Source organism: Bos javanicus, chromosome 4, assembly GCF_032452875.1.
Source record: "Bos javanicus breed banteng chromosome 4, ARS-OSU_banteng_1.0, whole genome shotgun sequence".
Classification (NCBI taxonomy): domain Eukaryota; kingdom Metazoa; phylum Chordata; class Mammalia; order Artiodactyla; family Bovidae; genus Bos; species Bos javanicus.
In genome coordinates this window covers 9,874,065-10,450,780 of record NC_083871.1, presented here as the reverse complement: position 1 = coordinate 10,450,780, position 576,716 = coordinate 9,874,065, and the positions used below count along the sequence as shown (strand labels likewise).

Here is a 576,716-nt window from a genome sequence, read left to right as displayed (position 1 = left end):
CATACTGTTCATGGGGTTCTCACAGCAAGAATACTCCAGTGGTTTGCCATTCGCTTCTTCATTGGACCACTTTTTGTCAGAACTCTCCACTGTGACCCATCTGTCTTGGGTGGCCCTGCATGGTAGGACTCTTAACTTCATTGAGTTATTCAAGTCCCTTCACTATGACAAGGCTGTGATCTGTGAAGGAGTGTTAAACTTTGTCAGATTCTTTTTCTGGGTCTGTTGAGATGACCATGTGTTCTTTTGACTTTTCTTTTGTTTCTGTGGTGTGTTACATTGACTGATTTCCATGTGTTAAACCATCCTTGTGAATTTGGGATGCATCTCAGTTAGTAGTGGTGTATGATCTCTTATGTGTTGTTGGATTCAGTTTGCTAATATTCTGTTGAGAATTTTTGCATCTGTAGTCAGCAGAGATACTGGCCTGTGCCTTTCTTTTCTGATGTATCTTTGTCTGGTTTTGGTATCAGGATGATGGTGGCTGTGTAGAATATCTTTTGGAGTGTACCCTCCTTCTCCATCTTTTAGAAGAGTTTGAAAAGGCCCAGTATAAATTATTCTTGTATGTTTGGTAGAATTCACCTGTGAAGCCAGCTGGTCCTGGACTTTGGTTTGTTCTTTCTTGTTCAGTCGCTAAGTCATGTCCGACTCTTTGTGACCCCATGGACTGCAGCTCACCAGGCTTCCCTGTCCCTCACCATCTCCCAGAGTTTGCCTAAGTTCATGTCCACTGAATCAGTGATGGCATCCAACCATCTCACCCTCTGTCACTTCCTTCTCCTCCTGTCTTCAGTCTTTCTCAGTATCAGAGTCTTTTCCAATGAGTCGGCTCTTCACATCAGGGGGCCAGATGTGAAGAGAGCATCAGTGCTTTCAGTGAATATTCAGGGGTGATTTCCTTTAGGATGGACTGATTTGATCTTGCTGTCCAAGAGACTCTCAAGAGTCTGCTCCAGCACCATAGTTCAAAAGCCTCAATTCTTTGGTGCTCAGCCTTCTTTATGGTCCAACTCTCATATCCATAGGTCTTCCCTGATAGCTCAGTTGGTAAAGAATCTGCTTGCAATGCAGGAGACCCTGGTTCAATTCCTGGGTCAGGAAGATCCACTGGAGAAGGGATAGGGTACCCACTCCAGTATTCTTAGGCTTTCCTTGTGGCTCAGCTGGTAAAGAGTCATTGGGAAGACCCCCTGCAGAAGGGAAGGGCTACCCGTGCCAGTATTCTGGCCTGGAGAATTCCATGGACTGTACATAGTCCATGGAGTCTCAAAGAGTTGGACACAACTGAGCAACTTTCACTTTCACTTTTCTCATATCCATACATGACAATTGGACCGTAGCTTTAGCTACATGGACCTTTGTTGGCAAAGTGCTATCTCTGCTTTTTAATATGCCGTCTAGGTCTGTCATAGCTTTTGTTTGTAGGGAGGTTTATCACTACAGATTCTATTTCACTTTCAGTGATTGGTCTGTTCAACTGATCTATTTCTTGATTCAATTTCAGTGGGCTGTATGTTTCTAGAAAGTTGTCCATTTCTTCCAGGTTGTGAAATTTGTTGGCATATAATTTGTTTTTGTATTTTGGACATGTTGTGCAGCTTTCAGGATCTCAGTTCCCCAGCCAGGGATTGAACCTGGGCCATGGCAGTGAGGAGCTGCAAGTCCTAACCACTAGATCATCAGGGAGTTCCCCGAATTTAATTGTTCACAGTATTCTCTTATGGGTTTCTGTATTTCTGCAGGATTTGTTGATTTGTCCTTCTTCCTTTCTTACTGTCTTTATATAGGTTCTTTCTCTTTTCTTAGTGAGCCTGGTCAGAGGTTTGTCAATGTTGTTTACCCTTTCAAAGACCAAGCTCTTGGTTTTCATAATTTTTTTTCTATTTTTTTTTTAATCTTGATGTATGTCCTCCCTGCTCTTTATTACTTCCTTCCTTCTACTAACTTTAGGTTTTGTTTGTTCTTTTTCTAATTCTTTTATGTGGTAGATTAGGTTGTTTGAGATTCTTGTTTTTTGAGGAAGACCTTTATTGTTATGAACTTCCCTCTAAGAACTGCCTTTGCTGCAGGCCATAGATTTTGTATTGTGTTCTGACTGTACTTGTCTCAAGGTATTTTTTAACTTCCTTTTGATTTCCTCATTGGTTTTTTAGTAGCATGTTGTTTAGTCTCTACGTAATCTTTTCCTCATTCCTTATCCTGTGGTTGATTGGTAATTTTGTGCCACTGTGGTTGGAAAAGATGCCTAAAATACTTTCTATACTCTTGAATTTGTTGAGGTTAGTTTATGCCCTACTGTGTGGTCAGTCCTAGAAAATGTTCCATGTGCACTTGAAAAGAATGTATATTCTACTTTGCTGCTGCTGCTGCTAAGTCGCTTCAGTCGTGTCCGACTCTGTGCAACCCCAGAGACGGCAGCCCACTAGGCTCCCCCGTCCCTGGGATTCTCCAGGCAAGAACACTGGAGTGGGTTGCCATTTCCTTCTCCGATGCAGGAAAGTGAAAAGTTAAAGTGAAGTCGCTCAGTCGTGTCCGACTCGTAGCGACCCCATGGACTGCAGCCTACCAGGCTCCTTCGTCCATGGGATTTTCCAGGCAAGAGTACTGGAGTGGGGTGCCATTGCCTTCTCCGTATATTCTACTTTGGGGGCATGTGTAACTGTTCTGTTGGGTCATTTAGGATTCCTGTTGCCTTATTGATTTTTTGTCTAAATCTGTTCTTTGATGTGAGTGGGCTGTCAAAGTCTCCTGCTATTATTGTCTTGCTGTCAGTTTCTCCCTTTATGTCTGTTGTTGTTTAGTCACTAAGTCGTGTCCAACTCTTTCTGACCCGGTGGACTGTAGTCATCCTTCTACATGGGCTCCTTCTGTCCATGGGATTTCCCAGGCAGAATACTGGAGTGGGTTGCCATTTTCTTCTCCAGGGGATCTTCCCAACCTAAGGATTGAACCCACGTCTCCTGAATTAGAGGCAGATTCTTTATCACTGAACCACCAAGGAAGCCCTCATGTCTGTCAGTATGTGTTTTATATATTTGGGTGCTCCTGGATTAGGTGCACGTATGTGGACAAGTATAACATCTTCTCGTATTGCTCCGTCTACCATTATATGTTGTCCTTTATCTTTCTTTATGGCATTTGTTTTTAAGTCTGTTTTGTCTGATGTTAAGTATTGTAATTTCTGCTTTCCTTTTATTTCCAATACATGAGATATCTTTTTCTGTCCCCTCACTTCTAATCTGTGTCCTTTGCCATAAGGTGGGTCTCATATAGGCTGCATACTGTAGGGTCTTTTTTTTTTTTTAATCCAGTCTGCCACTCTGTCTTTTGATTGGAGCATTCAGTCCATTGACATTTAAGGTAATTATTGATACATATGTATGTATTGCCATATTAAACCTTGTTTTCCAGTTGATTCTTTGTTTTTCTTCCTCTTTCTTTTTGTGGTTTGATGGCTTACTTTATGCTTCTTTTTGGGTTTTGTGCCTTTATTTTATGTTTTTGATTTGTGACTGCCCTGTTTTTTAAGTATGTTAACCCTTTTGTATATCTGCTTGCTTTAAACTGATAGTCATATCTGCTCAAACATATTCTAAAAAAAAAAAAAGAATGTGCATTTTCTTACTGTCCTTCCCCACATTTTATGATTTTGATGTCCTTTTTTACATCTTCATGTTTATCTTTTTGCTGTTGCTTGTATTTATCATCACTTTCACAAATAGATTTTTTCCTTTTTTTTGGATATTTATACTAGCCAGCTTAAATGATTTACTTTCCAGTCATGATTTCTCCCTTTCTATATCTCCTTGCTTCTTTTCTATTTAGAGATCTTTTAATATTTCCATAGTTTTACTATTGGTGTATTCATTTAGTTTTTGCTTGCCTGAGAAATTCTGTATTTTTCTTCTTATTCTAAACAATAATCTTGCTGGATAGAATATTCTAGATTGCAGAATTTTCCCTTTCAAGACTTTGAATATATTTTGCTGCTCCTTTTTGGCCTGCAGTGTTTCTGCAGAGAAATCAGCTGATAGGCTTATGGGGGTTCCCTTGTAATTAACTCTTTGTTTTTGTCTTGCTGCCTTTAGAATCCTCTTTAACTCTTGCCATTTGTATTATAGTATGTCTCGGGGTAGGTCTGTTAGGATTCATATTGTTTAGGATCCTCTGCGCTTCCTATATCTGGATATCTGTTTGGTTCTTTAGGTTTGGGAAGTTTTTAGTCGTAATTTCTTCAAATACACTTTCAATCCCCTTTTCTCTTCTCATGGAAAACATATTACACATAGATCAATGTACTTTATATTATTATCCAGTGGGTCTCATATTGCTTTAATTTTTTTCATTTGGCTTTCTGTCTGCTGTTTCGTGTAATTTCCTTTGTTCTGTCTTCCAGATCACTTATTCCTTCTTTTGCATTATTTATTCTGGTATTCATTATCTTAAGCTCAACTTTCGTCTTGGCAAATGAATTTTCTAACTTTTCTTGGCTCCTTATAGGCCCTAGTTCCTTTTTATAGCAGTTTGCATTTCTGATGATAGCCTTTCTTAATCCCCTTAGCATTTCCATTACCTCTCTTTGAAGTTGGTGTCTATTAGACTGACGAGGTCTGTTTCACTGTTCCTTTAGGGGAATTCTCTTGGGCTTTTAGTTGGGAGTAGTTCCTCTGCTGCTTCATTTTACTTATATTTCTCTTAGTCTGTGAGTTTAGGAGAAACAGTCATCTACTGTAGCCTTGGAGGACTGTTTATATGTGAGGGCGTCCCTGCATAGCTTGTGTGGATATAACACTTCTTTGAGGGTTGTTTTCGGTTTGAATGCTTGCTGTCTCTTTTCTCTGCATGTGCTGTCCATTATCCACTTGATAAGGGGTGTGCAGGTGCTTGGCCCACGCACAGTCCCAAAAAGGCAAGAGCAGCAGTCGGTGCTCAATCATGGGACCCTTGGTGGTGGCAGTGCCTGCCGCCTGCTGCGGTATGCAGCTACCTCGAGTCTGAGGTGGTAGCGGCCGCTTGTGCCTACCCCAGAGCTCGTGTAGGTGGTGCCCTGTCATCTGAGAGCACACAGAGGGAGAGGAGTTCTGTGGAGATCCTGCGCCTCTCCTTGCATGCCCCCTAACAATATCACCCTACCTCTCTGGTGGGCCCAGGCTTATCCCCATATTCCCTTGGTTGGGGCACGTGACATGCTAGTCCCCTTGGGCTGTCCATACTGCCAACCCCAGTCCTCTCCCCAGTTCTGCCTCTGAAGCCTGAGCCTCGGCCCCCACCTGCCTCCGTGGATGAGCATCTGAGACTGGGCAGGGCCTGGTGGCAGTACTGACCATCTGTGCGGGTCTGTCTCTACATTGCCCTCTGTAAACCAGTTGCTATGCTTTCTGAGACTCCAGAGCCCCTCTCCTCTGTCCCCACTGATCGCTCCACCTGTGACAGGGCTTCCAAGCGAGGAGAAACCTTTCCCCTCTCTTAGCTCCTGTCCAGATTCCTTTCTCTCTGTCTCTTTTTTTCTTTGTTTTGTCCTTCACAGTTAAATGGAGATTTTTTGCCCCTTGGAAATCTAGAAAATGTTCTACCAATGTTCACTAGATGTTCTGTGAGAACAATTGCACATGCAGATGTATTTTTGATACATTTGTGGGAGAAGGGGAACTCCCCATCCTACTCTTCCTCCATCTCGATCTGATCCCCCAAAATATCGGTGTCTTTAGATTTCTCTTCTCTGAGTGGTGTTCTAAACCAAGTAGGTTTGCTTTATAAGAAAGAGTTGAGGTTTCCTTTCTAAACATGAAATAGACAAAATGTAAAGGGAACTGACCTTTTTGTTTATTTCTAGGAGCTGCATGCTGCTTCCCTTGAACAGCACCTTCTAGATCAGATTCGAATAGTTTTTCCAAAAGCCATTTTTCCGGTCTGGGTTGATCAGCAGACTTACATATTTATCCAGATTGGTAGGTGCTGTTGTAACACTTTCTGTCATACTCTTCACTGTCGCATTGACTCCAAAGCAGAGGTCAGTGCACACTAATGACCCTTGTTTTCTGTACAGCTGCACTGATACCAGATGCTCCTTATGGAAGGCTGGAAACCGACAGCAGACTCCTGATTCAGCCAAAGACCCGCCAAGCCAAAGAGAGTACATTTTCAGAAGCAGAGGATATACCTGGGAAATTTCATCATTATGGAAGAGACCAAAAAGGATTGACAAAAGAACTTCAAACCAAGCAACTTCAATCAACTACTGTAGGAGTCGCTGGGTCTAAAGAAAGAGAATCAGAGGGTAGAATTGATTCATCATTTATCCCAAGCTTATGGACTATGATAGGAAGCATTTTCTCTTCTGGGTCTGAGAAGAAACGAGACACATCCTGGGGGTTAACTGAAGTCAATGCTTTCAAAAACATGCAGTCAGCAGTTGTTCCTCTGGACAATATTTTCAGAGTATGCAAATCCCAGCCTCCCAGCATGTGTAAGGCATCAGCAACTTCTGTGTTTCACAAACATTATGCCATTCATGTATTTCCATGGGACCAGGAATATTTTGATGTGGAGCCCAGCTTCACTGTGACCTATGGAAAGCTAGTGAAACTGCTTTCTCCAAAGCAACAGCAAAGTAGAACAAAGCAAAATGTACTGTCACCTGAAAAAGAGAAGCAGATGTCAGAGCCTCTAGATCAAAAACAGGTTAGCCCAGACCATAGTCACAAAGCTGGCAAGGCCTGTGTGCTAAAGGTAGTCTGGAATGGACTTGAGGAACTGAAGAATGCCATTAAATACACCAAAAACTTAGACGTGCTTCATCTTGGGAAAGTCTGGGTTAGTATAAGTCTTTCTTTAAAAAATACTGTGTTAGTTGCTCAGTTGTGTCCGACTCTTTGCAACCCCATGGACTATATATAGCCCGCCAGGCTCCGCTATCCATGGAATTCTCCAGGCAAGAATACTGGAGTGGGTAGTCATTCCTTCTCCAAGGGATCTTGCCAACCCAGGTATTGAACCTGGGTCTCCCACATTGCAGGCAGATTCTTTACTGTCTGAGCCACCAGGGAAGCCCCAAATTGTACTATAGTTCATTTACAATGTTGTTTGTTTCTGGTGTGTAGCAAATGGGTTAGTATAAATCTTAGAAAATAATTTTATGTTGCTTGAACTTGCCCAAATTTTGAACTAAAATATTATAATATTTTATGCACAAGTTGAAAACCAGTGTAATAAATACTATTTAAAGTCCCCCCTCCTCTAGTCTTCTCTGGTGGCTCAGATGGTAAAGAATCTGCCTGCAATGCAGGAGACCAGGGTTTAATCCCTAGTTTGGAAAGATCTGGAGAAGGAAATGGCAACCCACTCCAGTATTCTTGCCTGGAGAATCCCATGGACAGAGGAGCCTGACAGGCTACAGTCCATGGGGTCACAAAGACTCGAACACGACTGAGTGCCTAACGACGACAACAGTTCCCATGGGGACACATTTCTGATTGCAGGGTGAAGTCCTTGTTTGGGTAAGGTTTGTGTGTGTTTCTGGCTAATAATAACTTGGACAGGTAAAGCTAAGATAGGTACAAGCCCAGAGAGGTCAAAATTACCTGCCTGGGGTAACAAGTCAGTAAGTAGAATAAGATTCAAACCCTGGCAGGCTGACTCTTGAGTTCATGCTTCAAATGGAGTGCCCTACGAAGCCTCACGTCTTTAACGCCTGAAGATTTGCTTCCACCTTCTTGAAAGCAAAGGAATGTCTTGGTATGTACTGGGGGAAATGGCCAGTGTAGGGAGAGACCCACGGCGTGAGATGACCGGGGTTCAGAGGCACCCAGAAAGCTCCTTGCCCTGCTGGTATTGTTCCTTTACTGTGATGGAGAGCGAGAGTAGCGCACCCAGCATTTCCCCTCCTCATCCCAACTTCAGATGCTAATTTTACAGGAAATGAGTCACCAGCCTCCTTTATTTTAACCTAATTTTGAAGGAAGATTATTGGAACAGGGAAGAACGATGGAAAGGAAAGGGAGTCTCCTTAGTAGATTTCTTTTACTCTCACAGTTTGGACTGTGACCTTGAGGTCGGTGACTTACAGGTTGTAATCTCTTCAGCCTACATCATTCTTAAAGCTCCAACCGTGCCTCATATTTTCTGTTATCTCTAATCTCTTACTCAAGAAGGTCCCACTGCATCTTGAAAATCATATTGTCTGAACTTGTTAATGGACCTGTCTGTTTCTGATAATCGTTCTGCCATTAGGCAGGAAGCACTGTTATTTCCTTGATGTTGTATGGTGAGGATGGGGTGAAAAAGTGGTGACCAAGTCCTGGAGACCAGGAGAGATGGCGGTGAGGAGCCTGCAGTTGCCACTCTGCGGTCAGGCTGGGAGGGTGGCCAGTGAGAGGTGGCAGTTAACTGCCACAAGGAACTCAGGCTGCCTTAACCTGAGAGACCAAAAGTGATCACCTTCTGAAGAGGACGTTAAAGAAACAACTGTAGGGAAAAATTGAAATGTTAGTATTAGTACCTGAATGCCCACCTATACTGTCAGTCATGGCAGTATCTTATCATTCACCTGAGTTGATAGAAATTAATATCAGTATTTATGCTGTGGAATATTTCTTAATCAAGATTTTAACATTTATATTTTAAATTCACTTTTATATATTTCAGATTCCACATGACCTGAGAAAGAGACTAAATATAGAAATGCATGCAGTTGTCAGAATAACTCCAGTGGAAATTACCCCTAACATTCCGAGATCTCTAAAACTACAACCTACAGAAAACTTGGTGAGTTCACATTTATATGTTATATCACACTTATTTTACATGCATTGTAAAATTTCTAGCTGCTTTAGCTAAGTAATAAGAATGTACTCCTTTATTCTAGAAGGGCAAAGAAGTCTTATTGCCTTTTGGTTTTATTGTGATAAAATACATATAAGATAAAATGCTGTTTTAACTCTTTAAGTGTGCAATTTAGTGCCATTAAGTACATTTATAACATGAAACCATCACTATTTCTGAAACTTTCCCATGCCCTGAATAGAAACTTTGTGCCCATTAAGCAATCACTCCCCACCCTTTCCTCCCCCAATTCTCAACTGCGATCAGTCTCTGAATTTGCTTATTCTAGATCTTATATTAAGTGAAATCATACAATATTTGCCTTTTGTGTCTCTGTTATTTCATTTAACGTGTTGTCAGGGTTTATCCACACTATAGCATATATCAAACTTCATTCCTGCTTATGGCTGCATAGTATTCCATTTGTATGTATATATACATGTTGTTTATTCATCTGTTGATGGACGCTGGGGTTATTTCTGCTGTTTTTTGTTTTTTTTTTAAACTTCTGATTAATGCTGCTGTGAATATTGATATACAAATATTTGAGTTTCAGCATCAGTCCTTTCAATGAATATTCAGGACTGATTTCCTTTAGGATTGACTAGTTTAATCTCCTGCGGTTCAAGGGACTCTCAAGCATCTTCTCCAGCACCACAGTTTGAAAGCATCAATTCTTTAGCACTCAGCCTTCTTTATGGTCTGATTTTCTCATCAGTACATGAGTAGTGCAAAGACCCTAGCTTTGACTATACGGACATTTGTCAGTGAAGTGATGTCTTTGCTTTTTAATACAACTGTAGGTTTGTCACAGCTTGCTGCCCAAGAAGCAAGCTTCTGATTTCATGGCTGCAGTCACTGTCCACAGTGATTTTGGAACAGAAGAAGAGAAACTGTCACTACTTCTACTTTTTCCCCATCTGTTTGCCGTGAAGTGATGGGACCAAATGTCATGATGTTAGCTTTTTGAGTGCTGAGTTGTAAGCCATCTTTTTCACTCTGCTCTTTCACCTTCATCAAGAGGCTTTTTAGTTCCTCTTCACTTTGTGCCGTTAGGGTGGTGTCATCTGCATATCTGAGGTTGTTGATATTTCTCCCAGCAGTCTTGATTCCAGCTTGTAACTCATCCAGCCCAGTATTTTGTATAATGTACTCTCTGTATAAGTTAAATAGTATACAGCTTTGACGTACTCTCTTCTCAAGTTTGAACCCGTCTGTTGTTCCTTGTAAGGTTCTAACTATGGCTTCCTAACCCGCATACAGGTTTCTCAGGAGACAGGTAAGATGGTCTGGTATTCCCATCTCTAAGAATTTTCCAGTTTGTTGTGATCGGCTTTCCCATAGTCAGTGAAGCAGAAGTAGTTTTTTTTCTGGAATTCCCTTGCTTTGTCTATGATCTAGTGAATGTTGTTCCTCTGCCTTTTCTTTCTTTTTTTTTTTTTAATTTTATTTTATTTTTAAACTTTACAATATTGTATTGGTTTTGCCAAATATTGAAATGAATCCGCCACGGGTATACACGTGTTCCCCATCCTGAACCCTCCTCCCTCCTCCCTCCCCATACCATCCCTCTGGGTCGTCCCAGTGTACCAGCCCCAAGCATCCAGAATCGTGCATCGAACCTGGACTGGCGACTCGTTTCATATATGATATTATATGTATTTCAATGCCATTCTCCCAAATCATCCCACCCTCTCCTCCTCCCACAGAGTCCAAAAGACTGTTCTATACATCAGTGTCTCTTTTGCTGTCTCGTATACAGGGTTATTGTTACCATCTTTCTAAATTCCATATATATGCGTTAGTATACTGTATTGGTGTTTTTCTTTCTGGCTTACTTCACTCTGTATAGTAGGCTCCAGTTTCATCCACCTCATTAGAGCTGATTCAAATATATTCTTTTTAATGGCTGAGTAATACTCCATTGTGTATATGTACCACTGCTTTCTTATCCATTCATCTGCTGATGGACATCTAGGTTGCTTCCATGTCCTGGCTATTATAAACAGTGCTGTGATGAACATTGGGGTACACGTGTCTCTTTCAATTCTGGTTTCCTCAGTGTGTATGCCCAGCAGTGGGATTGCTGGGTTGTATGGCAGTTCTATTTCCAGTTTTTTAAGGAATCTCCACACTGTTCTCCATAGTGGCTGTACTAGTTTGCATTCCCACCAACAGTGTAAGAGGGTTCCCTTTCCTCTGCCTTTTCTAAGTCCAGCTTGTACACCTGGAAGGTCTTGGTTTTTAAGTATTGCTGAAGCCTAGCTTGAAGGATTTTTGAGTATAACCTTACTAGCATGAGAAATGAGTGCAAATGTGTGGTAGTTTTTACATTCTTTGGCACTGCCCTTCTTTGGGATTGGAATGAAAATGGACTTTTTCCAGTCCTGTGGCCACTGCTGGGTTTTCCAAATTTGCTGATATATTGAGTGGAGCACTTTTAACAGCATCATCTTTCAGGATTTGAAATAGCTCAGCTGGAATCCCATCACCTCCACTAGCTTCGTTGATAGTAATGCTTCCTAAGGCCCACTTAAGTTCACACTCCGGGAAGTCTGGCTCTTGCTGAGTGACAACACTGTCTTGGTTATCCAGGTCATTAAGAGCTTTTTGGTACAGTTCTGTGTGTTCTTGCCACCTCTCCTAAATCTCTGCTTGTTTTTTCAAGCTTCTGGTTCTTTCTTAAACATTTCTTGTGTCCTCTGTCTATGCCACCATTGTTTTGTTGAGATCTTGAGTCATCTTTACTCTAATTACGCTGAATTCTTTTCCAGGCAGATTGCCTGTCTCTACTTCACTTAGTTGTTCTTCTGGGGTTTTATCTGGTTTCTCAGCTGGGTCATACTTTCTAACTTTCTGTGTTCGTGGTCTCTGTTCCTCAGGCTACAGGCTTGTGGTTCTTCTTGCTTCTGCTGTCTCCCCCCTAGTTGGTGAGGTTGATCTAGGGGCGTGTGCAGGCCTCCTGTTGGGAGAGACTGCTGCCTGCCCCCCGGTGAGTGGGTCTAGGTCTTGTCTGTCTGTCGGCAGGGCTGTGTCAAAGGGTGTGTTCGGAGGCAGATATTGGCTCAGGGAGACCTTTGGGCAGCCTGTCTGTTCCTGAGCTGGGCTGTGCTCCCACCCTGGTGGTGGTTCTGGGGCGTCCCAGTGCTGGAGCCTGCAGGCTGTTGGGGAGGCCAGGCCTCCGGGAGAGCTCATGCCCGTGAACAGTGCCCGGAGCCCCTGCCACCGCTGTCCTTGTCCTCACAGCAAGCCCCAGCCAGTCCCCGCCTCCCCAGGGAGCCGCCCACAGCCTGCGGGCAGTTCCGCCCGGGTTCCCGTGGCCTCACTGTCTAGCCCTGCATCGTAGTGCGGGTGAAGCCTTGCTGAGCACTGGCTTAGAAGCTGCACTGGCCTTCACTGGCCAGAGACACTGATGGCTCCTCCTCCCGGTGCCAGACCCCCGCCTGGGCTGCTGACACGGGGCCCAGAGCGCTCTCACTCCTGTGGCAGAACTTCTGCCATACTATGATTTTCCAGTGTGTGGGTCTCCCACCCCGCGGGTGTAGGATTGGATTATATCACAGAAGCACCCCTCCTGCTGTCTTATTGTGGCTTTTCTTTTCTTTGGATGTAGAATATCTTTTATGGTAGGTTCAGGGTTTTTTGTAGATGTTTATACAGCAGTTAGCTGTGATTTAGCTCTTTTCTTGAGAAGAGGTGAGCTGAGGTCCTTTTGCTCATCCTCTTATCTCTGTCTTGTCTCTCAGTATCTTTTTAAAAACCATATGAAGGTAGTTTAACATTGTCTTGATAACTCCAGGATTTTCAGAGTCAGATATTTTGCTGTCTATATTGCATTGATATTCTTAAGTAATCTTTAAACATATAGGCCACAGTATAAAAGATTTGTAATGTGGAACTTTTATGGCTCTGACTTATAAAGTTCTGAGTTCTCTTTTTTTTTTAAGTTTATAGGAGCTCTGCTTTTAACGTGGTTATTGATCTTGATATTTTTTTTCAAAAACTAGGTCTTATGTACAAAAGTAATCAGCCACTGCTCATGAGTTTTGTGTTTTCCCTCTGGTATCAGCAATGGGGTATTCCCTTGCCTATCCCTAGTTGTGTGCTGTGGTGGGAGCTGTGTGACCTCGGCAGGTCTCTCTAGGCTGATTATATCATTTAGGACAGAAAGGTGTTTGATTCTAGAGGAACTATGAGTTGCTTTCTGATTCTAAAATTCTTGATTTTAAAAAGTTTTCATTTTCATGTTATGACTTTCTCTAGGTCTTTAATCCCATTTTCCAATAATATACAAAGAAGTAACTGACTTATTTCTGTGATTTTTAAGAGTGGGAAAGTGATGCCTTTTCTTAGTTTAGCTTGCTTTTTTAGTAGTGAGTGTATTCTAAACCAAGCTTAATCAGTGGATCTAATGAATGAAGAGAGATAACAGATATGAGTTGTTATATATAAGCTGTTAGATAATAGATATGGGAGTTGCAAAATGGTAGAAGTTTATTTTCCTAGGCAGATAGAGTCCTTCACATATGAATTTTGGTTAGTTCTGTTTTGTATTTCAAGAAGCTTGTTTAAACTTAATAGTATTAATCTAAAAGCTTCAGAAATTAGCAGTTTTTCTCAGAATTTCTTCATATCTTTTGAACAGTTTATTAACACTCTACTTATTGAACGTATCAACCATCATAGAAAAAAAAGAAAGTGAGACTAACACACAAAGAGTTTGTTTTTCTCTTGTGCAAAGAAGTTTGGAGGAGCTCACAGTGGTTAGACCACGTAAGCACGACGCAGGCCCCTTCGATCGTTCTCTCTGTCACCTTTAGCCTTTGTCTCCTCCTCTCAGATGCAGGGTGCTTACGGTGGTGATAGACGTCACATCTGCATCCTTTCAGCAGAAGGAAAGGCATCTTCTTCTTGCAGGGTTTCTCCACCGTTCAGTTCAGGAGAGAAGGCCTCCTCTTGGGTTGCTGATGGTAATTCGTTGGCCAGAGTGCAGCCACACACGTGCACACACAGCTCCAAGCTGGGAACAGAGGATCCCGCTCCCTGACTACAGAGTTTGCTTCACAGGAAGCAGGAGAGAATAGGGTTGGAATGGTTATCAAGTGAGCTGAATTATGCTCTGTGTATCACTGGGCATAGAAAACAGGAGCATTTAAAACTTTGCCATTTGTATGAGTTTTTCTTCAGGCCACACCATACTCATTGTATACTGTAATGTCAAGTCCCAAACCTGTGCCTGTGACCATCGTTTTACTGGCAAGATAAGGTATTAAAATAAGAATGTTAAGTTCAGGTAGTAGAATATCGCCACTGTTTGTTTCCTTTCCTCTGGCAGTCTGAAGACGTAAGTGAAGAAGACATAAAAACTGTGTTCTACTCATGGCTGCAGCAGTCTGCCACTACCGCAGTTCCTCTCATAGTATCAGAGGAGGAGTACATTAAACTGGAAATGAAAGATGGTAAGTATATTTTATTTGTTATTTTCATATTTTTCCTATTAAAGAAGTCGGACAATTTTTCATTGTTTTTCCATCTTGTGATAGGTATGAACAGGAAACCTAATAATGATAATTAAACAGTAGATTTTATGTATCAAAGAATCCTTTTATTTAAATGTAAATAAATTTAAATTTTAAATTATTTCATCTCAGCTTCAGTACTAACTACATTTATTACTTTCTTTTTAATAGGGGTGAAGGAGTTTTCTCTGAATATAGTTCATTCTTGGGAAAAGGAAAAAGAAGAAAATATTTTTCTATTGAGTACCAATCTGCTGCAGAAGATGACAATACAAGTAATTACGTACTACTGAATATTTAATGATAATATTTTCACATGTGATTGATTCTAAAGTATGAATTTACTTGTTAAGACCTTGCATCCTAAACTGTATTAGAAACTCAAATGATAAGAGTAAGGAATAACTTGATTTAAAATATTTTATTCTGTAATCTCTTTAACTTACTTAAACAAATGATTGATGTATCCTAAATTTAAAATGGATGCTTCAGCAAAACTGTTCCAGGAATAGAATTGATCGTGTTAACTGGCCAATGGATCATGATTTTAAACTCTTCTAGTATGGGAACAAATGAAAACTTAGCTGAGGGCGGGTAACTTTTTTTTTTAACTTCATATTTTTATTTGCAATTTTGCTGCACAGCCCATATTATTTTGTCAATTCTTAAATTCTCAACTCTTCACAACTATTATCAGATTACTTTTCTTCCAGATATATGTTTAAAGTACTCTTTTTAGAACATTATGTTTTGGTTAGGATATTTACTGTCATTATAGAACTGAAGGTGAATTAAAGTCATTTAGAATTTCAGTGGTTTGAAACTAGATATTATTTCTTTACTTTGGTGAAATACAATTTAAGGAATACCATTCAGAGACTATACAGATGGAAAATTGTGAAAAGAATGCGACATAAATCAAAATTGCAAATAAAGATATATCTCTAAACTGTATGAAGAAGACATTCTTTACTGCTTGTTAAATATTTATATTCCTTAGACGAGTAAATTATTATTGTCAGGGCTGTTTTAAGTAATAATCTTGCATGCACAGTATATCTTTTCTCTCTGGTGTAACAGAATCAGCAATTCAGTTTCCTGGAACCCAAGAAAAGCAGGCAAAAGGTATTATTTTGACATGTAAAATTGATTTTTCCTTGCTACTATAGGTCCTTCTAGATCCTATGGTAAAAGAAGAAAACAGTGAGGAAATTGACTTTATTCTTCCTTTTTTAAAGCTGAACCGCTTGGGGTAAGAAGTTACGGCCAAACTGGCACGTTTAGACACATTTAACATTACCTGTCTTAGGGCTTTTATGTGTAAATATTAAATTAGATGTCAGTGTCGTTGACTAGTCTTACTAATGTAATGGTAGGTAGTTTTTTCAAGGATTGTTTCTGTTTTCACACCTGGCTTAGTAATTTGCCTTCTCTTCTGAGATAAACTGAAAGTCTGAAACTTATTAGAAATTTTACTTTGAGATTTGATCTGTGAGAAGAGAGCCAACTAGATATGACCTGGATCATACATGCTTGAATAAAACAATAATTTTTTGAAATTAATAAATTCGCTTTGAAAGTTAAATCCAAAGACATTAGTTGAATGTTTAAAAATATTTCAAATTAAGTTATTCCTTCACTGTCTTATAGATGTACTGATTGATGGGAATTATTTGTGTTTTCTTTAACTTTTAAGACAAATTTGAAAAGAACCTCCTCAATTTCTTTAGCTCTTAATACAGTATAAGAATCTCACATAAACCGTTACTTCTTAGAATTTGTCACAGAGGCCTTTAATGGATGTAGTAGTAGTGATTTGATTTTCTGTAATAGTATAACCTAGAAAGGTTTTAGTTAAAGGATTAAACTACAGAGCAACAATAATCTGCTTTTTAAAGTAAATAATCTACTTTATAAAGTAAAAACTCTTCAGGTCAGACTAATTTTAATAATTTATGATATTTATTATCAGAAATAAACTGGCAGAATCAGGAAGTAGGTTGAAGTTCATGTTTGTGTAATCTTCAGATTGAAACTGGATTTCAAAGATGATGTTTAAGAGGAAATAAGTCTTCAGTTATCCTAATACTTTAAAAGCACTCATGTATGATAATGTTGATTAACAAGCCAGAAATCATTTTGAGGGGGATATATGTGTATATTAAGACAAATCCCCTTAAGGATTCCTATTTGGACAGAATTTCTAGTTACTGCACATATATGAAAATAGTAAAATTAGTTTTAAAATCTGTGACTCAGATTTGGCATTAAATCATTTTACTTTCAAGTAAGGGAAAATTTCCAAGATTTTACTCTTTTTATAAATCATTAGGCTACGAAGGAAAATTTCCAAATTGTTTATAGGTAGATTTTATCCTGTTTTAGCGTTTGATCATGCAATTTACATGTTTTGCAGAGGAGTGAATTCCTTAGGCGTCTCCTCCATGGAGCACATCACTCATAGCCTCCTGGGGCGCCCTTTGTCTCGGCAACTGGTGTCCCTTGTGGCAGGACTTAGAAATGGAGCCCTTCTACTCACGGGAGGAAAGGTATGTGGTTAAAATATGCTCATTTTCATTAATTAGCATGTTTTTTAACTTTAAAAAAAATTTAGAAATATGTATATGGCTGCGCCTGGTCTTGGCTGCAGCATGTAGGGTCTTTTCGTTGTGCCATACAGCCTCCTAGTCGCAGCCTGTGGGATCTAGTTCCCTGACCAGGGATCAGACCTGGGCCCCCTGCATTGGGAATGCAGAGTCTTAGCCACTGGACCATCAGGGAAGTACCTGATTAGCCATTTTTAATTCCGCTCTCTTTGAGTTTTAATCATCTGTTATATAGGGTTGTTGATACGATAGATGGAAAGATTTACTCATTCACTAATATTTTTGAGCGCCTGCTATTAGATATTGAGAAAATAGTGTGGAATTGGGCGATGCTCTCCCTGCTGTTTTTCTATTTCAGTTGATATGATTGTTTGAATTTTCTTTTTTATGATGTTGGTAGGGTGTTAAATCGGGATTCCCTGGTGACTCAGTAGTAAAAAATCCACCTGTCAATGCAGGAGGCACAGGTTTGATCCCTGAGTTGGGAAGATCCCCTGGAGAAGGAAATGGCAACCGACTCCAGTATTCTTGCCTGGAAAATCTTGTGGACAGAGGAGCCTGGCAGGCTACAGCCCATGAGGTCGCAAAGGGTCAGACATGGCTTAGTGACTAAACAACAACAGAGCGTGTTAACGGGGCTGATTAATGTTGAAATGTTGAATCGGCCATGCAAATCTGTAATAAATCCCACCTAGTAGTGGTTTCTTATTCTTTTTGTACTTTGCTGAGTTCTGTTTGCTGATATTCTGTTAAGGATTTTTGCATGTAAATTCACGATCAATATTAGCCTGTAGTTCTGCCTTTGGTTTTGCTCTCAGAGTAATACTGGCCTCACAGAATGAGTTGAAAAGTGTTCCCTTCTGTTCTGTTTTTTGGAAGAGATTATATAAAATTGATGTAAATTCTTTAAAATGTTTGGTAAAATCTCCACTGAAACCATCTGTGCCTAGAGATTTCTTTATATATTTTTTATAAATTCAAAGTCTTTAATCATCTGTTTCATTTTGGCTGGTGTTGGGTAGTTTGTAGTTTTTGAAGAATGTGTTTGTTTCTTCTAACTTGTCAAATTTGTGAGCATGAAGTTGCTTGTAGTATTCTCTAACTGTGCTCTTTTAAAAAATTTTTTATAGGAGTATAGTTGCTTTACTGGAGAAGGGAATGGCAACCCACTCCAGTGTTCTTGCCTGGAGAATCCCACAGACAGAGGAGCCTGGTGGGCTACAGTCCATGGGCTCGCAGAGTCGGCCACGACTGAGTGCCTGACACTATAATTGCTTGACAATGTTAGTTTCTGCTGTACAGCAGAGTGAATCAGCTATAGGTATACATACGTGCCCTGTTTTTTAGATTGCCTTCCATTTGTGTGTGTCCCATTTAGGTCACCACAGAGCATTGAGTAGAGCTCCCTGAGCTCTACAGCAGTGTCCTTATTAGTTATCTACTGTATACACAGTATCAATAGTATATGTATGTCAATCCCAATCTCCTAATTCATCCACCACCCCTTCTTTCCTCACTCGATGCCCATAGGTTTGTTCTCTATGTCTGTGTCTCTGTTTCTGCTTTGCAGATAAGATCATCTATACCATTTGTCTAGATTCCACATATATGCATTAATATGATATTTGTTCTCCTGACTTCACTCTGTAACAGTCTCTAAGTCCATTCACATCTCTACAAATGACCCAGTTTCATTCCTTTTTATGGCTGAGTAGTATTCCTCTGTGTGTGTATGTGTGTGTGTGTGCGCGCACACGTGCACACGTGCCACATCTTTTTTTTAACCCCAAGAAGCTTTTTGTATTGGGGTATAGCCGATTAACAGTATTGTGACAGTTTCAGGTGAACAGTGGAGGCCTCAGCCGTACATGTATCTGTTCTCTGCCAAGCTCCCCTCCCATTCGGGCTGCCGCTTGACACTGAGCAGAGTTCCTTGTGCTGGACTGTAGCGTTTTGTTGATTATCCATTTTAAATATAGCAGTGTGTACATGACCTTCCCAGAGTCCTTAACTGTCCCCTCCCCCTGGCAACCATAAGTTCATTTTCTAACGCGGTTCATTTTGTCAGTAAGTATATTTGTATCATTTCTTTTTAGATGCCATATACCAGGGATGTCATATGATATTTTTCCTTCTCTGTCTGACTGACTTCACTCTGTATGACAGTCTCTAGGTCCATTCACATCTCTACAGGTGACCCGATTTTATTTTTATGGCTGAGTGATATTCTGGTGTGTGTGTGTGTGTGTGTGTGTGTGTGTGTGTGTGTATGTATGCCACATCTTCTTTATGCATTCCTCTGATGGTCATTTAGCTTGCTTCCATGTGCTGGCTATTGTAAATGGTGCTGCAGTGAATACTGGGCTGCAAGTGTCTTTTTGAGTTATGTTTTTCTCTGGGTATATGCCTAGTAATGAGATTGCTGGGTCAGATGGTAGTTCTGTTTTTAGTTTTTTAAAGAACCTCCATACTGTTCTCCACAGTGGCTGTACCGGTGTATATTCCCAACAGCAGCACGTCTTACTGTGCTTTTCACGGATTGGAAATCTGTTATGTCCTGTTTCCTGATATTGGTAATTTGTGTCTTCTCTTGTTTTAATCTTTGTCAGTCTTACTAGAGGTTCCCTGCTCTTTGAAGGGCCTCACAGTTTTCTTCTTTACCAATGCAGTATTTTTTCCAGAGCTGCAGTGTGATTTTTGTGAGTCTTTGTGGGTTTTTGTGTTTTTTTTTTCCCAATTCAAAATCATAAGGCTTTTTTATTTCTATTCACTTTTAACTGCAGCATGATAACTTTTTTCCTCTTACTACCCCAGTTGCTTTCTTTTGATTTCTTACTTGAAATAGAGCAACTGCTCCAGTAATCCAGGTTTCTACTTTAGTAAACTAGAAACAGAAGAACAAATTAAATCCAATGTAAGCAGAAGAAATACTATGAATTAGAGTAGAAGCTATTGAAGTGAAAACAGGAAACCAGTAGGGAAAATCAGTGTGAAACCAAAGGCTTTTTTTTTTTTTTTAAAGATCAGTAAAAACTGATAAACCCTTAGGCAGGCTAAGAAAAAAAAAAAAAGAGGATACAAATTACTAGTATAAGAAATGAAAAAGGGGGCATCAGTGTAGATCCCACAGACATTAAAGGGATGATAAGGCTCTATGCTGACCTAGTGGGGTATAATGGGCAGGCGGTGGGGGCAAGGCTCAAGAGGGAGGGAATAAGCATGTACTTAGTCTTGTAGGCAGAAACTAACACAACGTGGTAAAGCAGTTATTCTCCAATTAAAAATAAATTTTAAAAACGCATAATAAAGTAGGAATCGTAATAAACAGCTTGTGCCCCTAAAAATTTTGAGCTCTATGCCTAAAAATTTGATAACCTAGATAAATAGACCAACACTCCTTGAAAGACACAGGCTGCCAAAACTCACACAAGAATAATGACGATATGAAATGGCTTACATCTATTAAAGAAATTGAGTCTTTGATTAATATCATTCTCAAACAGAAAGCACACACCCAGGTGGGTGCGCTGGGCACACACTACTAAACTCTCAAGGAAGAAGTTGTCCCGGTTGTCTGCAGTCTCTTCCAGTGGGTGGGAGCAGAGGAGAGTCTAGTCTATTCTGTGAGGCCAGCATCACCTAATACCAAAACAAGACAGGCATCACAAGAAAACTACCAACTAAGACCCATCATGAACACAGATGCAGAAATCCTTAACAAAATATTACGAAATGTGATCAACTAATGTATAAAAAGAATTATATACCACAATCAAGTAGGGTTTATTCCAGATATGCAAGGCTGCTACAGTATAGCAGTTACTCTAAATGTTCCTAAATTACCTATGTCAAATTTCAAAATATATCATCATGGTAGAATATTATTTTAAAAAACAATGTCCTGTTGACTGAGAAATCAGACCTCCACCATGTGACTTAGGGGTAGCATGCTTAATGGAACTAGTGGAAGAACTGAATTTGAGTCCCACTACTCTTATGTAGTGGGACTCAAATTGGGCTTCCCTGGTGGCTCAGGCGGTAAAGCGTCTGCCTGCAATGCGGGAGACCTGGGTTTGATTCCTGGGTCGGGAAGATCCCCTGGAGAAGGAAATGGCAATCCACTTCAGCACTCTTGCCTGGAAAATCCCGTGGACGGAGGAGCCTGATAGGCTACAGTCCACGGGGTCGCAAAGCGTCGGACATGACTGAGCGACTTCGCTTTCACTTTCACCCTTATGTACTTACTGGCAGTGACTTAAGGCAGTTTTTCAGTTTCTAGCCTCGCCTTTTAGGATTAATCTCACTTAAGAGAAATAATATATATGAAAGGGCTTTGTAAACGGAAAGGTACTAAAATGTGAATTACTTTCAGTGAGAGAAAAGGCCTTCTGACTAAACCAAAAGTATAGCAGGTGGGACACACAGTCCCGTACCCCTAATCTCTTTATTCTTTAGGGTCCGCTGACTTTAAAAATAAATGCAATTCTGTAAACTATAATGATGGTACTATTGTTGAATGCTTGCTAAATTTAAGACTTTACACAATAAGCTTGGCTAGTTTTCCTGCTCACAGTAATGAAAAGCAAAATATTAGAACTGGTGCAGGACTATTAAAAGCTAGGCAGGGACTTCCCTGGTTGTCCAGTGGATAAGACTCTGCACTCTTAATGCAGGGGGGCCCAGATTCGATCCCTGGGCAGGGGACTTGATCCCACATGCCACAGCTAAGACCTGGCTGAGCCTAAATAAATAAATAAAATATATACGTTTAAAAAAAAGGCAAGTCAAAGCAACAATGGTAGTAGCCTAAGGGAGTAAGCCTATATTAAAAGAATTATAGAAACCTAAGTGTTTGATCTTCTAGGGGCCACTTACAGCAATGTTTAGCAAAATTTAAATGTGTATACCCTTTGATATAGTATTGCTGCTAAGTCACTTCAGTCGTGTCCGACTCTGTGCAACCCCATAGTTGGCAGCCCACCAGGCTCCCCGTCCCTGGGATTCTCCAGGCAAGAACACTGGAGCGGGTTGCCATTTCCTTCTCCAATGCATTAAAGTGAAAAGTGAAAGCGAAGTCGCTCAGTCATGTCCAACTCTTAGCGACCCCATGGACTTCAGCCCACCAGGCTCCTCCATCCATGGGATTTTCCAGGCAAGAGTACTGGAGTGGGGTGCCATTGCCTTTAGCTCGTAGAAATTTATTCTGAAGGTGCAATCTGACAAATAAACATAACTCCATGGATATTTATTTTAGCTTTACTTATCATGGTTAAAAATCGGGAGTAACATAAATATAAATCAGTTCACTTCAGTCGCTCAGTCGTATCTGACTCTTTGCGACCCCATGAACCGCAGCACACCAGGCCTCCCTGTCTATCACCAACTCCCAGAGTCCACCCAAACCCATGTCCATTGAGTCGGTGATGCCATCCAACCATCTCATCCTCTGTCGTCCCCTTCTCCTCCTGCCCTCAATCGTTCCCAGCCTCAGGGTCTTTTCAAATGAGTCAGCTCTTCACATCAGGTGGCCAAAGTATTGGAGTTTCAGCTTCAACATCAGTCCCTCCAATGAACACCCAGGACTGATCTGCTTTAGGATGGACTGTTTGGATCTCCTTGCAGTCCAAGGGACTCTCAAGAGTCTTCTCCAACACCACAGTTCAAAAGCATCAATTCTTCGGCACTCAGCTTTATTTACAGTCCAACTCTCACATCCATACATGACCACTGGAAAAACCATAGCCTTGACTAGATGGACCTTTGTTGGCAAAGTAACGTCTCTGTTTTTGAATAGGCTATCTAGGTTGTCATAACTTTCCTTCCAAGGAGCAAGCGTCTTTTAATTTCATGGCTGCAGTCACCATCCGCAGTGATTTTGGAGCCCATAAAAATAAACTCAGTCACTGTTTCCCCATCTGTCTGCCATGCAGTGATGGGACTAGATGCCATGATCTTAGTTTTCTGAATGTTTAGTTTTAAGCCAACTTTTTCACTCTCTTCTTTCACTTTCATCAAGAGGCTTTTTAGTTTTTCTTCACTTTCTGCCATAAGGGTGGTGTCATCTGCATATCTGAGGTTATTGGTATTTCTCCCGACAATCTGATTCCATCTTGATTCCAGCTTGTGCTTCCTCCAGCCCGGCATTTCTTGTGATGTACTCTGCATATAAGTCAAATAAGCAGGGTGACAATATACAGCCTTGACGTACTCTTTTTCCCAATTTGGAGCCAGTCTGTTGTTCCATGTCCAGTTCTAATTGTTGCTTCCTGACCTGCATATAGGTTTCTCAAGAGGCAGGTCAGGTGGTCTGGTATTTCCATCTCTTTCAGAATTTTCCACAGTTTATTGTGATCCACACAGTCAAAGGCTTTGGCATAGTCAGTAAAGCAGAAATAGATGGTTTTCTGGAACTCTCTTGCTATTTCGATGATCCAGCAGATGTTGGCAATTTGATCTCTGGTTCCTCTGCCTTTTCTAAAACCAGCTTGAACACCTGAAAGTTCACAGTTCACGTGTTGCTGAAGCCTGGCTTGAAGAATTTTGAGCATTACTTTACTAGCGTGTGAGATGAGTGCAATTGTGCGGTAGTTTGAGCATTCTTTGGCATTGCCTTTCTTTGTGACTGGAATGAAAACTGACCTTTTCCAGTCCTGTGGCCACCGCTGAGTTTTCCAAATTTGCTGGCATATTGAGTGCAGCACTTTCACAGCATCATCTTTCAGGATTTGAAATAGCTCAACTGGCATTCCATCACCTCCACTAGCTTTGTTCGTAGTGATGCTTTCTAAGGCCCACTTGACTTCACATTCCAGGATGTCTGGCTCTAGGTGAGTGATCACACCATCATGATTATCTTGGTCTTGAAGATCTTTTTTGTACAGTTCTTCTGTGTATTCTTGCCACCTCTTCTTAATATCTTCTGCTTCTGTTAGGTCCATACCATTTCTGTTCTTTTTCGAGCCCATCTTTGCATGAAATGTTCCCTTGGTATCTCTGATTTTCTTGAAGAGATCTCTAGTCTTTCCCATTCTGTTGTTTTCCTCTATTTCTTTGCATTGATCACTGAAGAAGGCTTTCTTATCTCTCCTTGCTGTTCTTTGGAACTCTGCATTCAAATGGGTATGTCTTTCCTTTTCTCCTTTGCTTTTCACTTCTCTTCTCTTCACAGCTATTTGTAAGGCCTCCTCAGACAGCCGTTTTGCTTTTTTGCATTTCTTTTTCTTGGGAATGGTCTTGATCCCTGTCTCCTGTACAATGTCACGAACCTCCATCCATAGTTCATCAGGCACTCTATCAGATCTAGTCCCTTAAATCTGTTTCTCACTTCCACTGTATAGTCATAACTGTGGTGTTGGAGAAGACTCTTGAGAGTCCTTTGGACTGCAAGGAGATCCAACCAGTCCATTCTGAAGGAGATCAGCCTTGGGATTTCTTTGGAAGGGATGATGCTAAAGCTGAAACTCCAGTACTTTGGCCACCTCATGTGAAGAGTTGACTCATTGGAAAAGACTCTGATGCTGGGAGGGGTTGGGGGCAAGAGGAGATGGGGACGACAGAGGATGAGATGGCTGGATGGCATCACTGACTCGATGGACGTGAGTCTCAGTGAACTCCGGGAGTTGGTGTTGGACAGGGAGGCCTGGCGTGCTGCAATTCATGGGGTCGCAAAGAGTCGGACACGACTGAGTGACTGATCTGATCTGATCTGTATAGTCATAAAGGATTTGATTTAGGTCATACCTGAATGGTCTAGTGGTTTTCCCCACTTTCTTCAATTTAAGTCTGAATTTGGCAATAAGGAGTTCATGATCTGAGCAACAGTCCGCTCCTGGTCTTGTTTTTGCTGACTGTATAGAGCTTCTCCATCTTTGGCTGCAAAGGATATAATCAGTCTGATTTCGGGATCGACCATCTGGTGATATCCATGTGTAGAGTCTTCTCCTGTGTTGTTAGAAGAGGGTGTTTGCTATGACCAGTGCACTCTCTGCAGAACTCTGTTAAATACACGTCAGGAAGGGTTTTGATAAGCACGTTATGGTTCAGTACATCCTCAGAGAGGCATTGTACTAGGGGCTGATGTACCTCTATGTCTGTTGATAAAGAGGACAGTGATTTATTGTAAACCCTCAGGAATACTGTAATCCCAGCTTAATAAATTTGCATAAAATGTGTGTGGAGTATCTGGAAGGAAGATATGGCAAAACAGTGGTTAGTAATTTTGTGAGGTGGGGTGGTTTCAGATTTTTTTTTAACCTTTATCTCTAAGTATCTATAGTTATGTTGTATTTTTTGAATGTTATTTTTAAATTAGGTATGTGGATTTTCTTCTTTTTCCCCAGTTTTATTGAGATGTAATTTTTAGATAGCATTGTGTAGTATATACTTGATTGATCAGACTGAATGTTCGTGATTACCACAGTGACAGGCTGTTTCTGGGACTGAATACATTGAGAGTTCTTACAACACAATTACTTTCTAGGGAAGTGGAAAATCAACTTTAGCGAAGGCAATCTGTAAAGAAGCATTTGACATATTGGATGCCCATGTGGAAATAATTGACTGTAAAGCTTTACGAGGTATGAATATGGTAATATTCTACATATATGTCTTTTTTGGTAGAAAGAAATGTTACTATTTAATGCTGCTAATTAATAAATAGAAATAGCTAATCTTTATTTAATTTTTCTGTTTGTCATTTGGTAATTGAAATTACTTAGAAATTTTAGATCTTTGGCAGTCTGATGTTTTTAATAAAAATCTTAAAACTCCCCATATTTGCTGGAGGCTTTTTTTTCCCTAGTCAAAACTCTTTGTAGACAGTACTCCTAAAAAATGCCAATTTGCACAACTCTGAGAAAATTAGTATTTAGTATATATTCTAATTGAGTAGATTAGATTAGATTCAGTATATTAGATTCTGATTAGAACTCTAATCAGAAGTATAGATTACTTCTGAATTGCTTTGGGGAACTAGTCGGGTGACTGTTTCAGGGGAGGGAAAGTGGGCGGCTGTAGACAGCAGAGAGGAAATTTACAATTTACCATACACAGCTGACTCTTGAATAGCGCGTGTGTTAGGGGTACCAACCCTCCATGAAGCCAAAAATCTTCGTATGACTTATAGTCAGTCCTCTGAACACGTGGTTCCGCTGCGTCCACGAATTCAGCCAACCTTGAATGGTATAGTGTTGTAGTATTCCCTATTGGAAAAAATCCACACATGTATAAGTACACTTGCACAGTTCAAACCTATGTTGTTCAAGGGTCAGCTGTACACTTATACTTCTGAAAGTCTGTAATATATTATTATCCAATTGTTTAAGAATCAGAAAAATTTTACTGAGTAGTTAGTTCTTTCTCCCCTTGCGACCACTCCTACTAGTGGTAGTCTAGTCATTATATTCTGTTTACTAATCTAGTATATAGTAAGAAACTAAAATAGCCTTTGAAAACGCATTACTTCATATTCTATAAAGGTGGTTTTTAGAGACCTTGTCCTTCTCTTAGAGTCTTGCTTGCAGCCTCATGTGAAAATTTTAAGCTTGAAGTAACAGGAACTCTTGACCTTTCTTATGAATTGGTATGTTCTCTATTCTTTGAAAATGAAAAGTTTGTAATTCACCATGAAGATGGAAGTCACATTAGTAATTTAAATACAGCAATTCTAGGATCTTGAGGCAGCTACATTTGTGTTTGTTTTTGTCTGATTCTTGACCCCTTATTTTCATTTATATTTTCCCACATCCCTGTTTTTATTTTACTGTTTTGTTATAAATAGGGATCTGAAATTCTCCATGGAATGAACAAACACATATGTATAGAAAGTATAGTAGCATAGTCTTTCAGTTTTATAAAATTCAGTATTTTACTGAGTCCTTTGAAGCTGTATTAATTAAACTGTGTTAATGACTAACAATTTTAGTGATTGGTATGTTAACAAAATACTGTATGGATTAGATTTGCATAGTCAGATCAATATTGAGCTTTTCTAATGCTTTCAAGGGCAGCCTGAACTTTCCCAGCCTTCAAATAACATTAAAACCATTTTATATCTTCTGTGTTAAGGAAAAAGGCTTGAAAACATACAGAAGACCCTAGCGGCAGCTTTCTCGGAGGCGCTGTGGCGGCAGCCTTCCATTGTTCTGCTGGACGACCTGGACCTTGTCGTTGGGCGCTCTGCTCTCCCGGAACACGAGCACAGTCCGGAGGCCGTTCAGAGCCAGCGGCTCGCCCACGGTAATGCGCACGGCCACTCTCTGGCTGCAGGTCTTCTCCTTCATCAGTCAGCGTCTTTAGTGTTAGTGGTAAAGCTGTGCTGTTCGGAGAACAGGATATGTGCTGTGTAATGTGTTGCTTTTGAGGCCTCTGGGAGCACTGTATGATTGTGTAGTTATCCTGTATTAGCAAGATCCATAGAAGAGCGGTGTGAACATTCTCTAACCTCATCATTAGTCTTTGGGGCTGTATTCTCCTCTGGAGTGGGTTGCCATTCCCTTCTCCAGGGGATCTTCCCGACCCAGGGATTGAACCCAGGTCTCCCACATTGCAGGCAGATCCTTTGCCATCTAAGCCACCGAGGAAGTTCTCTCTTCTCCACTTATTAGAAATTGCTGAACTGTACAGCTTTACTCTTGCTCATTTGACAAATACTTCTCTATTGCTCGTGCACAGTCTGTAGTCTCAGAGTCTTGGAGAGGAAATAAAAGGAAACAGACAGTGTTAGTACAGAAGACTCATAGTTATGGTAGCTACCATGTGCTGACTGCAAGGGTTGCTTTGTATCCCCACGCAGATGCTCTCCTGGTTTTACAGGTGAGTAAGTGGAAATTCAAGGTGATGTAATTTGCCCAGGAAGACACAACTAGGAGATGGGTGGGTATGTTCTGCTGGAAGTGTGTGCAGGGTGCGATAGGAGCACATATACTAAACTGGAGGTGGTTGGGTAAGAAGTTATCAGGGAAGGTTTCTGAGAGTTGTTCATAACTAGGATGAGTTTTGATGGAGGAGTAGCAATTGGCACGGAGCAGCTTCAGGCTAATGAAGGCACGAAGGAAGTGTGATCCTCCGGCAAAGGTGCAGAAGTCCAAGAAATTCCAGTGGAGCTTGGGGTTCTAGGAGAGGATGGGATCAGGGCTTGGAGGGTTTGACAGCATTCATCTGCATCAGGGTTCTTAAGAGATGAATACAGAATGCAACCATAATGGCTGGATTACCATAAATTAGTGTTCAATTCACATTTGGAATCTTGTAGTGTCTGAAAGACTTGCTAGTCTCGTGTTGAATTTCTAGGTCAGGATCAGATATATGTTATTAATGCCTGTTTCGTTTCTTACCTCATACCAAACCTTTCTTGAGCTAGGGTAGAAAGAGATTGTCCAGAAAGCCATAGGTATATAAGCTGTATTTTGCTTGCTCAGTAGAATAACAATTTGAAAGTTTATCATCCTTCTATAATACTTATTTCAGAGACTCCTTTTCATGTACCTATTAAGATTCAGAAGTTTACCTCGTAAGAACCAACCTCACTAGGCATGGTTCTGAGTACACAGCATTTGCCTTGCTTCCTTTGCCTTTAATAGAGTAACTGGAACCTACCAATCCTCGGTCCTCAGTCTAGGTAAAGAGGAGCCATATCATTTATACTCTACTTTAAAGGCCAAGTTTAGGTTATTGTTTTTAATTAGTGTATGATTTTAAAATTTCACTTTTATATAATAAGCTTTTACACTGTGTTGCTTAATTCCAGCTTTGAACGATCTGGTGAAAGAATTTATTTCCATGGGAAGTTTGGTTGCGCTGATTGCTACAAGCCAGTCACAACATTCTCTACATCCTTTACTTGTTTCTGCTCAAGGAATTCACATATTTCAGTGTGTCCAGCATATTCAACCTCCTGACCAGGTAACTACTACTTGTGAAGAGTATTGAAATGTGTCCCCTTTTATATAAATTATTTATCAATTTTATTAATGATTATAACTTTATTAAAATGTAATGCTTATGTTAGTGATCTTAAGACTTAAAAATCAACCTTCAGTGCATGTTTTACTTAGATATGAAATTTTCACCTGTAACCATCTGAAATATTACCAAGTACTTTCCAAGGAAATATCTTTTTTGAAAATAACATTTCTTCTTTTTTTCTTATTAAATTTTTGTTTCCATTTAAAAAGAAACAAAAAAAACCCTAAAAATTCTGAACTGCTTCATTCTGCATCAGTAAAATCTGTAAAACACTATGGAAATTAGAATTCTTTTTACATTTAGTGAGATACAGTTGACAAGAACAATTATATATATATATGTAAAGTGTACAACAGTGATTTGATATACATTGTGGAATATTTACCACAGTCAAGTTACTTAACACATCCATTACCTCATGTATTTACCTTTAAGAAATTCTTCTTTTAAAAATGTGACTAGCTAAACTTTTTTTTTTTTTTTAACAGCACTAATATTCTGTACCCACTATGATTCTGACACCTGTTTCCAGTGTGTGGGGTTTCTTCCCCACACCACCAGGCAATGCTTGGATACCAGGCGGATGTCCTCCAGTTCAGCCTGACTCTGACACTACCCAGAGAGAGAGTCAGAGTTTACGGGTTAAGGGCTCAGTCCCACAAGACTGCCCTCCACCTCAGATACCAGTGTCGCCCGTGCTTCTGACTGGTTTTCCGTCAGAGGTTCCCATGACTCCCTCTTTGGCTTCTGTTAATTTTCATAGCAAGTCAGAGAACTTGGGAAACTAGTTTACTCAGTGGATTACCAGTTTGTTACAAAGAATATGAACAGATACAAATCAGCAGTCAGGTGAAAAGACACACAGGATGAGGTCGGGAGCAAAGGAGCTTCTGTCCTTCTGGAGTTTGGGACTTGCTCTGGTGGCGAGTGCAAGTGTTTGGGTCTCCAGCCTGAAAGTGAGAGTGCTCCTCGCTCAGTCATGTCTGACTAGTTGCGAGCCCATGGACTGTCGCCCGCCAGGCTCCTCTGTCTGTGGAATTCTCCAGGCAAGAATTCTGGAGTAGGTTGCCATTTCCTTCTCCTGGGGATCTTTCCAACTCTGGGACCGAACCCAGGTCTCCTGCACTGCAGGTGGATTCTTTACTGTCTGAGCCACCAGGGAAGCCCGTCTGCAGCCTGGGAGCTCTGCAGACCCTGTCCTTTTGGGGTTTTATGGAAGCTCTATTACATAGGTATCGTTAATCAAATCATTGGCATTGACTCAGCTTCCAGTCCCTCTCCCTCCTGGGAAATCAGGGGTTGGGACTGAAAGTTCCAGTTCTCTAGCCTAGGTAGGTTACTGTGGCAACCAACCCCCTGTACTTAGGCGCGCTCCAAAAGTCACCTCGTTAACATAAACTCAGATGTGGCTGAAAGGGGTTTCTTAGGAATGTCAAGACACGTTTATCACTCTTATCATTTGGGACATTTTAAGGGTTTTAGGAGCTCTGTGCCAGAAGCGTGACAAAGACCAAATGTGTATAAGCACATACAATGCATCGTCTCCTTTGGGGGCTTACAGTCCTGATGGCTTTAGTGGCAGTGCACTCCAGGAATGTTTCCAGACAGGCAACCGTATTTTAACTTTCTGTTTAAAATTCTTACCTAGCATCTACGCTAAAAGTACTCAGCCCCTATGCTAATTAACTGTTATTGTAGTTAGGGTGTTTGGGGTGGACGTGTGCACGCTGCTATATTTAAAATGGACAACCAACAAGGACCTACTGTATAGAACAGGGAACCCTGCTCAGTGCTGTGTGGCAGCCTGGATGGGAGGGGAGTTTCGGGGAGAATGGATCCACGTGTGTGTATGGCTGTGTCCCTTCACTGCTTACTTGAAACTATTACAACATTGTCCTGTTAATCAGCTATACCCCAATACAAGATAAAAAGTTTACTTAAAAAAAAAAATCACATTGTACACTTTAAATATAATTTTGTCAATTATATCTCAAAGCTGAAGGAAAAGAAAAGGATAAAAATATACCTATTATTAAACATAACAGAACATAGCGGTATCGACCACTAAATGCTTTTAGAATTATGTTTTATGGGAATAACGACAACAAAATACTCTTAAAGGAGCCAAAATACAAACCTTTTTACTGGAGAAAGAAAGAGCCATCATTTATCAATGTAATTCTTTTTACAGCTTTATTAAGGTATAAAAAAATCGAAGACGGCAAACTCACTATTTAAAGTGAACAGTTTGGGAGTTTCCTGGTGGAATAGCGATTAGGATTCAGCTCTTTCACTGCTGTGGCCCAGGTCCAGTCACTGGTTGGGGAATTGAGATCCTGCAAGCCACGTGTTGCGACCAAAACATAAAAAAGTAAATGTACAATTTGATCGGTTTTAACATAGGCATATACCATGAAGCATCCCCACAATTAAGGCAGCAAACGCGTCCGTCCCTCCAGGTGTCTCCTTGGCCTTTGCGGTCACCCCTCCCCCAGTCTGCCTGCAGCAAACAGTCTGCTTTCTGTCCCTGCAGATTGTGGCAACCGGATTTTCCTCAAAATACGTGTACAAAAGTTTGCACTCAAGTAAAATTATAAATCTGAATTTTGTGTTTTTTTTCCTTAGGATCAAAGATGTGAAATTCTGCATGCTATAATAAAAAATAAACTGGACTGTGACATGAAGAGGTTTACCAGTCTTGATCTGCAGCGTATAGCTAAAGAAACCGAAGGATTTGTGGCTAGAGATTTTACCATGCTTGTGGATCGAGCCATACATTCTCACCTCTCTCATCAGAATGTGTACACCAGGGAAGGTACGTTTTATTGCTAAAACCAAAATTTGGTTCCTTCCTTCCTTGTGGAGAAATGTAGTAAGGTAAGAAGTAAATCTAGTCCATGTTAGCATTCAAATAAGCAGGTATTTGAGTAGAAAATGGGCATTTCCAGCTAAGTTGACAGCATTCTTTTAACTGAGTTAAGATTAGCTAAGTGAAATCAGATGGGGAAAGACAAATACCACATGATTCTATTCATGTGGAACATAAAAAACAAAATGAATGAACAGACCAAACCAGACATAAATCTGCAGATGTGAAGAACAGAGTGGTGGTTACTAGAGGGGAGGGCAAGCTGGGTAAGGGAGGCAGCTGTATGAGAATTCATGTATAGATATGACCACCAAAAGAAGTTGTGTTTATTTTTAAACAGAATTAGTTTTAACAACATTGGACTTCCAAAAGGCGCTCCGAGGATTTACTCCTGTGTCTCTGCGAAATGTCAACCTGCATAAACCCAGGGACCTGGGCTGGGATAGGATCGGTGGGCTGCATGACGTGCGGCAGATACTAGTGGATACTATCCAGCTACCAGCCAAGGTACTTAGAAGAGAATTGAGGACCTCCTGCTTCCTGTAAAACCCCTGAATCACTGGCTCTGGCTCTGTGTGTGGGCTTGCCCAGTCTCAGTTTGACCCAACAAGAATTTATTGTTACCAAATAAACGTCCAGTCCTATTTTGGGCACTTGAACAGATTTTTTAAGTATTTGATACGGTCCTTGCCCATAAAGCTGGGGTGATATTTATAGTAAATAATTTTTTTAAAATTTTTTATTTTTGACTGCACTGGTCATTGCTTTGTGGGGGTGTTCTCTAGTTGAGGTGAGCAGGGCCTGCGCCTCATTGCGGCGCACAAGCTTCTCGTTGTGGTGGCGTCTCTCGTTCTGGCGCCCAGCCTCTGTAGGGCACGCGGGCTTCAGTAGTTGTGGCACATGGGCTTAGCTGCTCCAAGGCATTAGAATCTTCCTGGACCAGGGATCGAACCCACGTCCTCTGCATTGGCTAGCGGATTCTCATCCACTGTGCCACCAGGGAAGTCCTGTAGGAAAAATACAGTTTGATGTGAATTTCAGGGTTCTTGGATTTTTCTTGAATAATTCAATTTCACTGAAGCATATGAGCCATCAGCTATAATTGAGCAGAAACAGAAATAAACTAGAAGGTGGGAGAGTCATTGAGGCCCCCAGAAGTGATGGATTAAGCCAGATTTTGGGTGACAGTCTAGAAAGGCAGAGTTAGCAGGCAGCACCGACCAGGCTGACTGTTCTTTAGATCAGAAGTAGAATCTAGAAGGTGGTGTGTTTGGATGAGAAACCTGAGCGTGAAGGATCTTTGCATGAGATCAGGGACCCGACCAAAGAGAAAAAGAAATGGGTAAGGCCCTCAGTTACATGTAAGTCCTGGGAACTGTCTGGTGGGGACTGGGACGTACTGAGTGGCACCCACGACTGGGGGTTAAAGCCTTTGTGGAAGGACATGGACGGGGGACGTGGCCTGCAGGGTCATGACCCGAAGGCTGGGTCTGGGCATCAGCGTCAGTGTCCAGGCATGTGAGGCCATCTACACAAATGCTCACTTTGGGACCTCGTTCAGATTAGAATGGAGGTCAAGATGAGGTTGGAATTTTGTCAATATATGGGGCTTCCCCAGTGGCTCAGGAGTTAGAAAATCCACCTTAAGTGTGGGAGACATGGATTCGATCCCTGGATTGGGAAGACCCCCTGGAGAAGAATGGCAGCCCACTCAGGATTCCTGCCTGGAGAATCCTGTGGACAGAGGAGCCTGGCGGCTGCAGTCCACAAGGCCACACAGAGTCAGACACGACTCAGCGCAAGCTCACATGCTGCCCAGAGGAGACCGGGGGTTGCTGATAGACCCAGACAGCTTTCTTGCTGTTCAAAAAGTTTTCTTGTTCAAAAAGTTTTGAAACATGTTCAGAAAGTTTTCTTGCTGAGAAGCTGGTGGTTTAGAGGGTAAAATAGAGCAGTCAAATTACTTGTTCAGCATGGACTCTCCTGGGAGATTTTACTATTATCATTACACATGCTTCTTTATTATTTTCTTTCCTTGATTGAGTATATTTGAATAGGTATAGCAGTCATAGCTTGCCCTATGAACCATACAAGCGGAGGGCAGTATACTTATTTTTATTTTCTTAATGTAGCACTATTAAAATGTTTGGGGGGAAAAAACAGAAAAAGTGGAAAGAAGTTCAGATCCATTTATATGCATTTTATGTGGAATGTATTCCATGGTCCAGTGGGAAAAATCTGTGTTAGTTTCTTTGAGTTCATTTATTAAGTAGGAATGTTTTTTTCTGTCATTGCACTGTTACAGAGATGGCAGTTGTTACCATCCCAGAACTTTTTTCTGTACACTGATCTTTAGCTTCTCAGTTATTTGTTTTAGAGTTGAGCTCTTTGTCATATTTTTGTATTTTTCAGTACCCGGAATTATTTGCCAACTTGCCCATACGACAGAGGACAGGAGTACTGTTGTATGGTCCTCCTGGAACAGGAAAAACCTTACTAGCTGGAGTAATTGCACGGGAAAGTGGAATGAATTTTATTAGTGTCAAGGTATGTTTGGCGTTTATCTTTTTTCTTTTTTTTTTAATTGAGGCAGAATTTGCATCATTATTTTAAAGTGTGCATTTCCGTGGTATTTAGTGCCTTCACAGTGCTGTGTAGCCACCACCTCTCTAGTTGCAAAACTTTTTCATTACATTCTCCATCCCCTCCCAGTCCCCTGGCAGTCAGCAGTCTGCTTTCTGTCTCTCTGGATTTGCCTGATGTAGATATTTCATAGAAAAGGAATCATGCAGTATGTCTTTTGTGTCTGACTTCTTTCACGTAGCATAATGTTTTCAGGGTTCATCCAAGTTGTAACATGCCTCAGTACTTCAGGACTGTGGATGGCTGGATGATAATCAGTCTTTTTAAGTTGGTGTGGATATGCCATAGTTTGGTGAACCTCTGGGTTGTGCCCACTTCTTCGCTGTTATGAATAATGCCGCTGTAAACATTTGTACATAAATTTTTGTGTGGACATATGCTTTCAGTTCTCTGGAATACTTATATGCCCCAGAGTATAAATATATATAGTCACTCATATGGTAATTCTGTGTGTAACTTTTTGAGGAACCACCAAACTTTTTTGGTGACTATACCGTTTTACATGTATAGCAGCACGAGAGTGAGTATACCTATTTTTCCATATCCTCGCCAACCCCATTTGTTTCTTGATAGTGGGTTAGTCTCATATTTGGAAAACTATTAATAGTAGAAGCAGTGATCAGTCTTTTAAGCTGTGTGGGAAATTGAATAATGAGGCATCTCTCTTTTGTAGGGCTTATTATTAATATGTTTTTGCTCAAGACGGCAATAGAATTATGTATAAATATTCAGATAAAAGAGCCAACTTGAAGGGGGAAGAAAAGCTAGAGGACTAGGGCCTGGAGACCACTCTAAGGCAGAAGGTGAAATTTTTATGTTTCTGTTGTTTGTTGTCTGTATCTCACCCTTGCTGCCTCACACCAAGTTTAAGTTTTCTCACACGTAGGGTGAGTATGGTCCTTAAAAGGACATGCTAGGACGGGGGAGCCTGTTGGGCTGCCCTCTATGGGGTCTCACAGAGTTGGATACGACTGAAGTGACTTAGCAGCAGCAGCAGATCCCCAGAAGTCACCAGGTGGCGCTAGAGGTAAAGACGCTGCCTGCTAATGCGTGAGACTCGGGTTTGATCCCTGGGTCTGCAAGATCCCTTGGAGTAGGAAATGGCACCCCACTCCAGTATTCTCGCCTGGAAAATTCCATGGGCAGTGGAACCTGGCAGGCTAGTCCATGGGGCTGCAAAGAGTCAGACTTCACTGTGCATGTAGCGGATCATTTTGAGTAATGCTTCTCACTCCACCACTGGTGTGTCATTGTGGTCTGGGATGTGATGTCTTATTTGTAAAGTTTCAGCGCCCCAGCCATATGTATTTGCCAAAGAGCAATTACTTTTTTTTTTTTTTTTTGAGCAATTACATTTCAAGGCAAAGGAATCATAAGCAAATTCCCCGCCCCGCCCCCATCTGGAAGTAGGGTGTTTCTGTGAAACGTTTCCATAAACCAAAATGGTATAAAGCAAACGAACAATCAGACACATCCTGCTAATGGATGAACAAAGTAAACTGAGGTAAAAGCACAGCTGCTCACAAACACGGTTCCAGCTGTGATAGAAAGCGTGGGAAGAAGCTTGGTGATGCCACGCCTGCTGCTGGGGCGTGTGCTGCCGCGGTAACGGTTCACAGCCAAACACTGAATGCTGCTCTCACTCTCTGCTCTGTTTCATAAATGTGAAGTGTTTCTTTGGATTTCTTGTTAGTGAAAACAGTTACTAAATAGGTCTTTCATGAATGCGAAGTAATGTAAACTGAACTTCAAAAAGAGAGGGGAGAAAAAAAGAAAAAAGAGGGAAACCCTACATTGTAATCTTATTCAAAATTGATTTACAATCTGAAAGCCAGTCTAGTAATTTGCAGTTGTGTTAAATCTACCCTCCTTCACGTGAGTTTTTGTGACTGGTTACGTGAGCGTCCTGGCATCGATGGAGAGCAGTGATCGTGTTCTTTTTCACTTGTCACTAGAATGCAGTTTTATTGTGTGTTTTTTTAAACAGTTTTCAAGATTAACACTTGCAAATATTTTTGTATTTTGAATTGTTCCATGAAGGAGGACGTCTTATCTCTCCCCTTTAGCAAATCTTCAAATCACAGTTGGGATGAGCTCTCATAGGTTTCAGTAGAGAGCTGAGGCTGTGGGTTAGGGTGGGTCCTGGGAGGTGAGCCTCAGAAGCAGGCTTTGCACGGACACCAGCATGCTGCCTTAGTTACTTCTTATTTCATCCTTCATAGTTCCCTATGCTGAGAAAATATAATTCCATACTAGTATATTAATAGATATCAAATGATGGCTGAATATTAGAAATTCTTCATTTTGGTCACATATCCTGATCATATTTGGTCTTTTCATGGTAATGATTTGTCATTGGAGACCATGTTAGGGCTTATCCAGTTTTTTTAAATATCCCAATTTAAGGAAAAACTGTCCTCGTTATTGATTTTGTTATATGTAGTAAAGCTTGTTTTGAAAGTTTTTTCAGTTGACTTTTAGGAAAAACAATATATTCTTCAAATAACATACCTATTTATTGAACAAATAAATTGGTTTCAGTAATTGAAGATGCTGATTAAAGAAATTCATGTCTCACTACATGTTTTTTGGAGTCTCCAAAGATTTGAGAAAGATGGAACATTTTCCCTTTTTAAACCATTCATTACTTTACTAAATGAATTATTCAGCACTTACCATGTAGCAGGCACTGATATTGGATTCGATAATAAAGCTGCCTTTTCTGAGCTTATACTGGAGAGAGACAATAAACAGACACATTTAATGCATAATACACTGTCAGGGGGTCGTGGATGCTGTGTAGGAAGACAGTCAAGGAGGATGTAAAGTAACCGGAGTGGACTGTAGATGCGGTTGTCAGGCAGGGCCTTTCTGGGGATGTGACATTGTGTCCAAGATCTGAATGAAATGAAGCAAGAAGCCGTGAGACTCTGGGGACAAATGTTCTAGGCAAAGGAAACATCAGGTATAGAACTTGTGATATCATATTTATTCCACTCACGTTAATTTCTTCAATGTATTTTGGAGAAACCCATTTAATTAAACGTTTTCTATTGTTACATTTAGACTTAGCCATGGAAAAAAATGATACTTTGTTTTTAGATAGTTTTGAATTCACTATAATTTAATTTTATTTTACCTAACAGGGACCAGAGTTACTCAGCAAATATATTGGAGCAAGTGAACAAGCTGTCCGGGATGTTTTTGTTAGGTTAGTACCCTATGAATGTTTTTTTAACTAACTCTGTGGTTATCAGTCAATACTTGATGATCTTGTTTTTTAAAAATCTGATTTTTGAAACCTATGATTTAATGTAGGTCATTAACAAGCTGGAGAACAAAATTTCAGTGTTTTACCAAATACTACTTAAATATACAACATTTTTCATACTAAGCTTTAGAAATTATTTGGGTTTATATTTATAATAGAAATATTTCTGAAATGTTGAAAGTGAAAAATCATTATCGGTTATTCATAGATGCTTAAAATATATGAAACACCTAATTACTACTTTTATCTCTCTTATAAGATTCCATGTGGCCAACTTAATTAAAATAGAGTATAATTATCACTACATTCATTTTAAAATACATGTGAATACAGAAGCTAATATTTTTAAGAGTGAAAATAATACTTAAATGTGATGGGATTACAGAAAGCTTATAAATGAAAAAGCCATTTTGTTCCTTTACTAAAATTTTATTATAAAATATGCAGTTAGAATATATATAACATATCTATATATTTTAAAGAATAATAAAGTGAACTCTTATTTCTACCACCCAATTTAAGAAAAGAATATTACCAGGAAGGCCTTATCACAGATAAAGACAGTCAACCACATACTGACCAACAGTTCAGTTTACCAGGATGATATTACAGTTATAAAATTGTGTCTAATACTGTAACTTCAAAATATTTAAGGCAAAAATTTATAGAGCTCCAAAGAGAAACTGACAGATCTGTCTTCATAGTGGAAAATTTTAACATAGTTCTCAGTTATTAATTTAAAAATAGTAAAGAAAAAAAGTAAAAATTTAGAAGATTTAAACAACATATTCAGCAAGATTGATGTAAGGATATTTAGAACATGTGCCCAACAATTGGGGAATACACTTTCTTTTTAAGCACACCTGGAACATTTTTGAAACTTGGCCATATGTCAGGCCATACATAGCAGTTGTAGTAAGTTTCAAAGAAATAATGTAATGTGGACTCTCTTCTCGTTTTAAAACAAGTTAAAATAAAGGATAAGGGCCCCCCCAGTACATTTAGTTGGGCTTCCCTGGCGGCTCAGACAGTAAAGAGTCTGCCTGTGATGCGGGACATGCGGGTTTGATGCCTGGTGTGGGAAGATCCCCTGGAGAAGCACATGACGACCGACTCTAGTCTTCTTCCTGAAGAATTCCATAGCCAGAGGAGCCTGGCGGGCTACAGTCCACAGGGTCGCAAAGAGTTGGACACGCCTGAGCGACTAACACTTTCAGACTGGAGAACCGGAACACTTCCACTTGCCACCAGACCAAGTCCCAGCAATGAAAAGATAATAAGAGGATATTATGAAATAATAATATAAATTTTATGCCAGTATATTTGAAATTTGGGCAACATAGATAAAATATATTTGACCAAAGTCAAGCAAAGAAGAAACAAAATCTGAATATCCTTGTACCTGTAGGGAAAAAATGAGTCACTATTTAAAAATTCTTGCACAAGTTGAACATCAGATGTCTTTGGTTTTTTAAGAGTTTTGCCAGACGTTTAAGGCACAGGTAATCCAGTCTGTTGTCGGTGCCAGATTTATCTTACTTGCCATGTATTTAATAAAGATTTTTTTTTTAAAGCAACCTGACAGTTATTTTGTATTAAGGGCAATTCTTCAGATCTCTAGTCTATCCTTTTACCAGAGATGAGATTTATTTTCATTTTATAAGGTTCTCTATAAAATAGTTTTAGTCATATATTTTTTTTTCTAACTTGAACTTTGTTTAGTTTTGTTAATTGACTTTGTATTAATTAAAAAGAAGGTAACATAATAAGCGTGCCGAATTTTAAATTCACAGAAGACATGAAGAGACATTACACAAAAGAAGTGCAGGTGGCCAAAGCATATCAAAGAGTTTACTTGTGATAAGGATCAAAGAAGCTTTTAACTTACTGAATAAGACTGGTCCAGAAGGCACAGATCTTCCCTGACTTCTCTAAGACCTAGTGTACTAACAGCAAGATAATTACCGTTTCTTAAGGGTTTGTTGTGAAGAATTAAATACATATATATGTATGTATATACAGATATATATATATATATGAAATTGCAAACTCGGAGGCCCTCTTCAACTATGAGATACTGTTTGTTTCCCCAGAGCACAGGCTGCAAAGCCCTGCATCCTTTTCTTTGATGAGTTTGAATCCATTGCCCCTCGACGTGGCCACGATAACACAGGGGTTACAGATCGTGTGGTTAACCAGTTGCTGACTCAGCTGGATGGAGTCGAAGGCTTGCAGGGTAATAATCGTAAATACAGAAATACCGTCTAATACCAGCTTCCCCCAGGGTTTAGTAAAGTGTTTTCTTTCCCCCCCAGGTGTTTATGTGCTGGCTGCTACTAGTCGCCCTGACTTGATCGACCCTGCCCTGCTCAGGCCCGGCCGACTAGATAAATGTGTATACTGTCCTCCTCCTGACCAGGTGACAGTTTCATATACCTACAAACGCTCCACTCTTTCCTTGTGAGCTTTACTTCTGCCAGGTAACAGCAGTTGTCCTTAGAAGACCAGTTTTCGGCACAGGCCCTAGTCACTGTTTTCTTACGGCGAGAAAAGATTCTGAATTAGATGCAAAGCCTTTCTTTGGCCCAGCCATCCCATGCAAACTCCCATCTGAAAACTTTGTGTTAGCCAGATGGAAAAAAGGGAGGGAAACCAAGTATTGCTGTCCATGTTCCCTGTGTTCAGAGATCACACAGCTCATTATCTTAACAGAAGACTGATACAGAATCAAGCATAGTAGTGTAGGAAGCATCCATGCTGGTTATGTAGAGATACGCCTTTTAACCACTCTAGTCCTGTGTTCCCAAATTTAGAAACGAATGGATAAGTGAAAGAAGAAATAGACAGATCAATAGTCACAGGTATAAATGTATATCACATGTAGCGATTATTTTAATTTTCTTTTTGAAACATTTCTTGGCTCCTTTGCCCAAATCTAGAAGATAAGCACTAAGCAATGATCTACACTGAATAGTTGAGAATGTTGATTTTCATTCATTTTCCTCCCTGTGTTCCTTCTGTTAGACAAAAGTACCAAGGAGGATAGATGTAGCCTGGTGGTACATTGCTCAACTGATCTGTAAAACTGATTAGATACATGAAGTGAATGTATAAGGAAAATCTTGTAAGATACACAGTTGAAAATATTGTATTCAATGGTATTTGTTAAGTCGGTGAGTTTTTCTCCCTTCAGGCGTCACGTCTTGAAATCTTAAACGTGCTCAGTGAGTCTCTACCCCTGGCAGACGATGTGGACCTTCAGCACGTGGCCTCGCTGACCGACTCCTTCACGGGCGCTGATCTGAAAGCGCTCCTTTACGGCGCCCAGTTGGAGGCCCTGCACGGGAGACTGCTGACCGGCGGGCTCCAAGTGAGTATCGGAGGAGGCTGTTACTGTGGCGTCTTACAGCGATGCGAGCAGTCCAGTGTCAGCTTCAACCTTAAAAATAAATTTTATTTTTGAAAATCTTGAGTTTAACTTTATAGAAGTTTGCCTTTAGTCAAGTGTACCATAATTGGGGTCCTGGCTTTGTAGAGAATTTGTACTTACATGAAGAATTTGGTGTGTTTCTTTCACTTTACCTTACTGTTGGCAAAATATAGTTGGTGTGTGGAAGGGTATCCTTTGAATTGAGGTGTCAAGAATCATATTGCGATTTCAGATTTTTTACTTTTTTAAAAAAATCATCAAATAGTTGTTTTGAAGCTCAGGTTGCCCCAGGTCCGGCCAGGAGGAGCCCCTTCGGATGGCTTCTGTGCCTTTGCGCTGTGTTGTCCTCATTCTCTGATCATTACTTCCCTACAGGACAAGATGTTCTAGGTTTATCCTGTACTTTTGGTATTCCAGCCCCAGAAAGTTTTTTCTGTAAGGATAATATTTTAATTTTTGCAACAAAGAATTTGAACTCTGCCGTATTATGGACTTTACCATATATTTTCTAGGAAGACTTTTCCTATATCCTCCTCTCCTTCACATTTTGTTGGAAGTTATTGCAGGGACTAAATTTAGATACTTCCAAGTTTGTGCTACTTATTTTGGTAAGCCACAGAAGGTGTTTCCTCCCCCCGCCCCACTTAACTAGCAGAAAGGGTGTTTATTTGTAAAGCACTCTATAATGATGCATCAACCATGTTTTAGAATGCTTTCTCATTTCAGAATAGAAAAATATGAATTTAAAGAGACATGAAAATAAAATCCAGATGTCTGAGTCCTAGCTTTGTTAGTTTTGGGGGAGATGGTTGGCCAGTTACCCATATACTCCATTTTGTCTTTCCTTATTTTAATAGTTAAAATTATGTGATATGCCTCAGAACCATTAGAGAATCAATAAGAACTTTTGTAAAAAGGGCCTGGAGTTTCCTCAACCTGTTAGAATGCTGTGTGGTTTATTTTGAATTGTGGATTATTTGAGCTTTACAGCTGATTGTCCTTTTGTGTGTTTTAGGATGGAGGTTCCAGCTCTGATAGTGACCTGAGTCTATCTTCGATGGTTTTTCTTAACCACAGCAGTGGCTCTGATGATTCAGCTGGAGACGGGGAATGTGGCTTAGAGCAGTCCCTGGTTTCTCTGGAGATGTCTGAGGTGCTTCAAGATGAATCGAAGTTCAATATGTACCGGCTCTACTTTGGAAGCTCTTACGAATCAGAACTTGGAAATGGAACCTCTTCTGATTTGGTAACTTGTGTAGTTGTACAGTTTTGAACTAGGAAGCCATATGCGGTTCAGTTTATGTCCTAACCAGCCCCATGTCTTTCTGGTTGGTGTGACTCCGTCATAAAGCGGTCTCTCCATACACTAGTCAGTCATTTCCATTCCTTGTGAAGACGGGGCTGGCAGTAAAGGAGCCGAGGTAGCCAGGGGTGGGATTACCCTTTGGTTTCTTTAAGGTTTTTCTCTCTTAATTAGCAGCTTTAAAACATCTTTAGTAGCAGATCAATTTTATATTAAACTTAAATTCTATTATTGTAGAACAGTTAAGGATAATCAGAAATTTGGTATGATAATCTCAAAAATTCTGACAACAAAATGTTGTCTTTTGGTAATACTTCTGGTAGAAAGTATAAGCATAGTGAAAAAGTTATTAGTAATGTTTCCACAGGGAAAATATTTAGATTAAGTTTGTGTGTTTCAGTTGCTAAGTCGTGTTTGACTCTTGCAACCCCATGGACTGTAGCCCACCAGGCTCCTCCGTCCATGGAATTCTCCAGGCAAGAGTACTGGAGTGCGCTGCCATTTCCTTCTCCAGGGGATCTTCCTGTCCCAAGGAATTTGAACCTGGGTGTCCTGCATTGCAGGCAGAGTCTTTACCGACTGAGCTACGAGGGAAGCCCAGATTAAATTTGGGCAATACCATTTTTCTAAATTAAAATAGCATTCAACACATATCTCAGAAGACAGTGATTCACTGTTACTTTATTGGTAAACTTAACATTTTTACAAATATTCAGTAATTTTTTAGGTAGATTTCCTTAATTAGGTTTTAAAAAATACAAAAGTAACCCATTTTCAGTCTCAAGAATAGTAAGCAGTTTTAATTCTAGTCTTTGTTTTCTGTTTCTTAACATGTAGAAATGCCCCAGAACCTTAGTATAACCTATCATTAGAGCATTAGTGGTGGATTTATAACAAAGCATTTAAAAAAAAAAAAAACACCTGGCATGATGGCAGTTTTCACTCTGTGGTGGTTCAACCACGTAGGTATAGATGATCCTTTATAGAATATGAATGTATTTTAACCTGCTTATATTTTAGCTAGTTACAATGTAAGCTTCAGATCAGATCAGATCAGTTGCTCAGTCGTGTCCGACTCTTTGTGACCACATGAATCGCAACACGCCAGACCTCCCTGTCCATCACCAACTCCCGGAGATCACTCAGACTCAGGTCCATCAAGTCGGTGATGCCATCCAGCCATCTCATCCTCTGTCGTCCCCTTCTCCTCCTGCCCCCAATCCCTCCCAGCATCAGAGTCTTTTCCAATGAGTCAACTCTTCACATGAGGTGGCCAAAGTACTGGAGTTTCAGCTTCAGCATCATCCCTTCCAAAGAAATCCCAGGGCTGATCTCCTTCAGAATGGACTGGGTGGATCTCCTTGCAGTCCAAGGGATTCTCAAGAGTCTTCTCCAACACCACAATTCAAAACCTTCAATTCTTCGGCGCTCAGCCTTCTTCACAGTCCAACTCTCACATCCATACATGAGCACAGGAAAAACCATAGCGATGACTAGACGAACCTTTGTTGGCAAAGTAATGTCTCTGCTTTTGAATATGCTGTCTAGGTTGGTCATAACTTTCCTTCCAAGGAGTAAGCGTCTTTTAATTTCATGGCTGCAGTCACCATCTATAGTGATTTTGGAGCCCAGAAAAATAAAGTCTGACACTGTTTCCCCATCTATTTCCCATGAAGTGGTGGGACCGGATGCCATGATCTTCGTTTTCTGCATGTTGAGCTTTAAGGCAACTTTTTCACTCTCCACTTTCACTTTCATCAAGAGGCTTTTGAGTTCCTCTTCACTTTCTGCCATAAGGGTGGTGTAATCTGCATATCTGAGGTTATTGATATTTCTCCCGGCAATCTTGATTCCAGTTTGTGTTTCTTCCAGTCCAGCGTTTCTCATGATGTACTCTGCATATAAGTTAAATAAGCAGGGTGACAATATATAGCCTTGACGAACTCCTTTTCCTATTTGGAAGCAGTCTGTTCCATGTCCAGTTCTAACTGTTGCTTCCTGACCTGCATACAGATTTCTCAAGAGGCAGATCAGGTGGTCTGATATTCGCATCTCTTTCAGAATTTTCCACAGTTTATTGTGATCCACACAGTCAAAGGCTTTGGCATAGTCAATAAAGCAGAAATACATGTTTTTCTGGAACTCTCTTGCTTTTTCCATGATCCAGCAGATGTTGGCAATTTGATCTCTGGTTCCTCTGCCTTTTCTAAAACCAGCTTGAACATCAGGAAGTTCACGGTTCACATATTGCTGAAGCCTGGCTTGGAGAATTTTGAGCATTACTTTACTAGCATGTGAGATGAGTGCAATTGTGCAGTAGTTTGAGCATTCTTTGGAATTGCCTTTCTTTGGGATTGGAATGAAAACTGACCTTTTCCAGTCCTGTGGCCACTGCTGAGTTGTCCAAATTTGCTGGCATATTGAGTGCAGCACTTTCACAGCATCATCTTTCAGGATTTGGAATAGTTCAACTGGAATTCCATCATCTTCACTAGCTTTGTTCGTAGTGATGCTTTCTAAGGCCCACTTGACTTCACATTCCAGGATGTCTGGCTCTAGGTGAGTGATCACACCATCGTGATTATCTGGATCGTGAAGATCTTTTTGTACAGTTCTTCTGTGTATTCTTGCCATCTCTTCTTAATATCTTCTGCTTCTGTTAGGTCCATACCATTTCTGTCCTTTATCGAGCTCATCTTTGCATGAAATGTTCCTTTGGTATCTCTAATTTTCTTGAAGAGACCCCTAGTCTTTCCCATTCTGTTACTTTCCTCTATTTCTTTGCACTGATCACTGAGGAAGGCTTTCTTATCTCTCCTTGCTATTCTTTGGAACTCTGCATTCAGATGTTTATATCTTTCCTTTTCTCCTTTGCTTTTCGCTTCTCTTCTCTTCACAGCTATTTGTAAAGCCTCCTCAGACAGCCATTTTGCTTTTTTTCATTTCTTTTTATTGGGGATGGTCTTGATCCCTGTCTCCTGTACAATGTCATGAACCTCATTCCATAGTGCATCAGGCACTCTATCTATCAGATCTAGGCCCTTAAATCTATTTCTCACTTCCACTGTATATTCATAAGGGATTGGATTTAGGTCATACCTGAATGGTCTAGTGGTTTTCCCTACTTTCTTCAATTTAAGTCTGAATTTGGCAATAAGGAGTTTATGATCTGAGCCACAGTCAGCTCCCAGTCTTGTTTTTGCTGACTGTATAGAGTTTCTCCATCTTTGGCTGCAAAGAATATAATCAATCTGATTTCAGTGTTGACCATCTGGTGATGTCCATGTGTAGAGTCTTCTCTTGTGTTGTTGGAAGAGGGTGTTTGCTATGCCAGTGCATTCTCTTGGGAAAACTCTATTAGTCTTTGCCCTGCTTCATTCCGTATTCCAAGGCCAAATTTGCCTATTACTCCAGGTGTTTCTTGACTTCCTACTTTTGCATTCCAGTCCCCTGTAATGAAAAGGACATCTTTTTTGGGTGTTAGTTCTAAAAGGTCTTGTAGGTCTTCATAGAACCGTTCAACTTCAGCTTCTTCAGGGTTACCGGTTGGGGCATAGACTTGGATTACTGTGATATTGAATGGTTTGCCTTGGAAACGAACAGAGATCATTCTGTCGTTTTTGAGATTGCATCCAAGTACTGCATTTCGGAGTCTTTTGTTGACCATGATGGCCACTCCATTTCTTCTGAGGGATTCCTGCCCGCAGTAGTAGATATAATGGTCATCTGAGTTAAATTCACCCATTCCAGTCCATTTCAGTTCGCTGATTCCTAGAATGTCGACATTCACTCTTGCCATCTCTTGTTTGACCACTTCCAATTTGCCTTGATTCATGGACCTAACATTCCAGGTTCCTGTGCAGTATTGCTCTTTACAGCATCGGACCTTGCTTCTATCACCAGTCACATCCACAATGTAAGCTTACCCATGTTAAAGTTTTCCTGCTGAAAGTTTGTCATTTTATCTTTGATAAGTACATAACTTTTTTCTCCCTTGCTCTTTTTCCTTCCCTCCCATCTCTCATTATTAAACTTCACCATGCAGAGCTCACAATGCCTGTCAGCACCAAGCTCCATGACTCAGGAGTTTCCCGGAGCTCCTGGGAAAGATCAGTCACTACGACCTCCATTGTTCAGAACAGCCTCCCAGGAGGGTTACCAAGAACTCACACAGGAGCAGAGAGATCAACTGAGGGCAGATATCAGCATCATCAAAGGCAGATACCGGAGCCAAACTGGAGTAAGGCTTTCCCCCTTCATCGTAATTGTAAAACTTTTACAGATTGTTTTTCCTGTTTTTGATATGTATTTTTTTGATTTGTAAATGTGCTCTCTTTATAAAGGGCTGAAACACATGGATCGGTCAAACAGTTATGTGGTAACAGATTTTGGTAATTTTATGAGAAAGGGAAGGCCTAGTCCCAAGAAAATGGCAAAAGCAAATAACATTCTTTTTCAAAAGCAAATAACTCTTTTTCATTATGTCCCTTAGTTAACTTTCTGTCATTTTATTTTTTGTTTAAGGAGGATGATGCCCTTAACCCACCAGGACCGAGCAGAACCAGTTTGGCTATTAGCCAGTCACATTTAATGACTGCGCTTAGTCATACTCGGCCGTCCATCAGTGAAGATGACTGGAAGACCTTTGCTGAGTTGTAAGTAACAAATTCTGATTCAGAAGTATACATACTACTACAAGCGACAGTTCTTCAAACTTCTAGAGTTCTTTTTCGAATCACAAATATGTGGAATATTTAAAAGCCAATTCAAAAACATTTGCTTAGCAGCCATGCATTCAAACACTCAAAAATGTCAGGAATAAAGTCAAAAATAAATTTTTATTTTTATATAAATGTATGTTTATATAAATCGGACTTAATCAAATGGTTAATGGACTTTTTAAATTTTAAAAACAAAAAGTATATTAATGAAACATGATTTCTCTCTACAACGATCCCCATTTCTAACTTAAATAACCACAGTAAGACTAAACTGTTTTCAAATTAAATCTAGTTTCAATAAACTTGGCCTGATTATTTATATAAGTCAGCAAGAATAGTAATTGACTATATAGGTGCTTTTTGCTGGAAATTTTTAGAAGGAATCTCCGTTTGGTGTTTTAGAAGACTTGATGCTTGGAAGCCAAGGCAAGTACTTACCATAAGATTTTGCTTGCAGTAGCTATATACTGTTGACCCTCAAACAACATGGACTTGAACTACAAGAGTCGATTTTCAGTAAACATGTACTGTAGTACTACACAATCCATGGCTTGTTGAATCTGTGGATACAGAGGCTGACTGAAGATTTATGTCTGTTAGTGAGGGGTGGGGTTGGTACGTCTTACTCCTGTGTTGTTAAAGGGTCAGCCGTATTCAGGTGGCTTAAATTCCTCTCTTTTGGAGGTCCCCAAGATACCCTCAAGTCTCTATACCTGCCCGGAAATGACCTTCCTAAACTCATCTGGGAAGGTTACTGGGAACTCTGAAAAACAGGTACCAGGCGGGTTTTCCAAGGGGCGTTATTGGTTCCATAAAATCAATCTTAGTTTCTTAGGACTGGTCTCCTTTGTTCTCCGTGCACTCTCACATGTGACATTACAGTCAAAGCCTTGGTAAGACAGCCGGTGCTTCGAACTGTGTCCTGTCACAAGGAGAAAGGATTCTCATGGAACTTATGGAAATAACTGTAGCCAGAGGAATATTGTTTGAGAGTTTCTGAATTCTGGAAGGATCAGGTAGAAAACGTGTTTCATTTTTGTTCACAAAGGCATATTTAGCCAAATTATTGATGGCTTAAAAGAAAAAGTTTTCCTTAAATCTGGAAAAAATAAAACAATACTTGATAAACCCAAAGTCATAAAAACTATAATGTCCTCAGTAGTTCATTCAGTCCCATGTAATTAACTTTTATGGATCTTTTGTTAGCAGTTTTACGAAGCCATCAGTTTCTCCATTAGAGTTCTACAAATTCTTACCTGATTCAGTGATATAAACTGAAAGTTACCAGAAACCAGCTCTTGTTAGAGTACGTCCATGAGTCTCACTGAAGATCTAGCACTTTTGCAGGAACACTTTTACAATAATTATAAATGACGAAAGACTTAAAAATGGCCGTGGTTAAAGATTTGATGAAACTCTTTACTGTCTTTGCCAACTTTTCTGTAAATCTGAAGCTCTTCTAAAATAAAAAAAAAATCTGATGAAGCATCACTATGATGCAGTTGATGAGGAAATTTGGTCATTTCTGTGACATACAATTTTAAAAGATAACTGGAATTATAGGAGTTGTATACAGTTCCTAAATGTCTGATATGTAATATTCATAAGGCATGTTAATAACATACCCATATAAATATAACTGAGTATCGTTTGTAGTATTTTTTCTTGACAATGCTTCCTGTGTAATGTAATATATCAAGTAAGCCTAATTTATCTTTCTCTTTTTGTAAGGAGAAAGGGAATAGATCTCTTGAGATGTTCCAGGGGATCTCTGGAAAATCACAAGAGTTAATTCAAAGTCAAAAAGCCTTATTTAGAATTTGGGGAAGTTTGTCAAAAATATCAAGAGGTTTTAAAACACCAGTACTATCTTACGTATCTTACTGTTAAACAATACTTACTCGCTTAACCATAGTGTCAGATTTTGCAGGCAAATGCAGAGTTACATAGTTGTAAAAATGAAACACTTAAGACTTTCTTAAGACATGAAGCATAGGGAATTCTTTGGATAAAATAGGATTTTGATTTCTAAAAGTGTTTTCTATGAAGACTACTTAAAAAGGTAAAGAACCTTTCATAGTCTCAGCAGTAGCAGACCAATAGCCAAAAAAATTTTTGTCCTGAAGGAGAACATTTTAATATCAGTAGTATATAAACTAAAACTCTTTTTTTAAACCCCATAGTAAATTCATTCCATTTTTCCACCTTGACTACACAAAGTCTGTCTCTGCAAGTTTCTGTATTTGTTCAGTTTGTCCTTTATTCTTTCCCATTCTGAAACAGTCAGAATAGAGTTGCGTAGCTGTTTTCCTTGTAAATTCTCAGTTCTAGTTAAAGACATTAATTAGAATTCTTAACACAAAACTTAACTTGTAATTTTGAACTGTTACACTAGCATTTTGTAGACTGGTAGATTACTGCATACATTTCATAATTTCCGGAAGAATACACCTTAACAGTACGATTCTTCAGTGTAGAATAGGACACATTTCTTTATACTTTGAAATATTTTTATTTTCTACATTGTAAGAAGCCAAAAGTAAATAATACTATGTTCAGTAGTTAATATTTCAGTATTTTATCATATTTAAAAATGATCTAGATATCCAGTGAATTTTCATCATTTACCAAAACTAAGGGTTGAAGTTACTGAAGAGATTATGGAAACAAAGGAGACATACCATAAAAATTATTACTGAGAAGCTCACTTATGAAAATTTTATGGGATATTAAAGCAGTTAACTGTCATGGCAAGTTTCATAACATATACTTTAACTTTTATTTAGTGGACAGTATCCCAGATCACTTTATTTGGATTAGTTTGTATTATGTTTCTGAGAATTGAGAAATCTTAAATTTGTGCTTTTTTTCTCTAAGCCAATTAAGTAGATCATTTTACAAATTATGGCAATATTCATCCAAAATACCATATATACATTGATATAACAAACACAAACAGATCCTGTTTAATTTCCATCCCCAAATTTTAGCCTTGGGAGGTTTTTTTTTTTAATTGGAATATTTTACTGTGTTGTTAGTTCTTATACAGAACGTGTATCGGGTATTTGTATACATGTATCCTTTCGCTCCCTCTTGAGCCCCCCTTCTGCCCCACCCCTCTAGGTTGCAACAGAGCCCCCAGCTGAGCTCCCCATGTTACTCAGCAGCTTCCCATGAGCTGTCTTAAACTGGTAGTGTATATACGTCAGTTCATCCCACCCTCCCCTTCCCCCCACTCTGTGTCCACAAGTCCCTTTCTCTACATCTGCTTCTCTATCCCTGCCCTGCAAATAGGTTCATCATATATGCACTTACGATTCTTTTTAGATTTAGATTCTAGATTCCACATATATGCAATAACATACAATACTTGTTCTGACTGACTTCACTTTGTATGAGACTCCAGGTTCATCCACATCACTCCATATGACCCAAATTCATTCCTTTTTAAACCATGGGAGTTGTTACGTGTGTGTGAAAGTTGTTCAGTCACATGCAACTCTTGCAACCCCATGGACTGTAGCCTGCCTGGCTTCTCTGCCCGTGGACTTCTCCAGGCAAGAACACTGGAGTGGGTTGCCGTTTCTTCCTCCAGGGGATCTTCCCGACCCAGGTCTCCTGCACTGCAGGCAGATTCTTTACCATCTGAGCCACTGGGGAAGCCCAGGAATTTTTATAAGTCTGTATTTTTTAAAAAGCCTCTCCTGTTGCTGCTCCTTTTTTTCCCCCAGTCTCAGGTGATTGTGGACAGTGTTTTAGTTATCTCCTAGGATATGTACAGGGACAGAGGAAGAAAGTCAGTTTTCTGCTTACTTATGTTTAAATAGAGTTGATTTACAGCATTAGCTTCTGGTGTACTACAAAGTGATTCAGTATTTATAGATTACACTCCATTTAAAGTTACTGCAAAATAATGGCTACATTTCCCTGTGATGAACAATACAGTCCTTGTTCCTTGTTTTATCCAGAGTAGTTTGTACCTCTTAATCCCCAAACCTGGCTTGCTCCTTTCCTTCCTTCTCTCGTCTGGTAACCACTAGTTTGTTCCCTGTATCTAAGTCCATTTCTGTTTTGTTTTATGCATTCATTTGTTTTTTTAGATTCCAAAGTAAGTGATATGGTATTTGTCTTTTCTGATGGTACTCTCTAGGTCCATCCATGTTGTATCAAATGGCAGTGTTTCAGTCTTTTTTAATGGCTGAGTAATACTCCTAAGTAATATTCCATCTTATTAAGCCAGTTGTTTATTGATGGACACTTCTGTTGCTTCCATACCTTGGCAATTCTAAATAATGCTTCTTTGAACATTAAAATACATGTATCTTTTTAAATTACTATTTGTTTTTCTACTATATTACTATATTTATTTATATTTATTTATTTATTATATTTATTTATTTTTCTTTATTATTTATTAATATTTATTAATTTTATATATTTTATTATTTATTTATATCTATTAATTATTAATATATTTATTATTTTTATTAATTTATTTATTTTATTAATTTATTAATATTTATTTATTTTATTTATTTATATTTATTAATATTCTATATATAGCAATATAGAGTATAGTAATACTATATAGCATTACTATACTATATTACTAGTTATAGAGTATAGTAATCTCTATATAGTAATATCTAGTATAGTAATTAATACTAATCACATTCTGGATAAATACACCCAGATTAGAATTGCTGGTTACATGGTAGTTCTATATTTTAGAGGAACATCCGTATTGTAGGGAGCCTCCATTTTGCTTTCAGTAGTGGTTAGTTACATAAACGTCCGTTGACACCAGTAGTGTCAGACGGTCCCCTTTTCTCCTCTTCCTTGCCGTTATGACCTATAGTCTTTTTGATGATAGCCATTCTGACAGCTGTGAGGTGGTATCTCACTGTGCTTTTGGTTTGCATTTCTCTAATTAGAGATGTTAGCCTTCTATCTGTATGTCTTCTTTGGAAAATGTCTGTTCTGATCCTCTGCCCATTTTTCCTCAGGTTTCTTTGATATTGAGTTGTGTGTACTCCTTACAGTCTGGGTGTTTCTGGTCACATCATTTGCAAATATTTCTTCCCATTCAGTAGGTTATCTTTTTGTTGATTATTTCCTCTTTCTAGGAGTCTGGAGGTACATTATTATCAGAAGTCTAGAGTAATTATTTACAATTTCCTATCTTTAAATAGTTCTAACATCCTGATCTTTTACACTATCTGCAATCATTTTGAGGTGAATAGGGGAGGTCTGGGGGTTGGTAAAGAGAGGTGAACTTTTGAATTGTTTCTAGAGCCACATTTCTGATTTTGCAGAGACCAATTTGTAAAATATGGACAGTTTCTTATTTCCTCAAAAAACTGGATTGCAGCCTGAATGCTATCAAGGGCCTGACCCAACCATCCAGCTACATGAAGAAGATCTTTAACTATGAAGGAAATCAAAAGATGTTGCCTCTAAGAGACCCACGTTAGGGCAAAGGGCATGCACAGATTAAAAGTAAGGGGATGCAGGAGGATGCCATCGCAAGATGGCAGAGTAGAGGGCTGTGAGCGCACCCTCTTCCTGCAGAAACACCAAAACCACAACTAACTGGTGAACAACCATTTACAAAAAAAATTACTGGAACCTCCCAAAAAAGATATTCTACATCCAAAAACAAAAGCCACAATAAGATGGTAGGAGGGGCATTACTGCAAATCCCATACCTTCTGGGTGGGTGACCCACAAGCTTGGAAACAATTCTACCGTGGAAGTTATCCCACAGGAGTAAAAGTTTTAAACCCCACATCAGCCTTCCCAGCCTGGGGGTCCAGCCCCCAGAGAATCTGGCTTTGAAGGCCAGTGGGGTTTGATCACAGTATTTCTACAAGATGGGGAGAAACACAAAGTCTGCTCTTAGAGGGCACACACAAAGTCTCATGTATACAAAGACCCAGGGGAAAAGAGCAGTGACCTGATAAGAGACAGGGACAGACCTACCTGCTAGTACTGGATGGTCTCCTGCAGAGGTCAGGGAGAGAGGTAGTGGCGACCATGACTCACTGCAAGAACAAAGACACTGGCAGCAACGATTCTGGGATGTACTTACTAGCATGAATCCTCCCGAGGCTGCCATTAGCCCCTGCAGGCTCCAGTGCTGGGTTGCCTCAAGCCAAACCACCAACGGGGCAGGAACACAGCCCCACCCATCAGCAGACAAGTGGATTAAAGACTCCCTGAACATGGCCCTGTGCACCAGAGGGACAAAATCCAGCTCTACCCACCAGTGGACCAGAATCAGCCTTTCTCATCAGGAAGCCTGCACAAACGTCTCAGTCAGCCACAACCACCAGAGGGCAGTCAGAAGAACTACAGTCCTGCGGCCTGTGGAACAGAAAAAGCAATCACAGAAAGTGAAAGTGAAGTCGCTCAGTCATGTCCAACTCTTTGCGACCCGGTGGACTGTAGCCTACCAGGCTTCTCCTTCCATGGGATTCTCCAGGCAAGAATACTGGAGCGGGTTGCCATTTCCTTCTCCAGGGGATCTTCCCAACCCAGGGATCGAACCCGGGTCTCCTGCATTGGAGGCAGACGCTTTAACCCCTGAGCCACAGGGAAGCCCCAGAAAGTTAGTCAAAATGAGATTGAAAAGGAATATGTCCCAGATAAAGGAACAGGATGACACCCAGAAGAACAACTAAGTGAAATAAAGATAGCCAACCTACTAGAAGAAGAATTCAGAATAATAGTGAAGATGATCAAAGATCTCAAAAAAAGAATGGAGGCAAGGCTTGAGAAAGATACAATAGATGTTTGCTGAAGACTGAGAAGAACTAAGGAGCAAACAGATGAACAATCTGAAATGAAAAATACACCAGAAGGAATCAATAGAATAAGTGAAGCAGAAGAACAGATAAGTGACCTGAAAGATAATAGTGAAAATCACTGCCACGGAACATAACAAAAGACAAAGACAGTCTAAGAGACGTCCAGGACAATATTAAAGGCACCAATATTTGCATTACAGAGTTCCCAGAAGAAAAAGAGAGAAAGGATCTGAGAAAATATTTGAAGAGATAATAGCTGAAAAATTCCCTAACATGGGAAGGGAAATAGTCACCAACATCTAGGAAGAACAGCGAGTCCAGATAGGATAAACCTAAGTAGGAACATGTGTAAGGAACATGCTGAAACACATATTAGTCAAACAAAGATTGAATACAACAAAAGAAAAATTACAAACATTAAATATAAAAGCAACAAATGCCATCCAAGAGAACTCCCATAAGTTTATCAGCTGGTCTTTCAGCAGAAACTCTGCAAGCCAGAAGGGAGTGGCATGATATATTTAATACATGCAGAAAAGGCTGTTGACAAAATTCAGCATCCATTTATGATGAAAAGGCTCCAGAAAGTTTTTTCAGAGGAAACACACTATCAATATAACAAAGGCCATATATGGTAAAGCTACAGCTAACATCTTCAGTTCAGTCACGTCCAACTCTTTGTGACCCCATGGACTACAGCACGCCAGGCCTCCCTGTCCATGACCAACTCCCAGAGTTTACTCAAATTCATGTCCGTTGAGTCAGTGATGCCATCCAACCATCTCATCCTCTGTCGTCCTCTTCTCCTCCCACCTTCAATCTTTCCCAGCATCAGGGTCTTTTCCAATGAGTCAGTTCTTCGCATCAGGTGGCAAAGTATTGGAGCTTCAGCATCGGCCCTTCCAGTGAATAGTTAGGACTGATTTCCTTTAGGATGGACTGGTTGGATCTCCTTGCAGTCTAAGGGACCCTCAAGAGTCTTCTCCAACACCACAATTCAAAAGCATCAATTCTTTGGTGCTCAGCTTTCTTTATAGTCCAACTCTCACATCCACACATGGCTAGAAAAACCTTTGTTTTTGACTAGACAGACCTTTGTTGGCAAAGTAATGTCTCTGCTTTTTAATATGTTGTCTAGGTTGGCCATAACTTTTCTACCAAGGAGTAATCATTTTTTAATTTCATGACTGCAGTCACCATATGCAGTGATTTTGGAGCCCCCCAAAATAGTCTGTCATTGTTTCCTATCTATTTGCCATGAAGTGATGGACCAGATGCCATGATCTTAGTTTTCTGAATGTTGAGTTTTAAGCCAACTTTTTCACTCTCCTCATTCACTTTCATCAAGAGGTTCTTTAGTTCTTCTTCACATTCTGCCATAAGGGTGGTGTCATCTGCATATTTGAGGTTACTGATATTTCTCCCAGCAATCTTGATTCCAGCTTGTGCTTCATCCAGCCCAGCATTTCTCATAATGTATCTTGCATATAAGTTAAATAATCAGGGTGACAATACACAGCCTTGATGTACTCCTTTCCCGATTTGGAACCAGTATGTTGTTCCATGTTCAGTTCTAACTGTTGCTTCTTGACCTGCATACAGATTTCTCAGGAGGTAAGTCGGGTGGTCTGATATTCCCATCTCTTGAAGAATTTTCCACATACTTAACAGTGAAAAGCTGAAAGCAGTCCCTCTAAACGGGAATAAGACTAGGATGCCCAATCTCACCAGTTTTATTTAACATAGTTTTGGAAGGCCTAATCATGGCAATCAGAGAATAAAAAGAAACAAAAGGACTCCAAGTTGGAAAAGACATTAAAATGTCACTGTTTGCTGTTGAAGTGATACTATACATAGAAAATCCTAAAGACACTACCAGAAACACTACTGAGCCCATCAATGAATTCATTAGAGTTGCTGGTTACAAAATTAATCCACATAAATCTGTTGCATTCCTAGATACTTACAATGAAACAAAGAGAGAAATTAAAGAAGCAGTCCCATTTACCATCACAGCAAAAAGAATAAAATACCTAGGAATAAACCTACCTAAGGAGACAAAAAACCTTTACTGTGAAAACTGTGAGACACTGGTGAAAAAAATTGAAGATAACACAAACAGATGGGAAAGTATACTATAGTCTTGGACTGGGAGCATCAATACTGTGAAAATGACTGTACTACACAAGCCACGCTACACATTCATTGTGATCTGTATGAAATTACCAATGGCATCTTTTACAGAACTAGAACAAAGAGTCTTAAAGTTCATATGGAAACCCAAAAGACCCTGAGTAAGAGCAATCTTAAGAAAAACAGCTGAGAGAATCAGACTTCCTGATGTCAAGACTATATTATAAAGCTATAGCCATCAAGACAGTATGGTTCTGGCACAAAAGCAGACATATCATCAATGGAACAGGATAGAAGCCCAGAAACATAAACAATGGAGGACAGACAGTCTGTTCAATAAATGGTGCTGGGAAAACTGGACAGCTCCATGTAAAAAAAAAAAAGAGAACATTTTTTAACACCATACAGAAGAATAAACTTGAAATGGATTAAAGGTCTAAATGAAAGGTCAGACACTATAAAACTCAGAGGAAAACATAGGCAGAACTCTGACATAATTCACAGCAATGCCTTTTTCAATCCATCTGTCAGAGTAATAGAAATAAGAACAAAAATAAGCAAATGGGACCCAATTAAACTCAAAATCTTTTGCACAGCAAAGGAAACCTTAAGCAAAAAGAAAAGCAACCCACAGAATGGGAGAAAATATTTACAAATGAGAGTTGACGAGGGATTAATCTCCAAAATTTACTAACAGTTCATGGAGTTTAATATCAAAATAAACAACCCAATCAAAAACTGGGCAGAAGACCTCAATAGACATTTCTCCAAAGATGACATACAGATGGCAAAGAGGCATAATGGAAAGATGTTCAACATCACTAATTACAGAAATGCAAATCAAAACTACAGTGAGGGCTTCCCTGGTGGTCCAGTGGTTAAGAATCTGCCTTGCAATGCAAGGGACATAGGTTCGATCCCTGTCTGGGAAGATCCCACGTGCCACGGAGCAGTGAAGCGTGTGTGCCACAACTACTGAGGCCCGAGCGTGCGAGAGCCTGTGCTCTGCAACAAGAGAAGCCACTGCAGTGAGAAGCCTGTGCACCACCACTGGAGAGCAGCTCCCACTTTCTGCAACTAGAGAAAGCCTGTTCGCAGCATCAAAGACCCAGTGTAGTCAATAAATAAATAAATTCTATTAAAAAAAAACTACAATGAGATATCACTTTACAGCAGTCAAAATGGCTGTCATCAACAAACCCACAAACAGTAAGTGCTGGAAAGGGTGTGGAGAGAAGGGAGCCCTCCTCCACTGTTGGTCAGAATGTACACTGAGACAGGCACTGTGAACAGTATAGGTGTTCCTTAAAAACTCAAAATAGAGATACTCGATGATCCTGCAATTCCACCCTGGGCATGTATTTGGAGAACAATAGTCTGAAAGAGTACATGCACCCAGTGTCCACTGCAGTTCTATTTACCAGTGCCAAGACATGGAAACAACCTAAATATCCTCTGACAGGTGAGTGGATATAGAAGATTTGGTGCATACACACACAGGCATATTACTCAGCCATTACAGAAATGAAATAATGGACCTAGAGATTGTCATACTGAATGAAATAAGTCAGACAAAAAAAGACAAATACCATATATTGCTTTTATGTGGAATCTAAAAAAAAAAAAATTATTCAAATGAAAGGGAATGGACAAAGATACTCCATCCAAACAGAAATGACAAAACAGGGATTGCAATTCTCATATCATACAAAATGGACTTTAAAACAAGATTATAAAGAAAGATAAGGAAGGACATTAATGATAAAAGCCTCAATACATGGAAAGGATATGACACTTGTCAACATATATGCACCTAATATAGGAGAACCCAAATGTATAAAACAAATACTAACAGATTCAAAGAGAGAGAATGAAAGGACCACAGTAAGAGACCTTAACACCCCTCTCACATCAATGGGCAGACCTTTGAGACAGAAAGTGAATAAGGCAACAGAGATCCTAAATGATAAAATAGTAGTTAGACTTAATTGATGTCTTCAGAACATAACATCCAAAAACAAACAAACAAAAAAACCAAAATACATTCTTTTCAAGTGGACATGAAATATTCTCTAGGGTTGACCGCATCCTAGGACACAAAACAAGCCTCAACAAATTTAAGAGTATAGAATTATTTCAAGCATCTTTTCTGATCATAATGGCATGAAACTAAAAGTCAACCACAAAAAAAATGAGAAAAAAAATTACATGCAGACTAAACAATATGCTACTAAAAACCAAGTGGTCAGCAAAATCGAAGAAGTGAAGTACTTTGAGGCAAATGACAATGAAAACAGAACCATATAAAATCTATGGGATGCAGTGAAAGCGGTTTTTAGAGGGACGTTCACAGCAATACAGGCTTCTTTAAGAAACAGGAAAATATAACAACTTAATCCATCACTTAAAGAACTAGAAAAAGAACAAACAAAATATCACAATGAAGGAGATGATAATAAAACTCAGAAGTAAAACAGATATAAGAAACATAAGAAAAGATCAATAAAACCAAGAGCTGGTTCTTTGAAAGGTAAACAAAATTGGCCAGGCTTACTAATAAGAAAAGAGGGAAGACCCAAATAAACAAAATATGAAAGAGAAGAAATCACAACTGATGCCACAGGCAGAGGAAAGGTAAGAATAGTATAAACAGTTGCTGTCTAGTCACTAAGCTGTGTCTGACTCTTCGCAACCCCATTTTTGGGGTTGCAGCAAGCCAGACTTCCCTCTCCTCCAGTGTCTCCCAGAGTTTGCTCAAGTTTATGTCCATTGAGTCGGTGATGCTATATAAACATCTCATCCTCTGCCGCCCTCTTCTTTACTTTGTTCTACTATAAACATACTCTGTTCTACTGTGAACAATCATGTCAACAAATTTGACAGCTTAGAAGAAATGGATCAATTTTTAGAACAACAGCCCACCAAAACTGAATCAAGAAGAAATAGATAACCTGAGCAAACCAATCACTAGAAATGAAATAGAATCTAATTTTAAAAACTCCCTTCAAACAAGAGCCCAAAACCAAATAGCTCACTGGGGAATTGTACCAAACATACCAAGAAGAAATCACATTGATCCTTCCCAGACTCTTCCAAAAGATTGAAGAGGAAAGAATACTCCCAAAGATATTCTTTGAAAGCACCATCACTTTGACACCAAAACCAAACAAAGACAACCAAAAAAGAAAATTACAGGCGAATACCTTTGATGAATAGAGACACAGAACTTCTCAACAACACGTTAGCAAAGCGAATCCAATAACATGTGCAGAAAGGCACACACCACGACCAGTCTGGATTCATCTCAGGGTCACAGGATGATTCCGCTTCTGAAAATCAGTGGGATGCAGCACATCTGGATGACAGTAAAGGTGACTGGTGAAAGGAATCCAGATTGGAAGAGAAGAAATCAAACTGTTTGCTGATGACGTGGTACTGTATACACAGAAGATCCTAAAGACGCTACCAGGAAGCCATAAACAAAATGAAACACAACCTACAGACTAGGAGAAAATATTTCTCCCAGTGATGAACTAGGAGATGCGACTGACAGGGTTAATATCCAAAATATACAAACAGCTCATACAGGTCAACAACAAAAAAACAATCAACCCGATCGAAAAATGGGCAGGAGACCTCAGTAGACATTTCTCCTAAGACAACATACATATGGCCAATCGGCACACAAAAAGATGCTCAGTGTCACTAATTATTAGAGAAATGCAAATCACAACCAGAGTGAGGTACCCCCTCACACCAGTCAGCATGGCCGTCATTAAAAATTCTACGGATAAAGAATGCTGGAAAGGGTGTAGTGAAAAGGGAGCGCTCTTACACTGTTGCTGGGAATGTAAATTGATACAGCCACTATGGAAAACAGTATGGAGGTTCCTCAAAAAACTAAAAATACAGTTGCCAAAATATCCAGAATCCCTTTCTTGGGCATATAGCCAGACAAAACTATTAATTTGAAAAGACACCCAAGACCCCTGCTTACACAGCAGCATATTTATTATAGCTGAGACATCAGTTCAGTCACTCAGTCGTGTCCGACTCTTTGCGACCCCATGGACTGCAGCACACTGGGCTTCCCTGTCCATCACCAACTCCCAGGGTTTACTCAAACTCATGTCCATTGAGTCGGTGATGCCATCCAACCATCTCATCCTCTGCCGTCCCCTTCTCCTCCCGGCCTTCAGTCTTTCCAAGCATCAGGATCTTTTCAAATAAATCAGTTCTTCACATTACTGCTACTGCTAACTCACTTCAGTCGTGTCCGACTCTCTGCGACCCCATAGATGGCAGCCCACCAGGCTCACCCATCCCTGAGATTCTCCAGGCAAGAACACTGGAGTGGGTTGCCATTTCCTTCTCCAATGCATGAAAGTGAAAAGTGAAAGTGAAGTCGCTCAGTCGTGTCCGACTCTTAGCAACCCCATGGACTGCAGCCCACCACGCTCCTCCGTCCATGGGATTTTCCAGGCAAGAGTACTGGAGTGGGGTGCCATTGCCTTCTCCATCTTCACATTAGGTGGCCCAAGTATTGGAGTTTCAGCTTCAGCATCAGTCCTTCCAAAGAAATCCCAGGGCTGATCTTCAGAATGGACTGGTTGGATCTCCTTGCAGTCCAAGGGCCTCTCAGAGGAGTCTCCTCCAACACCACAGTTCAAAAGCATCAATTCTTTGGTGCTCAGCTTTATTTATAGTCCAACTCTCACATCCATACATGACTACTGGGAATACCATAGCTTTGACTAGATGGAACTTTGTTGGCAAAGCAATGTTTCTGTTTTTAAATATGCTGTCTAGGTTGGTCATAACTTTTCTTCCAAGGAGTAAGCGTCTTTTAATTTCATGGCTGCAATCACCATCTGCAGTGATTTTGGAGCCCAGAAAAATAAAGTCTGACACTGTCTCCACTGTTTCCCCATCTATGTGACATGAAGTGATGGGCCCGAATGCCATGATCTTAGTTTTCTGAATGTTGAGCTTTAAGCCAACTTTTTCACTCTCCTCTTTCACTTCCATCAAAAGGCTCTTTAGTTCTTCACTTTCTGCCATAAGGCTGGTGTTATCTGCATATCTGAAGTTATTGATATTTCTCCTGGCAGTCTTGATTGCAGCTTGTGCTTCCTCCAGCCCAGCGTTTCTCATGATGTACTCTGCATATAAGTTAAATAAGCAGGGTGACAATATACAGCCTTGATGTACTCCTTTCTTGATTTGTAGCCAGTCTGTTGTTTCATGTCCAGTTGTAACTGTTGTTTCCTGACCTGCATACAGAATTCTCAAGAGGCAGGTCAAGTGCTCTGGTATTCCTGTCTCTTTCAGAATTTTCCAGTTTATTGTGATCCACACAGTCAAAGGCTTTGGCATAGTCAATAAAGCAGAAATAGATGTTTTTCTGGAACTCTCTTGCTTTTTTGATGTTCCAGAAGATGTTGGCAATTTGATCTCTGTTTCCTCTGCCTTTTCTGAATCCAGCTTGAACATCTGGAAGTTCACAGTTCACATACTGTTAAAGCTTGGCTTGGAGAATTTTGAGCATTACTTTGCTAGTGTGTGAGATGAGTGCAATTATGCATTAGTTTGAGCATTCTTTGGCATTGCCTTTCTTTGGGATTGGAATGAAAGTTGACCTTTTCCAGTCCTGTGGCCACTGCTGAGTTGTCCAAATTTGCTGGCATATTGAGTGCAATATTTTCACAGCACTATCTTTTAGGATTTGAAGTAGCTCAACTGGAATTCATCACCTCCCCTAGCTTTGTTCATAGTGATGCTTCCTAAGGCCCACTTGACTTCACATTCCAGGATGTCTGGCTGTAGGTGAGTGATCACACCATCGTGATTATCTGGGTCTGAAGATCTTTTTTGTACAGTTCTTCTGTGTATTCTTGCCATCTCTTCTTAATATCTTCTGTTTCTGTTAGGTCTGTACCACTTCTGTCCTTATTGTCCCATCTTTTCATGAAATGTTCCCTTGGTATCTGTAATTTTCTTGAAGAGATCTCTAGTCTTTCCCATTCTATTGTTTTCCTCTATTTCTTTGCACTGATCACTGAGGAAGGCTTTCTTATCTCTCCTTGCTGTTCTTTGGAAGTCTGCATTCAAATGGATATACCTTTCCTTTTCTCCTTTGCTTTTTGCTTCTCTGAGCTGAGACATGGAAACAACCTCAATGTCCATTGACAGACGAGTGGATAAAGAAGTTGCCATGTGTGTGTGTATATATATACACACACACACACACACACATACACATACCCCGGAATATTACTTAGCCAAAAAAAGTGAAATAATTGCACTTGCAGCAACATGGATGAACCTTGAGGTTATCATACGAGGTGAAACAGGTCAGAAAGAGGAGACCTGTAGACGTATGCAACCCCAAGGCTGGCTGTTGTGCCCCTCCGTGTCTTTTTCCTGTTGTCTTTCCATAGGCAGCATAAGACACTTGTTTAGCATTAGCACTCTTCATGTGTTTTTCAAAAACAGAAGTTTTCTCCAGTTTAAAGGATCCACCTGGCCACTGACAGATAGGGTCTTAATGGTGACTGTAACCTGCAACCCTTTTTATGGCTTAACCATGAATGACCATAAGAAGTGTCCAAAAAGAGTGCAAAAGACGTAGCTTTCAGAAGATCCACAAAGTTTACTCACAGAACTAGCCAAAGAAAGCAAAGTGCTTCGTGGTCACAGGCAGTGAGAATGGGGCAGTGAAGATGGAGTCTCCCGTCTCCCACCAGAGCGCGTGATGCCGCCAGTTGCTGGCCTGCCCTCCGCTGCACTCACAGGAGCTCCTGGAGCGGGACTTCCCCGCACCAAGAAGACAGTGAAGCTTGAGCCAACAAAGGCGCCTGTGGGCTGGGACACCTTAAAGCCAGCTCCCTAAGAGCTGGCACAGCTGGACAGAGATTGCTGCTTATCACTTCCTGTCTCAGATCCTGAGTTTTCTCGATGCCCATCAGATTCAAGCTGATACTTAATCTTCTGGCTGGCTTCTCGCTGGTTAAGCCACAGAGAGTCACAAACCCATACCAGTCACAAAGCCAAGCTCTCAAGACATAGAACAAGGGGAAACCTCATCTGTTTAAATAAAGGGAACCCACTGCAGTGTGTCTCAACAAATGCACATCTATTAGAACCATAAAGTCACCAGTCTCTGAGGCCAGTGGGCTTGAACAATGGGCGTAAATTAGAACCTCCCCTGGTGGCTCAGCTGGTAAAGAATCCGTCTGTAATGCAGGAGACCCTGGCTCGATCCCTGGGTTGGGAAGATCCCCTGGAAGAGAGCATGGCAACCATTCCAGTATTCTTGCCTGGAGAATCCCCATGGACAGAGGAGCCTGGCAGGCTAGAGTCCATGGGGTTGCAAAGAGCTGGACACAACTAAGCGACTAGGCACTCAGCACACACTGCATTTCCACTCTTTGGTTTTCCTCCTTATGAGAAGTGACACAAAAGCTACAGACAGAAGCAAACAATAGCCGTGTTTGGGGAGAATTGGATCAACAGAAAACAAGAGTGCTCAGAAGATATCTTTTCCAGAGTCACTGTAGCTAAGGCACTAGTTCACACAAAATTTTTTCTCCTGCTTCTGAATTTAGAAAAGGACTCTCCCCACTCTCACTTCCACTGAACCTGCAGGCAGAGACCCAGGAGACTGACGTGGTAAGGATTCTGACCCTTGACTGGCTCTTGTCAGAGGTCCCAGGATCTCCCACCTGCAGCGACGGGAGGCCTCCACTAAACTGCAGGGGTAGCAAAAACTTTCCCTTCTCGGTTCTTTGGCTTCTCTATAATTTACTGACATAAGATGTTAACAGGTGATAAACTAGTTTTGTAGATACAGGAACCCCATAAAAACAAGACTTATTGGCGGTCAATGAGCTGAGGCCTCTGTAGTGTCCTGAACTGAGGGAAGGGATGGGGTCTGAAGTTTCAGAGGTGAAGAGGGCAGTTCACAAGGAGATGAGACGAGCAGACTTTCACCCTGCCACACAGATAAAAAAAGTTATGTCTGGTAAGAGGCTGTCTGGTGCAGGCCCCAGTCTCAGTTCTTTAAGGCAGTTAAGGGAGAGGTAAAAGGCTTTCCTGGGTCTGCTGGGTCTTGATTTCCTTCAGCTCAAAATAATCCATGTGCCAAAGTGGTTCACTAGGGGGGCCATATTCTGCTCCCCTTCAACAAAATATGTGCTTATTGTAGAAAAATCAGAAAACAAAGGGGGAAAAAAACCCCAGCAGTTTCCCTAAACCTCATTACCTCCCAAATCTTATTTATTTGTGTGCTTATGTTTTCTCTTACTAAAATAAGACACTGCACATAATGCTGTATAGCAGTCACTCGTCCATCCACACATCTTTAACATTGTTTCACATTTTAAATAAGTTTACTATTTTGTCATTTTATATAGTACAGCTATGGCATAACATCCAATTTTTGGACATATAAGTTGCATCCAGGTTTTCAGTATGAGCAATGTGATAAACATTCTCTTACCTCTGTTTGCACATATCCTTAATTATTTCACTGGGATAGAAGTAGAATTGTTGCATCAGTTTACTCACATTTTTTTTTAATGCTATTGAAATCTACTGCCAAATTGTCTTTCAGAAATGTATGTAGCAATAGCAATATAGTTATAGTACCAGCTTCACCTTACCCTAATGTTAAGTATTTTAGTCTCTCTCTAAACTTGGCCACCTCGTGCGAAGACTTGACTCATTGGAAAAGACCCTGATGCTGGGAGGGACTGGGGGCAGGAGGAGAAGGGGACGACAGAGGATGAAATGATTGGATGGCATCACCGACTCGATGCACATGAGTTTGGGTGAACTCCGGGAGTTGATGATGGACAGGGAGGCCTGGCGTGCTGCAGTTCATGGGGTCGCAAAGAGTTGGACACGACTGAGCGACTGAACTGAACTGAAACTTGGCCAATTTCGAGAAAAGTTGTATACGTCTTAAAATCTTACATTTCTCTGATTACAGTATAGTGGTTGATCATTGTCATCTGTATTTTCTCTTTTCCAATTTGCCTGTTCATCCTCTGTGTTCCTTTTCTGTTGTAGTGTTCAACTTTTAAAAACTCTTATAAGAACTTTTATAAGAACTGTCTTTTGTTTCTTAAAAACTTGTTTGCAGCAATCCATTGTTTATGTTTTGTAAGTTCAGCATTTATAAGTATTAAATGTTATCTCTTTTTTTTTTTTTTTTTTTAAGGTATGAAAGCTTTCAACATCCAAAGAAGAGAAAAAATCAAAGTGGAACAGTGTTTCGACCTGGACAGAAAGTAACCCTGGCATAAAATATGCTTCTGATTTTGCGTACGTGTGTGTATGTGGTGTTTGTCCCTGTGTTGTAACACTGAAAATGGTGTCTGTACGTGTCTTTTTAATTTAACTTGTTAATCTATAAAAACAAAGATTGGTAAACCTGTTATCTAATGATCAGGATTATTTGACAGTAATACTTTAAAATAAATTGAGATATTTATAACAGATTCTGTATTTTATTTCCTATATATGTAAATTCTTACTGAAATAAGATTGGCCACATGGAATAACTGATTTTTTTTCTCCTTTGAAGAAGAGAGAATGTAATTAAATACATTTCTTAGAATTCACGGTTGCATATTCAACATCTTTCTTTCATTTGATAAGTTTTGTGCACCTTGATTATTTTGGAAATAAAAAATTCAGTTATCTACTGATCCAATGATCTGTTCTTTTTATCTGAAAATGTAGACTTTGCACACAATTTAAGTAAACTGAGTTGTTCCTTGAATCAGAAGTGAAATGCCGTCCCCTAACACACTACCTGCAGCTGCAAGGCCAGGAGCTTGAATGATGTGCAGTCCTCCCCGCCAGCTCCATGACAGACCTATCCTGCCATGCTGTGATCTATGAATAAATTGTAATGTCACTACCATCAACACAAGCTGTATAGCATAATGTGGTAAGGGGAAAGGAGAAAGGTCAGTAGAATACGCAAATAAATACATAAGAGAGCAAATAGAAATCTATCAGCTGTAACCACTGCCCTTCTTGCAACTAATCATTTGGTCATGACTGATAGGTTTTATTTCTCTTCCATTATTTATTCCATGTTCCTCTGACTTCAGCCCTCACGTTAGTGGATTAGAAGCTTCCCTGGTGGCTCAGCTGATAAAGAATCTGCCTGCAAGGTGGGAGACCTGGGTTCAATCCCTGGCTTGGAGAAAAACCTCTGGAGAAGTGAATGGCACCCCACTCCAGTATTCTTGCCTGGAGAATCCCATGAACAGAGAAGCCTGGTGGGGTACAGTCCACCCAGCATCACAAAGAGGAGGACACGACCAAGCGGCTAACATTTAGTGGATTAGAGGCCTTTATAAGTAGGGTGGTCTAAGCTGTCGTTTCCATCTTTGCCTCTGGTGACCTGAGACTGCAGGTGTCCTCCATTAAATTAGCCATGCACACTCGGTATCAGAAGCTTCCAGCTGTTCTTCTCCCATCACCCATTGTATAGCATCAGCTTCGTATTCACTCAGCCAACATTGTAAATCCTCCCCTTTCAAACCACCGGAATCATCACTACGTTCCCCTCCCAGAAGCATGTCTCCTTTGCTTACCTCTAAATCCACAAAGCCCAGAATCACAAGAAGGGCAAGCAAAGATGTTTGAGTCACTAGGAATTAACTGAGACATGTCATTCTCCCTCGCACTTTGGTTCCCAGCTCCTTAGCGCCTTCTATTAAGGCCACGGGCACTGGTTCACAGTACGTATACTGTGTACTGCATCTTGCAGAAAGCAACTCCAACCTCACAGTCAGTTATCTCCCCAGAAGCCTAGCTGTTTCCGGGTGAGGGGAATTTACGTTCAGTCTAGGGAATTCACTATAAAGTGAGTTTTGTGATCAGGAGCAAATGCCGTAAGGCATAGTGTAATAGTGTGAGAGTGTGTGGTGAGTCCGTGAAAGAAATGCTGGGCTGGAAGAAGCACAAGCTGGAATCCAGATTGCCGGGAGAAACATCAGTAATCTCAGATAATGCAGATGACACCACCGTTATGGCAGAAAGTGAAGAAGAACTAAAGAGCCTCTTGATGAAAGTGAAAGAGGAGAGTGAAAAAGTTGGCTTAAAGCTTAAAGTTGGCTTAGTTCAGAAAACTAAGATCATGGCCTCTGGTCCCATCACTGCATATGGTGACTGCAGTCATGAAATTAAAAGATGCTTGCTCCTTGGAAGAAAAGTTACAATCAACCTAGACAGCATATTAAAAATACAGAGACATTACTTTGTCAACAAAGTTCTGTCTAGTCAAAGCTATAGTTTTCCCAGTAGTCATGTATGGATGTGAGAGTTGGACTATAAAGAAAGGTGAGCATCAAGGAATTGATGCTTTTGGACTGTGGTGTTGGAGAAGACTCTTGAGAGTCCCTTGGACTCCAAGGAGATCCAACCAGTCCATCCTAAAGGTGATCAGCCCTGAATATTCCTTAGAAGGACTAATGCTTAAGCTGAAACTAATACTTTGGGCACCTAATGTGAAGAACTGACTCATTTGAAAAGACCCTGATGCTGGGAAAGATTGAAGGTGGGAGGAGAAGGGGACGACAGAGGATGAGATGGTTGGATGGCATCACTGACTCAATGGACATGAGTTTGGGTAAACTCCGGGAGTTGGTGATGGACAGGGAGGCCTGGCATGCTGCAGTCCATGGGGTCACAAAGAGTCGGACACGACTGAGCGACTGAACTGACTGAACCTGGCTTCCCAGGTTGCTCTAGCAGCAAAGCATCTGCCTGCAAATGCAGGAGACCTAAGAGACTAGGGTTTGATCCCTGGATTAGGAAGATCCCCTGGAGGAGCACATGGCTACCCACTCCAGTATTCTTGCCTGGAGAATCCCATGGACAGAGGGGCCTGGCAGGCTGTAGTCCATAGGGTCACAAAGAGTCAGACAGGAGTCCTTCTTAGCCTAGCACCCAAGGTCTCTACCTCCAAATATATTCTTTAGATTTTGCATAAAAAAGAAAAATACATAGTTCTTGTCTGAGCCTCCTCCTTCTACACTGACTTATTGTTGTCTCCCTGGGGCATGTAGGGACAGGACAATAGAAGGAGCTTCCTTTTACAAGGCTGATCCCATGCAGATAGAGTATTGGGTATTCAAGCAAGGGACACCGGCTGGGCCACTATCAAGCAAGATTTCAAAAGGCTGGGGGTAAAAGGGACTCCAGTTTCTTCCATGTGTCCACATCCCACCAGGAATTCAACTCTTCCAATCAATACCTGTTGAGGTCCTTTAATGGACCGGAACCTGGTGGTCCAGAGTCGACGATAAGAAAGTAAAAATAAAAAAGGCTGATATTCCTTGGTTTATGCAGAAAACCAATAAAGCCCTTGATACAGGGCTTGCATCGCTCATGAAGGCACTGGGCACTCTCTGGGGGGGTGAAGTCATAGCGCGCCTTCTGGAGAGGGTCTTAGAAGCCTGGGCGGGAGAGCACAACGCGTTTCTACACTCCAGAGAATTAGCTGGAAAGAGAGAGAGAGAAGGACACGGGGACCCAAGCTCTGATGGAACAAGGGTGTTTTATTCAACACAGTGTGGGTATATACGCTGTCTTACAAGGTAGCTTCATTCAGCAAAGATAAAGATCAAAAGCCAGACTTACAATTTATCAAGGAAACATAAGGCAATACATATCAAAGAGAGAGGGTTGTAAATAATCACTTTTACTGTATGGTTCATAAAAAGGAAGAGGATCGTAAATAGTTACTTATCACCTTATGGTAAAACTAATGAAGGAAATGCATGCATTCCTCAGCCGGGAGCGGTTTGCCACCCCTCTTAATCCCTGAATATGCAGGAATTAATAAGGAACAGAGGATTCATGACAGATCCAAACAGCACACAAGAAGCCTCCTGTTAAATGCTTACTGACAAATACCTAACTTTTTCATAAGAGATCTAAAATGGCTGTGAACGAATAATGCCATCCAGTAAACTATGGGATCAGACTCCTGTTTTTGTGCCAGAATTTGGCACAAAAACAAAAATATAGATCAATGGAACAGAATAGGAAGCCCAGAGATAAACCCACACACTTATGGTCACCTGCTCTATGACAAAGGAGGCAAGAACATACAACAGATAAAAGACAGTGTTTTCAATAAGTGGTGTTGGAAAATGGGACAGCTATGTGTAATAGAATGAAATGAGAACATTCTCTAACAGCATATGCAAAAATAAAATTAAAAGAGAACCCTTTTACGCTGTTAGTGGGAATGAATTGGTACAGCCACTACAGAGAACAGTATGGAAGTTCCTTAAAAAACTAAAAATAGAACTACCATATGATCTAGCAATCCCATGCCTGGGCTATATCTGGAGAAAACCATACTTCAAAAAGATACATGTCCCTCAATGTTCATTGCAGCACTATTTACAACAGCCAAGAAAGGAAGCAACCTAAATGTCTATCAACAGAGCAATGGATAAAGCAGGTGTGATATATACATACAGAGGAATATCACTCAGCTATAAAAAAGAATAAGACAATGGCATTTCTAGCAACATGATGGAAGAAGAGTTATGACCAACCTAGACAGCATATTCAAAAGCAGAGACATTGCTTTGCCAACAAAGGTCTGTCTAGTCAGTTCAGTTCAGTCGCTCACTCACTCAGTCATGTCCGACTCTTTGCGACCCCATGAATCGCAACATGCCAGGCCTCCCTGTCCATCACCAACTCCTGGAGTTCTCTCAGACTCATGTCCATTGAGTCAGTGATGCCATTCAGCCATCTCATCCTCTGTCGTCCCCTTCTCCTCCTGCCCCCAATCCCTCCCAGCATCAGAGTCTTTTCCAATGAGTCAACTCTTCACATGAGGTGGCCAAAGTACTGGAGTTTCTGCTTTAGCATCATTCCTTCCAAAGAAATCCCAGGGCTGATCTTCAGAATGGACTGGTTGGATCTCCTTGCAGTCCAAGGGACTCTCAAGAGTCTTCTCCAACACCACAGTTCAAAAGCATCAATTCTTTGGCACTCAGCCTTCTTCACAGTCCAACTCTCACATCCATACAAGGCTATGGTTTTTCCAGTGGTCATGTATGGATGTGAGAGTTGAACTATAAAGAAAGCTGAGCACAGAAGAATTAATGCTTTTGAACTGTGGTGTTGAAGGAGACTCCTGAGTGTCCCTTGGACTGCAAGGAGATCCAACAAGTCCATCCTAAGGATCAGTCCTGGGTGTTCATTGGAAGGACTGATGTTGAAGCTGAAACTCCAATACTTTGGCCACTTGATGAGAAGAACTGACTCATTGGAAAAGACCCTGATGCTGGGAAAGGTTGAAGGCGGGAGGAGAAGGGGACGACAGAGGATGAGATGGTTGGATGGCATCACCAACTTGATGGACGTGAGTTTGAGTAAGCTCTAGGTGTTGGCGATGGAGGGAAGCCTGGCGTGCTGCAGTCCATGGGGTCGCAGAGTTGGATACGACTGAGCAACTGAACTGAACTGATGGACCTAGAGATTATCATAGAAAGCAAAATAAGTCAAAGATAAATATCATATGATATCACTTATATGTGGAATCTAAAAATGTGATGCAAATGAACTTATTTATGAAAAGAGTCACAGACTTAGAAAACAAAAAACTTATGGTTATCAAGAGGGAAAGGGGGGAGGAATAAATTAGGAATTTAGGGTTAACATATATACTATTATATATAAAATATATAATAAACAAGGATCTATGGTATAGCAGATACCACAGCACAGAGAACGCAACTCAATACTATGTAATAACCTATATGGGAAAATAATCTGCAAAACAATGGATATATTATTATTAACTGAATCAAAAAGATTCGACACTGAAAGACGAACCCCCCAGGTTGGTAGGTGGCCAACAGGCCAATATGCTACTGGGAAGAGCAGAGAAACAGCTCCAGAAGGAATGAAGAGGCTGAGCCAAGGCAGAAACAACGCCCGCTTGTGGATGTGTGATGGTGAAAGTCAAGTCCGATGCTCTAAAAAACAATATTGCATAGGAACCTGGAATCTTAGTTCCATGAATCAAGGCAAATTAGAAGAGGTCAAACTGAAGATGCCAAGGCCGAACATCAACATTTTAGGAATCAGTGAAATAAAATGGACTGGAATGGGTGAATTTAACTCAAATGACCATTATATCTACTACTGTGGGCAAGAATCCCTTAGAAGAAATGGATTAGCCATCATAATCAACAAGGAGAGTCTGAAATGCAGTACATGTGTGTAATCTCAAAAACGACAGAATGAAAAAAAAAAGAATGATCTCAGTTCGTTTCCAAGGCAAACCATTCAGTGTCACAGTAATCGTCTGTGCCCCAACCACCAATGCCAAAGACGCTGAAGTTGAACTGTTCTATGAAGACCTGCAAGACCTTCTAGAACTAACACCAAAAAAGATGTTCTTTTCATTACAGGGGACTGGAATGCAAAAGTAGGAAGTCAAGAGATACCTGGAATAATAGGCAAGTTTGGCCTTGGCGTACAAAATGGAGAACAGTTTGCCAAGAAAACGCACTGGTCATAGGAAACACCATCTTCCACCAACACAAGAAACAGCTCTGTCCCTGGACATCAGCAGATGGTTAACACTGAAATCAGACTGATTCTGTTCTTTGCAGCTGAAGATGGAGAAGCTCTATGCAGTCAGCTAAAAGAAGACTTGGGAACTGTCTGTGGCTCAGATCATGCGTTCCTTATTGCAAAATTCAGACCTAAATTGATGCAAGTAGGGAAAACCACTAGGTCATTCAGGTATGACCTAAATGAAATCCCTTATGATTATACAGTGGAAGTGACAAATAGATTCAAGGAAGTAGATCTGATAGAGTGCATGAAGACTATAACCAAAGCAATCTACACATTCAATGCAATCCCTATCAAAATTCCAATGGCATTTTTCACAGAAGTAGAACAAGCAATCCTATAACTTATATGAAACCACAAAAGACTTCAAAGAACCAAAGGATCTTAAACTTATCTGGAGGCATCATACTCTCTGATTTAAAACTATAATATAGTAATCAAAACAGTAATGGTACTGCCATAAAGACAGACATATAGATCAATGGAACCTAACAGAGAGCCCAGAAACAAACCCACATATTTATGGTCAATTTACGACAAAGCCAAGAACATGCCATAGTGAAAGGACAGTATCTTCAATAAATGGTACTGGGGAAAACTGGACAGCCACACGCAAACAAATGGAACTGGAACATTATCTTACACCACACACAAAGTTTAACTCAAAGTGGATTAAAGACTGAAATGCAAGACCCGAAATCATAAAACTCCTAGAAGAAATAGTGGGTGATCTCCTTGACACAGGTCCCGGTGACAACTTTTTTGAATTAAAACCATAAGCAAAGGCAACAAAAGCAAAAATAAACACCAGCAAGATGGAAAGGTAAAAAAATAAACACCAGCAAGATGGAAAGGTAAAAAAATAAACACCAGCAAGATGGAAAGGTAAAAAAATAAACACCAGCAAGATGGAAAGGTAAAAAAATAAACACCAGCAAGATGAAAAGGTAAAAAAATAAACACCAGCAAGATGAAAAGGTAAAGTACCAGGGTCAGACGATATTTGCAAATAATATTTCTGATAAGGGGTTAATATCCAAAACATACTAAGAACTCATTCAACTCGACAGCAAAAATAATGAAATAGTCTAGAAAATGAGCCGAGGACCTGGACATTTTTTTCAAAGAAGACATACAGATGGCCAACAGGTACACGGAAGGATGCTCAACATCACAGATCAGGGCAATGCAAATCAAAGACACGACCAGATGACCACTCACATCTGTTAGAATGGCTGTTATCAGAAGCACAAGAAAAGAAAAATGCTGGCAAGGGTGTGGAGAAAATGGAGCCCTTGTGCTCTGCGGATGGAAATGTAAATGCATCCAGCCGCCACAGAAAACAGTGTAAGGGCTTCTGAAAAAGCTAAAAACGGAACTACCGTACGATGCAGCATTCCCATTTCTGGGTCTTTGTCCAGAGAGAACAAGAAACACTCATTCAAAAATATACAAGCACCGCCGTGTTCACTGCAGCATTATTTACAAGAGCCCAGTTGTGGAAACAACCTGTGTCCATTGATGGGTGAATGCATAAAGAAATGGCAGTACGTGTGCACAGAATGAACCAGCCTTATGAAAAGATTTAAATAACTAAAAAGACTTAAATCTTGTAATTTGCAGCAAGACAGATGGACCTTGAGGGCATTATGCTAAGTAAAACCATACAGTTTCACTTATGTGGAGAATCTAAAAAAATAGTAATAAAAACACAGCCTCATATACAAAGAATGAATTGGTGGCGACAGGGCGTGAAGAGGGGGCGAAATGGATAAAGTCAAAAGGCACAAACTTCCAGCTGTCAGTCGTGGGGTATGATGCCCACAGCACAGTGGCTGTAATGATAACACTGCATGGTACATCTGACAAGTTGTTAAATCTTAAAACTTTTCCTCACAAGAAAAGTTTGTAACTATGTATGGTGACATACTAATAGACTTACTGTGGTGATCATTTTGTGATGTGTACAAAAGCCGAATCGCTGATGCTGTACGCCTGAAACTAATGTGTGTCAGTTATGCCTCAGTTTAAAAATATTTTTTAAAGTAAACAAGTTAACTCTCACATTCTGTTTGGGGACCACTGCTTTCCATCGCCCTTCTTAAATGAAGCCTTCTGTGCAGCGGGGAGGCTCCCCATGACAGCCACTGCAGCTCTAGGCTGTCCTGTAAGATACTGTCATTCATGTGCCTACAGCCTCTGGGCCACAGTTCTTTGGGAGATCAGGCAGGTGTGCTGGGAGGTGGTGAGCTCAGTTCTCTGAGACTGAGGACTCCACTTCTTTAGCTACACCTGGAGATCCAACCAGTCCATTCTGAGGGACATCAGCCCTGGGATTTCTTTGGAGGGAATGATGCTGAAGCTGAAACTCCAGTACTTTGGCCACCTCATGTGAAGAGTTGACTCACTGGAAAAGACCCTGATGCTAGGAGGGATTGGGGGCAGGAGGAGAAGGGGACGAGAGAGGATGAGATGCCTGGATGGCATCGCTGACTCAATGGACGTGAGTCTCAGTGAAGTCCGGGAGTTGGTGATGGACAGGGAGGCCTGGCGTGCTGCGATTCATGGGGTCGCAAAGAGTTGGACACGGCTGAGCGACTGAACTGAACTGGGTCTCTCAAATCGTGAGTTGTTCCACAGTGCACCTTGTTAGTTCCATGGAAAATTTCTTGAGCCTGGCAGGTGACAGGCGTCAGTCCAGCCCACTCGTGACCAGCTTACCACAGCACAGGGGTCTTAGGCAGCCAGAGCTCTACCAGCTCCGCCCGCCGACTTTGCCGTGCTGGCTTCGCACTTTCCACTAGTAACAGATCTGTGGTTTTTTTCTGAGATTTCTTTTACAGTGGTGGACACTAATGACTTTAAATATTTTGAGTTGTGCCGATCTACTCAAGATTGTGCCAGCTGGTGAAACCACCTGATACTTCTTATCTCCACTTACTTCCGCAAGTCCCACAACAGTTTACACTTTGGACTTACCTTGAGGCTTCGCGAGTCTCCTCACAGTTGCCATCTTGCTTCCTTTAGGTTGATGGGTTCCCATTACTATTCCTTGTTGAAATGATCCCAATTCAACCAGACTTAGTGTTTCTGGCTGTCTTTTTTTTAATTGCTGTGTGACTTTATTACTCTAAGTATACAGTAAAAAACAAAAACTAGCCCGAATACATCAAATGACAGCACATGTGAACCCAAGACAGGCCAGTCTGCACCCGTCCTTCAGAGTTACAGGCACTGATACTGATGGCAAGGCCAGCGTGCTGGCTGTGGGGGGAGAAGGGGCAGGAGAGGGGTGAGGAGAGGGCAGCCCCCGCCTGTGTGTGTGTGCATCAGCTCGCCTGCACCCGTGGGCACCTGTGGGCAGGAGGGGAGGGGGGCAGGGAGCCAAGGGGCTGGGGGGCACGGCCCCGAGCGTGGCCTCTGCTCACAGGCTCAACCAAAGAGAAAGCAGTCATCCACCACCGAGTGCCCCACTCAGCTGAGCCTCAGGCTGGGCTGCGGCCACCCCAGAGCCGTCCTCTCCAGGGCAGCTCCTCGGGAATCCAGACCTTCTCCTGCCCACCAGAACAGCGTCTGCACCCGGGACCTGCAGAACCCCCCACCTGGCTCAAGGTCTTGCCGGGTGGCCCTTCCCAGTGGGGCACCCAGGTTGAGCGTCCCTTCTGCCTTTGTTACCCAAGGTCATCTCAGATGGGACCCACAGGTGCCCCCTCAGGTGCCCCAGAAAGAACCAATCACAGAGCAAGGCTAGGGGCAAGGACCTGGCAGGGCCTCCCCGAAGTGCTCACCTTGTGGAACAGGCTGGTCGCAGAGTCCAGTGCTGTTGCCCCCGAGACCTGGAGTTTCTCACACTCCAGTTGTCCTCCAGGAAGGATCCAGACAAACTTGAAGAGCTCAGAAGGCAAACTAAGAGCAGCCTGGAGAGTGGCAAAGAGGCAGTGAAATCAGGGGCTTCCGGGCTCCCTTCGCCACAGTTTGGGAGCCCCTGGCATCCCCAGCAGCCGTCTTCAGGACCCACGTTGTTGCTGTTCAGTCGCCCAGTTGTGTCTGACTCTTTGCCACCCCATGGACTGAAGCAAGCCAGGCCTCCCTGTCCCTCAGCATACCCTGGAGTTTGCCCAGGTTCATGTTCTTTGCATCATGGATTCCATAGAGCCATCTCATCCTCTGACACCCCCTTCTCCTTCTGCCCTTGATCTTTCCCAACATCAGGGTCTTTTCCAATGAGTTGTCAGGACCCGTATCCTCACCAAAACTGTCGAGTGACAAAACTCAAGCAACTTAGTAATGATTTGGGGGTCCTTTGGTCAAGGGAAAACAACCCACGGACTCAGGAAGCTCAGGACCTCCCAGTAGCACAGCCTCCTCCCAAATGCCTGGCAGGAGCTTCATCAGCCTTAGAGGCTATGTGGAAACAGCCTGATTGGTCAGGGGGCTTCATTAGGAGGCGAGCAAGCCCCGAGCTCTAGGGTCAGGTAAACGAGCCACAGCTGAGCTGCAGTGTAGTATAGAGTGCTCAGTGTATATAGGGTTCCCTGAAAGGGGACTGGTTACTTTTAACAAAGCTAACTGGTATAAACAGGCCTTTGATGAGCTTCCTCAATTACCCCAAAGCAGATGTAGAAACTGAAGTCTTTATCAGCTGCATTTTATATACAGAGAGAACTAGCCTGAGAAGTGGTTCTCACCGCTGGAACTGTAAACATTTTTTTGGCTTTTCTTAAATTTTACTAGATTCTTTGCAACCTAACGGGGTCCCAGTCTCACGCCCACAGACACTGATTTACTTAGTTGCTTGCAAGAACTTCCCAGCAGGGTTTCCTTTTTCATTTTGTATTTTTTTGTTTTTAGCTGTTAAACCTCCACAGGGGATTGTAACGTGCTCCTGATTCACTGGTATAAATTCGGGGGAGGACAAGGAATCTAAAAACACGCTCAAAATCCATGGAAGTCTTAAAATATAAAACGTGGATAATCCGAGTGTGATATTTGTGAATTTGCTAAGTACAAAAGTACTGGCAAGTGACTATGGAGGGGAACGGATAGAAAATGAATTTTCCTTCAGCGAGAGATGACGGTGTTGGCCTTTGTAGTTCAGAACCTCTTAGTCCTGTTAATAAAGCCACAAGCATGAGGACTACGAAGTATGGTGAGGGTCCCCAGGGTCCCGGGTGAGCGGACGGTGGGCCGCAGCCCTGGGCCTCTCCCCAGCCCTGACGTGGCCGCCATTTTGAAACCCTGACAGACGCCAACATGTCCTAAATGCAGCCCCACTGTGAGACCCGAGTCACGAGGCTGCCCACGTCTCCCTCGTCCAAATTTAGGGCACTGTTAAGGACAAACAGGAATTTAAAATAAGACGCTTAATTCTGTTGAAAGTAAGGCAAGAGATTTTCCTTTAGGTCTGAGAAAACTTGTATTTTCTCACACTCTTTGAAATGTATTTTTAAGAAACTAAATAAGCCTTAGTCAGGTTTGCGCTCTCAGGGCCCTCGGAGCCATGCCTTTGACCTGTAACTGTCAGGCCAGGGCACCCCATCCTCCAGTTTCTGGGGAGAGTAGGAGCCACACTTTCGTGCCCCAAACTGCTCAAGTCTTCCTGTCACACAGACATGCTTGCCCCTTTCAACCCTCAGAAAGTCAATTAGCTAACGGAGGTGGTCGCCCCAGTCACCAGGGAAATTTAGCAAGAGCCGCATGTGACCAACGCTGCTGTGCCATTCTCGGAGGACCACTTACTGTTTATCTGAGAACATGTATACAGTGACTGTACCTGCCTGGCCGCACAAAAGGGTCTTTGTGCGACCTCTGTTTTTGCGACCTTAGCCAAATGCCTGTGATGGAGCAGCGCGTTCTAATTTAACCCTCAGTCAAGAGTGTTTTCTTTCTCTACTACCTTTTTGGAGAAGACGTCTGAATTCAGAGTTTTTTCAAACTGTCTATTTCCCCAACAGCACCTTCGTTCTTTAAAGTGATGGTCTTTTTAACTTGCACCTTTCCTATCCAGGGTGAGAAGTACTGAAGGTACAGGTGTTTTTGTCATACTTGCTCCCTTCCACAACAGGTGGAACACAGAAGTGAGAGGAATTCCAAATTCCATCATCTAGCGATGATGTCACTAGAAGCTGAGGCTGATTGGAGCTGCTGTCTGTAATTGAGTAATTACTTCAAGCCAGTCTGTCATGTTCAGTGAGAAATAATGGTTCATGATTCCCACTTCTTGAAGAAAAAAGAAAAAGAGAGTTTTTTTTAAGTTTTATATCCACATTGTTAGGAATTAAAAATGTTAATAGCCCAATGTGTTCATCTTTCCCTTTGTGACATCTTTCATTACTTTTCAATTAAAAGAAATTTACCAAAATAATACATGTACAGTTATTTTTTTAAAAAGGCCAGGAATTCTAAATAGTTGTAATGAAAAACAGCAGTTCTTTGCTTTATCCTTCACTGTCTCCGTAACTGTATCAGGATTTACAGAGCCACGTACGAAGGTAAGAACCTACTGCAGAAGTATTACCTCACACAACGACTGGAGCCCGCTCGACAGCCTGTGTAAGGCTTCTGCTTCTGTGTCTGGGCTGGGCTCTAACATCACCAGGGCAGGCAGCCTGGAGGAAGATGGGCGTGGAAGGAGAGCAAGGACAAATTGGAGCCTGCATTCGTCTCTCAGCCCCTCGGCGACGGGGCTGGGAACACGGTCTGCGGGCCACATCGGCACAGACCTTCCATTATAGGGTGAGAGACACAGATCTACACTGTGAGTAAGAGGAGCCACTGGTGTTTGCTAAGGAGGCAAATGAAAATTCAATCTTAATTCTAAAAGATACTACACAAGTATCCACCAATTTATAAACAAATGGTCAGTTTATTCACTGGTTTAAAAATATTTCATTTAATAAATACCTTACTTTGTATTCATTTTATTGATCAGTCATTCTTTGAGTATCCTAATATCTATAACATATTGATGACAAATCTGTCAACCAAATCACGAGTACTACAACACTAGTGTCTTCTACTTACACCATTTTGGGGTGGAAAACCCTTATTTACATGAAACAAATGAATGAGACAAATTCAAAGTAAATATATTGGGAAAAATACATTTTAATCCACAACTCTGAATACTAGCATTTAGTTATTTACAATGGTATTTACAATCAATTTTACAACAACTTTTGTGAAAAGAGATTATAACATACAGCTATGTATCCAGAATATACAAATCATAACTTGCGTCCAACTAATAAACCATAACTGTGTATAAAAATGGTAACAGTTAAAACTGCTACAATTCAAAATCACTGTAATTAAATTAGATTCTGGTAAATTTTCCTGGGGTTGGGAAATAATGGTCAGCTCAGAAGAGGAGAGGAGGCAAGTACATGTAAGCCCCACTTTCTCCCACTTTGAAGCTGTTGCTCCCTGACGCAGCTGACCTGCCCTTGAAGTAAAATCTGTCCCTGAATCCTGACTAGAATTCCTGTGCCTGACCTTCTAAATCTCAAACACTGTTTTAGGCCTGTTATGATGAATCCACAGCAGATGGCTTTAACTTTGGGGTGGACTTGTTTTCAGATACCAATGCTCAGTCGCTCAGTCGCGTCTGAATCTTTGCAACGTGTCTGACTCTTTGTAACGTGTCCAACTGTTTGTGACCACATGGACTGCAGCACGCCAGACCTCCCTGCTGCTGCTGCTGCGTCACTTCAGTTGTGTCTGACTCTGTGCGACTGCATAGACGGCAGCCCACCAAGCTCCCCCGTCCTGGGATTTTCTAGGCAAGAGTACTAGAGTGGGGTGCCATTGCCTTCTCCACCAGACTTCCCTGTCCACCACCAAATCCCAGAGTTTACTCAAACTCATGTCCATTGAGTCGGTGATGCCATCCAACCATCTCATCCTCTGGAATCCCATTGTCTTCCCACCTTCAATCTTTCCCAGTATCAGGCTCCTTTCAAATGAGTCAGTTCTTTGCATCAAGTGGCCAAAGTATTGGAGTTTCAGCTTCAGCAATCAGTCCTTCCAATGAACACCCAGGACTGATCTCCTTTAGGACGGACTGGTTGGCTCTCCTTGCAGTCCAAGGGACTCTCAAGAGTCTTCTCCAACACCACAGTTCAAAAGCATCAATTCTTCTGCGCTCAGCTTTCTTTATAGTCCAACTCTCACATCCATACATGACCACTGGAAAAACCATAGCTTTGACTAGATGGACCTTTGTTGGCAAAATAATGTCTATGTTTTTTAATATGCTGTCTAGGTTGCTCATAACTTTTATTCCAAGGAGCAAGCGTCTTTTAATTTCATGGCTGAGTCACCATCTGCAGTGATTTTGGAGCCCCCAAAAATAAAATCTGTCACTGTTTTTATTGGTTCCCCATCTATTTCCCATGAAGTGATAGGACCGGATACCATGATCTTAGTTTTCTGAATGTTGAGCTTTAAGCCAACTTTTTCACTTTCCTCTTTCATCAAGAGGCTCTTTAGCTCTTCTTCACTTTCTGCCATAAGGGTGGTGGCATCTGCATATCTGAGGATATTGATATTTCTCCAGGCAATCTTGATTCCAGCTTGTGCTTCTTCCAGCCCGGTGTTTCTCATGATGTACTCTGCATATAAGTTAAATAAGCAGGGTGACAATAGACAGCCTTGATGTACTCCTTTTCCTATTTGGAACCAGTATGTTGTTTCATGTCCAGTTCTAACTGTTGCTTCCTGACCTGCATATAGGTTTCTCAAGAGGCAGGTCAGGTGGTCTGGTATTTCCATCTCTAGAAGAATTTTCCAGTTTGTTGTGATCCACACAGTCAAAGGCCTTGGCATAGTCAATAAAGCGTAAGTAGATGTTTTTCTGGAACTCTCTTGCTTTTTTGATGATCCAGCGGATGTTGGTAATTTGATCTCTGGTTCCTCCACCTTTTCTAAATCCAGCTTTAACATGTGGAAGTTCACGGTTCACGTACTGTTGAAGCTAGGCTTGGAGAATTTTGAGCATTACTTTGCTAGTATGTGAGATAAGTGCAATTGCACGGTAGTTTGAGTATTCTTTGGGATTTCCTTTTATTGGGTTTGGAATGAAAACTGACCTTTTCCAGTCCTGTGGCCACTGCTGAGTTTTCCAAATTTACTGATCATGGTCGAAGGTTCTGACAAAACGTGGTCCACTGGAGAAGGGAATGGCAAACCACTTCAGTATTCTTGCCTTGAAAACCTCACGAACAGTATGAAAAGGCAAAAAGATAGGACACTGAAAGATGAACTCCCTGGGTTGGTTGGTGCCCAATATGCTACTGGAGAACAGTGGAGAAATAACTCCAGAAAGAATGAAGAGACGGAGCCAAAGCAAAACACCACCCAGCTGTGGATATGACTGGTGACAGAAGCAAGGTCCGATGCTGTAAACAGCAATACTGCATAGGAACCTGGAATGTTAGGTCCATGAATCAAGGCAAATTGGAAGTGGTCAAACAGGGATGGCAAGAGTGAACATCGAAATTTTAGGAATGTCAGCAAACTAAAATGGACTGGAAATGGTGAATTTAACTCAGATGATCATTATGTCTACTACTGTGGGCAAGAATCCCTTAGAAGAAATGGAGTAGCCATCATAGTCAACAAGAGTCTGAAATGCAGTACTTGGATGCAATCTCAAAAACGACAGAATGATCTCTGTTCGTTTCCAAAGCAAACCATTCAATATCACAGTAATCCAAGTCTATGCCCCAACCAATAATGCTGAAGAAGCTGAAGTTGAACAGTTCTATGAAGACCTACAAGACCTTCTAGAACTAACACCCAAAAGACATCCTTTTCATTATAGGAGACTGGAATGCAAAAGCAGGAAGTCAAGAAATACCTGGAGTTAATGGGCAAATTTGGCCTTGAAGTACAGAATGAAGCAGGGCAAAGGCTAACAGAGTTTTGCCAAGAGAACGCACTGGTCATAGCAAACAGCCTCTTCCAACAACACAAAAGAAGACTCTACACATGGACAACACCAGATGGTCAATACTGAAAAATCAGACTGATTACGTTCTTTGCAGCCAAAGATGGAGCAGCTCTATACAGTCAGCAAAAACAAGACCAGGAGCTGCTCAGATCATGAACTCCTTAATACCAAATTCAGATTTAAATTGAAGAAACTAGGGAAAACTGCTAGACTATTCAGGTATGATGTAAATCAAACACCTTACAACTATATAGTGAAAGTGACAAATAGATTCAAGGGATTAGATCTGATAGAGTGCCTGAAGAACTATGGACAGAGGTTCGTGACATTGTACATGAGAAAGGGATCAAGACCATCCTCAAGAAAAAGAAATGCAAAATAAAAAAAATTAAAAAAAAAAAAGAAATGCAAAAAGGCATAATGGCTGTCTGAGGAAGCCTTACAAACAGCTATGAAAAGAAGAGAAGTGAAAGGCAAAGGAGAAAAGGAAAGATAAACCCATTTGAATGCAGAGTTCCAAAGAATAGCAAGGAGAGATAAGAAAGCCTTCCTCAGTGATCAATGCAAAGAAATAGAGGAAAACAATAGAATGGGAAAGACTAGAGATCTCTTCAAGAAAATCAGAGATACCAAGGGAAATTTTCATGCAAAGATGGGCACAATAAAGGACAGAAATGGTATGGACCAAACAGAAGCAGAAGATATCAAGAAGAGGTGGCAAGAATACACAGAAGAGCTATACAAAAAAGATCTTCATGACTCAGATAATTATGATGGTGTTATCACTCACCTAGAGCCAGACATCCTGGAATGTGAAGTCAAATGAGCCTTAGGAAACATCACTATGAACAAAGCTAGTGGAGGTGATGGGATTCCAGTTGAGCTATTTCAAATCCTAAAAGATATCAATGCTAATGACCTGTTAATCATTTTTATGGCTGCCCAATGTTAGTCCTAGGTGCGGTCAAGAAACTACTGCTCTGGGGTGCCTACACAGCATATTCCTGTGTGTTCAGTGAAGCTAACTGTCCACAATATAAGGCTAACATTTTGATGAAGCCTCATTCCGACTGAGAAGGTAGGTCAGAGCAGTGAAGAGCAGCTCTATTAAAATCAACCAAATGATTCTGAATTTCTCCCTACTACAGAAGAATTAGAGGAAAGTTTTTAAAAGCCTGGGCTAATAAAAATCATCCACCAGTCACTTTCCTTAATAAAGCAGTCAACAGTTTGTTAATATATTTTCTAGATAATAAAATAAAGCTTTTTTAAGAGATACTGTGAGAGATATTGTGGATCACAGCTATATTTTACTTGATTTAGCCCTTGGTTAGAAATTTATATCTAAATTAATATTTTATTCTTATAGAAAAATACAATCCATTTTATGAGTTTCTAGAAATAAATTAAGGAGAAAAATAGACACTACCTGTTCCTAATAGTCTCCCTGGAAATGACAGTATTTGCCTGGGAGGATATACACACTTAATGTGTATGTAATACTTCATTTCAAAATATATTTAATTCTTTTCTACCTAATTTTCTAAGTGACTAGTAATAAACAAGCTAGTGATTACTTTAGTCATTTTTCCATCCAAGAATTTCATTAAAGAAACATGTGGCATGTCTTACAGTGGTACAGATACAAGGGAACTGGAAATCCAGGTTTACTTTTTAAACTATAAATGGTTGGCAACTGTTTCCTTTATAGTTATTGCAGGAGTAGGTCCAACATGAGTCCATATATAGCCCTTCTCTGGTCTGGTGGGAACTGTGGGAAATGGTGATGAACGTGACTTGAAATATTCAGAAGGTGCATGACAGACAAATTCCAAGTATTCCATCTTCCTTGGAAGATCCTCCTCTGGTCCTGGAAGGGAGCCACCATTTACATTTTTGAAGATATGTATCATTTTCATAAAAATTAAAATTCCTAAACACTACGAGAAACTGGTCTGGTGCTAACCTGACATTAGTCCTTGAAATATATATTATTTTGAAGTTACTGCCTATCATTTTTTTCTGCTTTTAACTGCTTAAGGAAGATAGCATTCTCTCCAAAATATAACTCAATATAGAAAGGATTCTAAAAGTGATATTTAGCCTTATATAATGTCTACTATATGTCTGCTGCTGCTGCTAAGTCACCTGAGTCGTGTCCGACTCTGTGTGACCCCATAGACGGCAGGCCACCAGGCTCCCCTGTCCCTGGGATTCTCCAGGCAAGAATACTGGAGTGGATTGCCATTTCCTTCTCCAATGCATGAAAGTGAAAAGTGAAAGTGAAGTCTCTCAGTCATGTCAGACTCTCAGCAACCCCATGGGCTGTAGCTCACCAGGTTCCTCCATCCACGGGATTTTCCAGGCAGGAGTACTGGAGTGGGGTGCCATTTCCTTCTCTGCTACTATACGTCAACATTGATCTAAATACTTGACAGATACATCAATGCTTTGAATCCTCACAGCAACCCTCTGAGTTTGGTATTATGATTATTTCCATTTTACATGAGGGAAAGAGAGATGGAGGAAACTACCTGAGATCACACAGCTAGTAAGTGGCGGTCCTATGAACCCAGACAGTCTAGTTCCAGAGTCTGGGCTCTGAAACTTTATGATATATGGTCTCCTTCAGAACATTAGGAAGAGGAGGTGAGAGAGAAGCCCAAGAGGTGGTTCAGGCACATTGCTGCCTCTGCTGACAATCGGATCTGATGGGACAGGTATATAAAAGTTCATTCTTCTATGTACTTACAAGCAGAAGACTTGGCCATGTGTCATTACTTGACACGCAGGTGAGAATAACAGTGATACTTTATTTGTCCTTCCATTCTCTCGGAAAAATACCTTTTGTGTTTTTTCTTAGAATGAAAAAGTAATGTATGCTCATTGCAGAAAGGCTGAAAAGTTTGGGGGTAATTTTAAAACTCTAAACACTTTCAAAATTCTATTTATCAACAACTTCTTCTTGTGAGTCTATATCAAGAATCAATTCTTTGGTCAGCCTTGAAATCAATGAGTACGGTGGCTGCCATTTCAACCACCACCAATAATATAACAGGTTACAAATGGTCCAGGATGACGTGTGTGATACGTAGAGGAACACATGTTGAGAATGTGTAAGATGTTGAAACATAACCATGACAGTTCCTCTACAAATTATTTTTAAGTAACTTTTTGTATGTTACCTAAATAATATAGTTCTTGAGCAATAAATTCTTTTAATAGAGTTTAACCCTGGGTCACCCAGAAAAATCTTATCCACACAGCTTTTTAGTAGGTGCATGCTGCCCCATAACTCAAAATAATTGATAGCCTCAAACCCCAGCTTTATAAAATTTCATATTTTCTGTAAAATTATCTTTTTTGTACTTATGCTTCTTTGTTATGGACTGAATTGTATGCCCCCAAATTCATATGTTGAATCCTAATCCCTAATGTGGTAACATGTGGAGAGAGGGCATTTAGAGAGGTAATTAAGGGTAAATGAAGTTGTAAGGATGCAGCGCTTATCCTATAGAATTGGTGACCTTATAAGAAGAGGAAGAGATGCTAAGTGTGCACGCACACAGAGGAAAGCTCATGTGAGGACACAACCAAAAAAGTGGCTGTCCACAAGCCAGGAAGAGAGCTCACACCAGAAACCGACCCTGACAGCACCTCGATCCTGGACTTGCAGCCTCCAGAACTGTGAGACAGAAAAATTCTGTTGTTTAGCCCATTCAGTTTATTGTATTTTGTCATGGCGGCCCGAGCAGATGAATACAGTTTCCCGTAATAACGGAAAATAAACAGGTTCAAGAACCTGTCTGTCCCTGTCTCACTCACCCACGATGTAGGACGCAGGGTCGAACTGGTCCCTGGGGCTAGCGAGGGTGGGGATGAGCCACGTCAGCGCGGCACTCTTCTCACAGTACTGGTCCTGGACAAAACCTCTGATCTGAGCGTAGTAGGGTTTTCCATCTTGTTCATCGATTACAGAAACAACATCTCCAATCTGGTAATAGACTCCCTGGGAGAAACAGAAGATAAGCCTATATTTAAAAAAACAGAACACCACTACAGGTGCAAACTGAAACTTCCTTAATATGAAAAGTTTCCAAGCGGTCAACAGAAGGTCTCTGAGATGGTCTGATGCGTTGACATTTACACGGTTGTGATTGATGCCAATTCCAAAGCTGTTTCTTTTTTCTGTCTTTGGCTGTGCTGGGGTTTGGCTGCTGTGCACTCCTCACTGGGGCCTGTGGGCTTTCTCCAGCTGTGGTGCACAGGCTCTCTTGTTGCAGCCAAAGGGCTTCTTATGGTGGTGTGTGGCCTCAGCAGTTGCAGCACATGGGCTCTCTAACTGTGGCTCACTGGCTTAGCTGCCCCTAGGCGTATGGGGTCTTATTTCCCTGATCAGGGATCAAACCTGAGTCCCTTGCACTGGAAGGCAGATTCTCAATCAATGAACCCCCAGGGAAGTCCCTAAAGTTGTTTCAATTTTGAATGAAAAAAACTTCACATACACATGATGACTTGCAGCTGGAGAAAACATTTGTTTACAAAAATAATTTTATATCACAATAGTACAATCCCTACTTTTTTTTGCCAGAACCACTGCACTGGACAAAGTTAAGTGACTTGCTAAAAGCTCCCTAAGGCAGCACTGCAGCCGAGGCGCCTACACCAGCTCAGGAGTCTATCTCTGTACAGTCCTGAAAAGCAGTGCTTTTATCAAGACAACTTCACCTCTCCCCCTCACCATGGGTTTCCAGGAGCAGCCAGTCCCCACTACTGCCCTTCTCCTCTCACTTCTTGAAGGCATTTTTGAACCTCTGTGCCCACTCCCATCTCTGTGTCAGGCTCCATCCTCTATTTGTCCAAATCTCTCCTCTCCCTCCTTAGCCGTCAGTGTTGTCAGGTTGACTAGGATGGCTCGTTGCCCTGGCTCCACACCACACATTTGGATTTTAAAAACAATTCCCATAATCTACATTAAAAAATACTTAAAATCTTCATATAGTATTTCCATAGGCAACTTCCTCTCCCCACTCAGCTCTGGATGTTACATAATAGCCATGTATGGGGGAAAAGAGCTTAGAAAGGAACAAAAAACACAGTCGCACCTTATAGAGAGTAGCGAAGACCTTTAGACTAACCCGATATTTTAGTACCACATTATGCCTTCCAGGCAGAGAAGGCAATGGCACCCCACTCCAGTACTCTTGCCTGGAAAATCCCATGGATGGAGGAGCCTGGTAGGCTGCAGTCCATGGGGTTGCTAAGAGTAGGACACAACTGAGCGACTTCACTTTCACTTTTCACTTTCATGCATTGGAGAAGGAAATGGCAACCCACTCCAGTGTTCTTGCCTGGAGAATCCCAAGGACAGAGGAGCCTGGTGGGCTGCCGTCTATGGGGTCGCACAGAGTCGGACACGACTGAAGTGACTTAGCAGTAGCAGTATGCTTTCCAGGTGGCTCAGGGGTAAAGAATCCACCTGCATTGCCAGAGATGGAGGTTCAGTCCCGGGTGGGAAGACCCAGTAGAGGAGCATGTAGCAAACCACTCCAGTACTCTTGCCTCGGAAATCTCATGGGCAGAGCGTGGCAGGTTACAGTCGTCACAACAGAGTTGGATAAGTGACTAAACAACAACAAAAACACAATACATTCAAATCTTCCTTCAATAACTCTGATGCTCACCTTGTAGAAGATTGATTCTGCAGTGATTATGGTGGAAACGGACTCAGGAGCTTTGATGGGCTATGAAAAAACAGAAGTAAAAATATTAGCACATTCATTGTATGTGTGTGGGTGTGTGTGTAGTGTGTATGTGTATGTGTGTGTGGTGTGTATAGGCATTTTTCCAGCCACATATGAGTTCTGTAATCTGAGAAACACTAAAGTTGTTTGGTGACAAGAACTGCAGTGTTAAAAAAAATAAAAATCTTCTGAACATTGCAACAAAGCATGGTCTGAATATTTCTGCTGTTATTTCCGTTACCTTTAGCTTAAAAATTGCTGAGAATCAAAGGACAAGCTCCTGATTATGTGGCTGAGACCTAACAGAACCCTTCTCAGAGCATTATTGCACGTAACAATCTAGTTTTAAAAAGTATCTGTGGCTTTAATGGCCTGAGCATGACAGAGGTGGAAATAACAAACAAGTCTCTTCAAAGACATTTTCCATCTCAACTTAACTATAGCTATGATAATATCATCAGAACTAGTTTTCTAACAAGTCTGAACCAAGGCCAAAGGAGGCTTTCTTGGGAGTTGCTGGTCATTTGCCACCAATCACCATCGAAATTCCTTCTTAAGCTATAATACACACTTTTATGCCACAACACAGTAACTAGGGCTTCCCAAATATGTCTTGATATCATCCTTGAAGAAAGTGGTTGCCAGAGAAATCGATATTAAAATACTTTCAGAAAACATATTCCACCATACATAAGAGGAAAACTATAATCAAGTATTCACATATTTTGTCTAGTCAATAATCACATTTTAGAAAACAAATTTATTAAAATCCTAATAAATTAGAAGCAACAATGGCACCCCACTCCAGTACTCTTGCCTGGAAAATCCCATGAACGGAGGAGCCTGGACGGCTGCAGTCCATGGGGTCGCTGAGGGTCAGACACGACTGAGTGACTTCACTTTCACCTTTCACTTTCATGCATTGGAGAAGGAAATGGCAACCCACTCCAGTGTTCTTGCCTGGAGAATCCCAGGGACGGGGGAGCCTGGTGGGCTGCCATCTATGGGGCTGCACAGAGTCGGACACGACTGAAGCGACTTAGCAGCAGCAGCAAGGTCATATAAAAACACTTTTGGATATTGTCAAAATTACAGATCTTGGTGTCCTGGGTTCCCCCTCACCTTTGCTTAAATACTGGAGGGGTTTACATGACTTTCATTTTCAATCTGCATACTGAAAAAGACATGACTGAAGCGACTTAGCACTCTCAAGAAAAAGAATCCACAATCTGCACAAGGATATAACGCAAGACCTCTCTGAGGTTTTTAAATGAATACACCGAGCTTCAGAAAATGCCTTTACTGGTGAGTGAAGCATTTCTGGTCTGAAAGCAGAGAACCATATTGAGGTTTAAAAAAAAAACAAAAAACAGTATCGAATGCTTTGCCCAGTGTGTTTGACCACTGTCCCTTGTATTTACAAAATCAAAAGCTTTCAGTTACCCCAGCACAAACTTTTCAACGATCTACTTTCTTATAAAAGAAGAGATAAAGAAGATTTAGTAACACTTTTGATTCATATTCATCAAGTTGATCACTATAAATCAGTAAGAAACATTTTTGGGGGGCCATATAACAAGCAAATACGGAACTGAATGAATTCCAGTGTTATTATTTACTTAAAGCTTTATGGAAAAGAAAAAAAATGCCATGCCCACACCAAGAACTGTAACTCCATCTCATCTTTTGCATAGAGAACCCAATAAAATGTGCTCAAGATTTAGGTTTCTTTTAGAATCATGTTTTATGTTCCCCAGGGGGGATAAAAAACTAAAACAAGGAAAAGAGGATATCGTTAACTTTATAAAACAGTAAGGCTCCTAAAAGAGCTCCTTCCCTTTCTGAAAGCCTGGATCAGTCCCCAGAAGGCTACAGAAGAGCTGCCAAGCGCAGAGTCCAAGTTCAGTGGTGAGAGATGAAGGCGGTGGTTGGTCACACTACACACAATGCCACAATTACAGTACAAGACACTGTCCACAATCATCTTACATTTTTTAATTTAAAAATATGTCTTCTCCCTTTCCCTTTAGTGGAAACTTTCTTTTCAGCAGCTGGAGCAGATTTGTATTTAGTGTTTCTGAGCCGAGCGGACCTCCTGTGAATTTCCTGCTTACTCTGTTACATAAACAAAGAACAAAAAAAAGAGAAATAAAAAGTGTAGAAAGGTTGCTGTCCTGATACAACCATCTTACAAGGATCCCAGAGTATGCACTTTAAACGAACATTTACAAATAAATTAAGAGTGCAACTTTTCTTTTCATGCTGGGTAATAATCAAACGAACTGGCTTAATTTAAAAAGGGAGAGCCACAGGCAAACATCTCCAGAGACTCCAAAAAACGTGTTAACTACTTGTAAAAGGGCAAAGGGCAGCAAGAGGAGTCAGTCTACGCCAAGGTAAGACCATTCATCGGTTGCGTTTATAACACAAAATTCCTTAAAAACTCAACTCTCCTAAGCCAGAGAATGGGTGTGGTATGCCACCTCCTGCCGTGTAACACTTATGTTACTACTGAAAATGACCTGATAATCTTAATAACATGACATTATGACAAAGAAAACTTTATTAACAAAGAGGCCCAGTAGCCGTGACCCTGTACGTAACGTACGTAAGTACCCTCAGATGTCCGGGTGCTACCAAAAGTATCACAGGGGAGGGATTTCTGAGGGGTTTTTCCTCTTCTTGCTTCTCTAGACTTTAAACTTCTCATGAGAAAAGGGGCTGAGAAGGGGTCAAACCAACGACGACCTTCCTGTCGCGGACGGGAGGGGGCGGCCCGGCCCAGTTTGCCCGGAGGGCGCCGCCCGGCCCGCGCCGCGTCGGCCTCCGCCCGCGGGAGGGGCCGCAGGGGCTCACCTGCTTGCCGCCCCCGCCCCCGTTGCTCTGCGGAGGGGCGGCCGAGGTGCTGGCGAAGGTCGCGGCGCCGAAGCCACCCCCTGTGCCGCCGCCGCCGCCCCCTGTGCCGCCGGCCGCCCCCGGGCAGGAGCCCCCGCCGCCTGCGCCGCCCCGGCCTGTGCAGTGGTGGCAGAGGATCTCCCCCTGCGGGCCCTTCTTCCACATGGAGGACGACGTGGTCTTGCAGACGCTGCAGGTGGGCTTCAGGCCCAGCGGCATGGTGGCCGGCTCGGGCGGCCCCCGCGGGCGCAGCGACACGGGAATGGCGACCGCCGACCTCGGCGGCCCGCGGGCCGGCCCGCCACTCCCACTGACAGAAGAGCGGCGCGGGCGCGGCGCCGAGCTGCCCAAGCCGAGACCGGGCCGCGGCCGCCGCCCCCTGGAGGCAGGAAGCCGGTTCCGCCCGCTCCACAGCCAGCTCCACGCTCGGCAGCCCGAGGCGCCAAGAGGCGAGGCGGGGCGGGGCGAGGCGGGGCGGGGCCTGGGAGGACAGCCTTGCCTCGTCCTTAGGGGGCTTCCGGTGATGGGCGGGGCGGGGCGGGGCGGGGCCTGGGAGGACACCCTTGCCTCGGCCTTCGGAGGCTTCCGGTGATGGGCGGGGCCGTACACTGGTCGCCCGCCTGACCGGAAGTGCCTTGCCCGGAATTACCGGGACTGCGGGGAGGTTCACGCGCTTTTCGGCCTTTTAGGCCTACGATTGACTTATAAAATACAGGACGCCTAAGTGAATCTAAATTCCAGATAAGCAGCTAGTAACTTACTAAAGCCAATGTATCCTATGCAATGTTCGTTGTTTATCTGAATTCAAATTTAAGTGGGCAGCCTGTATTTTTAATTTTCCAAGTCCGGCACTCCTACTTAGGACCTCTTTACACTCTTTAAAATTATAATTTACACCCCCATATACGTTTGATTATAAGGGACATTTGAGTATTAGGAGTTGAAACATTTTAAAGCCCTGGAGACCATGCATACGTTCATTGGCACTTGAGTGGCGGTGTCATCTTGAGTCCTATAGCCTCTGAGCATTAGGCCGGGGAGATAGTGCTGGTTTGGCATTGTTGGGAGGCAGATTTGGCCCCGAGAACCTCCAGAAAGGGTCTTGGGAGCTCCCTGGTCCGCACTTGGGAACAGCTGACCTAAGACAAGGGCATCATGAGAGTCCAGCCTTCTCAATTAATGCCGCTGGTCAGTACCAGCCTGGCCAGGGAAACGAGTCTCTACCCAGCCTCTCTCAGTGGAGCGGTGGTTGCCTGCCTCTCTTGGTGATCCTGGGTTTCCTAGGCTTGAAGTTCTCTCCCATCTCTTGATGAATATGTTGGTGGAGGGATGTGGGAGGAAGAAGAAAGCTTTATTGACTGCCTTATCAAGTTGTTAAACTGCATTTAGGGCTTCTGCCGATTGTGGTTTAAGATATTATCCCTATTTTACTCTTAACTGATGATCAACAGAGGAACTGTGATTTGGCCTAGATGCCCGGTTGGACACTGGTCTTGGAAGCACATCTGGACAGGGCTCTGCTGCAGCCCTGCGTCCTGAGTTGCGGCTCTGGTCATCCTGGCTCTGAGTCTAGGGTTCCCCAATAGTGGCCACCTCATGCAAAGGGTTGACTCATTGGAAAAGACCCTGATGCTGGGAGGGGTTGGGGGCAGAAGGAGAAGGGGACAGCAGAGGATGAGATGGCTGGATGGCATCACTGACTCGATGGACGTGAGTTTGAGTGAACTCCAGGAGTTGGTGATAGACAGGGAGGCCTAGCATGCTGTGATTCATGGGGTAGCAAAGAGTCAGACACAACTGAGCGACTGAACTGAACAGTACCACAAAAAATTAACTACATTTCAGACTGTTATTGGGTATAAGAGCAATTGTGAAAGTGGCTGAGAATAGGTACACAGTGTGGTCTCACTGTAGAAGACTGCGCTCTGTGAGAGGCATCTAGATATTAAATTCTATGCTTCCTAATATATCTCTGCTGCTAGTACACCTGTGTTCGCACCACCTCCTGTGAGATTACTGCCTCTCATTCACGGAAAACTTTGGCCCCTGACTCACCAGGTTCCTCTCCACCAGAGACACCATCCTGTCTGGGACCCACATCCACATGTATAACCATTCAGTGTCCTCTTTTCTCCATTCCTCCTCATTCCAACATCTCCATCTCCTGTCCTTGTCAGCTCCCATAGCTCCTGGTTACACCCTCTACCCTTCTGAGACCATCAGAAAGAACCACATTTTTTCCTTGGTTTTTAAAAAAAAATTTTTACAACCTTTTAAAATTAAGTATAATACACATACTGTAAAGTATCCAAATGCATCTAAATACAGCTTATCACAAAGTCACTGCACTGGGCCAACCAAATCAAGAAATAGAACATTAGCCCCTCACATGCTCTTTATCCAGAGATCACCACTATACTGATTTTTAATAGATTTTGTGGCTTCCCTTTGTCAGGGTAAGGAAGGTCCCATCTATCCCTGTTTTCATCATGAATGTGTAGAATTTTATCCAACAGTTTTCTGTATGAGATGATCATAATGCTTTTCCTCCTTTTTGAAAAATCGTTTATTTTTCCTCTGTCAGGTCTTTGCCACTGTGTGTGGACTTTCTCTAGCTGTGGAGTGGAGGCTGCCCTCCAGCTGTGCATGGGCTCCTCCTTGCCCAGTGGCTGCTCTTGTCACAGAGTGCAGGCTCTAGAGTGCTCAGGCTTCATAGTTACGGCATGTGGACTCAACAGTCGTGGCTCATGGGCTCTAGAGCTTGGGCTCAGTGGTTGTGGTACATGGGCTTCGTTGTCTGTGGGATCTTCCCAGGCCAGGTATCGAACCCGTGTCATCGGTATTGGTGGCAGATTTTTATCCACTGTACCACCAGGCAAGTCCTGCTTTTTCTTGTCTGTTAATAATGTGAATTCAGGTTTCTGAATGTTAATACTGCCACTTAATGGAATGAATCTAGCTTGGCTATTGTGTACTGTCTTTTCACATATTGCTGGATTACTTTACTAATATTTAAGATTTTTGTATCTATGTTCATGAGTGAGATAGGCTTATAATTTTCCTTTCTTGTAATATTTTTGTCAGACTTTGGCAGCAAGATCATGTCAGCCAAAGAAAGGACTTCGGATTTTATTCTCAGTGAGATGGGAAACCAAAGCTCTTCTATTAATATTTACTGATATGAAAAGATTTCAGATATAAATTTTCAGAGGGGAAAAAGCAATGTATAGGACAGTGCATAGAACATGATCACTGTATGTAAACTAAATATCTGTGTACATGGTGTGTACCTGTTTTAGTTATTCAGGAAAAAAATTGTTGCTAATTGATGCACAGAGGTGGTGAGGCAGGCTTACACTTTTCTTTTTACACCCTTTTTTTTCTTTTATAACAGCTTTAGCTACACAAAACAGTCCACCCTTTTATTTTAAAGTATACAATTCAGTGGGTTTTAATATATTCACAGATTTGTACAACTATCACCACTATCTAATTTTCGAACATTTTCATCAGTCCAGATAGAAACTATCCATTAAGTAACCATTAAGTAGTCAAAGGGTTAAGTCAAATCTCCCCCAACCACTAATCTACTTTCTTTCTCTGTGGATTTGCCTGTTCTGGACATTTTGTGTAAATGGAATCACACAATATGTGGCCTTTTGTTTGCACCTTTTTATCATTTGAAATATTTCTTACCACACTGTGTTACTTTTATTTTTAAAAAGAGGAAAAAGTTTCAAAAGGAAAAGAAGGAAATTGGTGGTTTCTGGGTCCTAAAAATCCTCTGCCAGCTGGAGGTGGCAGGTCACAGCAGACAGTATCTAGTCAAGGACTGGCAAGCAGACCTCCTCTCAGCATCTCAGTCCCTTGTCTGTAAATTGGGGAGGGTATGACCCACCCCAGGGCTGCAGCAAGATTTGATCAATTATCACGCCTGGCACATAGTTCTCAGTCAAAACGTAGGGCTTGTCTTCCAAGCAGCAAAGCTATAGTGTCTCAAAGCTCCTATGCAGATGTACTGGAGTGTTAACAGAATAGACCAGTGTGCTGCAAGGAGAAATAGGACTAGGTAATGGGTAGGGGGAGGGGGTGGGGTCAAGTTGGGAGGTGAGAGAAATGGGCGGGAGAGAAGGATTCAGGATGACACTGTCAGTGAAAGCTCTGACCCAGTCCTGCTCCCTCATGGGCGCCTCAGCAAGAGCCGGAGCCACTACTGGCCAGGCCAGGGCTCCCTGAGGCACCACGGGAGATCTCAGATTGACAGAAGGAGAGCGAGAGACCTAGCTTGGACTCAGGGGAAAGAGACGATTTGGTGCCTATGGGATGTATGAGAAAATTCTGCAGGTGGAATGTGTCTGTCTGTATGTATGTTTGTGAGTGTGCAAGCTGTGAACACAAAAATGAATACCTCCCAAGATCTTAACATTCACACTATGGGAAAGAAATAAAGCTGAGCTCCCCGGGGGATTATCATTGTCAACGTGTGATCTAATTTGCATGATTTAGGTGCTGCATGCTACATTAATTAAAACTCTTTTTAAAAATGCATAAAATATATTCCAGGGCCTGTTTCAAACAGATGCAGTTCACCACATTTTGTATCTTGGTTGCGTTTGGAAGGCAGAGTTCCTTGTCCAACCACACCCTTGTCCTGCATACCTCAAGGGCACACAGCCCCTGAGTCTCCTTTACCTGCCTGTCAAATGAGGGTAATGAGAGAGCACATCTCCTGGGTTAGTGGGAGGATTCAGTGAGTTAGCACAAGTGAGGTGGTAACAACTCTTCCGCCTGGTCACTGCTTGATTTCATGCCAGTCCTAAGGCTAATAAGACAGGAGGAGGCATTCTTTTGACCAGGTTGGTCAAATGTATACCCCTCTCCCCCACCTACAGTCTTGGAAAAAGTGTAATTAACTCAAGTTGCCTATTAACATTGACAAACTAGAGAAAGAATGTGTGTGGACTGGACAGGGTGAGACCTATGGAACTGCCAGAAGAGAGAGGGCCAGGGCAGGTGTTCCTGCTGACCTCGTCTTCAATCCTCAGGAGGGGTGTCATGGCAGCCCTGTCTCCCTCTGCAGTCACACCTTCTGTGCAATAACCCAGAACTTTCTCTCTGTTCTGTGTGTGGGGCCCCATGGTTCCCACGCCAATGCCTCAGTTCAGGGTGTTCTCCTTACCCGGAATATGGGTCCTCTCAAGGTGTCATAAGGACCCTATCCATCTTCCCAGAATCAGCTCAGGCATCACTTCCTCCAGGAAACCTCATGCCAGGAGTCACAGCCCTCCCCCGCCCCTACCGAACTAAGGAGCTGTTCCTTGCGGTGCCTTCTCCCTCCTCTTACCCTAGGGTGCACCTTCGTACCCTTGTCTCCTCCACTGCACCAGGAGCATGTTGAGGAAAGGAAGTCTGCCCTTTTCCTCTTTGTGTTTCTTCTACCTCCCCACATCTTGCATTGTTTGTTGTTGTTGTTTAGTCACTAAATCATGTCCAGCGCTTTGCAACCCCATGGACTGCAGCCTGCCAGGCTCCTCTGTCCATGAGATTTCCCAGGCAAGAGTACTGGAGTGGGTTGCCCATTTCCTCCTCCAGGTGCCCTTCCTAACCCAGGGATTGAACCCAAGTCTCCTGCATTGGCAGGCGGGTTCTTTACCACCGAGCCACCCAGGAAGCCTGCACTCAGTAGGTAGGCATCGATTAGCAGTCTAATGTGTGTGGATTAACATATCAGTCAGCCTTTTCTCAGCTGAATGAACAGCCTCGGTTCCAGGCGGTGCCTGCGCCCATTCCCCTCCTCACTGCCCCCACCTCATCGGTTGACTTCCCTCACCAACCAGCCTGCACCCGGCCTCCCTGGCTCCTCCCTGGCCTGCAGCCTGAGCAGGCATCCCCCTGCACCACAGTGGGCACTCAAGTTGCCCATTAACATCATCATCCACCACTCAGCACCAGCTGGATCACAAACAAGTCTTCCTTATTTGAAATAACCATGCGGGATCCCTGGTGGAGCTTCCTAAGCATCTTCCTCCTGTTTGGGAAAAGGTGATGATGTGGTGAGGAGGACACCTTGTCTTCTGGTTGCCTCTGCTAAGGCCTCGGGACCCTTCTTGACGCGGAATCAGTTTGGAGATGGCGGAACAGGCATCCCTGAGACTCAGCACGGAGTGCCTTGGCCATCACCGGCCACCAAGGGCCCAGCAGAGGGACCTGACTCAGAGCCCATCTGCCAGGCAGCGGGGGTCCTGGCCCACCCCGGCCTCCAACTGCCACTCCCCTAACTGTCACTCAGAACTTTGCTTCTCGGTACCCGCACCTGTGCCTGCCTGCCCTTCGAATGACTGCTGGCTCAGGAGCCAACACGGCTCTTTGAGGACTGGGTGAAAGCCACGTTGTGGGATTCAGGTATCCAACCGCTGTAGTTTATAAGGCAACCTCAGCTGTCTTTGACTCTTGTTCCTTTGGTTTTGGTCTCGAGAGCTCTTCGAATCTTGCTGCCTCTCCACCTTCTGATTTGCGGGATGGCTGGGGAACCAACTTGGTTGTTTGAGCATCTTTTAACCTTTCTCAGCTGTATGTGAAGACTGTGTTCCTCAGAGGAGTTCGGATTTTATCAAAAAGAGAAATATTTTATTTACCCGAGGAAATGAAACTATCTTTTTAATATAAATAATAAGTTTTCATTATAAAAATTCATACAATTCAGCATATCCTTCAATTCTGCTGTGTTAGTGATAACCCATTCCTCTGATGTTGGATATTTAGCCTGTTTTAAATTTTTTGGAGTTACAGTGACTGATATAATGAACTTCCTTACACATGTATTGTTGCCTGTTTGTGTGGGTATTTTTATGAGGGAAATTCCTAAAAATATAACTGTTGTGTCTAAAGTGGCACACATTTTAAATTGTGATTAATGTTGCCAAATTACTCACCCAAAAAAGTCTGCACACCTGCCAACTCCTGTGAAATTATGTTAGGGCTGATTTAGCCACTGGACACAGAAGATGCATTGCCGAGGGCCCACAATAGTTTTGGGGGTTATGAAAACTTTTAAAATTTCTTTTAAAATGAGGAGAAAAATGAATACAATAATAGTGAATATAAAATATACAGTGAATCCAGCCTGGATTATATTTTTTATACTAATGAAACCGTTAAAAAAAACTCCTTCATAGTTTATTATGGAGGTAGGACCCAGGAAGCCAAATATGTATAGGCCCCTTACCAGTCATAATGTGGCCCTGGCTTATCCATTTCTCCACATCCTTGCAATTCTGAGAATTCTCTTTTTAGTTTTTAACAGACTTTTATGCTAAACAAACAAAAAAAACATTTCACGATTGCATTTCTTTGACTATTTGTGAGGTGTGGTCTCCTAAGTTGATTGACCATTTAAATTTCCTGTATGAATTGCTTACTTATGTTCCTTTCCCATCCTTCTACTGACTTGCTCACCTTTTCCATGTTAAAAAGTTCTTTTTACATTATAGTAAATATTGCAAATTTTATTTTCAGAATTTTTCACTTCAGATTTGTTGGTATCTTTTTATGATGATATTTGAAGTGTTCCTGTACCCCAGACCTGTCAAGCATTTGTTTCATGGTATCATTCTTATAAAGGCTTATACAAATTTCATCGATATTTTCTTATTTGGCTATTAACATTTATTATAATCTTTCATTAATCTGCAATGAATTATTGTAAAAGATGTGAAATAGCTATTAAACTTTGTTTTCCAAGAATAGCTAATTGTTCTAATACCACGAGACAATGGAAATACCACCTTTACCAAATATTAAATTCTTACATACATGATTCTATTTCTTGAATCTCTTCCATCCTGTTGATCCATTTATCTGTTGCCCTGTGAACACTGCACTTTTAATTATTTAACTTTATTATATTTTTATTCCATTTTCCCTCTTACCCAAAATCCTCTTTCAAATTTTGTCTTGATTATTCTCACACATTTACTCTTTCTGGGGAGCTTTAGAGTTATGTTTTTAAGTACTGAAAAAAATTTCAATAAGTTTTGTAAAATTTAGAGATTAATTTGAGAAGGGATAACTGTATACAAGAGAGTCTGCCTCCCCAGGGGCATGGTATCTTGTTCACTTTCTTCAGATGCCAGTCCCACCTGGTCCATGGTTTGCCCAAGCCCTCACCATCTCATTCATCTCCTCAGACACTTCCATGGTTCCTTGTGGGGCAGGGGGCCGCTAGCAGGGGCCTGCCTGAGTCTGCATGTCCCCAAGAGGTGAATGGGGGCCTTTTCCTTTGCCATAAATGGTCTGCGTGGTACTAGTTTTCTGAGAACTCTGTTCTGTTGAGGAGTGCTGTGGCAAAGCCCGCCATAGTCTCTTACTGGATTTCTGGTCTCTGCTTCCACTTTTGCTTCCTCGGGTCCACTCTCCACACTGCGCTTCCTGTAACCTTTCTAGTCAGATCCCCACAACCTCCTGCTGGAAAACTTTCAGCGATCTCCCCATTGTATTAATTACTTATTGCTCCGGACACAAATTACAACAAATGTAACACCTTAAAACAACACAAAAATTTGTGATCTTAGAGTTCTGGAAGTCAGAGGTCAGAAATAAGTTTCACTAGGTTAAAATCAAGATACGTTCCTACAAATAGAATACATTCCCTGACCCTTTCCGACTCCTACAGGCCTCCTGCATCTCATGGCTCACAGCCCCTTCCTCCACCTTCATAGCCAGCCGCTGAATCCCTCTGGCCTGTGCTGCTTTCGTCCCGTCTCCGTCCTGACGCTGACCCTCCTTCCTCTTATAAGTATGGTGATCAGGACCCTTGTAAATCAGTTGGGCCCACCCAGATAGTCCCACCTCACACTCCTTAACTTATTCACGCCTGCAGTGTTTCTTTTGCCACACGAAGTAACCGGTTCACAGGTTCGGGGGTTAGGACGTGGATACCTGTGTGCGGGCGTGCCCAGTCTCTAAGTTGTGTCCGACTGTTTGTGAACCCATGGACTATAGCCCGCCAGGCTCCTCTGTCCATGGGATTTTCCAGGCAAGAATACTGGCGTGCGTTGCTTTGGGGGACCGCTATTCAACCAAGGCCTTCAGGATGAATTTGACTTGCCAGCCCCACAGCAATCTGCCGCCTCCACTCTCCTGTTTCTAACCTCGCTCTGCTTTCCCCTTCCAACTCCCTAATTCCATCCACATGAACTTCTTTCAGTTTCTGGAACCTGCCTCTCTGCTTCCTCCAGTCCTGGTCCAGACAGACTCCTCTGCCTCAGAAAACCTTCCCCTACCTCTTTACCTGACTGACTCCTCATCTCCCCACCTCGGCTTAAACCTCACTTTCTCTGGAGGCTCTTGACTGCCTCTTCTACTCCCTGCATCTTCTTCGACACTTTGTTACTCTCATAATATCCTCCATGTTTCTGGCCCTACTTCTATTGCCTTTTATATGATTGCTTATTTGATTATCTTCTCTCCCAAAATGTAAGCTCTTTAAGGGCGAAGGTGACAAGGGCAACTCAACGTAAGAGGGAGTTTATTCACTCACTGCAGAATAAATCTATAAACATATTCCTTTCACAATAGAAATAAAGTTATTTTAGTCTATAGTTCTCATATTAAAACTATTTGTTCATCATTTATTCAACCAGTATGGGTGGAGCAATGACTTGGAAACTACAGAGCAAAGGGAGTTAAAGAAAACACATCGTCTGATGTTATGAAGTTGCTAAGGTGGTAGTGGTACACTCATAAGGACCTGAATAACAGTGTTCCCTCTCCAGGAAAATGGACTTGGAGGTCAGTGAACCAATAGACTTTAGTTCTGGAGATCATCAGCATCTGGTTCGGAAAGCTGCAGATCCTTATACTGGGGGCAAGTCTGCTCGGTCCTATGGAACTGCACCTTCAACTCAGGAGCCACGACAAGCTCATGGAAATCCACACTCAAGAGCTGATAGGCGAGCAGATACCTATGTGGTACAGATTTCACCAGAGACTACTACAGACGACAACAACCCCGGCCCATTTTCAGAAACAGCTGTCCGCAGAGGTAAGAATAAAGAAATGGCCTTTTTGGAAGAGAACAGCAAAAGTTCTCTTAAAATATTTCCACAGGGTGGGTTGTAGGATTTAAATTTGCCTTTAGTTTTTCCCATCATGCTTTACCATGAAACAGGACATATGTAAGAACACATGGCTCCCCAAGTTTTCCAAGGCATTCATAAACTCATAATAGACATATTACGGTGAATAAATTGTGGTTTTCTTAAGAAATGTGAATTAGTCATTGAACACAGACTGTCTTAACTTACATACAAAGTGATACCATGATACTGTCTTTAGTTTTAAAGAATACTAATTCAGAGCCCTACATATTAATTCTATATCAGAAATACATTCAGGTGTAACAGAAGTCCAAAAACCTATGGCTTAAATAAATGAGAATTTTTTTTCTTTCATGAAATATGAAGTTGGAAGTTAAGCAATTCAAGGCAAATGCTGTAGGTCCCAGAAAACAATATGCCACGCTTAGGGCTTCTTCTAACTTCTTCTAACTCAAAGAAACTAAGCCATGCCGTGTAGGGCCACCCAAGATGGACAGGTCATGGTGGAGAGTTCTGACAGAATGTGGTCCACTGGAGGCGGGAATAGCAAACCACTTCAGTATTCTTGCCTTAAGAACCCCATGAACAGTATGAAAAGGCAAAAAGGTAGGACACTGAAAGATGAACTCCCCAGATTGGTAGGTGCCCAATATGCTACTGGAGATCAGTGGAGAAATAACTCCAGAAAGAATGAAGAGATGGAGCCAAAGCAAAAACAACATCCAGTTGTGGATGTGACTGATGATGTGGTCCGATGCTGTAAAGAGCAATATTGCATAGGAACCTGGAATGTTAGGTCCATGAATCAAGGCAAATTGGAAGTGGTCAAACAGGAGATGGCAAGACTGCACGTCGGCATTTTAGGAATCAGTGAACTAAAATGGACTGGAATCGGTGAATTTAACTCAGATGACCATTATATCTACTACTGTGGGCAAGAATCCTTTAGAAGAAATGGAGTAGCTACCATAGTGAACAAAAGAGTCTAAAATGCAGAACTTGGATGCAACCTCAAAAACAACAGAATGATCTCGGTTCATTTCCAAGGCAAACCATTCAATATCACAGTAATCCAAGTCTATGCCCCGACCAGTAACACTGAAGAAGCTGAAGTTGAACGGTTCTATGAAGACCTACAAGACCTTTTAGAACTAACACCCAAAAAAGATGTCCTTTTCATTATAGGGGACTGGAATGCAAAAGTAGGAAGTCAAGAAACACCTGGAGTAACAGGCAAATTTAGCCTTGGAGTATAGAATGAAGCAGGGCAAAGGCTAATAGAGTTTTACCAAGAGAACGCACTGGTCATAGCAAGAACCCTCTTCCAACAACACAAGAGAAGACTCTACACATGGACATCACCAGATGGTCAACACCGAAATCAGATGGATTATATTCTTTGCAGCCAAAGGTGGAGAAGCTCTATACAGTCAGCAAAAACAAGACCGGGAGCTGACTGTGGCTCAGGTCATGAACTCCTTATTGCCAAATTCAGACTGAAATTGAAGAAAGTAGGGAAAACCACTAGACCATTCAGGTGTGACCTAAATCAAATTCCTTATGATTATACAGTGGAAGTGAGAAATAGATTTAAGGGACTAGATCTGATAGACAGAGGGCCTGATGAACTATGGATGGAGGTTCATGCACTTGTACAGGAGACAGGGATCAAGACCATCCCCAATAAAAAGAAATGAAAAAAAGCAAAATGGCTGTCTGGGGAGGCCTTACAGATAACTGTGAAAAGAAGAGAAGCTAAAGGCAAAGGAGAAAAGGAAAGATATACCCATTTGAATGCAGAGTTCCAAAGAACAGCAAGGAGAGATAAGAAAGCCTTCCTCAGTGATCAATGCAAAGAAATAGAGGAAAACAACAGAATGGGAAAGACTAGAGATCTCTTCAAGAAAATCAGATATACCAAGGGAACTTTTCATGCAAAGATGGGCTCAATAAAGAACAGAAATGTTATGGACCTAACAGAAGCAGAAGATATTAAGAAGAGGTGGCAAGAATACACAGAAGAACTGTACAAAAAAGATCTTCACAACCCAGATAATCACAATGGTGTGATCACTGACCTAGAGCCAGACATCCTGGAGTGTGAAGTCAAGTGGGCCTTAGGAAGCATCACTACAAACAAAGCTAGTGGAGGTGATGGAATTCCAGTTGAGCTATTTCAAATCCTAAAAGATGATGCTCTGAAAGTCCTGCACTCAATATGCCAGCAAATTTGGAAAACTCAGCAGTGGCCACAGGACTGGAAAATGTCACCTTTTGTTCCAATCCCAAAGAAAGGCGATGCCAAAGAATGCTCAAACTACTGCACAATTGCACTCATCTCACAAGCTAGTAAAGTAATGCTCAAGATTCTCAAGCCAGGCTTCAGCAATACGTGAACCATGAACTTCCAGATGTTCAAGCTGGTTTTAGAAAAGTTAGAGGAACCAGAGATCAAATTGCCAACATCTTCTGGATCATCGAAAAAGCAAGAGAATTCCAGAAAAACATCTATTTCTGCTTTATTGACTATGCCAAAGCCTTTGTCTGTGTTGATCACAATAAACTGTGGAAGATTCTTCAAGAGGTGGGAATACCAGACCACCTGACCTGCTTCTTGAGAAATCTGTATGCGGGTCAGGAAGCAACAGTTAGAACTGGACATGGAACAACAGACTGGTTCCAGATAGGAAAAGGAGTACATCAAGGCTGTATATTGTCACCCTGCTTATTTAACTTATATGCAGAGTACATCATGAGAAACGCTGGGCTGGAAGAAGCACAAGCTGGAATCAAGATTGCCGGGAGAAATATCAATAACCTCAGATATGTAGATAACACCACCCTTATGGCAGAAAGTGAAGAATTAAAGAGCCTCTTGATGAAAGTGAAAGAGAGTGAAAAAGTTGGCTTAAAGCTCAACATTCAGAAAACTAAGATCATGGCATCTGGTCCCATCACTTCATGGCAAATAGATGGGGAAACAGTGCCTGCCTTTATTTTTCTGGGCTCCAAAATCACTGCAGATGGTGACTGCAGCCATGAAATTAAAAGACTCCTTGGAAGGAAAGTTATGACCAACATAGACAGCATATTAAAAAGCAGAGACATTACTCTGCCAACAAAGGTCCATCTAGTCAAGGCTATGGTTTTTCCAGTAGTCATGTATGGATGTGAAATTTGGACTATAAAGAAAGCTGAGTGTCAAAGAGTGAATGCTTTTGAACTGTGGTATTGGAAAAGACTCTCGAAAGTCCCTTGGACTGCAAGGAGATCCAACCAGTCCATCCTAAAGGAGATTAGTTCTGAGTGTTCATTGGAAGGACTGATGTTGAAGCTGAAACTCCAATACTTTGGCCACCTGATGTGAAGAGCTGACTCGTTTGAAAAGACCCTGATGCTGGGAAAGATTGAAGGCGGGAGGAGAAGGGGACGACAGAGGGTGAGATGGCTGGATGGCATCACCAACTCAATGTTCATGAGTTTGAGTAAACTCCAGGAGTTGGTGATGGACAGGGAGGCCTGGCCTGCTGCAGTCCATGGGGTTGCAAAGTCGGACACGGCTGAGTGAATGAACTGACCTGAGGCCTTCTTAGGACCTGGATGACTTGATGATGGACTCTGAGCTTCAAACTTCATTGCTGTCTTCCCATGGCCCTCACCCTCTACCTTGTTACTGGAAAGATGCCTTTTGAAACTCTAGTTGGCAGCTGAGTCACCAATGGCCTTTATGACTCCCTGACATGGATAGAACTTTGTGTTGGTTGTTAGTTTTCTTCTTTTGCCTTGAATTTCTCATCACATGGAACTGGGTCCCAAGAAGAGGTAGACCAGATGGACAAGCCCCAGTGTATAAGCAGTTGATGAAGCTTCTGCTAGTCAAGCCAGTGCTAATGTTTCACTGGCCAACATGTCATGTGGCCAAGCCCAGCGTCAGTGTGGGAGGGAACTACACAGGCTTTGCCCATTATAAATTCTTATTTGTCTTCTTGTAATTGGAGTGTAAGTGTTCTTCATGTACTAGATCACTTTACAGATACATGATATGCAAATACTTTCTCCCAGTTTGTGGGATTTTTTTTTTTTTTTCACTTTCTTGATGGTGTCATTTGAAGCACAAAGCTTTTGCATTTTTTTTAAAGTGAGAATTCTTTTTTTTAAATTAATTTATTATTATTATTTTTGGCTGTGTGGGATCTTCATTCCTGCCCATGGTCTTTCTCTAGTTATGGCAAGTGAGGGCTACTCTGTTGTTGTGGTGGCTTCTCTTGCTGCAGAGCTTGGGCTCTAGATGCAGGGGCTTCGGTAGCTTAGTTGGTGCACAGGCTTAGTTGCCCCACAGCATGTGGACTCTTCCTGGACGAGGGATCGAACCAGTGTCCCCTGCATGCAGGCAGATACTTAACCAATGGACCACCAGGGGGATTCAAATCCACTTTTGATGAAATCCAACTTTTTTTTCCCCTTTGCTTGTGTTTTAGGTATCATTATCTAAGAAAACATTGCCTAATCCATGCTCACAAAGATTTACACCTATACTTTCTTCCAAGAATTATATTTCTTGTTTATGTTTATGATCGATGTTTAGTCTTTGTGTGTATGTGTGTGTGATATGCCCAAATTCATCATTTTGTATGCATATGTCCAATTGTCCCAGCACCATTTGCTCAAAAGACGCATCTTTCTCCACTGAATTGTCTTAGTATGTTTATTAGAAATCAATTGGCCACATTTGTGGTCAGTTCCACACATGTAAGGGACTGTTTTAGGGCTCTCAATTCTATTTCATTGATCCATATGGTCTAGTCTAATAAGGCTGGGTCACATTTAGTACCTATTCTCTTATAGTTCTTGATACATACTAGATGTGGATTTAACCCACTCCAGTACTCTTGCCTGGAAAATCCCATGGACGGAGGAGCCTGGTGGGCTGCAGTCCATGAGGTCGCTAAGAGTCGGACACGACTGAGTGACTTCACTTTCACTTCTCACTTTCATGCATTGGAGAAGGAAATGGCAACCCACTCCAGTGTTCTTGCCTGGAGAATCCCAGGGACGGGGGAGCCTGGTGGGCTGCCGTCTATGGGGTCGCACAGAGTCGGACAGGACTGAAGCGACTTAGCAGCAGCAGCAAGTAGATACTTTAATGCAGTAGCACACACACTTGGGGATATATGTTCTGGCATATCTCAGTGCTATTTCTTTATTGTCACACTTCCAATGCACAGAAGCTGCCCAGCAGAAGGACACATTGACAATCCTATAAGTCAACTTTAAGCAGCATTCTTTTTTTTTCCTTTTAAAATTGGGATTGTTGTTCAGTCACGAAGTCGACTGTTTGCAACCCCAGGGACTGAAGCATGCCGGGCTTCCCTGTCCCCCACTAACTCTCAGAGTCTGTCCAAGTTTATGTCCATTGAATTTGTGATGCTATCCAACCATCTCAGTTTCTGCCACCCTTTTCTCCTTTTGCCTTCAATCCTTCCCAGCATCAGGGTCCTTTCTAATGAGTCAGCTCTTCGTATCAGGTGACCAAAGTATTGGAGCTTTGGCTTCAGCATCAGTCCTTCTAATGTGTATTCAGGGTTGATTTCCTTTAGGATTGACTGGTTTGATCTTGCTGTCCAAGGAACTCTCAAGGGTCTTCTTCAGCACAGTTAGAAAGAATCAATTCTTTGTCGCTCAGCCTTCTTTATGGTCCAACTCTCACATCCATACATGACTACTGGAAAGACCAGCTTTGACTGTATGGACCTTTGTTGGCAAAGTGATGTCTTTACTTTTTAATACACTGTTTAGGTTTGTTATAGCTTTCCTTCCAATAAGCAAGCGTCTTCTAATTTCATGGCTGCAGTCACCATCCACAGTGATGGGATAAGTTGGGAGAAGCCCACAGAGAAGCAAATGGTCATTACCAATGCCATATTTGGAGGGCTCTGGAAAAACCCATGTAGTTAGCTGGAAGTAAACATAGATGCTAACACACCCTGAACTCCGCTTTGGCATGCTACTTGCTTGAAACTCCTTGGTTATACTTACCATTAGTCAGATTATGCAGTTTCTGCACAAGTAGGAGGGAAGGGAGTTGCTAAAGACAGGGAGTGGGGAGAGAAAAGTGGTGGAGCAGCCCTGCAGACTCCCTGCAGAGGGGTGAACGCCCTCTCCCCCAGCAGTCCCTGTGCGTCACTGGCTCTGTCTATGCAGGGATGCTGCTGGGTCCCTAAGGATGGGCTGGTGACATTCTGAGATTCTCAGGTCACTTTTGTTCCTTAGGAGGATGGAGTGTGCACAATACGGAATCAAACCCCTGAATTTGGTCTTTAGATTGTGGGGGCTCTTATGGATAAACCCTTGGATCTCCACTAAAATGCCTCTTACAGTCTGGACTGAGTCTTTTCTGAGAGTTCTGCAGAGCTGTACTGTCACACCATTGGCCAGCTCTAAACTCACACTCCCTCTCCTGTCCTCAAGAAAATCAGAGGAGAAATTTATTTCACTAAGTGTCAAAAATAGGTAGTTACACTTTATACTTTTACTTTTGAATACTGTCTCATAAAAATAAGTTTCTGTCTCCTCAGCTTTCATCGTAAAAGTGTTATTCCTCCTGTCCATTCAGCTTCTGATCACTGGGGCAATCGTCAGCCTGTTTGTTTTCTGGTAGGTCTTCATTACTGATGTAGATGACCTATTAAGTTGCCCACGTTAATTCTCACTATTTAGCTTGACTGAATTTTGATCATTAAAAAATTATCTATTTTTTCCGTAATCATTCATGTGTATATGTGCTCAGCTGCATCTGACTGTGACCCCATGGACTGTAGCCCTCCAGGCTCCTCCATCCATGGGATTTTCCAGGCAAGAATACTGGAGTGGGTTGCCACTTCCTTCTCCAAGGGATCTTCCCAACCCAGGGACCGAATCTGTATGTCTTGTGTATCCTGCATTGACAGGCGGGTTCTTTTCCACTGGGCCACCTGAGAAGTCCAACCATTCATAGGATATACCATTTCTATGGCTTTGTTTTTCTGAGGCAACTCCTAGACCAAAGTGTTAGTAGATTTCTAGAGTTTCACTTTAACTTCCTAAGCCAAAAAACTTTTCCCTTACTCTTATTTTGGGTACTATTTTCTTTTTTATTTTCCCTGAGCTATTTCCACAGACAAAATGGAGTAAAGGCAAAAAGGTGAGATTGTGAAGGCCTTGAAGGCTAGATCTCTGTTAAATGCAGAAATTATTTCAGGGAGTATGATCCATCACTGCTTAAACTCATCCTTTGGAAATCTATATTTTAGACAAATATATGAGAATTTTATTACTTTTGTTTATATACATATCTCAGTATTTTAAAATAAAATCGTCACTGGGACATTTGCATTTATGCAAATTTCACTTACTACTTATGACTGTCCTTTTTATGACCCTATTTTTAGAAGTAAGATACAGTTTATCTTTATCTTACAGTTTAACAGTTATATGTTTCACTCTTTCCTTTCCCATCTGTCATTGTCAACTACTTAGGGTTTTCCCCCTTTCTTCTCATGAGATTGTTTAATTTATACTTAAATATTATACTAGTTAGCAAAATAAACTACTTATTGTGTAAGACAATATCTTTTTTTTTTTTTTAACCAGGAAGGCTTTACGATCTTGGGTGGTCAAGAATCCTTGGTTCACTTACACACTCTTGTAAGTATTATTGGATTAAATAAAAAGTGTTCTTTCTACTAGCTATTAGTTGACGTTCTTTATTGAAAATTAGGTAAAGGTAACAAGACTCTTGAGAGTCCCTTGGACTGCAAGGAGATCCAACCAGTCCATTCTGAAGGAGATCAGCCCTGGGATTTCTTTGGAAGGAATGATGCTAAAGCTGCAACTCCAGTACTTTGGCCACCTCATGCGAAGTGTTGACTCATTGGAAAAGACTCTGATGCTGGGAGGGATTGGGGGCAAGAGGAGAAGGGGACGACAGAGGATGAGATGGCTGGATGGCATCACTGACTCGATGGACGTGAGTTTGTTGGAACTCTGGGAGATGGTGATGGACAGGGAGGCCTGGCGTGCTGCGGTTCATGGGGTCGCAAAGAGTCGGACCACGACTGAGTGACTGAACTGAATTGAACTGAACATATTCTTGTAATGACAAAATTATAGAGATGAAAAACAAGCAAATTAGTAGTTGCTGGGAGTTAGGGCTTTATGAGTGCATGTGTATATGTGTGTGTTACCATAAAGGGATGGTACAATAGTTTAATGATGAGATAGTTCCACACCTTGATTGTGGTGCTGGTTACATGGATCTGCACACAGATTTGTGTCACAGGTCTATGACATAGCATTACATATATACACGCTATACCAATGTCACATACTGGTTTGGGTATTCTACTTTAAATATGTAAAATGGGGGGCCAACTGGGGGAAGGTTACACAGGACCTCTGATCCTTTGCAATTTCCTGTGAATCTACAATTATTTCAAAGTAAAAATATTTTTTGAAGAACCCACAAACTGTGTGTGGATGGCAATGGAAAGGTTAGTTTTAAAACCAAAAAAAAATAAAAGAGGTAAAGATAATAATCTTTATTTTTCTTTATAATACTTATCATCAGATCAAACATCTCTGTATCTCTCTACCTGTAATATATCACATGATATAAGCCCTGGAAGCAAATATCACATGGTTTGAAATTCTCCCCAGGCCGGCCTTTTTTGTTGTATTTATTGTACTCGCCTGCTGTGGGAATCTCCGCCGCCAGGTGCCTGCGAATTACATTCTCCTGGGATTGTTTGTAAGTAAACCTCTTTAGCATCTGTTGTCATTCACCTCTGAGATATATTTTCATCCCATTATTCCTTTTTTTGTGGAAAAATCTTCCTATGGAATAAGAAGATTGAAATTACTTGTGAGATGTTCTCTTGGATGAATTTTGAAGTCAACTTACATATGAGGTGGACTCCACACCCTTTTAACAAGCTAGAGAATTTGGGGACCTTCGGCTACTCCTTTGGGTGGGCAAACTTGCCTTTGAGAGGCCTGCTCCCGAGTCTCCCAAGACAGTTAACCCGACTGTCCTCTGTCAGGCACAACAAACTCATTTTGCTACGGAGAGTGAGTTCCACATTTAGTTCACAAATTGTGCGCAAGAAATGTAACTTTCTCTGTAAAATTTATTTTACTTCTACTTCAACGTCTTCTGACTATGTTGTAATTGAGGTTTCTGTTCTGTTAATGTTTATACCAGTTGGGCCAACACTCTTGCCTCCTGGAGGCAGTGAACTCACTGACAATAAGCATTTGCTCCTCTTAGGAAAAGTCCTTGCTCCTCTGAGGAAATCTCACTGTGGTTCAGTGAGTTGGAAAGAAAGTCAGACTCTATGCAATTGCTCCCACGAACTGCTGACCATCCTTCCATGAGAAGATTTACTCACCAATTCATTTGTTTCTCACCTGGTTCCATATCAGTGTTGAGGTAGCTTATAAAAATACAAAAATACACGCAACGTAAGAAGATAAGTTGGTGGGGAAATCTGATGGAAGGAAAAATAAGGAAAGGCAAATGAAGCCAGAGGTGAGATTAGTGCACAAAATGCCTAGTCCCGAGCGTTTGAGTTTGATCAGCTTAGATTTGGATCTGCGCCTCCTGGTGGTCAATGTGAGTAAGAATACATGGGCAACGGTGTTTCTCAGCACTCAGAATCTTGCATCTTGCATCCTGAAAATCTGAGGATCTTGCATTGTCTAATGTGAATTACATGTTGGGAAGAATAGCTTCCTCGTGTCACTGGAGAAGACAGAGCATCTGGCCAGCTAGGAATGTCCTCAGGCCCTGGAGCACTGCCAACTGCAGTTCTCAGTGCCCTGCCAGACAGTCCTGGAGCCCGACTGTGGGCTTAGGCATACCATCACTGCCTTCTTGGTCTCATCCTCTGGCTTGACTGCCTCTGGTTCTCAGCTCCTCCCTCTCCCATGCTGCCCCATCCCTGGTTCATGTGGACCAAGGGAACCCTCGGACCCCTATACAGTCCCCACACTGCCCCGGTGCAGCCCACTTCAGAGTTGAGGATTGGCACCTACCAGTGCAGCTGCGTGCTTTGTAGGTAAGTGTCCTCCAGCCCCACCCCCAGGTACTGAGGTCTCAATCTTCATCCCACATCTGAGGTTTGACACATTTTGTTCTCATTCAAGCACTATGGGAAAGGTCAGTACTGAAACAGTTGCTGAGGCGTTAATAGAAATAGCACATCCTGCTCTGATAAAATGTTAAGATTTGTGTGGATGGTCCCATTTGATTAATGACAGTATGGTCTACAGATAAAGCTTATACCTTGGTTTCTACATTCCTAATTAATAACATATTCAGTTTAACTCGGGCTTCCCTGGTGGCTCAGAGGTTAAAGCGTCTGCCTGGAATGCAGGAGACCTGGGTTCGATCCCTGGGTCGGGAAGACCCCTTGGAGAAGGAAATGGTAACCCACTCCAGTACTCTTGCTTGGAGAATCCCATGGACGGAGAAGCCTGGTAGGCTACAGTCCCTGGGTTGCAAAGAGTCGGACACGACTGAGCGACTTCACCTTTACCTTCACCTTCAGTTTAACTCACTGAATATGCTGAAAGTTACTATTGTATTCTAAGAACTTTTTACTCATATGAGAATTTTTTCTTGTCAGTCTTAGGGAGAACATTAAGAAAATGTTTATTTCCATTATTTCCATGTGGCATAGCCTATAGCTTTGTGCGCTAAGATCATGAATATTCCTGCTAGTTCCCTCTAACCTGGCAGCACACACATACCTCAAAGCAGCCCTTCTGGATTCGGCGCCTTGGGAAGCAGGCTTCTGATTTATTGTGAATTTTGTTTTTTAGACAGTTCTTCAAGGTTTGCTGCTAGGAACCGTGTCAGTGTAAGTCTTTGATACACAATTTTTCATTTGTGTGTGCGTGCTTTTCTTGTAATGTTACGTGAATAATAATCACAATCTCTGGTTTTAGCTTCTATCACGTCGAGGAAGTGTTATGGGCAACAGCAGCGACTGCTCTGGTGACGCTATCACTCAGTCTATTTGCTCTTCAAACAAAAGTACGTATTTCTGAAGCAGCTTTCTGTCATAGGCAGTGTGTGACTGTCTTCCCCTGCCCCTCCTGACCCGCTCTGCTTCCCCCTCCCCCGGCTGGCTGCTTCCCGTGGGCCTCACCTCCACCGAGCCCTCGTCTTCTGCCTTCTGGCTTTCCTAGTGACCTTGCTAAAAACGTAAGAGGGGCTTCCCTGGAGGCCCAGTGGTTAAGACTTCGCCTTCCCGTGCAGGGGGTGTGGGTTCCATCTCTGGTCAGGGAGCTGTGAGAGCACGCCTTGCATACAAAAGAGAAAACAAAGCAGAAGCAATACTGTAACAAAATTCAATAAAGACTTACAAAGATGGTCCACATCAGAAAAAATTTTAAGTAAAAGGAAACAGGTAAAATTAATTTTAATGATATATTTCATTTAACCCAATATATATGAAGGGTTATTATTTCAACATTTAATCAATATAACAAAAGTAGTCATTTTACATTCTTTTTTTTTCAAACTAAAATTCAAATCCAGTGTGTACTTTCTACTTGCAGCCATCTCAGTTTGAAGTAGCTCTATTTCCAGTGCTTATTAGCCATGTATATTGAAAGCACAGCTCTAGACGAATTTTCTTGGCAGACATTAGGGTCACCTGGAGAGCTTGTGAAACAGACTGCTGAGCGCCAGGCCTGGAATTGTGAAGACAAGGTCTGGGCTGGGGCTCCGTAATGTTCACTTCCCAGGCGCTGCCGATGCTTCCGGCCCAAGAACCAGCCTCGGTGACCTGGTACTTTATTGTCTTGGTGTGCTGAAGGCAGGGAGTGATATAGGGCGATAGAGGAATTAGGAAAACCCGCTTGCAAGAAAACACATTGGATTCGAGGATCTTCTTTTGCTTCCTAATGCAATTTTTTTCAGGTCAGAAGATGCATATTCCTTTTTCTTTTAAAAATCCTAATCTTCTCTAAGCTGATTTGGTTGTTGATTCATAAAAGCACATTAATAAATTTTAGGTTTACAAAAGGATCATGAAGTTTTGAAAGCTTAGTATATATATTTCTACTGAAATGTATACACTAAAATTGATACATACAAATGTGAGAAAGGTACCCAGTTAATATCTTCATCTACTGAATGCCATTAATGTATTCTATGCACATGCTTTTAAAAATATGAATGATTATGATCATACTATACTTACAAATTTACATCCTACTTATTCAGTGTACTTTTATTAGGGAAAATTTTATAAAGATATACACACAAATAGAATATTTTAACAAACCCCCATGTGCCAATTACCTAGTTTCAAAAACTGCAAATTTGTGGCTTCTGTTATTTCATCCATCCCTTACCTTTTCTCTCTCCTGAAGAAGCACGATACCTTTTTTGTAGTATTTTTCAGTGTGTAGGGCTAATGGATTTCCATGGTTCTCGGGATTAGCCAGGGTACATTGTTAGCAAATGTGCCAGTTTCTGCCTAGGGGGTATGAGATACATCTCTAAATACCCTGAAATTCCTATGGATGATAATTGAACCGTTTTTTGTGTTTTTTTTTTTTATGTTTCCTCAGTGGGATTTCACTTTGCTAAACGGAATGCTGTTTGTTTTACTCTTCGTACTTATCATCTATGGAATTATCTTAATCTTCATTCGAGCATATGTAAGTGGGCCCTCCGTTGAAACCCTCAGAGGACCGGTAGAATATCGGGTGAAGTGCTGGTTGTGTGGTAAAGCAGACACCAGATGGGTGAAACTTGCACAGACACTGGTGGGAGAAAGGTCTACGAAGAGCGTGGGGGTGACAAGGGCTGTAAGAGCCATCAGAACACGACAGCACACGTGAGCCCCCTGGAGGAGAGGGCCGTAAGAGGGGAGCTTGCTGGATGCCGAGCCGTCTAAGGAGGCTTTGGCAAGCCCATCAGGGGGTCCTGGGGCTCCCAGGAAGGCTCTGCTGCCCCCTAGCAGTGATTGACAGGGGAAAGCATGAGCCAGGAAGGAAACTGCAGTGGGTCGCACTGCGCGGCCACCAGGGCCCTGGTCAATTACATGCCCCTCCCCATAGCTGGAGGTCTCCAAGGTCGCCTGCCACACCAGTGTGGTGGGGGGACCACTGACAGCAGGTCTGGGTGTGAAGATCGAGCTCCAACCTGAGACAGCAGCTGTCCTCCCCTAAGAGGATCACGGAGGTGACCAACCCACAGGGCAGATCAGATTCCAACTTCCCTACGTGGTGCTGCTTGTCTGAAGTAACGAGGGTGCAGAGATGGGAAGCATGGATGGGCTTGCTTTTCTGACAGCAGCAGCCTAGAGGAAGCTCCTCGTTTTCCAATTCCAGCTTTCTTCCTTCCATTCTTTTTTCTTTTTTTGCTTTAATATATTCATTGCCTTCTTACTAGATATCATACATAGGCCTATATGTTTTTCACAAAGTCATCAAGGGTAATTCTCACAACATTCCTGAAAAGTACATATCTCATCTAATCTTATAGAAAAGAAAACAGGCTCAGAGAAATGAAAGAATTCACACTCCACACTGCACCCAGGGAGTAGATGACAGGAGTGGGGTTAGAGTGAGGTCTGTGTGATCTGGCGGTCACACCCTTTCCACCACGCACACCATCCGTGGACTGAGTCCAGTGTGCAAGTGGAGAGGCAGAATGAGAAGGTCTGGCCCCACGTCTGGTAGGGGCCTGGAGTGGCCCCTGTATGGAGACCCTACTGGAAGCCAGGCTCACAGAGGACTGGCCTGGGGCTTGTGACCATCTGTCTAAAGCCCCAGGGCCAACTTGGTCCTGCTGCTGAATTAAAGAGTTTCTGTGGCAACAAGTGGCATTGCTAAATGGACTTCAGACATGGAATCAGTATTTCTGCCTGGATTTTGGAGATAAACTCAAAGACGTCATAGATATGTCTTTAAAGGCCATAGTTCTCCATTTATTGTTACTGATGGTGGCACAGATACTGTAGTAATAATACACATATTTATGTGGTGGGTGGGTTCCTTACATCTTTACCATGCCACTCAGGAGCAGTTAAGAAACTGTATTTCCTACTAGATACATGAACCCTAGTTTGCATTCTAAATTTCCTGTCACAAATACCAATAATATATAATCTTAAGCATATGATTAAATGGAAGTCAGACAGCTAAGCATGCACGCCTGATGGGCCCTGGCAATTCTGAATCCTTCAGACTACAGGTGCCAGCTGTCTTCTCACACCCAGCTCAGTCTGAGAACAGGGGTCCTCATGCAGTGTATTGCTGGCCCCTGGTTTCTCTTTTTCCTCAAGAACCTTCTCTGGTTAGCAGAGGTTCCCCATCTCTCATCCTGAGGAGTGAATGCCATTGTGTTTCTCAGATGATGTACACACCACTTCCTTAGTCTCTTCTGCAGCATTTAGATCAATTTGTCACATATGCTGATCAGGCCTGTTTTGGTGGCAAGGAACACATACCACTCAGATTGGCTCAAGGCAAAGGCCCAGAGATTCTCATGGAGCTCCTAGATGGGAAGAAGAGCCAGAATTCACAGAAATGGAAACCCCACTGCCCTTTCTTGGTCATCTCAGCTTTAAAGCACTAGCTAATCCAGCTAGTGCTAATCACCCAATGGCAGCCTGGATCCCTCTATCATGAGAACTGATTTCCACCTGGCCCAGAGGATCTCTATGATCCTGATCATGTAAGAGGTTCCTGGTCAGTCAAGAGAGTCACTGCTGTTGGAGTGGCATCTCCCACCTCTTGTCAATCAGCTCTAGCAAGGCTGTGTGAGGGTCACAATATTCCCTGAGCTGAGGGGAGGGCACTTTTTCTAGAAGAGCTGTGTGGATGGGGCAAAAAAGGAAACATACTCAGTATATCCCATTTGCCTTACTATGCACGAGATGTTTAGTACTTGCTCGATGACCCTTGCTTGATATACATAACGGCTAGTTTTCACCTCCTCGCTGAATGGAATTGAGTTGATACTGTCGACCGACTATGTTCAAGAAAAACTAATTTCCCCACAGCTTTGACTTTCTAAGCATCTTATCTAACAGCAGTGACCTAAGTGACCCCCTGTGTTGTTCCCCATCTTGCTCTTAACATATCGTTGTATCCTTTCTTTTTGCAGTGGTTGCATCTATTGTATGCTGGACTTGGAACCGTGATCTTCTCACTCGTACGTCCATTTCTCCCTTTCTTTGATAAAGAGTATGCATGTGCATTGACTGGGCCTTAAGACCTCTCCTAGGCCTGGAGTCAAGCGGAGTCAGTAATTCACTGGGAAGCCCTCCCGCTGACTTGCTCCTTCTTTCTTCTCATCCTCTTCCTTCTCCTTTTTACTTTTTATAAAGACAGTTCTTAGAGTAGCTTTAGGTTCACAGTAAAACTGAAAGGAAGATATAGAGATGTCCCAGCCTCCATACAGGTATCACCATCCCCAATGTCAACATCTGCCACCAAAGTGTACCATTTACTACAATTGATGAATGAACCTACATTGATATATCACAATCACCCACATTAGGGTTCACTCTCTGGTGTTCTACATTCTACGGGTTTGGACAAATGTATAATGATACGTACCCATCATTGTAATACCATACAGAGTATTTTCACTGCTCTAAAAAGCCTCTTTGCTCCTCCAAACTGATCCCCAACCCCTGGCAACCACTAATCAGGTTATTTTACTGTTTCCAAGTTTTGCCTTTTCCAGAATGTCATACAGTAGGAATCATACGGCATGAAGCCTTTTCAGATTGGCTTCTTTAACTTAGCATGTGCACTTAAAATTCCTCCATGTCTTCTCATGGCTTGGTAGCTCATCTCTCTTTAATGTTGAATAATATTCCACCATCTGGGTGTACCACAATTAACTTACTCTTTCATCTACTGAGGGGCATCTTGTTTGCTCTCAAATTTTGGCAATTATGAATAAAGTTACTACAAATGTCCGTGTGCAGGTCTTTGTGTGGACGGATGATTTCAGCTCCTTTGGGAAGATTCCAAGGAGCACATTTACTGGATCATACAGTAAGCGTATGTTCAGTTCTGTAAGACAGTATTCCGAAGTGGTTGCAATATTTGCATTCCCCTCTAGCAGTATACGAGCGTTCCTGTTGCTCCACGTCCTCACCAACATGTGAGGTTATCTGTATTTCAGATTTTGGCCATTTTAATAGGTGCATAGTGGTACCTTATTGTTATTTTAATTTGCATTTTCCTGTTGACATAAGATGTAGAGCATCTTTTCATATGCTTATTTGCCATCTATATATCTTCTTTGGTGAGGTGTCTATTAAATTCTTTGGCCCATTTTGTAATCAAGTTGTTTGTTTTCTTACTGTTGAGTTTTAAGAGTTCTTTGTATATTTAGGGTACCAGTCCTTTATGTTTCTCTTGCAAATAATTTCTCTCAGTTTGTAGCTTGTATTATCATTCTCTTCACATTGTCTTTCACAGAGCAGAAAATACGAATTTTAATGAAGCCTAATTTATCCATTACTTCTTTAATGGATAATACTTTAAGAAAACATCACCATACCAAAGGTCATCTAGATTCCCTCCTATGCTACCTCCTAGGAGTTATATGTTTTACATATAAGTCTATTATTCATTATTTTTAAAAATTTATTTATTTAATTTTTTTGACCATGGTGCGTGGTATGCAGGATCTTGAGCAGGGATTGATTCTGCGCCCCCTGCAGTGGAAGCACAGAGTCCTAACCATCGGACTGCCAGGGAGTCCCTGTTATGAGCAATTTTGTGAAAGGTGTAAGGTCCGTGTCTAGATCCTTTTTTTTTTTTTTTTGGCATGTGGATGCCCAGTTGTTTCAGCACCATCTGTTGAAGAGACTAGTATTGCCTTTGCTCTTTATTCTGCTGATCCATATATTCGTTAAGTCTTTATCTTGATTACAACTTTCTAGTAAATGTTTTTGTCTGGTAGCATCAGTCCTCCAACTTTGTTCTTCTCCTCCAGTATCATGTTGGTTATTCTGGGTCTTTTGTCTCTCCATATCAATTTTAGCAGTGGTCTGTCAATATCCACCAAATAACTTGCTAGGGTTTTGACTGGGGTTGTGTTGAATCTATAGATGAAGTTGGGAACAACTGATATTTGACAATATTGAGTCTTTCTATCCATGAACATGGAATGTTTCTCCATTTATTTAGTTCTTCCCTAATCTCATTTGTCAGAGCTTTATAGTTTTCCTCATACAGTTCTTGTACATATTTTGTTAGATTTATATCTAAGTATTTAGTTTTTTTTGATGCTAGTGGAAATGTTTTTGTGCTTTAATCTCCAGTTTCACTCATTCACTGCTGGCATATAGGAAATCAATTGACTGCTGTATAGTAACTTTGTATCCTACAACCTTATTATGACTGTTCATTGAACCCCTAAATGTGCCTGGGGCTTCAAATCTTGATCAGGGCTTCCCCGTGAGCTGGCTGTCTCTGGCATGGTGTCCTGAGTCCTCTTTCCCTGGGGCCAGGGGGCAAATAGCTTGATCCCAGCTCACTTTCCTCTCCCACTTCCCTGTCTGCCTTCAAACACATACCCTCACCAGGGAGGTGCACTCTGCACTCCTCACTACCAACACATGAAATGATTAGGAGTCATTATCTCTCTTATAAGAAGAAATAAGATAAAGTCAGCAGTTCTTGGAGGGGAGGGAGAAAGAAAAGCACTTTTCCATAGAAGTCAGGACTCCGGGGTGACAGATGGAGGCTGGGGCAAGGCTGGAAGCTCAGCTGCTGGGGCCTTTTTTCAGGGATGACCAACTGTCCTGGTTTGCCTGGGACTGAGGGGTTACTGAGGACACATGAAGTCCCTGGGCAAACTGGAGTGGTTGGTTCATTCTAGCTTTTTCTGCACAAAGTTGCTGGCATCAGACATTGGGAGGGGGAGGATAAGTGGGATGGGACTCAGTGGTCCAGGTGAGGGAGCTGCCTTGGCAACCCCCAGCCTCGGGTTTGACTCCCTTCTCTACCACTTGCCACAGAGCGATCTTCCCTTCTTGGAGGCTCTGTTAATCTCACCTGCCTCAGCTAGGTCGTTCCCACTTTATATGAGATGATGTCTATCATGAACGGAGAAGAGGCTACCTAGAAGGTACCCAATTCTTCCTTTTCCTCCTGTTCTTTTTTTTTTTTTTCCTCTTCCCCTCTTCATTCTTAGAAGCCTGAGTGGGAACCAGGACCTGGGGAGAGCTGATAACATGAACTACTGGGGATGGGTTTCACTATAGTGGCTGTTGTTCTAAAACAGCTTATTTTCAAAAAAATAAATAAAAAAATAAAACAGCTTATTTTCAAGAATCTTTAAAACCCCAAGAACTCCCTGTAGTGCCAAGGTTGCCCCGCTGCCTCACGGCACTGGACTCCAAGTCCGCAGTCTGGATAGAAAGGCCCGAGGAGCTGCCTGTTTTCCCTTCCTCCCTCTAACGCACTTGCACTGACCACATTTGCTCACTTTGCAACAAACACAAGGGTGAGAGGGCTCTCCGACTTTCTTCTTGATGTTTAAGAAGCCTGTAATTTTACCTACCACAGCTGAGCTAAGACGTTTAATTGGGGGTTATTTAACCACACATAAATCTTCTCCTCACTCTATTTTGGAAATACTGACATGATCACAAAGCCATCTCCAATGTCAGGCTTTGAAAAATGCTATCACCCAAAGGACAGTCCAGAACTACTGCTGTGGGTAATGTAGGTGTCAGGGAACCATCTGTCTCTTCCTTCTTTGTTTTCAGTGAGAACATGCTGGAAAGTCACAAACACAGGGCATTTTGTAGTTTCTCTCTGTGTCCAATCAGCCCACCTGGTCCACGTCACTGACGAGAGGCACAGAGGTTTCTGGACTTGGAAGGAAAGGAGGGGTCACAGACTTGGTCCTACTGGCTTCAGGAGAGTGAAGCGCTGGCTTTGATAGATAGAGCACCAACCTGGGGAGATTGTGAATGATTGAGGCTCTAAGAATAACATCTCTAGCTACAAATTTACTTTTAGTGATGTATTTACTGATGGTAAGATGCTTTCCAGGTAATCTCAGGACACTTCTTTGATCAAAATGTACACTTTAAGTAGCTAATTCTTCTTTCTTTTCTTTAAGTACTTGGTGATGGATGTGCAGCTGATGGTGGGAGGGCGCCATCATCATTCTGACCTGGACCCTGAAGAGTATGTTTTTGCTGCCCTGAACATCTACATGGACATAATCAACCTTTTCCTTTTTATTTTGCAACTGATTGGAATGGGACGGTAGTCACATGGCAAGGCTGGCTCATGCTGAAAAGAGGGAAGGAGGGACGGCTGTGAAGACTGCAGAGGTTATCACTCCATAAGTCTCTCTATTTTAAAAAATAATTTTAAAAATAGTTTTTTTCCTTGTCAAATGAAAGCAAGCATTTGGTAGACAGTAGCTATAGCTGTTATATATTTTTTAGTTCCAGTGTTACATTACAAAACTTTCTGGTGGACATTTTCTGATTTTTATAAATTTAAAAGATGAGTACATAAAACTCATCATGAGTACTTACTAACAAACATTTGTAAGATGCTCATTACTTTGTTGAAGTTTTCCAGGTACTATTTAAAACTGTAAACAATGTCTGTCTACATGAATAAAGCTGATTATAGAAACCTATATTTACTCCATTCTCTTCTCTTGATGTGGACATTTGGTGGGAATATTTTGCCATCTGACTTAAGAGTAAGGTGAACCAAAGAAGTCTGCCTTTCTCTTGGGTTCAAGTCAGAATGGAGAAGTAAATTCTATCTTGAGAGATGTTTCTTTTTTTTTAATTTAATTTTATTTTTAAACTTTACATAATTGTATTAGTTTTGCCAAATATCAAAATGAATCCGCCACAGGTATACATGTGTTCCCCATCCTGAACCCTCCTCCCTCCTCCCTCCCCATACCATCCCTCTGGGTCGTCCCAGTGCACTAGCCCCAAGCATCCAGTATTGTGCATCGAACCTGGACTGGCATCTCATTTCATACATGATATTTTACATGTTTCAATGCCATTCTCCCAAATCTTCCCACCCTCTCCCTCTCCCATAGAGTCCATAAGACTGTTCTATACATCAGTGTCTCTTTTGCTGTCTCGTACACAGGGTTATTGTTACTATCTTTCTAAATTCCATATATATGCGTTATTATACTGTATTGGTGTTTTTCCTTCTGGCTTACTTCACTCTGTATAATAGGCTCTAGTTTCATCCACCTCATTAGAACTGATTCAAATGTTTTCTTTTTAATGGCTGAGTAATACTCCATTGTGTATATGTACCATAGCTTTCTTATCCATTCATCTGCTGATGGACATCTAGAGAGATCTGTTTCTATCTCAAACAAATATCTGCTCCCAGGCCAACCTTTGAGGTCTGAACTACTTCAGTGTCTGGCAGGAAGATAAGCAGGGGCCATTGCTAGCATGGATGGATTGTGCGGGGGATAGGATGGGGAAATCAGATGACATCTTCTAGTCTCTCTAGATTTATCATGGAGCTTTATTTCTAGATTTAACTGAACATACAGATCTCAGATAAGACATATGGACTTAAGTAACAAGCACTATAGTCACATACACCCACCTGAATTTGATGACCTGTTCCAAATTAGCCATATCTCCACTCCTGCGGTAGAATTTCTTTACAGTGTTTGTGCTCTCTTGTTACCAGCAAAGTCCTGAAGATTGCTGTAACCTCTGAAATGTGAGCAAGTAGCAGAGAAAGGGACTTTACAGCCACCCAGCAAAAAAAAAAAAAAAAAAAAATCTAGGGCCCTGTAAAGCTCCTGGGTGGGGTTGTCTCAACAAATATCACCATGCACACATATACCTGCCAAAGTCACGGGGAACTACTTCCACACGAGAAAGCAAATTCCCCTGGGAAGCTTGAGGTGTGCATATTCTTCTGGCATCAAAACAACCTTCCTGCACATTATAGGGACACCTGGTCAATTTATTTCTCCATTGACATTTCTGCTGTCCCCACACATTAGACATTTGTTGCCTCAGCAATGCTCCCAAGAGTCCACTCTGAGTCTACTGTACGTGCCATCACATGGAAGTCTATTATTATATTGTATTTAGATTGACAGTCATTTAGTTGTATCTGACTTGTTGTGACCTCATGGACTGTAGCCTGCCAGGCTCCTGTGTCCATGGGGATTTTCCAGGCAAGAATACTGGAGTGGGTTGCCATGCCCTCCTGCAGGGGATCTTCCCAACCCAGGGATCAAACCCAGGTCTCCTGCATTGCAGGCGGATTCTTTACCATCTGAGCCACCAGGGAAGCCCCTGGTGGTGACTCAGTGGTGACTCAATTAAAAGAGATTCTAACACTCCTATGACAAACTTTTGACTTCTGCATTCAATAAGGACTCTGAGCAAGACATACCTTTTAGGGTCAGCCTATGAAATGAGTAATTACTTTGCTCTCAATGATAGATATTCATCTTTTGAGAAGACAGTCCATGATTTGCCCATGATGGGTAGCACATCTGTAAATCAACCCAAGGTGTCCAGAATGTGGCAATGGAAGCTTAAAGAAAAAGAATCCATAGAAAAATTTAGGTTATACTTTCATAATGCCCACAAATGCTGGGCCTATAATTTACTTTTAACTTTTGTTCTTTGTGTTATCCCAAATGGCTATTCCCTCATTTAGCTTTAGGCATGGTTTGCTGAGCAAATCTATCATACACAAATGGACCCTGGTGAAACTACTCATGTTAAAGGCTAGTATGCTGTTAGCCATGGCATTTCTAACATTGGTATGTCACTTTAAGAATATCAATGGCCCAAATGCCATGCCATGCATTTGACACAAATGTTGGCAGTTTTGGTATCTTTTGCTTAATCAAAGTCCTTGAAACAAATCAACTGCTGAAAATGTAAAATCGTCAATGGTGTGCAAGTTGTAGGACTCTGCTAACTCATAATGCACTAAGGTAACGTTTATCTGATTGTTGCACTAAAGCAGGGGTCAGCAAATGGACGACACATGCCAAGTGTAGCCTGTCACCTTTTAGATTTTTAAAATTTTATTTTGAAATAATTATATATTTTTTTAATAATTATAGATTTACAGGAAGTTGCAAAGGTACTTCAGAGTGTACTCTTGCCCCCTAGTGGTTCTCTCTTACATAATGTACAATATCAAAACCAGTGAACTGACACTGTGTGTGAAATCTATGTATAGCTGTCACTTTATCACATGTACACTCGTGTAGCCCCTATGGTAACCAAGATGCAGACTGCACCATCACCAGAGGTCCTCTTTCTATCCCTTTAGACTCACACATGCACCTCCCTTCCCCTCCACATCCCTGACTCATGGTAACCACCTGTCATTTAAAAATGTTAAATGGATGAAGCCATACAGTGTGTGACATTTTGAGACGATTTTAACTCCCCTGAGATCCATTCCACTTGTTACAAGCTGTCACTAGTTCATCCTTTAAATATTCCATTTACTGCAGTAAAGCATGCCATTACTACAGGACATTCTGGTGGACTTCAGTCTGCTATGAACAATTGTGTACAGGTTTTGTGGACCTAAATTTTCACTTCTCTGTCATCAACATCCAACAGTTGATGCTTGGTCATATGGTTAGTGTAGTTGGTTTTTAGCAAAACTATTCAGCTATTTCCCAGGGAGGCTGTACTGTCTTCCATTCCCACAGGCAGTGTATGAGTGATCCAGCTGCATCCTTGGCAGCATTTGGTGTTGATACTACTAATCATTTGAGCCATCCTGATACGTGTGTAGCGTGCCTTGTGTTAATCCCTCAGTTGTGTCTGACTCTGCGACCCCATAGACTATAGCTCGCCAGGCTCCTCTGTCCATGGAGTTCTCCAGGCAAGAATACTGGAGTGGGTTGCCATTTCCTTCTCCAGTAGCGTGTCTCACTATGGTTTAAACATGCATTTCCTACTCAGTAGCGATGTTAGTATTTTTTTCAGGTGCTTATTTGTTAGCCATACGTCTTCTTTGGTGAAATGTCTTTTTTTCATTTTATATTGGATTGTCTTTTTACTGTTTAGAGAGTTCTTTATATATTCTAGATATGTGGTTCACAAACATTTTCTCCCAGTCTATAGCTTGATTTTTTCATCTTCTTCATAAGGTCTTTTGCAGAACAAAGCTTTACATTTTGATTAGGTCCAATTTATAAATTTTTCCTTTTATGGATCATGCTTTTGGTACCAAGTGTAAGATCCTTCGCTTAACCTAGAATGTAAAGATATTCTGTTATTTTTTTCTAAAGCTTTTTTTCAAAAGTTTTATATTATCTATGATCTAGTTCAAGTTTTGTACAGTGCACGACTCAGGGGCTCACATTTTTGCCTGCCTTATTTACCAGCACTGTCCCTCCTCTGTTGTAGCATTGTTGTAACATTTGTCAAAATCAGTTGATGATATGGGAAGGAGGCTATTTTTGATTCTCCATTCTATCAATGTGTGTGTCTATCCCTCCATCAGTATCAGTTTTGATTACCGTAGTTTTGCAAATGGGTAGAATGACTTTTCCCACTTTTTCTTTTTCAAAATAGTTTTAGCTGTTTCAGTTCCTTTGCCTTGCTATATTTTTAGAATACTTCACAATTTCAGAAGTATTTACAGCTATAGGAAAATATTGCTGGGCTTTCCTAAAGTTGCTAATAAACAACTGAACCAAACCCAGGCATTTTGTGGACTGAGACCCCTGAGGAAGCCAGTGGTTTTTCTTTAGGAAATGAAGATATACACAAAATATCCCCCCAAAGATAGCTACTGATTTTTCACGTAGTCAAAATACTTGTTGCAGCAGTCAGGCTGGCTATGCTCTCTAACTTACCATTTGTTTGACTTGCAAGGCCTGTTGGGTCCATGTTGGTTGCCAGGCAACCCACCCCAAAGTGGAGATGTCACATCAGTGACATCAGTGACTCCCAAGGCCTGCAGGGGTCAGGCATTCAGTTTCAAGAAGAGCCTAGGAGCCAACTGGAGTACTGGGTGGCTGTGTCAGGCAGGCTGCAATGTTACGCTGGGAAATGGCTTGAGTACTTGGGCTGCTACCAAGTCTTTAACAAAAGGAGTGATTTCACTTTCTCTTGTTGGACTTCTTTATTGTTTCATCTGGACCACAGGAGAGGGGACAAAGCAGCAGAATCGGAAGGGACTCAGGCCCCATTCTCACCTTGATGCATGTTCAGTTCAGTCGCTCAGTTGTGTCCGACTCTGTGACCCAAACCCATGTCCATCAAGTCGGTGATGCCATCCAGCTATCTCATCCCCTGTCGCCCCCTTCTCCTCCTGCCCCCAATCCCTCCCAGCATCAGGGTCTTTTCAAATGAGTCAACTCTTCACATGAGGTGGCCAGAATATTGGAGTTTCAGCTTCAACATCAGTCCTTCCAATGAACACCCAGGACTGATCTCCTTTAGGATAGACTGGTTGGATCTCCTTGCAGTCCATGGGCTCTCAAGAGTCTTCTCCAACACCATAGTTCAAAACCACCAATTCTTTGGTGCTCAGCTTTCTTCACAGTCCAACTCTCACATCCATACATGACCACTGGAAAAACCATAGCCTTGACTAGACAGGCTTGAATGAGCTTTAAGCCAACTTTTTCACTCTCCTCTTTCACTTTCAACAAGAGACTTTTTAGTTCTTCTTCACTTTCTGCCGTTAAGGGTGGTGTCATCTGCATATCTGAGGCTATTGATATTTCTCCCGGCAATCTTGATTCCAGCTTGTGTTTCTTCCAGCCCAGCGTTTCTCATTATGTACTGTGCATATAAGTTAAATAAGCGGGGTGATAATATACAGCCTTGATGTATTCCTTTTCCTATTTGGAACCAGCCTGTTGTTCCATGTCCAGTTCTAACTGTTGCTTCCTGACCTGCATACAGATTTCTCAAGAGGCAGGTCAGGTGGTCTGGTATTCCCATCTCTTTCAGAATTTTCCACAGTTTATTGTGATCCACACAGGCAAAGGCTTTGGCATAGTCAATAAAGCAGAAATACATGTTTTTCTGGAACTCTCTTGCTATTTCGATAATCCAGCAGATGTTGGCAATTTGATCTCTGGTTCCTCTGCCTTTTCTAAAACCAGCTTGAACATCAGGAAGTTCACAGTTCATGTATTGCTGAAGCCTGGCTTGAAGAATTTTGAGCATTACTTTACTAGCGTGTGAGATGAGTGCAATTGTGCGGTACTTTGAGCATTCTTTGGCATTGCCTTTCTTTGGGATTGGAATGAAAACTGACCTTTTCCAGTCCTGTGGCCACTGCTGCGTTTTCCAAATTTGCTGGCATATTGAGTGCAGCACTTTCATAGCATCATCTTTTAGGATTTGAAATAGCTCAACTGGAATTCCATCACCTCCCCTAGCTTTGTTCGTAGTGATGCCTTCTAAAGCCCACTTGACTTCGCATTCCAGGATGTCTGGCTGTAGGTGAGTGATCACACCATCATGATTATCTGGGTCGTGAAGATCTTTTTTCCACAGTTCTTCTGTGAACTGAAGCAGGGCAAAGGCTAGTAGAGTTTTGCCAAGAGAATGTGCTGGTCACAGCAAACACCCTCTTCCAACAATACAAGAGAAGACTCTACACATGGACAGCACCAGATGGTCAACACCGAAATCAGACTGACGCATGTAGCAGTTCCTAGGTAAGAACAGCCCCACTGACACTTATGAGACAGGGACCTGTGGGCACATAACATGTCAATTCCATTAGACCTTCAGAGCTGGGAGCAGCGTGACTTTCAATCAGCCAAAGAGCTCCACTACAAGGGAAGCCTCCCTTCTCCACTAAGGAGAAATTCCCTTTTCCGAGCTGAAGAGTCTAAACTGTGTGAGTCAGGAGCTATAAACAAAAGGTGGTAAATGGATGCCACATCACCTTGTCCCTTAGCTGAGAGGGTAAGGAAGCCAGGGGTGGGGGAGGTAGGCTGCTGGGTGGGAAACTTAATTGTTTTGGTCTTTTCCCCTACCCCCACCCCTTGCTCCCTGCCAGTGCCTGAAGACCAGCAAAACTCTCTCCTATGGCAGTGGTGATGCCTGCCCGTATCAGAGGAAACTACAGTCCAGGGGCTTCTTTCTTCCTCACGTGCGCCTCTGTGCTCAGCCTGTAGTCCTTGGCACCTTCTGTCCCTCACAGGCACTGCTGGCCCTTTGTCATGAAAGCATTCCTTCTTGTCTGCATGCCAGAGTTGGCAACAATCAAGGCATATTCGGACAGTTTGTTTCAACCCTATTTTTACCATTCAGCCTGTAAACATTAACTCAACTCCTGTTCAGTAAAAGCTAGGCCAGTGGGGACACTTGTCCTCCCATCTTTAATCCATCTTGATTGACAGCACTGACTACCAGACTGATTCCAGGGAATCTAATATTCCCAAACCTGGCCCAATGGTTCACCTTCCAGAAAAGTGTCTGTCAGCATTCCAAACCTTGCTGCCGAAACCATCTGAGGTTTGACTTTATCCAGTAAGTTAGCCTGTCAGTTTTGTGGATGCTGACGGAAGACATAGGATCCTTGATCAGAGGCGTGTGCAGCATGCAGAGTGAGTGTCTGCATATTTATGTCAGTTTTCCAGGTCCCCAGTTCCCACAGGCAACACTGCAGGCCTGGATGAACGCCAAGCACGCAGCGGTCTGTGTCACAGCTGAGGAACAGAGAGCAAGGAATCCAACACTTTTACAGCAAACCTGCTTGTCCCCAGGCTTACGAGAGATATAAGTGCTGAGAAGTGGCTCAGGCAAACCCCTCATCAGTTCTCGTAGTCTTGGCACACTCAGCAAGATGTGTAGGCACTTCACAGTCCAGGAGAACTGGACTGTCTCATCCCATAACTACCATTTTCTGTATTGTTTACTCCTCATGAATCTTTCTCCCAGCTTGTCTGTAAACTGATGCCTTGTGAAGGCTAGGCTGGCTCAGAGATGATATCTATATCCTGATTAGGAATATTTTCAAGTTACAGTTTTAAAGACTGAATAAGAGTAATTTCTTCTTAAGTTTGGCCACCACTCAGTTGGTTTAGAGAAGGAAATGGCAACCCACTCCAGTATTCTTGCCTGGAGATTTCAGTGGACACAGGAGTCTGGTGGGCTGCTGTCCACGGGGTCGCACAGAGTTGGACACAATTGAAGCGACTTAGCATGCATGCATGCATTGGAGAAGGAAATGGCAACCAACTCCAGTATTCTTGCCTGGAGAATCCCAGGGACAGGGGAGCCTGGTGGGCTGCTGCCTATGGGGTTGCACAGAGTCGGACATGACTGAATCGACTTAGCAGCAGCAGCAGTGTGTCAGCCACTTGTCATTCCTAAGTACAACAGAGAGCTAAATTTAGGAAACTCTTCTGGTCCATCTTTCTTTAAGCATGACTAGACCCAGTTCTTAGAAGAATGATCACATAATAATCTAGAAAGACCTGCTTCTGCTAAGTCGCTTCAGTTGTGTCTGACTCTGTGCGACCCCATAGACGGCAGCCCACCAGGCTCCCCCGTCCCTGGGATTCTCCAGGCAAGAACACTGGAGTGGGTTGCCATTTCCCTCTCCGATGCATGAAAGTGAAAAGTCAAAGTGAAGTCGCTCGGTCGTGTCCGACTCTTAGCGACCCCATGGGCTGCAGCCCACCAGGCTCCTCCTTCCGTGGGATTTTCCAGGCAAGAGTACTGGAGTGGGATGCCATTGCCTACTCACATCTTTCCAGAAAGAAATCTACTGGAGAGAAGGGGATAATGACTGATAAGGCAGTAACATACTGTTGCTAGGTGATGACCTTGTAATTACAACCACAACCCAGGGCTGAGATACAACTACTACTCAGCCCCAGAGCCAAGCACATGAATACTTTTCTCCTATGGAGTTTAATTTCAGCCTGAAAAAGGAAAAAACCCAAATTGGTATTATCATGTGATATTTAGATTCTAAAATTTTATTCTTTAGTAATTTACTAACTGTAACTTTTAAAATTATGACCAAATTTCAGTAAGTCTGAGACTGCAATTTCATAACAGGTAAGCCACAGTACGTGCTATGTCACTTCAGTTGAGTCCGACTCTTTGTGAATCTATGGGTTGATTGTAGCCCACGAGGCTCCTCTGTCCGTAAGATTCTCCAGGCAAGAATACTGGAGTGGGTTGCCATTTCCTCCTCCAGGGCATCTTCCCGACCCAGGGATCTAATCCGTGTCTCATGCACTGGAGTGGGGCTTCTTTACCACTGAGCCACCAGATTTTAATTTCATTAAGGTCAGCAACATGATCCAAGGACTAAAAAGGGAACAGAAATGAGATCAGTGGCTGTAATAAACAACATTTAAAGAGTAATTCTGCATACTGACACTGGAGTTAAGCTTGGGATCCACAAACTGACAGGCGCAAATAAAACGACGACTCTCAGAGGTTACCATGGGCACATGTTGTGAAGCGTCAGCTGGGGGTCTGGGACTTGTGCCTGAGCACTGAAGTTCAGATGCTGGGGGCTGCTGTAATTACTTAAACGGGAAAGAACAATTAAATGATTGAGAAGCAGGCATTTCTATTCATATGGCATAAAAAAATTTTCCTATCCTAAGCAATTTCACAAACTATCTTAAAATTCTTTTTCTATGTTTCTATTAGAGACTTCAAGGAAAAACCGTAAGTTTTCTTCTGAAAGTTACAGTGATTAAAAATAATGAGTGCTGAAGTCACAACGTTTTAACACATTATCATGCAACGTTTTAGGCTTATCTCTGGGGTATAACATGCTCAGTAAGCAGGCTAGTATAGAAAATATTAGGAACTAATCTATTACATGTAAGAACCAAATTAACCCCATCGTATTAGAGGGAATTTAATGTGAAGAAGATTAGCTTCCTGACTTGGTTAAACAAAGTCTATAATGAGACAAAAGTGAAGTAGTTTAAGTAATAAATGTTTAATCAAAGAATTTTACATATTATTAACAGCATTCATTTGGCCAAACATCTACACGTTTGTAGAATCCTATTGTATATAAAGTGGGAATGTATCAAGTATAGACTATGAAAGTGCAAATAACAAGTCAAGGTTAGAGTAATTTTTTCTTACATTATAAAATTAACTTGTTTACAAAATAGGCTTTGCCAAACTTTATTTCTGAATCGTAAAGTCAGTGACTGTGTTTTAAAATATGTACCAAGGAAATACAAATTGGATACTGATCCTTTTCATGCTCAGGAGAGACCACAGAAACACAGGGAGCTGCACAAGAGTGTGAAACCAGAAGCCTCGACAACAATGCCAGCACGGCGCTCCTTCTCCCGGCACTGCGGCTCTGCAGCCGCCTCAGTGTGACACAGACTCCTCCTACTGAAAAATTACAACTTGATCTAACAACTGATTGGTGTTGATATTTTCAATCTAAATTAAATTTGTAAAAAAATCCTTTAATGGACTATTTCAGTTTCATATACAGTAATACACTGTAGATAAAGGTAATATTTTCCCCAACTAATTTTAATAGGGATTGATATCAATCAATGTTTCTGATAGCTGGGGAAATAAAAACCAATGTGGACTTCCGATATCCATGGCACAGTAGCAATTCCCACACAGTTTATCCTAAGGGAAGAGGGGAATATTAAATACTCTAATATAATGTCTGAGCCATACGATTCGAAGTACAAGGAAATTTCAAAAGCAGGGTTTGGGACAAAAAGTAATCAAAAATTGTTAATTTCAGCTCATGTGGATATTAATACTAACATAACCTTTCACCCATCCCAGGACTTGCCTGTAGAAACTTGGTACTGGAATTTTGGTATCTGTAGATTTCTGATAAGAATCTGGCAAAACATTAAATAGAGTGTTGCATATCTATTTTGCTTATGTTATGCTAGTTTTCGTAATATGTAAGTAAAACAGCGATTCCAACAGTTTATTCTAGTTTTAATTACACACTGTACCACTGTATCTTAATTACAACTAAGACCAGCATTTTCTTCACAGTTAAGACACTGGTAACTAGGAAGTTGATTTTTTCCAACACTAAACAGTAATCACACAGCAAATGAGTATTGTGCAATAGAACAAACACGTCAGCATTTGCGATTTAGTCAAACAAACCGATTGAACATTTAGTTGTTATATTTACTGTAAAGGCAAGGCCATGGGTGGTTTTATGGAGGTCTTTGCAATTCATACAGCATAGTTACTTCAGAAGAGACATTGAAGTTGGAATTACTTACTTGACTGGCAACTACCCATTGAGGTGAGGCAAAGGCACAGTAACATGTTGCGCAGGATGCTTTACTGAGTTTTGTTTTTTTTTTAAATAATTGTGGGATTTACTATAACTCATGAAAACTCCACTTTTTTTTTTTCTATTTTATAAAACACTTACCATTAAAAGTAATTGCACCCATTAGTAATTAGAATGCACTGTAAAATTGTGAAAACAAAGAACTATGATTGCACTTCCAATAAAGTGTCTCTTAAAATACAGCACCGCTGTTGCTAATCAACTGTATTTTAATATTAAAATAAACTGTTTTGAACAGCAGCATTAGATTTAGTTAACTTAAGCTACAGGCTACATTTATTTAAATGCAGTCTCCATGGCAACAAAAGCCCACTAAATTCTGCAACATCACTGCTACCAAGTGGCACCTGTTACTTCCAGGAAGGCTGAGACTGCTTGGAAGCCCTCCGGGACACGGCACACCTGCACGCCTTGTCAGCGCACGAGTCAGAGTTTGGCACGAGTGGACTGTAAATAGACATGAAAAGAGATCTCCGATTCATGTGAAATTAAAATCAATTACACTGTGGTAGACGCAGCACTAAAGAGAAGCCTTGGCTACCTCAATTCACACCGCTCAGACAAAAAGGAAGAAGGAAAGTTACAGAAGAGCACAGAGAGATGGAGGAATGAAATATTAGGTCTGTCCAAAATAACTTCTGAGATGAAGAAAACTTTCAGTTTTTTTTTTTTAAAAGGAAAAACCACCCAAGGATTAGAAAGTAAGCCTTTCATTTAATGTTCAATTTAAGTACTGCTGATCTAAACAGAGGACTGCATTTTCTTCGAATGTGGAATCTAAGCTATTTATTCCATTTGTGTTAATCTCTCCAGCTCTTCTGTTTGTCAGCATAAAGGGGAAAAGCTATCCAATTAAATATAGAAGAAATTCCCTGTCAGGTTAAAATCAGAAATGAAGCTATACCATTCAAGGGAACTCCTTCACATTTAATCCTAATGTCAGTGGTTTATAATTAGTTGGAATTAAGTGGATCAAGTCTCTGTAAAGCATACTCCACTAGCATACCATCTGTACCTGCAAGTCACTAGAGCCCCGAGATGTGCAGTTCATACTAAGTGTACTTGTTCAGGCCAGTCACTTGAGGTCTGAGGTGTCTGACTTGAAACATCGGAACCATCCCCCTTGCTGGCGGCCTCATTACCACTGTCGCCAGCTTGAGATGCTGCTTCCCCAGCCAGAATATTTCCCTCCAAAGCATTTTCTTCTCCTCTTTGGGTTCCTCTACCTTCACTGATCGCAGCATCTCCAAACACTGAATCTTCTGGAGGCATCAGTTCCACATCCCTCACACCTTCTGACTCGTCTTTGACACAGGGGAGCTGAGAATCTGCACTGACTTCTGTAGCTGCTGGAGGAATCAGAGCAATACTTTGAGGGTTCATGTCATGAAACCAAGCCATGATATTGCCAAGAAGATTGTCATTGATGTTGGCGTCCTGGCTGGCTGAGTCAGGGTCACTGGATGAGGGGAAGAATTCACTTCTCGCCTCACTGGGAGGGTGGGAACTCAGGGTGTCAGTTGAAAATGGGTCTCTTTCTGCTCCTAGTCTCATGAGGCTGTCACCAAGTTCCAATAGCTCAGAGCTGCTCAATGCAGCTCGAGGGCTATCTGTGTTCCTGGGGACGGAGTCCAGTCTGGAAGGTAAAGAGGTGCCTATTGCCCCTAAGGATGCTTCATTACTGAGAAAGTCTGTACTTTCTTCATCGATGGCCAGCCCAGATTCTTGCAGAGATAATTGTATTGCAAGAAGTATATTGGGATCGTCTTCATCCAAGGAACTCAGAGCCTGAGGCAAAAGAAAGTAAAATTACTTCAAAATTTAAAAGGAAAAATGATTGAACCCAGTGAGGTCTGCCACTGTTCTTTTACCAAACAGATGATTAATAGTACCTCTATTTATACAGAAGAACTTTTTGACCTACTAGAATCTTATTTTAATTTTCTCCTTGCCCATGCTAAAGAGAAAATAAATTACTTAAGTGTAAATCTGAAATAGAAAAATCTTTCCCTGTAGTATAGCTCTGAAGCAAAGATTGTAGAAGGGAAGGGAGAAAAAGGAGAGCAACAGAAGTAAAAATAGGAAGCCAGGCTCAAGGGAGAAAGAGCAAAAGGCAGGGGCAACGAAGTTGCCCAGAAAGGCTACCTGAAGCGAGTCCTGGTTCTCAGAGCGACTGGCGGGTGTGTAGTCACGCAGGGAGGAGGTGTGCAGCGCACTCATAGATGCAGAACTTACCACGGAGGTGCCTGGCCTGCGGCCACCGCCACCTTCTGGGAGATCTGTGTCAAAGCAAGCAGTGCCAGAGAGTTTAGTCACATCAGGCCTCGTACATCTTTTTAACTAAATCAATGACTTCTCTTTGAGCGCTGGTGAAAACCCGGGGCCACAAGTTCACTTCATCTTCAGAGATTTTTCATCCATAATGTCTCACCACAAGCAACAATACATATCTAACACAATTATTTCAAATCCATGATCAGGCTTTACAACTTTATTTAGATTATACATCGTTCTATTCATAAAGGCAAGTGCTACCAAGTGTTTGTTTTTTTCCCCTTAGGCAACAAGAAAGGTGTTTTAGTTTTCAGAGTTCTTAAAACTAAAGAATTTGCAAGTTACAATAGCCCCCAAAGCTAATCTTTAACCCTGTCGATCCTGATATATTAAAGATGAGCTGCTGACACTGCTGTAGTTGGAAGATTTTCAATTAACAATTTAATATTTAAAGGATGATAAATTATCTTCACTACTAGGAATTTTAAAAATGTTGATAGGAAAACTGAGGTTAGGAGAAAAATATTTCAGGAACACACTAAGAGTAACCAACAGCTACAATCTATCAAGTGCTCGCTGGGTGCTATTCGTATTTAAGGGTTTTACAGACACTGCCTCATTTAACGCTCACAACAAGCCCACAAAGCGACACTACTGCTGTTGCTTCTTTAGAAGGAGGAGACCAAAGCTTGGAGAGGTTGGGGGACTAAAGCTTCACAGTGACATGCAGCAGAGCTGGAGGCATGAGCTCAGGTCTGTCTGACTCCCCAGTCCATGTTTTTAATCGCCCTGGTTTTCTGCATCCTGTGACATTAGAAGCACCTGCATGCTGACTGTATACCTAAATTACAAACTCTTTCACAACATTTAGATTCGCCACTTTTCGAAGACATGCAAGAGAACTAAGAGATTACAACAAACGCAATGCAAGGACTCACCTAAAGTGCTTTCACTTGGCTCGTCGGGGTCTGGAGGGTTACTCAGCAGACTGTGCACGTCTCCTCGCCGGCGCTGTTGTCTGTGCCTCCTCCGATACTGAAATTCAGCATATTCCTGCATAAACCACAGGTTATAAAACACGGGAGAGCATGCACATTTTAAAATGCAAATAAAACCAACCATACACTTTTTTTCCAGGAAAAAAATGTGTGATTTTATACACAGATTATAAAATCACTTGGCTTTAGAAAAAGAAACTTCAGGTTTTGCCATGCCAAGGAAAACAGAAAAGGTAAAATGGAAAAGAAAAATTTTACATAGCCACTGTAACTGTCTGAATAAATTCGGAATACTTGCAAGCTCCAATGCTAGATCGTAACTGAGCCTCATTTCACATGCCTGGATCTTGTTATCTGAAGTTATAACTAATATCAGAAAGATTTTACTGATATGAGTTAGGCCCTCTCTGGAGGTCTGGTTTTTAAAAAAGGACTGTGATAGATGCAACAGGAAAAAAAAAAAAAAAAGGAAAAACAAAAGCACACACAGTTAAGTACTTGTTAAGATTGATGGATCTGGTATTCTTTGGGACTACTACAAACCATATTCACTGCAAAAAAGAATATGAGGTTACCTTTAAAATAAGGTACTACTTGGCTTCCTTCCTGTGTTAGTTCATATGTAGGGTGATGCCTGGGCTGTAGCCCAGGCAAGGCAAAGTGTTTTCAATTTAGCATATGGGAAGACACAGAAGTGGGCAAATGTCCCCGAGCCTATTCACATTTGTGATAACAGTTTTAAGTGGGTTTGCTATCACTGGAGGCAGAACCTGGGACTATCTGCTATCATCTGGGTACACATGTCGTTTTCCAGATTTTAGTGACAGACAGACCAGTGTACATGATACCAGCATGTGTGTGTTAGTCGCTCAGTCGTGCCCAACTCTGTGTATTCTCATGGACGGCAGTCCACCAGGCTCCTCTATCCATGGGATTTTCTAGGCAAGGACACTGGAGTGGTTTGCCATTTTCTTCTCCAGGGGATCTTCCTGACCCAGGGATTGAACCCGGGTCTCTTGCACTGCAAGCAGACTCTTTACTGACTGAGCTACCAGAGAAGCCCTGATACCAGCACAAAAAGGCTAATTTTGAGAATCATTGTAGAATCTTTGAGTGATACACACTAAAATATGATTTTAGTTTATGATTTGTGATTATCTAGTTACTATGATTATCTAGTTACTCTAGAATATTCAATATGATTGTATTGTGAAAGTAACAGAAATAGATGAGAATAAGTTTTACAATCCCAGTAAAACTTTCACATCGTATGACTCAGGTGAAATTCTCCTTTATCTATGTAAGTAGCTGGACTCTAATTAAAGAATGGAAGGCAACCTATCAGGTTGGAAATAAATGAACATAAGATACTACAAGTGTCCGAGAGATTAACCAGGTTCTTTAAAATTTACTGCTGAGCTGAGGCACTGTTTCCTTTTTTCCTGGAGGCTGGTGATCTAAAACTGGATGACTGTGTCGTCATGGTTCACAGGACCACCAAGTACTACCACATTTCTCAGACAAAGATGGCAACAAAATATTATGCCAGTTTGAGACTTATCTTTGTGATCCACACAGTTAAAGGCTTTGGCATAGTCAATAAAGCAGAAATAGATGTTTTTCTGGAACTCTCTTGTTTTTTCGATGATCCAGCAGATGCTGGCAATTTGATCCCTGGTTCCTCTTCCTTTGATGCCAAAGCCTTTGACTGTGTGGATCACAATAAACTGTGTAAAATTCTTCAAGAGATGGGAATACCAGACCACCTGACCTGCCTTCTTGAGAAACCTGTACGCAGGTCAGGAAGCAACAGTTAGAACTGGACATGGAACAACAGACTGGTTCCAAATAGGAAAAGGAGTATGTCAAGGCTGCATATTGTCACCCCGCTTATTTAACTTATATGCAGAGTACATCATGAGAAACGCTGGGCTGGAAGAAGCACAGGTGGAATCAAGATTGCCTGGAGAAATATCAATAACCTCAGATATGCAGATGACACCACCTTTATGGCAGAAAGTGAAGAAGAACTAAAGAGCCTGTTGATGAAAGTGAAAGAGGAAAGCAAAAAAGTTAGCTTAAAGCTCAACATTCAGAAAACTAAGATCATGGCATCCGGTTCCATCACTTCATGGCAAATAGATGGGGAAACAGTAGCTGACTTTATTTTTTGGGGCTCCAAAATCACTGCAGATGGTGATTGCAGCCATGAAATTAAAAGATGCTTACTCCTTGGAAGGAAAGTTATGACCAACCTAGACAGCATATTAAGAAGCAGACATTACTTTGCCAACAAAGGTCTATCTAGTCAAGGCTATGGTTTTTCCAGTGGTCATGTATGGATGTGAGAGATGGACTATAAAGAAAGCTGAGCGCCAAAGAATTGATGCTTTAGAACTGTGGTGTTGGAGAAGACTCTTGAAGAGTCCCTTGGACTGCAAGGAGATCCAACCAGTCCATCCTAAAGGAGATCAGTCCTGGGTGTTCTCTGGAAGGACTGATGTTGAAGCTGAAACTCTAGTACTTTGGTCACCTGATGTGAAGAGCTGACTCGTTTGAAAAGACCCTGATGTTGGGAAAGACTGAGGGCAGGAGGAGAAGGGGATGACAGAGGATGAGATGGTTGGATGGCATCACCGACTCAACGGACATGAATTTGGGTAAACTCCGGGAGTTGGTGATGGACAGGGAGGCCTGGCGTGCTGCGGTTCATGGGGTCACAAAGAGTCGGACATGACTGAGCGACTGAACGGAACTTGAGATTTATCTTTAGGAAGAATCTGTTTACTTTGTACACTTGGTGATGGTACAAAGTTACTCAGAATTAAATAAACTATTTCATAGAATATATGTATTTCCATTGAAGAAAACTAAATAGTTGAAAAACAACGGTAAAAGAAACTTGTTATAATTATTCTGATAAAAAAAAATCAAATGGCATTCTCTCACCATGTGATAGACTTTTAAAAAATTGTTTTCATAAAAGTAAACTCGTCTGAAAACTTCCATGGATTCCTAAGATCTCCAAGTAAGCATATGAAAGGCTTTAGTCAGAATACTCCAATAGGTTTGAGAGTGTTATGGCTACAGAGAAGAGTGAGAAGTTCTAGGATTTATAGGGGGAAAAGCTGCCAGGAGTTTTTTATTATTGTAAATAATAACAGCCACCGTTTATTGAACACCAGTTCTGTCAGTGACTAAAACAGATGCTTTAATCTTTCCAGAACTTCCATGGGGGTAGATATCAGGATCCATATTTGAAAGATGAGAAATGAAGGAAGGTACAGCCTAAGCCGACCTTAAGTTATAGGGTTAGACCTTGAATTCTGGTGTCCCTGAGACATCTTGATCACACTGTCTCCCCTGGGCTCCACTGCCTTTGTTGTTGTTTTAGTTGCTCATTTGTGTCCGACTCTGTGCGATCCTATGGACTGCTGCCTGCCAGGCTCCTCTGTCCATGGAATTCTCCAGGCCAGAATACTGGAGTGAGTTGCCATTTCCTTTTCCAGGGATCGAACCCATGTCTCATGGAGCACCTCCACTGGCAGACAGATTCTTTAACACTGAGCCACCAGGGAAGTCCCACAGCCCTTAAAGTGGCACAAAACAAATACTGATGCTTGTCAATGACTCATTCAATTTAGCTTAAAAAGAATAAGATGTAATTAACCTTAACAAAAAATATAAATTCAACCTAAAAGTCTATTGAAGTTTGGTAACATTATTTTTTTCATAATCTATATAAAGGCAAAGAACTAATTTTCAAAGATATAATTTTGGTAGATACTTGATAATCACACACATGACAAATTTTAAAATTTCATGTGGCATGGTAATTCTTTGGATTTTCAATGTTTATACAAAAGCTTGGTGCTCAATGTGCCAAATACCTTAAAGAATAAAAAAGTTTAATTATTCTTAAGAATAAAATATTATTTATAATTTCACGTTTTTTCAATCCCTAGAGAACAAGAGCTCAATAATTTTATTTAGAAATATTCACACATGAGATAAAAAGCTTCTCTATTTTTACTAAAATGAAATTGTGTCAATCATATTAGTAGGCTCTCAATATTCAAGGACAAATATTTTGAAATTCTTTAAGTTACTGCCATAGTCAGACGTCTCAAGATGATGCATACCTGATTGTGAATATATTTTTGCTCTATTGTGTTTCTACCTTGATACTGAAATCTTTGTACTGTTTTTGATAACTGAAGTTTATTTATTCCTCCTTTAAGGTGGAAATTTTCCAAACTATCCCCAAAGCTGAAATTATAACACAGAAATAATAAAGTATAGGTTCAAGTAAAGAAAAGGTTCATAATTTGTTCTACAATAGAAAATTCATTAATATATCAAAAATTCTTTAAAAATTTAAGTGACTTTAAAATTTTCATATCAGAGCTCTAAGCACAAATTTTTCCTCAAGTCAATGCTGTTTTGGATATATCTACCAATATCAAAAGGCCACAAGGTGATTGCAAGTATTCTCAGCAGCTGAAAAGAGAAAGTATCTGATTTAAATAAACCACAGTCATTTATGATATTTCATTGTCTTTCAGTTGCAGATATTATATGGGCTATAAATGATAAAGGTTTCATAGTTTACAAGAATTAAGTTAAAAGGTTATATCAAAGTGTCGAATGGTGTACTGTTGTGTGAAGAACAAAGTAGAGAGAACTGCTAAAACCATTTAAAACCGACTCAACAGTGACAGTGGCAATTTAAATCTCAGAAAATAGCAATGTGTTTAAGATTTTCACTTTATCTTGTTTTTGTTGCTATTTGCAGTATTATGGACCTTCTTATTTTAAAGTGGGATATAAACAACAATGAAAACAAGAAGATTGTGAACATCTTAAAGAGAAGCAAAGAGCATATGATCAAAGCATTCTTTCTGCATAAAACATTAATGTTAAGCTTTCACCTAACTGACTATAAATCAATTCTAACAGGTTGTTTCAGTAACTTAAAAAAACAGATTTTGTATTTATGCTTTTTATAAATTCAGACTGAACTAATACATAAAATTCCTATTTCTGTTAAAGATATTTTCCAAAAATATACCCTAAGTTGGTCTCCCATAATTAAAATTCAGTAATTAAAAATTATAAGAGGGGGTATGCATTTAATAGTGTGATGATAATTAAATATCATAAGAAGGTAAATGTAGGCTCTGCTGAGGCACTGTTACAATAAAGGAAAGAAAAAACACTGTTTACAGCCTCAAAGGGATATTTAGAGAATAGAAAAAGTGAAAGGGAAAGTGAAGCTGCTCAGTTGTGTCTGACTCTTTGCGACCCCATGGACTTTAGCCTACCAGGTTCCTCCGTCCATGGGATTTTCCAGGCAAGAATAAACAAATGAGGGTGCAAATATTAGCAGGATTGCACTAAGGAAAATTATAACTGACCCAACCCAACCCAACCCAACCCAACCCCCACAAAACAATTACCTCAGGTGATGCAAATCCTAAATATTCCCAATCCCATGTTCCACCAGCAAAGCTACAAAGAAATCAGACACACCATTTGATTCTTATCAGTACAACAAAGTTCAAATAATCAGACCCTTGTCCTTTGAACACTACTTCTAACTCCTTTGCTTGGAACTTGCTTAACCAAAGACCAACTACTGAATATAATTAAAATAATTCTTTCAAATTCTATGTTGTTTTATGTTTATGTAAAATGGTGGAAAATTAAAAATCACCATGCTATACCAGAGTATTTTTTATGATTGCTTCTATTTTTAAGTGTTTATATAAAAATAAGGGTCCAAGGAATTTCTAATCCTTATAATTAGTACAAACAAGAAAATATGCTTCAATTTATAATGTCAGTATAAGTATCTGAAATAAAACAACCAAACTCAACTGTTCTTTAATGGATGAGTATGTGGATCAATTACAAAACTTTACTAACATCAGATTTCTAATTTCCTCACAACTTTTTACCAGAAAATACAAGTATGATGATAATAAGTTGGCAAGCCTTCCAAATTCTACACCATGTGTATGACTATCAAAATGACACAGTAGAATACTTGAATTATGAGTTCATTGAAGTGTGAAATTTACCTACCTTAATTTAGTCTGAGAAAGTGCACAATGACCAACAAAAAATAACAAGAAAAACGGAAATAGTACTGGGGAAAAAAAAAAATCACCAAAAAGAAGTTAACATACTTTTAAAAGCTATCGATATTTCAGGTATAAGTAACTTTCAGGAATATGAATCCCAGTTGGACAAAAAATACACTTGCTGCCTCTGTGGCTGGTGCTAGGGTGAGGTTCACAGTGTGTATCTTTTTTACCTGCGTCGTGGAGCTTCTGGTGAGTCTGCAGGAGCAACTCCCCGAGCCACAGACGCCAGGAACTCTTGCCTTTTCTGCTGTACAAGGCATGCCGCCTTGATGATCTTGTGGCGGGGTGTGCGAAGGTAAGGCCTATTGACTTTTTGGGCAAGGTCTTCAGTGACCATTTCTAGGTCTGTCTATGTTAAGAAAAAACAAACAAAAAAATTATAGGATAAATGGGTAAGTCAATAGCAAATTCAGTATCTATCTGGTTAAATCTAACTCTCTTTTGAAATCAGAAAGTAATCCAATTATCATAATAACTTCCAATTTAACAAGTTTCTACTTTGTAAATTTTAGGAAAACACCATTCATTCAACAGGCATTTATAGCAATGTAGTTGGTATGGATTACAAAGCAGTAGTGAGTACCGCAGCTGTATAAAAAAAGTTTATAAACTTGCCTGTGTGAAAAAGAACTAATAAAATTCAAAGCATTGTACATGCAAGTGAAGGCCACATGGCATAGACTTTATGTAAATACTGAAGGAAGGTGAGGCAAGGCAAAACCTTTGGGATCTGGGGTAACGTCTGGAAGACCTCATGGAGAATACGAATATCAAGCATCAAAAGAAATACAAGACATAAATTAGTAGAGGGGAGTTTAAACGGATGATAAAAACATCCATAGCAAGAGGAGAAAGTTTGGTTACTCCAAAAAAAGAGGAATGTATAATATACTTGGTTGGCTATACTCATGTCAGTTGGCTTAATTAAATGTTTTATTTTTTAAAAGTACGCTAAGTTTTTCTTTCAGTTGCACTGTTAAAATGAACTGGCAAATACCAATGTTCTTGTCTGGTAAGTGATGCTGTTAGTTTCACTTTTGAAGATAAAATTCTATCAGGCCAGATTTCAACCTCAACCAGTTTAAAATAAATAAGTGCAGTGGGAAATGCTTGCCTAGCTCAGAGCTCACTCGAATCTACATAGTGACAAATTCAAACATAAAGAAAATTTCAGTTTATTACTGTAACTTTTGTTTTATTTAAAAAACATTCTAAAAATGGAAACAAAATTGTTAATTACACTCTAGTAAGATGAAACTTAGTTGTAAAGCGGTTGAGAAAGGAGAAAACCTGTTTTTCATCATAACTGCATTTAAGTTTAATAAAAAAAGATATCTTACTTGCATGAGTTCAAAAATTTCTTTCTTTGTGCTTTTAAGTTCTAAGAAAAATCCATATGGATAAGAACACTTAAGAATGCGTCGAGTTTTTAAGAGCACATGAACTGCATCTTCAATGAAAGTGGTATCTGGACAGGCTCCTTCAGCTATAAAGTAAACCAGGCATGGTAAAAAAATTTCTTTGTAAATATGCTGTAATAAAATTAAACAACTAAGTTTTCTCCAAGAAGAAACTGAAGAAGCTATATCATAATATTTACTTGAATCAAACTAAAAACCTATGTAAAACTCATACATTTTGCATTTATGTGACCTGCATACATTTATAAATGGAACACACCCCTGCAGTATCCCAGGAATGCAGTCCTAAAGGAAAGCATACAATGATCCTGGATTCTGTTCTCACCCTGTTTGTAAACAAATCTAGCTTTAAGTTCTAGGCTTTACTAAGTTTCTCAGGTTGTCCCTAGCAGAATTCAGAACAAATGCCTTCCTAAGTTCTTAAAAAAAAAGTCTAATTATAAATTATGCTTCTGCAAAAATGATATTGTAAGGTAAAAGATATAACATTGTGGGGGAACAACTGGGTAGTGAACGCTATTAGCAGTAAATGAACACTTCAGGGAGAGAGAGAGCAGAAGAAGGGAAGAGTGGCTTCATTTCTTCCTTTCTGAATCTTCTTTTGATTCTTTCTTATATCTTACTATGCTGGCTAGAACCTCCAAAAAGTTGAACAGAAGCAGCAATTCAAATCTACAAGTATTTATTTTATATTTACATGTTTTGGGCACTGTTCTAAGTATTAGGGACACATCGGTGACAGAACATACTGTAGAATCTGTGAGGATTTTTTCTTTCAATTTTTACTGTGGATAGTTAACACTTCAAGAGTTTACTACTGGCTTGATATAGTTATGTCATTACTATGGTCTAAGAACTAGTAATTAACACGGAGATTAAGCTGCTATTAATGCTTTTTGTCCCATTCTAAGCTATTTAGCTTACAGTTATTGTTTTAGTAAGGAAGTTATTCTCATGAAAAGGCTGTTAGTACTCACTACTTTTATAAAATGGACCAAAAAAACATAAAGATGATTGATTGCATTTTAGGCTTAAAACCTTTTATATATAAGCTATAATTTAAAAAATATGACTTTTTAAAACAAACATGCCAGAACCTGTATGCTGTATAGTCACTGTGAGGTATTTATTATATTCTAATTATGTAACTAGAATTCAATCCATTTTTAGGAATGTTCTTTTTGAACTTCCATTTTAGGGACCATAAGTAAGCGCTCATGCCTTTGCTTTTTGACTCCAATGTCCATTATTTACCAATGAGATGATTTTCTCCCAAACCTGTACTTGACTTCCATTCCATAAGGCACTCTGCTAAATTTCTCAAGAATCTTTGGGAGTTAGTCATACAACTGGACAGCCTGTGAATCCTGCTCTGTTGACTAGGTCAGGGATGCCTTTTCAGTCCATATACTTTTGCCCACATTGTAGAGCATCAACAATGGTGCAGAGTAAGCAAAACCATGATGTGTGCTGAGAAGGTGAGGTAAGGAAAACCTAATCAGAGGCCTCAAATGCTAAATTGCACTCTGGACTTCAAAGAACTCCAAACTACCAAATGAGCTAATGGAGATAATATATTCCTTTAAGGGTCTTAATCTCCTACCAAAGAAGTGACTTAAGCATGACAGATATTTTATATTAACTATCATATATATCACTTATAACTTACTTTCTTTGAGAGCTCTACTCAATTGCTCCATCTTTTCTTTGGCTGTTTTAAGAAGGCGTTGTTCTAACTAAAGGAATAGAAATAAACATATCATTTTCTTTCTTACTCACAACAGTATTATACAGTACATCTGAAATGATATAGGACATACCTGATAGCTATGTTCATGATTTTTAAATCTTGTATAATAGTGCATGAATCTGTCAAGTTCCTGAAATCGCTTGTGTTTTTTTTCAGCCTAAGAAACAGAAGTCCAAATGACTTTTATAATATAAACAAAAGTACTAGCTATTAAAATTTGGCTTTTTTTGACCACACAAAAAATTTTTATTAGTAAAAGATAGTAATGCATACAAATTTGTTGCTTGCTTTGTTGAGAAAATAATAACCAATACATTTTAAACGCTTTCCAGGATAAAGTCTTGCATTTGTATTTTCTGTGACAAACCTGAATCCACTATTCCCAGAGTGTGAGGTAAATATGTCTCTCAAGCCCTATGGTCATCAAATCTTCAATGTTTTATTATATTGTTTATTGCTATGGACAGAAACATGTCTCCCATCAAATTCATATGTTGAATGTCTAACCCCCAACGTGACTATATTTGGAAACAGGCCCTGTGGTATCACCCTGTGAGGTGACAAAGGTGGAACAAGGTCATGAGGGTGGAGATCTAATCCAACAGAGCTGGTGCTCTTACAAGAAGAGGAAGGGACACCAGAGCTTGCTTTCTCTCCTCCCTGTGAAGACACAGTAAAAAGACAGCTGTCCATAAGCCAGGAAGAGAGTCATCACCAGAAACCGAACTGGCACAGATCTTGATCCTGGGCTTCGTAGTCTCAAAAACTGTGGAAAACACATTTTTCTCATTTGAGCCACCTGGTCTATGGTATTTTGTTATGGCAGCCAAGCAGACTAAGATACTTACTGTATGAAATAACATAGCATATTGTTGATATAATGTTACAATTATTTTTAAGTCATTTTAGAGTTATGCTGGGATATATGTCTTTTCTGATATTATCCATATAAACAAAAAAAAAAAGAGCTCAGGCTTATAGAGCCATTTTGTTTAAAGGCTACGTAAAAGTGTATTGAATTTAATGCCTCATTACAATAAAGGTAGGAAAAGAAGAAATGCAAAATACTTCCACTGGTATTAAGTGGCTTAACCAGAGGTCTTGGCTTAAACAGTTTTCTCTACCTCCACAGTCATTTCCTTGGATTGCTCCTCCACATGCTGAATGACTTCATAGCGAGTACATCTATAATATCCTCCAGTGGAAGAACTATGTTTTTTCCATTCTTCCAGACAAATCCAGCAAAAGTCATACTTGCACTGCAAAAGAAAACATATGTGCAAACATCTCCCCATGTTGGTATGCAAATTACTTTTCAATTCCTAGTTAATCAATTAGTTAAGAGATTAAACAATCCTGCCTGTGTGACCAGGGACACAAACCTTCTCAAAGACAAGCCCTCTGTTTCAGGTCTTCTCTGAAGGCCTTATCCGCACTATGGAAAGATGTGGGGGTAGTTTAAAATTATTGTTTATAAGGATAAATTAAAATATAAATAATAATATGAAGTAATCTCAAGAAACCTTTAAAAATATCAATATGATACTCTTTCCAAATAACAAAAACAGATACTGACAAATGCTTCATTTTTCACGTGCACAGTAATCTTACTTTGGTCTCTAAAGCTCTACCAGTGTATTTGAAAACTTCTGTTGACTTTGACAAACTGGTTTTGAAAATGGGAGTAAATTAAAAAGGTCTTTAATCAGAACATCTAACAAAAAACCTATTTCTCATTAAAAAAATTCTTTAATCACTGTAATTTTCAAACAATGCCAAAAATACGAGCATTCCAGTATGAAAATATATCCTTTTTTTCTCTTAAATGCTTATGGATTTCGAGTCAGAAAGATCTTCCTAATTAAAATCGATGTTTTCTCGCAGTACGTTTACAGCTTATTTTTTAAAAATATTTACATCTTTGATCTATTCAGAATTTATCTGGGTATTCAGTATGAATTAAACTTTCTCCCATGCAGCTGTCCAGTTGTCTCAATACCATTTATTACACAGCCCACATTTCTCTTCTGGTTGGCGATGCTTCCTTTTTCCAACACTAAATCCCCACGTATGGATCTATTTCCCTGGGCTTTGTTTCGTTGATCTGTAGATTCATGTACCAGAGCGATGCTGTTTTAATTACTGAGCCTTTAGAGTGTGGCCTACTATTTGGACATGGCAACCCACTCAATACTCTTGGCTGGCAAATCCCATGGACGGAGGAGCCTGGTAGGCTGCAGTCCATTGGGTCGCTAGGAGTCGGACATGACTGAGTGACTTCACTTTCACTTTTCACTTGGAGAAGGAAATGGTAGCCCACTCCAGCGTTCTTGCCTGGAGAATTCCAGGGATGGGGGAGCCTGGTGGGCTGCCGTCTATGGGGTCGCACAGAGTTGGACACGACTGATGTGACTTAGCAGCAGCAGCAGCAGCAGCAGTTCCTCCTCACTGCTCTTTTTCAGAGTTTTTTGGCTCTTATTTCGTTTCTCCATAGGAATTTTTGAATTAACTTGTCTAGATGAAGAAATAAAACCTGCTGGTATTTTTGTTGCAATCTTTCTAAGAACTTTGTTAGCTTTCCATTTGTTTGTCCACTTCTAAGACCTAAAGATAGGGGTCTTAACATTTTCTTCAGGTACTCTAACACATTTCTTAAGCTTCTTTCTAGATAAAGGAAGTCTTTTCTTTCAGCATATACTCTATCTGGATGTTGCTGGAACACGTGAAGGCTATTACTCTCTGCATATAACTTTTGTATTCTGCTAGTTAATTAAATTTTTATTGTTTGCAATAGTTTTTCAGTTGATTCTGTGGGTTTTCTAGGTATACAATCATGCTGTCTGTAAAAAACAAGAGACAGTTTTATTACCTCATTTCTAATCTTTACATCCTCAATTTCTTTTCACTGTTGAATTATGTTGACTGGTATCCTCGGTCCAATGTTAATAATATTTGTGATGAGAGCATTTTTATGTTGTTCTCAATTTTAGGAGAGTACCACTAGTTTCCCCACTAAATACCATGCTAATTTTTGGACTAAGGTAAATTTATTTTTGTCATACTTGAAAGGAAAATTTTGTATATTCCTATTTCTTTGTGTGTCTTATAAAGAATGGTTGCTGAGTTTTTGTTAAATCCTTTTTTTAGCATCTACAGAAAATTTACATAGTTTTTCATCTTGTATCTACTAAGATGAGGTACAGTAATAGCTTTTAAAATATCAAACCATTCTTATATTCCTGAAATAAACCCCATGTGATTAATTACCTTTTAAAAAATTAAAAACATGTTTTTTCATTTGGATATAACTGATGGTCAACTACTCTTCTAATGTACTCTGCTGGATTATATTCACTAATATCTGTATTTTCTCCTCCAATATCTTATTTAGGACTCATGCATTGTTATTCATAAGTAAGACTGATCTATACTTTCAATGGGGATTCCAGGTGGTGTTAGTGGTAAAGAATCTGCTTGCGAATGCAGGAAACTCGAGAGAGGTGCATTCGATCCCTGGGATGGGAAGATCCCCTGGAGAAGCAAATGGCAACCCGCTCCAGTATTCTTGCCAGGGAAACCCCATGGTCAGAGGAGTCTGGCGGACTACAGTCCTTGGGATTGCAAAGAATTGGACAGGATTCAGTGTGCATGTGCACGTGCACACACACACACACAAACATTCAATATTTATCAAGTGCTCATATCAAGGCTCTACTCATTTTATAATAATAATCTGAAAGTTTCCAGGTTTTCCCTTTTTCCTATTTGTCCCAGAAACAGTTCAAATCATATTGAAATTACTTATTCCGTAAGTTTTGATAAAATTTTATGGTGAAACTGTTAGGGGCTATTGCTTTTAAAGAAGACATTGTTGAAAAAAACTCGTCTGGGGAGTGAGGTTGTTGGGATATTTCTTCTAGGGTTAGTTTAATAAATTAAATTTTCTTAGAAAATCAATCCATTTCAAATCCAAGTTCAAATTTATCTGAGTTGAGCAAAATTATCATTATTTTACATTCTATGATAAGAAATTTTACATTCTATGATAAGAAAAAGAAAATAGAACTTTGATAATTTGTAATTTTTTAGTTGCAGCATATACATTTTCCACAGAGCCAGATCAAATTTCAAGTGATTTAAAATGTGTAAGAATAAAATTTAAATAGTTTCCTAAAAATCATCTAAAGGGAAATGAATTGAGTTTAAAAAAAAAAATGAACCTATTTTTATATTGCCAAATCTGTCATTATTTTAAAATGTTTCACAATTTGATTCCAGATAGTAAAAACTATCTATTGAATAATAATAAACACTGAAGAACTAATAAAGGCATATTATCATTTAGTCATTGTGTTATAATATGGATTCAATTACATGTGACTTCTTGTTCTACCTTAAAAGTAAAAAAAAAAAAAAAACCTCTAAAAGCATAAAAACTTTTACTTTCTAGATGTCTCCTTTTATGTCATAAGAATGAAAGAATTACTCATCAGTTTCCTCTGTTGAATGCAAATACTAAAACAACAAAATTCTGTAAAAATTATCCTTCAGTTAAAAAAAAAATTATCAGAATGAGATAGGGCAGGGCTTGAGTTTGCTGGAAATAAATGTTGTTTGATGACGTACAGAAACTGACCATAAGAAATAGGTATGCATTTACATACATATAATTTTAAATCAAATATTAAAAAATGTTGAGCAACAACAACAAAAACAAGACTATTCTTATAGAATGTAAGTAAGTGCTCCTTTTAATATATAACAGAAGCTTAAGCAAACTTTAAGATAAGTTACCCTGTATCATTAGCCTGATTAGTTCATGAAAATATTTATTTACTTGATATGTATTCATCAACTACTTACTGTTGGTGAGTGTTATGACTGAAATAAAGGTAACAATGGTGGATTTGGTCTTTTTATTAGTACCCCATCTGCTGATTTTTTTATGGTCAACCTTTTGTTGTGTAAAAAATTTTCTTTTACACATCTATGTAGTCTGTATCAGACTGTCTAAGAAAAAACTAATATGAATGTTGGAAATACAACTGCATATAAATGAAAGAATTTTGCTCCGATCAGCTGAACTAACAAGCACTCCTGAGCATTCAGAACACTGTACAAAGTTTTTCTTCTGAGGAATCACTGCTGTCTCACTAAGACAATTCACTCATGTTAATTTATTATAATATAAAATCATCTGGCAACTGTCATTATTTTTGAAGTCATAGTAATGATTATTAGCTTCAAGGTAAAAAATCAATAAGTACTTAAGATATTGATGTATTTTATCTAAATCTTAACTGTATGGGTTTCTTTCACATCCTAAATCAGAATAATTATATTGTTCTTCTCTCAATAATTTTAAATAAATATTTTTATATACATGGCATTTCCAAGGATAAGGAAAAAAATTGAGACAGTACAATTAAACAAAAACAGTCATGAAAGTAGGCATGGATTAATAAAATATTCTTAACTTCTAGAATATTCCTTTTAAATATAGTAGTTTCTTTCTGTGCAACTAAGTCAGAAGGGTAACCTTTTAAAAGTAATTATTAATTTTTAGCCAAGAGACATTTTCACTTTCAATATAGTAATAAGTTACTTATTTAATTGATTGTATTAGCAAACTTAAGTCTGCACACTGCTTTGGGCACTTTTCTTATACAGGATTTAAATTTGGGCTTAAAGGGTTCGCTTGGGGCCTGATTTGAACCTCGAGACTAAGCAGTGTGCTCCAAAATAAGCTTTGTAACATCTCCATGTAAGGTGGCACTTGATCATTTACACATTTACATGTACACAGAACTCTCTTAGGATCATGGACTCTGGCGTCTCTGATCTGGACAGGGACCATGGAATCCTTACCTTTGTTTTTAACATTCACCATGACTGTAAAATTTAGTAATATACATCAACATTTACATTAATTAACAAAGAATGTGGAATACAATCTCCTAGAATCACTCTGAAAGACAAGATTTTTATGCTTACAGTATTTTTCCTTTGGATTCACAATCAAATTAAGGTTCTAACCACAAAGCAAGTACAATCCTCTTTAACTTACCTTAGCACATTGCATGTGATTGCATCCCTCATTCTTCTGTATTGGAGACTTACAATTCGCACAAGGCTTGGAGTTAGTTAACAACCAGAGACAATTGGCAGCATCCTCATAAGCTTCACTGACTCCTACAACTTTGGAGTATTAAGCACAAATACAAAAATAAACAATTTAGTGTACAACTTCAGATGGAAAAACACTCAAAGTTTTCTTTGCAGGTTGCCTCTCAGTTTTAAATATATATACTTATTTTTCTATCAGAGTCTATGGTAAAGTTTTTAACCCATGATTATTTAAGATAAACTAAAAATGAATCCAACGACATGTCTAGAACTAAATTCATTATTTTCCCCAAATCTCCTTTCTCTACCTCCAGTGCTGGTAAATGATTGATTATCTACCCAGAATCAATCTAGGAAGAACATGATCTTGGACATCTTCCTCTTTGCCTCATCTGCTGTATCCCACGGGTTTTCTCTCTTACTTTTTCATATCCATCTCCTCTCTATTTCCAGCTAGGATCCTCCAAACCTTTTGCCTAGACAATTAAAACACAGAAACCAACTTAATCTCCCCAGATCCTTATCCCTCGTCCCCTAAACCCCACTAAATTGCCTCTGTAAAGTGATCTTTTAAAAATACAAATCTTTAAATCTTTTAGTTGTTCCTCACTGACTACAAGATTAATCAAATTTCTTTAGCAAAGAACACAACGGCCTTCATGATTTGGCCACTGACTGACTACCTGGCAAGGTCCTCCCATCTGCTATCCCCACACCAACCTTATAAACTATTTATTCTATTTTAATATGAGCTCTGCAATCTTAAAGAATGTCAGGGTTTTTAAAGACTCTAAATTTTACATTTTATATTCTATAAATCCCTACTTCCGCCTACAGAGAGATTTAGGGGCTGGAGAGAGTGGCAGATGGGTAATTTAAAATTTATTTTTTCCTGCAAGATTGTCAGTACTCAAGTTTGCTTTCTAACTTCAAGTACAGAGGAAAGTTCTACGTTTTCTTCACTGAAAGAGATTCTGAAAATCACTGTGAAATTCTTGAGAGTGGTCCATTCTATTAAGGCCCTCATTATATGCAGATTGTCTAGAAAGGGTGGGTTAAGAGGTTAGCCCTACTGAGGAAAGCAGGGGAGAAATCAACTCTAAGTTTTGAAGTCTAAAAGAAAAAGTCACTCAACTCCTAGATTCAAATCCCTGGAGAGGGAAGGGGACAAAGGTTTGCGGTCTGACCCTTGGGAAGTAGTTCTGCATATGAACTGGAAGCCCTGAGCACCAGCAGCAGCCATTTGATGGAGTCTAGCAGTGGAGGGGGGATGGTGTCTTGCCACACGGAACCCTTAGTACCTACTTACTTCAGTTTGTGTCAAGAACAGAACAGCAGCTACTGCTTGACTGTAAAGCACTGCTCTTCCACATAGCAGAGAGAAAAACTGCAGCCGTGAACTGCTCAGACTCCACTCCATTTCTAAACCCACCTGGGAAGACGGCTTCATTAGGGTGCTGGGGCAGAGAACTCTTTGATAATTTGGTGGAAAACAGGAGTTTCAGAAGGAACTTACTACCCTTCAGTTCAGTTCAGTCGCTCAATCGTGTCTGACTCTTTGCGATCCCATGAATCACAGCACGCCAGGCCTCCCTGTCCATCACCAACTCCTAGAGTTCACTCAGACTCACGTCCATCGAGTCAGTGATGCCATCCAGCCATCTCATTCTCTGTCGTCCCCTTCTCCTCCTGCCCCCAATCCCTCCCAGCATCAGGGTCTTTTCCAATGAATCAACTCTTCGCATAGGTGGCCAAAGTACTGGAGTTTCAGCTTCACCATTGGTCCTTCCAGTGAACACCCAGGACTGATCTCCTTCAGAATGGACTGGCTGGATCTCCTTGCAGTCCAAGGGACTCTCAAGAGTCTTCTCCAACACCACAGTTCAAAAGCATCAATTCTTCGGCGCTAAGCTTTCTTTACAGCCCAACTCTCACATCCATACATGACCACTGGAAAAACCATAGCCTTGACTAGACGGACCTTTGTTGGCAAAGTAATGTCTCTGCTTTTGAATATGCTATCTAGGTTGGTCATAACTTTTTTTCCAAGGAGTAAGTGTCTTTTAATTTCATGGCTGCAATCACCATCTGCAGTGATTTGGGAGCCCCCCAAAATAAAGTCTGACACTGTTTCCCCATCTATTTCCCATGAAGTGATGGGACCAGATGCCATGATCTTCGTTTTCTGAATGTTGAGCTTTAAGCCAACTTTTTCAGTCTCCTCTTTCACTTTCATCAACAGGCTTTTTAGTTCCTCTTCACTTTATGCCATAAGGGTGGTGTCATCTGCATATCTGAGGTTACTGATATTTCTACCTGCGATTTTGATTCTAGCTTGTGCTTCTTCCAGCCCAGTGTTGCTCATGATGTGCTCTGCAGATAAGTTAAATAAGCAGGGTGACAATATACAGCCTTGATGTACTCCTTTTCCTATTTGGAACCAGTCTGTTGTTCCATGTCCAGTTCTAACTGTTGTTTCCTGACCTGCATATAGGTTTCTCAAGAAGGCAGGTCAGGTGGTCTGGTATTCCCATCTCTTTCAGAATTTTCCACAGTTTATTGTGATCCACACAGTCAAAGGCTTTGGCATAGTCAATAAAGCAGAAATAGACGTTTTTCTGGAACTCTCTTGCTTTTTCCATGATCCAGCGGATGTTGGCAATTTGATCTCTGGTTTCTTGCCTTTTTTAAAACCAGCTTGAACATCTGGAAGTTCACAGTTCACGTATTGCTGAAGCCTGCCTTGGAGAATTTTGAGCATTACTTTATTAGCATGTGAGATGAGTGCAATGGTGTGGTAGTTTGAGCATTCTTTGGCACTTTCTTTGGGATTGGAATGAAAACTGACCTTTGGCCACTGCTGAGTTTTCCAAATTTGCTGGCATATTGAGTGCAATATTTTCACAGCATCATCTTTCAGGATTTGAAATAGGTCCACTGGAATTCCATCACCTCCACTAGCTTTGTTCGTAGTGATGCTTTCTAAGGCCCACTTGACTTCACATTCCAGGATGTCTGGCTCTAGGTCAGTGATCACACCATCGTGATTATCTGGGTCATGAAGATCTTTTTTGTACAGTTCTTCTGTGTATTCTTGCCACCTCTTCTTAATATCTTCTGCTTCTGTTAGGTCCATACCATTTCTGTCCTTTATCGAGCCCATCTTTGCATGAAATGTTCCCTTGGTATCTCTGATTTTCTTGAAGAGATCTCTAGTCTTTCCCATTCTGTTGTTTTCCTCTATTTCTTTGCATTGATTGCTGAGGAAGGCTTTCTTATCTCTCCTTGCCATTCTTTGGAACTCTGCATTCAGGTGCTTATATCTTTCCTTTTCTCCTTTGCTTTTCACTTCTCCTCACAGCTATTTGTAAGGCCTCCCCAGACAGTCATTTTGCTTTTTTGCATTTCTTTTCCATGGGGATGGTCTTGATCCCTGTCTCCTGTACAATGTCATGAACTACCATCCACAGTTCATCAGGCACTCTGTCTATCAGATCTAGTCCCTTAAATCTATTTCTCACTTCCATTGTATAATCATAAGGGATTTGATTAGGTCACACCTGAATGGTCTAGTGGTTTTCCCTACTTTCTTCAATTTCAGTCTGAATTTGGCAATAAGGAGTTCATGATCTGAGCCACAGTCAGCTCCCGGTCTTGTTTTTGCTGACTGTATAGAGCTTCTCCATCTTTGCGAAGAATATTTCTGATTTCGGTGTTGACCATGGTGATGTCCATGTGTAGAGTTACTACCCATAGCGGCTACTAATGAGCTCTGGAGGTAATGCTGTCTACAAAAGGTGCTGCTATAAAACCTAATTACTAAGTACAATGTCCGATTTTTGTTTAGAAGTAGTGGCCTTTCTCCTCCCTTTAGCAACAACGTTATTTTTAGCTCAGAGGCTCCAATATATTCTTATGACCTTTATTGTCCATTGTTACAATAAATAAAGCACAAAGGCATTTAAACAAAGCAGCTGTGTGGCTTGCAACATAACAGTTTTTTTCTCCCACCCTTGGAGAAAGAATGCTAGTTTCTGACTGCATTCTAGGGGATTACATGAAGTAAGTGGTGTTCAGAAAATAATCAACTATCAGAACAACAAATCCTTGTGCTAGAAAAAATGCCTTCACTACCAGTGCTCTGAGCAAGCTCATTTTGGACATCTGCCCTTTGTATATACTTTTCTCAGTACCTACAACACGCAAGGTCCCTTCAATCTACCTGGTGAGCCCTCTTCACCCCCTCAGACTTCCAAACTCTTTTTTCAGCTGCATGTGGATCTTGATCTTCTTTCCTTAATAATCCAGTCTCTTTGTAAGAAAAATTAATTTCATTTAATCAAGTATTACAGTATAACAATATATTAATAGAATCAACATCCGTTAGTGAAAACAAAGTTGCTTTTAAAGACTGATTTCTTAAAAACTATTTGAATTTCATTTAGTAACCATTATTATGTGTACTATGAAAAAACACTGGTGTTAAATTTTTATAAATTACAATTTCACAGAAAATATAATCATTCCTGTTTCTTGCTCTGATTAGCTACAACAGAGGTAGGTTCGGTACTAAAAGACAGTGTTTCAACTTTATATGGAATTAATTCTTTTCAATTAATCATTGAAAGAATATTTTCTCAGTATATTTTCTAGTATTTTTCTCATCAATTAGATTTTGTCACTCCTTTTAAGTCTCATAATTTAAAGACTCTGGAAAACCAGGGATAAGGGAGAAAACACTCTCATGAATCTACCAGTTCTGTTGAAAATTCTTATGTCAAATATATGTGACCCTGACCCAAACTAATATGTAAACACAACACAGTAGTAAATCAAACTTTTCTCTTTTAGAGTATTATTTTTGTGTTAGTATATTTAACAATGATGTTCTACTTAAGTATTACAATTGGCCTATTATTGTTTGCTTTAAGTCTTACCATAAATTTCATACACTTAAAAGTGGCCATTAAGAGTTTACTGGTCACTACCAGCTTTCACTGTGGTGGGTATGCATCAGGACAGTGAGAAAGTTTTCTTAGCAACAGGGAATCTTCTCTGCAATCTTGGTGTTGGCTCCCTCTACAGTAGACCACTTGTGGGTGTCTTGGGTCTCTTGCTTCCTATCGAATTTTCTAAAGTTCCTCCATCTTTCTGAAATAAGATACCATTTGGGACTCCGAGGGTGATCTTCAGTTTTCACTTGAGGTCTCCCTATCTCCGAGCACCAGAGACAGCCATGTATACCCCGTGTGCACCGTTTTCTAACTCTATTTGTCTTCTCTCTTCATATCAAGATCTTTGTCTTAGGCAAGAATCTTCTGTCACAGTTCCACCAAAAAGCTATACTGTACAAAAAGCTGTACATACAATGAAGTTATCTTATTTCTCTTCTATATACCTCTCCCCTCCCAAGTGTGGTGCTTGTCTTGTTCAAGCCCTTGTATCATCTTACCTGTACATTCTGAGGTTACTGCAGAAACAGTGCTCCTATCTACTCCCTAATTCATCATCCACACTTGCACCTGACTGATTTTCTAAGCAAACATCTTCAGTTACCATGTCCTTCCTTAAAACTCCTTTTTGGCGTCTCAGGATAAAGCAAGACCTCCCAGCGTTACATACAACCCCACCCCTGCAAGCGCTGTCTCATCTCTCACTGCATGTTTGTACTGGCTAAAGGGACTTGCTTGCAGTCCTTGGATATGCTGTGCTATTTCACAGCCCTACTGCACCAGAGCCTAGAATGCCCTTCTTACTTTTGTCTGTGTGAAGAACATCTACCACTTTTCAAGATATGGCTTAGGCATCAATTATTTTTATAAAGCTTTCCCTACCTCTCTCCTAGATGATCTCTTAAGTAATCCCCTCCTTTGTTTCTCCTCTCCCTCACAATGTATCACAGGTATACTGTTCTCTAACAGCATCTCTAATACTTATTGTCCTGAGTTTTGTACACAGCTGTCTCCATCTCTAAAATGTAAATTTCAAGAGCATAGAGGGCATTCTATTTCTGTATTCTACCATAAAATAGCACTAAATAAATGCTAAAGACATAATGAAGACACCATTTAAAGGCAACAAGGTATTCCTAAGTTTTCTCAGCATCTGTTTTGAGCTGCAGACAGGCACTTGTTAAAATCCACCAGACATCTCCACACATATGTCTTTCAAGTAACTTGAGTGCAAAATGGCCACAACAAAATTCATTATTTTCCCCTGAAAGCTATTCCTCTACCTGAATCTCCTAAGTTGACCAGTGACATCATGATCTACTCTCTGACCCAAACTAAAAACCTACCTTCCCACCTCTGGTCTAGCCCTCCTTTAGTCTATCACTCCTAGTCATCAGTTATCCTAATAAACAGTATCTCTAACCATGTTACTTCCCTACTCGAACACTGCATTCTACAGCTTATTCTGTTAATAGGATAAACTCAGACCATTTGGCAAGAACTCTTTCAATCTGGCAACACCTGTCTTTCCAGCCTCATCTTTTGCAAATTTCTCCCATGGACCTTAATTTTAAACTCCACAGAATGTATAAAGATATGCAGGTAGGTGGGCAATAGCAAGCCATCTCTAACGGAAATATAGATGTTTCCAGGTGTCAGAAGCAGGAAAAGAAAGCAAAATCCAATCATCTTGCCATATTTAAATGTGTTGGCGGGTAATGGTATTAATCTCTGTATGGAACTATCATACATAGACATACTACACATGGATGAAGAACAGGGAAAATGGATGGGTAACCAGAGAGCAATGACACAGTCTACCTGGTATTCAGAGGAGAGATACAATGAACCAGGGGACCAAGAACAATCTATACAAACCTTTCTGATTTGGGAAGCTGGTATTCAGAAGATATTTGACTGAACGATCAATGTTCAGGAAAGCAATGATTAACCAGATATCACTATAAAATGTCCTAAGACTATCCAGTTGCCTCTGCTCCTGTTTAGAGAACATGCATTTTCTTAACACGTGAAAGAGATCGCTCTCATGGTCAGTTAATAAACTGGTATTCTAGTCTACTTAAGTTGTCTCTTTTCCATGAATCTGAATAATCCTGAGTCAGTGCACAATATCATCTTGTGAATATAAAATGCTGAGAACCATTTTTCAGGCAATGGTATATTGTCCAATATAATAGTAATACAAGCCTGAGGAACTCAAGGCTACCAGCCAGTCTCTTTCAGTATTGTTTTAGCTGCTGACAGATATGCCTCTGCAGATATGCTAAAACTCAATTCATATCTTGCTGCTATCAGGAGGATTCCTTAACATCATCTGTCCCCAACCTAGTTAGTTGTTTTTGTACTCTCATCTAACCTAACTATGTTAGCTACCATATGATAGCTAACTGTAATATCTGACTGCTTCCCTACTAGCCTCTGTACTCCCTGGAGATTGATGTCATCTTTATTATGTGCTTTGCTCATAATAAGTGAAGATGAACCACGTGAATTCTTAATCCTGATTTGCAATACCTCAAACTCCAATATTTAAAAAGTCAAAAAACTCCAAATGAGTTTTAATTTATAGTAATCTAAAATAAAACAGTTGTCATAAAATACGTCAGGGGGTAAAAAATTATGGCAAAGCAGATATATTTACCTATCAAACATAGGAACTGCTATTAGGAAGGCTAATTCAAACCTATTCTATTTGCCCTGTGTCACTCAGTCCAATCTGTCAGCTTCCTATCTGTGCAATGGCATAACCACCATCAGTCTCCTAGCATTTCTGTGAGGATGAACGGAGAAACTATACTTAGAGACATCTCATTAAAAACTAGTTAAACAGACATCACATTTAATCTAAGTAAATCTACAGAACCACGTAATAGCAAGAAATTGACTTGCCTAACCCTCCACTGGAAGCTTCCTCTCAGTACAGACCATGCATTTCTTCTCATGAAGTCTAGAAAAGCTGGTGAGCTCACTCCAGGATAAAAGAGAAGGACTACAGGAGCAGAACTTAGAGTGACTTTATTTACCTTGGAGTCCTAATAAGTCTGTTAGAAACATGGAACCTGTCTATGCTTCCCCCTGAGATCTCCAAAATGATACTGGCTAGAGGGCTTAAAAGGGGAGCTCTCCATTAACAAACCTGAAATCTTTAGAAATGAAGACTAAGAAACAGGACCACGTTATCTTTGGAATGCTATTAGAAAATATATAGCTATCTAAAATTCCCCTTACGTTCTTCCGGTTTCATTTCAGTTATTTTTTGTAGCCAATTTTTCCACGTTTGGCAGTCACAAGGCTCATGGGCTTCACCAAGGCACTCCCTGAAGAGGAAAACATGGAAAAGGCAATTTTAAAACATGCTTCATCAACATCAAGATAAAAGAGCAGGTGGGAAGTACTGTTTTGAATGAAAAGTTGAGAACACTATGGCACAGCGGCCCCTGAGAGATGAAGCATTTCAGCAGAGAGGATGCAAGCCTGACTCTACAGCTCGGCAGTACTAGGCCAGAGTTTTCCTTCAGCAGTGCATTTATTCCCACATTTTAAAAGGCTCTAAACATATTAACTAATATTTATAACTTAGTTCTTCAGCTTCCCAGGTGGGGCTAGTGGTAAAGAATCTTCCTGCCAATGCAGGAGACACAGGTTTGATCCCTCGGTGGGGAAGACACCCTGGAGAAGGAAATGACAACCTACTCTAGTATTCTTGCCTTCTATGCATTGTCATTTCCTTCTCCAGGGTATTTCCAACATCCAGGGATCAAATCCACATCTCCTGTGTTGCAAAGTGTTGGACACAACTGAAGTGACTTAGCATGCAGGCAGGCCTTAAGAGTGGTAAAGATATTTTTATCGGTTAGGTTCTGTCTCACTAACAGTTTAAATTTTTGCAATTCAAAGTATGTTCCCCTGGGGAACAGCACTGCCATTACTTGGGGGCTTGTTTACCTGCACAGGAGCAGACTGCATAAGACATACTGATTAGAATCTGCCTTTTCTCAAAATAACCGTATGACCCTTCTGCATTTTAAAGTTTGGGAAGTACTATTTTACATTACATTCTTGTCACTACTTTTACCTCTGAATCCCCAAGTAACAGCAAGGGCAATCTAACTGACTTTCAAGTGTTTGACAAATCCTACTTTTCTGTCCTATTGGCATTTGGCAAATTTTGATTTAAATAATAAAAACCCCATCAATGTATCATTGTAATTTAATTATATATTCTTTCTATAGGCATATAAAAGTCAAACATTAAAAATGACATAGACCTTTACAAACTGTTTAATTCAATATATAGGAATTAGGACAGTCTATAGGACAAACTGTTACAATTAATAACAAAATATCAATTTGGGGAAAGAAAAAGGCAATCTATAAGTGCCATCACCATTATCATCACCAGTGTCATTTTAAACAAAAATCTTATTTACAATTTAGCTTTGTTAAGAAGACTTGCCAACTGACAGATAGAGTCTTACAAACAATTATGAGGTAACATTCCACTATGTTAAGAATATATCAATTCTACTTCATACCTATGGCTACTATTTTTGAAAAACAAGACAGAACAAGTGTATGGAAGAATGTGGAAAAACTGGAACCCCTGTGCATTGCTGGTAGGAATGTAAAATGATGCAGCTGTTATGGAAAACACTTTGGTATAGTTCCTCAAAGAGTTTCAACAGGATTGGAAACAAGGACTCAAACTTTGATGCCAATGCTCATAACATTATTCACAATAGCCAAAAGATGGGAACTAGACTGCTCACTGCCATATGACTGGATAAACAATGAATATATATACATATATATATACACACACACAGTGAAGTGTTAGTCATAAAAAGGTATATATATATACACACAATGAAATGTCAGGCATAAAAAGGAATGAGCTTCTGATACATGCTACAACATGGAAAGAATCTTGAAGACATGTTAAGTGAAATAAACCAGATACAAAACGACAAATATTGTATGACTTCACTAGAATAGGGGCATTCATGGAGACAAAAAGTAGAATGATGGTTACCAGGAGATGTGGCAGGGAGGCAGGGTGGGGAGTTACTGCTTGTTGGTTACAGAGATTTTGTTTGGGATGATAAAAATGTTCTAAAATGGATGGGATGACAGTTTCACAACACTGTACTTAATGCCATCAAATTGTATACCTAAAAAAATCACTACGTACACCTTGAAAGAATAATTTTCTTAAATTTCTGACTATTACCATATCTGGTATTTGGGAAATCTTTTCCAAAACTGGTTTTATATAGCTCCTTAGTAACTAAGCTATAATTTAACAGCCTTTAAAAAAATATAGCATTGATTAAAAGTGGAGGTAGATGTATTCGGTATATATTTTAGCACATATTAAAATCAACTCTGCTTTCCAGAAATGTAAGGGATATCTGTGATGACTGTTCATTTTAATTTGACACATATATTAGAATAAGAAATATGCCACAGATCTAAGAACAGTATTTCCATGTGTTGTCTGAAAATGGAATATAGAATCTATTTTTCTCATGAATCATGAAAAAAACCCAAATGAACATAAAAAACCACAGTGCAGAAATTTTACAAATCTGCAATATCTAAAACAAAACAAATGAAGTCAGTAAAATAAATTATTTTCAATAAGTTTAGGATTTCCCTCCTCCCCCGGCGTATTCACTATTTATTTCCTAGTAGAATCAGTATCACAATGACTGACTGTACTGTCAACACATTTTCTGACAGAAAAAAAGAAAAATAATAATGGAGGAAGAAGTCCTTTGCTTTCAAATAGAGTCTGAAAAAAATGAATGCCATGTCTTCCAAAGGCCGTACTTGCTTATTAGTGGGCTTGGCTCACTGAGGCCATGCTGCGTTACAGAGCAGTCAGTTTTTCTTTTCTAGAACCTCACAGGAGGGCACAGGTGCTTCCTCAATCACTAGCCTAATCAGTATGATCATGTCTGAGTGTTACAGCCCGTTGGCACAGTTTCTACCACTTTCCAATGCTGCTGCTGCTGCTGCTAAGTCACTTCAGTCGTGTCCATTAAAAGAAGCTTATAAATAAAGGAGGAGGTTAGAGCAAAAACCGTGAATGAGAGAGTGTTGCCACTGAATACTACTAAGTTTCTCTGAAAACTAAGGCATAAGAGAAAACAAGCCTGAACTTCTGCAAAGCACAGCAATGACAATGCTGTCAGACGTTAATAGGTGACTCATCAGTCCTGTGGTCATGTATGGATGTGAGAGTTGGACTGTGAAGAAGGCTGAGCGCCGAAGAATTGATGCTTTTGAACTGTGGTGTTGGAGAAGACTCTTGAGAGTCCCTTGGACTGCAAGGAGATCCACCCAGTCCATTCTGAAGGAGATCAGCCCTGGGATTTCTTTGGAAGGAATGATGCTAAAGCTGAAACTCCAGTACTTTGGCCACCTCATGCAAAGAGTTGACTCATTGGAAAAGACTCTGATGCTGGGAGGGATTGGGGGCAGGAGGAGAAGGGGACAACAGAGGATGAGATGGCTGGATGGCATCACTGACTCGATGGACGTGAGTCTCAGTGAACTCCGGGAGTTGGTGATGGACAGGGAGGCCTGGTGTGCTGCGATTCATAGGATCGCAAAGAGTCGGACACGACTGAGTGACTGATCTGATCTGATCTGAATCTAGATCTTGCCATGTGCAGGGAGAGAGAGTATTCTGATAGAAATAATGAAGATACTGAAAGTTCTGTAGATACTGGAAAGCTAAATTCCTGAAGAAGTGTTAACTAAGACACCAATGACTGGTGGCAAATACTTTGACAAATTTGTCATCATATAGGCTAGTGGGAGAAAGCATTCTAGGTTCAGTTATTAAGGGCACAGAACTTGTTGGTGAACAAGTTAGAACAGAAAGGGCTATATTGTAGTGGGAAGAAAAACGCCTACTCCCACCTTCCCTCCTAACAATGAATATATTCATTCTATCCAGGCAGACATATCCTAGGGACAGCTCTCAGTTGATTCTGTCACATTTAATTCTTAAAAAGAAGAAATTATTATTGGCATTTCTGATGGTTTTTACAATCATATTTAGAAAATATTTTTGAACTTTTGGGAGAAAGAAAGAAGCAAACCCTGAATCACATGCTTTTGTTTTATAAAGATCTCTCTTGCAAAGCTTCCTTTTGCATGAGGCAGATTTTTTATCTTTGAAACACGAGATAAGGGCAGCAGAATTCTCCTTAGAACTTCTTTTTTTCTTAGAATTTCTGATTACAGGCAAAGGTATGAATATAGTCAGTGGATATGAGTAGGCAGCTATGTAAAAACAAAAATGCCAATCAATGGTGAGAGAAGTGAAGCAATAGAGAAATCCTAGAAAATACATATATCATATACCTAAATATATCAATCTCATAGCTTAAGGAATTTCAAAACTGAAAAGTAACAAGGTTAAATCTTGAATTGCAGTCTTAGAAAATGATGATACTATTGGCTAAGTCCTACCATCCTGCCACCAGGAGGAGTAAATAAGCGTGATCTTAAATCCACGTGGCCATCCACAGACCCCTTAAACTGGGATAAAATTCCAAGTAGGGCCTGTGATTTTGGCATACAGTTTCCAATGCAGATTGAGTATATCCAGCCTAATATTTTGGGTATGAGAAAGAGTAAACTGACATATTTCTCTAAACACTACATTAGAAATGTACAGCTTACAGCATCATGTATGCGTATGCATATGTATATTTTACAATCTAATCTATCTTGGTAGGTTTCTCTATTAGTTTCCATATTTTCAGTTAATCCAAACTTGCTACCTACAGCATACAAAGAGAGGTGGGGAAGAATACAAGAACATAAAAGCTAATCCTGAGTTAAAAAACTAATAAAAACTAGACCACAGAAACCACAGTTTATCATCTTATCTTCTACATATTTTACTAATTTGTGTTTTCTATTTTCTAAACATTTTACTAATCTGTGGTTTCCATTTTTGTAGGCTCTTCAAAAACCCTCTTAATCAGTATTTTCTAAACCAGGGAAGCTTACAGGAACCAGAGGGCTCAGAAAATGATTTTCCGAAGGATAGTACATAATTAGTAACGTTCTAGGCAGAGTGCTTGAAGGTACTAGAACTTATGTTTCTCAAGAAACTCACTTCAAATAAGTTCTTTTATGTCCTTATTTTAAATATTCTTACTTTAAATAAAGTAGACTCATATTCATCTATGGATAATTTATCTACAATTAAGTTTATGTATATTCATTAACTCACTTCCCATTTCTGTTGCTGGATCCTTATCTCTTCTGCTGGGGTAATGAGGTGGAATTAAGGGTCAACCATTGAATAATAAAACATGTAAAATGAAAAATCTGTTGCTGCTGTTCAGTTGCTAAGTAGTATCCCACTCTTTTGTGATCCCATGGACTGGAGCCTAGTAGGCTCTTCTGTTCATGGGATTTCCCAAGCAAGAGTACTGGGGAGGGTCGCCATTTCCTCCTCCAGGGGATCTCCCCAACCCAGGGATCAAAATCACATCTCCTGCATTGGCAGGCAGGTTCTTTACCACAGAGTCACTTCAGTCTAGTTCAGTCGCTCAGTTGTGTCTGACTCTTCGCAACCCCATGGACTGCAGCACGCCAGGCCTCCCTGTCCATTACCAACTCCCGGAGTTTACTCAAACTCATGTCCATCGAGTCGGTGATGCCATCCAACCATCTCATCCTCTGTCGTCCCCTTCTCCTCCTGCCTTCAATCTTTCCCAGCATCAAGGTCTTTTCAAATGAGTCAGTTCTTCACATCAGGTGGCCAAGTATCGGAGTTTCAGCTTCAGCACCAGTCCTTCTAATGAATATTTAGGACTGATTTCCTTTAGGATGGACTGGTTGGATCTCCTTGCCATCCCAGGGACTCTCAAAAGTCTTCTCAACACCACAGTTCAAAAGCATCAATTCTTCAGCGCTCAGCTTTCTTTACAGTCCAACTCGCACATCCATAAATGACTATTGGAAAAACCATAGCCTTAACTAGATGGACCTTTGCTGGTAAAGTAATGTCTTGCTTTTTAATAAGCTGCGCCACTAGGGAAGCCCAAAAGTAAAAATTAGGCATGTGCTTTTTAAATCTTGTGTAAAACTACCACATGTGGATACAGGTATGTGGATATACTCTAACTATTTATTCAGTATTTTGTTGCTATTTTACTTGTTGAATCTGATTTAGTTATGAAAGTAGTAAACACTGTTTTTCTTTTATTAATCATTATATTCAAGCAGTTAGCATAGAAGCCTAGCAAACTTTTTCTGTAAAGGATCAGATAGTAAATATTTTGAGTTTTGCAGGCCACATGGTTTCTGCTACAACTACTCGATACTGTCACAGTCTGAAAGCAGCCACAGACAATAGGTAAACAAACTGACATGAGCAGGTATGGCTGTGTTCTAATAAAACTTTATTTTAAAAAATTGGTGCAGACACTACGTTATTGACACCTGACCTAGAATTCACTGCTATATATAGGTTGGCAGTTCAAATAAGAATTTTAGCTAATGATAATGATGATGAGTGTAAGAAATAGATCTTTCATGGTAGGGACATTTCCATAACTATGCCCTTTTACCATCTAGCAGTGCTACAATTTGACTTTGGATTCTGATAGGTATACTAAACAAAGATTAGTGTTTTATATCCACCTCAAATATATCCTTGCATATGTGATAAATCTGGAAATGAGCAAAAAGCATTACAAATACTATTTCTTCCTCTGATCATTAAACAAAAACAAAAGTTATTATAATTGAAACTACTCTGAATAAAGTATAACGCTGATGTTAGACAAACACACAGTCAAGTGACTACACACACTGACTGTACATCCATTACTGATTTATCACCAGTTCATACTTACTGAGTACTCATCAGGCACTAGAAATTATATAAAACACAAGATACATGAAGTGGTTTCTAACTGGGACTGTGCAACAGAATCACATAAGAGTTTTTTCTTCAAAATCCACTAAATCAGAATTTCACTTGTTAGGGTCTAGAATGAAAATATGGAAAAGCTGTTTTATATTAAACTCTGGGCATCCCTGGTTAAGTATCACTGCTAGACACTTCTACTTTAAGAAAAGATCAGATCAGATCAGATCAGTCGTTCAGTCGTGTCCGACTCTTTGCGACCCCATGAATCGCAGCACGCCAGGCCTCCCTGTCCATCACCAACTCCCGGAGTTCACTCAGACTCACGTCCATCGAGTCAGTGATGCCACCCAGCCATCTCATCCTCTGTCGTCCCCTTCTCCTCCTGCCCACAATTCCTCCCAGCATCAGAGTCTTTTCCAATGAGTCAACTCTTCGCATGAGGTGGCCAAAGTACTGGAGTTTCAGCTTTAGCATCATTTCTTCCAAAGAAATCCTAGGGCTGATCTCCTTCAGAATGGACTGGTTGGATCTCCTTGCAGTCCAAGGGACTCTCAAGAGTCTTCTCCAACACCACAGTTCAAAAGCATCAATTCTTCGGCGCTCAGCCTTCTTCACAGTCCAACTCTCACATCCATACATGACCACAGGAAAAACCACAGCCTTGACTAGATGGACCTTTGTTGGCAAAGTAATGTCTCTGCTTTTGAATATGCTATCTAGGTTGGTCATAACTTTCCTTCCAAGGAGTAAGCGTCTTTTAATTTAAGAAAAGATATCAAACTCTAAATATTTTCTAATCTAAGGTCAATAATTTGGTATTAAAGTTCAAATTCATGGGTTCTAGCATCAAACAGAGACGGAGTCTAATCTCATTTCTGCCAGTTCCTAGCTATATAACCCAGGGCAACCACTCTGCATCTAAATTTCCTTATCTGTAAAATGGGTATAATAACAGCATTCCATTCACAGCACTGCTGGGAGAACTGAATATCTGAAAATTTTGACAAGGTGGTTGGCACACATCAAGCACACAGTAAATGTAAACTATCACCACTGTACACATTTTTAAATAAATAATAACGGTATTAAAAATACTACTTAAAAGCATGACTCAGAGTATAAAGTCTCTTTAAAAACTGTCAGAAAGGTGACTAGGCTATTCCAACTTGTCCCGTACTAACCAGCAGAAGAGGTGTCCTTTCCCACAGTCCACAGCAGGAGCTCTGAGCAAGGGGAAGCTGAGCGTATCAGACCCAGAGGTGTCTGATCCTTGTTTTGTCAGTCTGACTGCTCTTTCACAGCCTGGAGTAGGACACCATTTAATGGCAGGATTATTTTCAACAAAGGCCTGTTTAAACAGCAATAACAAAACATAAAAAAATATTTTAACTCTCAATTCTAACAGAGTGTAAATGTCAATTTACTTCAGAATGAATGAAATGAAACAGAATGAAATGAAAAAACAAAGAGTAGTCAGTTTCAAGAAATACTTAAAACAGTACTGGAATGTATTAAATAAGAAGGAAAAAAATGTGGCAATTACCTTAGTAATAATTTTTAAAATTTATGTATTCTTTTTTTTTATTTTTAAGCTTTACATAATTGTATTAGTTTTGCCAAATATCAAAATGAATAATCTAAGAACCAAGTAGATTGATGACAGAGTAAAAATGCAACTATTCATACTGAAAATGTGTAATTTAAAAATGTTTTCTCACAATATGCTACTTTTCTGATGGAAAATAATTATAATAAACAATTTTATTTGAGGATTAGCTGTATTAGAATAATAAATTTCTACATGGTACTTTAATAATACATAAAAATCAATATTACAAACACAGAGTTATCATATGATCCAGTAATTCCGCTTCTGCATATATACCCCAAATAATTAAACGCAGGGACTGGAATAGATATTTGTACACCCATTATGCATAGCAGCATTACTGCTGCTGCTGCTGCTAAGTCACTTCAGTCGTGTCCGACTCTGTGTGACCCCATAGACGGCAGCCCACCAGGCTCTCCCATCCCTGGGATTTTGGAGTGGGTTGCCATTTCCTTCTCCAATGCATGAAAGTGAAAAGTGAGAGTGAAGTCGCTCAGTCGTGTCCAACTCTTAGCGATCACATGGACTGCAGCCTTCCAGGCTCCTCTGTGGAGTGGGGTGCAGTTGCCTTCTCCGAGGAGCATTACTAACATTAATTAAAAGGCACAAACAACTCAAATGTCCATGGATGAAAGTGTGGATAAACAAAATGTGCTACTACATTACTGGAATATTACTCAACCTTAAAAAGAAATTCTGATACATGCTACAATGTGAATGAACCTTGAAGACATTAAGCTAAGTGTAATAAACCAGGCACATAAGGATAAATACTGTATGATTCCACTTACATGAAATAATATAATATTATATGGATATAATATGGTTTATAAGGACAAATGCTGTATGATTCTACTTATATGATTCCACCAGGCTTCCATGGGTCGGGAAGATCCCCTGGAGCAGGAAATGGCAACACATTCCAGTATGCTTGCCTGAGAAATCCCATGGACAGTGGAGCCTGGCAGGCTCCAGTCCATGGGGTTGCAAGAGTCAGACATGACTTAGAGACTAAACCACTACTGCCACCACTTACATAAGATGCCTAGAAACACACAGAGACAGAAAATAGAACAGTGCTTTCTGGTGGCTATGGGAAGGGGAAATGGGGCATTTGTGTTCATGGAAACACAATGTTTGGGATGACGAAAAAAATTCTAACCGTGAAGGGTAATGATGGTTGCACAATAATGTAAAAGTACTTAATAACAACAAATTGGTCACTTAAATCTGTTTAAACTGGTAAAGTTTATGTGTATTTTATCACAATAATGAAAAATGTAAAAAAAACCACCAATTTTATGATACTTTCTATGTTAAAGAAACAGCAGGACTTCTTTTTTAAAAGTCAATATATTAGGGTTCGGAGAATGCAACGGCACCCCACTCCAGCACTCTTGCCTGGAAAATCCCATGGACGGAGGAGCCTGGTGGGCTGAAGTCCATGGGGTCGCTAAGAGTCGGACACGACTGAGCGACTTCACTTTCACTTTTCACTTTCCTGCATTGGAGAAGAAAATGGCACCCCACTCCAGTGTTCTTGCCTGGAGAATCCCAGGGACGGGGGAGCCTGGTGGGCTGCCGTCTATGGGGTCGCATAGAGTCGGACACGACTGAAGCGACTTAGCAGCAGCATATTAAGGTTCAGACTATAAAAAAATCTGAACATGCCTGTTAAATCCCACAAAAAAGATTTGCATATAGTAATGAGTAACTCCTGAGTGAAAATAAAGAAGGGAAAAACAAGATGAAATAAACATTATACTTTATTATATGAAATGATTACTTGAAATATAAAAAAATCCATAAATTTCCAGGTTGATAATCTTTATTTCTAAATATTTATACTGAGGAGTAAAAATACATCATTTAGAAAATTTAAAATAGCTACTATTTAGTATGAGTGTTTTTTTGACCAATTAGTTACAAAAGTTCAACACCCAAACCAACAAACAGTCCTGCACAAAAGCTTTCTTTTCCGGTAAACTACTATTGCCACTTCTCCCTTTTACTTCTGTCATGATTATAAAACAACACTTTAGCTGAAAACTTTAATTTAGGCCACTACTCCTTTACTCTGAGAGACAAAAGCCAGAGTCCATTACTTTGCGTTCAAAAATAGAACAAAAATTAAAAATTTTAATATAGGTTTAATAAAATTTAAATTGTGGAGATTACACAGATAACTGGCAACATACCTTAATATCAAACTGTAGGTATCGTTTGTCCATCTCCTTAGAAACTACACTTTCTATTATATCCACAGGCACAAGTTGGAAGCAATCATATGCAGGGCAGAAAATGTTGTGAGCTTCACCTTCTTGAATTTTCAGATTCAAAAACCTAATACAATTGTCAATTGATAGAAAGAAAGGCAAGGATATAATTTACTTGCACATTCTAAGAATGTTTCCTGATGCTGAATTTTCTGTTAGAGTATAATTAAAACACATCAATAAACAAAGTGTGCAATATCAACTGTAATATATTAGCTCAAATAATTCACAAACACTGAGCATTTATTATCTGCCCAGCCATTCACTATATGACTATTTATTTATGCACGTCTATGTTTTATACATTTTTTTACATTTGTTTGCTTTGTCCTCTTTAAAAACTTGAAACAATATATTTAAGAGTAAAAATTTAGAAATAAGTGACTTAGAAAGGTCATATTCGATTCTCAATATTCTATGCCTTAAAAAAAAGACAGCAATGGTATAGATTTAAGCCACACAAAACTCAAAGAGATTTTTGAGACGGCACTGGAATATAGTGTAACTTTTAGAAGAAAAGGTTTTCTATTTATATTTAGATAAACATTAAAATGTGTTTCATGTCCTACTCTAGGCACACTGGTTGAGGTAGTAGGGAAAAGGCATCGTAGAAAGTGACAGGAATCTAACCCAAGGTCAATTAAGTGGTCAAGAGCAAGATTTGGAATTAGAGAATTCCAGGCCTGCCACTAACAAGTTGTATGATCTTAAGCAATTATCATTTAAGTGTACTGTGCCTCAATTTTACTATCTATAAAGTGGAGATAACAACACGCACTTCCCAGAGTTGTTTTCAGATTATATGATATAATGTATGTGAAATATCTACATGGTGCCGGGCACAGAATAAAGAATTAAAAAATTTTACTGATGGTTTGATTATTAAGAATATTTCCCATGGAAAAAGAAGAAACAAACTTTTGAACTGTGAATTTCCCTTTCCTGAGGATATATATATTAAAAAATTAAAAAATGACTAAGACTGATGTCAAAGACCTTACAGTCTACGTTTTGTTCTAGAAGTTTGTGGTTTCAGGTCTTACATTTCAGTCCTTTAATCCATTCTGAATATATTTTTATGCATGGTATATGAAAGCAGTCCAGTTTGATTTTTTCATACGTGACTGTCTAGTGTGCCCAGCACCATTTACTGAAAATATTAATATTGTCTCTTCTCCATCATATATTCTTTCCTCATTTGTTGTAGATTAATTGCCCATGTAAGTGTGAGCTCATTTCAGGGCTCTTTTATTCTGTTCCATATAGCTATGTATTTTTGTGCCAGGACCATACTGTTTAGGTAACTGCAGCTCTGTTGCTGTTCTTCAGTTGCTCGGTCATGCCTGACTCTCTGCGACCCAAGGACTGCTGCACGCTAGGTTTCCCAGTCCTTCCCCATCTCCTGGAGCTTGCTCAAACGCATGTCCATCGAGTCGGTGATGCCATCAAACCATCTCATCCTCGGTCGCCCCCTCTCATCTTGCAAACTATATTTCCCAGTATCACGGTCTTTTCCAATGAGTCAGCTCTACGCATGAGGTGGCCAAATTACTGGAGCTTCAGCTTCAGCATCAGTCTTTTCAATGAATATTCAGGGTTCATTTTCTTTAGGGTTGACTGGTTTGATCTCCTTGTAGTCCAAGGGACTGTCAAGAGTTTTCTCCAACACCACAGTTCAAAGGCATCAATTCTTTGGTGCTCAGCTTTCTTTATGGTCCAACTCTCACATCCATAAATGACTGCTGGAAAAACCATACCTTTGACTATACGGATCTTTGGAGTAACGTTTAAAATCAGGGAGTGTGACAAATTTAACCTCATTCTTCTTTCTCAAGATTGCTTTGGCTGTTAAGGGTCTTTTGTATTTCCATACAATTTTTAGAATCATTTGTTTTAGTTATGTGAAAAATGTCCTCAACAATTTTTAATAGTGTAAGGCATGCTGAGACTAAAATTTTGAGAACTGCTAACTACAAACTTGCTTTTTCAACAAAGCAGGAATCACTTCCTTTTAGCTCTGAACAGGTTCCCTGTGACATCAGATATAATTTATCTTAATAGTCCCCTGTCACAGTGCACAATGCACATAGATATAGTTAATATATGATGATGTTTTAAAATTTTATGTATTCTAAATACACCAGTGCGGCGCTGGAGTGGTGAACGGCTGAGAGGAGCTACCCCAGAGCCAAGGTCAGTAGCGGCGGCCGTGAGGAGATACCCCATGTCCAAGGTAAGGAGCAGCGGCTGTGCTTTGCTGGAGCAGCCGTGAAGAGATACCCCAAGTCCAAGGTAACAGAAACCCAAGTAAGATGGTAGGTGCTGAGAGAGGGGATCAGGGGGCAGACAGACTGAAACCACAATCACAGACAACTACCCAATCTGATCAAACAGACCGCAGCCTTGTCTAACTTAATGAAACTAGGCCATGCCTGTGGGGCCATCCAAGACGGGCGGGTCATGGTGGAGGGTCTGACAGAATGTGGTCCACTGGAGAAGGGAATGGCAAACCACTGCAGTATTCTTGCCTTTAGAACCCCATGAACAGTATGAAAAGGTAAAAAGACAGGACACTGAAAGATGAACTCCCCAGGTCGGTAGGTGCCCAATATGCTACTGGACATCAGTGGAGAAACAAGTCCAGAAAGATGAAGGGATGAAGCTAAAGCAAAAACAACACCCAGTTGTGGATGTGACTGGTGATAGAAGCAAGGTCCGATGCTATAAAGAGCAATATTGCACAGGAACCTGGAATGTTAGGTCCATGAATCAAGGAAAATTGGAAGTGGTCAAACAGGAGATGGCAAGAGCGAACGTCGACATTCTATGAATCAGTGAAATAAGATGGACTGGAATGGGTGAATTTAACTCAGATGACCATTATATCTACTACTGTGGGCAGGAATCCCTTAGAAGAAATGGAGTAGCCATCATAGTCAACAAAAGAGTCCAAAATGCAGTACTTGGATGCAGTCTCAAAAACGACAGAATGATCTCTGTTCGTTTCCAAGGCAAACCATTCAATATCACTGTAATCCAAGTCTATGCCCCGACCAGTAACACTGAGAAGCTAAAATTGAACAGTTCTATGAAGACCTATAAGACCTTCTAGAACTCACACCCAAAAAAGAAGTCCTTTTCATTATAGGGGACTGGAATGCAAAAGTAAGAAGTCAAGAAACACCTGGAGTAACACGCAAATTTGGCCTTGGAGTACAGAATGAAGCAGGGCAAAGGCTAATAGAGTTCTGCCAAGAGAACGCACTGGTCATAGCAAACACCCTCTTCCAATAACACAAAAGAAGACTCTACACATGGACATCACCAGATGGCCAACACTGAAATCAGATTCTTTGGAGCCAAAGATGGAGAAGCTCTATATAGTCAGCAAAAACAAGACCGGTTGCTGACTATGGCTCAGATCATGAACTCCTTATTGCCAAATTCAGACTTAAATCAAGAAAGTAGGGAAAACCACTAGACCATTCAGGTATGACCTAAATCAAATCCCTTACGATTATACAGTGGAAGTGAGAAATATATTTAAGGGACTAGATCTGATAGACAGAGGGCCTGATGAACTATGGACGGAGGTTCATGCAATTGTACAGGGGACAGGGATCAAAACCCATCCCCATGGAAAAGAAATGCAAAAAAGCAAAATGGCTGTCTGAGGAGGCTTTATAAATGGCTGTGAAAAGAAGAGAAGCGAAAAGCAAAGGAGAAAAGGAAAGATATAAACATCTGAATGCAGAGTTCCAAAGAATAGCAAGAAGAGATAAGAAAGCCTTCTTCAGCGATCAGTGCAAAGAAATAGAGGAAAACAATAGAATGGGAAAGACTAGAGATCTTTTCAAGAAAATCAGAGATACCAAGGGAACATTTCATGCAAAGATGGGCTCAATAAAGGACAAAAATGGTATGGACCCAACAGAAGCAGAAGATATTAAGAAGAGGTGGCAAGAATACACAGGAGAACTGCACAAAAAAGATCTTCATGACCCAGATAATCATGATGGTGTGATCACTCACCTAGAGCCAGACATCCTGGAATATGAAGTCAAGTGGGCCTTAGAAAGCATCACTATGAACAAAGCTAGTGGAGGTGATGGAATTCCAGTTGAGCTATTTCAAATCCTGAAAGATGATGCTGTGAAAATATTGCACTCAATATGCCAGCAAATTTGGAAAACTCAGCAGTGGCCACAGGACTGGAAAAGGTCACCTTTCGTTCCAATCCCAAAGAAAGGCAATGTCAAAGAATGCTCAAACTACCGCACAATTGCACTCATCTCACACGCTAGTAAAGTAATGCTCAAAATTCTCCAAGCCAGGCTTCAGCAATACGTGAACCGTGAACTTCCAGATGTTCAAGCTGGTTTTAGAAAAGGCAGAGGAACCAGAGATCAAATTGCCAACATCCGCTGGATCATCAAAAAAGCAAGAGAGTTCCAGAAAAACATGTATTTCTGCTTTATTGACTATGCCAAAGCCTTTGACTGTGTGGATCACAATAAACTGTGGAAAATTCTTCAAGAGTTGGGAATACCATTCCATCTGACCTGTCTCTTGATGAATCTGTATGCAGGTCAGGAAGCAACAGTTAGAACTGGACATGGAACAACAGACTGGCTCTAAATTGGGAAAGAAGTACGTCAAGGCTGTATATTGTCACCCTGCTTATTTAACTTATCTGCAGAGCACATCATGAGAAACTGGGCTGGAGGAAGCACAAGCTGGAATCAAGATTGCCTAGAGAAATATCAGTAACCTCAGATACGCAGATGACACCACCCTTATTGCAGAAGGTAAAGAAGAACTAAAGAGCCTCTTGATGAAAGGGAAAGAGAAAAGTGAAAAAGTTGGCTGAAAGCTCAATATTCAGAAAATGAAGATCATGGCATCCGGTCCCATCACTTCATGGCAAATAGATGGGGAAATAGTGGAAACAGTGGCTGACTTTATTTTCTTGGGCTCCAAAATCACTGCAGATGGTGACTGCAACCATGAAATTAAAAGACACTCTTTAGAAGGAAAGTTATGATCAACCTAGACAGCATATTAAAAAGCAGAGACATTACTTTGCCAACAAAGGTCCATCTAGTCAAGGCTATGGTTTTTCCAGTGATCATGTATGGATGTGAAAGTTGGACTATAAAGAAAGCTGAGCACAAAATAATTGATGCTTTTGAACTGTGGTGTTGGAGAAGACTCTTGAGAGTCTCATGGACTACAAGGAGATCCAACCAGTGCATTCTAAGGGAGATCACTCCTGGGTGTTCTTTGGAAGGAATGATGCTAAAGCTGAAACTCCAATACTTTGGCCACCTCATGCAAAGAGTTGACTCATGTGAAAAGATCCTGATTCTGGGAAAGATTTGAGGTAGGAGGAGTAGGGGATGACAGAGGATGAGATGGCTGGATGGCATCACCAACTCAATGAACATGATTCCGAGTAAACTCCGGGAGTTGGTGATGACAGGGAGGCCTGGCATGCCTCAGTCTATGGGATCACAAAGAGTCGGACATGACTGAGCAACTGAACTGAACTGAACTGAAATACATCAGAGCAGGTTTAACTATTTCTGGAGAATTAAATGACAGAACCCAGAAGACCTTACTGAAGAAAAGATAATTTCTCTGTGAGCCAGGCTATCAATTTTCAGCAACATACAATTTCTCACTAAATTTAGAAGTATAACACAGTGTTGTTAAATGTTAGTAAAAGAGGAAAATCTGGATCAAACTTGACTTATATTTTTATCTTGTAGGTCAGCTTCATACATTATATCCTAAGCTCCCACTCCACTGTTAATTACTGAGCTTAGTAAGATTCTAATAACTAACATTACCGAGTGGTTACTATGTGCCAGGCACTGTTCTAAGCATTTTACATGTACTTAGCCATTTAACAATTAACTGGAAACAGTCCTATAAAGTAATATGACAGTTACCATTTTATAGATTAGGAAATTGAAGCAAAGGGAGGTTACTGCTTACTTAAATCAACAACTAATAAATAGCAGGAAGGATATTCTAGGTTGGACAGAAAAATACTAATTTTTCTTTCATTGAAGCCCTTGGCATAGATGCTTCAAAGCATATGTATGGACTGATGAGATAGGGGGTAGAGAAGAATAAGATAAGACGTTTTCAAACTATCTAAAGTGAAAGTGAAAGTGAAGTTGCTCAGTCGTGTCTGACTCTTTGCAACCCCATGGACTGTTACCTATCAGGCTCCTCCAACCATGGGATTTTCCAGGCAAGAGTACTGGAGTGGGTTGCCATTTCCTTCTCCAGGGGATTTCCCTAACCCGGGGATTGAACCCGGGTCTCCTGCATTGCAGGAAGATGCTTTACCATCTGAGCCACATATTGTGTACTAAACTGCACTACTGAGGATACAATGGTGAGCAAGACACTCCGTACTTGAAATGCTAAAATTCCAGTGAAGGGCCCAAGTATTGATTTGTCCAGCAGAAAATGAAAATATTCTTCAAATCAAATCAAGCACCACAGTTGTCATATTTTATTACATAAAAGATCCAGGCTTCAACAAAAATTTCTACAGAAAAAGGAAAATATGTCCCATACACAAGAAAAACAGTAGTTGGTAAAAACTGTTCCTAAGGAAACATAGGTACTGCACTTATCAGACAAAGATTTTAAGTTACATATTTCTTAAAAAGTCACATAAATGGAGGAAACAATACCTATAAAACTAAAGAAAATTATAAGAACAATGCCTCACTAAATAGGGAATATTAAAGAAAAAAGAACATATATAAAAACAAATTCTGAAGTTAAAAGTAAAATAACTGAAATGTAAAATTCACTACAGGGATTTAACAGCAGATCTGAGGAGAAAGAAGAATCAGCAAATTTCAAAAAAGTTCAACTGAAATTACCCAGTTTGAGGGAAAAAAAGAATTTTTTAAAAAAAGAACAGGGACTTCCCTGGTGGTCCAGCAGTTAAGAATCCACCTTGCGATGGAGGGGACACGGGTTCAGCCCCTGGTCAGAGAAACTGAGATCCCACATGCTGTGAGGCAACCATGCCCGTGCACCCTGGAGTCTGTGCGACGCAACTGGAGAGCCTGCGTGCCACAGGGAGAAAGCCCGCGTGATGCAACCATGACCTGACGCAATAGTTTAGATAAATAAAGAGAATAGATCATCAGAGATCTGGGCAGCAATACCAAACGTACTAACATATGCATAATGGAGACGCAGAAGGAGAAGAAGGCGTGAGAAAGAGTATTTGAAGCTATAATGACTGAAAACTTCCCAAATATGATGAAAAACATTCATCTATGTATCCAAAATGCTCAAAAAACTCTAAGCAGGAAAAGCTCAGTAAGATCCACTTCTATGATGAACAGCAATCTCTATGACATCTCTGACTCTTGACTGAAGCCTATACATCTAAACCCTATTTCCAGCTAAGCATGCCAGCGCACAACCCACACTATAATTGTCATATGCCTTGGCCAACACTCTTCCTCCTAAGCATCCCATAGTTCTCTAAGCTCGGTCTTAGTTGGAGTACTGCCATTCCACCCACCACCCAATCCACTCTTAACCTCTCCCTCATCTCCTTATTCTTGGAAATTCCACCATTAATGGGGGGAGGAAATTAGCATTTATTGAGGAAAACCTCCTATGGGCCAGGTGCTTCACCTTTACCCCCACCCTATGGGGTCACTTGGATATCCACTTAAAACTAAACTACGTAAGGCTTCCAAAACACATCACACCGTTTCATGTCTTTGAGAATGCTGATTCTTTAGCACAGAGGTTGTCTGTCCTACTTCTTTGCCTCTAGCTAATTTTAACTCACACTTCAAGACCTGGTTCTATGATCTCTTCCAGGAAACTTTCCCAAGTAACACACACAAGACTATCTAAGGGCCTTTAAACATTCTTCCTTGCTTCTTAGACTGGGGAGTTTCTTTTCTATGTGCTGATGAAAGGATTGCAATTAATTTAAAATGTTTCATTCACAGATGAATCACTCAATCTGGAATGTGTTTTACTGATACTGCAGATACCTGACTGGACAAGAACATCTGGTAGGAGTGAGGAGAACACTAGGTGGGCTGATACGGGACCATGGAAAACAACAATCAGTCTTTCAAATTTAAATCTTATCACTAATTCCTCATGGCTAGTCTGTCATGAGTATGGGAGATGGTTCCTGTGATAGGAGTGTGGTGAGGAAGGTCAAAAAAATTAAAAAAAAAACTCAAGTAAATCTCTTAGGGGGACTCAATTTTATATAGAAATGAAGGTCAACAATATCAAACTTGGTAGAATCCAAATAATACTTCCTAATGCAATTCAGTTGACAATTTTAAGCTAAATAAAGTACTAAACCTATGGAGGATTTTCTGTGCTCAGAACTAGGTCAAAGTTTGCTTTGTGTTATGAGCTCTGACCCTTGCCAATTAATTTATCTGTATCAACTGCACCCATCTGATCCTATCTAATTAGACTCAGAGTAGAATCTATGTTTTAAAAAGAATCAGATAATTTTATTTATTCTGATTTTTTAAAACCCTTTTCAAAAGGTTCTTTTATTCCCCCTCCAAATAAAATCTTGCCTTATACCCCAATTTGGAAAACAGATAAGAGAAAAGGTGCTGTGCTGTGCGCTCAGTCGTGTCCGACTTTTGCGATCCCAGGGACCACAGACCATGAGATTCTCCAGGCAAGAATGCTGGAGTGGGCTGCCGTTTCCTTCTCCCAGAAAGACAGAAAGAAGATCAGTGTTTGCCCACAGACGGGAAGTGGAGCGGGGTGGTGGTGGTGCAAGTGTAAGATAGAGGTAGGAAGAGACGGGTGGGATGGATTTCAGGGGAAATGAGGAAACACTGGGGGGTAATGAGTATATTCATTAACTTGATTGTTTCATGACATTGTATGGTATATGGAGTCAGAGCTTTTTGAATTATTTAATTTGAATATGTGGCTTACTGTATGTTAATTATACTACAACACAGTTACTAATAAAAGAAAACCAGGAAACGTCTTCAGGTCCTTGTCTCACCTCACATGGTGCTTCCCAACTCCCTACACTTGGTACCCAGTTTTAAAAACTTTTATATAGCTTGAAAGAATAGTTTTAAAACTTTTGTCTTAAATACTAATGACATGCCTTGCTTAGGTCATCAATCAATAGATTATGTGTCTCCAGGGATAACCTGATATCATATTGCTCATCACACTGATCTTCATTCTGTTTATAAACCTCTCTTGAAAAGTACATTAGAGTAAAATTAGTGGATGGTGAAAAAACATAAATTGGTAAGGTACTGGGAAGGAGGACAGAGACAAACATGAGAAGGAAAATAAAATTTCAATTTGTAATACAGACCAATCATACCTAGAAGAGACATAGAACTTTGAATTGATTAGAAAGGAATTTTAAATATCTGTATTGTTATATCTGCTTTCTTCCCCACAGTACCTCACATTAAGCTAAATAACCTTAATTACTAAATTAAACAATTTTATAAAATAGATGGGAAGATAGCAAAATAAAAACAAAATTCTTCTTTAGCAGCAAAATATAAAACATTTCAGTGTAATTCTGAAACCAATATAAATAATCCATATCATTAAATATTGAAAGCAAGCAGTTTTACTGCCAAATCAGAGTGCTATCCTGCAGTAAGAAATATGAAGTTGCACATATACTCACGACTCCCAGCATCCTCTACAGAAGTCATGTCCACAGGGCATGTCCACTGGGTCTTCAAATACTGAAATACTGCACATACAAATATCACACTGAAAATGAAGAAGAAAAATGATTTCAACAAAGTCATACTCTTGACGGAGAACATTCCTTTGTTCATTAGTTCATGGCAAAAAATGCCGGTAATTATATAAAGTGTTTCAAAATTATAAGGGAAGTTAAAATTACTGTGCCTATCTTTGACTAAATAACAAATATCACGCTTACCTCATTATAAATTACTGTGGGACGGAAATGTTTTAATGCAAAAGTTAAATTCTTAAACTCTAAACTTATGTGCTAAATTACTCAGCAACTATTTGTTTTGAAAGGGAACATAAGAAACAAATCATTACAATCTATTCAGGTCAAGATCAAATTGCTCCTTGTGAAATAACCACTTCAATATGGTGTCCTTCACCCTATACTCAGCCCAGAAAATCTACAAAAATAAAAAGTAACTTTATTTTTTCAATACAGTAACTCAACATATTCAGAGTAGCAATTTAAGGATTTCTACCCAGGGAACCATGCTACAAAGCTTTGTATCTTCTACACATAACTAGGAGAATCAAACTTTAAAATGTTACAGATGTGAACTACAGAAGTAGGATGCTGTTTTCCAAGAAGGTCCAGATAAAATCTGGAGTACATTCATCACGTACTCCATGATAAATGGAGTACATTTATCATGTATTTTGAGCAGCTGAATTATTCAAGAAACATAAAAACTGCCTATATGAGTGCATCAATGGTTTGACAAAAATACACACAACGGCAGTACTGTGTCTCAATAAAAAGCAAATATTTAGTATGGAAATGTATCTGGATAAATAACTCCAGAAGCTTCACTGAAACACAGTTATCAACATATTATAAATGTATTCTGAAAAATATAAAAAGGGTCTCATATTTTTGGTTTTAGGTGCTTAACACAAACTCAATTTTTAATATTTCAATATGGCTTATTCGAAACTGTAAGTAACTGGAGCTTTTCAGTGAAAATATCATAAACAGTTTTGCCAAAACCTTTAATGTTTCCTGTTTTAAAAGAGAAAAGAAAGCCCACTTGTTTTTCAATCTATAACTCAGAGATCACAAAAATAGTCTCTGATAATAAATATTTAACCAAAGCATGAAATAATCAAGCCCTTTAAGCAGGGTACAGGATTCAATTACAAGAAGAATACAACTAGAGGCTCCATGAAACAACGTTAAAATTAAAACTATGAGAAGTACACTGAGTACTAAACCATACCAAACTGGTATCCAAATCCCCCGGCGATAAACTTAATTCATCTGGAGAGGTGACGGAAGAGCGGGTCGTCCTTGGCGTTCTTGGAGAAGGCAGTGTGTCCCAGGCGTTATACCCGCTTGGCGGTGGTGTTGGCATCTGAACACCTGATCGCTGGCAGCAGTTCTCTGGGTTGGACATCCAAGCTTCAAGTAATTTCTCCCTGTCCCAGTCTTTAAGACAAATGGAATGGATATCTCTCAAATAACAGAGAAAACACGGTGCTGTTTTAAGAGCTTCATAATAACAAAAGAGAGACTAAATTACACGGCTATAGGTCCTCTAGGAAGAAAAGTTATTTGTTAGCAATGTTGTAATTACAAATGACATACTTAGGTATGTTATATCCATTCATATTTTTAAACAGAATTGAAACTTTTATAATTTACCATGGCTTAGCACCATGTCAATATTTAACAAGATGGCCAAAAATCTCAGGCATTTCTACTCATAATTAAAAGTGGTGGCTCACATATCATTGGAATTTACTAAATTTTATTGGTAAAGGTTTGATTAAGCCATTTTATTCCTTCAAGAATAACATATAACCTCACAATTGGCCTTAGTGCTGTCAAGTTGTAAAATTTTACATAGTTCATAATAAACATGTCAAAATGCCAACAACTCCTACAAATTCATTTGATAAACATCTTGAAAGCAGAAAGAACTTCTTAAGGGATTATGATTATAAAGTTTTAGGGAATTTGATGTAAATTATATATTAAGTGAGCCTGAATCTGGCTTAACTAAAAAAGGTTATCTTTCACTATGAATACTTTAAAAACAGCCAAGTCACCTATGTTATTATACAGACTCACAAAAACCTAAACCTTTAAAAACAATAAACTGATATATCCAATGATTTTGCTAGGTGTTTAACACATATTATTTCACCCATTCCTCCCAGCAAACTTTCCAGTCACTATTGAGGTGAGGAAACCAAGACTTGGGGAAATTATGTGACTTGGCCAGGCTCAAAAAGATATGAGGTATATGAAACAAATTTCTGTGAATCCAAAGTCTGTGTTCTTTCCAGTGCAGCCCAATAAAGCACAGGTCAGAAGTAACACAGAGTCAATTATTTACCATAGGCCCATTCTATATCATTTTACAAACCAAATACAAATATCTGTGGAAACTCTATATGGAAGACTTTTTTCAACCATATTAAGTCAATATATTCGGCGGTTTAACAGGATAATTAGGATTCAGGTATGCAATGAAGACAGAGTGTGTTTCCACAGGTGCAAAGGCACAGGAGTACAATGGAGAGATGTGAACAGCTCTGTAAAGTTAGAGTTGACTCACTGGAAAAGACTCTGATGCTGGGAGGGAGTGGGGGCAAGAGGAGAAGGGGACGACAGAGGATGAGATGGCTGGATGCCAGCACCGACTCGATGGACGTGAGTCTGGGTGAACTCTGGGAGTTGGTGATGGACAGGGAGGCCTGGCGTGCTGCGATCCATGGGGTCGCAAAAAGTCGGACATGACTGAGCGAATGATCTGATCTGATCTGATCTGATACTTTGGTTTGGGGAGATGGAAGATAAGATTGGAAATAGGAGTCAGATTACAAAGAAGAAAAATCCAGCAACTGAAAAGCTCTGCATACGAGTGTATTCTGGGAAATGTTGCTAAATGGACCTGAGGTTTTTGATAGGTCACCACAGGCATACCTTGGACTTACCGCAAGTTTTGTTCCAGACCACTGAAATAAAACAAACAGTATAAGAAATCAAGTCACACAAATTTTTTTGTCTCCCAGTACATGTAAAGATTATGTTTACACTACATTGGCTATTTTTTTTTTTTTACTATAATGCTATTGCACACTTAACAAGACTACAGTACCTTAATTAAAATACTTTATTGCTAAAAAACACTAACCATCATCTGACAAGGTAAGGTTGCCACAAATCTTCAAGTTGTAAAAAATGCAACATCTACAAAGCACAACAAAGTGAAGTGAAATAAAACAAGGTATACTTGTAATTAACAAGTTCAAACTTTCTTAGAACAGTATGATTATTTTTCAAGTCTCCATTAAAACACTTTTAAATAAAGGGAGAAAAGAACTGCTATAATTTATATACACACAAACAAATTAAATTCTAGTCTTGGATTCTGTCATATCGCTCATTTAGCAAACATTTGTTGAGTGTCTTTTATGTGCCATACACTATGTCAAGCTGTAGGGATACAATGGGAGGGAAAAACAGGCATAATTCCTTCTTTCATGGAATGTAAAGTCTAGTAAAGAGAAAGTCATTAAATAAAATCAACACATTAAAAAAAATATCATCACTGTCAGAAGCAGCATTAAGAAGAGGTAGAGGCTCCCATTTAGGGAGGTCAGAGAAGGTGACTGGGGAAATGGCCTGGCGTGAACATCTGAGGGATGAGTGAGAGCCAACTAGGTAAAAGGTCTCCAGAGACCAGAAGACCAGAAGGAGACCAGAAGGACCCTTTGAGCAAGGCTGAAGAAACAGGCTGGGACCAGGCCATACAGGGGGCTTCCCTGATGCTCAGTGGTAGAGAATCCGCCTGCAATGCAGGAGCTGCAAGAGACACGGGTTCGATCCCTGGGTTGGGAAGATCCCCTGGAGGAGGGCATGGAAACCCACTCCAATATTCTTGCCTGGAGAATCCCATAGACAGAGGAGCCTGGAGGGCTACAGTCCTTAGGGTCACAAAGAGTTGGACATGACTGAAGCGACTTAGTACGCATGCAGTCCATATAGAACTTCTAAATAACACTCCTATCATCAGTTTACGAGTGACAGGAAGCCAGTGAAAAATCTGGCATATGGGTAGGAAGAAAAGGTTGTCACAGTTAGATTTGAACAGATCTTTCTGACTATAGTATGGAGAGAGAAACCGGATAGGACGAGAGTGAAGGGAAAGGCAGACTAGCAAAGGCTACTGGGAAGTACAAGTAAGAGATTATGCAGCTAAGGCCGTGGCTGGCTACAGTAGAGACGAAGAGAAAGGGAGAAGTTCAGATTTGGGAGGTCAGACTGAAAATTTGGTGACATTGGGATATAGTACCTGAAGGAGAGGAAATATCAAAGTTTTTGTCCCAGGTCTACCACGTTTGTTGGTTGGTGCTGCCTTCCACGTAAATAGGAAATACCAGAGACTCAGGTACAGGTTTAACAGCGTGATTTTAATTTTAGACATGATGAGATGTTCTAGAGGTACTTTCAAATAGGCAGTTAAATATAAGTGTATAGAGTTCAGAGAAGAACTCTAGTTCAGAGGGAGAAATATCTACAGAAGACTTGGGAGAAGATGTCATTTCCTAGGAAGAGAGTAGAGTGAGAGGAGAAGATGTGGACTATTCAAGTTCAATTACCTTAGAAGTGATGAGTCTCCAAAGGAGCTTTAAAAAAATACTACTAACGCATATATATGGAATTTAGAAAGATGGTAACAATAACCCGGTGTACGAGACAGCAAAAGAGACACTGATGTGTAGAACAGTCTTATGGACTCTGTGGGAGAGGGAGAGGGTGGGAAGATTTGGGAGAGTGACATTGAAACATGTAAAATATCATGTAAGAAACGAGTTGCCAGTCCAGGTTCGATACACGATACTGGATGCTTGGGGCTAGTGCACTGGGACGACCCAGAGGGATGGTATGGGGAGGGAGGAGGGAGGAGGGTTCAGGATGGGGAACACATGTATACTTGTGGCGGATTCATTTTGATATTTGGCAAAACTAATGCAATTATGTAAAGTTTAAAAATAAAATTAAAAAAAAAATACTTCAATATACATTTACTCTAAGGACAGTCAAACTAGACTTGGCCTAATATTTTAAAAAACAGAAATGGCAAACAGCTCCAGTATTCTTGGCTGGAAAATTCCATGGACAGAGGAGCCTGGCGGGCTAGAGTCCACAGGGTCACAAAGAGTTGGATACGACTGAGTGACTGAGCAAACACACAAGTAAATTTTACTTATTTACTCGTTAGGTAGCTTTCAACTATTAATACATGTTAATATTACTGAGGAAATGCTCAGAAAATGACCTTTGTATTTTTAACAGAGTCATTCTTAAAATTTAATTACTTCTCGGTAAATATAGCCAAACATTTCTGTCTTCTGTCTTCTACCTCATTACTTTGGGACTAAATTTGACAGTACCTAAAATAATGCTTAAATTTATTTTCTTGTGGAAAGCTGAATGAATGTTACCAAGGATACAATCTATAAATCTACCAAATAGTTCAGTTTAATAGCTCTGAAACAGAGCCCATCTGGGTTTTGACAGCAATTAGTGCAAACTGTAGTTCTGTGCACTGTCTATTTTATTCACTAACATCATTTACCTCTGAAAATCTTATTTGATTATCAGATGTCACTGATATTACCTAGAAGAATGTAGAAGAAATGTTCATTTGAAAGTCTGCATTAGCCTCTATTTTATGCTCTAACAGGGGAATGCAATAAATTAACAGAACTCTTAAGTTATCAAAAAAGTTATCACAGAATACACAAAAGTCAACTGCTGCTGCTGCTGCTGCTAAGTCGCTTCAGTCGTGTCCGACTCTGTGCGACCCCATAGACGGCAGCCCACCAGGCTCCCCTGTCCCTGGGATTCTCCAGGCAAGAACACTGGAGTGGGTTGCCATTTCAAATTCAATTAGATATCACCTTATTAGAGTTGAGCCTATTATGTAAAAGAAGTAAGTTAAGCAAATATCAATAGAAAGAACATGGAGTTTATCACTTAAAAATACTTGATGACATAATGTATCAACACTAGAGAAGAAAATCTTTGTTTTAATTACAATAAAGTTACTGGTTAAGTTAGCCTTAGATTTTTACAGGATACAACATTATAAGTTAAAATTATGATACATTATATAACTTAGCCCAATGCAGACAACTGTGGCAGAAATGGGTATGCTTACAGAGAAGAATTGCTGCTTACAGTTAAGTGTGACCATGTGACTAAAGTCTGCTCAATGGAATAGGTGCAGGGGTGATTTATGTCACTTCTGGGACAGACTCAAAAAAACCTCCCACATCTTTATCTGCATGCTTTTTCCTTTCTGACTGGTTGGCTAGAATGGAGAGAATCCCCAGGGCAACCTCAGAAGCCACTGTTAGGATGGCAGAGTCTCAGTCAGTCGGGATAACTGTGTGGAGCGGAGCCACTGCCCCATTCCCAACCTAAATAAAACACCTTAGACTACTATTATGATCAAGACACATTTACTGTGGTTGACTCTATACTTTCACTTCAGCAGTGGCCTACTCTAGTATAACTGGCACAACACAGCCCCTCGCAGATGAGTGACTTCTACTTCTATGCCGGCTCTATATTATATGTACATGAACTCTATTTGAAAGCTCAAGCAAAGGGCAGGTTGCTGTGAACCTTATACAAAAGAAACAAAATTTAAGATATTTTGTATTTCTTTCCCAGTTTCTATATTATGACTGGTAAGCATTATTACTGATTACAAGGAAAATATTTTATCTTTAAATTCTAAGATTTTAAAAACTATTTTGAATTCCTCAATTTCATCTTTGAACCAGGTCTAGATTTTTTTTTTCCCAAAGGATTACTTAAAAGTTTTAAAGATGACAATGGAGAAATAGGGTTTTACAATAAAAAGATGGATTTAAAATATACAAATAACATTTCAAATATATTATCTATTCATTCTGTAACTATGTTCTCAAGGCTTAAGGGATGGTTATTGTGGAAACAAAAAAACAATAAAAAGCTGCCCTCTAAGAGCTCCCAGGTTAATGTAGAGGAAAAGCAAATACAGAGATTATTGCAATATTGTATTCTAAGTGTATGACACATGTATGCACAGGATATAATGGGAAGAGACAGGAAGGCTCTCAAAGTAACCCTGGGAATACATAAGCTGGAAAGATTTCCTGGAAGTGGTGCTTAATGAAGACAAGCAGGAGTGGGTAAAAATACGTGTGGAGACTGATGGCCCAGGTGTACAAGCCTGAGTCATGAAGATATACTAAAGAGATGGGATGTTCTAAGTCTGGGGAGAGCCAGTGGAGGGTTTTTCAGCAGGGGAGATAAATGCTCAAAATTTTAAAATGCAATACAAAAAATGAACACGGGTGAAGAGGAAGGCCAACAATGGACTACAATTTAGATGAAAAATAATGACAAACTGAATTTAAGTTGGGGCAGTGAGAATGGAAAGAGCTAGGGAGACTGGGAGAGGATGGGAGCTATTTAGGAAGAGAAATCATGAGGCTGTGCTCAAATGTAATAGACAGGAAGAAGGAAAGTGTGACTTAGTCTGGTCAGGGTAATTAAATGAATATGGAGGCCATTTATCAAGATAGTGGGAGAAATGATGAGTTCATGTATGGACAGCCTTTGGTTAGGGAGAAAAGGTTAAAAAGACATTTAGAAATAAAGTCCTGAATACTACATTAAGGTCAGGGTGTAGCTATGTTCTTTATTATCTAGGTGGCTTTTGAAACCCTTGGTTTCAAAATGTGCACAACAATGTTTCTCAGACAAGGGTCTATTTGGTAGGCTGTTTATAACACATGTTTTTATGCCTATTCCCTCAACTAAAGAAAAGACTTAGATTCTCTAGAAGTCATCCTAGGAATTTCTGGTTAGTTTCCCAGGCAATTCTTATTTACACCAAAAGTTAGAGCCACTGGTATATAAAGTGGAAAAGAGTGTCAAGTACAGAACTCTGGGAAATAGCAATATTGAAGTTTGTGATTCTGGAGGGTAATATACCAAATTATTCACAGAAATGACCAAAGGAAGATGAAATATGCAGTTTAAAATTTTCTTCTAATCAAAAGATCATATAAAAATTTTTGGAAGTGGACATTCTATTTTAATACAGATGATAAAGATTTATAGTTAAAACAAAGAGGTATGTCTCAAAATTATTGGATGAGAAAGACCATTCACCTTTCCCTTTTTAAAAGTAATTTCTAAATCAGAAAAAAACTCTTTGAATAAGCCAAAATGTCAAATATCGATTGTGCAATTGGAGGGTCCACCTCAACATGTGAAATTCCCAAAATGGTTGTCTTAAGGATCACAGAGGACTTATAATAAGCTGAGCACTTTTTCTAAGTAAAGTTGGTAATGTCCTCAAAAAAATTTTTAAAATGAGCAAAAAAAAACCCCACTGTAAAAGGAACAGTATGTTCTTATGTTGACTCTGTAGATTTTGCTTTGTGCCTTTCATGGTGAGAAACAGTTTTTACATAAAATAAATACAGCTGACAAAAATAAATAATAATAACAAACTGTTAGTTAACTGACTTTATTTAATCGGCTTTAGTAAAAATTAATGTCAAAACCAGGACTAGGACTACGGACTCCAACTCTCAACCCTGCTCAAATCAGATACATTTCTAAAATTAGACAATCTATAAGTTGGTTTATTTGCTCAATTTTCAAAAAGAGATTTCTTATTTCTTCTCTGATTCATAGCCAGTTTATATTTACTTCAAAACACAAGGATGTCGAGTACTGCACTAACCACTGCACAAATAACAAGTCAGGCTTGTTTAGCAAACTATTTTGTTTTATATTAAAACATTAAAACAGCCATCTTTTTTTTTTTTCATATTGATTGATATTTATTTGAGGACATGCCATGTCAAAATAAAACAAGAGAGTCAACTCTTGCCTTTAACAATAATATTGTATTATAAAAGCACTTTACAATTCCATCCCATTTTTGAGTTCTAGTTACTGGGGTATGTGGCCTGATGATTATCTGAAAGCATTTCTCTATTCAGATCCATAATCCAAGTGCTCTCTGAATATTATAAGGTGACAGTAAGTGGGAACTGGAGGAGGAGGAGGAAAGAGAGGGGAATAAGTTTCTCCCAGTTAAGGGTTTGTCACAATGAGGGGATGAGGATGTACGAAGATATTTTTGCTGTCTTTTCACCCTTATAGTGTGTTAAGTAATGCTTACAACATAAATTCAGTAGGCTTTTCCTGAGCTGTAACTCAGAAATTTACTTCCTACAAACAATGTATTTACAGATGTGTTTATTAACTTACACAGCATCTCACAATAACTAGTAAAGTTACAACGGTGCACTTCTGCTGCTGTTGCTGCTGTTAAGTCGCTTCAGTCGTGTCCGACAATGTGAGACCCCACAGACGGCAGCCCACCAGGCTCCATCGTCCCTGGGATTCTCCAGGCAAGAACACTGGATGGGTTGCCATTTCCTTCTCCCATGCATGAAAGTGAAAAGTGAAAGTGAAGTCGCCCAGTCGTGTCCAACTCTTAGAGTTGGACTTAAGAGTGGACTGCAGCCCACCAGGCTCCTCCATCCATGGGATTTTCCAGGCAAGAGGACTGGAGTGGGGTGCCACTGCCTTCTTTGTTTGCAGTGTTTTAAGGGAAATACATATTGCCATTGTGATGGAGCTCTAGATAGACTGAATAAAACATCTAAAAGTTAAAAGTAGTTTAAAAAGGCAAAGAAATAAATATCACCAAAGAAAAAAGATTAATTGTAGCTTAAATATAAAACCGAATCACTAACTATATAGATCTAATAAAAAGAAAAGCCAGGTTGAGAGAACCAACATTTAAAAAATGCTGAAAAATAAGGCATAAATCTGCATAATGTTAAGTTTTACTTTCATTCTCTCTTTTCCCTCTTCTATGTATGCCTTACAAATAGCTGTAAAAAGAAGAGAAGCTAAAAGCAAAGGAGAAAAGGAAAGATATAAACACCTGAATGCAGAGTTCCAAGGAACAGCAAGAAGAGATAAGAAAGCCTTCTTCAGCAATCAATGCAAAGAAATAGAGGAAAACAACAGAATGGGAAAGACTAGAGATCTCTTCAAGAAAATTAGAGATACCAAGGGAACATTTCATGCAAAGATGGGCTCAATAAAGAACAGAAATGGTATGGACCTAACAGAAGCAGAAGATATTAAGAAGAGATGGCAAGAATACACAGAGGAACTGTACAAAAAAGATCTTCACGACCCAGATAATCACGATGGTGTGATCACTCACCTACAGCCAGACATCCTGGAATGTGAAGTCAAGTGGGCCTTAGAAAGCATCACTATGAACAAAGCTAGTGGAGGTGATGGAATTCCAACTGAGCTATTTCAAATCCTGAAAGATGATGCTGTGAAAGTGCTGCACTCAATATATCAGCAAATTTGGAAAACTCAGCAGTGGCCACAGGACTGGAAAAGGTCAGTTTTCATTCCAATCCCAAAGAAAGGCAATGCCAAAGAATGCTCAAACTACTGCACAATTGCACTCATCTCACACGCTAGTAAAGTAATGCTCAAAATTCTCCAAGCCAGGCTTCAGCAATATGTGAACCGTGAACTTCCTGATGTTCAAGCTGGTTTTAGAAAAGGCAGAGGAACCAGAGATCAAATTGCCAACATCCGCTGGATCATGGAAAAAGCAAGAGAGTTCCAAAAAAACATCTATTTCTGCTTTATTGACTATGCCAAAGCCTTTAACTATGTGGATCACAATAAACTGTGGAAAATTCTGAAAGAGATGGGAATACCAGACCACCTGACCTGCCTCTTGAGAAATCTGTATGCAGGTCAGGAAGCAACAGTTAGAACTGGACATGGACCAACAGACCGGTTCCAAATAGGAAAAGGAGTACGTCAAGGCTGTATATTGTCACCCTGCTTATTTAACTTATCTGCAGAGCACATCATGAGAAACGCTGGACTGGAAGAAGCACAAGCTGGAATCAAGACTGCCGGGAGAAATATCAATAACCTCAGATATGCAGACGACACCACCCTTATGGCAGAAAGTGAAGAGGAACTGAAAAGCCTCTTGATGAAAGTGAAAGTGGAGAGTGAAAAAGTTGGCTTAAAGCTCAACATTCAGAAAACGAAGATCATGGCATCCGGTCCCATCACTTCATGGGAAATAGATGGGGAAACAGTGTCAGACTTTATTTTTCTGGGCTCCAAAACACTGCAGATGGTGACTGCAGCCATGAAATTAAAAGATGCTTACTCCTTGGAAGGAAAGTTATGACCAACCTAGATAGCATATTCAAAAGCAGAGACATTACTTTGCCAACAAAGGTTCGTCTAGTCAAGGCTATGGTTTTTCCTGTGGTCATGTATGGATGTGAGAGTTGGACTGTGAAGAAGGCTGAGCGCTGAAGAATTGATGCTTTTGAACTGTGGTGTTGGAGAAGACTCTTGCGAGTCCCTTGGACTGCAAGGAGATCCAACCGGTCCATTCTGAAGGAGATCAGCCCTGGGATTTCTTTGGAAGGAATGATGCTAAAGCTGAAACTCCAGTACTTTGGCCACCTCATGCAAAGAGTTGACTCATTGGAAAAGACTCTGATGCTGGGAGGTATTGGGACCAAGAGGAGAAGGGGACGACATAGGATGAGATGGCTGGATGGCATCACTGACTTGATGGACGTGAGTCTGGGTGAACTCTGGGAGTTGGTGATGGACAGGGAGGCCTGGCGTGCTGTGATTCATGAGGTCTCAAAGAGTCGGACACGACTGAGCGACTGATCTGATCTGATGTATGCTTGTTCAGATCTGCTCTAAGGGCTTATAAGAAAACTTTTCATATTCAATTTGATCTCGAATGTCCTGGGCAAAGTATTTGCTATTCTGTTGAAGATTCTATAGTTGGTAAGGTTTAGACATCATTGTTTTCATTTGTTACAGAAATTTTGATTAAGGTGCCAAATTTATATTCTAAAAATTGAAAGTAGGTAAAAAAGGCAAAGAAATAAATATAACCAAAGAAAAAAGATTAATTGATTCTTCTTAAAGGAATTTGATTTCTACAGTGCCTTGCTTGCACAGCATTTTTAAAAAAAGAAACAAAGGAAAAAATAAAGAAAAGAAACTCAAGAGAAATCTATTGCTTAAAAAACTTTTCGTTTTCAAACAGAACTCTATTTTGACAATTTTAAAATCTTGGGAGAATTAGCTCTTAGAAGAATTACATATTTAAAACGTGCTGAAAAAACAAGAGAAAAGTAAAAGTGCTTCAAAACAGCCATCTTTTAACTGTGAAAAGTTTCAAAAGTACTCAGGACATTTCTTTCATTACCATGAGCTCGAAGTAAAGCTTCAGCAGTAAATAGTGGAGCCTGGAGCATGTCTGCTGTTTCCACAATGAGCATATCTTTCAATCTACGAAGATCCTGAGGTCTTAATCCTTCATATGGCTGTAAAAAGAAGAAAAACAAAATTAAATTGGCTATTATACCTTTAGGAAGTTCTGCAAATCTATAAATAAATATATATGGTTATCATTTATTTAATCTTTTAGTTCTGGTTTGGCAATGAAGCTAAAAAGGTACTGTATCTTCCACTATCACGAACTTCAAACTACTTTATCACAAGTCTTTTTTTAAGCTGGAAAGTAGATGCCTTGTCTCACGAACCTCATCACTCTAAAATAAAGAATTATACTATGATGACAAGATCATCTTATAGTTTCAAAAATCTAAGAAATACTAAAAAAAAGCATTAGAAATAAAAACCTACAATTTACCACTGACCAATGGTCATGATCAATGTTCTAAAGTATTTCTATCCAGTCTTTTCTTTCTGCAAATCAACTGTATGTGAATATGCATGTATTCACTTACATACAGCTTTAATCACCGAACCAGCCACATTTACACTTATTAAGACTGAATTTGGAGGAAAGTGATTATGACATAGTATTCAACTTACTCATAAATGTATTATCTCTGTTTATTCAAGTGTTTGTTAACACTCCATAAAGGTACTTTATCATTTCAAGTGTTTTTTTATTCTTCTGTTATCCTTTATCTTTTCCCCCCTTTGCTTTTAACAGAAAACATATAAAGAACAAAATCACAAATGTCTCACCATTCATAAATTTATAAATGCCAAAATAACCTGTGACATGTTTTCCTCATTTCCCCAATTTCCCCATCTTCCCCATCCTGTTTATGGCAATCACTACCATGAACTTGATTTGTAGCTATTGTAATAATAAGGCATAACATTATAAATATCATTAAGCAGTTTGCCTTTATTTTTATTCAATATTGCATTTTATTACTAATATTAATATATATATCTACTTCAATCCTTTAAACAGATGTAACCAGCTTACTGCAGTAAGCACAGAACTAAAGATAACAACTTAAAATGCACTAGAAATTCTGAACTACTCATCAGAATTACAACCACAGAGGACGTCCTTTGGTGACATTTATCAAATATTCCAGAGAGTTCTGGAAACCCCAGAACAGATGCAGTTAGTAAACTCCATCTTTTACAGTTGGCTTACAGTTATTTTAAAATTAGATATTAACTGTATTTCTTGTTTTCCTTTTTTTTAATTATCATGGAAACCATTTCATCGGTTGTTACTCAACCCCATATGACAGGAACTCTATTCATCAAGGATATTTCTCTCACTTGATACAAGTTTTCTAATCCTAAAATGTCTTCTGGTAGGGATGCATATATAAACAATGAGTGTATTTATGACAGGAAAGACTGACAGACTTGACTGCAAAAACATTGCCAAGATTTAAACATAAAAACTATGTTGCTTTTAATATATAAGGAATTTGTGACAGTCAGTAAATTTAAAACATCGAACATCACAAAAACACAAACATCCTTAAGTATATAAGCTCTCTACCTAACAAAATGGTCAACGTTTGGAACTAAAAAACAAAAAACCCAACAACCACCCTCAATATTGCTAAGGTCGCAGTGAGATAATCCTCTGATATACTTTTTTATATAGGTAAAAATAGAAATTGGTATATCATTTAAAAACTAAGCATCACATCCCATGAGTCTTTAAAATATTCATCTTTTGACTCAATAATCTTACTTACAGGAATTCATCCTAAGGTCTAATCGCAATGTGAACAGAACTGGTCATCTGCAAAGTTACTTATAAAAGTGACAAAATACAACTAACTCAAATGTACTTTAAGGGAGTTAAAGGATGTCTACACGTTAAGAGTAGTCAGCCGTCACTCAAAATATTTCCTATAAGTTTATAAATATCAAGAAATGTTAAGGAAAATAAAAAACTATTGAACACTGATGAAAAGTGGAAGGTAATGTGTTACAAGCATTATTTATAAGTGGTAGAAAAATGAATACTTAAAATTTTTACTGTGCTTTTTATAAAGAGCATGTTTGGTTGAAAAAAATTTAATCAAAAAAATTAAAGAAAAGTCACTGGGGATGTTAAAGAGCTTTAAACATTGGTGGAGCATGCACTCAATCGGTCTGCAGTGTTACTCTTTTTATAAATGATGGTAAAGCCTTAATACTGAATACACCACACAGCACACTGTATTAACAGTCTACTACACCGATACATGCATTCAGCTATACTGCCATGAATCTCTACATATTATAGGTATCCTATGACCCTAACTAGAAAAAGAAAAAAAAATTAACCTAAACTTCTAATATAATTTATTATTATATCCCTCTCTAGGGATTAACTAAAAAGAAATTAAAAAGGGAAATTTAATCCCAACTATCCTTTGAAAAGTACCCCCAAATCATCATGTACAGCTTGCTTTTAAGCTAATTTATTAAAACACACCTTTTCATGCAAAAACTCACAAATCCCTTCATGATTAAATCTGTAGTATTCAGTCTAGCCTAGAAGTTATTCACTATGTGTAACACTGCTTCTAAGTTCAGATTTGGGACTCCAGGTATTTTTCCTGCCCCAGTAATGAAAAACAATATTTCTTGATATTCCCAGTGGTGGCAGTTGTATATTTCCTGGTATTAATTCCTTAATGTTCTTCTTTAGAGTAGCCTTCATTCTACCTAATTTATGTTGAACAAAATAAAATGTGATTTTAGATATATCAAGAAAGGAATAACGTAAAGCAACTTGTATACATTCCTTTTTTAAAAAATACACAGCTTAAAACTTAAATAGGTAACAATGGAAGAAAAATAGTTCTTGAAGGAAAAAGACATACTGCCTTCATGAACATGTAACATGATCACTCTGAATCTCTGCAACTGAACTAGGTTACGTGAAGCACTTTAATACATAGTTCAGTCCCAGGTCAGTAGGAGTCCAATATGCTATGGGGGAAGAATGGGAAAATGCTCCAGGAAGAATGAAGAGGCTGGGCCAAAGCGGAAACCATGCTCAGCTGTGGGTGTGGTCTGGTGGGGAAAGTAAAGTACCATTCTATAAAGAATAATAACACACTGGAACCTGGAATGTCAGGGTTCATGAATCAAGGTGAATTGGCTGTTGTCAAGTAGATGGCAAGAGCGACCATCCACATCTCAGGAATCACTGAACTAATTAAAATGGATGGGAATGGGTGAATTTAATTCAGATGACCATTATATCTACTACTGTGGGCAAGAAACCCTTAGAAGAAATGGAGTAGCCCTCACAGTCAACAAGAGAGTCTGAAATGCAGTACTTGGGTGCAATCTCAAAACCAACAGAATGATCTTGGTTCATTTCCAAGGCAAACCTTTCGGCATCACAGTAACCCAAGTTTATGCTCCAAACACTAACACTGAAGAAGCTGAAGTTGAATGGTTCTATGAAGACCTACAAGACATTCTAGAACTAACACCAACAAAAGATGCTCTTTTCATCACAGGAGACTGGAATACAAAAGTAGGAAGTCAAGAGATACCTGGAGTAATAGGCAAGTTTGGCTTTGGAGTACAAAATGAAGCAGGGCAAAGACTAACAGAGTTTTGCCAAGAGAATGCACTGGTCATAGCAAACACCCTCTTCCAACAACACAAGAGACATCTCTACATATGGACATCATCAGATGGTCAATACCAAAATCTGATTGATTATATTTTTGTAGCTGAAGATGGAGAAGCTCTACACAGTCAGCAAAAACAAGACCTGGAGCTGACTGTGGTTCAGATCATCAGCTCCTTATTGCAAAATTCAGACCTAAACTGCAGAAAGTAGGGAAACCACTAGACCATTCTGGTATGACCTAAATCAAATCCTTTATGATTATGCACTGGAGATGATGAATCAATTCAAGGGATTAGATCTGGTAGACAGAGTGCCTCAAGCACTATGGATGGATGCTCGTAACACTGTACGGGGGGTGGTGACTAAAACCATCTCCAAGAAAAAAGAAATGCAAGAAGGCAAAGTGGTTGTCTAAGGAGGCCTTACAAATAGCTGAAAAAGAAGAGAAGCAAAAGTCAAAGGAAAGAGGGAAAGATATACCCATCTGAAGGTAGAGTTCTAGAGAACAGCTAGGAGAGAGAAGAAATCCTTCTTAAGTGAACAATGCAAAGAAACAGAGGAAAACAATAGAATGGGAAAGACTAGAGATCTTCTCAAGAAAACTGGAGATACCAAGGGAACATTGCATGCAAAGATGAGCACAATGAAGGACAGAAACAGCAAGGACCTAACAGAGGCAGAGGAGATTAAGAAGAGATGGCAAGAATACACAGAAGAACTGTACAAAAAGGTCTTCACGACCCAGACAACTATGATGGTGTGATCACTCACCTAGAGCCAGACATCCTGGAATGCGAAGTCAAGTGGGCCTTAGGAAGCATCACTACAAACAAAGCTAGTGGTGGTGATGGAATTCCTGCTGAGCTATTTCACATCCTAAAAGATGATGCTTTTAAAGTGCTACACTCAATATGCCAGCAAATTTGGAAAACTCAACAGTGGCCACAGAACTGGAAAAGGTCAGTTTTCGTTCCAATCCCAAAGAAAGGCAATGCCAAAGAATGTGCAAACTAACATACAACTGTATTCATTTCACATGCTAACAAGGTAATGCTCAAAATCCTTCATGCTCGGCTTAAACAGTATGAGAACTGAGAATTTCCAGATGTACAAGCTGGATTTAGAAAAGGCAGAGGAATCAGAGATCAAATTGTCAACATCCACTGGGTCATAGAGAAAGCAAGAGAATTCCAAAAAAAATCCTATCTACCTCTGCTTCATTGACTTTGCTAAAGCCTTTGAGTATGTGGATCACAACAAACTGGAAAATTCTTAAAGAGAAGGGAATACCAGACCACCTTACTTATCTCCTGAGAAACCCGTATAAAGCACAAGAAGCAACTGTTAGAACTGGACATGGAACAGTAGACTGGTTCAAAATTGGGAAAGGAGTATGTCAAGGCTGTATACTGTCACCCTGCTTACTTATAAGCAGAGTACATCATGTGAAATGCCAGGCTGGATGAATCCCTAGCTGGAAACAAGACTGTTGGGAGAAATATCAATAACCTCATATATGCGGATGACACTAATGGCACAAAGTGAAGAGGAACTAAAGAGCTGCTTAATGAAGGTGAAAAAGAAGAGTGAAAAAGCTAGCTTAAAACAACATTCACAAAAATGAAGATCATAGCATCCAGTTCAATCACTTCAGGCAGACAGATGGGGAAAAAGTGGAAACAGTGACAGATTTTATTTTCTTAAGCTCCAAAATCAGTGCAGACAGTGTCTGCTGTCATAAAATTAAAAGTTGCTTGCTCCTTGGAAGAAAAGCTATGACAAACCTAGACAGCATATTAAAAAGCAGAGACATCACTTTGATGACAACGGTCTGTACAGTCAAAGCTATGGTTTTTCCAGTAGTCATGTATGGAAGTGAGAGCCAGACCATAAAGAAGGCTGAGCATCAAAGAACTGATGCTTTCAAACTGTGGTGCTGGAGAAGATTCTTGAGAGTCCCTTGGACAGCAGGGAGCACAAACCTGACAATCGTACAGGAAATCAGCCCTGAATATTCACTGGAAGGACTGCTGCAGAAGCTCTAACACTTTGGCCACCTGACATGAAGAACCAACTCACTGGAAAAAATCTTGATGCTGGGAAAGATTGAGGGCAGGAGGAGAAGCGGGTAACAGAGGATGAAATGGTTGGATGGCATCACCGACTCAATGACATGAGTTTAAGCAAACTCTGGGAGATAGTGAAGGACAGGGAACTGGCATGCTGCAGTCCATGGGGTCGCAAAGAGTTGGACACAACTTACTGACTCAAAACCAATAACATGTAGGCAGTGTCCCTCTCTTCTGCAGGGTTACATTGAAGGTGCCTTTCTCTTTTCTGTTGCAAAGATAAACTGCTTCAATTTTCAGATTAATACAAACCATCAGTAACCTTCAAAGCAGTCCAATACTGATATAAAGAAAGAAAAAGAAAAGTAATTTAAAGACAAACAGGGAATAAAAGCTCCTCTTTTGCATCAGTACATATTACTGCTACCAAAACACCACTGAAGAAAAGTGAAACAGTCCAACATGTAAACTGTACCACTTTGAAGTCATGTATAAAGTGATAGTATTTTCAAAAACTGTTTCAGAAGAGACTGTGACAAAGGAGTTATTAAAGATATATTTATTTTCCCCCACAATTAAAATAGCTTTCCCTGATTACATAGGTGAAATAAGTTCACTGTTGGAAAAAAATGAAAAAACAGGTACTTATTGACCCAAGTATATTGGTAACTGTTAAAATTTTAAAAGATGTGAAAGACACTTAGGAGAAGGAGAGGATATTTCCAATTTCTCTCAATACCAACCTCACATTAGCTGACCCCTGAGCTGAGCCTGGCTCAGCGATAAAGAATCTGCCTGCCAATGTGTGTGACACAGGAGACGCAGGTTCTATTCGGGGTTGCTAAGTTCCCCTGGAGAAGGGAATGGCTAACCACTGCAGTATTCTTGACCGGACAATCCCAATGACAGAGGAGCCTGGCGGGCTGTAGTCCTTGGGGTCGCAAAGAATCGGATACGACTGAGCACACAGCACAGAGCTTAGTCTGAGAAAGAGTGGGGGAAGAACAAGTACAGAAAGACTCAGGGCTCTCAGAGGAAAGCAGCTCTGCCTCCTAAGGGTGGTAGCCAGCCAAGGCAACGGCCAACCGTACTGGGTCCCTGTCAGAAAAGGAGCTTTGAGCCTCCCTGAGTTATAGGCTGGGAGGGGAGAGGAATGGGTGGGTTCTTGCGATGGCTTTCACAGTACTGTATTACACAGTTTTCCCTTCCCTTATCTAGCGATAGTCACACAGTCTTCTCCTACAAAGCCTGACTCTTACTAGAGTCTTTGTTCTTTCTTTGAGGGGTTGGATAAAATAAGTACCTCCATTCCTCCATTCCTAGCTATCACTCTAATATATCATCTTGTTTTTATTTCTTCCAAGCAGTTTACAACTCTCGATATTGTGTTCATTTATTTTTTTAATCTTATTTGTGTGCATCTATCTTTGCTAGAATGTAAGCATCTAGAGGGCAGGAGATCTTTGTTCCTCACTGTATCCCTAATTTCTGTTAAAACACTGTCTGGTAAAGTAGTCACTCAAAATTTTGTCAATGATGGGGTGAAGAAGAAGACTGCCCATTTACAGACTCATCATCTGGAGGAAAGGACTAAATTAAAATGTGTCAGGAATTCCTCGGTGGTCTAGCAGTTAAGACCTTGCCTTCCAATGCAGGGGGTGTGGGTTCCATCCCTGGTCAGGAAGCTAAGATCCCACATGGCTGGTGGCCAAAAAAACAAAACATATAACAGAAACAATATGGTAACAAATTCAGTAAAAACTTTAAAAATGGTCATTAAAAAAAAAAAGTCATTAAAAAAAATCTTTAAAGTAACCTTTAAAGAAAATATGATAGGTAAAACAATATAAATCTTTTAAGAAACTCTTTTTTTGATCATCTGGAGAAGTAGAAGCTTACAAACTGTCAGAAATTCATGGGAAATTAAAAAACAGACAATACAGTTATTTTTCTAAACACAAACAAATAATAGTTATATTAAGTCCTACTGAACCAAATTCAATTCACTTCAGTTCAGTCACTCAGTAGTGTGTGACTCTTTGCGACCCCATGAATCGCAGCACGCCAGGCCTCCCTATCACCAACTTCTGGAGTTCACTCAAACTCATGTCCATCAAGTTGGTGATGCCATCCAACCACCTCATATTCTTGTCATCCCCTTCTCCTCCTGCCCCCAATCCCTCCCAGCATCAGAGGCTTTTCCAATGAGTCAACTCTTCGCATAGGTGGCCAAAGTATTGGAGTTTCAGCTTTAGCATCAGTCCTTCCAATGAACACTCAGGACTGATCTTTAGAATGGACGGTTGGATCTCCTTGCAGTCCAAGGGACTCTCAAGAGTCTTCTCCAACACCACAGTTCAAAAGCATCGATGCTTCGGTGCTCAGCTTTCTTCACAGTCCAACTCTCACATCCATACATGACCACTGGAAAAACCATAGCCTTGACTAGATGGACCTTTGTTGGCAATGTCTCTGCTTTTGAATATGCTATCTAGGTTGGTCATAACTTTCCTTCCAAGGAGTAAACGTCTTTTAATTTCATGGCTGCAGTCACCATCTGTAGTGATTTTGGAGCCCCCAAAAATAAAGTCTGACACTGTTTCCACTGTTTCCCCATCTATTTCCCATGAAGTGATGGGACCAGATGCCATGATCTTAGTTTTCTGAATGTTGAGTTTTAAGCCAACTTTTTCACTCTCCTCTTTCACTTTCATCAAGAGGCTTCTTAGTTCCTCTTCACTTTCTGCCATAAGGGTGGTGTCATCTGCAGATCTGAGGTTATTGATATTTCTCCCGGCAATCTTGATTCTAGCTTGTGCTTCCTCCAGCCCAGCATTTCTCATGATGTACTCTGCATGTAAGTTAAATAAGCAGGGTGACAATATACAGCCTTGATGTACTCCTTTTCCTATTTGGAACCAGTCTGCTGTTTCAGTTCTAACTACTGCTTCCTGACCTGCATACAGGTTTCTCAAGAGGCAGGTTCAGGTGCTCTAGTATTCCCTTCTCTTTCAGAATTTTCCACAGTTTATTGTGATCCACACAGTCAAAGGCTTTGGCATAGTCAATAAGAACCAAATTAGCACTGAATAAACATTGAGAAATCAATCACTTTTAGAGGAAGAAATTTATTGTGTATTACAATAACTTATTTATTTAAGTATTATTTATGGATGTCCACTGTACAAGCAGTGCTTTCAGTCATGGAAAATATTCTGCTGAATAAGAAAGTTATGACTCTGGCACTAACAGAGTTGACAATCTAATAAAAGAGAAAGGCAATAAACAAGTAAACAAATATATAAACAAAATAGTTACAGCATGTGATAAAAATAAATAGGGTATTGTGATAAAGAGTAACAGACGGAGAGGGGCCTACTTCAGAAGAATGGTCTAAGACTGCCTCTTGGAACATCTGATATAGTCAAGAGAAAACTTGGGAGATGATTTCAGACATAAGGAATAGAAGTGCAAAAAGCCTTAGTGTAGTCTAAGTACTATAGCGTGCCAGGAAAAATCATTTGAGATAAGGCTAAAAAGGCAAATAGTGGCAAGACCATGTAAGTTCTTATATCTGAGCAAACAGTTTGGATTTTATTCTAAGTGCAATGAAAATCACTAAACGGTTAAGTGATATGATCTAATTTATGTTTAATAATGTCACTCTGGCTACTGTGCACAAAATGGATTCTAAGGGGACTAAAACAGAATCAGGAGACCAGTTAGGGAACTACTATAAGCAGTTCAGATGAAAAGTGAAGGTGGAAAGGACGACTGAGGGAGGCAGGAGCAGAGAACAAGAGAAGTAAATGGATTTGGGTTATATTTTTGGAGGTAAATTGACAGAACTCCCAGATTGTTTGGATGTGATGAACTGAAAATGTTGTTACATTTATGCTTGCGTGGGTGGAGGTAATGTTTACTGATACAAGGAAGACTTAAAGGAAACCCAGGGAGCAAAGTCCCTGCAACCCAGGGAAGAAGTGTCTCACTAAGAAGGGAGCGGTTAATTGTGTCAAGTGGTGCTGAGGAATTCAGGTAAGAGGAGGAGAGAAAAGCATCAGGTAAGAGGAGGAGAGAAAAGGGTTTGGCAAGATGGTGACTCTTAATGTCCGTGTCAGTGCAGTTCCATCGGAGTAGAAGGGGAGAAAGTTACACTGCAGAGGGCTGGAGAGTGAAGGGAAGGTGAGGAAGTCAGTATGTACAGACAACTCTTAAATTTTGTTTTTCTCATATGAAGATCAGGGATATGGGGCTACAACTGAAGGGGGACAGGGACAGGAAGAGTGGTTAATGGAGAAGTTGTTTTGTATTTTAAGATGGGCGTTATCCAAGCATGTTTGTTGAGAAGAGCAATCCAGACAGGCAGAGACTGAGGAACAGGAGGACTGGAGTCTTGGAGTCAGCATCGCTCTATACAATTAAACATATATATGGGGCTGCCCTCATAGCTAAGTTGGTAAAGAATCCGCCTGCAATACAGGAGACTCCAGTTTGATTCCTAGTCAGGAAGATCCCCTGGAGAAGGGATAGGCTACCCACTCCAGTATAATTCTCCAGTATCTGGCCTGGAGAATTCCATGGACTGTATAGTCCATGGGGTCACAAAGAGTCAGACATGACTGAGTGACTTTCACACACACACACAAACACACATAAGTCAAAGGACAGGTTTTCTAGATCCTTTTCACACTTATGGCTTTTTCAGATGTATTTTCATACTTATGGCTATACAGGTAACAGAATGTATAGCATACTGCAACGACGATCACACAAACTGGGTTTTAAAGAAGAAAAAAAAATTTAGTACAATATTTGCATAATTTCTTTCATTAAAAAAAGCTTACCTCTCGTTTATCTAAAGCAGCATATTCAGCTTCTATTTCTTCAGCTTCAGGATCTCGTGAGAATACCATTTGAGATTCTAGATTTAGGGCCAAATCTTTGTGGTGCTGCTTTTCAGCACAATCACAAGGAGTATCTTTATTCTCATTCTCAGCAAACAGGTCTCCTCCATGTTTTACTAAAAGCTAAAAAAGATTTTTTCAAAAAATTGCAGCTATAGATTTAAATGACAAGTTATTCCATGCTACATATTAAAACTTTTTAATATAATAAAATAAGCATGACAAAAAATCAATAATATGTAATAATATGAAGTGACAGTAAAAGTTAGATACCAGCGGCTTCTGATTTTAAGATAAGCAAATTACTGTTAATCGCTGTTAAGATGACTTCCTTTGGTTAAAAACAACAAACCTGTTTCTTAAATTTTATAAAGAAATTCTTAAACATTCTGTCCAATCCAAAGTTTTACTTAAAAATGAATAATTTTATAGCTATTCAATGCTTTAAATTTTATACATTTCTACAAATCTTTCTCAAACAAGAAGGACATAACCACTAACACCTGATGTCCTGGCAAGGCAGACAAAAATTTTCATTTGTGTCATTCATTATCCAGTTAAACACTGAAATGAAATTAGGTTTAGCAAATCACTGAAGCAAAACTGTTTCCAGTATTACTCAAAATAAGCAATGGGAATAGCTACTCACAGCCAAGGTAAGAAGATACTCCATCAAATCTCTTGATATTTAAAGGAAGGATTTCACCCAAAGAAATCCCACTTGTAAAAATGCATAAAAGAGTAACAGTGTGTTTACTACCGAGGTTTCTGCGGATTTTGTAGAAGCTTAATACACTGTTACTAAGGGCTGTAGGTTCAAGGTTCCCCATTACATCTGCAGACACTGGGAAGGACATGAATACCACGAGGGCCATAATCCAGGACACCCCTGAAGGACAGCCTAACAATTAGTCACGGAGCGAATTCTTTTACAGTATTCACTCACCACCACATAACACAGTAACAGACACCATCTATTGTTTTCTGAGTGCCAAGCACTATGCTGAGACCTCTAATACATATTCTTATTTAATGTTAACAACCCCAAGTGTAGGGACACTGTGATGTTTCAGAAGAGTAAAATAACTTGACCAAAATTACCCAGTAATAAGCAGCAGAACTGGGTTTCAGACACAAGTTTGACTGAGTTGTTAATGACACTGTACTGACACAAAGAACAGGTTGATCGCAAACATTAAAGAAGTCACACGTATCCTGGGCATACTGTAAAGTTCTGGCCAGATCTCATTTATGATCTAAACGTGAATACTTTTTAGAGATTTTCATTGTTTAAGGGAGTTAATCAAAATGGTAGTTTCTTTTCATTGTCTTCCAAATTTTATCTCCTCTCCTTCCAACAAACACAGATCTTCCTGTAAAATTCCTTTATTGCTTCTGCAATTCTCAGGGTTCCTCTACAGTTATCCCAAGAGGCCCTGACAAAATAAGGGACCTACACCAATGCCAGGCCTGGAAGCCACTGACAAGCCCAGTGGACATGACTCTGGCTTCCTGCTCTAGGCCAAAGGTATTCCTCAGAGTTAAGATGGTTTACAACATTTTTTAAGTTGTAAAAACAAGCAAACAAATCAAGAAGAATATGAAACACAGACTTGTGGTCACAAAGGTTAAAATGGTTACACATTACATCTGGCCCTTTAAAGAAAAAAAAAAAATATGTGAAGCATAAGTCTCAGCAGTCACTGTTATCATCTGGAGCCCTTCAGTCTAAGTGTGGTCTGGGGACCAGTGATATCACTGGGGGTTTGTTAGAAATGCTGAATCTCAGTGTTACCACCCAAGCCCCTCCCACTCCAGACCTCTATATCAGAATCAGATTTTAATCTCAAGGAGATTCTTATGCACATGAAAGTCTGACAAGCAATGACCCTACACTCTGGCCTAAGTGGTATGGAGACTGGTATATTTATATTGCCTACTCTATTTAATACTGGGAATTAATAAGCCCACAGACTTACCATACCAACTGCAGGATCTACTACTGTTTTCAGCCTTTCAGCTTCACAGGTTATCCAACACAAAACAATTTGCTTCTGACTGCTACAGAACTTGCCTGGAGAATCCCATGGATGGAGGAGCCTGGTGGGCTGCAGTCCATGGCGTCGCTAAGAGTCGGACATGACTGAGCGACTTCACTTTCACTTTTCACTTTCATGCATTGGAGAAGGAAATGGCAACCCACTCCACTGTTCTTGCCTGGAGAATCCCACAGACGGGGGAGCCTGGTGGGCTGCCGTCTATGGGGTTGCACAGCGTTGGACACAACTGAAGTGACTTAGCAGCAGCAGCAGCTACAGAACTAAGAGCTGACTTTGTTCTCTGCTTCTTTATTCAGAGCAGTAGGAAATGATTTCTAAAAAGCACACTGGGATAGTTTTCAAAGCCATGATTTGATTTACATTGAAAATAGATACTGCCACAGAAGACATTCCAAATATTAGCAAACAAGATAAATCATATTTAACTTAATTATCCCAGTCCTTAGCAAAAGCAAAGACAACAAAATTTAAGAGGCTGTGCCATTCCAAAATATTGGTGAGAGGAACCTTCCAGTCTGCATTCCATGGGGTTTAAAAAAAAAAAGTGTATGGAGAGGGAATGTGCGAGAAGTCATTGTTGAGAGTCACTTTTGACAATTTTCAGAACTTGAGATTTCTTACACTGACTGGTGATCTGTCTTCAAAAGCAGTCCCAAAATGAGTCTGCTGGGAGTGAGGTGAGGGGTCCCCCAAACCTGTATCTCATTGCTGGAGAGATACCCGTCTTGGGTGATGGGAGGGAAGGTTCATATTTGCAGCATGTGTCCATTTGTCTTGGCAAGGAAATCAATGTATATGCTACTTTGGGCAGAGAAGCCAGCTAGCTAACAGCAGTACCGCCTGACACTGGAGGAGGAATTTTTAAAAAAGTGTTTCAGCATACTGACCTTTGGGGCCTAAGGTAGAAACACCAGTAAACACAAGATGTCAAGACATGTTAAACTTCTGCTACATGAGTTAGTCGCTCAGTCGTATCTGACCTTTGCAACCCCATGGTCTGTAGCCCACCAGGCTCCTTCTGTCCATGGAATTTTCCAGGCAAGAATACTGGAGTGAGTGGGTTTCCATTCTCTTCTCCAGGGGATCTTCTCAACACAAGAGATCAAACCTGGGTCTCCCACATCGCAAGTGGACTCCTTAACGTCTGTGCCACCATTTCCTGCATAAAGTCAGATGTTTTGCTTTTGCATAATAGGGAGTTACACCTGGTTGGGAAGAGGCAGTTTTTAAATGCTTCAACCAAAGCATCCAAGTATCATTTTCTTCACTCTCAAGCACGGAGAACTGAATATTTTATTAAAAAAAAAAAAATATATATATATATATTTAGCCTATCTCACATACTTGGTGGTATATACAATTTTCTACCTTAAAAGAAACATCCAATCATCACCGTCTCAGGACGTCTGTTTATCGACGTTGTCTTCCTTTCTATTCATAATCCCACAGGAAGAGGGGAAGGACAGCCACCAGTTGATGACAAATCCCTTTCCACCCCTTTGATCCTTCATCTAAATGCCTGGTGACTCTGCATAAATCGTTTAACTTCTGTAAGCCTCAGTTTACACAGGTCCATTTGTAAAATGAGGCTTACATTATTTTGAGAAAAAGTGTAAAAAGAAAAATAAGAGTCTGTTCTAGTTGTAAAATTCCCATTTCCTAATCTGTTTCCTCTATGACCCTGAGCACTCCATTACTCCCAGTCCCTTTAGTCTCTGACTCTACTGGCTCCTGGCAGAGGAGTCCCCTATCTTAATTCTGTTAGTCCTCTAATGACTTCCTTAATACTTTCTCAGCTACATTTCTGAAATTAGTGACTGACACTCATTGTCTCTACATTTCCTCAGCAAATTACTCAATTTCTCCCAGCAATCTAACTTCTACCCTGCCCACTTCACTCTAATATTATTCCTGAAAGTCATTAATACCTCTCAAAGCCAGCCGCCTTTCTCAGTATTCTAATTCCTTGCCCTTTCTGAAGCATGGCAAATGACTGCCTGCCTCCTCTCCTTGAAATTCTTCTCTTGGTATCCTCGATGCTGGATTATTTTGGTTCTCTTCTCTGCTTTTTTGTTTTTTTGTTGTAGGCCACTTCTTGTTCTCATTCCCTTTAAACACAGATATTCTCCAAGTTGATGCTGTGACTTTAATTCTGTAATTTTATCTATAATCTAAAGTCCTGTCCTTTGTCATCAAGACTAAAGGATTTGTCATCTATACCTTATCTTGCTTTTAGTTATCAACTCTATGGAGATAACATTTGATTCTAAATCTATATTCATTACCCCCAGTTAGTTTTAATTTTTAACAGCCTGAATACCATTTCATGTGGATAATGTAAGACTTCAATCTTCTTCTAAATGACAATTCAAGATATTCGCCTTTCCTTCTAACCAATTCCTTCACCTCATCTCACTTTTAATTTTTTTCTTTATACTGTTGAAGTACACTTCACATACAACACCTGAACTCACTTTTTCGATGTCTGTCAATTGCTAGCAGGCTTCAAAGTGAACCAGGTTCAAAATCATGCTCAGTTTACTTAAAAATAAAGTTAATTTGTTCTACTCTAATTATAGATATGATAGCAGATTGTTACACAAAATGCAGAAAAATCAAAGTAAGAAAATTATATTATCCAAAGATAGCTCACCATTGTTAATATCAACATTTTAAAGTCTTCATCATCTTTAACCTTTCTCTTACTTTCTTGTATAAACTGACCAAGTCACCAAAATGCATTTGTCTCATGCTTTCCATTTCTAATACCACCGCACATATCCAGGCTCTTTATCAGTTCACAGCAGAATCAGTGCAATAATATTCCAACTCCTATCACTATCTTCTAATATTTTGGTTTTCAACCTTGGCTGTACACTGGAATCATCTGGAGAAGTTTTATTACAGGGGCCCCACGCTCAGAAATCCAATTTTATTGGTTTGAGATATGGTCTACAGAATGGGATTTTGTGTGCAGACATGGTTAAAACCACTGTTCCAACACAAAGGTTTCCAAATTGTTTAAGAATCACTTGGGTAGTCTGATAGTTATATTAGGGTGATCTGGAATGGAGACTAAGTATATGCACATTTTACAGATTATTCCATTGTAGGTCCCACAGATTACTGCTCTAAGCTAAGGCTTCTCAAACTTTAATGTGAATATGGATGACTTCAGCATTCCTGTTAAACTACAGATTCAGACTCAGGTGATCTGAGATGAGGCCTGAGATGCTGCATTCCCAACAATACCCAAACTGATGCCAAAGCCAGTCTGAGGAATAGTGTCTGGGTAGCAAGACTTTAAGAACCACTCCTTTATCAGTACCCCCTTTCAAATAAAATCTATTCTACATTACAACCATTAGGTTAATCTTACTATATTTGCTTTTTTTTTTTTTTTATATTTGCTTTCAAATAGCACGAATCAAAAAAATTAAATGGCTAAATTTTCTATAAATAAATTTCAAATTAGCACTTAGGATTTTCTACTTACTATGGCTTCTATCTTCATTTTAAATCATCTGTCTTATCAAGCCTCTCCAAAATACTTCAATTTGCATATGTTTGAGACGTAGAACAGTCCTTCTCAAACTGCAACATGCAAACGAATAACCAGTGAAACCTGCTTAACGCATCCCTGGAGTCTACCCCAGAGATTCCTATTTGGTATCTGGAGGTCTGGCAAGCACAAGAATTTGTATTTACAACAAGAGTTACTGATGCTACAGGTCTGAGGACCACATTTTGAGTAGCCTCCTCCAAATACTTAAACTGAAGTCTTATCCACTCAAATATTACTACTATCCAAAATATTTTCTGGGCTTAGGAAAATTAAAATGATCTTTCCTTCCCTTCAGTGCCTATAACAATATTTTGAATGCAATAATGAAATCATAACTATCTTGATTAAAAATTAGAAAACCGAGGCCCAGACAGGCACAGTTACTTCCGGTTGCTAAGCTGGGGCCACAATTTCCTTATTCTTTTTTATAGTTTTAAAACCCCAGGTGCTAAAAACACAATTGTAATTAAGTAAAACTTTTCAGTATAACTTGTGAATGATTTTTATGGCTTTTCAATGAAGTGTGAAATGCTCTGACGGCTGCTGAGTGTCATACAGGCCCTGTGGCTACAAAGGGGAAGTGGGACTTACCAGTTTTGGTTTCCTAGTGACCTTTATTTGATCTGACAATAAGCAGCAACACTTAAAGCTTTGAATAAGCAAGTAGGACAAAGGTGCATAGGAAATATCTAAAGATAATACTCATTTTAAAAAACGCTTTCCACAAAGAGTTGAAGCACTATTGAACACAACAGCCACCTCTGTCACATCAACCATTTCTTGAATCACTATGACAGGTGAAGCACCAATATAAATGAGGCCTAATGACTGGGCTTGCTCTAGGGAAGTCGGCCAAGGGGAGAAAAATCACAAATTAGGCCTTGCTAACAGACCTATCCCATGGATGGAGGAGCCTGGTAGGCTGCAGTCCATGGGGTTGCTAAGAGTTGGACACGACTGAGCGACTTCACTTTCACTTTTCACTTTCATGCATTGGGGAAGGAAATGGCAACCCACTCCAGTGTTCTTGCCTGGAGACTCCTAGGGACGGTGGAGCCTGGTGGGCTGCCGTCTATGGGGTCGCACAGAGTCGGACACGACTGAAGTGACTTAGCAGCAGCAACAGACCTATGCTGGCCAAGAAGCAATAGTTAGAACCTTGTACGAAACAACTGACTGGTTCAGGATTGAGAAAGGAGTATGACAAGGCTGTTTATTGTCACCTTGTTTATTTAACTTACACACAGAGCACATTATGAGAAATGTCAGGCTGGATGAGTTTTAAGCTGAAATTAAAACTGCCGGGAGAAATATCAACAACCTCAGATATGAGGATGATACCGCTCTAATGGCAGAAAGCGAAGAGGAACTAAGGAACCTCTTGATGAGGGTGAAGGAGGAGAGTGAAAAACCAGTTTAAAACTCAGTATTAAAAAAACTAAGATTATGGCATCCAGCCCCATTACTTCATGGCAAATAGAAAGGGAAAAGGTGGAAGTAGTGATAGATTTCCTCTTCCTGGGCTCTAAAATCACTGGAGCCATGAAATTAGAAGACAACTGCTTCTTGGCAGGAAAGCTATGACAAACCCAGTGTGTTAAAAAGCAAAGACCTCACTTTGCCGACAAAGATCCATAGAGTCAAGACTATGGTCTGTCCAGCAGCCACGTACAGTTGTGAGAGCTGGACCATAAAGGCAGAGTGCCAAAGAATTGAGGCTTTCAAACTGTGGTGTTGGAGAAGACTCTTGAGAGTTCCCTGGACAGCAAGGAGATCAACCCTGAATATTCCTTGCTGTCCAGGGAACTCTCAAGAGTCTTCTCCAGCAGTGTGCGGACTGATGCTGAAGCTCCGATACTTTGGCCACCTGATGCGAAGAGCCAAGTCACTGGAAAAGACCCTGATGCTGGGAAAGACTGAAGGCAGGAGGAGAAGAGGGTTGACAGAGGATGAGATGGACATTACAAGTACTGAGCCTGCGTGCCCCACCTACTGAAGACTGTGTGCCCCAGAGCCCACACCGCAACTGCTGAGCCTGTGTGCCCTAGAGCCCACACACCACAACTTCTGAGCCTGCGTGCTGCAACCATTGAGCCTGTGTGCCCTAGAGCCTGCACACCGCAACCACTGAGCCTGCGTGCCCCAGCTACTGAACGTGCATCTACAGCCTGTGCCCCCGCTGCCAAGAAGCCCATGCACCATAATGAAGAGTAACCCTGGCTTGCCTCAACTATAGAAATAACTCACGTGGAAATGAAGCCCTAGCAAAGCCAAAAACAAATGAAATTATAAAAAAAAAGTTTTAATTAAATATACACTATCTGGGTTTTCACAGAAAAATGTTTGCTTACCCTTGGAATGATTCTTTGAAATATGAAAAAATTAGAATTAAAGGGACTTTAATTTGCATTAATAAATGTTCAACATATAAGCATTTCTAATTTTCAAACAACTGCAGTCTACTCTTCTTTGTGTTACTTTTATCTCATAAATAATCTGAATGATTAATTTGTCAAACTTCAAATTTTCCTACTTAAGGAAAAGTGGGATTTGATACAAGCATCTGTTGTTAGAAGGTGCCCCGTAGAGATAAAAGAAGGGGCTGGCCAAAATAGGCAAGGAAGAGCTGTATTCTGCAAATTAGTGGCATGAGTTTGACACAAGAAAACAAAACAAAACAAAAACACTGCCAAGATAAATCCAAGTATCAAGAGTAGATATGGTGGTAACGGTAGCATCATTAATAGGAACAAGGCAGAACAGAAGAGGAGCTGTGGATAGAGAAGCTTGAGTACAGTTTTGGAAACACTGACTTTGAGAGACTGTTGGAATGTTCATATGAGGAAATCAGCGAGGCAGTAATATAGTGTGAGAAACTTCAGGGTGAGCTCTCCATTTATATGTGTGTGCGTGTGTGTATATGTGTGTGTGTATATATATATATATATATATATCAGTGTATCTATATCTATAGCTTATATTTAGCCACTGATGCCTTCACACATGCAAGTGTCTAAAAGAACTCTGTGATTAAGAGGTTTTTATGTTATGTTCTGTGTATGTACATGTGTGTGCCCCTTTAGCTTACTACAGAACATCATTATCACAGAGAGAAGGAGAAGTTGTAAACATTTCATTTAAATGGTTCAAAATAATGAACCACAAGAATCTGTGTGTTTAAATGCACATACAAAATTGCCCAATGTCGACTTTATCAACTCTGTCCTTAAATAAACACAGAAAAAAACATCTTCAATAGCTAGAAAAGACATATTTCCATAGACATTTATAAATAAATCCTTAAGAGTTAAAAAAAAATAGTTTGGCCTTAACCGTGGAATAAAATAATCAATTTAACCTTAAAGGCCAGACATTAAAAATGGGATCTATTTTGCTACAATCACAGATTAACAGAAAAATTAGTGCTAAAGGGTTCTTTTGAGGTAACTGTGATAGTTACCTCTTGGATGGCTGGATGGTTTCCTCTTCTTTGATAATCTCAAAGAAGCTGAGTGACTGGAGGTCTACAGATAACCACTGTGAGGATCAGGGCTAGACACCAGTGCTCTTTACACCATACTACGATAGCTTAATGAAAAAGTTAATCAACATCTGGTAACACCCTTTCACTCAACCCAAGCCCATTATATCATGCTTGGTATCAATGAGCACTATGAATACTAGAAGACCTTACACAAAGACACTTAAGGACTAATACTCTTAAAGGACAGTTACAGAGTAGATTATATATGTCAGTGTGTTTGTTTTATGTACTAGAACTAGAAAACACAATAAGGCCTCTGGGAATTAGTTAATGTACACTTTCTTGTGAAACTCTTTGTGTTTAGTTAACAGTTAACATTATCAAAAGTCACTCAAGACCTGAGGCTGGGTAAATATACAGTCAAGTATATAAAACAGATTTAAAATAGCTTTATATGGGTAAAATGACATGCTAAAATCTGTTGATGACAACTAGATTAAATGCAATGAAGGTATTTACAGGGTTCTATTTACAGATTTTACATTAAGTCAAAGAGCTCTTCTGAATACAGAAAAATGAAAATAGTTATTAAATGGTGTGGCTTGCGTATCATCATATACTGAAAGATCAAACAGTAAAACATACACATTCACACCAAGCAAATCATCAGACTTGTCAGTCAGAATAAATCTGGCATTAATTTTCTTCACTGAATAAAAAGTGATATACAAACACATAAATGTGTTGGCAAAAATACCACATTCACCTTTTGAAAACAATTTAATAAGCCCATCACTGTAAACTTACTTCAAAATCAACAACTACTAAAGCAATGCTTATAGAGAATTTTTGGAAGCAAGATATAAAACAGCAATTTAAAAGCAATAATATTACTATCAAGAATAAGCTATTTTCTACTCTAGCTCACTTGAAAATTATTAATACAATGCTGATGCAGTCCTGTCAACAACGAGTCACTACAGCAGTGATTCGTTCATAAGAGGTGGGCATAGAACAATATATAAAAACACTTGATTAAAAGCCTCAGGAATTCTGTCAATAGCCTCATTCCATGCTAAATCCTAGGACATCCTTCTACCACACTGAGAATCAATGTTAGAAAGTAAAGTTTAAGATTAGTTTTAAGTTAATGACCGTCACTGGACTTCCCTCATAGCTCAGTTGGTAAAGAATCTGCCTGCAATGCAGGAGACCCTGGTTCGATTCCTGGGTTTGGAAGATCCCCTGGAGAAGGAAATGGCAACCCATTCCAGTGTTCTTGCCTGGAGAATCCCATGGGCAGAAGAGCCTGGCAGGCTACAACCCTTGGGGCCGCAAGAGTTGGACATGACTTAGTGACTAAACCAACCAACTAAATGACTGTCACTAGCTAAGTAGTGGGCAAAGGTGACACAATTCCAAGAGCTGAAATGACTAATATTCTAAAAGATCAGTAAGTATCACAAACAAGAGCAAAAAATACAAGGTAAGATCAGAAGGCTTCCAGAAGTTGAGAACAACTGACATTTCAGATATGCTAAAGAAGTCATATAAATGGCCATAACCTTTTAACATGAGTAAGAAAATGGAGAACCTTCATGTTTTTTGTATATTTATCAATTTAGAAGTATAAGTTTACACACATGAATAATATTAAGGAAATACTAAATTTTAAGATGCATATTTTAATCTTATTAACATATATTTAATCTGGAAAACTACTTTTCTAATCAAGACCTACATATCTGGTAAATGGATACTCTGATTCAATTTATAATGCTGCACTGAAACTTAAATACATTTATGCAAAAGAATGTCTAAGAGTTATGTATGGATTGACATGTATATAGCTGAGAGAATACAGCTGTATAGCAGCAAGGACAGTATAAAGAACAATGATTTCTTAGCTTAGTTAAGATCCTATACTATACGGCTGATTTTATCTAAGCCTATTGTTAGATATACATATATATATGAAAAACATAGATGGAAAAATTCAAATACAAAGTACTCAGGTACTTTAGTGCAAATTACACAGAAAAAAACCAGCACATTTTAATATATAAAATTTTTTAAAGCCCCAATATATATATTCATTAATATTTATCCCTGCTGATTCTTATTTAGTCAATAAGTCGTGTCCAACTCTGCAACCCCAGACTATAGCCTCTTTTGTCCATGGGATTTCCCAGACAAGAATACCAGAGTGGGTTGCCCTTTTCTTCTCCAGGGGGATCTTCCTGCCCAGGGATCAAACCCAGGTCTCCTTCATTGCAGGCGGATTCTTTTACTGCTCAGCCACCTGCGAAGCTCATAGCTTAGGGAACTGATCACTTCTAGATAATATAGGTTAAGGTCCCACTTGTCAAGATTTGCCATATGTATACATTCTATAAATTGGTGTCTAAAATCAGCGACAAGCGCAACTTTTGATACCAAAAGTATTACTCTCAATAAGATAGTGTTTGTATGATGACTGCTATGTTCAGGGACGTCAGTCAATTTTTAAATTGCTTCTGATTTCATTTCATTTCCAAGGATGAATGTTTGTGGGTTTGTTTTCCTAAAACAAAGGCTCCCAATTCTTTTAGAACCACAAGAGACAGAAATGACTAGTCAAATTAACGAAGTAAAACAAATACTGATTATCACACATTACCGAGACACAGATTTTACCATGCAGATTGCTAAAACAAACAAACGGGCACACCAAGGTTTACCTCTACGCAGGTTTTCATCCCTGAGGCAGCAGCATAGTGCAGGGGTGTGTTCTTTTTGTTATCAACAGCGTCAATAGCTGCTCTCTCATATTCGCCTTGGTCAAGTTTTGCTCCTTTCCATCTTAAAATCATCTGTAGACAATCCGCTCTTCTAAAATCATCTTCCGCAGGGCGTGCTAAGCGAGGATGAAGGGCTCCTTCTGAGATCATAATTTGAGGTCCCATACACAACAAATGCATAGATGTTTCATTGTGCACATTCCGTTTATTTGGATTTCCATCTCTACCAAAAAGAAAGGTCCTAAAATGGTAAAGAATGAAAATCAGGTTTTTCCTACCTGGAAATAATACACAGGAGATACATTTAAAGCTCTACTTCTAAGCTGCTAATCCAGTTTCTACTGAGGCACTGTTTCACAATAGGCTGAATGACTAATTTTTTTTTTGGTTGTGCTGGGTCTTCGTTGCTGTGTGGGCTTTTCTCTAGTCGCGGAGAGTAAGGGCTCCTCTCTAATAGCGGTGCACAGGCTTTTCACTGCAGGGGCTTCTCCTGCGCGAGGGCTTCAGGAGTTGCGGCACATGGGCTCAGGAGTTGCAGCTCCCACACTCTAGAGTATGGGCTCAGCAGCTGTGGCACACGGGCTTAGCTGTTCTGTGGCATGTGGGATCTTCCCAGACCAGGGATCAAACCTGTGTCTTCTCCATTAGGAGGTGGATTCTTTACCACTGAGCCACCAGAGAAGCCCCACTAATTCTTACAATTATAAAAAAACTTGATTCTAGAACAATAATACTAAAAAACCAAAGTTGACTATCATTACAGTGTTTGCTAATAAACGAGAAAAAGGCATAAGAAGAAAAAAGAAAGGTAAGGAAAAGGAAAATGACAGAGAAAAGGAAAAGGAGGAAGAAAGAAAGGAACCAAACGGCCACATAACGGACTAGTTTGTCAATTAACATAAATGTCTTAGGTACATTATTAAACATATCCCAGCGATTTATTTTTTTTGTTATTGCTCTGCTATATTTTATTTCTCTTGAGTACATTTTTACTTAAGAAGGATGCTGACCATACAGGAGAAGCAAGCAATGCTAAGTCTGGAAGTAAATGTTAAATCTAGGAAAAATTTAGTTGAGTTTTCCCCAGCCTTTGAAAGAATAAGGCATATATTTATACAATGTAATACCTTCTTAAGGCAATAAGCTAGGTGAGTTCTGGAAGAGCACGATCTAATTTCAAGGTGGTAGACATTACTGATGATAATAGGTGAGCTGCCTTAACTTCTGCCAGATCCAGATCTGAGAGCTGTGTCTAGCATCCACTACATCTTTTGGGCTAGGCTCAGTGGATTAACATTTGAGCCAGTTCAGTGGCCATAACAGGAAATGAGCTGGATAAAACCTAGTATAATTCAGTCAGCCTGTACTAAAAAACACAAGTATACTATGAAATGGGCATACAGTCCCATATCCAAAGATGAGTCAATTTACTATGGAGGGCTGGTATCACTTGCGTTCCTATGTCTAAGGGCAGAATAGCAATGAGAAGGGAGCAGAAGAGTCAAAAGCTAAATCCTAGTTATATCTGGATTGTTTTGAGGTTAGTTTTAGCTTAGAACAAGAAAAAACAAAGACAAAACCCTGACTAGGAAGGAACTAGGATGAGCTCTTCAACTTGAATGAATGAGCCAAGCTAGAAAACTCTTACGAGGAAAAAGGCTGAGTAAGATGTTTTACGGTGGTTTCCAATTTTTAGAACAACTCTGGGTATCTCCTGCTTTTATAAGATTCTAGACAGTTCAGCAATACAGCCTTTCAAAACTAGCCTATTAGGCTTCTAGGGTCCACATTCATTTGAGCCATCTTGAAAGTAAAACATGAAGTCTCTGAAGCAGGAACAAATGAAATAATAACTAGTCCCACATACCCTAACTCCTACCACTGGGGTAATGCAATCTGAGCCAGATCAGACATCACATAGTACATGTACTGGGGTCTGCACTGCAGGGCAATGTGACAGGCAGACTAGTATCTCCACCCCAAAGAGGTCTATGTCCTAATCCCTGGGACCTGTGAATATGTTACCTTATACAGTAAAAGAGACTTCACAGATATGATTAAGTTAAGGTTCTTGACATTGGTAAAGTATCCTAGTATCCAGGTGGGCCCAATGTAATCACGAATCCTTAGAAGAGAATGACAGGAGGGTCAGAATCAGAGATATATTGGAAGATGCTATGCTGCTGTCTTTAAAAATGGTGGAAGGGGCCACAAGCCAAGAAGTGCAGGCAGCTTTTAGAAACTGGAAAAGGTAAGGTAAGGGATTCTACCCAAGAGCATGCAGAAGGGATATAACTCTGCCAACACTTTGAGTTTAATCCAGTGGAACCATTTCAGATTTCTGATCTCCAGAGGTTTAAGATAATACATTTGTGTTGTTTTTAGTCACCAAGTTTGTGGTAATCTGTTATAGCAACAATAGGAATGAGCCCTAAATATAAGACTCTGGGAAGCTTGTGCAGTAGATCTTCCCTCTGGAGACCAGGGAAGGTGTGAAGAGGAGTTGGTGGGGGGGGGGGGGGGTGGCGATGGGTGGGGGGTTGTGTGTGTGGAGGGGGAACCTATCCCTGAGTATGAACACGGTTCTAGGGAAGACCTTGGGTTCTTATGCTCTGCAATGTGAAATATGTTTCTCGGCAAGAGATAAAGACTATCATCTCTGAGTCTTACAATTCAGGGAATGTAGGAATGGTCTCAGGTCTCATCTACTCCTAATCCCCCAGGCAAATGTTAAACAAGTACCTCCTGAGAAGCAAGTATCTCCAGTATCTCCTGGAGTTCTCAATGTCTACTCAGTCCAAGTTTAACTTTCAAAGCTTGTCTCTGAAGCTCAGGTCCCAAGTTCTAATAAAATTTGCTCAGAAAGCCCCATTTTCTCTAAAGTCCTACAGAGCCTTTATGGCCTTCTGACTCCCTCAGTACATGGGTATGCTCTTTATTGCTTACTCTATCTGGTTTCCAAGGATCTGACCTAGCCATCTAAACAAACCCAACCCTACTTAGAAGCCTCTTTACACTAAGTTCCCTCCTCCAGCTGCATTGATCATTCCCTTCTTTGTCTTCCTATAACATCCTAATTATATAATTCATTACATCGCATCCCAGTTACTTTCTTACATATCTGTTCCTTTCTCCCACTTGGTTTATAGCCTTTTAAGGCAAGATCTATATCCTGTTCTTTCTTGAATCCCCAATATAGTGTCAAACACAGAGGAGACTCTTGCTATAATTTTGATAGATGAACTACTTTGTGTATTACTTTTATGATGAAGATTAGTGATGTGGCATTGGGAATACATTAAGACAGAATTCTAGATCTCTCAAGCCAGTAACACAGCAGACTGGTCAAGAACCCAGTATCTACTGACCAGTACAGACTGCCCGGCTATAGTCTCAGTCCTGTCACTTTCTAGGTGTGTGATCTTGCACAAAATAGCTAATATATAAAATATACTACGTATGTAACCAATATAAACATACAGCTAATATACATATTATATACATAAAACCAACTAATATATGGCTTCTATTCTTTGACCAAGTAAACCTACTCCTGAAATTTATCACTTAAATGTCTGGTTATAGGAAAACTGGGAAATACAAATCACAGTATTTTTGTACATTGGAAATTATAAAGTCATTAACAAGTCTATATAAGAATATTTATAGTGAAAATCAGAAGGGACATGGAATGATTCTAACAGTTGTTTAAGGGAGGCAGGAATGTGAGTAGTTTATTTATATAAACATAATGCTGCTTCATAATTTAAAAAAAAAGGAAAAATATATTTTTTCCTAAGTCAACAACTGATGATAAAATTTTCAATAATATTTCTCTGTATTTATAATGGCTGAATTACAGTGAATAACCAAAATTTTAAACACTACTCTAAAAACGTGTTCAAGATTAAAATCTCTTCCAAGAGCCATTATTAACAATAAAAGAGATTTCATTTCCTTAAAAATTTAACTTAAAATTAATTCAGATTCCATATGATTCTGTACAGCAACACAGATTCAGCTTTTCCTATCCCTATTTCCAATATATCACGTATTTTCTCTTTTGTTCAGGAGGCCTCAAGTTCTCATCACCATGGAATTTAATACAAGTTGGAAGGACGTCAGCTAATATGGAGACAGACTCTCTCATTAAACAATGCTACATCCTCCCCAATAGAGGGAAGAGATAATGTGATAATTTTGCAAACATTCTTATACCCAATCTGCCAGACTCTGATTCAGCAAACCAAAGCAAGCTTATTATTCTGAAGTTAAAATATTAAAAGAGCTTAATTATTTATTCAGGAAAGATTCTCAAATTTATTACAGTACTATACCTGCATAAACATTCTGTACTAAAACTGTCAAGTTGGATATTCTAATTTTATTGATTTACATTATTACTTTTATATTATATGCTTAAATTCAAAAGTAGTCTTCTTTAAGTTACATGAATGAGTAAATGGAATTACAAATTTGTAATTGACATGTAAGTTTTAGATAGGCCCCTCTTGTAACTATGCCAGTAATTATGAAGTGTATTTTACTACTTACATACAAGGTTAATTCTTGGACCAGGATAGGAGATAACTGGCAGGAAGGAAGGGTAAGGAAAACATTAACCTGGAAAAAAAAATTCCTTTCATTTGACCTTAATAACCCATCGAAAGTCATTTGTTTGTCTAGATTCTTTCAGTGTTCATTGTGAAACAGTCAAATTATAACTGCAACCTATAAATCTACATTTACTCTCCACTTCAATATGACCCTATTCTGATCACTGTACTAAAACTGCACTCGTTCACATCATCAGGAATTTCCTAAGAGTTAAGTTCTTATCCTCAATTCTTGTTTTAACCTTAAACTGCCAATAATTCATTTATATCCTTATCTCTTTATTACCTCGGTTTCCATAACTACCCATCGTTTTAAGAGGTCTCTTCATTTTTTTCAGAACAAATTCTCTTTTACCTATGATGATGGCTCTACTTTCCTATCTCCTTCAGATCAGATCAGATCAGTCACTCAGTCGTGTCCGACTCTTTGTGACCCCATGAATCACAGCACGCCGGGCCTCCCTGTCCATCACCAACTCCCGGAGTTCACTGAGACTCATCAAGTCAGTGATGCCATCCAGCCATCTCATCCTCTGTCGGCCCCTTCTCCTCTTGCCCCCAATCCCTCCCAGCATCAGAGTCTTTTCCAATGAGTCAACTCTTCGCATGAGGTGGCCAAAGTACTGGAGTTTCAGCTTTAGCATCATCCCTTCCAAAGAAATCCCAGGGCTGATCTCCTTCAGAATGGACTGGGTGGATCTCCTTGCAGTCCAAGGGACTCTCAAGAGTCTTCTCCAACACCACAGCTCAAAAGCATCAATTCCTTGGCGCTCAGCCTTCTTCACAGTCCAACTCTCACATCCATACATGACCACAGGAAAAACCATACCCTTGACTAGATGGACCTTTGTTGGCAAAGTAATGTCTCTGCTTTTCAATATGCTACCTAGGTCGGTCATAACTTTCCTTCCAAGGAGTAAGCATCTTTTAATTTCATGGCTGCAGTCACCATCACCATCTGCAGTGATTTTGGAGCCCAGAAAAATAAAGTCTGACACTGTTTCCACTGTTTCCCCATGTATTTGCCATGAAGTGATGGGACCAGATGCCATGATCTTCGTTTTCTGAATGTTGAGCTTTAAGCCAACTTTTTCACTCTCCACTTTCACTTTCATCAAGAGGCTTTTTAGTTCCTCTTCACTTTCTGCCATAAGGGTGGTGTTATCTGCATATCTGAGCTTATTGATATTTCTCCCAGCAATCTTGATTCCAGCTTGTGTTTCTTCCAGTCCAGCGTTTCTCATGATGTACTCTTCATAGAAGTTAAATAAGCAGGGTGACAATATACAGCCTTGACGTACTCCTTTTCCTATTTGGAACTAGTCTGTTGCTCCATGTCCAGTTCTAACTGTTGCTTCCTGACCTGCATATAAATTTCTCAAGAGGCAGATCAGGTGGTCTGGTATTCCCATCTCTTTCAGAATTTTCCACAGTTTATTGTGATCCACACAGGCAAAGGCTTTGGCATAGTAAATAAAGCAGATATAGATGTTTTTCTGGAACTCTCTTGCTTTTTTGATGATCCAGCGGATGTTGGCAATTTGATCTCTGGTTCCTCTGCCTTTTCTAAAACCAGCTTGAACATCAGGAAGTTCACGGTTCATATACTGCTGAAGCCTGGCTTGGAGAATTTTGAGCATTACTTTACTAGCGTGTGAGATGAGTGCAATTGTGCGGTAGTTTGAGCATTCTTTGGCATTGCCTTTCTTTGGGATTGGAATGAAAACTGACCTTTTCCAGTCCTGTGGCCACTGCTGAGTTTTCCAAATTTGCTGGCATATTGAGTGCAGCACTTGCACAGCATCATCTTCCAGGATTTTGAATAGCTCAACTGGAATTCCATCACCTCCACTAGCTTTGTTCGTAGTGATGTTTTCTAAGGCCCACCTGACTTCACATTCCAGGATGTCTGGCTCTAGGTCAGTGATCACACCATCGTGATTATCTGGGTCATGAGACCTTTTTTGTACAGTTCTTCTGTGTGTGTCCTATCTCCTTAATGGAAGCAAACTCACTTTCTGAGTCTGTTTTCTTCTCTGGACGTCTTCCTTCCTTCCAGAGAGCACATCCATTCTTAAAGTCACTTATCTTTCAGTGGTTTCTATGAATACACATTGTAAACTGTAAACTTTTATTGGAACCCAAATGACAGACAGTGGCAGCAGAATCATAGTTTTTCTCAAAGGGCTTCTACTATTATTTCAGTGATAATTCTTAATGCTCTATCACCCTGACTACTATCCTGACCTTGAGGCCATATTCTAAATTTTTATGGGTTTCCCTGGTGGCTCAGCTGGTAAAAGAATCTGCCTGCAATGCAGGAGACCTGGGTTTGATCCCTGTGTTGCGAAGATCCCCTGGAGAAGGGAAAGGCTACTCACTCCAGTACTCTGGCCTGGAGAATTACATGGACTGTACAGTCCATGGGGGTCACAAAGAGTCTAAGCCCCATTTTTTCTTGCACTTTCTATCATTATCTCACATTCAGTTGAGCTCCCCTCAAAATAACCATCTTCTTTGTTACAGCCTCAATTTCTTGTCATAACACTATTATTCCAGTAGTTACTAAGATATACATATACTTTCAGTTCCCTTTACATCTTACCTTTCATGCAACATTATTTTTGAGTAGCTGTAATTGTATTATAGAGGTTAGGTATATTGTTAAGAAAACAGATTAAATACCTGCCCTTACAGTGTATACACAGCAACGGAGGTTAGGAGAGAACTGAATTTCAATCCATTTATAAGAATTTAATAACTCCTGAAATACAAGAATCAAAAAAAAAACCCCCAAACTGGAAACTCTATTTTAATTCTCAAAGCTTGATATTAACATATGCTCTGACAAACACATGCTCTAATAAAGATTTTATATTTCATTTATACCAAAAGACAGGCCCCTTTCATATTCTAGGAAGCACAAGAAGTTATCCTATAAAATCTAAGGAACAAGCACTCTAATTTCCCATTTTATACATGCTTATCCAAACTAGAACATGTGGACTCCAAAGTCTAAACAGTGCTTTTGCTACATCAAATAGTAACTATTTATGAATATGGATTCAGTTTCCCAGGAAAGAAGCACTGTGGTATGGTATGATGTAAATACATAGCATTTAGGTTCAGAGAGATAGAGATGCAAACTAGCTCCTAAACTGCAAACCGCCCTTCTTTTACCATATGATTATGTCTAAGAAGAGGGAAAAGCTGTGCCTGCTGTTGCAGGTACCATAAAGCTAAACGAAATGGGGACTAAATCAAGGCCTTATTGCAATTTACTTTATGGCTACTAAAGTATATTGTTCTTGGCTAGGTATACTTCTTTGTCCACCCGTATATGTCATGTGTTAGGAATCTAGCCAAGCTTAGTCAGAGTCTATACCGAAGCTAGCAGGCAGGTATGCCAGATTACATAAGGCAGCATGAGAAAATAATGGCCATCAACTTGTTACCAGTTTAGAAAAGTTAAACACAGTGAAACATTTGAAGCTATCTAAAACATAAAGAGTTAAAACAGAGTTGGTATTTCACTTAATGCTGATGTGTGCTATTTATCCTTATTCTATTGAATTCATGACACAGTGTTAGTTCAGTTCAGTTGCGCAGTCGTGTCCGACTCTTTGTGACCCCGTGACTGCAGCACTCCAGGCCTCCCTATCCATCACCAACTCCCGGAGTTTACTTAAACTCACGTCCATTGAGTCAGTGATGCCATCCAACCACATCATCCTCTGTCGTCTCTTTCTCCTTCCGCCTTCAATCTTTAATCTTCCAATGAGTCAGTTCTTCATCAGGAGGCCAAAGTATTGGAGTTTCAGCTTTAGCATCAGTCCTTCCAATGAATATCAGAACTGATTTCCTTTAGGATGAACTGGTTGGATCTCCTTGCAGTCCAAGGGACTATCAAGAGTCTTCTCCAACGCCACAGTTCAAAAGCATCAATTCTTCAGCACTCAGCTTTCTTTATAGTCCAACTCTCACATTCATACACGACCACTACAAAAACCATAGCCTTGACTAGACAGACCTTTGTTGGCAAAGTAATGTTTCTGCTTTTTAATATGCTGTCTAGGTTGGTCATGGAGAAGGCAATGGCAACCCACTCCAGTACTCTTGCCTGGAAAATACCATGGATGGAGGAGCCTGGTAGGCTGCGGTCCATGGGGTCGCTGAGTGTCGAACACACTGAGCGACTTCACTTTCACTTTTCACTTTGATGCACTGGAGAGGGAGATGGCAACCCACTCCAGTGTTCTTGCCTGGAGAAGCCCAGGGATGGCAGAGCCTGGTGGACTGCCGTGTACGGCATCTCACAGAGTTGGACAGACTGAAGCGACTTAGCAGCAGCAGAAGCAGCAGGTTGGTCATAACTTTTCTTCCAAGGAGTAAGTGTCTTTTAATTTCATGGCTGCAGTCACCATCTGCAGTGATTTTGGAGCCCCCCAAAATAAAGTCAGCCACTGTTTCCACTATTTCCCCATTTATTTGCCATGAAGTGATGGGACCGGATGCCATGATCTTAGTTTTCTGAATGCTGAGCTTTAAACCACCTTTTTCACTCTCCTCTTTCACTTTTACCAAGAGGCTCTTTAGTTCTTCTTCACTCTCTGGCATAAGGGTGGTGTCATCTGTATACCTGAGGTTATTGATATTTCTCCCGGCAATCTTGATTCCAGCTTGTGCTTCCTCCAGCCCAGGGTTTCTCATGATGTACTCTGCAGATAAGTTAAATAAGCAGGGTGACAATATACAGCCTTGATGTTCTCCTTTCCCTATTTGGAACCAGTCTGTTGTTCCATGTTCAGTTCTAACTGTTGCTTCCTGACCTGCATACAGATTTCCCAAGAGGCAGGTCAGGTGGTCTGGTATTCCCATCTCTTTCAGAATTTTCCACAGTTTGTGGTGATCCACACAGTCAAAGGCTTTGGCATAGTCAATAAAGCAGAAATAGATGTTTTTCTGGAACTCTCGTGCTTTTTAAGTGTTAAGTGACAGAATGTTAAGAGTTATTTAATTACAAAATTGACCAAACAATTAAAATAATAATATGATTTGTGATTTTCTCTGCCCTCAATAAATTTTGAAAAAAGATACACAGATTAAAGAAATTAGAGTTGTCTAATCTTAGGAAACGAGAGCAATAAAGTAATTTCTGATTCTAAGACAGGATGTTAAAGGCTTTAATAACAAAATTATCAATCACTGACCTCCAAACAATTAAGAAAAAAGAAAAAACAAACACTTAAGACTGAAATTGAAAATATAGAGTAAAACTATAAGTATAAAGTATATGGCCAAATCATAAAAACAGTAATTTTAAAGAGAATATATAGTCACCTTTTCTTCAGGTCTTTAAACACTCATCAACAGAATGATAAGCAGAAGCTGGAGACAAATACATCCCTTCTTAGAGAAACCAATAATATTGATCAAATCAGCAATTTTTAAACTTTCTGGTAGTAGACTGTTATAACTTTTACAAATTTAAAAATTACTGAAGATTCGTGTTGAGAAACTGGGATTGATATATACACACTGCTGCTGCTGCTGTTGCTAAGTCGCTTCAGTTGTGTCCGACTCTGTGCGACCCCATAGATGGCAGCCCACCAGGATCCCCCATCCCTGGGACTCTCTAGGCAAGAACACTGGAGTGGGTTGCCATTTCCTTCTCCAATCCATGAAAGTGAAAAATGAAAGTGAAGTCACTCAGTCGTGTCCCACTCTTCGCTACCCCCCATGGACTGCAGCCAACCAGGCTCCTCCATCCATGGGATTTTCCAGGCAAGAGTACTGGAGTGGGTTGCCATTGCCGTCTCCGTATTATTTTACACACTACTATGTAGCCAGGCTTCAGCAATACGTGAACCGTGAACTTCCAGATGTTCAAGCTGGTTTTAAAAAAGGCAGAGGAACCAGAGATCAAATTGCCAACATCCGCTGGATCATCAAAAAAGCAAGAGAGTTCCAGAAAAACACCTATTTCTACTTTATTGACTGTGCCAAAGCCTTTGACTGTGTGGATCACCACAAACTGTGGAAAATTCTGAAAGAGATGGGAATACCAGACCACCTGACCTACCTCTTGAGAAATCTGTATGCAGGTCAGGAAGCAACAGTTAGAACTGAACATGGAAAAACAGACTGGTTCCAAATAGGAAAAGGAGTACATCAAGGCTGTATATTGTCACCCTGCTTATTTAACTTAAATGCAGAGTACATCAGGAGAAATGCTGGGCTGGAAGAAGCACAAGCTGGAATCAAGACTGCTGGGAGAAATATCAATAAGCTCAGATATGCAGACGACACTACCCTTATGGCAGAAAGTGGAGAAGAACTAAAAAGCCTCTTGATGAAAGTGAAAGTGGAGAGTGAAAAAGTTGGCGTAAATCTCAAGAGTCAGAAAACGAAGATCATGGTATCTGGTCCCATCACTTCAGGGGAAACAGATGGGGAAACAGTGTTAGACTGTATTTTGGGGGGGCTCCAAAATCCCTGCAGATGGTGACTGCAGCCATGAAATTAAAAGACGCTTGCTCCTTGGAAGAAAAGTTATGACCAACCTAGATAGCATATTCAAAAGCAGAGACATTACTTTGCCAACAAAGGTCCATCTAGTCAAGGCTATGGTTTTTCCAGTGGTCAGGTATGGATGTGAGAGTTGGACTGTGAAGAAAGCTGAGTGCTGAAGAATTGATGCTTTTGAACTGTGGTGTTGGAGAATACTCTTGAGAGTCCCTTGGACTGCAAGGAGATCCAACCAGTCCATCCTAAAGATTATTAGCCTTGGGATTTCTTTGGAAGGAATGATGCTAAAGCTGAAACTCCAGTACTTTGGCCACCTCATGCGAAGAGTTGACTCACTGGAAAAGACTCTGATGCTGGGGGGGTTGGGGGCAGGAGGAGAAGGGGACGACAGAGGATGAGATGGCTGGATGGCATCACTGACTCGATGGACGTGAGTCTGGGTGAACTCTGGGAGTTGGTGATGGACAGGGAGGCCTGGCGTGCTGCACTTCGTGGGGTCGCAAACTAAGCTACTGAACTGAACTGAACTGACTGATAAAGTATTTTAGTGTGTAGTATTTTACACACTACTATATGTAAAATAGATAACTATAATAATGACTGATTTTATAACACAGAGAACTCTACTGAAGACTCTATAATGACTTTTATAGGAAAAGAATGTAAAAAAGACTGGATACATGTATATGAATAACTGATTCACTCTGCTGTAAAGCGGAAACTAACACAACATTGTAAATCAACTATACTCCAATAAAAATTTTTAAAAAAGATCTCTAAGAGCCTTTGTTTATGTGAGAGATATTCATCATATTAAAAATTAAAATAAATTTATCCATTAAAAATAAACTCATTATATATTTGACATTCCTAATATCCTAAAATCAAAAATAACTATATTTTTTTAAAAATTAAGTGAACACAAAGGCATTGTTTTACATGTTTACAAATCTTTTTTAACATTTGGCTAACAGAAAACAGATTCTCATAGTATTAAATCAGTTATGATATGTTTCGTTTGGGTTGATGCATATGAAGAAAATCCAGCCTTATATAATTAGAAAAGAGAGAAATGTTTTAAAATAGCCTTTTTAGATAAGTGTGACTATTCATATTTGATACCAAAAACTCAACAAGTGGTCATTTCTTAGATTACCTGCAGTGTAAAATCTGAAATCTTATCAATGAACTTTTGCAATGTTTAAAAATCTACTGGTTTACCTTATATTTTGAACAAATCTTTTACCCATGCATAATTGCAAAAAATCATATACTTACCTTGAAAAATACTAATTCACTAAGTTATACAGATCTTCTAGATTCTGTCACATTTCATTATAGAGTATTTTAAAAACTCATGTTAATTTATATCACTGCCAATCTTATTTAGTAAGTCCCTAAGTACTGGGAAGCTGTCAAGCTTAAGGCAGTAAATATAAGTTTTCAAAATTCCAATACTCACTGGCAAGCTCAATCATCTTTTACTGTTGTTATTAGTTTAAAATGTTTTCATGAAAAAATAAGCATCAACATTTCAACTCACACCTCAAACCATTCCTCAAAGCTATCAGCAGACAAGAGCAGAAGGACTTTGTGCATTCTTCTCATTTATAGACTAATAAAAAGATGTGTACTCAAGGACGGAGATTAATTAACATTAGTAATTCTACTGCTTCATCGAGGAAATTTTAAGTAAAATTGGCTTTTTTTTTTTAAAACAGCAAGTGGCCGGCAGTGAGGAATACAGTAATTACTTAAGGTTCGGTGCCACTGCCTTGATTCACCCAAAAGCGGTGGCAGTTTTATCCTCCATTTTCTGCACTATCATCACAAATGTCAACACAGTGAAAAAGGCAAATAACATCTCAAAATTAGTATTGATTTAAATACTAAAAATAGTTTTGATCTACTTTACCTCTACAAGTCCTCAGAATGCACTTTAAGACTCATTGGATTAGACAGGAAAACAACCTAAATGTCCGCTGACAGACGAACAGCTAGAAAATATGTGGTGCATATATACAGTGAAATATTTACTAGTCAGCCATAAAAAAGAATGAAACAAAGCTCCTGGAGCAACATGGACGGACACAGAGACCACCATAATAAGTGAAGCAAGTCAGAAAGACAAAGTCAAACCTCATATGATATTACTGGATCTAAAATGTGATGCAAATAAACCTAAATATGAAACAGAAACAAAATCAAGGGCACAGAGAACAGACTGGTGGTTACCAAGGGGAAGGGGGTGGGGGAGGGCAGGAGTGAGAGTCTGAGATTAGCAGATGCAAACTGGTATATACAGAAAGGATAAACAACGAGTCCCACTGTATAGAACAGGGAACTACATTCAACATCCTGTGACAAACTATAATGGAAAACATATGAAAAAGAATATATGTATGACTGAATCACTTTATTGTACAGAAATTTATACAGCATTGCAAATCAACTACACTTGAATAAAACTAAAAAAAAAAGACTCAATGGATTAGATACATCTCTTAAAGTTTTCCAATTTTATAAAGTATATTTTAAATTATACTATAAATGATTAAAAAGTATTTTCCTACTTGAGTTCTTTTATGTTAAAATAGACATATTACCTTAGTAATAACATTCAAAAACATTTTACTGTGGTATTCTAAGAAAGTTTTAATTAATCACATAAGAAGATCTGATATTAAATGTTATTGTTAGTGTTCAATATTCAGAACCTAAAGCAACAGTTTCATAATCTTACTGAAAATGTTCAAATCAAAAACAAAGACTGAACAGACTAATCAAGAGTTAATCTCCTTAGAGCATTACTGTTCAGCAGTGTATTTGTAATATTTACAATCCAATCAAAGAGATGAATTTAATAACAACTGGATGATTTAAAATCTAAGTTATAGGAATTTCTGAGAACAATACTGCAGGTCAGAACAGTTGGTAATGAATTCATAAAAAGGCAGAAATCAAGTAAGGACTTAAAGGACAGGGAATTAGAGAAGAAACAAGACATTTCAGAATCAGGGATTAACAATAAAGCTAAGGGGATGGCATTTTTAAAAGTGGGAAAAGCAAGAGGGAAGGCAACCAGTCTGACTGATATGATCATGTTGGAGAATAACGAGAGATTAGGCTGACTCGGCAGAATGAGGGCAGAGAAAAAATAAGGCTTCAGAAGCCAAGTAAAATGAGGCAAACAATAGTGTACCGCCATAGTTTTCTTATGACAGAACGTTGAGAAGGATAAACTTTTAGCAAGATTAACCTGAACACGAGACTTGAAGAGGAAAAGACTTGCAAAAGGAACATTTAGGAGTCAAGTACTTTCAGTACTGGAAGAAGAGGTTGATAAGAGTAAACAAACTTTTAGGCAACAGGAATGGAAAGACATGAACCCATCAGATAAGACGGAGTGAACTCTGCATTAGTAACAGGTTAGGTAAAGGAGATGAGTAAGTCAAGGATAATCTGAAGATATTTAGGGTTACAAATTTGAGAAATAATACTATACACTATGCTATGCTATGCTAAGTCACTTCAGTCGTGTCTGACTCTGTGTGACCCCATAGACGGCAGCCCACCAGGCTCCCCCGTCCCTGGGATTCTCCAGGCAAGAACACTGGAGTGGGTTGCCATTTCCTTCTCCAATGCATGGAAGTGGAAAGTGAAAGTGAAGTCACTCAGTCGTGTCCGACTCCTAGCGACCCCATGGACTGCAGCCTACCAGGCTCCTCCATCCATGGGATTTTCCAGGCAAGAGTACTGGAGTGGGGTGCCACTGCCTTCTCCGAAACTATACACTAGGTATCATGAAACATAACACATTCATTTAATTATACAAGCTTAATATTTTAGAGACAAGGAAACTGAAATCCAGAGTAACTAATTTGTCTTGCTAATAAGTGTTTTAGGATTCCAGGGGGTGCTAGTGGTAAAGAACCCACCCGCCAATGCAGGAGATGAAAGAGATGTGGGTTCAATCCCTGAGTCAGGAAGATCCCCTGGAGAAGGGCACGGCAACCCACTCCAGTATTTTTGCCTGGAGAATCCCATGGACAGAGGAGCCTGGTGGGCTACAGTCCACGGGGTCACACAGAGTTGGACACAACTGAAACGACTTAGCACAGTAAGTGTTTTAGGCATTCCTGACATACAGGCTTATCTGACTATAGAGATAAGATGCTATCATAGTGTTGAAAGCCTAAAGACTACAGTCATCTGCCTAAATGGGCAGTTAGCTTTGCCATTTACAAGCTGCAGAGTTCTGACAAGTTGTTTAATCTTTCTGAGCTTCAGTTTTCTCACTTCTGAAATGCGGATGATAAACGACCTTATAGCCCTAGAATGAGAATTAAATGAGACAAGGCACGTAGAGCAGTTAGTAGTGCCTAGAAAACAGTTAAGCCCTCAACACGTTTGCCATTATTTTATTAGTACAATATGTCAGTGTAATTAACATAGGGAACATCCATTTTTGAAAGAAAAAATGTAAAATTTCAAACAAGATTAGGTGGCAGTGGCTTCTAAGTGGGTATTTTTAGAGAAATGAAAATAAGAGATAACTGAAAAATGGAGAGGTAATAGAAATATCTCTTTTTAAATCAAGAAATACCTATTTTATTTTTAAGAGGTTACAAAAATACCTACTTGATAATCATAGGCCTGAATAAACTAAGTTATTCATGGAATTTTTCTCATTTACGAATCCTGATCCTAAAGACAGTATCTGTGCAATGACTTTTAGAAAGGTTCTATTTACTTTGTGTAAGATACTATGCTAGACGCTAGAAGTACAAAGAAAGTCCTTTTAAAAAGCTGTAATTTAGGTAGGCAAAGAGTAGGTTTACAAATTTACAAAACCAATGGGTAGTGTATACCACACAAGTAATAAACAAAAAAGAACCACAGAAGTTCAAAAGAAGACTGAAGTTCCTTGCGGACTGAAGTTCCTTACAGGCTGTGACAGGAATAAGACAGATAAAGAATGCCTAGGACCCTGCTGTTAAGTCACTTTAGCCTGCCAGACTTCTGTGTCCATGGAATTCTCCAGGCAAGAATACTGGAGTGGGTTGCCATTTCCTTCTCCAAGAGATCTTCCCGACCCAGGGACTTAACCCGCATCTCCTACATTAGCAGGCAGATTCTTTACCACTGAGTCACCCGGGAAGCCCAGGACATTGAAGGAAGGCTAAAATTTAGGTAAGAAAGAGAAGGCTGAGAGGAGAGATACTCCCGGGAAACAGCATTATGAATGTGGCAGACAGAACACCCCTGGCATGATTCAGGGATACCAGAAACAGCAGCTTAATTTGAACAACAAATTTGTATAAAAAGAAATAGAAAAAGGATTGAAAAGCTTTTTGTCAAGTTCTAAAGTACTCAGAATGCCAATTTAAGAATTATATTTCACTGCATAAGCAAAGAATTGTTTCTTTCTACCACCAGACTTCCACAGCTGCACAATCTACTACTAAAAACACTACATTTATTTTGGAACTACTTTTCTATCCTTTGCTTCTTTCATCTTATAAGTTAGCAAATAGCAAATTTAATTCCCATGTAATTAAGAAGAATTCACATACTGCTATCACTAATGCTTTCTTCCTAAAGAGATTTTTTTTTTAAGTTTCTTAGTATTGATATTTTCAGTTCCAAGAAAATGTTTTACTTTTAGAAAAGTCTTTTCTGGTAACTGAACCTTTTAAAAGAAGGAAACTCAAATCTGATCAAGACTAGGTAAGGGAAACACATCAGTTTTTCAACTTAAATTGCCTTGGACACTATTCCCTGCAATTTTTTGATAGATGACAAGTACTTTTCTAGAACTGAAACATTGTAAATTAAAACACTACACTGTTATAAAGAATTCATACTATGAAACATACTGAGGATCAAAATGTATTTACAGTAAAAAGAATATGTGAACTAACCTCAGAAATGAAACACATAATAAAAAAATCATACTTAATAATTTAGGCATATTCAGTTTTACAAAGTTTAGTTCACTATAATACCACATAAGGCATGTATTCTCAAAGACCAGAGCGGTTTTTTTCCCCTTTCTCTAATCTGTTACTAATTGGTTTCCAGTAATACTTACCCTAATATTCTATTCATTCCATGTCTAGCAGCATAGTGTAACGGAGTATTGTGCTGGTAGGGCTCCCCGTAAGATGTATTTGGATCAAGGGATTCTTTTAGCTGAGGGTTGCTTTCGTATATTTGGCAGGCCAGGTTTTCATCACCATTGATGAGTGCTTTACGGAATTTGGTGGTTGAACTTCCCATGTTTTGTTTTGCTTTTTTCTGATAGGCAATGGCACTTTTTCCTTCACCCTTCAGCCACTTCTTAAATGCTTCTGCAACATGTTTCACATTCTAATGGAGGAAAAAAATATTAGATTGTAAAACCAGTAATTATGAAGCAGTATCCTAAGGAAAAAATACCACAATTAGGAATATTAATAAAATCTATGAAGCATATGTAAGGGAAAGAATTATGTTTTACCAAATTTATCTTAATAGCCAAAAAAAAATCTCTAATGTTTAATACTGCCCAAACTAACTTCTTAAACTGCAATATTTTCCCATACAGAAAGTGACGGTTTCACAGGCTGTACTTTATACTATAAAGTTACGTATATACATGGTCTTTTCAATTTTCTCCTTCACAGAGGCAGGAAATGAGTTTGATTAAAATTTATGGTTGAATACACTTAAATTCTTGTATAAATTACATATAAATCTGATTCAGCCAATTTCTAGGATAATGAAAAATACAGGAAATTTTGTTCATATAAGAACTCCAAAAAATGTTAAATTACAATAAAGTAAAATGAAATTGTTCAGTACTTAGAAGGACTTCAAAGAAAAGATTTTTCACATGTAAATACAGAGGGCTATACAACTCACAGCAAATGAATAAAACTAACTACAACTAATTACACTCAGAATAATGAAATAGTGATTATTCTACCATAATACCATTATTTATTTTCTTCTACTGTAAATAATTCAAAACAAGGCTGAAAACATGAACTGTTTATGACTACTGTATTTGGAAAGAGGTTATAATAAAGATCACAGGTATTTACTACTGAAGCAATGTGAGGTGGGTAGGGGAAAGACAAGAAAACAATCATTTAATTTGGAGTATGAAATCTCAAACTAGCTATGTAATTGTAACTACCCTTCTAATGCCTCAGGTTACATCTATACAGTAAAAGGAAATAACCATTTCTTAAGGAAAATAGTCAGGATTATGAGAGTTACTTATTTAAGTACCTATCACAGACCTTGGCTAGTATGCTTAATAAATGCTAATTTTGTTCCATTCCAATAAATGTTTCTGAATCTAGTCTTCAGCCATTATCAAAACCAGTCATAAAGGAAACAGCCTATGCAAAGGAAGGTATGAAACAAAAGGTTTATTCAAATGGTGAGTACTGCTAATAGAATATAAAACTGAAAATAGGTTGTGGCCAGACTAAGAAATGTGTCCTTTAACCGGTAAAGAATTGACGAAAGTGAAAGTGAAAATCACTCAAAGAGTAAGAAATATGTCTTTCCCTAATTTCCTGATTATCTTTTAATTGTGAAGGGCTCTATAATTTTTTTTTCTTCTTCATTTGGTGGCTCAGAGGTTAAAGCGTCTGCCTCCAATGCGGAAGACCCGGGTTCGATCCCTGGGTTGGGAGGATCCCCTGGAGAAGGAAATGGCAACCCACTCCAGTATTCTTGCCTGGAGAATCCCATGGACGGAGGAGCCTGGTGGGCTACAGTCCACGGGGTCGCAAAGAGTCGGACATGACTGAGCGACTTCCCTTTCACGTTCTATAATTTTTGCTTTTAATAAGAAAGAAATATGTCTTTCTTATTCTTTATTTTTTGTGGATATAAGGTAACACTTCAATAGTATATGTGACATTTAAACTATACCTCCACTTGTATTAATTAATGTTTGCACTCAGGGATTTTTGTTTACAATGAATTATACTATGGCTCAAATTTTAAAAATTACAGTAAGAGGGTTAAGCTCAAGGGTCATATGTTAGGGGGGTGGAGGTGCATAGAACCAGCTGCTACAATAAGTAACCTTACAAGGGAGTGTAAGATTCCTCAATAGACTCTTCCAGTTTAACACTGTATTTCTAAAGGTTATCTTTAGTACCAGTTAAATTAAGAGTAGGAGCCAATTACTTTGTTGAAGCCAACCTTCAGCCCATAATAATGACTTTAAAAATAGTTTACTTTTGTAGTAAAAGGTAACATATTAGGAGATAGATATTTATTTTTAAACAACTTCATCTTCTATAAAGGATTTCTGGGAGTAGTTTATTAATTTAAGCGCACTTGAGTTTTTGAGGCAGTTTATTAACCTATCAATGAGGAAACTGGGAGACATGCACTGAATCACAGAAGTAGAAAAGACTGTATTTAAATCATACCAGCCTATCTTTCCAAATAGGAAAGCTTTTGAACATTCATGGGTTGTTGCTTGCCTTCATCATTATCTTATTCCTCTTGTCCAAGTCTAATGCTTCAGTAAGACTGAAATTTATACTACAGAATGTACAGTTTACAGTACCTCTAAACAAAGCGAGGTTTAGTGCAGGTATCAGCAAACTTTTCCCATAAAGACCAGATAGTAAAGTATCTACTTGTGAGTCATATGGCTCCCTGAGTCATATGATCTGTCTTAAGTACTCAACTCGGCTGTTACAGCTTGAAAGCCACAGACAGTATCTAATCGTAGAATAGCTGCGGTTGTGTTCTATAAATTTAATTTACAAAAGTAAGATCCGAGATGTGGTCCATGAGCTGTAGGTTGCCAGACAACCCCTGATGTGGTGGAAGGAAAATAGCAGGTTTGGAATCCCACATCTACTTGTTAGTACTAATAACACAAATCATTTAACCTCTCTGTACCTTAATTTTTTCTTATGTAAAAAAGGTGTAAGGCCACCTACCCTGTGGAATTGTCAAGATTACCTAGGTTAAGTATGTAATACAGTGCATAGTAGGTACTCACTAAATTTTATCTCCTTCTCCTATCTGCAAGCCATTGGTTAAGAGTTGCTGCCTTTAAAGAACTCAATACTCGAATTCTTTTCAAAAGACAGTGAAACCTTAAGAAAAATGTCACCTACTCTAAGTTTTATATCAGAACTGATATGTACCTGGTAGTCTAAACTTCATCATTTATTAGGGGTCTGACCTTTGACAAGATAAAAACTATGTATTTTTTTCAACAGTCTTCTGTATCAAAGTTAACTCCTCTTTCACTTATTTTCTAGGTCACTGCCAGTATTAACAAAGGTCTCTCCAGTGTAACTGCACTTATAAATACTAAGTGAAAGGTATACAAAATTTAGAACAAAGCCAGAGCAGGAGACAGAATCTCACACTGGAGGTACATGGAAACACACACATACACACACATAAGGCAGGGAGCAAGAGGTCTTTTGGAAAAGACCCTGATGCTGGGAAAGACTGAAGGCAGGAGGAGAAGGGGATGACAGAGGATGAGATGGTTGGATGGCATCACCAACCACATGGACATGGGTTTGGGTGGACTCTGGGAGCTGGTGATGGATAGGGAGGCCTGGCGTGCTGTGGTTCATGGGATCGCAGAGTCGGACACGACTGAGCAACTGAACTGAACTGAGGAGGTCTTACTCCAAAATGTTGCTACAAATGCAATATAGTTAAGTGATTTGGGAATTAGCTTACCTAACTGCATATTAAATTGAAGTCAAGTGTGGCTTTAATCTTGGTGGCTTCCTGCAAGACGTTCATGAACATCTATCTGCAGTCTACAGCAAAACTTGTGGGTATTAGAGAATACTATCAAAATGATCTGAGCTGAGAAAAACCTCTTAACTAAGACAGCAACTTCCCTGTAAGATGTATTCCAGAAATAAAATGTCCAGACAAACATGAAAGTATTATGCTGACAACTCTGGAAAACTCGCTGCGGCAGTTTGGCTGCCTGAGGTTTCTGAGCAACCAAGGAAAGAGATAATCCAGCAAATTCTGGCTGCTGCTGGATACCATTTATATCTATACAGCTTTCACTGTATGGAAAAGGATGCTGCAGTTAGTAAAGAAATGAAAACAGCTGCAAAGGGCAGCAACTGAGTGCCTCTTTTTGCCAAACTGGCAGATGAACACTTAAAACAGCTAGCATGAGGTCCATGGTGGAAAGCTGTTCAAACACGGGATACAACCACTGCACAGCATCACTCTTAGAGTTATTCTATTTCCTATTAAAACATAATTATCTGCAATGATCAGAGGATTCTAAGTTCTAAACTCCCCGCTAGTAAAATTTTCAAGTAGCTACAATTTTTCTTAGACGGTATTCAGCTTTCATACATTTGACTTTACAACCACTGAAAATATGTAGTGCTCAAAATGAATATTTTGGGCTCTAATGTTAAGATAATGTCAGTGAAGAGCTCAATTTTAGCAACTTTGGCATATCTGGTTATTTAGCAGTGTTTGCTTTCATAATTTTTGAATACCATATTGTCTTTATTTCCTGAACATAGGTAAAAATGTTAAGTTGGAAGCATTTTAGTGTGCTGTGAAGAAATAAAAGTCTTAAAGTTGATGCAACTGAGAAAAACAATTACTTATGCCTCAAACTGAGGCTGCCTAAACTTAAATCAACTGTATATTCAATTAAAAAAAGAGATAAATATAACACACCATTTACAAAAGGTTAGAAATTTGTAAACAAATATTAAGAAGTAATAATTATGAGATGAAAACAAGATGGTGGAATAGAAAAGACCTGAGCTCACCTCATCTAGAACCTACCAAAAAAGATACTGTAGTTCCAAAGACAAAGAAAAAGCCACAGTGAGATGGTAGGGGGGCAAATTCATAATATAATCAAATCACAACTTGCAAACTGCAAAATAATTATATCATGAAGTTCTCCTACAAAAGAGAAAGTTCTGAACCCCATATCACGCACCCCCCTCCGGGAAGGACTCATGCAAGGACTCATGCGCTCTAGGATCTAAGGTGAAGAAGTGACTCCACAGGACCCTGGGAGGTCTTTGAAAGGTCTCCTGAGGAAGCGGGGGTCGGCTGACGCTCACTTGGGGACAAGGACGCAGTGCCAGAGGCCCCAGGTGGGGGCTCTTCTGGAGGTCACCATTTTGGCACTGGAACCTTGTCTCGCCTGTAGGCGCCAGTGGTGGGATGCCTCAGGCCAAAAAACCAACATGGTGGGAGCACAGCCCTACCCAACAGCTGACAGGTGGCCTGACGTCCTCCTGAGCCCACAACTGCCTCTCCACACATCCCTTGACAGAGCCTTGATAACCAGAGGGCTCAGGCGCCAGTCCCTGGACCAATCTCATCCACTAGGGGGCACATAATCCAGTAATCATGATACCTACTCAAAGGTGTTCAAAACCCACAGCCACACAAAAACCTGCAAATGGCTATTTTCTGTAGTTGTTTAATCACTCATGCATATCCAACTCTTTGCAACCCCATGGACTGTAGCCTGCCACGCTCCTCTGTCCATGTGATTTTCCAGGCAACAATACTAGACTGGGCTGCTATTTCATTCTCCAGGAGATTTTCCTGACCCAGGAATGGAACCCGTGTCTCCTGCACTCACAGGCAGATTCGTTACTGTTGAGCAACCAGAGGAGCCCACTTGGATGTCTACGGCAGCTCTATTCATAACTACCAAAAACTTGGGAGCAAATAAGATGCCCTTAAGTAAGTAAATGAATAAATTAACTGTGGTACATGCAGACAATGGTATAGAATTCAGCACTATAAAGAAATGAGCTATCAAATTATGAAAACACATGAGGAACCTTAATTGTACATTAGTAATAGAGAGAAGCCAAAAGGCTACAGACCACAAGATTCCAACTACATGACATTCTGGAAAAAGATAAAACTATCCAGTTTTAAAAAGATGAGTGATCACCAGGGCTGGGGGCAAGGGAAGGCTGAATTGCTAAGAGTCGGACACGACTGAGTGACTTCCCTTTCACTTTTCACTTTCATGCATTGGAGAAGGAAATGGCAACCCACTCCAGTGTTCTTGCCTGGAGAATCCCAGGGACGGGGGAGCCTGGTGGGCTGCTGTCTATGGGGTCGCACAGAGTCGGACACGACTGAGGTGACTTAGCAGCAGCAGTAGCAGCAGTGAATTTTTAAGGTATTGAAAGTATGCTGTATGATATTCTAATGATGGAATATCATTATATTAACAATACAAATAATACATGCATATTATTATAATAATTAATATATTATTTATACATGTCTATATTATTAGTACATGTATCCAAATCTACAGAATGTTAAACACTTAAGAGTGAATCCAAAGGTACGCTGGATTTTGAGTGATTCTGTCGTGTTAACGTAGGGTTCACCAGCTAAACAAGTCGGCCATTCTGGTGAGTACTGCTGATAATGGAGGGGACCATGCATGCATGGGGTTAGGGGTGTGTGGGAAACCTCAGTGTCTTCCTTTTAATTTTGCTGTGAAACTATAAAGCCCTAAACAAGAGATTCTTAAAAAAAAAAAAAAAAAAGACCAGAATCCTAATCTTTATGTTAATCTCTGGGCATTTGCTTCCTTGACAATACAATGAACACGAGTTACTGTGAAAAATAAAACTGAAAGTAAAGTATTTAGCACAGTGACTAACAAAGAAGGCATTTCATAAGTCTGCGTACTTTCCCCTGGGTGTGTGTGCGTGTGTGTGCGCTTTTCCCAGAAGCCACTTCATAATTACTTATTGGTTCAGAACTTTAGGACAGTTGAAAGAGTTAGAAATTTAACCAACAGATAGGTTGTAAATGACTGTCCAAATCTAAGTTGTGAGAAAACTTCCAAATAATATTCTATCATTATGTACTTATAACTCATTTCTGAATAGTGCTGGAAACTAAAATTACTTAAGTAAACCAATACACATGCATTAAAAAGAAACAAACAGAAAAGACAAGGAAATATATACCAAGGACACAGGATAAATTTATGTTAGCCTTTTATGACAACTAAATTAAGGAATCTAAATAACATTAGATGAGATTTCTAAAATTTATAGGGAACTCACAGAACAATCAATCCACATTCACTGCTGGTGTGCCTGTGTGATATAGTTTCCATAATGAAGGGATATTTTACCTCACTTGAAAAATGTTAGGTTAAAATTAGTTCATTTTAAACCAAAATTTTCATTAGTTCAGTTCAGTTGCTCAGTCGTTGTCTGACTCTTTGCGACCCCCTGGACTGCAGCACGCCGGGCTTCCCTGTCTATCACCAGCTCCCGGACTTTCCTCAAACTCATGTCCGTGGAGTTGGTGATGCCTTCCAACCATCTCATCCTCAGTCGTCCCCTTCTCCTCCCACCTTCAATCTTTCCCAGCATCAGGGTCTTTTCCAGTGAGTCAGTTCTTCATATCAGGTGGCCGAAGTACTTACACATACTTATAAGTATACTTATAAGTATCTCATACTTTTACAAAATTGACAAATATATTATTTAATATTGTTAAAAAGGTTTATTCCCCACTATCAAGATCCTGATTTTAATTTAGGGTGTTCTGCCCACAGGAAATTCAAGACTAAGAGGAAATCAATTCTTTTTATGCAAACTAATGTTCTCTCAAGGTTTTCCTATTAAAAATGAGCTTAAAACTTCATAATGATTCTTATAATTTACAATGTTAGAAAGCTCTAGGGAAAATTTTAAAAATTAGAAGAAAAAGTAACACTGAAAGTATGTGAGTACCTAAAATCTATGACTTTAAACAGTATATTCTAAATATACGTTACTAGTATTAGAATTACGCTACACATAAATGATTCTTTTAATTGTTACTATCATAGTTTTTATTTACTATGTTGAGTATAAGTCGTAAGTATGGTACTGTCTGGTCTTTCTAACTTCTGAAACTGTGTATGCATGTTAAAAACGGAATCAAATTCCAATTTTTGGAGTTTTAAATTTTGTAACATTTACAGATAAACATCTGATCTCTCAGCATTGGAAAGTTATTAGCATCATCTACTATAGAACCATACGAAGAGAAGTGGAGAAAACAAAAGAAGGGAAGTTTTCTTCTCCTGTCTTTTATTCACAATAAGCTATCTGAAGATCACCAACAGGGAAAAGGATGAGTGATTGATAATCTCTGATGTCAACACCCTACTTATATATTCAAGTGAGAGGGAAACCCAGCGGGTAACAAAGCTTGGATCTTGCTTGCTGATCATCCTCCAGATAAAAGTGAGATAAGTAAAAACATCATTGTTTTTGTATTTCCCAAATATAAAATGGATCCCTTTTCCAAAATTTCATTTTCAGTTCCTTGTATGGAACTTAAAACCTAATTTTAGAAACTGCTTCATTTTATTTCTAGAGCATATCTAAAGAAAGTTATTTCAATGCATGAAAATTCATAAACTAAGTGTTCATAACTCAAGAAATAACAGAACTTACAATCTCCTCAAAAAAGAAAAATCACTAGAAATACCTATAATGCAATAAATGAATTACATTTCAAAATAAAATCACAATGAGTTTTAAGTCTTAAAAAAAAATCTTTTCAATATCTCTTATCATAAACTAGTCAAATAGAGTATTATTTTAACTTTCAATTTAAGAGGAGAATATATGTCCACTTGAATCTAAAATATACAAAAGAAAATTATTCTAACACTCAAACACACAAGTAGCTCAACTGCTTTTAAATTTTCAATTTCCAAGAAACTATGAACAAATGTTTCTCAGTTTAGCTTCCAATTAAGTAAATTATGGTAAATTCATTCAACAGAATGCTGGGATACATTAATTAAAATCATTTTTATAATTTTATATTCTGTGGAAAAAAGCCTTTACCATAAATATTATATATACTATCATCACCACTTAAAAAATATATATTTATAGAAAAAGACTAAGGAAATACGTATTACCCTATTAACTCTGAAGGGAAGAATTATGCCAACTGTACTTGGAATTCTTCCTCTATTCTTCTTGGCATTAACAAAAAGTATTTAAAATAGATCTACTAACAATGGACATAATAGGGAGAACTTGACAAGAATACAGTAACAGTAGGATTTTAACACTCCACTTACCATCAATGGACACATGATCCAAACAGAAAACCAACTGGGACACAATGGCATTATATAACAAACTAGACCAGTTGTACTTAACAGTTACAAAATATTCCATCCAAAATCAGCAAGATACATATTCAAGTTCACATGGAATGCTATCCAGAATAGGTCATCAGGCAAGTCCCAACGAATTTAAAAGGACAGAAATCATATCAAGCATCTTTTCTGATCTCAACAGTATAAAACCAGGAATCAAATACAGGAAGAAAAATGGGAAAAACAAAAACAAATAGAGACTATACACCTCAGAAAACAAGAAAAATCTCAAATAAACAAGCTAAACTATCACGTAAAAGAATTAGAAAAAGAACAAACAAAACTGAAAGTCAGCGGAAGGAAGGAAACAGTAAAGATCAGAGACAAAAAAAAAAACACTAGAGAACCCCTCTACAGAGAAAGGAAAAGAACAACGAAACGAGTTCTTTCTTTCAAAGATAAAATTATTAAGCCTTTACACAGGCTCGTTAAGAAAAGACAGAGGACCCCAATAACAAAATAATAGGTGAAAGAGGAGAAATTACAATCAGTATCACATAAACATAAACAATCATAAGAGAATACTATGAAGAGGTAAATGCCAACAAATTCAGCAACCTGGAAGAAATGGATAAATTCCCGGAAACATACAATCTTGCAAAAATGAATCAGGAAGAAACAGATCATTTGAATAGACTGATACTAGTATTAAAACGGAGAAGGCAATGGCACCCCACTCCAGCACTCTTGCCTGGAAAATCCCATGGACAGAGGAGCCTGGTGGACTGCAGTCTACGGGGTCCCTAAGAGTCAGACATGACTAAGTGACTTCACTTTCACTTTTCACTTTCATGCATTGGAGAAGGAAATGGCAACCCACTCCAATGTTCTTGCCTGGAGAATCCCAGGGACGGGGGAGCCTGGTGGGCTGCCGTCTATGGGGTCACACAGAGTTGGACACAACTGAAGCAACTTAGCAGTAGCAGCAGTATTAAAACTGAATCAGTAATCAAAAACCTCCCAACAAAGAAAAGTCCAGAACCAGACAGCTTCCCAGGTGAAGTCTACCAAACATATAAAGAAGAGTTAATACCTACCTAGCCTTCTCAAATTATTCGGAAAAACTGAGGAGGAGGTCACACTCCCAAGTTCATTCTAAAGTCCACCACTACAGATATCAAAACCAGACAAAGACACTATGAAAACGAAAATTATTTCAATATCCTTGATAAATATAGAGGTAAAAATCCTAAACAAAATATTAGCAAACCAAATTCAACAATATACAAAAAGGACCATAAATCATGGTCAAGTGGGATTCATTCCGGGGATGGAAAGATGGTTCAACATCTAAAAATCAACCAATGGAATGAATCATGTTAACGAAACAAAAAATAAAAGTCACATGATCATCTCAACAGGTACAGACAGACCACCTGACAAAATTCAACTTCCCTTCATGAGAAAAACCCTCAACAAAGTTGGCACGGAGGGAACATATCTCAACATAACAAAGTTCATTTATAACAAACCCACAGCTAATTCATATTAAATGGCAAAAGTAAAAAAAACAATCCCAGTGATGGCAAAAGTAAAAAAACAATCCCAGTGACCACTGCATCAAAAAGAATGAAATACCTAGAAATAAACACACCAAGAAAGGAAAAACCTACAGTCTGAAAACTATAAGACATTGATAAACGAAATGGAAGATGATACAAATAAATGGAAAGGCATTCATATTCATAGACTGGAAAGATTAACATTGTTTAAAGGTCCATAAACCTAAAGCAATACTTATCAAAACAACTCTTGACAAATGTCACAAAACTAGAACAAAAAATCCTAAAATTTTCTGGAACAGAATCACAAAAGGCCCCAAATAGTCAAAGTAATCTTGAGAAAAAAGAACAAACCTGGAGGTATCACACTCCCTTAACTTCAGAATATACTAAATGCTACAGAATTTAAAAAAAAAAAAAAGCTAAGGCTCAGTTCAGATCAGTCCTGTCTGACTCCTTGTGACCCAATGGACTGCAGCACGCCAGGCCTCCCTGTCCATCACCAACTCACAGAGTTTACTCAAACTCATGTCCATTGAGTCGTTGATGCCATCAAACCATCTCATCCTCTGTTGTCTCCTCCTGCCTTCAATCTTTCCCAGCATTAGGGTCTCTTCAAATGAGTCAGTTCTTTGCATCAGGTGGCCAAAGTACTGGAGTTTCAGCTTCAGCGTCAGTCCTTCCAATGAATATTCAGGACTGATTTCCTTTAGGATGAACTGGTTGGAATTCCTTGCAGTCCAAGCAACTCTCGAGAGTCTTCTCCAACAGCACAGTTCAAAAACATCAATTCTTCAGCACTCAGCTTTCTTTATAGTCCAACTCTGACATCCATACATGACTACTGAAGTCATAGCTTTGACTAGATGGACCTTTGTTGGCAAAGTAATGTCTCTGGTTTTTAATATGCCGTCTAGGTTGGTCATAACTTTCCTTCCAAGGAGTAAGCATCTTTTAATTTCATGGCTGGAGTCACCATCTGCAGTGATTTTGGAGCCCCCAAATATAAAGTCTGTCATTGTTTCCTCTGTTTCCCCATCTATTTCCCATGAAGTGATGAGACAGTATGCCATGATCTTAGATTTCTGAATATTGAGCTTTAAGCCAACTTTTTCACTCTCCTCTTTCACTTTCATCAAGAGGCTCTTTAGTTATTCTTCACTTTCTGCCATAAGGGTGGTGTCGTCTTCATACCTGGGGTTATTGATACTTCTCCCGGTGATCCTGTTTCCAGCTTGTACTTCATCCAGCCCAGTGTTTCTCATGATGTACTCTGAATATAAGTTAAATAAGCAGGGTGACAATATATAGCCTTGACGTACTCCTTTTCCTATTTGGAACCAGTCTGTTGTTCCATGTCCAGTTCTAACTGTTGCTTCCTGACCTGCATACAGGTTTCTCAAGAGGCAGGTCAGGTGGTCTGGTATTCCCATCTCTTTCAGAATTTTCCACAGTTTATTGTGATCCACACAGTCAAAGGCTTTGGCATAGTCAATAAAGCAGATGTAGATGTTTTTCACGAACTCTCTTGCTTTTTCGATAATCCAGCAGATGTTGGCAATTTGGTCTCTGGTTCCTCTGCCTTTTCTAAAACCAGCTTGAACATCAGGAAGTTCACGGTTCACGTATTGCTGAAGCCTGGCTTGGAGAATTTTGAGCATTACTTTACTAGCATGTGAGATGAGTGCAATTGTGCGGTAGTTTGAGCATTCTTTGGCATTGCCTTTCTTTGGGATTGGAATGAAAACTGACCTTTTCCAGTCCTGTGGCCACTGCTAAGTTTTCCAAATTTGCTGGCATATTGAGTGCAGCACTTTCACAGCATCATCTTTCAGGATTTGGAATAGCTCAACTGGAATTCCATCACCTCCACTAGCTATGTTCGTAGTGATGCTTAATAAGCACCACTTGACTTCACATTCCAGGATGTCTAGCTCTAGGTGAGTGATCACACCATCATGATTATCTGGGTCATGAAGATCTTTTTCGTATACTTCTTCTGTGTATTCTTGCCACCTCTTCTTAATATCTTCTGCTTCTGTTAGGTCCATAACATTTCTGTCCTTTATTGAGCCCATCTTTCCATGAAAAGTTCCCTGGTAACTCTATTTTTCTTGAAGAGATCTCTAGTCTTTCCCATTCTATTGTTTTTCTCTATTTCTTTGCATTGATCGCTGAGGAAGGGTTTCTTATGTCTCCCTGCTATTCTTTGGAACTCTGCATTCAGATGTTTGTATCTTTCCTTTTCTCCTTTGCTTTTTGCTTCTCTTCTTTTCACAGCTATTTGTAAGGCCTCCTCAGACAGCCATTTTGCCTTTTTGCATTTCTTTTTCTTGAAAATGGTCTTGATCCCTATCTCCTGAATAAGGTTATGAACCTCTATCCATAGTTCATCAGGCACTCTATCAGATCTAGTCCCTTAAACCTATTTCTCACTTCCACTGTATAATCGTAAGGGATTTAATTTAGGTCATACCGTTATGGTCTAGTGGTTTTCTGTACTTTCTTCAATTTAACTCTGAATTTGGCAGGAAGGAGTTCATGATCTGAGCCACAGTCAGCTCCCAGGCTTTTTTTGCTGACTGTATAGAGCTTCCCCATCTTTGGCTGCAAAGAATATAATCAATCTGATTTCAGTGTTGACCATCTGGTGATGTCCATATGTAGAGTCTTCTCTTATGTTGTTGGAAGAGGGTGTTTGCTATGACCAAACAAACAGTTCTCTTGGCAAAACTCTAAATTTACCTGTTATTCCAGGTGTTTCTTGATTTCCTACTTTTGCATTCTAGTCCCCTATAATGAAAAGGACATCTTTTGGGGGTATTAGTTCTAGAAGGTCTTGTAGGTCTTCATAGAACTGTTCAACTTTAGCTTCTTTAGCATTACTGGTTGGGGCACAGACTTGGATCACCGTGATGTTGAATGGCTTGCCTTGGAAACAAACAGATTTCACCCTGTCGTTTTTGAGATTGCATCCAAGTACTGCGTTTTGGACTCCTTTGTTGACTATGGTGGCTACTCCATTTCTTCCAAGGGATTCTTGCCCACAATAGTAGATATAATGGTCATCTGAGCTAAATTCACCCATTCCAATCCATTTTAGTTCGCTGATTCCTAAAATGTCAATGTTCACTCTTGCCATCTCCTGTTTGACTACTTCCAATTTGCCATGATTTCTGGACCTGACATTCCACATTCCTATGCAATACTGCTCTTTCAGCATTGGACCTTTTGTCTATCACCAGTCACATCCACAACTGGGTGTATTTGCTTTGGCTCCATCTCTTCATTCTTTCTGGAGTTATTTCTCCACTGATCCTGAGTAGCATATTGGGCACCTACCAACCTGGGGTGTTCATCTTTCAGTGTCCCTTCTGCCTTTTCATACTGGTTTGCCATTCCCTTCTCCCGTGGACCACATTTTGTCAGAACTCCGCACCATGACCTGTCCGTCTTGGGTGGCCCTGCATGCATGGCCGTGAGGAGATACCCCGGTTCAATGTCAGGAGCGCCAGCTGCACTTCACTGGAGCAGCAGTGAGGAGATACCCTATGTCCAGGGGCAAAGGAGAAGTCCCAGCAAGATGGTAGGAGGGGCGAATTTGCATTTAGGGTTGGACCCCATTCCCGCCAGAGATGCTCAGAGGCCTTGGGCAGGCCTTGTGTGCACCGGGACCCGGGGACCCCACAGAGTCTGGGACAGAACTGTGTTTGAGCATCTCCTGTGGAGGCACAGGTTAGCGCTGGACTGCTGCTCTGGGTGGGCAGACTTGGGTATGCAATAAACCCTCTTGGCGGAGGTCACCACTGACCCCACCATAGAGCTGCCAGAGCTTCCATAGGACCAGGAAGTAGGCTCCTGGAGGGCACAGGTGGAACCTTGTGTGAGCCAGGACCCAGGAGAGGGGAGCGGTGACCCCATCAGAGACTGACCCAGACTTGCCTGTTGAGTGTCCGGGAGTCTCCAGTGGAGGCATGGGTCGGTGGTAGCCTGCTGCAGGGATGGGGGCACTGGGTGTGGCAGTGCATGCATGGGATCTTTTGAAGGAGGTCACCACTGTCTTCATTACCTCCACCATAGTTTGGTCCCAGATAAACAGCAGGGAGGGAACACAACTCCACCCATCAACAGGAAATTGGATGGACTTGCCCATCAGAACAAGACCCAGTTTCCCCCTCAGTCAGTCTCTCCCATCAGGAAACTTCCATAAGCCTCTTATCCTTCTCAGAGGGCAGACAGACTAAAAACCACAGAAAACTAATCAGTCTAATCACATTGACCACTGCCTTATTTAACCATCCATGGGATTTTCCAAGCAAGAATACTGGAGTGGGTTGCCATTTCCTTCTCCAGGAGATCTTCCCAACCCAGGGATTCAACCCGGGGCTCCTGCACTGTAGGCAGACGCTTTACCGTCTGAGCCACCAGGGAAGTCCAGCATAAAAATCAGTTTCTCTCTATTGAGCCCAGAGAGAAACTCATGCACTTATTGTTACTTAACCGATGATAAAGAAAGCAAGGCAATGCCAAAGAATGCTCAAACTACCGCACAATTGCACGCATCTCACGTGCTAGTAAAGTAATGCTCAAAATTCTCCAAGCCAGGCTTCAGCAATACGTGAACCGTGAACTTCCTGATGTTCAAGCTGGTTTTAGAAAAGGCAGAGGAACCAGAGACCAAATTGCCAACATCCGCTGGATCATGGAAAAAGCAAGAGAGTTCCAAAAAACATCTACATCTGCTTTATTGACTATGCCAAAGCCTTTGACTGTCTGGATCACAATAAACTGTGGAAAATTCTGAAAGAGATGGGAATACCAGACCACCTGACCTGCCTCTTGAGAAATTTGTATGCAGGTGAGGAAGCAACAGTTAGAACTGGACATGGACCAACAGACTGGTTCCAAATAGGAAAAGGAGTACGTCAAGGCTGCATATTGTCACCCTGCTTATTTAACTTCTATGCAGAGTACATCATGAGAAACGCTGGGCTGGAAGAAGCACAAGCTGGAATCAAGATTGCCGGGAGAAATATCAGTAACCTCAGATATGCAGATGACACCACCCTTATGGCAGAAAGTGAAGAGGAACTAAAAAGCCTCTTGATGAAGGTGAAAGAGTACACTGAAAAAGTTGGCTTAAAACTCAACGTTCAGAAAACGAAGATCATGGCATCTGGTCCCATCACTTCATGGGAAATAGATGGGGAAACAGTGGAAACAGTGTCAGACTTTATTTTTTGGGGCTCCAAAATCACTGCAGGTGATTGCAGCCATGAAATTAAAAGACGCTTACTTCTTGGAAGGAAAGTTATGACCAACCTAGATAGCATATTCAAGAGCAGAGACATTACTTTGCCAACAAAGGTCCATCTAGTCAAGGCTATGGTTTTTCCAGTGGTCATGTATGGATGTGAGAGTTGGACTGTGAAGAAGGCTGAGCGCTGAAGAATTGATGCTTTTGAGCTGTGTTGTTGGAGAAGACTCTTGAGAGTCCCTTGGACTGCAAGGAGATCCAACCAGTCCATTCTGAAGGAGATCAGCCCTGGGATTTTTTTGGAAGGGATGATGCTAAAGCTGAAACTCCAGTACTTTGGCCACCTCATGCAAAGAGTTGACTCATTGGAAAAGACTCTGATGCTGGGAGGGGTTGGGGGCAGGAGGAGAAGGGACGACAGAGGATGAGATGGCTGGATGGCATCAGCGACTCGATGGACGTGAGTCTGAGTGAACTCCGGGAGTTGGTGGTGGACAGGGAGGCCTGGCGTGCTGTGATTCATGGGGTTGCAAAGAGTCGGACACGACTGAGTGACTGAACTGAACTGAACTGAAAGAAAGCAAGAATGTATAATGGGGAAAAAACAATCTAATCAAATAAGTAGTGTCAGGAAAACTGAATAGATAAAAGAATGACATTAGAATATTTTATTGCACCATATACAGGATAACTCAAAATGGATTAAAGGCCTGAAAATATAACCTAGAAGAAAATACACGATATACTCTGACATAAATCTTAACCATTTTTTTTGAATCTGTTTTTTCGGGCAAAAGAAACTAAAGAAAAAATAAACAAATGGGACCTAATTAAATGTACAGGCTTTTGCACAGCAAGGGAAACCATCAATAAACCCAAGAGTTCCCACTGAATAAGAGAATATATTTCCAAATGATACGTGTGATATGAGACTAATGTCCAAGATATATAAATAGCTAATAAAACTCAATACTGGAAAAACAATTAAAACATGGGCAGAAGACCTGAATAGACATCTTTCAAAGAAGACATACAGATGATCAATAGGCACATAAAAAGATGCTTAACATGACTAACCATCAGGGAAATGCAAGTCAAACTTACAGTGCGATATCATCTCACACATGTTGGCATGGTTATCATCCAAAAGATACCAAATAATAAATGCTGGTGAGGATGGAAGAAAGGGAAATGTTGGTGGAAATTTAAATTGGTACATCCACTATGGAAAACAGAATGAAGGTTCCTCAAAAGATTAAGTACAGACTACCATATGATCCAACAATTTGAGATTTGGGTATATATCCAAAGAAAATGGAAACATTAATTTAAAAAGATACATGCACTGCAATTTCACAGCAGCATTATTTATAACAGCCAAGATACAGAAGCAACCAAAAGTGTCCATCAACAAATCAATGGATAAAGACGACATAATAAATATATAATGGAATATTTATCAAAAAGAAAAAAGAAATCTTGTCATTTGCAACAATGTTAATAGAACTGGGGGATATTATGCTTAGTGAAGTTAGAGAAAGATAAATACTGTATGTTTTTAATTATATGTGCAATCTAAAAATTAAACAAATGCAGAGGGTGTGGAAAACAGGGAACCCTCTTACACTGCTGGTGCGAATGTAAACTGACAGAGCCACTATGGAGAATAGTCTGGAAATTCCTTTAAAAACTAAAAACAGAACTACCATATGACCTGGCAATCCCACATCTGGGTATACAACTGGATAAAACCATTAATTCAGAAAGATGTATGCACACCATTGTTCACTGCAGCACTACTTACAACAGGTAGGACATGTGTGTGTTAGTCTCTCAGTCGTGCCTGACTCTTTGTGACCCCATGGACTATAAACCACCATGGACTATAAACCAGGTTCCTCTGTCTATGGGATTCTCTGGGTAAGAATAATGGAGTGGGTTACCAGTTGCTCCTCCAAGGGATCCTCCCGATCCAGGGATCAAACCAGGGTCTCCCACATTGCAGGGAGATTCTTTACCATCTGAACCACCAAGGAAGCCTAGCTAGGATATGGAAGCAACCTAAACATCCATCAGCAGAGGAATGGGTAAAGAAGATGCAATACATACATATAACTAAATATTATTCAGCTGTAAAAAGGAAGGAAATTGTGCCACTTGCAGAGATGTGGATAGACCTAGCCACTCACAGAGAATGAAGTAGAAAGAAAAAAGCAAATGTCATTTAGTATCACTTCTATATGGAACCTAGAAATTGATACAGATGAACTTAATTATAAAGTAGAACTAGAGACACAGATGTAAACAAACTTATGGATACCAAGGGGGGAAAGAGGGGTAGGATGAACTGGGAGGCTGGGATTGACATATATACTACTATGTATAAAATAGATAACTAAAGAGAACCAATTGTACAGCTCAGGGAACTCGTGCTCTGTGGTAACCTAAATGGGAAGGGAATTCAAAAAAGAGGGCATATATGTATAGCTTATACATTTTTCTATACAGCAGAAACTACCACAATATTGTAAAGCAACTCAGTTGAGTTCAGTTCAGTTGCTCAGTCATGTCTGACTCTTTGCGACCCCATGAATCGCAGCATGTCAGGCCTTCCTGTCCATCACCAACTCCCGAAATTCACCCAAACTTATGTCCATCGAGTTGGTGATGCGATCCAGCCATCTCATCCTCTGTCGTCCCCTTCTCCTCCTGCCCCCAATTCCTCCCAGCATCAGGGTCTTTTCCAATGAGTCAACTCTTCGCATGAGGTGGCCAAAGTACTGGAGATTCAGCTTCAACATCAGTCCTTCCAATGAACACCCAGGTCTGATCTCCTTTAGGATGAACTGGTTGGATCTCCTTGCAGTCCAAGGGACTCTCAAGAGTCTTCTCCAACACCACAGTTCAAAAGCATCAATTCTTCGGTGCTCAGCTTTCTTCACAGTCCAACTCTCACATCCATACATGACCACAGGAAAAATCATAGCCTTGACTACACGGACCTTCATTGGCAAAGTAATGTCTCTGCTTTTTAATATGCTGTCTAGGTTGGTCATAACTTTCCTTCCAAGGAGTAAGTGTCTTTTAATTTCATGGCTGCAATCACCATCTGCAGTGATTTTGGAGCCCAAAAATAAAGTCTGACACTGTTTCCACTGTTTCCCCATCTATTTCCCAGGAAGTGATGGGATCAGATGCCATGATCTTAGTTTTCTGAACTTTCAACTTTCATCAAGAGGCTTTTTAGTTCCTCTTCATTTTCTGCCATAAGGGTGGTGCACTAGGGATGTACAAAATGATAAATATAATCAACACTGCTGGATGTTACAGATGAAAGTTGTTGACAGCAAATTATAAGAGTTCTCATCACAAGAAAAAAAAATCCTATTTCTTTAATTCTATGTCTATATGGGATGAAGGATATCACAGCAAGTTTAGTGAGCATCCTTTATCTCATATAGACATACTTTAATGATGTATATAAATTAAATATTGTGCTATACACTGAAAACTTATCCAGTGTTGTATGTCAAGGAAGGAAGCGAGGGAGAGAAAGAAAGAGAGAGAGAAAGAAAAAGAGAGAGAAAAAGAAAGAAAGGGAGGGAGGGTTGGAAGAAGAAAAGGGGTAGATAAACTATGTTCATAGATTGGAAGACTAAACACAGAATTGCAGAAATCCTAGAATATACTCAGCAAACTTGAAAAAAGGATGGTGAGACAACTTAATTATCTGTTTTCAAGATGGTGTCATACTAGCATAAAGGTTTAGCAAATAGATTAATGGAACAGAATAAAGTCCTCAGAGATAGAATCAATAGCATTAGGGTGCCGGGACAATTTCATCAAATGATACCAATTAATAGATATCCATTTGGGAAAAAAACTGAACCTTCACCCTTATCTCAGACGATGTGTTAACAACAGATCCTAGATCTCAGTGTAAAACTTAAACTGACAAATCAGTATACAGAATGAATTAAGAATTTCCATTAAGTGATATGAACAAAAACCAAAAGGATACAGTGACAGACTACAATATTGTTTCCAATTATTCACTTCTCTTTCTATAGGAGGATTTTACTTCCTTGCCATTTACAGCAGTGTTGGCCATTTGATCTGCTGTGGCCAATGAAATGAGTAGAAATGAGCGTGACGTTTCTGAACCAAAACTTTAGAGTCATCTTTTTCTCAATGCCGTAAGACCCAGGCAGTAGCTTCTCCTCCAGCCTGGGTCTCAGAAGTAAGACATGAAGCAAATCTGAGCAGATCTGTAGCTGACATGTAACTGAATAAAAAAATGTTTGTTGTTATAAACCACTTAAGTTCTGCAGTGATTTGTTTTTGTAGCATAATTTGTCACAAGCTAACTATTATAGGACTGAACCAACAATTCACAGTAAACCCCAAAAACCTATAAACATGGCTAAAACAGAAAAAGTTTATTTTTATCACGTAACTATAAATCAGGAAGGAGGTAGCCCAAAGCTCTTATCTAACCTATGAACTACATGATGTCACAAATGTCCTGAGCTCCCCCAATTTTGTACTCTGCCATTCTTAGCTTGTAGTTTCATTCTCATGGTTGTAAAATGGCTGTAACAGCTCCAGACTGTACCCCTGTTATATCTCATTATGCTGATCTAGATCACATAGCTATCAGTACCTTCACGGGGAACTGGAGAACTTTTTTCACCTTTTAAAGTTTCCATAGTTGAACAGGAAGAAAGAAAAGATTTAAAAACAAAGGTTGGGTCAGCACACATAGAGTGTGTGGCACAGATGCCACTTCCACTTACTAGACTAGCAGAAGGGCCTGGAAATGAGCTGAAGTGCTGTATTACTGGTGGGAAGTATAATCTAAAACAATAATTTCATTATTTTAAAGTATTTGTTCATGTTGAAGATATCATAGGCCTAGAAAACCTACTTTTATATATATATACTTATATAAACTTATAATCTATATGTATTCTTATATAATATATATTTACTTTTATATTTAAATGAGGTATAACAAGGCCAATTTATTTCTTTTGATAAACTAAAAATGTGTGTGTTAATTACTAGTCATGTCCAACTCTTTGAGACCCTATGGATGGTAGTCTGCCAGGCTTCTCTCTCCACGGGATTCTCCATGCCACAATACTGGAGTGGGCTGCCATGCCTTTCTCCAGGGGCTCTTTCCAACCCAGGGACTCTTCCCAACCCAGGGAAAACCCACATCTCCTGCATTATAAGCAGATTCTTTACCCACTGAGCCATCAGGGAAGCCTAGACTAAAAGTGTCAAGAGTACATTTATGTATGAAAAGTAGTTCTGTGGAATTTTTATTTCCATAAATAAGCAAATATATATATATATATATACACACACAAATAACATGTATATGTGTGTTTATACCAGGTTAGGATAATGTTACTTCTTACCGTGAGTTATGGTTTTAAAAAATTAACAGATATTGTCTTAGGATAACTCCTGACAGGTACACAAAGAGCTCTGTACACTTACGCTTATTTTGTAATTATTTATAATAGCAGGGCTTGGCAACCAGCAGACTCCACTGTACCATAAAACTGGCTGAGTGATTTCACTGTGGATCCCGACCGTACAGTGCTTAGGTCTACTCTTTTAGGCTAAACAGAAGAAGGAAGCTGGGGTAGATGCGACCAGTTAGTACGATTACTTCCACCTAACCCCGTTTCCAGAATGATCCATCACCCTCAGCTGACTGCCCCTGTGCTTCTAGCACACTCTGTTCAGATAGTATACATCCTGTTAGAGGAGCTAAGATGCAGAGAAGGCACAGGATCTGGACAATTTCACTCCACACAAAAATTTTCAAGCTCTGCTATTTCAGTCACATCCATTACTTCTTCGTTCATAGCTACCTGTACCCCCAATCCTTGTATTTTTTGGGTTTCTTCAGCACTAATCAGCCTTCTTGCTTTCTTTCACAATTGTAGAATTAGGTTTGAACTTTGCTCAATCATTTAGCTTTGCTAAATCAGTTGCCTTTTTTGTATTTTTTTTGACGTTTTTCATCTGTTGTTGTCTCCTCTTCTGTTCTTTTTTACTTTAACATAAAATTCTGACAGAACATAAAAGTCATGACATGCATTCATGTTGTTGTGTAACCATCACCATCTCCATCTCCAGACTTTTTCACTTCTCCCAGACTCAGTCTGTTCCCAGCTCACCCTCTCTTCAGCTCCTGGCAACCACCATTCTATTTTCTGTTTCTCTCAAGTTTGTGCTTTTAAAAATTCAATTTTCCAAAACGGAGATCTATCTCCTTCATTCAGTTCTAGGACAAATTCTCTGATCATCTTTGCCTCTTCATTCCTCTGTTCTCTCTTTCCAGAATTTCTGTTATTTGGATAATAGATGTCTTAGCTAGACCTAATTTTTTTAATCTTCCTCTCAACTTCTCTTTACCTTTTTCTTCTACTTTTAGAAAAATTTCCTTAACTTTATCTTCCAACTATTCTACCGTATTTAAATTTTAGCTACTATGTTTTAATTTTCAAGCTCTTTCTTGTCATCTGGTTGTTCCTTTCCCTATAGTATCCTATTTTGGGATCATGGATATAACATCTCATTTCTATGAAGATATTAAAGTCTTTTTAAAAAACTTTTGTAGATTTAACACAGAGATGCCAATTCCCCTGAAACTGATTTATAGTTAATATAATCACAATCAAAATCCTAGCAGGAATTTTTATAGATATAGACAAGTTGAATCTAAATTTTATATGGAAAGGTAGAGAAACCAGAGTAATTAAAACCAATTGTTGGGGAAAATATTAATTGATTTCAAGACTTAAAGCTTCATCGATAAGTGTGGTACTGGCAAAGAAACAGACATACAGATTCATGGAAGAAAAAACAGACTGCAGAAATATATCTGTACAAAAAATTCACTTTTGACAAAGGTGCAAAAGCAATTCAATAGAAAAAAAGAGTTTTGGTTTTAAAAACAAATGGTGTTGGAACAACCAGACATCCATTTGAAAAGAGAAAAAAAAAGAAACAGAACAGAATCATGACCTGAGGTGCAAGGACAACTTACTCTTTTAACTAAAAATGGTTCATGGATCTAAAGGTAAAACTATAAAACTTTAAGAAGAAAACATAGGAGAATTAATACAAAACATTTTTCTATTGGGTTCTACTTCCTTTTTCTAAGTGAAAGACCATTTTAAAATTAGGCTTTTCTGAGGACCGCAAAATTCTTCTATTGTTAAGTAACTACAGCCCTCGATCTAAGAAGGACATTTGTTTAGAATATGGGGACATTTTATTATTTTCCTGTTCCTCAAGGCTGTTCCAATGACTGAATCTAATACAGGGTAAGATATGCTATTACAAAAGAGATTTCAAAAGAAAGTGAACCTATCCCATAGGTACTGTATAGTATACAATTGCATTAAAGATGAAAGATACAATTTCTAATGTTCTTTGTGTTTAATGTCAAACATTAAGAAAAGTCTGGCAAACACTGTGTGATCCACGGGCAGGTCTACAAAGGTATCCTCTCATGATGAATAATTTATAGTTTAGAGTACTACTCTCCCCAAACACTCTACCACAAACTGTTCTAATAACAAAGGGTATTTCTCCCTTTAATCCTTTGAACAAAATGTACTAAACAAAAAGGTAAGGAAGAGAGGTAAGCTGAAAGGAAATATCCACAAGGCACTGTAGTGTTGCTATTAAGTCAAATGACACTGATTAACAGTAAACACAAATTCTAAAAGAAGAATGAACAAAGTCTTTACAACAGGATTTTTTAACTTGCTGATTTTACAAGATAGTTGTATTTCCTTAAAGATCAAGATTCTACAAATGCTTTCCTCCATTACATTCCAGTTTATTTGTATTATCTGGCAGCTATTCCACCCTTCTCTGGTAAAAAAAACAATCCAATTTTTCTGAGGAAAAATTCCACCACAAGCAGGACATGTTCAGATAGGGCTGGCTCTACTCTCAGTTCAGTTCAGTCGCTCAGTCGTGTCCGACTCTTTGCAACCCCGTGAACCGCAGCACGCCAGGCCTGCCTGTCCATCACCAAGCCCCGGAGTTTACTCAAACTCATGCCCATTGAGTCTGTGATGCCATCCAACCATCTCATCCTCTGTCATCCCCTTCTCCTCCTGCCTTCAATCTTTCCCAATATCAGGGTCTTTTCAAATCAGTCAGTTCTTTGCATCAAATGGCCGAAGTACTGGAGTTTCAGCTTCAGCATCAGTCCTTTCAATGAATATTCAGGACTGATCTCCTTTAGGATTGACTGGTAGGATCTCCTTGTAGTCCAAGGGACTCTCAAGAGTCTTCTCCAACACCACAGTTGCAAAGCATCAATTCTTCAGCGCTCAGCTTTCTTTATAGTTCAACTCTCACATCATGACTACTGGGAAAACCATAGCTTTGACTAGATGGTCCTTTGTTGGCAAAGTAATGTTTCTGCTTTTTAATATGCTGTCTAGGTTGGTCATAACCAACCTAGATAGCTCCTTGCTTCTTCCAAGGAGCAAGAGTCTTTTAATTTCATGGCTGGAGTCACCATCTGCAGGGATTTTGGAGCTCCAAAATATAAAGGCTCAGGGGGATTGCAAGATGGTGGAGGAGTAGGTGGATGTGGAGTCCATCTCTCTCCACGGATACATCAGGAATACACGTTAAGACACAGAAGTGCATGCGGAACACCAGCTGAGAGTGGAGAGTAGGACCTGACCAGTAGAAAAGAACATACAGACCCACACAAAACTCAGTAGGATGAAGGAACTAGTGGGGAAGAAATGGAAATGTTTGTTAGTAGGACTGGACCTGCCCTCGGCAGGTGGGGGAACTGAAGCAGGGGTCTGATCCCCCCATCGGGCAATTGTCTGAGTCAGAGGAGAAACATTTAAGGCTGAGAGGGAAACAGCTGATCTGTGGCAGCCTAAATAGAATGAGAGTCAGAAAGTCCTTGCCACAGCCATACAGACCCTGGACGGCACAGTTGCTGGGGGCTGGAGTTTAGGGATTGTGGAGCAATCCCAGGGCGAGGGCTGCTGTTGACTGTGGAGAGAGATCGAGGGGATGTGAGGGAGGAGACTGTGGTGGGAAATGCTCGGGGAGGAAAGCTGGGCAGCCATGGAAGCAAGGCGATACTGCTGAGTCATGCATAGGGGGTGGAAGCATCCCCATAGCCTCTCCCTGCACAAGCCAGCATCAGCAGCTGAACAACAGAGAGGCTGGCCTGTCAAAAATCTGACCCACTCAACTACAGAGTAGGACCCCACCCACGGTGCTCCTTTAAGTGCCTGATGTGCTGATCTACAGAGTAGGACCCCAGGCGGGGGGGCCCCTCCATGGGCCTGGTGGGCCAAACAACAGAGAAGGACCCCAGGCAAGATGCCCTGTAAGTGCCTGAATGGGCGGAGCTGTAGAGAAAGACTGGCCAAAGAGGCCTAATCGCCAGCTACAAGAGGCTGGAAAAAAGACTGAGAGGGCCATAACTCTGGCGGTGGAGGCAGTCCATGTCTCTGCACACTTGGCGCTGCCAGGGTCCTTGCAAGCCTAGCAGCTGCGCTACCTTCATGCTCAACTCTCACTGGGGCAGAGCTGCCACAGGCAAAAAAAATCTTGCGCCCATGAGCGCAGGGTAGCTTTGGTCCTGTCTGACTCGTTGCGACCCTGTGGATTGTGGCCTGCCAGGCTTCTCTGTCAGGGAGGGGGGTTCTCTAGGCAGGCATACTCAAGTGTATTGGCCAGTACTGGTTTCCATGCCCTTCTAGAGCACTATATCTCCTGCTGCCCCAGCCGCCAACTCCCCTGAGTACCTGGTGCCGCCAGAACCCCTGCAACCCCAGCAGCCGCACCATCTCCACACCTGGCCTTCACAGGGGCAGACCCGTCTTCCAGGGCAGCCTCAGGAGCAAACCCCAGTGGACATATCCAGAAGTGGGCCAGGGGCAGTGTGACTAAGGAAGAAGACCCAAAACCCTCCCACCAGCTGGACAAGCTACAGATTAAATTCACATAATCAACTAGGCAGACTGTGTGTCTATGGACTATATAAAAGGTCACTGAGAGCTCCGACAAAAGAAAATGCACTAGTTCTGATAGCTGTGGACACTGGAGGCAAGAACACAGAGGGGTAGGAGCAGATTAGAATCTGAGCTGCCCCCACAGCAGGCAAGAGACCAGCACAGTGCTGGGCATCCTAGGGAGGTGAGGTGGACTGTGACTCCCTGCAAGGGAAAGGACTCTGACAGCAGTGACTCAAGAAAAACACTTATTATGATGATGTTCTGACTTCACCTGTAGATTCTTTTAGATTTTTTTTTCTCCCCACCGCCCCCCTCCGTTCTAGTTGACAATTTTATTGGCACCATGAAATCTAACTAAGGTTTTGAGCTTTCATTTTTCTTTTTTTTCTCAGTCACATTTTTTATTGTTGTTATAAATCTCTGCCTCTACATTGGGCTTTTGCAGTTCTGGGGAGTTGTTTTACTTTTTTTTTTCTTTTTTCTTAATTTTAATTTTTAATTTTTTAAGCCTATTATTATTTTTTCTAAATTTATTCCTTTCTTTGCTTTTCCTACTGTTCCTCTTGCAGTTAATCTTTAATATACATAAACGTTCTTTATCTACCTCTATTTAACTTTGCATAGCTATTCTTTCTTTTCTTTCTTACTTTTAGTCTCAACATATTTGTTAGTTTTATTTTCATTGTTTTATACCCCAATTGGCACCTTGCTTTAGTTTTGTTTTCCAGTTTGTGCTTTAGATCGTTTTGTTCTGGTAGACGTAACTTTTGGTTCCTTTTGTTCACCAGGTCAATCTACTGCACCATATTTTTGTTGGACTGTTTTGATTTTGCTTATGGGTGTATATATATGTGTGTATATTCAGTCACTTTTTATTGTTATTATAAACCTCTGCATTTACATTGGGCTTTTGCAGTTCTGTGGAGTTTTCCTTTTTTTCCCTTCTTTCTTTCTTCTGTTTTTTTAAATCTTCTCTTTTTATAATTTTAACGTTTAATTTTTTTAAACCTATTATATTTTTTCTACATTATTCCTTTGTTTGCCTTTCCTACTGTTCTTTTCTCCTTGCTGCTGCTGCTGCTGCTGCTGCTGCTGAGGCTACGTGGCTTCAGTCATATCTGACTCTGTGCGACCCCACAGATGGCAGCCCGCCAGGCTCCTCTGTCCCTGGGATTCTCAGGCAGGAACACTGGAGTGGGTTGCCATTTCTTCCTCCTTTCCCCTTGCAGCTAATCTTTAATATATATAAATCTTCTTCATCTACCTCTATTTAACTTTGCATATCTAGTCTTTCTTTTCTTTTCTTTCCTCTCAACATATTTGTTAGTTTTGCTTTCACTGCTTTATTCCCCACTTGGCACCTTGCTTTAGTTTCATCTTCCGGTTTGTGCCTTAGTTTTATTCTTAACTGGTAAATATAATTTTTGATTTCCTTTGTTCGCCTGGTCAATCTATTGTACTTTATTTTTGTTGGACGGTTTTGACTTTGTGTATATGTGTATATTCCATTATTTAATTATTATTTGCCTGATTTTGGAACTGACATTTGTCTGGGGTTCATCTTTGGTTTCTCATTTTTGGATATTTGTTTTAATCTCACTTAATGCCATAACAAATCACTTGTGGAATCTTCATTCCTGACCAGAGATCGAGCCTTGAGCCTTTGGAGTAGGAGCAGTGACTCCAAGACCCTAGACTACCAGAAAACTAACTCTAGGGGGTATCAAATAGTGAGAACTCACACAAAGGAAACCACTGGAATACAAGACCCGGCATCACCCAGCCACCAGTAGCACCCTGTGCAGGGTGCCTCATCTAAACAACAAACAAAACAAAAAAACCACCCAATCGTCAGCAGACAGCATTACCACCTCACTCAGCCTTGCCCCTCAGAGGAAAACCAAACAAACAAAGGCTCAGCACAAATCTCACCCTAAAAGAAGCTTACACAAACCACTCGACCAACCTTAGGAAGGCAGAAACCAAAAGGAAGAAAGAATGCAACCTTGAAGCCTCGGACTAGCAGGCCTCAAACACAAAAAGTTAAAAAAAAAAAAAAAAAAAGGCCAAGAAATACTACACAAATGAAGGAACAAACTAGAAACACAGAAGTTGAAATAAATGAAGAGGAAATAGGCAAACTACCTGAAAAAGAATTCAGAATAATGATAGTAAAGGTGATCGAAAACCTTGAAAACAAAATGGAGAAAATGCAAGAATCAATTAACAAAGACCTAGAAGAATTAAAGAATAAACATGCAGAGACTAAACAACACGATTACTGAAATTAAAAATACTCTAGAAGGAATCAATAGCAGAATATCTGAAGCAGAAGAATGAATCACTGAGCTGGAAGATAAAACGCTACAAATAACTTCTGAAGAGCAGAATAAAGTAAAAAGAATGAAAAGGATTGAGGACAGTCTCAGAGACCTCTGGGACAATATCAAGCACACCAACATTTGAATTATAGGGGTCCCAGGACAAGAAGAGAAAAAGAAAGGGTATGAGAAAATTTTTGAAGAGATTATAGGTGAACATTTCCTCAACATGGAAAAGGAAATAGTCAATCAAGTCCAAGAGGCATAAAGAGTCCCATACAGGATAAACCTAAGGAGAATCATGCCAAGAAACGTACTAATCAAACTAAAAAAAGACTAAACACAAAGAGAGAATATTAAAAGCAGCAAGGGAGAAGCAACATATATAAGGGAAACCGCATATGCTTAACATAAGACAAACACTAACAGACATAAAAGGAGAAATTGACAGCAACACAATAGTAGTAGGAGACTTTAACACCCCCCTCACACCAATGGACAGATCTTCAAAACAGAAAATAAGGAAACACAAGTCTTAAACGATACATCAGATGAGATGGATCTCATTGGTATCTTCAGGACATTCTATCCAAATGCAGAAGAATACACCCTCTTCTCAAGTGCACATGGAACATTCTTCAGGATAGACCACATCCTGGGTCACAAATCAAACCTCAGTAAATTTAAGAAAATTGAAATCGTATCAAGCATCTTTTCTGACCACAACACTTTGAGACTAGATATCAATTACAAGAAAAAAAAAAAAAACTGTAAGAAACACAAACACATGATTAAACAACATGTTTCTAAATAACCAACAGGTTACCGAGGAAATCAAAAGGGAAATAAAAAAATTTCTATAAAGAAATGACAATGAAAACACAACTTAAAACCTATGGGATGCAGCAAAAGCAGTCCTAAGAGGGAAGTTTATAGCAATACAATCCTACCTCAAGAAACAAGAAAAACACCAAACAGACAACCTAACTTTACAGCTAAAACAACTGGAAAAAGAAGATCAAAAAACCCCCAAAATTGGAAGGAAAGAAATCATAAAGATCCAAGCAGAAATAAATGAAAAAAGAAATGAAAGGAACAATAGTAAAGATTAATAAAACTAAAGCTGGTTCTTTGAGAAGATAAAAAATTGACACACCTTTAGCCAGATTCATCAAGAAAAACAGACGAATCAAATCAACAAAATTAGAAATGAAAAAGGAGGGGTTACAACAGACAATGCAGAAATACAAAGGACTGTAAGAGACTATTATGAACAACTGTATGGCAATAAAATGGGTAAACTGGAAGAAATGGACAGATTCTTAGAAAAGTTCAATCTTCCATGACTGAACCCGGAAAAAGTAGAAATTATAAACAACCCAATTAAAAGCACTGAAATTGAAGCTGTGATCAAAAATCTCCCAAAAAACAAAAGTCCAGGACCAGATAGCTTCACAGGACAATTCTATCAAACATTTAGAGAAGAGTTAATGCCTATCCTTCTAAAACTCTTTCAAAAAATTGCAGAGGAAGGAACACTTCCAAACTCATTCTATGAGGCCACCAGCACCCTGATACCAAAACCAGACAAAGACAGCACACAAAAAAGAAAACTACAGGCCAATGTCACTGATGAACATAGATGCAAAAATCATCAACAAAATTTTAGCGAACAGAATTCAGCAACACATCAAAGTGCTAATACACCACGATCAAGCTGGGTTTATTCCAGAAATACAAGGATTCTTCAATATATGCAAATCATCAATGTGATATACCATATGAACAAACTGAAAGATAAAAACCATATGATAATCTCAACAGATGTAGAAAAAGCCTTTGACAAAATTCAGCACCTATTTATGATTAAAACTCTTCCAAAATGAGCATAGAAGGAACCTACCTCAACACAGTAAAGGCCATATATGATAAGCCTACAGCAAACATTATTCTCAATGGTAAGAAACTGAAAGTATTATCCCTAAGATCAGGAACAAGACAAAGGTATCCACTTTTACCACTATTATTCAACATAGTTCTGGAAGTGCTAGCTACAGCTAGGACTGTATCAGAGAAGAAAAGAAATAAAAGGAATCCAGATTGGAAAAGGAGGAATAATGCTCTCACTCTTTGCAGATGACATGATACTGTACATAGAAAACCCTAAAGATAGTATCAGAAAACTACTAGAACTAATCAGTGAATTTAGCAAAGTTGCAAGATACAAAATCAATACACAGAAATCACTTGCATTTCTATATAGTAACAATGAAAGATCAGAAAGAGAAATTAAGGAATCAATCCCATTCACTATTGCAACAAAAAGAATTAAATATCTAGGAATAAAGTTACCTAAGGAGACAAAAGAACTGTACACAGAAAATTATAAGACACTAATGAAAGAGATCAAAAATGACATAAACAGATAGAGAGATATTCCATGTTCCTGGGTAGGAAGAATCAATATTGTGAAAATGACTATACTACCAAACACAATCTACAGATTCAGTGTGATCCCTATCAAATTACCAATGGCATTTTTCACAGAACTAGAATAAAAAACTTCACAATTCATATGGAAACACAAAAGACACCAAACAGCCAAAGCAGTCCTGAGAAAGAAGAATGGAGCCGGAGGAATCAACCTGCCTGACTTCAGATTATACTACAAAGCTGTCATTAAGACAGGATGGTACTGGCACAAAAACAGAAATATAGACCAATGGAACAAGATAGAAAGCCCAGAAATAAACCCATGCACCTATGGGTACCTTATTTTTGACAAAGGAGATAATGGGGCAAAGACAGCCTCTTCAATAAATGGTGCTGGGAAAACCGGACAGCTACATGTAAAAGAATGGAATGAGAACACTTCCTAATACCGTACACAAAGATAAACTCGAAATGGATCAAAGACCTAAATGTAAGACCAGAAACTATGAAACTCTTAGAGGAAAACACAGGCAGAACATTCAATGACATAAATCAAAGCAAAATCCTCTATGACCCACCTCCTTAGAGTAACGGAAATAAAAACAAAAGTAAACAAGTGGGACCTGATTAAACTTAAAAGCTTTTGCACAGCAAAGGAAACTATAAGCAAGGTGAAAAGACAACCCTCGGAATGGAAGAAAATTAGAGAAATGCACAATGAGATATCACTTCATATTGGTCAGAATGGCCGTCATCAAGAAGTCTACAAACAGTAAATGCTGGAGAGGCTGTGGAGAAAAAGGAAGGCTCTTGCACTGTTGGTGGGAATGTAAATTGATACAGCCACTATGGAAGACGGTATGGAGATTCCTTTAAAAACTAGGAATAAAACCACCTTATGACCCAGCAACCCCACTCTGAGGAAACCAGGGTTGAAAAAGACACATGTATCTCATTGTTCATTGCAACACTATTTACAGTAGCTAGAACATGGAAGCAACCTAGATGTCCATCAACAGATAAAAAAGAAGTTATGGTATGTATACACAATGGAATATTACTCAGCCGTATAAAGGAATGCATTTGAGTCAGTTCTGATGAGGTGGATGAACCTAGAACCTATTATACAGAGTGAAGTGAGTCAGAAAGAGAAAGATAAATATTGTATTCTAATGCACATATACGGAATCTAGAAAAATGGTTCTAAACAATTTACTTACAGGGCAGCAATGGAGAAACAGACAGAACTTATGGACATGGGGAGAGGGGAGAAGAGGGTGAGATGTTTGGAAAGAGTAACATGGAAACTTACATTACCACATGTAAAATAGATAGCCAACAGGAATGTGCTGTATGGCTCAGCAAACTCAAACAGGGGCTCTGTATCAGCCTAGAGGGCTGGGATGGGGAGGAAGATGGGGGGGAGGTTCAAAAGGGATGGGATATATGTATACCTGTGGCTGATTCATGTTGAGGTTTCACAGAAAACAACAAAATTCTGTAAAGCAATTATTCTTCAATAAAAAAAATAAATTAAAAAAAAAATAATAAAGGCTCTACCCTAGTAGTAAGCATAAGGCCCCAATCTGGCTAATCAATGTTTTTTATTCTCCTATCCACAGTGAACAGTTCTTGCAAAGTGGACCACTGACTTAATTCCAGGGCTTCTGTTGGAGGGACCAAGAAAGAAGTGTTTCCTTCTGCATCTGAACAAAGAATGTGTGAGTCATCGTGTTTTCTGTCACGTATTTCCCCCACTGGCCCACAGCTATCTGGATTAAGGATGAACATCTGACCCAAAGTGAAACTCCTAGCAAGCCAGCAGCCTATTACAAGGTCTGGTTCAAGAATTCTACTCAAAAGCAGGTCCTATACTAGATAGTAACTAATTTAACCAAATCCTCTCTTTTACAGAATTTGAAGGTATTGAGAGGGAAAACATGAATTAACTGCACTTTCATACTTCATTATTTCTCCTCAACCCTCCACAATTCTTCCCTGCAAAAAGACCTATCTGCTCAGGACCTACCCTTTTCTCATAAACAAAACAAGCACATGGAAGGAATTCTTTCATCTTCTCATAGTCAAGTTTATAAACCAACTTGCATTCATTTTTTTCTTTTCTTCCTGTTAGAATGAAAGCGCATGCATCGCTTACAAAGCAAAGGTAAATGACCTACTTATACTATGAATTCCTTGCTTTTTAAAAACATTTTCTTCTTTTCCAAAAACTATATTCTTTCATTTACCTTATCCCATTCATAGGCCAGCAGTTCCCCAGAATTGAGGGACAATATATGCCCTGATCACCTATCAACATGCAAACATGCTCATTATTTTCCACTTTAAAAAATCTGCTTCTTAAAGGATGGTCTTCTCAATAATGCTTGGTCAATGACATCTACGTGGGGGAAAAAAGAAAAAAAGCAACCTTGAAATCTACCTAAAATCTCACACAAAACTGAAATTCCAAATGAATGGCAAATCAAAATGTGAAAGGCAAAATAATAATTCTTTCAGAAAAAAACTGTGGGGGAACACATTTATAACTAGGAGAAGCAGAGATATTTTAAACAAGATACTGTTAACAGTAGTTTATTTCATGTATGTCACTGTCTTCCCCCATAATTGTTTCAAATCTCTGCATTTATAAGGATGTAATGCATAATCAGGTTTTTTCCTCTGCCACAATCATTTCCTTCCCACTCTCTTGCAGAAAAACCACTACCTTGAAGTTGGTTTTTCTAAATATATGCAATAACCTAGCTATTCATCAGTAGAACAGATAAACGGTGGTTAGTCATACAATGGAATACTGAGTAGTAGCTAAAACATACCAAAAAATCTGCACGATCATTATCTAAAGAAGTGGGTTTTTTTTAATCCAATCAAAATGTAAACTTGTGGCTAAGTATAGTTTTATACTTCTTTATATTTCCCACAGATATGAGTGTCTGTATTTTCCAAATCCAAACTTAAGAGTCAGGTAGAACAATTTAAAGCCCAAATACAATACTTGAAAATACTTATCCTGGATTTTCTGAGAGGTGTATAGTGTACCCAAAAGCAACAGAGCAAGTGAATATAAGAGTAAACAATCTGTATCTAATTTATCCATTGTGTTCATTATAAGAATAGCTGTCAGCTGGGACTCAGTTCATCATACATAGGCATTTCAGCAGCCTTTTACACTAACTTCGAAACTTCTAGACAAAGTATGAAACTTAAAAACTTCCTGCCCCCTCCTGATGTTTTTTTCCATTTGCAAGGAGCCCAACTGGTGTTATATTTCTAATTTTTGTCTACTCCAAGGATATAAACAAATCTGGAGAGAAAAAATTGGATATGCTTACTGTTTTTACCTCTCAACTTGTCAGAACTCAGGGAAGAAACAGAAGTGCTTCCAAGCGTCACTCAACAAAACATTTTCTTAAAGAAGGTGCGAAACATAAACTTTACCCCTTTTAACAAAGGATCATTAGCACTGATCTTCATGAAAATGAAATTTCAGAAAATGACTACAAAATTGCATTATATAAAAACTATAAAGAATAAAATTCCAATTGATGGATTCACTTTGCTGTTCTTTGGCAAAATGTAACTTACAGGCTTAAGACTGTAAATTTCAAATAATGCTATTAATGAAACTAACAACTCAAACAATACATGTACAGAAGTCAACTGAAAAAAAATGCCAGAAGCCTAGGTCTATAAGGAAAAGCTCATGAAAACACCTAGTCTTATGGTTTAACCTATACTACAATCCCACCTGCATTTTATAGTAAAGAAATACGGGAGTTTAATTATTTGGGGAAGGCCTTATGGTACATTTAGAAAAATCTGAAGACAAGCTTCAGTTTGAATCCTGGCTCTGACACTTACTAGCTTATAAGCTACTTAAAATGTTTGAGATTTTTTTCCCCCATATGTAAAACAGATAATTAAGCCTCCATTGCTGGGCTATTATAAAACAGAGTGACAACATATATAAAATACATTCAATATTTTCTAAATAGTAGGAATTCAGCAAATGTACCTGGAGGAGGAAAGGGGAACCCACTTCAGTATTCTTGCCTGGGAAATCCCATGGACAGAGGAGCCTGGTGGGCTATATAGTCCACAGGGTTGCAAAAATGAGTTAGACATGACTGGGTCACTGAGCATGCATGTGCTGTATAATGTAGCCATCATCATCATCATTACTAACTTGCCTAGAATCACACAGCTATATCTAGTTCCAAAAACTTGTTTCCTTCTTTAAAAATGCTTAATAAAATTTTATACAGAGTATAAAAATTGGAAAATACATAGAAAAAGATAAAGAAGAAAATTAAAAGATCACTGTTACCCTTAAACCCTGTAATAATTACTGTTAACATATTGGCATATTTTCCTTCTGTATGTACAGAGCCTTCTTTTAAGTCCAGAACTGGATCATGATGTAAAAATAAAGGTGAAATTCTTTCTTTTGCACTTAATTTTTATCATGAGCACTTCCTCATTTGATGAACACATAATTTTGATATGAAACAGAGATAATTGGGCTTCCCAAGTGGTACCAGTGCTAAAGAACCCACCTGCCAATGCAGAAGACATAAGAGACACAAGTTCGATGCCTGGGTTGGGAAGATTCTCTGAAGAAGGGCATAGCAACCCACTCTAGTATTCTTGCCTGGAGAATCCCATGGACTAAGGAGCCTGACAGGCTACAGTTCATAAGGTCGCAAAGAATTGGACATGACAAGACCGAGCACGCACGCGCATAGATAATAAATTAGTCCTTTCTCTATTGTTTTATATTCAGCTCAGTTCTAAGTCGGGTCTGACTGTTTGTGACCTGAGACTGCAGCACGCCAGCCTCCCTGTACATCACCAACTCCTGGACTTTACTCAAACTCATGTCCATCAAGTCGATGATGCCATCCAACCATCTCATCCTCTGTTGTCTCCTTCTCCTGCCCTCAATCTTTCCCTGCATAGGGTCTTTTCAAATCAGTCAGCTCTTCGCATCAGGTGGCCAAAGTATTGGAGTTTTAGCATCAGTCCTTCCAATGAATATTCAGGACTGATCTCCTTTAGAATGGACTGGTTGCAAGGAGATCTCCTTGCAGTCCAAGGGACTCTCAAGAGTCTTCTCCAGCACCACAGTTTGAAAGCATCAATTCTTCAGCACTCATCCTTCTTTATAGTCCAACTCTCACATTCATACGTGACTACTGGTAAAACCATAGCTTTGACTAGATGGACCTTTGTTGGTAAAGTAATGTCTCTGCTTTTTAATTTGCTAAGTTGGTTCTAACTTCACTAGTATGGATAAGCTTATGTACACCTTTGAAGCTATGTTCTTACCCCCCACAAGAGGTCTTAAGCCATGCGGCAGTATCTGTTTTCTCAGCAAAGTTCCTACTATTATTATACATGTTGACATTCAAGTCTTGGTTTGTATCTGGAAGAAAGATCTGTTTATACTTTACATATCTTTAGCTATTGACACAGAATCTTAGCATTAAGTACATTCCGTTGCCATAGCAACAAAATAAAGGTTAAGGGCTTCCCTGTGTCTACTGTCTGCTGTGCAAGCCAGACACCCAGACTGAGACTGGAAATTCTTCAACAGCAGAGACAAGAACGTGAATCCTATGTATTTGACTTAACGTTTTTGAATTCACTTTATATTCCATATATCTTAGTGAAGTAATGAAAGACAGAGGACTATAACAACCTTTAATACCTAAAAAAGACATGAAAAATTCATATTTGAGCCACCAATGTCTCCCTGTATCCTGAAGAAATGGCAACAGGATAACCCTAAGTGCTTCAGTGACACTTTTTCAAATTGAAAAGTTAGGCAGGATTTAAAACATGATATGACAGTAGGGCACAATATTTGAATTGAAATATCTACAGTGTATGACTTCCACAGCAATACAATCCAAGTCTTGCTGGGCTTGAGACAAAGAGGGCAAGGTACCTCTGTGGGATCTAACTGCTCCAATTAAGGTAGTTAGTAAGCATCGGCTACACAAAAACACTAGAACCTACAAAATACTCAAAAATTGAATCGGGACCAAGTACCCTCCATTCTGGTTTACAAGGAGGAATAGGTATCGACCATTCTTGCTAAGTCACTTCAGTCGTGTCCGACTCTGTGCGACCCCATAGACGGTAGCCCACCAGGCTCCCCGTCCCTGGGATTCTCCAGGCAAGAACACTGGAGTGGGTTGCCATTTCCTTCTCCAATGCAGGAAAGTGAAAAGTGAAGTTGCTCAGTTGTGTCCGGCTCTTAGCGACCCCATGGACTGCAGCCTACCAGGCTCCTCCGCCCATGGGATCTTCCAGGCAAGAGTACTGGAGTGGGGTGCCACTGCCTTCTTCGATCGACCATTCTTGGAGAACATTAAAGAATCTACAGTATAAAGTTATAAATCATGATGCAGAGTCATCTAAAAGCAAGCTCCATATCCAAATATAATAATGACTGTTAGGAAACTCCACTTTCAATGACAGTGATGAAAAATTCATGTTTTCAGTTCAGTCCAGTCGTTCAGTCATGTCCAACTCTTTGCGACCCCATGAACCGCAGCACGCCAGGCCTCCCTGTCCATCACCAACTCCCAGAGTCCACCCAAACCCATGGCCATCGAGTCGGTGATGCCATCCAACCATCTCATCCTCTGTCGTCCCCTTCTCCTCCTGCCTTCAATCTTGCCCAGCATCAGGGTCTTTTCCAATGAGTCAACTCTTCACATCAGGTGGCCAAAGTATCGGAGTTTCAGCTTCAGCATCGGTCATTCCAATGAACACGCAGGACCGACCTCCTTTAGAATGGACTGGTTGCATCTCCTTGCAGTCCAAGGGACTCTCAAGAGTCTTCTCCAACACCACAGTTCAAAAGCATCCATTCTTCGGTGCTCAGCTTTATTTATAGTCCAATTCCCACATCCATACGGAATCTACATGACCACTGGAAAAACCATAGCCTTGACTACACGGACCTTTGTTGGCAAAGTAATGTCTCTGCTTTTTAATATGCTGTCTAGGTTGGTCATAACTTTCCTTCCAGGGAGTAAGCGTCTTTTAATTTCATGGCTGCAGTCACCATCTGCAGTGATTTTGGAGCCCAGAAAAATAAAGTCAGCCACTGTTTCCCCATCTATTTGCAATGAGGTGATGGGACTGGATGCCATGATCTTAGTTTTTTGAATGTTGAGCTTTAAGCCAACTTTTTCACTCTCCTCTTTCACTTTCATCAAGAGGCTCTTCAGTTTGTCTTCACTTTCTGCCATCAGGGTGGTGTCATCTGCATATCTGAAGTTATTAATATTTCTCCCGGCAATCCTGATTCCAGCTTTTGCTTCCTCCAGCCCAGTGTTTCTCATGATGTACTCTGCATATAAGTTAAATAAGCAGGGTGACAGTACACAGCCTTGATGGACTCCTTTTCCTATTTGGAACCAGTCTGTTGTTCCATGTCCAGTTCTAACTGTTGCTTTACAGAGGATTAAAAAATGCTCATTTCTCAAAAGAATATATAGACTTAGGAACGACATATGCTAGGGAAGCATGCTGCAATAAAAATCAGTCAAAAAGTAGTTTCAAGTCAAAATAAGAGGCATAGAACATATTTTTAGAAAAGGGAGGAGCAGAAAAATAAGAGCTGGAAGTCAATGGTCTGTAGCCTATTCTAGAAGCACATGATTGTCAGGCACACTTCTCAGAGCATAAGCAAAATAAGCACATAATATAATAAATTCATGCAACAAACATTTATCGAGCATCAACCACATCCCAAGCATGTAGGGGAAATACAGCAGGAACAAAATATTTTTATTCCCATGGGAATATTTTATTTCCATTCCCAGTATTTTATTCCCCATTCCCATGGAGTTTACACTCTGTATTCAATAGTGTAAGGTGTTATTGAAAAAATAGTAATAAAGTCCCGAAGAGGATAGAACTGGGGGATGTAGTAATTTTTCACAGGATGATTAGGGAGGGTGACTTTTAAGATGAAATAGTGAGCCACGTGTTATCTAGGGACAAGAGTATTCCAGGCAGAGGCAACAAGTGAGTGAAAAGAAACATGCCCTGGGTGTTCAAGGAACAGAGAGGAGACCTGTGTGGTGCACAGTGAGGAAGAAAGTGGTAGGATATGAAGTCAGGAGATATAATGGGGGCAGGCACACTGTCTAGGGTCTTGAAGGTCATCATAAACCCTCAGGCTTTTATTTTGGATGAAAAGGGAAGGCACTAGAGGGTTTGGGGGAAAGGAATGAAATGACCTGATTGCTTTAACAAGATCACCCTAGCTGACTGTCTAAGACTAATGGGGGTGGTGCCAAGGCTAGAAGCAGGGAGACTATCCAGAAAGCGGCTGCAATAATCCAAGTAAAAGATGATGACAGCTTGGACTGGAGAGTTAGCAGCAAAGGTAGTGAATACTCAATCAGACTCTGGATTTATTCTAAAAGTAAGAAGACACAGAATTTGCTGACAGATTGGAAATACAGATGAGAGAGAAGGAAAAGACAAGAATGACTTCAGGGTTCTTGGTTTGAACACCAGGAAGAAAGTGGTTATTACTGAGAGGAAGACTGCAAGCAGTGAGGTGACTGGAAAGGAAGGAGATCTGCCTATATCTGAATGGTACACTCAAGAAACCTATTAATGCCAGGTAGGCAAAAGGATACATAAGTCTGAAGCTGAGGAGAGGACTGGAGCTACCATTTAGAAACTGACAAAATACAAGTTGTACTTCTTTTTGTATAAACAATTTAACATTAAAATATAAGCCCGCTGATGCTTTCCACACATTTTTCCAATTTTAAAATGCTGAGATTTCCTTCCTATCTATTCTATTCAATTATAAGTTACTTAAATGCGTTACAGTACAGTTCAGTTCAGTCGCTCAGTCGTGTCTGACTCTTTGCGACCCCATGAATCGCAGCATGCCAGGCCTCCCTATCCATCACCAACTCCCAGAGTTCACTCAAACCCATGTCCATCAAGTCGGTGATGCCATCCAGCCATCTCATCCTCTGTCGTCCCCTTCTCCTCCTGCCCCCAATCCCTCCCAGCATCAGGGTCTTTTCCAATGAGTCAACTCTTTGCATGAGGTGGCCAAAGTACTGGAGATTCAGCTTTAGCATCAGTTCTTCCAAAGAAATCCCAGGGCTGATCTCCTTCAGAATGGACTGGTTGGATCTCCTTGCAGTCCAAAGGACTCTCAAGAGTCTTCTCCAACACCACAGTTCAAATCAGTTCTTCGGTGCTCAGCTTTCTTCACAGTCCAACTCTCACATCCATACATGACCATTGGAAAAACCATAGCCTTGACTAGACGGACTTTTGCTGGCAAAGTAATGTCTCTGCTTTTCAATATGCTATCTAGGTTGGTCATAACTTTCCTTCCAAGGAGTAAGCATCTTTTAATTTCATGGCTGCAGTCACTATCTGCAGTGATTTTGGAGCCCCCAAAAATGAAGTCTGACACTGTTTCCACTGTTTCCCATGAAGTGATGGGACCAGATGCCATGATCTTCGTTTTCTGAATGTTGAGCCTTAAGCCAACTTTTTCGCTCTCTTCTTTCACTTTAATCAAGAGGCTCTTCAATTCTTCCTCACTTTCTTCCATAAGGGTGGTGTCATCTGCATATCTGAGGTTACTGATATTTCTCCTGGCAATCTTGATCCCAGCTTGTGCTTCTTCCAGCCCAGCGTTTCTCATGATGTACTCTGCATATAAGTTAAATAAGCAGGGTGACAGTATACAGCCTTGACGGACTCCTTTTCCTATTTGGAACCAATCTGTTGTTCCATGTCCAGTTCTAACTGTTGCTTTCTGACCTGCATATAGGTTTCTCAAGAGGCAGGTCAGGTGGTCTGGTGTTCCCATTTCTTTCATTCCAATCCCAAAGAAAGGCAATGCCAAAGAATGCTCAAACTACCGCACAATTGCACTCATCTCACACACTAGTAAAGTAATGCTCAAAATTCTCCAAGCCAGGCTTCAGCAATACGTGAACCGTGAACTTCCTGATGTTCAAGCTGGTTTTAGAAAAGGCAGAGGAACCAGAGATCAAATTGCCAACATCCGCTGGATCATCAAAAAAGCAAGAGAGTTCCAGAAAAACATCTATTTCTGCTTTATTGACTATACCAAAGCCTTTGACTGTCTCGATCACAATAAAGTGTGGAAAATAAATGAGTTAAATAGCATACAAAAATGAGACGCCTAAAGTCCAATTAAGGAAAAGTAGTGTAAACAAACGACACCAAGGAGTAAAGAGTGTGAATAAGGAAAAGGCAGGTGGTGAGAGGCATCATGGAGACAGTTTAGCTACATTAAACAGGTCATTGATTTGTGACTGCCACTGCCTGGATTTAAGGGCAGGAAATTCCATATGAAGAGAGGTCACTTTACAATGATACTCTAGGTAGCAGGGGAATGAGAGACACTCCTATGTAAATGGATCGGAACCATTTTTTTCTCGCTCCTATCCACCCTGTACCTGACTGCTAATCTTACATATGTACAATTCTGTGTTTACCTTCTTTTATGAAATAAGATTGGAATTATGGCTAATTTCATTCATTTTAAGCTATTTCATTGTAGACTTTCTTTAGTTTTGGGAGAACTGCTTTTAGATCACTGTGATACACACACATTTATATCCTGAATTTTTAAAACTTAGCATCATAACAAAGAGTTATGGAATTTTAAATACTGCATTAAAATCTAAATTGTAGCAAAATTTTTCATTCATTTTATTATCTCCCCTGTCAGGGCTCCTCATCTAAAGAACTCTGAACACAGAAAATGATTTTCAATGCGGAACTGTTTTTTAAAATTCTCCCAATGCTTGTATACAAATAGTACCATCCCAGAAGCATGAGAGAAATAAGTTAATTCTCTACAATAGATGTCAGAGACACCAGCAGCACCTGGGAACTTGCTGGAAGTGCAAACTCTCAGGTTCTTCCCCCGACTTACTAAATCAGAAACTTTGGGGGTGGGGCCCAGCAATCTACACTCAAGCTCTCCCAGTGACTGATACATGCTAAACTTTGAACATTAAGGCTCAATTCTCTCAAGGAATGTCTGTTGAAAAAGGCTACTAGACCATAAAATCTTGAACATAGAAACCTTATTATGTTTCACTTTTGACTGCCTTATGTAACTAGCATTTAATCCACATTCAGAATTTTGGAATAGTTAAATGAAAAAATCAGAGGTACCCCTCTCTCCAAGTTTCCTTGCTTTTTTACATTCTATGATACCAAGTTACCAGCCCAACCTTTACCCTTCCTTTCTAGTCCTCACTATTCTATAGAACAGGCTATGTCTTTCCAATCAGAATATTATATTTGAACTTTTAAAGTAATTCTGTGGATGCTGCGTCGTCACATTTCACAGCAAGAAAATTCCTTCAGAAGATTATTTCTCCAAAGGCATCAATTTACGGATGAGAAAAATAAATGTGTGGAGCAATCACATGACAAGCACATCCTTAGACACTAAAAGATAAAATTATTACCTTCAGTTAACTTTATCTGGCCTGATTTAAAATAGCTAGTATATTAGATTTAAATAAAGAAAGGTGTTAGAAAGATTGAAAGAATCATCTTTATACCTGGTTTCTGGAAATAAAAATAAATATAACACCAAAATCCATCACTTTATTTATTGGCAACAGAGTGTGCCCTTTTCTCATTCTTTCATCTATACATTAACTATGGGGGGAAAAGATCCCTAACATTAGTAAGAATGCTATTCAGCTACCTAGTGAAATGGCATGCAATGCTTGGCCTCTGCAGGGCACCCAAAGCTGGTACTCTGGGACAACCCAGAGGGATGAGGTGGGAAGGGAGGCGGGAGGGGGACACAGGACGGGGGACACATGTATACTTGTGGCCAATTCATGTTGATGTATGGCAAAAGCCATCACAATATTGTAAAGTAAATACCCTCCAATTAAAACAAATTAATTAACTTATTTTAAAAAATACTAAGTTTCCCAGAAAGGAATCTCAAGACTTTACAGTAACTGTTTCATTCAGGTAATGTGGTAGTTTTTCTGACCAACATTTATCCTCCTGGTTATACTCCACCTAGCACAGAGGCTGCCTAAAGAAAGGAGCTCCTCTGATACTCTGTATCCCAAATTGAAAGCAATTTTAATTGTACTCTCATCTTATTTCACAAGGATTCAGAAATTTATAAGCAACATACTGATAATTAAATAAGGAAGGGGATATAGTGTACTGAAGACAGCCTGGTATACGGACTTTGGAGTCACAAAGATCTTTAGGATTTAAGAGTGTGTGTGTGTGTGTGTGTGTGTGTGCGTGCGCGCGCGTGTTCGAAGATCTATTCAAGTGTTTTTAAGTTTTTTAAAATTGTAGTTGATTTATGACACTTAATTTCAGGTGTATTCAATATTTTTGCAGATTGTATTCCATTATAGGTTACTATAAGATAATAGATGTAATTCCCAGTGCTATACACAGTAAATCTTCCCTGCTAATCCTATTTTTCACATGTACGCGAGGTAAGTTGCTTCAGTTGTGCCTGACTCTTTATGACCCTATCCACTGCAGCCAACCAGGCTCCTCTGTCCATGGGATTCTCCAGGCAAGAATACTGGAGTGGGTTGCCATTTCCTCCTCCAGAGGATCTTCCTGAACCAGGATCAAACCCACATCTCTTACATTGGCAGGTGTGTTCTTTACCACTAGCGCCACCTAGAAGATCCCCTATTTTTACACGGTGGTTTTTACCTGTCAATGCCATACCTCTGATTTACCCCTCCCCACCTCCACTTCCCCCTCTGGCAACCATAAGTTTGTTTTCTGTCTGTTTGTCTTTTGCATATAATTTATTTATATTATGTTTTAGATTCCACATATGAATGATGTCATATAATATTTGTCTTTCTCTGTTTAACGTATTTCACTAAGCATATCCTCTAGGTCCATGCATGTTGGCAATACTATATTTTTATGTCTGAGCAACATTCCATTGTATGTATATATGTATACATATAGAGATACATCCACACTACACCTTAAGCCATTTGTCTGTTGATGGCACCTGCGCTTGCTTCCGTGTCTTAGCTATCATAAATACTGCTGCTGTGAACACCGGGGTGCACGTATCTTTTCAAATTAGTGTTTTTGTTTTTTTTCTGGATATATCCCCAGGAGTGGAATTGCTGGATCATATGACAGTTCTACTTATAGTTTTTTGAGGAACAGGGATTCCCTTTTCTCCACTTCGTATCCAACATTTGTCATTTGTAGACTTTTTCAAGATAAGCCATTCCAAGCAGTGTGATTTGCATTTCTCTAATAGTCAGCAATGCTGAGCATCTTTTCATACACCTGTTGGCCATCTGTGTGTCTTTATAAAAATATCTACTCAAGTCTTCTGCCCACTTTCTGATCAGATTGTTTGTTGTTTGACTATAAGTACAGGGCTTTACTTCTGGGCTCTTATGTTCCATTAATCTGTGTGTTTTTGTGCTAGGATCATTCTGCTTTGATTACTGTAGCTATACAGTATAGACTGAAATCTGGGAGGGTCTTAGCTCCAACTTTGTTCTTTCTTCTCAGGATTACTTTGGCAATTCTGGGTCGTTTGCAGTTCCATATAAGTGTTAGGATTATTTGTTCTAGTTCTCTATGGATTCAAGTTTTAATTCTTATCTGTACTTGCCCTCGTTTGACAGAATAGAAGCCATAATGTTAGCATACTGCCTCATACTGTTGATTATCAAGTCTTTAGTTATTTTAAAATACAGAATTCTTGAAAATAGAAACTATGTTTAATATTATTTCTGTATTCTCCTACATTATATTCAATTAGGTGTTCAATAAACATTTACTGAACTAATATGGGACAGATTTTAATATATCAGATGAATGTCCCACCTAATAGGTGCCCTTGCTTCCAGATTTCAGCCCCCAAAGCATCCCCTTAAGCCAACTAGCTTAAGACAGATCTGCTTTTGTCCAATTCCACTTAAAAACCTTCCAAGGCTTCTAGCCCTTAAGCTGTTAAAGCAAAGTTCCTGCCAATACCAGAATCGATCTCACCATGGTATCTCTCATAACTCAGACCTACCTCTAGACTACTCAAGCTACAGCAATGCTCTTGCCATGCCCCTATAAACCCCTCCTCAGCAGGCTAACTTCTACTGGGCATCCAGGTCTCAGTTTAGAAGCCGTTTTCTCTATCAAGGTCCCTGATCATGGTTCTCCAAGCCTCCACTACCAATTAGGTGTCCTGCCTCCCTAACCTGGTAATACACTCCACCCACCATCTAATACTATAATAAAGTGCTTAACCTGCTTCCCTAATTACGTGGTAAACTTGAGGACAGGATCACACATTCAGTTTTACACCCACCGTTAAGTTCTGGCACATTATCGAGCATAGTGATAAAGTCCTGTGTTCTCAACAACAGTTTCCAATTTGAAAATACCATCATGCTTATTTCCCTGTTTACTTATAAATAACTGGGGACAAAAACAGCTGGCTGACTGATAGATTAAAGAAAAAGATTCTGGGGCCTTATTCTGCCCACATTTACTATGACACAGAAAGCAAAATCAGCATTAATTTTTTTCAAAGAACAGAAAAACTATTTCATGAGTACTTATTACTAATGGGGGACCTGTTTTGTCTTGGTCCCAACCCCAGAGGTTATAGTCATCAAACTGGATTTGATCCTAAAAGAAGCAGAGCCACGGTTGATAGAAGAAGAAACAGAAGCTGCTGCTCAAACTGGAATGCCATCCTAGGACCGAAAGGTGACAAGCACCTGTTACGGACAACTGAAAAGAATGGCAAGTGAGTCTGCATCCCTGACAGGCCAATGGAACCACCACTGGAACCAGCCCTAGGCTTCCCTCTAACTTCTCTTACAGTGGCCCTCCATATCCATGGATAAGAAACCAGCAGACATGGTGGGCTGATTGTAAGGGACTTAAAACATCCGCAGATTTCCGCCTGGGGCCCTGGAAGTAATCCCTGCAGATACAGAAGGATGGCCGTACTTAAGGAAAAGGCCCATCCCCCAGTTTGTTTCTACCACTCTTTCTGATTTCTAGAGCAACTGAAGATGATTTCTGATTGACAGGAAAGACAATACAAGATCAGAAGAAAATTCAGAAAAAAATTTGTATACTCAGAACAGTATAGAGACTAGACTAGAATACTGGAAGCCACAGGGGAAAAGATAGACATAAATAATAATGTGAAAGACCAAAAGAAAATGTGTGGCCAGTGATTGCATAAACTAAGACAAAAAACAGAAGACAGACTGACAAAACATACTGGCAAACAAAGCTAAAGGATTATATCCAAAATGTATCAAAGGCAACCAACAACTCAATAAGGAAAAAATCCAACAGGAAAAAATAAGTACAGTTACGAACAAGCAATTCAAAGACCTGAAAAATCAAAAGGACCAACAATTGAAAAGATGCTCAGCTTCACAAGTAGTTAGGAAAATGCAGAATTAAGCGCCTTAAGAAACTTTTTAAAGCTGATTTTATATTCAAAGAAAAACATCAGTGATAGTGAGTTTCTGAGGTAAATAGTCACTCTCAGATTGTAATATGGCAGTAAGAACTGTGTCAACATTTCTGGAAAATAATCTGGCATTATTTGTCAAAATTAAGCAGTATACATTATGTACAAGATACTTGTCACAATATTGTTTGTAATAGAAGACTAGAGACAACACAGATGTCCAAAATGAAAACAGATATGGCTTCAGATATCTACTACTACAAAACTAACCACTTCAAGCTTGCTGCCTCTAAGCAACGTCATTTCTCACAACTCTATAGGTTGGCTGGGCCATCTCTTTGCTTTTTTCACCTCTGGTTCCTCTGCAGGTGCATTCAGCTCAACTGTCAGCGAGGTTAGTACGTCCAAGATAGCTGGTTGGTGCTGACTGGGGTGTCTTGGTTCTCTTGCTGTAAGCTAGACTGGCTTCCTTTCATGGCAGCTGTGGGAAAGCATTCTTTGAAGTCTTCTTAAAGACTAAACCCCAGAACACATCATATCCATCATATTCATTAGCCAAAGCAAATCATAAGGCTAACCAAGATTCAAGAGGTGGAGAAATAGATAGGAGCAGCAGCAAGGCCTTGTATCAAAGAGGAATACATATTAGTATGGGAGAACTTTATGGTCATTAATCATTCTATCACCGGCAGGTAGGGGTATGTGTGTGTACTATATACGTACACACCATGTTCATAAATCTGTACTTCTATAACAGTAATATTACATAGTTATATATTTCATCACATATATGTATGTTTGTAAATCTTGGAAATATGCTTATAAATTAACTAATGAAATATTGAGCTATGTAAAGTAGTCAGTACGCTGGCCGAGAACACAGAGCACTGAGGGCATGTCAGGAAGGCCAACACAGGTGTGGCCCGGAGGTGAGGATAACAGGGTGTTGTATGCAGACAGGGAGCTGCACAGCGCTGTGGGCCCAGTGAGGGCCTGTGGATCCACAGGCCAATAGGCTCAGCAGTCAATGATGCAGGGTGTGGCAGGGAGAGATATACGGAGATGATGGTCTGCATGACAGAGAAAATGGAAACAAAACAACTGGACAAATAATGAATATAATTAGGTTAATGTGAAGCCAAGCTTCTTACCACCAGAGAAGGCATTATAAACATGGAAAGGGCAAAGACTAAAAGAACCCTGGGATACCGGATTGGAATTGGAAGTATATAAACAAACTCCTGGTTTTATAACATATGTACACAGCTATAGAAACAATGATGGATGTATATGAGTGTATTATATATATAAATACATGTATATAAACCATACTCACACATTTCCTAGTTCCATAAGCAATGACACCCCAGCGGCAATGAGCAAACTAAGTCTCTAAACTTTTGTTTTTAAAACCCATCTTCTACATAAAAATACCAAATAAGGCTCCTTGGAGAAATGGCTGATTCCAGGGCTAGGCCAGGCAAAGTACAATACGAATCAGGAACAAACAGCATGTGCCAGAAGTGCACAATGAATGAGACAGCGCATGATAAGTTGGCACGGGAGCCAGCTTGAAAGGGCGCCCACTGGCTAAACCAGGGACAACTGAGACAGCAAAATAAAGAATAAGTAACAAATCACAGCACGCTAAAATCAAAACCCATGAGTCCTTACTGATTTAATAAACTCATAAACAGAGGAGAAAGCAAAGTTCTACCTTAAAATACCAACTAATACACGTAAAAGGACTAACAGAAACAGAAAAATATACAAGCAATTAATTCAGGTGGGAGTCATCACTGATACCCACACCAAGGCTAGTGAGTAGAGGTTTGAAGAGACTCAAGATGTGTAATTTTGGAATACCTCTTCACACATACACTGATCAAATGCAAAAGGACACCAAGGTGTTTATCACCAGCAGCAGCGCGATTTGACATCATATGCCTGCGCATGCAAGGCACCGGGAATGGCACAGCGCACTTCAGTGGTATTCCTGCCAGGAATGTCAGACTTGATTGGAGTCACAAGAAAATAGCACACAGGCCTAGGTTAAGGGTCATCCTAAAGAACGGAGGGTCTGTACTTCCTAAAACTGTCAAAGACATGAAAGACAGGGGGAAAAGGAAGCTGAACAAGTCTGTAAAAACATGACAACTAAATTCAACATGTATTCATGGATACAATCCTAGACCAGAAAAGAAACAGATATTGTTGGGAGAGTCAATGAAATATGAACAGGTTGGTAGGGTTGTTGTATCAATGCCTATTTTCTGATTTGTAGGGTTACATAAGACAGTGCTTTGTTTTTGAGAAATAGACACTGTAGTATTTATGGGCGATGGAACACCATGTCTATAGCTTGCTCTAAAAGTTTCAAAAAAAAAAAGCCTGTGATGATGGGTATATATGTATGCATTTATACACACATACACAAACATGTATGTAACATACATATAAAGAAATAGAACAGGCAGTGGAAGAAATACAGTAAAATATAAACAATGGTGAAATCCAAATGAAGGAGATAACAGGAGTTCTTTGTACTGTTCTGGCATCTTTTCTGTTAAACCTGAAATGACTTCAAAAGTTTTTTTTTAATGTTATTATCAATATGTGATATAGAACATCTGGTGTTACAGCAAATGATAAGCAGCTATTGTCTGAAGCTAGGAGACAGAATGAAAACGCTGCCTTAATATGTATATTTACATACTTTCCTTTCCAATACCCAGAGGGGAAACATGAATAGGAGGGCAATGTTTTTATGCATTTGGCATAAAGGCATCTCAATGTCTCTGCTTTTGAATTGTATTTATTTTGGCTGTGCTGGGTCTCCGTTGCTGTGCGGGTTTTCTAGTTGCAGCGAGTGGGGGCTGTTCTCTAGCTGCGGGATGCGGGCTTCTCACTGCAGCAGCTTCTTTTATTGTGGAGCTGGGGCTTGGTTGCCTGTGGCATGTGGGATCTTCCTGGACGAGGGATTGAACCCATGTCCCCTGCATTAACAGACAGACTCTTAACCACTGAACCACCAGGGAAGTCACATTTCAGGGTTTTTAAGTGAACTTTCTTATCTCCTCATGGATTTTAAATAGGTGGAATTCTGACTTTATTCATCTGTGTGGTCCCAGTACCTAACACATTAATGGTTTTGTCAGTTATATCTTAAATACAAATTCTACCCCCAGTATTATTCCGATCAGAAAATACAGTGATCTAAGTACCAAGAATTCTACCACACTGAATTCTATGTCAAGCTAAAATATATACATATATATTAAACTGATGTTTGAAAAATATCAAGGATTATCTTTCTTAGGAACTTGGAAGATTATATGCTCTACATTCCTAAAAACAAGAATATATAATCAGAAGCAAAAGGCCTTAGTCTAAAGAATGGCTAACTGTTGACAGTTTTGGGTTTAAAAAAAAAAAAGGGGAAAAAACCCACAAAACCCCAAAAAACAGAATACAAATGAAACTTGGTCTAAAGACCTGACACTGGTTGATCATCTTTTAAAAAGTCTAAGAGGGTCTGAAAAATAATTAGATTGAACTATATCAAAGTGCTGATACAGCATATATCCTTCCAATAGATGAGTTAAGATCATTTCTAAATCAGAAGGAATACATTTTCATTGCAGAAACCAAAACTCTTCAAGGCATCAAAGAACTGTTAAAATTAAACTCAAAATGTTTAAAAGCTGAATAGATTTTATATTGCTCAATACTCTCTCCTTCATGGAGAATACAAATATTTTTAGTACATTTTCTAGGCTCTTGGTCCCACTGATTAACTAGAAAAAAAAAAAAAAGTTACATATGCCTGAAAATCTATGTTACAGGTAACCATACAGAACTTCAGAACTGTCTTTTCAAAGGTTTAAACAACTGAAAACTACATTTTGATACTATACAATTCATCTGTTTCAGTAAATAAAAGATACTAACACCTTATGAAATTAGAATCTTTCATTCAAAGTATTATTAACCTGACCTGACCAAGGGGTAAAAGACTTATACACTGAGAACTATAAAACATTAATAAAGGAAACTGTAGATGAGTCAAAGAAATAGAAAGATATCCCATGTTCTTGGATCGGAAGAATTAATATTGTTAAAATGGCCATACCACCCAAAGCAATCTACAGGTTTAATGTGATCCTTATTAAATTACCCATGACATTTTCCACAGAACTAAAATGTGTAAATCCTAAAATTCATACAGAACCATGAAATTCGGCCCAGAATTGCCAAAGCAATCCTGAAGAAAAAGAACAAAGCAAGAGGCATCAGCCTCTCAAGCTTGCAACAATACTACAAAGCTACAGTAATCAAAACAGCATGGTATTGGCACAAAAACAGACATACGGATTCATGGAACAGAACAAAGAGCCCAGAAATAAACCCACACATCTACAGTCATTAATCTTCGACAAAAGAGGCAAGAATATACAATGAGAAAAAGACAACTCTTCAACAAGTGATGTCAAGGAAAGCTGGACAGCCACATGTAAAAAGAACACATCCTCTCATCATATGCAAAAATAAATTCAAAATGGCTTAAAGACTTAAACATTAGACACGACACCATAAAACTCCTAGAAGAGAACATAGGCAAAATATTCTGACATAAATCATATCAATGTCTTCTTTGGTCAGCCTCCAAAGGCAACAGAAATTAAAAACAAAAATAAACAAATGGAACCCAATTAAACTTGCAAGTTTTTGCAAAGTAAAGGAAACCATTAAAAAAAGAAAATAATGAAAAGACAACCTACAGAATAGGAGAAAATATTTGCAAAATGATGCAACTGACAAGGGCTTAATTTTCAAAAAATACAAATAGCTCTTACAAGTCAAAAACAAAACAAACAGCCCAATCCAAAACTGGGCAGAAGATCTAAATAGACATTTCTCCGAAGAAGAAATACAGATGGTCAACAGGCACACAAAAAGATGCTCAACACCTCTAATTATTAGGGAAATACAAATCAAAACTACAGTGAGTTACCACCTCACACCAGTAAGAATGGCCACCACCAAAAAGTCTACAAATAACAAATGCTATAGGAGGTGTGGAGAAAAGGGAACCCTCCTACACTACTGGTGGGAATGTAAGTTGTTGCAGCCACTGTGGAAAATGTACGGAGGATCCTTAGAAAACTAAAAACAGAATTACCATATGGATCCAGCAATCCCACTCTTGGGCATGTATCTGGACAAATCTATAATTCAAAAAGATACATGTACCACCCCCATGTTCAAAGCAGCACAATTTACAACAGCCAAGACACGGAAGCAACCTAAATGTCCACTGATTGATGAATAAAGATGTGGTACATATATACAATGGAATGCTACTCAGCTATATAAAAAACAAGAATGAAAAAATGCCATCTGCAGCAATATGATGCAACTGTGGAAAATTCTGAAAGAGATGGGAATACCAGAACACCTGATCTGCCTCTTGAGAAATCTGTATGCAGGTCAGGAAGCAACAGTTAGAACTGGACATGGAACAACAGACTGGTTCCAAATAGGAAAAGCAGTTCGTCAAGGCTGTATATTGTCACCCTGTTTATTTAACTTATATGCAGAGTACATCATGAGAAACGCTGGACTGGAAGAAACACAAGCTGGAATCAAGATTGTCGGGAGAAATATCAATAACTTCAGATGACACCACCCTTATGGCAGAAAGTGAAGAGGAACTCAAAAGCCTCTTGATGAAAGTGAAAGTGGAGAGTGAAAAAGTTGGCTTAAAGCTCAACATTCAGAAAACGAAGATCATGGCATCCGGTCCCACCACTTCATGGGAAATAGATGGGGAAACAGTGGAAACAGTGTCAGACTTTATTTTTCTGGGCTCCAAAATCACTACAGATAGTGACTGAAGCCATGAAATTAAAAGATGCTTACTCCTTGGAAGGAAAGTTATGACCAACCTAGATAGCATATTCAAAAGCAGAGACATTACTTTGCCAACAAAGGTCCATCTAGTCAAGGCTATGGTTTTTCCTGTGGTCATGTATGGATGTGAGAGTTGGACTGTGAAGAAGGCTGAGCGCCGAAGAACTGATGCTTTTGAACTGTGGTGTTGGAGAAGACTCTTGAGAATCCCTTGGACTGCAAGGAGATTCAACCAGTCCATTCTGAAGGAGATCAGCCCTGGGATTTTTTGGAAGGAATGATGCTAAAGCTGAAACTCCAGTACTTTGGCCACCTCATGCGAAGAGTTGACTCATTGGAAAAGACTCTGATGCTGGGAGGGATTGGGGGCAGGAGGAGAAGGGGATGACAGAGGATGAGATGGCTGGATGGCATCACTGACTCAATGGATGTGAGTCTGAGTGAACTCCGGGAGTTGGTGATGGACAGGGAGGCCTGGCGTGCTGCGATTCATGGGGTCGCGAAGAGTCGGACACGACTGAGCGACTGATCTGATCTGATGCAACTAGAGATTATCATACTAAGTGAAGTAAACAAGAAACAGAAAGACAAATACCACACGGTATCAGTCGTATGTGGAATCCAAAATATGACACAAATGAACCTATCTATGAAACAGAAACACAGAGAGAAGAGACTGGTGGTTGCCACAGGGAGGGGACTGACAGAGGGATGCAGCAGGAGGCTGGGGGTAGCAGATACAAGTTTTTACCTAAATAGGTAAGCAGGAAGATCCTACTGTACATCACAGAGAACTACATTCAATATTCTATGATAAACCATAATGGAAAAGAGTATTTTTAAAAGAATGTATGTATATTTATAACTGAATCAAATGGTTATACAGCAGTAATTAACACGTTGTAAATCAACTTTACTTCAACTTTAAAAATTGTTTTACCTACAGGAAAAAAAATTAAACAGTTATAGCTATATAACAAGTTTATACATAACTATATAACAAGGACTTCCCTTGTGGCTCAGCTGGTAAAGAATCTGCCTGCAATGCAGGAGACATGGGTTCGATCCCTGGGTTGGGAAGATCCCCTGGAGAAGGGAAAAGCTACCCACTCCAGTATTCTGGCCTGGAGAATTTCATGGGCTATATAGTTCATGGGGTCGCAAAGAGTCGGACATCACTGAGCAACTTTCACTTTCAACTATATTACAAGTCTTTTTCCTTAATGGGAAATCTTAATGTCAAATCTTTTCTAGCGTATAACAAATAAAACAATATTCAGCATTACTATAAACCAGAATCTGTGTGGTTTTTAAATGGAGATAAAATACTTCTTAGGAAAGTAATAAGAATCAAATGAAATAATGTAATAACAAAATACATGGTGGTAAGTGTGAATTAAACATTCAATAAATGGCCTTTACTGTGTTAATTCTCATAGAAAGGAAGTCAAACAATCCTGAAATATGGTCAAGTGACTTAAAAACGTATTAGAGATGTCTGTAAAGGCATATGGATAAAATCACAGTCAAATATACACAATGGCAAATTCAACAAGGAAAGGAATCTTAATTTACTCATCCTTGAAGTCCCTGAATCTAACACACAGCCTGGTACACAGAGTAGGCATTTAATAAAGGTTACTGAAATGAAGTGAATATGAAAGTTAGTTATCTGAAAAAAAAAAAACAAACAGGTAATCTGAGGTTGTCTGAAAAATAAAGAATCCCCAAATTACCAATACTATTGTCCGAGTAAATCACACTTTGAGAAAGAAAACAAAATACCTACACATTTTAAGACCATGCACAGAAACTCCTCTCAGACTGGTCTTTTTAATAATGATGAAGTCACTCTCAAATCTGTTTTGGCAAATGTGTCATATATAAAGTTCAATATTAGAAATATTTTAAAATTTCATCAATTAACTGTGCATCCCCAAATGGGGAAAAGTACCCAAAACACTGAGGAATCTTTCCTAACTTCCATTGGAGGAGAATCAGATAAACTTAAATCATGGTTCTTCCATCTATTTATATATGAAAATTAGTTTAAGCTTTTACCTACAAGTAAGTTGTAAATACACATATTTCACTTTCACAAGTTCAAATGCACACCCCAGAGAAGGAAACAAAAAAACCCAAACTCTCTCAAAAGTGGGTAGTGCTCCTATAGGAGTATAAAAGAGTAGCAAACAAAATTTCTCTCCCATGTCTCAGCAGCCACCTGTTACAGCCCACACTTATGGCACAGGCAGCATGGTTCGGGAACACTTTCATATTGAAAACTCAAAATTCCCAGTGCAATGGACGAGGGAAAAAGCATAATGTGGAGATACAGCCCTATCTTCTCCACTCTAAGTCCAGAGGTAGTAGAGGTCAATACACTTTTTTTTTTAAAGATTTTCTTCAAGTTATTTCCCATTTTACTAAATGTAAAAACCACACCCTTAGTAATACATTTGACTCTGTGCGGTGCTTGGCTTCTGAAACATGCCAGGAAAGTACATTTCCAGAGAGACAGCTGGAGCTACATCTCTTAAGCCTACTTCAAACTAAAATCTGTGAACAGTGTGCAGTTACAAATCAAATAATAGTCTCAAATCAACTGCTGGGAGGTTTTGAGAACAAAAAAAAATTACTGTTAAATACATTTACCTTTCTGAACAAAATGATGTTTTTTGTTTTTAGGGGAAAAAAAAACACCCACACACCAAAGCTACCAGTCTACATAAGAGAATAATTTAAAGAAGAGTAACAGAGAGCCTGCAATACACAGAGGAAAATCATTCTTAAATTCTCTTTTGCTTTCTACAATGCCTTTAAAAGTATAAACTACATGAAGGCACCTAAGTCACCAGGCACTGACAGCGTTACAGTTATTCTTAAGGGTAATTTCTGGAAAGTTCTGCAGTGGCAATTTAAAAAAAGCAAACCAAATTTTAACGAAGAAAAAAATGCTTAGTTCAAAATCTGGAAATACACGTTGATGGTTTTTACCGTGAATTCTTTTTTTTCTTTAAACTAAGAAACAGGAAGGTGACAGGCACAATGGTGAGTAACATCTGTAGGTGGCTGAGCCAAACCGAATTCAAAAAGATCTCTGTGGAATTAAGGATTTCAAATAATATCCTGACAAATATAATATGACATGATCAAAAATCACTTTAGCTACTTTTTTCCTTTACTAAGAAAGCAAAACCTTCCAGTACAAAGGTTTTCACATCACACACACTGTAAGAATTAAATGTAAATCCAAAACACTAAAATTATCAAAAGGTAACCAAAACACATTTGAAAAAATGAGACTTCCGTTTTTCATACTGATTTCTCAGACCTACTAGTAAATCTCCCCTGGAATGGGTCTTCATTTCAATTTAAGATTGTTCAATATGCCACTTCGTGTGAATACAGCTTGTGAGACTAATTCTCCAAACCTCCTCCGGAGATGCTTAATTACAGCTCTAATTCCAATTTCCTGCGACTCAGTCACACACAGAAAACAGCTTATATACACAGGAGAGGAGAGGAATGGAGGTCCAGGGGAGCGGCCCGTTTTTGTGTGGTGGCAGAAGCTGCAAAAATAAAGGTTCACTGGAGCTATTATCCCCACCCATCACAGCCCTCCAGAACGCTTTCATCCATCCACCCGCTCCAGACTCTCGAGCTCTCCAGAACGGATGAACCCGTGGCTTTCCACGTCTCAGAGGATGGGCGGGGGACGCTCTGAGGTCCGGGGTACACATAGAAAAAGAGGGAGGGCACAGATCCTTTGAGGACGGAGGGACAAGGAGATGCATCCAGATGAGGAGGCTGGGACGCGCCACGGAGACACCGAGGCTTGCAAATTCGCTGACAGAAAAGCTCACAGGAGGCAGACAGAGGATGTTGCCTGTTCAGAGACGGGAACAGACAATCCTCCAGAAGAAAAGGGAGACGGCATCTGTAAGAGTCCCGGGAGGGCGTGAACTAGGTAGCGCTGAACTCGGAGCTCAAAATGGGTAGAAACCGCCTCAAAAAGACCCGCACGGCGAGGCTGAGACTTACGGTTACTTCCCGGGCTGAGGGTAAGGGTCGGGTGGACCCTGCAGCTCTGCAGCTCTGCCACCGCCGTGGCGCCCCTGTCTCTCCAGCCGAGCCGGTGACCTCAGGTACTCTAATGCGCCCCACCCACCCGGGGGGACGCCCCTTCTCGGCGTGCGCCCCCTCCTCGCTGGCCCGGACGCGCCCGCCTGCCAGAGACTGCTGGGGCCGAGTGCGCACTGGAGGCCCGCGGGGACGCAGCGAGAGCTAGAGGCGCCCGCGGCGAGGCTCAGACTGGGCGGGCGCCCCCCATCCCTCTCCGGCCGCCGCGCCGCCTTACTCGGGGGAGGGGAAGAGGGGGCGGTGGCTCTCGCCTCCGCCTCGCGGTCAAGTCCGGCTCAGGCTCCAGCCTGGAGCGCGCACGCGCGCAGCCCGGGCCGTCCTCCTCCCCTCCCCCGCCTCCGGCTCAGCTGCTGGCGCGCCCGCAGCCGCCACCACCCCGTCCCCGAGCCGCTCGCCACCAGCCCCAGACAGCCGGCACCCCAAGCGAAAAGCGGCAGGAACGGCAGCACCTCGGCCACCGCCCCGGAAGCTCTTCCCCACCAACCGGGAGGCTTCAAGGGGTGTGAACCCGGAAGCGATTTCCTCGCCCCGGTAGCAGCGGGATGGAACGCTAAGGCCTTTGAAGACCTGGAATCCCCTAATTTAGAGAGCAGGTGAAGTGTGTATGGCGCAGAGCTCAGAGGCGAGCAGAGGCCAATAAAGAGCCGGTGGACAAGAGGCTCTCCGATCCCAGAGACCGGATCTCTCGAGTTGCCGGGTGTGGGTGGCGGCCGTACACGCCGGGCGGCTTCAACGGGCGACCGAGTGTTCTCCTGTCACAGGAAGTTGGGCCTGGCCGCTGGGAAAGCGAAGGGAAGGCGGAATGAAAAAGCTGTGAAGGGCCCCCGCCCCCGCCCCCAGGTGACTGTCCCACCCACTGAGTTGAATGTAGCGGCCCGGGAGGCACTCGGCCCCCAGCACGGGTGAGACGAGGAAGACGGTCCAGACTCCAACGAGAGAGACGGAGAGGTAGGAGGCCGAACTGTCTCCATCCAGGCAAGGACTTCGTTTCTTATAAGTAGTTACAGAGAAGCCAAAGACACTTTTTGGGTGGCATCTCTTTGTGCAAAGAGGCGTGCCCGCCCTTTTCTGGTAATGGACGCTGATGGGTGGTGGTGGCCGAGGAAAACGCCTAGGAAGTTTTTATTTTTGTCACTTCAGGAAAAGCGATTGACAGCAGCTCGCCCCTCCTCTCTGTCTTCTGCATCATTTAAGGCTTTTGGCTGTCTTTCTTTGCTTGTTTCTTCGTGGTGTTTTTAGCTTCACCAGAAATTTTTCATCTAGCTGACCTGACTCCGGATTTCACCTCCATTCCCATCTCACGCATGGAGAGGTTTTTTAACTTCAGTCTGCTTGCCAGTGCTTCCTCACCATCATGTCTTTTAACTGTTTTGATGTCCTTATTTATTTGGGGGAAAATGTCAAAAGCTCGAAAATGTTTTCATAACAATAGAAAATCAAATATTTTATGGTCTTTTTTACTTAATCCCGTGTTAGGTGTATTGGTTATTTTTCCCTTCGAACTGGGTTGTGGAACCACAGTAGGACTTGATATAAAGTATATTTGGATATACTACGGATGAAATCAGGCTCCCCCAAATAACCTCCTCAAATGTTCACTGTAGGAATTCATTAGTTCCTTCTCTGTTAGTCAGATTTAGTATAATTGCCTTCAAAAGTTATTTGAAGATTATTAAATATCTTACAGAATAGAATGTGACTTAACAGAAAGAAAGAACTTGAAAATTACCAATGATGCTTTTTCATATTACCTAATGTTTGGTAGAACTGGTTCAAAGGACAGGAACAGAGCAAACTAGAAATAGCACCAATGACTGTTTTCTATTCTGCTTTATTATTATTTCCTCTCTTTTTATTACTGTAAGCCAATTTGAGTGGCAAAAGGATGAAATTTTTAATGGTCAGCCTATCCTTGGAGGGAAATTCTTACTGATATTTAGTTGCCATCTCTTGTCTCTAATACTATAATGCTTTAAAATATTAAATCGTTTAATGAGAGTAGAGAAGTGGCTAGTAACTTAGCTACTCCGCCTCGGTTTTTTTCTTCTGTAAAAGGGAGATAACAACAATAATAACTACGTCATTAAGTTTGGGGAAGAATAAAATGAGTTAATGCATGTAAAGCCCTTAGCACAGTATCTAGGATGTAATAATCATTGTAAGTGGTGGTAATTATTCATATTATTTTAAAAAGTTGAGAAACTTTGCTTAAGGATGAAGGAGGGAATCAGGTACATCCTACAGAGCCCTAATGCTCAATTTTTTTGTTTTTAATTCATGAAGTACACTTTCTGATCATTGTTGCTAATTTATATTAGCATGTACTTTGCAAATTGGTAAATCATCTTGTCTGGAGTAGGAAATGGCAACCCACTCCAGTATTCTTGCCTGGAGAAGCCCATGAACAAAGGAGCCTGGCAGGCTACAATCAGTGGGGTCTCAAAGAGTCCGACAGGACTGAGCAGCTGCACACACAAATCATCTTGTCAGTTTTGACTTCTGGTAACTAAATTTACAATACCTATATTCATGTACTGAATCCTCTCTTTTTCTGCACTGCAAAAATACTTTGAAAGTTTGTCCATCTTGGGGATTCCGTGGCGGTCCAGTGGTTAATTCAGATTGTGCATGCATTGCCTAGGTCCCATTTTCAGTCCCCGGTCAGGGGACTAAAATACTGCAAGTCTTGTGGCATGGCCTAAATAAATAAATTAATTTCATTAAATTTGTCCATCTGTACTCTATGTAGTAAACGTTTCTTCTTAGCAACATTATTGGCAGTTTGTTCAACAGGACCTGCCCCATGAGGACTAAATGGTGTCTGTTCACCCCATTTTTCACCCAGTCATAGAGATGAGAGATGCCCATGTTTTCAAATGATGCCTGGTAGGTCTCAGGCCAAATGAGAACCTCTTCACTTATTTGTAAGGCATCATTAGTCAGGCAACATAGTATCACTTATGCCTAAGCATTTTCCAAAATAGAATGATTGGTGAACAAAATGCCACATTTCTTCCTATTCTTAGTCACTTGAAGGCTTATCTAAAATTCTGTCTAAACACATTACAAACTAGTTATACCGTTTTCTGTTATTTTTAGCTCAAATTACTCTCTCTCAATCCTTTTGCATGTGATTCTGCCTTAGCAGTTTTGTCTTCATATATTAGTAGCTTTTGTTCTTTTCCTAACTTAAGCCTTTGTTTTCTTCCTTCATGTCACTGGAAGTATGTATATTTCAAATATTCTTTTTTTTATTGTATCACATTTATCTTTTAAAAATTCAATGTACTGTGCAATACCAAATATTCTAGATGAGTAATAAGTATTAGTAAATAAAGCACTTTGCCAGTAGATTTTTTTTTTTAACAGGTGACCAACAGTTTAATCAGTTCGCTTTAAAGTGTGTTTAGAAAACTAAGAATTACTTGATTTCTCATTTTAGATGCTTAATAGAAAAAGGGTTTCTGTAATTGTGCCATATATGTTATACAGTGTATTCATAATACAGTGTCTTTCTTTTGGGGACTGTCAATATTCAAAGAGGCAGGCATACATTTCAAAACTTATTAGGTTTTATATCCTGAAGTCATTGTTAATCTGAGGTGAAAAGTAAGTGCTAAATTGGAATTCTGAGAAGAAAAAAGTCTCATTTTTTTCACTAATAGGAAGTTCTATTGCATGAGGTGGGTTTTAAGATGGTCTTATGAAAAAATTGAACTGAAAAAAATCCCACAAGGTATAGAGTGAGAATGCGTGTCTTCAAAACTTCTCACAAAATGAAATCTCAAACCTAACGTTTTATCGTAGTTTCTCTGTTATCTATAGTTTGTCTGGATCTAAATTAGTGAAAATTTTTATAACCTAAAAATTTTTATAATTTATAAATAAATCTTATAATTTAAAGTTTTATTACTTAAATAATTTATAGATTAAAATAATTTAAAATTTTTGTACAATAATAATTTTTTAAAAATTTTAGCTAGTGTTTACTTAAAATGTCAAAGGTTACTGAATTTTAAAAGCATTCTTTTTAGGGAAATTTTCTAGTTTTAAGGTGGTGGAAGGGAGTAAATTAAAGATTTTTTGTTATTATGTAAAGAAGTGAATTAAAGATTTCAAAATGACTTTATTTTGCAGTTGAGAAAACAATAAAGTCCTCTATCTCCTCTCAGATGACATTCAAAACCTTTCTTGAAAATGAGCTCTTTTTTTCTGAGAGTTGGAGCAATAAGGAAATTATTAAATATAAACAGATCATTTTAATGCCTAATGGACTTTTAAAAAAACTGAAGAAGGTTCATCTTACCATGGCCAGGAAAGCAATTCCTTGCTTGATGTTCTTAAAACTTACTGGCATATAAATGAGAGGTAAATTTTTAAAAAAAATAAAATATATTCAGTGCAAAGAGATGTTTAGTCGCTCAGTCGTGTCTGACTCTTTGCATCCCCATGAACTATTGCTCACTATGGGTATTCTCCAGGCAAGAATACTAGAGTGGATTGCCATGCCCTCCTCCATGGGGTCTTCCCAACTCAAAGATCAAACCCAGGTTTCCTGCATTGCAAGTGGATTCTTTACCATCTGAGCCACCAGGGAAACCCATGAAAAAGAAAAATTAGTCCAGCCATGAAAAGAAAAATTTATAAGAGCACTTTATGAGGAGATGGGACTATGAAACAACCAAGAAAGTGCTTGAGCTTCAATTACTTGTTGGAAATTGCCCAGTGGAGACTTAAAATTAGTCTTGGGGGAAAAAGTGTACATGTGTATATGTATGTGTGTTTATATATACATATACATATATATATTTGGAAGCAAACTTTTTAATTATCCACAGAATTGATAATGGAAGTGAAGAACATTTTTAAGTCGATATCAGAAAGCTTTTATCAACTGATTTAATGTTTTTGTGTCTGTGATAGGCATCTCCAATGAATATTAAACTATCCTTTCAGTTCAGTTCAGTTCAGTCGCTCAGTCTTGTCCAACTCTTTGCAACCCCATGATCGCAGCACACTAGGCCTCTTTGTCCATCACCAACTCCCGAAGTCCACCCAAACCCATGTCCATCTAGTCGGTTATGCCATCCAGCCATCTCATCCTCTGTCGTCCCCTTCTCTTCCTGCCCCTAAACCCTCCCAGCATCAGGGTCTTTTCCAAAGAGTCAACTCTTCGAGTGAGGTGGCCAAAGTATTGGAGCTTCAGCTTCAGTCCTTCCAATGAACACCCAGGAGTGATCTCCTTTAGGATGGACTGATTGGATCTCCTTGCAGTCCAAGGGACTCTCAAGAGTCTTCTCCAACACCACAGTTCAAAAGCATCAATTCTTCAGTGCTCAGCTTTCTTCACAGTCCCAACTCTCACACCCGTACATGACCACTGGAAAAACCATAGCCTTGACTAGACGGACCTTTGTTGGCAAAGTAATGCCACTGCTTTTCAATATGCTATCTAGGTTGGTCATAAACTATCCTTTAGTTCATCCAAATATCAAAATTCTTTTTAAAGATTCTGGAAAGAATGTCAATGGCAGCTACCTATTTCTAGCTTCCAAACTTAACAATATGACATTCACTTTTGGAATTTATGAATACTATTCGGAATCACTATTTCAAGGCATTTTTACTTAGTTATTTATAAGACATTTCATAATTATATCACCTTTTTTACAGGTCCAAAAGGCAGATTCTTAACTAAGAATCTGTTAAGACCTATGAAAGTATATATCCCCATTAAAAAAAAAAATCTACCTTTAATAGAAAAGGAAACAAAGACTACAAGGTATCTGAAATTATTCATAGAGGTTTACTAGTGGTGAGATGTGATCAGTCATCTCTGACTTGCTTTTTATACAGTACATATATTCTAAGACAGAAAAACCAACATTTTATTAGTTGTTCTCATCATGATTATGTCTCCTTTAATCTTTCAAGGGATTTCTTTGTTTTTATAAAGCAATGGGAAATCCAGAAAACATAGAGGATGCATACGTTGCTGTTATTCGGCCGAAGAATGCTGCCAGTCTCAATTCTCGGGAATACAGAGCTAAGTCATATGAAGTGAGCACAGCTGACTAACATTTGATTTTCTACCACTGAATGTCATTCTCCATTATCATTTTCATTCATATTTAAAGTCTTACCATAGCCTGTAAATTATTGATAACGTAGATATTGACAAGCTAGAATTTACGATTATAGAGCTCTTCGCATCACCATGTCTTTTTTTTTTCTGCTGCATGTATTTTGACCATTTTTTTCTATTCATTGATATGGATAAATTCTTAGATAGTGAAAGTTACTTATTTGAGTTTTGCATATATAATTTATGAGAGTTTGGTTTTTACTAGAGTTTCTGGAATGGCTTGCAAAAAAAATTGCAAAATTCCAGTCTAAATTTTATTATGGTTATTTTTCAAAACTCTATTTTTAACAGTTCATTTAAAAATATCTTTACCTTTAATTGTTTTAGGCAATTAAGTTACTTCTCTGAAATCTTGAATACATTATTAGTATTAGTAAACATGACTGAGGCACAAAAAAAGAAAAGCCCAAAGCAGATTTTTATCTTTACTATGCAGCAGATTCAAGCATCATAAAATACTTCTAGTCTAATCCGCTCAGTCCTGTCCAACTCTTTGTGACCCCATGGGCTGGCGACCCCATGGGCTGTAGACCACCAGGCTTCTCTGTCCATGGAATATCCCAGGAAAAAATATTGGATGGGTTTGCCATTCTCTTCTCCAGGGGATCTTCCTGACCAAGGGACTGAACCTGCATCTCTGGGTATTCTGCTTTAATTGCCTTTTCAAGGTTAGTTATCTGAAACCTATTAAAGGATACTGCAAGGATTCTGAGGAGGCTGCCATTCAGCAGTGCTGTGGCTTACTAGTTCTCAGTCCTGGCTACACTTTAAATCACCTGGGGAAGTTTAAAACTTCAGTACCACAACCTTACTCCCCTGACATTCCAATTTACTAGGTCTGAGATGAAGCTATACATTGATCCTGTTCTAAAAGGGTACATGTTATTCTAATATGCAGCTAGGCTTAAGGTTAAGAAAGATTTCTGGCTATATTTTAGGGCAAGTACATTTTATTTTAAACATTCTCTTAATGTTGTTTTTCTCATCCAAGATTTTGTTGCATGAAGTTCCCATTGAAGGACAGAAAAAAAAGAGAAAGAAGGTTTTGTTGGAAACTAAACTGCAAGGTAACAGTGAAATAACACAAGGCATATTGGATTATGTAGTAGAAACCACCAAACCAATTTCTCCTGCAAACCAGGGTATCAGAGGTAAGAAATTTTTCTCTTTAACACAGTTGGTTTTAATTGCTTGTGAAGGAAGACATTTAAAAAATATATTAAAGTCAGTTTCTTTTTATGTTCCTTTTCATTGAAAAACTTGAAAAAGACTCATTATTTCTGGGGGTTTTTTTTAAGGTGGAACCAAACTCCCTTCAAGAAGTTCCTTGACTATAATGCTTTTTAAGTTAAAAAATATTTTTTAAATATTTTAATAATTTTAAGTAAAAAAAAAAATTGAAAAATATTTTTGCAGTTTCTTTTTTTTTAATTGGAGTATAGTTGCTTTACAATGTTGTGTGAGTTTCTGCTGTACAGCAAAGTAAATTAGCTATATATACACATAAATCCCCTTTTTTGATTTCCTTCGCATTTAGGTTGCTTCAGAGCACTGAGTAGAGTTCCCTGTGCTGTACAGTCGGTTCTCATTAGTTACCTATTTTATACATAGCAGTGTATATGTACGTCAGTCCCAGTGTCTCAATCCGTCCCACCCTCCCCTTCTTCCCTTTGTATCCATACGTTTGTTCTCTATCTCTCTGTCTCTATTTCTGCTTTGCAAAGAAGTTCATCTATGACATTTTTCTAGATTTTACATATACGCCTTAATATATAATATTTTTCTCTCTCTGACTGACTTCACTCTGTGTGACCATCTCTAGGTCCATCCATATCTCTGCATATGGCACAATTACGTTGCTTTTTATGGCTGAGTAATATTCCATTGGATGTACGTACCACATCTTTGCTCATTGCTCTGCTGCTGGATTTTTACGTTGCTTCCATGTCTTGGCTATTGTAAATGGTGCTGCATTGAACATTAGGAAGCATATATCTTTTTGAATTATGGCTTTCTCCAGATATATGCCCAGGAGTGGGATTGCTAGATCATATGGCAGTTCTAGAAAAATATTTCAATTGTGTTAATGATTTGTTCAAGAAAGAGAGGAAGCCAAAGTGGCTTGAAAACTAAAAAGAAAGCACAAGTTTTTTTGTTAGAAGTATAATTTCCCTAGATAAGTATCTTTGAACTACTATTTTTATTTCTTTACTCCAGGACACAGACAACTATAAACCTCTCTCCATAACTAAGTAGCAGTTAAGATTCTGTGTATTAGAGCAAGTCGTATAAATTACCAGGTAGCAGAGGTTTTCTTCCCATTTGGTCACAAGAAGAAAATCATTTTCAACAAGCCAAACTGTGAACTGTAGAAATATTCACTCTAAAAGGTAGAGGCCCCATTTACAAGATAATCTATAGCTTATGAAACTGATTAAATATCAATGATCAATTTTATCAGGCTGTGCCTCCAAAGAAGCAGATAGCAGTTAGGAGTTCTAGAAATTATATATCTGTCCAGAATTCAGGCATTATAATTGAAAAGGTAAAGCTAATTTCAGTCAGACAACTGTTGAGAGCAGTTGTTGGTAGTGAAGTAAAACGCACCTCTCTGTGCCTAAATTTTTGGGGTTTTTTTACAGCTTATTCAGTGTTTTTTTTTTTTTCTGTTCATCTCTTTTCAGTAAAGAGACTATTATTGTTGTAAAAATAAGGCTGAATCATGTCATTTGATTTATTGGTTATTTGGGATACTTGTTCTCTAGAGATAAGCTGAACTAAGCCTGTTTGATAACTTCTGAAGGTACCATTTACCATATTTTACCTCCCCAACAGGTAACCTCCTCAATAGGGCCTGAAGAGTTTTTGCAGTTCTGACCATTGTAACTGGAGACTATAAGAAGTTCCTGCATAAATGTACAGATCTTTGATACACATTCTGAGTCCCACAAAGAGAATCCCCTTTCCCTGATTATCAGATTGACTTTTTAAATAAAGTGATCTAGAAATTGATCTTAGCTGAAAAAGGAGGACTATCCCTGTGGGTGATCAGGCATATGAAAGGCTCCTTTGGATGCCACAAATTTGTCAGCTTTTTCTACCTGTCTTAGACTTCTCTTAGTAATTTGTATTACTATTACTTAATTGTTTTAGTTATCAGTACCTATTCTGAGATCAAATTACTGAGACAAAGTCTGAGCCCAAATCACGTATTTGAGCTGAGATAGAAAAGTCATAATTTGCTATGAATTAGCCAAACTCTAACACTTGGTTCATTCCCCAAGAAAGGGGATATACGTGATATCAGTGTGAACAAAAATGTCCCCTGGCACAGAGGACTGGTAGTTTTTCTTAGAAGTTACGAGTGGATAGGCACCCTGAAATATGTCTAGCACAATTATGTCTTGTATACTTAGTAGAATGTGCTAATAAATTTTCAGGCATCTTTTAACAAGAGAAATGAAAATAAAGTTTTTACTTAACTAAACAGTTAAAATAATGAACCATATCATACCTGACTATCCTATTCAATTGTTTTTCTAAAAGTGTGAAATATTTTTATAGAGAATATGATTTCTTACATAAGCATCACATGAAAATTACAAATGACTTTATAACTGCAGTAGTTTTGCCTTTTTGTGCAATGCTATACATAGTTTACAAAGCACTACCACAATTACTTATCCATGAAATTCTTAAATTGATCCTGTGAGTTGGTATACGGTCATTTTCACATCTGTAAAATGGAAATGCAGACATGCTGCCCAGTCACTTCAGTCGTGTCTGACTCTTCGCAACCCCATGGACTGCAGCCCACCAGGCTCCTCCATCCATGGGATTTTCTAGGCAAGAGTACTGGAGTGGGGTGCCATCGCCTTCTCCGAATGCAGACATAGGCACCTAGAAAAATCATATTCCCATTTGTGGAGGACTTAGGACTAGAACTGTATTTCCCAACTTGTAGTTAGTGCTTTTCTCCTCCCCTAACCCCCCCCCACCACACCCCACCCCCCGCCTGAAATAGATCTCATAGTTGCATATAAAATTGGCAAAGTAGTCAGTTTCGATCAGAACTAGGTTTAGGGAAGCTACAAGGCAGGAAAGATTAAGTGGGACAGGACCTCAAACCAGACAAAAGTAATATTACCTCTGAAATTTATTAGAATGTTTTTCTTTATTTAACACTTACATTTTGTACCAGTGTCAGTTTTGTAGAAAATTGTTTGGGGGCTCTAATAATAATCGGCCATAATAATCACAAATATTCACTCTAGCATTTTGTGAATGAATGAAGCTGTTTGAACACTTGTAGTATCTACTTGTCCACAGATGGCATCCAGCCAGGCATTCCTACCTGGGTCGAGAACAAAGTTCTGTTTCTGGGAGTGGGGAAGTTGGAAGGGTTGATAAAAATCATGACAAAGATAGCCAGAAAATGAAAGGTTTCAGAGTGAAAAACTTTTTGTTTTTATTTATTGCCCCTTTGCTGCAAATCAGGAACAAGAGACTAAGAATGATGGGTAAAATTCAGAACAATAATTTATAGCCCAATCAGATTTTAATAAAGCCTGAAATTGAGGATGGAGGTTGAATATTAAACGAAGGGTTACTAAACTTTAAAACTCTGTAATTCATATATACTACCCTTCTTGGCCAGCTCAGACTCTAGTGAAATTCTCACCATCTACGTCCCAACTGAAGATGTGCATGCCTCTTCACCTTGCAGGATGCTCTGCTATTCGGCTGCTCTGCCAGTCCTTAGTGGGGCGGATTTCCTTGCTGTGCATGGGGAGCTTCTCTCCTAGTGAGTCAGAACCAGGGATCTGTTGGTTAATTGCCTACAGAATGATGTACATTATTATCAGAATTACCAGTTTTTATTAGTGCATATAATAAAATTGACTTTTTATATTTCAGTTCCTCTTATACTGCCTTTAAAATATTTTTTCTAATTCTCAAGGTAATTTATAAGATTTTAAAAGGCCCGTTATGTTTATCTTTACTGACTTAAAATGATTAGGAAAACGAGTGGTCCTGATGAAGACATTTCCTCTGGATGGGGAGAAGGTGGGCAGAGAAGCAGCATTATTTATTGTTCCATCAGTTGTTAAAGGTAAAGCCTTGAGTTTCGTCTTGTGAATCTTGGTGTACCTTAGGTGCTAAGCTAAAATCTATGGAGGAACTTAGGAATTTGGAGTCATAGTTACTATTGCAATACTGTTGTAAAAATCATATTTTTAATATAACGGAAGATGGAGAAATTTGTTACTTAACGATATTTGATTCCCAAGTAATATTCAGGCTTCTGGACTAATCGTAAAGTTTTTGTTTCTGTTTTTAAAAGTAGAATAAAGAAGTGAGGAAGGAACCTATAATAAAAACAAAAAGTTTTCAGGTTATAATGAGGTATTTTTCAGACTGTGCTATATAAATAGAATAGAAATAAAAATGTACGTATTTTGGGAAATTAACAGATTATCATCAGAACCTATCTTGTATTGGGGATAAGAAAGTGTCAGTTTTAAAATACTCCACCCAACAATAATGGTAATATTTAAAGAACTTAGATCTAATGTGAAAATTTAATTTGAGCTTTGACAAGGAATTTATCCTATTATCCTGGAATAATAGAAAAAATATTGAGCTTCAGTCAGACCTGCAGTCTACTAAGTTTTTGTTATGGGCAAACCACTTCTTTAAGCCTCACCTCTTTATCTATAAGATAGGTATCTGCTCCTGCTTGATTCATTGTGCTGGAAGAATCCAGTGAGGTATTCGATGTAAAAGTCACTTTGGAACCTGTAGAGTACTGGCCTCATGTAAGGTAGTAATCATACTGATGATATATTAATGGCCCAATGTGGGCATCTCATCAGACTGCTGCTACACAGTCCTTAACATATGTTTTATTAGCCAGCTCTGCCAGTCCAGATTTCTTTTTCCCAGCCATACTTAGGTTAAATAGTTCAGCATTTTACATGATATTGGAAATCTTATTGTTAATCAGAATTTTACAACATTGTTGAGCAAGAGAAAGGGGAAACAATTTCTGTAGTCCTACAAGATTCTAAATTCTGCATTCACCCAATTGGACAAGGTCACAGAGCTGGCCAGCCCTTGAATCCAAGTCTTCTAATTACAAGTCTAGAACAACTTATACTTATCAGTTTTTTTAAACATACTGTATACGTTTAAATAAAAACATGCAGTTGTAAGCCTTTTATATGATGGCATAAATCTTCATTTTTCTTTTTCAGATAATACTAAATATACTTATACTCCAGGATGCCCAATTTTTTACTGCTTACAAGATATTATGCGAGTCTGTAGTGAATCCAGCACTCACTTTGCTACACTTACAGCAAGAATGTTAATAGCCTTGGATAAGTAAGAACTGCCATTAAAAATATTTTTTAATAAATCAAATACATATTCATAATAGAAATTAGCTTTGTGAGATAGAAATACTTTATGGATGAAAATAATAAAATTTATAATATATTTATTATGAAATGGTAAGTTTTTGAAGTATAATATAAAAATTTTAAACCCCAAAGATAAGATTGTCCTGATTTATTTGCAACATGTTAATTTTATTCTTTGAAAGTGACAAAGATTGCCCTGGCTTAAGAATTAAGATTCCTTTGTTATAAAACAAGGTTTATTATTGATTTACCCCTATTAGTGAACAAGTCATTTAACCTGTCAAGCCTTTGTCCTGTAACAGCAGGTCTCATGTCACCTACATATCAATGATTTAAATTTTAAAGTGCTTCATGTTTTTGAAATGGTTTTAATTATTTAGTGTTATATACATTTTTTTGTTATATGCATTTAAAAAGAATAGTTTGCTGTATCCAGTAATAAAACTTTTATTTACAGTAAGTGAAATACTTAACTAACACTAATTAAAATTATAAAAATCTGAATGTAGTATTAGAAAGAGTTAGACAGTAGTTTACTTTTTTCATCTTCACTTTAGTACAAATACTTCTTCTGCCTCTTCTTTCTATTTTGCCAGGTGGCTAGATGAACGTCACACACAGTCTCACTTTATTCCAGCCTTATTCCGACCTTCTCCTCTTGAGCGGATAAAAACTAATGTTATAAACCCTGCATATGCTACTGAATCAGGTCAGGCAGAAAACTCACTACACATGGGCTACAGTGCACTAGAAATAAAGAGTAAAATGTTAGCCCTAGAGAAAGCAGATACCTGTATTTACAACCCTTTGTTTGGATCAGATCTTCAGTATACAAACCGGGTAAGAATTTTGGCTCTTATTTCAAAAGATATTTCATTTCAAAATATAATTTATTTTTCCTGAGACAAATGCATATATTAGTAATTGTAAACACTGAGATGACATCCTCACTTAGCTCTGCTTTTATACTTGGGTCATAAAGCTCTTAAACAGCTTTTGTTCTGTTTTCCCTTTATAGGTAGATAAAGTGGTAATAAATCCATACTTTGGTCTAGGAGCTCCAGACTACTCGAAAATCCAAATTCCCAAACAGGAGCAATGGCAGAGGAGCAGGAGCAGTGTCACCGAAGACAAGTACGACTCTGGTTTCACTTCACTGTGCCTTTAAAAGCCTATATGCTAATATTGAACAATTATTGTAAATGATATATGCAATAGTATGCAATGTAATCACTGCGTAAATGATTCAGTTTACAGCTGTTCAGTGATGTGTAGCTTTCATAGATGTGTCATATTTGTTTCAGAACAATTTGAATTTCGACACTGTTGTTCTTGTTTGTTTTTCATGATTAGGGAACGACAGTGGGTAGACGATTTTCCTCTCCATCGAAGTGCCTGTGAAGGAGATTCGGAATTACTAAACCGACTTCTCAATGAAAGATTTTCAGTCAACCAGTTAGATAGTGACCACTGGGCACCCATTCATTATGCATGCTGGTAAATAGATTACTTATTCTTTTCTTGTTAGAAAGAATGAATCTTTAGTTATTAATGTTAGTGTTTCTTTTCAAAGCTGTTCTCATTCCAGCCACTTTTTCCTCCACCCTGTGTGTTTGCCTTCTGCGCTTTCTCTGTAGGAATCTTTGATTACTATGCGTGTGCCACAGCATCTGGCCCATTTGAAAAGTATCATTAATGTTCTCAGGCACTTCTTAGGTCATGAAGTAGGATAGCTAATGACTAACAAGTGCCACTGCACAGCAGTTGGTCCCTTAGTCACCCACAATGTCTGTTGTTTTGTACTGGAGTTGTATTATGTTTGCTTATCCTTATTATAAAATTTACGTGTGTTAGCTACATATGACTTGACCTGTATCATGTTAGAAAAGTATTCTTCTAGTTCTTTGGAAAGCTATGGTATCTGGAAACATCCAAAAGTTTTCATTAGAATTAAAGCTTTTTTTTTTTTTTTTTTGATGAGAAGGATTAGCTCTCAGGAGTGAGGTTAGCTCTCTCCACTAGTTGCCTATGGAGTTCTTGCTCTTGCACTCTTCTCACATAATCATAACTCTTCCCCTCAGCCTGGACTGAGTTATTAAATTTATGTTCATAGCAGTAGTTAACCATTTGCTATAGCCTGTCCTCTAGAAAGGATGTAATGAAGTTATTTACCTTTATATATTTTTTAATTTATTTAAATTGGAGGCTAATTACAATATTGTGTTGGTTCTTGCCATACATCGACATGAATCAGCCACGGGTACACATGTGTCCCCCATCCCGAACCCCCTCCCACCTCCCTCTCCACCCCATCCCTCTGGGTTGTCCCAGTGCACTGGCTTTGAGTGCCCTGCTTCATGCATCCAACTTGGATTGGTCATCTGTTTCACACATGGTAATATACATGTTTCAGTGCTATTCTCTCAATCATCCCACCCTCGCCTTCTCCCACAGAGTCCAAAACTCTGTTCTTTATATCTCTGTCTCTTTTGCTGTCTCGCATATAGAGTCGTCATTATCATCTTTCTAAATTCCATATATGCATAAATATACTGTATTGATGTTTTTCTTTCTGACTTACTGCACTCTGTATAATAGGCTCCAGTTTCATCCACCTCATTAGAACTGACTCAAATGCATTCTTTTTAATGGCTGAGTAATATTCCATTATGTACATGTACCACAACTTTCTTATCCATTCATCTGCCAATGGACATCTAGGTTGCTTCTATGTCCTAGCTAATTGTAAACAGTGCTGTGATGAACATTGGGGTACGTATGTCTCTTTCAATTCTTGTTTCCTCTGTGTGTATGGCCAGCAGTGGGACTGCTGGGTCGTATGGTGGTTCTATTTCCAGTTTTTTAAGGAATCTCCACACTGTTCTCCATAGTGGCTGTACTAGCTTGCATTCCCACCAACAGGGTAAGAGGGTTCCCTTTCTTCCACACCCTCTCTAGCATTTGTTTGTAGACTTTTTGATAGCAGCCATTCTGACCAGCGTAAGATGGTACCTCATTGTGGTTTTGATTTGCATTTCTCTGATAATGAGTGATGTTGAGCATCTTTTCATGTGTTTGTTAGCCATCTGTCTGTCTTCTTTGGAGAAATATCTGTTTAGTTCTTTGGCCCGTTTTTTGATTGGGTTGTTTATTTTTCTGGTGTTGAGTTGCATGAGCTGCTTGTATATTGTTGAGATTAATTCTTTGTCACTTGTTTCATTTGCTATTATTTTCTCCCATTCTGAAGGCTGTCTTTTCACCTTGCTTATAGTTTCCTTTGTTGTGCAAAAGCTTTTAAGTTTATTAGGTCCCATTTGTTTATTTTTGCTTTTATTTCCATTACTCTGGGAGGTAGGTCACAGAGGATCTTGCTGTGATTTATGTCAGAGAGTGTTCTGCCTATGTTTTCCTCTAGTTTTACCTTATATTTTATGGGAAAGTTGCTTTTGACTTACTGTTTAAAATGAGCTTCTCTGGCTAGTTTGAGAAGTGCCTACATTGTTTATTGCCTGTTAAAAGTCCACAGCTTTTTAGCTGCAGGGCATTGAGCAAGCAACTTTACTTCACCTCTCTGCATCTTAGTTTATTTCAGTCAGTTCAGTTCAGTCACTCAGTCGTGTCTGACTCTTTGCGACCCCATGAATCGCAGCATGCCAGGCCTCCCTATCCATCACCAACTCCCAGAGTTCACTCAAACCCATGTCCATCAAGTCGGTGATGCCATCCAGCCATCTCATCCTCTGTCGTCCCCTTCTCCTCCTGCTCCCAATCCCTCCCAGCATCAGGGTCTTTTCCAATGAGTCAACTCTTCGCATGAGGTGGCCAAAGTACTGGAGATTCAGCTTTAGCATCAGTCCTTCCAAAGAAATCCCAGGGCTGATCTCCTTCAGAATGGACTAGTTGGATCTCTTTGCAGTCCAAGGGACTCTCAAGAGTCTTCTCCAACACCACAGTTCAAATCAATTCTTCGGTATTCAGCTTTCTTCACAGTCCAACTCTCACATCCATACATGACCACTGGAAAAACCATAGCCTTGACTAGACGGACCTTTGTTGGCAAAGTAATGTCTCTGCTTTTGAATGTGCTATCTAGGTTGGTCATAACTTTCCTTCCAATGAGTAAACATCTTTTAATTTCATGGCTGCAATCACCAACTGCAGTGATTTTGGAGCCCAAAAAGATAAAGTCTGACACTGTTTCCACTGTTTCCCCATCTATTTCCAATGAAGTGTTGGGACCAGATGCCATGATCTTCATTTTCTAAATCTTGAGCTTTAAGCCAACTTTTTCACTCTCCTCTTTCACTTTCATCAAGAGGCTCTTTAGTTCTTCACTTTCTTCCATAAGGGTGGTGTCATCTGCATATCTGAGGTTACTGATATTTCTCCCAGCAATCTTGATTCCAGCTTGTGCTTCTTCCAGCCCAGCGTTTCTCATGATGTACTCTGCATATAAATTAAATAAGCAGGGTGACAATATACAGCCTTGACGTATTCCTTTTTCCTATTTGGAACCAGTCTGTTGTTCCATGTCCAGTTCTAACTGTTGCTTCCTGACCTGCATACAGGTTTCTCAAGAGGCAGGTCAGGTGGTCTGGTATTCCCATCTCTTTCAGAATTTTCCACAGTTTATTGTGATCCACATAGTCAAAGGCTTTGGCATAGTCAGTAAAGCAGAAATAGATGTTTTTCTGGAACTCTCTTCCTTTTTCGATGATCCAGCAGATATTGGCAATTTGATCTCTGGTTCCTCTGCCTTTTCTAAAACCAGCTTGAACATCAGGAAGTTCACGGTTCACATATTGCTGAAGCCTGGCTTGGAGAATTTTGAGCATGACTTTACTAGCGTGTGAGATGAGTGCTAGTTTATTTATCTATATGTAAAATACAATAATTAGATCATTTCCAACTGAAAGTCTTTTGATTTCTCTGATTTCAATATTTGTGATTAAGTAGCTAAATATAGTTGCTTTTAATATATATCTTTTCTCTATTGACATTATGCTATTTCTTTAAAAATATCCTTTATTAAACATGCTCAATTTTTTTCTGCTTCCTTAAAAATATTTTATTCTATTAATGTAACCTTAATTGTTTTCCCATTATAGGGAATTTTTATACTCAGATTTGAAAAGAGTTACCCTAAGTCTTCTTTCACTGAAGTTACAATTGTTTTTTCAGATCACTGGTAAATACTGGTAGCAGCAACAGTACCAGAAGAATCACATGCTTTTCCTTGAGCTAAACAAAAAGAAGTAGAGAATATAGTTCAAACATCACGAATTGAGAAAGACAGGAGCTAGTGAATTTTAGCTTAGGAATCCCAAAATTACATTTGCCTGTATTGTTGCCCTTTCTGTGGCAGGGCCTCATTTCCTTCTCCATTAAGAGAGTGGTAATATTTTCAACTACGTATTACATAAAAACAGAAGTATGGTATTGTATTTAATGTGCTTTGGAATGTACCTACATTTTAGTCCCTACTGAATATTTTAGTTCCTAAAAGTATGGCCTTTAGCAAATTAGTTAATGTCTCTAAGGATCTATTTCTTTATCTAAAAGATGAGCTTAATTTTAGTGCTTTTTTTAAGATTAGAGGAGAAAATGTGAATAAATGCTTGGAAGGGTACCTGGCAGTAATAAGCATTCAAAAAAACGGCTATTATTAAAGTATTATAAAAATTTAAAGGTTTTGATGTCTGAATCTAAAATTCATTCATCTGTTGTATTTTTATTTGGATATTACTCCAATACACTGAGGAAGAGTTTTATCCATCAATAAAATCAAATTTCCATCAGCTGGAAATAATAACCAAGTTTAATATACCAGTAGTAGTAGTAATATAGGTCACCTTGCAATACTTTTAATAAGATAGATCATTTGATTGGTGTGAACTTGAATGAAGACTGATTAAACTATTTAGTAAAGAACATAAATTACTTTATCTTGGAAATGTACTCTTACTTACTAATTAATACTAGGATTAGAAGAGGAATACTGGGCTGTCTCATCAAGAGACTGGGATGGGGTCTATCTTTATAAGCTTATACAAGATGTTTTATCCCTCTTATTCTGTCTTCTCATCTTTAAACTGGAGAAGGAAATGGCAACCCACTCCAGTGTTCTTGCCTGGAGGATCTCAGGGACGGGGAGCCTGGTGGGCTGCCGTCTGTGGGGTCGCACAGAGTCGGACACGACTGACACGACTTAGCAGCAGCAGCATCTTTAAACTGAAGGATTTTATTAGATCAGTGGTTCTCAAACTTTTGTGTTAAAACTCCTTTTATTCTTCAAAATTACAAGATCCCAAAGAGCTTTGGTTTATGTGAAGTAATACCTAGTGTTATATACTTTATTAGAAGTTAAAACTGAAAAATGTCTAAAGAATTTAATTATTTTAAAGTAGCATATTAATATAAATAGCAGAGTTTTCCAAATATATCTTATTTTCCAAAATAAAAAAGTTAATAAGAAAAGTAGCAGTGTTCTTGCCTGGAGAATTCCAGGGACGAGGAGCCTGGTGGGCTGCCGTCTATGGGGTCACACAGAGTCGGACACAACTGACGCGACTTAGCAGCAGCAGCATTGTTTTACATTCTTGCATCGTTTTACTGTCCAACCTTATAGAAAATAGTTGGATTCTCACATCTGATCTTGCCTTTAATTTGTTTCAATTCTCATGTCAGGGAGCTTCTAGAGAACTCTGCTATACACTTAAGAGAAAATCATAGTGAAAAGGGCGAATAACATCTCAGTATTACTATGAAATATGTTTTACCTAGAGGACACGCTGAAAAGCTTTCAGTGATCTTCCTGGTTTCCTGGATCAGTCTTTGAGGATCACTTAATGAAATCACCCCTAGGATTGCTCCAAGCTTTAAAAATTATATTGATTGACAGGTGCCTAAAAACTTTTCTTTACCAGAATCACCATTTCCAAAACTGTTTAATTTGGCTTTCTCCCCATATGGATAACCTCTCAGCCACTCAGTGAATGTCTCACTGACATCTCATATTTTCTCACCTCTCTCAAATCAGTGTCTTCTCTCTCTGATAGTACTTCCAGGCTTCACATCATTGGTAGAGAGTGTTTCAGAACTCTGATGATTTGGCTCCCTACAAATTATCCCATCTGATTTCATTTGGGCCTTCAGTGCAACGAGCTGTGTATTGTCTTTATCTCATTCATCCTGTCAAGTTTTCGGTCCCCTATTCTAAACCTAGAAACTTCCCTGGTGGCTCAGACAGGTAAAGAATCTGCCTGCATTGGGGGACACCTGATTCAGTCCCTGGGTTGGGCAGATCTTCTGGAGAAGGGAATGGCAATATACTCCAGTATTCTTGCCTGCAGAATACCCATGGACAGAGGAGTCTGGTGGGCTACAGTCCATGGGGTCGCAAAGAGTCAGACACTTCTCTGCACTTTCTGCTTTTCTGTACTTTCTTTTCTCTTGTCTTCAAACATACATGAATCCTCTCCCTACTCGAAAAAGAACCTTAATTTGAACCTGCTGGCCCTTCTGGCCACTGTGCTGTTTCTTTCCTTCCTTTCACACCCAGACTTCAGTGATTACAGGACCATACTCACTGCTTTCTCTTTTTCAGTCTTCATGAACCTTCTTAACCTTTCTGAGTTTTTAATCTCTTTCACTGCTCTGCTGCATTTAACGCTGTTGACCACCCCTTTGTTTGCAGAACAAATGGCAGTTGAAAGGGCAGCTATAATAGAGCTATAATGAAGGTCAATACAAATGCAAGATAATACTTATCATTATTATTATTGAAATACTGGTCTTCATCCTGTGACCCAAGCATGTTTTATATTAATAGTATAGAAACTGTTACACTAAGAGTCAGAAAATTGGATTTTAACTGGTTAACCATGAGACCCTGGGCAAATTACTAAACTGGTACAAGCTTCATTTTTTTCATCTGTGCATTAGAAATATCTCTGCCTGCATCATAAGTTGTTGTGAAGATTATATTAAGTAATTATATAAAGAAGTACCTTGAAAACTTATTAATCATACACAGAGTTGAACTGTCCCCCTCAGTATCTTTTCCTATTCTGAGAGTATGTTTTTCAAGATGCATTTCATTGTTCTAAGATGTTCATATTTCTCTCTCAGAAAGGTTTCATCCATTCTTGCAGCTTTAACAGGCTCAGTTGGATGAATTTGTATATCTGGTACCTCAAGCCTTTGCCTTCCTCCTGAGTATCAAGTCTGTGTTTTCAGTTGCCAGCTGAACAGTTTAGTCACCCATTTTCTTAATGCCTGAGGCAGTATGGAGAATGCAAAGATATAACTTTCAAGGAACATCCAGGCTGACAGAAATATATATATAAAAGGATGAAAGTAGTTAATGAGATTAAAAAAGTAAAAGTAAAATGGTAAATTATAGTGGGAATATATATAGGAGGTAGTTGGTAAACTGTTTCAGAGAAATAACAGAACTTAACCTGAAATAAAATCAGGAGGAGGAAAAAAGACATCTCAAGAATAGCTAAGAATGTAAGCAAACAGTCACGTGAATGAGAAGGGTAGGATACAAGTGGCAGGTTCAGGGCATGTGTGAAAGGGAAGAAAGTTGACAGTAAGTTGGTTTAGTTCTAAAGATGTGCTGTTTGCCCCTCAGATGCACCATATCTAAGAGCAAATTTCCTTTCCCTTTTTACCCATTTATTTCCAAAAAAATGAATTGCCTTTCCACCATTAGTTAGATTGAAGCCTTATATGTCTTTGTAACTAGATGGTAAATTCACTATGTCTGGCACATTCTTTGTACTCTTTGCTTACTTTTGTTCCTCACTACCTAGAATATTTTACTTCTCTTCAGCATCTCTTCAGCTTTTAAATTGTTCTTCTATCAGAATACTTTTCAGGACTCTCTTAGACTGAAATCTTATCTTCCTTTTCCAGCATTTTCTAAAGCATCATTGTATACTGTTATTTGACAAATATATATATTTTGATTGTTACTCTCAGCTGTTACTTAAATGTTACAGCATGATGTAACTTATCTCACATGTTTGTTTTCCTCTGATTACATTAGAAGCCTTTACCAGAGCAGAGACCATTTATCTTAACATATCTTTGTGTCTTTCACATTGCCTCATTCAACAGCTACATGTAAATTAGGTCTTGGGCCTATTGTAAATTTTAAAAAAAGCATTATTAAATTTATGAGTTACTTTCTGCTCCTGAAAATATTTTTGACTAAAAATTTTATCTCCCTAATTTATAATTTTTGTATGTTTTGTACGATTGTGATTCTGTATCCTCTGCTGTATCTTGTATTTGAGATTATATTTTCTCCCAGTTGATCAGAAATAGAAACATTTGAATTAAATCAGAGAACTTCATAAGAAATCCATAAGGACTGAAAACATTTACATAAATGTCTTCATTCCTTGTTCTCTGCCATAGAAAAGTCTTAGATTTCTTTGAGATGTCTGAAATTTGGATTTTTCAAACACTTCATATGACTTTTGTAGGTGTTTTATTTTTTTGTAGGTATGGAAAAGTTGAAGCCACTCGCATATTGTTAGAGAAAGGAAAGTGCAATCCAAACCTTCTAAATGGACAGCTTAGCTCTCCTCTTCATTTTGCTGCTGGAGGAGGACATGCGGAAATTGTACAGATCCTCCTAAACCATCCAGAAATTGACAGAGTAAGTTATTTTCCAGGCGTTGTTTTTTTTAACATCCAAACAGTAAATAACTAGAAATGACACTTGTTTAGTCGTACACTTGAGAGGTCAGCTGAGAAATGAAAATAAATTTAACTTGCTATATGGAATAAATAATATGTATACACTTTGCTTTTAAATTGTAATAGAATACACCTCACATAAAATATACCATTTTTGCCATTTTTAGTTGTACAGATCAGTGGCATTAAGTACATTTACATTGTTTTACAACCATCATCACCATGTATCGCCCAAATGTACATAAAATTTAGCTTCCTGTCATTTTATATAAAGTGTCTCCTGTATTGCAGGGAGATTCTTTACCAACTGAGCTATCAGGGAAGCCGTTATATAAAGTGTTTTCTAAAAAATATCTTAAAGAAGGAAAAAGATATTTTGGAATTTGTACTATCAGATGTGTAAGGGAAAAATAATAGCTTTAACAAGACCTTTGTTGCTATAAACAGAAGTTTTGAAAAACAATAGCCACAGTGATTAGTGCTTTGAATCTTTCATCTTCGGCTGTTTGTGTTTACTTGAAGTATAGCATGCAATAAGTATGCTTAATACCTACTTAACACTTGCCAGTAGTCTTTTTAATGAAATTTTGATTGACTGACATTTTCCCTTACTTGTATATTTGTAATGCCTTTTTTCTTTAACCTCTGATTTTTCCCTCACATTCCTAGCACATAACAGACCAACAGGGAAGATCTCCTTTAAATATTTGTGAAGAAAACAAACAAAATAATTGGGAAGAAGCTGCAAAATTGTTGAAGGAAGCCATTAACAAACCAGTAAGAATTACCTTCATAAATATTAGTTAGAGCCAAGCATCGTATTAAAGTTGATAAAATTTGAGGATTTGTGGTAAGAATGGAAGGATGAATGTATGGATGGCTTACTTTTATAAAGCCTCATGTTTAGACATCGTAGATATTAAATTTGCTGTCATCTCTAACATTTAGGCATTTATTCTTGCATATCGAAATAAAAGTTTGCATAAGTAAATCTTTCAATCACTTAAAATTAATCTAATTCCCAATGTAATCTCTATACTTTATATGGTGATTACAAATTGTAACCACTTCATTGAAGCATCTCTCTCTACTTAGGCCTTCTAAGTGAAGTGAAAGTGTTCATCGTTTAGTCATGTCGAGCTCTTTGCGACCCCATGGACTAAAAAGGATAAAAGTTTTATACCAACAGGATATAACCCATATGTCTGAGCCTTTCCAGACATTTCCATTAACTAGATAATATGTACTTGTTGAGTATTTTTGTAAATTTACCACCATGAAATGCTGAAAGTGATGTGATAAATAATAAGTACATGATCTCTGTCTTAAAGGGAAATTTCACACATTCATACACGTTTTTGTCAAAACATTATTCCCTGAGCACAGGACAAAAGCAAGGAAATAGATAAGCAGTACAGGCACCCTTATATTAACTTCATTGCAATTTACTTTCTAATTGTATAGTTAAAAACACATTTTTATTTCTCATATAATCTTTAAATCTGAAGGTATACGATAAAAGGATTTAGGTACTTTTACCTAAAATGAACTGTCCTGGAAGTTGTTTAGAGGCATCAGTTACTTCCTATAACAATAAAAATGAATTGATAATATCATTTCTCTCTGTGATTTTCTGAACTGGAAGAAAGAAACTGGCTCAAGGTCCATTGTTCATAACTTGTATCTGCAAAGTCCTTTATCACAGATTGCTTTTGGGATAAATTATTGCTGGTGCACATTTCTACATTGTAATTTGTAGCCCACTAAACTCATGAGGTAGTTAACTAACACCAGATTTAGTTAACCAGGTCTGTATCCCCCATTTGGTATTTACATTGTACATTAATAGCTTTAAAGTATCCTCTCAGAAGATTTTTGAAGTTGAGTATTTTTTTTTTAAACCATTTCCCTTCATTTCTCAAACTTATTTGACCATGGAATATTCAGAAGAAATTTCATGTTTAAAAATATAAATAATGGAAGTAAATTTTTTAAAAATACTGCCAGAAGTGGTTAGGATTCTAAGCTTCCAGTGCGGGAGGCACAGGTTTGATCCCTTATTGGGCCACAAAGATTGCAAGCTGTGCAGCAAGGCAAAAATAGAAAAAATAAAATATTGCCAGAAGATTCTCACTTAAAGTAGTTTTTCTGATATTTTCCATATTAGAAATCTATAATAAAGCAGATGAAGTTGAAATTAAAGCATTTTGGGGGGTTGGGATGTATAACTTCTACCCAGCTTGCATAATTTATTATCATTCTTTGTCCTAGTATGAAAAAGTTCGTATATACAGAATGGATGGATCATACCGTTCTGTTGAACTGAAGCATGGAAATAATACCACAGTGCAGCAGATAATGGAAGGAATGCGTCTCTCTCAAGAAACACAGCAATATTTCACTATTTGGATCTGTTCAGAAAACCTCAGTAAGAAACTTGTTATTTTGATGTATAAACCTCATTATTCCTTTTTGAGAGTGAGTTGGTAAACTGAAGGGTAGCGTCAATTATTATTGACTTTTAATTTTCAAATGATATAATATTCTTCTCTTTTACATAAATTGTTTATGTTCAAACTGCTGAAACAGATAAGCCTCTGCTTGCTCCTGGCCCCTCTTTATTCATACAATGTTGGGTTTTTCTTTTTTACTAATTCTTTGTACTTATTTATTTTTGGCTGTGCTGTTCTTCATGGCTGCGTGGACTTTTTTCTAGTTGTGGCAAGTGGAGCCTACTCTCTAGCTGTGGTGTGAGGGCTTCTGATTGCAGTACAGCAGTAGAACAATGGCATCTGTTGTTGGGGAGCACAGGCTCTAGGGCGTGTGGACTCAGTAGTGGTGCCGCGTGGGCTCTAGAGCACAGGCTCAGGGGTTGTGGTGCACGGGCCTAGTTTCTCCCCAGCATCTGGGATAATCCCAGATCGGCCATCAAAGCCATGTCTCCTGCATTGGCAAGTGGATTCTTTACTTCTGAGTCACCAGAGAACGCCATACAATGTTTGAAGTGGTAAAAACCAAGACATTTTTTCTTTGGCAATGAAATTTGATTTGAATGCTGTTTAAATGCAGTTTAAATTTCATTTGAATGCTGTTTAAATGCATCCAACTTGCCTTTATTTTCAGTGCTCACCTCCTCTCAGAATACAGATATTCTTTTTCTTTATATTGGTTTTCTATCAGATCTTTCTGTCGCAGTTCAGTTCAGGTCAGTCGTTCACTCATGTTCGACTCTTTTTATTTAAACTCAGCCTAATGTCACTACAGATTTGGTCTCTCAGACAAAGTATTGCAAATGCATAAGGGATTTCATCGAGGTGGTTGTGATTTGTTTTCTAGTGATTTAACTATTTTTTTAAACACCAAATTTTTACCGATTGTATCATAATTAAATAGGCTATCATGGAATTTAGGATCTTAAATTCATTTGATAAATTTTAATTCATTTCCAGAATTATTCTCATAATTCTTACATTCTTAAAAAACAGTTAACTTCAAATTGGGTATAATATTGATTAAAATCAATATTGATTTAAATTTAGACCTTTAATTTGTGTGTGTTCAATACTTAGGTACAGAATTTAATGAAAAGTTTCTATGTGTTGATGTAATTAGTTCATTTTTACGTTATCATTTATTAAGGGAAAGATGTTTTTCAGGCCTTCAACTCAAGCCTTATCATAAACCATTGCAACATGTTCGTGACTGGCCAGAAATACTTGCTGAATTGACTAATTTGGATCCCCAAAGGGAAACACCACAGCTTTTCCTAAGAAGAGATGTGAGACTTCCTTTGGAAGTTGAGAAAAAGGTTTGCTCAGACATCTTTTTTATAGTCATTGATGTTCAGAATCTGCTGAGTTCCTATTTTACGCACCAGAGGCAAACATTGTGCTCTTCCTTTTCAGGAGGGTTCATTTCTGTTTTTCTGTTCAATCCTCACATCCCTATTGTAAGTGGTAGAGTTTGAGTCAGTCTACTTACAAAGCCCCTGGTTGGTGTTTCCATTTCCACCTCCATTGTCTTAGAATACAAAAGAAATTGAGACTCCATCCTAAAGAGAATAGAGAGAACTAAAAAAAAAAATTCTAGATACAGAAGATTATATTTACAAAGGGGACATTAAAAAGTTATTCCTAGTAGTCAGTATGTAGCTATTTTAGATTCAACAGAGAACTATACATATAGTCTGTCCTAAATAAGTATGTCTGGATTTGAATTACTATAAATGTTAGAAGTGAAATAATACCATCTGAAGGATGACCAGACAAGGAAAAAACCTAAGGGATATATTACAGTTTAAACTAGGTGATAGTCTAAATACAGCAGTAGCTTTGAAAACTGGGGAAAAGAAAAGTTCTGAGGTCTCATAAATTTGGTGAAGAAAAAGTATACAATGCATTTCCTTATTCTTTTATTCAAGGAAATACTAAACACATAAGGTTAAGCACATTTCAACACGTGAAAATTTCAGTGACCTTGCCCAAACTTGGTAAATGTTTTATGTCTGACTGTTCATATTGTCTCGGAGAAGGCAACGGCACCCCACTCCAGTACTCTTGCCTGGAAAATCCCATGGACAGAGGAGCCTGGTAGGCTGCAGTCCATGGGGTTGCTAAGAGTCGGACACGACTGAGCGACTTCACTTTCACTTTTCAGTTTCATGCATTGGAGAAGGAAATGGCAACCCACTCCAGTGTTCTTGCCTGGAGAATCCCAGGGACAGCGGAGTCTTGGTGGGCTGCCGTCTGTGGGGTCGCACAGAGTCGGACACGACTGAAGCAACTTAGCAGCAGCATTCATATTGTCTGTCTTATATTATCCAACTTAAGGTAAAAAAGACATTTGACAAAATTGAATAGCCTTTCTTGATAGAACTCTCAGAAAACTAGGAGGGGAGCTTCCTCAATCCTATAAATGGCATTTATAAAAAACCTGCAGTTAACATCCTCAATGGTAGAAGACTGAAAACTTTCCTCCTAAGATCAGGAACAAGACAAGGATGCCTGCTTTCACCACTGCTGTTTAACACAGAACAAGAAGTTCTAACGAAAGCAGTTGGTCACACTCTCCCCAGCAGCACCAAAAAGTAAAGAAAGAAAAAAAAAAGGACATCCAAATTGAAAAGGCAAAAGTTAAACTGTCTCTGTTTATCAAAAATGACATGATCCTATATATGGGGAATTCCAAAGAATCTACACAAAAGCTGCTAGAGCTAATAAATGGATTCAGCAGAGTTGTAGGGCACGTGCTCAACATGTGAAATCAATTGTTTCTATAACCAGCCACAGACACTCAAAAAAAAAGGAAATTAAGAAATCCTCTAGAATAACTTCTATAAGGATAAAATACCTAGGAATAAATTTAATAAAAGAGATGCAAAACTTATACATTGAAAACTACAAGAATAAAGTGAAGGGATTCACATTTCCCAATTTCTTAGTACAAAGCTACAGTAATCCAAGCAATTTGGTACTGGTATAAAGATAGAATTGAGAATGGAATAGAGTTGAGAGTCCTCAAATAACTCCATATACCATACCAACTACTTTTTTGACAAGGATGCCAAGTGAATTCAATGAAGAAAGAGTAGTTTCTTCAACAGATGATACTATGGCAACTGGAAATTCACACGCAAAGGTATCAAATTGGACTCTGATCTCACACCACATCAAAAATTAACTCAGTGTCTTAATAACCTAAATATAAAAGCCAAAACCATAAAATTCTTAGGACAAAATATATGTGTAATCTTTATGACCTTAGATTTGGCCATGGAGCTTTAGATATAACACCAAAAACATGAGTAACAAAAGAAAAAATAGATAAATTGAACTTCATCAAAATTAAAATCATTTGTAAATCAAAGGACATTATCATTAAATAGAAAAGACAAGCTAGATAATAGAAGAAGATACTTGAAAATCATATATACGATAACTGTTTCAGTTTAGTTCAGTTCAGTCGCTCAGTCATGTCCAACTCTGCAACCCAATGGACTGCAGCACTCCAGGCTTCCCTGTCATCACTAACTCCTGGAGTTTACTCAAACTCATGTCCATAGTATCAGTGATGATATCCAACCATCTCATCCTTTGTCATCCCCTTCTCCTCCCGTCCAACCATCTCATCCTCTGTCATCCCCTTCTCCTCCCCCTTTCAGTCTTTCCCAGCATCAGGGTCTTTTCTAATGAGTCAGCTCTTTGCATCAGATGGCCAAAGTATTGGAGTTTCAGCTTCAACATCAGTCTTTCCAATGAATATTCAGGACTGATTTCCTTTAGGATGGACTGGTTGGATCTCCTTGCAGTCCAAAGGACTCTCCAGAGTCTTCTCCAACAACACACTTCAAAAGCATCAATTCTTTGGCACTCAGCTTTCCTTATAGTCCAACTCTCAGATGCATACATGACCACTGGAAAAACCATAGCTTTGGCTAGATGGACCTTTGTTGGTAAAGTAATATCTCTGCTCTTTAATATGCCATCTAGGTTGGTCATAGCTTTTCTTCCAAGGAACAAGTGTCTTTTAATTTCATGGCTGCAATCACCAACTGCATTGATTTTGGAGCCCCCAAAAATAAAGTCTCTCACTGGTTCCATTGTTTCCCCATCTACTTGCCATGAAGTGATGGGACTGGATGCCATGATCTTAGTTTTCTGAATGTTGAGTGCTTACTATTCAGAATATAAAAGGAACTCCTACAACTTAGCAACAAAAAGACAACTCAATTAAATTGGGTAAATGACTTAACATTTCTCCAGTAAAGATACACCAGTGGCTAACAAGCACATGAGATGTTGTTCAAGATCATTAGGCATTAAGGAAATGCAAATCAAAACAAAAAGAATCCACACCTACTGCTGCTGCTGCTGAGTCACTTCAGTCGTGTCCGACTCTGTGCAACCCCATAGATGGCAGCCTACCAGGCTCCACCATCCCTGGGGTTCTCCAGGCAAGAACAGTGGAGTGGGTTGCCATTTCCTTCTCCAATGCAGGAAAGTGAAAAGTGAAAGTGAAGTCGCTCAGTCGTGTCCGACTCTTTGCAACCCCATGGACTACAGCCTACCAGGCTTCTCCGTCCAGGGGATTTTGCAGGCAAGAGTACTGGAGTGGGGTGCCATTGCCTTCTCCGCCACACCTACAAGGGTGGCTGTAATAATAGCAGTTTATAAAGGAAGATATTGAGGGTTGAGGAAGTAGAGAAAATAGAACCTTTGTATGCTGTAGATGGTAATATAAAATGGTGTGGCCTCTGTGGAAAACAGTGGAATAGTTCTTAAAAACACTAAACATAGAATTACTATTTGATTCAGCAATTCCACTCCTAGGTGCATACCTAAAGAAAACAAGAGCTCAAATATCTGTATTCCAACATTCTTATCAGCAATATTTATAATAACCAAAAAGGTGGACACAAGCTGAGTGTTCATCAACAGATCAATGGATAAAGAAAATGTGGTATATACATACAATGGATTCTTATTCATCCATAGAAAGGAATGAAGTTCTGAAACATGTCATAACATGGATGGACCTTGAAAATATGTTAGGTGAAATAAGCCAGACACAAAAGGAAAAAGTGTTTGATTTTACTTACATTAAATAAATATCTAGAACAGGCAAATTCATAAACAGTATGTTAGAGATTAGCACAGGTGTGATGCGCAGAGAGTGAGGACTTACTGGTTACAGAATTTCTGTTTGCATGTTGACATGTGAAAATAGTGGTGATGGTTCACAGCATTATGAATGTAATGAATGCCACTAAATTCTACACTTAAAACATAGGTAAAGTGGCAACTTTTATTAAACAAAATGTGATAGATCTATGAAATCTGCAAGTAATCTAAGTATAGTCAGCCTGTTTTCCTTCTTCACTTAAATATTTTCAAAGTTGGCTGGTAGAGAAAGAGTAATAATAATGATAGTACTTGGACATTAAATTAATTGCATTTTATACTACCACTTAGGTAAAGTAGGTTCAACTGAAAAAGAAGCAAGGTTTAGTGAATACTTACAGTGAGTCAGAATATCATCATCTGGTTAAGTGGGTACATTCTTTCACTCCTGTGTAATTGAGAAATTCCTGTTTTTACCATCTGAAAAATAGAAGAATTGCATTGTTTCGGTTAGAATTATTCTTTTAGGATAAGAAGAGCCTACTTTCATTTAAAAAGAACAGTTGTTGACTAATACTCCCTGAATACACTATTAGGAATTATAACTATTCTCTACTCAAATTCTTCAAATTCACTAAGTTGGTTTTTACTAACTAGAAAAATATTTTCTTTCACTTTTTCCCAACATTTAGTTTCAGAAATTAAAAACCCATAGGAAAGTTGAAAAAGTAATAAAATTCATACCATATACCATTCATTAAATTCACTAATTGTTAACATTTTACTATATTTGCTTCACCTTTCCTCTCTTTTCTTTGTAAACCATTTAAAATTGAGTTGCAGGCATCATGGCACTTCATCCTTAAATATTTTAACATCATCTTATAAGAACAAGGATGTACTGTACATACTACAGTACCACTGTCAACCTAATAAAATTAGTATTTCCACAATAATATCTAATATCAGACCCATATTCAGATTCCTGCCCCCCCAGTTTCTCAGTCTCTAAAAACACTCAACTGAAGAAGCTAGTCAACCTTCATGCTTTGTATTTGTTACCTCTTTGCTTCTTTTAATCAAGAGCAATCCCCTTATCTTTTTTCCTCCATGAAATTCTGATTCAATTTTTTAAATATTGTGTGGAGTGTTATTTTAGTTAGCAAGACAACAAAACTTTTTACTGTAAGGAATCTGGGTCATTTTGAATCATATATGGAAATACTCAAGTATTTATTTAGAATCTCTGTAATTGGTGATCATATTATTCCAGGTATAAATGTATTCTGTGGGGTAGCATTTTTCAGTCTTTTTTAATCTTATCAGATTAAGGGAAACTTTAGTTTTTAAAACTTAAAGTACGCTCTCCTTTCATGTTATTTATCAAATAAAAACTGTTAAGCTCTTTTCAAACTTCATGTATCCTTCTGGGAATGGACAATACTTCTTTCGTCTTCTTTGTGGTTCACTACTATGTTGTGTGAAGCATAAAATTTAGAAGGATGTTTGAGGAATATAAAGAATTTAAGTAAAATTGTACTAGAAATTACTCACACTCATATCCATAAACTGATGATAATTTTACTGGACTTGAATCAGAGGTTAGCAAACTGGCCTATTACCATATCTGAACTGTTGCCTATTTTTGTATATCCTATAAGCTATTAATGGCTGAAAAATTCAGAAGAATTAATATTTCATGTCATGTGAACATTTCATGAAACTCAAATTTCAGAATCAGTATAAAAAGTTTTAGTAGAACTCTGACATTTGTAGATGTATTGTCTACAGCTGCTTTTGTGCTAAACTAGAAGAGTTGAGTCACTCTATTAGAGACTTTATGACTCACAAAGCTTAAAATAATACTGTCTGGTCTTTAATAGAAAAGACTTGTCAACCTCTGCTCTAAAGCAAAACCAGCTTATTTATATGCAGTTACATAGCTTTTGCTTTTTCATGTGAGTGACAAGTTGTACATTTATAACAGGAAATTGTGGCCTAATAACCATACTGTATTTTCTCCTTTAAGATTGAAGACCCACTAGCTATTCTTATTCTCTTTGATGAAGCCAGATATAATTTATTGAAGGGCTTTTATACAGCTCCTGATGCTAAACTGATAACATTGGCAAGTCTACTGTTGCAGATAGTTTATGGAAATTACGAGAGTAAGAAACACAAACAAGGTTTCCTAAAGTAAGTATTTAATATAATTCATGGTCTTGTGCTGTGCCCAAGATTCAGTTTACCAAGGAAGTTTAGAAATATGTTATTAAGAACTATTTAGACACTGGTTTGGAATTAAATAACATAAGGCATGGAATGAGAAGAAAACCTATAGTAATGCATTCTTTTAAGTTATATTCTCTCCAAGGTTATTTTTCTTATATTTGAATATAGTGTGATATGCTTTATACTTGTCTTTCCTTACTGTATGTTTAAATAAGTTCACTAAAACCTTACTTAGATAAGTAGTAAAAAAAAAAAAATGTTATAAGGCAGACACATTTCAGAATCCCACCCAAAAACTAGTTCATGTTTCATGTTGTGAAAAAACATTGAAGTTTAGCACATCTAAACTTTGTTTATTGTAGTTTTCAGTATTCAAAAATATTTTGTGCTTACTGAAAGAAGAAACATTTCTCTAGACTGAACAATGTTGGGATCTTGACTTCTTGCTTAAAATGTCAAGTTCTCTGATATTTTAAGTATAGTATTTTTCAGCTCAAAAATCATTTAAAACCATTTATATCTAGATGATTATATTACTTTAGCTACTAAAGATAATTTATTTTTAAAATGTTGGCATATTTGCTTACAGTGAAGAAAATCTCAAATCTATTGTACCTATTACCAAATTGAAAAGTAAGGCACCTCACTGGACAAACCGAATACTTCATGAATACAAGGTAAGCTGTTAAATAGAAATAAAAAGACATAGCCTAGTTGACATTTTGTTAATATTATTAATGTTTTAAACATAGGTACATTAAATTTATATTCCTGAAATAAAAAAGTTATAGTTCACATATCTGAAAGAAAAAGTAGCAAGATACTTTATTTTTAACAATATAGAATTTTTTACTGACTACCTTCTATATGCTGGTACTGTGGTAAGTGCTAGAGATTTTTTAAAAATATGAAATAATGTACTGTCTTTATCTATGCACTTAAAATGTAATAAATAAGCATTATTTTTAGACCTTGATTTTTATTTTTTAATAGATCTCAGAAGAAAAAGTGCCCTTGGGATAATGTCACACATGTTATTCTTTGGGTTAGCCTTGATTTTAGAGACTGTTTAGTTGACTGTTTGGATTGTTAAAGGTACATTCTCCTTTTACATCTCCTTATTTTACTTTGTTTTTAGAATCTTAGTACAAGTGAAGGTGTCAGTAAAGAAATGCATCACCTACAGCGCATGTTCTTACAGAACTGTTGGGAAATTCCTACATATGGAGCTGCTTTTTTCACAGGACAGATATTTACAAAGGCAAGCCCCAGTAATCATAAAGTCATCCCTGTGTATGTAGGTGTGAATATAAAAGGACTTCATCTCCTCAACATGGAAACTAAGGTAGATTTTTATCTTTTCAGCTGTTTTTGACCAGTCACACTATATATATAATATTTAAAATAACAGTAGTAGGCTACATGAACAATTTCATTTATAATAGCAGAGGATGGGGGTTGAAAACAAAATTATTACCAATAGGGAATTGTAGTACATTTCTACATTGAAATACCTTGCAGCCATACAAAAGAATGAAGAATATTTTTGTGTAGAATGATCCCTAAGATATATTTGGTGCTGAACCATATGTAATATGCTATCATTCATGTAAAAATGGGTGGTAACGGGTAGTTAACTGAAGAAAACAAAAACACTAACACAGAAAGATACACGCACATCCCTTTTCATTGAAACATTACTTACAGTGGCCAAGATAAACAACTTAAGTGTTATCAGTGGACAGATGGCTAGAGAAAATGTGTGTGTGTGTGTGTGTGTGTGTGTGTTATGTTCTTACAGGATTGTTGGGGGGAATTCCTACGTATGGAGCAGCTTTTTGCATAGGATAGATATTTACAAAGGCAAGCCCCAGTACTCAGAGAGTCATCCCTGTGTATGTAAGGCATGAGTATGAAGGTTATACACACACACACACACACACACACACACACACACAATGGAATATTATTATTTGGCCATTAGAAAGAATGAAGTCTTGCCATTTGCAATAATATGGATGGACCTTGAGGCCATTATGCTAAGTGAAGTAAGTCAGACAAAGATAAATGCCATATGATCTCATTTGTGTATGGTGAAATCTTAAAAAAACAAAGAAGCTCATAGAAATAAGAACAGACTGGTGGTTGCCAAAGGCAGAGAGTTGGGAAATGGGCAAAATAGGTAACGGGGGTCAAAAGATAGAAACTCTGAGCTGTAAAATACGTCATGGGATGTAGTATAGAGCTTAGTTAATGATGCTGTATTGCATATTTGAAAGTTGCTGAGAGATGAATCTTAAAATTCCTCATTACAACAAAAAAATGTGTTAACTGTGTATGGTGATGAATGTTAACAATATTTGCAGTATATACAAATACTGAATCATGCTGTATACCTGAAACTAATATAATGTCATATGTCCGTTATACCTCAAAAAATGTGGGCAAGTGAAAACTAGATTTATATAAATATGTGTTGTGGTGCTTCTGTATGGATAAAAAGTTTCTTAAAGCCTTTGGAGAAGGGAAACTGTGTAACTGGGCATAGGAGTAGAAGGGAGACATTTCACTTTATAGCATTTTGCAACTTAAAAAAATTTTAACTGTGATTGTATTATCTATTTAAAAATTAATTAGATATAAATGAAAAAGATACAAATTTTAAAAGGAAGTAAAATATCTGAAACAAGTGGTTCATTTTGAAAATTTGAATTAATTACAAGAACATATTTGGGGGCAGGATGAAGTATGGATTGGACTGTGAATACCTGTTAGAACACTTCAGAGCTTTTCTATTCCACCATCTTGGTCTGGTGGAGGTGATGGAATTCCAGTTGAGCTGTTTCAAATCCAAAGATGATGCTGTGAAAGTGCTGCACTCAATATGCCAGCAAATTTGGAAAACTCAGCAGTGGCCACAGGACTGGAAAAGGTCAGTTTTCTTTCCAATCCCAAAGAAAGGCAATGCCAAAGAATGCTCAGACTACTGCACAATTGCACTCATCTCACACGCTAGTAATGCTCAAAATTCTCCAAGCCAGGCTTCAGTAATACGTGAACCGTGAACTTCCAGATGTTCAAGCTGTTTTAGAAAAGGCAGAGGAACCAGAGATCAAATTGCCAACATCCACTGGATCATGGAAAAAGCAAGAGAGTTCCAGAAAAAGATCTATTTCTGCTTTATTGACTATGACAAAGCCTTTGTGTAGATCACAATAAACTGTGGAAAATTCTTCCAAGTGATGGAAATACTGGACCACCTGACCTGCCTCCTGAGAAATCTGTATACAGGTCAGGAAGCCACAGTTAGAACTGGACGTGGAACAACAGACTGGTTCCAAATAGGAAAAGGAGTTCATCAAGGCTGTATATTGTCACCTTGCTTATTTAACTTATATGCAGAGTACATCATGAGAAATGCTAGGCTGGAAGAAGCACAAGCTGGAATCAAGATTGCCGGGAGAAATGTTAATCCTCAGATATGCAGATGACACCACCCTGATGGCAGAAAGTGAAGAACTAAAGAGCCTCTTGATGAAAGTGAAAGAGGAGAGTGAAAAAGTTGGCGTAAAGCTCAACATTCAGAAAATGAAGATCATGGCATCTGGTCCCATCACTTCATGGAAAATAGATGGGGAAACAGTGGAAACAGTGGCTGACTTTATTTTTGGGGCTCCAAAATCACTGCAGATGGTGACTGCAGCCATGAAATTAAAAGACGCTTACTCCTTGGAAGGAAAGTTATGACCAACCTAGATAGCATATTCAAAAGCAGAGACATTACTTTGCCGACAAAGGTCCGTCTAGTCAAGGCTATGGTTTTTCCAGTAGTCATGTATGGATGTGAGAGTTGGACTGTGAAGAAAGCTGAGCGCTGAAGAATTGATCTTTTGAACTGTGGTGTTGGAGAAGACTCTTGAGAGTCCCTGGGACGGCAAGGAGATCCAACCAGTCCATCCTAAAGGAAATCAGTCGTGAATATTCATTGGAAGGACTGATGCTGAAGCGGAAACTCCAATACTTTGGCCACCTCATGCGAAGAGCTGACTCATTGGAAAAGACCCTGATGGCTGGGAAAGATTGAGGGCAGGAGGAGAAGGGGACGACAGAGGATGAGATGGTTGGATGGCATCACCGACTGTATGGACATGGGTTTGCATGCACTCTGGGAGTTGGTGATGGACAGGGAGGCCTGGCGTGCTGCAGTTCACGGGGTCGCAAAGATTTGGACACGACTGAGCGACTGAACTGAACTGAAGCGAAGCTTATGTAAAAAGGCATTTTAGATTAGGAAATTTCACTGTAAACCTAATTTTTATTTTCATCATTTAAGTCTTATTTATGTAATCACATAACTTCTGAAAATATCCCAGTGGTAGTTTCATGATAACTCAGAATCATTGTTATGGCAGCAGTTATGTTACCATACTATTAGATATGCCTGTGAATGGAGAGAAAGACAGTGCAGGGACATATGCAGAAGAGGGACTGGCTTCAGTAATTCACTTGGAACGTGACTTTTTGAAGTCTTTGATATTGGCTTGTTTTTGAGTCATTTGCTTATCATTTTCTATTTAGACTATTTTATTCATACAAAATATAAACTGTTTCTTATTAGCTTATAACTACTTTTTTATTCCCTATTGTACTGTTTGTTAAAGGAAATGAAAGAAATTCCCCTTGTCATTTCAAGAAATTTTTCCTCTGCAATTTTAGAGCATTTTATATCAATATCTGCAAATTCTTCTTCACTGATCTGGTGGTGATGCCATGGGCGTAACACTGAGCCTTTTCTCTAAACTGTGTATTATGTTTGACTTTTGGTAGCATTCCAAATTTAGGCAACAGTAAAAAGCTTTATATAGTATTCAAATGATGGTTCAGTAATATCTTATAACATTTCATCCTATGAATAATATTCTGTTCCAGGAATTGAGTGAGAGAGCAGTAGCAGGCAGAGGATGATAATAGGATTATTAAGAATCTGCTTTTTCTAGAAATAGAAATGCTGTCATTGGGTATATACAGAGGTGATTGAAACCAAGGATAATAATGTTTTCTCGCCACATAATCATTACCTGCGTGCTCTGTAAGCTACAGGTAAATTTATGGCACTATAAAAGCTCTAAGATTTTCAAACCATCAAAGATGAGAACAGTCAGCTTGTCGTCAGTTGTCTTAGATTGAGCAAGACCTAAGGTGTCTATATGGTAAATATGACAGACTTGCCTAAATGGAGTAAACACCTTCATCTGAAAAAATATCTTTATTTGCATTTAAAACTCTGTTTCAGTGTGTACTTTGTGTAAATAGCTATCTTAGCAGATCCTACCCATATGTTATATTTTATAAGTATAGTTATTTGTAAGCAAAATGTTATTATTTTCCCATTAGACATGGTATACACATGTAAATTAATTACATTATGTTTCACTTACAGAACCTCACTTTCAAAATGCCCTAAATCATAATCTTTCTGGCATATCCTTTGTTTATTATTTACAATCATTATGTTAAGAACTGCTAGTCCTGGAGAGGTAATGTTTCTAAATATACTTATTTTAAAGGATGGCATGAACATTTTCTTTTATATATGTATGCAAAGAATATATTTATTTTTAGGGTAAGAAAATACAAGTTATTACTAGGAGATAATTATTTTTTAAATAATCGAATATATTGGATTCCTATTTAAATATACCATTATTTAGAACATGTAGGTACAAGGTACTGTCATTGTTTTTTAAATAGTTCTGTTGAATATATGAAGGATATATTATTGATTTTTAAAATAATGCTGATATTTACTATAAATATGGGCTTCCCCCATGGCTCAGATGGTAAAGAATCTGCCTACAATGCAGGAGACCTGGGTTTGATCTCTGGGTTGGGAAGATCTCCTGGAAAAGGGAAAGGCTACCCACTCCAGTATTCTGGCCTGGAGAATTTCATGGACTGTATAGTCCATGGGGTCTCAGAGTCAGTCACAGCTGTGACTTCCACTTTCTTTCACTTACTATAAATATAACAGTGTACTTATTTTCAGTGATACGAAATTGCCTAAGTCACCAATTTTACCACATTAAATAAATTTCAGATCTGAAAGTACTGTATGAATATTCAAAAGGTACTGAATATAGTAAAAGGAATTGTTTTTAACCTGCAGAAAGTAAACTTTTAGTACACTTAATTTTCTTGAAAACCACTGATAGAACGGGCATCTTTGTTTTCCCATCATTGGGTAAGTTTAAAATGCACATACAGTGTGTTGATTTGTTATACTTAACCTATTTCAAAATGGTTACCACTATAGCATTAGCCACACCTCTATCACATCACATAATTATAATTTATGTTTTCTGGTGAAAACATTTAAGATCTACTCTCTTAGCAACTTTCAAACATATAGTACAGTATTGCTAACTATAAGCACCATGCCCCACATTAGATTCCCAGAACTTAATTCATTACTGAAAGTTTGTACTACTTTGACCAACATCTCAATTCTCCCCACCCGCCAGTCCCTGATATAACCACTATTCTACTCTCTGTTTCTATGAGTTTGGCTTTTTTAGATGGCACATATTAAGTGGTATCATCCTATGGTATTTGTCTTTCTTTAGCTTAAGGCCCTCCAGTTCCATCCGTGTTGTTGCAAAAGACAGGATATCCTTATTTCTCATGGCTGAATGTGTGTGTGTGCATAAATATACATACATAGCACAGAATGGGCATCTTCAAATAATTTTGTCATTCTGATAAAAAGAGTATCATTGCTCAAGAAGTCTGCTGTGGCTCTGTGCTGCAGGCTATGTCAAGTTACCAAGTGAACCGTTCTGTTTAGACCTGGCTAGATAAGTGTAGATAGTAAGAGAAGATAGGTGTTGTTTTTAATAAATATTTCAATATTAATGATTTCCAATTATGTTGCAGGCTTTACTCATCAGTCTTAAATATGGTTGCTTTATGTGGCAGTTGGGAGATGCTGATTCATGTTTTCAGATCCATAGCATGGAAAATAAAATGAGCTTTATAGTACATACAAAACAGGTAAGTACCTAATCAGTTCTTGATTTACATGATAGTAATAAACTCTACTGTATTAGTAAAATTATTTCTTTCTTAAAAAATGACAGTCCATTTTACTTCAAGTAAAACTTCTAACGTGAAATTAATATTATTTAAGACCAAGGTAAAAAGGCAGGTCTTTCCTAAACAAAGCAAGAAACGTAGCTGAATAATTTATTGCACTCTTATAACAATTAAAAATTCCTTTTCAAATAGAGAACACGGTGTCTACTGCCATGTATGTCATTTACACATTTTTATATGTTTCAAATTTATTGTTGACATGTATTTTACTTTGTAGGCCGGCCTTGTGGTAAAACTGCTGATGAAGCTAAATGGACAGTTAATGCCCATGGAAAGAAATTCGTGAGAGGAAACCAGCTGATACTCAAGCCACCACATTTTGTGATGTAGATTTTTTCCATGAAAGATTTCTTAACCTTACTTTTAACAAGGCATTTAGTCTCTTGTAATATATATATATACTATTACATTGTACAGAATCTGTACTCATGTTTGGTGTGTGATATACCAATTAGTTTTATATAATATCCTTATAAGTTAATTTTTAAGAGAAACACACAAAAATGTGTAGATTGATAGTCTGTATAACATTAGACAAAACAGTAAGCTTTAAAAAAGTTATTTTTGGTAAATGATGAAGAATTTAGAGGGGAATATGATGAAATTAAAAATACAGGTTTGCTATATCTTTATGTGTGTGTCATTTCAAAATATACAGAAAGTCAACATCTGAATAAAGAAAATGTTTTCTACTTAAAGCATATATAACACTATTACTTAAAATGTGTTTTTGTAATCTTTGAACATTTTTCACATGTTAAGATACTTAGTTAAAATAAGCTAGTATATCTCAAACTATTATAGTTATTGAAACTCCTGCATCATAATTATCTGAGTACCTCTTAAAAACAAGGATTTCAGGGACTCATTCTAGACAGGTTCATTCACTGTCTTCAAAATAGCAGGGCCTGTGAATTTTTTCTTAAGTTTTAGTTTGTTTTCTGTTGATGCAATTCCAGACCCAGAAATGAATTTGTATTATTAAAGTTAAGTAAATTATACAAACTTCCTGGCACACAAACACATACACACATGGACACATAGACTAAGGGACAGTCTCTGGTATTAGTTGTTTGATTTATTAAGAACATGCTGTATTTTTATGAGTTGGCACAATGGTGTAATATTGCCTTTACATTGTAGGAAGTAGATCACCAAATATCTGGTGGTTTTCTTTAGGGAAGCACTGATGTCATATGAGTAGCTAACTTGATTAATCTGCTATTTAATATTGAAATTAGGCTTTCCAAGTTTTCCAGAAATTAGTCTTTCCAATTCCAAGAATTGTTGTATTCAATTCAGAGACAGTTCAGAGATTCAACAGTCACATTTAAAATTAGCCCACACATTGCAGATAATTTTTTCATATCATCATCTACTCTTCAGATTGACTTCTGTGTATGTTTAACGGTGGTCTGCTGAGTTTTATTAAGATTATGTGGTTCAGTAAATTAAATGAGAAGCCCTGATTTATCTTTAATTCGATGCTAAGCATTTTTGACTACATAGACAGTGCTCTGCTCAGTTTCATCCATTTCAGTGGCCTCAGTTATTACCAAATACTCTGTTGACTCCCAGACCTAAAACTCTAGCCTCAGCCTTTCTTCTGAGTTCTTGATCTTAATTTCTTGCTATTCCAGCTCCCCGTCAGTGGTTTACACAAGGAACATCTATTTCATCATAGCTGGAAGCAGTTTGTTCCATCTCCTGCCCCATTCTCTTCTTAATGCTTGTATTGTCTGATTAATGGCATCAGACTGCATGTGGCTGCTTAGCCTGGAAATTTGGGAGTGTTCTATAGCTTTTCTGCCTTTAATCATCCTACACGTTCCTCTTACCAAGTTCTGTCAAATGTCCTGTGAGTCCTTCCTGTTCCCTGCCTGTGTTTGCACTGCAACCACCATAGTTCAAGTCATTGCCATCTGTTCCTGGGCTCATTGTAACATCTTCCCCTGGCCTTCCCAACTCAGAGTCTACATTTTTGCCCACCTGTTTCTCCACACCTGTCTTATAGATCCAGTTATTTCATTACCCTCTGAAAACCCTCCTCACTGCGTGTAAAGTTAAATTCCAGTTCCTTAGTACTGAATATGCTAACCCACCTATCCAGATTAATATCTATCCATTTCTCCTACACTCATTCTGTGCTTACAGCCCAGTGTTTCCCAACCCTGGCTCTGCAGTAATGTTGTATGGGGAGTTCTACTACTTTATGACTCAATAATTTTAGGTAGGGCCCAAGCATTTCTGTATTAAAGTATCCCAGGTGATTTTTATATACAGCTTAGGGTTTAGAATTGCTGTTCTAACTAACTCTAGGAGATAGCTGAATGCTTTTTTTTTCATAGAGGGAGGTGAGGATACATCTCTGCTGCATCAAATAACTCCCTCCTCTACTTAATACCACGTACCCTCCTGGAGTTGTACAGTATGGCAGCACTGGGAAAAGGGAAGAGGAAACTATTAGAGTAGCATGGCTATTAAAAGCTTAAAAATATACAGGATTAAGTCAATTTCAAAATTAGTAGGGATAAAATGCATTATTGTCAGACCATAACAAACCAGAAGTAAACAATAAAGGGGAAATGCAGCCAGCTTTTAATGAGTGCCTAGGAGTATGTGAGCACTGAGGGTGAAAGATACTACTTTCCTTTTCATCATTCTTTCAGTAAATTTGATTGCCTTTTATGTGCCAGGGAGCCAGTGGTAAGAAAAAGACTCTGCCTTCAGGGATTGAAGTTTAAGGAGAGAGGCAAAGTACTCACATAAATTATAATATAAAAGTTAAAATTACTATTTAAGCAAAAAGAGGGAAACTTGATAATACATCAGGAGAGGATTCCTCGAGCCAGCGCTGCTTGAGCTGGTGTCCAAGGAATAAGCAGGAGTGAAGACAGCTGAGGGGAGAGGAGATGAGGTAAGATGTTTTGACCTCAAGGATGGTCTTGGAGAATTGATGAGAGGAATTACAATTTTCTCATTTTTAGCTAAGAAGTGAATTCAAACTGTTGTTTATCCAAATCGCAGCAAATGAATTTCCATTATAGAAATAAAACCAGAATAGGTAACACTGTATGATGACTGCAGTACAAAGAAGAAAATGTACTGAAGAACCACATCTTATAAGATTAAAAATTGCCAAAATTGACTCTAGAAAGACTTGATGGAAATATTTAACAAAGTAAAACTACCCATAGTCCTTGACCAAATATAATAAAGGATTGCATAAATAAAATTTAGGTTTTATTTTGATCCTGAGGAACTCAATGGTAAAAACTAATTAGAAGAATTTGATATATGGAAAAAAAACTGATTTATTAATCAGTTCCTTACTTTATAACAGAAAAAAACATTTCCAGTGAAATTATTTCAGTAAGATGAAAATGGGAAGAATTTAAATCATTTTTGCTGTACTGTGTGTATAGAAATTGAAAAATTAAGTTGGTGTGAGTACATGCAAAAAATAGTACCTCAACAAAAATTCATCTGTGATGGTATGACTCCTCTTTACTATTGTATTCATAAAGCTAGAATAACTCTATGATCATACTTGATATTTGAAGAGGCAGGGATAAGCAGACTGGAAAGGACCTAAAGCAAAAGAGGGGTAAGCCCTGGAAGTTCTTAGAAATAAGAGTACTTGAGGCAAAGAAATATATTTTGGACATCTTAAGGTGTAGGTGAGAAAAGCAATTTCAGTACATTCAGACAATTTCTATGACAGAAGGAAGTACTGGTTGTTCAGAATCCATTGGAAGGGCACCAAAGATAAGCAGAAAATTAGGCAGCTACTTCCCCATTAGTTAAATAATAGAAATAACTAATACTTTAAAATGGTGTTTACTATAGGCCCGGCATTATTCAGAGCACTTTTAGATATATTAATTCATTTAATCTTCATAACAATCACTGAAGCAGTTAGTATTATTCCCATCTAACAGATGGAGAAACAGTTAAGTAGCTTGTGGAAGAACATATCTAATTAGCCGTGGAGCTGGGATTCATATCGAGGCAGTCTGGTTCCAAATACAAATGAAGTAGAAACATACATGATTGTAATAAAAACAGTATTTGTTTTCTATCTTTTAAAAAGCTTAAGACTCAAACTTCCTAACAGAAATGTAAATGTTTTCATTTTCTTATACTGTGTAACCTGAGTACCACCACATATTTAGAGGTTATGTGGTTTCATATTTCACTTCAAAGTGAAAGTCGCTCAGTCATGTCTGGCTGTTAGCAACCCCATGGACTATACAGTCCATGGAATTCTCCAGGCCAGAATACTGGAGTGGGTAGCCGTTCCCTTCTCCAGAGGATCTTCCTGACCCAGGAATCTGCCTGCAATGTGGGAGGCCTGGGTCCGATCCTTGGGTTCCCTGGGTCACTCAAAGAGTCAAACACGACTTAGTGACTACACAACAACAATGCTTAAGACAGGGAAGGGAGGAGGAGGGTTTGAAGAAATGTGTTGAAAATCCTGGTGCCTAAGGGACATGTAGGTGGAGATGCCCCTGGCCTGAAGCAGGAGTGGCAATTGAAACTACAGGAACAGATTTAAAGCCACCCAGGAAGAGTAGAATAAGAATCAAGCCAAAGAATGCCATTTGAAAAATGGACAAAGGTAGAGCAACCCACAAAGCATCTTGTTAGGCACATGGTTATCAGTATGGAAAGGAAATACCTTGGCAACATCCTGCCCATAAATTTCATATAGGCAAAAATTAAGAATTAAAATAATTTTAGGGAATTCTTTTTTTCTTACATTCTTTTTAGGAGGGGTTGCTATGCTGGGTCTTCCATGTGGTACCCAGGCTTCTCAGTGAGCTAGCTCCTCTCACTGGGGAGCATGGACTCTAGGTGCAGCTTCAGTAGTTGTGGCCTAGAGGCTTAGCTGCTCTGTGGCACATGGGATCTTCCCAGAGCAGGGATCAAACCCATGTCCCCTGCACTGGCAGGCCAGTTCTTAACCACCGGGCCATCAGGGAAGTCCAAGGATGACCCCTTTAAAGTTTTTTATTTTCCTTCCTTTTCTAAAAGCTCTTTGATCTGGTTCTTCAATTACATCCTCATATTCTACAAATGTTTCCGGTTTTCTGATAATACTGTTATATTGGTTATATTAGGCTAGGACTAAATTAGTCCTGTATTTCTTCCTTGTCTTGTTGTCTAGATGATGAGGTTTGAAAGGAGGTCACACTCACCTCAGGACCTTTCTCAAAGCTCAGCCACCTCTCCTGCCCATGTTCATTCCCCAGTACGCTTCTTGGAAACTTCAAAGGCAGCCCCGCCTTCAAATCAACTCCTCTAGGTCTCAGATCAGATCAGATCAGTCGCTCAGTCGTGTCTGACTCTTTGCGACCCCATGAATCACAGCACGCCAGGCCTCCCTGTCCATCACCAACTCCCAGAGTTCACTCAGACTCACGTCCATGGAGTCAGTGATGCCATCCAGCCATCTCATCCTCTCTCGTCCCCTTCTCCTCTTGCCCCCAATCCCTCCCAGCATCAGAGTCTTTTCCAATGAGTCAACTCTTCGCATGAGGTGGCCAAAGTACTGGAGTTTCCGCTTTAGCATCAGTCCTTCCAAAGAAATCCCAGGGCTGATCTCCTTCAGAATGGACTGGTTGGATCTCCTTGCAGTCCCAGGGACTCTCAAGAATCTTCTCCAACACCACAGTTCAAAAGCATCAATTCGGCGCTCAGCCTTCTTCACAGTCCAACTCTCACATCCATACATGACCACAGGAAAAACCATAGCCTTGACTAGACGAACCTTTGTTGGCAAAGTAATGTCTCTGCTTTTGAATATGCTATCTAGGCTGGTCATAACTTTCCTTCCAAGGAGTAAGCATCTTTTAATTTCATGGCTGCAGTCACCATCTGCAGTGATTTTGAAGCCCCCCAAAATTAGGTCTGACACTGATTCCACTGTTTCCCCATCTATTTCCATGAAGTGATGGGACCGGATGCCATGATCTTCGTTTTCTGAATGTTGAGCTTTAAGCCAACTTTTTCACTCTTCACTTTCACTTTCATCGGACCCCTTTAAACACTGGTGCAGTCGCCACCTCCTGGAGTTGAGCATACTCCGTTATCCAGAGCTCCAGTCGCTCACCTTCAGCCTGGTTCATGGTATGGGAGCCTCCTCTGGCTTGAAGAATGGCCTGGGAGTAACCGAAACAAAAGAGGGTGGACTCCACGAAGCGGTTTGGACAAATCAAGTGAGATGGTTTGGTGACAAGCTGCGTCCTCCATGTTACTAAATGCCATTGTCCGCACCCCCGCCGCTCCCACGTATCACCTGCCATTTACCGCGCAGGCACGAAAACCAGGCTGGGGAGCAGCACCTCAGAGCACGACTCTCCATCAGGTTGAACCAGAGTGGATTAGCGTGTGGTAACCTCTGAGGGTCAAGCCCTACCCAGTGACTTTACACTCCGGCTGCTCCTTAGAATCAGAAGCCAGGGCGGCCGCCAACCCACTCAGTCAGAACCTGTCTCCCTAGGAAAGGCCAGTGCTCAAGCTGAGGACCCAGACGCGCGCTCTCGGCTCCGCACGCGGCGGCCGGCGCGCGGCCCCTCCGGGGGCTCTCGCGTGACCCGGGGCCAGCTCACAAACGCGCGGGCGCGGCGGAGCCCAGGCGCCGGGCCACTGTCGCCGCGGGCCAGGCCTGCGTCCGAGACGAACAGCAGGCGCGCCCGCCGCCGGACTCGCCAGCGGAAGACTCCAGGTGACGCGAAGCTCTCTGACTTCACATCAGCGACCCTCTAAGCCAAATCCAGGTTATCTCCCTCTCCGTTTCCCCTCAACACCCGCAGCTCTGCGTGTCCTCCCTTTGTTCCATGTCCCTGGGATACCCACCTTAAGCACGTGTGCATCCTGTCGCACGTCGCTTTTTTCACAGTCTAGGAAGTAATTTGTCCAAGCTGCACTGTGTCTTTCAGCTCTGTAACAAATTACATTGGGTCACTGTTCAGCTAATTAATATTTAGGATAACAGAAGTTGGGATCTATTTTTGCCTATCAAATTGGCCATATTTAAGATGAAACCCTCAGTGCTTGTGATAATGAGGGGAGACTATATCATATAGCTTTTTAGAGTGTTATTTAGTTGTGTGTGTCCGTCTTAAAAATATTCACATAGGAATGGTCAAATAATTGATGGCACATCATTCAGTGGGATATTTTTCAGGCATGAAAGGTAAACTTTCAAATATTTGATGGCAAATCATGGTATGTTAACTATGATTTATATTCTGTGATAATGTAAATGTTTCACATCTGTACTGTTCAGTAAGGGAGTCAGCACTTAAGGGTAGTCAGTCAGTTAGTGGCTTCTCAGCACTTGAAATGTGGCCAGTATGACTGAAGAGTGAAATGTTAATTTAATTAAACCTACACTGAAATAGCCACATGTGGTTACTAGCTACCACACTAGATGATGATGCATGGTCTCGTTTTTTCAAAAATGTATGATATGCATCATTGTTATCTCTAAGAAAGGGACATCATACTTGCTTCTCCAGCATCTAATCTTCCTTTGGGTTGTTCTAACTCCCTGATATGTGTATATATGTGTGTGTGTGTGTGAGTATATTCATACACACACACACACACACACACACACACCTCATTTCTGAGTCAGTTTCTCCTCCAATACCAGTCCAAACTGGGTGCAGTATTCATGGTCAATCTGTAGGGACCTTCACATGGAGACCAGAGCAAGCAACCCTTGTCCAATTCTGTATCTTTTAAAAACAACCCTTTTGTTACACACAGCAATGTAAATGTATGTAATGCTACCAACTGTACACTTTAAAATGATTAAACTGATAAATTGTATGTATATTTTACCACAATGAAAACAAGAAACCAACCCTTTTTCAGAAAAACAGCCAGAAACCTGAGGATACAACTACCATAAACCATGATGACCCATCAATATCACGACCCCCAGGTCTGCCATGCTTACTAAAGCACAAAAGCTGAAGCCACTTGAGGAAGCTATCCCCACAAAAGCCAACTGCACAATCTGGGCTGCTATAAAATACCAAGGTCAAAACTCTAAAGCTATAAAACATGAACCCTCACCACCCCATAGTCTCAATTTCTCTAGTTGCATTTGTTTTTCAAAATGTTCAGCCAATGCACCAGATGTTGCAAATTGTGGTAAAGAATGACACCCTTCCCCCCGCCACCCCCGCCTCCCAAGTTCTTTATCATTAACTATAACCAAGTAGAAAAGAGTCAAAGTAACACAATTATTACTAGTAAAGCAGTTTAGAGATAGTGGTTTTGGTGTGCAGCTAAGTGAACTTGTAATAACTCACCAGTGAATTCGACATAATTACTTTGTCATGGATGGACAGCCTTGGCTCCCCCAGAAGTTATTCAGCACTCTTATTCTATGGAAGATAACCACGTGTGTGCACGCTAAGTTGCTTCAGTTGTGTCTGACTCTTTGTGACCATATATGGTCTATGGCTCACCCAGCTCCCGAAAGGAGCTGAGTTCATCTGTCATCCAACTCTCCTCTTGTCTGTAGAGGAGGTACAGTGGAGGAGACTCAAGGCTAAGGGCATTGCATGAGTAGACTTTCTTCCACATGGAAACCTGAGGTCAGGAGAAAGCAGTTACTCCCCCACATGTCTCAAGAAGAAAAAAAAAAATGTGGACAAACCAATAACCATTAAATCAAATGCATGAACAATGAAGAAGCAAATTTTACAGAACCTTTAGGGAATAGATTATTCCTATAATATTCAAAATGCTTTAAGAAGCAGATAATTCGTATGCTAGCCAGTTTGTTTTAAGAGCATGGTATAACCTTGACAGTAAAATTGGACATGAACAGTACAAAAAAGGGAAACTGTTAGCAAAATTACTCTTAAAAGCATAAAAGTTCTGAGTAAATGTTATATTTAATTCAGAAAAAGTAATCTATCATGACCAAGTTTGATTTATCCAAGAAATGCCACATGTTCAATAAAGAAAATCTATTAATATACCACATTAGCAGATTAAAGTAATAAGACAGATAGCAGCTGTCATTTCTCCACATGGTGCTGAAGGGCTTAACAAATGTATTAAGACCATAAGAATAAACAAGAGTCAGAGAAGTGGAAAAGAAGAAACAAAAATTGCCAATATTTATGATATTGTCCCTATAGAATATCCAGGAGAATGTGTAAAGTTATTAGAACTAATAAGAGCATCCAATCAAATTGCTGGATACAAAATCAACATACAAAGATTAGTAGTGTTCCTGTATACCAATATTTTAAAAACTGAAAGAAGAAACATAGGAAACATATATCATTCCCAATAGAAATAGAGCTATATCACATTATTAACTAGGAAGACTTAATGACATAAATATATCACTTTTTTCCCAAATTAATTTATAAATTTAATTCAATACTTACTGAAGTACAAGCAAGAGATTTTATGGAACTTGATATACTTATCTTGAAATTGATCTGGCAATGTAAACAGCTTGTGGGATCTTAGTTCCGCAACCAGGGATTGAACCCAGGCCCTCGGCAGTGAGAGTGAGGTCCTAACTACTGGACTGCCAAAGAATTCCTTTCACTTTACTCACAATTCTGGGTTAGCCATTCGGAGTTGGATCAGCTGAACAGTTCCTCTGATAGCCCTGGCAAGGTTCCCCCACCAATTTGTGGTCAGGTGGGTCACTCTGCTTTGGAGTGTCGGGTGGTTAAAAGCTCGAGTGACAAGTCACATGTCTCTCGTCATCCAATAGGCGAGCCCAGACTTCTTCACATAGGCAGGGGTCTTAAGAACTGTTGGGAAGCCAGTTTGTAAGTTCCAATATCTGTCAAAACTCTGCTTGCATCATGTTTGCTAATGCTCCATTATCCAAAAATAAGTCACATGGCCAACCTGAGATTCAAGAGGTGAGGAAACAGATTCTACATACAAAGTTAGGAAACATTTATGGCCCTTTTGAAATTTCTGATTCTGCTTTCTGCCCTGGGGGCTGAACAATATGGACATCTTTAAGTGTTTCTCATGCTCTTTGGCTTCCCCTGGGCTCAGCCAACGGAAACAGCAGCAGAAGATAAGCGGAGAGTGAGATTAAGGATTTATGCCCTTGGTTCTCTTGCTGCAGACTGACTGGTCCCTCCAGCCAAAGGCCCAGCTCCAATCAGGTGGTTTTTCTCCTACAATCTGACAAAACACATCATAGAAATAGAAAATTATAGATCCAATTACTTGGGCTCAGCCATAATTGAAATTATAATTAAAGCCTTAAGCCATACATTTTGAGAAACTTTTGAGTAGAATCATTCGGACAAGGACTATTTTAATAACCTTTAATACTCAGGTGTTTTGTTAAAGTGAGCAGATAGGTGACTCAGATGGTAAAGATCTGCCTGCAGTGTAGGAGACCTGGGTTTGATCCCGGGGTCAGGAAGATCCCCTGGAGAAGGGAACGGTTACCCACTCCAGTATTCTTGCCTGGAGAATTCCATGGATAGAGTAACCTGGTGGGTTATGGTCCATGGGGCCACAAAGAGTCGATTATATTTGGGCTTCGCTGGTAGCAAAGATGGTAAAGAATTTGCCTGCAGTGCAGGAGACCCCAATTTGATTCCTGTGTCGGGAAGATACCTGGAGAAGGGAATGACTACCCACTCCAGTAGTCTTGCCTGGAGAACTCCATGGACAGAGGAGCCTGGCAGGCTATATAGTCCAGGGGGTTGCAAAGAGCTGGACACGACTGAATGACTCACTCACTTCACTAACACTCAGTTAAAGCAGAAGCCAAAAGGGTACTGATTAAACCACAGTCCAGTCTGGCGTGGTTATTGTCCTATTGAAGTTAGATCTATGCATGGAAATAATATAATTTAATATGTCTCCTATTATGGACCTCTATGTTATTGCCAATCTATTACTATCACAAACAATGCTTTTTCTGTCAACTTAAGAATTCATTCTCCTTTAATCAAAATAATACATTATGATAAACAGTAAGGAGGAAGGAAAGTTATGACCAACATAGATAGCATATTGAAAAGCAGAGACATTACTTGGCCAACAAAGGTCTGTCTAATCAAGGCTATGGTTTTTCCAGTGGTCAGGTATGGATGTGAGAGTTGGACTGTGAAGAAAGCTGAGTGCTGAGGAATTGATGCTTTTGAACTGTGGTGTTGGAGAAGACTCTTGAGAGTCCCTGGGACTGCAAGGAGATCCAACCAGTCCATTCTAAAGGAGATCACTCCTGAGTGTCCTTTGGAAGGAATGATGCTAAAGCTGAAACTCCAGTACTTTGGCCACCTCATGTGAAGAGTTGACTCACTGGAAAAGACTCTGATGCTGGGAGGGATCGGGGGCAGGAGGAGAAGGGGACGACAGAGGATGAGATGGCTGGATGGCATCACTGACTCGATGGACATGAGTTTGAGTGGACTCTGGGAGTTGGTGATGGACAGGGAGACCTGGCGTGCTGCGATTCATGGGAGTTGCAAAGAGTCGGACATGACTGAGCGACTGAACTGAACTGAACTGAGGAATTCACTGCATAGCAAAGGAACTGTATTCAATATCTTGTGATAAATTATAATGGAAAAGAATTTTTAAAAATAATATATACATATGTATAACCAAACCACTTTGTTGTAGACTTAAAACTAAAACAATAGTGTAAATCAACTATAGAAAGTGAAAGTGAAGTCGCTCAGTCGTGTCCGACTCTTAGGGACCCCATGGACTATAGCCCACCAGGCCCTCCGTCCATGGGATTTTCCAGGTAAGAGTACTGGAGTGGGGTGCCATTGCCTTCTCTGACTACTATACTTCAATATAAAAAGTATTTTTATATTGAAGTATTTTACTAAAGTATTCTCTATTCTCATGTCATGAAAACATCCTCTTAATATCATGTACTTAAAAGTCTTACTGTTTTACTTTTCACATTTAAATCTGTAGTCCACCTAAGATTGACTTTTGTGGATGGCAAGATAGGGGTCAAAAATCTTTTGCTTTCTGTATGGATTCCCAGTTGACCCAGAATCAAGAGCCATTCTCTCCCCATTATTATTAATGCCATCTTTGTCACAGATGAAGGTCCATGTATGCATGGGTCTCATCCTCTTAATGTCAACCTTTCTGTGATCTTATACTTTAGAATCATCTTACATGTTTTCTTTCTTTCTTTTTTTTTTAAACAAATCGGTTCCTTTTTCCATTCATCTATTTGATTATCAACGTATTTAGACTGGATACTCAATTCTACACTGATGGTGACTTTCACCAAAGTTGCTAGGAATTCTTTTCTCATTTTGTTATTCCTTTTTGTTAAGTGTTCCCTCCCATCTGATTGCTCTCATGATATTTTCATTGTTTGTAATGTTCTATAATTTCAGGATAAAGCTTTTTATTTATTCTGTTTTGGGTATTGTTATACATCATGGATCTGTGGATTCATATTTTTCATCAGTTCTGGAACATTCTTAGCCATTATTGTTAATTTTTTCATAATTTTATTTATTTATTTTTGGCTGTGCTGGGTTTTTGTTGCTGCACAGACTTTTTCTCTAGTTGCTGCGAGTGGGGGCTGCTCTCCAGTTGTGGTGTGAGGGCTTCTCATTGTCGTGGCTTCTCTTGTTGCATGAGCTCTGGGTGCAAGGGCTTCAGTAGTTGTGGGACACGGCTCAACAGTCGAGGCTTCCAAGCTCTAGAGCACAGGCTCAGCAGTTGTGGCGCACGGGCGTAGCTGCTCTGCGGCATGTGGGATTTTTCCCAGACCAGGGATCAAACCTGCATTGGCAGGCGAATGCTTTGCCACTGAGCTACCAGGGAAGCCCTCATTATTTTTAAAATACTGCTTTTGCTTCATTGTCTTCACTTTTTCCTTTTGAAACTCTAATTAGATATATGTTAGTCCATTAAATTTTCCATGTGCTGACTTACAATTTCCATCTCCTTATCTCTCTTTACTACATTCTGGATATATCTTTCATATTTTCTAGTTAAATACTTGTCCAGTTGTTCTAGCATCATTATTGAAAAGAGCAGTTTTTCCCCAACACTACAAAGTCCCATCTTTTTCATAAATCAAGTATCTGTATATCATAATCAAATGTCTGTTTCTGGGACTTGTATATTTTCTACTGATCTATTTGTGTGTTCTTGTACCAACTCCATATCCCCTCAATTGCTGTGGCTTCATAATGAGTCTTGATACCAAGAAGCAAGTCCTCCCACCTGATTTTCCCCCTTTAAGAGTGTCATAACTATTCTTGGCCCTTTGTTGTCCAAGCAGTTTTAAAAATCAACTTGTCAAGTTCCACAAAAATAAGGTTGGGGTTTTTATAACAATTTTGCTGCATGTATAGATCTGGGGCAGACAGGTCGTGGGAGAAGACTGCCACAGAGGCAGTCCAGAGCCCAGGCAGTGGCAGGGCCACCTCAGTTCTTGCAGCTTTAATACCCTGACGTCAGCACCACACTACTGCACACCATAGCCTTGCACTAGATTTGGGACAAACACAACAGAGAAAGGGATGCAACCTCGGGTTTCTTCTGGGTGGAACTGCAGATGCCTACACAGGCGGCACATAGGTTTGCTGTGACCACATGTGCCTCCCTTGCTTTAGCAATCATCTCCTTTGGAGCAAGGCACACAAACAAGGGCAATGGAGTCTGATCAAACTGGGCCCACAGAGCTTCTGCTCCAACAGCTGGGGAGCAGATCCCATCCCTAATAGGGCAATGACAGCCACAGAGGAAGCCCCACTTCACATCCAGCACAATCTCTAAACAAACATCAATCACACTTCCTAGCAAAGGACAACAGTCAGCACACTCTGAAGAAAGACATGGCTATTATCTATACCAAAACCAACCTTTACACCAAAAATATTGAAAACACACAGTGTTCACAGGGATGATCTTACATAAAAACACCCCTTTAAGACCACAATAGATAACTATTCCTCCTAAATTCTGAGAGACTTAGAGTTAAGTAAAATGAAAAAGCAGAGAAACTACTTTTAATCAAAAGAACAAGAGAAATCCCCTGAAAAAAATAATGGAACAGACCTCAATAGCCTATCAGACCCTGAGTTCAAAAAGCAGGCAATAAAAATGCTAAAGAAATTAAGAAAGGTTACTGATAAAAAGGTAGCTCACTGTAACAATGAACTAAAACTATAAAGATGAGTCAATCAAACTATTCAATTGCTGAAATAAAAACCAATCTAGAAGCAATGAATAGCACCATATGACAAAGAAGAACAAATAAGTGATCTGCAAAATAGAATAATGGAAATCATGCTGTTGATAGCAACACGCGGGATCTATGTGATAATATAAAGTGTGCTAACTTAACACTTAATAGGACTTCCCGAAGGAAAAGAGACAGAAAAGCAGGGATCGAAAAGGTATTGGGAGAAATTATGGCTGAAAACTTTCCAATGTAAAGAAGGAAATAGATATTAAAGTACAGGAAACACAGAGAATCCAAAATGATATGAACCCAAACAGATCTGTAGCAAGACACATCATAATTAAAATGGCAAAAGTTAAAGAGAGGATTCTGAAGACAGCAAAAGAAAAATAAAGATTAAGTTATAAGGGAAGTCTCATAAGACTATCAACTGATTTCTCTGCAGAAACTTTGCAAGCCAGAAGGGAGTGGCATGATGTATTCAAAGTCATGAGAGGGAAATACTGTAAACTAAACTATTCTGTCCAGCAAGATTATCATTTAAAATAGAAGGTGAAATTAAAAAAATGTCACAGGTAAGCTAAAACTAAAAGAATTCAGTAATATTAAACCCACCCTAAAAGAAATACTGAAGGGTCTTCTCTAAATAGAAAAGAAGCAAGAATCTATAGGAAATGGAAAATCATGATAAGAAAGGCAAATGAATAAAAGATTTGAGGATAGTTAAATAAACCAGTACATAGTTTAAAAAACAAACAAAATATTTTTGTAAAAGTGATTATAACTATTACAATAAACAGCAAAAGGATAAGCATGAAGATATAAAGCAAGACATCAAAACTGCAGTGTGGGGAAAGAAGTATAAAAATTAGATTTTTAGAATGTGTTTGAACTTGTATAACTGTCAGTTTAAAGCAAGTGGGTATAATCATGGGTAACATACTTGAAAACTAGGTTAACCACAAATCAAACACATACAACAGATTCACAAAAACCAAAAAACAAGGAACTTAAGCACACTACAAAAGAAAATCATCAAACCACAAAAATAAAAACAAAAAGAAGAAATGAGCAAACTACAAAAACAGAGTTTAAAATGGCAGTACTACATACCTACCAAGAGTTACTTTAAATGACAATGGAATAGGTGCTCTAATCAAATGACATACAGTAGCAGATTGGACTAAAGAAATAAGAATCTACAATATGCCACCAACAAGACTCTCACTTCAGGGTGAAAGACACACACAGAATAAAAGTGAGGGAATGGGAAAATATGTTTCATGCAAAGCAAATGGAAATTATAAGAAAGCAGAGGTAGCAATACTCAAATCAAACAAAATAGGGTTTAAAACAAAAGTCATAAAGAAAGATAAATAAGGATATTATATAATGATAAATGGATCAATAAAACAAGAGGATATTACACTCATTGACATATATGCATTCAATATAGGAGCACATAAATATATAAAACAAATGCTAACAGACATAAAGGGAGAAAACAATAGCACACCACCAACATTAATGGACAGATCATCTGGACAAAAAAGTCAAGAAGGCAACAGAAGGCAACAAATGATACAACAGACCAGTTGGACTTAATTAATATCTATACTGCTGCTGCTAAGTCACTTCAGTCGTGTCCGACTCTGTGTGACCAGAGATGGCAGCCCACCAGGCTCCCCGTCCCTGGGATTCTCCAGGCAAGAACACTGGAGTGGGTTGCCATTTCCTTCTCCAACTAATTAATATCTATAGGACACTATTTCCGGGAGCCGGTGAGGCATTCCACTTGTGACAAAGGTCATGAGGAAGGAGGCTTGGCATACACAAAGGCGGGATCGAGCCTCAGGAGTCCCCCTGGATATTCTCGAGCATCTACCCCCAAAAAACCAGAGTCTGCCTACTTTATTGCTTTGTGCTCTCACCTCTGACTTTACTGGGGGCTGTCCCCCACCACCATCTCGCTCTCTCTGTCAAAGAGTTAATTTACAGCTCCAATTAATAAAGTTCCTGGGCAACTAGGAGTGTTTAAATCCAAACCCCTCAGATAGCTCTCTAACTCGCCTGACAAGTTTACCCGGACTCCTACAGCTATGCATACGATTGTTTACAGTCTCCCAGCCTCGAGAGGCACGGGAAGCTTAAGATATTCAAATAGCTTAGAACTTCTCAGAGAGTTAGAAACTGTCAGAATAAAACTAGTAAAAGATTTCATTGATGAGCCAATGCTTGTTGCCAAGTTTTCACATCCCCTGTATTGTATCCTTGAATATGTATTAATTAATTAATAGTTGGTATGTAGAAAAAATAAGTAGTGGCCTTGGTGTTAGTAACTTTAGACCCTTAAGGTAATAAATTCTTTCCTTTGTTGTAAACCTATTACACAGCTGCCCTATAGGAATGCAATTTTATCTTCAGAAGATGGCACCAAACCGTAAAATAATTACCCTTAGAGAAAATAAGTCTTTGTTGATAAGTCTTTGTCAAGAGTCATAAAATGTTAATAGGCCTTCTGGCCAGAAGATGATGTAAATCACCTAAACCATTTGTATATGATAAGTTTGCAGGAAAGAAACCCTGGTTTTTGATAAGGATCAAAGACTGCTGACTTTGCATCCCCTATTATCCTCTGTGTGTAACTTAGGGTATATAAGCCCCTGTTGAAAATAAAGCTACAGGCCTTGCTCACCAAAGCTTGGTCTCCCCATGTCATTCTTCCCCTCAATTTCCAGCTGAGTCTCCATCTGGAGCGCAGATATCCTCTGCGACCATTTATTTGCCTGGGCTTCTAAGACCCACTTGAGAAGGTGTCTAAGGTGGGGCACCTTCCGCTATTCGAGAGGGCGCCTGTGGCCTCCATGGTCAGAGCTAACCTGGTGTCACGGGTTATATTGATTTTCCGCGTAAACCAAGCTACTCAGCTTCTTTTCTCCACTGAATTTTCCTACTGAGCTATCCTCATTCTATTACTCTTTATATCTTTGATAAATAAATAAATAAATAGGTCGCCGAAGCCGTCTCTCCTTCGAATACCCTGGATCAGCCGGGGCTGGACCTCGGCACACTATATACCAAAAAAAGTGAAATACACATTCTTTCCAAATGCACATGAAACAGTCTCTAGAATGGACCACATACTAGGTCACAAAACAAGTCTCAACACATTAAAGAGGATAGAAATTACTTTAAGCATCTTTTCTGACTACAGTGGCATGATACTAGAAATCAACCACAGAAAGAAAAATGGGAAAAGAATGAATGCATGAAAACTAAACAACATTTTACTAAAAAACCAGTGGGTCAACAATGAAATCAAAGAAGAAATCAGAAAATACCTTGAGACAAAAAAAAAAAAAAAGTAACTACAACCTTACAAAACTCTCTGAGATACAGCAAAAGCAGTTCTAAGAGGGGAGTTCATAGTGATACAGGTCTACCTCAAGAAATAAGAAAAATCTCAAATAAACCATTTCACCAGTGACCTAAAAGAATTATACAAAGAAGAACAAACAAAACCCAAATGCAGAAGGAGGAAGGAAATAATAAAGATCATAGGTGAAATAATTAAAATGGAGATTGAAAAAACAATAAGAAAATCAATAATACTAAGACCTGTGCATTTGTGTCTGTGTGTGTTTAAAAATTAAAAAATTTACAAACCTCTAGTCAGGCTTCGGTTCAGTTCAGTCGAGCAGTCATATCCAACTCTTTGTGACCCCATGAACCGCAGCACGCCAGGCCTCACTGTCCATCACCAACTCCTGTAGTTCACCCAAACCCATGTCCGTTGAGTCAGTGATGCCATCCAGCCATCTCATCCTCAGTCGTCCCCTTCTCCTCCTGCCCTCAACCTTTCCCAGCATCAGGGTCTTTTCAAATGTCAGCTGTTCACATCAGGTGGCCAAAGTATTGGAGGTTCAGCTTCATCATCAGTCCTTCCAATGAACACCCAGGACTGATCTCCTTTAGGATGGACTGGTTGGATCTCCTTGCAGTCCAAGGGACTCTCAAGAGTCTTCTCCAACACCACAGTTCAAAAGCATCAATTCTTCAGTGCTCAGCTTTCTTTATACTCCAGCTCTCACATCCATACATGACCACTGGAAAAACCATAGCCTTGACTAGACAGACCTTTGTGGACAAAGTAATGTCTGCTTTTTAATATGCTGTCTAGGTTGGTCATAACTTTCCTTCTAAGTAGTAAGCATCTTTTAATTTCATGGCTGCCGTCACCATCTGCAGTGATTCTGGAGCCCAGAAAAATAAAGTCAGCCACTGTTTCCAGTTTCCCCATCTATTTGCCATGAAGTGATGGTACCATATGCCATGATCTTAGTTTTCTGAATGTTGAGCTTTACACAAACTTTTTCACTCTCTTCTTTCACTTTCATCAAGAGGCTCTTTAGTTCTTCACTTTCTGCCGTAAAGGTGGTGTCATGTGCATATCTGAGGTTATTGACATTTCTCCCGGCAATCTTGATTCCAGCTTGTATTTCATCCAGCCCAGCGTTTCTCATGATGTACTCTGCATAAAAGTTAAATAAGCAGGGTGACAATATACAGCCTTGACGTACTCCTTTTTCCTATTTGGAACCAGTCTGTTGTTACATGTCCAGTTCTTTTTTTTTTTTTTTTTACATGTCCAGTTCTAACCTTGGCTTCCTGACCTGCATACAAGTTTCTCAAGAGGCAGGTCAGGTGGTCTGGTATTCCCATCTCTTTCAGAATTTTCCACAGTTTATTGTGATCCACATAGTCAAAGGCTTTGGCATAGTCAATAAAGCAGAGATAGATGTTTTTCTGGAACTCTCTTCCTTTTTCGATGATCCAGCAGATGTTGGCAATTTGATCTCTGGTTCCTCTGCCTTTTCTAAAACCAGCTTGAACATCTGGAAGTTCACGGTTCACATATTGCTGAAGCCTGGCTTGGAGAATTTTGAGCATTACTTTACTAGCATGTGAGATGAGTACAATTGTGTGATAGTTTGAGCATTCTTTGGCATTGCCTTTCTTTGGGATTGGAATGAAAACTGACCTTTTCCAGTCCTGTGGCCACTGCTGAGTTTTCCAAATTTGCTGACATATTGAGTGCAGCACTTGCACAGCATCATCTTTCAGGATTTGAAATAGCTCAACTGGAATTCCATCACCTCCACTAGCTTTGTTCGTAGTGATGCTTTCTAAGGCCCACTTGACTTCACATTCCAGGATGTCTGGCTCTAGGTGAGTATAAGCAATCACACCATTGTGATTATCTGAGTCGTGAAGATCTTTTTTGTATAGCTTTCTGTGTATTCTTGCCACCTCTTCTTAATATCTTCTGCTTCTGTTAGGCCCATACCATTTCTGTCTTTTATTGAGCCCATCTTTGCATGAAATGTTCCCTTGGTATCTCTAATTTTCTTGAAGAGATCTCCAGTCTTTCCCATTCTATTGTTTTCTTCTATTTGTTTGCACTGATCACTGAGGAAGGATTTCTTATCTATCCTTGCTATTCCTTGGAACTCTGCACTCAAATGAGTATATATTTTGTTTTCTCCTTTGTTTTTTGCTTCTCTTCTTTTCACAGCTATTTGTAAGGCCTCCTCAGAGAGCCATTTTGCTTTTTGCATTTCCTTTTGGGGGATGGTCTTGAGCCCTGTCTCCTGTATAATGTCACAAACCTCTGTCCATAGTTCACCAGGCACTCTTTCTATCAGATCTAGTCCCTTAAATCTTTTTCCCACTTCTACTGTATAACCGTAAGGGGTTTGATTTAGGTCATACCTGAATGGTCTAGTGGTTTCCCCTACTTTCTTCAAGTTAAGTCTGAATTTGGCAATAAGGAGTTCATGATCTGAGCCACAGTCAACTTCTGGTCTTGTTTTTGCTGACTATAGAGAGCTTCTCCATCTTTGGCTGCAAAGCATATAATCAGTCTGATTTCTGTGTTGACCATCTGGTGATGTCCATGTGTAGAGTCTTATCTTTTGTTGTTGGAAGAGGGTGTTCACTATGACCAGAGCATTCTCTTGGCAGAACTCTATTAGCCTTTGCCCTGCTTCATTCTGTACTCCAAGGCTAAATTTGCCTGTTACTCCAGGTGTTTCTTGACTTCCTACTTTTGCATTCCAGTCCCCTATAAAGAAAAGGACATTTTTTGGGGGTGTTAGTTCTAGAAGGTCTTGTAGGTCTTCATAGAACTGTTCAACTTCAGCTTCTTCAGCGTTACTGGTCAGGGCATATACTTGGATTACTGTGATATTAAATGGTTTACCAAGAAGAAAAGAGAGGGAACCCAAATTCAACAAAATAAGAAATTAGGAGAAATAACAACTGATACCACAGAAATACAAAATAATAATAATAATACTAAGAATAATTAAATGGTAGGAAACCTAGACGAAATGGACCCATGTCTAGAAACACATAGCTTGCAAAAACTGGGTCAAAAACAAGCAGATAATTTGAACAGACCAATCACTAGAAGTAAAACCTAATCCATAATAAAATTCTGTGCAAACAAAAGTCAGGACTGAACAGCTTCACTTAGGAATTCTACCAAACATACAAAGATCCTACACTGATCCTTCACAAATTATTCCAAAAAACTGAAAAGGAGGGAAATTCATTCCATGAAGTCACTATTACCCTATGCCAAAACCAGACAAAGATCCAACAAAAAAGAAAATTACAGGTCCATATATTTGATGACTATAGATGCAAAAATTGCCAACAAATATTAGGAAACTGAATCCAACACCACATAAAAAGGATCATACACCATGATCAAGTTAGATTCATTCCAGGGCCACAAGGATAGTTCAGCATATGTAAATCAATCAGTTGATACACCACCACCAACAGAAGAAAAGACAAAAACCACATGATCATCTCAACAGATGCAGAAAAAGCATTTGACAAAATTCAATATCCATTCATGATAAAAACTCTTACCAAAGTGGGTACAGAGGAACATATCTCAAATAATAAAAGCCATTTGTGAAAAACCCACAGTCAACATAATATTCAATGGTGAAAAGCTGAAAGCCTTTCTACTAAATTCAGAAACTAGACAGGATACCCACTCTCACCGCTTCTATTCATCATAGTATTAGAAGTCCCAGCCACAGCAATCAGGCATGAAAAAGAGATAAAAGGCATAGAAATTGTAAATGAAGAGGTAAAACTGTCACTATTTCCAGGTGTCATGATAATCTATATATAGAACCCTAAAATATCCATATAAAAATTATTAGAACTAATCTGTGAATTCAGCAAGGTAGCAGAATATAAGATTAATATATATATATCTCTCTTGCATTTCTTCACACTAACAAGGAAATGCCAGAAAGAGAAAGTTTTTTAAAAATCCTGTTTATTCAGGATGGGGAACACATGTATACCTGTGGCGGATTCATTTCAATATTTGGCAAAACCAATACAATATTGTAAAGTTTAAAAATAAAATAAAATTAAAAAAAATAAAATTAAATTAAATAAAATTTAAAAATAAAATAAATTAAAAAATCCTGTTTAAAAGTAACTTAAGAAAAACCTAAGAATAAACTTACCCAAGAATGGAAAAGATTTACACAATGAAAACTACAAAACATTGATAAAGAAATTGAAGGTGAGTCAAAGAAATCAAGAGATACCCTATGCTCTTGGATTGGAAGAATTAATACTGTTAAAATGGCCATACAATGCAATCTACAGATTTAATGCAATCTCTCTCAATATATGCATGACATTTTCCACAAACTATAATAAATAATCCTAAATTTTATATGGAGCCACAGAAGACCTAGAGTTGCCAAAGCAATCCTGAGGAAAAAGAACAAAGTTGGAGGCATAACCCTTCAAGACTTCAGACTATACTACAAATATACAGTAATCAAAACAGCGCAGTACTGACACAAAAACTGACATATGGATCATTGGAGCAGAATAAAGAGCCCAGGGACAAACACACACCCATAGTCCATCAATCTACTACAAAGGAGATAAGAATATACGAAGGATAAAAGACTCTTTTAACAAGTGATGTTGGGAAAACTGGACAACTACAAGTAAATCAATGAAATTAGGACACTCTCTCACACCACATACAAAAATAAACTCACAGTGGTTTAAGGAACTAAATATAAGACATGATTCCATAAAATTCCTAGAACAAAATATGGACAAGACATCCTGACATAAATCATAGTAATATTTTCTTAGATCAATCTCCCAAGGCAAAAGAAATAAAAGCAAAAATAAACAAACAGGACCTAATCAAACTTAGAGCTTTTGCAAAGCATTTAAGAAACCACCAACAAAATGAAAAGGCAACATAAGGAATGGGAGAAAATATTTTTGAATAATGCAACAAAGGATTAATATCCAAAATATACGAACAGCTAATATAACTCAACATTGAAGAAAACAACCAAACCAAAAAAAAAAAAAAAAAACCCAGAAAGCCTAAATAGACATTTATTCAGAGAAGACATACAGATGCATAAAAAATGCTCAACATCTCTAACTATTAGAGAAATGCAAGTCAAAACCACAATGAGGTAGCACTTCACATTAGTCAAAATGGCCATCGTCTACAAATAATAAATGCTGGAGGGGGTGTGGAGAAAAGGAAACCCTATACACGGTTGGTGCGAAGGTAAATTGGTGCAGCCACTATGGAAAACAGTATGGAGGTGTCTTAAAAAGATAGATACCACATAGTCCAGCAATTCCACTCCTGGGTATATATCTGGAAAAGATGAAAACTCTAATTAAAAAGATACACACACCCCAATGTTCACGGAAGCACTATTTACAATAGCCAAGACATGGAACTCATCAACAGATGACTCCCTTAAGATGTGGTGCGTGTGTGTGTGATGGAATAATACTTAGCCATAAAAAAGAATGAAATATTGCCATTTGCAGAAACACAATGGACCAAGAGAATATTATTCTTAGAGAAGCAAGTCAGATAAAGACAAGTATTATATGGTATCATTTACATGTGGAATCTAAAAAAAAAATACAAACGAACATATATATACAAAACAGAAATAGACTCACAGGCATCAAAAAACAAACTTATGGTTATGCTTACCAAAGGGGAAAGGTGGCAGAGGGAGATAAATTAGAGGAGTATGGGACTAACAGATACAAAGTACTATACATAAAATAGATAAGCGGCACGGATTTACTGCATCACACAGGGAACTATATTCAATATCTTGTAATAACCTATAGTAGAAAATAATCTGCAAAAATATTACTGAATCACTTTGCTGTATACCTGAAACTAACACAATACTATAAATCAACCATATTTCAATTAATAATAATAATAATAATTTGTTAATATAGGGAGTTGTGTAGACAAGTATTGGAGTGCTGAAAAGATAAAGGTGAGACTTCAGCAACAGAGACAATAAAAATAAGTAGCAGCTACCACCCCTGGGGATGCAGATTGGGTTGTTAAAACGAATAAACTTGAAAGAGGGACCTACAGAGATCAAATTCAGACCTCTTGAGGAGGTTGCTCCCTAGCTGTGGAGGTTCCTCAAGAGTTACACAAAAGACTTAAAGTCAGACATTAATCCTTGAAAAGGTTGTTTTACCTCTAGTTTACTTTTACTGAAAGCATCCCCACTTCCTTAAGACATTTTATTTTCACCTATTGGAGAACTGTCATACACGAGAATTTGTTGGGACAAGATACTTCAATACCAGATGTAAATCTACCATATGTAAACAAACCCACAAAAGACTGAAAGTCTCTACATGTGGCACGAGGGAGTCACTGGCTACACCCTGTCTTCCAAAAACTTGAGTTCTTTCATTCCCTTATGTGTCCTTTCTCATTTTCTTTGATATTTTTATTCCTTTCTATAATCTTAATGTGATTTTAAGAGTATCATGTGATAAATGCATCCAATCAATAAACTGTCTTTAGCCAGTAATTATATATAAGTTAATTAATTATAAATGTTTTTTAATGATTATGAAATTATTCATTATAGAATAAAAATTATTGTATTAAAATTCTTTTGTAACTTTAACATCTTTATTATATCTCTTAACATCAACATTTGTTTTGTAGGTTCAAAGGAAAAAAATTAAACGTGAAAATTATAACTGAGTTACAATCTTGTATTGGTATAAAATATACCCACAAATAAGATGTCTGAAAAGAAGCGTACTTCAGAAGAGCTAGAGGATATCATTAGTCGATATAGAAAAGAATCTAGATCACGGTCAGTGGAGGAATCTGGACTTACTAAAGAAACATCAAACTTGTTAAAGGAAGATTCTGATGAGACATCGTCCAACCAAATTTATGAAACGCATCCTAGTAAAAACACATTAGCATCTTCCTCTGGAAGTAAGTCTAAGAAAAATGAAGAACAAAGGAAAAGTCTCCAATTTTCTGAAACAATTACTACATATGACAGCCTGCAGTCAAAAACTGGAATTTCACAAAATTCATCATTATCAGAAACTGAGATGAGGGCTGAATATCAGGCTTTTGTTGACTCCCTATCTCATGAAACATTAGGAAAAATTAGTCCACAACTCTCTGAAGAAAATCAGAAAGGATCTGGCTTACCATCAGATAACTTCACAATTAACCTCAAAGCCAAGGGTTTACAAGAATTCCCTAAGGACATTTTAAAAGTCAAATATGTAAAATATCTGTATTTAGATGAGAATGAAATCAAAAGTTTTAAAGGGGCAGACTCAAGGGATATGCTAGGACTTGAAATTCTATCCATACAAAAAAATGGGCTATCAACACTTCCATCTGAAATTCAGTTACTTCATAATTTAAAACTATTAAATGTCAGTTACAACCAAATATCACATATACCTAAAGAAATATCACAGCTTGGGAATATCAGGGAACTATTTTTAAATAACAATTGCATTGAGGATTTTCCTTCTGGCTTGGAAAGTCTTAAAAACTTGGAAATTTTAAATTTGGCTAAAAATAAGTTAAGACATATACCGGATACCCTGTCTAGTTTGAAAAACTTGAGGGCTCTTAATCTGGAATATAATCGGTTGACAATATTTCCTAAAGCTTTGTGCTTCCTTCCCAAGTTAATTTCACTAAATCTTACTGGAAACCTGATAAACAGTTTGCCAAAAGAAATTAAGGAGCTTAAAAATTTAGAAAAACTTTTACTGGATCACAATAAACTTACTTTTTTGGCTGTGGAAATTTTTTTATTGCTCAAAATGAAAGAACTCCAACTGACAGACAATAAATTGGAAGTTATTTCAAACAAAATTGAGAATTTTAAGGAACTCAGGATTCTAATACTTGATAAAAATTTATTGAAAGACATGCCAGAGAACATTTCCCACTGTGCAGTGTTGGAATGCCTTAGTCTTAGTGATAATAAATTAACAGAACTTCCTAAGAACATCCATAAGCTTAAAAATTTAAGAAAACTCCATATAAACAGAAACTATCTAGTGAAAATACCTGAATATATTTCACATCTTAATAATATGTTCAGCCTAGAATTTTCAGGAAATTTTATCACAGATTTTCCCATTGAAATAAAAAGCTGCAAAAACATAGCTAAAGTTGAATTGAGTTATAATAAAATAATGTATTTTCCACTAGGTTTGTGTGCTTTAGACTCTCTTTATTATTTGAGTTTAAATGGAAATTATATTTCAGAAATACCTGTAGACATATCTTTCAATAAACAACTGCTTCATTTAGAATTTAATGAAAACAAACTCCTTTTATTTTCTGAGCACTTATGTTCTCTTATTAATCTTGAATACCTGGATCTTGGTAAAAACAAAATAAGGAAAATACCACCATCTATTTCCAACATGGTATCACTCCATGTTCTTATTTTATGCTATAATAAGTTGGAAACTTTCCCCACAGAAGTGTGTACTTTAGACAATTTGAGAGTACTTGATCTTTCAGAAAACCAAATACAGACTATACCTTCAGAAATCTGTAACTTAAAAGGAATCCAGAAATTAAACATCTCAAACAATCAATTTATATATTTTCCTGTTGAACTTTGCCACCTTCAATCACTGGAAGAATTGAATATAAGCCAGATAAATGGGAAAAAGGTAAGAGACAGCTTGGGCTTTGTGAGGAAGGGAGGGCTGAGGGGATCAGAATCTAAGCTGCAGTGTGTGTGTGTTTAATTTAGCTGGAATATTTTATTTTTTGACCTCAAACATGGCTTACAAATTACCTTTGCAACACAAGAGTTTAACAGGAAAACATTTCACTAAAATGAAATACCAAGTAATTAAAGGTGACAAATTTATAGATTTATTTTCACTTATAGATGTAACATAAACACATTATTGAAAATTTGGAAAATTGACAAAAAAGAAGTAAAAATAAATTCCGGAAGTACTGGACATATGTTGATACAACTTACTTTTGAAAGTGAAAGTGAAGTCGCTCAGTTGTGTCCGACTCTTTGCGACCCCATGGACTGTAGCCTATCAGGCTCCTCTGTCCATGGGATTTTCCAGGCAATAGTACTGGAGTGGATTGCCATTTCCTTCTCCAGGGGATCTTCCCAACCCAGGATTGAACCCAGGTCTCCTGCATTGTAGACAGACGCTTTACCATCTGAGCCATCAGGGAAGTCCTAACTTACTTTTACTCTTGCTTTTTCTTATTTATGTAATTTTATAATCAATTGTAGAAATACTGCATACTCAATTTTAAAGTCTTCCATTTTCACTTAACATATACAAATTTACCCAGAACATAATCTTCCCAATAATTATTATAACCAATGCATGATATGTGTAACTAATCCTGTTGTTAAGCATTCTATGATGTTTTAATTTTTATCATAAATAATGCTATGATTGAACTTCTTCATAAATGTAGCCTTTTCATATTTTACTATTTCCCTATGGAATTTCCCCTAAAGAACTGCTAGATCAATGGGTATAAATGTTCTTACAGCATTTCAGTTTACTCAACAGTGACTAAATTTTATGGAAATATTTTTTAAAAATCAAAGAATTTGATTTATATATTAAGATCTCAGTAAACAAGTGAAAAGGACACAGCTATTACCTAGCTATCTTTAATTTGACCACCACAGTCAAATTAATTTGATAGAGGCTGGGACTATTATCTGGAGAAGGGATAGGCTACCCACTCCAGTATTCTTGGGCTTCTCTTGTGGCTCAGCTGGTAAAGAATTCGCCTGCAATACAGGAGACCTGGGTTTGATCCCTGGGTTGGAAAGATCCCCTGGAAAAGGTAAAGGCTACCCCACTCCAGTATTCTGGCCTGGAGAATTACATGGACTGTATAGTCCATGAGGTCACAAAGAGTCAGACACAACTGAGCGACTTTAACAAGTCACACAAGTCACAAGGGACTATTATGGACAGCAAGATTTCCTAGTATGTGTTATGTGTCCAGCTCTTTGCAACCTCATGGACTAGAGCCCACCAGGCTCCTCCGTCCATGGAATTCTTGCTCCTCTGTTGAGGGAAGAATACTGGAGTGGGTGGCCAGCTCCTCCTCCAGGGGATCTTCCCGACCCAGGCATCAAACCTGGGTCTCCCGGAAGATTCCAAGCAAATTCTTTACCGTCTGAGCCAGAAGGGAAGCCCAAGATTTCCCAGAGTCTGTTACTAAAAAATACTAGGCCCATGAGCTTTGTGAAGCACTGGGCTCTTAGAGAATCACAATGGATTCAGCATATTAAAAGCTCTCAAATGTCCTGCACAAAGAGATTGGTTTGTTTCTATTTAACCCACATTTCCCAAAGTTATTTGACATTTTAAACCTATCTGCTATATATACTGGAGAAGGAAATGGCAACCCACTCCAGTGTTCTTGCCTGGAGAACTCCAGGGATGGGAGAGCCTGGTGGGCTGCCGTCTATGGGGTTGCACAGAGTCGGACACGACTGAAGTGACTTAGCAGCAGCAGCAGCAGCAGCTATATATACATTTTCCAGAAAGACTACTCCAGAAAATACTTGCTTAAGTAGATGGAATGAATAATAATACATGTTATGTTTTAAAAGTTTCTCTTATACTAAAAGACACGTTTTAGTTCTGTACTATAATCATCAACTAATTCCTTGGCTGATTTATAATCCTCTCACTTTCTCTCCCTATATCTTCCTATGGAAATCTACAAAGTTGTGTCTTTAATTTTCTCTTTTCTATTAACTGCTTCCTAGACCTCAGCATGCACATAACTCTCAGATCCACATATCTGGAGCTAATCTTTCACCAGTGAGCTAGTACCACAGATTCCCTGGATATTCTCTGTTCTCCTATTCTTCTATTGTCTCAAACTCAATATAACTTCAAAATCAAACCCACCTTTCTTTCTAACGCAACTCCCTTCAAAATTTCCCCATTTCTGTTTGTGATGCCACTTTCTTCAGACCTGTCAATCTAGAAATCATGGAACCATCACCAGTCATACTGAATCTTACACCAAAGCAATTTCATTTTTCCTCTGAAAAAGCTCTTGGATCCTCTCTCTTTTCCAACGTCACTGGCTCCGTCCTGGTCCATGCTTATTGCTCAGTTCATGCCTAGACTACTCGGGGAAACTTCTGCTATTCTCTTTGATTCCGTCACCTGCCTTTTCTCAGGACTCATCAAACTACCAGCCTTCATTTCACAGGGCCATTCTTAGGAATCTAGATCCCTTGCATGGGTGGATGGTTGCCAAAGACACCATTCCACGTCATTAAAACATCAATTTGAAGGTCACCAAATGAGAAAAATGATATATCAAAACTCCTCTCAAAAGGAATATCCTCTGTAATTGGAAAGATCACTTTGATAACCCTCTTGGGGTGAAGGTAATATACTCAAAAGATTAATCTATAAACAGCATATATTCACTGAACAGTCATCTGAAGAACAGGAATAAGGTTAATTACAGGGCTTTTATTTTGCTGAGTGAAGGATGCCCAACAGAAATTTTCCTTTCAGAGTAGCTCTCTCATCACACAGTTCTGAGGCACTTCCTCTAAGAAATGCTGAGCAAGTTGTTAAAGAATATTTGTTTGAAGGATTGTCAAATTGTAGACCTAGCTATTTGTGTTGATCAGACTCCTCCCAACAGGACCAGATTTCAAGTCTTGCCAGAGGCTGGTTCCATATTCCTTCTCTGAACATATCTCCTTCTGCTTCCTATCATCTCTTTGCTTGTCACCTTTTCACTGGCCATTTGTATGCATGATATTTGTCTTGCCTGGAGTGTCCTGTAATTCCCATTCATTCTCAAAAAGCCATTTGAGTCCCACCTGCTACATGAAGCTTCTTTTTTGTTTTCATTTATGCTGATATACACTCCCTAAATTCTCTCTCTATATTATCGTAAACATTATTTTGGCACTGAATTACTTATTGATTAGTGCTGATCTCTGATTGTTTCATATGTGTATATTTTGGGCTTCCCAAGTGGCGCTAGTGGTAAAGAACCCGCCCGCCAATGCAGGAGAAGCGATGCGGGTTTGGTTCCTGAGTCAGGAAGGTCCCCTGGAGGAGGGCACGGCAACCCACTCCAGTATTCTAGCCTGGGGAATCCCATGGACAGAGGAGCCGAATATCAGGCCACAGGGTTGCAAAGGGTCCACAGGATTGCAAAGAGTCAGACACAACTGAAGTGACTGAGCATGCACACGCATACATTTTGTTCCCAAACTGAATTTTAATCTCCCTGAACTTAGGGTCATCTATTATGCTTCTTTTATACATGGAAGAACACTGAGCTCAATATGCAGTATTTACTTTGTTGTCTGATTATTTTTGAGGAGCCCACATATTCAAAACACTTTTTTGCACTCACAGGACTTCCTCTATTTCAGAAGTCACTTGTGATGACTTTATTTTTTCTGAAGATGCGTATTTCTTCTTTGCCTTAGCAGAGTATTTTAATTCCTGTTACTTTGCAATACTTTTTGTACTAGGAATTTTCATTTGAAGCTACATTGCTAAACTGTGTGTGTCTATTACAAAGGAATTTACTGAACACTTACTCAAAATGTATTATGATTGGGAACATGTATTAAAAAACTATAAAACATACATTATGTCATTTAAAAATCCAAGGAGAATACATACACAAGGGATTAATAGAAAGCTCTGTTGATGAGAGTAGGAGGAAAGAGATCAAATATGGAAGAGAATAGTTTAGAAAGACTTCAGGGAGAAGAAATCAAAGCAGGGTAAGCTTTAGGGACAGAAGGGATAAGGTGCACTGAACATCAAGTGTTGGGAGAGTGAAAAAAGTAGTTAATAAGCCACAGGGTTGAATAGGTAGCATTGGTCAGACTGGGGAGATATTTGGATGTTACACAATTTGTTGTGGGTTTTATTAAGGAAGGGAATCACAAGGACTTTGTGACATAGTGAAAATATCTTCTTTTTTGAAACAAACAAACAAAAATCTCTCCTTCCCTTTTATTTCAGAAAAAGTTTTCATCATAGAAATATTTATTAAAAATATAATTGTTTAACTTTTGTTACAGCTAACAAGACTTCCAGAAGAGCTGTCTAATATGACTAAACTTAAAGGACTTGATATCTCAAATAATGCAATCAGAGAGATGCCAACAAATATAGGGGAACTGAGGAGTCTGGTTAGTCTAAAGGCAGACAACAATCAAATAAGATATCTGCCATCATCTTTTCTGTCTTTAAATGCTCTCCAGCAGCTAAACTTGAGTGGTGAGTGTCAAGTATAATCAATAAGGATTATCAGTAAGTTGAGTTTTAGTTTCTAGGTTGCAAATTTTGCTGACAAGACAGAATGGCAAGCAATCAACACCATGTATTAAGTGCCCATTGGAAGGAAATGGCTATTGCACATACAGAAAATGAGAGCAAAGCCTAAAGTCCAGTTCCTTCCCTGAAAGAGGCTATGACCTTGCTGGGGAACCTGAACATATTTTCATTTCTTTTCTGTCTTCTCTGCCTATACCTAATCATTCAGTATTTCTTCCCTTTGTGAACCTGACCTCACTCTCCCTCTCCACACACAACCTTAGGTCAGCATTTTCTCTATTTTCCTTCCCTGCTGGGTACCCTGAGCCCACTTCTACACCCTATAGTAATCTAATATCTTACAGTGTTTTACAAAGGAAATCACTTCAATTGCAACAACAAAAGTAAGTCATTCTAAAAATATCAGAATTCTCAAAGCTAGACTAGTATATTTCTTCATTTTTATTATAAAGTATTTCAAGCTTACAGAAAAAACCACCTATATGCTTACTCTCAGCTATAAGGAATCATTTACTTGAGTTTTTTTTTCATTCTTTTTTTAAATTAACTTATTTATTGAAGGATAATTGCTTTACAGAACTTTGTTGTTTTCTGTCAAACCTCAACATGAATCAGCCGTAAGAGGGGATACATATATACTTGAGATATTTTTGACTGTTAAGAAATACGACAGAATCGAAACTTCTTTTGTACTTCTCCGCAGACTAGAAGTAGGGGCAGGTGGCTCACTGGTAAAGAACCCACTGCCAATGCAGGAGATGCAGGTTCAATCCCAGGTAGGAAAGATCCCCTGGAGAAAGAAATGGCAACCCACTCCAGTATTCTTGCTTGGGAAATCTCATGGACAGAGGAGGCTGGCAGGCTACCATACATGTGGTTGCAGAGTCAGAAATGACTTAGCAACTAAACCACCACCACCAAACTAGAAGTAACCACTGTACTTCTAGTGGTGTATCTTTTTTCTACCCATTTTTTCCATCCTTGATAATCATACCACACACTCTAAAAAAGTATATTCTGCAAGTGTTAGGTACAGTGTTTTATAAATATCATATAAGTACTGGTTGATAATCTTGTTGGAATATTCTGTCTTTATTGGTATACTGTCTTGTATTAGTTGCTTTGGAGAGGCATTAAAATCTACAAGTAGGACTGTGGAATTTGTATGATTTTTGCTTTAATTATCAATTTTATTCATGTATTTTGAAGGACTAGTATTAGAAAAACACACAAATATGATTGTTTTTAATAACAAAATGGTATTGAATTTTGTTAAATGACTTTTCTGTATCATTGAGAGAATCATGAGCTTTTTTCTCTTAATATCACATGTTACACTGATTGATTTTCTTATATCGTATCATCCTTGCATTTCAAGATAAATCCCACCTCGCAATGGTGTATCATCCTTTTAATATTTTGTTAGATTTCATTTGCTCTTATTTTGTTGAGGATTTGTGCAAAAAGGATATTGATCTGTAGTTTTCATTTCCTGAAGTGTCTTTTTCTGGCTTTGGTATCAGGGTAATGGCAGCTTCATGAAATGAGTTATGAAGTGTTCTGTCCTCTTCAATTTTTTGGAAGAGTTGAGGATTGACATTAGATGTTCTTTAAATATTTGGTGGAATTCACCAGTGAAGCCACAAGGTGTAGGGTTCTTCTCTGTTGGAGGATGTTTGATTGCTGCTTCTGTCTTCTTTCTAGCCATAGATCTATTCAGATTTTCCGTCTTTCTCCATGATTTAGTCTTGGCAGGTTTTGTGTTTCTAGGTATTTGTTCATTTCCTCTAGATTATCCAGTTTGCTGGTATAATAATGGTCATAGTGCTCTATAATCTTTTACTTCTATAGAATCAGTAGTAATGTTTCTACTTTCATTTCTGATTTTGGTAATTTGAATCTTTCTTTTTCCTTAGTCCATTGAACTAAAGGTTTATCAATTTTGTTGATCTTTTCAAAGAACCAGCTTTTGGTTTTGTTGATTCTATTGATTCTCTATTTCATTTATATCTGCTCTAAAAATTCCCAAGTGGCTCAGTGGTAAAGGATCCGCTTGCCAATACAGGAGATGCAGGAGATGTGGGTTTAATCTCTGGGTCAAGAAGATTCCATGGAGTAGGAAATAGTAACCCACTTTAGTATACTTGCCTGGAAAATCCCATGGACAGACGAGCCTGGGGGGCTACAGTCCATGGGGTTGCAAAGAATTGGACACAACTGATTGACTGAACATGCTTGCAATCTTTATTTCCTCCTCCTCCTGATAGTTTTGGGTTAATTTACTTATATTTTTCTAGTTAATTTATATATAAAGTAATTACATTCTTTTTTAGTGTTGGTATTTTCAGCTATAGATTTCATCTTCAGCACTGTTTCTGCTGCATCTATAATTTTTGGTTATTGTGTTTTCATTTTATCTTTGCATTTTATAATTTCCTTTTTGATTCCATCTTTGACACAGTGGTAGCTTAAATTTGGCATGCTGCTTAAATTAGTAAATTTTCCAGTTTTCCTTCCATTATCTTTGGTAGTGTCATTTCACTGTGGTCAGAATAGATATACTATTTGGCTTTTTTTGAATCGATCTTAATGAGACTTGTCTTGTGCCTTAATACATAGTCTATCATGGAGAATGTTCTATGTGTACTTGAGAAAAATGTGTCTTCTGCTGTTGGAATGTTATATGTATATCTATTGGGTTTAATTGCTTTATAGCGCTGCTCAAGTCCCCTAAATGACTTTTTGACTAAATGTTCTATCCATTACTGAAAGTGATGTATTAAAGCTTCCATTTATTAATTTAAAACCACCAGATTTTCCCGTCAATCCTATCAGAATTTGCCCAGTATGTTTTGGGGCTCTGTTGTTTGGTTTGTACATACTTCTAATTGTTATATCTTCTTGATGTAATGATCCTCTTATCAATATATACTGTCCTTTGTCTTCTATAACAGTTATTGACTTAAAGTCTTTGTTATCTGATATTATATAAAACCACCCCAGCTCTTTGGTTAGTATTTGTATGGATAGCTTCTGTCCTCAATACCCAGAGCCATAAAAGAAAATACGACTTTCCCAGTCTTTGCAGTTTAGCTCTAAGCTGGGGCACGTTAACACTAAGCCAGGCCACCTACAACTCTGTCTTAGTCTTTTGCTGACTGTGGGAAGCCCAGAAATCCACCTCAGGTGCAAGTCTAGGATTCTCTCAGTTTTCTTCTGGGCAGGTGTCCAGTTCTGAATATGCTTATTGCATTCCATTTCCCCCAGAATATACTGTGGCCCTTCTGAGCCCTAATTCCCCCAAGAAACTTCCTCCTCAGCCTTCTCCTGCCTGGGCTTTTGAATTTTGTCTGCTGCTTTCTTTGTCTGCTGTTCTTTGCCCCCCTCCCTTGTGGGGGAGGGGGAGACAGACAGTGTATGTCTTTACACGGGACAACGACTGCCACCAGGGAGGCTGCTCCAGTCTGAGCGGGGGTGGGGGGGGTGGGGAGCAAAACAAAGGTCATCCTCTGTGCCAGTCCGTCAGAAGATCAGCAGACAGGTCAAAATGCAAAAGCACAGTATTCAAAGAACAAAGTCTATGTTGGCTTTCTGATACCAGCATGCTGTACCAGGAATGCAGGCCGCCCCAGCCCTCTCTGACTGCTGCTGCCCTGGAAGTGGAGAGTGGCAGGGAGAAAAGTCTCAGTGCTCTCTTACCAAAACTCTTCTGCCATTTTCTTCCTGGAACAGGGTCCTACTAACTGTAAAATCCTGGAGTAAATGCCAGAACTATGAAAAAGCTGATTCTGTCATTGCTTTCCAACTTTTGATTGATTCAGTGGAGGACCTGATTTTTTGAGAGGATTACTCTGAACTTTCTGTGATATTCATTAAAGGTGTGGTTTTCATGTTTATTTATACTGCTTGGATTTTGCTGTTTCTGGTCTGAATATTTTACTAAATTGGGGATTTTTAACCTATTTCTTCAAAAATTTTTTCTGCTTCATTTTCTCTCTTCTCTTTGTAAGATTCCAATTACCTTTACGTATTGTCTTACAAATCCCTAAAACTGTGTGTGTGTACACACACAGCTTTTAAGCATCTCATACTGATCTGCCTTCAAGTTTACTGACTTGTCTATGATCTCTATTCTGTTACATCTGTCGGATTAACTTTTAATTTCAGATACTAAATTTTTCAGTTCTAGAACTGCCATTTTTCTTTTCATAGTTTATAGTTCTCCTCCAAGATTTCCCATTTTTTCATTCATTTGAGACTATCTTTCTTTATATTCTTAAACTTCATTGTATTAACTGCTTTAACAATAAAATTCTTTTATTGTTAACTACAATAATTGAGTCAGTTTTTTTCTCCTGGGAGTGAGCCACACTTTCTTGTTTCTCTGTTTTGAATCCTGAAGTCTATCATCAATTCTATCTTTCTCCAAAGAAAGTTGACATTTGTTCTGGTTGCTATTGTTGCTTCATCAGGCACTTAAGTTGCTGAATTAAAAATGCAAACTCCTTCCCTGCAGTTGGCAGCTCCTTAGATCTCACAGTACTTTCAGCTGGTAGCTGTTATATCGGTTATCTGTTGATGTGTGACAAATTTCCACAAAATTTAGCTTCTCAAATCAATAACATATTTATTTCACACAGTTTCTGAGGGTCAGGAACCCAGACGGTGTTTAGTTGACTTGCTCTGTCTCAGAATCTTGTATGAGATGGCAGCCAATCTATTGGTTGGTACTACAGACAGGCTTGATTAAGGCTAGTAGATTTGCTTCAAAACTTATTTATGTGGCTACTGGCAGCAGAATTGAGTTCCCTGCTATGTCAGCCCCTTCAAGACATGGTAACTGGTTTTTCCCAGAGCTAGTAATATCAGGGAGAGAGAATATACATGAGTCAGAAGCAGCACATACTCCAAGAAACAACCTAGTACCCAGATCTTGGTTTCTAAAACCTTTCTTCACTAAAAGGAACCAGGTTCCTTTATTCTTGGCTAAAATAACACAACCATAAAATATACAAATAACACAAAGGCAGACTTTAGGCCAGTTCCTCTTGAAGTGATGACAAATTCTTTGTCTGTAATCACAGTTTTACTTTTCATGTCAAGTTTATATTATCAATAGATTAAGATGGTTTTGAAAAAATTACATTTAAGGAAGTGGAGCTTACTCTCCACTCTTTGAGGATGGACTAGACTTTATAATCCCGTTCTAAAGAACAAAGTATGGAAAGGAGAAAATAAAAACATTACCTTGCAGAAACCTGGCAGACACTATTTTAGCCAAGGGATCAAGGTTAACACGCCAGTGATATCTTGTGGATGTCAGGTATCCCTGAGGTGAAGAGAGCACTCAATCTCTGTGGTGTTCTTTCCAAAAACCCATAACCCCAGTCTATTTATGAAAAAATATATCAGATAAACTCATATTAGGAAATATTCTTCGAACTCCTAACCAGTTCTATACAAAACCATTAAGATCTTGAGAAACAAGGACAGGCTGAGGAATTCTCATGGACTGGAAGACATACCTGTATGCAGTGTGCTATCCTGGAATAGATAACTGGAACAGAAAAAGGACATTGATGGAAATATAATGAAATTCAAAAGCATCCAAAGCCTATTTAATAGTACTGTGTCAACGTTAGCTTCTTGGATTTAAAAATGTGACAGAGGGGACTTCCCTGGTAGTGCAGTAGTTAATACTCTGCTTCTACTGTAGAGGGCACAGGTTCAATTCCTCGTTGAAGATCCTGCACACTGGATGATGGGCCCAAAAAAAGTAACATAATAATGTGAGATGATAACATCAGGGAAAACTAAAACTAGATGAAAAGTATTCAAGAACTCCATACAACTTCTGCAACTTTTCTGTAAATCTGAAATTCCTGGAAACAAGAAGTTTATTTTAAAAAATTACTGGAAAAAAAGTACCATCACACTTACTCTGTAAAGTCCATTCTGGTATTGCAAGAGGAAAGCCTCCTATCTTATTCTGTCATTCTCGATGAGAAAAAAGAATCCTTGCTCTGTTTCTATACATCCTCCTTTTCACTCCTAGCAAGTGGACAACAGCAAGAACTTAAGATCTGCCAGCACCGTGAGGCTCCTCCGGCACTGCGTCAGTGAGACTCAACAGACCCCCTTTCGTTGTTGTTGTTAAGTTGCCGTGTTGTGTCCGACTCTTCGTGGCCATGGACTGCAGCATGCCAGACCTCCCTGTCCTTTACATGGTTGTTATTTGTCTCCATAGTTTTCCTTTACAAAACGATATAATTCAATTATTTTTTTTTCTGCTAGGAAATAATCTTTCAGTTCTGCCTAGTGGTATCTACAACCTTTTTTCACTGAAGGAGATAAATTTTGATGATAACCCTTTGCTGAGACCACCAATGGAAATCTGTAAAGGAAAACAATTGTATACTATTGCACGCTATCTACAGAGGGCAGATGAAAGAGATGGTAGGTAATGTCATTTTCTGGTATGTGTATGTTCACAAATAATTTGCTTTAATCAGAAGTTTTCAATCTGGCAGGGACATTAAAGTATTTATCATCTTCCCTTTTCTGAAGGCTGGGAGTTTATTTTGATAATTCAGATTATCTAATCTAGGTCTTTACATTTTGAACCATTGAAAAACAGGTAAATTTAAGTCACAGATGAGTTGCTCCCCATCTACTAGCCTTGATGCACTTCAAGAGGTTGTGGCCATCATGATCGTGGCCAGACTCAGAGAATCTACATATTGAATTTTTTTTATCAGTTCTGGACTATATCACCATATGCAGTCGTTCCAAAAGTCGTGTTTGGCCTTGAAGGCAGTTCACAGATCAGGTTTACTTGGCCCAGTGCTATTACTTGTCTGCAGTCCTTAGGCAATCCTCATTTCTGCTGTTCTTAAGTACTCCTCTGATTACTTTAGAGACTGGGTCCAGTTTCTTTAAATGCCCTTTCACCAGATGGAGACTGGTTTCTCCAAGTCTTTGGATGGAAGTTTCACTGTCTCATTCTTTCCCTGGGTTTGGGTTCCCAAAGTCTAAGCTTTTTCCTGGGACTCTGAGTTTGCCACTCACTGTCAATCCTCAGAATAGATCCAGATTTTTGTCCTCCAATTTAATGCAGTTTTTAAGTATTAAAGCAATTTAATGATCCAGATTTGGGGAAAGAGAATATATACAACTGTCCCCCCAAATCATTCTATTATGTACCCTGTCTGTGTAATCAAGAGGTTTATACCATCATAATCCTTTAATCTGTTGAGATGGTCACTAAAAATGCACAGTCCTCTGTAAGCCACAATATGTATGGTTACCTTAGCCACAATATGTATGGTTACCTATCTGAAGATTATGCAAGAAGATGGCCTCATTGATGGAAGGAGCCTAAGCAAAAAAGTCACAGTAGTTCTTTTCTCTAACTTTCTATGCAAGTTGGTTCTGCTATCATAAAAGGGGATATTTAATGGTAAGTTTACTTTTGTAAACTTTTGTAAAACAAAGCTTGAAGGCCTTTCTAAAGATCTGTGTTATTGCTAGGTTACAGTACTTTAGAGAAGGGCTGTAAAGTTACATGACTGAACTTCCTTGTTAACATTCTGTTACTCAAGTTCCTGAGGATAGAAGGTTCATGTGGTTCTAGCCCATGGAAGGGAAAGTTCAACAGGCAATGACAGTAAATCAAAGTCAGCAAAAACAAGAGAATTCAAGTCATTTATCGCCTTTCTTTATTCCCATGGGGCCTTCACACTGCAGGCTTGGCACCACAGAGACTGAAAAGGAAGTCATCATGGGAGATATATTTATCCTGCAATTAACAAGGAACATGGGGTCTCTTCCTTAAAATTTCACTTAGAAGACTGGATTTTCAATTATATCATTAACATACAATCTAGCCTGAGTGATTAATGGTATGGATAAACATTTTAAAACAGAAAGCACTAAACATATTTGAGATGATTATAGAGGGGTGGCAGATCTCTAGTTTTTGAAAATTCTCAAGTTACCCTGGTTAACAGAAAGATGGATTTAGTTCATATTAGCTAATAGCTTTTTCTAAACTAAAAACACTCTAGTTATGTCTAAGCCAACATTCATTAAATACATGATGTGAATATAAAACAAGCATATATATGTGTGTGTACACCGTATTTATAGTAGTGTTAAACTTGGTTTCTCAGGATAATATCCAAAGAAGCATATTAAAAAGCCAGAACTGAAGGAAGGAGTTAAATTTGTTTCAAATCCTTAAAGAATTAAAGGGTTTAATGATCACTTTGAAGTTGCTTATGATATTCTTCTAAATAGACATTTTATGGGAAATTGATATTTATGTTATTTATGTTTAGGGTTATTCAGAATTTAGAAGAAATGGACTAAGTGGTTCAAATTTCTATTTTGTTATCTTCTCAAATTTCAATTAGTATATCTGTACTTATTTTTCAATTTTGTTTGATATATACATTGTATAAAAGCACAGAAGTAAAAAACCTAGCTATAATAGTAACTCAAAATAGAGTACATTTTTCAAAACACATGGCCTAAATTTTCTTTTATGTTCCACTGTAGAGAAAATCTTAGCGAAGATCTTCAAGATAGTTGCCAAGAATATTACTGAAACACATTTTCAATTTTTGTGTCAAAAATTAAACCTGACAATCTCAGAAAGTGATAAGTCTGCATTGAGGTATGTATAAATGACAACCTGTAGTATAAGCCCATTCTCATGTTCTGGTTTATATCATACTGATATTACATGCTTCTGAAACATTCATATTAACATGAACTCTATTTGTTATAAAAGACTGATTTTAGTTTACTATATGTTTGAGATCCATATGGTTACAGTAGTTTGAGAGCAAGAACTCTGAGGATAGACCGCTTGGCTCTAAATCCCAACTAGTTTTGTGACCCTGGATAAGTTCTCTAACTTTTGTATGCCTCAGTTTTCCACTAGTAAAATAAACAGATTTACCTAAGAGAGTTGTCATGAAATCAAGCATGTAGTGCAGGAGCAGTAATGCACTGGTCTACAGTAAATAGGCCACAACTATATTGAGGTCTTGAGTAAATCTCTCTTAGAATCAAATGTTAATTGAATTGTCAGTGTTGTACAAGGCAACAAGGGCTGGCATAGGACTGATATTCACTTACTATGTGTCAAACTCTATGCTATATTTTTATATAGACTGTCTTCAGTTAATTTAGTCACTCTGGCAAACTGTATATCTAGGTTGCAGTTTAAAACAATGTTCCTAACTGATAATTAAAATAATTATTATTTAAAATTTTTTCAGCACTGTTTCACTAAGCGAGAGAGTCCACCAAGTACTTGATAAGTGGAAAATGGAAAAGAACAACTTGTCAGTAACCACTGCTGCTTTAAGAGATCAACTAACTCGGGCGCTAACTATGATAGGAGCATATGAGATTATGGACAAAATAACAGCTTTAAAACTTTTTTCATGTGCAATTAAATTCTGAACAGTGTATCTGGAATAAGAACTGAGAACTTAGGCTGCACTTAGATAACTGAAACTGGATAGAAGAGAAATACATGTCATGTCTCTTTTTATGAATTCCTAAGAGATGATAAATTTTGGCTACCACTCTAGTGTCATCATAATAAAATATTACAGACACTATTTTGTGTATTAGTTCTGTTGTTTCTCTACCCTCCCTTCAGAGATACAGATACAAAGACAGCTATTCTTCAGTTCAGTTAAGTTCAGTTGCTCAGTTGGGTCCGACTCTTTGCGATCCCATGGACTGCAGCACACCAGGCTTCCCTGTCCATTACCAACTCCTGGTGCTTGCTCAAACTTATGTCCATGGAGTTGGTGATGCCATCCAACTATCTCATCCTCTTTCGTCTCCTTCTCCTCCCGCCTTCAATCTTTCCCAGCATCAGAGTCTTTTCAAATGAGTCAGTTCTTCGTATCAGGTGGCCAAAGTATTGGAGTTTCAAGTTCAGCATCAGTCCTTCCAATGAATATTCAGGACTGATTTCCTTTCGGATGGACTGGTTGGGTCTCATTGCAGTCCAAGGGACTCTCAAGAGTCTTCTCCAACACTATAGTTCAAAAGCATCAATTCTTCTGCGCTCAGCTTTTTTAGTGAATATAAATCTTTAGGCACTCTTATTACTGTGGGAAAAGTTTAAAAATAGAGAAGGACTGGAGACAGGTGCTGTAGTTGGGAACCAGTATTTCATGTTGCACTTCCAAAACAAGAATAAAGACAATAAGATACACGGTGTTTAAATCCATGTACTGTGTTTAAGTACTGTGTTTAATTTGGTCTCACATCACAAAATGTCTGTATCTTTTAAATAGAAAGTTATTTTATAAAGTTAATAAAAACTGTACACTGTCTAGAATATTCCCAATCACTTGGAGACTCAGGTCACACTAGCTTCTTATTGTCGTTCCGTCCCTAAGTTGTGTCCGACTCTTTTGTGACCCCATGGACTGTAGCCCACCAGGCTCATCTCCATGGGACTTCCCAGGCAGGAATACTGGAGTCGGTTGCCATTTCCTTCTCCAGGGGATCTTCCTAACCCTGGGATCAAACCCACATCTCCTGCATTGCAGGAGGATTCTCTACCACCAAGTCACTCAGGTAGCCCCCCACGAGCTTAAGTCAGTGAAAAATGAGGAATCCTGAAGTATTATTTGTTTCACCCGTGGTTGGTGTCGATGGTTAACATTCTCAACTGGCAGCAAAGTATTTCCATAGAACATTAAAATAGGAAGGAACTTGGAAACTGTCTATTAGTTTACAGATAAGAAAAGTAAGACCTAGAATAATTAAGTGACATAGGCAGGTTCTCTATCCTTCCTTCAAAGATAAAAGACCAGAAACTTTTCTTGGGAAAACTTTAGTCTGTAAGTGAGAGAGAGAAGAAAACTGGATAACATCAGAACAACATCACAACTTTCACTGTGCCCAGTTCTTATCTTTTGCCAGACTGCTACAACAGCCTTTCAAACAGATGTTTTATCATATTTGTTGTTGTTTAGTTGCTCAGTTATGTCCAACTATTTTGCAACCCCATGGACCCCCCAGTGAGACCCCATGGAGCCTTCCAGGCTCCTCTGCCCAGGGGAGTGGGTAGCCATTCCCTTCTCCGGTGGGGATCTTCCCAACCCAGTTATTGAATCTGCGTCTCCTGCACTGGCAGGCAGATTCTTCACCTCTCACCCTCTCACCCATCAGGGTTTCCTGTCTTACCCATAGACTCACCCAGAGCTCACTGTATTTTGTTGCCAGATTTATGTTTTAAAAACACAGATATAAGCATATCAACCTCATGATCAAAATTTCAAATTATTCCTTTTATAGTGTAGATCAAGGGCAGCCAGTCTGGCGGAGAGAGAGGTTCAGGTCACTGTCTTCCTGAGTTTGTGGGGCAGCTGAACTCCCCCAATTCCTTGGTCCTTTGGCGCCACCTCAGGAGCAGGGAACAATTCTGACTGAGGAAGGGTCGAGAAGGTTCCTTGGAGAGACTTCCATAGAGAGAGGTAGGCTCTGAAGAGTTTTAGCATCAGTCCTTCCATGAATACTCAGGGTTGATTTCCTTCAGGATTGATTGGTTTGATCTCCTTACAGTTCAAGGGACTCTCAAGAGTCTTCTGAAGCACCACAATCCTTTATATATACTGTACAAGGAACCATTTTCTAATCCAAGATCATAAAGATTTACACCTAAGTCTGTATTAATAGGGCTTCAGTTCAGTTCAGTCACTCAGTCATGTCCGACTCTTTGAGACCCCATGAATCGCAGCGCGCCAGGCCTCCCTGTCCATCACCAACTCCTAGAGTTCACTCAGACTCACGTCCATTGAGTCAGTGATGCCATCCAGCCATCTCATCCTCTCTCGTCCCCTTCTCCTCTTGCCCCCAATCCCTCCCAGCATCAGAGTCTATTCCAATGAGACAACTCTTCGCATGAGGTGGCCAAAGTACTGGAGCTTCAGCTTTAGCATCATTCCTTCCAAAGAAATCCCAGGGCTGATCTCCTTCAGAATGGACTGGTTGGATCTCCTTGCAGTCCAAGGGACTCTCAAGAGTCTTCTCCAACACCACAGTTCAAAAGCATCAATTCTTCGGTGCTCAGCTTTCTTCACAGTCCAACTCCCACATCCATACATGACCACTGGAAAAACCATAGCCTTGACTAGATGAACCCTTGTTGGCAAAGTGATGTCTCTGCTTTTGAATATGCCATCTAGGTTGGTCATAACTTTCCTACCAAGGAGTAAGCGTCTTTTAATTTCATGGCTGCAGTCACCATCTGTAGTGATTTTGGAGCCCCTAAAAATAAAGTCTGACACTGTTTCCACTGTTTCCCCATCTATTTCCCATGAAGTGATGGGACCGGATGCCATGATCTTCGTTTTCTGAATGTTGAGCTTTAAGCCAACGTTTTCACTCTCCACCTTCACTTTCATCAAGAGGCTTTTTAGTTCCTCTTCACTTTCTGCCATCAGGGTGGTGTTATCTGCATATCTGAGGTTATTGATATTTCTCCTGGTAATCTTGATTCCAGCTTGTGCTTCTTCCAGCCCAGTGTTTCTCATGATGTACTCTGCATATAAGTTAAATAAGCAGGGTGACAATATACAGCCTTGACGTACTCCTTTTTCCTATTTGGAACCAGTCTGTTGTCACATGTCCAGTTCTAACTGTTGCTTCCTGAACTGCATATAGGTTTATCAAGAGGCAGATCAGGTGGTCTGATATTCCCATCTTTTTCAGAATTTTCCACAGTTTATTATGATCCACACAGTCAAAGGCTTTGGCATAGTCAATAAAGCAGAAATAGATGTTTTTCTGGAACTCTCTTGCTTTTTTGATGATCCAGCAGATGTTGGCAATTTGATCTCTGGTTCCTCTGCCTTTTCTAAAACCAGCTTGAACGTCAGGAAGTTCACGGTTCACATATTGCTGAAGCCTGGCTTGGAGAATTTTGAGCATGGCTTTACTAGCGTGTGAGATGAGTGCAATTGTGCGGTAGTTTGAGCATTCTTTGGCATTGCCTTTCTTTGGGATTGGAATGAAAACTGACCTTTTCCAGTCCTGTGGCCACTGCTGAGTTTTTCAAATTTGCTGGCATATTGAGTGCAGCACTTTCACAGCATCATCTTTGAGGATTTGAAATAGCTCCACTGGAATTCCATCACCTCCACTAGCTTTGTTCACAGTGATGCTTTCTAAGGCCCACTTGACTTCACATTCCAGGATGTCTGGCTCTAGGTCAGTGATCACACCATAGTGATTATCTGGGTCGTGAAGATCTTTTTTGTACAGTTCTTCTGTGTATTCTTGCCATCTCTTCTTAATATCTTCTGCTTCTGTTAGGTCCATACCATGTAAATCCTTTTGTTTCCATCAGTGGCTGTTAAGATAGCTGATCTTCACAAATGCATGTGGTTAGTTTTCAAAGCTACTGCAGGAGGATGGGAGTAGATTAGGTTAAAAATACTTGAAGCTTGCTGTTCTTATCAAGATACAGCTGCTTTTCTTTAATAAATGCTCCATGGATTGCTGACAGGTTTTGATTAGTTTTCAGAGTTCTCAAAAAATTGATTCTGACACATTTTAGGTCTGTTTTCTTGTTATTTTAGAGGGGAGATTTCTAGGAGTTTTTGACTGCCATCTTCCCTGACATCACTCTATATGTTTAGTTTTATATCAGCCATCTTGCTACATGTTTTCCATTTGTCTCACCTTCTTATGTTTATTCTCATTACCTGTCTTAATTTGACCAATCATTTTATTATTTTTCTACTGATTTTATTTCTATTATTTTAGAGATTACATTAGAAATCACAACATTCATATAGCAAAATACACAAGACGTAAAACTTCTTAATGCATGTTCTCCTCTCTTCATTTGTTGTGTTGCATTTTTAATTCTATATTTAAATTGACTAACTTTATAATCATTGCTTTTAAAGTCAATATGTATGCATTTATACACACATATATATATAAATTATTTCTCCCAGGGTTCTGCATTCCTCGTTGCATTTCTATCTTGTCTAGATCATTTTACTCCTGCCTAAAGAATTCCCTTTAATATTTATTTTAATTCAAATTTTCTCATGATTAATTTTCTGTTATATTTGACCAAAAATAATTTGGCCTTCAGAAATTCATTTTAACAATGTTAGCACATTACTTCTTACATGCTTCTATAGTGGCCTCTTAGTTTTTCTTGAAACTCCCAAAGAAAAACTCCCAATTTTTTTGGCTCTCCCAAAACTGAAATGGTTCAAGAGTCCCATTTTTCCTCAGTGGAGTTTGTCAATACTTAAATTCAGTCTGCTTGGTTGTCTTACGATCACAGCTCTCTAACGGTTTCAAAAGAAAGCTATGATTTTAGAAATTTTTTTTCTCCAGGAATTTGGATTTAAGGGTTTAAGAAAATCCTTATGTGGTTTTCCTCATCTTAAGTAGAAGCAGAAATCCTGGTTTCTTTGTATATTATTCCTGGAATGCTTTTCCATCTCTTTGCTTAAAAAATAATATTGGTTTTGGACCAGGGCTTCCTGCATGAATCAAAAAGCATCTTCCTTCATTTTGAGGCCCTTAGTTTAAGTTTCTTCCCAGTCTCCCATATGGTGGTGATTGTCCTAAGGTCTAAAAATATCCTATTAACAGAAAATGTCTCCTCCTTCCGGGTAACTCACCTCCATCTTACTTTTCCTTGCCTTGGGCAAATTATTTTTTTATACTTTGTAACTGGAGCCTGACATAAACTTTAATGTCCTCATTTTGCAACTTTGTGCCTCTGTCAAATTCTCACTCTATTAACTTCTGTATTCTTGCTGATAGCCTCCAGAAAATAAGGAACTCACACCCCTAGGCATGGCTCTGCTGGAGAATGAATGTTGCTACTATCACTTCTCTACATTATTCTCTTTCCACTTACATTTTGCCTTCTCATCTCAACTATAGCAATGTTCTTTCTTCCTTCATTAAATCTTTAACCTCAACCTAAATGAAGAAGAGGTGATAAAACCTCCTCAAAGTCAGGCTGGCACAGTGCTTTCACTTCCAGTTATTCCAGCTTTTTGACAGTAAGGTACATGGGTTTATTTCTAATTATCCCATATTCTTTATAGAACAAATACCCAAACGCATATTGAATAGCATGCATGTATTATTTTCCCAATTTCAAAGTCTGGCTTCTTACAGAAATTAGAGTTTCCACTTCTTTTGAAATTTATCTGAACATAATCTTACTCAGTGTACCAATACTGTTTTGATTTTGGTAGACAATGGTAGCCAACAACAGTTTCAGGTGAGGGTTAGTTACATTCCCCTAGAACCTTACTCCATCAATGAAGCAAATCTTAATACAATTCTCTCTCTCACACACACATGCACACACACACACAGACATAGAGTTATGTAATCTGTAAGTGCAACAAAATCCCAGCTCTGTCATTTTTAAATATGCTAACCACACCTTTCAGGAAAGATACACTGGGGGTAAATGTGACAACATACTAGAGATAAGATTTGACTAATCTGATAGTCTAGTTTAGGCAACCAGAATCTTCCAAATTTCAACCTAGACAAACAACAGTTGTGGGATTGAGCTGGAGAGTCAACCTTAACAGAAGAGACTACGGGGCTGGATGGAATTTTTTTTAACTGTGGTAAAGCACACATAAAATTTATCAGCTTGACCATTTTTTAAGCGGGATTAAGAACACTGACATGGTTATGCAACAATTGCTGCCATTCACCTCCAGAACTTTTTCATCATCCCATATTGCAACTTCAAACCCATTAACCCTTTGCCCTTCTCCTCAGCCCTGTAAACACCATTCTACTTTCTGTCTCTAGGTATCTCATAGAAATGGAATCATACAATATTTGTCTTTTTATGTCAGGCTTATTTCACTTAGCATAATGTCTTCAGAATTGCATTCACTTTTAAGCTTGAACAATATTCCATTGTGAATTTATGCCATATTTTGTTTATCCATTTATCTATTGATAGACACCTGAGTTACTTCCACGCTTTAGTTTTTGTGAATGAAGTGAAGTGAAGTTGCTCAGTCATGTCTGACTCTTTGCGACCCCATGGACTGTAGCCTACCACGCTCCTCCGTCCATGGGATTTTCCAGGCAAGAGTACTGGAGTGGGTTGCCAATTCCTTTTCCAGAGGATCTTCCCAAACCAGGGATCGAACCTGGGTCTCTTGCATTGTAGGCAGACGCTTTACCATCTGAGCCACCAGGGAAGTTATAATACTGCTATAAACATGGGGGTACAAACTTTTGTTTAAGTCCCAACTTTCAGTTCTTTTGGATATATATCCAGAAGTGAAATTGCTGGCTGATGGTGCGTGTACTCAGCCAACTCTTCGTAGCTCCATGGACAATAGCCTGCCAGGCTCTTCTGTCCATGGGATATTCCAGGTAAGAGTACTGGAGCAGGTTGCCATTTCCTACTCCAGGGGATCTTCCCAAACCAGGATTTGAACCTGCATCTCTTGCACTTTCTGCACTAGCATCACCATGGAGAAATTGCTGGATCATATGGTAATTCTATGATTAATTTTTTTAGGAATCACCATGCTGTTTTCCAAAATGACTGCACAATTTTATATCCTCACCAGAAGTGTACAAGAGTACATTTATCTTGGTAAGACTTGTTATTTTCTGTATTTTTATAACAGCCATTCTAATGGATATAAAGTGGTATTTCATTGTGGTCTTGATTTACATTTACCTAATGATTAGTAATGGTGAACAATTTTTTTCATATGCTTATTGGCTATTTGTATATCTTCTTTGAAGAAATATCTATTCAAGTTCTTTGCCTATTTTTAAAGTTGGGCTTTTTGGAGAGAATTTGTATATTCAGGAGTGTATCAAGTATTTTAGCGAATGCAATATATACATATAAAATGTCACTATTTTTTACAGTTAAAAACCCATATAGTATTTTATTCTATATTTACATAATATATATAATTTTAGCAATGAAAACACATTTCTAACTTTTACTCGGAAAATTAGGAAAGCCTCTGGTATCTAGCTTTTAGTGGCTGTCTCTGATATGGCCTTTCTTATTCAAACTCTAGCTGACCATCCTGAGAATTAAATTCCATATTGTTGCAATTGCCTGCACATACATCAACACATAATACAACATAACTAACACAATGCTCTGTTGAAATATTTGAAATTTAAATTAAATCCCACACACCATAGTTGAAAGGTTTGTATCTGGTTCTCTGGTTATGGTGCTTATTTTTCTGCCCTTCACCCACCATTCCCCAGTCACATTTGCTACCTTTTCTATTTCTTGAACAGCCCGTTTGCACATTCCTAACCCAGGGTCTTTGCACTTGCTGTTCCTTCTGCCTAGAATACTCTTCCTTTTGATTCTCTCATGAACTTACCCTTGTCACTACCCAGGTCTCAGCTCTGCCGGGAGCCAGCATATTGCATATTGAGTGCAGTACTTTCCACAGCATCATCTTTCAGGATCTGGAATAGCTCAACTGGAATTCTATCACTGCCGGGAGCCAGGGTGAGGAACTCCACCCGTGGCAAAGGTCATGAGGAAGGAGGCTCGGCATACACAAAGGCAGGATCGAGCCTCAGGAGTCCCCCTGGAAATTCTCGAGCATCTACCCCCAAAACCAGAGTCTGCCTGATTTCTGCTTTGTGCTTTCACCTACACCTCTGACTTTATGGGGGGCTGTCCCCCTCTACCTCTCTCTGAAAAAAGAGTTAGCTTACAGCTCTAGTTAATAATTCCTGGGTGTGACAGTGTTTCAACCTACAAACTCCTTTGGAAATCCTGTAGCCTGCCTGAATAGGTTTTTCCGGCCACATGTGATTGCTCAGAGCCTCCCAACTGTGAGGGGCATGAGATGTTCTAAACTAAATACAGATTCCTTTGAGCAGTTAAAAGATTGATTAGAAATTGTATTGGTGAAGGGTTTTTCACTTGTTGGGCCAATGTTTGCTGCTAAGTCTCCATATCCCTTATCTGCTGTGTCCCTGGCAGTGTTTGTAACCTTGGACCCTTGAGTTAATTCTTTTTTGTTGTAGCCCACCACACCTTTGCCCTATAGGAATGCAACTTTAATGCTTTTGGAGTGTGGCACCTGCCTAATCACCTTTAGAGAAAAATAAGTTTTCTGAAGAAAGGGTCTTAAAATGTTAACAGGCCTCCGGGCCAGAAGATGATGCAAATCACCTAAACTTTTGCATATGATAAGTTTGCAGGAAGAAAGCCTGGCTTACTGCATGACTCTACCCCTTCCCCCATTATCCTCTATGCATAACTTAAGGTATAAAAACTACTTTGGAAAATAAAGTGCGGGCCTTGTTCACTGAAACTTGGTCTCCCCATGTCGTTCTTTCTCTTACGTTCTGGCTGAATTGTTCAGCCTCTTTTCTTCACTGAATTTTCCTACTGAGCTATCCTTATTTCAGCCTCTTTTCTCCACTGAATTTCCTCACTGAGCTATCCTCATTCTATCACTCTTTATATCTTTGATGAATATTTAAATAAATAGGTCGCCGATGCCGTCTCTCCTTTGAATACCCTGGATCAGCTGGGGCTGGACCCCGGCACAGCTGAAGTGTTACCTCCTTAACAAAGTCTTCCCTGATCCCCAAATTACAAGTAGCTCCTTTCCCCCAAGTCTTTCTCAGTCAAATTGCCCTGCTTATCTTAAACTTAAGCTTATGTCTTTATTAGCCCTATGAGAAGAAAGACTTTTTATTCAGAACTCTGTACCCAGTACCAAGGTGAGTGCTTTGGCCTATGGTAAGAGCCAACCAGTCCATTCTGAAGGAGATCAGCCCTGGGATTTCTTTGGAAGGAATGATGCTGAAGCTGAAACTCCAGTACTTTGGCCACCTCATGCGAAGAGTTGACTCATTGGAAAAGACTGATGCTGGGGGGGATTGGGGGCAGGAGGAGAAGGGGATGACAGAGGATGAGATGGCTGGATGGCATCACTGACTCAATGGACATGAGTCTGAGTGAACTCTAGGAGTTGGTGATGGACAGGGAGGCCTGGCGTGCTGCGGTTCATGGGGTCACAAAGTCGGACATGACTGAGCGACTGAACTGAACTGAACTGTCTGAAGAGCTCAATAATTTTTTTTTTTTATATTCACATGAATGTTTGAATACTTAGAGTGTGACATGAGTCATAATAGAGATAAAAAGAAAGTACTATGAGAACACAGAGCAGGAATACATAAATCATAATTCCAGAACAGGGTAGGTGAGAATTGTCCTGATAAGTATATTAGTCAGCATGGGCTGCCATAACAAAATAAAACAGACTGGGTGTAACAATAGAAATTTATTTCTCACAGTTGTGGAGGCCAGGAAGTCCAGGATCAAGACACAGAGTGCTGTGGCTCCTGATGAAACTCTCTTCCTGGCTTGCAGATGTGTCCTTCACGGTGTCCTCGCATAATGGAGAGAGCAAGCAGATGGCATCTCCTTACCTTCTTATAAGCACAGCAGCCCTATCAGACTTGGGTCCCAACTTTGTAATCTAATTTAACCATTATCTCTGCCTCACAGGTCTTAACTCCAAAATCAGTCACATTAGGGGTTGGGGCTTCAACATAAGAATTCTGGGGGCACATAAACATTCAGTCCCTAACAAAGAGCTATATAGAGAAGGGCAGGCATTGTTGGGAGACGCTCCTCCATGCGTCTCTTACACTCCTCTGCATTTGCTGGGGCATGACAAGAATGAGGGCACTTCTGGGCACAGTGCTAGGTCACTGAAGAGAGGGCCTTCCCTTGTACTTTGGCTGTTTCACTTGTGCATGATCTTGCAACATTACGTACTGGACATTTGAAAATATGGGCTCTTTTAACTATACAAAGATTCAATATGTAGACACATTTTATTACACAAACAGCCCTTGTTACTAAATTTCCTGTATAGAGAAGTCTCAAGAATTGGTAAGTTGTCAAGTTCATATAGGTAGATGTAAGTTTTCTAAAATTCTTAATTTTTATTTGAACACTTTAATTTTTATCATTGACAACAAATACTGCCAGTGGTTTTCCTTGAAAGGAGAGGCTGACTTCATTTTCAAGAAAACATCTGTCAAATACCCAACCCTGAATGACCAAAGTCTGTCACTTGTTCTTTCAAGCACAAATGCCATTCCACAGAAAAAGGAGCCGGGGATCCCCAGGTGGCTCAGTGGGTAAAGAATGTGCCTGCTAATGCAGGAGATACAGGACACAGGTTCAACCCCTAGGCCAGGAAGATCCCCTGGAGGAAGAAATGGCAACCCACTTCAGTATTCTTGCCTGGAGAATTCCATGGACAGAGAGGAGCCTGGCAGGCCACAGTCCATGGGGTCGCAAAGAGCCAGATGTGCCTTAGAGTAGAGTGTCTCAACATGCATGCAGGCATGAAGAAAGCAGCTAGTTAAAATACCTTTTAAAAAAGGAATACTTAAATAAATAAATTTAAATTAAAAAAAAGGAATATAATTTCATCAACAACATTCTTAAGTGAAGCAAGCAATGTTTCTCTACTGCAAGTGCATAGCAGTGAAGAATAACAACTACTAGAGTTTGGTGCCCAGGGAGAAGGCAATGGCACCCCACTCCAACACTCTTGCCTGGAAAATTCCGTGGACGGAGGAGCCTGGTAGGCTGTAGTCCATGGGGTCTCGAAGAGTCGGACACGACTGAGCGACTTCACTTTCACTTTTCACTTTCATGCATTGGAGAAGGAAATGGCAACCCACTCCAGTGTTCTTGCCTGGAGGATCCCAGGGACAGGGGAGCCTGGTGGGCTGCCGTCTATGGGGCTGCACAGAGTTGGACACAACTGAAGTGACTTAGCAGCAGCAGCAGAGTTTGGTGCCACTTATCATCGGTTTGTGCTAAGGCCCCAGAAGTTCTATTTACTACTGATTTGACACCATACATGGAAAAACAGACTGGTTCCAAATAGGAAAAGGAGTACGTCAAGGCTGTATATTGTCACCTTGCTTATTTAACTTGTATGCAGAGTACATCATGAGAAACGCTGGGCTGGAGGAAGCACAAGCTGGAATCAGGATTGCCGGCAGAAATATCAATAACCTCAGATATGCAGATGACACCACCCTGATGGCAGAAAGTGAGGAAGAATTGAAGAGCCTCTTGATTAAAGTGAAAGAAGACAGTGAAAAAGTTGGCTTAAAGCTCGACATTCAGAAAACGAAGATCATGGCATCTGGTCCCATCACCTCATGGCAAATAGATGGGGAAACAGTGGCTGATTTTATTTTTCTGGGCTCCAAAATCACTGCAGATGGTGACTGCAGCCATGAAATTAAAAGATTCTTACTCCTTGGAAGGAAAGTTATGACCAACCTAGATAGCATATTAAAAAGCAGAGACATTACTTTGCTAACAAAGGTCTGTCTAGTCAAGGCTATGGTTTTTCCAGTCATCATGTATGGATGTGAGAGTTGGACTGTGAAGAAAGCTCAGCGCCGAAGAATTGATGCTTTTGAACTGTGGTGTTGGAGAAGACTCTTGAGAGACCCTTGGACTGCAAGGAGATCCAACCAGTCCATCCTAAAGGAGATCAGTCCTGGGTGTTCATTGGAAGGACTGATGCTGAGGCTGAAACTCCAATACTTTGGCCACCTCATGTGAAGAGTTGACTCATTGGAAAAGACCCTGATGCTGGGAAGGACTTGGGGCAGGAGGAGAAGGGGATGACAGAGGATGAGATGGCTGGATGGCATCACCGACTCGATGGACATGGGTTTGGGTAGACTCCGGGAGTTGGTGATGGACAGGGAGGCCTGGCGTGCTTTGATTCATGGGGTCACAAAGAGTTGGACACGACTGAACGACTGAACTGAACTGACACCATCACTACAAATTCCAGCAGTAAAAAAGTAAATCACATATTATTATAAAGAGCTTTGACTTTGCAGACACCCCTGGGGTCCTGAGGATACCCAGAAGACCATGAACCACACTTTTTGAACAGCTATGAATCAGAATAAATGCAAAATATAAAAACCAGTTAAGACATGGTCCCTATTCTTTAGTTCATCTGGTAACAGAGGAAACTGATGAAGTCAACTGCAACACAACTTTAGTGACAGGAGAAATGGTAGCTTTTGTGGCGGGTAGATTAAAAGACAAGGACTCGCGTCCAGTTAGCCTATGATTGTAGTAATGCAGACAAGCAATGCCCAGGGTCGACTCAAGGCAGTGGCAAGAATGGAGCAACTTTTAAGGTGGTGGAATTACAGGACTTGGTGACTGATGAGATGTCATGCGCAGCGCAGGAGGGCAGTTTGGTGGCTACTGGTGCCCCTCCTACAGACGCAGTACGGGAGGAGCAGGTTGGCAGCCAGGTGAGTGAAGATTTATGAGTTTACTTGGCGCTACTCATCTGATAGGAGCATCCGATCTCCAGACAGAGGAGTCAGAACAGGCAACTGGCTGTTTACTGCTCCTTCCACAGGGCCTCGCAGTTTTCTCATTCACTGCTGTATTCCCAGTGCCAAGCACAGCAGCCAGCTCTTAACGTTGACTGTATAAAGGAATCAATCTGGCCAGGGGCTGGTGACAGTTACCTAACAGGAGGGTTCCACTTGGCGGTCATTTTACACGCATGTTTATTTGAAACCACAAGCGTGGATGAGCTGAGGTTGCGTGTAACAGGAGAACCGAATTTCGTTTCAAAATCTGTCTGGTCCTAAACAGCCAGAATAAGTGGCGTTGTTGGGAAATATTGCCTCAAACAGGTCACGACGGCCTGTAACATAGATACTTAGCTTGCAAGATCTGCTTCTGTTAGACGTAGAACACCCAATAACCACGAGTTGTTACCTCTATCATTGCATATGAATACTGGCCTGGTTTTATTCGAGGTGAGATAGGAATGACCCCAGCGTCCCAACCTTCAGGGCGTATAAGGCGTCTTTCACAATCTCCCTTTATCGCGGATATTTGGAACTCTCCGACCGCCCGGGACGCGGCCCCCGAACGGGTTCAGGTGCGGCGCCTTTCAGAGCCCAGGAAGGGGGCGGCGCCCCAGCCACCCGCCCTGCTGACGCCACATAAGCCGAGATCACCTCAGCCGCGCGCGGTGCAATCACCGAACGCGCGCCGCCGCCGCCGCCACGCCGCAACCCTAGCCCTGAAATCCTTCCGCCCGTCCCATTACAGTGTTGTGTGCTGGCGCCCCGCACCCAGGACACACAGGCTCGGGTGGCCCGCGATTCTTAGGGGTGACCTCCTCTTAAGCCTATGTTTCTCTTCTGTCTCTGCACTCCCCGTGCCACAGGTGCAGCCTGCTTCTTCAGGGCCTCTCTCTCTCGGCGCAAGGAGACTTCGGCATTGGGATGCTTTTAAGGGGCGTGGCCAGAGGCAGGTCCCGCCCTATTCTGTGACGTATAGGGTGGTGTGCGAAAGAGGCGGAGTTATAGGGGGTGGGGGGTGGGGCTGGGCTTAGTAGGAGACCTGCTGGCCCGGCCACCTCCTAACGCCCATCTGCCAGCTTCTGTTCCTCGGTGGATTCGGAGGAGCCGCGGCGACCTCGGCCTCCAACGTCTCTGGCAAATTGACGCGGGGGTGGCGGCCGGGATAGTGATGCTGGACTTACTGCAGGCAGGCGGGTCAGTGCTGGGCCAGGCGATGGAGCAAGTAACGGGCGGCAACCTCGCATCCATGCTGCTCATCGCCTGCGCCTTCACGCTTAGTCTGGTCTACCTGTTCCGCCTCGCGGTTGGCCACCTGGCCCCACCACTGCCGACTGGGGCGGTACGTGCACCCCTGGGGGTTCTGGTGGAGGGGACGCTGAGACAAGGGCGACCGAAGAGCTAGCGAGGGGCTGGCACCGCTGTGGTGCCGGGAAGTGGCGGCGGGCACGCTGGAGGCTGGAGCTGGGACGGAGTCGAGAGGCAGCAGCCCCGATTCTGGTTGCACGGGCGGTCGAGACTGCCCTGACCTTGCTGAGCTTGGTGCTGGGTGCCCTGATATCGGTCGCGTGCCTCGTCCTCGTTGGGGTCGTGTTTGCTGCGACTGTGGTCTTAGTGATGCCTCTGTTGACCGAGGCACTATCGGTAGCCCTAATGGCCAGGGTGGGGGTGGCGGCTGTGGCCCTGAGCGTCCAGATGACGGTACTGGCCGCCGTAAGGGGTGTTTCAGCCCTGGTGGGGGCCCTGTTGGTGATGTTTGGGGCAGCTTCGGCCCTGGTGGTCGTCATCCTAGGTGGCTACCCTTGAGTGGTTCAGTGTTCTATGGGCTGTGTCGTTACCCCCAGTGCCGATTTTACATCACTATGGAGAGGAATGTGTTTAGTTTGGTAGAGTGAGCGTCATGAGTGTTGCAGGGACCTTCCTATGATGCTAATAAAATATCAGATTCTCTAACTTAGAGCCTTTACTGACCACTGGCTTCTATTTCCCAAATATATGTGATGAATGCGTTTTAGCCAAACCAAGTAGCATTGACAATAGAATACATTTTTTACTGACAGTGGAAATCACAAGTTTTTCTTTTTTTTTTTTTTTTGACGAAGTAGTTTTTAAATGATTTTTGTTTGACCTCTAACAGGCACGAGGCAGTTTTTTTCCCCCTCCATGTGTGGTGTTTTTGAGGAAGTGTTATCTTTGGAAAGACAACTGTAGTAGTTTAAGATTGTTGCTACTATTGTCCAAAGAGTGAGTTTGTAGAGCTCCTTTCTCTTTGAGACTACGAAGGATATGAGGACTATTGTTCTTTTTCATAACTGCACGTTTGATTTCAGGAGACTTGATGCTGTAATCTGTGAGTCTCATTTTGGGGCATCTGAAGTACATTTTAAGCCAGCGTGGTCAGTGGTTCAGTCCTGTCAGACTCTGTAACCCCATGGACTATAGCCTGCCTGGCTCCTCTGTCCATGGAATTCTCCAGGCAAGAATACTGGAGTGGGTTGTCATTTCCTCCAGGTGATCTTCCCACCCAGAACCTATGTCTCCTGCTTTGGCAGGTTGACTCTTTACCATTGAGCCATCTGGGAAGCCCAGAAGTACCTTTTATAGTGAGTGCTAAAATGTTCCTGCTAGAACTGATTTTCTCTCTCATTAAAATCAGTGGATCTAGATCATTCCTTGAGAGAAGCATGATAATGTGTTCTGTTGACCGTAATGAGGAATGTAACATCTTAAACATTTCCCTTCTTTCCCTCAAGTTACTCTGTTTTTTTCCCATTGTGGGACTAAAGATTTAGGCAAGATTTGGGGACTAAAACTGTGAGTGGTAGTAGAAATAAGTGCTCAAGAAACCATAGTTTGAGTTTAGTGTGTTTTTTTTTTTTTTTTTTACTTATGGTTAGGAAAGTTGCCTAGAGCCTAATTGCAGTACTGTGATGTTTGGTCATTTATCTTATACCAGATTTTGAGTTTCTCTTCTTTTTCCCAAAGCTGCTCGGTCTAAGGTATTTGCGATTTACTTGTTGTGAAGTTACTTTTGGTGCTTCATCTTTTGGTAACTTCTTAATATTAAGGACAAGTTTCTTTCTTTCTTTCTTTTTGAATTGTGAAACTAAACTGAATGTCTTATAATAGGAAATGTAAACTCGAAGTTTTTTTGTTTGTTTTCTTTTGCAGAAAAGTCCACCATACATTGTCTCTCCAATTCCATTCCTTGGACATGCTATAGCATTTGGGAAAAGTCCAATTGAATTCCTAGAAGATGCATATGAGAAGGTAAGTGTTACAAATCATTAAAGGAAAAGAAATTAGTGCTTTTCCAATTTTCTTTTAAATGGTGGAATATTAAAAAAAATGTAATCTTATGCTTATCCCTAGTACAGGTAACAGAGAAAATTGGAGTTTTTCTGGATTAAGAGCTGGAGGGGTCTTAGAGACCCTGTTATGTTCTCCTTTGTTCTAGGATTATCTCTGAGGAAATTTAGTTCTGGCAACTATGGTTTAAAAACCACTGGCCTCAATTTTGTATTCACTGATCACAGTTAACATGGATACTGTTAATAATTGACCCTTTTTTTTAAACCATGCATCTGTGGAATTTTCTAAGCCCCTCGTGTGTCCCTCCCCCTCCAGCAAGTTTCTGTACTTAGCCTCTGTTTCCACACCTCCTCACTTACTCTTTAGTCCACTCTAGTCTGTCTTTCAACTCCTTCACTAATGAGCACCATGTCCTAATGTAGTGAACTTAGCTGTATTTGTCAGTGATGACCACTCCCACCTTAGCTGTGGCTTCTCTCACTTTTTCTTCTGCTTCTGTGAATGCTGCTTTCCTAACTCATTTGTGGGCTCACGCTTGGCCATTTACTGTTGGGATTCACTGAGGTTTGGTCCTTGGCCTTTATTCTTTCCTACCTGATCTTGTCCCTACCTGCAGCTTCAGTTTTTAGCCACATGAAGTGAGAGTGTGAAAGTGTTAGTCTCTCAGTTGTGTCTGACTCTTTGTGACCCCGTGGACTGTAACCCACCAGCTTCCTCTGTCCATGGAATTACCCAGGCAAGAATACTGGAGTGGGTTGCCATTCCCTTCTCCAGGGGATCTTCCCAACCCAGGGGTTGAATCGTATCTCCTGCATTGCAGGTGGATTCTTTACCTCTGCACCACCTGGAAAGCCCAGCCAGATGTAAATGATACCCAAATTAAAGTCTCTGCTTCAGGTCTCTTCTTGGGCTTCAGACCTGGATATTCACCTCCCACATTATTTTTTCTTGGTTGTCCAAAGTCATCTGAAATCAAACATTTAAAAAATCTGACCCTTTGATTTTTCTCTCTCTAATCCTGATGGTCCTTTCTGTTCACCTTCCTCATCATTGTTCTGCCAGTTTTGCAGTGTACCAGGAGCCTAGGATTCACTCTTGATACTTCCTGCTCCATCCATCAATTCATTCCCAAGCCTGCAGATTTTCTCTTCAAAATAATTCCATATCCTTCTGCTTCTGTCTCCACTGCCTCTCCATTACATTGTCCCGAGTGCTCATCATCAGGTTCCTGTAACAGGCTCGCTGGTCGTCTGGCTTTCCTTCAGCTCCTATCCCTCCCTCCTCTCCATCCAGGAGCCAGAGGGATCTTTCTTTTAAAATATGCACAGATTAGTATCTCTCCCATGCAGTTTAAGACCTTCCATCTCATTCCGTTGCTTGCAAGGATACAACTCCCTGAATATGGCTGATAAGGCTCTGTATGGCCCCACTAGATAGACTCTACCCTCATCACATCCTTACCTTCTCTTTTACCTTTAGAACTCTGCGCATGCTCTGCCATCAGGCTAACTACTACCCCTACCATGCTTTAGGTCTCAGCTCTGGTGTCTTTTTCTCTTTTTAGTCCCTTTTATCAGTTCTCTCATCGAAGAGTTGCTTTCCTTTGTCTAGTACTTGTCACATTTGTAATTTTACATTTGTTAATGCACTTATTCAATTGAGTTGCATCTATTTAAATAGACTGGAGTTTCTTGAGTCAGAGATAGTATTTTTGTTCATGACTGTATCCCCAGTAACTGAAATCTTTAATAGTAATCAGAAAACTGCAAAGCAAAGCATTTAGCACCTAACCAGATTAACAAAAAAATTAAAAATGAGATCATTCAGTGTTGGTAAGATAGTGGTAAGACTCATTTGTTGTTGCTAAGTCACTTTAGTCGTGTCCGACTCTGTGTGACCCCATAGACGGCAGCCCAGCAGGCTCCCCCATCCCTGGGATTCTCCAGGCAAGAACAGTGGAGTGGGTTGCCATTTTCTTCTCCAATGCATGAAAGTGAAAAGTGAAAGGGAAGTCGCTCAGTCGTGTCTGACTCTTCGCAACCCCATGGGCTGCAGCCCACCAGGCTCCTCTGTCCGTGGGATTTTCCAGGCAAGAGTACTGGAATGGGGTGCCATCTAACATAACAGCTATGGAAAGTCACTAATTAAAAACTAGGTGGTAAGACTCATAACTAAATAAAATTCTGGTATCTCCACATAGCAATAATTTTAGGAAAGGTCATATTCTTTGGCTACTCCTGTAAAGTTACTTTTAATCAAAGGGAAAAAATATCTATATTCTCAGAGATATTCATTACATAATTGCCTATAATAAATAAAAAATGGACACATCAACCATAGAAAGAACAGTTAATATGATGTCTGTGAAAGATAGAAAATATTTTCAATATAAGGAGTGAAAAAAGCAGAATAGAAAGTTTTATTTACATTTTATTTGGAACTGGATGAACATAATTATACATTTGGACAAAGACAGGGGGAAGAATTGCATTAAGGTTTGTGAATGTTTTGATCTTCAACAATGTATTATTTTATTATTTAAGATGAGTGTCTTAGCGCTTGCAGATTTTTTGGTAACGTCACTGTGGGTACTTTTCTCTCTTCAGTATGGACCTGTATTTAGTTTTACCATGGTGGGAAAGACGTTTACCTACCTGCTGGGGAGTGAGGCTGCTGCACTGCTTTTTAATAGTAAAAATGAAGACTTGAATGCCGAGGAAGTCTACAGTCGTCTGACAACACCTGTGTTTGGGAAGGGAGTTGCCTATGATGTGCCTAATACAGTAGGTGACGTGGTTAGCTTGAAGAAAGACAAATCTGCACTATACAATTTATAGCTAGTAGTGTAAGCTGTATTGCTAAAGTAGAGAAGAGATTATTCCTTGCCTCAAAACTCTGAAGAATCAGGAGGCACTTATAAGAAGGAAAACCCAGGGTAGCTGACAGAGAATGGGTATTTTGCTTTATAGCTGCTGGTGTGGACTAAACAAACAATTTTAAAGGGCTACCTGTGCAAAGCAATATTAATAGAATCAATGAGAACTTAGCGTGTTAGCATTTGATTTGAGGTAGTAAGAAGGAAAAACTCATTTCATTAGAAGGGCCTCCTATTAATACTTTCCCACCTCCTACCTGAAATTCTAGGATGAGAGTTCTTCTGAGCTAGATGTTGTTGGTTTTAGAAGTTTGTGTGATTTCTTTGCTCCCCCGAAGGCAAATATTTAAGTACTGCAACTTGGTATAAAACACATGTATACCTGTGGCGGATACATTTTGATATTTGGCAAAACTAATACAATTATGTAAAGTTTAAAAATAAAATAAAATTAGAAAAAAAAAATGCATCCAATAATTAGCTTAATTACTTGGTGCAGGCTCTGGCTATCAATGTACCATGCATTACCCAGTACTCTAATGTAGCAGCTGAGAATTGACATTCAGTGTTGCTTCTGGGGATTGAGGAGGTATGGAGGAATGAACAGCTCTCCTTAAGACCAAAAGCGAAAGCCTAGGTTAATCCCTCTGGTTGGATATATAAAATAAATAAAAAATATAAAATAAACCAAAGGGTTTATTTTAGAACTTCCCCAAAGGGTATATTGTCTTAGTGTGAATTTATTCCCACTGTATTACATTCTAATTAAACTTTTGGAAGATAGTGTGAGTGAGGAATGATATTTGTTTGGGAATAAATGGTAGAATATGTGAAAGAGGATAAAAATATTAGCAAAGCATAATGGACCTTTGGGAGATTGTGTTGGCATCTGGGTTGGGTTGGAAGACTAGAATATAATGGAATAGGAGGAGGCAGCCTTGGAGTCAAGAGTGGGGAAAGCATGTATGTATTAGGAAGGAAGGCCAGAAGTGGGGTTCCTAATTTATCATTTGAATTGGACCTGCATAGCATGTGTCTACTACATATTACTTCAGATATATGCATGAAGTTTTATCTGGTGTGGTGAAGAAAATTATTTTCTCTTTAATTTCAATTTTTTGGAAGACTGCTTTCTTTGTGTATTAAAGAGTTATAATAACCCAAATGAGTCTCATGGTAAAACAGAACTGTGTTTTAATACTTGTATACCCTTAATATTTTGAAGGTTTTCTTGGAGCAGAAGAAAATGTTGAAAAGTGGTCTTAACATAGCCCACTTTAGACAGCACGTGTCTATAATTGAAAAAGAAACAAAAGAATACTTTAAAAGTTGGGGAGAAAGTGGAGAAAAAAGTAAGCACAATGTTTTGGTTTTTCATTTGTCCTAATATGTCTACTTTTCTGTGACTAGAAATTTTAACAATGTGTGTGTGTATGTGTGTGTAAAGAGCAAACTACAGCACGTGTAAAACCACCTTGGATGCATGCATGCCGAATCGCTTCAGTCGTGTCTGACTCTTTGCCACCCCGTGGACTGTAGCCCATCAGGCTCCTCTGTCCAAGTGATTCTCCAGGCAAGAACACTGGAGTGGGTTGCCGTGCCCTCTTCCGGGGGATCTTCCTGATCCATGGATTGAATCCACACCTATTAATGTCTCCTGCATTGGCAGGCAGGCTCTTTACCACTCATGCTACCTGGGAAGCAAAACCACCTTATATTTAATGAAATGAACACGTTATGGAGTTAAAAGACTTGAGCGGAAGTAATTATTGTTGCTCACTTAGCAAAATCTTAAAATATTTTAATTAATGTGCATATTGTTTAGCTCAATTACATAAAAATGATTCATGATTGAATTTTGAAATAAACCAAATGTAAAACTTACATTCAAAGTCATTTTAAGATAATATATAAAATAAAAAAATTTGCCCTCCATGTCAGCAACTTGAAGTCTAAAAGATTAAATTATATATGTAATACATTATTTTTCTAATGTTGTATGGGAATGATTTATTTCAACAAAAATGTAAGTTTAAATACATAAGCTTGCTGTACTACCAAAAGAGCGATTTTAGCTGTTCCCAATAGAAATTTAAAAAACAACGTTATTATGTGCTTTCTTGCATTATGTAGGGAATATATTGAATGTAACATAACTTTCTTTGGACTCTGTGAATCCAGTTTTTATACTGGATTGCAATTAAGTGTTGCCATCGAAACCATTGCCATAGCCCTAGCAGGAAGCAACATCTGTCTACAGGGCAGTAAGACTACTATGTAGGTCATCACATTCTACATCTAGTCTTCAGCTTCTATAAAAGGTCCAGGAACCTGGTTGTATTTAACAGACCTAAATTTTATGTGACATACTTGCTATTCTATGAGAAGCTGATGTATAAATGAGAATGCTAACTGAGTAAGTACAAGTGAGATGCAATTATGGGACAAAGAACAGCATAATATTTGCTGCACTTCTCTTTATTGGCAGTCTAACTGGAAAGCCAAATGACAACTAGAAGTTCATTTGGTGAGCATGGAATCAAAGAACAGGATATCGACTGGGTAATTGTTGTGGCTTTTACAGTGTCATCCAGGTGTGCTTACCTGATGGATCCGTCTCTAATGTTTGCATATACAAGATGGTGATTAGTTTTCTTTTAAGACTTTTTCAAGACTTCAGTTTTTTTTCCCCCACTTATTAATTTCCCACTTTTATCTTTTTGAGATGAAGGGCTCATGAGTCTGAGTGAGGTTTTAGTTACCTCCGTGGCATCTATCTTGGCTATCCAAAGAGGTGGGCTGCCTTTGGTTTCTCTTTATTGTAGTCTGTCTACAGGCATTTTTCGATGGTGTGAAAAGGATCTTGTTGGTTAACGAGTTAAATTTTTATTCTCATTTCCTTCATAGTACTTTTGCGTCTCTAAGAAAACAACATTTCAAAAGAATTTTGGGCAATAGTAATGGGAATGATCTTTTCCCTTTAGATTTGTTTGAAGCTCTTTCTGAGCTCATCATTTTAACAGCCAGCCATTGTTTACATGGAAAGGAAATCAGAAGTCAACTCAACGAGAAGGTGGCACAACTGTATGCGGATTTGGATGGAGGTTTTAGCCATGCAGCCTGGCTTTTGCCAGGCTGGCTCCCTCTGCCTAGTTTCAGGTATGGACGAAGAGACGATGCTCGGTCATTTCACTGTGTGTTTAATTACCGTACTTTGGTTTGCTTTGCATTAACAAAAATAAAAATTAAATATAGAAGCAAATTGGGGGGTTATGAGCCTCCCTTCTTCTGTAAGAATTCAACATTTTTTTTACATAGTGAGCTCATTTAAGGTTAAGTTTCAGTTTTAGAAAGGTTAATTTGACTGTCCTGATACTTTAAAACCCACATGTCCCACATATTCCGTGTACTCCGGAAAGTTCCTGAACTCTACCTAGAAGTGATGCAGCTTTCTAAGCACTTGAAAGTATTTGACTAATTTGTAGTTTATTGTGAAGTTTCTGTGCTTTGAAGTATCCATACCTTTCTTTGTCTCCTTGTCAGCCTGTTGTGATCTCCTTAAGAGCAAGGATCATCTGTGATACAGAGAAACACTGCTCACGGGACTTGACATGTAGCTTAGTGTTTTGCCTATTAGTAGCCTTTATTGATTCATTTCTGTTCAAGTGAGGAATGGGAGTTACTCAAATTTGAAATCCTATAGAAGAACCAGAGTGAGTCTGTCCACTTCAAGAATTAACTTGCTTAAAATTGGAATTTCCTGTTAATATAAAGGTGTATTTCTGCTTTCTTTTAAAATGGGAAATGGTTGTAAAGGAGTAATCATTTGAGTTTTCAGTTACAACATAGGTAGTGTGTTCAGAATCAGGGATAAGTATGTTATAACACATTTCCTGTCCTTAAGGACCTTAGAAATTCCTAACAATATAAGATTTTCATGGATTCTTTTTTTTTTCCTCTTGGTTCTGAGTTTTGTCAATTGATGCCTGAAAGTATTGCTTACTTTTTAAAAGTCATCTTCATGTTTGAATTACAGACGCAGGGACAGAGCTCATCGGGAGATCAAGAATATTTTCTACAAGGCAATCCAGAAACGCAGAGAGTCAGGAGAAAAAATTGATGACATTCTCCAAACTTTACTAGAGTCTACTTACAAGTAAGAGCTCTTCAGATCACATATTAAACTGAAGCAGGAAATTCCACATTAAAAGCATAGTTAAATATTATGTACATTTAAAAAGTAAAAATACTGGCAAAAATTAGTAGATATGACCTTTGAACTTCTTAAATGGATGAGACATAAATTACTGGGATCCTGTGCCTTACTGGAATTTAGTACTGTGGATGTGAAAAGTTTGCTAGTAAACTGCAAAGAAGTCTTTGTAATCAATGTCATATTTTTTATTGGCCTCTCTTCTCTAAAGGGGAAAAAAAAATTTGGACTTGTGATGGGTAAATGCAAGAGAAGAAATGAACTAATTTTTATGTAAAGGTTGGGGCATGAAGTGCACCTGCAAATGTTAAATTTGTGTGTGTGGTCCATTCTGTAGGGATGGGCGTCCTCTGACGGATGATGAAGTAGCAGGCATGCTTATTGGACTGCTCTTGGCAGGGCAGCATACTTCTTCAACTACCAGTGCCTGGATGGGCTTCTTTTTGGCCAGAGACAAAACACTTCAAGAAAAATGTTTCTTAGAACAGAAAACAGTCTGTGGTGAGAATCTGCCTCCTCTGACTTATGACCAGGTTTGTGGGATTTTCAGTTCCATTGCTGCTTATGATACTGAGTGTGTGTGGCTGATTGTTAAAGGGGACAATTTGGGATCTTCTATATACTATAGATTAAATTGATTATTTTTAGAAAATTCATCATAGCCTCCCCTGAAATGTCCTAATCCTAGATCTGTTTGCTGGTATTTTGTTGAGGACTTTTGGACAATATTCACAGGGGATAGTGGGCTATAGTTTTATTGTTATGTATTTGACAGATTTTGGTGTCAGGGTATATTATTGGTTCTCAGAGAAGGAGTTTGGAAGTGTTCCCTCCTCTTTTTCCTTTTAGGAAGGCTTTGTGAAGGACTGGTATTACTGCTTTCTTAAATGTCTGGTAGTATTAACCAGTGAAGCCATCTAGGCCTGTGCTTTCTTTGTGGGTAGTTTTTGATTACTAATTCAATGTCTTCACTTTTTACAAATCTGTTCAATTTCTTTTTGAGTTAGTTTTTGGCAGTTTGTGTCTTTCTAGGAATTTGTTTCATCTAGGTTATCTAATTTGTTGGCAAACAGTTGAAGTATTCTCTTGTCATTCTTTTCTATTAGGTCAATAGTGATGTCTCCTTTTAATTCCTGATTTTAGTAATTTTTAAAGTGATAGCTAATTACATAATTAATCCACCTATTAAAGTATATAATCTACTGGTTTTTAAAAGTATTTTCAGAATTGTGAAACCATCATCAGAGTTTCATTTGAAAATGTTTACACCACTTCCAAAAGAGGGCCATGAGCAGTCCATTTCCCCTGCCTCTAGCAACCACTAATCTATATTTTGTCTCTTTGTATTTGCCTATTTGGACATTTCATATGAATGGGATCATACAGTATGTGGTCTCTTGTGACTAGCTTCTTTCAGTTAGCATGTTTTCAAGATTAATCCATGTTGTAGCATATATCAGTACTTTAGAGGACAGCCTAGCATCAGGAGAGTTTGCTTACGTGCCATTTGGAGCTGGTAAGATGATTACACTTCATATTTGAATAGTTTGTTCTGGTAACATATTTGTTACCGTATTTGTAGCCATCGTGTGGCTATACCACTTTTATTAACCTCTTCATCAGTTGATTGACATTTGGATTGTTTCCACCTTTAGGATACTATGAATAATGCTGCTATAAACATTTGTGTACAGGTTTTGAAAAAGCTGAAATTGATGATTTTTGCTAATGTTTTCATGTTTTCGATGGGTAAATTTTTGCAGGTCCTTACCATGCCATTCGTCAGAGTGATCTGTTATCATGCCTTTTTCTTTGCTGACCATGGACAGTAATAAAACTTTTTATTCAGCTACTCTGAACTTGTTTGTATCCTCTTGCGGTATGCTTAAATGTTTGTAAAACCTGGAAAATTTTTCTCTTTTTAGCTCAAGGATCTCAATTTACTTGATCGCTGTATAAAAGAAACATTAAGACTTCGACCTCCTATAATGACCATGATGAGACTGGCCAAAACTCCTCTGGTGAGTCTCCTGGCTAGAGCTTTTCCTCTGTGGCCCCAAGTTGTATTTATCAAAAAGAAATAGTGTAATATCAAAGAGAATTTTTAAAAACGTAGAATAATCACTTGTAAATAATTTTCAATTTTACCTATTCTAGATATATAGATATTTTTCCATAATTGCAGACAGTATACATGCTCACCCAATCTCCCTACAATTAGGGCTTTTACAATGGAAGTGTGTTTTGTCCTTGTTTTTTTAAAATAACATATATGTTGTTATAAGTAATTGTAACTGTGGAACTGTGTAAATTGGATTGTGAAAGGCTTCTTGAAATCCCATCCCCAGCCCCATGGCATTATGATTTTTTAAAATTTGTGTATATCCTTCCAGCCCAATGTTGTGTCATATGGAAATCATCTTAAGTTAAAATAATTTTTAATTGGCCTGTCTACTGCTGCTGCTGCTAAGTCGCTTCAGTCGTGTCCAACTCTGTGCGACCCCATGATGGCAGCCCATCAGGCTCCGCTGTCCCTGGGATTCTCCAGGCAAGAACTCTGGAGTGGGTTGCCATTTCCTTCTCCAACGCATGAAAGTGAAAAGTGAAAGTGAAGTTGCTCAGTCGTGTCCAACTCTTAGCGACCCCATGGGCTGGAGCCCACCAGGCTCCTCCGTCCATGGGATTTTCCAGGCAAGGCCTGTCTACTAGCCAGTTTTAAAACCTATGTATATTTCATGTATACTAGTGCTTTATTATACAATGATCTGATTATTGGGTAGAGCATTTTAAGGTTATGAAATGTGTTGCTTTCACCTGCAGACTGTGGCAGGGTACACCATTCCTCCAGGACACCAGGTGTGTGTGTCTCCTACTGTCAATCAGAGACTTAAAGACTCATGGGTAGAGCGTCTGGACTTCAATCCTGACCGCTACTTAGAGGACAGCCCAGCATCAGGAGAGAAGTTTGCTTACGTGCCATTTGGAGCTGGTAAGATGATTACACTTCATATTTTAATAGTTAGTTCTGGTAACATATTTGTTAAATAATCCATGTGAATTTTATTTACAAATATCTTCCCCTTTTCTTATGGGGACATGCCTGCAGACATTTGTTAGGAGTGTAACCTTTGCAGGTTGGAAGAAATATTTCATTTGTACTAAAGAAAATAGTTCTGTGAATCCTTATATAGTGTTCTATTGCCTTTTGTAACCCATCTAGTTTTATAGTTCTGATTTTTGTAGTCTACCCTGTTTTCCTTTATCATGCTACTTAAAGCTCTTTGTGAATTCTGTTTTAAAGAACCGTTGAAGTTAGCACACCATTTGGGCATTCAAGCTAAATATGCTGAGATAATCAGCATTTCAGAAAACAGTAATGGCACAGAAGCTTTTCTGGATTGTTAGTGAGCTTTTTGGTTCTTTGTCTATGTATTCTTATAATGTTCTTTAAATTTGGACAGTAGTCATGTATGGATGTGAGAGTTGGACTATAAAGAAAGCTGAGCGCCAAAGAATTGATGCTTTTGAACGGTGGTGTTGGAGAAGACTCTTGAGAGTCCCTTGGACTGCAACTAGATCCAACCAGTCCATCCTAAAGGAAATCAGTCCTGAATATTCATTGGAAGGACTGACGCTGAAGCTGAAACTCCAATCCTTTGGCCACCTGATGCAAAGAACCGACTCATTGGAAAAGACCCTGATGCTGGGAAAGATTGAAGGCAGGAGGAGAAGGGGATGACAGAGGATGAGATGGTTGGATGGCATCACCAACTCAATGGACATGAATTTGAGTAAGCTCCGGGAGTTGGTAATGGACAGGGAGGCCTGGCATGCTGCAGTCCATGGGGTTGCAAAGAGTCAGACACGACTGAGTGACTGAACTGAAGTTTGGACAGGTAGTGCGTAAGTGTGCACACCTATGCATTTCGATTAAGATCCTAAAATAATGCAGGCTGACTGCTATTCCTCCAGTAATTCCTCTAGTCATTGGCACTTTGTACAGATTAAACTGTATTCTACGACTTACTTGATTTTTCCAAAAAGACCATTTAAGTGCCATGACTTGTTTATCATTGGTCACACCTTTTCCTCACATAAATCAAAGTATAAAGTCCTTTGGAAACTTTTGATCTTGATAACTATTTACTAAAGAAATTCAAAAATGGTATACCATATACATAACATAGAAGAGTCAGATTGTTCAAGCGGTTGGAAGGGGCGTTAGTTATCAAGCCCAAATTCTGCCCCAAAGAGGAACCATTTCTAAACTGACACTTACCTGGCTTCTGTCTGGGGTTAGTGCAGACCCCACTGGTGAAGGGGCTCAGGTCCCCCACTTCAGATGCCATTTACAAGTGCAGGTTGGTACCTGTTCTAACCAACTGGCTGTAAACTCGAGGTTCTCTAGACCCCTTCTTTGAGCTTCCATAATTTGTTAGAATAGCTCGCAGAACTCCAAAAAGTTTGCTTACTGACTGCTGGTTTTAGTCAATTCAGTTCAGTCACTCTGTTGTGTCTGACTCTTCACGACCCCATGGACTGCAGCACACCAGGCTTCCCCATCCATCACCAACTCCTGGAGTTTACTCAAACTCATGTCCATCGAGTCAGTGATGCCATCCAATCATCTCATCCTCTGTCATCCCCTTCTCCTCCTGCCTTCAATATTTCCCAGCACCAGGGTCTTTTTGCATCAGGTGGCCAAAGTATTGGAGTTTCAGCTTCAGCATTAGTCCTTCCAATGAATATTTCGGGACTGATTTCCTTTAGGATGGACTGGTTGGATCTTCTTGCAGTCCAAGGGACTCTCAAGAGTCTTCTCCAACACCACAGTTCAAAAGCATCATTCTTCGGCGCTCAGCTTTCTTTATAGTCCAACTCTCACATCCGTGCATGACTACTGGAAAAACAATAGCTTTGACTAGATGGAACTCTGTTGGCAAAGTAATGTCTCTGTTTTTTAATATGCTGCCTAGGTTGGTCATAACTTTTCTTCCAAGTAGCAAGTATCTTTTAATTTCATGGCTGTAGTCACCATCTGCAGTGATTTTGGAGCCCCCCAAAATAAAGTCTGTCACTGTTTCCATTGTTTCCCCATCTGTTTGCCATGAAGTATGGGACCAGATGCTATGATCTTAGTTTTCTGAATGTTGAGCTTTAAGCCAACTTTTTCACTCTCCCTTTCACTTTCATCAAGAGGCTCTTTAGTTCCTCTTCACTTTGTGCCGTAAGCGTGGTGTCATCTGCATATCTGAGGTTATTGATATTTCTCCTGGCAATCTTGATTCCAGCTTGTGCTTCATCCAGCCCAGGGTTTCTCATGATGAACTCTGCATATAAGTTAAATAAGCAGGATAACAATATATAGCCTTGACATACTCCTTTCCTGATTTGGAACCAGTCTGTTGTTCCATGTCCAATTCTAACTGTTGCTTCTTGACCTGCATACAGATTTCTCAGGCGGCAGGTCAGGTGGACTGCTGGTTTACTGCACAAGTATACAACTCAGGAATAGCCTGACAGAAGAGAAGCACAGAGCAAAGCAGAAGGAAGGGGTACACAGCTGCATGTCCTCTCTGGGTGTGCCACCCCACCCCCAAAAGTCACCTCATTTGCAAATTCAAGTTGTGCTTGAAGGGGGCTTGTTATGAATAACAAAAGGCTCTTTTCTTCTTTGAACTTTATTGCTCTCTTCACTTAAGAAATTCCACTGGTTTGAGGAACTCTGTGCCAAGAATGGAAGACTAAATACATATTTATTACAAATCACATTATCAGAGGTTATGATGCCTTTAGTAATGAAGTCAGATTTGAAGTCTTAGGTCCTGCAACATGGTTCTTCTCTTTCAAGATTGCTTTGGAGATCTAGTCCTTTGCATTTCTCTCTGCATTTTAGAATCAGCTTATCAGTTTTTATATGTATATGACCCTTTACATTTTGATGTGTTGCTATTTTCAGTATATTAAATTCCTTTTCCATTATCATTTGAAATGGCATTTAAAGTTTTGATTGGCAGGTTCATATTATTAACTTTTAACTATGGGTCTCTTGGGAGAGATGTTCTGAATGTTCTAGTTTATCTCCAAACTTGATCACCACCGTGTGTTTCAAACGTTACATATATTTAACCTAGATAGATACTAGGTTTCCGGAAAAAACAATTGGAAAAATCATTGTATAATACCCCTGTTGCTGTTTCTCCTAACAGACATTAAAAATCTCTTGGGCTTTTTATGGTTACTTACACTGTTATGAAAAGAATATGTCTCTTTACTATAGTATCTGTGTATCTGTTTTTCACCTTTAATTAACCGTAGATAAACAACTTTTATTTCTCCAGACTCAAGGAGATAAGAAAGAATTTCAACCGTTATAGAAACTTCTTTTTTCTTTTATAGGGCGTCATCGTTGCATTGGGGAGAATTTTGCCTATGTTCAAATCAAGACAATTTGGTCCACTATGCTTCGTTTATATGAATTTGATCTCATTGATGGGTATTTTCCCACTGTGAATTATACAACTATGATTCACACCCCTGAAAAACCCATCATCAGATACAAACGAAGATCAAAATGAAAAGGCAGCAAGGGACTGAAATGTGAACATCACTGGAAAACGCAGAAGCGTCGAAGAGAATGAAGTTTATGAAACCACTCCCAGTATACTTGGTTTTTTGAGTTTGTAATTTTAAACAAGTTTATTTAAGCTTACGGGTTTTATGTATTCAGTGCCATCAAATCCAGTGGCATTTCAGAAATTTCCTAATAGTTTTATGATGGGTACTTCATATGCTCTCTTTAAGGAAATCAAGCTCATTAGTTTGGGGGTGAGGATCTTTGGTAACTGTCAGATTCTAAATGACACAATTTCCAGGTGTGAAGAGCATGCATAGCTCTTGGCGAGAAAGTTCAGAGTATTCAGATCTTGTACTAGATCTCCAAGTACAAAAACCCAGTGAAATATCTGGAAGCCTTAGGTTATTCATTCATTTATTGGGCAGTGTATGTATATGTAAGGATGGGTGGGGAGGGAATAAACTCACATTTAAAGCCTTAGATAAAAGAGAATCCTATTGTTTTGATATGATGATATTTAGCAATGATGGAGCTATATTGTAGGAAAATATAACCTTTAAATAGCTGGAAGCACTGTCCATAGCAAACAGATTTCTGACAATGACTAATTATATTTCCTAAAAAATAATTAATACAAAAGACTGCTCGTGTGACTGGACCTAATTACTGAATATCACATATTTAACTGCCTGATAAATTTGTATCTGGGTCCACATAGTTCCATCTGTGTGGAAATCCAAAATAAAGTCCTTGAAGGATAAGTTTTGTTCTCTTTGGCCCAAGGTGATTTCCATTTCCTCTCTAGAATCTAATCGGGTTTTTGTGATTAGTTCTGTTAATTTAGGTTAACAAGCTTTTTTTTTTTCCTTGTTAAATACAAAACCTGACATCAGGAACTGTGGCTTTAAGACAAGGGTAATCCAGTGCAGGGTTTCTTGGGAGTGTATCTCACTGGTCAAATTCTGTGAAGCCTGTGTTCAAGAATCAACTCAAATTATAAATGGAGATGCAACTGTATATTACAGCTCTGTTTACAAGGTTAGCGGTCTCATGTTAAGCTATTTGTGAGGCAAAAATCTGTGTTGCTGAGTTTTTCACATTAAATTATCTTTGAGAATATAGTCTGTATTCATAAATTGTGAAATGTGTGGTTCGATGAGAAAAATTCAGGAATCTAGAAACTGGGATGGAAAAAAAAGTGCCATCTTTATTTGTACTAATTTCAAACCATATTTTCTTTATTCATAAATTTAAGTAACCACATTAGTATTAGCAGTATCCATGATTCTGCAAACAGAAATCAGATACTTTTCATATCACATTATAGATGTCTTATAACTTTTATCACTATGAAATTATGGTATTATAAGTCTGTTAAATCTTCTTTCTTTACTCACCACAAAAATTTTTTAAAGTTTGAGTATGTCTATATAATTGGTTCCCTTGCAATCCTATATACTGTATGTTTTTAAAAACAGTGTTCTGGGGACTCCCCTGGCAGTCTAGTGTTCAAGACCTCACCTTCCAGTGCAGGGGGTGCAGGCTGGACCCCTGGTCGGGAGCTAAGTTCCCACATGCCTCGGGGCCAAAAGACCAAAACATAAACCAGAAACAACACTGTAATAAATTCACAAAGATTTTAAAAATGGTCCACATCCAAAAAGCATTATTTTGAGAAGGGATCCATAGTTTAATGAGATTGCTAGAAAGGTTCATGGCACAAAAAAAACTGTGGTAAGGCTGGTTCATGTTTAGTGAATAGTTATAAGATTTAACAAAATTTAGTTTTCAACTACAGTAGGCTAATTATTGAGAAGCATTAACAAGTCTGACTGTGGAGGCCTAATGTTATAAGGATGCTGATGGGGAAACAATGGGAGTGAAACTGATCAGAATACCTACTCACTCTTTTCTCATTCTCCCTTAGAGTGGAATTACCTTGAATAGAAAGCTGTGCTTAGCTAAAAAAAAGTTTTACCCATGAGCTCCCCTCTTCAACTGTTTTAGAATACATTTGTATTCTAGAACACTTTATTGGGACTTAGCTGCTAATATGGAAGATTTAGGTAATTTGAAATTTCCAAGAATGTAGATTGCCTGTTTGTCTTGGTATAAATCGTAAACTATCTAATGTTAAGACAAAACCCTCATATGGATTAATCACAAAAATACCCCCTTGGGTTCTAAACGACACTGTATGTAGACTTAAAGTTGATACAAAGGCACACAGGAAGACTCTTCCTCCATGTGGGGAAAGAATAATCCCGGTAATATTTAATTCTAAAATTAGGACAACTTTTGGAATCTCTAAATCCTACATATTTGAGATAAATAATAAGGTGATATATACTACCATAGGCCAAATGCTTGTGTCTCTCCAGGTTTGTATTTTGAAAGTTAACCCCCAATTTGTTGGTATTTGAGTGGGGAAGGTGATGAGGTCAAGGGGGTGGAGCTCTCACGAGTGGGATTAGTGCCCTCATAAGAGAAACTTTAGAGATTACCCTTGCCCCTCTGCCATGTGAGGACACAGAAAATAAGTCTACGAAATTAGGAAAACAGACTCTCACCAGATAGCAAATCTGCTGGGGCTTTGATCTTGGACTTTCTAGCCTTCAGAACTGTGAGAGATAAATTTCTGTTGTTGAATAAACCACCCAGGCTATGGTATTTTGTTATAGCAGCCTGGAGAGACTAAGATAAGCACTGAAAACTAAGGCTCGTTAAAAATGAAGAAGGTTCTTTTTGGCCCCACCTTGGAGCTTGCAGGGTCTTAGTTCTTTCAGTGAAAGCATTGAGAAAAAATAAAACAACATAAAAATGGGCTTTAAAAAAGAAGTGAGATCCTAGTATTTATGGAAAAATACAGAAGAGCATTTCTATAGCTTTGAGGCTAGAGATGCTTTATTGATTTTCAATTTTTAAAGTCAAGCTATGGACAAAAACATAGCAGATATGGTGCTGATTGTAAGATACATGGAGATATTAACACCTTTGACACTATGATAGGAAAGTTTGGCTTCAGGAGATTTCAGGGGAGGGTGAGGGGGGAACATTAATATCCTCACCTTTTGAACTGGAAAACCAAAAGTTACTATGAAAACTTGATGAAGAAAAGAAACGGAGAGGTTTAAGATAGTCTCTGAAGTTATAAAAGAAAATCACAGCAGACAAAAAAAAAATTAGCTATAATATTGATACTGAAAGGAAAGGAAGCCCAGTGGTAGAAAATTCAAGGTTAACTGTCTTATTGGAAAGTCAATAGACCATACTGAGTAAAATATATCGGGAGTTGGTATGTCTGGAACTAAAGGTATTAGCACATACTGCAGCTGTTTAATTGTCTATCAAAAGAATTAAAAATATCAAAAACTATCCTTGAGTCTATGGTTGGAGCAGGAAGGACGGGGCAACATTAGCTTTGCATCCTAAGCTCTTGTGAACATTATAATTTGTAGAAGTGAGCATGTGCTGTAAATATAATTTTAATAAAGACGTAATAAAATGTTAATTATAAAAAAATGAAGAAGGTTCAAATACAGTGTAGTTAAAACGGTGAAGTCATTTTTATTTCAGTACTTGACAAAATACCCCATAAAATTCAAAACTTCTACCATTATACAAAAATAGGTCTCTACAAGTGATATTATCTGTCTTCATCACCAGTAGCAAATATATTAGGCAGAAACATGTAACTTCAGTAGCCTTATAAGAAAAGTGCAGGACACCTCAAGCTACACATTCAACTGTATCATAATGCCAAAAGTTTAATCTTTTCACCCATTAGATAAATAACACAATGTTTATAATTTAATCATTTAAATTAGCATTCCACAAATATACATGTAATTGAATGATTATTGTGCATGAATACATACACAGTGCTTATATGTACAAATTCCAGTTTTCGTGTGCTGGCAAGGGCTTTGTATACAATCATAAGCTGTGTTCGCATTGGTCCCATTGAATATCCACAATACAAAAGCACAAAAGAACCATTGATTTACAAAAGGAAATCTGTTTAAAATCAATTCATGATGTTTCAAAGGATTATCTTCTCATGCCAGCATGAAACTGAGTTGAACCTATAAGACAGGAACAGGATAGTTCAATGATTTCAGATCAGATTGTGACTTAGACTAACTAGTTCATGATGGGCAGAAGATTATTCCCTATCATTAAGAAAAAATGCTTTGTTTTCTCCTAAAGAAGTTTTATTCAAACTTGATTTTTTTAAAAGGAAATTTTGAATATATATATTCAAAAGCATCTGTATCTGTCTCCGTAACATGCTAAGTGAGATTAACATTAAGATTTTCTGTAAAGTGCCCTGAGGGCTGAATGTTCTATAGAACATTTCACTCTTCAAAATCTTGTGAAATTTAGATGCTCAGACCAACGAAGTCCAGCTATGATAATAAAAGTTTCCTATAGCAACAAGTTGTTTGAGTTAGACAATTTCTTGTATGAAGAGAGAAACTACTAAAAACAACTGGTGATGAGTCCTATCTATTTTGTAGGAATAGCAGAAAAAAGGGTCTCTAATAATAGTTATATATATATATATATATAATATGTGCGTGTCTGTGTGTATGAAAGTTGACTTAAAGGTCATTAAATTGAAGTGATTTAAAACCTTTGAATCAGGAATGAACTGAAAAGAGGGAAAGAGGTTTTTCTCACAATCCACTTCTAAGAATGAAATTTTTTGTGTGTTTTTGAAGAGAAATAAAAGGTCATCCTTACAGTCTTTGGACCGGGATGGGTTCCTCGGATCATACACAAAAGCACAAGGTCGGAACAGAGATTATAGCCGCACTAAGTGACTACAGAACCTGTGTCTTCCTCTCGCCTCCCTATGCCTTATCTGCATGCGCAGAAGCAATTGCTTTGGAACAAGTCCTCCAGCAGTCTCTGGAAGCTTCAGAGTATCTGCACATCGGTGCTCATCGTGCATCTCACCTAATCTTCTCAATGAGACGAGCAGGGATTTTTGGGGGGAAGAGTGGGATCCAGGGTGATAAATCCTGTTTTGTATTAAATTCCTAAAGGGTAGCTGATAACTCATGCACTGAACTAGAAAACTTGATTAATAATGAGGAAAGTCAAAGAATTTCAAAAAGAGAAAGATTTCCAGGTCTATCTAGCACTGTGGTGCTGCCAATACTTGGTTAAGCTGAGGGTACCTGACTGTACAGTTCCAAGTCGTCTTTGCAGTGCCTCCAGCCGAGTGATATAATCTGTCAGGGCTCTGTCAGGATCATAATTCTGAAGCTGAGAACATGCTAAGGAACCAGGGTTTAAATCAGCTGGAAGGCCTGGGTACCTATGAGATTAAAAATATGAAGATGAATCCAAATTATCCAGAAACAATTCAAGTAACTCATGAGCCTGCCTCCACCCCTGCCCTCAAAAGGCAGAACACGTGTATACTCCCCAATCTATATGTATCCACCCACCTCTGAGTCTGCCACGTGTTAAGGAAAAAACTCGTCAATAAATTCAAAGCAGTCACTAAGTCATCAAAAGAATGCCCAGCACAACTGCTACTGCCGAGAACATCACTGAAGGCTGCATACGTATAAACGCATCTTGTCCTGCAAACTTCGGAGATTTTTTTCACAATTCCAAAGCCGCAGTTTTAGTTAATGCCTTCTTAATGTCTAGCCACAGCGCATATACTGAGTAACACGTGATCAACGCTGTTTCCTTTACCCCTGGGAACCAGCTACAAATTCAAAAACTCTTTTTGGTTCTGGGCATTAGATTATGTAAACAATATATAACTAAAGACATGTTTAGCTATTTCATTGCAAAGCCCCAACAGTGTCCTTCATTCTCTGTTGCTAGTATAAGGACTGATGTTGAAGCTGAAGCACCAATACTTTGGCCACCTGATGCAAAGAGCTGACTCACTGGAAAAGACCCTGATGCTGAGAAAGATTGGGCGGGCAGGAGGAGAAGAGGGTGGCAGAGGACGAGATGGTTGGTTGGCATCACCAACTCAATGGACATGAGTTTGAGCAAACTCCAGGAGACAGTGGAGGACAGGGAAGCCTAGTGTGCTATAGTCTATGAAGTCACAAAGAGTTGGACATGACTTAGTGACTGCACAATAACAACACTGGTATAGATTTTATCAAACTCTTACCTATTTTGAAACGGTAAAGGAGACCTTGGATAGTCCAGATCTGATCTTGAGCGGTATGCAGTATGTCTTGGTTCTCCATAAAGCTCCAGCCCGCCAGAAGAATGATAAAATGTGTCAGTCTTTTCTGCACCTAAAGTAATCCAAAATGTACCTTTTAAAGAAAAGAAAAATACCAAGCCCTTGAAAAATTTCTACAAAACAGATAAGGTTCAAAAGACTGACTATACTGCACTATACTACACTATCTCCTATTTATAATCATTTTCAATTATTCTTGCTACAGAAATAGCAAGAGAAATTGCTAGAGAAACAATAGTATAGCTTATTTTTTTAACCTTTGAATATTAGAATTTCTGATAATCTGGAACTATACCTCTAAGAAAATATTTTCTTACTCTGAGAAGTGTCTGAGTGTGTATGTTATGAGAGAAAAGGCAATGTGGATTAACAATATTAAACTGTTAATGCTGTTAATATTAAGTCCTTTTATCACTCTGTTCTGCTGACTTTCATTGGAAAAAACTGGAACCAAGACATACTAACTTACAACACAGAATTCATTATGGTTCAAATTTCAGCTGTTTCAGTATAAGGATCTATGTGTGTGTGCTCAGTCATGTCTGACTCTTTGTGACCCTATGGACTGTAGCCCTCCAGGCTCCTCTGTCCATGGAATTCTCCAGGCAAGAATAATGGAGGGGGTTGCCATTCCCGTCCCCGGGGATCTTCCTGACCCAGGGATTGAACTCGCGTCTCCTGCGTTAGTAGGGAAATTCTTTACCACTGAGCCACCGGGATGCATGTTTCAAAAACACTTCATTTAGAACAGTACCAAATATATTTCTTCTATCTCTGCACAGAAGAGGAAAAGGTGGTTTACTACCAGTACATGTCAGTTATGCTGTGTGTCTACAGCTCTGTGTGCTTCCCAGCTTCTCATCTCCTCCTTTTGCCTGAAATGCTGAAGCCCTAGTGTTTGAGTATAGAGAGAAGGAATTTTAACTTTTATATCACCTATTGGTAAACCCAGAAACCTGTTTAATATTGCTAAATTGTGAAAACTTCAAATTGAAACTTCCACATTATAGAGTAAGAGCAATCCTATCTCGAACCAGAACCTTAAATGCAGTTGAACAGAGTGGGCTCTGGAGCCAACAGCTAGGGCCACCATCCCCTACTGGGTAATTTGTTGCAAATGACAAAAGCTTTCTGTGCTTCAGTTTTTCATCTGTAATTGTGCTTACATCACAGAATTGTGAGAACACATGGAAAAAAGTCGGGCTAGTGTGAACCAAGTGTGCCATAAAAATCAGCTCTTTTACTACTCTTCAGAACAGCAAGGTCCTCAGCTTTGTTAGTTATCAGGGCTCTGTCTTTGGACAACACAGGTCCCAGAACACATTATTTGGAAGGTTATTATATATGCAGTAATTTTAGAGAAATCACCAACGTAAGAAAAAATTCTATTTTGACTTCACCTGGATTCAATCCAAAGCCATCCCTGTTAATATTGATGGAACCAGAACTTGTGACTCGATGCCACCGTCGAACCAAAAATTTCATTCTAAAAGAGATTCCAATGGAAAATTTCACAGAACATCTATAGTGTAAAGAGTATAGACACACACTTTCTACAGAATTCAAGTCATACATTTAAATATTAATGCAGATCAAATTTCAACATAATCACGTGGCTAATATTATGCCAATGTCCCGTGGTTTATGATAAAACTAACTGAAACAGAGCAGGGCTTTTCCCATGAGGCAGAGGTTTCCTGCTGCCAGTACCATGTTCTGGCTTTAGAGGAGCATGGGACACAGAGACGAAGAGCGAATGTAACAGAAAAGGGAAGCTGGATGGGCAAAGGAAGGGCAAGGAAAAATGAAAAGAGGAGGAAAGAATGGAGACTAAGGGCAGAGGAGATGGAAAGTGAACAGAAAGACCCTTAATTTGGCAGTGAGAGTGAGTGGGGAAGCAAGAAGAGTGAGGCCGTGCAGTCAGGGATGAAATACAGTGCTGGCTTCAAAAGGGACGGGGGTGGCTATGTCACAACCCAGCTGTAGCAAATCGCTGCCTGCCCCATTCTGGCCCCAAGAGCTCATGGAGCACCAGTTTTGATTTCTTATTTCAACTAGTTTCAAGGCTTGGTTTTTAGGACGGTTAAAATACAACGGACATACAAGAGAAGAAGAAGACTGTGACAGTGTGAAGTCCTTCAATGGTAACTGGCTCTCAAGGAGCCTTCCCGAGTCCTTGAAACCGAGATGAACAGCTAACTCCTGTGACCTCTCACTTACTGTCTGGAGGGCCGTGCATACTGCTCTGCCCCGGGAGAGAGTGAGTGAGGATTAAGTCTTTTTTCTTTGTCAACGCAACCTCCCAGCACTTAACCCTGGATAGGCTGTACCAGGTGATGAAGGGAATGAAAGGAAGGAAAGCTCTTTGCTTTCTCCAACCCTCTAATTCTTGTACCAGTGCTGAGAAATGACAGAACCAGATAGAAAGCCATCTGGGAGACAGTCTGCAGGCTGTAAGGCCCTGGCAGTGCAGAGGCCAGCTGAGAAGGGCAGTGAGGAGCTGAAAGATAGCACATGGTCTCCAGCACACAAAAACACTAATACCACCTCTTATTCTGCCTCTGTGGCCTTCTGAGGTACTTTTGAGTAACCTGAATACAACGGGATTGGACAGTACTTAAAAAAAAAAAATGTCCTTTGAGACTGTCTGCCGCCTATGGAAGCAAAGGGAGGGGCAGCAAGGACAAAGCACCGAGGTGTCTGGGTGCATCTAGCCAGGTGAGAGGGCGGCAGGAGGCTGTGTCGTCAAGGGAGTCAGATTCCTGGCTCCATTTCAGCCACATACAGAGTGAGCATGGCAGTACCTAGCTTGGAAGGCCAAAAAGGAGCAGCAAACGCCCCAGCAGAGCCCAACACACACTCAGGCCAGGGATTTCTACAGCTGGGCTGCTGGAGGGGCTGTGGCAGTAGTGAAGAAAACGAAGCTATGTCAGCCGAGGTAACTTTTCAAAAAGCATTCTCCCTTATGATCTCTTTTCTTTATATGTCTGAACTAGTTCATGGGCTTATTTAGATTAAAAAAAAAAAGAGAGAGGGACCACCCAGACCGGATATTCCAGCTGAGTCACTGGCTGGCTGCCTCTGGGAGGGCCCTTTCCGTAGGGTCTGTCCGGTATGATGTGAAGTTCCCCTCCCTGACTAGAGGATGAAAACCTGCACAGAGGGAGGCGTGTTTCAGTGACGTCAAGTGACTCCTACTGGATGACTACGGGGTGCAGGAGGCAGAGCAGAGAGAGAGGACTAAAAATAACTCAGTTTCTCAGAATGCATTCTACTCAATGCCTTTTCTTTCGAGTACCTCACCTGGAAATTGCCATGGACACTCTGACGGCTGACCGAAACCTGGTGAAGCCCTTTGGTCGGTTGGTGATCACCTCCAGGTCTGTGAAGGCCGGCTGTCCCCCCATGCGGGCCAGCAGGGCCAGGGTGGCCTCCTCACACTCCTGGAACCCACCCAGTAACAGGAGCAGGTATTTCTTCTGATAAATGAGAGCTTTCCGAAAGCTTTCTGCCCTCAGGTATTTGCCATAAATTCTCTGTTTAAAGGGAAGAAAAACAGAAAGACATTATTCAAACCCTTCTGCAGGGGAAGATAATCTAGACTTTATTTTTAGTAGCAGGAGTAGAACGGCTGGTACCTCATCGCTGTTTCCTATTTTACCAGCGAAGTGGAAAGTAAAGCTAGACCTTGATACTTCCACTTCCATTTAGTCAATGAATTTTAGCTCCTATTAATCATAGTTAACGCAAATATTTTTGTCTTAGCCAAAAATAGTATAAAGCTTTTACAGTATAGAGTATAATAGTACAGAGCTACTTTTATTATCATCACATTTAACTTTTTCAATGTTAATATTTTCTATCTCTTTACGAGTCATAAACTTACATTCATGCCATAGTTGGAATAAATATTACGAACGTTTTCTTTTTTTGGATTTTAAGTTAACTGCTTAAGGTAGTTGTACTATTAATACAGTATTCATTATAAGTCATAAGAGACGCTATTTAGAGGGCTTACCATTACAGAGCATGATCCTCTAATATTGACAGTAGCAGAGCTTCTATACGGAATTGAAAAGCTAACTTTCTGTTGGTTTATTAGGGATGAGACTGTAGGAATGGGGACCATGAGCTCAGGGGGCTGCTTCTGTGACCTCTGTGAGCTTAACCTGGTTCCAATCCTGGCATGCTTTACCACAGTTTTTTTGTGACTAGCTAGAGACCTCATTCATGACAGACTGAGACACCCGGAGAAACCACCTCAGTGTGACCTCAAATTCTTTAGTCTGACCATTAGGGTTAGTGAGAGATGAAATAAGGCAAGAGCAGAGGACCGACTCTGTTGTATGTTAGCTGGAGGATGTCTCCTACCTTTATAGCAGCATGCTCGGAATCAGGGCTCAGATTCTGAAGTAGAGCTTCGTTCCTCAGCTCGGCTTTGAGTTTGTACACTTCAGCTTCTGCCCTCTTCAAGGATTTCTGGAGAGCCAGTTTTTCTCTGTTCCAGACTTCTTTTTCTGAGGTGATGATGGCTTCAATGTTGGGGCCACCACTGAGTGAAAACCTAGAAGACTGCAGAGGCCAGAGCCTACTTATGTGATTTTAAAGAACAAGTCTCTGAAGTCTGAATTTAACTTATTAAAGGTATCCCTATGGGAGATATAGAGTAGTATTCAGCTTTCCAACCTCAGATGGAGAAGTTCAAAGCCAATCTCAACTGACATTAGGAGGCTCGGATGGTAAAGAATATGCCTGCAATGCTGGAGATCTGGGTTCAATCCCTGAGTCAGGAAGATCCCCTGAGACAGGAATGGCAACTGCAGTATTTTTGCCTGGAGAATCCCATGGACAGAGGAGCTTGGAGGGCTACAGTCCAAGGGGTGGCAAAGAGTTGAACTCGACAGAGCGACTAATAGGACAACATTAACTTTTAAGTTTATGGCCTTGTTGAGGAGATTAACTTTACAACTAAAAGTCCCTATGAAAGCCCGGACCCATGTTTAGATTAGTTAGTTTAGATTAGTAGAGCATTCAACTAAAAAAGTCGATAGTCTTTTGTTTTGGCTGCGCCATAGGGCTTGAGAGATCTTAAGTTTCCTGACCAGGCACTGAACCTGGGCCATGGCAGTGAAAGCACTGAGGCCTAACCACTGGACTGCCAGGGAATTCTTTCCATTGTTTTTTGGGGGTAGACTTTCAAAATGGACCATCTGGGTCCAACTGCTGAGCCTGTTCCAAAAGCAGTGCACTGGAAAAGGGGGGGAAGCCAGCATGTACACAGGGAAGCGGGTCTCTGCAGAAGCTGTGTGGATGTGTTACCGTGTGTCTGACCACAAAGCCAGTCTTACAGGTCTTTCCTGTCTTCATACTGATGGTAACAGAGCTGACAGTTTAGTTATTTTATAGTTTTTAAAAGGGAAAAATGTAAATAAACTCCCGAAGTAGTTTATTAAGACTGAAATCCACAATTTAATAGCATTTTCACTTGAGTTGTGAACACAACGAGTGATAAATTATCGAGAAGAACAGGCAGAACACACATTTGAACACTTCTTCACATGTGTCTGCAACTGGCCCACAGGTAGGGAGTTACTCGGCTTTGAAGATCAATGTGTCTTGGTTTGACTACTGACCTCAGTTTTCTCATGTGCAAGGCTGGGTATGGATTAGACATTCTGAACATACAAAACCCAGAATCTGGCAGAAAAGATTCCCAATCAATCAATAAATAAACAGCTACTACGGTTCCCATCCAATTTTCTAATGATGCTACTACACATCAGATGCTAAGTATGCAGCCATGATAAAAACAGACGTACGTAATCTCTGCCAGTTCCTGCCTGTCGATGCCACCTGATTTGCTCCTCCAGCTTCATAATCATGTTTCTTAAATCATTCTTTTCTTCAGTCAGTTGGCTGATATGTCCCGTCAGCTCAGTGTTTTGTCTTAGTAGTCTTTCAGTTAATGAGCCACAAGAAGTACCTGGGGACATTAAGGTAGGCTAAAAGACAAAACAGCGTAAGGTCATACGAGCACAACTGTTTATGAATAATGCATATAAAATGTGAACTCACTGAGAACAACAGACTTCATGAAGAACCATGGCTTGTGCTGAGTCTTAAGTAATAACCAGGACTTCACCAGGGAGGAAAGAAGGGCATGTTAAGTGATTACAACAGCAAGTACAAAGACACAAGGCTTGAGTGAGTATGCTACCTTGAGTGAGTATGCTACCTTTAAGAAGTTACAGACATGCTTATTAAGGCTAACCGTAAAGCCTGCTTTCATTACACAGATGACAGACCTAAATGTAGTAGTGAAGAGCAATGAAAGGCTTGAGGCTGGAGCATGCCATAAACAAATTTATGTGTGACAAAGAGTCCTTTGACAGTACTCTGCAAAGTAAAGTATATTAGAGAAGAAAGATTGTGGCGCCAAGCTGCGACATCAGGAAGTTATTGCCCACAGTCTAGGTGAGGAATGCTGAAGGCCTGAATGCAGGCAATGACCGAAGGCACAGGGACAGACATTTAGGAGCCAGAAGGCACAGACCCTAGTGACTGCCCGGGGGTGCACGTAAGAGCAAAGCAAAGTGATCTGTGCTGACTTTCAACTGTACACTGGGCGATACCATGACCAGAAATGTGGGATCAGGGCCAGAAGGAAGAAAGGAAGACGATGCTCAGTCTGGTCTATGCCTGTGAGGTTCCTAAAGATGTCACCGTGGGGTATGTTTCCCTAAGGAAAGGTGTTGCATAAATAACTGAAAATATCAACCTGGAACACAGGACAAAGGTCTAGACTAGAACCACAGTCCACAAGAAGATAAGCCACATAAGGGCAGGATCTGTATCAGATTTCTTCATCGTAGCCTCAGAACCCAGTACAGTACCTGGCACGTAGTAGGTGCCCAATATAAGTATTTATTCAATAATTAAGTCTACTGAGAATTCAGGTTTAGGGAATGAATGAGCTTTCACAGTAAGAGGAAAACAATGGACGAGCATAGGAAGAAGAGGAACTCTTGAAGGTAAATGACAAAAGAAATGGAAGAAATGAGAGAATATTCACACAAAAGGTAAGGAAAGAGGGTATTTTAAATGGAAGAGGTCAAAAGTATCAAATGTTACAAAAAAGCCAAGAACTACAGGGACTGAACAGATTTGCCACATGAGTGAACTGAGCACAGTGGCAGCATCACGAGCGTGGTCCCACCGAGCGGTGTGGGTAAAGGCAGACTCCTGCTGCGAGAAGCTCTTCATAATGTAAGTAAGAGGCCAGCAAAATTTTTCAATAATGATAATATTGCTTCCCCTCAAACTTTCACTATTTTCTGTTGGGGTAAGGCAAACATTACTAATATTTTAAATAAATGAAACGATAAAACTTTTTTAGAAAATGCAGTGCCAGTATCAAATGATTCATGTAATTTCTATAGCTTTGCTCTCGATACTTTAAAAAGTGTTTTTAAAAAGTCTTACCTCTTCTCCTGGCTGGCCAGTTAATTTTTGTAGTTGTAAAATAATTCTATCAATATTTTCCTGAACCCAAACAAAATCTTCATCATCTGCTGTTTCAAACTGTAGTCTTCAAAAAAGAAAAAAAGGGCAAAAAGTCAAAACGTATCAACTCAAGGAGCAGTGTTACTAACACAAACATTACAGGTCAGGTGACACCACTTCACCTCTTTTTCCTCCTTTACGTTAATTGTTCTCTTTGCCTGAGTCAGGGTGTTAGGAGGATTGTTTTCAGGTATATGAGTTCTGTTAAAGATAACCTTCTAATGTAAACATGCATTAACTTTAAAACTTCTCTAGCTACTAGTGAGGGACAGACTGCCCAGCCTGCCTAAGAATGCCATTTCTAAAAGTTAGGCAGAAAATTCTAACCTGTTGGAGGCTTTCTGGGCTAGATGTTGTAGTTTTGAAGCCACACACTGAAGTTTTTGTCTGATTATTTCCAATTCATGATGATAGCCAGTTCCTCCTCCGTTCATTTCAATCATTTTAGGATAGCTTGATTCCTTTGTCTCTCCCATTTTCTGCTGAAGAACCCAATTTCTGGTTCGATCATTGGTTAAACTCCAAGCGGTTGGCTAGAAATTTTGGACAGAAAAAGAAAAACGAAAATCGTACCACAAATAGCACATCACATTCTTTCTTAAGAGAACACAATTACTGTTTATATTCCAAATAAACTTCTATAGATTTTTAAATGATTGTACATCATTTAATCCAGTATCAAAATTACATGATCACAGGACTGCAATATTCTTCTAAAAGATATTTTAAAACAAAATGTCAATTTACCTCATTAAGATTCTGATACAGAATTCTTCTACTTTCTCGTTCTTCTTCTCGTTCTAGTTCTTGCTTCTGGAATTCCTGCATAATTCCTTGCAGTCGTTTTCCTTCCAGGTCTAGCTTATAAACTTGCTGCCTTTTCTCTTCCAGCTGGCGCTGAAGATCTTCCACCTTGGACTGAAGCTCGTGCATTTTCTTTTGTCCCTCTGTGTTGGCCTCCTGTTCTGTCTGCAGTGTCTTTCTGTGAACCTGCCTATCCTTTTCCATTTGCTGTCTTGTTTGCAAAGAATCCAGTTTATATTTCTCAGTCTCATTTAACAGTTCTACGATACGACTGTGTTTCTCCTCTAGCTGTTTTTGAAGCTCTTTAAGGAGGTCCTCTGAGGGTAAGGATGGCCGGGGCTGCCCACTATCATCGCTGCTCTGCAGCTGTGCGTGTAACTCCCGCTCCCGATCCAGGGTACTAGTCATTTCCCGAATCCGAACCTTCTCAGATTCAAGAAGTACCTGGAGCTCCAGGTTGCGGCCTCGTTCTTCAGCTAGCTGGGCCTCGTGCAGCGCTCTTTGTGATTCTATCTTCTGATGTGATTCATTCAGTTGCTGTTTCTGTTGTTCCAAAAGTTGACTCAGTTGGATATTTCTTTGTTTCTGACCCTCAAGTGAAAACTTCAGATCCTTGTAGGAGAAAGTTGAATTTGAGAATTTGTTCATGTTAATATTGGCAAAAATAATTCATAAGTATACAATTGTGCCCATTGTGCTTTTATTAATACTAAGTTGGTAGTATTTGGTAAAAGAACTGATGACCATTTTGCTAACTTATATTTTCAGTAGTTAGAGTGTAAAATTATTTGGGCAGCCAGTTGATGTTCATCAAAGAATATCAGCAAAAGAGAGTTAAGCTAAATAACACTTTCTCTCCCAACATTAATCATATCTACTTAAGGAATATTCAGCAGATTAATAATCTTTAAAAATAAAAGTATTTATCATATAATGTGATGGGAGTTCCTGAAACTCCTTGAATTTTCCCATATATTACTACATAACTTAAAATAATTGGGCTTATGGAGAAGGCAGGGGGACAAACTACTCAAAATCTATAAACATCTGTGATGATAAAAAATATTGATAACTGAAGAAATAACATGTCCTTGCTAGGCAGAAAGCTCACAATGCCTAGTGGCTACCATGGTGGACCTTAGAAAAAAAAACAAAACCCAAATGTAGCAGGGTAGAAATTCTGGTTGGGCTTCCCAGGTGGCACTAGTGGTAAAGGATCTGCCTGCCAATGCAGGAGACACAAGAGACGTGGGTCTGATTCCTGGGTCAGAAGATCCCTGGAGTAGGAAATGGCAACGCACTCCAGTATTCTTCCCAGGGAAATCACACGGACAGATGAGCCTGGCAGGCTATAGCCGATGGGCTCGTGAACAGTTTAACTGAGTCACTGCGCACAGAGCAATTCTGGCTGCATAGTTTTTTTTAGCACAGAGCTAGCAAGTACTGGGCTTACACAGACAGAAGGGCTCAAGGAGAACTCTGCAAATGGCACTGCATGTAGTATGACCTGCTGTGAGCTGTGCGAGGCTGGGGTGTGCCTCTCTGGGAGTGAGCCCAGCATCAAGGGCCTCACTGTAAGTTTTCATAACATACAGTAGCAAGGGCTCTTGCTACCAGAAAAGCACCACTGCTCTCCTTTCCTAGGAGAAACAGGAACTGAAACCACTTCTGGGCTAAAAAGATACAACTGCCGTGTTTATCAAATTGTATATACGCGAATTCAAATTCCTAAAACACATGCTGTAGCAGAAGAGTCTCTATGCATCCTTGCATGCAGAAGAAAAAAAGGATCATACCATTAGCAATTTCTACTAATACTTTAGATAACACCGTAAGAATATTCAACACATAGTGAACAATTTATTCCACCTGATGAAGAGTGTAAGGCAGACACCGCAGGAAGAGGAACGTTTCTCTTCTATCACTGCGGATTCTTCCACAGACATTTAAAGATAAAGAAAACAGTACCTCAAGTTCTTCTTTGTCCCGTTCTTCACTGCGTCCCTGCTTGGCTTTCTCTTTCTCTAAAGCCCACTGGAGCTCTCTGGATTTCTTCTGTTCACTGGCTAACGTGTCATTAAGCAAATGAACTTCCTCTGTTTTATCTTTAACTTCCAACCTAAATCAGAGACAAATGAACTGTCATAAAACTACTCTGACCAAGTATCTATTGAGAGAGAACAGCATCCACGGAAATGTGGTGGCATACTGTAAGTGAAGTGAAGTCGCTCGGTCGTGTCGGATTCTGTGCGGCCCTGTGGACTATGCCCACCAGGCCCCTCCGCCCATGGGATTTTCCAGGCAAGGGTACTGGAGTGGGGTGCCATTGCCTTCTCCACATTATAAACTAATAGAAAAATATATACCATATCAAGATTCAAGATTTTTCACTGTGGTTCACTTCCAATTAACTGTTTCTAGTAATACAACTATTAATTATTATTTACCATCGTAAACAATTTAATGTTTGGAATAGAATAAGGATTTCCATTAACTTTTACTGAACGTAATAATCATTTGTGTGTGTGTGTGAAAATGTTCAAAATAATGACTATACTTATAATGTGCCCGTGGCAAGCAGAATATCACAGTATTTACATCAACAAATTTATCCTTTTTAAAAGCATTACCTTTCTAAAATTTTGCATATTTTACCTAACTAGACCATGAATTCCATTGAGATCATAAATATCATTTCACATTACTTGATGGTAAAATGAAGGTCAAATTTATGTATCTTATACAACAAATTTATGTGTCTTATACAACAACCAACAACAGTCTCAAACAGAACTGAAGCCATGGAGAGAATATGCCAATACCTAATCCTCAGTTTATCATTTAGAAAAATCTTTAGTGTTTCCTTTCCGCTGTAGTTTTTTGTATAAATAACAGCTTCATGTTATTTAAACATCATATATAATGTCATATTTTTGTAAGATCTGCACAGTGTCTGTGACAAAATTATTCCAAGTCCTTCAGTAATAATGAAGTCCTTCACTTTAATGGCTTCCCTCGTGGCTCAGATGGTAAAGCATCTGCCTGCAATGCAGGAGACCTGGGTTCGATCCCGGGGTTGGGAAGATCCCCTGGAGAAGGAAATGGCAACCCACTCCGGTACTCTTGCCTGGGAAATTCCACGGACAGAGGAGCCTAGTCGGCTATAGTCCATGGGGTCGCAGAGAGTCGGACACGACTGAGCGACTTCACTTTTCACTAGTACAGGTTTACAGTCAAGCAGTGTGGCACACCTGAATGCCTCTAATTCCTTGAGGTGCTTATGCTGGGCCTTCAGTGTTGCTTCTAGTTCGAGTTTAGTCCGTGCAAGCTCACTTTTCAGTTCGGAAACCACCATTTTCTCAGAGCTCAGTTGTTCCTGCAGCTCTGTTGCTCTGTCTTTCACGCTGCCGAGCTCCACCTGCACCTCTAGCATTTGAGACTGCTTCTGCTGCATATTATAGTCGAAGGGTTCTACATGAAAAAATGTTAGTATTTAGAATACGATCCAGCAACTGGTACTTTGTTTATAAATATTCTGTTGACAATAACAGACGTGTTACTTAGGAGATTACTACAAAGCAAATGTGGAATGATTACAGCCTGTGAAGTTAGCAATTTATATAAATAGATGAATATGTAGATTTTCCTCATAGTGCTAAATCCTCAAGATTTCAGAACTATGAACATATAAGGATGATAAAAGTTTAACAGAATTCATTACTGGATATAAGACTTGAAATAAACAAAAAAAGTTCCCTTAATACCATAAATAGGAACTTGTATCTGTTCATTAAGAATTTCGATAGCTCACACAAAAAAATTCCAAGTTTCTGACAGCCAAAGTACTGGTGATTCCGATTACAATAATCAGCAACGCCTGCTGGCTTTGTTCAGCCCTCCTCCACAGAAGTCCCTAGGAACTTCATTATAACAGAAGGGGGAAGTCCAAAGGCCAATCTGGATCATGGTTTTGTCTTTAAAAACAGACCAAATCCTTGCTACATGTGTATTGCAAGAAAACAAAATAAAATATTTAAATCTCCAAGTGAAAAAAAAGGTCATGAAATATTTATCAGGATCCATCTTTATAAAAAATATAAACTTATGTACATATACACAACGAAAAGGTCTGAAGACATATTTCCTGGGTGTTAACAGTCATTTATTTTAGGATTTAGGAGATTCCAGGGTGATTTTTACTCTGTTTTTTGCTTCTCTGCTCTACCATAAATGTATTTTTATGTATTTTGGCTGTGCTGGGTCTCTGTTGCTGTGCAGCCCTTTTCTCTGGGTGTGGTGCTCAGGTTTCTCATTGCTGTGGTTTCTCTTGTTGCAGAGCACGGTCTCTAGGCTCGGGGGCTTCAGTCACTGTGCTCCCAGTTTCCAGAGCACACAGGCTTAGCTGCTCTGAGGCACGTGGGATCTTCCTGGACCAGGTATCAAACCTGCGTTCCCTGTACTGGCAGGCAGATTTCTTACCGCTGAGCCACAGGGGAAGCCCTACCGTAAGTGTATTTTTAACTTGAAGCTCATCAGTTCCTATTAGAAGTCATATTACTGGTGTCAGGAGATAGGATTAACATTGACTTTAGACTATTCATGTTATTTAAGCTTTTGAAACTATTTCTTAGGGAGTAGAGTCTCAGGATTTATATATATAAATATGTATATATGTGATAGTAACTAAGCTTTCAACGGGGTTCTATTTATTTAAATGAAGTAATAGCAATAAATTCTCTAAAAATAATCTTCAATTAATCCTATGTCTAAACATAAGGAATATATTTAATTTGCGGCCTTACTACACCTATTTTATCTAAAATATTTTAAGATATTTAAATTCTTCAGCTTTTCGATGACAAATATGAGACTGATATAAATTTCAAAATAGGCAAAGGCAATGCCAAAGAATGCTCAAACTACCGCACAACCGCACTCATCTCACACACTAGTAAAGTAATGCTCAAAATTCTCCAAGCCAGGCTTCAGCAATATGTGAACCGTGAACTTCCTGATGTTCAAGCTGGTTTTAGAAAAGGCAGAGGAACCAGAGATCAAATTGCCAACATCCGCTGGATCATGGAAAAAAGCAAGAGAGTTCCAGAAAAACATCTATTTCTGCTTTATTGACTATGCCAAAGCCTTTGACTGTGTGGATCACAATAAACTGTGGAAAATTCTGAAAGAGATGGGAATATCAGAACACCTGATCTGCTTCTTGAGAAATGTGTATGCAGGTCAGGAAGCAACAGTTAGAACTGGACATGGAACAACAGACTGGTTCCAAATAGGAAAAGGAGTACATCAAGGCTGTATATTGTCACCCTGTTTATTAAACTTATATGCAGAGTACATCATGAGAAACGCTGGACTGGAAGAAACACAAACTGGAATCAAGATTGCCGGGAGAAATATCAATAGCCTCAGATATGCAGATGACACCACCCTTATGGCAGAAAGTGAAGAGGAACTAAAAAGCCTCTTGATGAAAGTGAAAGTGGAGAGTGGAAAAGTTGGCTTAAAGCTCAACATTCAGAAAACGAAGATCATGGCATCTGGTCCTACCACTTCATGGGAAATAGATGGGGAAAGAGTGGAAACAGTGTCAGACTTTATTTCTGGGGGCTCCAAAATCACTGCAGATTGTGACTGCAGCCATGAAATTAAAAGATGCTTACTCCTTGGAAGGAAAGTTATGACCAACCTAGATAGCATATTCAAAAGCAGAGACATTACTTTGCCAACAAAGGTTCGTCTAGTCAAGGCTATGGTTTTTCCTGTGGTCATGTATGGATGTGAGAGTTGGACTGTGAAGAAGGCTGAGCGCCGAAGAGTTGATGCTTTTGAACTGTGGTGTTGGAGAAGACTCTTGAGAGTCCCTGGGACTGCAAGGAGATCCAACCAATCCATTCTGAAGATCGGCCCTGGGATTTCTTTGGAAGGAATGATACTAAAGCTGAAACTCCAGTACTTTGGCCACCTCATGCGAAGAGTTGACTCACTGGAAAAGACTCTGATGCTGGGGGGGATTGGGGGCAGAAGGAGAAGGGGACGACAGAGGATGAGATGGCTGGATGGCATCACTGACTCGATGGACGTGAGTCTGAGTGAACTCCGGGAGTTGGTGATGGACAGGGAGGCCTGGCGTGCTGCGATTCATGGGGTTGCGAAGGGTCAGACACGACTGAGCCACTGATCTGATCTGATCTGATCTGATGGGTGTTTCTACCTTTATATTAAACCAAAATGAAAACAAAGATGTATCCTTTCTACACATGATGAAAATTCAGATCTCACTTTAATTTCTAATGATTTTGAGAGAAATCAGCTCTAATGAACAGATACTCCTCTTGAAAAGTGAAGAAAAGATCTGAACAAGCATATCACAATAGCACAAATCCAGCTAGCCAATAATCATATGACAAACTTAGAGAAATGTAAATTAAAACCATAATAGCAATCCACTGCATACCCACTAGACGGGCGATCAAGGGCTGACATCATCAACTTTTGGCAAAAATGTGAAGCAACAGAACTTTCTAGAGCTATACTGCTAGAAAGTGCACAAACTGATATGACCGTGTTGGTAAAGAGTCGGGCATTATCTAATAAATCTGAAAATATACATTTTATGACCTAGCAATATACGTATCCAGAAGACTCATGCAAGAATGCATCAGAAACATGGCATAACCATGTGCAGAACAGTACTGAATTTAACAGCCAGAAAGTAGAAATAACCTCAATGTTTAACCACAGAATGAATATATAAATTTATATAAACTGTGAAGTAGTCACACAAGGGAATTCTATATAGTAACAAAAATGAACTAGAGATAAATGTAACGCAGAAGAATGTCATAGAGAGGTGAAAGAGATAAGACACAAAAATTTATCAGAGTGATAAAGTGTAAGAGCAGGAAATACTTTAAACTTACATGGTTTAGGAATATGTAAAAAGGCAGTTAAAAACTCAGGATAATGGTTACCTCTAGAGTACCACAGAGGAACATGTGTTCTATATCACTACAGAGTAGCAGAAGCAGACTTCTGGAACACTTGATACGGGTGAGGTTTCCACAGGAACTCATTTCATAGTGTTTATATTGTATATTTCTGCATTTTGTAATTTTCTATATATATGTTATAGTTTAAAAATACAAAAAAGGTATTAAAAAAGAAATGGTTATTTCCATTGAGGAGTTCTTTTTCTTTTAGGTTATCCTCACACAAAGCTTCAAAACGAAGAAAGATAATGAGCTTAATAACTAAACAACCTGATCAAGGCAATGCCTGCTCATTTTAAATTAAAATTAAATATATCTGTTTATATGGGCTTCTCAGGTGATTCAGTGGTAAAGAATCTGCGTGCCAATGCAGGAGATGTGGGTTTGATCCCTGGGTCGGGAAAATCCCCTGGAGAAGGAAATGGCAACCCACCCCAATATTCTTGTCTGGAAAATCCCATGGACAGAGGAGCCTGATGAGTTATAGCATATGCGGTCGCAAAAGAGTTGGACAGCAACTAAATAACAACAATCTGTTTATATGTCAGAAAATTGCTGTCTCTTGGACTGAAGTATTCTGTAAGAGTTACCATCATTCTCTCTCCACACATAGCTAGCTGAAGTCAATTTCAACTTCTGTAGAAGATAAAGGGCTTTCCTGTTGGCTCAGACGATACAGAATCCGCCTGCAATGTGGAAGACTTGGGTTTGATCCCTGGGTTGGGAGGATCCCCTGGAGAAGGGAACGGTTACCCACTTCATACGTGTTCTTGCCTGGAGAATCCCAAGAATAGAGGAGCCTGGTGGGCCACAGTCCGTGGGGTACAGAGTTGGACACGACTAGGGAACTTTTACTCAGCCATAGGAGATAAATGCAAAGTCCTGTGCTATTTTAAAGCACGTCCTTACCAGCCTGTTTGGCGCACACAGCATTTTTTCTCTTGCGACTGAGCAATAACCCCCTTACTTCCACCACTGCCGTACGTGCCAAGTCACTTAAATCATGTCTGACTCTTTGCGACCTCATGAACTGTAGCCCTCCAGGCTCCGCTGTCAATGGGATTCTCCAGGCAAGAATACTGGAGTGGGTTGCCATGCCCTCCTCCAGGGGATCTTCCTGACCCAGGGATTGAACCTGAGTCTCTTAAGTCTGCTGCACTGGCAGTCAGATTCTTTACCACTAGCATTCACCACCACCACCTCCTCCCAATTTCAAGAACTATCGCTTTTTTTTTTTTTTTAAGATGGAGCAATAAGCTTAGATGGCATAGCATAACTGAGCATTTTTTATCTCATTCCCAAAGCTGAGTATGAGTTTTTGCCTGGCTAGAAAACCCTATGTAAACAAATATATTTCAATTCTAAAAAATATTTTTAGTATTATACATGTGTGTGTATATATCTTTTATACACATATCTTAAAACAAACTGGAGACCTCTTTAATCCCTAGAGTAATTAATGCAGATTAACATACTGATAGGAGAATGAGGAAAAAATGTGACAAAGAAGAAATGTGTTTTAACTGAATAATAACAAGAGAAACAAAATGAAACAGTTTCTTTCACCCATTTATGTCACCATATGAGCCTGTCCTATAGCATACCTTGGCTTGGCTGATCAATTTCTTGCTCTCTTTTCAGAGTCGTTTTCTTAATACTCATTTGAGAATGCAGTGCTTGAATTTCAGCTAACAAACTCCTTCTGTCTGCTTTTTGGAGGCATTCCATAGCTGCTTGATATTCAATACCCTGTAAAAGAAAAAGTCAAGAGGGTTGTAAAGACAATAACAAACCAGGAAGTCTGAAGAAGTATGACATGCTAAAATTTTGGGAAAAGTTACTAATTTTCTCTTCCTGATCATTAGGATTTACTTTACAGATTATTAGTCTTTGCGTTTATTTCAAAAATCTTTAAACACACGATAAAATATAATGAGTAATATAATAAACACGCATATACTTAGCCCAAGAAATAGCCCCTACACAGCTGAAGTCCCTCGGGCACAACTCCGTGAACACACGGTCCTCTGCACCATCTGCTCAAGAAACAACTAGGTTCTAAGTCTGGTGCTACTCTCATGCACTCTGTGTAATACACTACATACACACACGCCCCTAAAATATACACAGTTCTGTTTTACGTGTTTCAAAAGTTCATATAAATGGCATCATACTGTATTCATGTTTGCTTTTTTCACTGGATACATTGGTGAACCATCCTGGCTCTACTTCACACTCATTTCAGTGTCATGTAGTATTGCCTGCTATGAATAATATAGCACATTTTATTTGAGCATCTTTTCATATATTTATTGGATACTCTTTTATTTCTTTCATGAGCACATATTTTAACACCTGCCCATTTTCCCACTGACTGTTCTATTCTCATTAGGTATTTGGTTTGTAGATTTCTTTTCTTGTGATATTTCTGTCTGGTTTTAGAGTTAGAGCAATACTGGCCTCATGGAATGAGCTGGCGAGTGTTTCCTTCTTTATTTTGCCAGAATTTGTGAAGAACTAGTATTATGTCTTTCAACATTTGGGAGAATTCACTCGTGAAGCCATCTAATCCTGAGCCCTACTTTGTGAAAAGTTTTAAAACTACGAATTTTACTCTTTGTTATACGTCTACTCAGATTTTCTACTTTTTCATCAGTTTTAGTAGTACGTATACTTTTAGGAATTTGTCCATTTGATGCTACTGTAAATAATTATTTTTAAAATTACATTTGGGACTTTCCTCTTTTTAAAAATATAAATTTATTTATTTTAATTGGCGGCTAATTACTTTACAATATTGTATTGGTTCTGCCATACATCAACACATTTGGGACTTTGCTGGTGTCCCACGCTGAAGACTCTGCACTCCACTGCAGAGGTGCCGGTTCCATCCGTGGCATGCCTGCCTGTGCGCTTAGTCGCTCAGTTGTGTCTAGCTGACTCTCTGAGACCCTCTGGACTGTAGCCCACCTGTCTCCTCTGTCCATGGGATTTTTCAGACGAGACTAGTACAGTGAGTTGTGGTTTCCTTCTCCAGGGGGTGTCTTTCCAATGCAGGGATCAAACCCACGTCTCCTGTGTCTCCTGTACTGCAGGGTTCTTTACCTGCTCAGCCACTGGGGAAGCCCCTTGATCCCTGGTGGGAGAACTAAAATCCCACAAGCCTCATGTTGTGGCCAAAATTTAAAGGGTGTTTTACCATTTTCCTTAACTTAGTCTCCAGAAAAGCCTCTATTTTATTTACCTTTCAGAGTCAACTTTTAGCTTTTCATCCTCTCTACTGTACCAGTGTATCCATTTCATTAATTTCTTTTCTCTTTATTACAGTTGGGCCTATTTGTGGATTAAATATTTAAGAATGTCTACTCATGAAAATTTATCTGTGACCCTAAATTCAATACTTGTGATGCTCTTAATAGTCATTCTCAAACATGTGCATAGAGCGGCAAGAAATTAAAACTGCCACATTCACATGTTTCTAGTGGAAATCGAGCAAGGTGATATTTTGCCATCTTTTTATTTCTTATGCTGTAAACAAGTGTCCTTTCTGTCATCCTTTTAGTGCCATATTTTGGGTACATTTGTGCTTTTTACTGATGATTTTGCTGTTTAAAATGGTTCCCAAACACAGACATGAAGTACTGTCCAGTATGCCTAAGCACAACAGGGCTGAAAGACACATGACAGAGAAGATGCATGTGTTAGAAAAGTTTTGTTTAAGTTACAGTGCAGCTGGCCATGAGTTCAATGTTAAAGATTCAACAATACATAATCAACAGGGTGTCTTTAAACAGAAATGCACATAAAACAAGATTACACATTGACTGCTTGACAAAAATGTCACCGCCAGGGACTCACAGGCTTTCCCTGCTGGCAATGGCTCGGTATTCACAACAGCTTTACCAGTCTTACTGCTGCAAATGAAGAGAACTGAGGGTATTTTATTCTTTCTGTTTTCTTTAGACTTATTTTGTTACTCTTTTTCTAACTTCCCAAATTGGATGATTAACTCATTAATTTTTAGTCCTGCTTATTGTCTAACATAAGAGAAAATATCTGTAGTAATACTTTTTATCCTAAATATTCTTAGTGGCTCCTGTTAAAATTTTAACCTTAAGACTTACTCTAAAACTAATAAATAACTCATTTTATATAAATAACTATAAATATTTCTAATAAACAACTAATAAATAACTCATTTTCTCATTACTATTAAAAAGCATTCTTTGTTTTAAAGTTTTTCTTACAGTCTCATTTTGATACCTGTTCTTGTATTCTCTGTTCCAGACAGTTTAATAATCCAACCGCATCTCCTGTACCTAGAGCTGTCAGCTCGGTCTGAAATGCGGCTAGGAAAACACTGCGCTCCTTTAAGAAAACCTGCTGAACAGCAAGCAGAAGTTCACCTCGCCAGTCAGAGGTGCTCTCATGAGGTTGAGAACTATCATAAACCTGGCAGAGTACAAAAAACAAAAGTTAGTTTTCAAATAAGCTAAGAACTGTTCTAGATATCTGTTCAAGGTATCTGTCTGCTAACCAGAATCAGCATTGCAAGTCTAAGAGGATACAAATTTACTTTCAAGTGTGCAACTTGGAGCATTTAAACAATACATAGAAATTTATGTGAAAAACATCATAAAAGACAACAGTTAATTTGGCAAACAAAGTGCCTTATTATTGATAAAAATCATATAAAGCTACTTAGATGCACAATAGTCTTTGAGTACCTTGGCTTCTCTTTGAACTTGCATTTTGGTAATTAAATCCTTAAGAGATGAGATTGTACTGAGGTAAGCTCTTCTCTCTTCCAGCCAAGACTCTGATGTCTGCTGAGCAGAATGGTCTTCTCCGTCACTACAGGGAGACTCAGTGAGCGAGAGCACCTGCATGCCTTCATTATGGACAGCTCTCAGCAGTCCCTAGAAGCCACAACACAAAAGCCAGAATTAAGACATTTTCAAAAACTGTCAAGTCAGACATGAAAAGAGGAATCCCAGACAGACAGATTTAGAAAAGCCACTGCAGAAAGGAAACGCCAGCCTGCCATCACTGAACACTTTCTTCCTCCAGAGGGGCACACCAATCCCAGAAGACTGCCTATGCCCTTACGTGGCACTCATCTCCTAGGTTCTATTTATCTAACGTGCTCTTCTTGGATTTATATCAGGCACTAATTTGACCAAAAGAAATATGTAGAAGATAGGTTCTAGACTGAGACTGCTTTAATAATTTGGCAAACAAAAATATTAGGAATGGAAAGTTTTAAAAATCTTTATACAATTAAATATACTCTAATTATCTGTAAAATACAGAAATAAAACTAAATAGAGCCACAAGTTTCCTTCTAGCTATGAATTTTTCTCTTCAGAGAGATCTTAATATAGTTAGATCTTCTATACTAACTTCTAATAAACTATTATGTTCAACATAGAAACTACACTCGCTAAGTTTTACTGAAAGATGGATGTCTTTTAGTACCTTTATTTTCTTTGGAAATGAATCTCCTGAACTTTCACCTTCTTCTCCTTGGCCTTCCGACGCCGTGTCAAATCCTTGACTTTGTGAAAGATAAATTCCCTGACCCCAGTCTGATCCAGAATCTAAAATAAAGAAAACCATTGACTATTAAAGAGAAACAAACTTTTTTAAGTAAGTACTATAAAAATTCCAGTTTATATAACTTACCACTGGAACATATTTCTCTAGTTTGGTAAGCATCAGAATGTGTTAACCCAGGAATTGAGGAGCCCTAATCAGAGAAAACAAAGAAATAAAACATGTTTTGCTTTATCAAAAAAAAGGTCCAATGAACATTTTACTTTTTTTGTAATGCTGTCAAACAAATATGTCACACCTTTCACAATAAATAAAACTATCCATGGTTTACAGTAAGGCTTTAATTTTTTTCTTCAGGGATATTACAATGAGACATTAATTTTAATATATTACAATAAGAGACAGAAATTAAAGAATGATAACATCAGGTTCTAAATCTGCACCGGAGCTTTGTGGGACATTACTATTTGACTGTACACAAAAGATAGATTTTAAATTGTAGTTTTATTATAAGGAAGAAATTGCCCCCAAATTTGTCTCTTAACAACATAAAATTTTTGGGGGGGAAAAAAAAAAAAAAAAAAAAAAAAACAACCACAGAATGCTGAAAAAATACACTGTGAAAACCAAATACCTCTTTAGACCTCAGACACTGGATCACCGCCTTCAAGGTACTACACTCCTCTGTCAGCAACTGGACAGCGACATAGTGATCCCTCTTTAAGGTTTCAGCTTCTGAAATGTGTCTGGATTCCATATCCAGGATTTCGGCAGCATGTAGTTCTTGCATCTGCTCAATCTTTTCAGTAAACTGATTAATTATTTCAGTGACTTCTTCTGATGAACATTCCCTCCGTAAGTCAGTCTGGATTCCTGCATTTCTAACAAGAACTTGTGGAGTCTGATTGCTGCTGCTGACCTTGAGGGTCCCATCTGTCTGGGATGCGGAGCTCTGACCCACTTTTATAGGAAGTGGCTCTAATGTGCAGACCTTTCTATCTTCTTGTACCTCAGTATTATTTTCTCTTTCTGAGAAGCAGGATAATTTTGCTTCTGCCTTTTTGAGTTGATCCCTAACTTGGCTTAAATCTTTCTGGAGAAATGCCGTATATGTTTCTTTTACCTAAAACATAAAACAACAGTTTAGAACATTCAGGTAAAAATATCACATGTAGAATTTAGGGTTCAGAGTATAATCATGTTAGTATGCTCATTTTCCACAGAATAACAGGGAAAACATTTCAGAAACAGAGTTTTCATACACATTTGCATATATATAAAGTCACAGATTAACACAGAAGTGAAATCATTTTATCGGACTCTATTTTTGGTTCTCAGGGGTTAACATCCGTCCTTCTCCTTCTTTATTAACTAGACTAGAAGATTAAAAGCATCCCCCTTTTAAGAGATTAAAAGAGATTCCAAGGAAAACCAAACAAGAAAGATGAGAGCAATGAAATTTATAATAACTTTTCATCAAATTTATGAAAGATTTTTTTTTCCCTAAGCTGTTAAATTATAGATCTGAGATTGTTTTCATATTAAGAGAATATACACTTTGAAATAAAATAGGTAGAAATAGAAGCTATGTTATTAATTTTACCAAAAGTTCTTCCTGAAGTTTTTCTGCCTTCTCTTTGTAACTGGCAAGTTCTTCTTTAGTAGCAGCAGACTCTGCTCTAACAGTCTCAAGCTGACCAAAAAGTCCATTTTCTTCATTGGTATGAAACAGCTCAGCAGTTGTCTAAATGGTAGTGGAAAACACAAACATGTCATTTTCAAAAAATAAAGCCAAATTCAAGGTACTTGAATATTTCAATAAAGCTTTTTCAGGAACAACTGCCTATCAGATTAAAGGGGTTAAATAGACCCATGTTCTTTCAACAAATAGGGAAACTCTTCAGAACCATCAATTTATATTCTTGAGTCAGTACACACACACACACACACACACACAAAGAATGATTTTTCTGGGAATGAAAGGTAAATCAGGTCATTAGAATATATCCTAAAAAATTTTATAATTAATGAAACAGTTTCAGTTATCTATTCAAAAATTTTTCATATTTATATCACTCTCCTCAAAAGATATGAGGTGGTTTGGTAAGATAGTTCTTAGATACTAAGAAATAATAAAATCTTACTAAGATATTTTAATCATATGGTAAGTCACATTACTGTTTTAAATATTATTTACAGTAATTTATATAGTTTCAGTTAGCTAGAAGGAAAAAGCCTAGTAAATGGAAAGAATCACTACTCTTTGACAAATAAATATTCATAGGAACCTAATATATCAGTTAATTTCTGGTGTTCAGATAAGACTACACAGTACTCAAAATTACAAATATATAAAGTGAGAATCTGAAAATTAAAGTCCTTCCACATCTGTCCTATGCTAATACCTACGCCTTCAGAACTTTACATAAACAGACTTTCAGAGAAGAAAGGATGAAATCTAACAGGTATAGAATCTGTAAAAGCAAATGATTTATCACTCATACATTAATGCACTAGAACACTAATATATTCTGATATTTTTCATTGTGTAAAAGGAATGATAACACTTACCATGCATATTGGAAGAAAGAGAGAAAAAATCCACACAAGTTCCAGAGGACATTTGCTATCCTTAACATTTCCACGTTTCTTGGGACTGCTCTACTTATGACTGCTCATAATGACTATGGCAGTAAAATAAATACTGTGATTTTAAAACTATACAAAATACAGTTTGTATCCATTATTCTAGTGATAATAATATGACCATACAGAATGGTCATTTTTTAAAAATAAAAACCCTTTATATATGGAGTTGCTAGATATAAAGAGCATTGTTTGAATTTAATAAGTTAGCAGTAAGTTTAAGGAAAAGGGAAAAGAGTTTCTTAAGGTATTTAAGTGAAAAAGATCAAATACAAACTAACCTTGAGAATTTCAAAGTCTCCTGGAGGGCTTCTTTCCCTTTCTTTGCTTCCCTGTTTTTTCTCATTGTCCTCCAATAGCTTCTGCAGTTCTAGTAGCTTCTTTTCTTTTTCCAGAGCATTTTTTTCTGCAATTTCTATCTGTTCTTTTTGTAAAATCAAACTAGTCTGCATTTCAACCACCTGGCTTTCTAATTCTGATATTCTCAAGGTCAGTGCTGACACATTTGACTCCATTTCATTTTCTGTTAGTTGAGGCAAATTCTGTATATTCGTTCTTTCAGGTTTTGATGAAGTTGATTGTTTATCTTGCCAGAATTTTGCATATTCTTTAACTGCTTCAAGTTGGACTTGACTCACAAGAGCAGCGGCAACTTTTTCCTCAAGTGTATTCTGTAGGTTTACAATCTTGTTTTCCAGCACTTCTTTTTCAGACTGGCCTTGCTCCTGCATGTCCTTCATCTGTTTACGACACTGGGTAAGTTCTAAGTCCTTTGCGCTCACAGTGCTCTCGAGCTGTAGCACCTTTGTTTCCAAGCTGCTTATGGAAACTTTGCTGTTTTCTTCAAAAGAACTGAGGTAAGTCTGATTTTCTAGGGGCTGAAGAGCGTCCTCAGGAAGGACTACCTCTAGTCCTGGTTTGTTTTTGTTCAGGTCATCTATGGCCAAGTTAACACTTTTCCCTGGTATGCTATGGATTTTTTCAATTTCTTCACGTTCTCTCTTTAAGTTGTATAATTCTTCTGTTAGTTGGTTCATTTTTAAATTGGTTTCTTTAAGTGCATTTTTTGTCAAGGCCATTTCTTCATTAGTGTTTTCTACTTGCTGTTCCAAAGCCAATTTTTCAGCTGTTACCATATCCAACTGATGTTTTAAACTATCTGCTTCTTCTGGGAGAGAATTAGCAACCACTGATGTCTTTTGTTCAATATTTGCCAATTCCTGTTGAAGTTTTTCAATCACTTCATTCAGCTGCTCGATTTCTTCTTCTCTATTTTTCTTCACACGTTCTTGATCACTCAACAAACATTCTATCTGGGTTTCAAGATCCCTTATAAGTTCATTTTTTTCTTCAATAACCTATCAGTTAACAAAAAAGCAACATATGTAATAACTATGTATTTATATTTGGGGAATTTTATTTTATTAAGGCAATATCTTATTAAAGTGTTGATCATATACACAAAAATACTTCTCAGAAATACTAAATTTTAATATAGACCACAAGTCTTACATCATACCAAAAATGACCTTACTTAGAACTTCTTTCAGAAAATTATTAAATATAGAGTAATTTATGCATTTAATAGCTGATTTCCTGAAAGTAAAATAGTCAGTATCAATATATTCTAATTGAAAAGGATGAAAAGTATTAAAATAAAAGTCTATAACAGATAGTGCTTAAATATCACTATCTTATTTAAAAACTCAAACATAATAGAAGAATTTTGAAGTTTTTAATATTTCAGTTAGAATGATAGGATGAAATCTGAGGTATCAGAGACTATGAAACATCAAAAATGTTTGACAATATTAGGAATGGATACAAATACACATAGCTTGTTAAACTAAGATGTCTTAATAAATCAAAATTAATGGATAAAAGAGAATTAGGTTTTATTTGGTTTTTACATTAAAAAATAAACTGAAAAATAACTATTTTGCCCTTTAAAATTCTAGCTTAACCACTATGAAAAACAGTATGGAGGTTCCTTAAAAAAAGGAAAACAGAATATGATCCAGCAATTCCATTCCTGGGCATATATCCAGAAAAGGCAAGAAGTCTAATTTGAAAAGATACACACACCCCAATGTTCACAGCAACACAAATGACTATACATAAAAAAGATAAGCATGAAAGGTTAACTGTATAAGCAAGGAACTCTGTTTAATATCTTGTAATAACTTATAATGGAAAATAATCTGGAGAAAACTAGATCCGTTTGCTGTACACCTGAAATTAACACCATAGTGTAAATCAACTACTTCAATAAAAATAAAATTCTAATTTAAATAGTTTCATATAGTAATTTTAAATTAGTGTACCTTGTTATCTGTCGTCATTTTAAGTTGATGCTGAAGTTTCATAATTTGCTCATTCAATCGGTCAATTTCTACCTCTTTTTCTTGCATTATTTGAGCAAATTTCCCAAACAGTACATGTTGATCCTGAGTAGAGATAGCATCAGATTCCTTTATGATAAATCCCAGTTTCTCCATTTCATCCTAGGAACAAAGATAACCATCCCAGTTGGATAGAGCATTACATGTGATCTTTAGACCATTCTGTCAATTAACTCTTACCAAGCTACAGCACCCAAAATGTTCAAAGCTACTATATAATTATTGTAAATCAATAAATTTTAAAATGTTTTGATACAGGTCTCCAAAATTTTTCATATGTTGGGTTGAACATAAACTCTATGCAAATCCATTTGCAGCTATTATTCCTCTGTTAAGCATTATGTAGCAGCTGGATTTAGCAAATGCTTAATACTTATGACTATACAAGACAAAAACAATGAATTATTTAGAGGCAAAGTTTTCCTTGAGCAATTACCTTAAATAATTTGTTTTCTTGTTCAAGTTCTTGTAGGCGGGTAGTAGATTCCTTTTTCTGTATTTCTAACTGCATATGTAGCTGCTGGACTTCTTCATTCTTATTTTCCAGTTCTTCTCTGAACTGTTCTAACTGCTCTTCTAAGTTTGTGATCTTTGATATCAAAATTATCAAAGGGAGAGAGAAAAATACTGTTCATATAGATGTTTATTTGTCAAGAGAGAATGAAGACTGCTGGATTAAGCTCTACAGGATGCATGCTTAAAACAGGTGAGCCATGAAAATAAAGGAAAGGGGTTTCTCTAAGCCAGATATAACTGCGTGGTTTCCAGACATTTTCAAACTAAACACTTTAAAACTATCCTTCCCAGAGGAAGGCTATAAGGAGCCATTTCCTACCAAATATTATCTCCTGATAAAGCATAAAAGAGTTATGAGAGGAAGGGAAAGAATCCACATTTTAAATCTTATTTTATGTTAAATTAACTGCTATCAAAAAGGCTCAAGAAAGCTGTAGAATTAAGTCAGTTATTTTAGCCACCAAATGAGACTAACTCAATTCAGTCCATATTAATACTTAACCCCATAAAAGGTTTGGCAGCCACATGCCTTATTTGGGCAGAAGGGAGCAGAGGCAGACTCTAAGACCAAGAGATACTTAGGTCTGACACACAGAAACTTACAGAGTAAGTTAGTAAACCATTTTAGGAGAATAACTAGAGTGTTCCTATGTATAAGACAACTGAATTCAGCTCTGAGCACAGATTATCACTAATGGTAAAGCAATTGCTCTTTGATAGTTATATAGAGATTGAAACTAATGGTGAATAGTAACAGCTATTTATATTTTAAAAATTGGGCTTGCTTGAGGACAGGAACAGTTGTTTACCCCAATGCTTTGCAAGTTCTTCTACATTTTTAATGAATGGATTTTCAAATGCTTATTTATCTAATGATCAAAACTGCTGCATTAAGACCAACCTAAGATACAAGGGCAGCATTTAGTGGCAGCTGGCCCAAAGAATACTTATAAATCATTCATCATCTTAGAACTTGAAAGGGGGCACATTCTGATTACACACCAACATGTAGTCAGAGGAGGAGGAAATGGCAACCACTCCAGTATTCTTGCCTGGAGAATTCCATGGACAGAGGAGCCTCTAAGGCTACAGTTCATGGGGTAACAAAGGGTCGGACACGACAGAGTGACTGAGTACACGTAGTCAGAATTATATCTTAGCATTAGCAAAGCAAAGACCTTCAAAATCATTTAACCTAATATTTCTGTAACAGAAATCATATTTATATTAGTAATAAATAGCCATCATTTATAGCTTCCCTGATGACTCAGATGGTAAAGAATCTGCCTGCAATGCAGGAGACTCAGGTTCGATTTCTGGGCCAGGAAGATCCCCTGAAGAAAGGAATGGAAACCCACTCCATATTCTTGCTTGGAGAATTCCATGGACAGAAGCCCGTGGGGTTGCAAAGAGTTGGACATGACCAAGCAACTAACACTTACAGGCAACTCACTGTTAAGACACTGCATGATATGCTTTATATGTATTATTCTTTAAAAGCCCTGTAATGACTCAGACATGACTGAGTGACTTCACTTGCACTTTTCACTTTCATGCATTGGAGAAGGAAATGGCAACCCACTCCAGTGTTCTTGCCTGGAGAATCCCAGGGACGGGGGAGCCTGGTGGGCTGCCGTCTGTGGGGTCCCACAGAGTTGGACACGACTGAAGCGACTTAGCAGCAGCAGTAGCAATGACTTTATACATCTTTACTAGAATTATCTCCATTTCAGAGATGAGGAAGGGAGTCACTGAGACAGGAGTCCCTTGTTCTGCAGTCACAAGGCTAGTATGTGGAAGTCACTTTTGAACCTCAGGAGTTTACCTCTGGAACCTGACATTCTTAACTATTATTTATCCTACTTCTAATAACTAATGTCTAAGACTTACATTTAAATAATTTTCTTTAATACTGGTATTAAGCTCAGTAATAACACCTGAAATATAGTTATTAGCTGCACACGTATAATTATCAGGTTAGTCTCCTGAAAATTGTGATGATTATATCTTCTTCAAAGTTACCTAATAGATTACATTTATACTTCTTCTATCTTCTATGACTACTTTTGGTGACAAGGTATTATTTCAACACATACATAGATATTTAAGCTCAAAATTGCTGCCCTTGCCTGTCTCACCTCACACTTATTTTCTTTTTTGATAAAACAGGTTATGGTCAAATTCTTAGCCTTAATATTCAAAGTGTAGTCCCGGGAGGAGAACTAGCATCACATGGGAACATGTTTGAAGCACAGATTCTCAAGCCTCACCCTGGGCCTACTGAATCAGTCTTCATTTTAAAACGATCCCTAAGGGGATTCATAGCGCATTCAAGTTTCAGAAGCACTCATCTAAAGCACTAACATTCCCATCATAAGCAGCTGAACTTGAGGCATCAAAACAGAGACTTCAATTCCCAAAATGACACGGTGAGGCATTCTTTCCTCTTCACAGCCAGACTTCAGTTTTGGTCCCTGGCTGTCTTATTACTGAGGCTATGATAACCAAGAACCAGAAAAATATTATTAAGGTTTAAAAATAGAATGGCAGCTTTTTGGTTTAACCTTGTTTAATTTAGCTACCAAATGATATCTAGATTGTCTGGATTACATTAATTAGCACCTATTTGTGTTTTAAGAATTTTTTCTTTCAAATGTGTACACACACACTGGCTTCAAATGTGTACACACACACACGGGCTACATGCACACACACACACACACCACACACGTGCTTCCCAGGCGTCACTAGTGGTAAAGAACCCTCCTGCCAATGCAGGAGACATAAGAGATACAGGTTAGATCCCTGGGTCTGGAAGATCTCCTGGAGAGGGCATGGCAACCGACTCCAGTATTCTTGCATGGAGAATCCTATGGACAGAGGAGTCTGGTGGGCTACAGTCCACGGGATCACAGAGTCGGACACGACTGAAGCAACTTACCACAGTCCAGCACATACATACATATATATATCCTAATTAGACAGAAGATTCCTTGAGATTGGTGCTGGTTTTAAAATTGGACAGTGGTGCTCTACACATGGCAATTCAACAAATACTGAATGACTGTTTATGATAATTTCTCATCAGCAAGGCAAAACATGCCTGGATGTTTTGGCAGTAAAGCATCACAAAGCTCCAGAATGAGAGAAATTGAGGAGGAATTCTTGTTCAGCTACTTACTGTGTGACCATGAGCAAGTTCCTTAACGTTTATTAAGATCTGGTTTACTCAATAAAGTGGAAACACCAAAAGAACCTATCCTCAGGGAGAGTTTAAGGTTAAGGACACAAGGCATTAATTAAAATACTGACCACGTTCTAGCACAGACCTCAACAAAGTTAACTATTATTATTTATTATTGTCATTTGTAAGTTCGATCTCATTGCTGCTGCTGCTAAGTCGCTCTACTTAAAACCTATCCTATTGAAAGCATCTTTTTCTTAAAGAAACTCTTCTATTTCTCTCCACATTATTCTCCTCTTATACAGCCTGAAACCCTTATCTATCTTAAGGTTTTCTGTTCTTTCACTCTGCATTTCTAAATATTGTAATAAACTTTTTAAAAAGTTGTACACAAATTAGGCTATCAGAGTAGTGGGAGGTATCTCAAATATAACAACACATAGACATCCTACGTTTATACTGTCAGATATCTGAAAACATTTGTCTAGTGCAGGAAAGAATGCATAAGAAGTTATTTTCTTTAAAAGATATGTTTCAATTTTACATCCCTATCTTTCAGTCTCCACTTACTGAGTGACTAGGTTCTGATAGAACACTTGTCACTGTTATTCAAAATTAGTAGACCAAGTTTGTTGTTTAGTCGCTAACTTATGTCTGACTCTTTTGTGACCCCATGGACTGTCACCTGCCAGGCTCCTCTGTCCATGCGATTTCCCAGGCAAGGATACTGGAGTAGATCAAGGTTAGCTGTCAACTTAATTCTTTACTCACTCAGCAAGTCTGGCTCTGTTTCATCTGTAAAAACTGGTAGCTAGTTGATACAAGCTCTCTAAGGTCTGTTGTAATTCCAACAAATATAATTCTAAGTAGGAGACACTTATTAGATCCTTACTTCAAGAAATTAAGAGGTTAAGTAGTGTTAAATAAAATTCAAATGACAATATAAAATTTTACTATATTTAATCAATTATTTCTGCCTTGTAACCAGTTTTGGAGTCCCATTTTTTAGAAAGCAGATCATCTATTTGATTATTTAGTGTAAGAGAAATCTTTAAATGTTAATTTTTTTTGAAGCACACATTAACAAAAGTGATTATATGTCCACAAAAGTGTCCCCAGTCACTCACATAAAAGCCAAAAAGTAAAATAAGAATCTCTCAGATAAACATTAGTTAGTACTATGAGATAATGAGAAAATAATAATTTTCATGAAAATAATCATTTCCATCATTTATATAGATGACTTTTTTCTTCTCTAAACTACAAGTTCTCTGAGCTATAGTTTTAGGTGACATCTAAATCAATCTTCTTTTTTTCAAAGTACTCATTAACACTTATAAACTGTTTATATTCAATAAATACACATCAAATGTTCTGAGAAAATTATATGGAAAGAGATAAAAATGTAATTGAAACTTCTGAAACATTTAAAATGATATGCTATAGCTAGATAGCAAGGAACAATATGCTAGAGAAAAACTGATGATAGACAAAGGTTCAAATAATTAGGACTTGAAAATGATGGCTGTTTTAAAAGTGCATCTTCTGGTTTTCTTGGGGTAGGGGGAAGGGAGGGAGCAGAAAAACATAAAAGAACTTTATAGAATTAAGAAGATGTATATTAGTACACTGTAAAAAGTCACTACTATCTCCCAGGGAAATATAACTTTAGAAAAAACAAACTCCACAGGAAAGCAGCAGTAATTCAAAGCCCATGGCAAGGCCAGGAGGAAGATACTTCCTTGTGCCCCAACACTACTCTCTCTCTCTCCTCTCGTCTTCATTTAATTCATACCTACCAAACTGGCCACCTTTTTGTCCTCAAAACTCCCTTCTCTGTCCAGGCCATGTGTCCCCTCTTCTTCATTCCAGTTTACTCATTTAAATGTTTACTGCCTTCAACGGCAGCTTAGGCAATGAGCTAAGAAACAGTCTATATACTTTGGTTTCACACCATGAACTCCATTCTAATCAAATTAAATTTTCTAAAGTAATTCAAGCCACATTTTGTCATTAAAAATAAACTTACCTCTTTTTCCTTTCTGTCTATGGCATCTCGCTCTGCCTGCAATTGTATTTCTAGAGACAATTCTGCTTTAGCTTCTATAGCTCCAAAGTGTTTTCGGTCCTCTACCTTTAAATACATAAAAATTTTCTCAAAATTTCAGACATTAAATCCTAATTATCCATTTTAATTGGAGAAGTGTTTCTTGAATTAGAAGTAGTCTACATTAGTGAACAATCAAAAGTTACAACATTCACTCTTGAATGTACTTTATATAAATTAAAACAAGAATGCCTGACAATCTTAAAATTCATTTCTCAGGTAAAATGAAGGCTATCCCCTCATCTCCTACATTCCCAAATTTCCTTATCCTGCTTTTCTTTAGCATAATAGGAACAGATCTCACTGCTTCTTAGCCTGGGGCACGGCATCAGCCTGAACTGGTGCCTACAGCCTGAACTGGTGCCTACAGATTTTCACTTGGCTGTTATTTTAGAATCTTATTAATGCTTAAAAGGGTAATTAAGTCTTCTGGCTTAATCTTTCTTAATCAGGACCCAGTATGCAAGGGATATTTGGAGAAAAGAATAGGGTGGGAAGATTTGAGAGAATGGCATTGAAACATGTATAATATCATGTATGAAATGAGTTGTCAGTCCAGGTTTGATGCACGATACTGGATGCTTGGGGCTAGTGCACTGGGACGACCCAGAGGGATGATATGGGGAGGGAGGAGGGAGGAGGGAGGAGGGTTCAGGATGGGGAACACATGTATACCTGTGGCAGATTCATTTTGATATTTGGCAAAACTAATACAATTTGTAAAGTTAAAAAAAAAAAAAAAGAATAAACAGAAATGGTTATGATGTTAATGAAGACATACAGATACATTATGCAACAATATCAAGAGTCCTTAGGATAAAGCCTACTTGATCATGGTGTGATTCTTTTTAATGTGTTGTTGGATTCTGATTGCTAGAATTTTGTTAAGGATTTTTGCATCTATGTTCATCAGTGATATTGGCCTGTAGTTTTCTTTTTTTGTGGGATCTTTGTCAGGTTTTGGTATTAGGGTGATGGTGGCCTCATAGAATGAGTTTGGAAGTTTACCTTCCTCTGCAATTTTTTGGAAGAGTTTGAGCAGGATAGGTGTTAGCTCTTCTCTAAATTTTTGGTAGAATTCAGCTGTGAAGCCGTCTGGACCGGGGCTTTTGTTTGCTGGAAGATTTTTGATTACAGTTTCAATTTCCATGCTTGTGATGGGTCTGTTAAGATTTTCTATTTCTTCCTGGTCGAGTTTTGGAAAGTTGTACTTTTCTAAGAATTTGTCCATTTCTTCCACGTTGTCCATTTTATTGGCATATAATTGTTGACAGTAGTCTCTTATGATCCTTTGTATTTCTGTGTTGTCTGTTGTGATCTCTCCATTTTCGTTTCTAATTTTGTTGATTTGATTTTTCTCCCTTTGTTTCTTGATGAGTCTGGCTAATGGTTTGTCAATTTTATTTATCCTTTCAAAGAACCAGCTTTTGGTTTTGTTGATTTTTGCTATGGTCTCTCTTGTTTTTTTTGCATTTATTTTTGCTCTAATTTTTAAGATTTCTTTCCTTCTACTAACCCTGGAGTTCTTCATTTCTTCCTTTTCTAGTTGCTTTAGGTGTAGAGTTAGGTTATTTATTTGACTTTTTTCTTGTTTCTTGAGGTGTGCCTGTATTGCTATGAACTTTCCCCTTAGGACTGCTTTTACCGTGTCCCACAGGTTTTGGGTTGTTGTGTTTTCATTTTCATTCGTTTCTATGCAAATTTTGATTTCTTTTTTGATTTCTTCTGTGATTTGTTGGTTATTCAGCAGCGTGTTGTTCAGCCTCCATATGTTGGAATTTTTCATAGTTTTTCTCCTGTAATTGAGATCTAATCTTACTGCATTGTGGTCAGAAAAGATGCTTGGAATGATTTCTATTTTTTTGAATTTACCAAGGCTAGCTTTATGGCCTAGGATGTGATCTATCCTGGAGAAGGTTCCATGTGCGCTTGAGAAAAAGGTGAAATTCATTGTTTTGGGATGAAATGTCCTATAGATATCAATTAGGTCTAACTGGTCCATTGTATCATTTAAAGTTTGTGTTTCCTTGTTAATTTTCTGTTTAGTTGATCTATCCATAGGTGTAAGTGGGGTATTAAAGTCTCCCACTATTATTATGTTATTGTTAATTTCTCCTTTCATACTTGTTAGCATTTGTCTTACGTACTATGGTGCTCCCATGTTGGGTGCATATATATTTATAATTGTTATATCTTCTTCTTGGATTGATCCTTTGAGCATTATGTAGTGACCTTCTTTGTCTCTTTTCACAGCCTTTGTTTTAAAGTCTATTTTATCTGATATGAGTATTGCTATTCCTGCTTTCTTTTGGTCCCTATTTGCATGGAAAATCTTTTTCCATGATCAAGTGGGCTTTATCCCAGGGATGCAAGGATTCTTCAATATCCGCAAATCAATCAATGTAATACACCACATTAACAAATTGAAAAATAAAAACCATATGATTATCTCAATAGATGCAGAGAAAGCCTTTGACAAAATTCAACATCCATTTATGACAAAAACTCTCCAGAAAGCAGGAATAGAAGGAACATACCTCAACATAATAAAAGCTATATATGACAAACCCACAGCAAACATTATCCTCAGTGGTGAAAAATTGAAAGCATTTCCTCTAAAGTCAGGAACAAGACAAGGGTGCCCACTTTCACCATTACTATTCAACATAGTTTTGGAAGTTTTGGCCACAGCAATCAGAGCAGAAAAAGAAATAAAAGGAATCCAAACTGGAAAAGAAGAAGTAAAACTCTCACTATTTGCAGATGACATGATCCTCTACGTAGAAAACCCTAAAGATTCCACCAGAAAATTACTAGAAATAATCAATGACTATAGTAAAGTTGCAGGATATAAAATCAACACACAGAAATCCCTTGCATTCCTATACACTAATAATGAGAAAACAGAAAGAGAAATTAAGGAAACAATTCCATTCACCATTGCAACGGAAAGAATAAAATACTTAGGAATCTACCTAAAGAAACTAAAGACCTATATATAGAAAACTATAAAACACTGGTGAAAGAAATCAAAGAGGACACTAATAGATGGAGAAATATACCATGTTCATGGATTGGAAGAATCAATATAGTGAAAATGAGTATACTACCCAAAGCAATTTATAGATTCAACGCAATCCCTATCAAGCTACCAACAGTATTCTTCACAGAGCTAGAACAAATAATTTCACAATTTGTATGGAAATACAAAAAACCTCGAATAGACAAAGCGATCTTGAGAAAGAAGAATGGAACTGGAGGAATCAACCTACCTGACTTCAGGCTCTACTACAAAGCCACAGTTATCAAGACAGTATGGTACTGGCACAAAGACAGAAATATTGATCAATGGAATAAAATAGAAAGCCCAGAGATAAATCCACGCACATATGGACACCTTATCTTTGACAAAGGAGGCAAGAATATACAATGGATTAAAGACAATCTCTTTAACAAGTGGTGCTGGGAAATCTGGTCAACCACTTGTAAAAGAATGAAACTAGACCACTTTCTAACACCATACACAAAAATAAACTCAAAATGGATTAAAGATCTAAACGTAAGACCAGAAACTATAAAACTCCTAGAGGAGAACATAGGCAAAACACTCTCCGACATACATCACAGCAGGATCCTCTGTGACCCACCTCCCAGAATATTGGAAATAAAATCAAAAATAAACAAATGGGACCTAATTAACCTTAAAAGCTTCTGCACATCAAAGGAAACTATTAGCAAGGTGAAAAGACAGCCTTCAGAATGGGAGAAAATAATAGCAAATGAAGCAACGGACAAACAACTTATCTCAAAAATATACAAGCAACTCCTACAGCTCAACTCCAGAAAAATAAACGACCCAATCAAAAAATGGGCCAAAGAACTAAATAGACATTCTCCAAAGAAGACATACAGATGGCTAACAAACACATGAAAAGATGCTCAACATCACTCATTATCAGAGAAATGCAAATCAAAACCACTATGAGGTACCATTTCACACCAGTCAGAATGGCTGCGATCCAAAAGTCTACAAATAATGAATGATGGAGAGGGTGTGGAGAAAAGGGAACCCTCTTACACTGTTGGTGGGAATGCAAACTAGTACAGCCACTATGGAGAACAGTGTGGAGATTCCTTAAAAAACTGGAAATAGAACTGCTTTATGATCCAGCAATCCCACTGCTGGGCATACACACTGAGGAAACCAGAAGGGAAAGAGACACGTGTACCCCAATGTTCATCGCAGCACTGTTTATAATAGCCAGGACATGGAAGCAACCTAGATGTCCATCAGCAGATGAATGGATAAGAAAGCTGTGGTACTTATACACAATGGAGTATTACTCAGCCATTAAAAAGAATACATTTGAATCAGTTCTAATGAGGTGGATGAAACTGGAGCCTATTATACAGAGTGAAGTAAGCCAGAAGGAAAAACATAAATACAGTATACTAACGCATATATATGGAATTTAGAAAGATGGTAACAATAACCCAGTGTATGAGACAGCAAAAGAGACACTGATGTACAAAACAGTCTAAAGGACTCTGTGGGAGAGGGAGAGGGTGGGAAGATTTGGGAGAATGACATTGAAACATGCAAAATATCATGTAAGAAACGAGTTGCCAGTCCAGGTTTGATGCACGATACTGGATGCTTGGGGCTAGTGCACTGGGACGACCCAGAGGGATGGTATGGGGAGGGAGGAGGGAGGAGGGTTCAGGATGGGGAACACATGTATACCTGTGGCGGATTCATTTTGATATTTGGCAAAACTAATACAATTATGTAAAGTTTAAAAATAAAATAAAATTAAAAAAAAAAAACAAAACTCAACATTCAGAAAACTAAAAAAAAAAAAAGAGTCCTTAGTAATTTTTTTATGTAAATAAATATGTTCATGCAACTAAGCATAATCTGTACTAAAACACTTGATAAAATTAACCCAAAGAAAATGTCACACCTTTTGAAAAGTGTCTGCACTAACGAGTAAGGCTTGCTCCAGCTCCCTTACTCTGAACTCCAATTTCTCAATTTCTTCATTCCGCTCCTGTATATCCCTCTGAAGCTGCTCTTTAGACAGCAAAAGCTCACTGCACTTGTCCGTTTTTTCTTTCAGATGATTTGTTAACTGCTCAACCTGGAAATATAATAAGCAAAAACTGTAATGTTAAAATATGTAAGGATGTTAGTAATAAATCTATCCTCCTTTCAGATTTTTTTAGATCCTATGCTTAATTGTATTTTTGATAAGGATGGCACTATCACCTCCAACTACAGCAACGTTTTCTGAGTTGATGCTTCTAAGCAGCACTAAAGAGAAATAATATTGCTTTCACCAATTCTTTTAAGAGAGTTCTGTTAAGACTAAGGCTTTCCCTAGCTAGGAGGAAAAAATAAATGCATTTTTGAATAATGTTGAATTGCTAGCTCTAATGGCACAACCACACTAAAACCTAATAAAGAAAACAAGTTTACACAGTACTTACATTCATATGTGAGATACAATGACCTAAAAAACTTTCATGAATTATACTTTTCTTTCCACCAACGGTTTATCAACATATATAATAATACAGTGGTTCTAAAATACCATAGGGACAGAAGGGAACTGGGGACCTTTAATACAGTTACTTGGAAAAAAGCTTTTCAGCCCACACATTCCACCAGCCTAGGAGAGGGATCAGGATGCCAGGCAGTGCAAGGGATCCATGTGCCCTGAAAAAGTGATTCAGATAAGAAGCAGATGGAAGGATATAGGAAAGACCAGTAAGAGAGCTTGTGAAATTAGTTGTGCTCAAATGGAGAAAGCTTATTAAAAAAAGAAATATGATGGTAAGAAAAAAGAAACTCTACCTTATTTCAGTGAGATTCTTAGAGGAAATTATCTAAAAATGGCACTTCTTCCTTAAAACATTAAAAGAAATGCTAGCTTACCTACAATTAGAGGTTGAGAAAGGATAGTAATAAAGCCTGAGGAGAAGCCTGAACAACCAAGGCTGGACTAAGACTTGAAGTAAGGTTAAAGGAGAATAAAGCAGGCAGAGCAAAATGGCACAGTGTACTGGTAACAGCTAGATGCTTCTTTCTTTTTTTTTTGGTCCTGAGAAAATCAGAAGCTAGAGAATCAGATCTGGCTAAATAAGAAGAAAACAAATGGATCACAATGTTTTGGAAGAAAATCAAACACATACTTTTTGTTAGTTTCCTAACTTAGTTTCCTAAAGTTTTATGAATGAGGCAAATTACCCTTTTTAATAATAAGGAAACAAATAGTAGGAAATGACTAAGTTCTAGAGCTTAAATATTCTTTTCAGATTCAACAAACACACAGCTATTTTTCAAAATCTAGAATATGTCAGGAACACGATGAATGACTATGAACTGTGGGGACTGCTAACTTTTCTACTGCTCCAGTAGATAACGCTTTTCTACATCAGATTCCTTATGGTTTTTTGTTTTTAAAGATACCTTTTGTTAAATAAGACTGTAGATAACATTTTACGACAATGAGTTATAGGTATTTTATACTTCTTTGGTATCTTTACCTTCTCATATTGAAGTAATATTTAAGTTTCTGATTTTGAAAACTGATATACAATAGAAAGACTTCAAGTTTTTTAAGATATGAATCTTACTTTATATATAATATACAAATTAACGTACGGAAGACAGTATCAATAAAAACATTACCTCTCTAGTTTGGTGTTCACTGACAGGCTGGAATCGAGGCACGACCTTAAGTTGTTGTTCTAGTTTCTGTATTTCCTGTTGGAATACATCTCTCTCGTGTTCTCTATCGACAGCTTGCTCCTAAAGTTTAATAATGATAGTAACTGAAGAAATAACATTTATTGACGTTATTATTTCCCTTACTTCCCTTTAATTGTAGGCACAGTTGCCTGTTTGAAGATGAACGACTGATGATCACAGAAATGCTCCAAACCAAAAAGGTTTAAAAAGATAACACTTGTTGCATGGTACATAGCCTAGTAGGGCTCTTGTATGATACATAACCCATGGCTCTTCAGCAAAAATGCAAGCACTTAAATGTTATCTGAAGCACAACACTTTTTACAATTCAAGTAATGTTAAATACAAAATGAAATTAAAATGGTCTCCTTAAAATGAATTTACTTTTTTGGAACAAAGGAGGACTCCCAATATTTAGGCAAAATAAGTAGAACAAATTGTGTTGTAGTTACATTTTTTTCATTTTAATATAGGTTTTTTAAAATACCTAAAATTACAAAGTATTTTAGAATCTGATTCTCTGATCTGTGAAGATAACATAAGACTTAATGAAACTCCAAAGAAGAAAATCCACATGAAATTAGAGATTTAACATCTTTTTTGGAAGACAGTAATGACAGCATAAAACAGCTGCAGTTCTTTGCTTCCAGGGCACACTGTTACTCGTGTGTATACGTTTTATGGGTGAAATGGTGGACAGTTAGCTCTTAGGATCCTTACTTGGTCTGACTACTGGTTCAGAAAAAGGCTAGGACAAGTTTCTTAACTATGAATCTGGAAAGGCTAACTGGTAGGGCTTATTCGTAATCTGTTGGTACTGCTTTTAATTCTAAAAGCTGCATAATAAAAATTTTTAAGTAATACTTTTTAATGAATTAGATGACACAGATAAAAATAGTAGAATTTAAGTCTTTTCATAATTTAAAATCCACAACATAGAACAGTAGCAAGTAGCATTCCCATGAAAAAGTTATTAAAGTTGAGAATACTTACATCTAAAAATTTTCTCATTTTTTCTAACTGCTTTTCCAGTGCTTGGTTTTGTTGCCTTAAATCCATTAGTTCAGCATTTTTCTCCTGTTCCAGTTCTATAAATCTACTGACTTGCTCTTCGACGTCCATTTCTAGAGCTTTCACTTGTTTTTGAAGGTCATCACGCACTTTTTCAGCTTGACACTGTACCTCTAGTTTTTCCTTCATCAGTTTTTCTGTCTCCTGTAGTAATTCTGTTCATGAATGCAAAAACATACTACATTAAGTCACAATTAATGATGTTATGATAAGGAAATCACCCATAACTGTGTTCAGATTTTAACTTCATGAAGTTAAGGGGCTGAGTTTCATTTCAAAAACATGTGAAAAAGGAAAATACTTATGTGAAAATATCAAAATAACACATTCCGATATAAGTAAGCAAGCTAGTATCAATAAAATCATACAGAATTAACAAAAAGAATTATGTCCTATCACTAAAAACAATAAAAGAACACAGCAAATGACCCCCTCAAAGTCCACTTTCACTACAAGGAAACGAGCAAAATCTAACCAAATGCAAGCACAGAAATAACTCACCTCAGGCGAAAGTCAATCCATTCCAAACCTGTAAAGTCATTTTTATATGCATACACAACACACACGAAAATCAAATACTGTAAATCTTTAACCAAGGTAAGTAAGAGTTACAGAAAAGAAACATAACCAGAATCAGAATTTCCTGTTAGTCTTTCTCCTTATTTGATCCACATTCCTGAGTTAGTCTTACACGTTCACATGTATGTGTATCAAGGGAAAACTGACAAGTATGAGAGGCAGTGTGGTGCTTAAGCGCAAAGACTGTGGGTTAACATCCTAACTCTACCACTTCTGACATTTAATATGATGTCCTTCAATTTCCTTGTATGTCAAATGGGAGTTAATAACAGTACTGACCTCTGAGTTATTTCCCCACAATAAGTTAATTTATAATATATCAAATAAGTTAATATATCAATGTGTGAAAAATAGTGCCTACACTATGTAAGGACTACATATACATATAAGTTTTAGCTATTATTAGTCATACAATAATAAATTTTATACAGCAAAGTAAAACAATTGTCTAATGAAGAAAATGGAATGACTGTAACTCCAGAGTCTTTACACTAACTGGTCTGTCGACACTGTACTCAGGATTAAGAATCTACAGAAAGCAGCTTTCCTTTTAAAAAACGCTGATTTAGATGTTAATACAAAAGTAATCAACCAGAAAGTCTCTTCACTAAATTTCACTGATCTTGTTGATACCATCATCTTAGATACTGATTTAGAAAAGAGTATTGTAAAAAGGCATAGGTTGTAAGAACTTAATATATTCGTTAAAGAAAATAACTTTTAATTTATATTATATTGCCTACCACTATTTCATCCATTTTCTTGAAAAAACTGAAATAGTCTTAAGCTCTGTGGGAATAATATGATGATGGTCACTATGAATCTCAGTTTTTAATTCCAAATTTTTATTGTAAGAAAAGTTTTTTTTGTTGTTAGAAAAACTTGTAAGTATAAAACACAGCAGCAAAATTAGAGATATATTAGTTGACTGAAAAATCCAAGGGTCACCCAATGGCCATGCAACTGTGTAAACACACCTGCTCCAGGCGCTGCATCGACTGCAGCATCTACTAGTCCTATTAGGAAAAAACACACACACATACAACAAAACATGGTGATTTACATGTCAGCTATTTCCTAAAACACAGTAATATATACACACACACAAAACAACTAGGAGTAAAAGCTGAACATACTGTCACAGGTTACATTTTGAGACGTATTCAAATTCCTTGAATATTGTACATGCATGATAAACACACTTTGCACATGAAAAAGGACAACCCTAAACCTGTGTTAAACAAATCTGAGCAACCAGAAAAGTTTTACCATATTATAAAAATGTATGTTGTATCTCTAAATTGATAAAATTTAATTAGTAAAACTAAACATTTATAATTCTAACTGTATGTATAATAAAGATGAAAGTGAAAGTCACTCAGCTGTGTCCGACTCTTTGCGACCCCATGGACTATAATACAGCCCATGGAATTCTCCAGGCCAGAATACTGGAGTGGGTAGCCATCCCTTCTCCCAATCCAGGAATCGAACTGGGGTCTCCTGCATTGCAGGCAGAGTCTTTACCAACTGAGCTACCAAGGAAGCCATAATATAAAGGTGAAAGGATATGACTAAAAGGATTTAAAGTTCCACTGTTACAAAGACTGACACCTATTTTTTAAACCACTAATTTACCTAATTTCTCATTTAAGAAAAGATTAGAGGTTATCAGTAAACTTATTTATTCTTTGACCTCCTGCTTATATTCAACTAAATGTCAGCCTGCTTCTAATAGCCTTTTCAATCTGTTATCTTGCAGGGTGAAATCCACCCCACCCTGCTCACAACTAGTGCCAGATCAGTGCTCTTAGTTAGTTAATCCAGGTGTACATTTTGCTGCCTTTCTGCAATTAAAAGAACTAAATCTCATACAACTTAAAAAAAAATCCTGCTTCATTATATCCAGCGTTCTCTTTAGGCAGAGGTTTGAGGAAATACAAAGAATTATCATTCCTGTTATCATATGCCAAAGGAAAAAGAAGGAAAAAACCAAACCTGATTCCACATGGTTGGCTAATAAGACAATTACCAGTAAGGTAGATTTTCTTATTATTTTTCAATCCTTATATAAAGCATAAATCATGGCACTGAAAGGGGAAAAAGAAGTCATGTTGAACTTTTAAGGAACATTTCACATGAAGTCGAGAGATACATACGCTGCTCAGCAGGGCCCGCCCCTGCTTTCATAGCCTCCTTCTGCCGCGACAGTAATTCTCTTTCTTCTTGGATCTGCTGTTGCTCTGCTTCTAGTTCTTGTAATCTACTACCTGCACATAACAACTCCTGCTCAAGACGATCTATTATATCAGTTTTTTCCTGAATTTGCCTTTCAAAAAGTGTTTTCTCATCTGCATAGCCATCAATGACACCTATAAATAAAATTAACAAGGAATGCAGTTATTATTTCAAATTTTGCTATTACATATTTATATTAAAAAAAGGTGTACTGTCAGCAAATTTCAAATCATTTCAAAAAAAAAAATAAATCATTTCACCTTTTAAAAACCTTAAATCAATTTGCTGCTGATGATAGTAGCAACTATAATATGTTCAATACAGTATTCTTATTAGCCATTGTGTTTAAATATGAAATTTCTCTGAATTTTCTATTACTTGTTATGCTAATTTATCACATCATGTTGGTGTAACATATTTTATTAAAGAGATAGGTTCCTGGAAAGCTTAATATAAATCAAATGCCTGTGAACTGAATCACATTTTAAATATACTAGAGAAAGTTGACACTTAAAGTGATTCTAGAAGCCTACCACCCACAATAGCATGGTATGATATAAATAGCGTGGGGCTTCAGAGGCTTAAAGCCTGGAATCAGCATTTAAAGGTGACTTCGAACAATTTATTAGTATCTCTGTTCCAGTTCCCTCATCTTTAAATGAAAAGAGCTGTCTTAGGATGGAGGGATTATGGTAACAACTCACCATCATTCACTTTTGTATTTTGTATAATTTTAAATACTTTCATATAATTCTATTAAGTACTTTCATAATTAAAAACTATATATAGTTTTAAAAGCTGCTTAGAGGAATTTTGAAGACAAGCTACAACTATTTTTCAGTGGTCATTTGAAATTAAAAGTAGATTGCTGGTTTCCAAACTTGGCTTGCACCAAAATCTATTTTTAGACTTGAAATTTCTCCATCCTCAATAACAACAGCAGGGTACTCACCCTCGGCCTTACTGAGCTCCACAGCCAGCTGTTCTCTGGCCCTGGACTCCTCATGAAGGCGCTCTCGCAACTCGTCTTGGCACTTAAGGGACTCAGTCACTTCTTGTTTCTGTCTAAATGACTCACGCATCAATTCTGTCTGTGTAACTTTTGCATGTTCCAGCTAAACAAAGAGGGAAAGTATATGAAGGAAGACAGAGTGTTAAGAATCTCAGTGCCATTCTCTATTAAAGCTTTTAAAAAATTTTTTAATGAAAATAAAGATATACTGTTGAACTGTAGTCATTTAATATTTCTAGTGCATGCTAATATTAGTAGATAGCGCAGTTCAGTAGACACATTAGCTGTGCACAAGAAATGTATACAGAGATATATTCTAACTTTACTCAACAGAAATAATTGCTTCTTACTGTTAGTACCTGCTTTCTCTGTTTTTACTGAAACAACTATAAGGGGGAAAATTGAGCTCAAGTGTTTCTAGTACTTAATATTAACATTATTAAATTTAAAAAAATTTACCACAGCATTTTAAAATTTACCATAGAAAATAGATTTTAGAGTTACTAAACAAGGCTTTTGGTGGTAACTTTTCATTGTTGGATAAATGAGTATCCAACCAGCGTGGAACTAGTCTTGTTTTAAATTTTATCATTCATAACTTATTTGAAAATAATATGAACATACATTTAAGAGTCATAATGGGAAATTAAATACATTTTAATCACAAAATATTTTCTAAAATATCTCTAGTAATATGCTATTACCTCAACAAAGATAAAATTCATATATATATTTTTTTACTTTTGACTGGCAAAAGATTACTTTCCTTTAATGTGGATAACCAGTACATATTAATTTTTAATATTAAAAAGTGGCCATAAAACATGAACTATTTATATACAGCATGCTTCTGCACTTATAGTCAGAGTCAATATTTTAAAAATAAATCAACTGCTTCCCCATGTAATTTTTTTCTGTACATTATAAAATGGCTGCCTGGTAAATACATGAATCTCCAAGAGTTCACAGCTCTAACTAACTAGGATATGAGTTTTTTCCTTCTTCAAATTTACTATACAAATACAATACACTTACAACAAAATAAATACTTCCTTTAGAAAAAAATTTAAAGTTTGTGTCTATATTCTATCTCTTGACAAGGTATAAAATTTCATTAAAATGCATGTAAATATTACAGTAAAGCCTACAAGAAATATTAGGAACTTCAGTTTTACAAAGCAAAACAAAAAGTTGGCAGGGACTCAAATGCAGTAGATCTAGCAAACAAACTTCACTTATTATGGCAGAGAGCACCAATACCCTACTGGAATAAGAGAGTCTTTCAAATATTTATGTAAACATTGTAAATGTTAAAAAATCTCTTCTATCTAGGTAAGGTACAGTTTATTCCTAATATTTATACAATACCTACACCTAATAATGTGAAATATATAAAAATATCATATTCAATATTCTCAAATAATAATTTAAAACCTACATTAGAAATACTTATAAACAATCAGTAAATATTTTGTCACTCTAATATATAAAAGCTTCAGGGGAGGTAACGAAACTATTCTGAAAGCATCTGAAATATAAGGTAGTACATCGTTAAAGCCATGAAAGTCATTAAAAGGGCTGAATAACTTGGAGTAAATCATTCACAACATTTAAAAGTCAAATGAACCTGAAAGGCTAACTATGCTAAATACCCTGAACACTGTTAATAATATACATTTCACATAAAAAGTAGAAAAAGGTATTTTTTCACAGGATTAGTAGGCATATTAAATATAAGTTTCTTAGGCAGTTAGCAAAAAAACCTGAAATTAGAATCCAGGCTTTCTTTTTTCGTTTCTGGAACTAGAGCCATTATGCCAAACGATTGGCTCAATGACAATTCACTTAGCTATTTTAGGTATGAGAATGCCTATTCCCTCAAATACAACCAGCCTGCTTTTACTAAAGATTGGCATCATAAATACAGAGAAGTTAAGATTCTTAAGGACAAGCAGGATCTCTTTAAATAGCTTGTCTGGCGTGGCAGAACTGAAATATTATCTCATTTAGCTTTATGTAATTAAACACATTGCCAAGTTGGGGCTTGTGGACGAAATTTTGCCCTTCAATACATTAATCATTACAGGATGAATGAACCACACAACAGGAAAAGAAGATTCTATTCCATTTACCCTTACCAAAGACATTTAAAGTTCATTTCTCATTATAGCTTTTTTCACTAAATATATAAAAAACTGAAAGCATAAAACTATAAAAAAACCAAATTTTTATACTTACTGAATAAGGAGGGGTAGGCAGGGAAATTTTAGAAATAAGCTTTAATATGTGCCCATTTCTTTTATGAATAATATGAAAAATAGAAGTATTAATAATTACGGAGTTATTTTCATCCAAATGTTCACACAGAGGAAAAGGATGTGGTAATGGTACACGGGATTCAACCTCATAAATGTCTTCATCTTGTTCTTCCAACCACGAATCACTAAGTTTGACAGTTGCCAAATAGGTCTTGTACGAATCCATTCTAGAAGTTGTAGCCGCTAATTTTCCTCATTTGCTTTACCAGTTTTCCACTACACTAAAAAGTTCTGTTTACTTTATAAAGATATACCATAGCAGTATGAAAAATTTTCTTTTGCACTATCAAATAAACATAAAAATTAATTCATACAACTAAACAACAAAAGAAAAAAAACCCCACAAATAAGAAAAATTAGGTCCCCACCAGTCTTCAGCAAGACAAAACAAAGAAACCAGAACAAAATAAAAACAAAAAACAAAACTAAAAGCAAGTAAACATGTTTTAAATTAGAATAATGACTAAAATGTTGAAGAATGAAAGAATGAAAATATAAATATCTAATTAGCTAAGCAATAAAACTGCTCTCGCTATCAAATATGTCTGTGGAAGTAAAAGCCTTCCAAGTAAAACCTGGCAGGGAAAGTCAAGTTTGAAGTCTCCATAGCAGCAGCCTTAAGAATCGCAGTTGCAAAATTATTTCCCTTGTTCTTGCTGCTTCATTCAATGCTCTTCTGAACTGAGCTATTCAAACAGCCTCTCATGCTGAGCCAAAGGATTCTAGTCAGTGTCCCCTGAGGAAAGGTCAGAACACAGGGTGTGGTTTAATGCCTGTACCTATAGGTACACTGACAGGTGGAATCTGAATTAACACACCCACAAAAAAGCCTGCCTAACAGGATCCAAGTTCCACGTCAGAGCTCTGAAAAGGATATTTAGATAGTTTATAATGCTTCTAAGATAAGCTAGTGTTTTTCCATTCCATTAAAACATGTTTTAATTTAAAAATGTAAACTCAAAAAGGTCTGAATCCACATTATCAATCAGTTCTTCAACTATACCCAATAATTGTAACTCTTTCTGGAAAACTAAGTATTTCCTTTTGATATTTCCTTAAAATAACACCCATTCTTTTGAGCAGTCATTAAAACTAAATATAGATGGTTCGGTTATAACCTATTTCTACACTGAATTATTTACAGAGTAGTTGTTAAGGAAAAAAAAAACACCTCTTTTTAAAGCTGCATTGTATAATATACAATAGCTGATAATTATACCACTTAACCTACACTATGAACTCTGACTAAGACTTAAGAGCACAAGTTGTATATAATGGCCCTCTGGTACCTTGAGAAACCTCGACAATAGTGAATAAACCAGTTACTCAGAATTTGAAAAGCTGAACAACATGAAAGTTGTTTTAAATAAATGAAAAATCTTTCACTGTGGTGACTTTTCTCTACCCAGTAATTAAATATCCTTAACTCACAAAATCTTATCTGCTATGGGAAAATCCCACACTACACCAAGCCTATCAACAAAAACCCATTTTTATGGCCACTTTCACTACACAAAATATCTTCAGAGGAGTCAATACCCAAATCCTTCACAGTTTGTTAATAATAGGAGAGAGAAAATGACATTTTTTACTGAAAGCTCAGAATCTATAGCAATATGGTTTGGGATGGTGGAAGAGCATTGCTGTCTAGAATTCCAGACAGTTCGGTTCAGATCAGTCACTCAGTCGTGTCCATTCTTTGTGACTCCATGAACCGCAGCACACCAGGCCTTCCTGTCCATCACCAACTCCCGGAGTCCACCAAAACCCATGTCCGTTCAGTCGGCGATGCCATCGAACAATCTCATCCCCTTCTACTCCTGCCCTCAATCTTTCCCAGTATCAGCGTCTTTCAAATGAGTCAGCTCTTCACATGAGGTGGCCAAAGTATTGGAGTTTCGGCTTCAGCATCATTCCTTCCAAAGAACACCCAGGGCTGATTTCCTTTCGAATGGACTGGTTGGATCTCCTTGCAGTCCAAGGGACTCTCAAGAGTCCTCTCCAACACCACAGTTCAAAAGCATCAATTCTTGGGCACTCAGCTTTCTTCACAGTCCAACTCTCACATCTACACATGACCACTGGAAAAACCATAGCCTTGAATAGACGGACCTTTGTTGGCAAAGTAATGTCTCTGCTTTTGAATATGCTGTCTAGGTTGATCATAACTTTCCTTCCAAGGAGTAAGCGTCTTTTAATTTCATGGCTGTAATCACCATCTGCAGTGATTTCTGAGCCCAGAAATATAAAATTAGCCGCTGTTTCCACTGTTTCTCCATCTATTTGCCATGAAATCATGGGTCTGGATACCATGATCTTTGTGTTCTGAATGTTGAGCTTTAAGCCAACTTTTTCACTCTGCTCTTTCACTTTCGTCAAGAGGCTCTTTAGTTCTTCACATTCTGCCATCAGGGTGGTGTCATCTGAATATCTGAGGTTATTAATATTTTTAGCCGAAATCTTGATTCCAGGTTGTGCTTCTTCCAGCCCAGCGTTTCTCATGATGTACTCTGCATAGAAGTTAAATAAGTAGGGTGACAATATACAACCTTGACGGACTCCTTTTCCTTTTGGAACCAGTCTGTTGTTCCATGTCCAGTTCTAACTGTTGCTTCCTGACCTGCATACAGGTTTCTCAAGAGGCAGGTCAGGTGGTCTGGTATTCCATCTCTTTCAGAATTTTCCACAGTTTATCGTGATCCACACAGGCAAAGACTTTGGCATAGTCAATAAAGCAGAAATAGATGTTTTGCTGGGACTCTCTTGCTTTTTCGATGATCCAGCAGATGTTGGCAATTTGATGTGCCTTTTCTAAAACCAGCTTAAACATCTGGAAGTTCACAGTTCACGTATTGCTGAAGTCTGGCTTGGACAATTTTGAGCATTACTTTACTAGTGTGCGAAATGAGCACAACTGTGCGGTAGTTGGAGCATTCTTTGGCATTGGCTTACTTGGGGATTGGAATGAAAACTGACCTTTTCCAGTCCTGTGGCCATTGCTGAGTTTTCCAAATTTGCTGGCATTTTGAATGCAGCACTTTCACAGCATCATCTTTCAGGATTTGAAATAGGTCAACTGGAATTTCATCACCTCCACTAGCTTTGTTCGTAGTGATGCTTCCTAAGGCCCACTTGACTTCACATTCCAGGATGTCTGGCTCTAGGTCAGTGATCACACCATCGTGATTATCTGGGTCATGAAGATCTTTTTTTGTACAGTTTTTGTGTATTCTTGCCACCTCTTCTTATCATCTTCTGCTTCTGTTAGGTCCCTACCATTTCTGTCCTTTATTGAGCCCATGTTTGCATGAAATGTTCCCTTGGTATCTCTAATTTTCTTGAAGAGATCTCTAGTCTTCCCCATTCTATTGTTTTCCTCTATTTCTTTGCACTGATCACTGAGGAAGGCTTTCTTATGTCTCCTTGCTATTCTTTGGAACTCTGCATTCAAATGGGTATACTTTTCCTTTTCTCCTTTGCTTTTTGCTTCCCTTCTTTTCATAGCTATTTGTAAGGCTTCCTCAGACAGCCATTTTGCTGTTTTGCATTTCTTTTTCTTGGGGATGGTCTTGATTCCTATCTCCTGTACAATGTCACGAACCTCCATCCATAGTTCATCAGGCATTCTATCAGATCTAGTCCCTTAAATCTATTTCTCACTTTCACTGTATAGTCAGTCATAAGGGATTTGATTTAGGTCATACCTGAATGGTCTAGTGGTTTTCTCCACTTTCTTCAATTTCAGTCTGAATTTGGCAATAAGGAGTTCATGATCTGAGCCACAGTCAGCTCCTGGTCTTGTTTTTGCTGACTGAATAGAGCTTCTCCATCTTTGGCTACAAAGAATATAATCAATCTGATTTCGGTGTCGACCATCTGGTGATGTCCATGTGTAGAGTCTTCTCTTGTGTTGCTGGAAGAGGGTGTTTGTTATGACCAGTGCGTTCTCTTGGCAGAACTCTATTAGCCTTTGCCATGCTTTATTCTACACTCCAAGGCCAAATTTGCCTGTTACACCAGGTGTTTCTTGACTTCCTACTTTTGCATTCCAGTCCCCTATAATGAAAGGGACATCTTTTTTGGGTGTTAGTTCTAGAAGGTCTTGTAGGTCTTCTTAGAACCGTGCAACTTCAGCTTCCTCAGTGTTACTGGTCTGTCTATGCCCCCAAATGACCAGTTCCAGACGAGGTAATGACAAATTCCTATTTATTATGACTTCGTATATGAGGGTTCCAGTAAGTTTTGAGAAGACACTTTAACGTGCAGCTAAATCTGACTTTCTTGGGGCTTCAGCAGTTACAAAATCATCAATATCCTAGATTTTCAGCTTTATGAACTGGCTGGATCCTTGCTCAGCATTTCAAATACCTCTCAAAATACTCTTTCTCAGTTCTTTCTGCAAATTAAAGTTTACTTTGATAATCTGGTGTCCAATTTCTCTTATTTGAAGCAAAAAAAAAAAAAAAGACCCTGAAAGTAAGACATATCCTTTTATAAATAGAAATATTTAGGTCAAGGCAAGAACTAACTACAAAGAAAAAAGAGAAAAGCTAGGAGAAAGAAACCTCAAAAAAGCAGCAGATTAGGATGACTTAGAATGGGGTAAACAGCCCTCACAACAAGGGTACATTAACTGATGGCATAATTCATGTTCAGTAAGGTGACCCTGAAATAAAATAATTCAAATAACAGTATGTTTGTAAGAGAGTGCCAAACAGCTCTCCTCCAAACAGCATATTAACGGATGGTATATTACATATATTGATGTTCAGATAGGTTACTTGAATTGGAATAATTCAAATAATATATTCTTTTTCTTGAAATTTTAGAAAGCACAAAACACCTTTTGTAATCTAAAACAGTTCAAATAATTTTAATTATTAAGAGGCCACCCTTTTAATTTTCTAGACTAGCTCATTATTCCCTGGTTTCAGGTAATCAAGATTTGCAATATATGTTTGAAGGCTATTAATTTGTGGAACAGAGTTATGTTTAGCTTTACTTTAACTGTACAATGTCAAGCCATTTAACTTTTTTTCCCCAGAAATATTTCTCTCAACTTGTAAAAGACTTCTGTTGCTCTCCTTCGTATTTATTTTTCTAAGTTATTTAAGAGAGACTAAGTCCTGGCTACAATACCCTGACACGCACAACAGGAGCAACACCTAACAGCAAATGTATTTCAACACTTTAGTACAGCTTATTTTAAAACATAACAAAATGTTTTGTTTTTTTGTCATAACAAAATGACAAAACAAAATCTTAACAGTACTACTGTTTCATCCTCAGAAAAAGGCTCCTCTTTGGAGAAAATATAGAAACATGCACCTTAAATTCCATCGTTCTAAAAAATGATTATAAGTTCATGAGAGTTGCCTATAATAAAAATCTTTCTTTGGTAGTAAATCCCTCATCATTCATTGTTTTCTTCTAACACCGAAATGAATCTCTTGGTAAATAATGTCCTATGGCTCTAAACTACCTCTGGATTCTAGAAAAGTTTAATTGCTAAAAGACTATTTCCACAGAACAGACTGATTCCTATTTGTACTTGATCCAAAAATCAAGAATCTGAAACCACACTCTCATAGATAACTTTTCTGCAGAACCACAATGAGACTACTAAATAAAGACAAGCTTAAAGAGATTAACTTTCTAAGGGCTTGAGAGTAATCTCTCAGCACGTTTACTCCTAGTCCAACAAAAGCTATCCCAACCTGGGACTTCCCTGGTGGTCCAGTGGTTAAGACTCCATGCTCCCAAAGCAGAGGGTGCTGGTTCAATCCTGGTCAAGGAACTAAGATCCCACATGCTGCACAGCATGGCCCCAAACCAAAACCAAATCAAGACTACACTTTAACACAAATGATTAAAAACAAAAACAAAGTTATCCTAACCAATAGGAACTATAATAGGTTGAATACAAGCCTGAATATACGTACGGTAGCCTGTCTCGGGAAAAGAGAAGTGAAATCCACCCCAGAAGATATATTATTATATAGATTTGGACATACCATGGGGCAAATCACTTGTGAAATCTAATACATAAAGTAAAACATTCCTCACAGATACTATGAAATCAGACCATAAAGGTAGATATCCTGATACTTCATAAGGAAAATGATTACTTATTATTTTATTAAAGCAAGATACATCTATGGAACGTTAGTAAAAGTGAAAATGTTAGTTACTCAGGTATATCCAACTCTTTGCAACTCCATGGACTACAGCCTGCCAGCTTCCTCTGTCCATGGGATTCTCCAGGCAAGAACACTGGAGTGGGTTGCCGGGCCCTCCTCCAGGGGATCTTCCCAACCCAGGGATTGAACCCAGGTCTCCCACACTGCGGGCATATTCTTTACTGGCTGAGTCACCTGCGAACTCCATGAAACCTAGTGTACCCTCCAAACTTAAAGCTAAGTATAAGGCTTAATTACGATTTTCCAGTAAAGTTATATAAAACCAAGCCAGTTTTTTAAAAAAAAAGGAAAGAAAGAACCTCGAATATTTGAAAATATTTACTTATACTATCGGGCGTTTTCATTGAAACTCCTCCCCAACTCCAAACAAAAGCCCACAATCCCAGACAATAATATCTCTCGCCATCCTAAAGGCAGTTTAATCCCTCTGACCCAAAGGCCACGTGTTCCCCTTGTGTTCTGGATTCCGTCCTCTCCCACCCCAAGGATCTGCTTCACAAGGCCCATCCCCTCCAACCTGCACATTCAACTTTTCCATGGCTACTCAATATAAACATGAACCGTAGAAAAAGCATCCTGCCCCTTTCAACTGTTCTGTTTTCTTCACAGCCAGATGTCATGAAATTGCTATCTCTATTTCTTCAACTCCATTTCTGTAACTGGCTGAATTGTGAATTCCTCCTCTATCAATGCCACAAAACTGTTCTCCTGAAGGCCACTGATGACACCTATATTGAAATATCCAATGGACACTAAATTCTCAGCATTCATTACCTTTCCATGGTATCTGACATTTACACAAAATCACTCCTCATCTGGCTTTTAAGACACTATTCTCTAAAAACAAAACAAAACAAAGACATTATTCTCTTGATTTTCCTTGCTCATTCTCTCAATCTCTTTTGTAGATTGATATACCTTGATTCCCTTTTAAATCTCAGCACTCTACCAGCACAAAAATTTAGTTCTCCACACTCTTCAAAACCATAATTTCAAATGTCTTTAAAGGTGACGCCAACTTCTAATCTAGTCTCCCGAACTCTAGACTCTAGAGAGTATCTTTTCCCTCTATGCACTCTAAAACTGCACTCATTCTTCATTTCTTTTGTAAACCCCATCTCAGTAAATGAAATATCCTGATAACAGCCAGTCAAGGATCAGCTTGTGGTTTCTTTCCTCTTCCATTCCTTATGCCCCACATCCAACGTCACACCAATTTCTATCAAATTCAACTTCCTGCAAGCTTTGAGATCACTTCCCTCTTGCCCTAACTTGATTTCTACCCTCTTCACTTGGAGTATTTTAAGAGTCTCCTGTTTCTGCACATTCAGCCTCTCTCCTCACTCTTTTCCAGCCCATCCATCCACCACATGCTACTAGAGGAAATCCCTGTACAAAAACAAATCTCAGAGTATTTCCTACCAAAAATATTTCAGTGATTCCCCACATTTTTCAGCATAAACTTAAAACTTTTCTACTCTACCCTCAAGGGACACTGTGGCTGCAAGGCTTAACCGCTGCAAGCCTTCTACCCTCTGCTGCCCACATTCCATCCTGGGTGTTCTTAACACAAAATGACCCACTATCCTCAAACACACCATGCTGGCTTATGCCAACATGTGATGCCCTTGACACAAATTTTCTTCTTGACTTATCCACTAAGTTTCTACTAGGAAGTCTTTTTCTTAAAAAACTCATTTTCCCTTGAATTATGATTTGGCCTTCATTACTTCATGCAAAAATGGGCTCAATAAAGGACAGAAATGGTAGGGACCTAACAGAAGCAGAAGATATTAAGAGGTGGCAAGAATACACAGAAGAACTGTACAAAAGAAATCTTCATGACCCAGATAATCACCATGGTGTGATCACTCACCTACAGCCAGACATCCTGGAATGTGAAATCAAGGGGGCCTTAGGAAACATCACTACAAACAAAGCTAGTGGAGGTGATAGAATTTCAGTTGAGCTATTTCAAGTCCTAAAAGATGATGTTGTGAAAGTGCTGCACTCGATATGCCAGCAAATTTGGAAAACTCAGCAGTGGCCACAGGACTGGAAAAGGTCAGTTTTCATTCCAATCCCCAAGTAAGGCAATGCCAAAGAATGCTCAGACTACCGCACAACTGCACTCATCTCACACGCTAGTAAAGTAATGCTCAAAATTTTCCAAGCCAGGCTTCAGCAATACGTGAACTGTGAACTTCCAGATGTTCAGGTTTTAGAAAAGGCAGAGGAACCAGAGATCAAATTGCCAACATCCGCTGGATCATCATAAAGGCAAGAGAGTTCCAGAAAAACATTTATTTCTGCTTTACTGACTATGCCAAAGCCTTTGCCTGTGTGGATCACAATAAACTGTGGAAAATTCTTCAAGAGATGGGAATACCAGACCACCTGACCTGTCTCTTGAGAAACCTATATGCAGGTCAGGAAGCAACAGTTAGAACTGGACATGGAACAACAGGCTGGTTCCAAATAGGAAAAGGAGTACGTAAAGGCTGTATATTGTCACCCTGCTTATTTAATTTATATGCAGAGTACATCATGAGAAACGCTGGGCTGGGAGAAGCACAAGCTGGAATCAAGATTGCTAGGAGAAATATCAATAACCTCAGATATGCAGATGACACCACCCTTACGGCAGAAAGTGAAGAAGAACTAAACAGCCTCTTGATGAAAGTGAAAGAGGAAAGTGAAAAAGTTGGCTTAAAGCTCAACATTCAGAACACAAACATCATGGCATCTGGACCCATCACTTCATGGCAAACAGATGGGGAAACAGTGGAAACAGTGGCTGACTTTATTTCTGGGGGCTCCAAAATCACTGCAGATTGTGACTGCAGCCATGAAATTAAAAGACACTTACTCCTTGGAAGGAAAGTTATGACCAACCTAGATAGCATATTCAAAAGCAGAGACATTACTTTGCCAACAAAGGTCCATTTAGTCAAAGCTATGGTTTTTTCCAGTGGTCATGTATGGATGTGAAAGTTGGACTATAAAGAAAGCTGAGCGCCAAAGAATTGATGCTTTTGAACTGTGGTGTTGGAGAAGACTCTTGAGAGTCCCTTGGATTGCAAGGACATCCAACCAGTCCATCCTAAAGGAGATCAGTCCTGAATATTCATTGGAACTGGAAGGACTGATGCTGAAGCTGAAACGCCAATACTTTGGCAACCTGATGCGAAGAGCTGACTCATTGGAAAAGACCCTGATGTTGGGAAAGATTGAGGGCAGGAGGGAAGGGGACGACAGAGGATGAGATGGTTGGATGGCATCACCAACTCAATGGACATGAGTTTGGGTAAAGTCCAGGAGTTGGTGATGGACAGGGCATGCTGCAGTTCATGGGATTGCAGAGTTGGACACGACTGAGCGACTGAATTGACTGACTGACTTCAGTAAAATTGCTCTTGTCAAGTAAGCAAGGTGCTCCCTTCAACCACCTGCATTAGATTTTAGAATCCACTCCTCAGGCTGTAAGTTGACCTGTCAGCATTAACTGACAGAATGATTCACTCCTTTCATTTCTAAAGGTCAGAAAAAGTGCCAGTCAAGAGCATGGACTCTGAAGTCAGTCTGCTAAGTCACTTCAATCGTGTCCGACTCTGTGCGACCCCAGAGATGGCAGCCCAGCAGGATCCCCCACCCCTGGGATTCTCCAGGCAAAAACACTGGAGTGGGTTGCCATTTCCCTCTCCAATTGAAGTCAGTCTGCCTGGGTTCAATTTCTAACTTACACCCACCTTATAAGCCTGGGCAAGTTCTCTGGTTTCTATGCTTCTGCCCTGCACCCCTCCATCCCCTCAGTCTCTACTTAACAAGGTGGTCAAAGTGATCTTTTTGAAAAATATAAGTTAGATCAGTTACTGAAAAAATATCTGATGACCCAAAGCTGGAAACAATCTGTATGTCCTCTGGATAAACAAACCGGTTCACACTCCTCGGCTCTCAAAAGAAACAAACTATTAACACACGTAGATGAATCCCACGTGGGTTTTGTTAAGACAGTGAAAGCAGAGCCAAAGAATGCATAGTGCATGACTTCATTCATGACACTCTGGGAAAGGCAAAGTTATAGGCACAGAAAGTAGCTAACAGTGTCAAGAACAGGAGGTGGAGGAGGGGCTGAGTGTAAAAGAATGGAGGAGCACCAGGAAGTTTTGGGGAGATGGAACTATTTTTTATAATGTTTGTAGTTACATAACACTATGTATCTGTCACAACCAAAAGAACTGTCTACACACAAAATGAAATTTACTGTATGTAAAATTAAAAAAAAAATTAACCAAAGTGTCAGGGAACCCAAAATGGAATAAAAACTGTAACAAATGATCATAATTGTATTAAAAATGGATAACAAACCCACACTTCAGGGGTAGGGAGAAAAGATTTAACCTAAAATACTCTGAAAAACAGTACTTTCTTTACTGTAAGGCTAAAGACGAAAAAAGTCAGTCACTTCAGTTCAGTCATTCAGTCATGTCTGACTCTTTGTGACCTCATGGACTGCAGCATGCCAGGCTTCCCTGTCCATCACCGACTTCCGGAGCTTGCTCAAACTCATGTCTGTTGAGTTGGTGATGCCATCCAACCATCTTATGAAAAAAAATACTATTGTACTCTAGCCAGTAAAACTGTTTTTCCCAGGGGTATAGGTTAGCAACTGCAAAATTACTTTATGGGTATATATGGGTATGAAATTACTTTATGGGTATACATGGTTAACAAATAAGTAAAACTACTATCGATCATGAGAGCCTGGTCTCTCATCTTTGGAGAACAAAGTTACAAAGGAAAGGGGAAAGGACAGAAAGAATGCTGTGGTGGTAGTGGAGGTATCAGAATGAACTTAAACCTTTATTATATATACAAACAGATACAGAAAAAAAATAGATGCCAACTGTTTTTCAAACTGTCTGCTGAGAGGACCATGACACCTTACTAACAACAAGCACATATAGCACCCAGGCCTTGGTTTCAAAGCATCATCCTCTAATAAAGGGAACTTCTAATAAAATAAAACTTCCTTGGAGAAGGGGCTGATTCCAGGACTGGGGCAGGGAAAATACAAGATGGGCCTGGAGACTGTGATAGTGCAAATGTTCAAAGGAGGAAGCATTATGGAAGTGCCCACGAGCCAACCTGAAGGACTTCTTCACGTCAAAGCTAGAACAGAACTATTACAGAATTTGATTATAGATAACCCATTGAAAAAATTAATAGCTATGAGTCCACACGAGGCCTGATTAGTTAAAATAAATGTGAGTGAAGAAATAGCTCTTACAGAAAAATTCCAATCAATAAATGATGAATGATGATAGAAAATCACCACTAGAACATCACAGGAACAATGGTACAGGCAAGATCTACCAATGGATGGTAAGACTAGTGGGTGGAAGTTTAAAGAGTTAAAGAGAAATAGGATATCTGCATGGTATCAAAGTACCTCCCCCCAAATATTTATTAATTACAAGAGGAAAATAATAACAGAATGAAGAAACCCAGCAGATACCACAAGTAATTGAGATTAACACCACTAGTCGTAAGACATATGCCTTTAAATTTGATACACAGAGAAAGGCACATTCCTCCTGTGGTATTCTTGTTAAATGCATAAGCTTCATGTAATCATGAGAAAATATCAGACAAAATCAAATCAAGGGACATTCTACTAAGTAACTGGCTAGTTCTTCTCAAATGTCAAGGTCATGCAAAGCAAAGCAAGATTTAGGAACAGTCAGTCTGGAGAAGAAGAAGACATGACAGTCAATGCATGGTGGGATTCTGGAATAGATCCTAGAACAGGAAAGGACACTAGCAGGAAAACTGGTAAAATCCAAACAGCTTATAGTTTATAGTGATACACCACTTTTCATTTCTAAGTTTTGATAATTACAGTATGGTTACACAAGATGTTAACATTACGGAAAATTGAGTGAAAAGCACATGGGAACACTTGGTACTTTTTCTTTTCTGTAAGTCTAAAATTATTTCAAGGGCTTCCCTGATGGGTCAGTGGTTAAAGAGTCTGCCTGCCAATGCAGGAGACACGGGTTCAATCCCTGATCAGGGAAGGTCTCACACAATGCGGAGCAACTAAGCCACAACCACTGAGCCACAGTGAGAAGCCTGTGCATGGCAAAGAGAGTAGCTCCTATTGCCACAACTAGAGAAAAGTCTTCACAGCAACAACAACCCAGCATGGCCAAGAATAAACAAAAAAAAAATTTTAATTATAAAAAATAAAATTACTTAAAAATAATAAGTTAAAAAATTGTACCCAAAGACTCCACATCTCATTATGAATTAAATTCCAGGTTCCATGTGGTCCAGTCCCCAGGTATCACTCTGACCTTGGCTCCCACACTTCTCCCATTCTTCTTGTTTGAGCTGCATGGCTTCTGTCGACCATAAAGAGAACCAGCACTGGACCACTTCAGGGCCTATACTCACTACTCCTTTGCCTGAAACATTCTTTCCCAACTTACCTACCGGCTGTCTCTGCTTGACTATCACATTACCAGAGAGGTCATCCTTAACTTTCCTCTGTAAAATGTGCTCTCCCCCATCACGCTGTATCTCCTCTATTTTAGTTTTCTTCACAGCAGGTATCACCATCTGGCATACAATGTTTATCTATCATCAGGCTCCAGCAGTATATCGTTAGCTCTATGAGACTAGAGACTTTGTACATTTTGTTCAATGCTGTACCTCCAGTATCTGGAAGAGCAACTGTTACATACGAGGTGCTCAATAATGATGAATGAGTGACTCTTCTCAAAGCATCAAGCCCTCCAGTAAGCTTTACTTGTTCTCACCTCACCCTAAACTTTCAGATGCTGCTCTCTTTTTTCTAGTCTCAGGGTACCCTATGCAGAGCTATTTTCCTATAAGTCTCTTTCACTGCAAAAAGGCACCATAGCAGTTTCAGCTCTGTTTTAGATTTTTATGACAAGTTAAAAAAAAAACAAGATAAAAGGGAAATATTCCATTATGAAGAAGAATCAAATAATGCCTCATTAAAAGAAAAATGGAATACTAGTCATTTCACAAAGAGAACTATCCATTATTTTGGAGTTAAAATAATTGGTAAAAATATTCATCATGTTCAAAATAATTTTAGGTATTAATGAGAATATCATGAAGTCAATGTCTTTAAACATCTCTCATGGAAAAGCAGTAACTAAACTAAATTTAAAGAAAAATTTTCAAAGTTTCCATTCCCACTGCCTTAAAAATGTAATTCATCTAAGAAATATTTGATTTTTATATAAAATGTCAACAGCTACTTCAATTTTTTTATATAACAGGTTATTAGTAGAACACTTCAGAATTCTGCGAGAATAATGCGGATATGATAATAATAATTCCTAGGTCAGTGGTTCTCAAACTTTAGTCTGTATCGGTGTCACCTAAAGGACTTGTGAAAACACAGGTTTTGGGGGCTCCATTACTCAGTAAGGCTCGGGCAGGGCCTGAGAATTTACACTTCGAACAAGTCTTTAGTGATGCTTGTGTTGCTACTTTGGAGACTGCACACTGAGAACTGCTTACTGATCTAGGCAAAATTTCTGTGCTCTACTCAGTGATTCTGTAACTAAAAAGATACAAAAAAATCTACATGACATATCGCTGTTTTAGTACTTAACAAATTGAGAATAACCAGGATCCTAATGCACCTCAAAGGGCTCGCCCTGGTCACATAAAGTTTATTTGATAAGTTGTAATCTTAGCCTGGGAAACAGTGCTTCAGGTGGATCTCCGTTGACAGTGTTAATGGATTATGGGAACATTTCTCTTCAGTAGCCTGAAAGAACAAGTCCAACCACTCATCACTTCTGATTTATTTACCCGGGTTTATTTACCCATGGAGCTTGTCAAATGCCAAATATATTGCATTAACTAGACTATCCATAAATTACAATGGGTATCAGGTAGTAGCAAAAGTATTAACAGAGCTCAAGACTGTGGTCAAAGAATTAAAAGTATTAACAGCTGTTTTCATGTTTTATCTTTTCATAAAAGATAATCAGAGAAATTAAATACCAATGTGGCTGAAATAAACAAGAAAAAAAAAAAAAAGAAGGATGATGTGGAAATTCAGTACAGAATTATCTCTACTACACAACTTCACAGAATAAAATAAATAATTATGATGCATACGCATTCAAGCATTAGAAGTGCTGAAAAACAACAGCTGAAAATGCTCAAAGTGGCGCGGCTGATTCAGTGGAGGAGCACGTTGTTCAGGTGGCTTACACATAAGCTCTCTAAAAGACAGCCAAATCCAGCACTTACACTAATTTTGTTAAAGACTTCAAAAGATATCAAAACATGGTAGAAAATACGTATTTTTAAATTGCAGCTGCATTCATAATTTCAATGCTTGGTCTTGAGTTGGCTACACCTGAGGCTGATGAAAAATGCAACAAACATAATTCTTTGATAGAAAAGTATAGTTTAATGTCTTGGCAAGTTAGTAACACAGTGAGGCTGGTTTTAATTGATGCCATTTCCTTAACGGCAACTCAGGATGTTGAGAATGAAAAGTAACTCATTGTGATTATCTTGAAGATGGGACCCCTATCATTCTTTGTGTAAATAGTCATCCTTTCTGTTTGTAAATATACAAAGATTTGAGTTTTCAGGAATACCACACGTTTTTTAGTTCTTTGTGGATGCTCAGGAAAATTTGTAAGTTATTGAAATAAAGGTTTTTCAATCCTTATGTAAAGTGAGCTTCAGAAAAATAAGAAATTACCCAAACATAACAATTTCTTCTATACTATGTTTATATCTTCAGAATTTATGTATGAAAACACTTCTGAGACCTACTTAATTGCACATGAGTACTTTAGTTGGCTCAGACAATCAAGGTACAATCCAGAAGTTTATCAGTAGATACATGATGATATATTCCACTGGCCAATCAGTAAATTCTCACTGCAATGTGTGGTAATGTTAGGATTCTTCTGCTCTCAAAGATAGAGCCCACACTCTGTCACAGAAGAAAATTTAGACTGTGTTCCAACAAAGAAGAATGAATCTGAGAAAACTCTAATAGCTGAAAACTATTAGGAGGTTAAATATTTTATTGGAAATATATATTGCTTTGATAATGCCTTCTTAGTTTAATGCCAGTAGCAAATTACCAAGAGGGAAAAAAAAAAGAATAACGGATTGATAATGATGTTAACCAAACAGTAGGTGGTTAACAAATTATTTCAACGGTCACCAAATAAGAGATGACTCAAAAATGGTGTATAATCACTGACTTAACATAAAAAGAAATGAATCTTTGATACATCTAATAGTCAATGCTGCTGCAGAAACAGAATGATTTCTTGAAGAAAAAAAGTGGCACCAATGGAGCCCAAACATCAGCAGAAACAAGAGATCAAACATATTCTTTCAACTTCTCACCTTTTGTTTTAAATGCACATGGATTCAGAACACGCTGAATAAAGATATCAGTGAAAAAAATGTTAATAATACCGGCCCTGCAGCTGATGACAATGAGGCACTCACCTGATTGACAAGAGAGCTATGATTCTACAGGTAAATTAAATATTTAAAAAATAAGTGAAATCTCTTCATTTTAAAACAGCACATAATTTTAAAAATTCTGCATAGAGTACTTAAGAGACACTTACACAGGGTATAAACATTTTATAGACAGAAGAAACTGCAAGTTAAATTATAAATACAATGGTATATATTCTTAAAAGTTCTATGAAAATAATACTTTAAGGTAGAAACTGCCCCTCATTCTAATTACCTACAAAGGTAGTAAAGTGAGGTATTCTAATCATATTTGTGAAAAGAATGCAAAAATCACGAAGGAGTTGTGGGCCTGATTTGTTGTATTTAACAGTACTATTATGACATGTGTGAGCAGATGGTTTATTTTAGAGATTCCTTATACTATTCCTTCAAATAAATATATATATTATAATGGAATATTTCATACAATGGTAAAGTTAAAACCTCTTTTGATGTCAAAAAGGTATATGTAGTAAGAGTCTAGAAAAATCTGAAAATTAAAACATTGAATTTTAGAATTTAAGATTCCATCAGTATATTATATTAACCCTTACCATTTGAAAACAAGACTAGTGATACCAGTATTGGTTGTCACAAAAACTACAAATTATTAAAGGGGAACCAAACTAGATTCCTGTGAGACAGAGGAGAGGAAACATTTAGCCGTAGTTCCTGAGCTTAAAAGAAAACCTACTTCCAACTCGGTGTATATTAGCAATACGAGGAGGTTACCTGACTACTAGTTTCACTTATGGCTTCCAGGAGCTTTTCAACTGCTGCTTGTAGTCGAGAGCTGATATTCAGCATCAGTTCTTCGTTTTCAGGGTCTATTTCAGGCCCCGTGAAGCCACTCCTCGCGAGCCGCTGTGACAGCTCTGTCCCTTCCTCAGCTGCTTTGGACCACATGCTACTGTCACTTCCAGAATAAGGTATAGATTCATCTGTAATCAGAATTATTTTGAAGGTATAAATAAAGTACAAGGAATCATTTTAGTAAAAAAACAAAAGTATAAAATAAAATCAAATTAAAACTTGAAATCACTGGAATGAAAGTGTTATTAAGATAACACTGTAACAAAACAAAATAGGCAAATTCAGAACGCAGTATTATTTGATGACCTACCAGGTATAAGAATGGGAAGAATAATGCTATGCTAATAGGGCTTTGCATAAATTAATACTTGAGAGTTAGTAGTTTTCCTTTGATAAAAAGTTTTAAAATATCTTTCAACAGATATTTACTAAATGCCCACCGTGCAGGGTTTACTAAGTAATGGAGATGTATAGGTGGCAAGATGTGGCTCCTACCCTCAAGGACATTACACACAAGGGCAATGAGAGAACAAATATTCACACAACAACATAAAAAGAAAACACGGTACAATGGGATATTCCAAGTGTATGGAAAGATGGAAGTCTTGATTCTGTATGGAGAAAACACTCTGATTTCTGAGCACTATCCTGGGCAGCACCGCCTGCTTGGCTAGACAGTAAAAGGGACTAAGACCTTTCTGTAACTGGTTACTCCCAGGTGGCTCAGTGGGTAAAGAATCTGCCTGCAATGCAGGAGACACAGGAGACATGGATTCATGAAGACCCCCTGGAGGAGGGCAAGGCAACCCCCTCCAGTATTCACGCCTGGAGCATCCCATGGGCAGAGGAAGCTGGAGGGCTATGGGTCCATAGCGTTGCAAAGATTCGGACACGACTGAAGCAACTGTGCATGCAGAATGCATACCAGGAAGAGGTTAGACTAATAAACAGTTCTAATTTAAACTGTGGCCTTATGTTTCCACGCTAGTCTTTTTTCTTATGTAAAGAAAACTGAGTTTACATGGGCAGAGATAAAGCTTTGGAAGTGCTTTCTCTAAACTGAAATAAAAGCATAGGTTATTTATCACTTCCATGGAATACTGTACTCATCTGTGGCAGCTTGCTACAATCGAACAATGAAATTTCCTGAAGAGGAACTATCTATTCTTTTATTAACGTGTACCACATATTTATCAGTAACTGCGCAGTTAACAAATTAAAAGCAGAAGAAATTTAAATTTTCAAGGTACTTGGAATAAATATTCAGTTTGATACAATCACCCAGGAGAATAAAAGCTATTCTTTAAAATGTTTTGCTACAATAGCTGGTGCCATATGGAAGTCTCTCAATCTCAAGCAGTAAAAATATCAGATGCAATTTCAGATACAAGATCTGAAATCAGCACAATTCAACATTCTCTAAGTACCTTCTCTGTATAAGTCACTGGCTGAAGAATCCACAACTGTATACCAGAAAATGACTTAAAATGTTTGCTATTATATAGTGGTGGTGGTTTAGTCACTAAGTTGTGTCTGACTCTTGCTATTACATGTGCTGTGTGCTTAGTTGCTCAGCAAAAGTTGACAAATTTACTTTTAACTTCATGGCTGCGGTCACCATCTGCAGTGATTTTGGAGCCCAAGAAAATAAAGTCTGTCACTGTTTCCCCATCACTGTTTCCCCATCAGATGCCATGATCTTCATCTCTTGAATGTTGAGTTTTAAGCCAGCTTTTTCACTCTCCTCTTTCACTTTCATCAAGAAGCTCTTTAGATACTTTTCGGTTTCTGCCATAAGGGTGGTGTCTCTGCATATCTGAGGTTACTGGTATTTTTCCCAGCAATCTTGATTCCAGCTTGTGCTTCATCCAGCCCAGCATTTTACATGATGTACTCTGCATATAAGTTAAATAAGCATGGTGACAATACACAGCCTTTATGAACTCCTTTCCCAATTTGGAACCAGTCCGTTGTTCCATGTCTGGTTCTACCTGTTGCTTCTTGACCTGCATACAGATTTCTCAAGACGCAGGTCAGGTGGTCTGGTATTCCCATCTCTTGGAAGAATTTCCCACAGTTTGTTGTGATCCAGACAGTCAAAGGCTTTGGCATAGTCAATAAAGCAGAAGTAGATGTTTTTCTGGAACTCTCTTGCTTTTCCTATGATCCAACGGATGTTGGCAATTGGATCTCTGGTTCCTCTGCTTTTTCTAAATCGAGCTTGAACCAGTTCTTTGTTCATGTACTGTTGAAGCCTCACTTGGAGAATTTTGAGCATTACATTGCTGGCATGTGAGATGAGTGCAATTGTGTGGTAGTTTGAACATTCTTTGGCATTGCCTTTCTTTGGAATTGGAGTGAAAACTGACCTTTTCCAGTCCTGTGGCCACTGCTGCGTTTTCCAAATTTGCTGGCACACTGAGTGCAACACTTCAACAGCATTTAAAGTAGGAAGTCAAGAGATACCTGGAGTAACAGGCAAATTTGGCCTTGGAGTACAAAATGAAGTAGGGCAAAGGCTAACAGAGTTTTGCCAAGAGAACACACTGGTTATGGCAAATACCCTCTTCCAACAACACAAGAGAAGACTCTACACATGGACATCACCAGATGGTCAATAATGAAATATTGATAATAGTCTTTGCAGCCGAATGGAGAAGCTCTACACAGTCAGCAAAAACAAGACCGGGAGCTGACTGTGGCTCAGATCATGAACTCCATATTGCAAAATTCGTACTTAAATTGAAGAAAGTAGGGAAAACCACTAGACGATTCAGGTATGACCTACATCAAATCCCTTATGACTATACAGTGGAAGAGACAAATAGATTCAAGGGATTAGATCTGATAGAGTGCCTGAAGAACTATGGACAGAGGTTCATGACACTGCAAAGGAGGTGGTGATCAAATAAAAACTGAATGTATTGATTATAGGGACTAACAGTTTATAAATATTCATGAGTTCAAAATTACCTTAGAATTCAAAATGAGTTCAGATATTGTACAATGTATACTACAAAGTCACTAGATAAAGTTAATGTAGCCTAAAAAATGAATGATATTTTTGATGAAGCAAGAAATATTAATAGCTTACAACTGGTTACATACATTGGAAAAATACATATATCACATATTTAGCTGAGGAAGTAAATGCCTTCTAGTGACATTTTCTTTTAATGGATACAGAGAATTTAGCAAATCTGAGGTAAGATCATGGTCTGATATGATGATAAGGCTCTGTGGAGTCAAAGAACGTGGAGAAGCAAGAATAAGGTAGGACAGAGAGCTGAGAAAGGGTAGCTAAAAGTAGGCTGGATCCAAGTTGTGAATGGCCTTATGTTTTAAGAAACTGGGGGCTTTGTTATTCATAATGGAGAAGTATATAACTTTTTGAGTAAGAGTATCAATTCTATGAACCAGGAAGCAAGCTGTATCAATGCAGAAGGAGGGGTTAGAAAAGAAGAGTCTGGTTAGAGAGCTATTTCAGTTGTCCAGATGAGAAATGATAAAGATGGACGAGGGCTGGTTACACGCTGGAAAAAATGGAATGTGTAAGACAACGAAGAAAGAAAAGCAGTAAAAGAAGACTGAGTTTTTCCAGCTTAGATGACTTTCAGATGACAGAAGAGTCTTTAGCAGAAATACTAAAAAGCATGAAAATATTAAATAATAAAAAGCATGAAAAAAGGATTAGTCTGAACTGCTAATGTGCTACATGGAGGAGAGACAATAGACAATAACGTTTGGAAATTTGGGAGTCATTTGTAGAAAGGTGCCATAATCTTAGTTTTCTGAATGTTTAGCTTTAAGCCAACTTTTCACCCTCCTCTTTCACTTTCAAGAGGCTTTTTAGTTCCTCTTCACTTTCTGCCATGAGGGTGGTGTCATCTCGGTTATTGGTATTTCTCCCGGCAATCTTGATTCCAGCTTGTGCTTCCTCCAGCCCAGTGTTTCTCATGATGTACTCTGCATATAAGTTAAATAAGCAGGGTGACAATATGCAGCCTTGACGAACTCCTTTTCCTATTTGGAACCAGTATGTTGTTCCATGTCCAGTTCTAACTATTGCTTACTGACCTGCATACAGGTTTCTCAAGAGGCAGGTCAGGTGGTCTGGTATTCCCATCTCTTTCAGAATTTTCCACAGTTTATTGCGATCCACACAGGCAAAGGCTTTGGCATAGTCAATAAAGCAGAAATAGATGTTTTTTCTGGAACTCTCTTGCTTTTTCCATGATCCAACGGATGTTGGCAATTTGATCTCTGGTTCCTCTGCCTTTTCTAAAACCACCTTGAACAATCTGGAAGTTCACGGTTCACGTATTGCTGAAGCCTGGCTTGGAGAATTTTGAGCATTACTTTACTAGCGTGTGAGATGAGTGCAATTGTGCGGTAGTTTGAGCATTCTTTGGCATTGCCTTACTTGGGGACTAGAATGAAAACTGACCTTTTCCAGTCCTGTGGCCATTGCTGAGTCTTCCAATTTGCTGGCATATTGAGTGCAGCACTTTCACAGCATCATCTTTCAGAATTTGAAAGAGCTCAACTGGAATTCCATCACCTCCACTAGCTTTGTTCATAGTGATGCTTCATAAGGCCCACTTGACTTCACTTTCCAAGATGTCTGACTCTAGGTGAGTGATCACACCATCGTGATTATCTGGGTCATGAAGATCTTTTTCGTATAGTTTTTCTGTGTATTCTTGCCACCTCTTGTTATTATCTTCTGCTTCTGTTAGGTCCCTACCATTTCTGTCCTTTATTGAGCCCATCTTTGCATGAAATGTTCCCATGGTATCTCTAATTTTCTTGAAGAGATCTCTAGTCTTTCCCATTCTATTGTTTTCCTCTGTTTCCTTTCATTGATCGCTGAGGAAGGCTTTCTTATGTCTCCTTGCTATTCTTTGGAAATCTGTATTCAAATGGGTATACCTTTTCTTTTCTCCTTTGCTTTTCACTTCTCTTCTTTTCACAGCTATTTGTAAGGCCTCCTCAGACAGCCATTTTGCCTTTTTGTATTTCTTTTTCTTGGGGATGGTCTTGATTCCTGTCTCCTGTACAATGTCACAAACCTCCATCCATAGTTCATCAGGCACTCTGTCTATCAAATCTAGTCCCTTAAATCTATTTCTCACTTCTACTGTATAATCATAAGGGATTTGACTTAGGTCATACCTGAATGGTCTAGTGGTTTTCCCTATTTTCTTCAATTTCAGTCTGAATTTGGCAATAAGGAGTTCCTGATCTGAGCCACAGTCAGCTCCCGGTCTTGTTTTTGCTGACTGTATAGAGCTTCTCCATCTTTGGCTGCAAAGAACATAATCTGATTTCGGTGTTGACCATCTGGTGATGTCCATGTGTACGGTCTTCTCTTGTGTTGTTGGAAGAGGGTGGTTGCTATGACCAGTGCGTTCTCTTGGCAGTACTCTATTAACCTTTGCCCTGCCTCATTCTGTACTCCAATGCCAAATGTGCCTGTTAGTCCAGGTGTTTCTTGACTTTCTGCTTTTGCATCACTTCATGGCAAATAGATGGGGAAACAGTGGACACAGTGGCTGACTTTATTTTTCTGGGCTCAAAAATCACCACTGATGATGATTGCAGCCATGAAATTAAGACTCTTGCTCCTTGGAAGGAAAGTTATGACCAACATGATTAGCATATTCAAAAGCAGAGACATTACTTTGCCAACAAAGGTCCGTCTAGTCAAGGCTATGGTTTTTCCAGTGGTCATGTATGGATGTGAGAGTTGGACTATAAAGATAGCTGAGCACTGAAGAATTGATGCTTTTAAACTGTGGTGTTGGAGAAGACTCTTGAGAATCCCTTGGACTGCAAGGAGATCCAACCAGTCCATCCTAAAGGAGATCAGTCCTGGGTGTTCATTGGAAGGACTGATGTTGAAGCTGAAACTCTAATACTTTGGCCACCTGATGCGAAGAGCTGACTCATTTGAAAAGACCCTGATGTTGGGAAAGATTGAGGACAGGAGGAGAAGGGGACGACAGAGGATGAGATGGTTGGATGGCATCACCGACTTAATGGACATGGGTTTGGGTGAACTCCGGGAGTTGGTGATGGACAGGGAGGCCTGGCGTGCTGTGGTTCACGGGGTCGCAAAGAGCCAGACATGACTGAGCGACTGAACTGAACTGTAGAAAGGTGAGAGGTGAACCTTGGAAGAAGATACATTTACTCAGGTGCAATATGTAGTGAGAGAAGGACAAATAGTTGGCATCTCTGTATAGAATAAGCCAACAAAAAAATCTCTGTAAAAAAAATTCAGAGAAAGACAGGAGCAAGATGTTCCAGGAGACAAGGAGACAACATTTTAAAAAGAGAATTCAATAATCCTGTCTGTCTAAAAAGTCAAACAGGACAAGAACTGAGATGCTACTGGATCTGTCAATTGGAAGGTCACTGCTGTCCACAGGGAAAGCAGCTTTGATACTATACAAACAGAAACCCAAGCTGTTAGAAGCAAGAGTTGGTTTGATCTCTCATAGTGTTTGTTGTGCTTTATCTTCAGGAGAGCGCAAAGTTGAGAAAAATCATTTTTTCTGTAATATTATGAAGATACCAGCAAGTTTTATGGTCTAAAGAAGAAATCAGTTGTAAGGAAAAAAACTGAAGATACTATATATAACACTGGAGCAACTGTCAAACACAAAATACAAAGGATATATTAAAAAAGTGGCTTATAAAAAGCCACTGAATGTTAATTTTTTAATGGATAATAAAAATATATTAAAGTATCTAATAAAGATGAAAATGTGAACCAGCTTAATGTACTTTACTGATGACATTTTGAAGATATAAACACACAAAGATAATCTCAGTGTGTTCCAATGAAGATATAGAACTTTGTTTAGTCCAATGAAATAAAGGAATGAGAACAATATCAAACTTGTATTTATAATAACTAGTGTTTGGAAGGAAAAATATAAATTGGCAGGGCAATTTCATTAAACGCCAGTAGAATTCTCAGAATGATCAATTTGATGAACAGAATCATGATTTCAGACTGGCCAAACCACTCAGACCTGTATCTGAAACATGGTAGATGATAGTTATACAAAAAGTCTTTGGTCATTCATTCTGTGGATTACACCATGTTCATTCTATAAAGATAGCAATCAGCTTCTCAGTTTAAGCAGGGCCTATGATAGGATCAGAAAAGGCAATGGCACCCCACTCCAGTACTCTTGCCTGGAAAATCCCATGGATGGAGGAGTCTGGTAGGCTGCAGTCCATGGGGTCACTAAGAGTTGGACACGACTGAGTGACTTCACTTTCACTTTTCACTTTCACGCGTTGGAGAAGGAAATGGCAACCCACTCCAGCGTTCTTGCCTGGAGAATCCCAGGGACGGGGGAGCCTGGTGGGCTGCCGTCTATGGGGTCGCACAGAGTCAGACACGACTGAAGTAACTTAGCAGCAGCAGCAGTATAATAGGATAGAGCAGTCCCCTGCCCTGGCCTGAAGATATCTAGGGCTCCAACTGGAAACCACTGGTTCTAGTCTGATTTTTGTACCTGACAGATGACTAAACTAACTGAAGCCTCAGGAGAGTAAGAGACTTGCCCAAGGCCACAGTGAGCTGGAAGAAGGACCTTCTCATTACTAATCCAGTATTCTTGCTATAACATCGCACTGCTCCAAAAAAAAAAAAAAAAAAAAAAACCCTGCAGCAAATAAGATTCAGTCCCTGGCCTTCTAAGGGGGAGGTAGAGGTATTTTACCACTGAGCCATCACAGTGTAGGCCTACAGGACATTTTCTTTGAACACTTCCTAAGGAAACTCATTTTTATGAACTAGTCTAATATTCACTCAAGTTCAAGCAATTCCACAGTGGCTCAAAATTTCCCTTTACCTTCTTATGAGGAAGCAAACATTAGCAAGTCAATTATTATTTTTTTTAGAGAGTGAACAAGTCCACACACGTTTAAAATCTAAACAAGTTTAGACTTGAGAACTGCAAAGAGATTACAAGTGCTACTACCCACAACAAAAAGTCATATATAAAAATTGAAGAGCAGGAGTTGTTTTATGGAGAAGGAATGGCAACCTGCTCCAGTATTATTGCCTGGAGAATTCCATGGTCAGAGGAGCCCAGTAGGCTACAGTCCATGGACTCACAAGAGTTGGACACGACTTAGCAAGCAAACCACCACCACCAGTTGTCTTATAATCAGATTAAAACTGAACTTTTTGTTATATTAAATAAGATACAAAAGAACTATTTTAGAAGTTCATTTTAGTTTTTACAATAATACTCCCATTAAACATATGAAGAAACACCAGAAAAAAATCTTACATATGGAACATGGTATCAGTATTTTAAAGACTATACTTTCCTGTTTTAAATTATAAATTCTTTAAATTCAGTATTTCCTTCAAGATGTAAAGTGAATCTAAATGCCCCAAAATGATACTAGTGATCTTCCTAATTTTGTTACTAAGACTACCACATCATTGCCAATACAGTAACATAAAAACTGATTAAATGGAAAGTATACATTCTAACACCAGAAAAATTCTTATCTCTGCTTTAATAGTCTTTAAACCATATTTCTTAACAGCGGGTCTAATTTTTTCTCTTGTATCTTAGTATTATTCATTCAAAATCTATTGATAGTTAAATATTTATTTTAAAAGGCTTAATCAATTCAAACATGTAGAAAATGGTATTAAGTAAAACATTAAATACCATGATTTTATTTTGTCTTGAATAGAAATTTCTGTGCCTTCTTCACTGGACTGAGAATTGTGAAGCAGAGAGCAAAAAAAAAAAAAAAAAAACTTTTCAATAAATGTTTGTAAAAGTGAACTGATAAAACTACTTATACTGAAAAACTACTCTATTATTGGATATCTTAAAATAGTAGCTAGATATATTTCATTTATATTTAGAGATTTAGAGGACTGTGAAAGAAAGTGACTTCCCTGGTGGCTCAGATGGTAAAAGCGTCTGCCTGCAATGTGGGAGACCTGGGTTCGATCCCTGGGTCGGGAAGATCCCCCTGGAGAAGGCAATGGCAACCCACTCCAGTACTCTTGCCCAGAAAACCCCATGGACGGACAGAGGAGACTGGTGGGCTATAGTCTATGGGATTGCAGAGAGTTGGACACGACTGAGCAACTCCATATATATGCAAGAAAGTAGGCCAGCTGATCAGATGTCCTTTTAGGTCTGCTTTATCATAGAAATAACTATGGGAGCACTGCTCTGGAAATGAGTTAGCTATCTTTTAAGAAATGTCATTCGCCGAACACCTCAGCAACCACTTTGAGAAACGTCTAGGAGAACTGCTAACACACAAAAAAACTTCCTGTCATGTAGCGAACATTCCTCGGTGTGTCTTTTGGATACGGTGGAGGTCTTACCGCAAAATGCCCCTTTCCCAGATGGTTAGGTGAAACTAGCTTATGAAATGATTGTTTTTTAAAAAGCATGATTTGATAAATACTTTTACAATGAGATCAAGAAAATTTTACCTAATTCTTCATATGCAGAAAACAAACAGCCCTTGACTGAGAGCTTAACCAACAGTGAAATAAAAAAAAAGCATTTCTACAAAGTTTGAAACAAATGAAAATTTAAAGTTACAGTATCATTTTACCTCTGACTTCACTAAAAGTAGTTTTTAAAATTATCTTTGAATTCAACTTAAGTTTTTAAAATCAATTTTAGTTAAAACTCCAAGTTTTTCTCTGCATTAGAAACATTAAGTGGCCAACCTATAATTAAGCAAACTTTCTCTAAGTGGGATAATTTCTTCTCATTTTTCCACATGAAATTTAAAACAGAATGTTCTCAAAAATTGCATAACTGGCATTTTTATTTTTAGATAACTGGCCTCCAACTGCGGAAAAGTGCTTGGGTATGGAATGGCAGTGAAGGAAGGCCTTGATCTTCTGGTCCAAGGGTCCAGACCCCATCTTTCCCCATATGACAAAAACGTTACCCTTTAGAGAGTGGTTTTAGGATAATGCTTATACCATATAAATATTGGTAAGAGTCTTGAGTGGTGATATGAAATTTTTCTTTCATTGGTTGTGAAATTAAATAGCCTTTGATTTATGTAGCACAATAATAACCCTGAGTATGTGTAATGACAATTCTAAGGCACCCATTTGCAAATGCTAAACAATAATGGTATTTGAGATTAGCTCTAGTATATTTGTGTTTGGAGGATTTTTACTGGAAAATAGTATTCTTTCTTCTGTATTTTCAGCACTAGTAATGTGCTTGAACTCAGCAAGATTTACTGAAAATAATTATGATAGTTTCAACAGCTTATAAAACTCACCTCCTGTCTGTTCCTCATGGACACAAGACTTAATTGGTGGCTCTGCTTCTGACCTCCGAATCAGGCAGGCAGAAGACTGGACTTTACTAGATCTATCTAAAATGCCCAGGACGTGGCGACCAATTGTTTCTTCAACAGCTGCTGTTGTCTTTACCACTTCTAAGAGGATCTTCAGAAGTCTGTTATTAGCTTTCTGGAGTGCATACCTGTACAGGTAAGGAAACATTCATTAAAATGTTTAATCTTTTTAAAGCAAACACTAGGTCTACAAAAGAAAAATACACTATAAAACATCTGACTTAAAAAGAAAAACTTCATATGATCCTGTTAAAAATAATATGCAGTAGCACCTACAATGAAGTGCTTTTTGTATTTAAATTATAAAATTTGTTTTCTTCTGAAAAATTTTCATCAGTCAACTTGTTTTTGAAAATATGCAGCATTTTACTGACCTGAAAGAAATCAAATAACTAAAGTTTTTAACTAGTAGCTTCTAAATTAGAAGAAAATTTTTACGGAGATGCAGAAGTTAAGTTTCAAAAAGTGTGCACAATACCTCATCATAAGCAAGTTATTGAGCTGGTAATACTATTCATGGTTACTCTTATATATTTTAACCTTTAAAATATCTTTTTGCATGTTGAACAACATATTCTAAAATAAATTCAAAAATTCCACCAGGAAAAATGTTTGTGTTTCTATAACTTAATGGTGATGATCTATATGGTTAAATTACAAAAATAGGCAGAGACCTGTTTTTAATAAAGGTCTACAGTACAATCTCACTATCTGCCAACACCAGAGGGTTAAAAACCTCAGGCTGCTGATTATTATATCTGCTCCAGAGACAGAAACTTCTCAAGTTACACATACTACACTCATTTCAGTCAGCAGAAGGAACCTATTTTCAACCAAATGGAATTAATAGTGCATCTCCCTCTCTCTTTTTTAACAAGCAACACATTATTATTTAAAAAAATTAGAAAATGCTCCTACCCACCCACCAAAATATCTTAGCACTGAGATAATCATGGTTAACATATTAATGCCTAAGCATTCTAGGCATTTTCCCTCGTCTTTCTCTCTCATAAATATATATACAAAACAAAAATGGGATTATCGTGGACAAAGTGTTTTTTTACAAGCTTTTGTTTGTCTTTAGCACAAACATCTTCATGTGTCAAGAAATATACTTCCATAAATGGTGATTCAGAAGGTTATCTGATTGACCTGAATAACTAAACTCTCTTGTCCTAACAGCTTAATTCAACAAAGGTACAGTGGCGGCAAACTATACATTTCATGCACGTAGAGAAAATAAGAGACTCATGGGAAAGGCCCTCTGCCTGAAGACACTTGCTCTTCAGCTTCTCAGTGCGGGAGAGCACCAACAAACAGGTTAAGGGCTATCTGTTTTCACAGGCACATGACATGACTATTTTAAGACAAGGTAATAAATGGAGCAGTTTCCCTTCAGCATTTGTCAAGTGAAAAAGACAGTTCTATTTTTACACTGAGATCAAGTTCTCTGGTTACCTAAGGAGGGATATTAAAAATAAAACTCTAAATAATTTAGTTAGTAGAAAGTAAGTAAAGGGTTTATTTCTTTAACTTGTTCTCAGGTTTCGTTCAAGCCTCAAACATCCCAGGACTAGGATAATTTGAAAATATTCCCACATAAGAGAAATAATTCAAAATAAAAGGATGGTAAAAAGAAATAAATAGGAATATTCATTTATCAACACTCACTACAAAGATTCCTAAAAAGTAAACACTATAATTTTTAAAATATACCAATTAGAGATAAATAATATAAAATAAACATTGTGTTTATTTTATATTGCCATGGTAACTCTAGTTTTCGTACACTGTCTTTCTTGTTTGAGTTCCATACTGACTGTGTTCCATACTGATGATCCAATGGGGAAGCCAAAATCTTAGGGGCCAAATTCCTCCATGCAAGCTGAGGAAGCAGGTTAGGAGGACACAGAGGGTTGACAATAACAGAAATTGGAAAAGGAGGAAATTAAGTTAGTAGGTATTAATTTTAATTTAAAATTAAAGAAATGCTTTTCATTTGAACAAAACAGATCTTAAAATATTATGCCTAAAATCCTTAATATTAATGTGGGGTAACTATTCTCATTTTTACATGAATCTCTACGAAATCAAAGTTAAGGGAAAGTTTTGTTAACATCGGATCATGAATTTATTCCTCCATAAAGGTGGGATATAGATTAAAAAGTCTCATCTGTTATACAGTAAATGCATCAAAGAAGTTAAATGTATACTATCATATTTAATCATTTAATTTTTTTTCTTGTCATAAACCAGGGGGTGGCTTATACTGAATGCATGTCTGAACAGTGAAGGAATAAACTGACATGTATAATTTTGTTTTTTTAGGATGAAAAATAGCATGTGAACAGAATAAAATTAATCAAGAAAGGTTCAATAACCAGATAACCTCAGCCTTATCATTTATTGAGTTGAGTGCATGCTCAATAGCCAATAAAATTATATACAAGAGATTTTTAAAACTTTGTCTATTTAATGTTAGGAAACTGATCATTCTTTACACATAGAGTACAATGTAGAAATAAAATAGATGTACAAGATAACGATAAAGACAAATAAAGCCTGTAACACCAAAACAACTATTTCAATTCACTTTTCATTGAAAAAAATATGCATTCTGTATACCTTTCATTGGACACAATTTCAGGAGGCACGTCTTCAGGTTTTTTGTCCGATACCTTTTCTTTAAAGGTCTGTTCTTCAACTTCTCCTTGGTTTTCATTTCCATTCTGTTTTAAGTGTGCGTAAAGGTAGGGAGGACAAGACAGAAAGAAAATCTGTCATCTTGGAAACAGCATGTCATTCTTACATTGTTCTAAGGTAAAAAAGCAACCTCTGCGTGCAAAACAGATACTATCTGAAGTAATATTTAACTATATTTTATCAGGAGATTAACATTATCAGAAAACCGCATGCTATAATGTGACAATAAAGCTTGTTTGGTTACTGGGCTGCCTGGTGAAACAACAGTCATTGCTAAATCACTGTCAGATTCGAATTACCTTAAGTGGAACGTAAAGCATCTTGACTCCACCTACCTTCAATGTAAACAATCACAAATATGTTAAGCTCAGACCTATAAAAAACACACTTCACACCAACAACAAAGACACACAGATCCCAGTGCATTGTGGGTCCATTGCTCCTAGGTGGGCCAAAGTCCATACTACCTGTGTTTGCGTACTGCTGTTGCGCAGCTCACAACACAGCTTCTCTCTTCCAGCTAGAGACAGCTGCTTTAGTGCTTCCAGCTCCTCTAAAAGCACCCTCTCTCTCTCTGAAACCAGGTTTTCATTATCTATTGAGGATCTCTAAATAAGAAAAAAGGTCATGAGAGAATATTGTTTGCGATAGAAAGGAAAGGCAGGAATATTAAGCAGATTTTCTTTTAACCCGCTAGAACCAACAGGCCTTGGTTCTACCCTGATTCATATCCCATGATTAGGGGGTTAAAAGCATATATCAAGTTCAATGCAAAATTTGAAACTTAAAAAAAAAAAGTTAATTAGGCCTAAATATTCATGAATTTTTACAGCTTAATTCATATTACTTTAATATGCCAGTTTTGCATTGAAAATTCAGAAGTTTCAAGTCACAAAATGCAATGAAGAAAAGCAAAATTAATTTTTCCAAATGTCTTATGTTCAACTCCCAATTTTCCTATTATTCTATATCTGAAAATTTCAAGAGTTCTCTATTTGTTGTCTTTTGTGTTAGCTTAACTTTTCAAAATAAATTGAATAAATTTGCTTTTATAGGAACTTATACATAAATATTTGCTTTTCTACAATGATTTTGTGAGTATATTACATACAGCAATTGATAAGATTTCAGTTCCCAAATACCAAGGAGTATGTAAATTTAGTCAAGAAAGTGGTTAAGAATATTATGCAAATTTGCATTTCTCAAATCAAGAAGAGATGTTTCCATGGATTAAGTTCCAGAAACATACTACTTCAGATTTCCATTCACAATTAAAAAGACAGATTAAAGATAGATAAAGGTAAACCATGGAGAAGCCAATTGGTAGACTCACAAATCTATAAATCAAAATAGGAAAGCTGAGTATCAACTGCACCTCAGCACAAAGAATTTCCCCAATTGCCAAAGTACTTTTGCCACGTATATACTCAATGGAAAGCCTAAAAACAAAAACCTCAGAACCACTTTTTCAGTGCCTAAATAGGCAGATAAGTCAAATGGTAGAGAGACAGTGCTCTCCAAGGTTGGGTTAGGCACCCTTAACCCCTTAACAAGATCTTAGTCTCCTATACTGGTGGAGTCTGTTCCTGATGTTAAATATTCGTATTCATTCAGATCTCAGCAATAACTCTGACTTTAAAAAAAAAAAAAAAAGCTCTATAAAAACACTGCTTTTTAACTGGGGAGGGAAGGGACTCTTGGTCCCATACCTGAGCTAACTGTTCATTCAGCCTCTTAATCTCTTCTTGCAGCTGCTCCTGGTCTTCTCGCTGTCTCTCCATCTGCCGCATGTGTGCCTGCCTTAAAAGCTCTGTTGCCTGTTGATGTTCCTGGTACTGTCGTACAAGTTCCTGCCTCATATCTTCCAACTGTTCTTCATTTAACATCAGTTGTCTAGAAGCATCCATGCTTGATACCAAAATCTCATCATGGAGCTGTAATAGTTAAAAAAATCCAACTGTAAAACATTTTGTGGAAACCTATCGGCACTGATTTTTTAAAATACATATGAAAATAATTCTAATAGTAACCCCACAAAGCATGTCATTTTAAACTTCACATTATTAAACTAAAACATAAATAATTTAAAACATTTGTCTTTATAATTTCAAACCAATGTGAAGGTAATTATTATTATACATGTTGTTCTCCAAAAGCGAAATAGCTATCAGTTATTTTAGATGTAGTCTAAATCAAAGGGAGGAGAAGAATAAGGAAAGACACTCACGATTCCTCCTATTCGTGATGAATAACTATTATTCCTCTTGACATTTTATGAGGAAATAATATAAATGGAATTCTTCTATTTTAAAATTTAATTTACAAAATGAGAAATTTTATTTCTTTATATTACACAGTGGTCATCAGAGTACTGTAGAGAACTGCTTGATAAGAAACAATCTTCAGTAATGTTTATCTGGAAATAAAAGCCTTATATTCCACCTTCTCAAACTTGTAAGAAGTCAACACCTTATTGGATTTCAACAAGTCCTGAAAAGCTACACTTAAACAAATCATTCTGCCTCGAACAGTTGCTGGCAAGTTAAAGAGGTTTTGCACTTCAAAAAGAGTTGACATTTTATTTGAATATGTCTCTAAAAAGACATAACCTGTCATGAATATGAACAAAAAATTTGAATTATGATAATTTTAAAAGAAGTAGAATTTACTATGTTCTGTCACAGGCACAAGTTGAGGTACAGACCCTCCACTGATGAAAAAGTAAAGGGTATTAGTATATATATAGGAGACTGCTTTAAATTATCTTAAGCGGGCAGCTCTTTCCTTCTGATATTATCCTATTAAGCAAATATTTTATCATACATATTGCCAAATTATAGTATAATAATTTGAACTGACTGAAAATTAACGTGGGTACAACTTACAGTGAGCTTTTACCATGCACAATGTATGTAAGACAAACAGAAATATTATGAATCCGACCGGTTTTATCTAATAATAGTATTAAGCCATTTATTCATACACTTTAAAAGTCACTTTTCCCTGGTGGCTCAGACGGTAAAGCGTCTGCCTACAATGTGGGAGACCTGGGTTCAATCCCTGGGTCAGGAAGGTCTCCTGGAGAAGGAAACGGCAACCCACTCCAGTACTCTTGCCTGGAAAATCCCATGGATGGTTGAACCTGGCAGGCTACAGTCCATGGGGTCGCAAAGAGTCGGACACGACTGAGCAACTTTACTTTCACTTTATAAGTCACAGGTCAAGACTGAACCGAATACTTATCTTCTCCATTAAGCAACATCACTGTTAATATTTTTATAGTGAGAAAAATCACAATTTTTTAAATAAATTTTTATACTCAAGGAAGCGTACTTACAGATTCTCTGACCATAAATGTTCTATCTTTGGAGGACATTTCTTCTGAAATAGTCAGTTCAAAGTCCTTTGATTCCAGTATATCGTCGAGATGATCCTTGCTTGATAACAGAACTTCCTTTCCATCTTCTCCTAACTCCTTACTAAGTGGTTTACATTCTTCTTTAAATTTCCTGTCTGTTGCCTCAAAAGTCTGAAAACCAGCCTGACCTTGTGATAATTTCATTTCATTTAAGTAATGCTCTTGCTGACAGAGAGTAGATGCTTCTGATGATGGAGTATCTTCTTTTTCCCCAGATATTCTAGACAGTTCAGTTTGCTGAGCAAATGCTATACTCATTGACACAATGACCTGAAGAAATAAGGTAATCAAAAAGGATTCAGTTCAAGAAAGGATTAGATCTGTAAATACTAGCAAGAATTAGAAAAGCAAGTTTCCTCTTAAAAACTACATAAACTAGTAAAAAAGATGGCCTCATGCTTTTAAACTAAAAGAAATCTCAGCATAAAGTGATAAGAAGATAAAGATTCTGTTTTATAATGAATCTGATATTAAAGTGTTTTACTGCCTGCCTTTTTAAAATCAATAATGATAAAAAATTCTGCCTTACTATAACAGCAGTAAACATTTGGTACAGAAATTAAAAAGGAAATAAAAGCCCTTATATTTCTCTCCTCCAAGAAAAATCACTATTAACACTTTAGTACATACATTTCCAAATCTTCTTCCTCTTCTTTACATTTAGATATGGATATAAATATAGACAAACATTTTTCTTAGTCATATTCTAATACTATAACCTGTTTTCATAACTATAGTAAGTATCTTTTCAAGTCAAGAAATACATTTCTATATAATTGTAAACGGGTTTAAAGTTTCATATTATACAGATTACTACAAATGTACTTAATCAACTATCTATGTTGGACATTCAGACTAACTCATCCTTAAGGCTGTTTTAAACACCGCTGTGATGAAAGCTTTTTAACCGTGTCATACACATATTCTTTCCAATTTACTTGCAGTAAATTTCCAGCAGTACAGCACCAGGTTTGTGTCATTAGTGAAACTGAGCGAGACCCTGTGGGGCTCCCCGGCATGGAAGCCTTTTTTGTCCCCATTTCCTGTAGGCAAAACTCCAGACTCCATGACCTTCCATGAGTTCCAAAGAGCAGATTCGAACAGTTGTTAGTCAAGGAAGGAGCAGCCAAGAAACAAGCTCAGGCTGGTTAACAGGACCAGAGAAGCTCTTCAAGATAAGGAGACCAACCACCTGAGAAGAGATGAAGGGAGTGCAAGTCCAGCTCACACACCCTCATCTTGTCAGAAACTCCATCCCTGAAACCACTGCTATAAATAGCGTCTCCTGCACTGGCAGCTGGATTCTTTGCCACTGAGCCACCTGGGAAGCCCCACTGCTATAAAACCTCGCGTCAAATCCTCCCAGATTGGGACATACAGCTTTTGAGGGCAGGAGCCTGCTCTGTCTCCCATTGCCTGGCAAAGCAAGACAGCTATCCTTTTCTATTTCACCCAAAACTCTGTCCCTGAGATTTATTAGTGGTATGCAAAGAAGCTGACCTTTTGGCATCATTGGTAAAATGATGATACAATTCAATCTAATCTATTTCACTTTCCACTTCAACTATGATCCTTAATTCCTGCTTATTTTAGTTCCACCCACCATAGGTACCTAGAAATTGTGACCAGCAGCCTTGGCTCTGAGAAGTCTAAGCCTTTGAGAACCAACTATTGTTCAGGCACTAAGTCATGTCTGACTCTTTTCGACTCCATGGACTACAGAATGCCAGGCTCCTCTATCCTCCACTATCTCTTGGCGTTTGCTCAAATTCACGTTCACTCAGTTGGTGACGCTATCTGACCATCTCATCCTCTGCCGCCCTCTTCTCCTTTTGCCTTCAATCCTTCTCAGCATCAGGGTCTTTTAGAATGAGTCAGCTTCTGGCATCAGGTGGCCAAAGTATTGGAGCTTCAGCTTCAGCGTCAGTCCTTCCAATGAAGATTCAGGACTGATTCCTTTAGGATTGACTGGTTTGATCTCCATGCAGTACCAGGGACTCTCAAGAGTCTCCTCCAACACCAGTTTTCAAAAGCATCAGTTCTTCAGTGCTCAAACAAAAATGTGATGAGATGTTAGGTCACAAATGAAATTTTTTAAAAATTGGTCATTATAAAGATCACTTTCTTTTGTATACATATTTAGAATAGAAATGGATAACAAATAATTAAAAGAACCATGTGTTTTGGAAACTAAAAAACCAACCAACCAACCAACCATAAAAACCAAGCCTAGACTAACTACCTTGTAATTCTCTCCTTTCTATTCACCACCATACCATCTAACCAAATTCCACCTGTGTTTACAATTAACTCTGCCTAGTCTGTGTCTGTGCAGCTGAACTTAACTGAGGAGAAAAATGAAAAAACAAGCTGACTGGTCTTACTTTAACATCATAACCACTATCCTTGAAATGAGCCCTTAATAATATGGGCGATTCTACCCAATTTCCCTTGTCGTTTCCATTTCTTATTCCTTCTCTTAGCCCTTTGCTTTCTCCTTAAAGCTCCAACATCATCTCTTCCTTTCTCATTCTCAGTGCTGAGTTCGCTTTTTACTTTACTGAGAAAAACAGAAGTAATCAGAAAAGAACTTCCACAGTCTCCAAATACTTCATCTGAAAACATACCTGAATCATGAGTCAAATATTCTTACCTTCCTTCCTGTTTCAATGAATTAGAACTACCATGCTTCAACCTAATGGCAGCTTTTCAGGAGATCTGCAACTCTTCTCATCTACTCAAGGACACTGCTCCAGCAACTATTCCACTCTCTCTTTAAATCAGCTATTTTTTTCCCCTTCTCTCCTCAATCGCTTCTATCAGCATAGAAACAGGATGTGGTATCTTTCATCTTAAACAAAAACAAAACAGCAACAACAATCTACCACTCGGTTCCCTACATCACTCTTTAGTTAGCACTGTACTTCTCTCCTCTTTAAAAACAACTCAGAATAATTCATTTCTTCATTCTTCTCCTTCACTCTCTCTCAAATCAAATCTAATCAGTTTGTCTCTACCATTCCATCAAATGTGTTCTTGTGAAAGTCACCGATGATTGCACACTGTAAAATCCAAGGGTTAATTTGCAGTTCCAACCTTTCAAGACTTTATCAGAAACACCTGACAAAGTTTAATACATTCTCAATAAATTGTCATCACTGGCTTCTCTGATGCAATCTTTGGTCATGTCCACATATAATGCACCACTTCTTCATTTCCTTTGTTCCTCCTCACTTCTCTGCCCTCAAACAGTGGCCCCCTCTGGGCTCAGTTTCCAGACCCCTTCTCCATTTACACTCACTAGATTAATAGTTTTCAATATTTCTTACTGTAACCATGGTAAACATACACATACAACAAAAATAAAACATTTTATACTGTGACCCAAGTTCTTGTGTGTCTGTTTTATATAACTGAATGTTTCCATTAATATAAAAATCCTGTACCAAACCAAATTTAATTTCATGCCTTAAAAAGAAGTTATAACACCACAGTTTGAAAAACACAACTCTAGATACTACCGTATTTCCATGTCAAGTTTTATCTTACTTCCTGAACTCTAGATTTATACATCCAATCATTTTCTCATCCCTTATATTTACATATTTAATGACTGTTTTTCATTTAATGGATCAAAATTTGAATATTAAGTTACCCACTCCCCTTCAGAAACTACTCCTTTGTATTTGTTTTCATCCTACATCTAACACCTAAGTAACTCCATTCTTCCAGGTGCTTAGATCAAATTACCTGCAGTACTATCTTCCCTTGAAGGGAAAGTCCTTCCCCTCTTTCCCTGTATTTCCTCTTCCTATATCCAGTTACATCTGCTGAGGATATAAATCTGTACCAGGGTTTCACAATATTTCTCCAAATGGAACCCATGAATACAAAGGTCGCAGGACTGAATGAAACCATCCTCCAACTCGGCAATGCTGGCAGTTGGGTAGGTGGCTCCCAAACTCTTGCCAATTCTCCATGGACACCTCTTGGAGACATCCACTGGAAAACTGCTGACTTTCTCTTTTGCATCCTACTTTCTTAAAAGGATCAATCTGTTATCTTCATGATTTACTCTCCCAGTGACATCTGGACTCTCCCCTCATGACAGTTCAAAAGTGAGGTCTTCTGTGATTACCCTATATAAAACAAAAGCACCTCACTCCCCATGGAATCTTCTAGTCTTATTACCTTGGTTCATTTTTCTCTTCATAGTATCTATTACTCTCGTACATTGTCTATTTGCACCAACTAGATAAAAGGTCAGGGCTTCACAGGTGGCTCATTAGGAAAGAATTAGTACAGAACTCGTGGGTTCAATCCCTGGGTTGGGAAGATGTCCCAGAGAAGGAAATGGCAACCCACTCCAGTATTCTTACGGGGGATAGAGAAGTCTAGCGGGCTAGAGTCCATGGGGACACAAGAGTTGGACATGACTTAGTGACCACACAATAACAACAGATGTAAGGTCTACAGGAGCAATGATTTCATCTATTTTTCTTCTGCTATACCCTGCACTCAGAACACTGCTTGGCAGTGAAATGAACTGTTAATGAATGTCTATTTTTCAATAGTACATACCCAAATCACAGGGTGAATCTAATGTTATCTATGTTAGCAATCACTACCTCTACTGCTTTCTTCTTTATACTCTGTGCTTTTAAAACAATGTTTCTCAATATTTTTCTAACTTCTTATAGGGTTGAGCATAACCCCATCTGTTCTGGTGACTAATATAAACAGTATGTCCTATTCTGGGGCTTCACTGGTGGCTCACATAGTACAGAATCTGCCTGCAATGCAGAAGACGTGGGTTTGCTCCCTGGGTCAGGAAGATCCCCTGGAGAAGAGAATGGTTACCCACTCCAGTATTCTTACCTGGAGAATTCCACAGACAGAGGAGCCTGGCAGGCTACAGATCATTCGGTCCCAAGTACAGGACACCACTGAGCAACTTTCATTTTTCATAAACTATTCTAGGATCAACCTGGGCCATGATGTGTTGTTTCTTGGATCACAGTATTGGGTTGGCCAAAAAGTTCATTTGGGATTTTCTGTAACATGTTATGGGAAAAATGAATAAACTTTGTGGCCAATTCAATACCTTGGCTGCCTCTGGAATGGTCTTTATTGACCTGTACTCTAGTAATCTGCTATAAGCTTGATGAATGATGCTTCACAAAACATATTTATATCATCATCATTATCACAGTAGTGAGACTACTTCAAAAGATGTCATTTATGAGTCTTTATTATCTTCTAGGTGTCTTACGGCATCCAGTCCCATCCCTTCATGGCAAATACATGGGAAAACAATGGAAAAAGTGACAGACTTTATTTTCTTGGGCTCCAAAATCACTGCAGATGGTGACTGCAGCCATGAAATTAAAAGACGCTTGCTCCTTGGAAGAAAAACTATGACAAACCAAGACAGCATATTAAAAAGCAGAGACGTTACTTGCTAACAAAGGTCCATATATATAGTTGAAGCTATGGTTTTTCCAGTAGTCATGTATGGATGTGAAAGTTGGACCATAAAGAAGGCTGAGCACCAAAGAATTGCTGTTTTTGAATTGCTGGAGTTGGAGAAGACTCTTCAGAGTCTGTTGGACTGCAAGGAGATCAAACCAGTCAACCCTAAAGGAAATCAATCCTGAATAATCATTGGAAGGACTGATGCTGAGGCTGAAGCTCCAATCCTTTGGCCACCTGATGCAAAGAGCTGACTCACTGGAAAAGACCCTGATGCTGGGAAAGATTGAAGGTAGGAGGAAAGGGGACAGCAAAGGATGAGATGGTTGGATGGCATCTCAGACTCAATGGACATGAGTTTGAGCAAGCTCCAGGAGATGGTGAAGGATAGGAAAGCATGGTGTGCTGCAGTCCATGTGGTGGCAGAGTCAGGCACTATTGAGCAACTGAACAATATAACACAAAATAGGTGCCTTGTATGTATTAGCTCATTGAACCTTCACAAGAATACTATTACTTCTATTATTCTCCTCTTTTAACGTAGAGGGAACTGAGACTGACTGGTTAAGTAACTTTCCTAAGAGTGCAAATCTAATCCTATCCCAAACCTCATATTATTAACTGCTATACTAGGATGCCCTGCTACAAACACTTCACTTGAGAAATTTATGTAAGAGGTAAGTAAAAGAGAAAACCTTGCAATTCTCTAAAAGAACCAGATAGTGAGAACTGTATAAAAGTGATGGTGCTTCACTTTTTTTTTTTAAGGTTTTTTTGACCATTTTAAATCTTTATTGAATTTGTTACATTGTTGTTTCTGTTTATTTTTTTGGCCACAAGCCATGTGAGATATAAGCTCCATGACCAGGGATTGAACCTGAAGCCCCTGCACTGGAAGAAGTCTTAACCACTGGACTGCCAGAGGAGGAGTCCTGGTGCCTCACTGTTCGCTTTGAACAAAATTATTCAATTCAAATATGGAAGTGAGTAGGTCCTTATGGCCCACATATTTCCTTGAGTATTGACCGCCTCATCTAATTTATGTTTAATCTAATTCTTCATGCATTTCCTGTAAATTCTGTCCCTCCTTCACTAAAACGCATATACTCCAGTAGGACTGTTACACTAGAACAGTTTAAAAACTATAAAAAACAAGCAAGACAAACTCAGAATCCAACTATTCCAAAATAAGAACCCAAACAGGAATACGCATTTTAAGAGACTTCAGGGACAAAGAAATGGAATCATAATGGTATAGTAGGTAGTACACGTGGTATTCAGGAGTTTACAAGAATAGTTCTGAGCATAGCAGCTAAGAGCATCTACAGTCATAAACATCACAGTCACTTCTGTTTTTTATTTGTTGGTTACTTTGGACTTGGATCCAGTACCCTAAGTTCAGCGGTTCCCTAAGCAGGGAAAGGTGACACAGTTTCCACCTGCTAGGTCAGTGGTGCAGAAGCAAGCAGGCTGCAAGCCCCCTAAAGAGGCACCTGGAGGAAGCCTTGTGGCCCCCTGGACTCCATGCATCCCCCAGGTCAAGCTCAGTAAAGCCACAGTCTACCTGTTCAGTTCCCCTTGGGGTCTCAGAGAAAGAACCCCACACTTACAGGAGACCACATTTGATCTCCCTTCTGGGGTCCAGATGCATTTCTGAGCCAAGTTTTTCCAGAATCCATCACTTTGTGGTAAGCAGGAGAGTGATTGTCTTCGGTTATACATTCTGCCTGCAGGTGAAAATTCTCTCCACCAAGATTCCCACAAAGCCCAAGGCTCTCTTTCCTGTGGACTACAGCAGCCTTTCTCCCTCAGGAGAAGGATGAAGGAATGAAATTGGGTACAGGCTTCCATCAATCCCTAAATAATCCCTATATTTCAGGAAACAGACTTTGCAGATGGCTGAGTGGTAAAGAATACGCCTGGTAATAGAGGAGACACAGAGATGTGAGTTTGATCCCTGGGTCGGGAGATCTCCTGGAGGAGGAAATGGCAACCCACTTCAGTATTCCTGCCTGGAAAATTCCATGGACAGACGAGACTGGCAGGCCACAGTACATGGGTTGCAAAGAGTTAGACACCACTGACTGACTCAGCATGCACACATGTACTACTGCTCTGGGAGGAGGCAGGCAAAACTGTTTTAATATAAAAGACCAAGCACTTCCTTTCTCATTTCCTATCACATCCTCCACCTTTAAGGAAGGTCAAACTCCTTCCTATGGTACTACTCACAAGGTAATAAATTTATAACTCCGACAAGTTTCTAACTGCTATTCTACATCAAGAGACGAATGCTTTTCTCATAGAAAAATTCACAGAACATTCCATTCTAAGGCAACTGTGGATAGTTACAGTATCTGACAACTTAAAGGAGCTACATGTAAAATTTACAACAAAAACCAGTGCTTTATCATCAATAAAATCTATCTTTTTTTGAAGGCTCAAAGAGAATACAGACAACAAAATTATCTTTCAAATAAACTATAAACTTACCTTAGCTACTTCTTCTTCTAATCGTTCTTGGTACTGTTTTTCCAGCAACTTAACCATATTTGTTTCCTTTTCCACTCCAAATTCACCAGAATACTAAATTAAAAGCAAATATGACATATTTATTTATACTAATTATACAACACTTATTTTTAAACTTCTCAAAAGATTTCTATTCTTTAGAAAATTTCTTAAAAGCTTTAATAAGTAAATAAATTGCTGCTCTATTAAAAGCAATAGTTCTAGTGAATAATTCTACTAAATTAATTGTACTTACTCTTGTGAAGTTTAAAATGCAAACTGAGAAGCATGCTTACAATTACTAATGTACAGTTCTAGAGCGGGGGAAGAAAAGATATTACTTAAGAACTAAAAATTTACTGAATGAAGCCCAGGGTTTTACAGTTATGTTTGGGAAAAGTGGCCACAAGTTGGGAATATACACAGTGTTGAGGAGAGGCAAAAGGTGGTTTGACTAGATCAGATATACTGGAAAAGATGAGGGACTTTTTCTATACTGTAAGGCCTGTGCTGAAAAAAGCCTTATCCAATGTCCTAGCCCTAGCGTACTGAATTCTGGGAATTCCTAAAGAATAGTCTAGAGATAGTCTAGTTCAACTTCTCATGGTAGGAAGAAAAGCTGTTTCTCTTTTTTGAAACTAATTTCTTGTAAAGTTCAGGGCACTGAAATTAACTTGCTATATAGCCCATGTTATATAAAACAAGACAAATTTTAAATTAGAATATATTTAGGGGGAAAAAAAACCTCTCAATTTTAACTTTTTTGTGTTTTTCCTATGCTATGAAAGTACATCAGGCTTCCAAAGTGGCACTAATGGTAAAAAACCCGTCTGCCAATGCAGGAGACTCGGGTTCAATCCCTGGGTTGGGAAGATCCCCTGAAGGAGGCAATGGAAACCCATTCCAGTATATCAAATTTCTTCACTTATATATTCTTCTGGATCTTTATTTTCATTTTTACTATACTTAATTCTCAGCAACTATTTATTGAGTAATTAAATCACATACATAAAAATGATAGTAACAAAATACAATTAGTGTACATAACAGTTTAAAAATACCTCTGCAGCACCATCAATGTTCTGTTCTAGACAACTTGCTGGGTATGTTGCTTTCTGTACATCAGACTCAGTAATTACCACTGAATCAACGAAGAAGCTAAATATAAACAAAAGAGGATGAAGGGATTAGTGTTGTGTGTGAATTTTACTGTTAGTAAATCTACAGCATGCATAAAATGTGTGTTGGGGCAGTGGGGTTTTGTAACATAACTCATTATTTTTGACTACTTTTTTCACTTAAAAGTAAAGCAGCAGAATTACATAAATATTTAACAGATTATCCCTGAGTTTTATGCCATTTTATAAGTCTATTACAAATGTATGACATGGAGCTGTTTATAAGTATAGATATTTTTTAAAAGTTACCTATACTATTATTGAGGAAGCAAAGTTTACAAATTCTCATTTTTATTAAAAATTTACACACACATGCAGAGTGAAAAAATTCTGGAAGAATACATATAAAAAGTAACAGTGATTACCTCCAGTGGAATAGGGGCGTAGTGACAGTGAGAAACATTCTTAATTTTATTCATAACTACTTCTGAAATTTTTAGTTTTTCATGTATTCATGTATCTTTTGGTATTCACGTCTTTATTCTGTATTGTATTGGGTCACTTCTAAATGTTCACTACAACAAATAATGCTAAAATAGAGATCTCATAAATGTATCTCTGCATACATCTATAGATGTTTCTACATGAAAAAATCTTATAATTTTAATTTTTAAAATTTTAACATGCCATATTTGAAAAAGTTACATTAATTTAATTCCATAATCATACAATTTAAGTATTTTCTCAAAACTTCAACAACAGAGAGTCTCAACGACCTTAAAACTTTCTTAGAAGATGTATGTCTTTATTTTTGAGATTATACATTTTTTCAAATAGGAATGTACGAAGAAGTAGCATTCTTTGTGTTACTGGCCATAAAAGTTTCCTCTGTTGTGAACTCCCTATACATCTTCTATATTCATGTTAAATTATCATAAAAACTCATGTTTCTTGTCTTTATTCTCTGCCCTTTCCTGGTTCATTTATCTTTTTTATTATTTCATCTGTTTCCTCACAGCTTCGTGCAAACACTGTTCTGATCCTTTGCTTCATTTCTCATTTTCACAGCCCATGAAAGATCCCCCAGATTATTCATCCAGCTACAGAGACTCAAAAAAAAAAAAAAATGCTGCCGAGTTCACAATGACTTAATTTCGTAACTTTACAGCCTTTGAAAATGTTTATCCCAAATTCAAAAAAATAGACTAGCTGAAATCAAATTCACTGTTTCTATCTTATAATTAAGGTCCTAACCTTCCACCTGCATGATTTCTTTACATATATTAATACATCATAAGCCTTCATATTCTCTAGCTCAAACAATATAGGTCATCTTTCCTCTGTTTTGCTCCAAAGATTCCTTCCATCCCAACATCTCACAGTCGTCCCTTTATTTCCATTTCCCCTGGAGCCACTGCAAAAAGCATCATTACAGAAATGTGCAGCGATGGGCACTGAAAAATGCCACACATTCATGGCTTTAAATTCCAGCACTTTGGCTGTCTCATCATGTTATATTCCCCAATCACTAAAGAAATTATTTTCTATGAATAAATATTATTTCAATGATTGGACTGAAGTCCCTTGAGGTAAGTGAAGTGAAGTGTCAGTTGCTCAGTTGTGTCTGACTCTTTCTGACCACAGGGACTATACAGTTTATGGAATTCTCCAGGTCAGAATATTGGAGAGGGTAGCCGTTCCCTTCTGCAGGGGATCTTCCCAACCCAGGGATTGAACCCAGGTCTTCCACTCTGCAGGCGGATTCTTTACAAGCTGAGCCATGAGGGAAGCCCAAGAATGCTAGAGTGGGTAGCCTATCCCTTCTCCAGATCTTCCTGACCCAGGAAACAAACTCGGGTCTCTGCACTGCAGGCAGATTCTTTACTATCTGAGCTACCAAGGAAGCCCCTTGAGGTAAAGGGTCACTTTACAAACATCTAAAGTTTTCTCCACAACATTTACCCAATTCTCTTTGCAGCCACAGGACTGGAAAAGGATGTTTTCATTCCAATCCCAAAGAAAGGCAATGCCAAAGAATGTTCAAACTACTGCACAATTGCACTCATCTCACACGCTAGCAAAGTAATGCTCAAAATTCTCTAAGACAGGCTTCAACACTATGTGAACCGAGAACTTCCAGATGTTCAAGCTGGATTTAGAAAAGGCAGAGGAACCACAGATCCAATTGCCAACATCCGTTGGATCATGAAAAAAGCAAGAGAGTTTCAGAAAAACATCTACTTCTGCTTTACTGATTACGCCAAAGATTTTGACTCTGTAGATCACAACAAATGGCAGAAAATTCTTCAAGAGAGAGGAATACAGACCACCTGACCTGACTTCTGAGGAACCTGCATGCAGGTCAAGAAGCAACAGTTAGAACTCGACATGGAACAACGGACTGGTTCCAAATAGGGAAAGGAGTATGTCAAGGCTGTATACTGTCACTCTGCTTATTTAACTTATATGCAGAGTCTGTCATGTGAAATGCTGGGCTGGATGAAGCACAAGTTGGAATCAAGATTGCTGGGAAATATCAATAACCTCAGATGACACAACCCTTATGGCAGAAAGTAAAGAGCAACTAAAGAGCCTCTTGATGAAGGTGAAAGAAGAGAGTGAAAAAGTTGGGTTAAAGCTCAACATTCAGAAAACTAAGATAATGGCATCCGGTTCCACCAGTTCAGTTCGGTTCAGTCGCTCAGTCGTGTCCAAGTCTTTGCGACCCCATGAACTGCAGCACACCAGGCCTCCCTGTCCATCACCAACTCCCAGAGTTCACTCAAACTCATGTCCATCAAGTCGGTGATGCCATCCAGACATCTCATCCTCTGTCGTCCCCTTCTCCTCCTGCCCTCAATCCCTCCCAGCATCAGAGTCTTTTCCAATGAGTCAACTCTTCGTATGAGGTGGCCAAAGTACTGGAGTTTCAGCCTTAGCATCATTCCTTCCAAAGAACACCCAGGGCTGATCTTTAGAATGGACTGGTTGGGTCTCCTTGCAGTCCAAGGGACTCTCAAGAGTCTTCCCCAACACCACAGTTCAAAAGTGTCAATTCTTCGGCACTCAGCTTTCTTCACAGTCCAACTCTCACATCCACACATGATCACTGGAAAAACCATAGCCTTGATTAGATGGACCTTTGTAGGCAATGTAATGTCTCTGCTTTTCAATATGCTATCTAGGTTGGTCATAACTTTCCTTCCAAGGAGTAAGCATCTTTTAATTTCATGGCTGCAATCACCGTCTGCAGTGATTTTGGAGCCCAAAAAATTCAAGTCTGACACTGTTTCCACTGTTTCCCCATCTATTTCCCATGAAGTGATGGGACCAGATGCCATGATCTTCGTTTTCTGAATGTTGAGCTTTAAGCCAACTTTTTCACTCTCCTCTTTCACTTTCATCAAGAGGCTGTTTAGTTCCTCTTCACTTTCTGCCATCAGGGTGGTGTCATCTGCATATCTGAGGTTATTGACATTTCTCCCGGCAATCTTGATTCCAGCTTGTGCTTCTTCCAGTCCAGCGTTTCTCATGATGTACTCTGCATATAAGTTAGATAAGCAGGGTGACAATATACAGCCTTGACGAACTCCTTTTCCTATTTGGAACCAGTCTGTTGTTCCATGTCCAGTTCTAACTGTTGCTTCCTGACCTGCATACAAATTTCTCAAGACGCAGATCAGGTGGTCTGGTATTCCCATCTCTTGAAGAATTTTCCACAGCTTATTGTGATCCACACAGGCAAAGGCCTTGGCATAGTCAATAAAGCAGAAATAGATGTTTTTCTGGAACTCTCTTGCTTTTTCCATGATCCAGCAGATGTTGGCAATTTGATCTCTTGTTCCTCTGCCTTTTCTAAAACCAGCTTGAACATCTGGAAGTTCACAGTTCACGTACTCCTGAAGCCTGGCTTGGAGAATTTTGAGCATTACTTTACTAGCGTGTGAGATGAGTGCAACTGTGCAGTAGTTTGAGCATTCTTTGGCATTTCCTTTCTTGGGATTGGAATGAAAACTGACCTTTTCCAGTCCTGTGGCCACTGCTGAGTTTTCCAAATTTGTTGGCATATTGAGTGCAGCACTTTCACAGCATCATCTTTTAGGATTTGAAATAGCTCAACTGGAATTCCATCACCTCCACTAGCTTTGTTCGTAGTGATGCTTTCTAAGGCCCACTCGACTTCACATTCCAGGATGTCTGGCTCTAGGTGAGTGATCATACGATCGTGATTATCTTGTTTGTAAAGATCTCTTCTGTATAGTTCTTCTGTATATTCTTGCCACCTCTTCTTAATATCTTCTGCTTCTGTTAGGTCCAAAGCATTTTTGTCCTTTATCGAGCCCATCTTTGCATGAAATGTTCCACTAGTATCTCTAATTTTCTTGAAGAGATCTCTAGTCTTTCCCATTCTGTTGTTTTCCTTTATTTCTTTCACTTCATGGCCAATAAATGGGGAAACTATGGAAACAGTGAGATATTTTATATTTTGGGGCTCCAAAATCACTGCAGTCATGAAATTAAAAGATACTTGCTCCTTGGAAGAAAAGCTATGACCAACCCAGACAGCATATTAAAAAGCAGAGACATTACTCTGCCAACAAAAGTACATCTAGTCAAAATTATGGATTTTCCAGTAGTCACGTATGAATGTGAGAGCTGGACTATTAAGAAAGCTGAGCACCAAAGAATTGATGCTTTTGAACTGTGGTGTTGGAGAAGACTCTTGAGAGTCCCTTGGACTGCAAGGAGATCAAATCAGTTAGACCTAAAGGAAATCAGTCCTGAATATTCATTGGAAGGACTGATGCTGAAGCTGAAGCTCCAATACTTTGCCCACCTGATGGGAAGAACTGTCTCCTTGAAAAAGACCCTAATGCTGGGAAAGATTGAAGGCAGGAGGAGAAGGGGATGACAGAGGATGAGATGACTGGATGGCATCACCAACATGAGTTTGAGCAAGCTCTGGCAGTCTGTGATGGACAGGGAAGCCTGGTGTGCTGCAGTCCATGGGGTTGCAAAGAGTCGGACACGACTGAGTGACTGTACTGACTTTCCAGTCATGGTTTCTTTTAACCCTCATGGTCTTAAGGTAGTTTTTACCCTCAATATTATGGGTTTTGAAACATGGGTTTTAAAGAGGTGGCTCAGTGGTAAAGAATCCACCTGCCAATGCAGAAGATGTGAGTTCAATTCCTGAGTTGGGAAGATCCCCTGCAGAAGGAAATTGCAACCATTCCAATATTCTTCTTGGAGAATCCCATGGATAGAAGAGCCTGGTGGGCTGCAGTCCGTGGGGTCACAAAAGGTTGGACACGACTGAGGACAGCACATATTACCTAAACTTGCTTAAATATCTGCCTAAGATCAAATGGTGGCTCAAGGGTCCAACTGGGAGTCAAATACAGGTTTGGCTGTTTCAACTCCATACTATTGCTCTAAGAGGCTTCAAGCATAACATTACCAAATATTTGTTAAATGAATGACAATTATTTTTCATAAACTATTTCAAGTCTATATTAGAAGAACAATATACTCTTTATTCAAAAAGCGCTACAGCTGTTTCCAAATATATAGTGATATTTCACAAGAAATAACTTTAATTACATGTTCATAGGGGAAAATATGGCAGTCAATAAACCTCACTGGTGGGGTCTGAGAGAAAACTAATGGTTTTGGTTGAAAGGTACTGTTAATATATTTCGATTGTGCATTTCAGAAACTCTGAAGAGCACAATAAGCTTGCAAAAGCCCAAGTGTAGGAACAGCGAAGTAGATCTACTCTTCCAGAGCTCTTCCTTTTCTTCATGCTTCAGAGAGAAAACATCACTAATTAAAGGAAGGCTACTTGAAATACGTTAAATGGTTATGAGTTCTTGTTATCCACCTATTTTCTTTCATATCAAAGAATCTAAAGTAATAGTATCCAAGTGTCAATCTATGGACTGCCTGCATCATAATTATCTTGTTATAAATACAAATGACCAGAGTCTATGTCAAAGCTATTGAATCTACTCATGCTTCAAATGTAAAATCCAGTAATCTGCAATTTTACGTAGTCGAAAAATAGTATTAAATTTCAAAAACCTCCAATGTTTTCGATGCATCATAAAGTTTGGGAACCAATGACTTCAAATAAAACGCAAGCTTTGTAAGGCTGTGCCAATGTGGGATAAATAATTCCAAAGCCTATATACAGAGGCTGATTGAAAGCAGCAGAAGCAGAGTGCTTCCAAAGAAGTGAGGAAACAGTGGTTTGTCTTCAACACACACACACACACACACACAGAACAAAACACAAAAACTCTGTCTTCAGGTTTCAGTAATAAGCACCTATGGAGACTTCAGTCCTAGAGCAGCAGAGCCAGTCAGTTAGGTTAAAACTCTGAGGACTTTATGGAGCTAGTTAAATACTACAACACATTTCCCAACTATAGTATAAGTTGTTCAATCATTTTAACAAATATTTACTAAGCACCAACTATTTGTAGGGAATTATTATAGGATTTGGGATACAGGAAATTACATAGACAAAAATTCCCTTAACAAAGTTTGAAGTCCAACACAGGGGACAGATAATGTAAACAAATAAATAAACCTTCCCTCCTATCTATCTATATATATACACACATACACATATAAATACATATATATACACTTATCTTTATAGTTACATATATATAAAACACATTTCCCAGGTGTCTCAGTGGTAAAGCATCTGCCTGCCAAGCAAGAGATGTGGGTTTGATCCCTGGGTTGGGAAGATCCCCTGGAGAAGGAAATGGCAACCCACTCCAGTGTTCTTGCCTGGGAAGTCCCAGGGACAGAGCAGCCTGGCGGGCTACAGTCCATGGGTTGGGCACAACTTAGCAAAGAGTTGGACACAACTTGGCGACTGAACAGCAACAAAATATATATAACATAACATTAATATAGAAAAACTAAACAAGAAACTCAGGTGTAGAGCACTAAGGGGTGATTTTAGTTTGAATCGGGTGATCAGGACAGGCCCCATGAGAAAAAGGCATCTGAGCAAAGACCCGAAGAACTGAGTGTGTTGGGCAGGCAAATAACCTAGAGCAAGATCAACCCAGGCAGAAGGGACAGCAACGAGAAGAGGATTCACAAGCAGGAGCATCCCGACAGCTTGAGGATCTCGAGGAGACTACGAGGAGTTACAGTAGTAAGGCACAAGCAAGGCAGCAGGACACAGATTCAGAGAGAGACAGGACCCCGTAAGTGAGGATCTGGGAAGGCACAGGGAGGACAGGAGAGCACTGGAATAACATGACTTGTCTTAAATTTTAAAAGCAAAGCTTTGGAACTGTAGAGAACAGACTCTAGGGAAGAGTTAGGACAAAAGCAGTAATCCAAGTGAGACATGATGACGGCAGGGACTAGGGGCCTGGTGAGAAGTGGTACAGTTTAGATTTGTCTTGGAAATAGAGATAACAGGATTTCTTGACAGACTGGAAGTGTGGTTTGAAAGGGGAGTCACCACTGATGGAGTCAGATGGCTGCAGAAGGAGCAGATTTTGAGGGGAAAATTCAGAGTGGGTATTTTGGATGTGGTAAATCCAAGTATTAGACAATCAGGTGGAGAATGTCTAGCTATCACTGGAGTGATCATATCTTCTATCCTTTGTGTACTGCCCATATCAAAGTAGCCAAGACTAAGCACACAGTAAAAAACAAACATGTGCACACCACCTGGTGTAACTTAGCAAATTCATAACAAAGAGCCTCTGTATAAAATAAAGCTGTAATTAATATTCCTATTATAAAATATATCTTGTTTACACTAACCTTTACTTCACACATTTCAGAGATGAAGAATTACCTCCTGTTCGTATTTCTTGACAATGCTACAGCTCGTCTCTTTCAAGCAAAGTTGCTTAAGTTACATTTTTTTCTTAAAACAACCATATTATGACAGCTACTAAACTACAAATACTATTGAATGAACTTAAAGGTTGATGGATACCTTGGCTGAACTGCAGACTCATTAACAGCTTGAAGCCTTTCCTGCAAAGAATGAATCTCAGCCTCATAATTTTCTTCAGTTTCTTTCAATTGCTGCTGCAAAGAGGATACGCGGCTTTCTAATTCGTGAACCTGTCCTTCAAGTTGTTTGGTTTTTTCCGTATCTTGCAGGGTAGATAACTTGCTTTTATGACTAACATCTAAGTTACATGAATAGAAGAAAATACACATTTCAATATAAATTTCTCAATGAAATACCAAAATCACTTTTTTGAAGTAGGAGAATATTCATTCTTCTTTGAAAGATAATGTTTTTTAATAGTATAACTCGGGTATCAATTTAAACTCATGTAGACATGATAAGAAAACATGATAACTCAAGATCATTTTTTCTATGTTCATGGCAGCAATACCACTACAACTACCAATTTTATGTCTTTTTACTGAAGTCAAATTACTGAACATCTGATACAAAAAACCACATTATGGTATATAATCCAAATTTACCAATGTCTTGCGAATTGGTCATCTGAGGATGAGTTGATAAAAAGTCCGTTTGCTTTTTTGGCAGGTTCGCTTCTGCAAATCCAAGTTTCATATTACATGCCTGCTGTCTCTCGATCTATGAAAAATAACAGAAGAAAAACAGTGACATACATATATGACTCAGGACTGTGGAAACTATACAAAGCAACTTTATCTTTAAAAAGGTTTTTTTTTTTCCTTCCCCAAATCACCCAGAACTGTACCATTCTGATACAGATATTTTCCCTTCCATGTTATTCCACACTCTGACAAGTGACTCACATCACATTCCCTTCACAGGGACTGAAATTATACGACTAAATATAATGTTCTTTCATATCCAGAAGGAATTTGATCTAACTATAAAAACAGGAGCCACACAGAATTTTGGTCTAACGTTCATAACAATATTTAAAACATGACTTAATCTTTGAAATTTGAATTCATACAGAGTAAATTTTATATTATGAATACTTGATAACATATCTGCTATTAATCTCCGAATGTAACCTATATACAATCAGGTGGCTGACAAATGTGTGCTATTCTTTATACAAAAAGAAGGAAAACAACAAAAACAGATAAACCTCAGCTTCCTTCCTTAACTATTAAAACTAGGCAGCATATGTCAGATGTGTATGTGTATTACTTAAGTCATTCCTCAAATATTTAATACTCAGTCTACTATGTGGCAAGCACGGTAACAGGGAGAGTAAGAATATAAAATCAGTGGGAAAAAAATGCACACACACACATACCCGGTACATCTGCCCTCACAGAATTTATCAACTAATTTGGGAAGTAAAATTAAATAATTAACAATGCATTAAACTATAACATGTGACTAAAGGGTGATAACAGAAGAGACTGGTAGGGGTCTGATGGAGGAAGTGAAATTTGGTTTGGGCCCCCATCGTTTTGTTCAATGCTTAGGAAAGGTTCCAAGGAAGGAGGAGTAGGAGCATTCATGAAAGGGTGGCCTGCTATTAGTGATGCAGACAGTGGTCCTGAGGGACAGGGGACGCTGAGCATGCTGGGTGAAGAAGGCAGACAGAGACCGAAGAGCACCTGAAAAGCAAGGTGAGAGTGTGGATTTGCTGTACCAGGTGAACAAAGAATTCTGGAGATGGAGGTGAGCACCAGGATCAAATGTATTTCCCAAGAAGGCCATTTCAGTTGGTACTACTTTTATCAAATCCTCTACCTGACTCCTAACCCCATGTACATTTCAACCAAGAATCTTGCCTCCGACTTCCCAGAGAAAATAAAGCCCATCAGGTAAATACTTCAGTTTTCAGCTCTACCTTTCAATACTGTCAGTTCATTCAGCAAACGCACAGTAAACCTTTACCATGTGCTAAACAAAGCCCTGTGCTAAGAGGAAATGAAAATCAAGAGAAGACTTCCTGACTTTGAAGGATGTAGTGGGGTTTAGCCTAGTGGACATATCACATGTCGTCACAACTGCATACACCATAATTAGTGGATCAAGTAGAGATTCTTGGTGACTATAAGTGGGTGGGCAAAACCCACAATGAAGGCTTTAAAAGCCACAGAACTAAAGTTACATAAATTAAGGAAAGAAGATATTCTAAGAGAAGAGCTAATACTATAAAATAAAAAAAACAGTAGAATTAAGAAATTGGGCTTCCCTTGTAGCTCAGTTGGTGAAGAATCTGCCAGCAGTACAGGAGACCTGGGTTCGATCCCTGGGTCAGGAAGATTCCCCTGGAGAAGGAAATGGCAACCCACTGCAGTATTCTTGCCTGCAGAATCCCAGGGACAGAAAAGCCTGAGGGGCTGCTGTCCATGGCGTCTCAAAGAGTTGGGCACGACTGAGCAACTAAACACTTACTTACTTAGCTGAAGGTACACTGATCATCTGTTTACGTTACCACCTAAGGTGGTAACGTAGAGATCTGACTTTCATTCCTGGCTACACAAGTATTCCTTGGGGTACCAAACAGTTTTTCTTGTATTTTTTTTTTTTCCTAATTGCTTCCCAATTAGAAAAAAAAAGTTTTTTTTAATTTTTAATCCTTCCCAATATTTAAAAAGGCAAAAAGACTTCATGTAAGATTAGATCATAAAATCAATGAAATGAAAGAATAAACACGAGGCCCCATTCCTACATGCGACAGCACGTGAAGCTGAGCAGCCTCTGTCCCCTTTAAATGAAGTATGTTTTCTCCAGGTTTCACTTTCCCAGCTTTCACTTGGCCTTCTTCATTTATCTTATGGGCTGAGCTCATGTAGGCATTTACGTTTATGATCTCTGACATACACCTCTCCTCTTTCCCCAGGACTCAATTAAAATAACAATGAATCTGTAAAAGATAAGTCCATAATAAACCAAAAAATGAAAGAGACCAGCAGATTTCAACAGAAAAGGGTGGCAGAACAGCGATTAAGCAAGAAGGAAGGGGGAAACAGCAGCCTAAAGCATACCTGAAGGGAGTCGCAGGCACAGGAGACAGTTAACTCGCCTAGCGGAACCATGGAAAGACACCAGGCTCAGAGAGACCAATGACAGGCAGAGATCAGAAAAGGAATGTATCAGCCCTTAACTAATCGCAGCACAGCCTTTCCTGCTGACCCAGCCAGGCAGAAGTCTGGTGGCGGGTAAAAGTTTTTCTAAAGAGAAACTGAAAGAAGTGTCTGGGGAGAACTAAGGAGCCGAGCGTGGGTGTCTGTGTTCCAGGGCAGGCTCCCACACTCCAGCACCAGGGAAGGGACACCTGTGACTCATCAAAAGAAACCGTTCCCCACTCACTGTCTTCAAAGGAAAGAGGCAAAATGACAAACATCGCTGTAGTTACTTGTTTACTGCAAGTCCTCCTACACTATTTAATAGCTACAACTATGTACTGTCATCAGGAAAAGCAACACATTTTTAAAAGAAAGAAAGAAAACAAGGAAGGAAGGTAAGAAAGAACGGACATTTGATGATTAAGAATTCACTGGTAACTTCTGCCAAAGAAAGTTCAGTGAAGTATGAGGTGGGAGCTTGTTTACAGGTGGGCAGAAGAGACAGCAAGAGGTGGGAAACTGCAGTCTCTTCTTTCCTTCAAATAATTTGGCAATGAAGGAAAGAGAACCACAAAGAATACCAGATTCAGGGAACATTGGTTATGTTCTAAACAGTGGAGGCAAGAGGAATATGCAAGACAAATGAAGGACAGAAACAAGACAAGCAGAGACAAAGAACCTGAAAATAAATACAGGACGGAAGAAACAGGCTACCAATCTTAGAGGAGGTGGAAGGGGATGCTAACAGAAGCACAGAAAATAAGATAACCTTGGTTGTGAAAAGGGACAACTTCTTCTGAGACAGAAAAATGAATTAGGGTATTTTCACGTTTAGAGAAATGCATATTGGTCTACAGGTAGCAAGGTGAGGTAGCTTATAATTGCTAAGTTTAATACAGAAAAATGGGAAATAAGGCTATCTGCGAAGGAAAAAAAGGGGAGCAGAAATGGAAAGCATGACTTTATAACTAGGGAAGTTGTAAAGTTAGGTAACATCCACTGAGGAGACTATGAGAGAATGAATGACCACATAAAAGACCTGTCAGCGACAGTCAGAGGCCACGACTCTGCAGCGTCACCGAGCCATACCACCATCTCATTTTTTCAGCAGCCCTCAGAAACCCAAGCGTGAGTAGAGAAAAAGGGTCTCAAGAGGCAGGATAATTGCAGCAGAAAAACAAGAAATCTAGATGACGAAGGGTGCTGGTATGAAAGTTGTACGATAATTCTGAATAGGGTTAAATATTCTAGCAATGAATGGAAGGAAAAAGAAAAGTAGCAATGGTAGAGAAAGGCAGAATTAAAGAAGGGCTTTTAGCCTATCTGCCTGTCCTCCCACAAAGTTATCTGGAAGATACTGAAATAGGTTTACATGTTTTATAAAAGACTGAATAAGGTTGTGCATTAACAGCACAGGAAGAGAAAGAAAGAAGGGAAAGGAGAAAGAGGGGAAAAGGAGAAGGAGAAGAGAAAGGGGAAATAGCCAGAATATCCCTCATCAGCAATATAAGTTTCAGTCAGTTAAATCTTTCAACTCTGCCCAAATATTTTAACACAATGACATGAAAAAGCACCCAAATAAGCAAACAGAGATTTTTCTGGTACTTTTTTCATACAAATTGAGGACTACAATACTTAATTTTTGCTAATATAATGTCATTTTTCTGAAATAGCTAATAAATTATATGATGGCTCTATACACTCTTACATAGCTTTTATGCACACATTTCTAAATATACATAACATGATGTGAAACTAATTAGCTATGTTCTAAACAGCTAATTATTATTATTGTTTAAAAGAGACTCACTGCTTTAGAAAATGTTATTATGTCAAATTAAATGCAACTGTTTAACAAAGTTTACAATTTGACATTTTATATATATTTTATCTTGATTTCAAAAGCTCAGCTCACTGATATAAATATATGTCACTTTCCCCTAAATTATGTCACTTTCCCCTAACTTTCTTTTCATGTTTACTCATTTTAGAAATTTTCAGTTGATAAAGTAACTCACAAAATAGCAGGAAATACAAGAAATGCAAACATCATTACACATTTTCCATATTTTCCATACTTTACTTAATCGTGATTGAAGCACCACGAGTCTGCTGTATGCTTCTGCTGCTTTGCTGAGAAGAGTGTGCATATTTTCTTGAAAATCTAGATGATAAACAATTAAAATAATTTCACTTGCAGTAAAAGTCTGCTTCTTTCAATTAGCATTATTCATCTATTCATAACTTTTAAAAAATCGCCTGCTGGAAGTAAAATTCATGTATTTAGTAACGAAAATCGCATTAATGTGGAACACATGCTACAAAGATTAACAATTTTATATTAAAATACGATAATTTCTGTTGGCATTCATTAATTTGTACACATTTGTTCATTATTCAAACCAATGAACAAGGGCAGGAAACATTTTATTTGTGAAGGGATCAGTTCAGTTCAGTCGCTCAGTTGTGTCCGACTCCTTGCAACCCCATGGACTGCAGCACGCCAGGCTTCCCTGTCCATCACCAACTCCTAGAGCTTGCTCAAACTCATGTCCATCGAGTCGGTGATGCCATCCAACCATCTCATCCTCTGTTGTCCCCCTTCTCCTCTTGCTTTCAATCTTTCTCAGCATCAGGGTCTTTTCCTATGAGTCAGTTCTTCACATTAGGTGGCCAAATTATTGGAGCTTCAGCTTTAGCATCAGTACTTCCAATGAATATTCAGGACTGATTTCCTTTAGGATTGACTGATCTCCTTGCAGTCCAAGGGACTCTCAAGAGTCTTCTCCAACACCACAGTTCAAAAGCATCAATTCTTCAGTGCTCAGCTTTCTTTATGGTTCAACTCTCACATCCGTATTTGACTACTGGAAAAACCATAACTCTGATTAGATGGACCTTTGTCAAGAAGTAATATCTCTCCTTTATGCTGTCTAGGTTGGTCATAGCTTTTCTTCCAAGGAGCAAGCATCTTTTAATATCATGGCTGTAGTCACCATCTGCAATGATTTTGGAGCCCAAGAAAAGAAAGTCTTGTCACTGTTTACATTGTTTCCCCATCTATTTGCCAAGAAGTGATGGGACCAGATTCCATGATCTTCGTTTTTTGAGTGTTGAGTTTTAAGGCAGCTTTTTCACTCTCCTCTTTCACTTTGATCAAGAGGCTCTTTAGATCCTTTTTGTTTCCTGCCATAAGGGTGGTGTTATCTGCATATCTGAGGTTATTGATATTTCTCCTGGCAATCTTGATTCCAGCTTGTGCTTCTTCCAGCCCAGAGTTTCTCATGATGGACTCTGCATGTAAGTTAAATAAGCAGGGTGACAATATACAGCCTTGGCGTATTCCTTTTCCTATTTGGAACCAGTCTGTTGTTCCATGTCCAGTTCTAACTGCTGCTTCTTGACCTGCACACAGATTTCTCAGGAGGCAGGTCAGGTGGTCTGGTATTCCCATCTCTTTCAGAATTTTCTACAGTTTGTTGTATTCCACACAGTCAAAGGATTTGGTGTAGTCAATGAAGCAGAAATGTTTCTGGAACTCTCTTGCTTTTTCTATGATCTAACAGATGTTGGCAATTTGATTTCTGGTTCCTCTGCCTTTTCTAAATCCAGCTTGAACATCTGGAAGTTCTCGGTTCATGCAGCGTTGAAGCTTGGCTTGGAGAATTTTGAGCATTACTTTGCTAGCATGTGAGATGAGTGCAATTGTGTGGTAGTTTGAACATTCTTTGGCATTGCCTTTCTTTGGCACCGGAACGAAAACTGACCTTTTCCAGTCCTATAGGCTAATGCTGAGTTTTCCAAATTTGCTGACATATTGAGTGTAGCACTTTCACAGCATCATCTTTTAGGATTTGAAATAGCTCAACTGGAATGCCATCACCTCCACTAGCTTTGCTGGTAGTGATGTTTCCTAAGGTCCACTTGACTTGGCATTCCAGGATGTCTGCTGTAGGTGAGTGATCACATGATCGTGGTTATCTCGGTCATTAGATTTTTTTTGTACAGTTCTTCTGTGTATTCTTGCCACCTCTTCTTAATATCTTCTGCTTCTGTTAGGTCCATACCATTTCAATACCAAAAAGTTAACTGAGATTGCAAGTTGTAAAAATGAACTAATATAGGATTCCTATTAATAAAGATAACTGAATGTCTTCTTATTCTTTTTATAAAAGTAAACCCCTGACATAAACTTATTCAACAAATACAATGACTTTTAAAGGTTTGGATCTATGGTATAAAATTAAGAATTATAGTGAGGAAAAGATGGAAATAGAGCAACAGAGGATAAAGAGACAAGAAAATTTGTAGACAGCTTCGGTTTTCTTTTTATCACAATTACTGCACTGTAAAACTAAAAATGTGCATTAAAGGTAAGATTTCATGAGCCTGAAAAAAGATGCTAAGATAAACTCAAATTCAGCCAAGTGATTAAATCAGGAATTAACTGAAATAGTTTATCATCGATTCATTGAAGAAAATTAAATACTCTGTTCAACAATGCAGTAAAGCCTTTATTACCTTGGACTTCACATCTATAATCTTGCAATACCAGTTCTTGATTTTCAGAACTGTGAACACCAGAAGTCTCTTTCTCTTCTCCATTTACTTCACATTTTAAAGCAGGAGTATAATGTTCACCATGGACATTGCAAAAAGTCTGCCGACAATAAAATTAGGTATTTTATGGAATTAAAGTTTTGATTTCTGCCTCTAGAGATTATTAAACATTATTTCCTATATGCAAAACACAGTCAAAAAATGTCACAGGAAAAATCAGTAAGAAAACACTTCCATGTACCAAATCAATCTGCAAAAGAATAAACAAATCTAAATCTTTCTCTCTCCACATGCAAGACATGAATTCTTCTCACATCAGGAAAATATGACAGCCTTCATTATAATATATATCAAATATATATGTCTAAACTATAATATTTTTATTTATTTCTAATAATGGATATATCCTGTACTTTACCACTTTCTAGTATGGATTCTATACAGATATTCCCTCTGTAATGTCAACTACCCATGAAAAAAGTGAAAAGATGAGGGCAAAAGTTCAAAAATGATGACTAGAAAGTAGTGTATAAATTCTATAGAAATTATAATATATAAAGTAGGAGATCACATTCACAGACTTTAACACAAGAGAATACTATTCACGGTTTATACACAGAAGAAAATAAAAAATATTTGACATATTATTCTGGTTTTTCTCCTGAGCAATGGACAATTCTATCATTACTTATAAACAACATATATCACATAATCATCTGCCAAGCCTAAAGAAGTTTCTAAGTAAGTTTCACCTTTGCACCTCATGCAATTGGAAGTAACAATCAACAACTTCTAGACCTAACCAACTTGTTTACTGTTGCTATTTCTTGAGATTTGCCTAAAAGTGAAACTTTACTATTAATTGACTTTATTAAATTTCCAACATAGTTTCTAAGGTAGAATTTTATCATAAATTGATTCAGGTTGGTAGAAACCTGAATGATCAGCCAATTTACAAATAAAGCAAAAGACTCAGAAAGATGAAGTAACTAGTCCATAGTAACATCAATGATTAGGGACAAAATCAGATTCATGATGAACTGCAAGGGACCTCTCCATTACAACAAGCTGATTTATGTTTCAACTTGAGATTAGGGGTCAGGTAAAGACATTACTAGAAGAAAAAAATACATAAAGTCCGTTTATAAATGAACTACTATGACTTTGGAGAAGGAAACGGCAGCCCACTCCATTATTCTTGCCTGGAGAATTCCATGGACAGAGAAGCCTGGTGGCTACAGTCCATGGGGTCACAGAGAGTCGGACACGACTGAGTGACTAACACACACACACACACTACAACTTGGGCCACTTTATATTTACAGACCATCAAGAGTGGATATGAAAAGGCAATGCCTGAACCTGTCAGCAGAGTGGAGGCCCTTAGTGTGGATATTCCTGCCTTTCTTTTGTGTTTTTGAATACTGTTTCTGAACTATTCCATAGGTAATTAGAACCAGTAAGGCAGCTCTACCTTCCCAACTACTATCACGCTCCCCACCCCTTCAAATTATAAATACGCTGGCTGAGATGGAAAGCTGTGACAAGCTTAGGCATGTATGTTAAATTTTGAAATATTTCAAATATGCAGAAAAAAGTTCATCTATTACCTAGCTATAATAAATACTAATAAATATTGTCATATTATATCCATATTTTAAAAAAATTGAATATTACATACAGATTTGAAGATTTCTGAGTTAAGTACTGCTTATCTATTTCATTCACCTCTCTGTCCAGAGGTGATTACCTAACATGCGTGTTTTTATACTTTTTCCTTTTGAGATTTACTGATGTAACAAAGACACTCTTGCAATGAACATATCTGGCTGTGCACACATGTGAATCTAAGCAGAAGTAAAAGTTGGACTGTGTGACGTACATCAACTCAACAATACACCTTGACAATCTGCTTCTCAAGGTGGTACACTCCCACCAGGGGTACAGAAGTTCTGTTTCACCTGATCTTCACAAATACGATTATAGTTGGTATGCTTAGTTTTTAGATTTGGCAATCTACAGTGTGAAATACTGTCTCACTAGTCATGTGCAAGACCCCCAGCTAAGTCATCATATTCATTCAACCGCCAAAGTGGGCAGAAGTGGGAAATAGACCCACTTACGGCTCTATTGCTGTGTTTTAAAAATTGGGCAGCTCTTCTGTAGAATCAACTACTGAGACAATTCACCTACATTTCTTTTGTTTCAAACTGATTGTCAGGAAAACATTTAAATACTTATTTTAAACTTAAAAACTCAGGAATATTTTCTAAATGCAGTTCTGAAGTAAGACTGTTCAGTTCAATTCAGTCGCTCAGTCATGTCCGACTCTTTGAGACCCCATGAACCACAGCACGCCAGGCCTCCCTGTCCATCACCAATTTCCGGAGTCCACCCAAACCCATGTCCATGGAGTTGGTGATGCCATCCAATCATCTCATCCTCTGTTGTCCCCTTCTCCTCCTGCCCTCAATCTTTCCCAGCATCAGGGTCTTTTCAAATGAGTCAGCTCTCCACATCAGTAAGATTGTAGGGAAAAGTAATTTGGATGATTCTGCTAAATCAAAATAGTAGTAACTTAAAATTTAGCATTTCTTGTCTAAAAGCACTTTTTAACTAATGGCTTACCTGTGTAAAATGAGCACATTCTTCAGATACTGCCTTGTGAAGTTTTCCAATAAGCATTTGTAAAGGCTTCACTTCACCTAACAGAAGAGGCAGTGCATTAAAAATGTTCAATTTACATGTTTAGAAACTATTTTCATATTTTACTTACATCAACTGGAAGCTTCCTGGGAATAAGATTAGTTTTAAGTTCTGTATTTCTTTCAATGTTATTTTGTACTGCTCAGTGTTAACTGTATAAGATAATTTGTAGGATTTTCAACTTATATCCTACAATATGGTACAAAGTACTGATGTACAATGCTTTTGTCCTACAATCCAATAAAGAGCTGTACCACACAGCATAACCCACCTGAGCCACCAGGGAAGCTGGTCTACATACATTCACCCATATAAAACTGAAACAAAATGTCACAAATATTTATTCTTTCTACATCCTATGCACTCCAATATTTTCTGTTCTACTCTATTATTAAAAAAAAAAAAATAAAGCTGGTCATTACTCACTGAACTAACTTCATCACCCATTAACGGACCCACTAATTAACTTGTAGTGTGAAAAACTACAGATTCTATCTGAAAAGGATACCGATACAAACAACATATGCTTAAAATTTTATTCAATTCAAACCCAAAGAACTCCTTTTTCCTGAAGTGAAAAAGGATTATATTCTTACTTAAGCCACGCTTTAAACTCTACTGTTCAAAAGAACAATTCCAAACTTAGGAACCACCTCATTTATAAAGGTAGATCTGTCAAGAATGGAGACCTAAAGATACCTTGAACAGAGAAAGTCTAATTAATAACTGAATAATTATTAAAGATAAAAGTTAACCGTGACTAGTCTTCCACTTAAGGTCCCTTCAATATTGTTGCTGACACAGTGCCGTCTTTTTGCTCACTCTACAGACTTCCAACAAGTCTCATCCTTGTCCTTGGCCTCAAATGATCTCTTGACTTACAAATCTTTATCTTGAACTTAAACTTGCCCCTTAGGTTTCAGCCTTTTTTCCACTGCATACTAGGTATCGCTTTTTTCAAAGTCATCAAGTATTTTTAACTCAATGTTCCAAGCTAAATACACTATTTTTCCCACAAATCTACTCCTCATGACTGGAGTCACCATCAATCCAATTACTCAAATGAGACACTTAGGGATCATTCTCAATTCCTCCCCCTTACTGCTAATATTACCTGCAGATTACAGCCCACCTCTTTAACTCAAACTTTTCTTCCAATGACATTTTAGATCAACATCTTAATGTTAACAGAATAACTGCCAAAGCTGCTTAACTGGTCTTTCCATCACTTATCAGTTCAGTTCAGTTGCTCAGTCGTGCCCAACTCTTTGTGACCCCATGGACTGCAGCACACCAGGCTTCCCTGACCATTACCAACTCCCAGAGTTTACTCAAACTCATGTCCATTGAGTCTATCACTTATCACCTCCCTTAATTTGCTCCAGTGATTTCATCTTAAAATAAAAATCTTACTATGTGGATTCATTTTGATATATGGCAAAACCAATACAATATTGTAAAGTTAAAAAATAAAATAAAATGAAAAAAAAAATCTTACTATGTTCCTCTATTTGAAATCCTGCCTTAGGTCTTACAACCAACAGCGTAAAGAGTAAACATGTTTCAGTCAGGGTATACGAAACCTTTTCTGATCAAGGTTCTGACAATCTTTATCCCTCACTACTTTTGCACACACCTTGAACTTTCAATTCTCCAAAATGGATGTCATTTCTCACATCTCTAAATTTAAGACTCAAGATACTTTCCTAAAATTCCAACCTCCCTACTCCTGCCTACTGCCTCACTCTTCCAGGAAGTACTAGACTTTTCTCTTCTCTCCCTCTGTTCCTTCTGTTTATTCTTCCATTATAGAAAATTTCCTATTGTTTTCTAAGAGTTTATTTTATATTGCTTTTCCACAGGACTGTTGATTTCTTGGGGAAAATAATTCAGTGATTTTTAAACTTCTCAAGCACTTACACGAACAGTCCATGATTGTATGAACAAATGAGTCTAGGACTGGGAACTCCCAGTCATGTTCTTCCATGGGGTCTAAGTCAAGAACAGAATCATGAAGTGGCAGGCTCTAAGTGATACTTACTTAGAATTTTGTTAGAAACCATTTACCTGTTTCTTGTGTCTTTATATTCTGTAGCTCTAGCTGGTGTATTTTCTGAAGTTCCTTGATCTTTTCCTCTTGAGCAGAAATAAGCTCCTGTTTAAGACTGCAAAGAGCTTTATCTTTTTCATTTTCCATATATTCGCGAACCTGATCCACATGAGTTGAATAGACCAGAGACAGGCATATACGCTGGGCTTCCATCTGGAGCCTTAAATCATTCTTAAAGTGAATTAATGTGCAGGTTAGAATAATTTAAAATGACTAATCAAATAATTTAACTTATTTTTGCATATACCCATTATGGGGTGGGGGGAATACATGATATTATAAACTATAATTGAGTGAGAAAATAATTAAATTAAACGTCACTTTTCTTACATGAAATTATTTTCTCACTCAATCTGTTGCACTGACCTAGGAAAATAGTACAACTTTCTCAAGGAAAATAACACAATATTTTCATCACTTCATGGTAAAGTTTGATATTTGGTAAAGTTAGGATGGCCTGATCTTTCATTTTTGTTCAAAAACAACATTTTTAAACAAATATGGGCTTCCCTGGTGGCTCAGCTGGTAAAGAATCCACCTGCAATGTGGGAGACCTGGGTTCGATTCCTGGGTTGGGAAAACCCCCTGGAGAAGGCAACAGCTACCCACTCTACTATTCTGGCCTGGAGAGTCCATGGGGTCGCAAAGAGTCAGACATGACTGAGCGACTTTTAACGAACAAATATAGAGAAATGCAAATAATAATGAAATAAACATTTGTGTACACATATCACAAAGTAATAAAATCATTTCATCTTTTTTATTCATTTCTCTCCTCCCTATTATTTTGGTTTAGAAATAAAATATAGATAAAATTTAATCTATCATGTTCCCATTCTTCCTTCCCCAGAGGCCACCAAATTATAAATCTGATCATAAATTTGCTGCAAAGCCAGTTCACTTCTTACACTCTCATTTCTTAATCCATCTATAAACAGTGCATATATTTTACATTTTTAAGAATTTACATAAATGGTGCAAAATGGCATTTATTTTGCAAATTAGTCTTCTCATTCAATATGCCTCTGAGATCTTTCCATGTAGATACACATAAATTTATTTTAACTTGGTACTGTATATATGAATATTACAATTTGTTCATTTCCTTTTTGGAGATCAAATGGATTATTTCAAATTTTAGATATATCAAAAAATGCTGCAATAAATTTTTATATATATGCCCTTGTACATATATGATAATGTTTCTCTAGTGCACATGTGTGCTAAGTCACATCAGTCATATCTGACTCTTTGCAATCCTACGGACTGTAGCCTGCCAGGCTCCTCTGTCCATGGGATTCTTCAGGCAAGAATACTGGAGTGGGTTGCTATGTCCTCTTCAAGGGGATCTTCTTGACTCAGGGTTCAACTCCGTGTCTCTTGTCTCCTGCATTGGCAGGCGGGTTCTTTACCACTAGCATCACCTTGGAAGCCCTTCTCGATTGTAGTGATTCTCAAAACTGTAGCCCAAATCAAAACCACCTGGATGATTTAAAACAGATTTCTGGGCCCCTACCCCTGAGCTTCTACTTAGAGAGGCCTGGTGTGAGCCCTAGAATTTGAATTTTAACCTGTTTTCAAGTGATGCTGCCACTGCTGGTTACAGACCACACTTACTGCCAGCAGAAATGTAAATGCTACATGGTAGACCATGTATATTGTATCAATATTAGATTTTAACAAAATTTTTTATGCAATTACACAATTTTACACTGATATAGTTAATAATGTAGGTGAATACTCATCTCCCCACATCCTCATCACACTTCTTATTGTGAACCTTATCTTGTCAAACTGATAGGTATAAAATGCTATTTCACTGTTATATCAATTTATAACATTGAAAGCATCTTTTCATGTTTATTAGCCAATTAGCAGAAGTATTTCTGTGGCTGCAGTATTATTTCTAAGCGCATTGAGACTGCTCTTTGGTGTTACTGTTGTGTAAACTGTTGCTCAATTTCTTCATGAGCCTCCTTCCATAAACACACACCTCACTGCGCTCCCCATCACTAAGGGGGTTTGTCTTGGCAGTGACGTGTGCGTCAGGGACAGCTTTTGCGTTTGTCTCTGTTTACTTTACAGAAGTTAACATCAAGGAGATGGTATCTAAATGTCACTGAAAGTGTCTTCAGTTAGAAAAAAATAATCATTTTAGTGAGAAAAATCTGACCATTTTGACAACTTCAAATTTGGGTCCTCTCCTAGTAATGCCTTTAAAAAATTTTTTAAATGATCTTTTGACTTTTTTAGGAGTGATAAAATTAAACCTAATTATGATTTTGAAAACAATTTCAGATATTTAACAAAGTATTAACAGATATGTAATTAGAACTTAACTATTTAGGTTATTAAAATGTAAAATTTGATATAAGATCATAAATATGAGCACATTTATTAAGAAGTAGAAAGAAAAAACTTTCCAAGGGCTTCCTACTATATAGAGAATAAAATTTCAGCTTCTTACAAAGTCTGTAAGGCTCTCCAAGATCTGGTCTTTTCCTTCTTCAAACTCTTTTTCTTCCACTCTCTTTCCCTCAAACTCAGCCGAACAGGTCTTTATTCTGTCCCTTACACTCACCTCTGCCATCGCAGTTGCTCTCATTTCCCTGTGGTAGACTCCTCACTGTCATCAGACAGCAGTTCAAATGCCAATTCCTCCTAGACCCCTTTCCTGACCACCCTATTTAATGACTACCCACCATTCTCTATCACATAATCTCTTTTATTTTCTTTATAAAACATCACTATTTCTTAACTCTTCTACTCACTTCATTTACTATCTGCCTCCCTCACTAAAATATACGCTCTCTGAGAGCGGAACCAATTCTTACTCTTGTTCACCACTGTAGTCCTACCTGGCAAGAGTCTACAAATACTTGTTTAGAAATGAAGAAACACACATAAAGCTCTAGTTAGCACCATTATACAATGTGCCCAGTGGGATCTTCCTGCTATTTCTAATTTCAGTGTCTATCAAATATAAATTGTCAGCAGTGATCTAGTATTACTCATTATATGTATTCTTTAATTGTATTTAGAATTAATATTTTTTTCCCCTTTAGGTATAACAAGACTCTGAGAAAACTAGGATTTAAATCAATATCTTTTTATCAGGGAAATAAGAGTTTCATAACTACTGAACAACTACATGAAGTACTAAAAAGTTTAAGAGTTAATTTTCAGTTAACCTTGAAAACACCAATACAAAAGGAGACTCTGAAACCAATCTTTGGAATTGCAACAAAATATTACAAAATAATTATTTTAATGCTCTGACTCTCAACAAAGTTATTTAAACTTGCTTTTTCAAAGAAAATGTGTTCTATTTCCTGAGCAGATTAACTAAAAGAGAGGTAACACGGTTTAACAAAAAACAGAAAAAAGAAATGTAAATGATAAGTTTAAGTGAGAATTACATCACAGGCTTTACTTTCATTCTTGAAAGGAGGTTAATTTATGTTGTATGAAGATGAAAACTTTCAGTATGAAATGTACACTTTAGTGTATACACATTAAGTAAACATACCTGTTCTGATTTAAGTGCACTGAGCTCCTGCTGAAGTTTATCGTTTTCACCTGGATCAGTAATCCCAAGTGATGATTCATTTGTCACTGACGGCAAGTGAGCAGAAAACTGTTCTTGTTTGCTTTCTTTTTCCAGAGTCATATTTTCAAAAGGAATTTTATTTACCTCCATTATTTTTGATTCTTTACCAAAATCTTTATTTATTTTAGGAACTGACCCTCCAGGATCCCTGCTTGTTGAAACTCCATCTTTCAAAGAGCTTAAATGGACATCATGCACATTTACATTTTCTGTCCTACTGTGGTCAATTATGATTTCTAGCTCTCTACATCTCAATAAAACTTGCTCTTTATCTTGCTTTAAAGATTTAACTTCTTCCGTTAGAAAATTTATCTCGTCACATTTCTGTTTTAATTGCTCAGAAAGATCAGACAGTCTCTCTGACAGCTCTAACTTTTCTCGCTTGGTTACCTCAAGTTTTTCCATAAGTTCTGTTGTATCTTTCTCGACAACCTCACCAATTTCCAGTGGTTCTGCTGTAAAAGTCTTGTCATCGTCAAAGACTGAACTTTTCATTTTCACTATACTTGGGTTTATTCTTTGCAAATGATGAAGCTCTTCACTTAGTGCTTTAAGCTTACTTTTATACTCTATTTCTTGCTTATTTTTACTGTCTTCCAAATCGCTTTTTACCTTGAGAAGACAAGCATAATCCTCCTGTAATTCCTGATAGTTAACTTCAAAATTTTTTTCAGCAAATGAAAAAGTGTTCCTTTGCTTTTCAATCTCTTCAGTAAGCTGAATACATTGTTTTTTGAGGTCCTCATTTTCCTCTGTAAGTATTTCTATCTCTTTTTGCAAGCGACAGTCTTTGGATTGGGACTTAGTGGAGTCTATGAAAGTTAATCTTTCTTCTTCGTTAACAGGAGTATGTATTTTCAACGTGTCTTCAAGGGCCTTCTTTTCATCTTTAAGAATGCTATTCTCTGCTTCAAGTTGTGCAAATTTTTCTTGAAAGTCATCCTCTTTTTCCTTCATTTGTTTCTCCAATAATTCAGTTTTAAGTTGTAATTCTTGAACTTCCTGTTCAAGTGTACCCTTTTCCTTTTCTTCTTGTCTGAGTATTTCTATTTCTTTTTGCAGTTCGTTGATCTGAAGGGTCATTTCTTCTGATTTTGTATTCACGAGGGACTGCTGTAAATCTTTTAGCTTTGAAATTTCCAAAATCAGTTGGTTCTGCTTAGTTATCAAATTGTCTTTTTCAAACTGCATGGTTTCTATCTTTTGACTCATTTCATTCTGTAAGCCATCTATCTGCTGTTTATAGTGAATGCCTAAGTTATCTTTAAGCTTTTCAATATTTATTCGATGTTCAATTTCCAAATCTTCCTTCAGTTTGGAAAGTTCTTCCTCATGACTAAACAGGAGCTGTGTCCTCAGCCTCTCCAGCTCAGCTTCCTGTGATTCAGCCATTCTGTCCAATACAGCATTCTTTTCTCTTTCTAACATTTCAAGCTTTATCTTATAATTTGTAACTTCTGCTTCATGTTTTAATTCTAGTTCTTTCCTGGCTTCAGAAGCAGAAACAATCTCAGCTTTCAAATCTTCCACTGTACTAAGGGACTTGTATGCTTCATTGAGTTTACCTTCTTGCTCAGTTATTGTCTGTCTAGCCCTCTGAATTTGGTCCCTTGAAAAGCTCAGTTCTTCAAAAAGGTCTTCCAGCTGTCTCTGGAGAGCAGACTTTTCTCCTGAAATCACTCCTATTTCTTCCTTGAGTTTTTCCTTTTGAGAGTTAGTATCTTGCAATTTTACATTCAGTTCATTTATTGCCATATTCATTAACTTTATTTGATCTTCATTGACTGTAACACTTGGATGTGATCTTAAAGCATTCTCCAGCTCCCCCTTATGTCGTGTCCTAAGTTCATCGATCTGTGACACGTGTTGTTTTATTAGCTCTTGTTTCATCTGTACTATCTGCTGCCCATACATCTCATCCAGCTCTGCCCGGAGTTGTTCCAACTTTCTTTGTGTTTCTTGTTCCATTCTTTGTAGGATATCCGTTTCAAATTGACTGTCTTTATGATTTTTCTTCTGAAGTTCCTCAACTGTCCCCATTAATTGTTTTATTTCTTCAGAACACTGTCTTTCCTTTTGCTTGGAATTAGTCAGTTCTAATTTCATATTTTTTATCTCTTGGTTCTTCTGTACAACCTGCTCTTGTAATTCTTCCAGTAATTTATCAGCAGCTGTTACTTTATCCTTTAGGTCAATAGTTTTTTTTTCTTCTTCTATTATTTTCGTATTTAATTCTTCAATAACTGCTTCCTTTTCCTGTATTTCTTTATTTGAGTTTTCTACTTTTTTATCCTGTTCCTTTATAAAGAAAAAATGAAAACATAAAAATGGCATTTTTAGTTTCCGGTTACTTATACCCCTTAACCCCATCACCAAAAAAATTGATAGAAACTGCTTTTTACATTATTCTATAAAAAGCAACGGCTGAGCCTGCTCCTTCAATTTTCTTACGTCAATGAGACAAAGGACTTGTGTAGCCAACACTACCTATGAGCAAATATCATAGCAATGTTGGTCTTCTTGGAGGGAAGAAAGTTTTCTTGCATTGCTATGATTAAATGTTTTAATAAAAAAATTTAGTGGGATCAAAATATGTCTGAACCATTATATTTTCTTCTTTCTTATTAACTGATCAACATTCTAAATATTTGGTATTTGCAATTGCAAGAGGACTACATACGCTTTACAATTCTAGAGATAATCCTAAAAAAAAAAATCAACGTTCCTCCCATACAGTATTTTAGTGACCTGAAGGTTTGGTGGGCAGGTGCTATGAAAAGAGTAAAACAACAAAAACAGGCTCCTAAAGGTCAGCCTTAACTTCACTCCTAAGGCGAAATGAATCGGAAGTTCAGGGATATGCCATGCTTAAGTGGCTGAATTGCAAGTGACACGCAAGACAATTACACCATTTAGAGCATATCAATTTGATTCTACATTTTGGGGGTAAACAGAAATTTGAAAGCAAGACAGATGTTTTTTACCCCTGTTCTGATTTAGGACTTTATTTTGGAACTGCAGATAAATTGAAACCCAAAACACATGCCCAGGGCATGTCCCTAATCATTCAGAGAAGTGTCACAGCATGAGACAGTCAAGTAGAAGTCCTGGAGACAAAGTTCTGTCTCTGTCATTCACTTGCCTGAGTGGTTGGGGCTGCAGTCCCAAGGACAGAAAAAACAGTAAAATTTACAGGTCTGAATATACTTAAGTAATTAAAATCACCTTCAGAAGACAAAGGCCCGGGTCAAGGGGACTTAAAGGCACCTCAAATGGATGTGTTAACTTACCTTTAAAAAAAAAAAGAATGTCAAGGCCTAGGGAAAAAGAAAGTCTGAGAGGGAAATAGTAGCAGTGCCCATGCAAGAATCGGAGAAGGCAATGGCACCCCACTCCAGTACTCTTGCCTGGAAAATCCCATGGATGAAGGAGCCTGGTAGGCTGCAGTTCATGGGGTTGCTAAGAGTCAGACACGACTGAGCGACTTCCCTTTCACTTTTCACTTTCATGCATTGGAGAAGGAAATGGCAACCCACTCCAGTGTTATGCCTGGAGAATCCCAGGGAAGGGGGAGCCTGGTGGGCTGCCATCTATGGGGTCGCACAGAGTCGAACACAACTGAAGTGACTTAGCAGCATGCAAGAATGGTTCAAGAAAGAGAATCAAGGTATCAGGAGACTTTGAGAGTTCTAATCCCTCTGGGAAAGTCACACCTAACCTAGAAAGCAAGGTAGGGGCTGCTGTAAACAGAATTAAGAATTTCAGTCCAAAGGCATGGCCATTCCTACTCTGAGATGGACATATGAGGTTATCACAGCCTAATCAGCTTTGGCTTGGTATCACATATCCCGTCAATGTCACATGCCTTACTGTTGATACTGAGCCTTCTGGCCTAGACTACCTTCTGGCAGTCTACTAGGCCTAAACTGCCTTTCTCGTCTTATCTCCTGGAAAGACTCATTTTCAAAGACTATTGTTTTCTAATCAAACTAATTTTTGATGCTGATAAAACATTTTTAACATGGTTCAACCCGGGTCTTTATGCACACTCCATCCTGTTTAAAATGTCCTCTTATCAGTTCAGATTCATAATTTATTCACTGTTTACCAAATAAGTACTGAAGAGCTTCTGTGTGGCATATATTGCACCAATTATGAAGAAAACAAAATTCAATGAAAGGGAAGTGTTCTAATTTACAGACTTACCTCAAATATTACTTCCCTGCTAAGCCTACCCTGAATCACTTCCCTTATGAAGCCAGACCTGCCCAGAATTTTCAAAACACTTTTTACTCATACTTAGCCTTGTTTTGGGATGCCTTGTATACCACGAGTTTTAGTGAAGAAAAAAGCACATTTAAGGATCACTATCTCTTGCAAGAGCCTGATGCAAAACAAGTGTTCTATAAACATCTACATAATGATTTTTAAGTTACTTTGGTTGTAAATCATGTGCATTTTATAACTTCAATATCTTAAAATTGTACATTTCTAATTTCCCTAAGCGACAGTCTCTGGAATAAGACTACACAGATTTGAAAGCTGGCTCTACCAATGTATTACCTGTATATCTGGGCAATTTACTTCGTCTTGCTTTGCTTTAACTTCCTCATCTGAAAAATGGGGGTGATAATAGTATTTGCCTCATAAGATTGCTGTGATGATTCAATGAGATAATATAATATGTGTAAGATGCTTTGAGGGTTTCCTGATACCAAGTAAACAAAAACAAATGATAACTAATACTTTTATTGTTATCCAAACAGTAGTCTTGTTGTGCTAATTTCTCAACATCTTGAAGAAGAACTGCCTAAATTACAAAAAATACTGTACTGTATGTTTAGTCTGTCCTCATTATTCAAGGATTCCACATGTGTGAACCTGCCTACTTGTTTAAATTTATAGATAACTCCCAAATCAATACTCAGTCATTTGTAGAAGTACACAGAATGGTAAAAAACTTGAGCTGCTGGACATTCATGATTCAAGCTAAGATAATGTCAAGCAAGATGAGCAAGGCGAGAGAACAAGGAAGGAGACCATGAGGATGGAGGTGCTAGGCAGTAGTGGAGTGTACTGTAAAAACTTCTGGCTCTGGGCTAGCCCAAGAGAGTCTGAATCGCAATTAGGAGGAGGGGAAGGTGCTACCTTTAGACCAGTCACTTAACACTTTTGACTTTCATGTCTCTTTCAAGCTATAATCTACCAGAATCTTTTTAGGATTTAATATTACAATCTGTATGATATGCACAATGTTGTAAGTCAAATATACTTCAAGAAAATTAAAAAATAAAATACAGTGGAAAGGGTAAAAAAAATCTATATGATATGTATGTGTGTGTGTGTGTATATACACACACACCCTGGGAGCATCAATTATTGAATAAGTGTTCCAGGCAACTTTATATAACACACACACCCTGGGAGCATCAATTATTGAATAAGTGTTCCAGGCAACTTTATATAACACATTAACTACCACGAATAAAGAGAATCTGTATTTTTTTCTAATTGAAGTGTGTGTTAGTCGCTCAGTCGTGTCTGTCTCTTTGAAACCTCATGGACTGCAGCCCTCCAGGCTCGTCTGCCATGGAATTTTCCAGGCAAGAATACTGTAGTGGGTTGTCATTTCCTCCTCCAGGGGATCTTCCCCACCCAAAGACTGAACCCAGGTCTCTTGCATTGCAAGCCAATTCTTACCATCTGAGCCATCAGGGAAGCCCTTTTTCTAACTAAAATCCATAAAATTTCATTTTGCCATGAAAATATTTACAGAATTACATAACCATGGCTAAAATGAGTAGAAACATCTTTAGATGAAAAAGAAAAAAGGACAGAAGTTCTGGTTATATATATGGATTCTCCTGAGGACTCAGTTTAACATAAGCTGATTACTTTCGAAGAACTCAGTAATGAGTATTATCTTAATACCTATTACTGGAAGACTCCCAATTGTTTTTGAAATAAATTATTTTTCATGTTTAAAGAACTTTTCTGAATTATGAAACTTTGTGATTCATGTGTATAACAAAAAGATAAAACATTTGGATAAAAAGCTTTAAAGTCAACTGTTAAGTTGCTGTACACTGGCTGACTTCCTTCAAATAAACATACCATTTCATATGCTCTGATTTTCTCTTGCAAGAAACTAATTTGCATTTTGAAGTCTTCTTTCTTTCTGTGATAATCTTCTAATAGGTGGTCTTGTTCTTCCAGCTGCTGCTGATGAGTGAGGATCTGCTGCTTGGCTTGTAGTAAATCGGCAGCTGTGCTACTATGCGTGCTGTTTCTCAGAGTTTCACTAGCCTGTAACTTGAAAATATAAAGAAACCCCAAAATATTAAATTTTTAAATGAGTGCACCAAGGAATGGACATCCTTTGTGGGTGTTGCTTGGCTAATAGTTGTTCTCTGGGACGTGTGCTGGATTCAGAGGTTTGAGACTCCAGCCAACACGTTTTCATAGCTGATCAGATAAACATGGGTACATTATTTAAGCTGACAGATTCCTCCCTTTTCTCAAATTATTTTCTGTTGCTCATCATCAGAAACGTTGATTAATTCCACTAGTTTCCTATGAATCTTATTAAAGGTAAATGGAATATATTCAATCAAGTTACATTCTAGAACCTAACTAAAATAAAGTCATACCAGGGTATGACTTCAGACATCCTTTAGACAAAGGATATAACTACAGGTTAATTTCTGCGAAAATTCACCTTATCAAACTTATAAGATTTTAAAATATAGATAAGGAAGAAGTATAAAGAAACTAATAGCATAAAACCACTCAAGAAGTATGAATTAAAGTCCTAGTTAATATAACAAGTATTTACCAGTTTTTTCAACATAATACATTAATAAGCAAACACGACCTTTAAACAAGCTTATATTTGTTCTAGAAAACATGAGAAAAAGATTTAATTCATTATTAAAAATTTAATAAATTTTCTTCTACTAGTCATACTTACATGCTGGAATTGAATCTGTAATTTTTGACTCTGCTCTGTCAACTCTAAAAATTCTCTCATCGTCTCATCCTTTTCTCGTCTTGCCTGTTGTAAATTTGCAGTGAGCTGGGTTATGATGCCATCTCTCTGTTTAATGGCAGCTTCAAATTCTTGCAACTAAAAGACATCAGTGAAAATTAAAAGTGTTACACTTATTTTTTTAACAAAACTAAACATTAGTACAGATAACTTCAAAAATAAGATATTTGAAATGCATTGGCAGAGTTATTACAATTTGTAAGCAGTCTTTTCCATATTTGAAAGCTATTATCTTGCAACAATTAGTTTTACTTCCAAACCAACTCTAAAAAGATTATCTGAACTAGGGAACAAAATACATTAGATTTGACTTACCCGTATATCTACTTCTAGAAGGACAAGTGTCTTTATATTTAGGGATGCTCCAATGTTTGTAGGTATTACCATGATGGCCATGCTTAAGCCTTACTTGTTTCTAAAGAAGGTGAAACTGAAATATATTCTGTCATCCTCATCAATGTCTTATTTCACCTTCTTTTCATAACTGACTGCCACAAACTAACAGATGTCATTTTAACTATAAGAAGTTATTTACAAAGACCTGCTGACAGGTTTAATGAGTCTAAGTCATAATGTATTGACGTGGTTTACAATGTAAGTTTCTCTTAGGCTGATTACAAAAACATCCATCCATCCATACTGAAGTGATTTCATCCTAGGTATCTCATAAAGTTTAATAAAACATCTATGTTATATTTAGGCTTATTAATGGACTAGTTTTAAGCAATGCTGTTTATGATATACGTAAGGACAAATATCACAAGGTGACTCTAAGTCACCATTTAAAAACCCCATCTTTAAAGAATGTATCTATTTGCTAAGTCGCTTCAGTCGTGTCCGATTCTGCGTGACCCCATAGACGGCAGCCCACCAGGCTACCCCGTCCCTGGGACTTTCCAGGCAAGAACACTGGAGTGGGTTGTCATTTCCTTCTCCAATGCATGAAAGTGAAAAGTGAAAGGGAAGTCGCTCAGTCATGTCTGACTCTTAGCGACCCCATGGACTGCAGCCTACCAGGCTCCTCCGTTCATGGGATTTTCCAGGCAAGAGTACTGGAGTGGGGTGCCATTGCCTTCTCCAGAATGTATCTATACTATCATTCAAATTTCCTATTTTTGTTTTTTGAGTAACAAAATGAAAGCCATATAAGTTAAACACACCTGCTTCAGCCCTTCAGTCCCATAGGTAGCCCTCATTTCTTCTAGTTCTCTGTTGAGCTCTTCAATCTCATGCTGTTTCCCAGCCAATTCACTTTCCATCATCTCTAGGTGGGTCTGATTGTACTGTGCTCCATGTTCAGAGTAAGAATCATCAACACCAAATTCTTCTTCCTACACCAACACAGATTTTAAATAATTCAGTACTAGCAACATTTTCTCGGGAAAAGAGATTCAAAAACTGAATCCCACAGCAAAGGCATCACCTGGGAATTTACCAGCATGACAACCTACTTTGTTGTTAATGTGATAAATACCTCAAGAGCAAAAACAAGATATCTGCAAATTCTGTTACAACTGAGTTTTATAACAAAAGGTGGATAATTTTGTTTTGTTACACATTAAAAGCATTTAGAAATCACACACAGAAAGAAATACATGCAGGAAAAAGCTTTGTTAGTAACCAGCTTTAAATAGAATGAAACATTAGTATCATAAGTAGTTTTAAATACTGTACCCTTAATAAATTTGTAGGCTTTCCTGTTCTCATCACAAAACCGCAACCATTTACCTGTACAAAAACAATTTCCTGAGATATTATGATTTTAGAATTTTATTTAAAGCTAAAAATTGATTTGTGCTAACTGAATTCATGCTTTTCTTATGCCTAAGGAAAATGCCACACTGGTAAAAACAAACACAGTGATTAAATTTAAACATCTAAAAAACATTATGACTGTTTCAAATGCCACTGACTCCTCACACATGAGTGCTTACAATGAAAACGGCAGTGTGCTGTATACATTTCCATTTAAGTGAATTAACGCTCCAAGCAGTTTCTCTTCTGTCCTAGATCCTCCTCTACAAAAGACCTAAAATCATGTAAATAATTGTTTTTTGATAAAGCCCTATTGATTTAAAAGTAAAACTGTTTACTGGTCTAAGTCTACTGGAGAGCAAGTGAAGAAGGAAGAGGAGATGAAGAGCTGAGGAAAACCCCCCAAGAACTTTCGCCTGGGGGTACTATGAGAGCCTTGCCAACCCTGACAGACGTGGAGACTCTCCACAATACAAATGCCTCTATCACTGACATTTTGTGGTAGGAGGAAGAAAGTTGGCAGAATAGGTCTCTGAGGCCAACCTGGAGGCAGATTAATTTCAAATCAATTAATCTACTCAATAATCCCTTCCTTCCCCCTAACAGCAAACAACTGAACTTCATTCTTGCTTACATCTTAATTTTTCACATTCTATGTTAACAGAATCCAAGTTATGAAGCTTTTAATACTGAAATACATAGAATATCCTAGAATTAGGATTAGATCTAGGTGGATCACAACACTATAAAAGGGGGGATGATCCTAATTAAGAGTTCTTTATAAAGTCTGATTCCTTTGCTTTTCACCAAGGATAATTTCAGAAAACAAAACCAAAGTTTAAAACAATTTGCCTTTATGCCAACGCATTATTGTGATTTGTGAAAACTATCAAAACACAGCAGTGCTAACTCTATTAAGATTATTAATAAAGTCACTTATGATAACTTTCAATTAAATTCATCTAAATTTCAATTAGCTTTCCTTGATTTTTAAAAAATTTATATATTGAATTGGAGGATAATTGCTTTACAGTATTGTGCTGGTTCTTGCCGTACGGCAACATGAATTGGCCACAGGTATACACGGGTCTCCCCCATTCTGAACCTACCTTCCAGCTCCCACCTCACCCGTTACGCAGCACGTTGATAAATGTCTACTAAAACTTTTCCTTTAGGGTAACAGTAATTAAATGGATTTTATGAATATTTTCAAATATCATACCAAGCAAAGGATAGTCCTTTAAGTGGTGATATCACTATTACATAAATTAGTTATCTATTTAACTGTATATACAAACACACTACATAGCCAACACTCAGCCTAAATTTTCTGTAAGTTGAGCACATTTTATACTTGAGCTACTCATATGCACTGGCTTCTATGCATAAAATACTACATGACTGTTTTCAAAACTTAATTGTCTTATTATAATAAATATAAAAATCCTGTCAATATTAATAGTTTTAAAAAATTTAGTATCATGTAAATGGGTAATAAAAGATTATACACCAGAACTAAACTAAAACAAACTATATTTCAAAGTTAAAACAGAAACACTCCTCAGAATATGAGGATCATTAATAGCAATAAATTATTATGTTTTTAAATCTAGATAATTACTTCACTGGTACCTAAAGGGCAGAGCATTTGTCTCATCCTCTTACAATAGCCTTTTAAAGCAATACTATATAAACCATAATATGAAAGTACATTAATAACTTGAAACACGAAGATTAGATGAACAGACTCCTGCAACTAAAAAATAATAACTTTTCTTAATGTCCTTCTTCACTGTGGCATCTGTCAAAAGTATTTAACCTTTAGGTTATACCAATACAGTCTTGTTGAATCACAAGTTACTCCACCTGTGTAGACAACCTGAAGATTTGGGAAAGTATATAGGGTGCATTCTAAATTTTAAAATGTTCTATAGGGTATCATTTCCTAAAAATACTGCTATTCAGAAGAAAATCAGAGGAAAGATCACTCTTATCTTGTAACTATGTTCTTCACACAAAAACTTTTCAGTGAACATCAGTTCAAAAACAGAAGAATAACTTATCTTTTATTAATGATTAATACTTTACTCTTATACTTAATCTGATGTGTGTACAAAAATTTAAATAATGGATGTTTTAATAAAAAATAGAATCTGATAGTTCAGAAAGTTCATAAAAATTACAGGACTTCAGTGTGCCTAGATGACTCTTGGATTAGAACCAAGAAACTAAGGCGGCTAAGATCATTCATTCAAAGTTAAGTATCAAGCACCACGTTGTACACCTTCAATAAACAAATTATACCTTAACAGAGCAGAGGCAGGCAGGGAGAAAATTTTTAAAATGGTGAAGTTAAAAAAAAAGAAAGAAAGAAATCCAAGCCAAAGGTGAAAGGCTGTTGAAAGGCTAAGTTCACATTACTCAATGGCTGGCTATAGTCTATATCTCCAATCCCAGTCAGTTATTTCAAAAATGTCGTAAGTCGTGTAGGTGACTTGGTTAAGAAATACTGAATAATGGAATTTGAATAATGAAATCCATAATGAGACTGTATGCTCTCCTATTATTTCATCTTTCTACACACAGCAAAGCATATTAATTTACTTGTTTTATCTCTATGTATTGCCTGTAGCACTTCCGACTTTTCCCAAATAACCCTGCTCAAAGGGTATCACTAAAAATATTTTATGTAAACATGGTATTTGAGATATGAAATGTCCCTTCTCCAAGAACTGAAAAGATTATGTATAATTTGAATTAATTTGTAAAAAGGGTATTTTCCATTTAGTCTGATTTCGCTAGTACACATAACTGAATATATTTTAATACAGAACAGATCTTAGGTCATAGGATAAAATTATCTGACTAATACTTTCTAGACCTGAAACCATTTTTTAAGCCAAGGAGAATACTAATCATAGAAGTCAAGAACATTAAGCGCATACCATATCTACAAAATAAAATTTCCAAGCTAGTTTTAATTAAACATATAATTGGAATCTGAAATCCTTCTGAGAATAATTTGTTAAATTCATTTCTTACAAACTTAGTGTGAAGAAAAGCATACTTCCGTTGAAGGACTGTAAAAAAATTTTTTTTGCTCATTGTTTTTCAAGTATCAAACATTAAGATCACCAAATAACCCTCACAACAACCCTGTGAGATAGATACTATTTCCACCATTTTACAGGTAAGGAAGCTGTATTTCAGAGTTTAAGTGAGGTATCCAGCTTCAAACAGCTCAGAGATCAGAAATCTGAACACACACTTTCTGGGCTCCAAAGCCCCTGCCTTTTTATATCACCTTATTTCCCTATGCAGCAGAAAAATGCAATGATATTTAGACAAAATACAACGTAATTGTGTCTCATGATTAAAACTATATAGTTTTGAAATTTTAAAATTAATCAAAGGCAAACCAGAGCAGCCAAGATTATTAAACTTTGCAAATCTGTAATTTGTAGTTATGTGTTGCTTAGAAAGGAATTTCATTTTTGAGGGGTATTACTCAGAAGTAATCTCTAAGAGTTCTAATATGAAGAGTATTATAATGCGAGATTTATTCCTTGGTTTGTTTATTTTTTACTTTTTATTGAAATGCATTTAATTTACCATGTTGTATCAGTAATGCCTAACGCGGCTAGGGATTACTGACAATGTTGTGTATTCCTTAGTTTATAAAACTGAACTAATGAAGATTTTTCTGTCTTCTAACACACGTAATATGGATTAGAAGTTCCCTGAAATTCTATCTCGGTCAATCCAATATAATTAAATCAACTGGCTTGAGACCCAAAACTAGTCCAGAGGATCATGGATTGAAGCCAGTATCCATTTTAGCAATCTTGATATGACATCATCAAATGTTTCACAGATCATGAATTTTTCTACTGTATTAATAGACAAATTAAAATATGTAAGTTTTTCAAAGTATAATCCATTATGAATCGAGGCCCCAAATGGATAATATTAAAACGATTATGATTCAAATCTGTCAAAGTTATTTGATAATTATCTTTCAATGTAAACTTCTAAATCACTAATATTTTTCAAACTATTTTCAAACTATTAGTGGTCAGCATCAGAAAAAGCAGCAGAGGACTGGTCACACAGTAAAAGTATCTTTTCCTGAAAATTTGGTTTTAAAAAATATATATGTATGAATTGGTATATATTATGTGCATAATTATTCATGTATATTGCTTTTGTTCAGTCACATGGTTGTGTCCCACTCTTTGAGACCCCACGACTGCAGCACGTCAGGCCTCCCTGTCCCTCACCATCTCCTGAAGTTTGTCCAAGTTCACGACCACTGAATCAGCAACACCATCCAGCCATCTCATCCTCTGATGCACCCTTCTTCTGCTCTCAATCTTTCCCAGCATCAGGGATATTTCCAATGAGTTGGCTGTTCGCATCAGGTGACCAAAATACTGGAGCTTCAGCATCAGTCCTTCCAATGAATATTCAGGGTTGATTTCCCTTAAAATTGATTGGTTTGATCTCCTTGCAGTCCAAGGGACTCTCAAGAGTCTCCTCCAGCACCACAAGTCAAAGGCATCAATACTTCAGCACTCCGCCTTCTTTACGGTCCAGCTCTCACAACCATATGTGACCATCGGGAAGACTATCATAGCCTTGACTGTATGGACATTTGTCAGCAGAGTGATGTCTCTGCTTTTCAATACACTGTCTAAGTTTGTCATAGCTTTCCTGCCAAGAAGCAATCGTCTTCTGATTTCATGGCTACAGTCACCATCCACAGTGATTTTACAGACCAAAGAGGAAATCGGTTACTGTTTCCCTTTTTCCCCTTCTATTTGCCATGAAGTAATGGGGCTGGATGCCATGATCCTAGTTCTTTAATATTTAGTTTTAAGCTGGCTCTTTCACTCTTTTCCTTCACCCTCATTAAGAGGCTCTTTAGTTCCTCTTTGCTTTCTGCCATTAGAATGGTATCATCCACATATCTGAGGTTGTTGATCTTTCTCCCACGTATCTTGACTCCAACTTGTAACTCATCCAACCAGGCATTTCTCACGATGTGCTCAGCGTATAGGTTAAATAAACATGGTGACAGCAGACAGCACTGTCATATTCCTTTCTCAATCCTGAATTAATCAGTTGTTCCATACACGGTTCTAACTGTTGCTTCTTGACCTGCACACAGGTTTCTCAAGAGACAGGTAAGATGGAGGGTATTCCCATCTCTTTAAGAGCTGTCCACAGTTTACTATGATCCACACAGTCAAAGGCTTTAGTATAGTTGATGAAACAGAGGTAGACGTTTTTCTGAAATTCACCTGATTTCTCTATGATCCAGCGAATGTTGGCAACTTGATCTCTGGCTCCTCTCATTTTCTAAACCCAGCTTGGACATCTGGAAGTTCTTTGGTTCACATACTGCTGAAGCCTAGCATGCAAGATTTTAAGTATGACCCTACTAGCATGGGAGGTGAGTGCAACTGTATATTCATGTATATAACTATACATATATATGTAATACCTGTGTGCTGTGTGCTTAGTCACTCAGTCGTGTCCGACTCTTTGTGACCCCATGGACTGCAGCCTGCCAGGCTCCTCAGTTCATGGGGATTCCCCGGGCAAGAATACTGGAGTGGGTTGCCATGCCCTCCTCCAGGGGATCTTCACAACTCAGGGACTGAACCCAGGTCTCCCGCATTATAGGCGGATTCTTTACCATCTGAGCCACTAGGGAAGCCCTATGGAATACATATGTAAATATATAAAATAATGTACATATGTAAAATATAGTTCTTACTGTTGAAACATGCTCAGTATATTCTAACTTTTATCTCTAAGACTTACATTTAAAATTATTTTTACTTAACTTTGAAACACATCATACTCATTAGCTATCAGATATAGTTTCAATAAACTTTTCGCGACCTAATCATAATTCCCACCAATTTTTAAAATCTAAAATATTTAGGCAAAAATTCACAGTAATAAGAATTTCCAATATTATTAATTTAGATTTTCATAAAGAACATGACAATGACATTTTTGATGGCTTTGGTTTTGAATCTGTATTAAAAAAAGTTAAATTTTATTTTCTTATCCCAATATGAGAAAATGGCTATACAAATTTTAAACAAATTTCACAGGCATGTATTAGATGGTCAGATCTGTCATGACTTGGATTATAAAAAATTCACTTTGGTAAAAAGAAAAAACAACACCCTGTTGTGGATATGACTGGTGATGGAAGTAAGGTCTGATGCTGTAAAGAGCAATATTGCATAGGAACCTGGAATGTTAGGTCCATGAATCAAGGCAAATTTGAAGTGGTCAAACAGGAGATGCCAAGGGTGAACATCAACATTTTAGGAATCATGGAACTGCAATGGACTGGAATGGGTGAATTTAACTCAGATGACCATTATATCTACTACAGTGGGCAAGAATCCCTTAGAAGAAATGGAGTGGCCCTCACAGTCAACAAAAAAGTCCAAAATGCAATATTTGGATGCAATCTCAAAAATGACAGAATGATCTTTATTTGTTTCCAAGGCAAACTATTCAGTATCACGGTAATCCAAGTCTATGCCCCAATCAATAATGCTAAAGAAGCTGAAGTTAAACGGTTCTATGAAGACCTACAAGACCTTTTAGAATTAACACCCAAAAAAGATGTCCTTTTCATTATAGGGGACTAGAATGCAAAAGCAGGAAGTCAAGAAACACCTGGAGTAACACGTAAATTTGGCCTTGGAGTACATAATGAAGCAGGGCAAAGGCTAATAGAGTTTTGCCAAGAACACACGGGTCATAGCAAACACCATCTTCCAACAACACAAGAGAAGACTCTACACATGGACATCACCAGATGGCCAACACCAAAATCAGAGTGATTATATTCTTTGCAGCCAAAGATGGAAAAGCACCACACAGTCAACAAAAACGAGACTGGGAGCTAACTGTGGCTCAGATCATGAACTCCTTATTGGCAAATTCAGACTTAAACTGAAGAAGTAGGGAAAACTACTAGACCATTCTACATGACCTAAATCAAATCCCTTATGATTATACAGTAGAAGTGAGAAATAGATTTAAGGGACTAGATCTGATAGACAGAGTGCCTGATGAACTATGGATGGAGGTTCATGACAATGTACAGGAGACAGGGATAAAGACCATCCCTAAGAAAAAGAAATGCGAAAAAGCAAAATGGCTGTCTGAGGAGGCATTACAGATAGCTGTGAAAAGAAGAGAAGTGAAAGGAAAGATATACCCATATGAATGCAGAGTTTCAAAGAATGGCAAGGAGAGATAAGAAAGCCTTCCTCAGCAATCAATGTAAAGAAATAGAGAACAATAGGATGGGAAAGACTAGAGATCTCTTCAAGAAAATCATAGATACCAAGGGAACATTTCATGCAAAGATGGGCTCAATAAAGGACAGAAATGGTAGGGACCTAACAGAAGCAGAAGATATTAAGAAGAGGTGGCAAGAATACACAGAAGAACTGTACAAAAAAGATCTTCACAACCCAGATAATCACAATGGTGTGATCACTCTCCTAGACCCAGACATCCTGGAATGTGAAGTCAAGTGGACCTTAGGAAGCATCACACAACAAAGCTAGTGGAGGTGATGGAATTCCAGTTGAGCTATTTCAAATCCTGAAAGATAATGCTGTGAAAATGCTGCACTCAATATGCCAACAAATCTGGAAAACTCAGCAGTGGCCACAGGAGTGGAAAAGGTCAGTTTTCATTCCAATCCCAAAGAAAAGCAATGCCAAAGAATGCTCAAACTACTGCACAGTTGCACTCATCTCACACGCTAGTAAAGTAATACTCAAAATTCTCCAAGCCAGGCTTCAGCAATATGTGAACCGTGAACTTCCAGATGTTCAAGCTGGATTTAGAAAAGGCAAAGGAACCAGAGATCAAATTGCCAACATACACTGGATCACTGAAAAACAAAGAGAGTTCCAGAAAAACATCTATTTCTGCTTTATTGACTATGTCAAAGCCTTTGACTGTGTGGATCACAATAAACTGTGGAAAATTTTGAAAGACATGGGAATACCAGACCACCTGACCTGCCTCTTAAGAAATCTGTATGCAAGTCAGGAAGCAACAGTTAGAACTGGACATGGAACAACAGACTGGTTCCAAATCAGGAAAGGAGTACATCAAGGCTGTATATTGTCACCCTGTTTATTTCATGTATATGCAGAGTACATCATGAGAAATGCTGGGCTGGATGAAGCACAAGCTGGAATCAAGATTGCCAGGAGAAACAGCAATAACCTCAGATATGCAGATGACACCACCCTTATGGCAGAAAGTGAAGAAGAACTTTCTGAAGAACTCAAAAGAGCCTCTTGATCAAAGTGAAACAGGTGAGTGAAAAGGTTGGCTTAAAGCTCAACATTCAGAAAACTAAGATCATGGCATCCAGTCCCATCACTTCATGGCAAATAGATGGGGAAACAGTGGAAACAGTGGCAGACTTTATTTCTGGGGGCTCCAAAATCAGTGCAGATGGTGACTGCAACCATGAAATTTGAAATTAAAAGACACTTACTCCTTGGAAGAAAAGTTATGACCAACCTACACAGCATATTCAAAAGAAGAGACACTACTTTGCCAACAAAGGTCCATCTAGTCAAGGCTATGGTTTTTCCAGTAGTCGTGTATGGATGTTCAAGGTGGACCATAAAGAAAGCTGAGCACTGAAGAAATGACGCTTGTGAACTGTGGTGTTGGAGAAGACTCTTGAGAGTCCCCTGGACTGTAAGGAGGTCCAACCAGTGCATCCAAAAGGAGATCAGTCCTGAATATTCACTGGAAGGACTGATGTTGAAGCTGAAACTCCAATACTTTGGCCGCCTGATGTGAAGAGCTGACTCATTTGAAAAGACCCTGAGGTTGGGAAAGATTGAAGGCAGGAGGAGAAGGGGACGACCAAGGATGAGATGGTTGGATGGCATCACCAACTCAATGGACATGAGTTTGGGTAAACTCCGGGAGTTGGTGATGGACAGGGAGGCCTGGTGTGCTGCAGTCCATGGGGTCGCAAAAGACACAACTGAATGACTGAACTGAACTGCTAAAGAAAAAATGCACTTTGTGGAATCGTAGACTGCCCCAAAGTCTCCTCTGGTTCAAGCATCAAACCATCTTAAACTTTCAATTGAGAAGCTCTAAGAAGTAAGTTACTATAGAAGAGAAAAGCAATGTTTTCATATCTAAGATCCATATTTAAAGTCACAGGGCAGATTCTCTGAATTGCAACCTGTAATTTAAAACTGAGATATTACCCATAAAGGCAATTTTATGTAGCTTAAATTAGGAAATAATTTATGTATTTAACATTGGTTAATTATTTTCCTGATGAGAATCACTAATAAATATATTCCCAGCTTTCAATCACCTTAAACTTTTGAAATCTAACAGTTCTTACTCCCATTAGAAATCCAAAATAGTATTAAGTTCATTTAAGAACATGAAGTTTTTTTTTTTTTTCTGTTAGACAACTACGATAAATCAAAACTTATACGAGGTTTGACAGAAAACAAAATTCCGTAAAGCAATTATCAAATAAATACATTCAAAGAAAACTTATAGAATATACTGAGTTGTTCAACCATTCACAGTAAGAAAAGTTTTCCATGTCCTCAAATCTTGGACCAAAAACAAATGACATTCATGTCTAAAGGAAAAAGATAAACAGCACATTTATTTAACACATAAGGAAAGTATCTCCTAAAGTGCCCAATGCCCACATTAGCCTTTATCACCTAAAAGTCACTACTGCAACATTAATTTCAATAAATGGTTTTACATAATTAACTAGAATTCAAGCATTTGTAAAATAACATTACACAAAATAAAATAGCCTATATTATAAAAGGTTTACTGTGTTAATTATAACCTTATAACAAAACCCAATTTCAAACACTTTCCTAGAAACTAAAACAAGGTCTCCATCTAATTAAGGACCACGTTACTCAAAGAGATTTAAGACTTTAATTGATAATCTGAAAAAGAAGTCAGAAAAACATAAACTTCAACTTCTCCAGGTTATTTACATCATACTATGCTAGTTTTTATTATATTTATAAAATAATAGAAACATGCGGTTGTTATAAGTTGTAAGTAATAAAAAACTAATAATCAGCAATAATTTTTAAAAATATAAAATGTTAATCACAATGCTACTTATTCTTACCTCTGAACTATAATCATCTGCTGTGGTTGAAATTTCACTTTCCGGCTAAAAAAGAAAGCAAAAACTGATTATTTAAGGTCTTTCTAAAACTCCCCTTCCAAATACTATACTTTATTAGCCCATTACTATTGGTAATTTATTACAGAACACTCAAAAATATCACTAAAAACCAAGAAAAAAATACTCCATTTTTAAAAAGTCTACTCTGATTATGAATCACTATGGCTAAATAACATCTAAAATGTATGACTAGACAATTTTCTAAGTATAAAAGTACCAAGATAGACTTTTACACAGGTTTTTCACATACTACAAATCACTTCTAAGGAAAGAGGACCAAATAAGATATTATCCTTCTAATTCCTATACTTCTTTTAAATAAAATAGTTCTAAATTATTACTTAAAAAAGTTCAATTTCTTTAAGATAAAGAATCATCAACCTTGGTGCTAGAAAAATAGTAACAACTTGAAGAAAATTACTAACTTCTGTTGTTATTAACACTGTTGCAGATTACAAAAAATTTTTAAACATTTCTGCTTCATCCTCCTATCCCTGGTATTTGGGGAAGAAGTGAGTGTCTTTTCCAAGCTTCCCTCAGCTTAGAAGTACTAAGAGGAGTCAAGGAGAAAACCCAAATTTTCCCTGCTTTCACTGTCTAAGAATCTAATTTTACAAGTGAAAAAAGAGACGTAGATATTTCCTTTTTTCATTCAACAAATACAAACCATACCTGCACTCAATATAGGAGCACTGAAATAAATAGAACAAATATTAACAGACATAAAGGGAGAAACTGGCGGAATATAATAGGAGACTTTAATGCCCCACTGACATCAATGGACAGGTCTTCCAGGCAGAAAATAAAAACACAATAGACATCATAAACGACATAGCAGAACAAGTAGACTTAACTGATATTTTCTGGACATTACATCTCGAAAATAAACATTCTTTTTTAAGCACATATAAGCACTCTCTAGGACAGACCACGTACTAAGACACATGGTAACCCTGGATGAGGGACAGAGACCCTTGGACATCAAGGAGATCCAACCAGTCCATCCTAAAGGAAATCAGTCCTGAATATTCATTGGAAGGACTCATGCTGAAGCTGAAACTCCAATACTCTGGCCATGTGATGTGAAGAACTGACTCATTTATAAAGACCCTGATGCTGGGAAAGATTGAGGGCAGGAGGAGAAGGGGACGGCAGAGGATGAGATGGTTGGATGGCATCACCGACTCAATGGACATGAGTTTGGGTGGGCTCCGGGAGTTGGCGACGTACAGGGAGGTCTGGCGTGCTTCAGCCCATGGGGTCACGAAGAGTCGGACATGACTGAGCGACTGAACTGAACTGACCTTTGATGAATATAAATTTTAAAATTTTCAACAAAACAACCAAACCAAACCCACTAACACATTAAAAAGGACCATGCACCATGTTTAATTTGGATTCATCCCAGGTTTACAAGGATGGTTCAACAGACGCAAATCAATTAATGTGATACACCACATCACAGAAAAGAGACAAAATACGTATGATCATCTCAACAGATGCAGAAAAAGCATGTGATATAAATCAACATCCATTCTGTTTTTTAAATTTTTGATTATTTTATATTGGATTATAGTTGACTAACAATGTTGTATTAGTTTCAGATATATAGCAAAGTGATTTAGTTATATTAATACAAACCAACTCATCCATTCTTTCTCAAGTTCTTTCCCATTTAGGTTATTAGAGAATATTGAGCAGAGGTCCCTGTGCTATACCGTAGGTCCTTGTTGGTTATCTATTTTAAATGTAGTAGAGTGTATACGTCCATCCCAAACTCTCTATCTATTCCTTCCCCTCACACCAGTCAGAATGGCCATCATCACAAAGTGTACAAACAAAAAATGTAGCAGAGTGTGTGGAGAAACGGGAACCCTCCTACACAGTTTATGGGAAAAAGTAAATTGGTAGATACTATGGAGAATCATATGGAGGCTCCTTAAAAAATTAAAAATAGAGCTACCGTAAGATCCAGTAATACCACTTCTGAGCATATAACTGCAGAAAACCATGGTTCAAAGCATACATGCGCTCCAATGTTCACTGCAGTGACAACAGCCAAGACATGGAAGCAACCTAAATGTCCACTGACAGAGGAATGAATAAAGAGGACCTGGTCAGTCAGTTCAGTCACTCAATTCAGTTCAGTTGCTCAGTTGTGTCTGACTCTTTGCAACCCCATGAACCGCAGCACATCAGGCCTCCCTGTCCATCACCAACTCCCAGAGTCTAACCAAACACATGTCCATTGAGTCGGTGATGCCATCCAGCCATCTCATCCTCTGTCATCCCCTTCTCCTCCTGCCCCCAATCCCTCCCAGCATCAGAGTCTTTTCCAATGAGTCAGCTCTTCGCATCAGGTGGCCAAAGTATTGGGAGTTTCAGCTTTAGCATCAGTCCTTCTAATGAACACCCAGGACTGATCTCCTTTAGGATGGACTGGTTGGATCTCCTTGCAGTCCAAGGGACTCTCAAGAGTCTTCTCCAACACCACAGTTCAAAAGCATCAATTCTTCGGCGCTCAGCTTTCTTCACAATCCAACTCTCACATCCATACATGACCACTGGAAAAACCATAGCCTTGACTAGATGGACCTTTGTTGGCAAAGTAATGTCTCTGCTTTTGAATATGCTATCTAGGTTGGTCATAACTTTAATTCCAAGGAGTAAGCGTCTTTTAATTTCATGGCTGCAGTCACCATCTGCAGTGATCTTTGTGTCCAACTCTTTGCGACCCCATGGACTACATACAGCACGCCAGGCTTCCCTGTCCATCACCAACTCCCAGAGCTTGCTCAAGCTCATGTCCATCGAGTCAGTGATGCCATCCAACCATCTCATCCTCTGTCATCCCCTTCTCCTCCCACCTTCAATCTTTTCCAGCATCAGGGTCTTTTCCAATGAGTCAGTTCTTCACATGAGGTGGCCAAAGTATTGGATTTTCAGCTTCAGCATCAGTCCTTCCAATGAATATTCAGGACTGATTTCCTTTAGGATGGACTGGTTAGATCTCCCTGCAGTCCAAGGGACTCTCAAGAGTCTTCTCCAACACCACAGTTCACAAGCATCATTTCTTCTGTGCTCAGCTTTCTTTAGAGTCCAACTTTCACATGCACACATGACCGCTGGAAAAACCACAGCTTTGACTAGATGGACCTTTGTTGGCAAAGTAATGTCTCTGCTTTTTAATATGCTGTGTAGGTTGGTCATAATTTTTCTTCCAAGGAGCAAGTGTCTTTTAATTTCATGGCTGCAGTCACCATCTGCAGTGATTTTGGAACCCAAGAAAATAAAGTACATATATGTAATGGAATATTACCCAATCAATAAGAAGAAAGAAATAATGCCCTCTATGCCAACACTGATGGACCTGGAGATTATTATACTAAGTGAAGTTAGATAAAGACAAATAACATATGATGTCACTCTTATGTAGAACCTAAAAAATAATGATATAAATGAATTACTTACAAAACAGAAGCAGATTCACAGACTTAGTGATTATAATTTGCTATCTTCTGACTGGTATGAGGGGATATCTTACTATAGTTTTGACTTACATCCTCTAATAATTAGTGATGCTGAGCATCCTTTCAGGTGCCTCTTAGCCATGTGTGTATCTTCTTTGGAGAAGTGTCTATTTAGTCCTTTGCCGAGCTTTCAATTGGTTTGTGTTTTTGATATTGAGCAGAAAGCTGTTTATAAATTTTGGACATTAATCCCTTATTGGTCACATTATTTACAAATATTTTCTCCCATTCTGTATTTTGTCTTTTTGTTTTGTTTATGGTTTCCTTTGCTGTGCAAAAACTCCTGTGCTTAATTAGGTCCCATTTGCTTATTTTTGCTTTTATGTCCATTCCTCTAGGAAACAGATCGAAAAAGATCGCTACAATTTATGTCAGTTTCTGCCTACATTTTCCTCAGTTTTATACTATCCAGTCTAATATTCAGGGTCTTTTATCCATTTTGAGTTTATTTTTGTGCAATATCCATTTATCATAAAAACTCTTATCAAAGTTGGTATAAAGGGAACAGATGTCAACATAATCAAAGCTATTTATGACAAACCCATAGCCAACATAACACTTCAGGTGATTACCATATGATCCAGCAATCACACTCTCGGATCATATCTGAAGAAAACTCTAATTCAGAAAGACACATGCATCCCTGATGTTCACAGCAGCACTACTTACAACAGCCAAGACACAGAGACAGCCTAAGTGTCCATCGACAGAAGAATGGATAAAGAATTTGATATACACACACAGGCACAGAACACAGAGTATTACTCAACCATAAAAAAATGAAATACCATGTGCAGCAACATGGATGGACCTCGAGATTATCATACCAAAAGAAGTAAATCAGAGAAAGACAAAAATCATACGATACCACTTTAAAAATGACACAAATGAACCTATTTACAAAACAGAAGCAAACTCGTAAACACAGAAAACAAACATGGTTACCAAAGAAGGCAGGAGAGAGAGATTACAAGTTTGAGATTAGCAGATACAATCTACTATATATAAAATAGATAAAAAACAGGTGCTACTGTGTAGCACACAGAGCTATATTTTATACCTTGTAATAAACCACAGTGGAAAAGATATTAAAAAGTGTACCTAAATATATATATGTATAACTGAATCACTTTGCTGTACACCAGAAACTACACAACATTGTAAATTAGTTATATTTCAATTAAAAAAAAATTTGACTCATGGGTTCCACCCAGACTTGCTGAATTAGAAATCTGTATTTTAAAAAGATCGCACACATGATCTGTATACACAGTGAAGTCTGAAGAGTATTCCTTCAAAATGGGGAAAGATAACAAAGTACCTGTCCAATGACCCCCCCAAAAAAACACACAAAAAACAAAACTAAACAACCAAAGAAACCAAAACCCATAAACAACCAAGTATGAAGCATCACTGTCTCCCTTCTCACCTACACGTAGAGAAAGTGTACTCAGCTCCAAGACCAAGTTTCAAGTCCATCTCCTCACTGATGTAGTAACTGATGCCAGGAACAGAAATAAGAAGCTTACTCCTATTCTAAAATCCTGTAAATGACGTACATGGCCCTCTTTTAAATCTAATATACTTTCATGATGTATGCCCTCTTGGTTTGTTCACTCACTAAAGTCTTTTAAATGGACTACTGATTAAATGCATGAAAGTGAAGTCGCTCAGTCGTGTCCGACTCTTTGCAACCCCATGGACTGTTACCTATCAGGCTCCTCCAACCATGGGATTTTCCAGGCAAGAGTACTGGAGTGGATTGCCATTTCCTTCTCCAGGGGATTTCCCTAACCCGGGGATTGAACCCAGGTCTCCTGCATTGCAGGAAGACGCTTTACCATCTGAGCCACATATTGTGTACTAAAAACTGTGCTACTGAGGATACAACGGTGAGCAAGACACTCTGTACTTGAAATGCTAAAATTCCAGAGAAGGGCCCAGGTATTGATTTGTCTGGCAGAAAATGAAAATATTCTTCAAATCAAATCAAGCACCACAGTTGTCATATTTTATTACATAAAAGATCCAGACTTCAACAAAAAATTATACAGAAAAAGGAAAATATGGGCCATACCCAAGAAAAACAGTAGTCGGTAGAAACTGTCCCTAAGGAAACATAAATATTGTACTTATTAGACAAAGATTTTAAGTTACATATTTCTTAAGTCACATAAATGGAGGAAACAATGCCTAAAAAACTAAAGAAAATTATAAGAACAATGCCTCACTAAATAGGGAATATTAAAGAAAAAAGAACATATATAAAAACAATCAAATTCTGAAGTTAAAAGTAAAATAACTGAAATGTAAAATTCACTCCAGGGGTTTACCAGCAGATCTGAGGAGGAAGAAGCATCAGCAAATTTCAAAAAAGTTCAACTGAAATTACCCAGTTTGAGGGAAAAAAAGAATTAAAAAAAAAAAAGAACAAGGACTTCCCTGGTGGTCCAGCGGTTAAGAATCCACCTTGCGATGGAGGGGACATGGGTTCAGTCCCTGGTCAGGGAAACTGAGATCCCACATGCTGTGAGGCAACCATGCCCGTGCACCCTGGAGTCTGTGCAACGCAACTGGAGAGCCTGCATGCCACAGGGAGAAAGCCCGCGTGATGCAACCACGACCCGACGCAACAGTGTAAGTAAATAAAGAGAATAGATCATCAAAGATCTGGGCAGCAATACCAAATGTACTAACATATGCATAATGGAGACACAGAAGGAGAAGGCGTGAGAAAGAGTATTTGAAAGTATAATGACTGAAAACTTCCCAAATATGATGAAAAACATTCATCTATGTATCCAAAATGCTCAAAAAACTCTAAGCAGGAAAAGCTCAGTAAGATCCACTTCTATGATGAACAGCAAATCTCTATGACATCTCTGACTCTTGACTGAAGCCTATACATCTAAACCCTATTTCCAGCTAAGCATGCCAGCGCACAACCCACACTATAATCGTCATATGCCTTGGCCAACACTCTTCCTCCTAAGCATCCCACAGTTCTCTAAGCTCGGTCTTAGTTGGAGTACCGCCATTCCACCCACCACCCAATCCACTCTTAACCTCTCCCTCATCTCCTTATTCTTGGAAATTCCACCATTAATGGGGGGAAGGAAATTAGCATTTATTGAGGAAAACTTCCTATGGGCCAGGTGCTTCACCTTTACCACCACCCTATCGGGGTCACTTGGATATCCACTTAAAACTAAACTACGTAAGGCTTCCAAAACACATCACACTGTTTCATGTCTTTGAGAATGCTGATTCTTTAGCACAGAGGTTGTCTGTCCAACTTCTTTGCCTCTAGCTAATTTTAACTTACACTTCAAGACCTGGTTCTATTATCTCTTCCAGGAAACTTTCCCAAGTAACACACACAAGACCAATTTGGGGATTCCCCCAAATCATGGCACTTTAGGGCACCATATGCATTGCTGTTAGCACAGCTCTCATCAGACTATTTAACCTGTCTTACGTCTACCTTCCCCACTAGACTGACCTTCCTAAAGTACAGAGACTGTCGTATTTATCTTTGTATCCTCTGTGCTCAATCTTTGGAGTATTACAGTTGCTCAATAAATGTGTGTTGAATCAAGCTCACAAAAACCACACGGGATACTAATGAGTGATGTTATTACAATAACTTTATACTTAGAATGCTACTATTTAAAAATCGAGATGAATACTTACTTCAACAGAGAAGACCTGGTCACATTTAACTATTTCTCCACTGTGTAGAGCTCTCGTTATTGTGGACTCAGGAGGCACGGCCGTTCCTGATCTCTGAGAATTATTTACAAACGTCTCATCACTCTGTGATTGCTCAATGTTTACAGCATGGTATGCTGACATGTCATGTTTACTGCTTGAAGTTTTTCTCTTTTTTTTCTGCTTCTTAGGATTCTGCCCATCAGACTGAGCTTTCCTTTGTCGAAACTGGGCAAGCTACAGAAAAAAAAAAAATCATTATTGTCAAAGATAAGTTTTCTTTATCACCACTAAGAAAAAAGTAGCTTTGGAGTCATTTTCTTTAAAGGATAAACCCATCACTAAAATGATGATAAAATAAAGGACAATGGATACTGTCTTTAATATAAGAATGACTGCTGAATTGCAAAGAAACCAGGTATTTCTGAATGAATGCTATTCAAATATTGAGAAGAACTGAAAATATCATGTCTAAAGAAAGAAATTAGCCCAGAGTTGGGGAGAATAAAAAGAACAAAAAACAGGTGCCCTCATTCATTGTTCAGTCAAACTATAATCTCTGCATATGAGATTATATGAAAACACAGGAAATCTAAATGCATTTACTCTATGGAATTTCTGCAAATTCTAATTACATATTCTAGTAAATGTAATTATTTCATGCAAAAAGCTTTAGCTATACAAATGATCAATGTAGCCTTATTTATAGTGGGAAAAATTATAGATATTTTTATCAATATTATTGTATCAAACAATAGTGCCTCCCAGCCCTTAACCATCTGCATACCATATTCCAGTTGTCACCCAGACTTACCATTTACTTAATATGTTTAACTAGTGTATTTTTCTTTCTTTTTTTTTTTTTTAGTGTATTTTTCTTATTCAGATTTATTTTAAAAGGAGACTTTGAATCCTTGACATAAAAGACAATGTCATTTGAGTTAAAAAAAAAAAGAAACAAAAATGAATACAATAAAATATAAAACTATATTATTAAAATTTTAGCTAGACATTGCTGAAGGTTCTAAGAGAAACAGACACATGGTAGAGGGGTGCTAAGAATCTATTAGTACCAGACAGACTTTTGGCTTGTCATAAGGCAGATAGACTTAAAGAAACCTGCAAAGTAGTTAACCTTTTTTTTTTTAAACACTACTATCTACTGTTATTTGTTTAATACTAGATCAACAACATATCACCTAAAATATCTCATCACTATCTAAATCAGAAGTATAGATTACACACTTTGGCCAATACTGGATTAATTAAAATAATACTAATGTAAACCATTATTAATATTAAAATATTAATGTAAATCATTATTAATAATTGTTTATGACACAGCAGTAGTAAGAGGAAAATTATGTGCATCTCTTTTAACAAAGATAAGAGAGGCCTCAGGCTCATAGCCTTCAACAATTATATCTACCTTAAATTTTATTAACTTTATATATACAGGCATGGATAAACACTAGAAGAATATAACCATAACAACTTTGGTCTATCTCTAGAGATTACAGCTATTTTTCCTTATGCTGACATGAAATTTCCTTTTTGCTGCAGTGAATTTTCTAAATTTTATATGAAGCAACTATTAACTACCACTTCCTAAATTTAATTTGAACTCAGTCATTCTGAAAGAAAAGCATAAGAACAAGTGTAAGCCCTTTTGCCTTAAAAAGAGGAAATAGATGAACATATTAATACATAAATTAGAACAATTACAAAGATGGTCAGTAAATGTCTTAGAATATAAAGTACTAAAGAAATCTTGATAATGCTGATATCAATAACTATCAGATTATGTGACAGATATTAGAATAACATATAGCATATGTTATACTTTTGTTTGCTGTAAATAAAGAAAAGTTAATAGATAAGTACTATTTACTTAACAAATGTCCAATTAATAAGTGAGAAATATCTAATCACTGACCTTGTAGAACATAAAAATACATCACATTTAAAATTTTTCCCCAGCTGTTGAACAACTATTCAGTTATTCTGCTATCTGCTTAAGGAACAGATGCAAGACTAGTTGCCTCTATTTGTATATTATTAAGCTGCTGGAATGCATTTAAACTACTTTGGATAGGAAATTCATTCTTAAAAATAATTCAACTGAAACACTGTTACATATTATCTGTAAATGCAATCAGAAGTCTAGGCATATCATTTTAAAAGGATCCCTCAGAAAGAATGCAAAAGCAAAAACGTATTAATAATGACATTCTTGATATTAAAAAAAAATATTCAGACAGCAGAGGATATCAGGACAAAGTTGAAGATTTTGTTTAAAATTCCATCTCTGTAGGGTTATATATAACATTTATACTTAATGTTTATACATACAAATACATAACAAAAGAAAATTTTTGTTAAAATAATGCACTATAAAAAGATTTTAAAAACCAAACAAACCTCTGTCTGAGACAACAGTATCCATTATTAAATGAACCTAGTGAAAAAGTTAATAAAAGATACGGAATAAAAAGTAAAACAGTTTTATTACTGTGTTTAGAACTAATCACTTCTAAGGACAAAAAATTATCAAACACTGTTTCAGGTCTAGGTTATTGATTAAATGAAGTCATATTATTTTTTCACAACAATTAACCAAAAGGTAAACTCCATGAAGGTAAGAACTTTTGTTCACTGCTGTATGAGTGGAAAAAAGATAATGCATTTTTTCTTACACAAAAGTTAACATGGAGGAATCATTTTAAGCACTGTTCCACAGAACCTAAGAACTAAGATGATATAAAGATCCCACTACCTAAAAAAGTTCCACGGTCTCAGAATTCAAAGTGGTAATTCAATGAATTAAAACATAAAATATTCCTTCTCACAATAATCTCTCTACTCCACGAACAAAACAAATAGAAAAACCAAACAAACAACAAAATTAAATTCTCAGAATAATAATACCCATAACAGCCTTTTAGGAAAACATCTGTTTTGTAAAAACATGAGAAAGAAAACAAGATCACATCATAAATAGCTATCAAAGTTATTTTTTATCTTAAACCTGAAAAATGGCAGATAAGCAAAAATCAGAAACTATTTAATTGCTAATCATCTGATAGTGAAATGATACACTTTATATTACTGGAAAAACATTTATTCCAAAACATGCTTGAAATTCAGACTACAGCCATCTGTGTTTGTCATTTGGAAGCCAAATATAAAAATGTTAACATATGTAGGCATGGAAATAGCTGCAAGATTTACTGGAAAGAGATTATGTCCATATACACTTGTCTTTCAAAACGAATTCAGATCTCAGGCAAATGTCTTACCGTAACCAGAACACGAATAAACGACTAAATAAAAATGACTAAGAATTTATTCCATAAACTCAATTTTTATTTATAAATGAATATTCTCAATAAAACAAGAGATTTTAAAACGCTGTTACAAAAATGCCAAGTTTCTATACATGTCACTTCAAAAAAAGTACTAACTGGAACTGGTTTTATTTTTTGAGTCTTTGTCAGATATGTATGTGCGAGGCACTAAGCCAGATATAAGTCAAAACACACAGTCCTAACTGTAGGGTCTTTTAGTCTAGGCCAGTGTTCTCGCCTGGAGAATCCCAGGGACAGAGGAGCCTGGTGGGCTGCCATCCATGGGGTCGCACAGAGTCAGACACAACTGAAGCAACTTAGCAGCAGCAGCAGCCTAATATCTCACAGAGTTGTGAGAAACAAGAGAAAAGTTAGCATACAATTTTGTACACTCAACAGTCCTATATATCTGTAAGGTAGTATGGGAACATGTCTTGTCCTGATTTTCTCAAAGAAGGCTCTCTGTAAGCTGTGAGGTTGCAGAGTTTTATAGCTGTGAAGGAAATAACTTGGTATATGATAGACAGTAGTGAGTTGTTCATTTACTTAAAAATATTTATGGACTGCCTATCACATGTCTGCCCTGTGCCAAAGGCAGAGGAGGTAGTGATGAAATGATACAAGCCCGACTCCCCTGAATTGTAATCCAAGGAGGAAGAACTAATAAGCAAATGTAGACAAATATAGAAATGTATCATTTCAAGAGACAGAAAGCGTTTTGAAGAAAAAGCTTAAGTACTAAAGAAAATCTAAAACAGAAAAGACTTCATTTGTATGGGAATGCAGGGAGGAGTCATGAAATATCTTACTGAGAAAAGAATGTGAAAGCTGAGATTTGAGGACAAATGACTTACTTCTCCAAGAGTAAGGAGCAAAATAGAACATAAACATATGATTCCAAATTCAGTATTCTTTCCATTAAAACCAATTTGCATTACATGCATTCACTCTTTTCCTTCATTTGTCATTAAATGTAAAAACACTTAAAATAAGCAAGTGACATACAGCTTTGTACTCCTTTCTCAATTTTGAACCAGTCAGTTGTTCCATGTCTAGTTCTATGAACAATTGCTGCTTCTTGACTAGCATACAGATTTTTCAGGAGACAGGTTAAGGTGGTCTGGTATTCCCAACTCTTTAAGAATTCTCCACAGTTGTAAACCACACAGTCAAATGCTTTAGAGTAGTCAATGAAGCAGAAGTAGATGTTTTTCTGGAATTCTCTTTGTTTCTATGATTCTACGAACGTAAAGTTGTATACTGTCACCCTGCTTATTTAACTTATATGCAGAACACATCACGCAAAATGCCAGGCTGGATGAATCACAAGATGGAATCAAGTCTACCAGGAGAAACAGCAACAACCTCAGACATGCAGATGATACCACTCATATGGCAGGAAGTTAAGAGGAACTAAAGAGCCTCTTGATGAAGGTGAAAGAGGAGGGTGAAAAAGCTGGCTTGAAACTCTACATTCAAAAAACTAATATCATGGCATCTGATCCCACCACTTCATGGCAAATAGAAGGGGGAGAAAGAGGAAGCAGTGACAGATTTTATTTTCTTGGGCTCCAAGATCACTGTGGACGCTGACTACAGCCATGAAATTAAGACGCCTGCTCCTTGGAAAGAAAGCTATGACAAACATATACAACATATTAAAAAGCAGAGAGATCACTTTGCTGACAAGGGTCCACGTAATCAAAGCTATGGCTTTTTCAGTAGTCATATATGGATATGAGAGTTGGACCCTAAAGAAGGCTGAGCACCAAAGAATTGATGCTTTCGAATTATGGTGCTGGAAAAGAGTTGGGAGTCCCTTGGACTGCAAGGAGATCAAACCAATCCATCCTAAAAGAAATCAACCCTGAATATTCACTGGAAAAATTGCTGCTAAAGCTGACGCTCCAATATTTGGGCCACGTGACACAAAGAGCTGACTCACTGGAAGAGATCCTGATGCTGGGAAAGACTGAAGGTGCAAGGAGAAGGGGAGACAGAGGATGACATGGTTAGACAGCATCACCAACTCAATCAACAAAAATTTGAGCAAGCTGCAGGAGAAAGAGGAGGATAGAGGAGCCTAGTGTCCCTAGGGTTGCAGAGTCAGACACGATTTAGCAACTGAACAGCAACAATTAAAAACAGCAACATTAAAATTAGAACAGGAGGTTAAAGGCATGAACAAATGAAATCACCAAAACAACATATACTTTTTTGACAACACTAGGGGAAAATACAAACACACACACACACACACCCCAAAAAGATTATAAAGTGTTTTAAAAATGTTACCAACTTTCTCCAGTTTTCAAAAACAGCTGTAAGTAGTTACTTTCTATATTTTTACTGTAGCAAACTTTTAAAATCATTATTTCTAATTACAGTGACTATTTGTACTTGTCCGTACGGTCTTTAAATCTTTGTGATATTCCTTAATGAATGTTGCATAAGCATGCTGTACAAGCTATTACAACAAAACTCCACGGGCTTAACTATGAAAACAAAAAGAAGATGAACACAGTTGATCGAAAGACAATTTGTATGTAGAGCTGAAGTGGGGCAACTGAAAGCAAAGAGGACAAAGGCAACAGTCTAAGATGCTCTGAAGAATGTTTCCCAACAATAGCACAAAGATACACAGTGCTGGAAAATAACAGTGCCCAACGCACCTGAGGAAATCAGACGTGAAGAAGACCACAGACCTTCAGCTCATGGGGCCGACAGGCTTATTTATACCCTATAACCTCATTCAATGCAGAACTGTTCTTAAAGTTTAGGAAAACTTTAGTGTCTAAGAAAAAAGATTCTGCAGCCTAAAAAGTTATCTTAATTTTGCACATTTTACCATATTTCACTGTCTGCCACACAGACAGTGTGTGGCAGATACTTTTCTGAATGCAAGTAATGTTTCAAAAAGAATACAGACTACATATAATAGAGTACTGGACTGTTGTGTCTATAAAGACTCTGATAAGCTAGCTATGTGATACTGGACAAGCCACGTACCCTCAAGAGAACTCAGCTTTTTCAATTTACAAAAAAGAGGAAGTATAGAAGGATCTCTTAAAATTTCTTTCAGTTTTACCATATGATACAGCAATTCTACTCCTAAGTGATATATCCAAAGAAAACAAAAACACTAATGCACACTAATGCATGTATGTCAAAAACACACATGCACCCCAATGTTCTCAGTAGCATTATTTACAACAGCCAATATATGGAAGCCACCTATGTGTCCACCAGCAGAAGACGGGCTAAAGAAAATGGTGTACACACACACACACACACACACTGGACTATGACTGAGCCATAAAATATGAACTTCTGCCGTCTGCAACAACATGCATGGACTAGAGGGTGTTACGCTTACTGAAATAGGTCAGAAACAGATGAGTACCCTAGGCTCTCACTTTTATGTGGAATCTAAAAACTAAAACAAACAGTGACTATAACAAAGCAGAAACAGCCTCAGATACAGAGAACAAATGAGTGGTTACCAGAGGGGAGAGGAACAAGATACAGGGGTAGGGGATAAAAAACGTACAACCACTGTGAGTAAGACACAAGGATGAGCTGCACAGCACAAGGGATATACACACTACTTTATAACAACTTTGAGTGGACTATAAAGATATTGACTCTCTGATGTTCACTTGAAACTAATATTGTAGATCAACTATATGGCAATCAATAAAATTTCTTTCAGTTTTTAGTGCCTATTTTAGAAAAACATTTTTCAATTGTTTCTTTTTCTTCTTATTCCCTGTACTATCACTTAATTATACAAGAGAAAAACTACAATTCTACATTATAATAAGATTTTTAAACCATTGCTTGAAAAAGCAATTCAATAAACAGTATTTATTACTAAATGATCCCAAATGAAAAAAAAAGATATAGAATAAAAAGTGGAATGATTACATTATAGAGTTTAGATCAAACTTCTAAGTGTATAAAATTATGAAAAAACTGTTTAGGCTTCATATATATGAAGTACATGATGTCACATTATTACTACAGAACAAATAACCAGAAGATAGCCCCCGGAGGGCAGGAATTTTCATCAAAATCAAAGGCTACTCTAAGTCTCGAACAGTGCTTATACATAGGTTCTCAATAAACACCTGTTGAGTCAAAAAAAAAAAAATTTTTTTTTTTTACAAAACAGAGGCACCAATAGCAATAATTTTAGATTTCTTCCTTAAAAAAAAAACTAAACTGATATATCAGGTCCATGATTACATTACTGTACAATCATACAAGTAATATTATGCAGCTGACAAAGACAATGTTTTCCAAAAAAATTTAATGTGAGAGAATGCTCTCAACATAAGTCAGGGGAGAAAAGAAGCCAAAATTACATATAGAGTATGACACAAGTTAAGTTTAAAAATATACACAGAAACAGAATCAACAAACTGTCAACAGTAATTACTTACAGGTTATGAAAGTATGGGGAAACAATGACAGACTTTTATTTTCTTGGGCTCCAAAATCACTGCATAACAGTGACTGCAGCCATGAAATTAAAAGACGTTTGCTCCTTGGAAGAAAAGTTATGACAAACCTAGGCAGCGTATTAAAAAGCAGAGACATCACTTTGCCCACAAAGGCCATACAGTCAAAGCTATGGTTTTTCCAGTAGCCATGTAAGGATGTGAGAGTTAGCCCATAAAGAAGGCTGAGCACTGAAGAACTGACGGTTTGGAACTGGGGTGTTGGATAAGACCCCTGAGAATCCCTTGGGCTGCAAGAAGATCAAACCAGTCAACCCTAAAGGAAATCAATCAACCCTGAATATTCACTGGAAGGACTGATGCTGAAGCTCCAATACTTTGGCCACCTGATGCGAAGAAATGACTCATTGGAAAAGACCCTGATGCTGGGAAAGATCGAAGGTGGGAGAAGGGGGCAACAGAGGATGAGAAGGCTGGATGGCATCACCGACTTGATGGACATGAGTTTGAGCAAGCTCTGGGAGTTAGTGATGGACAGGGAACCCTGGCGTGCTGCAGTCCATGGGGTTGCAAAGAGTCGGACATGGCTGAGTGACTGAACAGCAGCAGCAACAAATTAGAGTATGGGTAATTGTTTCCTTTTTTAAAGATTATCACTGCCTCCCCTCCTCCCTCAAAGATCTGTAAAGACTATTCATTATTAAAACTTTGGGCCCATATGTTGATATCATTATTTTTAAATGGATATTATACAATTACACATCTACCAAAAATTTCATCCCAAAGGACAGAAATAAGGCAGAAGTCCCAGAACTACAGTGTCCTGATGACCTCTTTCATCAGCCTCTGCAGACACCCTCACAACATCCTGCAAGCTGACTCCTAGCAGTGACAGGCTGTTACACATCGCTGTTCAGATGCCACCTGGTGGCGGTGGAGGTTCAGTCTCTCAGTCGTGTCCGACCCTGTTCGACCCCAGGGACCGTAGCCCTCCAGGCTCCTCTGTCCATGCGGTTCTCCAGGCAAGAGTACGGAGTGGGTTGCCATTTCCTTCTCCTGGGCATCTTCCCGACCCAGGGATCAAACCCGGGTCTCCTATACTGCAGGCAGATTCTTTACCAACTGAGCCACCTACTTCTGTTTTATTTCACTGTCACCTCATTTACTGCTAACATTGAATGGTGAGAAGAACAATACTATGCCCCAACCTAAGTTTAATCTCATTAAAAACAAATACATAAATAGCACGCATGCTAAGTCACTTCAGTCGTGTCCGACTCTGTGCGACCCCAGAGACGGCAGCCCACAAGGCTCCCCCATCCCTGGGATTCTCCAGGCAAGAACACTGGAGTGGGTTGCCATTTCCTTCTCCAATGCATGAAAGTGAAAAGTGAAAGTGAAGTCTCTCAGTCGTGTCCGACTTCTAGAGACCCCATGGACTGTAGCCCACCAGGCTCCTCCGTCCATGGGATTTTCCAGGCAAGAGTACTGGAGTGGGGCACCGTTGCCTTCTCCGACATAAATAGCAGTTCATGTAAAGGAGAATCTCTAAGACAAGATATATCTGTAATGGATGCTATCATGCTCAGCAGCATAAATACATTCCAGGTTATAATCTGAGGTTTATTCATTTATAAACCATAAGTAATGGACTATTCCCCTTCATGGATCACAGCTAGCATGGTTATGTTCACGATCCTTCAAGGTAGGCTTCAGCAGTTTGTGAAACAAGAACTTCCAGATGTACAAGCTGGGTTTTGAAGAGGCAGAGGAACCAGAGATCAAACTGCCAACATTTGCTGGGTCATGGAGAAAGCAAGGGGGGTTCCAGAAACACATTTACTACTTCTACTTCATGGACTACATTAAAGCCTTTGACTGTGTGGATCACAACAAACTGTGGAAAATTCTTAAAGATATGAGAGTACCAGACCACCTGACCTGTCTCCTGAAAAACCTGTATGCAGGTCAAGAAGCAACAGTTAGAACCGGACATGGAACAATGGACTGGTTTCAAATTAGGAAAGGAGTATGTCAAGGCTGTATACTGTCACTCTGCTTATTTAACTTATTAACTATGCAGATTACATAATGGGAAATGCCAGAATGGATGAAGCACAGCTGGAATCAAGATTGGCAGGAAAAACATCACCAACCTCAGATATGCAAATGATACCACTCTCATGGCAGGAAAGTAAAGACAAACTAAAGGGCCTTTTGAGGAGGGTAAAAAAGCTGGCTTGAAACTCTACATTCAGCTGAGCGCTGAAGAATGGATGCTTTTGAACTGTGGTGTTGGAGAAGACTCTTGAGAGTCCCTTGGACTGCAAGGAGAGCAAACCAATTAATCTTAAAGGAAATTAGTCCTGAATATTCACTGGAAGGACTGTTGCTGAAGCCAAAGCTCCAATACTTTGGCCACCTGATGCGAAAAGCTGACTCACTGGAAAAGATCCTAATGCTGAGAAAGATTGAGGGCAAAACTAGAAGGGGGAGACAGAGGATGAGATGGTTAGATGGTCACCAACTAAATGGGCATGAATCTGAGCAAAGTGAGGCTTCCCTGATAGCTCAGTTGGTAAAGAATCTGCCTGCAACGCGGGAGACCTGGGTTCTATCCCTGTGTTGGGAAGATCCCCTGGAGAAGGGAAAGGCTACCAACTCCAGTATTCTGGCCTGGAGAATACCATGGGTTGTATAGTTCATGGGGTCAGATACTGAGCAACTTTCACTTTCAGGGAGATAACCAAGGAAGGGGAGCCTGGTGTGCTGCCGTCCATGGGGTCGCAAAAAGTCAGACACGACTCAGCGACTGAAAAACAACAATGGACTATTAATCTCTCTTATGTGCACATTTTTTGTAGGAAATATCAACTTAAAAAAATAAAAGAATTGCCACAGCTGGTCACTTCCATGGCCCACCTTGTGAGGCATCCGGTACGCACCAACAGCTCCAAGGGACAAGTCAGAGCTCATCTGTGATGAGACCGGGTGCACAACACACACACCAACACCAGCTGGCTTTTGGTTTTGCCTCAACAGGCACTACTCTCCGTGGCCTGAGGACCATGGAGTTATGACCTCTGCACACCTCCAGGCCCCTGGCACACGCTAAGTCTCAGAAAACGAGCTCAAGTTAACACAGCACCAGTGTCTGTAACAGTGAGAAACACTGCAAACAACCGAAATGCTCACTGGTATGAGAATGCTAAATGAGGTAAATTCTTAATAATGGAATAGTATGTGCAATACTGAACAAAAAGAAAATCTCTGACTGCTTATGATATCATTAAGTTCAAAAACAGAAAAACTAATACACTGTTGAAGTAAACATATGTAGTATAGAAAAACAAGGCACTAATAAAGAAAATTCAGAACCATGATTACCTGAGGTGGGAGGGGGTAAGATTAGGATGGGAAAGGTTTCAGAAGTATTTAAATGTGCATATTCCTTAAACTGGGTGAAAGGCACAGAGGTAGTTTTTAAAAACTCATCTTCTTATCCACATATTTTATATGTATTCTTTTGTAGGTGAAACATATTTAAGTACTTTTGAAGAATGCAGAATTTCCTGCTGAGGAAACTGGCCAGTGCTCAGAGATCCTACCACCCAGGACACCCCAGCTGATCCTCCTACTCTTGATTTGATGAGAAAAGAGGCAGTTGATGAGATTTTTCTCTTAGAATTAGAGAACAAAGAGTTAGAAAAGATGTCTAGAAAGTAACAGGGAGGAGATGAATCTTACTGAAGGAGTTTAAAATCAGTGCATGATGCAATAATCAAATAAATATCCCTAAAATCACTCACAAAGTACATTTATGTATCAACTTACTAGTCATGTTGCAGACTGAAATATTTTTGTTCTCTATCAACAAAGCCAGATTTTCCTTCTGACATGAAATCATCCACACATCTTTAGTTGCACACCAAGTAAAGTAGCTGGCATATAAGAGTTCACGATGCATAATCAACTTAGTTTTGCAGAATCACGCAAAGCAGCTACGTGAAGTGGGACCCAAAATTTATTGCATATTGAGGATCTTTATAAAATAGCGACTCCTGGCTCACATCCCAGATTTTCTGATTTGGGGATGGAGTGTGACTTAGGCTTTGAAATTGTTTTAAGCTTTCCAGATGCTTCTACTGTGCAGGAAAGTCTGCGAACCGCTAAGCTAGATGCTTACTCTATGAATTGATCTGGTTCAGTTCAGTTCAGTCACTCAGTCATGTCCAGCTCTTTGGAACCCCATGAACCGCAGCACGCCAGGCCTCCCTGTCCATCACCAACTCCCGGAGTCCACCCAAACCCATGTCGATTGAGTCGGTGATGCCATCCAACCATCTCATCTTCTGTCGTCCCCTTCTCCTGCCCTCAATCTTTCCCAGCATCAGGGTCTTTTCAAATGAATCAGCTCTTCGCATCAGGTGGCCAAAGTATTGGACTTTCAGCTTTAGCATCAGTCCTTCTCCAACACCACAGTTCAAAAGCATCAATTCTTTTGTGCTCAGCTTTCTTTATAGTCCAACTCTCACATCCATACATGACTACTGGAAAAACCATAGCCTTGACTAGACGGACCTTTGTTGACAAAGTAATGTCTCTGCTTTTGAATATGCTATCTAGGTTGGTCATAACTTTCTTTCCAAGGAGTAGGCGTCTTTTAATTTCATGGCTGCAATCACCATCTGCGATGATTTTGGAGCCCAGAAAAATAAAGTCAGCCACTGTTTCCCCATCTATTTGCCATGAAGTAATGGGACTGGATGCCATGATCTTAGTTTTCCAAATGTTGAGCTTTAAGGCAACTTTTTTTTTTTTTTTTTTTTTTTTTTTTTTATTCTTCCAATTTTATTTTATTTTTAAACTTTACATAATTGTATTAGTTTTGCCAAATATCAAAATGAAAAATATGGAACGCTTCACGAATTTGCGTGTCATCCTTGCGCAGGGGCCATGCTAATCTTCTCTGTATCGTTCCAATTTTAGTATATGTGCTGCCGAAGCGAGCACTAAGGCAACTTTTTAATTCTCCTCTTTCACCTTCATCAAGAGGCCCTTTAGTTCTTCTTCACTTTCTGCCACAAGGGTGGTGTCATCCGCATATCTGAGGTTATTGATATTTCTCCCGACAATCTTGATTCCAACTTGTGCTTCTTTCAGCCCAGAGTTTCTCATGATGTACTCTGCATATAAGTTAAATAAGCAGGGTGACAATATACAGCCTTGACGTACTCCTTTTCCTATTTGGAACCAGTCTGTTGTTCCATGATCTGGTTACTCTATTTAAATAATGTTTCTTTTCCTCTTCTTTTAAGTGTCGATTGTGGAAAACAATTCCAATGAATAGAACAGACCTGGGAATTCATCCTGTAATTTTTTGTCTTGTACAAACTGAGGTACAAGGAGAGGAAGCTGATTTGCAAAGAGAAGGGTGTCAGATATTATGAGAGTGAAATAAGGTATGACAGAATGCACTGACTCCAAATGGCTTTTCAGTTTCACATGAGGCCCAACTATACCTGTGTAAGCTTTCTTTGAATTCTATCTTTTCAATTACCGTCTTTTTCTCTCCTTCACATAACTGATCAGTTTTTGGGAACAAAGTGCCCTGCTAGAATTAGGGTGCTTACATTTGGCCATTTGGATCAATTAATATTTCATATTAAAACACACAGTTTACTGCTTCACCTGTACACACACACGCATGCGCGGTTTTACTGCTTCACCTGTACAGCAATAATTGACACTTGCCACCTGGTGGCAGCATACCCACCTGAACACGGCATATAATATTTTCTGGAAAAGAATAACCTCTTCAGAGCTTAAACATGTGACATACACATTCTTTCACAGTTTTTGGCTATTTTTAGGGTAAAATCCATACTCTGTCAGCTGACTTATGTGGCTCCTCATTATGTGATCCCAGACTACTTCTCCAATCTAATTCTCTGCTATACAGTTTAATCTATTAACTGTACAGAGCATCTATTAACTGTATGGAGCATCATGCTATGCTCCAGCATGAGAATGATGATGTTGATGATGGCTAATACTTCCTGTAAACTTCTTATAATTTGACAATGTTCTAAGAGCTTTATATGTGTAAGTTGAATCCTCACAACAACCCCAACGCAGCTGATATCACTGTTCTTATTTTCCAGATGGTAAACAGCAGTACTGAGAGGTTAAGTAACTTGCATAAAGTCACAAAGATAAAAAAATGCAGAGCCAAGATTTGATTCCAGACTGTCTGGTCTAGTCCAAGCTCATAACCACTAGTATTACGATGCTTTTTACAAAAAAAAAAAGAAAAAAAAAACTTTGAAAAAGTAGGTAACATTCACCATGGTTTCCTGATTCACATTCACTCCCCTTCTCACAATAACCTGAATTACTCATATCGCTTTCTGACCAACTACTGCTAGAGGTAAAGGTTACTTTTCAAGTCTTCATCACACTTGATTTCTCATTTTTGACAAGCGGCCACTTCTTACTTGTAATGCTTCCCTTAGTTTCACAGATATCATCACCTCCTAGCTTTGTAAATAGTTTGCATCTCAGTGTTCTCTGCAGATACTTCAGTTCAATTCAGTTCAGTCACTCACTCATGTCCAACTATTTACAGCCCTACAGACTGCAGCACATCAGGCCTCCCTGTCCATTACAAACTCCTGGAGTTTACTCAAACTCATGTCCATTGAGTTGGTGATGCCATCCAACATCTCATCCTCTGTCGTCCCTTCTCCTCCCACCTTCAATCCTTCCCAGCATCAGGGTTTTCTCAAAAGTCAGCTCTTCGCAACAGGTGGCCAAAGTATTGGAGTTTCAGCTTCAACATCAGTCCTTCCAAGGAACACCCAGGACTGATCTCCTTTAGGATGGATTGGTTGGATCTCCTTGCAGTCCAAGGGACTCTCAAGAGTCTTCTCCAACACCACAGTTCAAAGGCATCCATTCTTCAGCGCTCAGCTTTCTTTACAGTCCAACTCTCACATCCATACATGACTACTGGGAAAACCATAGCTTTGACTAGATGGATCTTTGTTGGCAAAGTGATGTCTCTGCTTTTTAATGTGGTGTCTAGGTTGGTCATAACTTTTCTTCCAAGGAGCAAGTGTCTTCTAATTTCATGGCTTCAGTCACTAAAATAAAGTCTGTCACTGTTTCCATTGTTTCCCCACCTATTTGCCATGAAGGGTCATACGGTAGCTCTATTTTTAGTTTTTTAAGGAACCTCCATCCTGTTCTCCATAGTGGCTGTACCAATTTACATACCCACCAACACTGTAGGAGGGCCCCTTTCTCTTCACACCCTCTCCAGCATTTATTGTTTGTGGATTTATATCTCATTGTAGTTTGATTTACATTTCTCTAATAATTAGTGATCCTGAACATCTTTTGATGTATCTCTTGGCCATCTGTATGTCTTCTTTGGAGAAATGTCTATTTAGGTCTTCCACCCATTTGTTGATTGGGTTGTTTATTTTGGGGCTATTAAGGATCATGAGGGCTTTCCTGGTGGCTCAGCTGGTAAAGAATCTGCCTGCAATGTGGGAGACTTGAGTTCGATCCCTGGGTTGGGAAGATTCCCTGGAGAAGGGAATGGCTACCCACTCAAGTATTCTGGCCTGGAGAACTCCATGGACTGTATAGTCCATAGGGTCGCAAAGAGTCAGACACAACTGAGCGACTTTCACTCACTCACTCAAGCATCATGAGCTGTTTGTAAATTCTGGAGACTAATAATCCCTTGTCAGTCACATCATTTGCAAATATTTTCTCCCAATCTGTGGGTTGTTTTTTTGTTTATTTCCTTTGCTGTGCAAAACCCTTGGAGAAGGCAATGGCACCCCACTCTAGTACTCTTGCCTGGAAAATCCCATGGACGGAGGAACCTGGTGGGCTGCAGTCCATGGGGTCGCTAAGAGTCGGACACGACTGAGCGACTTCACTTTCACGCATTGGAGAAGGAAATGGCAACCCACTCCAGTGTTCTTGCCTGGAGAATCCCAGGGATGGGGGAGCCTGGTGGGCTGCCATCTCTGGGGTCCCACAGAGTCGGACACGACTGAAGTGACTTAGCAGCAGCAGCAAAACCTTTTGAGTTTAAGTAGACCCTATTTATTTCTTTTTGTTTTTATTTCCATTAAATGAGAGCTCTCTTGTTAAAGGGACGTGCACTGGATAAAAATGCCCAGACATCTATTAATATTTTCATTAGGAGAGGAATTTATATAAATTAAAAACTAAGTATCAGTTTGGCAAACATAGATAGTTTTACATTAAAATATACTCAATGTTTTAAGTTATCTTTGAAAGGTTTCTGTAACTTCCAGCCCCAACCTATAAATTCCCAGCAAATATTTTTAGTTATAATTGGTCCCTGCCCCTGTTTTCCCTGGGGAAACAGTAATGCAGTATCAACTTGAAAAAGTGAGACCCCTGAGGAATAAATACTGTCTAATCAGAGTCCACAATGAGTGATCCTTAGTAAACAAGGAATTTTGTTTGCAAATTCAGTGTGCTCAATATAAAGAAGGAAAGAGATTCTTGACCTTATACCCAGTTAGTTGTTCAAAGCTCTGTAACTGGAGAACCTAATTCAATTAACACAATTTATAAATTCAAATCTTTATAGATGAGGATTTTGAATATTAAAGTTTAATATAGTTCTTATTGGTAAAAATAATAATTTGGGGGTTTTGATGAATGATGTCTTAAAAGAAAAGAACTGACTGGAGGGGCTTTAAGATATGATTTCTTAAAAGGAAAAAAAAGTTAGACTTACAGAGAAACTTTTATACCACATAAGAATCTCAGTGAACAGCAAACCACAATAAGCATCATAACCCTGGTGGCAACAGAAAACAAACAGCACACTGTTCATGAACAAAGGGAATAAAGGCATTTTTCATAGTACAAGAGAATCTAGAGATTTAAATAAACAACCTAGGCAAAATCACTTCTGGAGCAATTCTAAGTTTTTGAAAAGCACTAAACCCATGGGCAAATCAACCATGAGCTTTAAGTATCCTAAGTGATATTCTGGTGACCATGGCCACAAAAACTCTAGAAGTAAAAGGGGAGTCACTGTGATAACAAAAATGTCTTATGCTAGTAAAATATCTGTACAGATCTATTGTGTTCACATATGCAAATGGCAGGTCTTTTTGCTACTAAAGATTGGGTTATTTTCTCCCACAGTGAAAAAGGATTGGTAATGATCAAGCCAAAAACCCAACAAGTGCCCCCTGGACCGACTGCATGGACTTGTTAAACAGCTGGCCATAGAACGAAATGACTCATTGACCTACACAGAATTCAAACTTGAGCATCATGCTCTAGTCAAACCAAGAACTGAAAGGAAGGACCAGTTTAAATTTTGGCAGAGAGCAGAAGGCCTAAAAAAAAAAAAAAAAAGATGGGAGATAATCCTACTGAAGATCACCTGCCCGAGTGCAAGTTTGTCACTCTTTCCCCCCGCCCAAGTGCAAGTTTGTCACTCTTTCCCCCCCTCAGTATATAACAACTTGTATGTAACATAAGTAATAGTAGTATTATGCAAACGAAGCTGGTAACAGCCCTATTAAAAAATGGGCAAAGGACATGCACAGACACTTCAAAGAAGACAGACAAATGGGCAATAAGCACATGAAAAGATGTTCAACATTCTTAGTCACTAGGAAATTAAAAAGCAAAAGCAAAATGAGATACTGCCTCCCACCCACTAGAATAGCCATAATTTTTAAAAACTAGAAAACAATAAGTGTTGGTGAAGATATGGAGAAATTAGAACTCTCATACACTGCTGTTGGGAATGGGTATAGCCACTTTGGAAAAAGTTTGGTGGTTTCTCAAAAACACAGAATTACCATATGATTCAGAAATTCTACTCTTAAAGCTCAACATTTAGAAAACTAAGATCATGGCATCTGGTCCCATCACTTCATGGGAAATAGATGGGGAAACAGTGTCAGACTTTATTTTGGGGGCTCCGAAATCACTGCAGATGGTGATTGCAGCCATGAAATTAAAAGACACTTACTCCTTGGAAGGAAAGTTATGACCAACCTAGACAGCATATTCAAAAGCAGAGACATTACTTTGCCAACAAAGGTCCGTCTAGTCAAGGCTATGGTTTTTCCAGTGGTCATGTATGGATGTGAGAGTTGGACTGCGAAGAAAGCTGAGCGCCGAAGAATTGATGCTTTTGAACTGTGGTGTTGGAGAAGACTCTTGAGAGACCCTTGGACTGCAAGGAGATCCAACCAGTCCATCCTAAAGGAGATCAGTCCTGGGTGTTCATTGGAAGGACTGATGCTGAAGCTGGAACTCCAATACTTTGGCCACCTCATGTGAAGAGCTGACTCACTGGAAAAGTCCCTGATGCTGGGAGGGATTGGGGGCAGGAGGAGAAGGGGACGACAGAGGATGAGATGGCTGGATGGCATCATCGACTCAACGGATATGAGTTTGGGTGAACTCCAGGAGTTGGTGATGGACAGGAAGGCCTGGCGTGCTGCAATTCATGGGGTCGCTAAGAGTCGGACACGACTGAGTGACTGAACTGAACTAAGGTATATACCCAAGGGAAATGAAAACTGGTACTCAAATACCATATATGAATGTTCACAGAAGCACTCTTCACAGTAGCCAAAAGGTAGAAGCAACTTAAATGCGCATCAATGAATAAATAAACAAAATGTGGTATGTACATACAACAGATTATTATTTAGCCATAAAAGGAGATGAAAAACTGATATATACAATACTGATGCACACTGAAAACATTACACCAAGTGAAAAAAAGGTACCAGGGGTCAAATCGTATGGTTACATTTATATGAAATACCTAGAATAGGTAAACTTATTCAAATAGAAAGCAGACTGGTAGCTGCTAGAGGCTGGGGGAAGAAGGGAATGAAGAATATCTTCTTAATGGATACAGGGCTTTATTCTGGGATGATAAAAATGTTTTGGAACTAGACATAAGTTGTAGTTGCACAATACTATGTACATACTAAATGCCTCTGTATTGTTTTAAGATGGTTAATTTTTACATGACTTCCACCTCAAGTTAAAAAAAAAAGAAAATCATAGCTTCTTATATCTAGCACCACAAGAACTCAAAAGCTTTCAATCATTAACACACTTTTTCTTCAGAACACCTGTTGAGAGTCATGGACTGTGACAGGATTTTTCCCGCAGACAATAAGGCACAGAATTCATCATAATTTAAATAATTGCTTGCCAAGTAAAAGTCCATAGCTGCAGCCGTAGGCGTTCAAAAATGTTGGTTGAACAAATAAGCAAATAAATGTCTTTTCTTGTACAACAAACAGCATATAAATACAGAAGCTCCAAATGCAAAACAGCCCTTTTATAAGTTTATAAATAAACTTTGAAAAATTCTGAAGCTTTCCAAATTAAAGTTTTTAAAGAGATGCTAACTAACAAAATAAGATATCCAATTTCAATTTCAGTAGAACTGAATTGAGATATGAAAAACATTCCTCATCATTTAACGTTTAACAATTTACCATGAGAACCTTTTCTAGCTTTCATATTAGAGGAAATTCACTTACAGTTCAATAATCAGTAGCCTACAACAGATAAATATTTTACAGTCATAGTTTAATTCTTACTACAAACTTCTTATACATAAAAATAAGGTGTTTGGTTTAAAAATAATTTTTGCTCTAATCTTGTCATATCTCAGTCACTGGGATAAATCTTTTTCACTTTCTGTTTTTCATGAGCTTATTCAACTTTCAGTTTTACTAACAGGACACCACAGACCTCCTTACCAAGTGTCTCTTCATCGGATCTTGAGGCTCTTTTACCCAATCACTGCTCTATCCCTGCTCCTGCCATGTCCCTGGATTAGCCTTCAAAACCTCTCTTCAATATAAACTTCGAGAAACCTGTTCTGCCCATTCTTTCCTCCATATTCTCTCTTTAAAGCTCATAAACTAAAAATCACTTTTTGCTTTTTTTCTTCCAACAAACACTAAAGGTCATGAGTTGGTTTTTAAATCGCAGACAATGCACCACTCTTACAAATGTTGAAGGTATCAAACTGCAGCATCTACTTTGAAAGCTAAGCAAGTGATGTCACAGATAAGAATAAAAAAGTAGAAAGTATATAAGAAACAGGGATGGAGAGCAATGTTCTTAGTGGTGGAGGGGAGTGTCTGAAATATGCAAAGAACGATTATACACCATGACTAACGATTGAAGAGTCCTATTATCAATAACCTAATATACAGCTTGCAGAGAGCACTGTCCTTTTTGTATCGAGCTGGCAATATTTCTCAAATGGAAAATGCTCATTAAACAATCATATAATTATTACTTACTGAATGCAACAGGCAAAAATTTTTATAATTATTCAACAATGCCAATTATATAAAATGCTGAATAGCTAATAAAAACTTTGGTTTTATAGAATTCTGCCAGTAGAATGTTAAAAAGTATACATTCTGTGAATATGCAGAAGTAATTTTATACTAAATATACAACTGTCCTCTAATTCTGTTTGCTAATATTACAACACTTTCTTTTCCATAAAATTGTAGATAATTTTACTTGGAAAAAACTGAAGTCACTTAAAGTGGAGTTAGAAGTCTGGATCAACACAAGGACGGCCTGTGTAGCGCTGTCCTTATTAGCTCCTTGCAATGAGGTTAGCCTGGTTCTGAAAATATTTACTTAATGCAGTAATGTCTCAGGTCTCCACAGGTCATGCTTCTTACTACCTCAGTACTGAGGAAGTAACTGAGGACCCAACAGCAAATGAAAAAACCAACAAGTGGCAGAAGAACGACACTGTCATACGGCGCGTTCACAAGGCTCCACCAGTGCTTGGTTATTACAAGCCAGCCCCTCAAGCTAGTCACAGCAAATCTAAATCAGCACATTAGCGGAGGACGCAGGTGAGACGGAGCCACCGAGATAGGCATGCTCATGGCAATGAGAATCGACAGAGAAAAAGCATGAGATCTACAAAGCCAGAAGGGAGATATATAAACGTCTAATAATAGAGAATCCCAAATACATAATGGAAACAGCACTGGAATAAGAACTGTAGTTTACCCTAGGGCTCATCTTCTTGTTCTGTATAATGATCAAACAATATAACATTCTCTTCAACATACTATATTTGATAAGCTTTTATTGTTTTCAAAAATGGCATTTAAACATTTTTACTGGTCATAAAAGAAATATACTGCAGAGAATCTGGAAAATACTAAGAGTGTAAAGGAAATTAAAACTGCCTATAACCCACCACCCAGAGATAACCATCATTTATATCTTGGTGCATTTTTTTTTCAGGTGTCTTCATATATAAAGATTGTATATATACTTTTTTTGGTAACATTTTTATCAATCTGGTGTTATTTGTGGGCATTTTCCCAAATCAGAACGTTTCTGCAGAATTATTTTGATGGCTACATATATGGAAATTTGGGCTTCCCTGGTGGCTCAGATGGTACAGAATCCACCTGCAATGTGGGAGACGTGGGTTTGATCCCTGGGTTGGGAAGATCCCCTGGAGGAGGGCATGGCAGCCCACTCCAGTATTATTGCCTGGAGAATCCCCATGGACAGAGAGGAGCCTGGTGGGCCACAGTCCGTGAGGTCGCAAAAAGTCGGACACGACTGAGCGACTAAGCACAGCACACATACCGAATTTATTCTCCTATCATTGCAAATTTTGGTTGGTATAACACATTTTATAAAGTATACTATACTGTATTCACAACAGGTCATTTAAAAAATTATCATTTATAGATACAGAAAGGAAGTAGTTTTTCAATGAATAGTTTACCAAATACCAAGAAGCAAATTTACAAGTTGTGGTTTTACAGATTAGCAAATACAGTATTTAAATTCAATGAACAAACAAGACATTTAGAGAACCAAGTATCTAATAAAGTTTTAGAAATGGTTATTTTAAGTGATCTTTAATGCCAGCAATGAGACTTCCAATGACAAGAATTCTGAATTACTGTTATTAAATTACAACATGCTAGTCAAGCAGCACATGTTAACAGCTCATAGTCATTCTGCTCATTCATTCACTAGGCAAATATTTACTGCATACTTACCATTTGATAGATATCAGGCTAGACTGCATTAAGTATCAATATCAAGAACCTTCTTTGTAAAACAGTCTTAAAAATGAGGCAACATTTAACACATTTTAACAAATGAAACAATTTGCCACAAATCCTATAATACCACCTCTCTCACTATACTTATTACCCAGTATCTGTCCCGCTAAACTTTGAGCAACTTCATTAAACAGACTGTCACCATCTCTGTATTTCCAGCTCTTGGTGTAAAACAGGAGTTTGACACAGGTTTGCTTAACAACCTTACACTCACAACCCAAAGTTTTTAAGTCCTAACATAAAAGCATACATTTATACAAAAGAAATAATGTACACACTATTTTCGATGTCCATGTTCTTATTGTCCATGTTCCTATCAGTCTTCATAACCTTAATGGCTGAAAAATATTCTATCAGACTTAAATAATATAGTTTAGAAAGTGATTCTCCTAACATTGTCTTTGAACATTGTCTCCTAACACTGTCCCAGTGTTTTTATATTTTGGTGCCAATGCTCCAGCAAACATATCTTGCCTTACCTGTCTTGAATTTTTTTCTGACTAGAAAAATTCAGCTCAATTCTAGAAGATAATCTTCCACAATGAAAGTGAATGTTAAAAGAGGAAGATTTTTATCCCATAGGCAGAAATCACACAAAGAAACTAGAATTCTTTTTTGCCAAACCAAAGCAATTTAAATAAATCCTCTATTATGAGAGGTGTTGTCCAAAGTAAACTATGTTTTTTGGACTGCTTCATATATACTTAGGAGAGATACTTCTCGAGGCAGATAGTAAAAATACTGAGGTAACAAGCAAACAAACAAAACGTCTAACTAGAACTTCAATGCTTTTGGAAGGAGGTGCACACTTTTCCTCCACTTTCTTGGATTTATAGATGTGCTCAGATCCTCAAGACTGCAGAAATGTAAGCAACTTTGAGATCTTAAAGATGCCTTCATTTCCCTTCCCTGTGTGTAGATCCTAAAATAACAATCCACCTGATACAAACACTTAAGGTTTGACCTTAGATAATACAGAGCTAGTTTATATGCTTACATTAGTTTAAGAAACTTATGTTAAGCATCTACGATTGTATCTCTGCAGTGTGGTTCTTCAGTGATTACCCAAATCAGACCCAGTCTCATTTTGCTTATTTGGAGGGAGGAGACGGAGACGAAAAGAAACAGTTAAACTATTTGTAATTTAACTGAGATGCAAGTATGACTGTGAACAATCATCTCCAATAAAACAACATACAGTCTATAAACTGTAATTTCATCATAGGGAGGAAAGGGTCCTTTTGGCCAGTCAAGAAATATGCTCAAGCACGTAATTTTAAAAAGAAATATTCTATGTAATTTATATTTCGTCTAAGTCAAAATTTTCATGAAACCCACTGAATAATAAAACCTTTTCCATTGTTTGCTTTATAGTCCTTTTCATACACACATATAAGATAGGGACTCGACAAGAAAGCAAGAATTCTATAGGTGATGCTAAGAATATGGACCCTTTCGTCCACAGAAGTTCCATTCGCAGACTGCGGTAACATTCCACACAATACAAGGCGCATGCCGTGACAAAGACCTCCAAACACGAACATACAAAGCCATGCTTCTAAAAATGCCCCTACAGCGAAGTTCACAGCTGGCACTTGTGGCACACTCAAGCCACGACTGAGACAGCTGTCATAGGCCAATCACACACTCAAGAGTGCCAGCGTGCCACCTAAGAAAGCCAAGCCGATGATGAGCGTACAAATCCCCAACCGAATAAAGAAGAACCCCAAATCCCCACCCTGAAAAGCACAATGTCTGCACAACCCAGAAAACTCCCTCAAAACAAGTCAAAGGTTGGAGATTCAGAAGCAAGCTATATCAGCGTATACAGTAAAAAAAAAAAAAAAAAAGAGAGAGAGAGAGAGGTTTTATTTGGGCATTCACGAGAAAGGAGCCACACCACCCAGTCATCAGGGAAATAACCGCTAGGTAGTGTCTCACCAGGCTTTTTCAATTAGAAAAAGGGGACGAGGGCAAGACGACGGCAGACGCCGCAGCACCTCCGTCCCAGGCAGCGCGCCGGGGCTGCTGAGCTGAGGCCTCCGCCTCGCAGGACCCCTCCCAGCCCTCCCCGGCCACCGCCTCCCAGCGCAGGCCGGGCGGCCTCCGGCTCTCACCTTGGCTTTGCCAGCCTCCAGCTTCTTCTGTCTCTCTTCGTCCTCCATAGCTTCTGCGGGGAAGGCTGGGGGAACACAGGCAGGGGGTCGGGGAAGGAAAGGCAAGGTCGCTTCCAACGGGGGTGGGACCGCGAGCTCCGCGGCGCAGGGCGCAGGGCCGGTCCGGGCGCTCGCCCCTCCCGGAGCGGAACCAGTCTGCGCGCTCACTGGTTGACCGTCCTCGGCCGCACGGGCCGCGTCGTCACCACCGCCGCCATCTTCGTCTCCACGTAAACACACGGCGAGACGGGAGGGGGGAGCACGTCGTCTGCGCAGCCGCCGCGAGTCCGGCCGCGCCGGGCAGGTGCGCCGGCGGCCCCGCCCCGCTCCGCCGCGGCCCCGCCCCGCCCCGCCACGGCCGCTCCGGACCCGCCGCCACCGCGGCGACCCCAGCCCGGCCGCCCGGCCTCGCGTCCGCGGCGCCCACTGGCGGAAACCCTGCTCTCGGGGGAGCACGCTTTCCCGGGGACGCATGCCGCTCCGCGGGTGGCGGCCTGGCTGAGGGGGTGGGAGAGAGGGCGCTGTGTCAGGGGCGCCGGTCGGACCCCCACCGTCGTCCAAGGGACTCAGTGGTCGTTTTTAGAACATTTGAGATTTTTCAAGTTTCACAGCAAAGGAGAAAATACATGTGCCTAACGCTGAAATTGGTGAACGCTGAAAAGTCCCAAAGGAAAAGACGGGGGCGAAGAGGGGATTGGGTTGGGGAAGGGACCCACCAGACGACAGTTTTTCAGCCTAGATTGACTGGTCAACCCGGAGGACTGGCAGGGCGGCCAGTAGCCTTCACTCCTTCCTGAGCCGAAAGTGCCTCCCTTTTTCCTCACATGAGGCTGCCCAATCGCCTGTTCATCTTCAAGGCCCACCTCACTCGCCGCCCTGAATAGCTTTTCTGATCTCTTTGTTCCCTCCAGTCTTAATCCCCTCCCACGAGCTTCCCCCTGGCTATGGTGCCCTGAAAGGATCTAGGCTTTGCAACCTGGGTTGAGGACAAAGCCAGTATAGACTTTTTCACTTAAATGACCTTGAACAGGTTACCTATCCTCCTCTAGCTTACCTGGAAGTTTTGGAAGGCTTGTTAACATGTGTGAGTTAACATACATGACTGCCCCTGGCATATTAAAATATCCTTAATATCAGTTCTCTTCTCCCTGTATTTCCTTTATGTACTCTGCATGATGTTTTAATAACTTGTGCCCTTCTTAATTGGAGAAGGAAATGGCAACCCACTCCAGTACTCTTGCCTAGAGAATCCTGTGGATAGAGGAGCCTGGTGGGCTGCTGTCCACAGGGTCGCACAGAGTCACACACGACCGAAGCGATTTAGCATGCATGCATGCATTGGAGAAGGAAATGGCAACCCACTCCAGTGTTCTTGCCTGGAGAATCCCAGGGACGGGGGAGCCTGGTTGGCTGCAGTGCATGGGGTCGCCAAGAGTTGGACAGGACTCAGCGACTTCACTTTCACTTTTCACTTTCCTGCATTGGAGAAGGAAATGGCAACCCACTCCAGTGTTCTTGCCTGGAGAATCCCAGGGACGGGGGAACCTGGTGGGTTGCCGTCTCTGGGGTCGCACAGAGTCGGACACACTGAAGTGACTTAGCAGCAGCCCTTCTTAATTGACCTCCTGCTCCCAACTCCTTAATGGCAAAGACTGTCTTGCTCACCTTGGCATTACTAAAAAGACCAGCGAAATGCTTCGCACTCAATAAACACGTGTTGCATTGAATTGAGCCATTTTAATAAATTTAGCATGACTCTCCTTCCTTCATTTTCATATGTTCCCTCATTACTTCCTTTCTCCTCCCCGTAATCTTACCTTCAAATCTGTTCCTGGGATGAACTAACTACACTTTTTGATCTCTCTGGTTGATCATGTTTCTCCTTTGTTTTGGGTTAGGTTGGATTGAAAAACTAGTATGTGCAAATTGAAATAAGCTATTCGTTAAATCATACAAGTGGTGTTGAGTGAAAATTGGGTTAAAAAAAGGAAAAAGAAGAAAAGTAAAGATCTTAAATCTACCACAAACTGAAGACCAGTTTTGAATAGTCCTGATTTAGACATTCTTAGATTTTAAAAAAAGATTTTTTTGTTCTCAGACCCCATAATGCATATGTAATTGTGGCAGCTTGTAACACCCAAGTATATATTGTCCCGTTTTCCTAACCTGAATTGAGAAATGAATGAGATTAAGCATTTTATCCTGGGAATAAATACTTCAAACAATAAAAGAGATAATTTACTGTCACCCGCCAAGCTGAGAGTAAAACTAGGACTGGAACTAAGTGTTTCAGTAGTGCAGTGACTTAAATACTGCCTGGACAGAGGGGTTGTGTTTGTAGGTTCTGATTGTCCGGGAGGAGGAAGCCCTATAATATCTGACAAGACGTTCCTGCTTGTTAATAGATGCTGCTTTTCAGTAACTAAGGAATTCACTTGTTTGTTCCACTATGTGCTGAAAGCATTCAAGAAATATTTGTTCCAGTATGCGCTGAAAATGTTCAAGAATCTTTTAAAGGGCTAAGATTATTTCAGTGTTTCCTGTTACTAAGACCAGCCAATCATACATGTTCGTCTTATATTAATATATAATGGATGCTCAATAAATGTTGAAAGTTGTGTGTTGACTTCTGTTAGAAGGGCAAACGTGTGGCACTAGTGCTCAAACACCTCCTTCTGGCAACTATTCAAGTCATATCATTCACATCATATCCTGAGAAGATATCTGAGCAAAGAATTGCAAGAAATGAGAGAGTGAGCCATGGAGATAGGTGAGGATATTGCAAGTCTAAAGATCCTGAAGCTAGATCACGACTGTCTTGATAAAAGCAGGAGGCAAGGGTGGCTAGAGTAGAGTGAGAAAGGAGGAAAACAGTAAGAGATGAGATCAGAGAAGTAACAGGAGGCCAGATTCTGTAGAGTTCTGAAGGTCCTTAAGGACTGGCTTTTACACTAAGTGAGACTGGGAGCCATTGGAGAATTTTGAGCAGATAGGTGAAATGTTTTGGATTATGTTATTAAAGGACATCTGGCTAAGAGCAGACCAGACTATGGGGGATCATTTTGGATGCTACTGCAATAATCTAGACAACAGATATCTAGGAGTTTGGACAATGGTAGTGGTAGTGAATTAGATTCTGGGTATATCTTAAACATGGAACTTAGAGTGCCACAGGAGTTGTAGATTGAATATGAAATTTGAGATAAAAAGAGGACTCAAAGTTGACTCTAATGTTTTTGTCCTGAGCAACTGAAACGATGGAGTTGCCAATAACTGAAATGGGGAATAGTAAACTTGGAAGAGACCATGAGTTCAGTTTTGAACTTGGTAAATTAGAGATACATATTAGGTATTTGAGGAGTAATGTCAAGTATAGCTCTGGTTATCTGAGTCTGGAGTTGAGAGATTCATGCAAGAAATATAGATTTGAAAATAATTAGCATGTAGATGGCATTTTAAGGTGAGAGCTTGGATGAGATCATCTGGGCCCATGGTGTCCAACATGATAGCCATTAGCCACATGTGACTACTGAGCATATGAAACATGGCTTGTCTGAACTAAGGTATGCTATAAGTGTAACACATTGATATTATTTTATTTTTAAAATTTTTTTTATTTTTAATTTCAATTTGTTTATTTTAACTGGAGGCTAATTCAGTTCAGTTCAAATCAGTCGCTCACTCATGTCCGACTCTTAACACATTGATTTTAAAGACGTAGTATTTATAACAAAAGAATTTAAAATATTTCATTGAATATTCTCCATCATGGAGAATTACCTTAAATGCTGTGCTGTGCTTAGTCCCTCAGTCATGTCCAACTTTTTGTGACCCCAAGGACTGTAGCCCACCAGGCTTCTCTGTCCATGGGGATTCTCCAGGCAAGAATACTGGAGTGGGTTGCAGGCCCTCCTCCAGGGGATCTTTCCAGCCCAGGGACTAAATGAACCCAGGGATCGAACCCAGGTTTCCCGCATTGCAGGCGGATTGTTTACCATGTGAGCCACCAGGGAAGCCCTTTCCTTACATAGTTACCACTGAATGTCCTTTGGACAAAGCCCCTCTTTCTAAATTAAAAATGGTCCTGAAGAGCTTCCTTAGTCAAGGCCAAGTATTGAAATTGAAAGTTAAGATTAATCCACCAATCACGGCATCGCAAAGAGTCAGACATGACTTAGTGACTGAACAACAAATGAGATATTAAATTATTTATTTTTCTTTTTCTTTCAGGAAGCATTTTATTGTTGCTCCAAGTGTAAGAATTTTCACTGACAGAAAATCAATACCTTTAGATAACCTCCCATATAACTGCTCAGCTTTTGAATCTTGGATTTTGTAATCATATCAACCTATTTCCAAAAGATTGCTCTGCTGCTGCTGCTGCTAAGTCACTTCAGTTGTGTCCAACTCTGTGAGACCCCATAGACGGCAGCCCACCAGACTTCCCTGCCCCTGGGATTCTCCAGGCAAGAACACTGGAGTGGGTTGCCATTTCCTTCTCCAATGCAGGAAAGTGAAAAGTGAAAGTAAAGTAGCTCAGTCGTGCCCAACTCTTAGCAACCCCATGGACTGCAGCCTACCAGACTCCTCTGTCCATGGATTTTCCAGGCAAGAGTACTGGAGTGGGGTGCCATTTCCTACTCCAGGGGATCTTCCCAACCCAGGAATCGAACCCGCAGCTCCTGCGGCTCTTGTATTAGCAGGTGGGTTTCTTTACCACTAGCACCACCTGGGAAGCCCATCCTTCCCCCACCTCAACCAGTATATTATAATTGCCATTCCATGTTATTTGATCTTTCACAAATTGGTCAGATACAACCTAACTGCCATCTCATTTAGAAGCCAGTATCTATCAATAGGTCTTGACTTCACAAAACCTGCAGCAGCAATTGAGGCAATTCCTTACATTCTGTATTTTTTTTTAAATAGTTTTTCTCTCTTATATTGTCTTGGACAAAATATACCTCCTAAATTCAGGAGGAGGAACATTACAGTTTGTTTTTAACCATTTCTCTTACAGATAACATAATTTTTCTTTAGCCCTTTCTCATAAGGTCTATCTGAAATACATTTGGTCATTCTAGTTGCCATTCTATGGATCTTTGCAAAATCCTATGTAATTCATTTAAGTTAACCAAGTGATTTTCATTAAATATTTGAACTATGTGTTTCCCCATAGTACAATTGTCTTGGGTTTTCCTATGTGCTTAATTCCTATTTGTGTGTCACACATACTTTAATAACAATACCACATGACTGATGTATTTTGAATTTCAACCCTATTCTTTAAAGCACCTCGCCCACTGGTGAATTCTGTATTTTGTTGTACAAGCCATTTAAAAATGAGTCAGATTTAAAATGAGTCAGTAATGCCTCATCAGTAATTCCTTACAAACAGGTATACAGCTTTCTCATTTTTCAAAAGCAGTTCTTGTACAACAGAAACACCACGGGTTTTACTGATTACTCCCTTGAATTTTTCCAAACCTAATACAAAACACTGAGTATTCAGATACATGATCCTATGGTAATAAAATGTTATCTTTAAAATGTTATCTCAAAATTATTCAGAGAAAGCTTTCGTCTATGACTATCTTCGTGGCTTTGCTTCCCTAATTAGAAGACATTCACCTACCATTTCCACTGAATATGCTTCACCATCAGTTGCCATGCAAACTGCCTAAAACTATGCCCAAGAATCTTCCATCTAGGAGTAACACTTCCAAGCATCTCTACTTCAGTTAATGACCTTCTTCTTCTAGTCTCTTCAACTTGAGACCTTGGAGACATTTTGAATTCCTCTTTACCTCATCCATCGTATCTATCAGGAACATGCCCCGTTGTGTTTCTTTCCCAGGGCATCTTGATTCCTTCCCAGTTTTTCTTTTTCCACTGCCCACATGGTCAATTATACCCCTATTATCTTACATTTTGAAGATTTCAGAAGATCCAGTTTGGTATATCACGTTCCTTCCTCTTCATTACCTGCTAGTCCTTATGAGTCTATAACTAGCAGATTAGCCTTCTAAAACACAACTCTCACTGTCATTCCATTATAAAATGACTTTCTACTGCACAATAAAAGGACCTTCAAATTCCTAAACCTGTCACTCAAGGCCCTCCCTAATCTGCCCTAGCTCGACTCCGTAGTCCTAAATCCAACTCCTCGCCCTTCCCATCTCCTCACTCAGGTGCTCGCTGGGCTCCCCGTGAAGCAATTGCTAAATGACACTTGCACAGTGCCAGAAATCCATATACAATTTCAGAGTCATCACAAGACAGATATTTCTGGGACATAGAATTGAACTTATTTTGCAAATGCAACTAGTATCCTTTGTAATTAGGGTTAAGCTGAGGAAAAAGGAGACATTAAACCCTAAAACCAAAAAGTGATTATTTTTACCTATTAGTAGAGGTGAAAGCATATGAAAAGGAAATAGGAGGGAGCATAGTGATGTATCTTTTACCTTTGGCAGAATAAGAAACTGAAGGCTCAAGAGGTTAAGTGACTTGCCCGAATTTCCATGGTTAGGTAGCAAAAGTCTTATCCAGAATTAGTCCCAGGCCCCAGTTTAAGTCTTACTGCATTGTGTTAAGCTGCTCCTCCAAACAAAATCAGTACCTGAGTTTTAAAAGAATAAATCCATGCTTCCAGAGTGTATTAAGTGGAATTCCAGTTGAGCTATTTCAAATCCTAAAAGATGATGCTATGAAAGTGCTACACTCAATATGCCAGCAAATTTGGAAAACTCAGCAGGGGCCACAGAACTGGAAAAGGTCAGTTTTCATTCCAATCCCAAAGAAAAGCAATGCCAAAGAATGCTCAAACTACCACACAATTGCACTCATCTCACATGTTAGTAAAGTAATGCTCAAAATTCTCCAAGCCAGGCTTCATCAGTACGTGAACTGTGAACTTCCAGATGTTCAAGTTGGTTTTAGAAAAGGCAGAGAAACCAGAGATCAAATTACCAACATCTGCTGGACCATCAAAAAGGCAAGAGAGTTCCAGAAAAACATCTATTTCTGCTTTATTGACTATGCCAAAGCCTTTGACTGTGTGGATCACAATAAACTGTGGAAAATTCTGAAAGAGATGGGAATACCAGACCACCTGACCTGCCTCTTGAGAAACCTATATGCAGGTCAGGAAGCAACAGCTAGAATTGGACATGGAACAACAGACTGGTTCCAAATAGGAAAAGGAGTACGTCAAGGCTGTATATTGTCCCCCTGCTTATTTAACTTATATGCAGAGTACATCATGAGAAACACTGGGCTGGAAGAAGCACAAGCTGGAATCAAAATTGCTGGAAGAAATATCAATAACCTCAGGTATGCAGATGACACCACCCTTGTGGCAGAAAGTGAAGAGGAACTAAACAGCCTCTTGATGAAAGTGAAAGAGGAGAGTGAAAAAATTGGCTTAAAACTCAACATTCAGAAAACAAAGATCATGGCATCTGGTCCTATCACTTCATGGCAAATAGATGGGGAAACAGTGGAAACAGTGTCAAACTTTATTTTGGGGGGCTCCAAAATCACTGCAGATGGTGATTGCAGCCATGAAATTAAAAGACGCTTACTCCTTGGAAGGAAAGTTATGACCAACCTAGGTAGCATATACAAAAGCAGAGACATTACTTTGCCAACAAAGGTCCGTCTAGTCAAGGCTATGGTTTTTCCAGCGGTCATGTATGGATGTGAGAGTTAGACTGTGAAGAAAGCTGAGCACTGGAGAATTGATGCTTTTGAACTGTGGTGTTGGAGAAGACTGTTGAGAGTCCCTTGGACTGCAAGGAGATCCAACCAGCCCATTCTAAAGGAGATCATCCCTGGGTTTTCTTTGGAAGGAATGATGCTAAAGCTGAAACTCCAGTACTTTGGCCACCTCATGTGAAGAGTTGACTCATTGGAAAAGACCCTGATGCTGGGAGGGGTTGGGGGAAGGAGGAGAAGGGGACGACAGAGGATGAGATGGCTGGATGGCATCAACGACTCGATGGATGCGAGTCTGAGTGAACTCTGGGAGTTGGTGATGGACAGGGAGGCCTGATGTGCTGTGATTTTCATGGGGTCGCAAAGAGTTGGACACGACTGAGCGACTGAACTGAACTGAACTGAGGACTTTTTGGGTTAAATTTTAAGGTTTCAAAAGATTGTTTATGACTTCTGAAATCAGAACTTGTTTGAAGTGGCCTAATTAAGTGTTAGAGAAACTAAAGTGTTACTGTTATCAAGACAGAATTATATGCCTATAACCTAATATACTGCAATTGATTACTGAAGAGAATATATACTAACTTCAGATCTTCAAGGATTTACATGATACCAAGTAGTCACAGAACATAATCTAAATGAGTTTCTCAAAGAGTTGTATCAAGGGTCCATGTAGTTTTTAAAGTCAAGATACACTTAGTTTTGAATCTGAAAGAAAATTTCAAATAATCTCACAGTGTCTCTTCTGTTTTCACTAAGAGGTTGTGAAATATTAAATACCCTCTATATTATACTTCATGGCAAATAGATGGGATAAAAATGGAAACAGTGACAGACTTTAATTTCTTGGGCTCCAAAATCACTATGGACAGTGACTCCAGCCATGAAATTAAAATATGCTTGCTCCTTGGAAGAAAAGCTATGACAATTCTAGATAGCATATTAAAAAGCAAAGACATTGCTTTGCCAACAAAGGTCCGTATAGTCAAAGCTATGGTTTTTCCAGTAGTCATGTACGGATGTGAGCATTGAAGCATTATGAAGGCTGAGAGATGAAGAACTTATGCTTTCAAACTATGGTGCTGGAGAAGACTCTTGAGAGTCCCTCCGACAGCAAAGAGGTCAATCCTAAGGGAAATCAAACCTGGATATTCATTGGAAGGATTGATGCTGGAGCTAAAGCTCTAATACTTTGGTAATCTGATGCCAAGAGCTGACTAATTGGAAAAGACACTGATGCTGGGAAAGATCGAAGGCAGGAGGAGAAGGGGGCGACAGAGAATGAGATGGTTGGATGCCATCACCGACTCAATGGACATGAGTTTGAGCAAACTCCTGGAGATGGTGAAGGACAGGGAAGCCTGGTGTGCTGCAGTCCATGGGGTTGCAAAGAGTTGGACACAACTTAAAGACTGAACAACACTTAAAATGCCCTTCTTAGGGAAGTTGCCCCTAGTTGCTACGGATTGTGCTGGATTTGAGTAAAACCAGCTTTGTTTATGCTTGGCTACTAATGTGTGGACCTCTAAAAAGACTAGACACAAAGGCAGCTGATCACCTGTGAATTAATAAGGCATACAATTCTAACCAGTTTCAGCATTCATTTTGAATGGTGACTTATGGATCTAATTACAATATCTCCTTGGAAAGTCAGATGCCTTGTCAACTGAGAGAATTTAGGCATGATTCCAATTTTCCATGATACCTGATATACTTCCCAGTCTTGCAAGTACCCATGTAACTCTATAACTCAGAAGATAATGTTTTGGCTACCTACATCCCAGTATGTATTTGCAAAAAACCTCCATTGCCAATGGTAAACAGAGTATGACTTTTCACTGCATCTTTAAAAGTCTAACAAAGATTTTTATGTAAAGTCTGTGCCACTTTAAAAAGGGCAAGATAATATGAAATATTTGAATGCTTTCTATATCCCCAGAATTTATATACACAAATAAATTAATGTGATAAGATATATATCATCACATGAATTTCTATTCACCCAAGAAATCAGGACTAGAACTCACCTCTTTGAAGATATGTAAGGTAATTCTGAAGTGTTGTGTGTGTGTGTGTGTGTGTGTGTGTGTGTAGGTATATGTGTGTATAGCAGGCTATAAAACTTTGCTAGAGAGTCTGTTGGAATAAGCTGTCAATCAAAAATCATCACAAACTTCTGTTTCTAATCCAATAACTGGAATATCATTTGGTATTGTGCAGCAATGATTTAATAAAAGCTACCTAAAACATTTGAAAGACCTAATGTGTTTGAAGGAATTGAATATGACATCTACATTGACAAATAAACTGAGATATGGCATGGTACCACTTTTTGAAAGAAAATATCCTAATTTACTAACTTAAAATATAGAATCTCAGTCTATAGATATGATTTTGATTATAAAGTTTGTTGATTTACCTTTACAAGAGTGACTTCATTTTTACCTTTTAACATTTCTGTAGTAGCTTTAAAAAAACTTGATATTTTGTTAATGTCCAGATTACATTTGTTGATTCCCTGATTTGACACTGTCTATAACAGTGTCAAACTTTAAAGTGCATATGAATTACATGAAGTATTTATTATAAATGTAAAGTTCTAGGTCAGAAGGTCTGAGCAGAGCCTAAAGGACCCAGGAATTTGTACATTTAACAAGCAGCTCATGTGACAGTAATGCAGGCGGTCTGAGTACAAGGCTATATATTGAATGTTTGTGTCCCTCCAAAATTTGTATGTGGAAGTCTTAACCTTTGTTATGATGGTATTAGAAGGTAAGGGCCTTTTGTAGGTAATTAGGTCTTGTGGGCAGAGCCCTTAGGAATGGGATTGTGTGTGTGTGTGTGTGCGTGTGAGCGTGTGCTCAGTTCCTCAGTCGTGTCTGACTCTTTGTGATCCCATGGACTGTAACCCGCCAGACTCCTCTGATCGTGAAATTTTCCAGGCAAGAATACTAGAGTGGGTTATCATTCCCTCCTCCAAGGGATTTTCCTGACCCAGGGATTGAACCCACATCTCCTGTGTCTCCTGCATTGCCAGGTGGATTCTTTACTACTGTGACACCTGGGAAGCCCCATGAATGGGATTAGTGCCCTTACAAAAGAGATTCTGGAGAGCTCCTTCACTCTTTCTGGCCATGTATGGATACAAAGAGAAGTTCGGGGGTCTTCCCAACCGAGGGATCACACCAGGTCTCTTGCATTGCAGGTGGATTTTTTACCGTCCGAGTCACCAGGGAAATCCACAAAGAGAAGCTGGCAATCTGCAACCCAGAAGAGAACTTTCACCAGAACCCAATCATGCTGGTATCCTGATCTCAGACTTCAAGCCTCCTGGACTATGAGAGAGAAATTTCTGTTGATTATAAACCATTCACTTTATGGTGTTTTGTCGTAGCAATACTAACATGGGAAAATAGGCATATCAAAGAAGTTTCCTCATTATTGATTAATATTACAATGATAATCTAGAATGTATACTTATAAAACTTAAGAATTGTTTTTTAAATAAACAAGAAGGAAAATAAGAATAAAGAACACAATGTAATATAACATTCTTTTGTTTTGAAATTTTGGTCCCTGCAATAAACAAAACTACAGTTGCCAAAATAGAAAGAAATTATCCTATCTTAAAAAGTTCAAATTGCCCACCATAAAAATAATCGTGACAGCTAATATCTGTTGAGTGACTCCCAAGTACATATCAGTCAAATACTAAATGTTTTATGCATACCACATGCGCGTGCACTGAGTCACGTCTGACTGTGCCACCCTGTGGACTGTAGCCCGCCAGGCTCCTCTGTCCATGGGGTTTTCCAGGCAAGGATGCTGGAGTGGTTTGCCGTTTCTTCCTTCAGGGGATTTTCTTGACACAGGGATTGAACCGCCATCTCTTGCGTCCCCTGCATTGCAGGTGGGTTCTTTACTGCTGAGTCATCAGGGAAGCCCCCTTCATGTACACTATCTCAACGTAATTCTGCAACTCTATGACGAGTGTGCTGTCTCTGTGTTGGTATGAGGAGACGGAGAGGTTAAGTAACTCTCCCAAGGTCATGGGGCTGATGAAATGCAGAGGCAGACCTTGACCCTGGGTCTGTGACCATGCCTCTGTTTACTTTCTCCTCGCCACCACAGGACAATGCATCACAATTGGACTGGGTTTAAAGCAGCATTTTTTATTTTTAGTTTTTGCTTAACAAATATATGAGAAAGACTTTGACAATTTCTGACCCTCATTAGGGTGTTCTTTAAACTGTAAATTCAAAAACTGTGTTTCCTTATAAAAGTTGAAAAACAACCTCACTTTGAACTAAAGAA

At 38.8% G+C, this 576,716-nt stretch overlaps 8 protein-coding genes, 1 long non-coding RNA gene and 4 other non-coding genes across 34 annotated transcripts in view; 5 read left to right on the top strand and 8 right to left on the bottom strand.

Annotated features, from left to right (window-relative positions):
- PEX1 (peroxisomal biogenesis factor 1) overlaps positions 1 to 65,804 on the top strand; it is an 81,737-nt gene extending 15,933 nt beyond the window's left edge. Inside the window, exons 4-24 of the mRNA XM_061413425.1 lie at positions 5,837 to 5,951; positions 6,050 to 6,816; positions 8,647 to 8,766; positions 14,159 to 14,282; positions 14,514 to 14,617; positions 15,512 to 15,594; positions 16,759 to 16,891; positions 25,428 to 25,524; positions 27,014 to 27,184; positions 28,695 to 28,849; positions 31,538 to 31,727; positions 32,122 to 32,288; positions 34,194 to 34,328; positions 37,571 to 37,635; positions 39,789 to 39,931; positions 40,011 to 40,114; positions 40,889 to 41,065; positions 42,141 to 42,371; positions 46,474 to 46,668; positions 46,953 to 47,083; positions 65,315 to 65,804. Coding sequence (XP_061269409.1) covers positions 5,837 to 5,951; positions 6,050 to 6,816; positions 8,647 to 8,766; positions 14,159 to 14,282; positions 14,514 to 14,617; positions 15,512 to 15,594; positions 16,759 to 16,891; positions 25,428 to 25,524; positions 27,014 to 27,184; positions 28,695 to 28,849; positions 31,538 to 31,727; positions 32,122 to 32,288; positions 34,194 to 34,328; positions 37,571 to 37,635; positions 39,789 to 39,931; positions 40,011 to 40,114; positions 40,889 to 41,065; positions 42,141 to 42,371; positions 46,474 to 46,668; positions 46,953 to 47,083; positions 65,315 to 65,399 — 3,492 coding nt within the window. The 3' untranslated portion in view covers positions 65,400 to 65,804. The remainder of the gene's footprint in view (positions 1 to 5,836; positions 5,952 to 6,049; positions 6,817 to 8,646; positions 8,767 to 14,158; positions 14,283 to 14,513; positions 14,618 to 15,511; positions 15,595 to 16,758; positions 16,892 to 25,427; positions 25,525 to 27,013; positions 27,185 to 28,694; positions 28,850 to 31,537; positions 31,728 to 32,121; positions 32,289 to 34,193; positions 34,329 to 37,570; positions 37,636 to 39,788; positions 39,932 to 40,010; positions 40,115 to 40,888; positions 41,066 to 42,140; positions 42,372 to 46,473; positions 46,669 to 46,952; positions 47,084 to 65,314) is intronic.
- TRNAG-CCC (transfer RNA glycine (anticodon CCC)) lies at positions 17,051 to 17,123 on the bottom strand. Its single transcript has one exon. It is a non-coding gene; the product is annotated as a tRNA-Gly (tRNA).
- TRNAW-CCA (transfer RNA tryptophan (anticodon CCA)) lies at positions 53,677 to 53,749 on the bottom strand. Its single transcript has one exon. It is a non-coding gene; the product is annotated as a tRNA-Trp (tRNA).
- An 8,454-nt stretch (positions 65,805 to 74,258) lies between the features above and the next one.
- Positions 74,259 to 90,623, bottom strand: GATAD1 (GATA zinc finger domain containing 1). 3 transcript variants are annotated; one of them, XM_061413423.1, is made up of 5 exons: positions 90,277 to 90,623; positions 89,410 to 89,535; positions 87,361 to 87,420; positions 85,502 to 85,685; positions 74,259 to 77,943 (listed from the first exon to the last, which is right to left on the bottom strand). In XM_061413423.1, exons 1-5 carry the CDS (start codon positions 90,532 to 90,534, stop codon positions 77,843 to 77,845), a joined length of 729 nt encoding a protein of 242 aa, XP_061269407.1. In that variant the 5' UTR covers positions 90,535 to 90,623; the 3' UTR covers positions 74,259 to 77,842. The 3 variants fall into 3 exon arrangements, with proteins under 3 accessions (XP_061269407.1, XP_061269406.1, XP_061269408.1); XM_061413422.1 differs by lacking the exon at positions 74,259 to 77,943 and adding an exon at positions 78,570 to 83,546; XM_061413424.1 differs by lacking the exons at positions 74,259 to 77,943; positions 89,410 to 89,535 and adding an exon at positions 78,570 to 83,546.
- Positions 90,624 to 95,381: 4,758 nt separating this feature from the next.
- LOC133245816 (protein lifeguard 2-like) lies at positions 95,382 to 120,102 on the top strand. The gene is made up of 10 exons (XM_061413421.1): positions 95,382 to 96,717; positions 100,089 to 100,357; positions 106,988 to 107,066; positions 108,042 to 108,095; positions 109,107 to 109,197; positions 111,273 to 111,310; positions 111,399 to 111,486; positions 113,034 to 113,123; positions 115,579 to 115,626; positions 119,569 to 120,102. Exons 2-10 carry the CDS (start codon positions 100,093 to 100,095, stop codon positions 119,719 to 119,721), a joined length of 906 nt encoding a protein of 301 aa, XP_061269405.1. The 5' UTR covers positions 95,382 to 96,717; positions 100,089 to 100,092; the 3' UTR covers positions 119,722 to 120,102.
- A 9,271-nt stretch (positions 120,103 to 129,373) lies between these two features.
- Positions 129,374 to 286,356, bottom strand: ANKIB1 (ankyrin repeat and IBR domain containing 1). Of its 4 annotated transcripts, none has more exons than XM_061413407.1 (20): positions 286,272 to 286,356; positions 230,116 to 230,393; positions 212,818 to 213,118; positions 200,929 to 201,111; positions 190,347 to 190,464; positions 179,238 to 179,446; positions 177,944 to 178,032; positions 168,163 to 168,307; positions 165,537 to 165,703; positions 157,677 to 157,765; positions 149,417 to 149,547; positions 144,474 to 144,608; positions 143,420 to 143,506; positions 143,269 to 143,335; positions 141,519 to 141,664; positions 140,349 to 140,527; positions 139,489 to 139,540; positions 133,970 to 134,084; positions 132,903 to 133,036; positions 129,374 to 132,545 (listed from the first exon to the last, which is right to left on the bottom strand). In XM_061413407.1, exons 2-20 carry the CDS (start codon positions 230,301 to 230,303, stop codon positions 131,805 to 131,807), a joined length of 3,276 nt encoding a protein of 1,091 aa, XP_061269391.1. In that variant the 5' UTR covers positions 230,304 to 230,393; positions 286,272 to 286,356; the 3' UTR covers positions 129,374 to 131,804. The 4 variants fall into 4 exon arrangements, with proteins under 4 accessions (XP_061269391.1, XP_061269392.1, XP_061269393.1 ...); XM_061413408.1 differs by having other exon boundaries at positions 133,970 to 134,066; XM_061413409.1 differs by lacking the exons at positions 230,116 to 230,393; positions 286,272 to 286,356 and adding an exon at positions 202,968 to 204,253 and having other exon boundaries at positions 212,818 to 212,874.
- Positions 286,357 to 286,891: 535 nt separating this feature from the next.
- Positions 286,892 to 326,283, top strand: KRIT1 (KRIT1 ankyrin repeat containing). 4 transcript variants are annotated; one of them, XM_061413415.1, is made up of 17 exons: positions 286,892 to 287,318; positions 292,305 to 292,430; positions 293,507 to 293,666; positions 297,536 to 297,628; positions 298,773 to 298,902; positions 299,537 to 299,780; positions 299,959 to 300,074; positions 300,294 to 300,437; positions 308,457 to 308,613; positions 309,324 to 309,431; positions 310,926 to 311,082; positions 312,311 to 312,462; positions 318,303 to 318,469; positions 319,095 to 319,182; positions 319,644 to 319,850; positions 325,439 to 325,555; positions 325,875 to 326,283. In XM_061413415.1, exons 2-17 carry the CDS (start codon positions 292,329 to 292,331, stop codon positions 325,941 to 325,943), a joined length of 2,211 nt encoding a protein of 736 aa, XP_061269399.1. In that variant the 5' UTR covers positions 286,892 to 287,318; positions 292,305 to 292,328; the 3' UTR covers positions 325,944 to 326,283. The 4 variants fall into 4 exon arrangements, with proteins under 4 accessions (XP_061269399.1, XP_061269400.1, XP_061269401.1 ...); XM_061413416.1 differs by having other exon boundaries at positions 286,896 to 287,345; XM_061413417.1 differs by having other exon boundaries at positions 286,902 to 287,210.
- Positions 311,292 to 332,796, bottom strand: LOC133245818 (uncharacterized). Of its 2 annotated transcripts, none has more exons than XR_009735777.1 (3): positions 332,519 to 332,796; positions 316,673 to 316,753; positions 311,292 to 312,705 (listed from the first exon to the last, which is right to left on the bottom strand). It is a non-coding gene; the product is annotated as an uncharacterized LOC133245818 (long non-coding RNA). The 2 variants fall into 2 exon arrangements; XR_009735776.1 differs by lacking the exon at positions 332,519 to 332,796 and adding an exon at positions 330,859 to 331,587.
- LRRD1 (leucine rich repeats and death domain containing 1) lies at positions 332,350 to 373,344 on the top strand. 4 transcript variants are annotated; one of them, XM_061413414.1, is made up of 5 exons: positions 332,350 to 332,439; positions 356,360 to 356,558; positions 362,910 to 363,071; positions 365,175 to 365,292; positions 365,903 to 366,258. In XM_061413414.1, exons 2-5 carry the CDS (start codon positions 356,390 to 356,392, stop codon positions 366,087 to 366,089), a joined length of 636 nt encoding a protein of 211 aa, XP_061269398.1. In that variant the 5' UTR covers positions 332,350 to 332,439; positions 356,360 to 356,389; the 3' UTR covers positions 366,090 to 366,258. The 4 variants fall into 4 exon arrangements, 3 of the variants coding, with proteins under 3 accessions (XP_061269398.1, XP_061269397.1, XP_061269396.1); XR_009735775.1 differs by lacking the exons at positions 332,350 to 332,439; positions 365,903 to 366,258 and adding exons at positions 349,946 to 351,947; positions 364,362 to 364,516 and having other exon boundaries at positions 365,175 to 365,262; XM_061413413.1 differs by lacking the exons at positions 332,350 to 332,439; positions 365,903 to 366,258 and adding exons at positions 349,946 to 351,947; positions 373,195 to 373,344.
- Positions 372,797 to 372,868, bottom strand: TRNAC-ACA (transfer RNA cysteine (anticodon ACA)). The gene has a single exon. It is a non-coding gene; the product is annotated as a tRNA-Cys (tRNA).
- A 6,741-nt stretch (positions 373,345 to 380,085) lies between the features above and the next one.
- LOC133245815 (lanosterol 14-alpha demethylase) lies at positions 380,086 to 397,168 on the top strand. The gene is made up of 10 exons (XM_061413420.1): positions 380,086 to 380,412; positions 382,242 to 382,340; positions 384,989 to 385,165; positions 386,483 to 386,609; positions 388,242 to 388,416; positions 389,294 to 389,413; positions 389,808 to 390,003; positions 391,396 to 391,491; positions 392,291 to 392,459; positions 395,870 to 397,168. The coding sequence occupies exons 1-10, from the start codon at positions 380,242 to 380,244 to the stop codon at positions 396,046 to 396,048; spliced, it is 1,509 nt and encodes a 502-aa protein (XP_061269404.1). The 5' UTR covers positions 380,086 to 380,241; the 3' UTR covers positions 396,049 to 397,168.
- Positions 397,169 to 399,589: 2,421 nt separating this feature from the next.
- AKAP9 (A-kinase anchoring protein 9) lies at positions 399,590 to 565,537 on the bottom strand. Of its 10 annotated transcripts, XM_061413404.1 has the most exons (51): positions 564,645 to 564,947; positions 540,520 to 540,774; positions 533,237 to 533,281; positions 522,949 to 523,002; positions 522,435 to 522,605; positions 521,197 to 521,352; positions 520,341 to 520,538; positions 514,146 to 516,524; positions 510,574 to 510,787; positions 508,429 to 508,505; positions 505,762 to 505,900; positions 503,319 to 503,404; positions 498,694 to 498,808; positions 498,188 to 498,386; positions 490,150 to 490,246; positions 489,071 to 489,163; positions 481,025 to 481,375; positions 479,397 to 479,621; positions 478,155 to 478,295; positions 477,610 to 477,713; positions 474,907 to 475,112; positions 464,512 to 464,720; positions 445,653 to 445,815; positions 444,622 to 444,834; positions 443,443 to 443,481; positions 441,809 to 442,041; positions 440,756 to 440,875; positions 439,026 to 439,202; positions 433,984 to 434,088; positions 428,691 to 428,843; positions 428,177 to 428,356; positions 426,134 to 427,210; positions 424,810 to 424,950; positions 423,841 to 424,329; positions 423,336 to 423,399; positions 423,129 to 423,250; positions 422,378 to 422,569; positions 421,914 to 422,102; positions 419,255 to 419,399; positions 413,895 to 414,114; positions 412,612 to 412,762; positions 410,587 to 411,255; positions 410,167 to 410,372; positions 409,759 to 409,864; positions 408,096 to 408,278; positions 406,648 to 406,848; positions 405,580 to 405,812; positions 403,677 to 403,762; positions 402,199 to 402,349; positions 401,234 to 401,373; positions 399,590 to 400,132 (listed from the first exon to the last, which is right to left on the bottom strand). In XM_061413404.1, exons 1-51 carry the CDS (start codon positions 564,690 to 564,692, stop codon positions 400,098 to 400,100), a joined length of 11,745 nt encoding a protein of 3,914 aa, XP_061269388.1. In that variant the 5' UTR covers positions 564,693 to 564,947; the 3' UTR covers positions 399,590 to 400,097. The 10 variants fall into 10 exon arrangements, with proteins under 10 accessions (XP_061269388.1, XP_061269381.1, XP_061269382.1 ...); XM_061413397.1 differs by lacking the exon at positions 522,949 to 523,002 and having other exon boundaries at positions 564,645 to 565,536; XM_061413398.1 differs by lacking the exon at positions 522,949 to 523,002 and having other exon boundaries at positions 402,199 to 402,328; positions 564,645 to 565,535.
- LOC133246988 (U6 spliceosomal RNA) lies at positions 553,254 to 553,360 on the bottom strand. Its single transcript, XR_009736229.1, has one exon. It is a non-coding gene; the product is annotated as a U6 spliceosomal RNA (small nuclear RNA).
- Positions 565,538 to 576,716: the final 11,179 nt, after the last annotated feature.

Bases quoted from the DNA above. Each gene is read 5' to 3' on its own strand.
- LOC133245816 (XM_061413421.1), top strand. From the start codon at position 100,093: ATGGACTTGGAGGTCAGTGAACCAATAGACTTTAGTTCTGGAGATCAT. The intron at 100,358-106,987 runs GTAAGAATAAAG...CTGTCTCCTCAG, and splicing joins AGAAACAGCTGTCCGCAGAG to CTTTCATCGTAAAAGTGTTA. The intron at 115,627-119,568 runs GTACGTCCATTT...CTTTTCTTTAAG, and splicing joins GAACCGTGATCTTCTCACTC to TACTTGGTGATGGATGTGCA.
- LRRD1 (XM_061413412.1), top strand. From the start codon at position 350,022: ATGTCTGAAAAGAAGCGTACTTCAGAAGAGCTAGAGGATATCATTAGT. The intron at 351,948-356,359 runs GTAAGAGACAGC...CTTTTGTTACAG, and splicing joins GCCAGATAAATGGGAAAAAG to CTAACAAGACTTCCAGAAGA. The intron at 365,293-365,902 runs GTATGTATAAAT...AAATTTTTTCAG, and splicing joins AGTGATAAGTCTGCATTGAG to CACTGTTTCACTAAGCGAGA.
- GATAD1 (XM_061413422.1), bottom strand. From the start codon at position 90,534: ATGCCGCTGGGCCTGAAGCCCACCTGCAGCGTCTGCAAGACCACGTCG. The intron at 89,536-90,276 runs GTGAGCCCCTGC...TTTATGTAACAG, and splicing joins GGGGCGGGGGCGGCAAGCAG to AGTAAGCAGGAAATTCACAG. The intron at 83,547-85,501 runs GTGAGTGAGACA...GCTCCCTTCCAG, and splicing joins CCCTGCGTCCTACATCGTGG to GACCAGAGGAGGATCTTCCA.
- AKAP9 (XM_061413397.1), bottom strand. From the start codon at position 565,157: ATGCGTCCCCGGGAAAGCGTGCTCCCCCGAGAGCAGGGTTTCCGCCAG. The intron at 464,721-474,906 runs GTGAGTTTTATA...TTCTGATTACAG, and splicing joins CCATGAGGAACAGACAGGAG to ATGAATCTATACCTTATTCT. The intron at 445,816-464,511 runs GTAACCTCCTCG...CTCTTTGTTTAG, and splicing joins TAAGTGAAACTAGTAGTCAG to CTGGAACATGCAAAAGTTAC.
- ANKIB1 (XM_061413407.1), bottom strand. From the start codon at position 230,303: ATGGGAAGTTCAACCACCAAATTCCGTAAAGCACTCATCAATGGTGAT. The intron at 157,766-165,536 runs GTTAGTACGGGA...TTTCCTCTTCAG, and splicing joins AAAGGACACCTCTTCTGCTG to GGAGTGCCTTGGTGAAGCCC. The intron at 144,609-149,416 runs GTAAGTTAAAGA...TTTCTTTTGCAG, and splicing joins ATCACATGCAATGTGCTAAG to TGCAAGTATGACTTTTGCTG.
- LOC133245815 (XM_061413420.1), top strand. From the start codon at position 380,242: ATGCTGGACTTACTGCAGGCAGGCGGGTCAGTGCTGGGCCAGGCGATG. The intron at 388,417-389,293 runs GTATGGACGAAG...TTTGAATTACAG, and splicing joins CTCCCTCTGCCTAGTTTCAG to ACGCAGGGACAGAGCTCATC. The intron at 392,460-395,869 runs GTAAGATGATTA...TTTCTTTTATAG, and splicing joins TTACGTGCCATTTGGAGCTG to GGCGTCATCGTTGCATTGGG.
- KRIT1 (XM_061413415.1), top strand. From the start codon at position 292,329: ATGGGAAATCCAGAAAACATAGAGGATGCATACGTTGCTGTTATTCGG. The intron at 309,432-310,925 runs GTAAGAATTACC...TCTTTGTCCTAG, and splicing joins AGGAAGCCATTAACAAACCA to TATGAAAAAGTTCGTATATA. The intron at 318,470-319,094 runs GTAAGTATTTAA...ATTTGCTTACAG, and splicing joins CACAAACAAGGTTTCCTAAA to TGAAGAAAATCTCAAATCTA.